Source organism: Rhipicephalus microplus, chromosome 2 (genome assembly GCF_043290135.1).
Source record: "Rhipicephalus microplus isolate Deutch F79 chromosome 2, USDA_Rmic, whole genome shotgun sequence".
In the NCBI taxonomy this organism is placed as follows: domain Eukaryota; kingdom Metazoa; phylum Arthropoda; class Arachnida; order Ixodida; family Ixodidae; genus Rhipicephalus; species Rhipicephalus microplus.
Window position 1 is genome coordinate 130,235,348 of NC_134701.1, and position 576,716 is coordinate 130,812,063.

The 576,716-nt window shown below is 46.6% G+C and overlaps 6 protein-coding genes and 19 non-coding genes across 31 annotated transcripts; 23 read left to right on the forward strand and 2 right to left on the reverse strand.

Annotated features, from left to right (window-relative positions):
* Positions 1-9,050: 9,050 nt before the first annotated feature.
* LOC142791432 (uncharacterized) lies at positions 9,051-33,338 on the forward strand. The gene is made up of 5 exons (XM_075885493.1): positions 9,051-9,060; positions 9,957-10,074; positions 11,461-11,479; positions 12,457-12,609; positions 31,897-33,338. The coding sequence occupies exons 1-5, from the start codon at positions 9,051-9,053 to the stop codon at positions 32,080-32,082; spliced, it is 486 nt and encodes a 161-aa protein (XP_075741608.1). The 3' UTR covers positions 32,083-33,338.
* Positions 33,339-41,474: 8,136 nt separating this feature from the next.
* On the forward strand, positions 41,475-83,602 carry Tsen2 (tRNA splicing endonuclease subunit 2). Its single transcript, XM_037421985.2, has 9 exons — positions 41,475-41,855; positions 48,210-48,310; positions 52,525-53,126; positions 55,271-55,728; positions 56,509-56,562; positions 61,131-61,266; positions 72,016-72,170; positions 80,629-80,709; positions 83,459-83,602. The coding sequence occupies exons 1-9, from the start codon at positions 41,664-41,666 to the stop codon at positions 83,519-83,521; spliced, it is 1,842 nt and encodes a 613-aa protein (XP_037277882.2). The 5' UTR covers positions 41,475-41,663; the 3' UTR covers positions 83,522-83,602.
* Positions 83,603-92,148: 8,546 nt separating this feature from the next.
* LOC119170734 (neurotactin-like) lies at positions 92,149-136,597 on the reverse strand. Of its 2 annotated transcripts, XM_037421983.2 has the most exons (8): positions 136,279-136,597; positions 128,015-128,320; positions 119,116-120,133; positions 116,243-116,406; positions 110,036-110,184; positions 107,403-107,474; positions 106,712-106,893; positions 92,149-94,340 (listed from the first exon to the last, which is right to left on the reverse strand). In XM_037421983.2, exons 2-8 carry the CDS (start codon positions 128,317-128,319, stop codon positions 93,906-93,908), a joined length of 2,325 nt encoding a protein of 774 aa, XP_037277880.2. In that variant the 5' UTR covers position 128,320; positions 136,279-136,597; the 3' UTR covers positions 92,149-93,905. The 2 variants fall into 2 exon arrangements, with proteins under 2 accessions (XP_037277880.2, XP_075742914.1); XM_075886799.1 differs by lacking the exons at positions 128,015-128,320; positions 136,279-136,597 and adding an exon at positions 122,110-122,230.
* Positions 136,598-137,206: 609 nt separating this feature from the next.
* On the forward strand, positions 137,207-290,847 carry LOC119170733 (uncharacterized). 2 transcript variants are annotated; one of them, XM_037421981.2, is made up of 38 exons: positions 137,207-137,344; positions 141,240-141,364; positions 144,422-144,669; positions 154,997-155,237; positions 157,916-157,960; positions 169,739-169,847; positions 180,200-180,316; positions 189,047-189,131; positions 194,631-194,838; positions 196,552-196,675; positions 198,019-198,103; positions 206,028-206,118; positions 209,028-209,089; positions 212,104-212,232; positions 215,025-215,097; positions 216,368-216,457; positions 223,335-223,466; positions 226,416-226,572; positions 227,945-228,173; positions 231,586-231,687; positions 233,482-233,684; positions 236,487-236,581; positions 240,417-240,634; positions 242,775-242,898; positions 243,410-243,560; positions 249,218-249,289; positions 252,270-252,502; positions 256,485-256,542; positions 258,121-258,152; positions 259,990-260,063; positions 262,004-262,189; positions 263,423-263,537; positions 268,445-268,536; positions 272,105-272,615; positions 275,939-278,197; positions 280,223-280,270; positions 284,336-284,477; positions 290,245-290,847. In XM_037421981.2, the coding sequence occupies exons 2-38, from the start codon at positions 141,244-141,246 to the stop codon at positions 290,369-290,371; spliced, it is 7,188 nt and encodes a 2,395-aa protein (XP_037277878.2). In that variant the 5' UTR covers positions 137,207-137,344; positions 141,240-141,243; the 3' UTR covers positions 290,372-290,847. The 2 variants fall into 2 exon arrangements, with proteins under 2 accessions (XP_037277878.2, XP_037277879.2); XM_037421982.2 differs by having other exon boundaries at positions 290,216-290,595.
* Positions 241,987-242,059, forward strand: TRNAI-UAU (transfer RNA isoleucine (anticodon UAU)). The gene has a single exon. It is a non-coding gene; the product is annotated as a tRNA-Ile (tRNA).
* A 54,449-nt stretch (positions 290,848-345,296) lies between the features above and the next one.
* On the forward strand, positions 345,297-345,416 carry TRNAL-CAA (transfer RNA leucine (anticodon CAA)). Its single transcript has 2 exons — positions 345,297-345,334; positions 345,371-345,416. It is a non-coding gene; the product is annotated as a tRNA-Leu (tRNA).
* A 10,495-nt stretch (positions 345,417-355,911) lies between these two features.
* TRNAL-CAA (transfer RNA leucine (anticodon CAA)) lies at positions 355,912-356,032 on the forward strand. The gene is made up of 2 exons: positions 355,912-355,949; positions 355,987-356,032. It is a non-coding gene; the product is annotated as a tRNA-Leu (tRNA).
* Positions 356,033-356,097: 65 nt separating this feature from the next.
* Positions 356,098-356,217, forward strand: TRNAL-CAA (transfer RNA leucine (anticodon CAA)). Its single transcript has 2 exons — positions 356,098-356,135; positions 356,172-356,217. It is a non-coding gene; the product is annotated as a tRNA-Leu (tRNA).
* A 4,958-nt stretch (positions 356,218-361,175) lies between these two features.
* Positions 361,176-361,295, forward strand: TRNAL-CAA (transfer RNA leucine (anticodon CAA)). Its single transcript has 2 exons — positions 361,176-361,213; positions 361,250-361,295. It is a non-coding gene; the product is annotated as a tRNA-Leu (tRNA).
* Positions 361,296-364,770: 3,475 nt separating this feature from the next.
* On the forward strand, positions 364,771-364,890 carry TRNAL-CAA (transfer RNA leucine (anticodon CAA)). Its single transcript has 2 exons — positions 364,771-364,808; positions 364,845-364,890. It is a non-coding gene; the product is annotated as a tRNA-Leu (tRNA).
* A 435-nt stretch (positions 364,891-365,325) lies between these two features.
* Positions 365,326-365,446, forward strand: TRNAL-CAA (transfer RNA leucine (anticodon CAA)). Its single transcript has 2 exons — positions 365,326-365,363; positions 365,400-365,446. It is a non-coding gene; the product is annotated as a tRNA-Leu (tRNA).
* Positions 365,447-365,694: 248 nt separating this feature from the next.
* On the forward strand, positions 365,695-365,814 carry TRNAL-CAA (transfer RNA leucine (anticodon CAA)). The gene is made up of 2 exons: positions 365,695-365,732; positions 365,769-365,814. It is a non-coding gene; the product is annotated as a tRNA-Leu (tRNA).
* Positions 365,815-365,879: 65 nt separating this feature from the next.
* Positions 365,880-365,999, forward strand: TRNAL-CAA (transfer RNA leucine (anticodon CAA)). Its single transcript has 2 exons — positions 365,880-365,917; positions 365,954-365,999. It is a non-coding gene; the product is annotated as a tRNA-Leu (tRNA).
* Positions 366,000-366,063: 64 nt separating this feature from the next.
* On the forward strand, positions 366,064-366,183 carry TRNAL-CAA (transfer RNA leucine (anticodon CAA)). The gene is made up of 2 exons: positions 366,064-366,101; positions 366,138-366,183. It is a non-coding gene; the product is annotated as a tRNA-Leu (tRNA).
* A 66-nt stretch (positions 366,184-366,249) lies between these two features.
* On the forward strand, positions 366,250-366,369 carry TRNAL-CAA (transfer RNA leucine (anticodon CAA)). Its single transcript has 2 exons — positions 366,250-366,287; positions 366,324-366,369. It is a non-coding gene; the product is annotated as a tRNA-Leu (tRNA).
* Positions 366,370-371,750: 5,381 nt separating this feature from the next.
* TRNAL-CAA (transfer RNA leucine (anticodon CAA)) lies at positions 371,751-371,871 on the forward strand. The gene is made up of 2 exons: positions 371,751-371,788; positions 371,826-371,871. It is a non-coding gene; the product is annotated as a tRNA-Leu (tRNA).
* Positions 371,872-386,069: 14,198 nt separating this feature from the next.
* Positions 386,070-386,189, forward strand: TRNAL-CAA (transfer RNA leucine (anticodon CAA)). Its single transcript has 2 exons — positions 386,070-386,107; positions 386,144-386,189. It is a non-coding gene; the product is annotated as a tRNA-Leu (tRNA).
* A 434-nt stretch (positions 386,190-386,623) lies between these two features.
* Positions 386,624-386,743, forward strand: TRNAL-CAA (transfer RNA leucine (anticodon CAA)). The gene is made up of 2 exons: positions 386,624-386,661; positions 386,698-386,743. It is a non-coding gene; the product is annotated as a tRNA-Leu (tRNA).
* Positions 386,744-398,370: 11,627 nt separating this feature from the next.
* Positions 398,371-398,490, forward strand: TRNAL-CAA (transfer RNA leucine (anticodon CAA)). The gene is made up of 2 exons: positions 398,371-398,408; positions 398,445-398,490. It is a non-coding gene; the product is annotated as a tRNA-Leu (tRNA).
* Positions 398,491-409,573: 11,083 nt separating this feature from the next.
* Positions 409,574-409,693, forward strand: TRNAL-CAA (transfer RNA leucine (anticodon CAA)). Its single transcript has 2 exons — positions 409,574-409,611; positions 409,648-409,693. It is a non-coding gene; the product is annotated as a tRNA-Leu (tRNA).
* Positions 409,694-409,943: 250 nt separating this feature from the next.
* Positions 409,944-410,063, forward strand: TRNAL-CAA (transfer RNA leucine (anticodon CAA)). The gene is made up of 2 exons: positions 409,944-409,981; positions 410,018-410,063. It is a non-coding gene; the product is annotated as a tRNA-Leu (tRNA).
* A 65-nt stretch (positions 410,064-410,128) lies between these two features.
* Positions 410,129-410,248, forward strand: TRNAL-CAA (transfer RNA leucine (anticodon CAA)). The gene is made up of 2 exons: positions 410,129-410,166; positions 410,203-410,248. It is a non-coding gene; the product is annotated as a tRNA-Leu (tRNA).
* Positions 410,249-410,505: 257 nt separating this feature from the next.
* On the forward strand, positions 410,506-410,625 carry TRNAL-CAA (transfer RNA leucine (anticodon CAA)). The gene is made up of 2 exons: positions 410,506-410,543; positions 410,580-410,625. It is a non-coding gene; the product is annotated as a tRNA-Leu (tRNA).
* Positions 410,626-468,965: 58,340 nt separating this feature from the next.
* On the reverse strand, positions 468,966-529,695 carry LOC119170731 (1-acylglycerol-3-phosphate O-acyltransferase PNPLA3). Of its 2 annotated transcripts, XM_075886800.1 has the most exons (9): positions 528,898-529,695; positions 483,831-484,063; positions 476,451-476,516; positions 476,211-476,360; positions 475,449-475,566; positions 474,934-474,957; positions 473,886-474,065; positions 472,268-472,403; positions 468,966-470,739 (listed from the first exon to the last, which is right to left on the reverse strand). In XM_075886800.1, the coding sequence occupies exons 1-9, from the start codon at positions 529,055-529,057 to the stop codon at positions 469,608-469,610; spliced, it is 2,199 nt and encodes a 732-aa protein (XP_075742915.1). In that variant the 5' UTR covers positions 529,058-529,695; the 3' UTR covers positions 468,966-469,607. The 2 variants fall into 2 exon arrangements, with proteins under 2 accessions (XP_075742915.1, XP_037277877.2); XM_037421980.2 differs by lacking the exon at positions 474,934-474,957 and having other exon boundaries at positions 528,898-529,693.
* An 892-nt stretch (positions 529,696-530,587) lies between these two features.
* Positions 530,588-554,173, forward strand: LOC142796361 (uncharacterized). 4 transcript variants are annotated; one of them, XR_012893785.1, is made up of 3 exons: positions 539,618-540,126; positions 544,735-544,844; positions 546,287-554,173. XR_012893785.1 is itself a non-coding variant. In XM_075886802.1 (3 exons), exons 2-3 carry the CDS (start codon positions 544,748-544,750, stop codon positions 552,580-552,582), a joined length of 510 nt encoding a protein of 169 aa, XP_075742917.1. In that variant the 5' UTR covers positions 540,084-540,126; positions 544,735-544,747; the 3' UTR covers positions 552,583-554,173. The 4 variants fall into 4 exon arrangements, 2 of the variants coding, with proteins under 2 accessions (XP_075742918.1, XP_075742917.1); XM_075886802.1 differs by having other exon boundaries at positions 540,084-540,126; positions 552,170-554,173; XM_075886803.1 differs by lacking the exons at positions 539,618-540,126; positions 544,735-544,844 and adding an exon at positions 530,588-531,113 and having other exon boundaries at positions 552,170-554,173.
* The last annotated feature ends 22,543 nt before the right edge of the window (positions 554,174-576,716 follow it).

Here is a 576,716-nt window from a genome sequence, read left to right on the forward strand (position 1 = left end):
CACCGGCGTTCATTTCGTCGCGTCACGCCGGCGTTCCCACGCACGGCGGTCCTGCCATATACTATAGCAGGTGCACGCCGGGCTGCGTTGCTTTCACGCATGCGCGTTTCAGCGCGTCCGGCATTTCTTCGTCATGAAAAGAGGGATACGCAGTGTTGTCTGGGTAACGCATCGGCGCTTAGGCCTAGTTCACACTGAAACATCCGCTTTCTACCACGACCGAAATTCCCCTGCCGCCGAAACACAGCGTCGTTCGCACTGGACGCGCCCCGCGCCGCCGAATATGCCATCTACCACGGGCGAACGCGGGATAGATGCGCTGTCACCCGGTTGTATATGGCATATTCGGCAGCCGGAATGCTCAGTGTGAACCTAAGGCCGCGTTCACACTGAGCATTCCGGCTGCCGAAAGTGCTCCGAATCAGGTTCGCCGGCGGCGAGTTCCGCCGAAAGGGCCCTCTCTGCGCCGATCGCTCTCGGACCGATTTTTGCGGCGTCTGCCGCCGAATCGGTCACCGCGGACCAATAGGAGCGCTAGTCAAGGAATTTTGAAAAATGGCGGCCAAGCCCTACTCACTTGTTATGCCGCAGTGCACGTAACTGAATGTTGAAACCAAGAGGAGTTTAACCTACTCTGTGCCTACTTCGCCTCTGTATTTCGTGAAAGAGGTGACCGAGCTTGCTGTTGGCGTGACCGAGCTTGTTGCGGTCTTGCAGAGCAAAACGAACCCACCAACGCCGCTGGCGTCGGTGGTTTTTCTGCTCTTCATGCATTACAAGACAGCCACTTGCCAGCAAAGTAAGCAGTACTGTCTTTCTTGCTTCTTGCGTACGAGAATCGTCGAAGTATATACCACCGGATATCGTAGTAGCGTTTGCGAGCCGCGACAACAACCGGGTGACAGCGCATCCATACCGCGTTCGCCCCGTAGTAGATGGCATATTCGGCGGCGCGGGGCGCGTCCAGTGCGAACGACGCTGCGTTTCGGCGGCAGGGGAATTTCGGTCGCTTTAGAAAGCGGATGTTTCAGTGTGAACTAGGCATTAATGCAGCACGCCAGATTTCGCGCCGGTTGCCGTCGGGCCGCACTGACAGGCGCTGGTCGCGACGGTCGCACCTGGCGTCACACTAAAGAGTGCTCGCGTTTTGCTGATGTAGCGTGACTTTGCCCAGCGTGCGCGCGCGTAAACGATACTTTGGAGTATATTGGGCCATTCATGATGCGCTTGCGGCCGTTTTGCTAGCCCCACATATACCAAATTTGGTGTTACGTGCCATCAATGAATGACGAAGGTATATGACTGGTGCAAACATGATAATCATGACACGCGTGTCATGTAAGAACATGATAACACACCACGCTTATAGCGTGCTCGCGGTCGTTTTGATAGCTGCACATATACTAATTTTGTTATCACGTGACGTGAGTAGATGACGAAGTTATACGACACATCGAAACCTGATAATCTTGACACGGAAGTCATTTACGGCATAATTTACCTCAACCTCGTAACATTGTGCTGATTTCAAAGAGACATCTCAATCTTTCTCATTCGTGCTTCGCATATCATCGATTCCCCCTGTACGTGGGATCTTCTTTTTTTATTTTAACGGGCACATCACTTTATCATCGGCTTCTCGGCGGTGTTATTTGTCGATTGCGTGTGGCACGCGGGTGTTCTTGCGCACGTACGCAAGTCGGATCGAATGCTGTTTTCGCTGTGCGCTTCTCCCACCTTTTCTTTCTTCTGCCCCTTCAAATTCCCATTCCCCCATTCCCCGCGCGGTGCTGTGGAGGTGTCCTCTATAGAGAGAGACAGTAACGGCACCGCGCCTATTTCTTCATTTTGCGTTTCAAAGTCACTCCTCGAATAACTGTCACAATTTTTCGTCATCTCCCGAATTACGAGCCTGATAAGCGCACGCGCAGGAGAGGTCATTCCATAAATGCGGGGAGCTGTGAAGGCGATGACCTTAAGAGCGTGCCCAACGGGAGACCATGGCGTCATCTCACTACTGATAACGAAGACGGCCTACAATTTGAAATCTCTGAGGACCACCAAAGGGTGTATGATGTATATTGTAGCGCCATCATCACCATCATTATTTCTTCATCACCACGCCGCGCCTCTCGCGCAGCTGATGCTAGCTCGAGCTGTGCGAGGATTAGAACGAGCTCACGCACCTGGCGCGTCGGACGTGGACAGCCACCGCGGCTCCGCTTCAGGCGTGCAATAAAGTGGCGAGATCAGCACGGCCCCGTCTGCCGCCTTCGACGCCGTCTCACGTCTCTCTTCTCATCGCCGCTACAATATAAACGGCTTGCCTGTCCTCTACAATGTACGTTCGTCGACGAAGCAGTTAGCGCTGCGCGCTGCGAATCGAGAGGCTTTTGGTTCTATGCCACGCCGATAAGATATTTCCGTCTCGTTTTTTTTTTGCACTCTGTTTGCACATATTTTACAACGTCATATCCGTGACGGAAATACGCCAGCGGAGCCATGGTGGACCCCAGCATAAAACACTTTCGAGTTAAAAGAGTTCTTTTTTTTCTTTGGCTCTGACTTCACCTCTTGTCATGTTGGAACGAATTTCACAGTTTGTGAGTCAAACCACAAATAGCCAAGAACTTTCTTAGAACGGACCTGGCGCACCTGGCGCACCTGGCGCGTCGGACGTGGACAGCCACCGCGGCTCCGCTTCAGGCGTGCAATAAAGTGGTGAGATCAGCACGGCCCCGTCTGCCGCCTTCGACGCCGTCTCACGTCTCTCTTTCATCGCCGCTACATTGGTGACCCGGAGAACACGCCCTTCGCCGAACGGCCCGCTGCCATGTTCCCGCAACTCTGCCCGCCAGTGCCGCCGTTCCAATCGACCTACCCCAAGGTATGGTTTATGCAGCTCGATGCCGTTCTTGCGGTGAATGGCATCACGGACCAGCTGCTGATGCACGCCATTCTTCTCGACGCCCTTCCGGTAGAGTTGCGCCATCTCGCTGCCACTTCAAGCACCAGCCCGCAGCCTTACGATGCCCTCTGCACTGCGGTGCTTGCCCGCAGCGACAACACATGCCGTCCGCTTCCGTTTACCCGCACCAGGCAGGTTTCCCCGGCGTCGCAGAGCAAGGTACGAACCGGTCCGCAGCCCTCCATTGACCGCTACCTCGGTACCCCGGCTTCGACTACTTCTACACCTGATCCGGTCGCCGAAACATCCACTCCTGCACCTGATCACGACCGCGAGGTAGAAGACTCCCCCACTGCGACTGACCTTCCCTCCGAGAGGTACATTCCCTCAGAGCCCCAGTGCAGAGCTTCATCACACGTACCTACTACCTGCACGTTTTCCACGAAAGCGACGGCACGCGACACCGTGGCCCTCGCCGTTTCCGCGACCACCAGCTCAGACGTCTCGGCCTTCTCCTCGCCGCAGCTGCTGGTCAGCTCCTCGACGGTGCCCCCTGCCGCTCCGCCACCTGCCACTGGTGCCAGCAATGGCCTGCCGGGTGCCTCGCCACATTCCACTCGCACCTACCCGGCCAGCAGCCGACCACACTCGACGTCCCCGCTCCCCGCCCCTGTCCCTGTCTCTGTTTCGTGGTCTACGACGGGCCCCAGCACCGTGCCTTCGCGGAACCAGAGCCTGCCCTCATCGTCGGCGTCGACACCGGCAACCACCAAAGCAACTGCCACCGTCGCCCCTCTGCCCGTGGCGCCGCAGCAGGCACCTGCGTCGAGACCCGGCGTCGCACAGGTGGTTTCGGCCTGCCCCAGTCCTCGCACCTCTGGTGTCCCCCGACTCATCCAGCCGAAACAGCCACAGATCCTGCCCAAGCTGTCGAGTGGCAGCGCGAACATGACCACGCCTTCGGCAGCGGCGACCACCCGGTCCCAGTCTCCCCGGGCGGCCCAGCACAAGGCCACACCGCGGCCCGCGCCTGTACCGGCGCCGCAGCCTGCGACCACGGTGCAGCGCGGAGCCGCGATGGGGCTCAACACGGGGAGTCCGCTGCTCATCGGGAACCCCGCGGCAGCGCAGCCGGGCATGTTTCCGGCTGGACCTGCGCAGGGCACTTTCCTGCTGAACCAGTACATTCCGGGCTTGGGCCACAGCCCGATTCTGATACAAGGCGCATCGGGGCAGACCCAGAGCTCTCTGGGACAGATACAGGGGATCCAGCTGGCCCTGCGGCCACCCCATGCCACGGGCTTGACCCTGGGACCTCAGACGGGGCCCAGGCCCCATGGGGGACATCCAGGACCGCCTGGCACCCCGACGTCATCCCAAAGAACCTGGGGCCAAGGCCCAACATCTTTCTGGCACCGCCACGCATGATGTCGCCCCCCTCGTTTGCCATAGTCCCGGGACTGCCACTGACGCTGCAACAGCTGCAGGCCATGCTGCCCACGCAGACCATGCTGGCCCAGCCCACACTGGGTGCGTTCCAGACAGACCAGCACCAATCCCTGGTGCAGATACCGACGTTCACCCAGCCGCAGATACTGGCGCATGACAACCATCATCACCACCACCACCACCATCATCATGGAGCCCTGTCGGGACCTCTAATCTCGACAGGCGGCAGTATAGTGTCCTCTGCACCCAGCGCCAACATTGTCACCCACCATCCTGTCATGACCTCGCGACACACGGTCCACTCTCGGCCTGTCCGACCAGGTCACCGTGAGACCCGCTTGTCCGCTACCACAGCGACCCGGCACTTCCTCCTTCATCCCTTGCGCTTCTCCCAGTGTCGCCCGCCAGAGACCCGCTGCTTATGGTGCATTCAGACGACGGACCGAATCGGGATGTGGCGGGACCGACGGCGCGTCACGTGACCTCACATCAGCGATTCCCCTCGTCCGCGACTCGTCCGCGCGGCTCGCGGATAGATGAACACAACCTGTTTCTCACATCGGGATTCTGGCGGGGGAGAGCCGGTACTTCAGCGGAATAGCTTGGGGTCGGTGGCAACCAGTACATTTTTCGTCTGCTCGCGGCATGTCCTCCATGACTCGCGAATAGCTACATGACTGGTCGGCATCATCTACGCTTGAGCATGGTTTACTTAGTTTCCGGGGGCTTTGTTCTCAGGTGATTAAAAACGCAGAATTCACTTTTAGTGGTTCGGGAAATGTCGCCGCCGTCGTTTGACACGCGAGATTCTTAGCCGTCATGATGGTGAAATTTTCTAACTTCTGCAACCGGCGACGCGCCGCTTCTAAAAAAGGATGGGAGACGCGTTCAGAAGTTCTACAAGTGGGGAACAGTGTAGTTGAAAGAACATTCTGCCAGCAACTCCCTTTTATCCTGACAGAATAACACTCCTCGTTCATTTGTCACAACGCGACAGACATCGCAGTCAAGCGTCGCTTCTTGCGGGCATCCATGTTGATTACACTCAAACCGGTCTGCTTTCAGCCGGCGCAGGTGAGCGGCGAACCTGCTGTCGAGGGTAATCCGGCTGTTTTCTCCCAGGAAACCGTCCGTCGTGTGGATGCGTCTGCAGGCGGATCATCCGCGGATTACCCGTCCGCGTCCACGACAAATCCGGATTCGGTCCGTCGTCTGAATGCACCATTACCGATGGCCCATCAACGTTGACAACCTGGACTTTCCAAATGAACACTTTATGGATTGTCGTTCATGTATATAGCTTTTGTCACTATCTTTCTCTTTCTTTTTCACATGCCTTCAAATCGCGCAAAGCGCTAGGGGGGGAGCCCTGTAGCGCCATCATCACCATCATCATTTCTTCATCACCGCGCCGCGCCTCTCGCGCAGCTGATGCTAGCTCGAGCTGCGCGAGGATTAGAACGAGCTCACGCACCTGGCGCGTCGGACGTGGACAGCCAACGCGGCTCCGCTTCAGGCGTGCAATAAAGTGGCGAGATCAGCACGGCCCCGTCTGCCGCCTTCGACGCCGTCTCACGTCTCTCTTCTCATCGCCGCTACAATATAAACGGCTTGCCTGTCCTCTACAATGTACGTTCGTCGACGAAGCAGTTAGCGCTGCGCGCTGCGAATCGAGAGGCTTTTGGTTCTATGCCACGCCGATAAGATATTTCCGTCTCGTTTTTTTGCACTCTGTTTGCACATATTTTACAACGTCATATCCGTGACGGAAATACGCCAGCGGAGCCATGGTGGACCCCAGCATAAAACACTTTCGAGTAAAAAAAGAGTTCTTTTTTTTCTTTGGCTCTGACTTCACCTCTTGTCATGTTGGAACGAATTTCACAGTTTGTGAGTCAAACCACAAATAGCCAAGAACTTTCTTCTGACCACACACACACACACACACACACACACACACACACACACACACACACACACACACACACACACACACACACACACACACACACACACACACACACACACACACACACACACACACACACACACACACACACACACACACACACACACACACACACACACACACACACACACACACACACACACACACACACACACACACACACACACACACACACACACACACACACACACACACACACACACACACACACACACACACACACACACACACACACACACACACACACACACACACACACACACACACACACACACACACACACACACACACACACACACACACACACACACACACACACACACACACACACACACACACACACACACACACAAACGCACACACACACACACACACACACGAGAGAGAGAGAGAAAGCCTTGTTTATCAGCTAGAAACGTACATTAAATACACTTTCGAAAAAGTGTCACCATCCCTCCCATGGACACTTCATTTTAGAATAGTTTGTAGGAGTATGAACTTGAATTGTGATGTTATACTCTCATTTAATTATTAAATTTTATTTGGGGCATAACACGTATACAGGGTTTTCCCGAGAGGCATTGCAAAAGGAGGACTTAAACCTCCTTACTAGGTTTTAACACACTGCGCTAAAGCCGCACTGTGACTATGAAGTGGGTCGCAATCTGGGGCACAGTTTTGGTTTTGACCACTTGGTGTTCCTTAAAGGGCCACTCACCAGGTTTGACAAATTTGAGCTGAGAAGCGCAATGCGTAGATGAGGCGTTCACAATCACGTGTGACAAAACTTGCAACGCTACGTGCCGCGAAAATGGGTCAAACTTCAAGATAAACGCTGCTCCTCTTCCTTTGCGGGCGCGCGCCCAGAGAATGACGGCGGGATGTGAATGTATGAATGTCCCTACGTATCGGCATTGCAGTGAGTGACGTTGGTGCTCTACGTCGATGACTGTGATCTAACGTTGCCAACAGTGGCACGTGACATGGCGAAAATTATTTAACACGACATGCGTAGTTTATGTATTTGTTGCTTGATGAGAATAATAAATCTCTAGATAAATAATGAATAAGAGAACGTGAGCTTTCTTTTTTTTTTCATTTTTCCCCGTGAATTGAAACGCAACAAGATGCGGGGCTAATGTGCCGGCGTTTCTCATGCGTTCATGCCCCCGCGGTCAGCGCATCGATAAGACGACCGCCGTGGAACGCTCCTACGGGTTCGCGCACTCATTGTGCTCATTTATTCTACCGCGTCTAAGCCAGCGTCTCCAAACCATCCCGAAAACAGGCAGTAGAGCTCAAAACAACGCTAGTAAAAAAAAAAAACGCTGGCGTTCACGGGGGCTGGGTATGTTCAGCCACGTCATGAGCACGTGACCTCTTGGTCGGATGCCGGAGAGGGTAGGGAAGACATTTAGCTTGCGAAGGCTACGCGGAGAAGCGGCAAGGGTTTAGAGCTCGCCTCGTCTCATCCTCGTTTGGCACCGCTACAAAAAAGTTTTCTCAGCTTGCAATTAACCGATTTCAAAAATTTTTGTGTCAAAATGTTCCTCATCAGACATCCAACAACTTCCACGGTCTAACTAAAATTAGGTATGGAGCCTGTTAAGTGGCCCTTTAACATGCTCTTAAACTCAAGTGTAAACATTAAATGCTATAGAAGCAAGCAAAACTTCATTACGCCATAAGATTTTCGTCTGTATTGCAAGAGCACCTGATGCGCTATTGAGCGGTTCATATCAGAAAATTTCAGGCAGCCTTGATGCACGGCAGGTAATTAAGGGCTGTAAGTGTTCATAGGAGCTGGAAGCTCACTTGGCCGATTGCGAAACGAACTAGTTGGTGAAATTCAGCTGAAGCACATTGTGTGCACTCCTCGCTCATCGCAGGCGTTGTCCGGCTGAATGACGACATACAGTTCATGACTGGGCAGCCGCCGTCAACCTATCTACTTGTCTGCTGGCGATACTGCTGTCCCGTGGCCCTCCTGGTAAGAAGCCAGCGGAAGCACTGTGCGCTTCTAAAATGCGCAATCTGTCATTTTTTCACGTGTCGCCATGACGCGTATGCTTTTTTCCTATTGCAGAAAAGTCGCGACATATTTCCGCTGAAGCGAGTAGCGTGACCGGGCTATTTGGCATAGACGTGCGTACGAGGGGGGCAGGGGTGCTTTTAACTCATTTCAAAAGGCTCAGCCGCAATTCTTCTTCGTCGTCAAGCGCAGTACAAAATGAACATAATGCCTTATACCCCGCGACAACTTTCTGGGGCAGCACAGCCAAGGCTACGGAGCCGAAGCACGCTTGTCTTACTGCGCCACAGCATGTAGTCCCTCAACGAAAACGTTTGTATACTGTTCTGGGTAACTAAGATTTTACCATTCGTCACTTACATTTTTCGCGGATTTATTTTTTAATTAGTGAATAAAAACGTTGGGCAGTAGAAAAAATTTCGTTTCACGCTCTCTCAGGTTTTTTGGGGGTTTTTTGGCTTCCGTCGCCTTTTTACCTCACCGCATTCCTCACTGTCAAAGATGGCGTCCACCGGTTACAGCTCGTCAACGTCGCTTACGGAGGAAACACCGCCGCGTGCCGCGAGTCCACCAGCTTCGCAGCCGTACCAGGCGTTGTCAAATCAAAAGCTGTCCGTACAGGCCAAGAAGGTGGCATACAACGTTTACGCGCAAGTAAGGAAAAGCGACCCGCAGCTGTCTGTGAGAGCCGCATGTCGGAAAGTCAGCGAGCTCAATGGTGTTAGCGAGCGCAGTGTCAAAAACGGTACGTGCATGATGAGTTGTGTAACCATTACATGAATAATTGAATGTATCATTCACCCAGCAACCTGGGTCCACGCGTCAGTAAATCACGTCACAATATTATTAAAAATTGCTCTCGAGTTCTCAAAGATGTGACTCGCGTTTCCTGCAGCGAAACGCGAGCAAACGCGAGCCGACGCGGACTGCGAGACGCGGACTGCGCTGGTGAAATCGAAACCGAAACACCCGTCGAAGCGGTCGGACTACTTGGCGCAGTAGCACATGTGCATTGGCTCCGCCCACGTAGCCTTGGCCGTGCTGCCACAGAAAGTTGTCGCCGGGTATACTGATGTGTATTGTATCGGGTGTGGTGATGAGTGGAGTGCGCGTTTGAAGTACGCGCCTTTGAAAAGGGAGCGTCACGAAGAAGACAGGACCATATGACAGGACAGAGTGTTCGCGCGGTGCTGTGAGACGACGACGACAGCGGCGACGACGAAGACGTTGCGTGCACGAGGACGGGTGCTATCACACGAATAAATAAACGATAACCAATGGGCAGCAAACAAAAAGATTTCAAGGCTCAATGGCTAGGCACGCCGAAACAGCAGTATCTCCAATCCGAACGAGACGAGTGGGCCGGAGCTGAAGCAGAAGATTCTGCGAGAGAGAAGAACCAGAAGAGTTCAGAAAGGACGTGTTAAGCGGAAGGTCGTCACCGGACCGGGCGCTGAAGATGGGCCGTCAGGTGTCGTACCCAAGCCTAGAAGACATAAACCGGCCGGAGCCTCCTTCCGTCGCGTTTTCGCTCGAAGGGACCGTAGCCATCCAGTCCTGAACTCATGCCCAGGGCCTGAGGACATTGGTGCCGACAGGTGAGCTACAGTCGCCGGGCTATGGGTCTGACCTGAACGTCCAGCTGCCTGGCCAGGGCCAGGTTGAAGCTGGTTTCTCGACGCGTCGCAGCCAGCCAGCGTTCGCACATCGCCACCAGTCAGCCCGTGTCCGCGCCTAAAGCCGGAGCCACCGCGTTTCGGTTTGTTGAAGGGCCACTCACCAGATTTGACAATTTTGAGCTGACAAGCGCAATGCGTAGACGAGGCGTTCATGGTCACGTCTGTCAAAATTTGCAACGCTACGCGCCATGGAAATTGGTCAAATTTCAAGATGAAAGCTGCTCGCCTTCCCCTCTACCGGCGCACGCGTAGAGAATGAGGGCATGACGTGGGCGTAGGAATGGCCCTACGTACACAGCACTGCGGTCACGTTGGTCCTCTACGTAGATGACTCTGCTCTGACGTCGTCAACAGTATACCACGTGATATGACAAAAATTATTTACCACAACATGCGTAGTTTATGTATTTGTTGCTTTAAGATATGAATAAAACTTGAAATAAATAAATAATGAGACGCCATAAAAAATTATGCACGTTTTTCTTACATTTTTTTTTCGTGAAATGCTACGAGATGCGGGGCTATAATGTGCAAGCGTTTCACATGCGTTCGGGTTCCCGCGGTCAGCGCATCGAGCTGACGACCGCCATTGAACGCTCCTACGCTTTCGCGCACTCATTGTGCTCATCTACTCTACCGTGTCTAAGCCAGCGTTTCCAAACAATCTCGCAGAAAGAGGCAGAAGACCACAAAATAATGCTGGTCAACAAAGCAACGCCGCTCGCTGCACGGGGGCTGGGCTTGTTCGGGCACGTCATGCAAACGTCACCTCTTGGTCGGATGCCGGAGAGAATGGGAAAGAGGTTTGGCTTGCGAAGGCTACGCGGAGGAGCGGCAAGGGTGTCGAGCTCGTCTCCTCACACCCTCGTTTCGCGCCGCTTCAAAAAACCTCTTTTCTCCGCTCGTAATGAACTGATTCGAAATTTTTTTGTCGCAAAACGTTCCTCATCGAACACCCAACAACTTCCACTGTCTAACTAAAATTCGGTATGGGACCTGGTGAGTGGCCCTTTAAGCGTCGCCCAGTCGTCAACGAGTTGGTGAGACTAAACTAATATATTTCACTACTCCGCCGCTCACCCGTGTTCGAACTAAATAGCTTGGTTTAGGTAATTGACTCGTGCTTATTTAATTGTCGCTTTAGCGTTTTACTGCGTGTAATGAATTTTAAGGGTTTATAGTTTTCGTTTGGTTTTTTTGTCTTTTTACCTTTTTAGTAAACATATTATGTGGGTTTTGTTGTTAAAACGGGTTGTTCTTCTTTAAGGTTCATGGGAGTTGTTAAGACGAAGCAGGTATCTTGCATGTGTACTTGTAATGGTCGTACCAAGATTGTTTACAACGCAATCACGAAAGACCACTCTTCGAGCTTTCACTGTGACTTGGCGGGGTGTTGCGCGAATGCCCCTCTTTTTCTTTTTAGCTGGACCAACGGAGGAAAGGTGGGGAGCAATAACGGGGAACCACACGCACGCCTTTTTTAGGTGTTATAAACAGTGCGGAAGGAATACAGAAAGATTGAAGTGATGTGGACTGACTCTAGATGCTATCAATTCGCGTGGCACTAAACCCGACTTAACCACGCTTTCCAGGATACAAGCGAGTAAAAACATCCAGATTTATTTCTTATTTTGACACAAGAAGGTTTTTCTTCGTGAGTGTGTTGTAACGCTGGGATGTTAAAGCATCTTGCTGCTCTGGTCATGACCATAGTTCCAATTTGACGAAGATACACACCACTCCCATTCACGAAACAATGGACTTATTCACTGCTGGTTGCACTTTTGCATAGCAAATGGCCCTCTGGGTGGTTATGACTCGTTGCCCCTTTAAATGCTCCCGCCGTTCAAAAGGGCTCCATGGGTTGCTTTTGTTATCTGATGGTCCATGCGACCGATGACACTGATAGTCTCCTTGCAACTTTCTTGCTCTGCATGCTCGCACAATTACTACATTCATTTTCTTGGTGTTTGGATATCGGCAGCTTGTCGTACTGTCACGTGACCTTCTACTTCACCCGTGTGACCGGCACAGGGGGGGGGGGGGGGTCCTTGTTTGCTTGCGGCCATCGCGGACTTTTCACGCGTGTAGGCGCGCGAGTTAGTGGTATACATCATAATTTTATATTTTTAAGGACCCAAAATATTTTATCGATTGTACGAATTTTCATATTTCACAAAATATTTCAGGCGCATGAACATCTATTGATTGAATCCACCTTCAAATGCACATCTATATTACCAGTCGTGATACAAGTTATGTTGCAATGGTCACTGCTTGAATTCCACCTCTTTGACCCGTTGAGGCATATGGAGATGTATTGCTGTTGGCGCGCTAGGCATTATCAATATTTTTATCAAGATCCCGAATTCTTTGACATGGAAGGGCGTTATTAAGTGCGACACCTCGTCTGTCGCAGACGATTTGCCTCGGCTCAGTGAACGCCCAGAGGAACCGGCTGCTGGACTACGTTTACCCAGCCTGGACTGGCGTCATCCAACTGGCCATCGTCCTTTGCTGCATAGTGGCCGTCATCACGCAGGTTATGCGGACCTTCGCGGAGAACGGCCACGTGAGTAAAAGGCGTATTGTAAAGCGGCACTTCCTTTACTTAAACAACTTGTCTATAGTCGGTTCAGTTTATATTGTGACGGGGCGAGATCTAGGCTTATAGGATAGCGTCCACCGAGAATCGGCAACTGAACAAGATGGCTGAGTTGCCTCTCGCGCAAGCGCCTAACGCACAGGCGTCTTCTTCATCTTCGCAAAGTGCCATGCTTGCTCCTGTGCCACGCTTGCTCCCCTGCGGCGGAAGCGCCGTCACGGTGCTTAGTACGGCGGCGACGAACGAGCAGGGTGATACGGTTTGAGTATGAAAACGCGTACAGCATCTGTCTGGAGTGAGGGGGTCGAAGAGGCATTGTTTAGTGGTGCGATCTCGTAGCTCACGTCACTGAGTTGTCGTAACACTTTGTAGGGGCCATGGTAGTGTGGTAGTAGCTTCTCTGATAAGCCGACTTGGAGGTTTGGTGTCCAGAGAAGTACCAGAGACCCCGGCGAGAAGTGCACGCTTTGGTGGCGACTGTCATAGCGGTCTTTTTGGTGAGCTTGCGACAAGTGCAGCCGATCACGAGCAAGCTGACTGGGCTCAAAAAACGACATCGCTGGCGTACTCAGTAGACAAAGGGGCAGCCGAAGGAAGGAGCGTGTCAAATGGTAGTGCTGGATGACGGCCAAATAGCAAATAAAACGGCGAATAACTGGCTGTGTCGTGCCGTGAAGAATTGTACGCGAACGTGACGAAGGGGAGTGCTTTGTCCCAGTCACGGTGATCTGGCGAAACGTACATTGACAGCATCTGCGTCAGCGTTTGGTTCAGACGCTCGGTCAATCCATTTGTCTGTGGATGATAAGCGGTGGTAAGCTTGTGCTCAGTGTAGCAGGCGCGGAGAATGTCATCCACAACACGTGAAAAGAAGTACCTTCCTCAATCAGTAAGCAGCTGCCACGGAGCGCCGTGATGAATATTGACTTCATACAAGAGAAAGTCAGCGACGTCATTGGAACAGCTTGTCGACAGTGCTTTTGTGATGGCAAAGCGTGTGGCGTAGTCTGCGGCGACTTCAACCCATTTATTTCCGGAGGTGGACGTAGAAAACGGGCCCAACAGGTCAAGGCCAACACGGAAGAATGGTTCCGTCGGTATGTCAATGGGCTGTAGGAGGCCAGACGGTAGCTCAGACGGGCACTTGCGGCGTTGGCAGCGGTCGCAATCAGTGACGTAGCGAACCACAGAACGATACATTCCGGGCCAGAAAAAGCGACGTCGCACACGATCGTAGGTACGAGAGACGCCTAGGTGACCGGCTGTAGGTACGTCATGTAGTTGTTCGAGAACGCTGGCACACAAGTGATGGGGAAGCACGAGCAGCAATTCCGGGCCATCAGCGTTGAAGCTTCGACGGTACAGAATGTTGTCGTGCAGCTCGAACAGGCGAACAGAAGGGTCTGTTGGAGCAGAGTTCAGACGCTCGACGATGGAGAGTAACAACGGGTCACGTCGTTGTTCGGTGGAGATATCACCCTAAGCGTGGATGGAGAGAACGCAAGGGTCTGAATCAAGGTCTGTCAAGTCGGGCGTTTCAACCGGATAACGTGACAGTCTGCGTCTGTGTGCAGGCGTCCCGACTTGTAGTGGACCATGAACGAGTATTCTTGCAGATGGAGCGCCCAGCGACCTAGACGTCCAGATGGGTCCTTTAGTGATGAGAGCCAACAAAGAGCGTGATAGTCCGTAACAACGGAAAAAGTTCAGCCATACAGGTAAGGCCTGAATTTTGCCACGGCCCACACTAAAGCTAGGCATTCACGCTCAGTGATGGAGAACTTCCGTTCGGCAGGTGAACGAAGACGATTGGCGTAAGCAATCACGCGGTCCTTCCCGTGCTCTCGTTGGCCAAGGACCGCCCCAATTCCATGGCCACTGGCATCGGTCCGAAGCTCTGTAGGTGATGCAGGGTCGAAATGGGCCAGTATTGGTGGCGTAGTCAGCAGATGGATAAGAGCCGAAAAAGCGTCCGCTTGCTCTACGCACCATGCGAAGGGAACGTCCTTGTTTAAGAGATCAGTAAGCGGTCGAGTGCTGTCGGCGAAGTTGCGGACAAATCGGCGAAAATAGGAACATAGCCCTACAAAACTTCGGACGTCCTTGGTGGAGGTTCAGGAAATTGTACTGCTCGCACCTTTTCGGGATCTGGTTGAACACCAGTGGCACTGACAATGTGGCCGAGTATGGTGATTTGGCGACGTCCGAAATGGCATTTTGCAGAATTGAGCTGGAGAGCGGCTCTTCGAAAAACATCCAGAACGGCTGACAGACGTGTTATATGGCTGTGAAAGGTCGGTGAAAAGACGATGACATCGTCCAAGTAACATAAGCAGATGGACCACTTATATCCTCGGAGAAGGGAGTCCATCATGCTCTCGAAAGTTGCCGGCGCATTACATAGTGTTGCGAAAGACGGCGACGCCAACACGGTGCCGAAGGCGCCACTGCTTCCGACTCCGCCGGGAAGGTCACCAGCCGTTTGGTAGCGTATGTTTCTCAGCTCGCGACTGCTTCTGCGCAGAGCTGATCAGACGAGCGGACGAGACGACGGTGAGTCAAACAAGGTTTATGTACAGCATATATACAGAGGCGTTACAATTTCGGCACTGGGGCCGACAGAGACTCGAAGAGCCGAGCTCTTCTCTCTAACACATAGTTCAGCCTTTCGCCTAAGACCGCTGACTCACACACATGTCGGCACTCCGACACGGGGACGCCTCTCACATAGGACCGCCGATCGCGACGCGCCGCAGGGCTTCTTTTATTTACACCGGGTCCAACCAAAATGTCCAATCAGAAGCGCCGCTGGTCGTCCGGGCAGATTCCGCCAATGGGGGTCGCCGCGCCATGCGTCAGACCACCAGGCACGAGAACGCCGGCTCGCTGTCACGTGCGCAACTGACTCACTGCACGTGGGCCAGAGGAGCGCCGCGCGTGTTCACGCCGTCGAGGTGCTCGCGCCAGGCAGACTGCGGGCTGGCCTTGACCCAGATTGCCTTTTTCAGAGGCACGGTCGTTTGACGAGGACTCGCTGGCATAACAGCACCCCCGCCGCCAGACAATGCACCGGAAAGACGAGCTGCTTCCACGGGGCTCGGATGTCGGGTGCGCTCGTTCGCCAGGTCCCTCCAGGTTCGCCTCCAGGGCCATGGGGAGAATACAGCTCCAGACTGTTCCGGGAACACATCCCATTTTTGACGACGGATCCCAGCTCCACTGGCTCGTCGCCACAACTTGCTGGCCAACTTCGCTCGTCTCTTCTGACCATCTTGAGGTTCAGCACTTGTCGATGGTTCTGCAACTTGCTAAGAACGGTTCGACAACAGACAACACACGACACAAGCAAGTGCCCTCGGTCACCCAACAGAACACCAGACAAAGTATAGAACAACAAATACCTATCTACGTGTCTATCGGAATTTCGTTCCCTCTACATCAAGAGGCACATGTGGGACAAAAGACTCCTAAAGTAAGAACTTGAATTTTTCACAATTACAACCCCGCAACGAATTAGAATACCACATAAAGTTGGCCCCTTGAGATCACTCTGAACGAGAGCGCTCAGCCCAGGTCGTGATGAGGTCAAAATTTTGCCCCGAATCGCCAGCCAGAAACCGAAGGGTTGAGAAGTTACTAGCTGGAACGCACTGCTCAATGCACCTGCATTAGCGTTTACCTTTTCTTTTTTTTTTCTTTAGCGAACGTCAAAGTTGCGCTGTGGAGCAACATGCCCCACTTCAGTAACTGGCCACTTTTAGGCGACGATACCTATGCGGCACCAAGAGCGGCTCACACTTGCGACGTTGCACAGGGGAACAACGATACGGCTTGCTACTGATTGACTCCTCACCGCTTAGCTCGATATCGTGTTCGATCACCCTCATGTTTCCGGGGCGGTCCGAAAACACGTCTTCAAACTCGGAACCAATCTTTCTCAGGTCCTCTTTCTCAGGTCCTCCTTCACTTAAGCTAGGCTCTAGGTTTATCTGCTCCCAAATTACTTTCGATCCCCCTTCTATCACCTCACTAGAACTCAAATTTTCTGCTCCCTCTTCCTCTGAAGCCTTCAACAGCTGATTTACGACCGCTTGATGTTGAACATTGGGTTTCATCAAGTTGTAAATTTTGTTCTGCCGCCTTCCTACTTGCACCTCATAAGTTGTATCGCAAGGCTTCGATAATACTGTGGCGGGCCCTTCCCAATCAACCTCAAGCTTGTTCCTTTTGGGTGGCTGCAGCCGCATTGCCTGATTATCAACTACAAAAGCGCGCTTCTGCCCCGATTTCTCGTAGTGCTCCTTCGACAGCACTTTTGCCGCGTTTTTCTGGCTTTCCACGAGCGCTTCAATTTGGCTTTCCACTAGCGCTTCAATCGAGAGATCCTCACTCTGCCCTCGAATGAGCGTCTCTCGATCAACTCTCGGCAGCTCGCTCCAACTTTCCGCTACAGGCGAGAGCGTTGCAACCCTCTCGCTCTGACTCAATGGCGCCACGTCGTCTCCCCCAGCGCATACCGCGCCGGCCGCTCCCGCGACGGGCCGCTCGCGTGACTGCTCACATGACTCATGCGGAAAATTTCCTTTCTGGGGTTCCGTCGACCCGCCGACAAGGTCACTTGAGAGTTCACCGCATGGAACCAAGTCAAGCTTCCGCGAAAGCTTTCGCGCTTGCGATCGCGTGGGAGCCATGCACGCTAAGTTGGGGAAGAACGATTTGCCCTGCTCTTTGAGAAGCTGCTCCGAGTTGTTGGAGAAAAGATAAGAAAAACGACCATTCAGCGCGGCAGACACAGCCGCTTCGGTGCAAAGCTTACCGAACGGGCCTTCAATGACAACGGTGGCGATTGGTAAGCGAACACTCTGCTCCTCGGCGACTTGCCTGATCCACGCGCATTCTCCTGTGAAGTCATCCGGAGACACCAATGAAGGATGGACAACGTCCATGGTTGCCGCTGAGTCTCTAAGTGCTCGGCACGTTTTCTCATTGACCCTAATTTCTTGGAGATACGGCTCCAACAACCGAATGTTTTTTTCTGATTCTCGGATCGTTGCGAAGGCAAACTTTTCCTGACAGTTTCTCGCGATGTGCCCTTCCTTTTCACAGTTCCAGCAGATTAGCGGCTTCCGTTTGTTTTCCGGTTCTAATGCCTGTGTGGTAGAAACCTCACTCGATTTCTCCGCTTCTGTTTGCCCTTCCCCTACACTGTCCTTCGTAAGAGACGGGTCCTTCTTGAAATTATGATGCGGAGCGGGTCTCCGTTGATCAGGTTTCTTTGAAAAGCCCTCTTTTCTTTCATCCTTTTCAACGCGCACTGCCCTGCTATGCAACTTTCGGCGAGTATAATACTCCTCAGCTAACTCTGCTGCCTTGTTTAACTGTACTTCACCAAGTTTGTCCTGCAGCCAAAGTTTAACATCCTCCTCGATGCAGCGGTAGAATTGCTCCAATGCAACGCATTCCACCACTTTATCGCGGTCGTCATAAACACCTTCGCCCTTGAGCCATTCGATCAAATCGGCTTTAAGACGAAACGCGAAGTCAACGTGTGACTCATTCCCCTTTTTAGCATACCGGAACCTTTGCCTGAAAGCCTCGGGTGACAATTTATAACGTCTTAAGAGCACTTCCTTAACCTCGTCATAGCTCTCAAACGCTTCCCTCGACAAGCAAGTTATCGCGTCGGACACTTCGCCGGGAAGAAGAGCTAACAGGTTCCGCGCCCAAAGACACCGCTCCAAAGCGTTTCGCTCACAGACGTGTTCAAACTTGACGAGATACTTCGCCATGTCCTCGCCTACTACGAACGGTGGCAGTTGGTCCCGAATTCTAAAACCGCTGACCTGAACTGTTGGAGAAGCTACGCTAGGCGCCTGCGAACACTGTAGGATTGCCAATTCTAATCGTTTCAACTCTAGGCGCTCTTGTCTCTCGGCCTCCTCGCGCTCGCGACGTTCGCGCCTTTCAACTTGTTCACGTTCGCGAGCTTCTACTTCTCGCCTTTCAGCCTCCTCACGGCGTGCTTTGATATCCGCCCAGGCCTCATCGACTTCCTCAGCCGACACTCCCTCATCCTTCATGATATCAAGGATCGCTTGCTTTCGTTTCGCACGGCCCAAAGTAATGCCGAGTTCCTCACAAATTTCGATGAGTTCCTTCACTTTAAGGTTCTCCATCGTTCACACTAGCCTCTTGCTGTTTGCCCCTGTTAAGAATCTACTTGCCGTACCCACTATAAGCCTACTAGCAAGACGCGCAAGCAATTTTTCACACTCCCGTGTTTACCACCTCCGCATTAACTTTGGTTTCAAAGCACTTCAACTTGGCTTGAAACGATCAAAGCTCACTTCAATGCTTCACACAGCCCTTTCTCTAAACTACTACAACCTGAGCTAGAGTAGTCTGGTGAACTGAGGGGAAAACATCAGGCACTCACCGCATCGATGTCGCTGACGCCGGCCGATCCCGCAGCTGCCAACCACTGTTGCGAAACGACGGACCGATCCCACCGCTGCCACCACTGTTGCGAAAGACGGCGACGCCAACACGGTGCCGAAGGCGCCACTGCTTCCGACTCCGCCGGGAAGGTCACCAGCCGTTTGGTAGCGTATGTTTCTCAGCTCGCGACTGCTTCTGCGCAGAGCTGATCAGACGAGCGGACGAGACGACGGTGAGTCAAACAAGGTTTATGTACAGCATATATACAGAGGCGTTACAATTTCGGCACTGGGGCCGACAGAGACTCGAAGAGCCGAGCTCTTCTCTCTAACACATAGTTCAGCCTTTCGCCTAAGACCGCTGACTCACACACATGTCGGCACTCCGACACGGGGACGCCTCTCACATAGGACCGCCGATCGCGACGCGCCGCAGGGCTTCTTTTATTTACACCGGGTCCAACCAAAATGTCCAATCAGAAGCGCCGCTGGTCGTCCGGGCAGATTCCGCCAATGGGGGTCGCCGCGCCATGCGTCAGACCACCAGGCACGAGAACGCCGGCTCGCTGTCACGTGCGCAACTGACTCACTGCACGTGGGCCAGAGGAGCGCCGCGCGTGTTCACGCCGTCGAGGTGCTCGCGCCAGGCAGACTGCGGGCTGGCCTTGACCCAGATTGCCTTTTTCAGAGGCACGGTCGTTTGACGAGGACTCGCTGGCATAACAATAGTCCAAACGGCATGACTTTGAAGTGGTAGAGGCCGTCGGGCGTAACGAAAGCGGTTTTTTCACGATCCATGGGGTCGACGGCAATTTGCCAATAGCCGGACCTATGGTCGATAGACGAAAAGTATTGGGCACCATGGAGGCAATCAAGGGCGCCATCAATCCGAGACAAAGGGTAGACATCTTTGTGGGTCACTTTGTTTATATGGCGATAGTCCACGCAAAAGCGCCAGCTGCCATCCTTCTTCTCAACGAGCACGACTAGGGAGGCCCATGGGCTAGATGATGGTTCTATTACGTCTTTAGTAATCATTTTGTCCACTTCATTTTGAATTACTTGGCGTTCCTTGTGAGATACGCGATATGGACGCCGCCGTATAGGACTGGCATCACCAGTGTTGATCCGGTGAGTCACTGCAGTTGTTTGGCTGAGAGGGCGGTGGTCAAAGTCGAAAATGTCTCTATATGATGTTAGCAGACGACGGAGGCTGGAATCATCTTGTTAATGTCATCGGCAGGCAGAGTGTAATCGCGGCCAAGACAGGGGGATGTAGTATCAGTGTCCAAACCAGTAACGTTGCAGCTGTCAAGCGGAGATAGGGTGGCCAAATACATGTCTTGCGGAATAACTTGAGTCAAGAGACTTACGTTGAGTAGTGGTATAACCACTGTATTATTAGCGACGGCGACAACAGTGTGAACAATGGCGACGTCTCGGGCCATCAGTACGTCGACTATAGGAGTGACGAGGTAGTCACCATCGGGCACATGACGTGAGCACGACAAAGTGACATATGTAGCAGCTTGCGGAGGCAAGCGAACGTGGTGACGAGAGCATAAATGGGGGAATAATCAGCTGGAAAATCGGCAAGCTGTGGCAGTTCAAGCTGAAGAGCACCAGTGGCACAATCAATGAGCACAGAATGACGTGACAGGAAGTCCAAACCAAGTATTAGGTCATGAGGACACATTTCAATGACGGCAAACTGAGCTAATGTAGGATGACCGGCAATAGACACACGAGCCGTGCACATCCCTTGAACGTCAGGGGTCCTCCCATCAGCTACACGAAGTGTGCGGGAAGCGGCAGGCGTGAGCACTTTATGTAGGCGTCGGCGAAGGTTCGCGCTCATTACAGAAGTGTGCGCTCCAGTATCTATAAGGGCAGAAATAACCACACCGTCAACGTCAACGTCTAACAAACTTTGTCTCGTCGGAAGCGTCAAGAGAGGATTTGTGGAGGGAGTCGAAAATGCAGCGTCACCTCCGGGGGCTGCACTGTTTAGTTTTCCGGGTAGGCAGGAGCGGGGTTGAATGGGGACGACGGCCTGCGAGTCTGCGGTGGGCGAGACGACTGGCGACGTCCTGGAGGCGAACGCGATTGACGACCATGCGGTGACGGTGATCGGCTGTTGAACCTTCTGTAGTTGTTTGGCGGAGAATACTGCGCGCCAGATGCGAAGCGGGTGCTGTCCTGTCGGTAGTGAGGTTCAGACGAAGTCCGAGGTGGCGAGGACCAGCGGTAATTGCAGTAACGGATGACATGACCGATACGGTGGCAATGAAAACAAATTGGTCGATTGTCGACGGTTCTCCACGCAGCAGCGTCGCGAGATCGGGCCGTAAACTGCTGCTCGTGATAGGACGAGGGTGGACGCCATGGAGCTCGCTGCGGGCTGGGCAAAGCGCACACCGAGGGTATACCTATGATGGCGAGTTTTTGGCGGACGATGGCTTGAACCATGTTAGCAGTGAGTGGGGCCGTGTTACTTGCAGCGGTGTGAGCCCGAGCAGAGGCAATGGCTTCAAGTTCGCGCCGTACAATTCAGGTCACCTGATCCGATTAATCTAGAGGTGGCGGCTGTGTTCTTGCACGGTCTTCGCAAGACGACTGTCACAGAACGAGCGCTAAAAAGAGAGCGCGCCGCCAAATCCTTGCGACAACGGGCGGTAGAAACGCCGCGAGGTAAAAAGAAAAAAAAAAAGAAAGCAAACATCCAAGGCTCCCGGGCGCGCGCTCTCCCCGCAGAAGCACGGCTTCGCAGACGAACCTCCTCACCCCACAGCGGCGGCCGGGCAAGCGCTAGAAATTTCCAGAACGAAGGAGGCGTGGCTACGCCGAGCTGAGTCACCCGACGCGGAGGGCTGACAAACCGTCTCGCCTCTCTCCAGCCTTCGCTGCGTATCGCGCCGACGAAGGGACGAGAAAATTCTGGAAAGTGGCGCGGAAGGTATTTAATCGAGCGGCCGAGACGAGAAAGCAGGAGGTGACGGAAGTTAACGCCAGAGCGCGTAGGAATTCCGCCGTGTAGTCGGCGAAGTTTTTGGTCCGTAGGGACGGCTCGAGCTACAGGCAAGAGCGTGGGTTTACCGCTATCGAGCGAAGACGCGGGCAACAGCTGCGTGTGTGAAGCCGATGTGTTCCGGCGAAGAAGTTGAAGTTTGAAGAGTGGCCAATTGAAGACGGGAGGTTTCCTGGAAGAGAAACTTCAGAGAGCTGCGGAACGACAACAACGCTGGACTTTGAGTGAGTGATTCTCGGAAGAGTATCATTCAGACTTTTGTTCCAAGGACTTTGGACTGAATAGGTTTTCTATCTCTTTAGTCCTTAAGTGTCTTGGTTGTTCAATGCATGTGACTGCATCGTAGTGCGTATTGTTGTCTGTGTCCGTTGTTTCAAGTGTGGTTGATTGTACTGTGTAGTACATTGTCTGTTTGGTGACGTATTGTATGTAACTATTGTGGAGTGTGCATACGTGTGTATTGTTTTTGATCTGCCGTTAATGAGAATATAATTTTGTTTGTTTATCAACTCTCGGCTCTGTCTTGTTCTTTGGGCCACAGCCGGCGTCCGCTGGCGCACCAATAAGGACCACTTCTAAATTGTCCACGCTTTCGTGGTGCGGTTCGGGGGGCCGATACTTCGGCTCTTGGAATTAGCCCGGCGATCGCCTCCCTAATAAACGGGACAGGTGTGACAATTAATCTGGCGTCCGCGACAGGACCTTTTGGTGCACAGTGTGTCCAAAGTAGTAAGAAAGAGCCTCGAGTTGTTGATAGTGCTATCGGAACGATTTTGTGTGTTGTTCAGTGTTCTCGTTAACGAGTGCAGGGGAGTGTTCCGATAGACTGATTTAGGCAGATACTTTTTGCACGCGGCAAGACTTTATTTGCGAGACACAATGGATCTCGAAAAGTTAGTAGCTCTTGGTGAGAAGATGGGTCTTTCTGGCGCCGAACTACGGAAGTGGGTAAGCCAGAAGGAGAAAGAGGCGGTGGAGAGAGAGAGGTTGGCAGCGGAGAGAGCCAAGGAAGAAAAAGCCGCTGAGTTAGAACGAGAGAGGTTGGCAGCTGAGAGGGCCAAGGAAGAAAAAGCAGCTGAGTTGGAACGAGAGAGGTTGGCAGCGGAGAGAGCGAAGGAAGAAAGAGAGCAACAATTGAAGTTGGAATTGGAGAGAGAAAAGTTGGCAGCTGAAAGGGCGAGAGAAGAAAGAGAAGCAAAGGAGCGACAGCTGAAAGAAGAAAGAGAGGCAAAAGAGCGACAGCTGAAGGAAGAGAGAGAGCAGCAATTGAAGTTGGAGCTGGAGAGAGAAAAGTTGGCCGCCGAAAGGGCGAGAGAAGAAAGAGAGGAAAGGGAGCGGCAGCGGCAGCACGAGATGGAACTCGAGCGGCTCCGTTTGCAACAGCGAAGTGAAACTCCCGTCCAAGCTAGAGTTGAAAGCAGCGAACGGGAAGATCACGGCTTCCGCTTGAACCCAAGCAAGCTGCTCGTAGCGTTTGATGAAAGGAAGGACGACCTAGACGCGTACCTCCACAGATTTGAGACGATTGCGAAGAGCCAGAATTGGCCGGAACAGCAATGGGCAACTGCTTTGAGTACCTGCTTGAGTGGTGAAGCGCTCAGTGTGTACGGTAGGCTGACGCCGACCGATGCAGCCAACTATGCAAAGGTGAAAGCTGCTTTGTTGAAGCGATTTAGATTTACCGTGGAAGGATTCCGGGACAGATTTCGGACAGGAAAGCCAGCTGATGGTGAGACGGCTACGCAGTATGCCGCCCGACTTTGCCATTATTTCGACAGATGGATTGAACTTTCAGGGACAGCGCAGGAGTACGATGAGCTTAGAGAGCTCCTAATTAGAGAACAATTTCTTACTAGTTGCCACCCAAGCCTGTCGCTGTATTTGAAAGAGAGGAAGGCGGAGTCATTTGAAGGAATGCTTGAATTGGCTGATCAATTCTTAGAAGCGCAAGGAGGAACTAATTTGGCCAAGGTCAAGAAGGAGTGTCCCGATGAGTCGAAGAAATTGGCTCCTGAAGAAAAGAAGCGTGCACCAGAGAGCATTCCGCGATGTTTTCTGTGCAACCGAGTGGGTCATCGCGCGAAAAACTGTCGAATGATCTTTACGAGCCCTACGGTTGTAAAATGTTTTAAGTGTGGTCAGACTGGGCACAAAGCAGACGCTTGTCGGAACGGAGTGAGTCAAACTCACCAGGTATCTTGTGTGCAAGCGGCACCGAAATCTGATAATAATGCCGTCACTGATGGATTCGTAGAGTTGAAGAATGGGGAGAAAATTCCTATTGTGGGTGCTGTAATGTCAAAACAGCCAACCGGTGTTACGAAGGGAATGCCAACGCTTCCTGGAAAGATTGCAGGCAAGAAGATTACGGTTCTAAGAGACACCGGTAGCTCCACGGTTATCGTGAGGAGAAATTTGGTACGGGAAAGAGAGTTGACAGGCAGAACAAAACCGGTTTGCCTAATTGACCGTACGGTCCGGATGCTTCCCGAAGCAGAAATCGAGGTTGAAACCCCGTACTTCAGCGGGAAGGTTACTGCGTTATGCATGACGACCCCCCTGTATGACCTTGTCATCGGAAACATCGGCGGGGCGCGAGGGCCAAGTGATCCAGAATGTTTGGGAGAAGACCCGAAGATAGAGCCCTCGCCAACACAGCGGCCGCGAGATACAGTGGAGGAACATCCCGTGACGGAGCTCACTAGAGCCCAAGGTGAAGCTGCGGCGCAAGAGACAGCGAAGGAGAAGACGATCGTGTCGAATCAGTTCACGGGCCGAGCAACCGGACGTACGTCGGCACGACCTCAACCGACTGACAGTGTAAAGGAGACGGAGTTGGCCAGCCGGGCAAAAGGTAGAGGCATTATCAAGCGGGTAAATAAACAGACAGGACCCGTCGAAGGTAATGACGCGTTAACGGTGTCGGAAGAAACAACGATGGCTGAGACGACGCCTCAGATATCGTCGTTGGAAAGGGTTCGCCGGAAAAGAACGTGGAAGCACAAGAAGAGATCGAGCGAGCACCGCAAAAAGGGGCGCAAGCGCTGTTCGAAGTATTCAGGATAAGTGCTGAGGTCGAATCAGAATGTGTTTGGCAGTGTTGAGTGCCATATGTTGTGTTAACGTTGTGTTATCCTGTGTCACAAGTGTCGAAGTGTTGTGCTGTGATGTGATGTATAGTATTGTACCTTTGTTGTACTGAGAGAACTTTGTACATTTGTATTATTGGGAATGTGTGGTGGAGTGTTGTACCCATGTGCTTGTGGTTGTGTTTTCACGTGTTGTTTAATTGAATTACAATGTACAATTGTATTGCGTGATATATTGTGAATGTGACGTGTCACGAGCGACGGATTGTGTTACAGTCTGTGAGAATGTGTGGTGACTGTTCGCGCTCGTTTGTGTGGTTTTGAATATTATGAGATAATATTCTTAAAGTGGGGGGCAGTGTCACAGAACGAGCGCTAAAAAGAGAGCGCGCCGCCAAATCCTTGCGACAACGGGCGGTAGAAACGCCGCGAGGTAAAAAGAAAAAAAAAAAGAAAGCAAACATCCAAGGCTCCCGGGCGCGCGCTCTCCCCGCAGAAGCACGGCTTCGCAGACGAACCTCCTCACCCCACAGCGGCGGCCGGGCAAGCGCTAGAAATTTCCAGAACGAAGGAGGCGTGGCTACGCCGAGCTGAGTCACCCGACGCGGAGGGCTGACAAACCGTCTCGCCTCTCTCCAGCCTTCGCTGCGTATCGCGCCGACGAAGGGACGAGAAAATTCTGGAAAGTGGCGCGGAAGGTATTTAATCGAGCGGCCGAGACGAGAAAGCAGGAGGTGACGGAAGTTAACGCCAGAGCGCGTAGGAATTCCGCCGTGTAGTCGGCGAAGTTTTTGGTCCGTAGGGACGGCTCGAGCTACAGGCAAGAGCGTGGGTTTACCGCTATCGAGCGAAGACGCGGGCAACAGCTGCGTGTGTGAAGCCGATGTGTTCCGGCGAAGAAGTTGAAGTTTGAAGAGTGGCCAATTGAAGACGGGAGGTTTCCTGGAAGAGAAACTTCAGAGAGCTGCGGAACGACAACAACGCTGGACTTTGAGTGAGTGATTCTCGGAAGAGTATCATTCAGACTTTTGTTCCAAGGACTTTGGACTGAATAGGTTTTCTATCTCTTTAGTCCTTAAGTGTCTTGGTTGTTCAATGCATGTGACTGCATCGTAGTGCGTATTGTTGTCTGTGTCCGTTGTTTCAAGTGTGGTTGATTGTACTGTGTAGTACATTGTCTGTTTGGTGACGTATTGTATGTAACTATTGTGGAGTGTGCATACGTGTGTATTGTTTTTGATCTGCCGTTAATGAGAATATAATTTTGTTTGTTTATCAACTCTCGGCTCTGTCTTGTTCTTTGGGCCACAGCCGGCGTCCGCTGGCGCACCAATAAGGACCACTTCTAAATTGTCCACGCTTTCGTGGTGCGGTTCGGGGGGCCGATACTTCGGCTCTTGGAATTAGCCCGGCGATCGCCTCCCTAATAAACGGGACAGGTGTGACAACGACGTAGCAGCCGTATTCGGAAGGCGGGTAAACACGCTGTTAATCCGCCGGCTCTTCGCTTGCTCAAAGCGCCGACATTTTTTATAATGGCGTCCACTGTAGAATAATTTTTGCAGATTAGAAGGTTGAATGCGTCATCCGCAATCCTCTTAAGAATATGTCCGACCTTGTAAGCCTCCGGCATCTCAGCATTGACTTTGCGACACAATGATAACACATCTTCTATATAGGAGACGTAAGACTCAGTCGAGGTCTGCGCCCGAGACGCGAGCATTTTGTTCGTGGCCATTTTTCTTCCAATCGGCTTTCCGAACAGGTCCAACATTTTCTTCCTGCACACTGTCCAACTCCCAAGTTCTGTTTCATGGTTTTCATACCACGATTTGGCGGTTCCCCTAAGATAGAATAACAGGTTCGCCAGCATAAGAGTTGGGCCCCATCGGTATCGAGTACTCACACGTTCGTACTTTGCCAGCCAATCTTCAACGTCAACTTCATCTGGATGACCGGAACCGCTAAATGTGCCAGGATTCCGCGGGGCTTTGAGCACGAAGGTTGTGGTCGCAGAAGGAGATGTAGTTACCGCATCATTTACCGCATCATCTCCGGCCGCAGGAACACCAGGAGCAGATGCAGACGCCGTACTTTCCGTCATCGTTGTGGAATGACCCTTCAAACGACGACCGCTGCGAAGTTCCGTTGTGAGGCGGTTACCCAGCACGTCCACCAAATGTGACGGGGCGAGCTCTAGGCTTATAGGATAGCGTCCACCGAGAATCGGCAGCCGAACAAGATGGCTGAGTTGCCTCTCACGCAAGCGCCTAACGCACAGGCGTCTTCTTCATCTTCGCAAAGTGCCACGCTTGCTCCTGTCGATGATGCACCGTAACAATATTATAACTGCCAGGTACATGGCGAACAAAGACACGGAGCTTAACTGGACCCCTCCGAAGTGAATGGCTAGCAGCGAGTATTTAACTTCCCACATACAACTTATGTATTGTCCTGCAGGACACACACAATCCCGGGAAATATAGCAAGCATGCGTTTTTCAAAGAAACTGAAGTACCATGTGTAGGTATCACTCTTGCGGTGTGATTTGTGCTGTTCTACATTCTAAAGAAAGAGCGAGTAAAAAGGGTGTCTTTTTGTCCCACAACAATAATCGTCACATGTTGCGTTCCATCCTTGCGCTATCGCCCCGCACCCGGTACATTCCGGTCACGATCGACATGCCCATTATCAGGGTTACATTGCATTTTCGATAGGAAAGTGGCCAGCGCAGAGTTTTCAAGAATGAAAGCGCACGCAAGCCTGATGACGATTATTGTTGTTGGACAAAAACACACCCTTTTTACTCAACATTTTTTAGAGAGTACAGGAAACATGCTTGGTGACCTTCTCAGGTGCATGTACAACGAGAAAAATACGTCCTGCATTGTACGAAAAGCTAGAAATACTAAAGGCATGGCGCTGAAAGCAAATGCTGGCGATTCCGAATGAAGTTTCACAATTATCGTAATACTATCGGAACTGAAGCATTTCATCAACAGCTAAAAAGTTTCCCGCCCTTACCCATGAATTAAAGGGGGGATGGGGTGGTCCTCCTAGATCTACTAGAATGGTGGTCCTCCTACATCAGTCGTGTGCTGCAGCAAACGATGTTCTGTGTTATGACCAACAGGCCTTCAGCAACTTATTGCAGTAAAAAAAAAACACGAGGCCAACATTTTTGTGTCAGTAACCCTTTAAATCTAAGTACACGGGTCTCTGCCAGCTCGCCGCACCTCGGTCGGGATTCGACCGCGCGTCCTGCGGGACAGCAGTCTAGTACCTCAACCATCAGGGCGAGATGTTAATTACCCTTAACAATAGTTGTTTTTTTCCAAAGTGTCAAAGTATTCGTCAGTGATTTTCCACATTTTCTTATTAAGAGCTTAGCTGTTACACTGAACACCCTTTGTGTGCATGCGTTGGTGCGAAAAGCTGTATAATTGTAACGTACAGGTAGGCCTTGCACACCAGCTCGTGGTATGTCAATACTGATTTCCGTGTCTTCTACAAAGCGTGGTGCTTCGCTCTTGTTGGCGTTCATGTAAGTCGTTGCAGGCAATTAAGGCCAAAGAAAAGGTGAAGAGAAGCGGGTAGAGGAGAGAAGAGTACAATGATGACTAAAAGTGGGAGAAACATGAAGAAAATAACCGGCTAAGCACTTTGAAGACGTGGCTAAGCAGTGAAGCTGAAACGTGCGGCCTGTATGTTTAGCAGCAGGCTGCACCCGTATCGAAGCCTTTCTCACTTATTGGTTACTTGTTTGTGTTTCTTAATATGGTGACCTACATGTTTGGCGTGGCTTTAACACAGTGTTTATTTCACGCACCGCACAATGTGCGTCGCGTAATCACCGTCCAAGTGGCCCTGCATGAGACCAGACGGTCTCGGTACAGGGCTAAGAAATACCGAGGGTGAGTGAGTACAGCTACATCGGAGTATGGGTAATTGAGCGAGATAGATATATGGACGTACAGAAAAAAAAATGGCAGCAACGAGAAGGAGCAATGCCGCAATCATGAAGCACAGAGCGTTGGAGGTACAATGGGTACGAAGAGCTTCGAGGTTTGTGGTAAGGCGCAATGGTTCCAGTGCTTACATTTGGGAACTCAGTGGTGCGCATGAAGTCAGAAGTGCAATCAGGAATGGATGGCAATCAAATGACTGTAGGACGCCTCACGTTGAGCGCTCACGGGAGACGACAAATGAGGCTGTAGAGTAAGATATGGAATGGACAAGCTTTGAAGTAAGGGAAGCTCAGACTTGAAGAGAGGGAAGAGCGTGGACAGAACAGGCAGAAAAAACAAACTAGGAGGCTCACCAGTAAATATACGGCTCACAGTGTGGGCGATATGGCAAAAAGGAGCTTTAAGCGACAAGTCAGAGAGGCGGAGATGATTTATTGGATGACAGCGACGGAAAAGAAGCCGCCTCTCAGTAACTACCGAAAGTGCAAAAACGAAATAAGGAGAAGGTGAAGCACTTTAGCGTTCGAGGTGAGGTTGGGTTCTCTTAGAACGCGTAGTTATAAAGCGAGATTCGATAAAGAACAACAACAGGGTACATGCTGTGGGGGATCTAAGGAAATGACACTCAACAACAACAACAACAAAAAATCAGAACGACATTATTGTTTCACAATCACATATCAGTTGCAGATGTCGCGATACTAGGAAAGCGGAGTGACGACAAAGATACCGAAAAAATTACAGATAATCTGACAATGCTTTAGCAAAAGAATTTAGTGTATTACAATCAATTACATTGGATGGAAGTCGATTTCATTTACGCGTCATATTCATTGCTACACGCGTCTATTCATTGCTACATTTAGCAAATGCGTTTTTATTTGAAATTATTTTTAATGGTTTGTTAGTCGCATACTTACTTAATGGTGCTTTTTTGTAAAAACCGCACAACAAGGATTCACAAAAAAATCAATAGAGATGAAGTTAGAATGCTTTTCCGAAAATCAAACAGCGCCACTGAGCCCCCTTGCGGCAACTGTTGCAACCTTGCCATTGCCGTGTGATACTGCCACAACTCCTTCTCCGTCGAACCCCGTAGGAAAGATTTACGTTGACGGTGTTCAACGGAGTTTGGTGGTGGCCGTGTGACAGGGGTATTAGAAATACCAGCTTTTGCTCTGACTGTCGTTTTTAGGGGCGAAGCTCCTTAAGGCGTGAGTAGTGCGTCTCCTGTATGTACGTATAGTAGCCACCTCTCATTTTAGGGCCGTTCCATGTGCAAGCCGAACAGCCGCAACGCACGTGCCCGCACACCTGCCGTACCCAAGCGGAGGCTGAATGAGCGTCTCCCCTTTGCGTGCGGCCGGGGTCCCGGCACCTGCGTTGCGGCTGTGCGGGTAGCGCGTGGAACGGCCCTTAGTCCTTAGGAATGTCCGCTGGATGGGGCGGTCTTTCGATACGATGAGTGTATGATGAAAAGATGTGACATGGCAGTACTTATCACTAGATGTACATGTGGACGGACAGACAGCAGACAGACAGATGGACGAACAAGCGGACATACATACATACATGCGTACATACATTTATTTTATTTATTTATTTGTACATACTGCAGGCCCTAATCGGGCCTATGCAGGAGTGGATACATAGAGGTAACATGAGACATAATAACGCTCCACAAGAAAAAAAGAAAGTATTGATACGCATAGGATACTTCATGACTCACATGTATACATTTTTAGAAAAATCAATCTCTTCTAGACAGTTGACAAAAGATTCCAGCGTAGAACATTTCACAGCATTGACTGGCAGCCTATTCCAAAAACTAATGGCCATTGGGAATAAAGAATACTTATGTTTATTGACACGGCTAGCAGGTTGAAAGATGACCTTATTATGGTTTGTCCTGAGTGAGTGTTTAAATGAGTCGTGTAAGTACAGATTGCACGGTATCTTAAAATGACCGTGATAGAGCAAGTATAGAAACTTTAACTTCGAAATTATTATTCGTTTGAAAGTGGCTGAAGATATTTCTATTAATTAGGTCTGTGACGCCTGAATGCCGCGAATAATTAGAGTAGATGACCCATGCAGCTAATTTCTGAATGCTTTCAATTTTGTCTATTAGGTGTTATACATACATACATACATACATACATACATACATACATACATACATACATACATACATACATACATACATACATACATACATACATACATACATACATACATAAAGGCACTAACTTCTGTCAGCGCGTTTGCGAAATGGTCAAGTGCCTTGTAGAGGTGGGGGAGAAGGGATAAAAAGAATGGAAGAAAGTAGATGAAGAGATAGAGAAGAGATAGAGATAGAGAAGGTTGTGATCACTGCCACGCGCGCTATCACGGCAGGCATCGGCATACGGGCCGGCTCGCATTGCCTTCTACGTGATATCTTCTAAATGCAAAGAGACTGTGCGAAAACAGCATCTCTTCATGAAGCATCCTTACTTCCTATGACATTGCAATGTATTTCTATTGCGTTCACTGCTCCGCCCTTGTGGTGAAACTGATTGTTTTTCTACCTCTTCTACTATGGGTACATGAGTGCGAATACAGGATAACAGATCTTCCCTTGTTCTTAACGCCATAGACGCTGCTCTAAAGTTTTTGCTCTATACTGCTTCTGTTTACCCTTCTCTATCTCTCTCTCCACATCGTTATCGATCCGTCTTCTTTGTTCCCAGGATATATACGTAGCGATGGAGCCTGAGGATGGCTATGGCCCCGCGGACCCCGAAATGTTTGCTCGCTACCAGAGTGCGTTGCCGGGTCGCAACGTGATCCCGTCGACAATAATCGCCGCCGGCAAAGGGGGAAGAAGAAGCCTCCAGCGGACTTCCTTTTCTGTCTGCCCGATCGACGCAAACTGACCAGCATCCCGCTGAATGCGGGTCATTGAACCTGGCCCTTGCCAGACCACGTTATGTTTGGCTACTACATACGACTGCAATTTGTTTAAGAAGGAATGGCGCTGCGATCATCATGCTGCGTTTCTGATGCAGTAGCAAATATATATAGCATATAGCTTCATTGAGCGTACGCTTTTCCTGGTATAGTTCTAGTTCGCGTGAAACAGCGTGCAAGAACGGGAAAAGTAAATGGGAGCACACAGACGCGGGCACATTGTGGGTGGGCTCTCACGCAGCTTTCTGCGCTCAGTTAATCTTAAAAACATTGACAGCACAATATTTGCACTGCTCAACAGTTTACAAAGGAACGGCGATGTGGGCGAGTTGGTTTACGCGCGTGTTACAGAATCACAGCGTCCGTGTACATCCTTCTCTGATTGTTCCCTTCCTCCTTCACTGCGTCAGCTTTCTGTCAGCACATAAAAGGATATTGAAGCGGTTTTGACTATTTTATACAAACTTGTGGGCCAGTAGACGATGTCCTGAGGGCCATTTACAAACTAATTTTAGCTCACGGCGTACACCGTGTAATTTATTACAACGTTTTAAAGAATCACTGCGACTCAGCCAGACGCGTTTTCAACCGCCAATTGGCAGAACGACATTAACGATATGCTGCCGTAACGCGACGTCACCAAGACTGCTGATATGACTGGCTGTGGAATGCGCGGAAGTTTTTCAGAGATGAGATATGACGTTCAAATTAAAATCACATGGCGTTTAGTGTACCGTAAGAAATTGTGAGCTTTGGTCCAGTAAGCGACGTAACATGCACAACATGATAGATGCAATACATTTTTTAAAAATTGCTCTAAATTTCTATTCATCGCCTGAATGCAGTACTGAACTTATGCCAAGAATAATGAGGCGCCTTCTCGCGCACTGTTGTCATAAAAACTTGTTTTTTTTTCTCGATTTGTGCAGAAGTCTGTACGAAGGAGTTTAATGTGGAAAAGGTTGTCATTGTGGCCTCCATAGACGGCAGGCCACCCGCCCATTAGCCTGTGTGTTGATTCACAGCAGACGGTACCACACAATATTGTGATACCAGGCGTACCTGGAGGATAATGCATACGCCCTGCTGAGACGCCGTCTTATCTCATCCGCCTCTGTTATGAAAAATATTGTTCACATCATGGCAATGATTTCTTATTTTTTCAACTACTGATCACGCACAAAATACATTGGAATAGTTGCAATAATAAATTGTTGCAAGAATAGTTCCAATAATGAAGTTACACTTTGTCATTGTGGAACAATGTCCATCTTTGTAGTCATTCTTTGTGAACTGGGTGTAAGACTACAGCTGTAATTTAGGTAAAGAAGCGGTAAGTATTCGCCTCTACAGAAATTGTCATCACTAGATCTTCTAGGCGCAATCGGAGAAGTTGAATCTAGCAGACGAAACTCAGATCAGCACTGATGAATTGAATTATCTGTTGAGCAGCGAACGTAAGTGTCACAGCGGTCTCTGCGACCAGAGTTAACAAAATAAGTTAACAAAATGGCAAAGCTACCAAAATGTCGCAGTATTGTAAGAAAAATGTAAGCCAGTACCATTTTCTTCTTCGTTCTACAATTGTTGTCTCTAGTTTCATCCTAAGCTCGCAAGGAATGCCACCTCGATGCTGCTCGACGGAGTCGACGGCCGAGCGCGTAGAGTGGTGTGAGCATTCACTAGGTGTGAGGTGGGTGATGAACCGGAAAAGCAGCAGTGACATCATGGCGGCTCCTCTACTTCCGATGGTTGGAGGACAGGTCCGAAGGGAGAGGGGAAGGACGATTTGGCGCTACTTAACCTAGCCGGCGGAAAATGCATGGAGGGGCTTTACTTTGTTGGAGTTGAGGCTAGCCCGACGGCTTTGCGAAGGCTTTGCCACCGCTTTCTCCGTTCTCATGTCCCGACATGACCCCCCTTTTCCATGGTCTGCCGCGATGGTAGAGCGAGGAGTGAAACTTAACCCCTCTCACCCGGTAGCGGATTTCGACTGTGGCACCAAGCGCAAAGTCTCCCGAGAGGTTTCGCGCGCGGGCGCGTGGGGAGTGAGAGAGACCTCTCCGGAGACGACATGGAGGTAAGCACGCTTTTCTTTTCCATCCGTTGGCTCCCTTTGGGGCTGGTTTAGACTTCCCCAACAGCGCCTTGCGCCCGCAGCGAACGATCACCTTATGTAACCCTCCCTTTCGAACGCTAGGCAGAAGAGCGATGCGGTGTCCTAGTGCGTTGCCAGGCTACGCCGACCCGCATCTCTCCGAAGCCTACTCCGACGTCAGCGTAGCTCTGGCCGACTGGGCTCGTTCTACGTGATCTCCTGATGCCGACCTCCGACGACAGTGTAGCTATGATCGACTGGACTTGCTCTACGCCACCTCCTGACGCCGACAAGAGGTCTCGCAAGTGGTGCCCCGCCCTCTGACTCCTGTGACCGTGTTTCCATCTTCCCTATCTCCCCTATCCCCTCGATATGTCGTTGCCCTCTGGCTTACCACCTCACGCCTCTTTCTCTCTCTGTACACCTTTATTCCTATCCTTTTAATCCCTCCTCACCCCCATCCCTTGTGAGCTACTGTTGAGGTGTCGCTCGCTGAAGCAGACAGTTACGGGGCTCACTTTTCTTTTCCTTTCTCTCTTAGTAGAACTACTTTGTGCGAGCGCCTTTGCCTTCGCTCGAGCTGCCGGGACTTTGTCCTGGTGTCGCCGTGAATCACTTTTACCACGGAGACGTGCTCGCGGCACCTCTGTGTAGTACTTCTCGCCCGTGACGTGGATAAGCCCATTTGATTTCCCGCCGCGCCTTTGCAACGGGCTGTACTGCGTTTTGGTGTTGCCACAGACAATCAAGTGTTGCGACCTTGAGCAATATCGTGTTCTCGCCACGGCGATGGTTAACACGTACCCTGTGGCTCGCTAAGACTGGACCCACGCTAGTGGCCGTACTTCTTCGGGATACGTGTCACTTCAACTTTCAACTATTAAGCCTAGCCTGTGTGCTGGCGTGCTGTTGTGGGAAGCTTGCTGTAAAGTAATGGATCAGTATCCATGAGAACCCATTCATACACTGAAGCAACAGCAGTATGCATGATACTAAATGTCTGCACCCACAGCCTGGCCATAAGGCAGAGCAACTATACTCAAAAGTTTACCACACTTGTAAAATCATCTATTGGGATAAGAGGCTGAAGCTTAAGTACAGTGGCTGTAGCCACTGTAGCTTAAGCCACGAAGCTTTCAAGTTTGATAAATGTTTCCTACACTAATGGTGGTGTTGAGGTTGCACACCCAATATCTGCATTCTATGATGATGCTACTGCTTGTTTTCATGAGAGTAAAGTGAAGACCCAAAGTGTTGAGAATGCTCACATTCACAAGTATGCTAAATTACCAGGAATTCCTGTAATGCAGGAATTTATTGCTATAGACAAGTTAAACTGAAGGTAATAAAACCTGCGGGATATCAGCTCTGCTATTTACACTCTCTTTTACGGTAATCTTTATCCGCTGCATGTCGTCTCCCACTTGACAACGCTCTCTGTCTTACTGGAGAACTTATGCTGAGATGTGAGCCCAATACCTCAATTACCCGGGAAATTTTTCACCAGCCACCTCATAACCGATCCTTTGTATTGGAGGTTGCACAGTAGGCTAAATATTCATGGAATTTCGCATAACGCAAAGAAGATGAGCAAACAAGTGAATGTGTGCGTGGCACCATGAAAAAGCAACAAGACTCTTTATAGAAGTGTGTGGCTGTCAGATTAAGCATTGAAGATGTTGTGTAGAGTGCAGTGAAGGTGCCATTTGCGAAATTCCCCCATCCTCTGGCAAGTGCTACGTAGAACAGCACAGTTGACGCCTGAATGACTTACACGAACGCTGTAGTAATGTGAAAGGGTGCATACAGGAAACTTGGTGGTCTGCTAGCTATACTACACAACATAAAATCGAAACTGAGGAGATCTTGCAATATGGCGGTTACTGTGTCTGTGTAGCACCCGTCTCGAATACCTAAAAGATAATTGCATAGTTCAACGAAGCACGTAGTAGTGTTCTGCAACAACAGCAACAAGATGAAGAGGTGGGCTAGTGGCTTTGAATTGGTTTTCTGATCTAAATGTGCACACTAAATGAGAAAACGAAAAAAGGCAGGCATTAGTGCGGACTACAGCTGGACTTTATTCACAGCACAATACATATACAAACAAACATATACAAACAAAAAGTTAGATGACTGGCAAAATTATAAAGAAATCTTGAAACAAACAGAAAAAGCAATTATTGAAGCAAAAAATAAATATTTCAACTGCACTCTACCAAGCCTGTTAAAACAGATCCAAAAATTTTTTGAATATAGTTAACTCCAAACAAGATCGGTTGGCGCCATCTATGTTAGGTGCCGATGGCAACGTGCTAATATTAGATGAGTATGCCGAGTAATTTAATAAGTACTTTGCCGGAGTCTACAGAGATGAAGATCCTATCAATAGTTCCTTGACCCTTCTGTAACCAGCCATTCCGTTTAGCTTTCCATCAATCATTATATCCTCCTACGGTGTAAAACACGCTATTGACCGCTTACCGTTCAAGACCAGCCCAGGCCCGGATGGCATCAGCGCTAAACATTTAAAATTAACCAGTCACATCTCAGCAATTGTACTTTCTTTATTATTCCAACAGTCACTTGACTCTGGATGCTTACCAGAAGACTGGAAAGTAGCTCATGTTCTGCCCATACCTAAGATAACACTGTCTTCAATAACTACCATCCTATATCATTGACCTCAATTAGTTGCAAACTGCTAGAACACATAATCTATACACACACATAATGGCGCATCTCAACCGAAATAATCTGCTCATAAACAATCAGCATGGTTTCCGTCCGAAACTCTCATGCCAAACACAGCTTTACGAGTTGGTAATTGGCATTCACACCTCACTGCACTCGTCCCTTATTGTTGACGGAATTTTTATTGACTTTTCAAAGGCCTTCGACAGCGCACCTCATAAACGACTAACACTTAAAAAATGCGTAATCTCGAACTTGACGGCAAAACAACACGATGGCATGAGGAATTTCTAAAATATCGTTCTCAGGTGGTAAAATTAAATGATTATATATCCGGTCCAACACTTGTCAAGTATGGTGTCCCTCAAGGAACAGTAATAGGCCCGCTTTTATTTTTAATATATATTATTGACATAACATCAAATATTAGTTCTACAATTTGCCTTTTTGCAGACGATTGCATTATATACAGAAAAATAACTGGTCTTAACGACGTTATAGCTCTACAATCTGACCTTCATAAGCTAACACAATGATGCAGCAGGTGGCAGGCGCAAATTAATGTATAAAAGACTAAACACTTGGCATTCGGTTCTGTTTTGAAGGCACAATGTAATACCTATGTACTAAATGATGAAAAAGTTGACTCAGTTACAATGGTAAAATACCTCGGCGCCCTTATCAATTCAAGACTAACATGGACTGACCACAAGAACACATTACTTGTAAAGCGCAGAAGAAACAAGGCTTTCTGAAACGACATTTATATCTAGCAGACAGGGACACCAGGCTTCAAGCATATAATTTCCTTGTGCGCCCTTCACTGGAATATGCATCAATCATTTGGCATCCCCACCAGATCACACTTACTAGTCTACTGAAAGCCATTCAGAATAAAGCAGCTTGGTTCATCTTATCATCACACTCACAATTTCAAAGCGTTTCATCTTTGAAAGCAGAGCTGAATATGCCGCCGCTTGCTGTGCGCAGGCAATTTTCCAGATTATCCTTTTTCCATACTTTGTATCACTCTAATGCATCATTTGCCCGAACGCATATTTTACCACCACCTCATACATCTAGTCACACCAATCATTCTTTCAAAGTCAACCCTATATTCGCCCGTACAGAAAAAATTTGAAATTCGCCTTTATTTTATTTATTTATATGATATATAAGAAGATGTTGGTGCACCATTATGGCGCCGGCTACTCCTTAGCCGCAGGGGCGGCGCCAGGATGTTTTTACTGGGGGGGCAACCACGAAAAGTGAGTTCCTCCGGGGGGGGGGGGGCAAGCTAGCTCTGCTCCTACTAGGTTTTCAATATATGCTTCCGGGCACTTGGGTGGGCATAGGGGGGGCAGGCGAGAATTTTGGGGGAGCTCCAGCCCACCCTTGCCCCCCCCCTGGCGCCGCCCCTGCTTAGCCGTTGATTGAAACTTGCACACGTATCTTGAAGCAAAACATACAAAGCAGTGCATGGAAAATAGAAAACTCAGGCACAGATATGCAAAGACACACTTATATAAAATTCGCCTTTACTTTTATCGATAAAAGAATGGAATGAACTACCTTCCAGGATTGCTACAATAACTGAGCTTTCTTTGTTTAATTTAGCATTACTAACCTATTTGCAGCCCTGTTACTTTCATTCATAATTGCTTTATCTGATGTTTACTCTTGTTCTGCTTGCCTTGTCACTAAATCTACGAATTTCTGTACTATATATATGGCATTGTACTAACGTGCAATTATTCATTCTGTGTAAAAATTGTATTCTGTTTATGTCCCCCCCCCCCCCCCCACCTATGTGATGCTCCTAGCGGGCCTTTAGGGTACTTGAATAAATAAATAAAAAATAAAACTGCACTGGTCCTCTAGTTTGCTTTGTCACCATTGTGTGTATTTAGATGAAGAATAAAAAGTGGACATGTTACTCGTGTTTGTGCTTATCTGTGCAGTAGTGATAAAGTTTCAGTGAAAGCCAGCACTCTCTCTTGAGCCTTACCCGCTTTTATGCATTTTTTATTTGTGCTGTAGTGTTAATAGTGGCGAACCTGCTAGCCCGACCTTCAACCTGAACATGCGCACAGTTCAATTTGCACTAGCCCGTCCTAATATCAACCCTGTTGAACAAACGTAAATGTAAACTTTTCTGTGTCGTTGCATGCTGGCAAACGAGAGATTTCAAGCCATACTGGCAGTGGACATTAGTCCAGATGCCTGGCTTCTAGAGGGTGATATGTGTTTATTACCAATGGAGGCATGCTGAGTGCCAGGTGGCAATGTTTCTTGTATAGCTTCTTCAATGTGGGCATCACATCAGGTCCCCAAAATAATTGCTTTTTAATCTACAGCTGCACAAGTATGAACGCTGAATCTTGAGCAACATAGGTGGGCGCTGCGGATGGAGTCGGCCGTTTCGATTACCCGATGCTGCTAAGAGTGGACAAACAGACAAATGTACAGACAGGCAAAAATTTTTGCGTCGAAGGTCTACAAGAAAGATTATCATCTTTAATAAAGAAAAGACCTTCATCGTCAGACTAGGCAGCGCTGAGAAAAACTAAGCCACCGGTACCCTCCCTGGGAGTGCAAAGAGAGCCATTCGCAAGCCAATGTTCACAGGCCATGACAGAACATTCTCTTTCGTTCGTGTCAGCCAAAGTTTCCTGAAATTTCGAGGACCTAGGAAGGCTTATTTTGCCAGACCATGTTCCAGAGCAATAGGATGCTCATCAAAGCGAACCGTGGGTGCAATGCAAAAGAACCTTCAGTTATTTCGACGCGCTGCGACACGCAAGTACAAGCGAGCATCGCATGACACGGAGATCGAGGCAAGCCTTCCGCTTAAATGCGTTAAATTTGGATTTACGCATAACCTCACAGTGATTATGTGTGATGAATTTATGAGCTACGTGTCTTACCGTAATACAAAGCTCGCTTTAACAGGGACGAATGGCCCCGACGATTTCCGTCTTTTCAGTTGCAGTCTCTATGTAGCCCTTGCTTTCTGTGCATTGCACTGTTTTATTACGCATTTTCAAGTGTTGTCTTCCGTTTGCCAATTCTCAACAGGGAGATACATGCGTGACCACTTTCACGGGCTACAACCGAAGTCAAACAAATTTATGGGTGGTGAGACGAATAGTTTGCATTTTACGTGTGACACACGTTTTGGCACTTTCCCAAGTTGAAAACGGAACATTGGACCTTCAAAACGTGGTACGTGCGCGATCCAGTGCGGCGAGATTACGGGAGGTGGCGGTGTGCGCGATGCTTATCGAGCACCTTCCTCTAGCTGCTCATTACGTGCTTCATGGCACGCACAGCGGTCACAGACTCTACTGAACTTTATAGACATGGTACCCACGGATATTCATCACGGGTCACGCAAAACCGCAACAGCAGAGCTACAATTACCACACTTTCTCATGCGACCGGCTGTGGAGCATACGAGTAATTCGCTCAGCCAAAACGTTCAACCGCCCGTATTCAGCACCAAAAAAAAAAAAAAAAATCGGTAGAAATGAACGTCATTCAGTCCGTTACGAGCGTGCCTACTACTACAACTACTCACAAGGTAACAGACTAGCTCGCTGGATTCCATGCCGACCGGTTGTGCCCTCGCGATCTCCGACGTCAGCGTAGTTCTGACCGACTGGGCTGGCCCTACGTCATCTCTTGACGCCGATCTCCGACGACAGCGTAGCTCTGACCTACTGGACTTGCCCTACGCTATCTCCTGACGCCAACAAGAACTCTCGCAAGTGGTGCCCCGTCCTCAGACTCCTGTGACCGTGTTTTCATTTTTCTTATCCCTCATATGTCCTCGCTCGCTGTCCCAGCGCATCTCTATCTCTCTATGTATACCTTTAATACTATCCTTTTAATCCCTCCTCACCCCCATACCTTGCGAGCTACTGTTGAGGTGTCGTACCCTGATGCAGACAGTTACGGGGCTCACTTTTCTCTTCTTTTCCATCTCATAACCAGTTCTCTCACAAGGCAACAGTAGCGTCGTTTCCGGCGTTTCTTTGTAACGCACGGAGCCGTCGCGTCAGCTCTTTTTTACGCCATCATTCCGGCGAGCGATCTCACAAACACTTCACAGAGATCCGTCCGAATAGCGCGGAGAAGGGCATAGTTCTACATCTGAGAATTAAATGCGCAAAACACGCAATACTAAGCTGAATCGTTGTTTTGCACTCGCTGTCGCGCCACAGAACACCTGGTCGCGCTTGTTGCACCAGCTTCAGGCACATTTGGCTGCGACTAAAACTTGACCCGACTGAAAAAGTAGTTGTTGCCGGAACATGCTTTTATTCTGGCTGATTAGTAGTTTTGTTTTTCACCAAAACTTTCAAATAACAAAAAAAATCTTATTGTCTTTCCTGCAAGACCTGCCAATTTTGTGTAAGCAATTTTATTTAAACGTTTTTTGATCGCACAATTTGGTAAAACAGACTCAGGCTAACGTTCAGGCGGCGCCACTGACGAATACGTCGCGCATCCTCCATGTCGCGCATCAAGTCCCGCGCACAACAAACTACAGTCATACAACTCTTCTCTGCTACAGTATTCTAGAACGATAGAGTTTCATACAATATTGTATGAAACTCTATGCTATAGAACAAACGAAGTGGTAGGCGCACGTGTAAGTTGTTTGGGGTTGTCGTTCGGTGTTTATGGTGCTGTTAATTTGTGGTACTGTCGCCAACTCTCCGAGAGCTCATTGAACTGAAGCAAAGCGTCATGGCTGCGGTGCTGTTTGAAATCAAGAAAAAGAGTCGCAGTCCCGCTACGAAGAAGTCCCCGTTCCCGCTGGTGTTTCACTTGGGAACTGACAAGTCGAGCGTCGTCACGTGGCACATTTGTCGTGGCGTTCTCAAGCCCGATGGTGTCGAGGTGACGTCGCAGGAAGACATGAAAATCCTGTACCACATGGTACGTGTGCTCGATCGTAGCCGGTGTGTGACGCACATCATTGGTGACAGCTGCTGACGAGTCGGGTGTTTATAACGTGAAGCTGTTTTTATACAATGCATCGTTCAGTGACAATATGTCATGACTCGTGACAATATGCCATGACCACGACCTCCTCTATAAACTTACGACCTACTCACCGGCGCCACCCCTATGGAGGTGTGTGGGCCCAAAAATTTGCGCGTAGGGATCAGAGATACCGCGAGGTGCCGCCACGACTTACCCTCATAGCAGACGACGCGCTGCTGTAGTGATGCACTCGTGTGCGCGCCTTTCTGCAATTTTTTAATGTTATTTATAACGCGCCGATCGAGCAACCCGCAGATTTAATGAATCGAAGCAACATTCTAGCTGTGAGAAGCACCATGGTGGTTGGCTCCGAGATGTTCATTACAGGAACTCCATAGGAAATCGATCTGCGTGAGCGCTTTTGTGTCCCCGTCTAAGCGCAGGCAAACGCGAGAAATATGCGACATGCCACCCATTTGTTTTGCGGAGTGCGCCCCACCTAAATGCTCTCTAGAAGGTGCAGAAATAATTTGTCCGTGGGCAAAACTGCGATCTTGTAACGAGTTGAAACGTGAAATCAGAATTTCTGAGGCGCAAATAAAGACGCATACGGTACTAACACCGCATGGGACGACCCGTGTAATTTTTCATGCCCTGCATATCGTCCTTCAATGATACTGTTCACGAACAACAATAGAAGGGAGTAGGGGTGCTATCCTCTGGCGAACGTCGGAACGATCGATGGAAGCGTGCAATAATACCGGGGGTTTACCACAATGTTGTTACAGCAATTTCTCGCACCTCTGCAGTTATTGCACTGTTCGAGCGCTGCTGGCGTTTCCGTGTGTGTCTCACCGGCGATGTCACCAAGCTTTTATCACTGGAGCAGCAAAATAGAACGCATTCAGTTACAACAACTTTTGTCGCGCTCCATTTCCGTAAAAGGAACAATGCTTTCTAGAAACGTGAGCATCAGTCTAAACCATGCCTTCTAACTGGCTTTTAGCATTAATGCTGTCGAATCTAAATGACGGGAAGCTCAGTTGACCGCCGGCCGCTCGACTTGCAGAATGGAACGCAGCAGTTCACCATTATGTTAATGGTGCTGTACCTGTCGTACCCTAACGCTCCCGTGTCCTGAACAAATATCCTGACAAACGCTAACCTTCAAATGGTACAAAAATGAGACAACACACGCACACACCATGCAGGAAAGCGCTTCGGTGGCTGCAGCAATGAGGGTTAGTTGTGGCGCTATGGCGTGCTGCAGCACTTTTGAGAACTAAAAAAATTAAACAGGCAAAAGCAAACCTAGCGACATGGAAAGCATTGGCATGAGCAGGTCATAAGTTTGTAGAGGAGGTCGTGGCCATGACTCCTTGCTGCTTTGGCCATATTTGTATAGGCATTGCATACTGACCAGATGGAGCTGCGTTGCTCACTCTGCCCGTCTCAAAGTCTTACACATTCGCCGTTAGGGGGCACGCAGAAAATAGACGCGTGCTCGCGTCCCCCATGTATCCCGGCCTCAATCAGCTGACAGATGCAGGGCGGGAAATGCGCCTGTAGCGTTCCATTTTCATTGAGGCTGTCTCAAGGTTGCCTTTTTTTATCCACTAGGCTATGTATTCTGCTGCTGCAGTCAGACTGGAAAACTCGACTGAACGGTGCCTATTGACACAGACGTGCTGTGCAGTCAAGCGTCTCGCCAGTGCAGTGTTTCAAGGCTTAATGTCTGTTCTTTGTCTTTCTTTTGCGGCTGCGTGACTATACTCGGCGACCACTTTTCTTGGCACTCAAAGGAAAGCTACGGGGGCGGAGGTTCTGAACAGTACCCGAAGTAGCACGTTTGGCGCGCATCTTGTTACGCTATAGGGAACCAAAGCTCAAGTTTGCGGAGTGATGACAACGCCGCGCCCTGGCACTGGCAGCGAGCTCCAGAACACTTGAGGAGAGAAGCGGGAGAGGTCGCAGGTGAGTCGGTGTGTTTCGCCGAAACGGGAGCGCGTGTAACACGCGCGCGACGCGTTCTGCAGTCGCTGCGGGGAACTAACGTGCCGTGCCGTCAGCTGGTCGCGCTAAAACGAGACGCTCACTGTGCGAAGTTGCTTTTCCGCGATGGAAGAAGTCTTCCCACGGATGCGTTGGCGAGGTCCGAAGTATTGTTGTGTTTAGGGCTGCCACAACAATGTAAACAACACCAGTGGACGCTCTCCAGGTGTAAAGCTGTATCAGTTTCTCTGCAAGTCACAGCGGGAGAACACGGCCGCGTTCGTGAAAGATAGAGCAAACATGACACGAGAGCCGAAGAAAAAAAAAGCGAGCACTTCTACTTGACTCGCTGGGGTTAAACTTAGCTTGCTGCTTCGCAGCGACGTAAGCAGGTCATGCGCGGCACAGAGGACATGACTCTAAAACTTCCTGGACATTTTAATGCCGTGATCCTATAACTTTGGTTTTTATTTATTTTTTCAGCACGCCGCAAACGTTTGCTCATGACAGTACACAGTTGCTAGTGCTAGATACCACATCAAAACAACAATTATATGGTTTCTGTAAACATAAACCCAGCACATCGATAGAGTGTGCGGCTTCATGTCGGCAGAATGAGACTTACCTCGAGGCTGATACGTTGTACACGCTATTATCCCGGAGGATCCGAGAAATGCATTTCACAGTGACTCAGACGTCCTCGTCTTCCGTCGTCTGCTCCACATCATACATCATACACTTGACTAACGAGCTTTACTCCTTTGGTTCAATTCGATTCTCAGAAGTGCTTGTCCAGCTGAGAGATCTTTATAAAGCCGCACTGCAGGCAGCACATTGTGAGGTGACTCAAACGCAGCGCGCGCTCTCTGCTCAAGCCCGTAAGCGAGCGGCAGCGCATTGGAGCGAAGGGAAAACGCATCGTCTACATCCCCGGTTTCGACTTTTCTACCAAAGATGGTGCTGTTTGTCCGGAGTCGTAGCGCCACCATGCGTTGCTTTGGCTTCCTATAAGGAACCGAAGCTCAATTTTGCGGAGCGATGACTGCCCCTGACCCTGCCGGCGAGCTCCAGAAAACTTGAGGAGAGACGCGTGAGAGATTGTAGGCGAGGGAGTGTGTTTCGCCGAAACGGGAGTGCGTGCAACAGGGGCGCAACGCGTTCTGCTGTCGGTGAGGGAACTTAAGCGCCGTGCCGTCAGCTTGGCACGCTAAAACGAGACGCTCGCTGTGCGAAGTTGCCTTTCTGCGATGGAAGAAGTGGCCCCACGTAAGCGTCGGCGAGGTCCGAAGTATTGTTGTGTTATGGGCTGCCACAACAATGCAGACAACACCAAAGGACGCTCTCCAATTTTAAAGCTGTATCAGTTTCCCTGCAAGTCAGAGCCGGCACAGCCGCGTTCGCAAAAGATAGAGAAAGCATGACACGAGAGCGGGAAAAAGAAAAAAAAAAAAGACACTTCAATTTGACTCGCTGTGCTTAAACTTCAGCTTGCTGCTTCGCGGCGACGTTAGCGGGTCATGCGCCCAAGGCACGGAGGACATGACTCGAAATCTTCTCGGATATTTTAATGCCATGACCGTATAACTTTAGTTTTATTTATTTTTTAGCACGCCTCAAGTAATTGTACATGACAGTATACGGCTGCTACTGCTAGATACCACATCAAAATAACAATTATATGGTTTTCATAAGCATCAACCCAGTACATAAATAAAGTACACAGTTTCATGTCGTTAAAATGAGACTTATCTCGAGGCTTACATCATACACGGTATTATCACGGACCTGAGAAGTGCATTTGGCAGTGACTCAATGTCCTCGTCTTCTGTCGTCTGCTCCACATCATAAACTTGACTAACGAGCTTTACTCCTTTTGTTAGATACGCTTCTGGAAGTGCTTATTCAGCTCGAGAGATTTTTATGAAGCCGCACTGCAGGCGGTACATTGCGAGGTGACTCAAACGCAGCCCGAGCACGTAAGCGAGCGGCAGCGCATTGGCCAGAAGGGAAAATGCGCAATATACATTCTCGATTTCTACTTTTCTACGAAGATGGCACTGCCTGTCCAGAGTCGTAGCGCCACCATGCGTTGCTTTGGCCTCCTATAGGAAGTGACGAGGGTGCACTATCAGCGTTTTATGTATACGCAGAGCGTTTGAGCAATCAATTTGAGTTACACATAAAAAGGCTGGACGGTATCTCTCACGCATTTGATAATGAGAAAACCAACGAATATATTAAAAGAAACATGAATATTTTACTGATGTAAGCTACGTAATGTCTTAAATATCTCCACATAGAAAACAAAGGAACAGCTTTTATATTTCACATTAAAAAAATGGCTGCTAATGTGGAACTGCATGTTGTCGAGTATAGGATAGATCAAATTAACTGTCCCAGAGCGTCCTTGAATATTCGGGAGCACAGCCACATGTTTTTGCGAGTATTGTCTTGTGTTCAGACCGTTGACTCATTGCGAGAACTCTTACGCAGGGATGGCAGATATGGAAGCATCAGCTATTTCATTCACAACTCCCTAGGAAAGCAGTCCACATTAAATATCTGCCGGTTGAAAAATATTACAAATGCAACAAAAGCTCTCAATTTGTTACATGATAGCCACACCTTTGCTCTATTGCCCTCCCATCAAGTTGTTTCTGAAGGAAACCTGCCTGTATTGAAGCAAAATATTTATTGCTAATGACTGTACAGCAGTGAGTGAAATTTAAAGCTAGTGGGTAAAGTAATGCACCGGCTACAAACGTTCAAGTAGCGTTTCTTGAAATATTGAAAATGTAGATTGGAAAATTTTTTCTCTAACAAGTTTTTTTGATAACAGACCTAAAAGACCTAAAATATTTTAATGCAAGAAAACTGAAAGTTAAGCAAACATAATTATGAAGACTGGAGGTGTACGATAAGGTTTGTTTCATGTTTTTACTTCAGCTCTAACAAAAGAGACATAACATCGAATTTTTAATTTATATGTGTATTATGGGTGCCCTGCCGCTGTGGTCTAGTGGGTTAAGGTTAAGGCTGCTGACCCGCAGGCTGCGGGATGGAATCCCGACTGCGGCGGCTGCATTTTCAATGAAGGGAAAAGGCTGTAGGCCTGGGTTCTCAGATTTGGGTGCATGGTAAAGAACCCCGAGTGGTCAAATTTTCTGGAGCCCTCCACTACGGCATCTCTCATATGGTGATTTTGGGCCGTTAAACCCCACATGTCAATCATATGTATTTTGGTTATATCCTCACAATTTATAGTTGTCTCAGGGTCCAGAAATGCTGTAGTTTGAATTTAGTGCATGTCTTTAACAGCTGGTACTGAGACAAAAAGTAATAATTAGCTGGAATTAGATGATCAGATATGTAACTACACTTTTCAGAAAATTGCAAAATACGAAGAAAAAACTTTTTTTAGATTAATGCTATAAGCTAATGATTGTCTATCATGGGGAAAAAGCATTTTGTAGTCCCGTATGCAGGATAATTTAATTGCCTATAGTTTGGAAGGATCCGGGAGAGTAATCTGCATGGACTTATCTCACTGTCTGCCCTTTTCTGCTTATGCTAATAATTTGGCTAAATATTGTAACGACGTTTATTTGCAGCGCAGAAAGCGAAGCAGTCAGCAGCGTCCGGCCAAGCGCAGCAAGCACGAGCTTATACTGATGGCGCTGCCCCTGATGTGCCAAGAAATGCCGCTGAAGCTCCTCTTCTTCACTACAATCGCCCTCCGCACAAAAAGACGCCATCCTGGCGGATTAGGGAGAAGAAACGACTAATGGGTCGTAATATGGCTTGAGACGAGAGACGTGGACAGTGTCGCGGCCGCGGTAGCATAGGTCTGTGGATGGGATGATGGGCTCCACGATATAGTTGACGAGTGACGTTTGCTCTACAACGTAATATGGCTTCGGGCACCTGCTACCGCGCCTGGCCGCTCCGCTAAACTTCTTCCCAAATACATCGGGCTTCACTACAATATCGACACTTGCTGTAGTGTGAGGTGCCTTCATAACATGTTCACTGTGACTTTTTTTCGTCTTTGGCTTGAACACAGTTCCTTTTGTTGTGGCAGCAGCTGTGACACTATGTTATAAATCAATCTTTTAATGATGCATGCACTGATGCACTGCAGTACAGTGTTCTACAAGGGGATCAAATGTAGCTGCCTTCTGACCTCTTCTCTTGAGGCCTACCTTTGCACTTTGTTGTCAACTGCTGTGAGCAGCCTCTTGCATTTTTAATGTGTTCCTATTTATACAATAGTATCGACCATTTATTTTTCTCTGGTTCTTTCTGTGTATACAGGGATACTTTGGCAAGGGGACGCTTTCGCGTTCTGCTCCGAGATTCAACACTGACATCAATGCGGAGGACCCTGTTCAGGAAAGAGCAATGAGTTTTCACAGGTAAAAACAACTGCTGTCAGCTGGACGCTGCAAAGTATTGTATCCTATTACAGAAATTACCTTTTTACTTGTAGTCCAGCGTGTTCTCAGGTGTGTGAATAACAGTACTGAACAAAACGATTTGATGTCGCTTTCTACGAGTACTTCGTCACCTACATTTTGGAGTTGTCAATAAACTTCTCTTTTTTTTTTTTGAACAGTTTGTCAAGCAAATTGTCACTGCTGCCAAGTGACAGTTCAAAAACATTCTTGCATTGCCATGTAGCCCTAATTTTAAATTTGCCAATTAATTGATGTTCATTTGTCGCCCACATTTATGAGTCCGTGAAGAAATTTATGTTCATGTTTTTCTTTAGTTTTCTATCTCTTGTTCGTTTTGTGCTAAATTTACAGTAGCGTACCCTGCCTATCACGTGGCTATCTTTCCAGCTATGTTTAGCGTTACCTATGGAACTTCATGCAGTTGTGTGTCTGGTTTGCTTCAAGAAGCCGTGGTCTGAAGTTTCACATGTGCTTTTGAAGTGATGACATCTAAAGTATTATGTAGTCTCTTCACTTATTTGCATTACAGTAAAATGTGGCCTGTGAGATCACTAAAGTATTGAACTCTTTCGGCCACAGTATGTCGTATTTTCATTAAATTTGGGCAATAATAAACTGGTGGTGAGTGCACAATTGTTTCTTTTTAAAATAAGTGTACAAAAAGAAAAAGAGATATGAAAAGCATTCATAGGTACAGGCAAGGTCAAAGAGCCATGCAATACAGGTTCGAAAAAACAATCGAATAGCAGGCTGGTTTTATTGCGTAGGCATTAATGCTTCTAGCATTATGTTGGTGGTTGCATACTCTAGTTCGGGGAACAGAGTAGAAATGCGAACTGCCTGTTCACATGCATTCAGCCAAGCGGCGCAACCGCAATCCTATGTCTGTGGCCATGCCATTGAGATGCAGAGCAGTGCCGCTGGAGCCACTCTTTTTGACTACACGGTGCATGCGAGCTAATTAAGTTCTTGAATGGTTGCGATAAAGTGACCAAACTCTCAAGTTCAGATGGAGTTGGATTGTAATTTTTATGGAAGCAGATTAACATGCTAACATTGATGTTTTTTTTTTACTTCATAAAGTTCTTATCTTGCAAAAGCATTGCATTATAATTACAAAATGATAAATTGAGCTTAAGTGAGATTTATTGATATTTTGCAGTGAATTATGAAGGAAAAGAAACTAGAAGTGAACAAAATCGAGCATTGAGTTTCTAGGCTAAAATTTTTGCGTACACACAAATTTGCATTTTCAGCCCTGCCAAGTGAAGGGCAATAATGCTTGGTAATGGAACTTTCTGCCTTATCAGCCTCACCCACAAATTATTTGTACGTGTTACTGCAACCTTCATGTATCACAGCTTCATGTTCAACTACTGTTGAAATTGGTGCATTTATTTTTAATTTCTTTTACTATTTACTTTATTAGGTGTATTAGATAGAATGTGAGCTCTTTGCAATAACCTCTCACACAGGCCATGTCAGACACATGGGGCAAGTGTTGGCATATGCTTTAATTGTTCTGTGCATAGCAGCTATCGGTAGTCTGTAGGTCTATACACAAGCACTGTGGTGTGAGTGGGGGTTTGTGTTTTCATTGAAATGGAACAAGGCCTGCTTTCATTAGGGACATTTAGCATGTCGAGTATCTTATAAAAAAAACAAAACAATTGTGCAGGTTTTTGGACAGTGAACACTCGCTGTCATGGCAACAGGTGGCGCTGATGAACGCTCCCACATTTAAATGCACATATATACCCTATAATGTGGACAGGGGAGGAGGGGTGGGTGGCCGCTATTGTAGCTGAGTGGTAGAGCATCGAATGTGTTATCTGAAAGGTGCTGGTTTAAATCCTGCAAGGTATCTTTTTGGGTACTTTTCTTTCTTCACATTTACATTACAATTACTTCTAATCACATTCCCTATACTTTCCCGGACATTATTGTCTCTTAGTTTTCATTAATAGTTATTGGACTGCTTTTTTGCCTGTGGATGATGATGCAATCACCAAACCTCCGCTATTTTGGCCAATGGCGTGCCCCTGTTTTGATACAAGGATTGTATGGGGAAGGTTCCTACTTGCATGAGTGAAGAGCATTGCTGCATAATGGTACTGCTGGTACGACTGTTACTGTTCACATACTCACCTCATGTTACCCAGTAATCTTCAAACACCCAGTCTGCTTACTAACCGAAAATATTCTGCATAGTAGTCATTGTAGGCAACTTTCAGAGGAAAATAAAAAAGCCTCATTAAATGATGCCATGTCAATCCGGGAGACTCCCAGATTTTAATCGTTTCTTCCGTTTGTACGGTTGTCATAAAAATCTCCCGAAAATAGAAATTTCTGTGCGTGATCTGGCCGCATTGACAAAAATGCAGGCCGGTCCGCTCCAGGCTTTTTGCGAGCCCACCGCATTTGATTCAAATTTAGGTCTTTATCTAAACATACAGTATTCTTAGTGATGCAAAACCATTACAGATACGAATTGGCGAAATTTCCCAGCCAAATTCCACTGTGTCCGTTGGGCCAAAATTTGAATGTTTCGAACACTTTTACTAATCACAACATGTCATATTGTCACGAGACTTCAAAAGTGCAAGGGGCTTTTAATGAGCCAGCTCTTGAGATGTAGCCAGCTCTTGAAAAGTGCTTCCGTCGCGGCTGGATCTTTAGCGAAGAAGACGCACGCAATCTTCTTTTCTTTTTCAGGGTGAGAGCCGCTCTTGTTTTCAACCCAATACATGCAGGTGGCAATATGAACTTTAGTATTGAAATCGTTGAACGAAGGCTGATCGAGAGCAGCGTGTTCGAAGCTTCAAAAGTAAGCGGGCGACCAGCGCACGCACTGTTCTCTACATTGTGTGTGGTGGTTGCCATAACTGCTGTGGATGAAACCGCAGTTGTTCCTGACACAATCATGTATGGCGACGATGTTACTGACAGAGCTCCGAAAGTGTGCACATGTCCAACGCTCGACCAGTCAAAGCAGTGCTGCTTTCCGAAAACTTGTAGACAGTACCACGGCAGATATGATCATAGGTAGCATGTGATCACAGGTAACGCACACGGATTGAAATCAGAACTATAGTTTGCCTCAACCGCTGCGCACAAAACCGTGGTCGCGGTGACACGATATCGATCGACGAGCTCTGAGAGCACGTGGCTAACGCAGAGGTAGATTAAAGGCAGTAAAGATGTAAGAAAAAAAAAAAAGGCTAGAAGCGTTTTAGCGTTTATGCCCAAAGAACCTAGTAGCGAGCAAAGCCAAAGCTTTGACTTGTGCTTTCGTGCCAGCCAGCTGCGCCAATCTCGTTCGTTCATGTGTGTCCCAGGGAGACATACGCAAATTGTTTTTACGGAAATAAATATTGCTAGTTGTTTTGATGGCGTGAAATTTTTGGCGTATTCGTGCTCCCCCATCCGAGACTCACCTTAGTGGGAAACCTGCCTCATGTGTTCGACCACTCGAAGCCATCATAACACTGCAACGCCGATGTTAGCGCTTGCTATTGGGACCTTACCCCCTCTCTCTTTTTTTCTGCGATTTTTTTTGTGCCAAAAAATGGTGAAAAATAATTCAGCGCGCCGGCCTTCCCCTTGCCCCACATTGCGAAAATCTCCCTTATTCAGAATCCTTGAACTTGGCAGGTATGCATGGCTTTATTTTTTGCTCACGAGAACATGGCTGTTATGCGTGTTTACAGTTCTTTTTAATAAAGCTGTGTATATTCAGTGGGGAAAGTGCTACAGATGCTTGCCACATGCAGAGGCAACCGTAGTTATTCTTGGCGAATATTTCAGCGTAAGCAGTGGCACACAAGAACTGAATAGATACCTGTTTCATGTTGAATATTTTACCTGAAGTAGTGGTACACAAGAACTGGATACTAGATACCTGTTAACAGCACGACATCGGAACTTTGCATTCATGGATTGAGTAGACCCTTGTGAGCACACTTGGTGGTAGGGCCCAGAAATGAGCTCATGCGGAACTTACTCGAGAGTATGACCAGCAGCTTTTAGAAGGGTGTGAGTAGTCGTGTGTGCAAACAAGTGTGCGGCACTTTTGGGTGGTTGCAGTTCGAAGCAGTGCTTTCTGTTATGCAGTAGCCATGTATTGTTTGAACGAGTGGCTCATTAACTGTCCTGTCATCATTGCCTTGTAGGTACCAGCGACACAAGAAGCTTCGTGAGAAAGCCGAGGCGGAAGGGACTGTCGAATCGAACTCCAACCTGGACTCGCCAAAGGTTATTCTGGTCAGACTCCGAGGCAGCGACGAGAAAGAATCGAGCAGTGATGTCACTGTCGTTTCAGAAACTAGACCCCGCAGACCGGTGCCCATAATCTTGGCGAGAGGCAAGAACCGTAATCGCGGAGATAAGGATGTAGGCGAATCGGCGGACACTGACGACCGTGCGCAGAAGGAAGATGAGAATGCTTGGAGTGAAAAGGTAGGGGATGGCGAAGGAAGCGAGAACAGTGGTGACAGGATCTGCAACATAGATGAAGGAAGCGACCCAGAGACCACAGACGAGGAAACCACGAATGCCAAAGCGGGTGACGAGAACCCAGACGTTTTCGAGTGCAACTCTTTGGGCGAGCAGATCACCAAAAGTGGCAAAGACTGCGTGCAGTTGCCCTCGCTGAAACCACAGAATGTGGTCGATGACAGCAACGACATTATTGAAGTGGACCGCCAGACTGTTGCAGAGATTGCTAGGGAAGACGACGAGCCCCTCGTAGTGGAAGAATCTCTGCACAAAAAAGGTACTGAACGAGGAAACCTAAAGAAGTCTGCTTTTCTTGTCATTGTTGATTCTATTACTGGGATGAGGGAACCCCTGTTATGTATCTACCAGTTGATGGTAATTCAGATGCTCCTAGCAGAGCCTTTAGAGAAAACTAAACTAAACTAGTCATAATAAGCAGGATAAGTCATATTCATTTCTTGAAATGTGACGCAGTTAAGTGTAAACTTTTTTCCTTTTGTTTCTTCGAGATCTTTCTTGTGTTTGGTTTCTTTCACTCCCATGGTACGTGGTCGGTAGAGAATTTTGCTTTTTTGTGTGTGACACAAATGTGAAAAGCAGCATCAGATAGTTTGGCTTTTAATTTTCTTGTTCAGTGACAACACTTAGGTTCTTACTATGAACAGGTCATGAATGTTATGCTGATGTCATTGGTTTTGGGCCAGGAGATGCCATATGTCTGTCAGGTCACGTAGTGCGAATCGTTTGTTGGCTCTTATTGAAGTCGTCGGCGTCTCAAGATGTTGCTACCAAAACCAGTGTGCGAGCCTATGTTGCTGATATGCCGTAGATGATGATGCATAGATTAAGACATTTTTCTAAAATGTGGAATCTACGCACTGACATGGCAATTATAATCATATGTACAGCCGCGGCCACGTCTGTTTAGAGCACGTGAGGAGCCGGTTTTCGCTCTGTGGAGTGAAACCTCGAGGCAGTTTCGGGCTCTGAAGTGCTGCATCAGTAGCATGTGCGTCCTAGCTGTCAGGCTGACCACATCAAAGCCCGAAACCGCCTCTAGGTTTCGCCCCATGGAGCGAAAACCGGCTCCTCACGCGCTCTACACAGATGTGGTAGCAGCTTTACCTAGTGCAAACTGGCTGGATATGAGAATCCAGTGACACATTTATAAAATGCATTAATTTTTAATCACCTGCTGGCCACATTATGCTCTTGTCTCTGTTTCGGCTCCCATTAGTGCTTTTTAGATTAATATTTTTTTAACTGCGGCTCACTGTAATCTCTGGCAGCTCACACTTCGCTGGCACTCTGGGCATAAGTGTCGGCTGATGCTATGTCAATCAGTTGTGTAGAAAGATATCTATTTGCTTATAATGTTTTTACTAGTTGATCTGGATTCAAATTTGATGCTCTGTGGTTGTGGAAGCAATTTTCACTGGTTCATTTAGAGGGGCTGCCACTTCTTACTGCTCGGTTTGATCGGGTTCCTCCGACTTGCTCCACCACTTAGCTTTGGCCTCTGTCAGATATGAGGGGATAAGTGCACGTCGATTTGATTTTCGTGTCATACCTGTATTTAACATTGCGCCTACTTTGCTGTGGGAACATACAGGGTGAGGGTTGGGCACCATCGCTGAAGCCATTTATTGTGATGTGTGTGCACAAAATATTTGAGCAGTTCCCTGCACAGCATTAGCTCCCTCTGCTGCTTAGTTTTGTAGTTTTCGATGGATGCAGTGCGAGTGCTTGCTCCAGGGTTTCGACGCCCGCACCAGATTGTCCAATAAAAAGCGCCATCAGCTGATCGATAGTACACCTGCTGGGACAGAAAAATCTGCATATGACATCTTCCTTTTCGCACTTTACTGCATTTTACATATTACCATATAGTTGTGACTGTGAAGAAGTGTGAAGAAGGCTGCAGTGAGATTGGCAAATTGGACGAACCTGTGCCTGGCAAGTAAGCACTCGGAGGTGCAAGTAATGTGAAGTGCTGGGCCGTGCCCCCACAACTGGAGGCAGAAAGTAGCATCCTTTTTCTATATTCCTTTTTCCCAAAACCACTCTCTCTCTCTAGCTGACAGTGGCAAGAACCTGTTTTTTTTTATACATGAATGATAAAAAGTTACAGCACTATTGCTGGGGCTTATGCTGGCTTCAGAACAAGTGTGATTGCTACTGTAATTCACGCAGTATTATCACAGTAGTCAAAAACAATGCAAAATATTCCAAAATATTGTGACACATCTTACGCCGAATGGTGATAAGTGTCTTGGGGGAGGGGTGAAATCTAGTCACATCAAAATAAAAAGTAAGCGTGTGATAATATATGGAAGTACAAAACAGTTGATGGTGCATTTAGAGCACCAAGTGGTGCCAGGCTCTCAGCATTGCATATTTGGTCTCTTCCCTAACTGCCAGGAAGCGAAGAGGCTGACGACACTCAAGGAGGATCCACCTCAGCGCTAGTGGGGAACGAGAAGGACACTGATGGCAGTTCTGAAGAAATATCAGTCACGGACCAACGAGACGAGAAGGAAGAGGGGCCACTCGAGATTGACCTGTCTGCACCGGAGGCAAGCTCAGAAAATTCCGTTAAGATGGCAATACCTGAGGAGCAGAAGGACAGCAAAGCAGGCCTGCTTGAAATAAACCTTTCAACTAGTGAGACTCCCACTGGCAGTGCCGATCAAGCGAGCCCGGGCAAGCAGGAAGGCCAACATGCAGTGAAGACTCGACGGCACGAGGAGGGAGGCACTATTGGCAGTGACGACGATGAAGTTGAGTTAGTAAATGCTGACGCCGGTGACGAGCCTGAAGTTTTCTCAACTGAAGACCCATGGCCTATCATGGAATCGCTGCAGCTTCTATTTGAAGAGGCAAGTATGGTGGCGTTATGCTCAGTACATGGATTTCATTGCATGCATGCATCAGCGCGCATAAAAAGCGTTAGTGTACTTGTGTATTTTTTGCATTTGCCTGTGTGCATTTTGCATAATAATGTGCTATGTATATGCCACCACTGGAGGCATAACCTCTGGTTGTATAACTGTCAGTGCCAGTTAATGGAAGATCTTTATGCCAGCCACCCCCCCCCCCCCCCTTTTTTTTTTTTCAAATTTTATAAATAAATCACCATGATGTCAGTTCAAGTTTGGTACAATATTAACTTAAGTTTTCTTGTGAGTGCTAACCTTTATCGTTTTTCAACTTCATCTTTTGAAAAGCTGTCATTTGATTTGAATAGAACTGAAGTGAAATTCTAACTGCTGAGAAGCACTGTTTAATGCAACTTCTTTGTGGACAGTTTCAGTCATATGCGCGAGCTCTGGTGATAATAATTGATGGAATTTAATGTCCCAGTATCACCATATGATTATGAAAGAGAGCATGTCGTGGAGGGCTCCAGAAATTTCGACCACCTGGGAGTCGTGCACCTAAATCTAAGCACACAGGCCTTGAGCGTTTTGGCCTCAATCGAAAAAAGCTCTGGGGACTTTTATTATCAGTGAGCTCTAACTGTTATGTAATTTTATCTTTGTCTGCTCCCTCTTTCATTGTTCCTTTACCTACAACAGGTCAAGTTTGATGACATACTTCTTGAGATGGTGAATGGTATTCATCTGATCTCCTTCCCTTTTGTATTGTTGTTGTTGCAGGCCTACTTCCTCTCTTATGGCTTGGGGTGTCTCATTGTTAAGGATGGGGATGAGGTAAGTCATAACCATATAGAACATTTTGTTAATAATAATATCTGGGTTTTGGTATTGCAAGACCACGATATGATTATGAGGGACACTGTAGTGAAGGGCTTTGGAAATTTCGACCGTCTGAAGCTCTTTAATGTGCACTCACATTACACATTACATGGGCCTCTACGATTTCACCTCCGCTGAAATGCAATCGCCATAGCCGGGATCGAACCTCCAACTTTCAGTTCAGCAGCCAAGCACCATGACAACTGATCCACCGTGGCGATTAGTACATTTTATTGGTGCGTTTACTGGAATTATTCTGTCTATTTAGGTGGAGGAATCGTCCCGAATCGAAAAGAAAATGCCACAGTTTCATCACAAGGGCAAAGCAATCAGTGCGGTATGGGACTTTAATACGAGGTAATGCTAGCAGCTAACTCCTTTCACGTCCGTCCTGGCGCAACTTAACAAAGCTTTGGTGTGAAGAATTATGGGTGCTGCAGTGAATGAGGCATCCTTTGTGCTGTTCATCACTTTGTAGAGCAGGGAGATGTGATGGCAGCTGATGAGGCCATGCCACTGGTGCTGTTTTATTGGGACACACAAGAGTGTAGGCTAGAGACACAAGCGATTGCAGCTCATGTGTTCAGGCCATCCAAGAGTCAGAACATTCTAACCATAGTAAAACCTCGTTCATTGGAAGTCACTGAGATCGTGACAAATCTTCAAATTAAGTGAATTTTCGAATGAACAGAACATACACAAAAAGTGGGATGCAAAGAACTTGAACTTTTATAATAATGCAGGGCTCAACGTTTGCTGTGCTGACTAGTTCGCGGCTGCAAAGATTATGTTTTCCAGCAATACCAAATCACAGTTTTGCTGCAAAAAAAAGGGGGGGTGGACGTCTAGCCTCGCTGCCGCAATCGAAACAAAACAAAACATCGTGATCAACTGAATTGCACGCCTGCAAAAAATAAGACATTTTCATTGCAGCGCTGTAGTGCCACGTGGGCAGCATGTTGTCTGCACTTCGCTGCGCCAGCACGTCATGATGCGACCACCCGCCCATTTTTTTTAGTAAAATAGAAAATTTAACAATGAACAGTGGGACGAAATTCGGGATGTTTTGGTTGGAAAACATAATCATTAAAGCTTCCGAACTGAGTTTCTGAAGTAAGTGTAGCAGGCAAGAACTCTGCCAGCAGTGCGAGTACGCAAATTGCTGGAGCAACTGGCATTCAGAGGTTCGCCTACATCACGAATTCTGCCAGACTGTCCTTTATTAATTTCTTTATATTCTCGGAAAGAATGGGTAAATCATGACGCGCTGATGTTGCAAGATCCTTGCAACATGCTGCCCGTATGTCACCGCTGTGCTGCAGTGAAGCACATTTTATTTCCCGCAGGGGGGCGGAGGAGCGCAGAATTTCAGTTGATCACAAGATCGTTCTTTTTTACAATTTTTTTATGCTGGAAGTATCGAGGCCGGGGTTTTGAGCTGCCACTCAGCATATCGCTACAGTATATTGCCTATTGGCTTTTATGGGCTGTCGTGTCCGCGGTTTTACGGCGAAATTGGGATCGGGAATTGGTACACTGATCTCAATGTTTTTGAATTAAGCGGACTGGTGCTGACCGCCACTTCAAATCATCTGCTCAAACTTACATCACAATATATAGGACTGTTGAACTACTTCAAATTGAGTGGTATTTTGAAATAACTGAGTTCGAATGAACGAGGTTTTACTGTACCTCGTGCCACCACAAGCCACGCAGCGGCTTTCTTTTTCCCTGGCAAACTGGCTGCGAGTGAGGCGGCGCTACAAGTATGCAAGAAGGTAGAAGCAGTCTCTCGATGTTGGGTCATATAAGGTGCATTTGGCTGCACATGGTCACTAAATGTACACAGTTCCTGCAAAAGCCTTGCAGCACCCCTTCCAGGACACCCCTTCCACTTGAATCTTGCACCTGACTGAAGACTGCTGGGGTATTTCGTCTTTGCTTGAGCAGCGATTGTTGTCTGTCCTCGCATGCTTTCACTTGCACATAGAATGTACGACACCTGGAGTAATGCTATTGGCCTCGAACTTTATGGAACCTCACGGTGTCGGCAAAAGTGCACCTGGAGTACCCCCCATAGTTTGTCTTGCAATGAGAGGAACAAACTAATTGTCCGAGTTTGTTGCGATTGTTTGTTGTTCTAGTCTTAGGCTTCTTTAAAACAGTGTCACTTTGTGTAAATTATTTTCTGTTAGCAATGGTGAAATGAATGGATTGTGTGACTGTGTCATGTCAGCTGCTGTCGTAAAGTAACTTTATGTCTAAATAGGCCAGCTGACTGTGAAGACAATAAAATTATATGGTATGTAGATCATGGTTAAACGAACTGATAAAGCATATACAGTACAGCCTAATGGACACCTCATTCTTATTATTAGGCTCTCTGGGAAACTATAATATGGCTCAAGGTTTTCGATACACTAAAATATTGTATGCTGTGTTGATAAATTCTGCAGCAACACTAAAAAAGTAGCATGCCTTGTGATAAAACTGATTGGAAAATGTAGGCTGAATGTAATACAAGGGTCGACTCCTGCAAGTACTCATCATGATGAATAGTAGAGCAGTTTTGTGAGGATGTTGAATGCGGTGCAAAAGGTAGCAAAAGGTACCAACCCAGTTCGCCGGTCATGGGAGAATTTGATGCGAAAGTAGGAAGAAAGCAGGAAAAACATGAAAGCAAGAAGGGACATGAAACATTTCTCAGGAAAGGCGGATCACTCGTACAGGAGTGCAACTGCTGCGCAAATTGTGCCAATTTGATACGATTCTCGATTGTTTTGCCGAGCTGCGCCAAAACCATGAAACTTGCTGAAATTGGGCCACGCTGCTCCAAAATGTCGAGCCAGCCTCAAAATTTTTTCATGTGCGCTAATTTCGGTGAGAAGTGCAGGCCATGCCGGCCACTTGCAGTTTGCGCCATCAGTCAAAGTGCGCAGACCCTAATTATAGTGCCTAGAATATACTTAAAATATTCTTGGCACCCGCCCTATGCGATTGACCACATAAAGTAATAACGCTGCGTGCCCATCGGTTCGCTGACCACAGTGGATACCTATCGGCGGGACGACGGAACTTCTAGGCAAAAGCGTTTTGCTGTCTATCAACCATTCGCGGGAAAAGTAAATTTCTTAGCCTGAAAACACGGCTACGGCTTTTTAGGAACTGAAGCTGGAAGCGCAGGCCGTGTTTTCCTCGCGTAAAGAAGCTCAACGTGCTGCAAATGCCAGCGTTGCCAGCAATCACATTGATTGCCTTAGTAGTGGCCCATAAAACTTTTTTTTTTCTATGTTGGAGTTGTGTTGTCGCAGCCACAGTCCTGGCGAAAGATATTTGGTACCATCGCCGGGCCAATGAGCGCGCGCACCATTGTTACTTTACCTGGTCGATCTCGCGCCTTGCAAGGGAGCTGAAGGGGCACCTAACCCCACAATAAAAAAAAAAGGGGGGGGGGGGGAAGTGGGAGGGTTGTAATTGTTAGAAAGATTCTTGGCTTTAGTTTTATTGCTGCTTGAGCCACATTCACTGCAGTACGCCGTTACCGGTGCCCTGCGAAAAAGCGTGTGGAGATTTAGAAGGGGCTGTTAGCGTTATTGGGACACTGCACATTTTGCTCAGTTACTTATGCGTTTGTACGCCACATAATTATGAGTACCAGTATAATCACTGATGTCTAAGGAAGCTACTGGCAATCATTTCAAGCAGTGTATGAGATTACTGCTTCACTAAAAAATAAAAAACTATATTGTGCGCCAGTTTCTTTTTTAGCCAACCCCTACTCCTCTGTTTTACGAACCTCCCAAATTTCAAGTTGCGAACTTAGAAAATGATATTTAAATTCGCAGAGTCTGTCAAACAGTTTGAAAGGTGCAGGAAATACTCATATGGGCTTTATCATTGTTTGCGCAGTGGCTTCGTTCAAAAAACGGCTTTCCTTGAAATAGCAGTTTTCATGTTTACACTACAGGATTTAGGTGATGTTGCATGGCTTATACATATTTTTTTTCTAAACGTAAGCCTTTTTTGTACTGCTGCAAATTGGTATTTCATGATAAAAAAATGCTTGTTTTTTTCTCCATAACCTGCTTCAAATTAGGATTTTAGTGCTCCAAAAGTAACATTTTGCAGTTCCAAAAATTGCTCCAAATTGTGTTTCGGCTGTCGTGCCCCTACTCTTACAAAGAAAAACATTGTTTATTTGCAATTTCACCCACTGCAATGAGGTACAAAGCTGAGGTTCTAGGTTTATCCTAAAACCAATGACAACATCCGGAGCTGACAACATTTGAAGGTTAATAAAACCACCTCTGCATAGTGTCATACATTAGCAATCACATAAATGGCAGCCACTACATCTATCATACATTAAAAGGCGTCTGTGCTTCTTTTTATGCTTACTTGCACCAGATAGCAGCGTAACGTTTGTCAAATGTCAGACTGCATTTAATGATGGGCATGATATGGGCAGTTAGTGAACAATGCGATTCTCATTTTGGCGAGCTAAAAGTGGATTAAAACTGCAGGACCTGGACCTCCTCAAGCTGTGGCAGAGGTTTTGTGGACTGCACGACAACTTTCCTGTCAGATACTGCGCCTATCACCACTTTCGTAGCAAAGGCTGGGTGGTTCGGTCCGGAGCAAAGTTTGCTGCTGATTACCGTATGTACTGGAAAGATATTTGGGTGTCAATTTAGTGACAGACATGATGCATGTTACACTGTTCTATGCATTTGCTGCAGTTGGTGTTTTAGATGCGAAGCAGCTCTTTGACCAGCCTGTGTAAGGCTGTCCCGTACGTCCATGCAAACCCCTTCGCCTTAGGTGTTGGAGATGTGCCAAGTAGGTCAAGTCGCAGCTGCGTGTTGCTGTCACTCACTCACCCGTAGCAGCTGCCGACCCCTCCTCCCACTTGCAACGCACTTCTCTCTCTCTCGCTTCACCCTCTCCACTACCCACGACGCTTGACAGCACGTCGAGTGGAAACCCTAGACCGATTTAGTTGCACGTCGGCAGCAGCGGTAGGGACGCTGCCTGTGGCTGAAAGTGGCTAGCAGGCTACATTCGTACAGCTGCTGTGGACACGCAACTAAATCTGTCTACGCTTTTCGCTCATTTATGTGTGATGAAACTTACAGAAAACCCAACCCGCCTCCCGTGTCTCTGTGTTTCAAACAAACGTTTACTTGATTAAACGCTACACAGAGTTTCACTTCAAACTGTTCTTCCAGCAATAGCGTCGACGCCTGTTTCAACAGGGACAATGTCATGCACACCACTGCTGCTTCACATCCCATCAGATTTTTCTGGTGGCTGAGCGAGGAAGAAGAAGTGCGTTTGGGCATAATTCTGCCTTGAACAACTTTTGTCTTTTCTTAAAGTGTCAGAATTCCTGACTTTCTCTGAACAAGCAGAACAAAGGACGTCACCCCCCCCCCGGGAGGGATCCGTCCAGCGAGACCGCGGGCCCCAGCCCTTTGCCTAATGATGGACCGAAGGTGGGTGACCGCGTTGGCGCATCTGCTCCTTGTGATGATTCCACTGACAGCTCATCAGTGGAAGAGATGGAATCGGAAGCTGACTTTAGGACATTGAATACCTGCCGGTTTAAAAGGAAGCTTCGCAGGATGTTATCAACAGTGGAGCCACAACTGGCGCTGGACAAAGACAAGCGATGTTTCACCATCTCGTATGTACCCATGCGTACATCAGACAACCTGAACTCACTCAACGGGCAGTCATTGAGTTATTATTTCGAGCGAATTGCACCTGCTCAAGTGAATGAAATTCGCACAAATAGCAGGAAAAACATATTGTCAGTTGATGTGACAAACAAAATCATTCTTGACAGACTGAAGGCTGTCACGCAGCTCGGAAGTATCTCAGTTTGCGCATTCCTCGCTCATGAGAAAGGAACAACGACTGGCGTGATAAATGACGTCGATATCACGGACACTGACCTCCAGAATCTTGTGACGTCGACAGTCAGAATCGTGACCATACGCCGCTTCGGGCAGTCTCGCTGCATCAAACTTCTGATGATTCTGAGACTCTGCCTCCTAGCGTGAAGCTTGGATACGTGAGACATACCATGCGCCCTTACGTGCCACTGCCTTTGCAGTGTCACAAATGCTGCAAGTTAGGACACGTCAGCGCAGTGTGCAAAAGTGAGACAATTTGCCAGCGGTGCGGTGTATCTCATAAGGTGGAAAACTGCGATACTGCTGTTCCATTGAAATGTCCAAACTGCTCTGGCGCACATGAAGCAACGTCGAAGGAGTGCCCGAAGATCAGAGAAGAAATTCGTGTCCTGCAGAAGACGGTCAGGGACAACTCGACAGACAGAGAGGTTGTCACGTCCATCAGCCCACACAGATGTTGTTCCAAACGTAGGCACCAGCGAAACCATAGTGCACATAGGACTTATGCATCACCAACAGCAACAGATGAACATACGCGTGCGCATTATCAGGCTGCTACACCCATGTTGTATGCACCATGTCCCAGGGATGCAGAAAGTGAACCAACGCCCACGTTGCACACCGATGCTTCAGATACTGAGTGGCCTTCACTACCTTTCGGAGCAATAAAAAAGACCACATCATGGGCTGCAACTTCAAAGAGGGCGGAAAATGATAGGCAAGACACTGATAAGAACCAAACTATGCTAAAGCATCTACTAAAATCTGTTCATGCCATTCTCATCGAGCTACAGACACCAGGTGCGAAGAGAGCAGTGCAGATCCTCAATGTGCTGGAACCGCTACTGCTGGCCCTTCCATAAACAATGTGGTGAATTTCTTTGATGAACGTGTGCGCACCTCTATAACGCAGTGGAACCCAAGAAGTTTGCAAAGCCAATTGTCTGACTTTCGACAATGGATGTTTAAATAAAAATTTCCGTTGGTTGTTATATGTGAGCCGTTTCGGATTTCCGGATACGTCACTTTGTGGTCACGTGATGATCGAAATGTGAGCAAAGTAATTATCTGCGTACGTTAAGATTTAACGTATGTGAGGCATGCCGTGGCTCCTCATGCTTCTAATGACTATATTTGCCTACCTATAAAGCACAAGCGACGTTCATTATCAAGCATAGGCGTATTTATCCCTCCTAGAATGCACGTGGACATCATTCCATGTGGGGTTCTGCCTCAATGAACACCCACGGTAGGGACACTGCCGATTTTGCACTCACTCAGGGCCTGATGACCATCAACGATGGCTCACCTACTTACCTCCGTGGCGCATCGTACAGCAGCTGTCTGCACGTATCTTTTGTGAGCAGAAGTCTCTTGCCCACCACCTGTTGGTTCGTAGACGTTGAAACACATGGAAGTGGCCATCTCCTTACATATATAGAGCTAAAAGGATTCCGTCGTTCGACTCCCTTGCCTGTGAAAAGCGTAGACTGGCCAGGATTCCAAGCTTCTGTAAACGCTCAGTGCATGAACATTCAATCTATATCTGAAATAGAAAGCCTCATTGCATCAGCCTTAACAACGCATACGAAACTTGTGAATGTATCACTACCAAGATCACAACTTGACGCACAATACGAATACCTTCGTGCAATCCGTCACCGGGCAGAGAGGAAATACAAGAGGACGAAATCACCATCTGACCTATCTACAGCACGCCAAGCACAACGATATGTATCGCGACACCTCGATAAGCTCGACAGGCAACGGTGGAGGGTATTTTGGGGCCCTCTTGATCCCAGGAAACCCCTATTTTGACTATGGCAAATTGTCCGGAGCCTTCAGATGCCCACGCAACAGTTGGTCCCTTTCCGAGCTTTGGCTCTAAAGCAAGGTCGACCTCAAGTAGAGGTTGCAGAAGACTACTGCCACTTACTCATAGGAATATCCTCCTCACCGATATTACCTTTGTGTTTAGCCTCACCGCCATATAGCGATGATCGCCTCGACTTACCATTCACAATGCACGAACTCGACGCTGCGATTTCTGCATCCCGACGCTCGTCCGCACCAGGGGCTGACGAAATTACTTAGTATTCCGCTCTATATCACCTCAGCCAGGAATCAAGGCAAGCTCTCTTGTCATTCTACAACTATACGTGGAAAACGGCGACAGTCCCAGAGAGTTGGAAATGCAGCCGCATAGTGGCCTTACTGAAACCAGGCAAGTGTTCACACGAGTTGTCTTATAGACCCATTGCCCTAGCCAGTTGCATCGGTAAGCTGATGGAACGCATGGTGCTGGCAAGATTGGAATGGCTGCTGGAGAATAATGTCGGCTTACCAGATTTTGTAAATGGCTTCTGTAGGGGTCGATCATCTATAGACGGTGTTGTAGACCTAGTTTCTTCTGTTGAAAAGGAAAGACAACGTCGGAGATAGGTAGGGGCCATTTTGTTGAATATAAAGGGCGCGTACAATAGCGTCCACCATGAGGCCATTCTTGATGCACTTGAAGACATCGGCGTAGGTGGCCGGCTACACGCATGGTTAGTGAGCTATCTCAGAGGACGTACCATTTTTATGTCGACATCTGATGGCGACATGACCAGGCACCTTGTCAGCTGTGGAGTTCGGCAAGGCGCCGTCCTGAGCCCCATGCTTTTTTAACATAGCACTCATTGGCTTTGAAGCTGAGCTTCCTGACGTTGTCAGAATCAGTGTGTATGCGGACGACATATGCATATGGGCATCCGTAGCAACGCGACCACAACTGCGAGCAAAGCTACAACGAGGCACATCAGTAACATCTTAGCACTTGCGTCAGTAACATCTTAGCACTTGCGTCGTCAGAGCCTGCAACTTTCACTATCAAAATGTGCTGCATTGGCATTTACGATGAAATAAATGTTGCGGTACCCAATCTTCGCTGTCGGAGCAGTGATTCCCGCGGTCAAGCACCACCGCTATTTAGGGGTCGTCATTGATCACAACCTGTGCTGGTCGAAGCATGTGACTGCACTGCGGAACAAATTAATCAGTTTTGTGTATTTTCTTCGTGTTATAGCAGGACTGAGATGGGGCCCTTTAGAGAAAAGTCTTCTGCAGTTATAAAAGGCATTGTTTGTGGACTATATGCGATACAGCTCACCTGTACTTTCCAGCATGCGTGCAACGTGCTTTTGCACTTTAGAGAACCTTCAGGCACGAGCACTGAGAACATGCCTTGGCCTGCCACAGTGCACGTCAACCTCTGGCACTATAGAGGAGTCCCGCACCTACCCTATACAGGTTTACACATCCTGTGAGCCTCTTCGAGTGCACCTTCATCTGCTGACCCAACATGTACAGCACCGTTGTCTTCGCTACCTATTCGCGATGCCTCAATACTCATAGACACAGGCTTTGCACCTGCTGTAATCCCTGCAGTGCCTCCATGGACATTGACTAGACCGCTGGTGTGCCTTCACATACGTTGAATTTCGTATAAGTCGCATGTTTCTTATATTGCCCTCAAGCAACTTACCTTGGCACATTTGGATGACCGATACAGCGACTCTGCGCACATCTACACCGATGGATCCGTAACTTCGTCCGCCTCAGCTGCAGCCTTCGTGATCCCTCAACTCAGTATTTCCCAACAGTACAAATTAGATCACAAGTCATCTTCGACAGCTGCAGAACTTGTTACTATACAGGAAGCCATAATTTGTGAGTGACCAAGCACCGCTTAAATGGATGATTCTGTCTGATTCAAAATCAGTGCTTCAAGCTATCTATTCTTGCCCAAGAAGAGGCCAATTTTACGCGTTAGCGTTAGGAATTGTCCAACAATTTGACCTAACACACAGGAGCGGTCACTTGACCACACTCTAATGGATTCCGGGACACTGCGGCCTGGTTGGCAACGAAACAGCCGATAGCGAAGCAAGAGCGGCAGTATACAACGCTCCTATGTACGTCAAAGTACCGTATTCGTGAAGTGACATCAATGCATTGTAGAGATCGCTCATGCGTGAATGCGCTTCCACTTATTGGTCGCTACCAGATCATCGGAACAAGCGTCTGCGCGAAACAGACCCCGGTATGACTTTTCGTCTTCCAGCAAAAATCAGCCGAAGACATGCTAATATACTGCACTGGATTCATCTGGGTGTCGCCTTCACTCGTAACTACACCCACCTAATTGGCCGTGCGGACAGCCCGAATTGTGAGCGCTGTCAAGTGCGCGAAACTTTAGGTCACATAATTTGTGACTGTGTGTTATACGTGGCGCAAAGAAAAGAAAAATGCTAACTGCAACGTTGGCAAGCATCAGACGAACGCCATTGAGTGAAAGTCACATATTGTCAACAATGAACGACCAAACAGTGTCAAAAACTGCTACAAAAGCTGTTTTAGACTTCATCAAAAGCGCTGAACTGGATACTAGACTGTAGGGTACTATGCTGATTGGCTACTGTACATACGCCCCACCTCTTTGTGTCCCCATCATCATCCTTCATTCCTCTTTCCTTCCCCCTTCCCTTATCCCCTTTGTTGAGTAGCAGGCTAGAGCGGACTAGCTCAGGCCGACCTCTCTGCCTTCTAATAAAATCTCACTCTCTCTCTCTCTCTCTCTCTCTCACATCCCATCAGGGTTCTCTTCGGGATATGGTCTATAAATTTTGGTATGTCGCAGCCTTGAGGGGACATCCGATTTGAAAAGCGAAAACAAAAAAATGCTAGGCTTGCGCAGGAAATGCAGCACAGTCACAGCGAAAGCTAAAAGAGCGGCTTTTCAGAGCCTTTTCAAAACACTAATTGGGTAGCTACTGCAAGTACACTCGCTTAATACCCACTAGGGCATTAATAATAAATTTTTGGGGGTACTAGGCTGGCATACGCTATGCTATTTTCCGTCGTTTTTCTGGGAATCGTGGTATCCGCTAAACACTTGCAAGGAATTTTGTTCCAATTGCTCATGTAGTGGCTGAGGATGATGAGGAACTACGGCTGAAGTGGGTATGCGCCACAGTTAATAGTGGAGCAAGAACAAGCTTTTGTAACAGGTTGGAGCATTGGATGGTTCACTCGTTATTCTATTCGCATTGTGTGACGACTGATGTTCTTTTTCTGTTTTAAAACGCTTTATAATTTGTAATAACGTGATTGTTTTCCCGATATCAAGCCTTCCTAAGGCAAGTTTGCCAACAAGTCACAATAGCTCAGTGGTAGAATACTGAGCTGGCACCCAGTGGACCAGAGTTCGTGCACCACTGTGCCATTGGTGCTACATTTTTTTTTTTCTAATTTCACGCGATGTGGTTACGGACACCGGCGGCGGCGCACGACCGCACGTGACTCGAGTTGTGATCTCATAACAGCTTTCACCCTTAAAAAATGTTTTGGCAATTTGTAACTTAGAGCAATGAAATCTTTTGCCTTGTATAGGGGCTTTTATGCTGATTACAATTATGTAATTAGTTATGTAGTAAGTTGTACAGTTTTTGGTTTGTGCCATGACAATGTGTAAAGTACAGTTCGTTTTGGACTAACGTTTTATGCTTTTAAGCTTTTATGGTTTTGAGCCATTAATGGCTTATATTGGTCCACATTAATTGTAGAATGCAAAAAAAAACTATCAAAAAAGTGTGATAAAATATTTTAGTGGACTAGAAAAATTGTAATGTGAGAGTTCTTGAATGCACAGAATGCTTACTTTAGGTTCTTAATAATTATGTAGGCGATATCAAGTTTTAAGGAAGATACTTGCACCCTTCACATGTTAAGGAATACAGTAGACTCTCAGTAAATGGAAATCTGTTAAACAGAGTTGTGTTCTGCACCCATGTTCACCTCTCTGTAAACGAAACTCCTGTTAAATGGAACATATTTTTCTGCTCCCTTCAAGTTCCGTTTACTGAGAGTATACTGTATGGGGCCGAAATTTCATCCTTATTGAGCCATCAGAAGTACCAAGAGCATCATGTCCAATTTGGAGAAGTTGCCCAATAATGGATCTTGCAAAAAACGCATTTTAAATATATGAGTCAAAGCACACCTATGCAGCAAAGATGTTTTTTTTTTTTTTTTTAAGATGACTTCTTTCATCATGAGAGCTTGGCAATCATTGCTATCTTGAGCATGTGTCCTTAGTGAACTCCTGATGAGAAATACAAGGGCAAGCAGCTCGGTGACAAACCCCAGGTGGTTGAAATTTCTCGAGCCCTCCACTGTAGCATCTCTCATAATCATATGGTGGTTTTGGGACGTTGAACCCCACATATCAATCAAGCAGCCAGGTGACAATTTCCAGGTGACCCTAGACAATGAGTTCTTTTTAGTTTTAGTAGCGGCTTTGCGCTCTTTAGAGGTGACTTCAACCTCTTCGAGTTGATTTACAACATTCTGTTTGTTTTGTTGTGGAAGTCGAGAAAGTAAACTTGTGAAAGCAAATAAAAATGAAAAATATATAATGTAAGAAAAAATCTTGCATTTTTTTACCTGCATCGTCCCGTAAGTGGTGTCTTTGCTGAAGTGCTATTCCTGAAGTTTTTCCATGTGAGGGGAGCTAATGGCAGTGAAAGGATGCCTCTGCCATATCTTGCTATCTTGACAGCATTCAGCTGTTCATAATGTGTTGTGCTGGTATGATAACACTGTTCTTCATTTTGGAGCATGGTAATCAGCATTGCTTTTGCAAGGCCTGGTTTATGAGGCCATACTCATAAGGTTTATACGATCAGAGCAGTGGTCGTTGTTCTTTGCCACTAAGTAGTACTGCTGCCTTATCAGTCGTGCAGTTTCACAGTTCTTTAGCTTTGCCACCGGGATTGCTTATTTATGATGTGTGAGTAAATGTACTTATAGTATTCATTAACGTGATGAACGCTCTCGCATAATAAATGCACCCCCGACTTCAGTTGTCAAAATTTTGATTTTTCTTTTCCCCACGTAATAAACGCACCCCCTACATTTGTCTGCTGCAGTTCCACTAACCGATACCTGGCACCTCCTTGCCCTTTGGATCTCTTCTATATTTTATTATTATGCCGACCCCCTTGGCTCGCTCCCTCCTCCCCTTCGCCTGGTGCCATGCGCTGCATTGTTTTTCTTTTTATCTGTGCGCGGCATGTCCCCAGTCTTCTTTAATTATTCACTGCAGCGCGGCTCACGAACGGTGCGAGTGTTAGACATCGCAGCTGATAAGCACACAGTGAGCGAAGGTCATGAAACTTTCTGCGCCAACCAATGGTCGCTTCCTGCATATACGAATCTATAAGGATCAACCACATGCACGCAATTTTGGAGCGATGACAACAGAATTTCCTGTCGCTATGGCTGTCGTGAAGGGCCATTCATTGCCATCGCATCACAGGTTTTTGGAAAACCAGAAAGAAATCGCTTGTCGCCCAGAATAAATCGTCACTGCTTACACAACAAGGTTTCTGATTCTCGCTTCGGTTGCAAGCGCAGCCAAAGCGGGGAAACCGCGAGATCTTTCTCGTAGTCTCCGCGCCTCGTGATGTAACTCAGCAGTGCGTCCCTCTTTCCTTCAGGATGGCTCTAGAATTTACTCGGGGTTTGATACAAGAGAGTTGTCGGCGAGCGGCTGCCGTTTTGAGGGGGAAGGGTGGTGCGAAAGCGGCATCTTTTGATGCTTGTTTTTTCTGTTGCGCATGCTTCATTTAGACAAGCCGGTGTCTGGATTTCCCTCAGCCGTTAGAAATCGAAGGTGTGTGCTTGAACGCTCGTTTGTGACACCTGGTCCACTGCTAGTCACATATGTCTCTGTAGATGTCCCGTAGGGGGATGTGGTATCTGTTGCAAGTCGTCTTTTTGTGACATATGAACCACAATACCAGGACATTTTTTTTCGCCTACCTTTCTTCCCGAGCCATCCTCATTGCATTGTTGTAGTCAAAGGTATGCACTGCTGTCCAGCAGTGTTCAATGAGCTCTGTCTTTGAACGCATGGCATGGATGGCTTTAGCGAGGTCCCCTTTCTGTTTTTTGAGCCTTGTTGACTTAAAACGCGTGGCATTGGTGGCTTTGGCGACGTCCCCGTTCTGTTTTTGAGCCTTGTTGATCATTTACTGTCTATTTTGCCGATGCAAGTAGTGTTGCATTCGTCGCGTGCTACATTGTAAACGATTCCGCTCTGATCGTTTGCCGGTGTGTATTCTTTGGGTCCCTAGGTGTAGTGAGTTCTAAAACGATTCCTATGTCCAGCTGTCTGAACAGTCTGATTTGCCGTGAACATAAGGAATAGACACAATAGTCGTCAGCTTTTTCTATGGCGCACGTCTTGTTCCTTTTTTCATTATAAATGATGTGGTGGGAAACTAGGGAAGAAAAGCTGGTTAGACAGCTTGAGAACGACTTGTTCCTGGGCTAGTTGGTGCCAGATCAAATTCATAATGTAGCACAAAAAATGACACAATGCATTGATTGATTGATTGATTTATATATATGTGGGGTTTAACGTTCCAAAACCACCATATGACTATGAGAGATGCCATAGTGGAGGGCTCCGGAAATTTCAACCACCTGGGATTCTTTAACATGCACCCAAATCTGAGCACATGGGCCTACGACATTTAGGCCTCCGTAAAAAATGCAGCTATCGCAGCCGGGATTCGATCCCGCGACCTGCGAGTCAGCAGTTGAGTACCTTGGCCACTGGACCACTTTTGTGGGGCACGACACGACGCACACAAAGAACTGCACACCACAAATGCTACTAACAACTTTAATGAAAAATTTGAAGACGCATAATATATCTTCCAACCATTGCGTTACATTATGAATTTGATAAAACAGCTTGAGTGTGTCCTGACCATCCCCAAAATCCCCCACAGTGGTTATGCACCACAGTTAATAGGTGAATCAGATCAAGATTTTGTAATAGGTTGGAGCATTGGATGACCCACTTGTGCAATTCGCGTTGTTTGACACCTGGTTGTTCCTTTGCTGCTCTAAAACGCTTTATTACTCATAATAACACAATTCCTTTCCCGAAAGTAAGCCTGCCTAAGGCCAGTTTGCAAAAAAGTTCCAAGCGACCGGCGTAAATCAAGCAACCGCGTAACTCAGTGGTAGAATAAGGGCTGGCATGCCGGGGACCCGAATTTAAATTTCATTGTGTCCTTGGTGTTTTTTATTTGCTGAATTTTTTTTCTTATTTCGTTCGATAGTGGTTACGGACAACGTTGGCAGCGGTCAACTACGGTGCACGCGGCCCTAATTGTGATCTCGCAACAGCTTTTGCTGTAAAAATTTCTAACTAAGGTTTTGAAACCAAAAGTAAATGAATTTGGGGTAATAATGCCTGTCAAGAAAGACACTTCATTATTCTTTAAATGTAGTTTGTGTGATATTAAAGAGCTTTTCTGTACTCAGTAATATTGGTAGCGTGAATCACTGCATCTGGCAGTGCCTTGTTGCAGCTCAAGTGAAACCGAGTAACCCTATGCTCTTGTTTATGCTACGCACATTCCCTTTGCAGTACTGTACAAGGATGGGCCTCCGTTCTATCATGCCACTTTCTCGGTTATCGTGCGCTCTGTGTGGGCTGACACTCTCGAGACAGAGCCTGATCACCGGCTTCAGACTTGGCCCGCACTGTCAGGTCTTATCAGGGTCAACGGAAATGCCTCCAAGGTATGTGCCATGGCCTACCATCACTGGAGTGGTTGTGTTCTAATGTTTAAAGGAAATGTTTGCACAAATGTTATGCCTTGGTTCTCCTGCCGGGCTTGAGTCTTACAGCCACGGTGGCATCGTTTGCAACGGCTGCAAAATAAAAATGTACTTAGGCCATACTTTACCTGCATAACGCTACAGTAAATCTCAGATGGTCAGAATGCTAAATCCTGAGACCTCCACTGCAGTGTCTATCATAACCAACTGCCCAATTTCAGGATGTCAACAGGATGGTTGTGAGTAGTTCAAGTACGATTTTGAACAGTCTCTAGATGTTCCAAGTTCACCCGCCATCACCTTCATAAAAAACACCTTTTCCCTATTTTGTTTTCACCCATTCAACTTTTTAAACTTCGAGTAGCCGGTCGGAATATGGCCCTATTTTGTTTTCACCCATTCAACTTTTTAAACTTCGAGTAGCAGGTCGGAATATTGATTCAGGACAGCCTCTCAGCTTTTATGCTATAATAAATGTTTCTGTCAATCCTATAGAGGGGTGGCATTATTTCAATAGCTCACATGGTAACAGCACCCCTGTATGTTCATTAACACTCCCTTGCAGAAAGTTGGGAAAGGACAGGTGAGGCTTAATAATTCCTGCATTGAATGCTACATCCTGTGGTTCCTTTTCATAATTAATAAATTGTTACCACAATAGATGTGGAGGTTCACCTTGATATCACTCACTGTGGGCATTTTATTGCATTGTCTTCAGACGTGTTCTTTAACATAATGGGTGCCATTGTCTCACCATAGTGCCAAAAATGTTATATCTGGTACGTTCTCCTAATTTGCACATTCGTTTTTCTTTATTGCCTTAAGATTTTATCATTAAGTATTGCTGTGAAGCAATATGATAAAGAAAATGTAAAATCATGTTGATTTGGATAGGGCTGCTGCTTCTGGTAATGGAATTATGTTCGGGTATTTCGGCTTAGGGGTAATGTACTACTCTTACCCCCGTATTCATAAACGCTCCTCGACTCGACTTTCACCCTTCACTTGACAGAGTTGAGCACTGTGCCACCACTCGGCTGAAAATGACGCTGCGCTACTCAAGAATTGCAACAGACTATCACTAATATGCAGTGACTTGCCGTACCTAGAGATGGCGCTCCCATCGGCTTTCTCAAGTGAAAGCAAAGCGTTGAGTGAAGGGAGGTCCTAGAGGTCGGGGGTTAGTGACTGTAAGATATATTTTGTTTCTTTCTGGTCTTGACATTCTTGTAAGAAATACTAGCCACTTTCACTAGAGCTATGTGAATAGCGTAATTTTAGGTGCGAAGCTAATTCGAATATTGAAGTGTGAGTGCAAATCACATCGAATATTTTTGTAATATCTCGGTATGAAATTATAGAAAAAGATGTTTGAGAGGATTATAAAGCATATTCTTTAAGGTAGCAATGTGAAAGTGTTTCTTTTGGGCTAGGCTGTTGGAGCACTGGTGGGGGTGGTGTTTCATCGTTGTCTAATCAAGAATGAGGCAGTGCAGAGGCCAATTGTATTTATGTGCCTGGTGCGACCCGAGTATTGCCCACTGCACTTGAAAGACAATGATGCTGTTTCCTCAGCCCCTCCGCCTCTTTCAATTTCCATAGAAGGCCAACTGATGTGGCGGACAAGGGTGTGCTCTCTTTAAATCTAGAGTTCCAAATCTGCCTCATTGACGTCATTATGTATAAGAACATCTGGAAAATTGTACACTAAGGGTCTGTGGCATCTGTTCTTAGATGCGAAGCAGCTCTTTGACTAGCCTGCGCAACGCTGTCTGTCCGCATCCCCGTGCCAACGCGCCGCACCACATTCCCCCCGCCGCAATTGTTGGAATGATGCCAAGTAGGTCAAGTCGCAGCTGCGCATTGACGTCACTCTCTCCCTCACCCGCAGCAGCTGACAGCTCCTTCCAACACACTTAAGTGGTGTTGCTCCTCCGCTCGCTCGCAACACACTTCTCTCTCGCTTAACCCTCTCTACCGCCCGCAATGCTCGACCGCACGTCGAGTGGAAACACTCTTTTGGCTCGTTATCTGCGGTGAAACTTACACAAAACCTAACCCATCTCCCATGCCTTTGCGTTCGGAAGAAACATTTACTCTAGTAAAGGCTACACTGAGTTTCACTTCAAACTATTCTTCCAGCACCGGTGTCAACAGCCGTTTCATTTGGGTCAACAGCGGCTAGTAGCATCGTAGCGTTTAGTGACGTTAGTCCTGCAGGTGCTACAAGCGTGCAACAGTGGCCATTGCAACCACTTGACGCACATAACAAGGACCACGAGTTTTCCTCTGTGACTTTACGCCATGCCAGCTCCGCGTATACAGCTGCCTTTTAAAGAAAGGCTATCTTAGCTGCTGAAACCATTAGTAATTGTGCTGCAGTGCTGCGGGGCAGCAGTTTGGCTTCGACAAGGGGTTCATTGGTGGCTGAAGAAAGCAGTAAGAAGCCCTCTTTGTATGCAGCAGCCAGTGAAGAAGTTTTCAGGGGCTGAAACATGGAGCTTTCCCTGGCGTTGAACAATAACTGGTGCTCAGGAGCAACGGGCTGCACAGCTTGCTGTCAACATTGAGATGCTGCAAGCAAAGGCGAGGGAGATCACGTGAGATCACGGCATTGAGCAGGCGGTCTTCAAGGCAGGCAAGCATTGGTTGTCCCGCTTCATGTATCGTGCTGGATCCTCCCTACGTCGGCATACGTCTATATTACAGAATCTGCCAGACAACTACGAAGAGCTGCTTGTGAGCTTTCAGAAGCACGTGCCCCTTTCAGCTGGGCCAGATCGGAAATGCTGATTAGACGCCTGTGTGCCTCGATATGCCCTTGGCTTTGGCAGTTCATGTAAAAGGCTCCAGGTAAGCTACAGTGTGATAAAGTGGGAATAAGAAAGCTTGGATGACTGTCATGCTGGCCTGCACGCCAGGTGGACGCAAGCTGCCACCCTACGTCATGTTCGAAGTTCCCAAAGAATGTTGTCCCCTGCCAGGACCAGGGCAGCGGATGAATCGCTCGTATTTGACTGAATGAAGTTCGTGTGGTGTCGACGACCTGGAGCATTGCTAGGGCTCCCATCGATGCTTGTGCTAGATGCTTTTCAATGTCATCTGAAGAGCTCCGTAAAGGGATTAGTGTACGACTTTCGCACCAAGCTCGTGGTTATCCCGGGAGGGATGACATCTCAGCTGCAGCCACTTGATGTGTGCCTCAATAAGCCATTTAGGGACCGTATCAAGCACCTGTATATGGAGTGGATGTGGTCCGGAGAGTCGTAAGCGACTCCTGCTGGACGGCTGAAGCAGGCGTCTAGGTGCCAGTACACGCGCACAACATCTGCTGGAACTGGGGGGTGTATAATACCTTCGAGGAGTTGGCAGTTGCCACACTCATTTCCCAGCGAGAACGACTCTGCGGCACACCACAGGGAAATTTCTCTTACAAAGACTTGGATATCCTATCTCACTGCAATATTGTTCTGAAGCCACCAACCTACTCTCACAAAATCTCGGACAGCGCATCATGACGCAGCCCATTCCTCAAAATATGCATCCGTACCACCATATAGGACGCCGAAAAGCTCGAATACAGAGGCTACAGGGACTGGAGAATCGTCCTGACTTTTATTATACAGATGTCAGTCCCTACCCAAAGCAGCAACGGCAATCTCACGCTTTCGCTCTCGCTGTAGTCAACCGGGGTAAAGTTGTCAACTCCGCTTCCATACGTACCTCATCCTCCGCGTCAGCCGAGGCAACTGCCATTGATCTCGCCAATCGAATGGCAGACAAACAGGGTACTTCTGCTTACGTTGTCTCAGACTCTCAGACAGCTTGTCGCATGTACCATATAAACCGGACTATAAGTCGAGATATTTTCAATAAAAGAACGAGCTAAAGTCGCCGCTCGGCTTATATAGCAGTGTGTAGCCGACAGTGCACCAATGTCTGGCAACATGTGGCTTGCATGTGCATGAGAAGCTGGACATGGCTATATTCGCATTCAAATCCAGTAGCAGGTTGTTTTTTTTTTTTCTCTTGTTTGTCTTTTTGTGTTTGTGATTTGCCTCCGCTCTGTTCTAAGTTCTCACTCCGCTTGACATTGTGTTTCATTTTTAATGGTCTTTTTTTCATTCAATGAATATGAGTAGCGGTACAAGAAGGCAGTACTCAGCTGCGTTTAAACTAGAGGTTGTTGAGCTCGCAGAAGCGAATGGGAATATGGCTGCTCAGTGCCGCTTTGGTGTATCAGAAAAAGCGTGCACTATTGGAGTGTGCTGAAAGGGAAGCTGCAGATGTGCAATCCTTGGAAAATGTCATTTCGTGGGTGTAGCGTGGTTCATCCGAAGCTGGAGAATACGCTAGGGAACTTTGTGTAGGAAGTTCACGCGTGCTCGCTGTCAGTGACCGTGTATACCATTCACAAGAAAGCTGTGATACTCGCTAGAGAAGCTGGGCTCACGAAAGAAGAGTTTTGTGCACCAAACTCTCGGGTGCGTCGATTCATGAGATGCAAAGGATTTTTTTTCCGGTGGCGTCCATCCATCTGTCAGAAGCTTCCAGACGAGTTTGAGGACAAGCTTATAAACTTTCAGGGCTTCGTGAATCGGCTTCAGGAGCAGAACAACTATATGATGGGGCAGATTGACAATGCCGATGAGACCCCTGTGTGGTTTGACATGCCTTCATCGACCATGATCATGCAGCGTGGTGCCAAGGATATGAAGCTGTTGTCCACTGGCAACAAGCACTCGCGCTTCACCGTCTTGCTGGCATGCATGGCAGATAGTAGAAAGCTTCCGCCCTTCATTGTTTTCAAATGTAAGACAATGCCGAACCAAGTGTTCCCAATCCGGTGTTGTCGTTCGCGTCAACAAAAAGGGATACATGGATGAGGCCATGATGCTCGAATGAATACGAGTAGTCTGGAACTGTCTGCCAGGTGCACTGCTGCATTTTCGCAGCATGATGGTGTTAGATGCGTTTTGTGGTCACTGAACCGACGCTGCGAAGCGCGCACTAGGTGATGGAAAAACGGACCTCGTCGTGATACGAGGTGGTATTACGTCCACCCTCCAACTGATCGATGTTGTGCTAAACAAGCCATTCAAGGACCGAGTGCGGCTGGAGTACCAAAAGTGGATGTCCGGCGACAACACAAAGACACCGATGGGCCGCCTACAGAGGCCTTCGCTTGTGACTGTTTGTGGCTGGGTGCTTTCCGTCTGGCGTTCCTTGCCAGATTTCATGGTGGAAAATATATTTAAGAAATGTTCCATCAGCAACTCGCTGTATGGCACGAAAGACAACACACTGTGGGAGGCGGCCAGGGACACACTCTCGTCTTCAGAAGACAGTGGTGCTTCGTCTGACGAATAGGAACAGTTGCGATGGTGGTAAAAGGTGTGGGGGTGCTGACACTTCCTGTAAAGTTGTTTGCGCCGCGTGGCGCACGTGTCTCGCACAGAAGCCGTATTTCGGGAGTGACAACCGCCAGACGATAGATGGCATTGTGTTCGTGTTGAGTACCACTGTGGGTAGAGTGGTAGCGCCGGCGGTGACCTCTGGTGGAAGGCAGGCCTTGATGACGGGCGAGTGTTGAGCGAGTCTCTTCGGCGTGTTGCGGTGGCCGCGAACGGTTGTCTCTCACGGTGGGTCTGCTGTGGACGGCACCGCGGGCCGCCTGCGGTAGGCCCACGTGGTGAATGCAGCGTTGTCGACACCGCCTTCGGTGTGTTATTGTGTTTGTCGTGTTATTGTGTAACGATGTCCTAGTGCGTTAATTACGATTTATGTATCATTCGGCAGACGATATCGTCGTCATGAATTAGTTTAATAAAAGTATGTATGTTGTTGGTTTGTACTGACCGCGTCTTCTGTGTACGTTCACTCCAAAAGCCCGGCTCTCGCCTCGTCGAGACACCACAAGGGGAGCTTTGATGATCGAGGTGCGTTGCGCCCAATTCGCAAATAAATGTCGTTTACCACTTTTGGATTGCTTTTCTTTTTTTGTATTTTTCGGTAACTTGAACTTGGGGTGTCGACCTATTCTCCCACTCGACCTATAGTCCGGTTCATGACCATAGGTTAGTTTGGTGTCCGGCCCCTAAGGGCCAGGATGGCAATGAGCTTGTTCATTGCCAAGCTCAAGTCCTTAGTGGCTGAGCCCCACTACTGCCCGCTGCTGAAAAGGATACAGCTAAAGGAGTGACACGGCGTGGAATCTTAGAAAAACAAAGATTAGATCGCCGCATCAGGGCACCTCTCCATAAGGACCTCAGTAGGCATGAAGCTTGGGACTGGCGTCGCCTGCAGACTAATACATTCCCGAATCTGCATAAGCTTCACATGATGTACCCGGCAAGATATCCCAATGCATGCCCGTGGTGTGGAGATACTCCTACACCAACACATATTACCTACAGCTGTCCAGAGCGACCTATTACAGTCGACATAGGACATACGTACCCAATACATACATGGTCGGGGGAGGCGCGACTCGCTGAACGAACCCTGGGAAGCCAACTGGCCCGCCGAGCCGCTATAGCCAGTGGAGCCTTAGAAGAAGGGCCCCGCCCACGATGAACCACTTTCTTTTTATGAAATGTTGTTTCTCTCTCTCTCTCGTCGTTATTCCGGGAGGGATGACATCCCAGCTGCAGCCACTTGATGTGTGCTTCAATAAGCCATTTAGGGACCATACAAAGCACCTGTATATGGAGTGGATGTGGTCCAGAGTCGTGACTCCTGCCGGACGGCTGACGCTGGCGTCTGAAGCAGCGATGCCATGCTCGTGGATCGCCAAGGCTTAGGCCTGCATTCCCGAGGAGCTCATTTGCCGTCCTTTCAAAAAGTGCTCTATCTCAAATGCCCTTGATGGCACTGACGACTAGGCGCTGTGGGAGGACATGTCCAACAAAGGAGCTTCGGAGGAAAGCGCGTAAGATGATGATGAGTAATTAAATGTATTTTCCTGTTTTCCTCAGTCTGTATTCAAGTGAAAATTTTTAAGGGCGAAGATCGTTATGGCATGGCTTAATAACTGTGCAACCCGTAGTACGTAACCTGTGGCACATACTCACATACCAGTGGCACACACCCGCCCTCGGGCACATATCCGCATGTCCACATGTGACGAAAAACGTAGCACGGCGTCCTTATCACGCTCTCGGTGTTTTAACAAAGCGCTGACAGCAGAAATGAGGTACATCCTCTCGTTTAGTCCTTGGATTGTCTGCTGGATGGCGGTACTTGTATATGATGAAGTTTTAATTATTTTTCTCGCATTTGCTATGCCTGAAATGCACTTCTGACTCTATGCGGGTCCGACCTGTACGCAGGTTTTTAGGGTAATCTTGCCTTATTTTCACTGGTCACAGATTTGAGTTTGCGAAAGCCTTAGCTGAAGTAGTTAATGCATGTCTTATTCATCATATGAATACCACTATGCTCAGCGCCTATGACATGAATGAGATTGGACCATGCTTTTTAACTGTGCATGTGTCTTTCCTATTCAGCCCTTTCAGAGTCAATGACTGATGTGGGCATCATCTGCTAACATCGTCAACATGGTCAGAGATGTACCTGTACGCTATTGCCTGAATGTTTAAAATTGTTTAAAATCCCTGCCTTTTTCGGCAACTTCTCTTGCTTGGCGTGTGCTACCACATTGCGTAAATACAAGAAATTTCTTTCGTGGCCTGATGCCTCCCCCTTTTTTTTAATGCTTTAGAACAACGGTGCGCTGGCTAGTGCACCGCTGTTCAGGCAGTTTTTTCTTTTAACTGGCCCCTGATTGTTACACCCGCAAAACTGACAGCTTTCTGGTTTAGAACATTTCAAAAGGTCACAAATTTGTTGTACTCTCGTTTATTGCTTCCCGGTATGCAATTATGCCTGTTTCCATGTGGAGGCTGACTGACACAAAGATATCGCTGTGGTTGCATTTGCTCTTTAGGGGAATCACAAAAATTGCTTTTGTCTCATTGATGATAAGACGGAGTATAATAGTTCTCGCATTTGTTCTTGCTCTCTGGATGGACTGAGAGCTGCACCGTTTTCTAGTGTGATCGACTGTGCAGACTGTTTGCGATATGAAAGTGCTTGCCAGTTTCCTTGCTATAAGTGAGCCTAAATGTGCTTCCTTGGAACTGCTACTCAACTGCCTCATCAGAATCTCATTTCTTAAATGTCAGCCTGTTATACAAGCAATTATTTGCGAGTTGAAATTCAGATGTTGATGAGTGAGTGACATCTCAATAATGTTAATGTCGAGATGATGCTGCCTGTATCAAAAGTGACTTTTCTTCCTTTCTGTTTCTATTTCAGGCCACTTCGTACACTTATGTTTGTACCTTTGTGAATGACACTGAAGTTTGTTGCAACGCATAATTTTTCAACAGCCCACTTTCTTTCTGTTGTCTTGTAGTCAGTGCTGTTGTGTCACGTGATCAAGCCCAGAGTTGCTGACTGCACCACACCTAACGTATTGCGGTCCTTCAAGATTCAGGTGTGTGCTCTAATAGATTTCTGTCACATAAATTGGCACTGCATATGGTCTGCTTCTCTCCCACTTATCTTTGAGGCCATTCTGGAGTGAAATTTTTGGGAATCATTTTTTCGTGTGCTGTGTGTATTGCCTCAGCCATTATGAAACTTCGCAAACGTGGCTCATCTTGCTGCCAGGAATGTTTGGTCCTAAACTGTTATGGTTCTTCTGGAGTTTATTGGTTTTTAAACGCTAACGCAATCCGGAATGTCCGCTTGAAGTGATGCAGAACAAAAAAACTGAGTGCCTCGTGTTGGTAAATTACTAGGCTTGTGCAAATGATGAAGTTTAGGTTCGAGGCGAATAGGGTTAAACTTGAATAATTTCAAATTGAATTCATATATCACATATTGTAAAAAAAAATGACTATATTTGTCATTACCCAACTGAACCGCAAAGTATTTGTCAAGAGTAGGAAGTTGGGCATGTTGGTAACTGATTGCGCAGTGCAAAAATTTGACCCTGCACAAATGCTTGTGTTCGTTCCTTCTCTTGTCCAGTGCCAAATTTTTGTGTTACAGGATCAGTTCTGCACAATATACCTTAAAAATTGAAACAAGGCCTGTGCTAATGCTATTCTTTTTGGCACAAGGGAAGTGGAAGCATCTTTGAATCGTAGCAGGATTTAACTTTTTGTAGAGTGCAAGTGATAACCTGTAAAATATGTTAGGTTGTAATATTTATTATACGTAGAGCAAGCTAGTATAACAAGCTTTTAAACTGATGAAATGGACACGATTAATCGATGTGAGAGTAATATCCTCATTTTTTTTTTAAAGTAGGGCTTCGTGCCAATGTCGGTTTTTTTGAATAGGTGTTTGTATGGCTTAGCACTTATTTAATACAGTGAAACCATCTTCACAAGAGATTACCTGCAAATTACCGTATTTACACGATTGTAAGACGACTCGAATGTAAGACGACCCCCCCAAAATCGCATCTCAAAAAAAAAAAAAAAAGGAACGCGCGCATTTTACACAAGGGAAATTTATTCACGTGGTTGCGGAGGATTATTCATCGTCGCTGGAGTCGTCCTCGCTGGTGCTGCTGCCGTCATTGCTGCTGCAGTCCCACAGCACGTCGTCGTCAAGTGTGAGTCCACACTTCGCGAACGACCGCACCACGGCATCGCGTGGGATGGCCGCCCATGCGGAGAGGACCGATTCCGAACTTCCGTCCTGCTGCACAGTTGTTGGTTTCCTCCGCATGAAGAATAGCAGCCCGCTTAAACGCTGCCGTAAACGAGCGCCGAGTGTTTTTCGAGCCTACGGCACTCATGTCAGACAGAAGTGACTCGAGAGAGCCGGTCGTGGACACAAGCGACAAAAGCACGCGGCGACGCGCCCGCTTAGAAAATTTTATCACAAAGAGGAGCTCTTCCGTCAACTACCAATACCCCCCTACGGCGGCTCTTCCATCGATTACCGGTGCTCCCTCAAGAGCCGTGCGCTCGTCATAAAGGCACTCGTAATGCGCGCAGTAGATGCTAAAAAAAGAAAAGCTTTTGTATAAGCACGCGGAAAACTATGCGCTTTGGGTTGAGCGGGAAACTATTCGAGATGACAATACATGGTTCGATTTCGATTCTAAGACGACCCCCCAACATCGGATTGTCAAATTTGAAAAAAAGGGTCGTCTTACAATCGTGTAAATACGGTAATGTACGGTTAAGTGGGTGCTTTCTTGGCTTAGCACACCTTCACTGCAGGGAAAACCCTTACAGGGGTTATGTGTAGACTAACACATATCTTTTTTTTTTCATTTGAATACTTCGACATTTTCATGAATTCAAGTTTGCATTGAAGTGAATTTGAGTTGATTACTATTTGTTTGAATATTCGAAGCATTCGATTATTTATTTTCTTGAGCCCACATAATTCTTTATTAGTAAAAATGTATTATCAATTATGCTCTGAGCTTACATAGTTGGATTGTGAAAAGGAGCCAGAGCCCCAGCTTGGCAAGCTTTGGTAAACATTATTGCGCTTGTGACAAAAATGTGACCACAATTTTCCCATCTGATAATGAAGCTTTGATGGGGAAATGTACGACTGCTCCAAAACTTGCTTTTTCACTACCAGACTACTGATGTCCCGCTCTAAAGTTGCTCCAAAACAGCATATTTTCTTCTCCAAAACTGTTCCAAAATACTGATCTAGCTGCTCCCAGCCCTCCTGGATAACCTTGTAGTCTGCTTCTGTGTAACAGATTGCGTAGTTTAGTATTATGATGGTGCTTTAGCCCATGAATGAGAAAAAGGAATAACTAGACGTGTTCACTGGGAACATTTTAAGCATATTGAGTGGTAGATAGAGAAATGCACTTTATTGTTAGAAGCTATAAATAATATTGCTCTGTATGGGCCCTTACATAACCAAGTTCACGGTAAAAATTGGCGCTCAGAAACTTGTGTGCTTGTGAACCTCGCAGCTCACAGGCAGCATACACATTGATTATATCTGAACGCATAGCCATGGGCCGGCATGTTTACCTTTGGTTACATAATGTTGGAAAAACAGCTCGGAAGGTGCGGTAATATGAATGAGTTGTTGACCAGTGACCACATCTGCACATGATCACACTCAATATTATGCTTTTACCTACTTATGCAGTGTAATTCTTTGCATCAATGAGGAAAGAGGGCTGGATGTGGCTACACAATCATGACACGTTTTTCTTTTGTTTTTTTTTTCTTTTACACATTTTGCAGGAGATCTTGGTGAGACGGTGGATTGTGTCGGAAGAAAGGGAGAAGAAGGACGATTCATCCTGAGTGGCACTGCTCTTTGCCGAGATCACATGGCTGTGCGCTGTACTGTACATTTGTTGTGTATAAAAGACATATACATTCGAACCCACTTTAACCATCTATCGGTTATAACAACCATATTTCGGTGCACTCACGATTTTTTATGCTGCCCTTCGAAACTGAGCCCACATACAGCGAACATTTTTTAAAGCCTCCCTACTTTTTCAGCGAACACTTTCGACACGGTTGCAGTGAAGATATAGCGCATAGAAAGCGAAAAAATTGTTAAAACAGGCATCCTACCGCATGTGATAGTCGTGCGCTTCCACGAGCCTCCCTACAGCTTACTTGTGACGAAGATATCGTAGACCGTGGCGAACACCCCATGCAAATTTTGGATGCTGCGAGCGAAGTCGCTCACTTTCTAAGTGTTTCTTCGCTGGCAGAACCAAATTCAAGAAAAAAGTACAAGGCAGCATGAAGACGTGCTGTCAGCTTTCGCATAACAAACTTTTCTGGCGTCGTTCTCGGCATCTATGGCTTTCACGATTAACCAACAATGCCTTCGAACGCTAAAAGCAACAAATGCGAGAAGGGACAGCTTTTCCTTTCATAAATTTTCACTGCGACACTCAACTCTTTCACATGATGGCTTGACGTGGCAATGAGACACTTCAGTGGAACGGCATAAGTTTATTACGAAAGTAGTTTAATTCACTTGTGATCAAACGGGTGTTGCTGGACTAGCAAAAAAATCGAACTTGTTAGCGGAGTGGTTGTTCGCACATTTTTATAAAAATACATAAGGAAAAAAATGGTTTGGTTGCTAAGTGGATGTTTTTATGGGCGAGTTCATATAAAACGAACTATTGATATGAAATCACTTATTGCAGCACTTTCGAGTTCGTTACAAAAAAGTTCGACTGTATATACTGGTATGCAAAATTTTTTCTCATCATTTCGGAGTTGTCTAGATGGTACAGACAACACGGTTCTCATTACATATTCATCAGCAAGTGCAGGCTTTGCTGTTCCAATTAATCTGACTGCCACGGAAATAAATTTAGTGCCAAGCGATGTACATATTTCCTCTAAGTGCCAAATATTTAATTATGGAGTTATTGTGTTTACACACAACACCAACACATTTATTCCCAGCACTTTAAGTGAAAGTGCAGGCAGTCGAATTACACGCAAGAAGCTACAAGCTAACTATCTTGGATCGCTGAGATACAGTTACCATATACAGTTACCATTACGAAGCGGCACAAATATTTGACGCCACTGCTTACACTCATGAAATCGGACTGCAGCGTTTTGCAATACTTGTGTTACGTGGACACTTTTGAAAGGCTATAAAGTCGATGACCACTGAAATGCCGCAACTCTGTTGGCTTGACCCAGTTGTTGCACTTTACACAGCAGTTTTGAACACCCATTGAGAGGTCCAGCTGACTCTTGCAAAAATTCTATGGTGCTGCAACTCTTCTTTTTTTTTTTGAATTCGTACTACCGAAAGTGAAATAATATCAGTGATCCCACTCATGTGCCAAAGTGCGCCAAATAAGATTTACTGCGCCATCCTGATAATATCAACGAAAATTGCGCCAAGGTCAGATTTGCGAGCATCTATCACCAGCAATAGCCACGCCGGCGCGTCAAGACATTTGCATCTTGTTCTCAAGGCCACCAAAGTCACAATCGCGCGCCTAGAATTATTCCGCTAAATTAACAGCGGTGGCGTGTGCGTCCTAAGTAATCCACGATGCTATGTTTGGTGCCGTTGCAACTTCTGTTGTGCAAGTCTGCTTAACAGTGAAATGTGCTCTCCGCTGGGGCTCGTGACGTCTGGTCCAATCAGTGCGTGAAACTGTGGTGGTGATTCGTCGGTAGACTTTTTGGCGCTTCGCGTCCACAGAAGAACACGTGTATGGTGGAAATGCATTGACACCTCTCCTTTAATATACTTTATTCATGAATCTTCATTCAGAAGTTCATTTTCGTAATTCCTGCCACCAGCACATCATCCGCGTTTGTAATCACTGTGCGGTAAAATTTTCTGAAACACCTTGCCATTTTGAACTCAAGATTGCTAGGGTTCATATTCAAAATTTTTGTATGCCTTTTTAAACATGCTTACTGGTCGGAGCAGCCGGAATTCAGTTTTAATACGCAGCTTTCGATAGGGAGGCTATCGCTGGCAGCTCTGGGGTCGAAACGCCCATGGTGAAGTAGCTATGCCTTGTTATACGTCCGCCTCTCACTTTCCAAGGTCAATAGCTGACGGTTAAAAAAGATAAGCATCACATCATTGCATTCATTGCTTCGTTTTTTTTTGGGGGGGGGGGGGGGAGCTGTGTCGCATGAAGGGCGCATTCGTGGGTGGGCTATCTCGAGGCCTACCCTCTGCTTTGCCTTTAGATAACTGACAGTGCATAAACTGGTTTGGCAGTCGGAGTGATCATTGTCCCTTTAGCCAGCGTTCATCTGAGTTATGCGATGTCTTGTCCAAAGATACTATTTGTTAGTTTCACTTAGCAATGAATGAAATGCCAATAGTCTGTTCGCATTGAGAGTATAAGATGGAAGGGTATAACAGCCATCTTTAATACCTGCTGAATTGGTGCGAGTGCCAGTGATCACCCAAAGTTCATAACAACGCCCCCCTCCCGACCTCTTGCATTCCTAGTTTCTTCCTGGTTTTTGAAGATGGGTGGCGGGTTTTGAGCACAGAGAGATAAGTGCCGGAGAAGGTTGGCTTTGTGAGACCAGCTAAATGACGTCATGTTAAGCCCAGTAGTATAATCAAATGTGAAAAAAGTACCTTTCTATGTCTTTGGAGTCTTCTAAGGGAAATGCAGTTGCGACTGTGTGTGTCTCTAGTGTTGTACGTCGCAGCGCTGTCTGCCTATATACTGATAACCGCATAGGTGTATAGAATGTTATTTCAATAAGTACAATTTTATTCAATCAGTAATCTGTTTCTTTGCTACGAAAATAATCACTGAACTAGTTTTCTCAGAATGGCCAACATAAGGATGCCATTATTTTTGTGTCATCGACTAAAATAGGGAGTGCTCCTAAGATGACTGGCTTCATGAGATTTGAAATCAATGAAAATATTTCTAGCTCTTCACAAGAGAGAAGAGCCCCAAAATAATTATTCATGCCCTTGAATCTAAATGCAACTTGCTTCTCCTCCAGGATGCGAAGTTAGCTCCTCCAGATTGCTCGAAATTGAAAATTTTGCTGCTCAAAATTGAAAATTTTTCTGCTATAAAGTGCTCCAAAATGGAAAATTTTGCTGCTCCAAAGTGCTCCAGAATGAAAATTTTGCTGCTCCAATGTGCTTCAAGATAGAAACTTTTGCTGCTCTAAAGTGCTCAAAAATGAAAATTTCGCTGCTCCGAAAATTGATCCAAATCAGAAGACCTCAGTGGCATCACTGTAAGATAAATCCACTTAAAAGCACAAATATTTATACTTCTTGTGTTTAAACATTTCAATAACTGGTTATTTTGTAGTCTTGAATGTATGTTTATATTTTAAGTTCTTCAGAAGCAAAACTGTGGAAAGTGAGACATGGCATGACAATGTGACAAAGACAAGCACATTGCTGTTGTTGGGAGTTGTGAATTTGCACATCTCAAATGGTTAAAAAAAACTTGACTGCACAATTCATAAACCTCGCATGTACTACTTTCAAAGCATACTGGTTAAATATTTTTCGAATTGTGAGTTTGAGTCCACTGTGAACAATAGGGCTCAATTGCGCTCTCTCCGCTTCCATCACTTCACGGCCATCGAAGTTATGATAGAGCAGTGAGTTGGTCCGTTGACTGGATGGGCTATTGACTAGATGGCCTTCGAAACACTTTGTGTCGCAGATTGTGAATGACTGTTGAGTCAATAGACTATCGGTTGAAAGACCTTTCGAATGATTGTGTGCCATCAGTATAATGGCAAAAAGCTTTTTACCTAGAGCGAACGTTTCTAAAAAATCCGTTCACCAAAAATGTGATATGGTAAAGTCACTTGTCCAGACACTAGATGAAGCCTGAAGCACTTTTATTATTCATACATATCCCCGAGTTTTGGTGCATAACATATGTAGCTGGTCATGTTCTTGCAGAGACCCATTGTCACCTGGCACTACAAGAGTGACAACGTTTTATAGACAAAATTTGCTTGTCCTTTGAATTGAACAATTTAAAAACTACTAGCGAAAAAGTGATTTGCTTCTATCTGTATCAATTATAATGAAAAACTGCAAATTCAGAGCACATACGGCTCTGGATACATGACTCTGTGTTGCCAAAGCCTGTTAAATTCTAATGCACATACTTCCAGACAAGATGACACTGAAGTGAGAACTGAACCAAGCGTCCTTGGTTACGTACATCATTAGTAAGACAAAAACGTGATAGGCCAAAAGTGAGGACCACCTTCCATAGACCTAGAGGAAATTCAGAGGAGTAGCAGCAGAGTATCCAAACTAGACAGGGTGAAGACTATGGACATCTACAGGTGCAGTGATGACACAAAGAAGCTGTCAAACACCTTGGTGTAGATTTAGAAACAAAGATTCGCTGGTGCTGTTGACATAGAGACTATAAAGTGGTGCTTTGAGGAGATTAGTAAATAACATCGTCGGAAGCCTAAGATGTATCGTAGATGACAACCGTACAATTACGCCAAGGCAAACAAAGCAAGCCAATGAGGAGAAGTTACTGTCACTTGACTTCTTGGATGGTCACAAACCTGTAATATGAAGCAGATGATGCCACTGTTTTGTTGACTGCAGCCACAACGATTTCGATAAGCTCTAGATCTAGTGACTGTAGTCAGGGACAGCATGTCAAAATTGAAATAATTTTTATTTTAGCATCAGACTCCAAAAACACAGATCTTGTGGGCCATGAGCTAAAAACCACAAAACAGCTTGACAAGGCTCACAGTCCCTTGCATGTTATTCCTATGTCAATGAGGCTGACCATACATTGCAACTAGGTGTCGACACAACCACAGCTACGTTAGCAAAATATGAGACACCATGGCCCAGTCATAGAGAAGGCAACAGTAATGAAGCCTAGGTGACAAGCAATTTGTTTATTAAGGCAAAAACTTCGGATGCCTCATCAAATGTGAAAAGTAATTCTTAGCACCAATACAAGTGATGCGGAAAATCATTATGTGACAACGTCGTCATGTCACATGACCAATCCCAGAGGTGGTGCTTTCACCATCAAGTTGTCTTTAAGCAAATGCATTTGGAGCTGTGTGATATTTTGTTGCATAGTGGGGCACGCTAGCTGGTGCAATGGCATTGACAAGTGCATTGTTCACGTGTCTCTCAGAAGTGTGCAGTGGAGTATTCACAATAATCTAGTTTGTTTGCTTGAAATTTGAGAAACTGCATTCGGGAATATTTTTCTGTACCAAGTGTTGTTCTGCCGATGGGAATCGAGACGAGACGGCCAACGCTGCTAAGGACATGCTTACCTGCCATACAGCCCCAGGCTTCTTGTCAGATAGACAAGGTATTGATACATGCATGTTGTATCTAGTTCTTTGAATGTAGATGAAGATGAACTGACTGCTTAAATAATAGATTAATAATAATAATAGCTTATAGTGGATACTGAAAGAGCAATACGCTTTAGCATTGCCGAAAAGAAATTTAGAGAAAATGACTTTTTGCGTGTATAGTATAGGCTAAAGCACTCCAGCTCTTTTTTTCGTGTGTCTACTTCTCTCTTTGCTTTCCTTCACATCTTTTTTCCCTCCCCTTAGTGCTGGGTAGCAAACCAGATGCTACAATTCTGGTTGACCTCCCTCTCTTTCTCTCATTTTATTCTCTCTCTCCAGAGAAAATGACCATCAAATGTCAATGAAATAAAGTGAAAAGTGTTGCGATGTCTTAGAACAAACGTCTTAGCATAACATAATGGCACATTTGCACATGACTTAGTAGGATTGCATCTGTTGAAATATCGCATCGAAATTCATAAAGACACCAGTACACCATAGATGTAGTTTCGAGTGCAGTGCCATTTGAGTGGCCACATAGAGGTCAGATCGGTGAAATAATAAACAGCTTTGTCCTAATTGAGACAGTGAATCGACAGGTCACAGAAAGGCATCATATGCTAGCCCAACAGCACATGAGTTTTTGCATTAGTTACCTCTTTTGTGAGTGTGTCCAGGAACCAGGTCACGTGGAACGGCAGCAATACATCACAGTAGAATTGACGGGCCTATCTGCATCAGTCTCTCCATTTAGAATGCAACAACTGTTTGTTATCCATTGAACTGTTTGTTTTGTTAAAGACTGATACTAAGTCATACTTTGTTCAGTTCGGCTTCAGGTACAGAGAATATCGATAAAGGTTTGGTTTTACACCCCGGTTTTGCCATTTCAAACCCCAGAATATGACTTAAATGTGGTTGTTAGCTGGGCTTGTTGGCATCATAACAATATTGCAATGGCACAAAGATGAGACAAATAATTAAGGAAGTCGGATGCAAGCATTTGTGTCATTTGTTATCAGACTTTGTTTTTAAGTGTGGAGCAATTCTTAGTCGCACCATGTTGTGGATCCAGTTTCGGCGGCGCCGTCCACACCTTTACTGCGCATGCTCGCATCTCGTGCTAACTATCGCTCCCCTCTCTCGCCTCACAAGGTCAACTCGGGCAGCGTCTGCTAGTAAAAAAAAGACTGCTCGCACTGCACAATTGTTCGCTGGCCACCCCATATATGTAGGCACTGAACCGCACGTTCTGAATTCAGTCAGAGGCCTCTTGGCTTTCGATTGGCTTGACACTTTGCTTCACTTGAGTAGATGCGATGGCAGCAGAGTACCTTCACCCAGTAGTGGGGCATAACCCAACGTCAGCGTCCCACCACTCGTTAAAGGCAACGCTTCTCCTTCATTCAATAAATAAGAATAATAAAGACAAAATAACAATTAAGTATTCCCAAACCATACCAAACTACGCAACATTCACGCGATACCCCCGTCACTCTGCGACACACTTAAGTTCCCCCCGTGGGAAGATGCGGGCTGCTTGTTTTCCAGTTTTTGCAGTATCAGGTTGCAGAAACTTCAACAAGCGCAGCTTCTACTGGCTGTGCTGAGATGCCTACACATTAACCTAAAATATGTGGCCAATGTGGGCACTACCGTTCAGTCCAACAACTGGCAATAGCATTTTTGTCATTGCTCCCTGTTTGAATACTAACCAAAGCTCTAAAAGGGATTTCCAACGGCCCTTGTGTTGTAGTATTGGCTGACACTAGTTAATTTGTCAACACGCTTCTTACAGTATGTCAATTAAAAATTATTTGGATAATGCAGCCTTCATCAAAGCTTTCATGCAGAAAGTACCTATTAGTAAGACCTAACAAGGGGACACTGGCATTAGTGAACACATTCAAACATCCCAGAGGCTAGTATCACCATTACACCATAAACCAATGCCACCTACACCATAAATGCCGCCGCTTACACCATAAATCATTACCGCCTACATTGCAAAGCTAGACAATTTGTGAGCATGCTGGCCTAACTCACAATTGGCATCGGTAGAAACGATGCAATATGGCTGTGTTTGCAATGGTTATAGTGAAAGCTATTAAAGTGTGGAGCTTGAATGTAATAATGCGTCTGGAATGGCTTATCAGCAAGGAAGTTCACTATATATGGGGAATCACGTGCTAAATTGAGTAGACCTTGACAAATGGCAACCCAAACCTCAAGACATCCAGAGAACATGGCTTATACTTAGTACTTTGTGGTCAGCAAAGTACAAGTTGGCAAGTTTGGCAAAGGGCTGAAGTGGGATAAAGGTCATCAGGCAAATGATTAGAACTTCATGAATATATTTATTCACCCCTATTCCAGCAATCCCCTAGATTTGGGTGCACGTTAAAGAACCCCAGGTGGTCTAAATTTCTGGAGCCCTCCACTACGGCATCTCTCATAATCATATGATGGTTTTGGGATGTTAAACCCCAGATATCAATCAATCAATCAATCCAGCAATCCCCTGCTAGAATGCTGAAGCCATAGCAACCACTTGGCAGCATGAATGAGCATAGGTAATTACAATTGCCTTGGTTTACGATGGAAAGCATATTAGAAAAAATTACTGCTGAACTGTTACAGTACTATCTAGGCTGAACTACGTAGTCGAAATGACTTGGACACTACATAATGAAATGAGCTCGAAGTGCACTGTACAATTTTGTGTGGTCTGAATATACCATAAACACTGATATGAAAATGTATAAATGCCTGTGTACTATTTACATATGGATGCACGTTTTCACTACCCCACGTAGTCAAAATTATTCTAGAAACCCCAACTCTCACAACCACAGCGTGCCTCGTAATTGTTTCAAGGTTTCATCTCATAAAACCTCGTAGTATAAGTTTTGTAGTTGTGGACTTTAGAAAAGTACTATATTATAGTTACGTAATAGCTGGCCACAGCAGCTGTACTCGAGACACCTGCCTATAAAGCTTTCAGTGAGTATTGACAAACATTTAGTGACCACTGATAATCCTTAATAGAGCAATGCATTACATCACCTCTCAAAGTCTCGTGGTTCAATATCAGTCTACCATTTCTGATTTCAGCACTCTGGTTGAGAAAATCTGTGGTACAGACTTTATTTTTGGTTTTTATTTCGCTTATACAGAAAGATGAGATGCTGGGCATACATACACATAACACACTTAGAAAAATCAAGATAAACATGAGAGATGACACAAGTGTTGAAGCAAGGAACAAAACAAGTAAAAAGCTTTATACATGTCCCACTCTCTCTGATGAGCAATGATTGATGAGAGGCAGTGAGTGGTTGCTACAGCTGCACGTCTAGTCCACCCTGTGGCGACAACTTGTGAGATCCGTTCCGTTTAAAAAAATTTTGCCACTCGGCTTGTGTGACAAGTTGGCACAAGCAGAACAAAAGAGTAACGTGGTGACAAAGTACCAAGCAAACAAGACAAAATAAGAATACTGCACAAAACATGTGGCTACAAGTTTGAAGAATCAAATGGACATGCACAGTGGCTATTTGCTTCTATGCGCGAACCTTTGGCAGTGTGGCTGGCTTGCGATGTCGCGCGCTCCAGGACGCACGGCATCTATGACTGACACCTCGCAGGCATCCATGCACTATAAAACTGCTGGATGCTTGCTAACTCCCTGCAATGCTTGCAGTCCTCACTCGAAATAAGATACTTTCATTAACGAAGGATACACAAAACACTGAGTACTTGTGTAGCACAAAGAAATGAACAAGGACAGTGACAAAGAATATGCAGAGACCTGACAATTTATATTGCTGATAATGTATAGATGAAGCTGAGGGGCTGTGAAGGGTGGCCGATTCGAAACCCTTTCACCCAAACTCACCAGTTTAGTTGAAGATGGACACGTAATGTGGTGGCACCATATACTTTGCCCTCACAACAGCATCCTATGATTTCCTATAGGTACAAGCCTAGCACTGGTTTGGTGCTTTGCCATAGTAGAGATGATGCTTATAGAACACCTGCCCTAGTTAGCGTGAAAGCCAGTCTGATATTGTTACTGTTCAAAATAACCTTGTCATCTATTCAAGAGTGCCACCATACCATTATGAAACAATAGCTACAGATGCTTACTTCTGCAACTCATAAACGAGCACAGTTCACCATTTCTGGGGCAGGGGACTGGAAGATGAGGCCACTTTATGGAAATATGAGTATTCAGAACACTGAGCCCTGGGTTGCAATGGGGAGTCGAGCACAGTGCCCCACTTGACCAACACTGCTGCACCCATTACGCGGCGACCTTGAAATGAGGCATCTCTCCTGGTCTTAGTGTTTGACTAACGGCTGGCCAGTAGCAGCACATTTTGAGGCCCTCAGCTTCCTCTTCTTAGCCACGAACACGAAGGTGTGCAGCTATGCATGTGTAAATGTCCGGGGGACATTTGCAGTAATTTTCACTGTGACAACCTTACAGAACCCGATGGATATATGAATTTCTGTAATATATCTGTTAGATGATGACTGGTGCACAATAGCCAATGATAGACACTAATTTTATGCAATCATCAGTGTCCTAAATTGCCGTCATGGTACAATGACACTTCCTCCAGATAGCATAACAAGCTGCCTAAGCAATTACTTAGCAGCCATTAGCAGCTGGAAATCATTATATCAACTTACAGGAACTGGCTTGCCTTCTGATAATCGCAAGCTTTCCTTTTTCCTTAGACTCTTCACCAACTGGATATACCAGCATTACTGCATAATGCCAGTGAAGAGACCAGCTTTTCTAATGTTTTCGTCGGGGGTCACAACAAACGATGGGGAAAGTAGTTATGATGACAGAACACAAGATGCAAAATCAGTTCTTCTTGGCATATTCAGGGAACACACCGTACTCTTCCCAACTGGCACATGGCTCATGCTGGGATGCCCGACTGCGCACATTGGCGCTGATGTAGTTCACAAACGGGCTCTCCTTGAGGGGTTGGGAGCCGAGTGATGGCGTGCCAGCGTGCGCAAAGCTATGGAACAGCTTCTGCAGGTTGTGTTCAAACTGCAGGTCATTGCGGTGCATTTCTGATGAGCCCGCTGCAGATGACATCTTGCCAAAGATGGCTGCCACGTCCAGCCCATGCTGCGCGAGCCTGGTTGGCTCGGCATTTGTGGAGAAGGAGAGTGAAATGTTTGGCGAGTAGTCGACAATGTAGAAGTGTGCGGCTCTTGCCCCTTCGGTGGCATTGATGAAGTCGCCGGTCAACAGCTCCAGTGGACAGGTCACACGGACATCGGAGATCTGCACATCATAGACAAGAGGTGCTGGTCTGTCAATTACAAAAAGAACTGTGAAGTAATGTTGCTAGGTGCGCACCTTGTGCACCCATCTTACACACATAAAACACACATATGCACCCATGTTTGCTGTACCTAGTAAATGCCATACGAACAATCCAGTATGATCTAAGAATCTGAATCACCATACCCATTAGGCATAAATAAGGGTCTGGTAACATTTATTTTGTAAGCAGCACATATCTCCGTTTCAGTAGTTCTGTGCAGCACTGTGGAAGTTACAGTCCTTCTCGACCAATCAAGAGGCAAGCACATAAATGCATCCTTCTGCGCCCTGTCATCAGCAAGCGGGGAGCGCTGCTTGGAATATGAGCTTACGCACCGTTGGAATTTCCTCTTTTTAACAGCAATTATGCATGACTTTGTGCAACACACCGAGCTTGGAGTCGTACAGCAGATTTTTTTTTTATCAAGGCCTCCGTCACTGTGAAACGCCGCCTTGTGGGTGACAGCTACCCAATACGGTGCGTCTGCATCTGCTGTGGGACGCACTTCAAGCTTTATGCTCCCAATTTTTCAATAAAAAGCGCAGCATAAATTAAATGATGTGTTCTCAAGCTGGCACTTGAATAAATGACGGCTATGGTAGATTAGGATAAACTAACAAACGCGTAATGTACACCCTCCGATATTTCAGAAGCGCCAATCGCTACCCGCTAAGCCTACAACATCAGTTATAGAGGCGCACTCTTTATCATGTCACAAATATTTTCGGCAACCGCATTATAACCGGTCTTTTATATTGGGGGGGACTGCACAATAAGTGGTATGCGTATACATGGGGTTCTATGGGAGGGTAAATGGGAATCGTAAAAGACTGCATCATAACCGGCTCTGCGCTATTGGCCTCCTGACTTTGGCCAGGTGGCACTGCGCTGCGCGCGTTTTGCCGCTTTTATAGCAAAAACTGGTCGCTTGGTGCTCCACTCCCGCCTTCTGATTGCGCTTTCTTAGCACGTTCACGCGCTCTGCACGCGCTGTCGCCTGGTCGCCTTGCACGTGAAGCATTACCTGTGACTAGCTCCGAAGGTTTAAAAAGATTGTAAAAACCTTCTTATGGAGTGACTTTCAACAGAACCAAGAGCAATTAGTTGACAACCTTTGCGGGACCAAGCAAGTCAAACACGATGTTTTTGAGCAAGTGCTATGTGCGTCTCGATAGTGAACAGCCCCATTTCTATGACATTAAAAGTGAGATGACAGCGAATTATAAGTGTATGTTACCGGCAAAATGCGCATTTGCTGTGGCAGTTGCGTCTTCTCGGAGCTGTCAGCAAACCACCATTACGCTCTCGCGGGCATCATTTGTATACAGCGTTTGGATTTCGATTGCTTGGATGCCAAGTGTGTCCTGCCGCTTTAATTTTATTTGGGGGTCAGTGTGAAAAGCTTAAACATACGTCTGCCCAGTTGAGTCGCTGGCACTATTGCAATGAGCAGTTTTCAGTTTCCTAATAGTTTCATTTTCGCCGAGGTTTTCTTTGGATGTTAACACCGCATCGTAAGTTCGATGCCACCTTAGATTTTTTTTCTTTTTACAGCTTCTTTGAAAGCATAATGATGAGCACGAAAAAAGTATTTTATGGCCACTTCGACCATGTGTATTTAAAGCAGTGCATGTTTCATTTCGGACAATATACATGCCTAATCACAAAGCATGTTCACTAGGCTTGTGCGAATATTCGAATGCTTTGAATATTCGAATGAATAGTTGAGTATTCAAATTCGCTTCGATTCGAATTGAAATTATCGAATATTTTCTAAGTATTTGCAATGAATGAATAAGTGTATATTATTAGCCCGCATATAACCGCCTGTAAAGGTGGTTTCACTGCAATGTAGGGTTGCTAAGCCATGAACGCCCCGACCCAGGGGAAATTCTTTTCGCCGCAAAGCCCCCTTGAAATTTAAAGGGCCACTCACCAGGCCCCATACAGAATTTCAGTTAGACAGTGGAAGTTGTTGGATGTCCGATGAGGAACATTTTGCCACAAAAATTTTTCGAATTGGTTCATCCCGAGCGGAGAAAACAGGTTTTTTGAAGTGGCGCAAAACAAGGATGAGAGGAGGCAAGCTCAAAACCCTTGCCACTCTTCCGCGTAGCCTTCGCAAGCCAAATCTTTTCCCCACCCTCTCCAGCATCCAAACATGAGGTGACGTGCCCAAACAAGTCCAACCACCGAGCACGCCAGCAGCGTTGCTTTGTTAACCAGCGTTATTTTGTGGTCTTCTGCCCGTTTCTGCGGGATGGTTTGGAAACTCTGGCTTAGACGCGGTAGAGTAGATGAGCACAACATAGGAGCACAATGAGTGCGCAAACGCATAGCAGCGTTCCACGGCGGTTGTCTGCTCAATTCGCTGACCACAGGGACACGAACGCATGCGAAACGCTGGCACATTAGCCCCGAATCTCGTAGCATTTCTCGGGGAAGAAAAAAAGAAAGGAAAACATGCACAATTTTTTTATTCTATTTCATTATTTATTTCCAAGTTTTATTAATCTTTTAAAGCAATAAATAAATAAACTACGCATGCTGCGTTAAATAATGTTTGCCATGTCATGTGGTATACTGTTGACAACGACAGAGCAGAGTCGTCTAGGTGCAGAAATATACAGCTCTGGTCACAGCCATTGGCTGCTTTGAGCATGGCGCGCTCATCTTTACCGGAGCCATCGCAGGAGGCCGCCGCGTGTCCTAGAGTACCTGTGCGATCACACTAAAAAGCAACGTATTTGAAGAAAAAAAAAAGTGCTCAAGGTCACGAGGCGCATGTGTCGTATTTTATTTCGCCGTGCCATTCCCCCCTGCTTAGCTTCCAGCTCTTTTGTCGGGACGAGAAGAGAGAATGCAATTGCAGCGTGCGACAAATTTTCGAAACTCTACTCGTACTGAACTGATTCTAGAAACTTTGCTGCGGTAAATTTGCGAGGCAACAAGCATGTTTACTGGCTCCATGGCTATTTAAAAAGTGTTGCAGGGCACCTTTAAATGAACATGTTGCCCTCAAATCAATTCTTCATTTTATTAAGCTCGTTATGATGGCTTATATGCTCCAGGTATAATAAATTTTAAAATGTGAAGTATCTAACAGGTTATTACTCGCATCATACCCAAACTACTACACAAAGTTGTTTCGACTTCCTTTGAACGAAAAAAAAAAAGGCATTTGCATAGAGCCCCTATTTCAATTCAAAGAAATATTGTGCAGGTTAGTTAGGTCATGATAAATATTCCCTTTGTTTTATACATCATACATACCATTCGAATTCGATTAGAAATTACTCAATCAAAATCACTATTCGCTTCGAACCTAAAATTCACTATTTGCACAAGCGTAGTGTTCACTGATTCAAATGTTGCTTCGGTTGTTTTGACCACTCACTTGGTCTTCGTCATACTACACAGTACCCAGTAGGATCAAGCATGTTTTTTGTTACCCCAAGATTTGCCCTTGATAACCGCGTCTATTTTCGCAAAAGCATCCGAAATTTCATTGGCGCCTCGGTTCTTTCTCCAGCTCGTTTTCATAGTGGCAGCTGTATATCGCCCGCGGCTAAGGCGCATGCAAGGATATAATATATTATGTGCCAAAACCATGATATCATTAGGAGGCACGTGTGAGACTCGAGACTCTGACCATAAGAGCTTTTTTTGTCGTGCACCTAAATCTATCTGAAGTGGGCTCCGCAGCACCCCAGCGATGGCCCGCATTCACTTGCAACACCTGCTTTTTGTGCAGATATTCTTTGCAGCCACTCTTCAATCCTTCCCCGGTGGTCCGCAGTACGCTGCACATCGGAGCCCGGCCCCCCAGGCTGAGCACCCGCTGCACGCTTTGGACCCATCAGCCAGGATTCGCCATCTGCCTTGTGCCGTGTATACCCTGCCGCCCGCACCGCACGAATGCTCTTCAATGTTCCCGCTTGTGCCTCCGTCACTGCTGCTGCCCTTCCCCTCATGGTCGCGAGGCACGGAAACAGTACTTACGTCACACCGTTACAATAAAAGCTTCACCAAAGGCCGCGCGCTCTTCAGTGGGCTCGGCAGCACCCCAGCGATGGCCCGCACTCACTTGCAACGCCTGCTTTTTGTGCAGGTAAAAAATTCCTGTTCCCTGTTTTCCAAGCGTACCAAATACGCTGCTTTGCTAGTGCTGCCGAGCCCCAACTGTTGCTTAGAGATTGTTTGCAGATGTATTCATGCCCTGCGAGTGTTGCTGCTATTAAGTGGCGATATCGAGACTAGCCCAGGCCCTGCAACTCGGTCTGCTAATGCTGAAACCTCTAGCGACATTATGTCTGTCCTCAGCAAAATCCAGTCCGGACAGGCAGCCATCCTTAACGAAATAAAATCTATTCGTTCTACGCTGCTGCAACACGAGGAGAAATTTGAAAAAAATACTAAAAGACTCTCTAAAATTGAAGACAACTGCTCTGTAATAGCCACGGTAAAAGGAAAGGTCGATGGCTTGCAGACACTAACTGAGCAAAACTGCAGCGATATCGCTAGCCTTGTCGTCAGGATGGACGACACTGAGGACATACAGTGACGATCCAACCTTGTTTTTTATGGTTTTGAAGATGTCAGTGACGCGACTTGGGCACAGTCTGAGAAGTGCGTCATCGATCTATGTCTTGCCAATCTTGAAGTTTCAGTCCAACCTTGAGACATCGAACGTGCTCACCACATAGGGCGTTTTCAACCAAACAAAAACAGGCCCACCATTGTCCGGTTCTGCCATTTCAAGGACCGAGACCTAGTGTTGTCCAACGCTAAAAAACTAAAAGACTCCAATTACAGCATTAGTGAAGATCTTTCCCCCTATACAGGCAAGGCCCGCAAGCACCTCATGGAATTTGGTAAAGCATCTCACAAGACGTATAAAATTCGGCACAACAAGCTAACCATTTATGGCACTACTTACGTTTTCCATCGCTCTTCTGAAAAAGTAATCCCCCTTAGCCCATAGCTACCACTTCTTAGCCCAGCAAATCCTAAATTAAACCCTGAACTTTTGTCAATTGTACATACTAATATTAGAAGCCTCTTGCCGAAACGCAACTCACTTTTTAATCTTATCTGCACGACAGAATGCAACTTTGTTCTCTTAACTGAAACGTGGCTAAACCCTTCAATATGCGATTCCGAATTAAAGCCATGCTTTCCAGGCTTTACAATTTTTCGGCGATATCGTGATGGTAAGCATGGTGGTGCGATTCTTATAGCTGCTCACAGTCGATTAAATTGCTCCCCAGTGGTTGTACCTTCCAGGCTTGAATTATTGTATCTGCTGTAGAAACTCATATCCTCCGGTTATCATTGGAGTCTGTTACTGCCCCCTTGACACAGATGCTTCATTTATCGCAAATTTCCAGTGCTCTTAACTTCCGGAATGCCTCTTATTCCAACATACCGGTTATCTTAATGGGTGATTTTAACTTCCCAGGTATAATCTGGTCTAACATATTTCAGCAGTCCATTTCATGCAGAGTGGTGCCGAAGGACTGGGAACTTGGTAAGATCGTTCCCATCCCGAAAAAAGGTCTTTCATCTTCACCGAGTAATTATCGCCCCATTTCGATAATAAGTGTATGCTCTAAGTTAATGGACTATATAATTTATTCCCACATAGTACATTTCTTGCGTTCAGTACATTTCTTGCGTTCAGTACATTTCTTTCACCCTAACCAACACGGTTTTCAAAAATGACTTTCATGTGACACTCAACTCGGCCTGTTCGTTAACGACCTAAGTTCTAGTCTGGATATTAACATACCTGTAGACGCCATTTTCATTGATTTTGAAAAAGCCTTCGACAAAGTTCCCCATAATAGATTATTTTTGAAGCTTTCATGTCTTAACCTTAATTGTCTTGTTTTTGATTGGATATGTGACTTCCTGACTAACCGTAAGCAGTTTGTTTGTGCTAACAACCATCGCTTCTCCCTATCCGCAGTAACCTCCGGCGTACCTCAAGGCACCGTCCTTGGTCCTCTGCTATTCCTAATCTATATTAACGACCTCCCCCATAACTTAGCTTCTAACATTCGTCTATTCGCAGATGAATGCGCCATTTATCGTCCTGTTTACAATGAAAACGATACTGTCATCCTACAATCTGATCTTTCTTTGATTCAATCATGGTGCGAAAACTGGCTGATGTCCCTTAACACAAAGAAAACCTGTGCCGTTTCTTTCCATCGTCGACAAACTTATTCCTCCAAAAAATACTTCCTGTCTGATTCTGAAATTGCAGCAGCTAATTCATGTAAAGACCTCGGTATCACTCTAACTTCAGATCTCACCTGGTCATCCCACGTAATGAACATCACTAATGACTCAAACCGCGTTCTTGGCTATCTCCGAAGAAACTTACGTCTAGCCCTGCCTTCTGTTAAAGTTTTAACCTATCTAACACTAGTTCGCCCGAAGCTAGAATACGCATGTGTTATCTGGTATCCCCATCAAATCACCCTTATTAAAACACTTGAATCCATCCAAAATCGCGCAGCCAGATTCATTTATTTGGACTACTCCTATCACAGTAGCGTCACCGAGCTAAAATCTCGTGCTAACATGGTTAACTTAGCTGTGCCCTGCAAAATTTTAAGACTGTGTTTGTATCATAAATTTTATAATGAATTTCACCTAAACCATGTTATCGTTCCAGCTCATCGTCTTTAATGCCATATCAGCCATTCGAAAGCGGTTTATCCACCCCGTGTGCATACCACTGCCCATCACTCTTCATTTTTTGTGCAAACATCAACAGAATAGAACGATCTTCCTGCTGACGTCGTGCACCACTCCGGCATCGTCCATTTCAAAGAAGCCATCGAACAAATCATCTGTTTGTGAACTGTCTACCCCCTTATGTAATACCCCTTGAATGGGGCCTTTGAGGTATTATAAATAAAAGAAATAAAAGTGTAAGGTGCAACCACGACAACAGACAAATGGTACACACACACCAAGGGCCACTTCTGTTTACATTGAGCGTCATCTCAACGTGTGCTTGAAATATACAAGACCAACAAGCCCTTTCTCCCATTCTTACACCTAAATGTAAGCACAGTGTTATTACGTTTTGCTCCCATGAAATGTAGCTGGCGCATGTGGGAATCGAGTGAGTGAGTATGAACATTATTGAGGTCCTGAGAAGAAAGAAAATGGTGCCGATAGCCCCGCCAATCAATCCGGCGGCTCCACCTAGGTCGGGACCGGTAGACCGAGTCTTTCAACGACGGCCCGGGCCCTCTGGACAGCCTTGAGCTTGAACGAAGAGCTCTGTGCTTCGAAGGGCGGAGTCCCAGGAGGACTGGTCAGAAAATTCTGTACCCACATTGTCAGAGCACAGCCAGAGCATGTGGTCAAAATTGTTATATTCGTTGCCACAGTGTGGACACACAGTGAAAAAGTCAGGATTGATCCTGCTTAGTGTCGATGGTGTGAGGTATGTACGGGTCTGTAACTGTCTGTAAGTGATTGCTTGTGCTCTGTTCAGATTTTTGTGAGGAGGAGGAAAAGTTCGACGTTCTAATCTATGATGAGAGGTGAGTTCGTGATATGATATGAACAGCTCTTTGTGGTCGAGGTTCCTGCAGGCTGCATTGAAGCGAGGGGGCAGACCGCAGACGCGAAAAGTGCGTTCGCGCACCAGTTGGTGTGCCTGCTCGTTTGGGTTGCAGCCAGGAAAGCTGGAAATGTTTCTCATGTGAGCCGGGAACTATGCGATGTGTGAGGATGGGAAATTTTTCTCCTTCGCCTCATGGTTGAAGAGCCTGTTAACAACCGTAGCTGCCTTCGAAGAGACCAGGGCCACCGAAAAAGCTCCTATAGCTTTTCTAGAGTCTGAGTAAATGACACAAGCTCCCATGCAGCTTCGAAGGGCTAGCGCAATAGCCATTTCCTCCGCTTCGTGGATGAAGTTGGTAACTACCGTGGCTGCATTGACGAGCGAGCTATGGGCATCCACCACAGAGACTGCGTAGGCACCTCGATTCCAATATTTTGCAGCATCAACGAAGAGGATCTGCATATCATTGCGTAATATCTTGGCAAGTATGGCCTCGGCTCTCGCTTTTCTTCATCCTTCATTATGGGTAGGGTGTGTTTCTGGGAATCTGTTCAACTGTTATCGCTTTCATGGTGTGTGTGCAAAGTTGGGACTTCTCAGGCGGCATGAAGAGGGGCTGAAGGCCAGCTTTTAACAATATCTCGTTGCCCGCCCTTGAGAATAAGAGCTGACTAATTTGGGCATGCCGCTGTGCCTCAAAGAGTTCAGTAGTTGTATTGTGCAGGCTCATTTGAAGGAATCGTTCCGTACAAGTGTTGCGAGGGAGGCTCAGGACCCTTTTCAATCCTGTTCTAATTAATGTATCAATTTTGTAGAGCTCTGTCTTCTTCAATATGAGGAAGAGGGTGGCGTACGTCACGTGGCTGATGAGAAAGGCGTAGAATGCTCTCATGAGGTTGTCCTCTTTGACTTAGATCCTAGCATTGCAACACCTCAGCCTCCTAACTTATTGGTGGGTGTTGTTTGCAAGACTTGCACGTGTAAACGCTCAGCGTGATCACGCAGCATAAATTGACACTGAGCGGTGACGAGAAGTCGACAGCCATCAGCTGAATAAAACACTTGCAGGACACACGGTACAGTATTTTGACAGTGTTGTATTAAGCTAGCAAGCTCCACTGATTTCGCATTACACATAGTCGTCTCGGTAAACCAGTGCCCAATCGCAAAATGTACAGCAATTGCCTATTTGCTGTAGCTTCAGTTTACAAACGCAGTTCCTTTTTATATGAGTTAAACCAACATGTTTCTCCTCCTTAATATAGTTGCTAATACTGCGCACCATGAAAAATTCTTCAAAGTTTCGAGACAGCGAAAGTATTGACGAACTGCCGTAATCTACTTTGACGCCACTGCCCCTCCAACTATTTTCATTGGAAATGGTAGACAATGCGCTGAATTATTTTTCACCACTTTTCATGGCACCCAAACAACAACAACAACAAAAAAAATATTGCTCAAAAAAAAGGAGGGGGGGGGGGCGAGGGAGAGGGGGGTAGGGTTCAAATGGCAAACGCCAACATGGGTGTTGAAGTCTTATGATGGCTTGGAGTGACCGAACACATGAAGTAGGTTTCCCCCAAGGCGAATCTCTCAAAAGGGGAGCTGCAAATACTCCCAAAATTTCGCTTCATAAGAACAACTAGCAAAATCTATTTCTGTCAAAACAACTTGCATACGTCTTCCTGGGTCACACGTAAACCTACAGGACCGGCGCAGCTGGCTGCTGTGAAGACGGTGGTCAAAGCTTTGGCTTTGCTCGCAACTAGATTTTTTGGACAGGAACGCCAAAACGCTTCTAGCCATTTTTTTTCCTTACGTCTTTACTGCCTTTAATCTACCATTGCGTTAGCGACGTGCCCTCGGAGCTAGTAGATCGCTATCGTGTCATCGCGACTGCGATTTTCTGCGTGACAATTATGGCAAACTGTAGTTCCGTTCTCAGCCCATGTGCGTTGGCTGCGCACGTGCCTTCAAAACTAAGTCATTCCATGCTATCTATGATCGCATCTGCCGCTGTATTGTCGACAAGTTTGCGGAAAGCAGCGTTGCTTTGACTGGTCGAGCGTTGGACATATGCACACTTTCGGAGTCCTGTCAGTAACGTCGTCGCCATACATTATCGTGTCAAAACGACCGCAATTTCGTCCACAGCGGTTATGGCAACAACCACACGCAATGTAGAAGACAGTGCGTGCGCTGGTCCCCCGCTTACTTCTGAAGCTTCGAGCATGCTGCTCTCGACAGCCTTCGTTCGACAATTTCGGTACTAAAGTTCATATCACACACCGCGATTAGGAATTTCGGCCCAACAGACACAGTGGAATTCGGCTGGGGAATTTCATGAATTCGTATCTGCCGCGGTTTCGCATCACAGATTCTACCGTACATTTAGACGAACGCCTCCTTATTTCATTTATAATAAAATGCGGTGGGTTCGTAAAAAGCCTGGAGTAGGCTGACCTGCATTTTTGTCATTGCCGCCAGATCACGCACAGAAATTTCTATTTCCGGAAGATTGTCATGACAACCGTACAAACGAAAGAAATGGTCACAATCTGGGAGACTTTGCAGGTATGTAAGTGGTTTACACTGTATCTCAGTTGAAATGATGAAGAGCCCTGAAAATATGTACAGTACGCACAACTGATACCATCTTAGGAAAGCAGTTGGCTATATTTCCTGCGTATGGCACTAAATCTATGAGGAAAGGAGTTGCATGGTCAGCCTATGGTGACACCCCCTCCCCTTCCCAAAGCAAGACTGAGCGCATACTTATGATAAAACATACAGTCAAGCCCACATATAACTGTCCCACTTAAAACCAACTTTCGCTTAATATGAACAATATCCACATGACCGTGAAAATATACATTGGTTTAGCGGCACAAAATTGCACTTACAACGAACGTCTCCGAGCGCCGCCGATCGATTACAGTGAACGGGGTCGGCACTCTTCCGACTTCCCGGGAAACCACTTTCAACCACCGATCAGGCATCGGCGAGGTGCCCATACATTCTTATTGTTAAGTGCCGACCCTGCCTCCGGGCCCCTCTAGTTGCCGCTCTCCCCGACCGCTTTTTGCTACACACTCCTCCGTCTTTTGTGCCCCCGCTACTCTGAGCACCTTGCATCGCCAGACGAGGCCTGTGTTTTCACACTGCCACTGATCTTTCGAAGACTGGTCCGCCATCTCCCCTGTTTTTGGTCGCTGGTACTGTCGTTGGCATCATCGACCTGGAGTGACCAGAAAATTTTCCAACATCGTCAGCCACCGACTCTAACCGATCGTCTGCGTCTAGTGCATGCGCGTAGACTACCTCATCGATTCTGATTATTTGCGATTCGTTTCTTGTTTAGGGCCTGTTTTCGCTCATTTCGCACTCGGCTCAGCATGCCCTCCGCACACATGCGGAAGCAAGAAAACGGCTGGTAATTTGCACGAAACGAATCGCGAAATATCGAAGTCAGTGAACCCACGCAAGCCCTCTGGTGCAACAAACAATTTTTGACTACGGCCGCTGATTCTTTGAACACCGCCGTGCATGCAGATCCAAGTGACTGTGCTTTGACCTCTGCACGCGCAGGCACTCTTTCAAGCTTAACTACATGTGAGTGGCACGTTTCGTGGACCCTTCAAGCAAGCTATCCGACCTGCCTACTTCCCCTGTGTTTTGGTTTTCAAGGTCGTCCTTTCCCCATATCCTCCCCTCTCTTCCCTATATCGCAACTCCTTGCCCTTCTCTTGCAAGTCCGCTCTCCTCTCTTGATCCCAACCTCTTCGCCCGTTTTCATCGCTCCGCGACGCCAGCTACGCTGGCGCGAGTTAGTTTCGCTTTCTGACTAGAAACGGGCCCAGAGCTGTGCCGCGCATTCTGGCATGCGTGTCGCGTCTTGCTCGCCTTGGCGTGCTTGTGTGATCAGGATGGCAGACGGGAGGACTTGCACGCTTTTTCCTGCTGCTCAACAAAACGTCGAAAGTGTGACCGCTTGGCTTGAGCGTAATCTGCACGTTATGTGCCGCGTTGCGGAGCGCTGGCTCATAGCTATTGACCACTTGGCAGCCAACTTGTCGCTTCGGGCGTCCTGGTATTTGGTTGTAAGGATGGTGAATATTTTGTGGCCGGTGGTGACGGCTACATGTGCGTGGAACTGTTTTCGCGAGGCCGACTTCGTCGATGTCGGGCCTGATACCGAGCCTGAAGCTTCCGAACAGGATCCCTTCGGGGACGATTTGTGGCAGCGTGCCGTCGACTCAGACATGGGAGAGTAGGTGGGATATCTGCTGCAATGGTTTCATTACGGCCGATGATGATGCCGACACCGCGGAACCGTGCACGGATTAGGGCATTGTGAATGAAGTACGGGGCAAGAAAGATTTGGAGGAATCGAATTGCGAGAACAATGAAATTTTGGAGCCCAACCCTCATGCAGCTTATGCCACGGGCCTCGTCGAACAAACACGCTGCTGTTTGAAATAAACTAGAGACCGTCCTTTTCGCTTCTGTGCTTTGAACCGCGTGCATCACAGACTTTTTTAGGCAAAAAAAAGTTTGTGTTTTCACTCGCAGCTTTTTTTAAATGCGGTGTCTCATTTACTACGAACTTCAGGATACAGCGAACGAATTCTGCGTCAGGATCATGTTCGTTATAAACAGGCTCGACTGTAGTCTCCTGTTCTGGGCACAGTCACTTGATGGCTTCAAGATTGCACTGACTAAGGATGCTGCCCTTACCATTGTGTGCAGCTGCTCTGCTGGCATTGTGTCGTTGTGCACATACATCTGCAGCACCTTGTCAGCCAACTTGGGGTCAATGGTCCCCAGCCGGTCCCTGACGTAAGAGCTGAGCTCTGCGCTGTCCACTTGGTCTGCCTCAGGGAGCACCCTTCGGGAGGCAAACTCCTGCAGGTTGGAACCTACGCCAAGAAAGGGAGCCTTATTGCACATGCCGCTTTTATTTTTTTCGGTAATAAATGCACAGAGATATGGCAAACTATCAAACGTAATGTATTCAACCTCAGTTTGGTTGCCGTGCCTTATATTTTAATGATAAAGGCTCACTGACATCGGCAAATCACAGAAGTCTCACAACTACGATAGTCATGCATGGTCACTGATAAAGAAAAAAACTAAAAAATAATTTTTTTAGCTCAATCGCTCACTGCTCATCTTCGCAGAGGAACAGAATGCTAGCTCATTTCACGAGAGGTGACTGCAGTGCAAGCAGACTTGATAAGCACCAATCGCGAGGTGTTCATGGCATGAAAACAGGCTGATGGCACAAGGTGTGCAAATAGAAGTCAACCTGATTAGCTGCTTGGCACTCAGTCCAAATCACTAGCGCAAACTCTGTTAATTGCTAGTGTGAATGAGCAAGTGGCATGCCTATGCATCCCACACACAAATCTAAATAAAAAGCACTCACCAATTACAATAGGAACTCGGGTGAAGTTCTCAGATGCCCACAGCTCATAGACAAAATCTTTGATGAAGACTCCTGGGGGGGAAAAAAAGAAAGAAGGTTTGCTTTTTTTACTTGTAATGTGTGAAAACCCAAAGAGTAGAAACTGGATAACAGTAATAAGAACAATACCGTTAAACATTAATATATCGAACTCAAAGGAGATGGCAAATTAGTTCGATTTATGGAAAATTCGATATAAAAAATGCAGGCCTCCAGAGCTTACCTGTAGCGGATCATCACCTACAACAGGCACATTCAAGAATGACAACTACTTTGGCACACACGCCGCAAAAGAAGGATTTATTTGCGTGAAAAAAATCACTTATCTTGGCCTGCTTCGTATTCGAAATGTTGAAGATGCTAGTCTCGATCTTAATTCCACGTTCCGTCTTCAAGTTTTGTTATCGCATCATTTCACTGCCAATAATTCGCAGCGCAAACCACGCCTACACTGTTAGAGAAACTTCGGGATGGCAGTAGATCATTTTGTTAAGATTACGTCCACTTTGTGAACATTACAGATTATTCTGGAACATTCGTCGTTGCTAGTGATAACACTAGAATATTCGATAACAGGTGTATAAAATGCCGACACGATTCGCCGATTGCCAGCTGATCGACGACCGACGCTCTCTTCGCCGCTATAAGTGCCAGTGTCTTACTTTCCTTTTGCGTGGCCACAAGTTCAGTCCGAACAAAGTTTCTTCTTTGACCTGGAGTCTGCTCCCTTCATTCACGTCACGACCTCGTGACATTATCAAGACTGTCCAGGTGCGGCAGCCCGGTTTCCTTCATGTGGCCGATACAACGGCGAATGTCGCAAAACACTGCCGCCACTTCAGTGGCGAAGTTCGCGCGTGTAGCCAGCGCCTCGCCCGGACGATGCTCCTCGTCACATGAGCTGTCGTCCTAGGCATCCTGAGTTCCTGCTATCGCAGCTATTATATCCTTGTCAGCGAGGCTCACAACGGCTTGGACTATGCAGTCCGCTTCCACGAAATTGTCCGCAGACACTTCGTGTGGAACTGCTGCTGGGAAGCGGAACGACAAGTCGCGAAACGAGTCGTCTATGCGCTCGTCGTCGTCGCCTTCACCGGTTTCCACAAGTTTCACCGTCTCGAAGCCTGCCTTGTGGAGCAGTTGACCACTGTGTCCGTCTTCACATCTCGCCAGGAGTTGAAGATATCCGCGGGGGAAAACATAGCGGAGATTTCTGGCCACTCCTTCGTCATCCACTGCTGGATGCCCTGGCTGCTGACAGCTTTGCTTTCGCCGAAAATGGTTTTTCCAACGATGTTGTAGCGCTACTTATATCGGTGAAGCCACCCGGTGTTGTCGGCAAGTCGTTTCGCCGAGTGCAGCAGCAAACCATCAGCATCGTGCCATCCACCGGAGATGTTCTTCACGCGCAATTCTAAGAACCAGGCATAGAGTGCCTTTTCTACATTCCCGTGGGCAGGAGCGCGCACATGACAGGCTACCGAAGTTCACTGCTCTACCGCCTTTGCCTTGATATTTGATTTATTCTTCAACAAGGTGCTCCATGGTATCCCAAAGTTGTCCACGACGGTCGAACATTTGTCGGCCGCCTTAACACGCTGAATAGCCTTCAACTTTGTTACAATGTCAAGGGTCTTGCGCTTCTTGATGCTGGCCATAGCTACACGAAAAGTCGACAATTCAAGGAGTCCGCAGCAGCTTCGCGCACCACGCACGCAAAAGAGAAATGCTGCACATGCAGTGGTACCTAAGCAATGCGTGAACGGAAGCAACACAGCGCTCGCAAGGCTATGGGCACCACAGGATGGCCACCTGTGAGATGTTCTGTGGTTGGCTGATCAAAACTCGCAAAACAGCAAGAAAAAAGTAAAAGAAAAGGAGAAAGGTCCTCCAGCTTCATCGTTCCTGCAGATGGGTAGAGATAGTGCAGTCCAAGCTTTCTCGCCCTTACTTTTTCTTTTCGAGCGTTTCGAGTTTTCGCGGATACGTGGTGCCACGCGGAGGTTGCTGGGTGCTGCGAGTGCCAAAACGCACCTTCCATTCGCGCGCGGAGCCGCGCTGGCACAGATATCGCGGGGCGCAGTGAGTGCCGAAGCGCACCTTCCAGTTCGCGCAGCACTCTATATATCTGAAGGCGGGTAAAAATGCCGTTTGATATAAGCGAGCGAATTTCTATACTTTTACAAGGGAATTTCAAGGGAATAACTTACAAGTTTGATATATCCGACAATTCGATATATATCTGTGTTCGACTGTATACTCAATTTATCCGCATGGTCATCATATATCTAAATTCCGTCACCAAAATATGAATTCTTTGTTCTCCCTTCATAATTGTCCCACTTCAAATTTACCGATGTGGCAACGGCAGTTACAGCACCAGAACTTTGTCATTTTGTGAAGTGGCCAGCATGTAAACGACATGGTGGCACTTTGCTTTGTTCTGTTTAGCCCCATGTGCGGTATACAAGTTAAACGTATGCTGACGTTAAAGGCTTCTGAGCATGTTCTCGAACAAACACTGTCATGCATTGTTTCGAGTCCTCACGCATTTGTTTTAAAAAGAGCCAACAGTAATGTGCAATAGTTCTCACCATCAACGACAACCAGACTTGGTGCTGTCATTTCTTGCTTGCGTGGCAACTGTGCAGACACGTCATCGTACCACGACATGGGCACAGCTGCTATTACTTCGTCGGCTGTCTTCTGGTGAAGGCAGGTGAGGCTGGTACAGTTGATGTTCCTGCATTAAAAAGTGAACATATTGTGACAGGGCCTAGATGTAGATCCATTGACAGAGCATATAAACAGCTTATATTACAAGCCAGTGATTCTCTATGAAAAGAAAAGCAAGAGAGGTATTTTCGTGCACTGGCTACACATACCTAAGTTGGCATCAGTCATGGGAGCACCAATGCATTTGCCCTGCATGGGTGAGGACTCCAGAACTTACTTATAAATACAGCTAACCCTGGATATAACGAAATCGACACATTCCCAGAAACATTCGCTATAAAGAGCTTTCTGTTATATGCAGGTTCGGTCCAAAATTCGAAAAATACACGCACAAATTTATACAGAAGGGTAATTGAAGGCAGCGCTAACCAAGAACACCTATTTGGTGGTAAAAAATGTGTTATTATTGCGATAGAAATTATATGGACACTTTCGGTGGCTTTTGCCGTTGCCACCATATTCCGTAACAAGTCTAAATTGCTAACATGCCCCCGTGCATTGTAACATATAAAGCGAGTAAAAGCGCACGAGCTCTGTTGAAGCAGAGATCAAACGAGCCGGCCCTTCTTGTCTATCGGCTGGAAAGCGCATAGGATAACATCCCCGCACGTGTTAAAACTGCCGAACGAGCATGAAAAAAAATGCAGGGGGGGGGGGGGGGGGGGGGTCGCTCGAGTAGCAACAGGGTGAACTTTGATTTTAAGGGCATGGTCCCGATCGCTGGCGCACGTGCTATCTAGGCAAGCATCAGTGCGCTTTCAGTGTGAAGAGACTGTGTAAAAAAAGCACTTCTCCCTGGAATGGCTGTATTTGCTTACACCTACCTTTTGTAGGAGTTCTGCGATATCGTATCTAAGAGTCGATTGTCAGCCTTACTTCATATAACATTACAATTTTTTGCTACAGCAATCATTGCATTGCATTCAACGCGCCGTCGTGTTGTTGCCAGAGCTAATCGCGAAAGCAACGGTCCCGCAATCTCGTGGTGTGGTGCAAGACGGAAACGCATGACCAGCCGGCCTTCGAAGATTCGTCATCGTCACACCGTGGTGTCGGATCATTTTTATCAGCACCTACTTTGACATCCTCTCGGTGGGGATGACATTGTTGCCCGTATCTAAAATTAAAAAAAAGAAAAAAAAAGGCAACGCTGAATGTCGTTGGGGGCCACACTATGCACGTGCAGTGAAATCATGCACAGCGTCGAAAACGAAGAGCGTACGACACGGATATTATGGAAAACTATTTGGTAAAGTGCCCTCCATATGCAGCAGGACCCAACATTCGTGACAATAACTAAAACTGGCACTGACAATGCAAAAGTACTTTTTTTTTTTTTTTTGAGGGAGGGGGAGGACAAATTCGCGCACTCGCCCGCGGCGGCCAGAACGGCAGCAACGCCGGCTCTTGGGGTGCAGGCTTGACTGCCCATCTCGTGTGCTCACTTGAAAGTTGCCAGGGCCACAAGCGTGCCGTGCACACATCGTCGGCAGTGGGGCAACGGCAGAAGATGCATGCTCGTGCCAAAATGACAAAATTCGGGCAAAGTTCCTAGATTGTCCGTGGCGAAAATTTTTTATATCAAGGATGTCTCCCGCTGTTACTTTGTTGCATAGAGGTCGTAAATACATTTACTTTTATGGAGTAATGGGGAGGGGGGGGAATAAAAAAAACTTCGTTATATCGAGGAATTAGTTATATAAAGGTTCGTTATAAGCATGCTTAACTGTATAGCCGAGGAGCAATTTCTTCCCTTTGGGGCTGCTGAAACTTCATGGTAAAGCAGCACAAGAAGACAATAATACTAGAAGAATGACACAGGACAAGCACCGAACAACAAATGTTGGATTCACTGTACAGAGAGCAAAAAATGCAAGTAACTACGTGTACCATCACATTAGAGATAATAGCCACATCTTTCAAGCCGGCTGAATTCACAATTATGGAGATGGACATATAGGTGGAAATGCAAACATCAAGGTTGTTTATAATGCAAAAAGCTTCTATAATTTTACGTGTACCTTTGGTCAATGTGCCCAAAGACCGCACTTGAAGAATGAAACAAAGGTTAACAACAGGAGCCACAATGAGATGACAAATGTTAAGTAGGTGTGCCTTTAATGTGTTGTGCTGGTGTAGCCTCTCGCTAAGGCAGGCACCAGACTGTCCAGTATATCTTTTGCCGCAATTAAGTTAGCGGGACGTCACGTACTACACGATGCAGAGGTTACAAAACAAGTGCGATGATTCATGCAGCGCACATTCTTTTGTGACCATACATTTTCCCTCCCATCCATCATGGCACACGCTCTCCAAACTTTACGAAGAGCAGAGAAAACAACATTGATATCATAGTTTTTTGCAATCTTGTTCAGACGATGTGAAAGCCCATGAAAGCATGGCATTAATAAGAACCACCAAGATTAAGAACAACCATAATGTTTCCATTTCCATTCCATCCATCCATTTACGCAATTGCAAATTCAGCCTGCTGGAAAAAAGTGACAAGTATCCGTAATGTGATGATGCATGTAGTCGGACTACGTGTGTATATTCCTTTCTATGCAACAAACCCCACTGTTGTAATTTCAATGCTTGTCCTGTGTCCTTCTTGTGTCATCGTCTTCTTGCGCAGCTTTTAATATAAAGACCAACTGACTAGCCCAGTTTTGCACGCTATTGCACCACTGGATGGTTGCATTTTGTTTTTAGACGTGCAGGATACTGCTGCTGGATCGAACCTTGCGTAAAACTAATACATCAAATTTATGATCACAATAACGATGGATTTATTTTGTGCATCTCCCTCAATGCAGTTAGGTCATATTCCAAGCCCCATGGGTTGGTTCTGGAAATCAGTGTTCATGTAAGGTGCAGGTTGTGAGATTTGGACGTTGTAAACAGTAGTTAACTGCGTCCATTTCACAGAACATCATCATTAGTTCAGAATGCCACACTACTAAATGCCATGAAAGCAACACAAATATCAAAATGCAAGGTCACACACTTGCTGTTAATGCTACATATATCTACTGATGAGCTCAACGATGCTGTGTGTGTGTTGTGTAAGTCACTGACTGAATACAGTTATAACTCAAGAATTCAATACCACATGCTCATAAAAATGCACATCTTTCTCAGCATTACCCAACAATTTTTAAGAAACACTAATACACAAGAGCCTGTATCCCCTGTTACATTGTGGAAATAAGCAAATGTACTGGGCCAGCACATTCATACAACTTCTCTTCGAATCAAATGTATTGTCCCACAATGAAGAATTATGCAATTCCTAATTGCCAACACGAAGCAACTGCAACACAGAGAAAATGCGAGAGGTGGCATCAGGATTTGGTGAGTTTTTCCACGGGGTAATAGGTTAAACAATTTTCTTTCTTGCTTAACTGTCCTGTCTCATATACGATGAAAAATGGATATTCTTGCAGAGGGAAGTACATTGTGTGAGCCGCCCTGTGTGGTCTTCGAGTTAAAATAGCCAACATAAAACGTGATGAAACAGATTTGGAATTCGCTTTTATACGAATGAAACCTCTTGACTGCCCACATAACTGTGACTAAATAATTATGCTCAGTGGGTGACAGAAGTCTGCTGGCGTATGCTACAACTCAGTCATGTCCACACTGGCATGGTGCTAACAGAACATCTATTGCATGACCACTGATATCAGTTTGAATTTCCGCTGAGGATTGGTGGCACAGCAGGGGAAATTACGAGTTGAGAAAAATATGAGGCATGATCAAGACTTTCGAAAAGTGGCACATCTGCTCTTTAAGGGGTCGGTAAAGGAGAGTGTAATGGTTGCATAATTTATTACGAAGCACTGTAAAGTGGGACACAGTCCTGTTTCCTCGCGTAGCTTAAGCACAGGCAGCTGAAATGGTGAATTCCCTACGGCAGCTGTTCTATATCAACATTTTGAAAACATCCGCAACTCGACAGTGGGTGTGCTGTGCAATGACAGTGAAAGTTCCAGTATAGTCTACTCTTGTTACAATAGACCATGACAATCTGGTAAAATGAGTTCATATTTTCTGAAGTCCGTAAATGATTGTTTTGTATTTTGCTCAGCAGTGTGGGCTTTGAAAACTTGAAAGTTTATTCAACATAAGACAGGTATTCATTACAAAAAAAATTCCGCCATATCCACGAAGTGAATGATGATGAGTGGGCGAAGCTCCGGAGGTAAACCTGGTAAACCATGAATCCTCTGTACATTTTGCCCACTCGATTTTATTACATCGCTCCCCCTAGCGTACGTCGCCGCACTAAATCGAACGATTGCCTTCAACCAATGACACGCGCCATATGTGACAACATTCCTATTTTATAAGATCTCGCGTCTTTCATCAACTACAAGTACCGCTTTCTAGTTTATAACATCTTGCATCTTTTCATCATCAGCTACAAGTACCACCATCTAGTAAACACTACAAGAACTAAACGAGAGGTGGCTACATACAGGAGACGGTACCGCCATCTAGTGAACACTGCAAGAACTAAACTAGAGGTGGCTACATACAGGGGACGGTACCGCCATCTAGTGAACACTGCAAGAACTAAACTAGAGGAGGCTACATACAGGCTACAGGGGACGCACAGCCCACGCCCTAAGGAGCTTCGCCCCTAAAAACACACTTTTGGGACCCGCATGGTCATTGGCATTCATTTCTTCGCGTCACGTTGGCGTTGCCATGCCAAGCGTCGGTCCTGCAATATACTCGAAGGCGTGCGCCACGCCACGTTGCTTTGATACATGTGCGTTTCAGCGCGTCCGGTGTTCCTCCGCCACGAAAACAGGGAGACGCAGTGTTGTCTGGGTAACGCATTCGCGCGAAACGTAGCATGTCGCATTTCTGACTGGTTGCGCCTGGCGTCAGACTATAGAGTGCTCGCATTTTGCTAAAGTAGCGTCGCTTTGCCCAGTGTGCACGCGCGTCGACGTCGACGCTACATTGAAAAATATTGGGCCCTTCATGATGCGGTCACGGTCATTTTGCTAGCTCCGCATATACCGAATTCGGTGTTACGTGATGCCAATGGATGACGAAATATATGACTAGTGCAAACATAATAATCCTGACACGCCTGTCATGTAAAAACACAACAACATACCACGCTTATAGCATGCTCGCGGTCGTTTCGCTAGCTTCACATATACTCAATTTGGTGTCACATGACGTGGATAGCTGACAAAGGTAAACGACACATCATTTACCTCCACCTCATAAAGTTGTGCTGATTTTAAAGTGACATATCAACATTTCTCATTCGTGCTTCGCATATCATTGATTCCCACTGTACGTGGGATCCGCCAAATTTTTTTTATTTACGCTTAGCTCAAAGAAATTTGTGATAAGAGATTGGCCGGAACCCTCAAGTGATGATGCAATCACTTTGCGCCACATTTCAGTCACGAGCAACACGTGAACCATTTACATGACCAACATGCTCAGAGACAAGCTTAGCTGAAGGCTTGGCTTAGAAGAAAGCTTCCAATGTTGCTAGGTGCAATTTATTGTTATCGTGCCTTTAATGCGCAGATAGTGGTATGGTCAAGTCTGTTGTGAGCTTATGTCAACATGGCAAAGATACACATTATACAGCCAACATATAAAAAATATGCTGCAATATTGTCTGCTGTAATTTATAGTATGCTGTGTCTTGGTCTATTGAAAGCGAACATCACTCCAATAATTTATTACAGACCAAACTTAGGCTGAACAATGGTTTGTCCTATCTGAAACACTGTTGTACACCGGCCCGTTATAGTGAGCACAAACTATCTCTATAAGAGGTGCACGGTTATTGAAAGTAACAAACGAAATTTCTAGAAAAATAAAATGTGTCAGAAAACATTTTTTTCTCGTTGTCTGCTCGAGTTTTCAACTTTAAAGACTTTTTATGCACTGATTTTGCTGATTCCCCAGTATTTATGTCAGTATTCAATACCACAAACTGCAGTGCTACAAAAGGCAAGCAAAGAAACGTTGAAAGACTCCTTTAGAAACAAACAAATGTATGGTAAGGTCACGGATCTACTTACGCCAGAAACTCGAGGTTGTTGCGTGCAGCCTCCTCAACTGTCTGGTTGGGGAAGTTGACAGATGCACCTGTGGCCCAGACCCTACTGAGGAGGCCCTTGGTTTCTGTCGAAGTTGCGAGAAGCAGGGCTGATGTTGCTCCCGCACCATGGCCAAACACAACCACCTGCGCAGAACACCCATCAGAAATTTGCACCATCTAACACACATTTTTTTGCCCCTTTACTAAAGTCTCACTAAACCATACATTTGTTTTCTTCACTCAATGAATGATTCCTTTGTGAGCTGTTCTAGCTCTCAGATGCCCAGCAGTGGTTGCTGAGCTAGCTCAAACTACCTGCCCAGGCCAGCATGCATTCAAAAAGCAATAGCAGTCCTTCAAAATTACTTCTGAAAACGGTTGCTTACTTTTCACCTTTTAATAGCTATTGGGTCAGCTATCCATGGTACTTGAGAAAAGCTATGGGCTCAATCACACTACGATGAAAGCATTTGAAGAAAGAAGCATTTCATAAAAAGACTGAAAATTTTCGTCGTATGTACAGTAAAACCTTGTTTATTCCAACTCACCAGGACTGAAAAAAAAATCTTTGAATTAAGCTGATTTTTCAATGAACGAAACATACAATAAGTGGGATGCAAGAGACTGAATTATTGAAAGTAATCGTAGGTGGTCGTTCAGTCTGTGCTGGCTAGCTCATGGCTCCAAGGGTTGTGTTTGCCAGTAATAACCAGTCCCAATTTTGCCACGAATAAGAGAGAACAGCTGGCTTCACTGCTGACAGCCAGCCAGCCAGGTTCCCCCCCCCCCCCAAAGAAAGGTGGTCTGGTAGGCACCCAAAATCTCACCTGCAAACAAGATGTGCTCTACTGCAGCAAAGTGGTAACACGCGGGCAGCATGTCACCTGCTCCTCACAGCGTCGGCATGCGACATATGCCCATGTGTTATCGCTATATTGCAGTAAAGAATACCTTTTCCACATGCACTCATTTCAGTCGTAATGTTTTTTTTTTTTTTTTTTTGCACTGGAAGATACAAGGCTAGGATGCTTCACTTGTCACGCATTAGTAGCGCTACAGTGCATTGCCTTGTGGCACATAAGGGCTGTAATTTCTGCAGATTTGCGTCAAAATCAGAAGGAATAGACAAAAGGGACCCAATTTTTTTTTTAATGACCGGACTAGTGCTGACTGCCGCTTTAAATTAGCCACTCAAACTTGCATTGCAAAATACAGGACCACAAAAATTCTTCAAATTAGGCAGGATTTCGAAATTACTGAGTTCGAATTACCGAGGTTGGCGATTTAAACCGGCGATCGCCAGTCTAAATGCAAAACACTAACAACTTCCGCATCACGTGTCTCAAGAGTTAGTGTGCATACTCTGTGAGTGAAACCGCCTTGGACACTTTGCAACCAATATGACTGTACAGTGAATACTTGACACAATTGATCTCTCCATCTCTAGACTTTCAACCATTCCCCTAATGTCCCTTTTTAACAATACTTTTGCACAAAGCACTGCAAGTGAAAACATATTTTTAGAACAGCAAGACGTGTTCCTAATTTCATGCATTCTTCCAACAAATACATAGCGTATCTGCTCAGAGAACCTGTCAAAGAGTTCCCATGAATGCTGCATTCACACTTTTTCCAGTCTAGACAGGAATAACTGTTTTCCCAGAACCGCTATAGCATTTTCCTTTTCACACAACCAAATCCCATTTTATGAGATATGTATAAATTACAAACTGAGGCTATAATACCTGCAATTCTTGTATATATAGTGTGTTTTGCAATAATTGTGGTACAGTTTACCTTTACAGCTTTAGTTTATTGAATTAGTCGTGTCTCGGAAGAAAACACAAAAGCATGCTGTGCCCTTAGTCGTGTCTCGGAAGAAAACATAAAAGCATGCTGTGCTTTTGCGAATAATATGAGCTCACACATATGCGCACACAATGTGTACAGCATCCAAGCTTGTTATGCGAGCATTGTTGCCCATAGCGTCTCCACACACCTGTTACTTTGAACAGCCAATATTCTGTGTCTCGAGGACGGATTGCATTTACAGTGATCGCTGGCAGAACCCCAAAATGCCTTTCACACAAACTCCTGTTTTCGTAGGACCCAGTTAGAGAACTCCTGCTTTCGACTTATTAGATTATAGAACAATTCATGCTGACAGTTTTTCAAGTCCGCCTGTTCAACAGACATCTCCATCTTCATCGGTGATAGTGACACAGCCACGAAGGCAGACGAGAAGCAGGCGGACGAGAGTGTGCCGGAGTGTGGTGTCGAGGCTACCATACGTGGTCTCGGCAATTAACAAGAGTGCGTTTAGACAACGCGCTGCTGCTGAATTTAATCTCGGAAGCCATCGCCGATAACCTCAACACCATGGTGCACATCATGGTATGCAGCGCAGCAATGCAGTTTTCCGCCACTCCGCCATGTGTTTCACATCTCGCAAGCTTCTGCTGCTGAGGGTACAGGTGCTGTGATTCGGTCTCAGTGTCACACTTGAGACCACATCAGATTCATTCTTATAATCCTTATAGCCAAACGACTTAGTCTGCAAAGAAGCAGGCACATCAGTGCTGCTTCTTTACAGCCTTTATATTTCTGGCACTTTGACTGAATAAAAAGAGAGAGAAAAGAAGTGATGAAAATGAGGGAGGTTAACCAGGTCAACACACGGCTCGTGTACTCAGCATGGAGTGACAGAGTAAGGGTAGATATGATTTGGAAGAAATAACCAGTTCGCACATTGTATTTTTCATCATTGTCTACCAGTTAAGCCAAGTGTTCATGTCTACAGCCACCATACCACCAAACTTTGCAAAAGACAAGTTATTTGAAAGGACATCATACCTTGTTGGGGTCCCCATTAAACTGGCGGATGTTGCGCTGCACCCACTTCAGCACTGCCACTTGGTCCAGGAACCCATAGTTCCCAGACGTCGGCGGCCTGACCCCCTTCGAGAGCAGGTCCAAGGACAAGAAGCCAAACGCATTGCGCCGGTACTCAAATGTCACCACCACGGCGTCATGGGTGCGTGCAAGCCCTGGACTCGGCTCCAGAAAGATGTCCTCTTCTCCCATTCCCATGAGCGATCCGCCAGGAAGCACCACCAGGACTGGCCGAAGGCCCCGCTTGGACATGGATGGTGTGTAAACGTTCAGGTAGAGGCAGTCCTCGCTTGTGTTGAAACGCACACCGGGTGCCTTCTTTTGGGGGCATCTAGGAGCAAACTTGTGCACCTGCTTCGTTCCAGACCAGCACTCGCTGATGCTTTGGAAGGCCCTCGGAGGTTTCCAGCGGTGCTCGCCGACAGGGGGAAGAGCGTACGGAATGCCGCGGAAGACGAAAGCACCCTCTTCTATGTGACCCTCGACTAGACCGCAGTCCGTGGCTGCCACGGGAATGCTCCAGTCGTCGTCGTCGTAGCCAAAGCCTCCGCCAGAGAGGGCCGTCACCACCAGGATTACAGTAACGAGGAATAAGACTCCAATGGCTGCACCTACAAGGAGGTAGCGCTTACGTCGATACACAACAAATCGCTCACGCAGAGGCAGTTTTTCCGGCACGCTCTCGTCGCCCTGCTTCTCGTCTGCCTTCGTGGCCGTGTCGGCATCACCAATAGGAATGGTGATGTCTGTTGAACTGGAGGATGATTTCACGTTCTGCCCCTCGCCTTCATTCTTGCCTTGTTCGCCGATGCCATCGCCATTCGCCGGGGAGTCCTTGCTTTCTTTGTGGTTTTCATCACCTGTGTGATTCTCCCCTTTCTTGCCCTGATTGTCATCCTGCGTCTCCTTCTCACACATCTCTGTATCCTCTGTGCGCTGCTTGCCGAAGTTGGGTGTGAAGCTGCCCTTCTTGAACCACCTAAGGGAAAATTTTTTTTTTGCTTACACAACAGCTAGTGCTACTGCGAATACTTGGAATGACTTCCTTACTTAGAAGACTAATGAGAAAGCTTGTGAAAGACATATAAAACAACATACTTTTAAAGGGGTACTGATGCAAAAAAATTTTGGCATCGCACTTTTTTTTTCTGCGTTGTGTTGCTGGGAGCCTGTTAGTCATAACACGGCAGATTGTTTGCTTCAGTGCATGAGAGATCATTAATTACAGGCTTCTCAGTACTGAACAGTTTCAGTTTTGGTTCGAGGGAGCTCTAAAAACAACAAGCCACTAGGTGCAACTGTCACCACCTAGCGTGTGCAGCTCTTGACCACGTCAGGTCGCAGAACTGTGACTCACTTCTGCACGGTCCACATCAAGAAATTCTTTCGAACAGGAAACAGGACAGAAGTGTCAGGAAACACAAAATTTTCGACACATGCGCCGCGGCCATGGACTCACGAGCAGCTGCCGAGAAGTATAGACTGCTGAGACAAATGAGGCAAAAAAAAAAAAAATGGCAGCTATGACATGAGGGTTACAAGTAAGGGGGTCCCCATGGGGTATCTTTTGATGGTGTCAATAGCTTCCAAATTCGAATTTCAAAAATGCTGTACACCTTCTAAGCTATATTAGCTGTTGATATTTTGCAGATGATATATGCATGTTCATGGGAACCATTCCTGCAGGCTATCTCTGCCGCAAAACTTTGTGTACATACCACTTTATAATACATTCGAGCCCTCATATAACGGCCCCACTTAAAACGAACTTTCACTTAAAACGAACAATATCTGCGTGACCATGAATATATACATTGTTTCAATGGCACGAAATCGCACTTACAATGAATGTCTCCGAGAGCCGCCGATTGGTTCCAGCGAATGGAGTCGACGCTCTGCCGAATTCCTGGGAAACCACTTTCGACCATAGATCAGGCATCGCCTAGGTGCCCATGAATTCTTATTGTTAAAACGCCGTCCCTGCCTCCGCGCCTCTTTAGTTTCCGCTCTCCCTGACTGCTTTTTGTTACACAGCCCTCCGTCCTTTGTCTCTCCCACTACTCTGAGCATCCTGCATCACTAGACGAGGCCGGTGTTTTCACACACACTGCCACCAATCTTTCGAAGACCAGTCGGCCATCTCTCCTTAATTTTTGATCGCTGGTACTGTCGTTAGTGTCGTCAGCTTGGAATGACCAGACCGTTTGCCAACATCGTCAGACACTGACTGTATCTGATCGTCTGCGTCTTGTCTTATCGTATCGTTCTAGCACACAAGCATACGCTACCCCACCAACTTTGATAATTCGCAATTCGTTTTGTGTTTAGGACTTGTTCTCGCTCACTTCGCACTCAGCTCAGCATGCCCTACGCACGCGTGCGGAAGCAAAGAACGACTGTTAATTTGCGCGGAACGAATCGTGAAATATCGAAGTCGCTGAGGCCATGCAGACCCGCCGGCCCAACAAAACAATTCTCTGACCTCTGCGCGCGCAGGCACGCTTTCATGTTTTTCTACGCGCAAGTTGCGTGTTTCATGGACCAAGCAAGCTACCCAACCTGTCTGCTTCCCGCCATATCCTTCCCTCTTTTCACTCTATCGCAACTCCTTCACCTTCTCTCGCAAATCTGCTCTCCTCTCTTGATCACAACACCTTCGCCCATCTCCACCGCTCCGCGACGTCAGCCACCAAGAGTTATACAGATTCCAGAGGAAAAGGTCCCCGTAGAGCCCATGCATTAAAACTTATAACCGCTCGTGTGCCGCCATAATGGAACGATACTCAGCTTTCGGGTGACCTTCACTCATAGTCGCCCTTGCATGCTGCAATGACACCTGGCATTTTTCTGTTTGGTAGGTCTCTGCTACATCGCAATATGATACTGTCACATGAAGTTGAGTTTTTGGCGCATGGCAACAAAAATACGTACGTCAAGGCACTGTATACGACTCACCCGGCGCGCAAGCAAGTCGGCACAATTGGCCGCACGCCACGTCACCACGCTCTCAACGTTACGAGGATGGTGGAGCGATCTACTCAACAAACCTGCAAACGCTGCTTTTCGCGCTGAGCAAATTGTATAAATGGCCATGGTATTTTTCACAAAAGTAGTTGATATAAACTTCATACAATTTTCGTTTATTTATAATATGTGAAGACGCTTATTTATGATTTGTGCTGCGAAAATTTGAGTGTATTAAACGTTTAAATCTAGTGCTTCTCTAAAGTATTGTGATGGCAACAATGACAACGTTCCAAGATGTCAGCGCTTTGGTGGTTATAGCTTTTTCAGTCCAGCTTTTTCTCTAAAGTCAGTCTATTTAACTCTGTGCAGCCATGCTGGCTCGAATTCAGAAGCTTCTGTTTTCTGACTAGAAAGGGGTCCACAGCTGTTCCTCGCGTTCTGGCACATGTGTTGCATGTGCTCGCCTTGCTCGCTCTTGGTGTGCGTGTGTGGTCAGGATGGCGGACGGGAGGCCTTCCGCGCTTTTTCATGCCGCTCAACAAAACGTCGAAAGCGTGACCGCTTCGCTTGGGCGTAATCCACGCATTAGGTGCCGTGTTGCGGAGCGCTTTCTCATAGCTATTGACCACTTGGCAGCCAACTTGCCGCTTCTGGCGTCCCGATATCTAGCTGTGGAGATGGTGAATATATCGTGGGCGGCGTTGACGGCTATATGCGCACGAAACTGTTTTCCCAAGACCGACTTAGTTGACGTCAGGCCCGATGCCGAGCCTGAAGCTTCCAAACAGGACCACTTGGGCGGCGATTTGTGGCAGCGCGTTGTCAACTCAGACATGAGAGAGAGTGGATGGGATATCTGCTGCAATGGTTTCATTACGGCCGATGATGATGCAGACACCGCGAAACCGTGCATGAATTAGGGCATTGTGAATGAAATACACGGCCAGAGGGATTTGGAGGAATCGGATTGCAACGATGAAACTGTGGAGCCAGTGCCTCACGTAGCTTATGCCACGGGCATCGGCGAAGAGCATGCAGCCGTTTGAAATAAACTCGAGACCGCGATTATCGCTTCTGCTCTTCGAAACAAGTGCATCACGGACTTTTTTGGGCAAAAGATTTTGTGTTTTCACTCGCAATTTCTTTAAAAGCTGTGTTTCATTTACTACGAACTTCGGAATACAGCAAACGAATGTCGCGTCAGGCTCAGGTTTGTTATAAGCGGGCTCGACTGTATACCTCATGACATATGTCATAACATTGTACCTTTGTTTAATAAACTGTGCCATCATCACATGCTTCATGATGACTTCTTTTCTTTGCCACCTGCTGTCTTTTCACGCAGTGACCATGATAACAAAGTAGCAAGCATAGCTTGCCACTCATCTTTCTATGATAAGTCATCTACAGAGCAGGCACAATAATGGAATGGAAAACCGAGCATCACATGTAGCAACTGAAACCAACTTATCATCTTTTGAAGTGTTGTTACGTGCAAGCAGTTTTACTTAAATTGATATTACTACCTGTTTTGTTATACAGGCATTAACACATTTTGCATCAGTGAGATTTTAATGTAATCCTGCATCAGGCAACTACTACTATGTATTTATTTTGTAATAACAATGAATGCCTCTGCTTCATATTTGTGTTATATATGATGCTCTTGCTATAAGCCTTAATTCCAAGTATATGTAAATTACTTCTTTTTTTTAATATGTTCCACAGTTGTACTCTGTGGCCTGGTATTGCTTATTTATCCTCATTTTTTCCTCGTCTTTCTTTTTTTACTGTGCTCACCACCCTACGTAACACCCTCGTAAGAGGGCCCGTAAGGGTACTGCAATTAAATAAATGCATAAACATACTGTCAGGTTTAGTATGAGCTGCAGTACATGAGCCATAGTGGAGCATCCTCTAGGCCACACTTCTGGCAATGATTTTGGCAGTGCAAGTAAAGCGTGTTAACCACACTGATTCTACGCTTAGTCTTTCATGAAGCCCCCCAGACGTGATATGCTGATATCACGATACAATATATGACCTAATTAGCTAGCCCATGCTCTTGTGCACCTGTAATCTCAGTCATGTTTGCAGTCTCAGTGTACAGAATTTCAAAGTATTTCAAAAGGCTTTACTCTCTTTAAAGGCTGCTTCGCAGGTCCTCCTTGAAACAAGAGCCAATAAGTACGAAGACTCAGAAAGGACGCAGAACGTATGCTTGTTTCATCATGAACTAAAACCAACATGCCCAACTGGCAGTCATCCTATACAGCCCTGCTTCCTTGCTTTCTAGTTCTACTTTTCATAATTTATTTACAGACATAGTGGGGTTGAACAACAAAACGGGAGGAAAGATACACTTTTTGGCATGGTAAAACATTAGTGAAATGTTCACAGGCTTTCTTAACAATTATGCAATTATATTACTAAACCCCAAGCAATTGCCCACCCGACGGACGAAGATAATTAAAAAAAAGTTAACAAGAGGTGGACTAAATTTAAAGGTGAGAGTAGGAAATCGGAAGAATAAATAACAGTACGCTGTTGTATGAAGCCTTATTGATATTGAAAAGCTGCATGATGTGGACTTATCGTGAGTTTGTGGCAAGTGTTGCATTATTTATTGGTGTAGAAGTCTGTTAAATTAGTATGTGCATTTGGCTCAACTCAGGTTGCCTATTTCAGTTTATTGAGCGCGAGGAGCCGCAGATATGTGACAAAAACGAGCGAGAGCGGTGCTAACCAAGATGAAATGGCTGAGTGCTGGTAAAACATGAGAAACATGCATCTTGTCGCGGTTGCTGCCACATGTGATCGCACATAGCTTGCAATTTCAGTTCGTGACTGTAATAATAGTATTATCCCTAATGATGCTTCCAGATGTGATGGCATCTCTTCAGGGGCCATCACACCCAAAGACTGCCTACAAAGCATCATTTCTAATGGTTTGGTGACAAATCGCTGGGCCCACAAATATGTGCAAGGTTTCCGATACTTTTTTTTAAATGTCAGCAGCGTATGCCTCAAACAGCAGTTAGCCTTGTGGCAGATTGCCAGTTTGCAGTCATATCTGCATAGTAGCCGAACATGACTGGTGTTGTTGAACATGGTTTTCTCAAAAGTTGTAGTAGCAAACTTGCGTTCTGACTTGGCACATGCTGTCGCAAGTACTTTCAGAACTACGTCGCCACAACGCAAGATTTCATTAGTAACACCATTTGTAGTGGTTGTGATGGCAAGCAGTCTAAAAGGTTTTGTTTTGACTTAGTGCTATGCCGGTGAAATACTAGAAATATGACAGAAGCTTCCATTGGCTGGAACATACCGTATTTTCGCGCGTGTAACCCGCACCAAAAGCCCAAAAATTTCAGTGACAAAGTGGAGGTGCGGATAATACGCGAGGTTTTTCCTATAGTGCTGCTTCACAGCAATGCGTGTTGTGCTGTGAAGCCCCTTAACAATGTAACGAAGGCTACGGAGGCGGTTTCCGCAAATTCGTGTTGCTCCGGAAGTAGCACGGCAGCTTGCAGCTGATTTTGATTTCGCTTGCTTGCATCGTTGAAGCGTTTAGAAAAACATTTGGGGAGAGACAATTCGATTGTTCAGTGTAAAATCTCACTGTCACACCACAAGTATACTTTTTGGACGTTCGCGGCCGCTCAGTGACCCTCCACATGTCCCTATGTCACGGACGCCATGTTTACTTTTGGAAAGGGCTTGCCAAAAAGGTTGTGCTGTCTAAAAAGTTCCATAATAAATAAAGCAGTATTTATTTCAGCAAGGCAAATGAGATGTTATAGTGTCTATAGAGATATTATCAGTAAATTAATGTACTACTTTTTAATGCGGTAGCAGGCATGCATTTCAGTTCTGTTGTTTCCAGGGTGCTGTTACAGTGTACTAGAAGGGGTAGTGCTGTCAAGTTGTCGCCGAGTGTGAGCGCTCTTTAGCTCGCTGATACCGCTAGTTCTCCATATCTCGACCCGTTCGCCAAGTCTAAGTCGATCTGTTCTGTCACCATGAGTAGCGTACGGCGGCAGGCCTTCACGGCACAGCAAAAGCTTAAGATCATCGCCGTCGCCAAGGAATTTGGAAATTGCAAAGCAGGAAGATGACACGATGTGAACGAGTCCTGCGTGCGACTGTGAAGAAAGAAGAAAGAGAGCCTACAAGCCGCGCACCGCGACCGTAGGTCATTTCGTGGCCCCAAGACCAGTACCTACCCTGAGCTGGAGGCGGAGCTAGTAAAGTTAATCGAAGATGTGAGAAGCAGGGGTCACGCCGTATCGACCGAGATGGCCCAAGTGGAAAACGCGGCGACTTTCGAGGGAGCTAGGCCTACTTCACGAGTTCCGTGCGAGCCGCGGATGGCTGCACCGCTTTATGAAGCGGCAAGGGCTCTCAATCAGACAGCGGACCACAATATGTCAACGCTTGCCGGCTTCTTATGAGGAGAAGCTGATCAAGTACCAGAGATATGTAATTGGCCTGCGAAAGCAGCACAATTGCATTTTCTCAAAAATCGGCAATGCGGATGAAACTCCTGTTTATTTTGAAATGCCGTTGGACACAACGATTGAGAAGACGGGCAGCAGTTCGGTGAGCGTGCTGACCGGCGGGAACACGAAACTGCGCATCACAGTCTTGCTTTGTGCCCTTGCCGACGGCACGCAACTGCGATCATACGTCATCTTGAAAAGGAAAACTCTACCAAAGGTTCATTTGCCTGCCGGTGTGGTGGTGCGCGCACACGAGAACGCGTGGATGAACAGTGACTTGTTCGTAGACTGGATCAAGACAGTATGGGAGAAGAGGCCCGGTGCGATGCTCGCAAAGAGGTCCATGCTCGTTTTTGACTCGTTCCGCGGCCACCCAACTGAGGAAGTGAAGGACCACCTTTCACGCAACGGCACCGACTTAGTTGTTATACCCGGTGGAATGACATCAATGTTGCAGCCTCTAGATGTGTCGCTTAACAAGCCCTTCAAAGCTTATGTCAAGCGCTATTACGCCGAGTGGATGGCCGAAGGCTGCTACGACTTGACACCGACAGGACGAGTCTGAAGGCCTGATATTGCCCTATTCTACAAGTGGATTGTCGAGGCATGGAAGGCCATTCCAGGTGAGATCCTGCGAAAAAGTTTCAAGAAATGCTGCATCACAAACAACATGGATGGAACCGAAGATGACCTTGTGCATAATAGTGAGGACTGCGGCTCAAGTGATAGCTCTAGCGAGAGCAGCGACAGTGAGTGAATTGTGACGGGCCTTGCAGACAGCGTATTCTGCTTGCTAAATAAAGCTTTTTCTGTCTACATATGTGCTATGTTGCTTGAGCAGTAGCTTTTGTACAGCCTTTTCTGTATATCAAATGTGCGGGCAATACGCGAGGTTTTTTTTTTCTTTCTCGGTGAGCTGAAAGTGGGGGTGCAGATTATATGCAGGGGCGGGTTATACGCGCAAAAATACGGTACTTTACTAAGTAGTTCGCAATGATTTCAAATTACCGGTAAAGACGTGAGGGCATTTGCTAGAGTAAAGGCACTCGCTGAAAATTTCGTGGTAGCGGTCATATTTTGAAGCAACTATTTTTATCGGCCAGTCAGATAAACAGAATACAGTTAAAGCCCTTTAAACGAGACACTGATGCAACAGAGAACTGGCTCTAAGAGACACCAATGTGTCTACATTGAAATAGGTGCTGAGAAAATGCATGTGTGGTACATGCATGCCTGCTTATAACAGACACCTCATGCAAAAGACAAGACTTTCTGCTCCGTGCATGTTTCTAATAAAGGGCTTCGACTGCATCCAGACAAAGTTCCTGTATTGTGCACTAAACACTCGTATCTGTCTTTTCAGATCAAATCTGCAAAGCCTCAGCACCTACCTGGCCCAGAAGCGGGTTGTGGGTGTCTTTGGCAAGTCGGGCAGAGATTCAACCTTCACCACATCCTCTTCTTCCACAGCTTCCAGTTCTTCCTTTCCCTGCTGCTTCTGCGGGGCCGCAGAGTCGGCGTCACCAGTCTTTGCCTCGGTAATGGGCACGCCGTCGATGGGTTTGAGCTCATCGGCCGAGCTGAGCCCGACCACGAGTTCGTCCAGGCTCTTGCCTTTCTGACCAGTGACAGATGCCTCGGCCGGAGACTCGGCCGCAGTTTCTGGGTGCACTGCACCCTCCGCTTCAATTGTCATCCTGCATATACCGAAGACACTGGACCATGAGCATGTTGTGTAAATATCAAGGTTTCAACTTTGAAGTTAACTTAAACACTTTCTTGACAATAATACAGTGATGGAAGCAACGCTTTTCTTTTTGCAGCAGCCTAAAGTGTTATCTGAGCAAAAAAAGAAATGTTAGTTGGGAGCAGCAATTCAACTTTTTTAGAGCAGGTGGCAGAATATATAAAGCGACTCTGAGTTGAAAGCATCATTTAAGCATCTGATAAATCTTAATAGTAATCGCTGAACATATTGCACATGCAAACACTCCCTGAAAAATGCAAGAAACATAAGTTAAGCAGATGGATTGTCAGTGAACACTAAGTAAGATGAGCTATATATTTAAAATACCAGTATTTCTGGTGCAAACTATATAAAAGTGATAAAGTTTACATCAGTAATACAAGTAACTGCAATCACATACAAATGGCACGAGATCAAATAAAATTATTCTCAGAAATAAAGGAAACTGCCAACCAACGATTTGTAGCACAAAGCCATGAAAAAACCTATATGGACATATTATAAAAGAGTCTCTTGGTTGTTCAAAACCTTTTTGGCAACTAATCTTTCTTGCATTCCATTGCATACAGTCTATTACATTTTGCAAGGAGGTAATTGTAACAGAAATTATTTTTTGTAATGTGTGCAGGTCTGTGTGTGGGTTAAGAAAAAGTGAACACCTGAAATTTTTTTTCTCGCATTAGTAAATTCTCGCTATAAAAAACACAAAAACAACTGTTGTCATAAAAAGAATGTGTATGTAAAAAAATAAAATAGACATGCAGTTGGTGACACCACCAAGAAGTTAAAAACTTTCCCGCTGTGATGTCACATTTTTATGCCATCTACAAGGGCATGCAAGTTCTTCATTTGTAAAAATTGTCCTATAAAAGAACCAGATACCTAAAGTACCATGTTTAAGAAGACTGTTTAGCCAATGTGGTAAAAAAAAAATGCACACATATATGCACACCCTGATTAAGCTCACATTTTGCCATTTTCAGTCGGATATGATTGTGGGCATTTTTCTTGATATTCAAGGGCTTCACAGGTGCATTGTCATGGTGTGCACTTGTTCTACTCTTGGTACAGCATGTTGACACACATTAATTTTAGATAATGATAGTGGCTTTTGGGATGTACATTCATTTCGCACACATACAATTTTTTTCTTGAATAAAAACTACTCACACCAGTCCACCCAAATGGCAGCTACTCTAAAGGTCCATGATGCCATGCTGACGCATCCATGTGTGAACAGGGAGGAATTTAGAACTGAAACGTTTCGCCTATGGTCGCATAATTAATGACACTGAAGTTTTCACAGAATAGTTCATCAGTCTAAGCTGATTGACTGTTTAATATTAATGTCCCTATAAGAAAGTTCTGAAACGGAAATTACTGTTACGTGTTCACTGAACAGCAGTCTGCTAGATTGTTCTCTAATTAGATGCTGCTTTTTTTGTTCCCTGCCTACGAATTTGTCGCTATTGTGCCATGCTCGCACCACTCACCAATCCTAGAACAGCACATTCGTCTCTCCAAGAATTGCACTCGCGACTACAGAGCGCGACGGCGAATGTAGTACCCGCGCAGTGGAAGAACGGATATGGGTTTGGAAAGGCGTCCCAGGAAGGGCGAACAGCGGAAAAAAGAAACAAAATCCGTGACGAGAGCGGTTCAAAACGCCTGTTTCTCCGCACGACCGGCGGCCAGTTCACGCTCCGTGACGCTCGCGCGTACGCGCCAGTCGCGCCAGTCGCGATCACGACGACCTCACTTGCACCGTCGACCGTTGGGCGCGCGCGTCGCGTTTCGTGACTGCGTTCGTGACCACCGCTGCCTTGTGTGGGCGCTTCCTCCGCTCCCCACACCGGCGGGGCTCCCGTTTCCGCCCGGCTCACGACTTGTGCCCGTTTTCCGCGATAAGATCCGAGTCGCGCACGCTGCCACGGTACCATTTTCGTTCCCTCGAGCGGAAATAGCACGTATTAGCTCCGTCGAGTGGATACTAAATAAACATCAGCAATCAATCGGTTCAAGATCGAAACTTTCTCATCCTTTATTCACATAAGCGGGCGGGGGAATCAACGAAATTTCACTACTGGTGGAAATGAGCGGCCAACCTTCTCGAATCTCGCGCCAAAACACCTGCACCAGCCAATGCGTCGGATACGTCATCCTGACGTCACGATTTGCGAAACGTTATTGTTTCCGAAACGTTATTGCTTCTGGTCCGTTTCGGTGAAGAGAGAACGTTTTCAAAAATTTCATACTTGCGTATTAGGCTGGTTTTGGACGGAAATAAGTCGACCATAGCTGTCAAGAAGAAAAAGTAAAAAGAACCTACTGCCAACCTTGGTGACGTCACAGCCAGCTAGTGCGGGAAATTCGGTGAGGGCGCCGCATCTTCTTGCGTCACGTACGCGTCGGTTACGTCTTGCCAACAAAGCCTCCTATCAGACAAACCATTTCGCTATTGCGCAAAGGTAGTTTACTCGTACGAACCCAGAAAAAAGAAATGAGACAGTACAATTGCAGCGATAGTATGATGGAAGTAACCTAGCTGCCACTACAAAAGTTCTACCCAGCGCAAGGAACAAGAAGTGTGGTCAAGGCTAATGCACAGTGGCAGTTTTTGATCACAATATCCTTCATTCCACGTCTGTTACCACGACAGAAATGATTGTGGTGTAAGAAAGATCTCCCGCACAATCTTGCTTTGAGCTAGTTGATTGCGAGCACCGTTAGAAACGTCTAAGTGAGCGGATTATTAAAAACGGCGTGTGTCAACAAACATGCCGGGTATCTAACTCGCAAGAATTTCCGTTACAATCTTCCCAGCGGCACGCGAATGAGCACGGCTACGATGTGCGCTTCAACTGTGGATAGACAGAAGGACAGACGATGCACGGCGTCAGCAATAATTTGTGACGTCGTACCACTCCCTCCTGTTGACCCTGATAGACGAAACGAAGGGGAATAAAGAGGGAAGCAGCAGGCCAGTTGGTCGGAACAAGAGGCACACACATCCCGCGGGCGCGATAGGAATTCGGGGGGGGGGGGGGGGGGGCAGCGTCCTTGCGAGGGAAAGACCGTGAGAACGAAACCGCGACGTCGACTCTTCGAGGGCACGCTTCGGGCAGCCTCCCCCGCCACCCGCGCCTCTCCTTCTCATCGCCGCAGAGGAGGGTTGGGGGGGCAACAAAGGCGGCGGGGTTCGACCGCGCCCTTTATTCCCGCCTATGAGCTCCTCTTTGCACCCGCTTGCTCGATCGCTCCGGCGGCGCAGGCGTGGTTTTCTCGACAACAACGAAGACTCCCCTCTTGTCACCAAAAGAAGAGATGGGGAGGGCTGCAGCGTGCAACAGAGACACACAACTGTGCTTATCAGTTCTACTCGATCACGTAAACGATGTGACCGCACAAGCCGCCAGGCCAGGCACAAAAGCACTCCGTGCAGTGCTCCGCATACTCCGCGGACTGCCTGACGCAACAACGCTCGCGGCCGCTGTCGGAGGATGAGGGCGTGTCCGGCGGTCATTTCTTTTGGACGCCTTTGCTGGCATCTTACGCTACGTAAAGCACACACAGCGCTGAAACGTGCGGTTATGTTTCCGTGACCATAACCCTGCACTAGACCATAACCCTAGTGTTGGAACAGAAAAAAAAAAAAAGCGGTGTTAGAGCAGACATGATTGGGTTTTGGTGTCACTACTTGTAAAATTCCAATCAGCCAATGCACAGTGAAATGGACGGATCCTGGAGCGATGTCACTGATGAGGAGACACGCAAGTTCGTCTGGCTTATGGTGTACTCGCGAATCCTTAAAGTCCGGCGTCCATTCTTCCAGGCCTTCTATATTCAGTAGTGCCACGGAAAAGGTTCCAGGCGTTGCTTTCTTGAGCGTCTCTGATTCCACGAAGACACTGCCATGGTTTGGCAAAGCAAGTTTCACCACGTGTCTTCTCTACGATGCATCCGCTTCTTCGTTGTGGCTCGAATTATATTCGACTCGTTATTCCGAGGTCATTTTTTCCCCTCGAGCAGCCGATCCTATTCGGCCCAACTCGGAACTTTTCGTACACGAACATCCCACGACACATCTGCTTCCCAGCGGTAAATAACCCCCTAAGAGGAGTAATAGTTTGCTCTCAAAACTAAGAGTGTGTTTGTCATTCCCACAAAAATAACCATTATCTCGCAGGCTCTTCTTCACGTTACCGCGCGCGGCATAAGCGTGACATGGCATTAATGATATGGAGGTGAAAATTTCTCCAGCATCTCCTTCCACGGTGTCCGTTGTCACGGATATAATCGAAACATATGTGAGACACACACACAAAATTTACCAATAGGCTAATATCAAATATAAGACACCCACAAGGACAAACCCTTTATAATAGTTGGTGGTGCCTTCAACGTACACATTATGGCCCTTAGCACCTAGCTTGGTCGTCGACTCTTCACTCAATCATGAACGTCGGCAGGATTTTGTCTTGGGGGGGGGGGGGGGGGGGGTTGCAAACCGGTGCTGAATCTCGGCTCAGTAAGGAGTGAAGCGCTAATTTTGCAGCTTGAGGGTGCCCCTTTTGCACCCCCCCCCCCCCCCCCCCCTGCACGCCGACGCCCATGCACTACTCAATGTACATACATACATTAAATGGGGCAACACTCGGGTAACGTACGGTATAGTCGAATCATATGTGAGATAGAAAAAAAAGGTTAACATCGCAATAATTTCAATCATATACTTGTGACGGAACAATACGAAATACCTATACAACGGTTTTGAATGCCACCATATTGGACCTTTTGTGTTTTGCACCCTTAACAACTATCAGTGTTACACTATAGACGCATATGTACTAAAACGGTGGGGCTGATGCATACGATGTTTTATGGCCTTGATAATTCACGTTGCAATATACAGAAACAGGAAAACGTCGGCTTGACAGCGCAAGATGGCGGCACCCCGATGCCTTACAGAAAATAGTCTACACTGGTCGGCGATTCACCGCAGGGGCGTAGCCAGCATTTTTATTTTTTGGGGGGGGGGGGGGGTGCTTGATGTCCGAGCGGGCACCCCTTAAAATGATCATTTTTTTCTCTGTATGCCATGGCGAAAAAAAAAAAACAATTCGGGAGGCGGGCTTCAACGCACACTTTTGCCCCCTAGGTCCTAGCTTCGCCCACTCGATACATTTCGTGGAGATGCGTGGATTTTTTTTTTCTTTTTGAAGAAAGAAATCTTAAGGAAGCCGAATGAGGATTACTTTTGTTGGAAAAAGGGTGCCTCGAAAAAGGCGCAGGCTGTTATTTTGGAATGCATGAGCACGGTCTCGGCGCCTCGTTCTTTGAAGAAAAAAAAAAAAAAAAACAGGAGAATTTGCGTTACTTGCACGCTTTAAACTTTCCCAGTGAACGACGAATTGGCTCGGGAGAGAACGATGGGAGATTAGTTCTTTTCGGAGATGATTCGTTGAAACAGAGCAAACAGCAGGGACTACACATAGCGAGGGAATAATCATGGAGGCGACGCCTGTGCCAAGTGATTTCATTCGAGGCTGTCTTCTATGCACTCAAAAGAGAGAGAAAAATAACTCTTATTAGTGGATAAAGTGAATGCCGCAGAAATTTCGACTTCAAGGGGGCGCACAGTTTGAGTGTAAGCGCGACGTCACAGATTTCGAACTGTCTGTTCGATCGTTTCAACATAAACAGCAGGCAAAACACGAACTAACGAACAACTACAAAAGGTTTCTTTTTCAAGGTTTCGCAGCGATTTCCAAGTGAACGGTACATATCTCCTAGCTGGACATCGGCGATTAATTAAACAGCTACGGCACGCACACACGCGTCTTCCCACCTTTTCGGCACAAGTGAAATGCTGTTTGCCGCATTCCTAGTCCCGTGCACGCACTCTGAAGCAAACTGAAACAAAAATCGCGCTAACTAAATCCAGCTGCCGTGCGCGCACCATCCCCGTGCTCGCGGGAGAAGCAAGTCGTGCTCGTTAGCGCGTGCACTTGTCTGCAAAGAGCTCTTCGCACCTGGCTCGGCTTCCCTTTTCAGCTTTCTTTTTGCCCGAAAACTGCGCACAGAGAGCCGCGGCACATTCCTTGCCGAGCGAGGGATGTGGAAGAAGAAGGCGCGGAAATTTCCTTCCCTCGCTGAACTTCTTTCCGATTCTTCTATATTTCTTTCCGTCCCAACGCATCGTCAGCCCGCTCTCGTATCAGGTCCCTCTCAACCGCCGCCCCTCACACCGCGACCGAATCGCGCCCGCGGGGGGCGATGCGGGCGGACAAATAACACGGAGCTTGTAGCCGTGGCTACGCTGTTTATGGAAGAGCCTTTTCTTTCTCCCCACAGCGAAGCCACGTTTCTTTCTCTTTTTTTTTTTCTCCGATTATTTAGCTCAGAGCACGGACAGTGATAGTCCGCAGATATTGGGCATGCTCACGGAGAATAAAAAAAAAAAAAAGCGCACGTACGATCGAGATTCCTAGCGGGACGATAGTTATAGCGCGAGAACAAAACGACGACACAGAGACAAGAAGGACACGGGCGCCTGTGTCGTCGTTTTGTTCTCGCGCTACAACTATCGTCATGCCATATCAACTAGCCCAAGCTGCCACACTCCTAGCGGGAGCCGGGTCAAAAAGTCTCGTTCCTTCAACTTCTTCCAAGCTTCCTATGAACGAGTAACACTTGTAAAGTCGCACATCCGCACGTTTCGATCGCAGTCGATTCGAAGCTTGAAGATAACGCGATCATTTCAACACCCCCCTCCCCTCAATTTTCATTTTACAGCATGCGCGAGCTCACGGCATGACCTCGCCAAGCATGGGCCAACTCCTCCGTCGATCGCGTGAACAGCAATTACAAAGAAAAACTTCAAGTTCACTGCTACGTTAACAAATGTTCCTCGTCCACGCATAGGGCGAGATATGCGACGGAGACCGACGTACACATCTAAGACTGCTAAAAATAACCCGCTCCAGTCTGGCACGTGACGCCTGAAATTGCGGGACAAACAAACTTTCGCCAATGTTCACATCCTAATTCAAAGTACATGGGTGAATTTTCCTGCCAGTTATAATAACAGTCAGTGCTTTAAACAAGGACGAAACGCACTGCGGATTATAACACCCCCATAGAGAAAAGAAATAAAGATCGGTTAGTCCGCTGACAAGTCGTGAAGGTTCACTGACACGCCAGCTAACGGTTCTTTTCCCGACGACCCGTTATATATATATATGCCTTGGTTCGTCTTGCAAGAAAACGTGCCCGCGCCGTCGATTACAGTTTCATTTCAAACACAGTAAGGCCGACATTGGGGATGGGCATCACTCGCTAGAATGACCGGTAACACCCAAAAACGCGCTTGTAGCATCGCCCTTTGTCACTGCATACATTTGCGACTACGCACGTTGGGGTTACCGGCACTGCTTTTGCGAGTATCATGCAGTGACTGCGAGTGAATTTCCACAGACGAACTGCGCATCACAACAGCGTGCAACGAGAATGCAGCAAGCAATCAAACAAAAGTTATGGACCCCGAATGCGACAACAGTGCCTTCGCGGTAGCAAAAGCGGCCGGCAAGCCTAAAATGGCCTCTTCCGAGACAATTTTTGGGCTCCCGCAGGCCAGTCATTTTGCCTCAACACGCAGTCACGTCGTCTCCGTAGAAGTTTTTTCACGCGCGACGAAGGAACTCCGCGCAGTCTCAGTGTACTCGGAGCTGAGTTCGATCCGATATAAGACGATCACTGAAGACGACAACCGATCCCAAGCTGAGGAGAAAAGAGACGCCGAGAACTGCAAGATGCGCCGGCCCGCTTCAACAAAAGCGCTTTCACCGCTGCCTTGTCATCCGCACTGCAGCGGTAAGAAACAAATCTTGATCGAAGATGAAAGCTTACCTGGCCTAAGGCGTAGGATGGCGTTGCCAGTTGAGGTGATCGGGCAAACCAGCAAACACCCGCGGGTGGACTATCAACGAAAAATTGTTCACTCTTGCACTGATCAACTCCCGCAGAAAAGCGAAACGTCGTCGTAGCGCAGGGATGCGGCGTCTTTCCTCCACCGACTCCAAACAACTCGCGTTTAAAAGGACAAACACGTCCCAAAGGCGGCGGCGGCTCCTCAAGCAGTCCTGCGAGCGGGCGTCGGGATTTTTCAAACGGAGTCCGTCCTACCGGGTTTCCGTAACGTCATTTTTGCGTCGGGGGGTCTTCTCCCAAATATTCGAAACGTCGCGCACATCCTTCGCATCCCCTCGCCCAATCCGGCTTTCTTCGCGTCGCCTCCTTTCTCTCTTCTCGCACACTTTCTCCTATCGGCTTCATGCTTTCATTCTATCACTCGCTCACTTTCTTCCGTGCTTCTCCTTTCCTATACCATTGCTCCTCTCCATTTCATTGCTTTTTGATGCATTCGTTACAGTTGCTTTCTCACTTTCTTTGTGCTTAGACGGCGCTACTGTACTAATAAATTTATATTTTGTCAATGTGTGGTAGCATTGCCAAAGCGCTCCATAGTGCAGGTAACGTGCACTGTAGTAAGTGGTGTTTACCACTTATAGTGTCAATAACATAACTGTCACTCTAAAAATTGAAATTTGACAGTGTAGACTTGCGGTATACTACCCTTTCACCATGCCTTTCACTGACTGACGAGCTAGTTTGACACAATTACATTAACGTATCCTAGTAAAGAAGCTATATTACCATACTAAATAAGAAATGATACAAACTCACTCAATTCACAAGCGGCTCTTTTTGAAAAGATTGTTATCATCATTACCACTTTTGAACACGTGACAACGCGCAACGCGGCTCTTTTCTAACATGGCGGCATAGCTAGTGTCTGTGGCTAATGTGGTGCTCCCGAGTGCGATTTTTCCGACGCGCCAATGATGCGTAAGCTAACGCGAGCTTCGTTGGAAACGCCCATCTTGCAGCCGCTGGGTAGACTGAGCAACTAAAGGTAAGGCACGAACGTCAGACGTCACGCCTCTAACTCGAGAAAGTTGACGAGGCGCGCTCGGTTTTCGTTAGCGTACAGCGCATGCGGTCTTGCCAGGCGCGTTCACCGCCGCACCACGAAGCGTTCCACTCACGTCTCGCTGACTGAAGCAGGCTGTAAGTGTACATGATTGCCACTCGATATCATTTGGTTTACTTGCAGCGTCGGTCAGGGTTCGTGTGTCCAGTGGCTCACGATTTCGAGCGTGTTTTCCTCCTTCGCGCGTAGGTCAGGGCCGGTGATACCGGCTTTCATAGCGTCGCATTCTTGTCGTCTCATGAAGCGTATTAAGGCACTATCGAGTAATGCCAAGCTGCTCTGTTTGTTTTAGCTGTGTGTGCGAGCTTTAGATACCGTCGGTGAATGTTGAACTTGCGACCGCCTCACTTGGGCGCGAGTTTTGAATTCTGGCGCGCCTCCGCAGTCTGACGTAGTACGCCTTGCTCGCGTATCGGAACAGTTCGTCGATTTCGCGTCGGAGTTGTAGTTTGCCGCAGTTATCTCAAACGGCTGTGAATACTGTCAAAATGTAGCTGCCAGGTTGTGTGTCGGCAGAATTTGCGATGCTTGGCCTCTTGCAAACCTCTCGCAGGAGCCTAGTTTTTGGTAAGCAAGCGGCAAGGCTAGATCATGGTTGGGGTCGAGCATCCACGGGTACAGATGCTTGAAAATATGAAAATAAAAAAAAGTCAGAAACCAAATTCGCTGTATCATGAGCGACGTGATCTAAACATAAACCTGCGTGCGAATAGTATCGTTGTTGTAATTCAGCGGCATTTTTGTCGGTGTGCCATTTTTCAGTGGGTTTCGGGCTGCCCCACCAGCCTTAATTATCCGCTTCAGTATGCTCTATAAGTGTGTACCGCTTGAATTAACTTTGCATAAACAAGCGTTCGGATGTCTAGTTCGTCAATGACAGATTTATGGTGTACCAGGGGCGAGTAAAAGGACGACGCCCGATGAGTGTTTTCATCCAGCGCTGATGGCAAGCGTGATTGGTTTCGCTTGGTTAGCTTAAGAAAGAGTTGTCCTTGTGGGCTGCATATGTTTTTAGAAATTTATCTCGGCAGTTATTTCTTTCGTTTCGGGCAGACAGCATTTGGCACTATGAAAATTTCGTCCGAACTTGCTACTAGTGGCATAACATACATGCTTTCAAAATGGGAAAAAAATGTGTCTGATAAAGGAGTACTAACACCACTTTTTCAAGCAGAATTTACTCTACCGTACTAGCTAGAGGAAATTCAGGAAAATGCAGACATTTTGTTTTGACATTAAAGTCGGTTTTCTAAAGGAACACCTGCTTACGTCTACACTAGTGTGACGTCAGGTTACAGTGTCAACAATGTTGACTTTACACATTAGAATGGCTTGGTAATATTAAGTTATGTGCCAAAATGTACAAAAAAAAAAGCCACCTGTGTTCAACTAATGTTGCCACGGAGTTGAGTGGCAGTGAAAACACTGCCATGAAGCTCGTATTGTGTCATGATTTCAGTGTACAGTAGGAACTGAAACTGTAGCTTTCAAAAAGCATGCTTTAATTTTTCTGTGTGCACTCACGCTTGACAGCATATTTTGTAGGCTCTTGAAGGCCTGACCGTGACACACACACACACACGTTTTGTGAATATCTAACATGTACGCTGTTGTTCTTTATGAAAGGGAACACACCAGCACAGGGCCTGGGCTCTGCGGCAGCGTTGTCCGTTGCGAGATTCGAGCACGAGAGTAACCTAGCAACACTTGTCTAACGGCCATGACTTTTTAGTTTGCTAATAAATGATGCCAAAAGCGTATACAGCGCTGTAAGCAGCAGCGGCTAAGCATGGGCCATGCGCTCGCATGTTCCTTTTCATAAGGGACGACTGTGTACACTCAATCGCAAGAGTTCTCAGGCCACGAGAACGTGTGCCCAACTGCCCGTCAGTGCCACCAATCGTCAACTGCAACACTTTGCCAGAAATGGATCTTCTCATTACTTACTGGCATGCCAATGATGCAGTGCATTCTTAGTTCCCTGTTTTTCGTACAATGCTCTCATGTGCAGTACGGCTGTCATGCTTCTGTGTATATATCGCTGGGTGCCTGCAGCAATGTAGCATTACATTTCTACCCTATTCACAATGCCTTTGGCCTCGTGGGTATTGCAAAATAAATGAAACCTTCATTAGTTACGAGTGACAAAAAATGCCGCCATATCCACGTGAAGTGAATGATGATGAGTGGGCGAAGCTCCGGAGGTAAACCTGGTAAACCATGAATCCTCCGTACATTTTGCCCACTCGATTTTATTGCAACGCTCCCCCTAGCGTACGTCGCCGCACTATATCAAACGATGACACGCGCCATATGTGGCATCATTCCTATTTTATAACACCTCGCATCTTTCATAATCAACTACACGTACCGCCGTCTAGTTTATAACATCTTGCATCTTTTGAACGGACGGACGGACGGACGGACGGACGGACGGACGTATGGCTGTACCCTTTAGATCGGGCGGTGGCTAGCGTAATACTTAGAACTGAACGAGAGGTGGCTACATACAGGGGATGCACAGCCCACGCCTTAAGGAGCTTCGCTCCTAAAAAAATGTTAGTGTCTAGTGAGAGTGTCGGAGAATGAGCTACTGGAAAAACACAACTAAGAGAAATGGGCAGGTTTTAAAATGTGCATTGTTCTTGTTAAGCAGTGTGGTAGTGGGTTCAAAATAATCCAACTGCTTCTTATAGCTTTTTCACATAAATGTTGTATGTTGTGTAGGCACAACTTTTCATGCACGTTTAGGCAGCTCTTCTGTAGCTGTCACAACGAGTTGTATTTTAGTTGAAAGTGTTTGAAAATCGCAATTTAAAATGTCTGTACGATTCACAGAGGCTCAAAGTACTATCACCTGCTATCTTTTTTTAAGTTCTGTCCAAACCAGCTGTTTCATGAAACCTATCTCTATTCTTTGTTTTTTTACAGTGAAAGCTGTTATGAGATCACAACTCGGGTCATGCGTAGTTGTCCGCCGCTGCTGCCAGTGTCAGTAACCACATCGCGCGAAATTAAAAAAAAAAAAAAAAAAGCCTAGCACCTATGACAGAGTGGGGCTTCAACCTAGGCCCTCTGAGGGCCAGCCCAGTATTCTACCATTGAGCTACACCCGTGCTTATGACTTGTTGTCAAACTTGCCTTAGGCAGGATTGATGTCGAGAAAGAAATCGTGTGAATGCGACTTATGAAGCATTTTGAAACAGCGAAACAACAACCAGTTGTTGCATAATGCAAATAGCGTAACGAGTGGGCCGTCCAATCCTCCTACCCATCGCAAAAGCTTGTTCTTGTTCCCCTATTAACTGTGGTGCATACCCACTTTAGCCATAATTCCTCGTCATCGTCAGCCACTGCATGAATAATTGACGCAAAATTCTTTGCAAGTGTTTAGCAGGTACTACGCTTTTCAGAAGAATGACAAAAAGTTGCATAGCGAATACCTGCCTACTACCCAAATAAATTGTTTAATAATTATCTAGTGGATATCAAGCAAGTGTGCTTGCAGTAGTTACCCAATGAATGTTTAGAAAAGGCCCTGAAAGACTGCTCTTCTAGCTTTCGCTGTGACTGTGCTGCGCCTTTCGTGCAGGCCTGGCATTTTTTTTTTTTATGTTGCTTTCAAGTATTTCTAGGCTTTGTTGAGCTCGTCTCAGACGAATGAAATGTCCTCAGGGCAAAAAGAAAGGTATTTGTGCTTCACACGGATCATCGTCTTGTATGTTTGGGAAGAGATTGAATCTTTTTGGTGTGTGACCTGAAGTGTTTTCTGGCGTGCTACTGCATTTGCATTACCGTGACTGTTCCTTGTTTGCAGCAACATGCCACTGTCGGTGGTGCCAGCCGTAGAAGTGTCTGGCCTGGTGCCCTTTTATCCAGAGCTCGTTAACAGTGCAGCACAGGGGAACTTGGAGAACACTGTCAGAGGACACATCAAGCAATGTAAGATCAGCAGCGTTTATTTTCCAAGCACTACCTGAACGCCTGTGAAATAAGAATGGTTATGGGATTCTGTAGCAGTCTTTAATGGGGGTAATCGTGTACCAGTGTGTGGTCAAGTGTTTTTCATTTTAGGTGAGGCAGCGTTTCTGTCTTATCATCAATCGCCACCTGTCTCATATACCCGAAAAGCGTGTTAAATGTTGAATGCTGGTCTTCGCATCCTCACCAGCAAAGGCAGGCCTATTCATGGGTTTCCACTACTGTTATCCCAAGGCTCAACCATTAAGGTGAAAAAAATCTTGATCTTACACTAAAACTATGTTTGATTGATGATGTAAAATTTTGAAGTGCATTTACAATCTCAACAGTGCAATGAAAGGTCGGACAGTATTCTCCACTTGACAAAGCAGCGTGTCTGGTTTACATAAAAGCAACTGTAACTACAATTTCATGCATGCTATGCTTATTTACAGGTCTGAAATGCCTTCTTTTTGCTAAAAAAAGAGGTCCCACTTATGTTCGAGCTCCTCTCCCCTTTCCCCTTGTGCTTATTACATGGACTCATATGTGCATACGTGTTTATGACATTGGAGTTACGTATGGAAGCATGTATTGTTGGGGACCATGCAAGCAGTGTGGCTTCCCTATCATGACTCCAAGGCCTTCAACAATTTTTTTTAACAGGTTCAGAAAATGCTGCCGATCGGCAGCTGAGGCTCTTATGAACATAGGAGCCAAGCATTATAGTGTAAAATCCTGTGCCAAAGAAGCCATTGAATTTCACAGTCAACATTTTAATGACAGCCAAAAATAACTCTCTCTTTTCTGAGCAGTTAGTCCTATCATTGGATTCAACAACGTAAATGGTGACAACACAGCCACTGGCTTCGATGATCAATCATTATTGATCATCAGTGATCACAAATACAAGCTAAATAACGCCACATTATTCATTTAAAGTTCAGTAAATATACAAAGATGCTCATCTTTCTTCAAAAAACACAGAAAAAAATGTTTTCTATTACATAAAATGCCAACTTCCAGTTTCGGTCAAAGGTTGTCTGCTTAAAGGGATGGTGCCACCATTTTTGTGGCTTGCACGTTCTTTGCTGCAGGCATTTCTTATGGCTCCAGGAAGCATGATACATGCACCAAGATTCGGTTATTTTGGCAAAAGAAACTAATATCGCCTTTTTTATGTGAACCATTTCTGGGTGCGGAATTGGGCTGTGACGTTGCAGTGTAGCTTGGCCACGTGGCCACACAAGGCTGTGACGCACGTCTGGCGAATTATAGTCTGTTCTCGCTGGATTTCTTGCATGCACGTGCTGCACAAACACCTGCAAAACAAGCGTGTAGCAGCTGTGATGCTTTGTCGGTAGGTATATAGGTGGTGGTCTCTTGAGGTCACTCCCGTCACTACAATAACTGTGCGCACGGGAAGGGGGTAAGGTGGCAGTCACTCTCATAGTCACCTATGAGGGGGTGCTGTACAAACACAACTCCACACATAGACATAATGGGAAGGGGCGCCGCGACTTACAGAAGGGGTGCAAAGTCAGACCCATGCATTGACATAATAGCGAGAGGGTGCGGGGCGCTTTCTTCCCTCTGGAGGGGAAACCCGTGCATGCTTATGCCCACTAAAGATCTGGTGTGACGTCACCGTACTTTCGTTGGCCTTCCTATAGAGCTACTGCAGCTCTCAACACGCTTCGGTCAGTAGAATGAGCATTTAGGTACACTTGGGAGGTGAATTAAAGTATATTCTAAATGTTTGCTGTATTCGACTTTGTGTGCACTGTCTTAGCATACAGAGGAAACTCACAAGAGGCTTGTTTTAGCCTCGAAATTCAATGGCATCACCCCTTTATTGTTTGGTTTTCTACTGCGGTTGTACTAGGCTAAGCCAGAGGAGCCAATGCCGTACTGCACTTCTTCACAATAGCACTTAGCGAGGTGCATGACCGTATTCAAAACTGTGGTTACATTGCCAGCAAATGCTTGCTTTCTCAAACATTCCATGCTTGTTGCTGGTCTTGGCAGATATCACCTGGTGGTCAGTCTATTTAACCCACTTTAGAATGCACTATCTTGATTCAGCAATGATTTGTCTGGTCAAGGTGATGCGGGACAATGCCACTGTTTTCCAGTTACCCCTGGAGATAAGCCTGACTTTAGCACGACAGTATGGCTAAAATCTGGCCGTTTAGCGGGCTGTTACTTGATCGCTGTCCTTTCATGTCACTGGTGCTTAAAGGACCAGTAAACAAGTCGCAACATTTTTACACCTTTTTAACAACTACTTGGCTGGGGCCCAATATTTACATAGCACCAACTTCATCAGTTGGTCCTTTGCACTACGAAACAGTGCCTTGGCCCTGTGGTGATGCAGTTTTGGTTGTTGTAGTCTGCATTTTCATTTTCCTATGCTGCTCTCCGCCACTTCTATAAACCAAAGATTACAGAGACAAGTGGTGTTGCCTAAATGAAAGCCTTGGAGATTTAAGGAGTGTCTTGTGAGTTTACCGCTAGGTGAAGAGTGCGCATGCTGTGACATACTTGTTAGCTTTGCCGGATTCGCATACCTTTCATTGCACTTCTCCACCGCATCGCATAGTTACTGTATGCGACTTCGTTTCACCTAAAGGTGAGAACTCTAGCGTTGCTCTGAGTAACATGTTGAGGAGCCTTGCTCTCGGTTGTTAGCTCTGTGCTGATAGTGTAATCGCTGATGTCTTATGTTGCCAAAGGAGGCGTAGGCACAACGAAATGACTATGGCTACCCCTCTTTGCTGCCGAGAAAAGTGGGAAGGCCTAACGGCTAACCAAAACCGGCCGAAGCGAGCTTTGCTGAACTCCACAGCTTCCTTATTATAGAACTTATTTCCTAAATTCTTGTGTAAATGCGCAGTTGCTTTTCTATCACATATTTTAGACTGTATGGTTGTTTTCAGTCTATTTTAGCTTGCTCTTTCACTTGCATCGCTACAAGACTTGTGCATTGTGTGGGATTTATTTAATTGCATTGGTGCTCGTTTCTGTGTGCTTATGCAGGTGGCAAAGAGGCAATGCTAAGTTGTGGCTCGCTGCTGCGTGGCTACGACATTCAGACGGGCCAACCCTACATGGAACTCCAAGTGGGGCGGCAGGAGCGGCCACTCGTCGGGCCGTTTGTGGAGCTGGTGCGAGGCCGTTCCACCTACCTGGTGGTCGCCTTGAGTGGTGGTTCAGGGGGACCGCTACTGTGCGTGTGTCAGCCGGTCAGCGGGCGTGTAGTGCGTGCCATTCATCTGGCTGCACCGGTGAGTAACTGCCTAATGATTTGGCACGCTGAAACTGTGCGAGGAGCTGCTGTGCCTGCTAATCGCAAACAGCTTGCATGGCCACCTAGGGGGTGCAGCATGCCGTTTTCAGTGGCACGTGCTGTATTTTCACTCTTCCGAATTGTCCGCGTGTGTCAAGTTCTAACGAGTTCCTAGGTTGGATCTGATGACATAGGTGTGATAGAATGTGTCACTTACTTCTGCAATGCTCATGAAGTAGTCCTGTAATACTAATCTAGTAAGCTTAATTTGCCACTTTATTTAAGTGCATGGGATGCAGTCGTGTTGGTGCTATGTTGACTGCGGTCCTTTGTTTTTCCATTTTATGTTCCAAGCAGTTTTGCAGAGAATATGAAACAACGCCTTCCGATTTTTCTTTTCAGTGATTTTTTTACTATTACACTGCAAAGCCTTGCTTGTATTTTGGAATGTTCAGTCGAACCCACCAATAATAATGCTAAAAATGCCCCAAAAATGCCATTGTTGTGTAGTAAACTTCTGCTAAGATGAACTCTGTTAAAACGAATTCTTGCTTCCCGACTGCGGTGGCTGCATTTCCGATGGAGGTGAAAATGCTGTTGGCCCATGTGCTCAGGTTTAGGTGCACGTTAAAGAACTCGAGGTGGTCAAAATTTCGGGGGCCATCCACTATGGCATCTCTCATAATCTTATGGTGGTTTTGGGATGTTAAACCCCACATATCAGTCAATCAATCAATTAAGCAACAGATTTTTGCTTAAGACGAACAACACAGGTGTGTTTGGTTTCTCATAGGCTCAATTAAAGAAAAAAGTCTGCTTAAGACGAATCACGTAATAGGCCTCTACTGTTAGGACGAACTTTCGCAGCGACTAACAATGATGGAGATTCAGCGCAACGATGCAGGCATTTAGGTAAACAAAAGAAAACGAAAAAGGGGGGGGGGGTGTCCTGGCGCAAACACTCAAAGCAAGTCAAAAGTTAAATCAGTCGAATCTCGTTAATTTGAACACACTTAATTCGAACTCACAATGAGGTCCCGTCAAAGCTATGTGTATTTCAATGGGCGAAAACGCCCAGTAATTCGAACGCGCAAGCACTTTTGACGGTTAATTCGAACATACCGCGCTCCGAAAATGCTCTCAGCAACCCGCCCAATCCTGCGGCGGCACCTCCGACACCTCAACGCTGAGCGCAAAGGAAAGAAAAGGCTGCGGTGGAATGTTTGCTCTCTCTTAAATGCCGATTTGCGACGCGCCTGTGCACGCTTCTCCCTTTTCCACCCCTGCCACGTAAAGACTCTTCTCCTTCCAACACCACGCGCAAAAAGAGAGAGAGAGAAAAAAAGCTGTCGCATAGTGCGGTTCTCTCTCATGCACCGGTGACACGCTTCCCCTTTCCCATCCCAGACCCAGCCAGTTAATCCTTCTCCTTTTAAGGAGGCGCGCTAAGAGAGCAAAAAAAAAAAAAAAAAAAAAAGGCCCGTATCTGCATGTAATCTGCAAATGTCGGTCGAAAGACTGTAGTCTTGCGGGTGGAGAGAGTGAACAAAACATTTATTTCATGTTCTGCGCAAGAAAATCGGTGAATGGCATTCCGGAGGCGCTGCGTTAGAGTGCCTTGAGGGTGCAGCGCAGGCGAACGAGCGCATCGTCACGTCACACGTGAGACATGAGCGCCATCTGGCAGTTTCTTTTAGAAAACAAAGCGCGTGGCCGTGCGCGCCCGTCTCAGAGGTTATAAGCTGTAGAACGCGAGGCGACGGGTAGGCACCACCATCATCTCGTCTTAGCAAAGCGTTGGAAACGCTCCCCGTTCCGTGCAAGCGTTGCATGGTAAGCGCAGCTTGATAAGCGCTACGGTCCTTAAAATGACTTATGTATGCATTTTCTAGTAAGAGATGCATATGCAAAATATATGCGTGTTGTTATGGTGCCCCAGACATGCGCAATAATTACTTTTTAATTAACAATTGCACAAGCATGAACGCTCAACCTTGAGCAACATTGATGGTCGCTGCGGATGGGGTCGGCCGTTTCAAGTACCCGATGCCGGTAAGAGTGGACAGACAAATGTACAGACAGAGAGACAGACAGACCAAAATTTTTGTGTCGAAGGTCTCCAAGAAAGACTATCGTCTTTAAAAAGAAAAAGCTGCCGTGGAGTGTTGGTTTATCTGAAATGCCGATCTGCTTCTCTCTGCATGGAGACACTCCCTCTTTCTTGTCACGTGCTGGCAATGCTGCGGCTTTAGCGCAAAGGGTAGTAGCGGCGATGCAGTCGTCGTTGTCGTCTTCGAGTGTCGGCGCTGAACATTGCCGCGCTCAACTTCTCTTGCCAGGAGAATGCTGAAGCCGAAGTAGACACGCTTTGCAAGCTGCGTGCGAAATAGATTGACTAGCTGCAAGGCAAACGTGTGCAGACGTGCATCACCGATTTACTTCAATTAATGATGGATGTACTGGGATTTGTGAATAAATGTAAGTCTTCTAAAACTTCCCCCTTGTGTATTAGCTCAATGCACATGGGCCACTTCATGGAGAACTTCTTTTAATTCGAACAAGTTTTCGGGCCCCTTTGAGTTCGAGTCATCGAGATTCGACTGTAGGTGGATAGCAAAATCGTGGCTCACACAATGGATTGTTGGGTATGGTGTCTGTCTTCACCGACTTCCGGTTCGGGATGTGGTGATGCCGTGTGGGCATTCGTGCCAGTGCCGGCACTTTTCACGTGTGCAACCTTGCACTCGTGGTGCCCTTTTCTTACAAAATGCTGCACAATACTTTGGAGTGCTATGCAGCATGATGAACAAATGCAATCACTACGAGATAATTATATGTGACGCTACGATGACTGGGAGACGTGGCCCAGCTCAAACGCCATGTTTTATTCCATTCTCACTTCCTCTTCACCTGTCTCTACCATCAGTCACTGCTTTCCTACATCACAGGATTTCCCCTCCCCTTGGAAGAAGTCAAGTCAGACAACCAACAAAACAACAAAAACCCAGAGTGTTAAAGTGAAAAATGTCAAAATGCACCGTAGTTTCATTTCAGAAGGGAGTTCTTCAACTCACACAAACAAATCCACAGCAGAGGGAAGCAGTCCGGCCATATCTAAGGAAACTCTGGTGGACGAGGCTGGCTGTTGCGTCCTAGATGGCGTAACCACACCCTGGAGATCTGCACTGGTGATGACATGGATTGAGTTCTTGTGAGGAACAGACAAGGTTGGGAGTCTCTGTAGTACTTGAAGTTCGGGTGTCGAAGGCGACGAATTGTGTGTCGTGGCGGGAACAGACGGTGTGCTTCCAGTTTGCGTGTGCGGTGGTCGCGGCTCATGGAATAGTGCTTTGGTCTCTGCGTTGGGCAGATGGTGCCTTCTTGTCTTTTTCGTTGTTTTATGTGGTTTTGGAGCTGTAATCGTAGGCGCAGTCTTGATCTCTTGTGCTCAATGCGTTTTTGGCGCCGATACCTTATGCGTATATGCCTCATGTCTTGAGTTTGCTTTAAGAGGCCCGTTTTGCATCGTTGTCCTTGTTAGTGTATCCGTTGGAGTGTCTGGAATCCTTGGACTCGCTTTTGCTGGCTTTGCTGCTGTTGAATCGGAACGTGTTGAGGTGGAAGTGTTTCTTGAACATCATGCTGGTTTTCTTGACAACTTGGTGTAGTGTCCAGTCGGCAGCTGGTAGTCTGTGGGCTGTTGTCATTCTGTTCGGGCAGAGAATATAATGCTTCAGAGTTGATAGAAAGCTCTTCAGAGGCATCTTCTGCACTGTTCACTACGAAGGGCTCTTGTGCTTGGCAGCGTGCGATGTTCGTTGGGCTTTGCTTCGACTGTCTAGTAGGTGTGCACCAGACGGGAATGCATGAACCCGTCCGGAAGGAGCATGGCTTGACAGGGTATTTTCGGGAACCGTCAGGTTATCTACCATGATCGCGGCGTCCTTATGAGGCAACTGGTGAGCGATAGAAGCGCTTGTATTAGCTGCGTGATGGAAAACCGCGCGGTGTACTACGTACGCGAGACGAAAACTGAAGGGCATCAGGTGGGTGAGCCATGTCTCGTGTCATATGCTGGAGTGAGGACTTTGGAAATGCCGACTTTCGTGCAAAAGGGAGGCGCTCTCGATAGTTAGGTTTTTCCAGAAATATGCATGGTCTTCTGTTAGTAAACTCATGTTCCACTTGGTGTTGTGGCAGTGGTCGATTCATGCTGGGCATTCGGAAAGCTTGAAGACTGCTTGTGATATTGACAACTGAGTGCGATTGCCTGTGGATGGTTGGTTATAAGCGAGTCTTCATCATAGTCGTCATTGTATTCTAGAAATCAGATGGTAATTTTTTCTTTAATCTTTTTCCATGACTCGTCATTTTGAAATATGTGGGCGATGTAGAATTTTAAAGCCTCATCGGAGACGTAGTCGGTAAAGTTGATGACCATCTCCCGTTCCAACTAGGATGCAGCGGCGGCTGCATCCTAGTCGGCTGCATCTTTTCTCCACCTAGCCTGTAGGTGGAGAAAAGATGCAGCCGACTAGGATGCAGCTTCATCCATAATAAAAACAAAAAACAAAAGGAGTTCGTCGTTTTGTATTCCCCTCGAATCCTTTGGTTCCACAACAGGAGTACGGTAGAGAACAGATGAACACAAGAACTTGGCTAGAGGGGAAAATGCCAAAGAAGGGCGCCGAAAAGAAAACAAGTAAAAGTGAAAATGGAAAGATTGTCTGTATATTATAGTCACATGAAACGTAAACCACATATACGGCACTAGGATGAGTTAGATGCATTGCCATCGCCGTTATACAATGGCGCCTGAGCACAGGTTGTGGTCAGTTTGTGTTGTTTTGCTTAGGGCCTGTGCTCTGCTTAGAGTGAAATGCAGCAAATTGTGATGTGAAAGGCAGCAAATTGTGATGTGCCATATTTATATGAAAGTGCACGGCAAAGGAAGGTCATTTTGCACATTCAGTATAGCTGTGTCTAACCTTTTTGTGTGCCCGATGCTTGTGATCGCGAGTAGCGTAAACAGAAATCTTCAGCTGCATGTTTTTCAGTTTCCGAACTTCAAAGAAACGCTTGCAAACTTTTATAAGCAACTTGGCATATATTGGCTTTGTCAAGGTAATGGTATGCAATGGAGGCGTATTCAAAAGTCATAGCAAAACCAGTAAAACAGCCTTTCGGAAGGTAAACAGCCAGAAGAATAAATTTTTTTATTCTTTGAACAAGAATACTGCTTGTCTGTCCTTTTTTAATGAAAAGTAAATGAAAAATAGTATTGTAGTAAATATAGCATTAGGAATAAATCTTCATAATTAATTTTTGAGTATAATGAACTCATTTTTTTGTAATACAGTCGAACACGGGTATATCAAGCTCAAAGGGGATCGCCAATTAGTTCGATATATGAAAAATTCTATGTAAAAAAATACAGGCCCTGAGAGCTTACCTGAAGTGAACCATCACCTACAATAGGTGCATTCAAAAATGACAACTGATTCCGCACACATGCCATGACAGAATGATTTATTTGCGGGAAAAAAATCGCTTAACTTGGCCTGCTTCTTCATTTTTGAAATGAAGTTGAAGACACTAGTCTCAATCTTATCAAGGCTGTCTAGGTGCGACAGCCCGGTTCCCTCCATGTGGCTGATGCAGTGACAAATGACGCTGAACGCTGCCGCCACTTCAGTGGGGGAGTACGCGTGTGTAGCCAGTGCCTCGTCCGCACTAACCTCCTCGTCACATTAGTTGTCGGCCTGGGAACCCTGGGTCCCTGCAACCGCAGCTATGTCCTCGTCAGCAAGGTTCACAATGGCCTGGACATTGCAGTCTGCTTATACGTAATCGTCCACAGACATTTCGTGTGGAACTGCTGCTGGGAAGCGGGACAATTCGTGAAACGCATCATCTATGCGCTAGTCGTCGTCTTCACCGGTTTCCGCTACTCCCGCCGTCTCAAAGCCTGCCTAGTGCAAGCAGTTGCCCACTGTGTCTGTCCTTATGTCTCAACAGGCATTGAAGATCTCCGTGGGAGAAAACTTTGCAGAGATTTCCAGCCACTCCTTCGTCAACAACTGCTGGACGTCCTGGCTGCTGACAGCTTCGCTTTCTCCAGAAATGGTTTTGCCAACAATTTTGTAGCGCTGCTTAAATTGGTGAAGCCACCCGGTTTTCTCGGCGCTCTTGTTTTACCGAGCGCGGCGGCAAACCATTTGGCCTTGGCCATCAGCATTAGGCCATCCACCTGATTGTTCTTCGCGTGCACTTCCAAAAACCAGGCATAGAGTGCTTTTTCTACATTCCCATGGGCAGGAGCGTGGACATGACAGGCTCCCAACGTTCGCTGCTTCGCCGCCTTTGCCTTCAACAAGGTAATAGAGTGCTCCGTGGTTGAACATTTTTTGCCCATCTCAACACGCTGAATAGCCTTTAACTTCGTTGCAAAGTCAAGGGTCTTGTGCTTCTTGACGCTGGCCATAGCTACACCAGAAGCCGACAATTCAAGGAGTCCGCAGCGGCTTTGCACTCCACGCACGCAATAGAAAAGTGTTGCACATGCGGTGGTACGTAGGCGCCGCAACAACGAAAGAAATAAAGCGCTCGTGAGGGGATGGCCACCTGCGAGGGCAACAGCAAAAGGCACGAGCTGTGGTTGGCCTATCAAAATTCGCAAAACAGCAACAAAAATAAAGTAAAAAGCGAAAAGAGGAGGACGTCTGCTCCTTCGTTCCTGCTCTCCGAGCCGACGGGTACGCTGAGAAAGCATGAAAGAGAGAAAAAGAAACGAAAAAAAAAGCTATTCCGCAAGTTAGAGATTGTGCAATTTGAGCCCTCTCGCCCTTTCGTTTTTTGAGCGTTTCGGGTTTTAGCAGACGGGTGGTGCCGCGCGGTGGTCTCCAGGCACGCGGAGCTGCGCTGCTGTGTTGATTGCAAGGTGCGGCGAGTGCCGAAGTGCACCTTTCAGCTCACGCAGCTTATGATATATCCGAAGGGAGGTAAAAATACCATTCAATATAAACGTGCGAATTTTTATACTTTTACAAAGAAATTTCAGGGGATAACTTACGAGTTCGATATACATGAAAATTCGATATATGTGGATTCGATATATCCGTGCTCGACTGTATGTTGAGTGTATAAGTAAACTTCATTTAGCGTTTTCAAGCAGCATACCGTATTTACTCGATTCTACCGCGCCCTCGATTGTAACGCGCACCTGGTTTCCACGACAAAAAAAAAACAAAAAAACTAAGACATCGATTGCAACGCGCACCCATTTTTCTCGTTGGCCCGCTTGATCACACCACTCGGGAAAACGACTTCTTTTGAGAGCGTCTTCCGTTTAAATATGAGGTACGGGGGAAGCTTGTGCCTATCTCACCTGCAACGGAGCATTGCTGTCACTCTAGTTTTACCGTGGCCCGATGTCAGCACACGAACTTGCTTCGCCCCCTTCTCCTCGACGGTTGTGGTGCCAGGCATGTCGAAGTAAAGAGGCGTCTGATCGGCATTCCTGATTTGCCCAAGCAGGTAGCCGTTAATGTGCCGCAAGTTTATGAAGAACCGCTGAAGACTCTGAAGCTTTTCTTCATACTCCTCCGGCAACTTCCGGCATATGCCCGTTCGCCTTCGGAGGGAAAAGCCTTTCCTCTTCATAAAGTTAGTTAGCCAGCACCTGCTCGCTTTAAACTGGCTCTGCATTAGCCCCTTTTTTTAAGGCTAACTGCATAGCCTGCACTTGGAGCAGTTCTGTCGTCACGGGCTGCTGTGCCGCTCACTGCTTAATCACATACTCGCCGAGCAGCTCTTCAATTTGTGGAAACCGACCCTGCTGTGGTCGACTGAAGCTTTTGCGTGAATCTTTGCCGTCGACAATATCCTGCTTTTCTTTCCGCCAGTCCCGCAAGCACGTTTCGGGAACTCCGAACGACCGCGATGCGGCCCGATTTCTGTCCGTTTCGGCACACGCGATGACTTTTCTTTTGAAAGCAGCATTGTGGTACACTCGTCGAGTTTTTGGAGTCGGCCCTACCATGCCGTCGATGCTAATGTGCTACAAGATGACGAACTCCTCAGCACACGTACGAAGTGCCGCACATGGAAAACACATAGGCAGAAATGGCCGACACGCCATGCCGACGCACGTAGGGGGCGGCCATTTTGGAAGTGCCGATGGCAATAGAATGACCATATTCATGTTTTTTTTACTCGATTCTAACGCGCATGCGATTTATGAACTCGCTTAACCGGAAAAAAGGTGCGCGTTAGATTCAAGTAATTACGGTATTTGGGCGTACTTGGCATGTTAGCATTTGATTTTTGGGGGCAAGACGAACTCCTGATAAGATGAACAAATGATCGTGGTCTTTTTAAGTTCGTCTTAGCCCCGCCGTGGTGGTCTAGTGGCTAAAGTACTCGGCTGCTGACCCGCAGGTCGCGGGTTCAAATCCCGGCTGCGGCGGCTGCATTTCCGGTGGAGGCGGAAATGTCGTAGGCCGGTGTGCTCAGATTTGGGTGCACGTTAAAGAACCCCAGGTGGTCAAAATTTCCGGAGCCCTCCACTACGGCGTCTCTCATAATCATATGGTGGTTTTGGGACGTTAAACACCACAAATCAATTGAGTTCGTCTTAAAAGGAGTCTGTTGTAATTGATAATTATCGTAACTAGGCTGCATGAAAAAAAAAAAACTAAATGTGGGGAGGCCAGGCTGTTAAAAAAATCTATAACATGTGAAGAGATATCGAACACATCAGTAATGGGGACAATGAGCTGCAGATTTTTTGCTTACTTGAATTCGGAAGGGTTTACGGCACTGATTAAGAAGGTTCATAGAGCCGTTGTATAAGAACATAAGAAATTTTAGGTGCTGAAACTCCTTGATATCTTGTTTTTTTGACTTTTTGATCTAGTTCCATATTTGAAATGGCAGTAAGTGAAGCCACCACCTCTACTGCATTGATTGTTTGACATTGCTGGTTTGAATCTGTTTACAGCCGTGGTGGATTTCTATAGTTAGCTTTGCTGCAAAGCCAAAATGCTACGTGGTGAAGCATATTATGAATACAAAAAAAGAGGGGGGGGGGGAGCTTTTGTCATAGTGTGGGTGAATACCACCTTTGCATGGCACGGAATAGCCTATTCATGTTCAGAGAGAGAGGTTGGAAGGGGGACTGGAGAAGTGTGCTTAGCTGGTGACATGCATAGATACCTGGTGGCGGTCGTGGTGGCGGGTGGAGTTAATAACATAATTAAAAGTTCTTTGTGCCAAAACTGCAGTATTTTTATGAGGCACGCTGCAGCGTAGGATGATGCAAAAAATTTATACCACCTGGTGTTGAAATAAGTTTTCATCATCATCACCTGGTATTCTTTCACGTGCGCTGAAAATGTACAGTACGTTTTCCTCTAGTATTTTGACTCATTGAAGTGCAGCCGCTGAGGTCAGGATCGAACCCACGACTTTTGGGTCAGCAGCTGAGCACCGTAACCGTTATACCACTGCAACAGACAGTAGGCAGAGATGCTGCTGCAGCTTGAATCTCTCGTTCTCTGCTTTCTCTTCAAGGATTGTGCATTTCGTTTCATTTCAGTACGGACACCCAGCAGCCAGAATTCATCGCTATAACTCGGATGTCCCAAGCTCTCCTCACATAGCGGACTGCAGTGAAAACATTTTGTCCCAGAAGGGCCAACAGTTGAGAAATTTGAAGTGAGGGTTTGTAAAATGTTGGCTAATGTTGCCATTTCAAAGGAGCAGGCTTTTTGTATATTTCATGCATCATTTCTGAAATGGACTTTGCATCCAGATTCGAGAAGTATGTCCACTTCGACCACTATGATGGCCAAAAGTTTGCGTGTTATGAAGCATTGACTTGACTTCGATCATGTGTGAATACGCGGTGACCGCATAGTGTGACTCATGCAGAAAAATGCTTGAGACCAGTCCAGTCTCCATAGCTCACTGAAAAAGATGTTATTAATCTCAGTGGGGGATAAATAATGTGAGTACTGTTCATCAAGGTGTTTAAAATTGCAGTCCTTGTGAAGCTGCGGGCTGTTAGCAAAAGGTTTGCGGGCCGTGTGTTTGAGACCTCTTATATAACTGACAAGGCGGTGTGGGTGCATTGTTGCGAGTGGGTAATGTCGCCATAAATACAAAAGTTGACGGTGCAGCGGCTTCTCATTGATATAACCGATATATCGGTAAAACCAGTGTCATTATAAGGGGAGGGGGGGTTTTACCGTTCAGCCTACTAAATATGTACCAGTATCCTTTGCGGCAGTAGGTAATTGCAGCGCTGATCTTCACATGTGCAGGTCACCAACCTGTGCCTGGTGAGCGCCCAGAGACTGGGCGTCCTGGGTGGTGGCTGTGTGGCTCTGGCCACCGAAGACCGCTGCTTGCTGCTGCTGGACCTGTGCTTGGACAGTGCCCATCACTACTCGGATGAACTGAGGCCTGCCAGCTTGGTGCGGTTGGAGAGCGTCTTTTCTGATGATCTGCCAAACATCTCTCCGGTCCATGGGGACCCCAAGCACTGCTTTGTGCCCCTCTGCAGTGAGTATGGGGAAACCTAGTGACTAGTTCTATAAAATACTGAGCAAGTATTTCCCCGGCATCATTTTTTTATTTTTTTTCAACCTGTTCTCCGCTACGGAAACCTGCAGCAGTGGCTTCCAGGAAACCGTGTTCTGAGAGTCTATTTCTATGTGCTTTTTTGGGGGGTGCCTCGAAGGTGTGTTTTGAATTGTCACATATTGTCTGCACATTTGAAGAACGTCTCCATGCTTCATCTTTACACATGAAATTTCTTGCGAGGATTCTCTCTGGTTTCTGTGAAAACAGTATGTTATCTTGCGGCGTCTTTGAAGCACCCGAGACGTTGTAGAAATGGGAGGATGGATTTACTTAACTCTCATAAAAACACAAGCCACACAGGCCACAAACCTCACGAGCGTCTCTCCTCAACGTCGTCGTCTTTCTTCACTGTTTACAGAAGGGCACGTGCATTTCCAACAAGTGCATGCGTGCGTATATGGTAAGGCATTTCATTAGAAAGACAGATGTGCATTCTTGGATGGTCTTCCCCTGCTACCTTGGATTTTGGTGTTGGTTTCAGATTGAGCAAGGCCCCCCCTTTCACTCCAGATCTTGTGCAAGTGGGAGGGGAGCTTGCTTAAGACTTTATGATACTTCAGTAGACTCTTACTAAATGCACCCTGAAAGGATAAGGAAAATATGTTCCATTTAAGTTTTTTTTTTACTGAGAGATAAACAGGAAGGCAGAATATAAGCACGAAACCAATCATGTCAAATGCAATTCGTTCATTTTAGCAGCAGTTTCATACGAATGATTTTTGTTTTTTATATGTGCCAGGATGTGCCATATGTATTATGCTAACACGTAAGCACAAACGTCTGGTGAACACCATTGTTACATTGCTACTAGCAATGCAATAGATACGATTAAATCACAAGTCTCGTTTAGAGTATCCTCAACAAGGCATCTCCTTTTCGAAACTCCCAAGAAAGTTGTGGCTCTCTCGTTCAATCGTATGGTACCGTATTTACTCGCATAATAAATGTATCCCCAACTTGAGTCGTCAAAATTTGGATTCCCCCCTCACGTAATAAATGCTGCAGTCCCGCTAACCGGCACCTGGTGCCGTATTTTTTCGTTAATCTTGTTATCGACAGTTTGTTTTGATGCTTCAAGGGTAGCTTGCTGCAATGTTACTTACTTGCTACATTGTAAACAACATCATCGCAGTCGTCGTGTGAGGTTGCTGGATGTTGGCAAAATGCATCGTAGCGCACGCTTCTCTGGGCACCCCTCGAGGTCACAGCAAATACCAATGTTGCGGGTAAACGATTGCGAGAAGAGATAGCTGCAAAAACGCTTTTATGACGTGGGTGGCGGCGTGGAGACAGCTTGCAGAATATAGCGTCGTCAACCCCCCGAAGATGAGTAATGTGCAGCAAAGAAGCTGTTTCCAAACAGTGTACGTGTATGCAAATTGCAAAAGGCTAAGCGATTGAACTTTTTTTTGCATTACCCCATTTTTTGCTTCTCCCGTAAAAGTTTGCATAAAATTTGCGCTGCACAATAAACACACCTCCAACAATGCTTTGATTTTTCGAGAAAAAAAGTGTGTTCATTGCGCGAGTAAATACGGTGTACCACATGAAGGCCATGTAATCTTTTTCAAACACAGGCCTACTTATTGAAGGGACCCTGAAACGGTCTTTTGAAGTTTTGCTAGTATTTAGTTTAGAGCATCATCGAGCCGTTCGCCCCACAAATTCAGCGACATGCCATGTACCAAGGCCACTACAGACAATTAGTATATCATACACTTCTCACCCCTGCCTTGCCTCCTCAACTCATGAGACACGCTGGCATTGCTGGCAGTTGCAGAGCTGTCATGAGCTCACTCGACAATTACAGCTTCACTGAGTCATGAACTCTGAAATTGCTTGCCGACAGGTTGCATGCAATCTTGAAGACCATAGCCTAGTGCGTCCGGCAGCACGCACATCGTCTGGCTACAGAGACGAAGATCGCAGAGTGGTGAATATCTGCTACCAGCCGATCTTACACGCATTCCACACCCAATCAGATCAGCAGCCTTTTAAAAGCTTTCAGCAGCCTTTTTGATCAACAGCAAACTTCTCTGCTTTCGAAAATAAGCACCATTCAAAAGCAAACTTAGTTACCTTCATTTCGATGTGCTAGATCGTATTTTTGTAAAGCTTGTAGCTTCACTGCAAAAACTTCTACATGGAAAAGACAGCAACTTTCTCTATGGGAAGGAAAGTTCTAATTGGAGACTATCTTATCTTATGATACCAATGCATTCAATTGATTGTGAACCCTGTTTTATTAACTTTTTTATTTCCTTTAGAGTGAGAATTAGGGAGGTACCTTGGTACAATCTGTGGCAAGGGAGTGATTTTATCTGATGTTGCTGGTGGTGATTTGGGTACGGCAAGAATAATTCAGGCCTTATCTTTAGAGAATAAAAAAATAATGTGCTGGCTTTTACCACAAGCCCTTGGGCATTGTATTGTTTCAATTCCTAGATGTGCTTCTTTCAGGGCTTTGAAAAGTAAAAAATTTCAGAATTTCCTGCCCTGAAATGTGATTCAAAACCTGTAACTTAGGTATATTTGCCTTGGTGTTTCTGCAAGTTCTTCTTGTTACCTTTTCACGCATGAAATGTGTTCTGTTGCAGACTTGGATGATCTTGCCGAAGTGGACGAAATGGCAGTGTCAAATGGTGAGTGTCTTGCCCGCTTGTTCGTTACTTGTGCAGTTGATTTTTTCTGGGAAGAGCAGGTTACATTTGCAGCTAAGACTTGATTCTTGCGATTTATTCAAAACGAAAGAGTTATGAAAGCCTTCTCAGCATGGCATTTTTTAACAGATTGTAGTAGAGTACTCTGTACGCCTTTGTGTTACCATCGTTTGCTCCATGGAGACACTAAATGAGGACGTTTACAATTCTAGGTGTTCAAGCTTCGTGCTCTCCAAAATTTCTGAACACTCTGCTCTCATTGCAGGCGCAAAACTCTAACGAGTTTAAGTGTCGCATAAGTGATGTTTTAATGGTGTTCCATACATCACAACACCATGTTTTACATTGAGTGCTGCATGTGCACAACATGTCGATTGCGATGCTTTTATATTGCCATGTTCTTTCCTCAAGTTTCGTTATCGTCTCATTACACTGTATGCAATTCTTAGGGCCAACGACGCCTGCAATGTTCGAAAAGCTTCAAGACTGTAGTAGACCATTTCGTTAAGCTCACGCCCACTTCGCGAACATTGCAGATTATTCTGGAACCTACGTGGTCGCTAGCGATAACGCTACCGTATATACTCGTGTAAGGGCCGCACTTTTTTTTCGAAAATTTTGCTAGGTGCGGCCCTTACACGAATCAGGCCGATTTAGTACAGGCAGTACAGGCCAAAGGTCTGTACTGTTTATGCAACAGTAGCAGAGTGCAAGAGTCACAAATGACATGCCAGAAATGTTTTTATTCGGATTCCATTTCGCTGTCCTCGTTCTCGGAGGAGCTCGCCTCGGCGTCCGCGTCTTCCCAGAGACGGTCATCTTCGGTGCCGTTCATGGAGTTCGAAATTCCCGTTACCTTGAAGCTTTTAGCAACTACTTCTACTGACATGGCACGCCACGCATTCAAAATCCATTCACACACCTGTTGGAGCGACGCCCGCTTCAGCCGTCCTGTAGGGGTCTTCTCGTGGACGCCTCCAGCCATCCATTCAGAGTAACATCGGCGAAATTCCACTTTGAATGGTCTGTTGACGCATACGTCGAGCGGCTGCAGCACACTCGTCAGGCCACCGGGAATGACGGCCAAGTCCGTACGAGTTGCGGCAACTCGGTTCTTGACGCGGTCGGTCAAGTGGCCCCTAAAGCTGTCCAAAACAAGGAGGGCTTTCCGTTGTAACAGCCCTCCAGGTCTGTTTGCCCAGACGGTCTTAATCCAGTCAACGACCAGTTCCTCGGACATCCAGCCCTTCTCTTGCGCACGTACGACGATTCCCTGAGGGAACTTCTCTTTTGGGAGAGTCTTCCTTTTAAATACGACGTACGGCGGAAGCCTCCTGCCGTCTGCCGTGATGCACAACATCACAGTGCACCTTTGGCGTTCTGCACCAGTCGTGCGCACAGACACACTTTTCGCACCTTTTAAATCCACTGTGGTGCTTTCCGGTGCATCGAACCACACAGGTGTCTGGTCCGCATTCCCAATTTGGGACAGGTCGTATTCATGCTCCCTCCTGAGAGCATTCACGAAGCGATGAAACTTAATGACGTGGTCTTCGTACTCGCGCGGCAGTTTTTGGCAAATCGTCGTTCGGCGCCGAATAGAAAGCTGGTTACGGTTCATAAACCGCGTAGCCCAGCCCCGACTTGCCTTGAATTGTGCCGGGGGTATTTCCATGTGGCGAGCGATGCTGAGGGCTTTGACGCGTATCATGTCAGTCGATACGGCGTAGCCGTCCCTTCGTGTGTCGACGACGTAGTTGACGAGCTCGCTTTCGAGTTGCGGGTACTTGCACTTTTTCCCGCGAAACGCCTTTCGGCTCCTGTTAGTAGCGGCGAGGGCATCTTTCTGATTCATCCAGTAACGCACGCGCTTCTCATCGACGTCGTACTTTCGTCCAGCTTCCCGCTTCCCGTGCTCCTCGGCATAGTCAATCACTTGCAGCTTAAATGCTGCAGTGAATGATCTCAGATGCCGGCCCATCGTCCGTCACGTGCGCTGGCTTCTGCAGGGTTCACTACAACCAACAAAGTGACACCGACGACACCGATCTGAAGTCGCGCTGCCAACGTATCGACACGATGCTAGGAACGATGCCAACAAAGAGGCCGCACAAGGCAAATATGGCGGCGCGCTGTCAACAGCGTGGTCGGCGCGTCGGCGGAAGTAGAATAAAAGCGGAAAAGCGTGCAGCGCCATCTGGCTGTAAATGAACTAACTACACTTTTCTGGCGGGACATTTTGAACTTTTGTTTTTTTTTTTTTCGAAATATCCGCTTTCAAAGTTGGGGTGCGGCCCTTACACGAGGGCGGCCCTTACACGAGTATATACGGTAGAATATTCGCTGACGCGTGTCTAAATACCGCCACAAGCCCCACCGCGGTGGTCTAGTGGATAAGGTACTCGGCTGCTGACCCGCAGGTTGCGAGTTCGAATTCCCGCTGCGGCGGCTGCATTTCCGATGAAGGCGGAAATGTTGTAGGCCCATGTGCTCAGATTTGGATGCACGTTAAAGAACCCCAGGTGGTCGAAATTTCTGGAGCCCTCCACTATGGTGTCTCTCATAATCATATGGTGGTTTTGGGACGTTAAACCCCACATATCAATCAATTAAATACCCCCACGCTTCACCACTTGTCAGTTGATCACCGGCTGATGCTCTGTTTACCGCTATCAGTGCCCATGTGTTGCTATAATCTGACCTTCTGTTTCCTGGCCACAAGTTCGGCCGAATAAAGAGTTTAATCTTAGCATTGAGTCTGCTTCCTTCGTTCATGTGACGCACGACTCCATCACAAAATACGCACGGCTGTTATGGTTTTCATGTATGCTATGCTAAAACTTGTTGATTCAGGCCACTGCTATGTTTATCGGCATCTTGGTGTTTCAAACCGAAGCTCTTGAGTGCCTACCTAGTACTTGCAGCCCTGATGGTTCTTGAGGGTTAGCTTCACAGCAGTGCCGGTGTGTTCCGCAGTTAGGCCTACTACCTAAGTGGGTGTCACGAGGCTAGTCAACCCACAAGCTCTCGTGTAGGTTCTTGTGCATACAAACCGATGAGAAAACCCACATCGGTAAAGAGAACACGAGACCGTTTATGCACACAAGAAAAACAACTAAATATATTTTCAATAAACTAGATAAAGAGAAAGAAATAAGAGGAAAAACAAACAAAGCACACAAATTTGAGGAGAAATTAACCTAGTGACTGCGAAATGCTAAGGATGCGTAAGCTCCGCAATAGCAAAAGCGACTGTCACCGTTCGGTCGCGGCACTCTTGTAGACGGCGAGGGTTGATGCGATGGGGTGCAGACAAGGTAGATCAGAAGTCCAAGCGTTGCTCGTGGTTGAAGGTAGCTCCGGGCGCACCAAGGTCAGTGACCCCTCAGCGTTCGTCCTCCGACGCTGGGACGTAGCCCTGGAAACGGGACGAGCCTGGCCAAAGCCAAATGACGAGCGGCCTGGCCAACGCCAGGCGATAGATGATGCTCGGGTGCCCGACCAGGTGGGAGCCCGCAGCAGCAGCCTTGCCTCAGGAACTCGGCCGCCACCCCCACGCCCTGGTAGCCTGCTTGCCTCCGTCGCGTCCCGGCCACGTCTGCCCCGTTCTTCGTTCGGGCTTCTTCCAAACCAGCGTGGGGGCCTCTCATTGGTCCGAACTTCACGCGCCTCGTCTGCCCATCGTCTTCCTCACCGAATACATCGCGAAGGCGCGCATCCACACCATCGGTCGTCGTCGTCTTCTTTCCTATGCCGGTGCACTCGCGCACATTTTAAACCGAACTCTGGTTGCACTCGCGCACTTCACGAAACGCGCACTTCACGAAACGCGCACTTCACTTATCACAACATGCCCCTTTTTCGAAAAGTTTTTTCCCAACGGAAAAAACTGCCGGATGCGTGTTTCACCACACAGGATACGTTCTTGGAGTTCGCATGAACACATGCACACTGGTATCACTGCAACAAGTCTTAAGGAGCACACTTACAGGAAAAAAAAAATCCACATATGGTAAACAATATTCCGATGGTTGTTTGAAATGCTTTGCCTCCCATCTTTAGCAACACCTGAATTCGTATCTATGGCCATAACCTGCTCATGAAGTCTGCACCTGCGTTTTCAGAACCTTTGATATGTTGAATATGAAAAGTGTACTCTTGTAGTACTAGACTCCACCTTAGCAACCTACTGTTCAGGTGTTTTGCCTTCGCTAAGTATTGTAGCGGTTGATGATCTGTCTGTACGATAAACTGTACTCCGTACAAAAAAATATGAAATTTTTCTACCGCCCATACTAGCGCTAAGCATTCTCGTTCGATAGTCGAGTAATTCTGCTCCTGAGGCAACAGCTGGCGGCTTTCATACGACACTGGGTGCAACAGCCCCGCGTGTTCTTGCATGAGGACTGCACCGATGCATGTGTCGGATGCGTCTGTACGGAGTATGAACACACGTTTTGGGTCTAGTGCCTTCACGATCGGGCCAGAAGCAAGGGCTTGCTTCAGCGTTTGAAATGCTCCTTCTGTTTCAGGAGTCCAACAAATCTTGTTTTTCTCCATTTTTCTGGTTAGCTGAGTTAAAGGCTGTGCGTTCTCCGCATAGCGAGGTATTAAATCTCGGTAATACCCAGCTAGTCCCAGAAAAGATCGGAGTTGCTTCTTGGTGTCAGGTAGAGGTGCACTGGCTATCTTCAAAACCGTAGTTTCCACAGGTTGAATAGTCCCGCCTCCTAGACGATGTCCCAAGAAGACTATCGAATCCACAGCAATTTCGCACTTCTGAGGCTTGATGGTTAAGCCAGACTCCCGTACTTTCTGCAACAAGCGTTGCAAGGTGTCTATGTGCTCTTCCCAGGTGTTCGTGGCTATGAGAACGTCATCGATGTAGTGGACTACATTTTCAAGGCCCTGTAGGAGTGTTCTCATTAGACGCGTAAACACCGCAGAAGCTGTCTTTATGCCAAACGGCATGTATATAAATTGGAAATGACCGGATTGCGTTGAGAATGACGTTACTGGCCTCGATGTCCGGTCAAGTGGGACTTGCCAATACCACTTTGTGAGATCAAACTTTGAGAAGTATCTCATTGTGCCCACCTCTGTAAGCATTAGGTCGGTCCTAGGTATGGGTTCAGCGTCGGAAACCAGTATCTCGTTGATGCGACGGAAGTCGACGCATGTGCGATAGGTGTTATCCGGCTTCTTAATAAGTACCAAGGGCGAATTGTAGCGCGAATGGGATCGCTCAATCACACCCAGTCTTAACATGTCCTGAACTTCTTGTTCTACTACTTCCTTCATGGCCAACGGCAAAGGATACTGCGGTGTGTTGATCGGTTCAGAGGTCGTCAATTGAAGTCGGCATTCCAACAGATTTGTCTTTCCCGGTATCTCAGAGAATACATCTTGGTAGGTGACTAGAATCTTCCGAAGTTCTGTACGTTTGTCTTCTTCTAAGCTACTGCCGATCGGAATCGCTTCTACACCCACAGTCGGCTTAACTGTGCAAGCTGGTAGAGGGGTATCTGTCTCCTCCTCTTTCATAACCACAAAAGATGCTGTTTGTGGAATTGTGTCTGGTCGCCGGTCTTCATATCATTTTAACATATTAATATGGAAAAGTTTGGCGTCATGCCCCAAGTCCAGCCAATAGTCGTAGTCGCCCTTTTTCCCAATGACCGGAAACGGCCCTTTCCATTCCATCAACAACTTATTCGCTGTTGTAGGAAGCAAAATAAGAGCTCGGTCTCCAACTTTCAGCTGACGGCTCTTGCTCTTCCGATCATAGTGATATTTTTTAGTCGTTTTCGCTGGTATCAGGTTCTCATGGGCTAATTTTAGCGTTCTTTCCAGACGATCCTGGAGATCGAGGACATATCCATAGGTCGTTTTCACCTCCTCTTCGATCTTTTCTCCAGTCCACAGCTCCTTTAACAAGTTGAGTGGTCCTCGGACGTATCTCCCATAAATGAGTTCGAAAGGAGAGAACCCCATGCTGGCCTGAGGAACTTCTCGATATGCAAATAGAAGTGGTGCAAGCAATCGATCCCATGATTTTGGATCCTCTTGGCATAGCTTGCGCAGCATTTGTTTCAAAGTCCCATTAAATCGCTCTACCAAACCATTGCACATGGGATGATAGGGCGTCGAACTCAGATGTTTGATTGCCAACAGATCGTTTACTTCTCTCATCAGGTCCGACGTGAAGCATGAGGCCTTATCACACAGGATTTGGCGGGGAAATCCAACGCGGGAAAACATTTCGACCAACCCGTCTGTCACAGTCGCGGAGTCAATCGCCGGCAAAGCAATGGCGTCAGGATAGCGCGTAGCGAAATCGACCATGGTCAGTATGTATCTGTTGCCCCTATTTGAGACCGGCTTTAAGGGTCCAATAATGTCCACGGCCACGCGCTCAAAAGGAGTGTCAATCAGGGGCATTTTCCCAAGAGGAGCCTTTCTTACTTTGTGCTTTGGATACATTCTTTGGCACGTGTCACAGGACCGCACGTATCTTTTAATCTCTTCCTGGACCCCTGGCCAATAGAATGAACCTAACACCCGATCAATCGTTCTTGTTACTCCTTGATGCCCGGACATCAAACTCTCATGGGCCATCTTCAACACTTGACTTCGCAGCTTGAGAGGAACTACGACCTGCTGTATCAATTTGCCAGAGGATAGTCGGTAATTTCGATACAACAATGACTTCTCCATGACAAAGGAATACTGGGTCGATCCTCTGCCATAAAAAACCTGCCCTACTTTGTCCCTGCAAGCTTCCAGGGGCTTGTCTTCTGCTAGGGCCCTCTCGAGCTCCCTCCTGTTCATCTTCAAACTTCTGACGCTAACTGCAGCTGAATCCGGCCGGACGCTTGTGCTCTTCATACTACCAAGTGATGCTATTAAACGATGGTCTTCTTTCTTCTTATACAAGGTCTCGGCTACGCCGTTCGGAGTGAAGTTCCCTTCAGCCAGTTTTTCTTTCCATTTCTTGTCAGGGTCATCAGCAGCACGAGATCCTGGCACATTGCCAACGATGATGTCATATAGCGAGCGGGGAGGACATGCACTTCACGATACACGTGCCTGAAAAATATGGCGAAAAAATCTCCACCTTCGTCTCTGGTATCGTGATCCGGCTCCCGTCTGCTAAGAACAAGGCTGTCGTGGTTCCTGTCAGTGCTTCATCTGGCACCAAAGAACGCCGAACCACCATTGTATTGCTTCCTGTATCCCGTAGGACGGAAGCAGCTTGGCCGGATATAATGCCCTGCAGCACTGGCATCGGATGTTTTTCTGACTTTGGCTGCGTATTTACCGCACTGGTCATATTCTCCTCCTGCTTGTCCGCAGGTATATCATTCACTACTTCTGCCTTTTCCTCTGGCGACAAGATAGAAGAAGTCCTCTTAGTGACGTTCTGCTTTCTGGTACATACATTAATATCATGCCCCGTTTTGCGACAGTAGTCACAGTATGGTCTTGTCCGAGCACGACATTCTGCTGCCCTGTGACCTGTTTTATCACAGACAAAACATCGAGTGGGAGACTTCCCCGCTGTACTTCTGCATTTTCCTGCGGCGCCGTTCTCCGTTTTGTCGCGAAAAACCAACAAATTTGACTGTCGTTGGGCCTCTAAAAAATTGTCTGCAGCCTCGGCCATTTCATCTAGCTTACGACATTTTTTCTCACGTAGGAAAAGCGCCACGCGGTTATGGCATTGATTGATAAACTGTTCAGCTACTATGAGATCTCGAACAGACGAATATTCTTTTGCTGTCTTGGACATCTCCACCCATCTGTCGAAAAAACTTGCCAACCTGGTTGCATACTGCTTGCGTGTTTCTCCATCTTGAGGTCTGCTATGCCGGAACTTCTTTCGGTAGCCCTCCGCCGTGAAACGAAAACGCTGCAGTAATGCTAGCTTGGCTTTCTCGTAGTCAAGTGCCTCTTCTGGAGACAAGCGACCAAATACTTTGAGAGCTTCTCCGCTCAGACACAGACTCAGTGCCGTGGCCCACTTATCCTTAGGCCATTCTTGGCCGGTGGCCACATTCTCAAATCTCTTGAGATAAGCATCAAGGTCATCCCGGTTTTCATTAAATCCGGGTATGAAATTGTGCGGGTTAACGTTACACGGTTCTCGCACCTGTCGACCATGGTCCGACGCCGCGGATCCCCTGGCCCCTTCCACCTGAGCAAGTTGAAGACGCAGTTGAATCGTCTTCTGGCATTCGGCCTCAAGTTTTCGTTCCAACTCCGCCTGTTCCATCCTCTCCTTTCTTGCCTCTCGCTCAGCTGCCCTTTCTTCGCGGGCTCGTGCCTCACGCTCATCAAGCCATGCCTTCAACTCATCGCCCTCTAGCCCCATGCGTATCGCTAACGCCGTTAAATCAGACGTAGTCATTTTCTCTCCTTCTGTAAAGACCTTAATTGCATAAACAATCTCGTCCTGTCGTAGCGGACGCCAATTGTCACGAGGCTAGTCAACCCACAAGCTCTCGTGTAGGTTCTTGTGCATACAAACCGATGAGAAAACCCACATCGGTAAAGAGAACACGAGACCGTTTATGCACACAAGAAAAACAACTAAATATATTTTCAATAAACTAGATAAAGAGAAAGAAATAAGAGGAAAAACAAACAAAGCACACAAATTTGAGGAGAAATTAACCTAGTGACTGCGAAATGCTAAGGATGCGTAAGCTCCGCAATAGCAAAAGCGACTGTCACCGTTCGGTCGCGGCACTCTTGTAGACGGCGAGGGTTGATGCGATGGGGTGCAGACAAGGTAGATCAGAAGTCCAAGCGTTGCTCGTGGTTGAAGGTAGCTCCGGGCGCACCAAGGTCAGTGACCCCTCAGCGTTCGTCCTCCGACGCTGGGACGTAGCCCTGGAAACGGGACGAGCCTGGCCAAAGCCAAATGACGAGCGGCCTGGCCAACGCCAGGCGATAGATGATGCTCGGGTGCCCGACCAGGTGGGAGCCCGCAGCAGCAGCCTTGCCTCAGGAACTCGGCCGCCACCCCCACGCCCTGGTAGCCTGCTTGCCTCCGTCGCGTCCCGGCCACGTCTGCCCCGTTCTTCGTTCGGGCTTCTTCCAAACCAGCGTGGGGGCCTCTCATTGGTCCGAACTTCACGCGCCTCGTCTGCCCATCGTCTTACTCACCGAATACATCGCGAAAGCGCGCGTCTACACCATCGGTCGTCGTCGTCTTCTTTCCTATGCCGGTGCACTCGCGCACATTTTAAACCGAACACTGGTTGCACTCGCACACTTCACGAAACGCGCACTTCACTTATCACAGGGGTTAATATGAAGAATACCAATAATAAAAAGAAGCCACTTGCCACTGGACTTCGTGTTTAAAATTAAGGGGAATCCTTTGAAAATAACAAGATTGCAACAACTTGGTTTTTGAAAGATAGTACACTGCGAACTCTTGTAAGTGAAACCTGAAGGGACCAGAAAAATGTGCACGGAGTTCCATTAGCCCAAATGTGAACTTTCAAATCCGAGTATTAAACTAATCGTGCTACTGGCAGTTCCATTTAAGCAGCAGTTCTGGTTAACAGACTTCCAATAGCAGAGTTTACTGTATCTGGGCGCTATATATAATATACCTTTTGCTGCTTATATGAACATGTAAAACATCGTAAAATTCATTGAGATCTGGTAATAATGAGCATCGGCAGTGCTGGCCATATTAATAACAAGCCCAACTTCAATGGAACGCTGTTCAGACACCGTCCACTTGACTGGCGTCATCTTGGTTTTGTTTTGTTTGTGAACTCCTGCTAATTTTTTACTGACCTTGGCGGTAGTGGTGGAGGTGTGGCCAAAGTGCATATGATTTATTTATGACTGGAGAACTCGTAGGGGCCTTTGAGTTTCGGGAACACCAGGGTAAAAATTCTTATTCCTCCAGACCTTGTCGTATTCTCAGCGTAGCTGTGTTATTTGCTGAAGTCGCTGTAATTTTGGGCTTTCTTTGTAATGGCCTACACATTTATAAACTGACGTAAGGCTGAAGGACGAGCTAGTTGGTACACCTTGAAAACTTCAGCGGCGAACCGCGATAAGGAAAGAGCGAGGGAAGGACACTGGCATTTAGTACTGTCAACTAAAGGCTTTATTAATCTCAAACATATATACCCTGCCAGACCATGCCACCAGCTTGTTTATAATAACTTGCTGTAACAACACCATCAAGTAGTGCAGTGGCTTGTGGGAGGAAGGTCACAGTGTGCAGACAGGTTGCAAGATGCTGTTTTGATTATAAGAGAAAGATGAAGGAAAGGCAGGAAGGTTAACCAGAAGACGACTCCGGTTTGCTGCCCTGTGCTTGGGAAGGCGAAAAGGGGGTGCGAAAAGATGAAAGAGAAGAAGAGTTTGTGACAGTAGGGTAAAAATGTAGTGACTGGAGCAATATCCGAGCACTAAGGTGACGAGTCACTTTAGTGCTCATCAGGTCACGTGTCACCTGATTAAAATCAGGGGGCCACCTTACTGGATGAATCAGATGTTAATTAAGTATGTTTTGATCAGTATGGAGCAACCTCGGTTCGCTGTATGAATTTTCAAAAATGTTATTTTTTCTGTTCTATTTAGGATGATATAAAGGACGTGTTGTAATACAAGGCTTGGTTGGTAATAATATGGATGTGGTGTTGTGGGTGTTGGACCCCCAGTACTGGATTTATGAATTGAAGTAAAGAAGGTTAACTTGAAATAAAAGCGCATGAGTATACTCTATTTAGTATTCAAATCTAGGCCGATAGTTTTTTTTCTGAATTTTTTTTGTTCATATTCCAGGGTTAGTTTAGATTCGAGGATTTTGAAAAATGCGCCATTTTTTATTGCAAAAAATCGTGCACTACTAGCATAACCTAGATGGTATTGTAGCCGTTAGTAGCCGAGTCAACAGCTGGAGGCCACCATTTTCATTTCGGGGCAAGTGCTGAGGTTCATCATTTCGAGTCACACCTCTGGTGGTCTGGGAGTGGCACGTAGCTCAATGGTGCCAAACAGGCGATGTCATTATGGTGCCGCTTCTAAAAGGAAAGTTGTCCTAGCCGCGGAGTTGTCGTCCAAAGTTGAAGCCTGATGGGACTTTGGAGTGGACGAAAAAATGTGCGTTGCTGCAGGGGCTGCAGCGTGGGACGGCATCCCAGGAACCTTGATTGTGTGCTTTTTAAGTAATGCGGCATATTCAATGACCTTGATGACACCAAGGTTTGGTCACTGTTAGAAAGCAGTGACAAAGAAGTAGGCGATGATGAATCGGAAGGAGTGTGGCATCGGCAAGTGCTGAATCTTTATGATGCAAACAACCAAAAGCACCGCGAAAAAGACTAAGAACTTAACACACACAACAGGACTAGTGGCTGCACGTTTATCAAGTTATTTGCATCATGAACCAACTGCTTTGTTTCGTCTTCATATTCAATAAATGTTTTCTCTTTGTGAATACTATCTTTGCTCTTTCGTTTGGCCTACATTTGAGGTAAGTTCTTTAGGGGGTCGGCTGAGAATCAGGGTCGGCATTGATTCGAGTAAATACGGTAGACTTCATTTTATGTTGTGCCAAGAGAGGCTTATACATCTTCACAGCTCTATTGCATGGAGAGGGGCTCACAGGGTCTCCCCCCCCCCCCCCCCCCATTGTGAGTGATAGTGGGATTCCTGAAAGACAGAGACCTAGAAGGCCCTTGCCTTACAAGCTTTGTGAGTCCTTGTCATCTTGTGCACTTGCAGGTGACATGGAGGTGACATGCCTGCAGTGGCTGCCGCAGCTATCCTGTCTTGGCATTGGCTTGAGCTGCGGCACAGTTCACCTCTGGGACATCCACAAGTCGTCTTCCAAGTGCGTCTGCCTTTTCCTTTTGGTCTAGCCCCAGTGTTTCACTGGCATTGCTGGAGCACCTATTTGTACACTTTATTAATGGCATCTTTGGATGGTCACCGTGAGTTCGCAGTTAGAACAACTCGTTGACAGTGGAGACAAGCTCATTCGTTCATATGAATTCCTGAGTTCTTTTTTAAGAGTTTGCGAATGCTTTAATGATTTGCCTGGTTCTTTTCAGGAGTGAATACTTTCTAGGCCGGTGCAAGTAGTGAGCCTTGAGTTCAAAGCGAAGTGATTTCAGTCGCATACCTAATTTCAAATCGAATTTAATTAGCATGTAATGACATATTGTAAGGAAATATGGGCATATTTGTCATGACAACTAACCTGTACAGTGTTTCTTAAAAATTCTAACAGGGTCTGTGCAAATTCCACATTTTTTGGTTCACAGGAAGCGGAAACACCTTCTTTAGTAGCAAAATTTGACTCTCATTAACATTGGTTATCATTAACATTCTAATGTTAATGATAACCTGAAGAATATTAGGTTTTAAAATTTAATATACTCACAGCTTATAAACTGGTATAACTAGCCTTTTAAACTTTGAGAAAGGCAAATGGATGTAAGGGTAACATATTTATTTAAGGGGGGACGTGCCTTTCGGAACGTACTTTCTTGTTACTGGTCAGATCTTGATGAAAATTGGCACAGAGACTAAGAATGACCTCATAATGCTTCCATAAAAATTTCAAGATGATATCATGAAAACTTTCCGAGAAACAAATAATTTCATTACTGGACCTCGTGGAGCAGCTGGAGAGTTTAAAAAATGACATAGAAAGTTGGTAAACACTGTGTGCAGAGGTGAATGTATGCTGTAGGGGGCTGCGTTTTCAAAATAATTTTTTTGCAACGCTGAAATTTGTAGTTCATGTTTTCTCCACTGATACTTCAATGAGCACATTTGCACTACAAACAAGAAACCCTACCAAAAATTTTTAAAAGGCTAAATTTTAAAAATAAGAATGCAGCCCCCTGAAGCACAGTTCAAGGAGCATTACGAAAAAAACAGAATCAAAATCTGTGATGTAGTTGCGACACGAGCTGAGCAACATGCCAAAAAAACAGTATTGAGAAAACGAGGTTCAAAGTCATGAGTCACGGTTTACATGCCTAATAGGCACCAGGGTTGTAGTCCTTAGTGTCCTTTGCAGTGCGGTGTCATCCGCGTCCTGTCGTACACCACCGTGACATTCTTGGTGGGTGTTCCCTCCATTTAGCTGTACACATTGCGAACGGCTGCAACAGCGTCGCAAAACACACGTGCCGCGGTTGCTGCGCCAGCAGGCCGAAATTCCCCCTTGAGATGCCTTTGAAAAGTCTTGTGGTGAATTCCCCTATGTGATACATTCATCACAGACCAAAAATCACTGAGTGCAGCTGATCCCTTTCCAATAGTTTTTATAGCTTGCATGGCCCGAATATTTACTTCAAATGACTTACTGTTTTCCATTCGCGGCGACGACCACGCATTTTTTGCGCCCGCGCCGCAAGCAGTGCAGGTGAGCACTATCTTTACCGCTAACCCGTGCTTAGTTCCGTGCTTCATCTTGAGTCCCGGCTCTTTGCACTGCGGGCACAGGGCACTGCCAAACAGACCATTCAGGGCCGCGCGTTGCACGAGGAAAAACTCATCTTCGTCTTCCGTTTAGATGTCGCTCTCGTCCCCTTGATCCATCAGTGACATCTTGCGCTCCGTCGCAGACACTGCTCTTAGGGACTCCTGAACAGCCGCGGCGCGTTCGCGAGATGCCTCCGCTGACACGAAACGAGGCTCTAATCGGGCCCGAATCGTGCTACTGGTGGTGCTGGTAGACGGCCTCGCATCCTCGCGCGAAGTACTTGGCTGAGCATCCGCGATGTCTACATCCTCGCGCGAAGTGCTAGGCTAGGCATCCGCGATGAATACATCCTTGTGCGAAGTGCTAGGCTGGGCATCCACGATGTCTGCAGCCTGCGTGGAACGACGAACGGATGTTTCCTCAGACAGCACAAAGCACTGCTCCACAGGCATATGAACAGTTTCGTCGATGCTCGCGGATGATGCTCTGTGCGTGCTTGTGCTCGGCTGCGAGTCCTCGTCGTGCCGCACGCCGTCGTCGCTGCTCGCAGAAGTTGCCGGACTGAATTTCTTTTTCACGATCGGCGGCTTCGGCTTACAAGCACCAAATCGCTGCGCAGTCTTGCGTTTCTTCTTGGACGATCGCCGGTCCATGTTCGCATGCGGGAACCGATCTCAAAACTGCAATGCGCCAAGCTGGATAACAACGTTTTTCTCCTTTCACGAGCACCGGTCTTATCGCAGCGCGATGCGATCTCAAAACCACGCCACGACGAGTTGAAAACAAATGCAGTAAGCGGCCCGTCAGCGCTGTCAGCGCGTAGAGCAGACGACCTTTGCGCTGATTGCTACAAGCAACCGCACGAAACCACGCCGCGACGAGTTGAAAACAAATGCAGTAAGCGGCCCGTTAGCGCTGTCAGCGCGTAGAGCAGACGAACTTTGCGCCGATTGCTACAAGCGACCGCACGGGTGACCAATGCGGAGCCGCCGTACAGTCACGTGACGCGCGTCGCTAATCAGAAACTGTTGTGATACCTTTACACTTTGGCTTGCTGTGGGCTTGCTCTTGCCTGGTTCAGCCGGCCGAGGCGGCAAATTTGAAACGGAAGAATCGCGCTATCTATAGAGACAAAGATGGCGGCGGTAGGTTACGTGGTTGCGGAGATATCGCGGTTCGAAAAACGCCGTTTTTTCGCAATTTCTGTGAAATTCATCGCCACCCTAGCTTCGATAAAAAATTTTTTACGTCATTTCTACGCTGTTTTCAGGGACGAAACTTTGAAATTAGATAAAAAAGGGGTCACAGAATGTGAAAATGAGATTTTCAGAAAATCGATTTTTTGGCGATATTTCGCGATGCCAAAGCCGCGTCCCCCCTTAACATTAAAGTGGGGCTTCACGGCATTGTGGATTTTTTTTGATAAGGTGTTCTCAAGGCTTAGCATCCCTCCACTGCAGCGCAACTACATGTACAGTGGGTTAGGTACATGCGGATTTGTATATACACTTATATGTTCATTTTGAATACTTTTAAATTTTCAACTATTTAAATTTGAATTGAAGCAATTTGAGTACAGTAACATTTGTTTCAATATTCAAAGAACCCTAGTGCTTTCACATTTAGTAGAAGCATTGTTATGATATAATTGCTGTTTTGTCATCCTTGTGGACTGCCTATTTGTTTTTCTCATGAAAATGTACTCCAATCTTCCGAATACCCTGCATAGTGCTGCAATTTTTGAAAAAAATTTCATTTAGTAGCTCTATTATCGTATACAGTTAAACCTGCTTATAACGAACCTCCATATAATGAATTCCTCAATATAATGAAGTTTTTCTATTCCACGCTGTTTCTCCATAAAAGTACATGTATTTGCGACCTCTATGTAACTAAGTAACAAAGGGAGACAGCCTCGATATAACGAATTTTCACCACTGGCAATCTAGGAATTCTACACATTTTGGTATGAGCATGCATCTGCTGCGGCTGCCCGACCACCGGCGAAGTGGCGGCGGCGCACAGGGCACACCAGGTGAGAGCGAGTGCCTGTTATTTCAATTAATTTATTTATACATACGTGAAGTCGCACACGCAAGTTGGTCAATATAGCGAAACTAAACGAATTCGATGCTACGTGAACCAAACGGCGTGTGTTAGTATTATTAGACTTTATTTTCATTTCTGAGTACTTTTTTAGTATTATTTATTTTTATATATTTTTTGTTTACGTTTTTGTTTGTTCATCCTTTACAAGAATACCCATTCATTTATTTTCAGTATGACTGGTTGTACATTTTTCTGCAAGAGAGGGCAGGTGGGGGGAGGGGAAGGCACATTAGATTTCCAACGTGGCCATTATTTTCCGAAAGCTGGAGCGGGTCGTATGCTTCTTGTGTGTGTGTGTGTGTGTGTGTGTGTGTGTGTGTGTGTGTGTGTGTGTGCGTGTGCGTGTGCGTGTGTGCGTGCGTGCGTGTGTTTGTGTGTGTGTGTGTGTGTGTGTGTGTGCACGCGCGTGTGTGCGCGTGCGTGTGTGCGCGTGCGTGTGTGTGTGTGGCCCGATGCCGCGGGCCAGCCGCCGAACCACGTGAACTTAAACTCGATCCATGTGTGGGATGCGAGTAAGCAGCAACATGTTCCACATTTTTCCGTTTTTCTTGGTCGCCTCCGCTGGCATAACCAGCCGAAGGTCGTAGGTTCGATTCCTGCTCACGGCTGGTTATTTTTTCATCCACTTTTCTTTCTTCTTATTTACATTCAATTGGTTCTAATAACTTCCCCTGTACATTCCTTGGCATTACTGTCTGTTAGATCTCATTTATATTGTGTAAAACACGGAAAAACGAGCCCTTAGGTATACACCTCTTTCCCTTATTTCATTGAACGAGGGTCTCGTAATGGCAGACTTGGTGTGTTTAGGTTGTATAAGAGGGACAATTAATCAGCTGCCCGCTCATAATAAGTTCACGTGCTACGTGACGCCAAACATGCACATAAGAGTGTTTTCACACTCGTCGTTTGGCTTATAGATGGCGCTGACTGTCACTCTTACTTCTAAATTCACGTACAAAGCCAAAAAAGTGGATGGAGGGAAGGCCGCTGTGGTAGCTCAGTGGTTAGAGCATCGAACGCGTTATTCGAAGGTCGTAGGTTCGATTCCTGCCCACGGCTGGTTATTTTTTCATCCTCTTTTCTTTCATCTTATTTACATTCCATTGGTTCTTATAACTTCCCCTGTACATTCCTTGGCATTACTGTCTGTTAGATCTCATTTATATTGTGTTAAAACACGGAAAAACGAGCCCTTAGGTATACACCTCTTTCCCTTATTTCATTGAACGAGGGTCTCGTAATGGCAGACTTGGTGTGTTTAGGTTGTATAAGAGGGACAATTAATCAGCTGCCCGCTCATAATAAGTTCACGTGCTACGTGACGCCAAACATGCACATAAGAGTGTTTTCACACTCGTCGTTTGGCTTATAGATGGCGCTGACTGTCACTCTTACTTCTAAATTCACGTACAAAGCCAAAAAAGTGGATGGAGGGAAGGCCGCTGTGGTAGCTCAGTGGTTAGAGCATCGAACGCGTTATTCGAAGGTCGTAGGTCCGATTCCTGCTCACGGCTGGTTATTTTTTCATCCACTTTTCTTTCTTCTTATTTACATTCAATTGGTTCTAATAACTTCCCCTGTACATTCCTTGGCATTACTGTCTGTTAGATCTCATATATATATATATATATATATATATATGAGAACTCGAGAAAGGAAAAAGAAAAAGCCGCCCGCGCTAAGCACCCAGCGTGTCACGACGTGCTTATGTGTGTTTCTCCCACACTTACTTTGCCCTGTGAATGGGGGAGGGCGTTTAGATGCTTGTGCGCACGCGCTTATCCTTCGGTTGGGAGAATCGCGTGCCTTCGACTTTGACCAGAACGATTGTGTTTGGTTGCTGGGTGCACCACGATCACTTTGCTCGCTGGACAGGTGCCATTTGCGAAAAGAGTGTGCTTTTGAAACAAAGCGAAGTAACAAATAGGGCACTTATTAGTTCGCACTCATATCTGTACCTGTGATTACGTTTTGTGCCTCGTTTTTGTTGAAACAGTGTGTTAATCAAGCGATAAACGTTGTTATTTCGCTCTCGTTCTGTGTATGTTGCTTTCGTGCGTCATTTGTGCGTGAGCGGCGCGTTGCACGTTCTGATCTACTTGCTGTTCTTAGCGTTACATTCAAAGTTGTTGCTATTACAGTCATTAATTGCTTCACCTTTGTGACGAAACTGTGACTTTTTTTAATTTCCAACAAGCGTGTCATCACCACTCAATGAATTTTAGATTAAGCGCTAATGCAAACAGACCACGATGTCGACAGATCTTCGGAGGTCGACTCATCATATGCTTTCATCTTGCTCGGCGCCGCAAGGTCGCAGGCTGGTAGCTTTCGCGATTAGGCGATTAATTCTGGCAGTGCGACGGCGCGTCGAAGGCAATGCAATGAATGTGGTAGCAAAAATTGTCATGTTATAAGTAAGGCTGGCAGCCAACTCTTTTGGATGCGATATCGCAGAACTCTTTCAAAACACTGGTTTGAGCGAATACGGCCGCTCTAGGGAGAAGTGCTCTTTTTACACAGTCCCTTCACGTTGAAACCGCATCGGTACACGCCGAGATAGCAAGCGCGCCATTGATCAGGACCGCCCTTAAAATCCAAGTTCATTATTGCTACTCGAGCGATCCCCCCTCCCCCTCATTTCATGCTCGTTCAAGACGGGTGCTTTACTTTCTGCTTGAGCATTCAACGGCAGTTATAACACGCGGGAGATGTTATCTTATGCACTTTACAGGTGATATGGATGGGCCGACTCATTTGATCTCTGCTTCAGCAGCGCTCGCGTGCTTTTACCCGCTCGTGAAAGTTACGACGCGCAGGGACATGTTATCAATTTGGACTTGTTACGGAACATGGCAGCGATGGCGAAAACCCACGGAGAGTGCCTATATAATTGCTATCGCAATAATGACGTAGTTTTTTACTGTAAAATAAGTGTTTCGGTTAGCTCTGCCTTCAGTCCTCCATTTGTTTAATTTGCGCATTTATTTTCCAAATTTTTGCATCGCACCTGCATATACCGAAATCCTCTTTATAACGAATTTTTACGAAATTTATCTATTTGGTTATATCCAGCTTTAGCTCTATGCTCACATAATCAAGCATAGTTGGGGGTGTGTTTATTGTGCAAGGCAAATTTTATGAAATTTTTTGGGGATGAGCAAGCCATGCGGTGATTAAAAAGAAAAGGTATCTTAACCTTTTGCTATCAACATACGCATACACTGTTCGTGAACAGCTTCTTTGTTGCACTCACATCTTCGGTGGTTGATGACGCTGTCTTCTGCAAGCTGTCCCCGCGCTGCCCGTGTACTCCATAGAAGCATTTCGCAGTTTTCTTTTCTCGCAATCGTTTGACCTCAACAGTGATATCTGCTGTGATCTCGAGAGGCACCCAGAAGCATGTGCTACGACACTAGGACACACTTTTGCCAACTCTTTGTGGCAACCTTTCTTGACTAGTGTGACCACGACGTTGACAGTACCCGCAAGTAACTAACATTGCTGCAAGCTACCATCGAAGCATCACAACAAACCGTCGATAACAAGATCAATGACGAAATGCAGCCGCCGCCTCAATGTCCACATGAAAGGTAGCTGTAGAAAAAATAGCCTGCATCTTGTGTTCCTTGAAGTATGCGCACTTATGAAGCATGAAGAGCATATTTCAATCAAACCGAGAATCAGCATGCTACCATGTTGTGGAAATTGTTGCGAAAAGCGATTTTTATGTTTTGTTTGCAGAAACCTACGACATGGCTGCGATGCTATGGCAATGAATGGCCCTTCGTGACAGCCATAGCGACAGCAAATTGCCAATATAGCTCGAACATCACATGCATGTGCTTGGGGCTTAATGTTTCGTATTTGCGGGAAGTGAGCGTTGGTTGGCATAGGCAGTTTTGTGACCTTTGCTGATTATGTGCTTGTCAGCGGCAGTGTACTTACTCTTGCTTAGTTCGTGAGCCCTGCTGTCGTGCACAGATAATTAAAAAAGACAGCGGACGTGCCATGCACAAATAGAAATAAAAAGTCACAGTCTTGCCAGAAGGGCGAAGCAATGAATGCGATAGCAACAACTTGGAATGTAACGGAGAAAATTGCTAGCTGATCGAAACGTGCAGCGCGCTGCTCATGCACAAATGACGCATGAAAAGAACACACACAGGATTAGAGCTAACTGACAACGTTTACAGCTTGATGCTTAATGCGCTCTTTAAACAAAAACGACGTACGAAGCGTAATCACAGGTACAGATATGAGTGTGAACTAACGAGTGTCCCAACTGCTACTTCGCTGTGTTTGAAAAACGTGCTCTTTTCGCAAACAGGGCCTGCCCAGGGAGCGAAGTGACCTTTGTGGCCCCGGCAACTAACACAATCGTTCTGGTGAAAAGCTAAGGCACACAATTCTCCCACCAAAGGATAAGCGCGCACACAAGCACCTGACCTTCCCGCCACCATCCGTGGGGCAAAGTACGTGTGGGAGACAAGCGTGCGTTAGCGCATCACGATGAGCTGGGTGCTGAGCACGGGCGGCTTTTTCTCTTTCTTGAGTTTTTATATATATATAGATACATATGGGTGCATGACAGCAACGGAGGGGACAGCAAAAACCAGCTTAGACTGTCCATATAATTGCTGTCATAATAAAAACAAAAAGGCGTACTGAAGCAGTTAAGGTGGGGGAAGGGCTGAGGGGGATTAGCATAATAAATAAATAAAAAACTTGACAAGATCCAACGGGCAAGCAGGCGCCAGGTGTCGGTATGGGGCGCTGTAATGTATGAATGTAGGGGGTGTTTATTATGCGGAAAACAAAAACAAACATTGATGAGTGAAGTTGGGGATGCATTTATTATGCAAGTGCATTCACTATGCGTGTAAATATGGTAAACTGTAGTATCTCATTGAAGGAACAGACATATATGTCTCACTTAAGAATAGTTTCATTTACTCAGAGATAAAGAGCGATCCAGATTTCAACCATAAAATTGACCATACTTAAGGCAGTTTCATTTTGAGCAGCAGTTTTGTTTAAACAGTTATAATTTACAGTGTCTGCTGTACTTCAATTGCAAACTACGAATAGTGCCCCCTATGGTTCCTTTGGCATCATTTCCTGTTATTGAAGATTTATAATAGTGTAAAGGTATTTAAAACTTGTTTGACTTGGTATTCAGTAATCTACGGGATTTAGATATCTATTTCGTCTATTTTGCATGTTGACTAAGGAAGAAAAAAAAAAGCAAAAAGTTTCAGCAAAATTACGAAAGGGCAATGGGATTTCATGGGGCAATTACTTTCACTTTCTCTTATTTCTTGGTATATTTATTTACACTTGTTGCATTTTTGTATATTTGTGTACTGATTTCAAATGTGCAATTATTCCAGTACAATGACCAGCTTTTTAATATTAAATACATCATGTGCCATCTGGGTAGCAATATTTTCTTATATAAACTGAGAAAATTACAAGGTAAATTAGCATATCACATTAATCTAGAATTAGAACTGTGTGTGGTACAGCAAAAATAAATGTTATTGATTCATTTGCACAGAAGTTATGGTATGTTGAATATTCGTGTGCGAAATTTCACTTGACAATGCCTCATTTTTACTGAGCTTCCTAGGGAGCAATGCATGCAAAACGTGGTGATTCATGCATTTATTGCAACGAAAGGCCTTGTTGAATGCAATTTTTCGCTTACAGCTGCGTTAGCCACTCCTGCAATAATGACTGGCAACTTGTTCGAATTCTCAGTGCTCCAAGTCTTTTAGAAAACGTTGGACTGCTCCCGCAAGTCTGAATTCAGTTTTTTTTTTTAGAAGATTATGCATGATCAGTGGGGGATCAAACAGTGGTATGAAGGGTCTGAAATTGTTGTCTGACATTTTTACTGTGGGAGTTCTTTGAGTTCTCGAAGCATCGTGCATTAGCCCAACATTTGGATCCTATGTGCTTTGATAGCAGTGCAACTATTTACTTGTTAGGTTAAGGTCAAGGAGGAGGGCTCTATGCCCGGCCACGGTGGCTGCATTTTGAAGAGCACCAGTGCGCTTAAGTCCAGGTGCACGTTAAGAGAGCACCTGGTGGTCAAACTTATTCTGGAGTCTCTCCCTACAGCATGCGTAACATGTGTATCAAGGTTTTGGCCTGTGGAACTACAGAATTCAATTCCACTTGTGTCACCTGTGTATTTGCGTTTTTCTTGGGCTAGTATACAGTAGGCTCTCATTAAACAAAACCTGAAGGGACCAGTAAAATGTGTTCCGTTTAGCAGGAATTTCGTTTACTGAAGATGAACGGGGCCACACAATGCAAGAACAAAACCAATCTTGTTAGAAGCATTTCTTCCATTTAAGCAGCAGCTTCACTAAACAGATTTTTGTTTACTGAGAGTCTACTGTACAGTGAGAACATAACTGTGCTTGGAGTTTGACGTAACGAATTCTCTTTGCTGTTGTACACAGGAGTGAATAGTGATCACCTATGACCCTTCCCATAAATTGATGAAGATGAATGCCACTTGATATTTTTTCGCTTACTGATAACATGTTTACAGTTGTCGATAGCCATGGCTCGTGCTTCCTGTTAATTAAAGAAAATGTTGTTGGCTTTGACTTCATGTGCAGGCTGGTGATAACCCTCCAGTCAGACCTTCCTGTGGTGTCCCTGGCCGTGCAAGAGCCGGAGAATGACCCCCGCTGCTGCTGCTACCTGTGGTCAGCCCAAACATCTGCAGGCAACACGTGAGTCAGCGTGGCTGCGATTACTCACTCAAGTTTTATCAGCAGTGTGCTACTTTCACATGAGTAAAGCTGCTTCCAAATGTAGCATTGTGCGAATAGCAAAATTTTGGGTGTGAAGTGTATGTGCAAATCGAATACAGTTAAACCTCATTATAACGAAATTGGAGGGCCGCCGCTATTTGGTCGTTATAACCAATATTCTTTATAGCCGTAGCGGGCATTTACCGCAAATATTATGCACTGTACTTACCCCAAAAAAATAGCGGGCGAAATAGCATCCCGCCGCACGGTGGTATGCAACAAAATAACCGCATTCCCAAATAAAAAGGAAAAAGTCATGCACCTGTTTTAATACACTTTAAAATACACAGCTTGCATTTCAGGCAGACTTAGCTGCAAAGAAGTTCGTAATTGGATGTTGATGCATCTTCCTGATGCGAACGATGGCTCGCTCAGCTGCGGCCGCAATGTTCAAGCCATCTTCGCCGCTCTCGTGAGCGCCGAAGTAGCGGCGCAGTACGTCCACCGCGTCTAATGCCTCCAACGCCGTCGGCACGTTTGTCTCCTGTTCGTCGACAGAGTCATCGTCACTGGTTTCGTTAGGATCACTGACAGCGCGCACAATATCGTCATCCAGGAGCTGCTCCGTTGCCACCACTTCTGAGTCCGCACTCACATAGTCGCAAAACGACTCGCTGTCAGGCACGACACCGGCGTCACGAAGTGCCGTCCATGATGCAGGACTTCGTCTGATGTGGCAAAACCGTCCGGCACAGTGGGCTCGTCTGATGGCTCATCGCTGGCATCTGGTGTGGCGGCAAATGAGGCGTGTCGAAAGCAGTTTGCGATCGTGGTCGCCGTCACACTCATCCACGCCGCCTGAAGCATTTTGAGCGCAGCGTACAAGTCAACATCGGTGTCTCGCTTTATCCTTATGTTGAGCAGGAGCTTGTCTATCACACGCTTGCGGTAACCTGCCTTCAGCGACATAACCACCCCTTGGTCAAGCGGCTGTATTTTTGCTGTGCAGTTGGCAGGAAGGAACAGCAGCTCGATGTTTTGAAGCACGGCAGCGATATGGGGGGTGGTGCAGTTATCTAAAACAAGGCACACTTTGCGTTTCGCCTTTGCCAGCTTCTTGTCCCATTCGCAAAGCCATTTTGAAAAAATCTCCCTGGTCATCCAGGCTTTGTGATTGGCTACGTACTTGACTGGGAGCTGCCTCTTTCCCTTAAAGCAGCGAGGGGATGCACTTTTGCCAATTACGAAAATTGGCAGCTTCTCAGAGCCGGTCATGTTTGCACAAAGTAGGGCAGTGATCCGCAGCTTACTTGGTTTGCCGCCGTGGCACGGCTCGCCTTTGAGGGCTAACGTCTTGTGCGGCAACATCTTCAAAAAGAGAGCGGTTTCGTCCGCGTTAAAAATATCCTCCGCGCTGTATTTTTCTAGCAGCCGCACGGTGTTTTCTTTCGCCCACTTGGTAGCCTCTGCTTCGTCGACAGATTGCGATTCGCTGCAGACAGCTCTCCCGACAATGTCGTGGCGCTCCTTAAAGCGTTGGAGCCAACCCGAACTTGCTACGAAGTTGTCATAGCCTATGATGCAGGCAAAGTCTCTCGCTTTTCTTTGCAGCAAGGCGCCGCTCACCGGCAGATTCACGGCCCGCGTGTCCAAGAACCATTTAAAAACGGCCCGTTCGATCGCTTCAAAGGCAGGTGCCCTCATCCGCTTAGCGCTTCCTTTCACACCACGTGCAACAGCATCGATGATGGACTCCTGCTTGCTCAAGATGGTTGACAGTGTGCTCGTCGATACGCCAAAGTTTCTTGCCACGTTGCCTTTCTTGGTCCCCGATTCGACGGCTCTTATAATAGCCGCGTTCTGATCTAGTGTTATGCGATTTCGCTTCCCGCCTAGCGCATTTATGTTGCTGGAATCACGAGCGCAGCACGATAAAAGATAAGGCGGAAGCGGTCGAAAAAGAGAAGAAACACGCATGCAAAAGCAATGCGGCTCACGTCGGCGAGCGACAACACTTGCAGAGAAAGTGACTTTGAAGAGGAAGGGGCAGAAGGGGCGCTCTTTTGCGCTGCCCTCTAGGAACCGGTTACTCAAGGGGAAGGGGGTATGTAAGATTAGGAAGCGCGCCTCAGCGCCATGAGAAAGGGGAGAGGGAGAATATAAAAAAGACACAAAAGAAAAGAAAAGGGCGAGACGTTCGCGGAGCTGCGGAGCGCTCCGCTATCGGTGGTAGCCAAGCGGCGCACATGCAGCGACCTCTCCTCCGGAAACAGCGCGTGCCGTCTGCTTTGCGCGCGTTGCTGGAGGGCGCGTGGCGGGAGTTTTGAACTGCTAAATACAGTTCTCGCGTTGTGCGCCGTCTCAAATTCGCGTTGTGCACTGTCGTGACATTAGCTCAAAATTTTACTTCCTAACAAAATTTGTTCATTATATCCCATAACAGGCAAATTTTGCCTTGTTAAAACGAGGTTTTGAATACATTGGTTTGTATGGGGACTTTCAAGGGGAATTAGGATTTGCTCGTTATGTCCATTATTTCGTTATAGCCCGTCTCGTTATAACGAGGTTTAACTGTAGAATGTTTTAAGTTATTTCTCGAATATTTTTCCAAAACAGTCAAACCTGTTTATAACAAACTGGAAAGTGCAACTCGAAAAGGGGTCAGCATAATAATAAATTACGTAAGAGATCCAATGGGCAAGAAGGCGCCAAGTGTCGGTTAGCGGGACTGCAACGGATGAATGTAGAGAGTGCGTTTGTTATGCGAGGGGGGGGGGGGGGGGGGAATCATCAAAATTTTGTTGACTGAAGTTGGGGGTGCATTTATTCTGCACTCGTTCATTACACGATAGTTCAAATAGTAAGTTTCATTGTGAATCGACTAGCAAACACTACTAGAAAAATATTCAAAACTATGATCATTTGTGTACCTATACTAGTAATAAAGCTGTATAAATAGCAAAATTTTGGGTGCAAAACAAATTTAAATATTAATATGTAAGTGAAAATTTAATTGAATACTTCAAATGAAATAGCAGAAGAAAGATTACAGAGGATTCCTAAACACATTCTTACGAGATATGAACATGGAAGTTTTTGTTTTTGGCTTGGTTGGTGAGTTGCAGGAAGGGTGGTGTTCCCTGGCGGTTCAATCAAGGGTGAGATAATACAGAAACCGAATTGTATTTATTTGCATGATTCGGTGCACCCAATTGAGTGTCAACACTTTGCATGGGAAAGGAAAAGATACTATTTCCTCCACTGAGGGAGCACGCCCTTGTCTGCCAAGGGCATGCTCTCTTCGAATTTGTAGGGGGTTCGTCCTATGTACGGCTAAAGCAGAAGCCTAACTAAAGCCTCAGCCGTACACAGTTGTACCGTGCACGATTCACACAGTCGTACCTCACACAGTCGTACCGTGCAGACTTGCCTTCAGTTGCGGCACGTGTTGGAGCAACTTGTGGCGGCCCCTCTCTGTTCGCGTCGCAAGATGCCAGAGCGCTACGCGTGATGTTTTCCGTAGTAGGCCTAATTTCTGCTAACGCGGTCTCTGCACCCTCCTGATCATCCCACGTGAAACGTCCAAACTTTACGCTGTCGGAAGGTCCTAACAGTGCCCCCGTGTTAGCCAAAGGATCGCCACTCTGCCGTGCGACATCAGACAACATTGACAAATCTTGGAATTCTGACATGCCTGTTATCCTTCGTGTGGGGGAGCATCGGTAGTTGCTCACGTCCACAAACTAGCCGTGTTGCCAAATTCGTTACGTTGGGCGCCAGATGTAGGGGGTCTGTCCTATGTACGGCTGACGCAGAAGCCTAACTAAAGCCTCAGCTGCACACAGTCGTACCAGCACGATTAATGTCCCCTATCCGTAGCTCGTCTCACCGCAGCTACACGGATTCGGGCAAATAAGGCAACAGGCTTGGTCAACATAACGACGCTTAATTGCTAGACGTTCGTAATAGCGCAACAGGCTTGGTCAACATAACGACGCTTAATTGCTAGACGTTCGTAATAGCGCGCAAATGTCGCGAGGAGAAAGTACAGAAAACAAGGGTAGACGCGTACTCCTTGGTCGTTGACGTCCTCTGCTCGAGGAGGGGTTGCGGGTCCGACCTCCTTGGTTCCTGGCCGGTGTCAGAGAGAGCGTGCGGCCGTCCGCACACTAGTTTTGTCCACTCACCCGGTTTCCCTCTCCCTGTCGAGAATAATACCTTTTCTCGCTGAGGAAGAGGAAACCCGTTCCGCCGCCGGGAAAGGGGGAATCTCGAGCGCTGGCTGTGGGGGTTTTCCCCCAACTAGGCTTTCACACTGCCGTAAAAAGGGAAAGGGAGGCTGGGTGCGCGTGCTCCCTCACAAATTCAGAGTTCCTAGTCTGCCCTGTAGATGTCAGTGTTTAATAATCTGAAATTTTGGATGCTGAAAATCATCATACGTTGTTTGTCTGGTCCAAAATGGCAGAAGCGACAATAAAAACTTTCACCTCTTTTACATAGGTTTAAACCAGCTTACGACCATAGCAGAACTCTAAAAGGCAGCTTTGCTGCAATACTAGAGTGTGATGCGGTGGAGCATATTAAAGATATTGTCACGGGGTCGTGACGGAGACAAAGGGAAGACTGTACATCCAAGGTGAAACTGTTTATTTGGCCAAACTTGTGGCTGGTGAACAGAAAGTCAGATCATCATCGGTCGTCGAATAAGTGACAAGCTGTGATGTGCATCGGCATTTATACATATGCCTTTGCGCTATCAATAGCAGCCACTTAAGTTCCAGAAGAAGCTGTAAAGTTCTTGTTGGGTGCGTAATCGCATTGGAAGGTTCTAAGGTTATGGCGATGGTCCTTTAGCCAGTCGGCGTGCTTGCACAAGACAGCACTTGCATGTGTAATGGGGCGATAATAAAACTTGAGAAAAGAGCGAGGTAATATATGAAGGGGCCTCTGTAACGGCGCAGCGCATCTCCTTATTGAACCGGCGTTTTTTCGAGCCAATACATTTGCAACAGTAGCAGAGTCTGAAAGGTCGCTTGCCGTGATGCGAGAGTGGGATGGGGTGAAGCATATTAAAATACTGACAGGCTATTGTCAAGCGGACATTTATTTGTCTTGGGGAATTTTTCGCATAGTAAAAATATGGGGCTAATCTAAACGAATAGCAAACACTATTAAAATGTATTGGGAAATGGGAATATTTGCACACCCCTACTTATAACACTATGTTGCGACTTGAACCGTATAAAAACTAGTCTGTGGTTAAATCTCAATGTAAGTCATGCTTTCAGCAAGAAATTTTCATTTTGTGCATTTATTTTGAGGTTATCGTCTTTCAGCAATAAAAATAGCTGCTTCCCAGACTTGGCTGATCCAGCACATCATTAGTAAACATGCTAAGATTGTCTTCCCAAGAAAAGGAGAGCAAAGTAGTGGGACTGGCTTACCATCAGACGTGTAGGCTAAACTCAAAAGGCAATGTTGCTTTCGTTTTGGCAGGCAACACACACTTGAAGCAGTCCTGTGCTAAGATGCAACAGCTAGCTTTGGGGCAGCACTGTCAAGCGTTGCCCGTTAATAGTATGCAGTAATGTTAGAACCCGGTATCACGGAGTTAGTAAAACTGGCAATTTTCCCCGGTAAATAGAAGCTTCGTTAAACCAAACTTCGACATGTCGTATCGTGTAGTTACCCACCACCGTGGTCTAGTGGTTATGATGCTACTGCTGATCTGAGGTTGCAGCACCAAATCCTCGTTGCAGTAGGTCGCATTTTCAATGAAGGCGAAAATGCTTGAGGCCTGGGTAGTGCTATTATTCAGGTGCACAAGAAAAAAAACGGTGTGGGGGGGCAGAGTTTTCAGAGCACTCCATTATGTCACCTGTCATAATCATTCTGAACGCAAAAAGTGGGGTGCAGTATGGAATAGGGACTAGATGAGAGAACAGACAGACGGACAGTCGTTCTCTTCTGTTCTCTTCTCTATTGCCTGTTCCGTACTGTGCACCACTTTTGGCATTCAGAATGATCAGTTTCCAACTAGCCCAAAGAATGTCTTGCTGCAGTACGTTTTGTGGTCATAATTGTATTGTGGTTTTGGGACATGAAACCCTTCAAACACAATGAAACCTTGATTATACCATTTTGAGGTGACCACGCAAGACTGTCTTATAATTCAGGCATTTTATTATCAGAAATCTAATAATATAGGTTGTGGTGCTATACATACCCTAAAAAAAAGCCCCATCGCACAGTCCTGAAGTATCCCAAGGAAAGAAGATATTTTTGAAATACACAGCTAAAAATTTAATGGAAAGTATAAATGAAACATTAATCTCTGCTTACAAAGTATAATTCAAATTGCATCTTCTTTTCAATAAATGGAGTTTGAAAATTGCTGGCTTGTAAAAATGAAGCCAAAACCATGTTGACAATAGCTTCCAGTCAGAGAGGTCACGTATAGCGTCATTGCAATCGCAATGCGGCAACGGAGCATATTTTGCGGCGAGTTCCCCTAGGATAACGTCATGCGCAACTGATTCTTGTGTGCCTTGTATTTATTCTTAAGAAATTGCAGTTGGTGATCCGTCACCTGAATATTCGATGCTCTCACGAAGAAAGAGTTAGTCCATGTGCTATAAGTTGCAGCGTCATGTCCTTTCTGTGTGTGGGAGACCTGGGACTGCAAGTAAAGTGAGATCTTCAGCTGCTTGTCGACCAGGAAATGTTTTCACAAGCCGAAAATTGGAAAATATTCTGACCTCGAGTACGATCTTGCTGACCAGCTTGATATACACCATGCAGATTCAGCAGTAGCTCAGGAACGTGCGCAATATCGAGGTGTATCCAAAAATTACTGATGTCAAGAAATCTGATTTTTGGGGAAGGTAAATTGTCAGGAGAATGAATATTCTATTATAAGTTGGGCACAAATTGTATTTTCCTCTTTTTTTTCTTTAGGGGTACACCAGTCTTATATTAAATAGCTGGTTACTCCAGGTGTATTAAAAAATAACTGATGTCAAAAAATCTGATTTCCAAGGAAGGTAAACTGTGAGGAGATCATATAGTGGTTTTGGGACGTTAAACCCCACATATCAATCAACTGTGAGGAGAATAAATATTCTATTATAGTTAGGGCAAATTGTACTTGCCTCTTCCTCTTTTTTTTAGGGGCACACCAGTTTTATTTTAAGTAGCTGGTTACTCAAAATTATTTTAAACCTGTATAAATTTAGTGTGAATTACTTTTGAGTTAAAAAACAAGGTAATTTTTTTTTTATCAGTGTACCACAGGGTTTTCGTAAGATGAAGAGAGTGTGGTGTAAAACAGCATCATGTGACTAATTTTCTATAATCGTTTTGAAGGGACCAAACTGATTTGTTGTAAAATTCGGGTCATCTCATTACCGGGGGACATCTCACTGGGGCTCCTTTATATTATTATTATTATTATTATTATTATTATTATTATTATTATTATTATTATTATTATTAAACAAGGTGTTCTTGCTGATGGATTTAGATTTGTTGTTACACTAAAGGTACCCCAAGAATGTTTGGATAATATGATGTAATGAAAGAAAAGCTAGTGTCAGTGAACCAAACAAGATCTTTTTTCTTGAACTTGGGACGCCGTGATCACTATTCGATACCACGTCGGCATGTATGAAGTCCTCTTTGCAGCAGCTGCTCATCACGCGTGATGCCGAAACAAATGCAGCTGCCACGCATTGTGGTGATGTGGAATTATTGAAACTGTCGCGTCGATTCTGCGACTATGGGTTGTCATTAGAACTTATGTGTTGCTTAAGAGATGATCAGTAGCAATGCTTTTATGTTCACAAAACCGAAGTGCTTGCATTCCACTCAATTCACTAAATGTGCAGCATCAAAAGCTGTCACTCACTACAGAATAGAGAAGTGTGGTATGAGATGCCATGAAAGATATCTGACAACCTGAATTTCGACACTTTGATTGATGGTGGCCTCATGTTTTGTGTTACAAATATTGCGCGCCATATTAAGTATTGAAAAAAACCGTCTATGCCGTCACGAATTTTGGTTGCTGCTGTGCATTGGCTAAATAAGTCTTGTAAGTCAACTTTATCGTGGAACTTCCGCATAAGCATCAAAGAACTGTGCGACTGGCAACTGTGAGTAAATCCAAAGACTGTTTTTCGGCGACTTGAAACTTGTTGCAGCAGTTCCTTGGCTCAAAAGCTTTCATTTGAGTTAAATGAGTTTGTTAGTTTGGACTTTCGCCCCGCCGCGGTGGTCTAGTGGCTAAGGTACTCGGCTGCTGACCCGCAGGTCGCGGGTTCGATTCCCGGCTGCGGTGGCTGCATTTCCGATGGAGGCGGAAATGTTGTAGGCCCGTGTACTCAGATTTGGGTGCACGTTAAAGAACCCCAGGTGGTCAAAATTTCCGGAGCCCTCCACTACGGCGTCTCTCATAATCAAATGGTGGTTTTGGGACGTTAAACCCCACAAATCAATCAATTGTTAGTTTGGACTGCTTTTCCTAAGAATTTATTCTAATCTTTACGAAGTCCAGCCTGCCAAAGAATAGTTTTTTTAAAGGAATAAATTTTAATACTAGTATCGTGAGTGAATAGACACGATTAGAACAGTACCTAAGACAAAGCTAGTGTCTGTAAGTGTGAACAATGGCATCATTGCTTTCCTCTTTTTCTCTTTCCCTCCGAACAGATTGAGCAGTTTTGCTGTGACGTCAATGCACGCACTGACCTTTTCGAAGAAGGAGCTCGGCGAGGATGGGCACCACCGTTATAAGGTTGGCTCTCTTCAATTTTTCACGCGTAGGCTTGCTAGACAAAAGCCTAGACCTTTTGCTTGGCAAAGTGAATTTACTCTTAGCTTGAGGTTGCGACCCTGATTCTTGGCCCCAGCAACTACATTTTTCTGATGGAGCTGGATAAAAACACTCTTATTATTTACTGTCCTTGAGGGAGCATTAAACAGGGGTGGGAATGCTGCGCCATTTGCGCCAATCTGCACCAATCTGACATGCTACGCCAAGCGGCGCCTAAACGGTAATTTGTGCGTGCAACGCCAAATTTAGTAGAGTTTTATCCTCACCCAAGCAACACGCATAGGCTACACAAAGGGCGCAACTGCGTCCACATCAAATTGGTTTGGTGACGTCATATTTTGGTTCATGCGTGAATCTTGTTAAGGTGGTGTTTGTGTGCATACCTTGTTATGCGACTCTATATATGTTTTAACAGCAAAGCTGTTAGCCAAACCATATAAACTGAAAAAGTAAAAATCAGTTTCACCGGTGAAGTGATGATGGCAATAGCAGCCATTTGTAATGGTAATAGTAATGCCGCACGCTGTTTCTATTTTTGCTACCGCACCATTACGCATGTAACGCTGTCTTGCACAATCCGCTCCCAAATGACTGGGAACAATCTAGATAATCTTGGAACCTTCCGATGAGATTACACGCACAACGCGCACTAGTACATTACAGTATGTCCTGGAACTTACACAGTTGCTAGCCTAATGCGGAAATCTTCGATGGCACATGTAGAAATGTAGATGCACTTAACTGCTTGGCAGATTATCGATGGCCGACGCTCTGGTTTGCAGCTATCAGTCTACAGCTTGTATTGCTTGTAGAGATACGTTTTGTTTTCCGGGCACAGGTTTCCCAAATAAGGTTCACTCTTGAAAACAGTGGCTGCTGCCTTCGTCAACCTCACGACCCAGTGACAATACAAAGGTTGAAAACTAACGCTCTTGAATCCGACATCGCAACACTCTGGAAAATGCTGGTTTGAGAAAGGACCTACGGCCGCTCCAGAGAGAAGAGCTCTTATCGCACAATCTCTTTTTGTAGAGAACGCACCATGTAGAACGGTCTATGGGCCGCGTTCCGATGCTTGCCGATAGCGTGCGTGCCAGCTTATCACAACCACGCCCTTAGAATCAAAGTTAACTACTGCTGCTCGAGCGATTCCCCTCCCCCCCCCCCTTTCCCCGCATATTTTTTCATGCTCGTTTAAGACGGGCGGGGTGTTTCCACTCTGATTGAGCATTCGACGGCAGGTCTGACACGCAATAGGGTAGTATCGCTTGCGCCGTCGCTTCTAAGCGACGGAGATCGGCTGCGTCGTTTAATCTCTGCTTGCGCAACGCTCACCACCCCAACTTGCGCAATTTTACGTGCGGGTAAAACGTATGATGCACAGGGAATGTTACCAACTTGTAGTTTTAGCAGAACATGGCAGTGACGGTGAAAACCTGTCAAGTGCCCATGTAGTTCCTATCCTAATAAATAAAAATCACGTAATTGCCTAGCAGTGGCGTGGCGAGCTCATCTAAATTTTTTCGTGGTTCTTATGTTGGCTGTGGCACTTCGATGACCGAAACATAAGTTTTTACATTTATTTTTATAAAGCCCTATCGGTTTAGTATGAAGATAACTTTTAATATATTAGTTCGTCTCTAGTATTGAGTTGCTGTTCATGGTATATGCAGTGTTTTAATCACATTTTGAACATTGCAACATTTTAACAATAAATTTTTTATTTGTCTGAGTAGCTGTTGAGAGCACCGCTTATGTTTCTCTTTTGAGTGGCTGTGCTTTCAACTTTAGTGTTGCAAGATATAATATATATATATACATATTCATACATAATTTGGGATAAGTCTGGTCACTTGATCAGCAATAAATGCTTAGTAAAAACCACTGAATCTTTTTGTGCTGCTGAGAAAGCAAAGAGAAAACGAGAATTCTAATTAACAGTGATGTGTGACCAAAGAAATCTGCTTTGAAACTAAATTTATATACACGAAAACATGCCTTTTGGTGCTCAAGAGCTGCTCCAAAACGCCCCTTTTACTCCTCCAAAGCTGCCCCAAAACTGCTCCAAAAGACTGAAGCCCGCTTCCACCCCTCATTAAAGGAAGCCCAACAGTGAAAGTTTGTTTGAGACTTTTTTACTGCAATTTGTAGCTTTAGTGGCTGATAATCAGAAAACTGAGCTGTCAATAGTCTTGCGCATCGTATAATTAATGCTAAAATCGTTAATTCAGAACAATATTGTGTCTGTTTGAAATGTCCGCTCACATGCCATAAGAAGCTAGTGTCCCGCAATTGGGCAGCACCTGAGACTGCGTGCGCTCAATCTTCGGGGACTCTGAATGCACCGTTTCCAAATCGGGGTACTCGTGGGCAGTGAAGAATAAAACGATGCGGGTGCTTTGAGCGCGGAAAAAGGAAGACACTCTTGGCGTAAATAGTCAAAACCACCTTGAGAGCAGCCCGACAACAGAGCGAGAAGGATGACAAACAATCACGAGATTCATAAAACGCTCGTGTGCTGGCAACACTGGTCGAAAAACAAAGATGGCTACGCCTAATAGGGTCAAGAGAGTACTTTCGCTTGGCGCTGTGCTGAAGTTTCGAGATTGTGGTGTCGGGTCGCGTTGCTTCGTAGAAGGCGTGAAGGTGCTGGCCATGGACCGCCTCATTTTCTTCGGCATAAAGGATTTCATGGCAGAATAGTGGAAATAGATGCAATTTGCATGCAAACATCGAGTTTTTTGGCTAACCGCATTAGATTTATTTCAAGTTGAAGAACCGTCTAGCGAAGCCAAAGTTGAAGAAGGAAACTCTGTGTGGCGGACCTCTCCCAAAGGTGCTAGCACTCTTGCGCTGCGTTTCTACACTGCTACAGGCAAGGCCTTGACAGTTTTTGAAGTAACTAAGCTGGAACTCATCCTGCCGATTCTATGTTTCCCATTGAGTTTCATTGCCCCATCAAAAGCTGAATACACATGCCATTTATTTGATTACAGAACCGAGCTATGCCTGGGCCAGTGTATCTTGAGTTAAGACAAATCGTGGTTTCGTTTGTAATGGGTGTGCTCCTTTCTTTTTGTTTGCCAATCCATTTAATTAGGTTTCTAATAAAGTCATATGCTTACGCACACTGACTTGTTCATGTTAGCATTAGACGATATACAAAGCAGATATATGAACACACGCTATGCATGCATGGACATGATATAAATATGCACAAACATACATACATGCATGCTACGCATGCACTACCTTTGCGCACGCATTTGTGTTGGTGTATTTTCACACATACAGAATCAAAAATGTTTGGGGGGAAGAATTACAGCAGCTAAATTTAGACTGGGTAACACTATGTTTTGTGCAGAAAATAAGCGTATGCAAAAAATACACTTGCACTCATAATGCAACAAATTTCCTAAAGCGCTTGCTTATATAAACAAAACTATATTCCGCACTTTTAGAAACGCGAGTATTGGTAAAAAAAAAACGTAAGCTGAATAATGGTGTACTCACTGAGGAGAAGCAGATCGATCTTAACAAACTACCGCAGTGTTCACCTTCTTTTCAATGCATTGTAAGGACTGTGTGGTGGAGGCGGCAGCTGGAAGGTCAAGAGATGATGCCACTGTTGGTGCCGGTGTCGCTGTCATCATCATCATGAGGATAGACAGTGGCGGGAGAGTTGAAAGTAAAGCGTGTGTTTAAGGAAATGTGGCGTGCGCGCTTCCTTCCTGACGGCGTAAGTTTCTGATTTGTGCCGTTCTCAGTCGTGCGTCGGATGATTCTTTCGGGAAATGATAGAACGATAGGCTGCCATTTTTCCTCTGCAATTCCATGCGTTGCAGCGCACTGCCATGGTCTTTGGACATCGCTTTCCTCTTTTTCAGACTTGCACGTGAGGCATGGTGAAAATGAAGGAACTATGCAGCCGCTTCTCAACGCGTGCTAAGTGGTAACATATCTCCTATCAAGGTTGGCCCTGTTAGCGCCATTTCCAGGCACGGCCGCTAGGTGGCGAGCACTCAGTTAGAGTTGCGAATAGTTCTTGCCAGGCTCCAGTTGGGCTGTTGTGCTCGCCCAGCAAATGTCCTCTGATGTTGACAATACTGTAATACCTCGTTAACTCAAAGTTGTAAAAACCAGGGAAAATTGCGGGATAAGGGGATTTTCAAGGTAACTTGTTGGGAAAACTTGAGTGCTTCTCAGAAAAATCTCTACTACTTAATGGCTCTTCAGTGGTAGCTTCTAATCTTTCTTCTTGTGAAAGTGTAAAAGAGAAAAAATTAACAATCAAGAGGCATGAAGCGTTAGCTGGTTGTGTGAATGTACCCTGTACAGAGGGAGTGGTCTAAGAGTTCACCCTGACCTGTGGAATGGTTTGTGTGGGGCAGACTGGAAGGTGTATTAACGTGCATTTGGTGGAGCATGCTAATTTATTAAGAGACTGAAGTGAGAGGCATCTACCAGTGCATTGTGGCGCATGCATGCAGGGAAGCTAGCCCATCTTCAGCAGAACCAAGGTGTTAGGGCGAGCCAAGAGCCAGAGAGCAAGAGAAATTTTGGAGGCATCTTGAATAGGGCTAGATACGGGCCTGATAAGTGCGTCAGGGACTCATTCGTGTATCTTTCCAGCAAAGAGCACGATTTCATTTTTAGTTGATAGAAGTCTTGGAACTTGTCACATGGTCATGTTTGTCATTGTGCATGCACTTAGTTTGTTTAAAATAGGGTGATGTACTTTTCCAATAAACCAGTTGTTTGTCTGCAATCGTCTGTCCACTTCGTTCTCTTGTCTAGTTTTTTAGCGCAGTTATATTTTTCCTAATGGTGTTTTTGTGGCGCTGCCATTTTATTTAGCTGAGTAAAACTGCCGAATGCACGTTTGCTTTGCAGTTGTACTCGGGGTCTAGGAAGGCGTCCTCCATCTGCTTGATGTATCGCATGAGCCGATCTTCTCTGCCGGTGCACTCAATTTATTTTTGAAGCAAGCGCAGCATATTCCTTATTTCGGCGGATGTTGGCATTTCTCGAGGTGGTTTGTCATCGCAGTTGTTTCAGCCATCCCTGATATTAGCAGCTATTTGAACAATTTAGGTGTCCGTAATTGCTCCAGCCACTGGCACTCTCTGCTCGCACAGCGCATACTCGAGAAAAGTGTGTCACGTTTAGCGACACCATTACTTGTACGCTTGACGACCTCATGACAATGTTTCTCACAGCCTCTACCACCCCCCTCTGGATCCACTACTGGGGATTCGCCACTGTGAGAATATTCGAAAGTTGGAATATTCTCAGATTCTTAATAAATACATAAATGCATAAGAGTGGCAATGTTTTGTTCTACTTATATGTTGCCACTTGGGAAGCTTTAGTGCTTTCACGGATCATATGCTTGGAGTACTTTCCTTGTCATGTATTTAGGGATCTGTGGGCACGGCTGATGGCGGGTACCTCTCGCAGGACTTGGTCTCCGGTCGCCAAATGTTTGAGTATTCGCTGGTGCCTGACGTGGTGCCAGATGTGGAGTGTACTGCAGGCCTGTCTCCACGGGACGGAGAGGTGCTAGGATCACGCATCCTGTCATTCCGTACGATGTGGTCACCAAGCAACACATGCTCAACCAGCGAAAGGCCAATGTCGCCTGCTGGCACTGCGAGGCCCGGCTTGGGTGAGTGAGTGAGAGAGCCTGTGATTGGAGCTTATTCAATGACGCCCTTCAACAGCATTGACTGCTGTAGGCTCATAACAATAGCCATTTTTTTGGATTGGTGCTTTCTGCAATCCCTTTAAGCACGAATTGATACGATGCACTGTTGGAAAGTGCGTTAAATTTCTAAATATTTATTACAAGGCCCTGGGCACTGCACTGCAAGAAAGATGATAGGATGTCGCTTTGTGGTGTCAATTTATTGCGCATCTGCTTGAGTCGGTGCCTCGAAAAGATGATGTAGCACTGTTGGCTTGAACTGCTATGACTTCTAGTAGACAACCAAATTCCTCACAAAAGTTAAAGTATGAGTGTCCACGTGTTCCTTTATGAGTGTTGGAGCTTCCAGAGAGTCGCAAAGCGTTTAAGGGTGCACTGCGGGGGGTCTGAATATTCGGTTGCGAGTTAAAATTGAAGTACAGCGAAAAATCGTTAGTACATGCCTGCTTTAAACGTACTAGTGATTAAATCATACTTGCGACGAATCCTCGACGGTTTCATAAAAACTGGTGCATTCACGGACCACTTAAGCTGTAATGGTTATCTTATGCCTACTGGTTAGTGCGCACCAACTGCATATCACGTTGACATTTTACACCGTGAAAGCTTACTGCATCGCTGAACTTGCATACGTCACAATGTGCTGCAAATGATTTTCCGTCATTTTGATAAGTGCGAAAATCAGCCGATTAATTTTTTCAAGTTTCGCGAGATTGTGGTGATTTTTGCAGATAATCATAGGGAAAAAAACAGGCAGGGTGGCGAACACTGATAAATGTGCATTTGAACAATATTTGCTGTGGCTCTGTAGTTATTCGTTTTTTGGCAGAGATGGCGAGCGTCGAGAAAATTTGTAGCTGGTGGTAAATACGTAGTGCCTTTAGTTAGGTCGCCATTCCGGGCAGGTACACAATAAGGAGGTTTCACTGCAGTCGGATGTGTGTTCGTGCCACAAAGGCATCTTAAGAAACGAGCACGTCTGAAGCATTGGAATATATATGGTCAGTGACTGTACGTCATAGATGCCATCTTTGTGCTAATTGTGAAGGTTGTGTTTTTGTTCAGAGGAACTGAGAGCACATTCGGGTTTTCACTAATGTCACTCATGCGCTAGCAGCACCCATAACAACGCCAGACCAAACTGCATGAAAAATCGATGTGGCGGCTCAGCTGGCTTTGAGCACACAGGAGACGTATTGTACGAGTACGAGAACACTCGTACAGTTATGACATAGCAGTGGACTTTTTAATACATTATATTCTATGGAAGCTATGCTGGGCCAGTGGAAAGCGATGTGACAGCCAGGTAAACACAGTTTTGAGGAACATAGGGGTGGGGTTTTACTGTATTGTTTTCTGTGCCGTACCATGGGAATCGCGGGACCACTTGCATACCTTCCGTAACATTGTACAGCATAGCAGTTGCCCCATATCGCACTATGCGTCATGCAATGCAAGATCCTCGACAGCATTCTGTGGACTTTCAAGTCACTGCAGAGAAGGAATTGACTTAGAGGACACAAAGAACGCAATGGAAAAGCCCTCTAAAGGGGTCAGCTTATTTTAATTAAGTTTGCTTTTTCTTGCTAATTGGGTAACACAGTCAAAAGTTTCAGTTCTGTGAAAAATTTTTGTGAATTTGCAGTTGTATGCAATGCTGTGTTCCATGTGCAGAGCATGTGGAAGACCTACTGGTTATCTCCTGGCAACTGGTGCGGGGTAGCCGCGTACTGGGAACATACCTGTCAGTGTTTGACATCAACCAGTGGTACCGGGCTCAGATGCCACGCACTTTCAGGTAAAACATTTTGCGTTGTCTGTCTCCACCCTCTTTAGTTTCTACCCCATTTTCAAGCCATTTATCATTAAGGTAGAATTAATTGTCGAGATAACTACCTGTTAGGTGTAGCTCTTGTGCAAGTACAGTCACAAACCTGTTTATAATGAACTCAAAACTGCCGCGATACGTGGTCATTATATCAGTAGTTCATTATATATGAATTCGCCCTTAAAAACTTGCACTTAGCGATCAAATGTTTTTTTTCTTTTTTTCTGTGTATTTTTATTAAAAAGTGCTAACAACCACTTTGGAGACGAATTGGGCCTTTCACGTGTTGAGTGATAACTGCTGTGTACAACTCACAAGTGAATGAAACCACATTCACAATAAACTCACACCGTTCCACTGAAATGAGGTACTGACAAGTGGAACGAATCAGCCCTGGCTAGTTGCATGCAGTACATTGTTTACACTGCTCTCAACGTCGCAGGCCAAGCCGTTTGCAGTCCAATGTATGCATGCTTTTGTGCATTCTTTATGTATGCTTTACTACAGATTATCTGGTCCAATAAGAAGCTTGTTCGTTCACCACGACGAAAACATGCATTTTGCAGGCATGTTTCTAGCATGTTATTGCTGCTCAAGGCTAAATTCAAGTAGCTGTGTGCAGCGGAGCGAATCCATGTTTCACTCAGTGCTATCAGTGATGCACAGGTTGCGTTTCAATGGAGATTACATGCTAAAGTCCCGTGTGCTGTGCATTGTAAGTGCATATTAAAGAACACTAGGTGGTAAATATTTCTAGAGACCTCCTTCTTAAAATCATATCGTAGTTTCGGGACGTGAAATCCCCGATATTATTAGCAGTGATTCAGAGTAAGAAAGAGGGAAGTTGCCTGCACTCTTGTTTTTTAATCGCTCACTACGCAGGCAAAGCTTCCCTCACTTTCAAGACAACCTGCTTGTGGGAGGCTGAAAAGTAATGCATAGCTTTGTTCCCACTCTTTTCATAATGCTATTGGAGTTGCACTTGACATATCGAAAGCAAACACTTCTGTCAACTTGCCTATTGTCAGGGTATTGTTATAGAGACCTTAAAATAACGCGTAGTTCAGTGCAAACTATTTTCGACGTAAGGGGTAAAAAGTGCAAAGAGAATACAATGAAAAGAAAAACATTTCAACTTGCGTCATATATTGAGATTCTGGAGTTCAAGTTAACGTGGGTCTCCCGTCTAACAGTTGTTCGGTAACACGAAGACAAAAGATCGAGGCTGAAAACAACATTACATGATGTGATGAGTACTATCTATGGCTGCAGAAAGAGTTGTAACAGTATTTCTGTGTTCACATTTTTCGCAGGTCCAACGCCTTCCATCTGTGCTCATTTATTGGTCTTTTTTCACTTGAGGAACCAGTTGCAAAGAGTGGAAATCGTGCTGTCTTGGTGAGTAGTGAGCTGCCAGTTCCTACCTGACTGTGTTTTTCACCAAGCCCAAAAGGTGGTTCAAAACTTTTTACAAGTTTACTTTTAGATATGTGGGATTTAACATCCCAAAACCACCATATAATTATGAGAGACGCCGTAGTGGAGGGCTCCGGAAATTTCGACCACCTGGGGTTCTTTAACATGCACCCAAATCTAGGCACACAGGCCTACAGCATTTTCGCCTCCATCAAAAACGCAGCCGCCGCAGCTGGAATTCGATCCCGCAACCTGCGGGTCAGCCGCCTAGTACTTTAACCACTAGACCACCGCGGCGGGGCACAGCTTTACTTTTCGGCAGCCTTGATAGGTGGATGGCGAAATGGTGCATCGTCTGCTACGATACCTCTGGTTCGAGGCCTATCCTTTGCTGCTTCAAGGGGCCAGCTGTGCGTTGTAATCGGGAGGAAACACGTGAAATTTCTTGACGCGTTTGTTGTTGCTTGTTCAGTGATTGTGTTCTTCGATTCTTTTTGGAGAGACCATATTTCGAGCATTTCAGAGAACGAAGCGATAAGTAGAAATGGGAGGTATGGCAAGAAACGAGCTTCAAGCACTGCATGCGGTTGTGCTTTGAAACACGTGGTAGTATTTTGTAACACCATCTTGATGCAGTCGATCCTGCTTATAACGAACCTGAGCATGACGCGGCATCCGTTCGCTGTATCCCGAAGTTCATAGTAAATGAAACACAGCTTTTAAAAAAAGTTGCGAGTGAAAACACAAACTTTTTTGCCCCCAAAAGTTCGTGATGCACGTGTTTCGAATAGCAGAAGCGATAAGGGCGGTCTCAAGTTAATTTAAAACGGCAGGGCGCTTGTTCGCCGAGGCCCGTGGCATAAGCTGCATGAGGCACTGACTCCAAAGTTTCGTTATTCTCGCAATCCGATTCCTCCAAATCGCTCTCGCCGCGTACTTCATTCACAATGCCCTAATCCCTGCGCGGTTCCGCAGTGTCAGCATCATTATCGGCCGTAATTAAACCATCGCAACAGATGTCCCACCCGCTCTCACAAGTCGGAGTCGACGACGCGCTGCCACAAATCGCCGCCGCAGTGGTCCTGTTCGGAAGCCTCAGGCTCGGCATTGGGCCCGATGTCGACGAAGTCGGCCTCGTGAAAACAGTTTTGTGCGCATGTAGCCGTCACCGCCGCCCACAAAATATTCACCATCTCCACAGCTGCATACCGGAACGCCCGAAGCGGCAAATTATTGTTATTATTATAATATTTTTTTATTTATTGAATCATACAACACAAAAGATCATCATACTGCTTGGACTCGTAGCCAAAGGCTAGTCTTTGGTCCAAGAGGAAAATGTATACAGTGATGCAGGTTTACTGTGACATAAAAAAGAAACTAACACTCAGAAACACAGGGTGTTGTACAGTACTGCTACAAGCATTTTTTAGCATGCGATCTTCGGGCCAAACGACAATAAAATTTATAATCGCAATATTGTAAAAAGGTGCACCAACGCAAGCAAATCACTAAAGTGTACATAATAACTTAAACAACATTGGCTGCCAGGTGGTCAACAGCTATGAGCAAGGGCCTCGCAACGCGGCACCTAATGCGCGGATTACGCTCAAGCCAAGCGGTCACACTTTCGACGTTTTGTTGAGCGGCACGTAAAAGAGTGCTAGTCCTCCCGTCGGCCATCATGACCACACACGCACACCAAGAGTGAACAAGATGCGCACACGCGACACATATGCCAGAACGTGTGGAACAGCTCTGGGCCCGTTTCCAGGCAGAAAACTAAAGTAATTCGAGCCAGCGCAGTGGGCGTCGCGGCGCGGTGGAGACGGGCAAAGGGGTTGTGATCAAGAAAGGAGAGCAGACTTGCGACAGTAGGGCAAGGAGTTGCGATAAAGAGAGTGGAGGATGCGGCGGGCGACCTTGAAAACCAAAACACACGGGAAGCAGGCAGTTTGGGTAGCCTGCTTGAAAGATCCGCGAAACTTGCACGTAAAAAAACTTGGAAATAGTGCATGGCCGCCTGAATCGGTGCACGCGGCGGTGTTCAAAGAATCGGCGGCCGTAGTCAAAAATCGTTTTGTTTTTTGTTGCACCGGCCAGTTCGCGTGGCCTCACGAACTTCGCTATTTCGCGATTCGTTCTGCGAAAATAACAGCCGTTTTCGCGCTTCCGCACGCGCGCGGAAGGCATGCTGACTTGAGTGCGAAGTGAGCTCGAACAAGTCCTAAACACGAAACGAATTGCACATTATCAGAGTCAGTGGGGTAGCGTACGCTCGTGCACTAAACGCAGGCTATCGGATACAGTCGGTTGCTGACGATGTTGGCAAATGGTCTGGTCACTCCGGGCCGGCGACGTTGACCGTACCATCTGTCAAAAACGGGGTAGATGGCCGACTGGTCTTCGAAAGATCAGTGGCGATGTGGAAGGCTCAGAGTAGCGAGGGGGGGGGGGGGGGGGGGGGCAAAGGACAGAGGGGTGCATAACAAAAGCGGTCGGAGAGAGCGGCAACTAGAGGGGCGGGGAGGCAGGGTCAGTGTTTAACAATAAGAATGTATGGGCACCTCGCCGAAGCCTGATCAATGGTCAAAATTGGTTTGCCGGGAAGTCCGCAGACCGCTGACTTCGTTCGCTGTAACCGATCAGCGGCGCTCCGAGACGTTTGTTGTAAGTGCGATTTTGTGCCATTGAACCAATGTATGTTTTCACGGTCACGCGGATATTGTTCGTTTTAAGCGAAAGTTCGTTTTAAGTGGGGTTGTTATATGTGGGCTCGACTGTATAGTATTTCTGAGCACAAATGGTGACTACTTCAAAATCATTCACACATATGGGCACATGTTGCCAAATGTCAACATATGTACATTGACAACATAAGTATGCGTACTCTGTCCAATCAAGTGTAACAATGTAGTGCATTTAATATATTGTATATTATGCATCGCCAACAGTCTGTCAAATTCATGGAAACAGTTTAGCACGTAAAACGCCCATGGGACAAAACGGCCACTCTATTAATGGTATTTTGGGGCACAAAACGATCGAAGTCGCTTTTGAAGCAACGAGTAGCATGATATGGCATCTCCGTTATGTCGTTTTCTGCACATGACTGAGGCGCAAAAAACATTTCGTGAAACAATGAGAGCAGAAGAGAAGAAAGAACTTGCCCCAAAACAAGACCTTTTGGAATACCTGTTATGTCTAAATTTGCAAGTGTGAAGGGCGGATAGGCTGTGTTACTAAGTAGAGTGCGCAGTATTTCGCATGAATTGAAACAAAATGTCCAAATGCGTGAGGGAGACATTTCACGAAGAGGGAGATAAAGGCGTAAGAAAAGCCGGAAGACTACTAGCATGCATTTCATTTTCAAAGGGGCCCGGAAACACTTTTTCAAGTAACGATAAAATAAATTCACTGGAAAAGCTCGTTGCCTCAAGAACTCAAGGCCGCAAAAATTTTAAGAAAACGTCCAGTGCAAATGGAGTTACAAAGATTTCTTGCATGCTGCGATTGCATTCTCTCTTCTCTCATCCCGACGAAAGCGCTGGAAGCTAAGCAGGAAGAGATGGCAGGGGCGAAGAAAATAGGTCACGTGCGCCTCGTGACCTTGAGCATTTTCTTATTGTTTTTTCTTTGAATGCAGGGCTTTTCAGTGTGATCGCACATGTGGACAAGTCTTGGCCTCCCGCGGCGATCGTTGTCACATCTGAGCGCGCCATGTTCAAATCAGCCAAAGGCTGATAGACGGGCTTTCTACAAGTGATTTTTGAGCATCTTCCATCATTTGTCGAAAGAAGATAAAGCGATTTTCAGCTGACTTTGCTAATTTATTGTAAATTCCAGGCCGCGTGTTGCGCTATGATATTTGGGTCACGTGTTGTAGGGAGCCTCTACTGCCTAACGGAAGCATTTTCTGACCATGCTCAAAAAGTGTTGCAGGGTCTCTTAATGTAAGAAACAGATTACTATTGCCATTCGCTATATCAAACTCGGGATGGTGTCCTTGCAACACAGAATTAAATAAGTAGTTCTACAGATGAGCAACATGGAGAAAAAAGTAGGCGGATATATTTTATGATGCTGTGATGTGCATAGAATTGTTTGTATTGAACAAAACATCTGTCTTTGCTGCAAAACAACAAGCATGCGTCTAGAGGTGTGTGCCGCTTGAATGAAGAAATGACTGCTCGCAAGATTATAAGCCTCTCATAATGTTTGCAGTTGTTATTCAATTAAAGGGGAGGCGCGGCCCTTGAAAACTGCAAAATCTCGATAAAGTCTGTTTTTGAAAAACCATATTGTTAGGTTTTCTGTCACATGAGCTACCTATTCTGTAGATATCGGCGCCTGATTCAATCCCAAAGTGCAAAAAAAAAAAATGCTATTTTCGAGGCCGCCCCAACGCCCAAAACCCCCGCCAAAGCCAAAATCAAACCAAACTTTGCGCGCGCACCATTCCGAGACAATATGACCATCCCGCGCCATCTTGGTCTTGTTTTGACTGTGAATTATTTCTCTCTCGTTTGCCGCCTTTCAAAATAGCGTCAACAGCGCAGTTGAGACGCTATTGGTGTTTCCCCAGGATGTGATGCGGAGCGCTGGTTAGCTAGAGCAGCTCATTCATATCTCGCGGGCAAAAGCGCGCCTGCCATTGGCTGTTGCACTGGCAGCGGGGGCTGTTCCTCCCGGCAATGGCGTGTCCTGCGCGCTCGTCTTGCTGTTGCTCTTTGCTCCGTCTGCCTCGACAGATTTCTGCTTACGAGCCGCTTTCTGACTTCCGCTGTATTTTTGATCAGTTTCTCTTCTTTTTTCTTTTCTCACAACTTCTGTGCCCTTTATTTTTGTTGCTGTGCGTGATGCCGGTAACGAAGCCGAAGACGGTGCACAAGTTCAGAGCGCGGAAACGCGTTATGCAGGTTTTACGAGAATCGAAATGCCACTTTTTTGCTGCAAGCGCCCAGTGTGTAGACACTTGCAGCAGCGAAACTGGCTGTCGGTCACCACCAGTCCAGAATCCGACACACTATGTGTACCTGGAGCCACGAATGCATCGAGCGTGTCTGAGATCGCCGGATCCAGCACGTGCCTTGAATCGGTGCCGTCGAGCATGACACCGAGTGTTGCTGAGATCACCAGACCCAGCACTCCGTCTGCATTGGGGTCATCGAGCGTGCGTGGGTTGTTGACTTTTCATCTGCGGACGCATTTTCTAACTAAGGAAAAATTCATGCAAATGCAAGACGTTGAGACCCCATTCACGCTGAACTCGAATCTATGTCAGGAACGTAGAAAAAATGAACTGATGAATCCGACTCTTGCACCTGCAGTGACAAGTGATGGTTAACATTTCTCGCTCATCCAAATGAACATGTATAACGTGGTGCTCAACTTCACAGTGTGCAAGCAGTGCTTGAAAAATGGCACGACTGTCCGAAAGAGCAGCAAGCTTGGACTGGCAACAAAGCTGGAAGTCGTGTGCTCCTCTTGTGGCACTATCGATAAAGTGTGGACATCACCCCGCAAACAGCACTCGCAGGCCATTGATGTGAATGTCCGCGTCATAGTGGCTATGAAGGAAATAGGTAAGGGGCAAACAGCTCTCAACGATTTTTTGGCAGCCATGAACGTCTCTTATAATGGTCTCCACCATAAGACTTATCAGAAACACCTGAAAGAGACGCTTAGGAATGCAGAAGTCTCCGCTTTGGACAAGTTTTATGCTGAATCTGCCACAGCAGTGATTGCTTCGTACAAAAAGATGGACCACACCTTACAGCTTTATCAAGGACATCATCGTGGTGTATGATGGTACTTGGCTCAAGCTTGGGCACACATCACACATCGCAGTGGGAAGTGTGATTGCCTTCTACACGGGCCCCACATTAAATGCTGTAGTTCTGTCAAACCACTGCCTTGGATGTCAAAAAGGGCCTAAACCTGCAGATGCCGCCTGTGAAAGCTGGCATGAGCACTGCATTTGCCAGAAAAATATTAATGCAAAATGTGAAAGCATGAAGGTAGAAGCATGGACTTATTCAAAAGGTCCATGGACAAGCATGGCCTGCCGTACACAACCCTCGTGTGTGATGGGGTCAGCTGCACATTCTCTGCCCTCACTGAAGAGAATGCTTACGGGCTAGTGGCCATAGTAAAAAAGGAGTGTCTGAACCATGTTCAGAAAAGGATGGGAAGCCCACTTCCAAGCATTGTGCCGAAGAGTGACAAGCCACTGAGTGGGAAGGGGAAGCTCACTAAAGCCCTCATTGAGAAGCTCACAAGTTATTACGGTTGGGCACTCAGAAACAACTTCAGTGGCGTGACAGCAGTGCAGCACACAGTAATGGCAACATATTGGCACGTCAAACCGACCGACCGAGACTCTCACCATGACCTTTGCCAAGAAAGAGTTGAGTTGGGGTGCCACCATAGAGCTGCAGAAGCAAAGGGTGAGCCACAATCCAGGCACAAGCACAACCTACCAGACTATGTGGCTGAGGCTGTGTTGCCCATCTATCAGCGACTTTCGCACGAGTCTCTCCTTCGGCACTGCTTGGCAGCAAAGACTCGCAATGCGTCAGAGTCATTCCACTCTGTTCTTTGGTCGCTAGTGCAAAAAGAGCAGCACTCGTGTTTGATTGCTGTTGAAACAGCCCTGCGTGAAGCGGTGCTGCGCTACAACGCCGGCTGCTGCAAAGCAACAGAAAAAATATCAAACGCTGTTGGATTTCGACCTGGGCACCTAGCCATCGAGCGAGCTTTTGAGAGAGATGCCCTATGTCTGAAAAAGAATTCCAAACAGCACTTGCAGAAGGTGGAGGGAAGACAAAAGAGGAAAAGAGCGCACAAAGACACTTCAAGAAACTATGCTGGAGCTTTTTAAGGAAAACACGTGTGCTTAACTTTCAAAGCCCATTTTTTTCAAAATAGATTTTTTAGCTAGTTGTATTACTGAGGAAAGTGATTTCTCAAGAACTGCTTATCAGACTTGTGTCATTTTTTTTTTTTTTCATTCTGTCCTTGGATGATTTTGTCAGGCTCTATCAAGCTTCTTTTTTTTTTCATTGGGCCATGAATTATTAATGAACAATTAATTTTTGATAAATGTCATCATTACTGGCTACATCAAATTCAAAGCTGCAGAAAAATATTTTGAAGGGGAAATTGAAAAAAAAAAAGCGGCTTGTTAGCGCTCTAGGATATATATCCAGGGATGACCACAAATAATTTCGGCCTTCTGATATGTCCAGGGATTTCTTGCGGATCTTCCTCAGGCACACAAGTCAACCACCCAGTTAGACCTCAGTAACTCTAGAGCTGCTTAACACAATATCATGAAACTTGCAGTTTCTCTAGTTTTAATGTGGTGAACATGCCTTGAAAGTTTCATTGAGATATCTTAAAAAATAAAGAAGTTCGGTTTCCAGGGTAGCCTGCCCTCTTAAACTGCATAGCACTCCAAAGTATCATGTAGCAATTTTCGAGAAAACTGCACCAGGAGTTGTGGGTGAAACATGCAGAAAGCGACAGCACTGGTAAGAATGCCTGTACAGTAGCACAGCATGTTTAACCGGAAGTCAAAGCAGACGACAGCCGTAGGTCACAATCCTTTGCGTGATCCACGATTTTGCTATCCACCTGTTGCGTTTCAGATACTGGGAAGTGTGCTCATAAAGTTTAAAGATTGCAGGCATCGGCATTTTAAAAATGTGTCACAGCCACTGGGTTTTTTGTGGATGAAATTTAAAAGTTACAGATGGCTGCATTTCAAGGCAGTCTGAAATGCGTCTCAGCCACTGGGGAATATGTAGACGAGGTTGCTGTTGCCTCTGGTCATTGTTCAGAAGTGGAATTCGTATTTTAGAAGATGCGGCATTTAATTACACCTTTTTTTTTGTTTTTGTAGGATGTACGAGTGCTGCAGTCTTCAATCAAAAGGTTTCACTCCCAAAACCCCATGGTCGATCAGACCCACTTTCCCTCTTCTCTGGAATTCAGTGAGTTATGACGTCATTCGTTCTGCAAAAACTGCACTTGTCAATGCAGTCTGTGGCTCTAGGCTACTGCTTCTGCTCCTACGATGTATTGAATCTTGATGAGAAAGTAATGAAGGTATACGAACATTAAAACTTTCAATATTTCGTGAGCAGTGTTTGCTGTTCGATTTGGTTCACACCAAAATTGAACTATTTGAAGTATTCGAACTTTCAGAAGGTAAATGTAGTCATCTGATTTTTCAGACTCTCTTGGGACTGCAAAGTCATCTGAAAATTCTGACTGCCTGAAAAATCTAATTCTGCTTTTTTGCTCCTTTTGAGTGGTCAAATTGCTACTGTCTCATTCGAAATAGCTTTAATGCTTATCAGTACATTCATCTGGCATTTTGGTTCATGTTCAAGCTTTTGTGAGTTCATACAGTGCCTGCCGTGAACCCCAGTTTACATGCCAGCTGCAAATTTACGACTTGTGATGAGCACCGCTGATACCTTGAAAACCTAGAATAAATTGTGCTTTTTTTATCGCTCAGAGTGTTTGGAAAAATGATGATGCACAATCCAAAAACTATTGTGGAAGAGCGCAGGAGTTGTCTGGCTATCCCCGACGCGTATATGCACATAAACAATGCACACATTCAATTTCGAATCATTCAATTTCGAACTAGGAATGATCGCCTTCACCACTGCAGCATTTGCTGCCGGGTGAAGGCGATCATTCCTAGTTGTGTGCAGCATATCGCCAACTTAGCTGATGTCGCTGTAAAATATGCACACATGTCACAAAGAGTTTAGGGATGTGCACTACATTCCTAAATGTACATGGGTGCTGTTGTGATGGCGAGTCATAGTTGAACCCCATGATAACGAAATTCCAAGTAAACGAAATTTTTACCGCAACGAAATATTTTTGGAGAACCAGCGACATCCAAAGGAGTCCATACATTTTGTGACTCGCAGTTACGGAACATAATTTTACCGCAGTCTCTCATTAACGAAATTTTTGAAACAACAGTGCACAAGTAATCTATGTTCATAACATTAACTGCATTCAAAAACTGCTCAAATGCATTCGTGGTACATTTAAATTGTGCAAAACTATCGCCACAGCGCACGAGAGCACAGCACGAACAAGAGTATAGAAGCAGTCTACTGGCGAGTTGTTACAGTGTGTGCGCCAGCACTTGCAACTTTGTCACTTCGATTAAAGAGTGCAATTGCTGTTCGAGCGACGCAGCTCTCCTCCTCCACCACCCCCTCACTACCTCCCTTCATTCTCCTTCATCCATTGACAGACTTGCAGGGCATTTACTTTTCACTTGAGCATCCACCAATCGGATACCGGGCAACGTTATTGCACATGCACCCTTTGTGTGTCAGAGATGTCGGGCTCATTTCAACGCTGCTGCAGCTGTAGTACACTTGTCTGTGGTGAAAAATACATTCCGTGAAAAAGGAGGGGAGCAGAAGAGAAGTGAGGCACCGAACTACCAACTGTTTAATGACAGTCTCAGAAGTGTACAGAAAAAGAGAAAGCATTTCTATGCATGCGTGAATGGCAACACATGACGTAGTTGGGCGCATCATTTTCTTCTCTTCTGCTCCCCTCCTTTTCATGAAATGTATTTTGCGCCACAAACAAGTGTACTTCAGCAATGTAAGCACCAATGCGTTCAAAAAGAAGTCCTTTTGCTTCAGCTGTGTTCGTCCCAAGCACTGAGGTACTTTAACTCGCGCGTAGAACATACGATGCATGGGTTTAACTTATCATCTTGGACTTCACGAAACATTACAATGATGGCATAAACCGTCCAAGTGTCCACATAATTACAGTTATGTTTCGTTGGTAGAGCCCACTGGTAACGTCTTTCATTCTGAAGGGGCTGTGAAATAAGCTGATGATGGTAAAGCAGTAATGGAAAACCTGCGCCAAAATTGCGCCAACTGGTAATTACTGCACCATGCTGCTTCGAAAGGGTATTTTTTGTCTAAATGAGCCATTGCTGCCCCACAACGCGGTTGTGGAAGCAAAAGTAATCGTGAGTGACAGTACGGGATAGTCGCCATCTTGTACACTTGTGCTGCCGCATTTGCGTAGGGTTGCGATGCTGCAACATCACGGAAACAGCCGATTCCGATTTCCACGCAATTGCGGCGGTGCCTTTTCTCCTAACCATTGGCAAAGACCGAAACTGATGTGGTAACCACCAAATAGCGTGCCAATATAACATTGCCGATAAAAATACCTACGTGTGCAGCGTAGCATTGCATCAAGCCTACTGCACGCTTTTAATAGCTGGTGACTACCTGACCGTGCTGGGGCGCCGATCGCTGCCGCCTTGTTCGTTGTACGAGATCATGTTCAGCGTGCACCACTTCGCAGAAACAAAAGCAGCTTGCTGTTGCGAAGTGGAGCAATGTGGATCGCGGACACTGAGAGAGCAAGCATACTGCGCGCTTTCATAACGCGGCAACCCTAACACACCTTCGTCTGCTGCCAGGATTGCTAGATTATCGCTTGCAGAAAGTTCGCATCATTGCGTTAACTCAATAGCCTTCTTGCCACATCTGTGCGTGGTTTGAAGGGGAGGGGGTGCACGCGGCTGGCACGGTGTGTACGCCAAATAGGCGAAGCGCTGCACGCAACTAGCCAGTACACAGCAGGCTCCATTGCAACCGTACTGTGCAGTGTACCAAATTTAGAGAAGTGTTGTGCTATATATTTGTCGAACCTTTTTTAGAGTTGGAAACAATGCTTGTGGTTACTGTATACACTTCCAATGTATGGCTCTGCATCTAGACTCCATGGAAAGTGCACTAAACGGCATTATAATGGCTAACAGTTTTGATTGATTTGCTCTTGCCATTGCAAAACATTTTATTGCTGCTTTGTCTCTTATTTTCTCCACCAGCGTGCGTCTGCTTGACGACTGAAGGCACAGTTCAGGCATCCTTTTTGGGCCTGCAGCGACAGGTGAGTCATTAGCACGCCAAGCAGAAATCGTGCATTGTTATTACAGGGAACAAGGGTGGAAGTGCCGCACCAATTGTGTGATTCTGCGCCAATCTGACCTGCTGCACCAGGTTGCTCATAAACGGCGATTTCCCCGATAATTGTAGATTGGAAGTGTAAACTGCCAAATCTAGCTGACTGTTATTGTTCATCGAGCAACACCGAGCGGTGGCCACACCAAGGATGTGGTCACATCCATATTCAGTGGAGTTTGATCGCGTTGTAATTTGGTTCATTCATGGGCCTTTCTAGCGCGCGTCTCATCGCTTTTATCGCCATGGTTTTCCCGCAAAAAGTGGTGGCACCAACGTGAGTAACTGTGAAGGATCTAGTAATGCAGTGAAAGCTTGATAATTTGTACCAGCTGGAAACTCAGAACGATTATGCACTAAACCGCACTGCTTGTTTACAAGTGCAAATGTGCATCTCTTCACATGCCCCATCGCCACCAATAAAAAAAATACAGTACCACACCAGACGTTTCCCAAAGTACCCACCAAAAAATTTTTTCTTCCTTTTTGCCAGAGTGAGAAAAAGATACTATCGTGTTATAGCACGTAGTGGCAATGCCAAGGAGTATTTCAAATCTATTACAGTGTCAGGGATACGCACTGATTGAATCAGCAACAAAACGGGCACTGTCGGCTATTTGCGATATACCTACATAGGCGCTTCTCTTCCGCAATCTGGTACTAGGCAACAGCTGACAATTTCATTGAAGTAAGGAGCGGACGTGTAGACTTTGATCGTCTGGTTAGTTGCGTGCAGCGCAGCACTTATGTGCCCATGCTTTCGATGCCGGGCAGCTTGGTGTACTGTGCGTCAACGTTACTGGATGGAGCCAGTTGGGAAGCTGCACGAGTTCGCACAGAAGCGACGCAGCCGCTCACCATCTCCGAAAATGGGGGGGCACTGCGATTGTTTTGCAACCTGGTCATGTGTCTTGCTTCGTGCGTCGTCTGCTCGTCGTCTGTTCTGCACACAGTCTCCGAAGAATGCCGCTGCCTACTTGGAGCATGTCTCAAAGAACCTGGTTAGTGGATGCATAATGAGAGCTTTCTTGCCACAACCGCTGCATAGATGAAAATGGACACAGCTTAGAGCTCGGCACGAATTATCTGGGAATTATCGTGTGGTGCAATGAGCGCGCGTCGCCACATTGTGTGGCAACGTGTGCTCCAATCTTCCACGTGTATTTTGCCCCGCTTAGAGGAGGGGAGCAGCGCTCCCTTGCATGCCCTTATCTCGCTCGCGGTGGGGAGAAGGGGAGGATCGTACGTCTTGGCTGGCCTCGGGCTTTACCTGGAACGATTCTGTTATGGTTACCGGGCGCACAAAGGTCACTGCAATCATTGCACAGTCTTCGTTTGCAAAAAGCGTGCACTTTGCAGACACAGCGAAGTAACAACTGAGACGCTTATTCACGTGCATCTGTACCTGTGAGTACTTTTCGTGTGCCATTTGTACGTGAGAAACGTGGGGAACATTTCGATCTGCTTTCCACTCTGTGCATGATCTTCCCATTTGTTGCTCTCGGGTTCATTGCTTCGCCTTTGCTGCAAAGCTGTGACTTTTTTTTTTTTTGCAAATTGCGAGTTACCTCATTTTCGTTTGCATGAAAGTAGTTCATAAGTATGTCCTCTTGTGCGCTGTCAAAGTCATCAAAGCACCCTCGTTATTGTTAGCACTTTCCAAGTAAGCAAATTGAGAACTTGCCATTGTGCCACAACAGTGTTGAATGATGTGCAACACCGATGCAAGCTCTGGAGTGCCGTAGAATGTTGTTGGCGGTGGCACCTTGATGACTGCTTGGGTCCACTTCTACTGCACCGGCGAGTACTTTGGCCATAATCTAGGCATCGACGCTGTCTACAACACCTGTGTCATCATCTGCATCAATGAAGTCACTTTCTGTACCCCTATCCAAGATTGGGCCCGGATATTCTAATAAGTGCAGCATTCACTGGAGTGCCGTGAACCGCGGTCAGCAGTCATGAAGCACGCAAAACTCGTTGCCTGGCACTGAAGCTTGCTGTGAAACAGTTCACAACGTTGCTTGGCTTGAGGGTCTAAGCTACAGTCGTTATTTGTCTTGCTACCGGTTGTTCAATGTTTATTTCAACATTGCGAAAGAGAACTCTGCACACAACAAAGGAGCAAGTCCCCACCGTGGATATCTTGGCAGTGGCACTTGTGGCTTTGTAGCAGCAGCCATTGCTCTGACATGTATAACATGGAAATCAAAAAGTGTAGCTTCCGATATTGATGTTTGTTTACAGTCTCTTATAGAGTTTCTTACACGCTAAAAGAAACTCTAGTGCTAGTGTCTATGAGAGCTGCAATGCATGGCGCTTCAGCGAGCATGAGAATGGTGAGTTCTACTTAGATTTGTCTTTGTTTTTCGTTTACTGCTTTGTCACAAAACAAGAATTGGCAAATGTTCTGAAGTTACTGTTTAGCACATTAATCTTTTTGGCTCACCAACTCTAATCTGGTCATGAATTTCACAACCATGCATTCTTCCACTCGAAACAAAAGCAAAACATAGCAATAAACGAAGCAATAAACAAAGTGACGAGGCAAATTCATGTACTACCATAATTTCCATAGTCGCTGAACGAACGCAGTGCCTGAGTCCCCTCTAGTTACTTTTAGGGAATGCTTTGCCATCCCTAATTTGCAGGTCTCAAAGGCCATGCTTTCGAAGCCAGCATTCCGCCATCTTGTTTCATTATTCTTTTTAGTGATCAATAATATAAAAAGTATTTTTTTTTTTTCAGGACATAAACATGTGTTACGCCCGATGGCTTATCCGCATTACTAAGTGCAAACTGCCAATTCCAATGATCACACTGATTGCTTGTTCTGTATCAGCCTTTTCATCCTGTAATCCTGTGTGCTCATCTTAGTTCATACAATTGCTTTGGTATAGTGTGCAACCATCACATTTGTTTGGCTTCCTTGTCTTTTGCCAGTTGCTTAACTACATGAACACGGAAGGTCCATCGTGTCTTGGCAGTGCCAGCGAACTCTACGTACATTTCACCATCGTTGGTCTCATCAGTGACAGCTTTCGCACGGGAGGATCACACCTGAGTCAAGCAGTAAGTGAACCTTGGGTTGTGAAGTGGTCCCACAAATTAATTTTATTGCAAATGGAATAAATAAGCGAGGAGCAGCTGCGGCATTGATTCTTCATTTGGGAAGTCTGCCTCGTGGGAACAGTGACTATGATGCTTGCCTACTGACCCATAATTCGCGGGGTCTAGATTCCAGTCACGGCAGTCGCATTTCGATGGAGCCAGAATGCTAGAGATATGTGCTGTGCTCTGTGCACGTTAAGGGTGGTACATGGCGCTTAAGGCTATCTCTTTCATTTTCTGAACATATTCAGTTTAAAAGCACAAATATAACGTATTTACTCGCTTAAACCTCGCACTTTTTTTTTATGTAAAACTGACGAAAAGTTGGGGAGTGTGAGAATTACGCGAAAATTTTGTTTTACAAAAACGTACGGAGCGGGAAAAAACGGAAACAATGTGGTCGCAAATAGGAATTGTCACGCTAGCACGTAACTACAAGCTTTCAGAAGTACTAATCAAGACTTGCCTTAACAATAAAGCCACAGGCTCAAGACAAGGCAAGATTTATTTGAGGCACAAAAGCTGCGACGGGTTTTCAAATATCGTATGCAAAATTGCGAACATTGCGGGCTAAGAGTTAGCGTTCTTCACTCAACGGAAGCCCGAAAAAGGCTACCATACGACAACAACTTTGTGCTGATGGCCATCTAACACTAAATCATCTGCAGTTACCTTCTGTCGAAATAAAGTTTTACCATCTGTCGCAGTCTTAGGCACACGGAAGGCCCAGCGCATCTTGATGGCTTTCAGCTGCCCATGCTCCTGTCACCAGTAGCGAACACAGAGCTCGTTGAATCTAAAGTACCTACCGGTGGCCCTGCTTTTGCTCTTTAGTGCATGATCAATGACTTCGAAAGGAGCCGTGTGACTTCCGTATAGCCCCATAGCGTGACCACAGAACAGACTCAACCTACAGCGCAAGGCACATTTGGTGCTTAGCTTGGCTTGGAGCTGCATGCGTTGATAGTACTCATAATGCCTAAAGGTGGCACCAGGCTGTTGTGCACTATCATCATCATTGGTTGGAAGGAACAGATGACATTATGGCTGCAATTTTCCGGGTTGTGATAATTACTCGCGAAAAGAATATATATGTTGTATTTTTGTTGGGCAATATAGGGGGTCCAAAAATAACCAAAGTACGAAGATTACACGAGTAAATACGGTACACGTATTTCTTTGTGCTGATTTAAAAAGTGCAGCGAATATTTCTTGGGATAAGATAATTTTTCAGATAATTAAACATTTATTACAGTTGTTTGGTGACACAATAGTTAACAATAAACTCTGCAGAAAGTTGTGCCTAATGTGTGAGCAAAAAAGCAGAATGAATCAGCATCAAAATGCAGCTAGCAATTCTCAAATCTAACAACAATTAGCAATTTAGCATCCCATTAATATTTAGCATTTACAGTACAGTTATTAACAATCTAGAATAAAGGCAGGATAAAAAACTATAGAAGATGTAAAGAAAGGATCTGCTTGCAGCAGTTCAGTCTTTATGCATTTAGCTTCATACAGTAAACAATGTTACAGCTGTAGCTATCCTAGAGCTTGATAAATTGTTGCACCAAACAAGTAGATCGAGTAAAAACTTGTTTTGAGAAAATGCAAGAAAACAGATAAACCTTGTTTTGAGCCCCATGTAACAGAAGATATCAATGTTACTGTTATGTGATTAGTAGCCACCAGAGACATGACCTTTATACCTACTGCTGTAGCATACATCATTCAGAAGCAGCATGCCGTTGAAAGAGCCCATTCTTTGTGCCTATTCTCAACGAAATATAGACCGTCTTGGTGATATTATTACTGTTGGGGCTGAACTATCAATTCAATATGTGGGAAACTTGGTCAGCACTTCAGGCGATGTCTATACATAACAAAAATACTACTAGTTTGAACTTTTTGTTCCCGTAACTTTTTATCTCTAACAATGGTGTCCCTCAAAAAAGCCTATGTGATGATAGAAATTTTCAGAGCCCTCCATCGCCACGTTGTTCTTCATAATAATTGATTGATATGTGGGGTTTAACGTCCCAAAACCACCATGTGATTATGAGAGACGCCGTAGTGGAGGGCTCTGGAAATTTCGACCACCTGAGGCTCTTTAACATGCACCCAAATCTGAGCACACAGGCAGACCTACAACATTTCCGCCTCCATCGGAAATGCAGCCACTGCAGCCGGGATTCGAACACGCGACCTGCGGGTCAGCAGCCGAGTGCCTTAGCCACTAGACCATCGCGGCGGGGCTTGTTCTTCATAATAACATCCTGCTTTTGGGATGTAAAAACCACAGATGTTATTTTCATGTGATAAGTTAATCTTTGAAGGCCCTGTGATATAAAGCTAAGATGAATTTTCATTGCAGTTGACCTTCGACTATCTGAACACTCTGGCGCATAGGTTGGATTCTTGTAACTTGGAGACAGGAGTTAGATTGGAGCCACCACAGGAATATAAATGTATCCGATGCGTAATCAGCTTGCAGTGACTTCATCTCTTTTTTTCACCAACCTATAGTAGTTCTTTTGTTTGAAATGAGCGTTTGTGAAATTCTTCTGTTAATGTACGTACACAGTAGGCATTTGACAGAACATCAGCCTTTCGCTGATATTTTTCTTGATGAGCTAAATCCAACGAAGCTGTGAGCTAGTGTTTAGACAGCTTTGTTGTCTGCTAACATCATTTTGCTGTGCAATAGCTGTGAGCATCATGTTATGGCTGAAGAGTTGATTTTTTTCCCTCAGGTGGCTCAGAAAGCGGTACTGAACGTGGCACTGGAAAACCGTCTAGTAGGATTCCTGGTGGCATGCCTCCGCGGTGAGATGTTTTCGCTTTGCAAGCTTTGCAAAGGGTGTACTCACTCTGTGGCCTTGGGAGACCTCCACAAGCCGTTTCACATTGCTTGGAGCAGTTGGCTGGACACATATTGCCACAAGTGTGAATTTGACTGATGGTTGCTTTGATGGTGTTAGTAATGTTAACACATTGTGCCAAGTATTCTCCAATATAATGAAGCAAATGAAGAAAGCGGAAGGGCCTCAGTTCGTTGTGGCTGCTCGCGAGCAACTAAGATGCTCTTCAAAAGAACTTGAGCCTGGCCGAGTTGGTGCGTACTGTTCGACATTTTGACCGCACAAAAAAAAAAAAAGAGGGCAGAGGAAGGTACGACGACATGGGCAGTAATCCTTCAACTCGCTTATTCGTAGAAAGACGTATCAATGTATAGCAACCTATGACATGCGCAGAAATCGTTACATCCAATCAGCTCAGTGGGGCAGCAACTTATCAGAAAAAAACAATTTGAGTTGGAATAACCTAATAGATGTATCGCTTACATGGTGAACACTTTTCTTTCTGATATAATAGGCCTCTAACAGCTCTTGAGCTGTTTGATCTTGTTTTCTGCTGAGAATCTTGATCCCCCTGAAACCATGGTTCACAGGTGCAGTCTCTACAGTGTCCAGGCAGGTTCGTCTAATAGTCTTTTTTTCTAACTTTTGTTTGTGTTCACTTATGTTCATGTCATAAGCACTGTATATTGCTAAGTCTCTCTATGAGTAAATGAGTTTAGCACCCATGTCGTCTTATCTCGCTCTGTTCTCGCCTTTTTGTGTGGCTGAGATGTCGAACAATTAGATGCTCTTCACGGAACAGTTGTACGACCAAGACCTGATGGAGGATTCCTTCTTCACAACGTTGTGTGGAAGCTCATACTATAGCCTAGTGTTTTCGATCACCAGAACGGTTCACTGTCTGTACAGACATAGGCAGGCATACTCATACAGTTTATGTACGAGTAGCTTTCTGTTCCGTAGTATAATCTAGATAGAATTGGCTGACGCATCCTCAGTTGTTAGCACTTTTTTCTTTTTCCCACAATTCATTCGTTCCCTGCTCCCATAAGAGGCATATTGGGGTTCCACTGTATTGCTTATCATGGTCAACTGCTAGTCCAGAATAGCTACAAATAGTGCACTTCCTATGCGTAGATGAGGCAGTTAGGATGACTCCTGATTCTGTTGCACGTTTAGTTGCATGACAATTTGGCTAATGCATGTGTTTTTCAACTGCCCAATTTCTTCCACAGCTCATTTGTCTGGAGAGCCGCTGCTGCCGTTGATGTTGGAGTGGACCTGGGCCAAGGTCAAAGAAATCAAGCAGTCTTTAGACATTCTGTGTAAGTCCTGCATGGAATTCGTTTGCTCAGCTTATCAGTAAACAAGTTACTTGAAAGGATCGTGAAACATTCTCCAAAAACTTTAAACTGCGTCTGTCTTCAGAATCCTGGCAGTTCACTTAATGCTCGTTTGATTGTCTCAGCTCACCGAGTACTTAAGTGGAATTTTGGTTTTCCAGCTCACGTTCCCATCAACTGTGCAGCTGACGTCACTTTAAGACAGCCAATGAAGTGTCTCTGTCGTCAACAAAACATGGCGATGCAGCGATGTTTTTGAGCCTTGTCGTATTTATTCGAATCCAAGCTGATAGATTCTTTTGCAACTTTTTTTGTATCAAACTCCAGTGTCGGCTTAGATTTAAGAATTTTGAAAAACACGCCATTTTCGTTGAGAAAAGTAGCCATGCCAACACCTGAGTTAAGTACTCATAGACGGCCACTATTTTGATAATTGTGGTGAGTGTTGAGGCGAGCCGTTCGTCATCTTGAGTCGCTCTGCGAATGGTCTGCGTATGGCGTAGCTCAGTGATCCTCAGTCATGGGTGTGTCGGGAACCCCTTGTGGACTAGTGGAAGGGATGGGGAACCCCTTGCTGTGAAGGGGAGGGAGGGGGGGTATGTAGGTAAATTAACACAACTGGAGCGGGAAACATGTGCCTTTTATTGCTACTGAAAACATCAAACTTGCTACATCACTTCATTTTGGACAGTTCATCAATACGTGGCATAGTCGCGCTTAAACTTTAGGTGGGTGAGGTTTTCACGGATCATAGAAATTGCTTCGCGGACCCCCATTTGAGAACCACTGGCGTAGCTCAATGGCGCCAAACAGGCGGTGTCGTTATAAAGCCGCTTATAAAAGGAAAGTTGTACTAGCTGTGGAGTCGTCATCCAATGTTCAAGCTGGGTGGGTTTGGAGTGAACGAAAAAAAAAATGTGCATTACTGGAGGGGTTGCAGTGTGAGACGACATCCCAGGAACTTTGATTGTGCAGTCTTTTGAAGTGCGGCATATTCAATGCACTTGATGGCACCGAGAATCGCACACTGTTTAAAGGCAGCGACACAGAAGACAGCGACGAGGGAATCAGCGACGACGAGTGGGAATAAGCGCGGCATCTTTATCATGTAAATAACTAGAAGCAGCGCGAAAAAACGACTAGCACACACAGAACAGGATTAGCAGCTGGTTTTTTTTTTAGTTATTTGTATCACGAATTAACTGCTTTGTTTCATTTTTATGTTCAATAAATGTTATCTCTTTGTGAACGTTGTTTCGTTCAGCCTACATTCGAGGTAACTTTTTTTCCCCAGGCTTCGGACTTTTGAAGGGGTCGGCTTAGAAACGGGGTCGGCCTAGTCTCGAGTAAATACTTTATGACCGTCGTTTATAGCATCATACTGTTTGGCGCCGTCACCACCATTCAACCTTCCGAAACTACATTGTCGTCTACTTGAGCGGATTCTGCTTTTGGGCTTTGAGTCGTACGCTGACGCACATATGCAAGTGTGAGATCGGCCAACGTCAAAGCAAGACAGTGGCGGCGGCGACGACGATGAAGGAGCCTGCGCCCTGGGAGCACTCGTGTCGAGACCGCGTGGCAGAACTTTCGCTTGTGCAAGTCTCATCCTTGAGCGTCCACTGTGTGCCCATACTATCGGGGCTGTCATGGTTGAGAGCTCGAAGCACTGCTCTGCGCTGCGGCTCGCTGAGCAGCTTGTAATAGTGAACGTTGTTTTCACTTTGATAAGTTGTGCATGTGGCACTGTCTGACAACGCACACGGTTAGATGCTGAATTGCACACGTGCGATTGAGCATCTGATTCAGCCTGCCACACCGCACGCAGCATACGACGATTCACGACAGATGGGGAAAATGAGCCATCAGGGGTCAGGCTCCGCCCACGTGCGGCACCTCAGCTTGCACACTCGGAAGGCATCGTATTCTCTTTATCGAGTTCAAAGTAAACAACCTCACACAGCCATGCTTCATTGTCTAATAACACCAACAAAGCTACGCCTTCGCAAGCGACAAGCGTTGCCACAGCCCACATTCATCCACAGATCCGAGCTTAGGCCTAATAAGGCCGAAAATCTCGGTACTGCAGCTCACTTTCCAACATGAGCTCAATGTCGAGCACTTCTTTTTGCCAACACGATAAAACTTGTACACTTATATGATTTTTTACACGTGCAACTGGTTTTCTCAATGGCCTCATTCTAAAGTGCAACAGTGAGAACGAAGCTGACCAGTTCGCTGAGATGGCCGGCGCCACTGTTTGTTCACCTGCGAAATGGCCTTCCATCATGGCTCGCTATCCCATTGGTGGTTGGTAAACGGACGTTGCCTTGCAGAAATAGCACACTGTGAGCATCAATTCATTCAATCATGAGTTATTATTCAATGTTTTCCGTGCTGCCGGCTACGACGATATTCACAAATACCAGGGCTATCAAAGCGGCGAGGAACAAACCTGCGACAGGTGCTCCGGCGCTGCCATTGGCTGCGGCCGCCAGACCAGTGTGGTTGCCACGCAGGTACATTCAGCAGGTTGGATGCTCGCTCAGCACGCGCATTGTTGCCAGTGGGCCAGTGAAGTTCGAGCGTTTCATTCATCCACCCTTTGTCCTGGCAGCGGACGACAATGTTTTCTGGGAACTTCTCCCCTTTTCAGCAGCGTCTCGTTTGAACGCGATGTAGGGTTGCAGCTTGCACCCATCTGCTGTGCAGGCCAGCATACAGTCACCCGCGCTTTTTCATTCCCGCTTGATCGCACAGCAACTTAGCTCGAGTGAACTTTCAGAGACGAGGGCATAACGAAGTACATAGACATCTGATCAGCGTTTCCGATCTGGCCCAGCTGAAAAAAACTGCCTTTTGCAAGGAAATCACGTGTTTCTCAAAGCCCACAAGCAGCTCTTCTTAGTTTTTGGCAGCTCCTGTGATATTGACGTACGCCGATGTTGGGAGAATCCAGCGTGGCACATGAAGCGGGACACCCAATGCTTGCTCACCTTGAAGGCAGCCTGCTCAATGCCTTGATCTCTCTTGCCCTAGCTTGCAGCAGCTTGATGTTGACAGCGAGCTGCACAGCCCATTGCTCGAAAGTTCGCCAGTTCTTGTTCAATGTCAGAAAAAGCTCCATTTTTCTGCCTCCGAAAACACCTTTGCTGGCTGCTGCATACTAAGAGGGCTTCTTTCTGCTTTCTGCAGCTGCCAATAGACTGCTCGTTCATGCTGAACTGTTGCCCCACAGCATAATGACCGGTGGTTTCAGAAGCTAAGATAGTAGGCTTGTGCGAATATTTGAATGCTTCGAATATTCGAACGAATAGGTGAGTATTCGAATTCGCTTCGATTTGAATTTAAATTATCGAATATTTTCGAAGTATTCGCAATAAACAAATGTACATTAGTCCGCCTGTAAAGGTGGTTTCACTGCAATGTAGTAATGCAAAGCCGTGAAAGCACCTACTCGGGAGAAGTTTGCTTTGCCGCGAAGCCCCCATTCAGATTTAAAGGAACCCTGCAACACTTGCTGGTCAGAAAACGCTGCTGATCGGTAGTAGAGGCTACCGAGAACACGCGAGGCAAGTATTATTGCGCAGCACGCGGCCTGAACCACAATAAATTTTCAAAGCTAAATATTGCCCTCTTCCCTCAGCAAATGACACTACAAGCTCAAAAATCACTTGTCACAGCCAAGAAAGAAAATACGACTCTGGTCAGTCATTGGCTGATTTGAGCATGGTGGGCTCGTCGTTATCGGACTGCCGCGTGAGGCCGCCGCTTGTCCACAAGTACTTGCATGATCGCACTGAAAGGCCTCGTATTCGAAGAAACAAGAGAGAGAAAAAAGGCTAAAGGTCGCTAGGTGCTCATGACGTTTTTTCTATTCTCGTGCCATCCTTCTCTACTCAGCTTCCAGATCTTTTTGATGGGTCGAGAATGGAGAATGCAATTGCAGCTTGCGACAAATTTTTGGAACTCGGCTCGTACTGGACCGATTCTAAAAACTTTGCGGCGGTAAATTGGTGAGGCGACAAGCATGTTTTCTGGCTCCATGGATACTTGAAAAAGTGTTGCAGGGCCCCTTTAAAGAAACATGTTACCCTCAAATCAGTCCATTTTATTAAGCTTGTTATGATGGTTGATATGATTTAAGTATAATAAATTTTAAAACGTTATGTATCTTACAGGTTATCACTCGGACCCTACCCAAACTACTAATCAAGGTTGTTTCGACTTTCTTTCAATGGAAAAAAAAAAGGCATTTGCATAAGGCCCTTTTTCAATTCAAAAGAAATATTGTGCAGGTTAGTTAGGTTATGATAAATATTCGCTTTTTTTATATGTCATACATACTATTCGAATTTGATTCGAAATTATTCGACCAAAATCCCTATTCGCTTCGGCCCTGAAATTCGCTATTGGCACAAGCCTATAAGATAGCCTTTCTTTTTAAGGCAGCTGTACACTGTTTTCGCAGAGCTGGCATGGCGTAAAGTCACAGATGTAAAATCGTGGTCGTTGTTATGTGTGTCAAGTGGTTGCAATTGCCACTGTTGCATGCCTGTTTGACTAACGTCACCAATGCTACAACGCTACTTACTGCATAAGTGTGCAGACACCTGATGACAGTGATAGCAACCCGCATTGCCGAAACCAAAACTATAAATTTGGGTCAAATATTCTTGGGATCTGCATATAGTCCAGGGCAGAAATAGTAAAATCCCGCAAAAAACCCTGGCCTATATATGGGTTTTTACGGTAATTTTTATCATGGTGAAGCCTTGACAAGCATGGAAGGATATAGGAATGATAGACATGTGGCCACTGTTGCGATGGCATTTTGAGGTTTTCTCGCCTTCTAGCAAAACTTGAGGGGACACTAGAATTTGATCAGAATTTCTCATAAATATGATTTAAGGCTACATACCAAGTTGTGATCTAACGAAACATTCATTTAGTAAACACAATATAGAGAGTGACGCTAAGGAGGTTCGGTCTCTGACGGGGACATCTTTTCACACATTTTTCTTACTTGACATTAGATTACGGTCTATACTTACAATATCGCCTTTACTGTCCTTTGCATCAGTGTCTGTTAGTTTTTATTAGTATTTTGTCTAGCAAAGAAAACGAGCCCTTAAATTTACTTTTCTTCATTCGTATTGTTGAGTGTTCTAGCATTGCCGGTTTATTGTAGGATAATTAGAAAAATATTGCATTGTTGGAAGAATGCACTTTTTTTTTAAAACTTCTTGGGCGCACAAGTTGCCAGTGATTGGAATGTTGCAACAACTGCTCCCATTAGCCACATTTTCTTAAAAGCTTCAGCATCCACACTACAAATGAAACTGCTCAAACACTGCTCCAAAATATGACTGTCTCTATTGCATAGAACGAGAACGGTCCTAGCCAACATCACAAGCTACAACTGAGAGAACTTGTGGTCAATATATACCAGATATAGTCGTTGTTGCTACCTTCTGTAAAGAGAGCCACCACGTCTGCTTTTCCTAAAGCGCCCCAAGATAATGAGATCTAGTGTGCATTGGCATTGGGATTTAGTATAGACGTCGGTAAGTTCTGTTGTGTGCAACTGTGTGTATGTCGACAATTTCACATGTGGGTTAGGCCCCATATTTATATTACTGCATATGGCTCCCAAAATGCAGCAACCATGCAGTCGCAGTGCTGGTGTGGCCATGCAGAAGAGCAGCAACCATCATTATGGTGGCAGCTTTTCCCATGGTCGCCACATTTACATTTTGTGTTTAGTGACAGAACAAGACCCTATTGGTTGCTGATGGGATATAAAAATACTGTTATTACTAAAACAACAATATATGATGCATGCAAATTGGCGAGGTTATCTATCAATAGTGAACATTCTAAAAACAAAATCGACCAGCCCCCGCCGCCCCAGATTTTGATTCCGAAAAGCAGGTTTTTTCATAAGTGCAACAGCTACACCAATTGTGCCAATTTGATACAATTATTTTTTTTTGCTCTTTTTTTTTGCTCTAACCTGCACCAGAATTCCCCAAGAAGTTTCTCCAGATCCTAATTGAGCTGTTGCACCCCTGTTCCCTCTTACCAGTTGAACAATTCTGTAAAATTTCCATTGATGGCCTGTGAAAACTGTGACGCCACCACATCACCACTGGATCTTGAGATGCATAGATCAGCTCTGACCCGAACATTTTGGGGAGTGATCAGCGAACACTGGCGCATCACATGTCATCAAAAGTTGGAGAAAGCCATCTACCGGTGCCCTTCGAGTCGGCTCGTCATCATGCTAAGCAAAGTCACACCACATCTGTCCACAGTGCATTACATTCAACTCATCTGCAATCTTCAAGGCAGATTGTGCCGCAGCCGCAACGAGCAATGTGCCGCCGCATATGATGGTACTAACGCTGTCATTACATTACCTGCATTGACCCCCTTCCTCATTGACGTTACCACCACCAGCAACATGAACTGTCCTGACTATAATATGCCCATGCTACAATCTATCTTTCACACAATAGTTCTAGAGTGTGCACGAGAGTTGACTGCACTGCAACAGCCTGTGTGTGTACTTGGCCTGCAACCGATTTTCAGCTTTTCAGTTGTGCTCACTATTGCCAAAAGCATCCCTTCATCGCGACCCTCGCTCGCTGCACCATTCCCAGTGCTGGCACTGAGAATGGCACAGTAGGCGGCTTTCTCAGTGAGTGAAAACATCGATGGCAGGGCCACGTCAGCCGCTTTCACGTCTTCTCAAGTCTGTCATGTCTCTCGCTACAGTTCCATTATTTACTAAACTGTGGCGTTTCATGTTAAAGTGCTAAATTAAATTTTTTGTTTCGTCATCTTTGCATTGCAGACATGCCGCTGTTTGACTGTTCCGGTCAAGATGTCACAGTGATTGGGTGCCGCATGTCGACACACCTTGAGGAGCTGCGCATCTTGAACCGTCTGCTGGAGCAGGCATTGAGCATGCAGGCCGACAACCGGGGTAAGCACGACTTCTTGACATGTGCCTTCTAGATTAGATCACCTCGCCAAACGGGGCAAGTCCCTGTCGTTCGAAAGCGACCCCCTGCATCACTATGCTGCAAGAGAAGCTGCACACAACTGTGATGTCCTTTGTAGGTAGCTTAAAATCAAGTATGCAAAAGAAAATAAGAGAGAGAAATTGTTCGAGGACCTGTTTCTTCGCTAAACATCACCTAATGATCTCATGGTAAATGTAAAAGGGCATTGTTTGCAGTTATTAATTGAAAGCTAAACACAGTAGACTCTCAGTAAACAGAAATTTGTTAAATGGAACTGATGCTCAAATGGAACAGGTGCTTCTGACAAAAATTGGTGTAGTGCTTGCATTCTGCACCCTTGTTCATCTCTCGGTAAATGGAGCTCCTGTTAACAGACCATATTTTTACCCGCCCCTTCAAGTTTCGTTTAGCGAGACTATGCTATAGGACATAAAAAAGCCTAATTTAAGAACTTGTGAAATGATTGCTTAGGTAGCTTGAACAAAGCAGCGCCTAGCATAAGATAGACAGAGCCCATACTCATGCGTCGGAGACATGCACCAGGTCCAGGTAGCAATCCTTGTATACGGGGAGTCTCTTATAAGCAGGGTACCATCTAAGCAGTTTCTTATCGAAGCCTATTTATATGTAGGCACACTGGTGTCTCTTATACCTAATTGTCTATTGCATAACTGTTTTTTATAAAAGAGTTCGACTGAAGATTTATTGATCCTTTAGTCCTGACTGCAAACTACTGCTTCCCCATATTTTCACAATAATGAGAAGCGCTGACAAGACATCTCTACAAATGGGAAGATTCAAGTGGTCAAATGTGTGCTCGACTTTCAGGAAAACTGGCAGACTGGCTCTGTATTTGAACAGCTTTCTTTGGTGCGTGCAAACGAAGTATCGACTATCGAAAAAAAGCTCGAAAAGAGTTGAAAACAATTTGTCCACAGCAGGGCTTCTCAAGCTTTCTGGCCGTGGGAAACCCCAGCAGCTTTTCCAAAGTGTTGCAGAACCCCTAACTTTTTCTTGAGCATGAAGACGATAGAAAGTGAAGGGGGAGTTAAAAGTAATACTTCATAGTTTCTAATCAGAATCAAATGGGAAAAGGTTTCCTCCATTCTGGCCGCTCGCGGAACCTTAGTGTGTCCTTCACGAAACCGCTGGGTTCTGCAAAATCCACTTTGAGAACCCCTGGTGCACAGGCTACAATTACAATTTTTAACTCTTTTGCAGTCACTGACGTTACTGGTACATTCCTGCATGTCCCCCTTTTAGTGTCACTGACATATCGGTAGGTTCTCAGTTAGTTGTTAAAAAATTCACACTGAAGCATGAAACTGGCACATTTTGCGTTTTCTTACTGCTTGCGCCATTTCTCGAATTTATCGATAGCCACATGAAATTTTTGCTTCTTGCCGTCTTGGTGCGTGTAGTGTTAAAGAGTACGGAGTGACTGTGTCCACCCTTCGTATCTGGGGGGGGGGGGGGGGGGATAGCGGCTCTGCATACATCACGCTCACGAATTTAGTGGCCATGCGGCGTGCATGTGCCGCAATGCGTCGAATTCAGGGGCACCGGCTGTTGCCTCTCAAATGGACCGAAGCATGACATGATTACCTCAGCTGATGTCGGGAGCGGGGCACCATCAGCGCTTGCGGGATCGACCTCGGCAGAGTTTTCATTTGGCTGCTCAGCAGTAGCTTCGGCTACAATCTCCACATCCGTGAGCTCCGCCATGAGCTCCGCCATGAGCTCCGCCATGAGCTCCGCCATGAGCTCCGCCATGAGCTTTGCCGTTCGGAGTTCGGCCTGTCGCGCTCCACAGGCCAAACTCTGAATGCACGAACACTGCGAGCACAACGACCGATGCCTGCCGATGCTACGGGGGAGGAGCTTGCAACAAGTGCGCAGTGTGCCGTTGAAACTATAGAGACTGCAACGACTGCAAGCTGCAAGGCAGCGGCGTGAGTCCGGGTGTAAAGCGCGCACATGGCGCGCCGATGCCGACTCGCCTGACTGCTTTTCCTTTCCCGGCGGCAACGCGGGCCGCGTCCGAGACAGTCGTCTGCGTCCTTTCCCTCTTATACTTTCCTCCTCAATCTTTACCTCCCACTCCCCCTTTTTCCGCACAAAGCCGTGTCAGTGCCTTCGTATTGAAAGAAAATAACAGCTCCGCACTTTTCTCTTCACTTTCCTCATTCAAAAACCTCTACCGCAAGGCTGCGGCGCGCGTACGCCACTACGTTAAAGTGGCGCTCTCGGCGCTATTGATGTGTGCAGCATTCGTAAACGCCCGCCGCTCTACCTCTACTTTCGAGAGTTGCGAGAAAGCTCACCGCCTGTCAATGGAGCACGGGCGGTTTGGGGTGGCTGAGTTCGATATATCCATTATATATATCAAACTTTGTTCGAAATAAAAAATAAATAATGCATGCGATTTCCCGCGTGATATAGGAACCGTTCGATATAGGCAATAATTCTATATATCCGTGTTTGATATATTGAGGTTTGACTGTATAAACAAATGAGGTTTTTGTATACCTGCCTCATACCTATCTGTTGTCTTGACCTCACAACACGCCATTCCTCTGCGTTTCAAACTCTCCTCATATTGCTGAAACAAAGCCGACACTGGGGGTGCCTCGTGGCCAGAAACAGCCGACAGTGGGAGGGTCATTGCACAATGTCAACAAAGGTATGTGCGATTGACTATCGCGATGATGTCTCACAGTTTACAAAGCAAGAGTTGTTTGTCGTTAAGCAGCAAGCCAATTGCATTGTAAGCCTATGCAGGCGTTCATTCACTACAAGTTTTCTCCCTTGGTTGGCTGCCCTCTGAGGGGCGCATTTTTCAGTACTGATTATCTGTTGCTTTGTTGAGTAAAACGAGCTTGACCACTCTTTGTTGTTGTAAAACGCAGATGTGCTGTGTGTGTGGCATGAGGTTACGGGACTTCTGGCGGGTCACCTGTCGGTCCTGCTGTTCTTGGTTCAAGCGGGGCTGCTGCCCGAACACCACGTGGGGGATGGGCTTTCTTACCCATACGCCATATTGAACACTTGGTGCCACCAGGCCAGGTAGGCTTTCTTTTTTTTGCATCACGCTGTTTGAAGTGTCTTTACAACTTGCATGCTCTTACAACCATCAATCTTCAAACTATTTGGTGGGACCAAGTGTTGACTCTGGGGGTGAGTCTCGATTGATGAACATTGGCTAAATTGTTGAGACTTTTCGCAAACATCTCTCAAGCATAAAAGGACATCTTTTAGGAAATTTGAAAGGAACACAAGATTGATTTGAGATGGCACTGTTATTGCCTTCAAATGATTCCACCTGGCAAGTAACCTATCTCACTGCTAAGCTGAAGAATGTATGTTTGATTTCCTGATTTTTGGCATTTCAATGTGGGCAAAATGCTAGGAGCTTTTTTTTATTTCATAGGCAGTGCAAAATTGAGTGGGGCTGGACAATAATACACATGCTCTATTTTTAAGGCTAATTATTGCACACTTGACATGACAGTATCAGACTATGTAACTACGTACTGCATTGTAATCCACCCCATACTCAAGCTTCTCGACTCTTCCGCTAGGCTGCCCAACATAGGTTCTTGTTACTTTTAAACAAGATTTAAAAATATAAATCCTGCTTAGTTTGCGAAAATAATGCTTGAAATGGTCACTACACTCAAGGCTGATTATAACAACGTGTAATGTTACACAAAAATAAGTTTGTTATATTAAAAAAATTCATTGTACGGGTATATTCCTAGCACTGTATTCATTGCAAGACCACGTATTGGCGTTATGCTGAAACAAATAAACAAGGAAGGGTATGCGCATGTCAAAACAAGGCCGCCAAGTAAATTCAAATTGATGTGATTTTGGTGCCCTTCGTAATTGGCCTCTCTGAAAACAGTGTCCATGTGTTACAACCTACAGCAGATTGCACATCGTGTGCCAGTGCACTCATAAACGGTGCACAACCAACAAATTACCTCGAGTTTTCGCCACATGCGTGGGAGGAGAAATTGATACCTGTTATAATGCGGCTGAAAAATAATCAATCTTTGTCATAATAAACACACTTCTGGCCTTCAGCATGCCGCAGTGTTTGATATATCAGATGTTACGCTTTGTGGCAGTGCAACAGTTTCTTACTCTTGCATTGGAAATTCAAGGGGATTTATCAACAGTTCGATAATAAATAATTCGATATGTTGGAGTTCGATATACCCGAGATACACTGTACTTGCATAGCCCTTCTTTTGTTACGGTTATATTTATAAGGTACTCATGTTGAAAGGCCGAGTGTGCATGCGCAGGCAGACACCGTTCGTGTTGTCTTTACTTGTGTTCATGTACGCACCTCTAGTCCTTTAGCATGAATGCCTGTAAACTAGCTCACCTCCGTTATTCTTGAAAGTCATGAATTCAAATTCTTGTGCAGGAATGACATGGGTGGGAGGCTTCTGGTGGACGTGCTTGCGGAGGCAGTCTTGCAAAACTTGGAGAGCACCAACAGTGGTCACCCTCTGACGACATCCTACCCTCCGCTTAACCTACAGAGAGCCACTGAGCTTTACCTTCAGCGTGGCCTTGAAACCTGGGAGCCTCACGCAATCACTTACTACCTTCTGTTGGACATCTCTGCTCTCATCTGTCAGGAATATCCAGAGGTATTCACGTTGAGCCTTCTTAGTTCTTGGCTGAATGTCTAGAGGCACGCAAAGTGAAACCTAATAATTTTAGACTGATAATTATCCGATGACAGATTTTTAGTCTAATAGTTATTGTTTGAGAACTCCACTGACAATCAGAGGTTCATGCTTTATTTATAAAATATTGCTCTGAAACTCAAGCACTTGAGCAATGGTGTTATGCCATAGATTTCAGCATTTGTTACAAGCTTAGTAATATAATTATAGCTGATACGGTTTTTTATACTGTATGAATTTATAATATTTTCTGGCTGAATAGTTTTGTGTACACTGGGCCTGAGTTCAGATGTTATAGGCACAGTCACGATGGGCGATACAGACTTGGTCATCAAAACCGTTGAGCAACAAACGAGAGCAGCATGCTCCAGAAGCTCCGAAAATATTTACACGGCCAGCATCTAGAGTTGAAACTGGGCTTGTTTGCCGCACCAGCTGTGGTAAATCTACAGTCACTTTCAACGCAGTCATATTTGGTGACAACTAGGCTCGTGCGAATAGCGAATTTTAGGTTCAAAGCGAATAGTGGTTTTGGTTAAATAACTTCAAACTGAATTCGAATAGTATACATCACGTAAAGAAAAATGGGCACATTTGTCATGACCTTACCAACGTGCACAATATTTTTTTTTAATTGAAACAAGGCCGATGCAAGTGCCATCTTTTTGTTGAAAGGGTAAGCTAAAAACTTTTAAAAGTAAAAGGTTTTGACTATCAATACAATGCTAGTGATAACTTGTAAAAAAAATCTTACATTTTAAAATTTACTAAGAGCATATAAGCTTTAAACTTAAAAAAATGGTGAAGTAGTGCTAGGGTAATTTGTTCATTTAACCTTGAAGTGGGGCTTTGCGGCAGTGTGAATTTCTTCTGAATTGCTGTTTTCACGGCTTAAAGGGGTCATGAAACGATCGCTATAAAGCGACAATGCGAAGCCGCCGGCGTCCACACGCACTAACTAGGTGACGTCATCATAAGCAATGCTTTGCCTATCGAGGAACGTGGAACTCTTCAGTACTTGCGAGTGCGTGCAACTGGGACACTCATCAGCGTCTTTGTCATACGCAATCGGCGCTAACTTGACATCTGACGTCCTATTAAGCAGCATTCTTGTGAGACGCGGATCGCTTATGGCAGACGCCGATCAGCGCCTGTTGCGCCTGCTCGATATGCCATAAACTTCCACATTCCTCGATAAGCAAAGCGTCTGTGCAGGTACTCTCAGGCTGATGACACAGCGCATGTAGCTGCCGATGGTGTCGCATTGTCGTTGTAGAGCGGCCGTTTCACGACCCCTTTAACACCTCTTCACAGCAGTGAAATTATCTATAGTGCAAGAAATTACATGCAGGCTAGTATTTGGAAAGGTGCTTTCAAGGCTTATCACCCCTCCACTGCAGTGAAACGACCTTCACAGAGGTTTAGTTGCGAGTTAATATGCACCTATTCGCTCCTTTCGAATGATTCGAAACCTAGCCTTCTGTCTCCCCATAACCCGCTTACCTTCTCTGGGAGTCTAGTCAGTTACCCTTAACGACCAGCAATTATCCTGCCTTCGCGCTACATGCCCGGCCCATGTCCATTTCCTCTTCTTGATTTCAACTATGATATCCTTAACCCCCGTTTGTCCCCTAATCCACTCTGCTCTCTTCTTGTCTCTTAAGGTTACACCTACCATTTTTCTTTCCATTGCTCGCTGCATCGTCCTCAATTTAAGCTGAACCCTCTTTGTAAGTCTCCAGGCTTCTGCTCCGTAGCTAAGTACCGGCAAGCTACAGCTGTTATATACCTCCTCTTGAGGGATAGTGGCAATCTACCTGTCATAATTTGAGAGTGCTTGCCAAATGTGCTCCACCCTATTCTTATTTTTCTAGTTACTTCAATCTCGTGGTTCGGCTCCACGGTTATTACCTGCCCTAAGTAGACAGAATCTTTTACAACTTGAAGTGCACTATTACCTTTCTCGAAGCGCTGCTCTCTTCCAAGGTTGTTGTACATTACTTTCATTTTCTACAGATTATTTCAAGACGTACCTTTCTGCTGTCCTTGTCTAACTCCGTAATCATAAATTGCAAATTCGTCCCCCGAGTTACTCAGCAATGCAATGTCATCGGCGAAGCGCAGGTTACTAAGGTAGTCTCCATGAACTCTTATACCTAACTGTTCCCATTCTAGATCTCTGAAAACATACTCTGTAAGCACGCGGTGAATAGCATTGGGGAGATTGTGTCCCCCTGCATTACATTCTTCTTGATTGGTATTCTGTTGCTTTTTTTATGAAGCCTTATGCTAGCAGTTGATCCCCTGTAGATTTCATCCAGGATGTTTGTTTATATATACTTCATCGACGCCCTGATTCCTCAGTGTCTGCATGATGGCTGATATTTCTACTGAATCAAACGCCTTCTCGTAATCTATGAAGGCTATGTATAGTGGTTGGTTATACTCTGAGCATTTCTCTATTACCTGATTGATAGTATGAATGTGACCGATTGTTGAGTAGCCTGTTCGAAATCCTGCTTGTTCCTTTGGCTGATGGAATTTTAATGTTTTCTTTACTCTGTTAGCAATTACCTTCGTAAATAGCTTGTATACAGAGAGCAAGCTGATCCTTCAAGTCCTTGTCATCTCCTTTCTTATGTATTAAGATGATGTTAGCATTCTTCCAAGACTCTGGTACTCTTCCCGTCAGGAGACACCACGTAAACAGGGTGGCTAGTTTTTCTAACACAATCTGTCATCCGTCTTTCAGCAGATCTGTTGTTACCTGATCCTCACCAGCAGCTTTGCCTCTTTGCATGCTCTCCAAAGCTTTTCTGACTTTTTTTAACATTACTGGTGGGGTGTCGTCTGGGTTACTGCTAGTTCTTATAGTATTAAGGTCATGGTTGTCCTGGCTACTGTACAGATCTTTGTACAGTAGCTTTATACACGCCATATTTTTACCAAGACCGTGTCGGAAGTGCTTGTTTTAAAAGGAGGAGGCTTTGAAAAATATTCACTATATATGTGAATGTAGTTTCAATGGGTAGCATAGAAACATTGTAAGTGTGCTGAAATAATTTTGCTATAAGCGATAGATGTTTCGGGGATCGTTATGACTGTAGGTAACTGTGCGACCCATAAGGCAAGACTAGTATGATTTGTATGCGGAGAGTATTTTTTGCATCAATGAAAGTGATGCAAGAAGTGTTGTGCTATAACACAAAGAATATGAAGCATGGTATAATAGGGAAAGCAATGTCTCTGTGCTTGCACCAGATTGCATATCCTAAAAAGTCATCAGCCATTTATTTATGTGATGACAAATTCCTGTATATATTGTGCATAGGTCGCTGCGATGAAGTGTCCCCATTGGTTCTCCATCTTCCAGGTCAAGGAAGAGCTGGAAGACTTTCCAACTGTGTTCCACCTGGGAGAGGACCTGCAAAGCCTCATCCAGGGCATCTGGTACCTCGACCATGGTAGGCACAAGGTAATGTCAAAGGAAGCAACACTGAAAGTAGTGAACTGCAGCCCATGACAACTGCAAAAGTGGAGAGCAGAGCTTGGCACGAAATATTAACAGAGCCGCCGTCTGCTCTTATTGTAGTTGTTTTTGCTCTGCAAATATATGAACACTGGGCTCATCGACCAGTGAAGCTTTGTTGTTCTTAGCTAAAATATTACCTTATATATATATGGTAACTGTCATAAGCATTCGGTAGGCATAGACGTAACGGAAATGAACTAACAGAACTGACTGTACATCACTCTGGCCTTAGGTTGTTGCTATGGCCGGAGCGAGCCTACTTGTAATTGCTAAGTTGTCACCAACATAGCTACAGGCCCCGGAGGAAGAAACGTTTAGGAGGTGTAACTCCGCTCCTTGAGGCAACCAAGTGATGTCACATTGACGGAGAGCCAATTCATGTTGGCGGCGCCTTGCGGTAGAGAGGGGAACTGCCTCCATTTTGGTTGCCGAGCAAACCGGTTGCACGCATTGCTCGCATTCTGCTGTTGTCATGGAGCGGGGATGGGAGCATGTTCGGCCACAACGATGGTAGGTAGCGTTGCCTTTTCTTTTTTTCGTGGTTGTAGCATTGCACTGCAAGGCGCCGTCAATTGAAATATCTCCATCCAATTTTTGTATATTATGTAATGTTATTGGACGCTAGTGGATGCCCATTCCAACGTGAGTTTCGTTTCCTATATATTTCTTCCTCCATGCTACAGGCTAACTGTAAGCCACAGGTAAAGCAGCATGTTAATAGACCAAATTGCGACCCATGCCCTCAGACTACGCACCGCGTCACCATACATTACCCATTTTGGCAGCTCTCGATCAGTCCAAAAGAAGGGACCCACGAAAGTACAGAGTTCCAAATCACATTTTGGATACCTATTACACTCTGAGGCGGTGCCTACCATAGTAGGCATAGTTTAATAGCCTTAGCAAAATAGTTGGCTTAGTGGAATACCGAGATCGAAATGCGCATGCGCACCATGCTATAAGCACTTCACTGCATACTGTGTGCATGCAGTGAAGATTTAGCGTTATAGTTTCAGATTTAGTGTTATTTTTCAGATTTAGCGTTATAGTTTTTGCATGGTTTACGTAGTGTACGTAAAACACAGTGGTTTTCGATCCCTACTTCGAATTTAGTTTAGTGTTAATGGGAGCGGATTCATGTCTTTCACAGCAAATGACTGTGTCAAGTGACTTCGCTTGTTTTCAGGGAGCTTCAACAACCGAGTATTACAGATATCTTAGCCTAGTTTCGGAGATCGCTTTCCATTTCAAACACTCCTAGGCCTAACTAAGAGATCGGTGCAAATTAGCAACATAAAAATTTTCACTATTGGTGTGGCGTTCATATCTGTTAACTTTTGTTATTACTAAATAAAAAAAGTTGTAACATTACTTCAAGTAGTCACTCAAGTAAACGTAGGTTTTTTTTTTCCCACTGCTTAATTTCTTCACCCTCCGCTAAGTGGCGCGACTGTCCCAGCTGGGGTACGTAAACCACATAAATGCTATCCCGCTAAACTGAACAGCGTTGTCTGCAACAAACTTTTGCGGCATCATGACGTTATTCTCTTAACACCCGTTATTGCACTAATGCTAAACTATAACTGTCTAGTACAAAACACGGTATTGAGATCTGCATAGTCACTGGATACTGTCAGCCCAAATACTCCCCGTGGTAATTTAGTAGAAAACCCCACAGTGTGTTTGTGTGTGGCTCATATTCCCTAGCTGGGCATACACACATTCCATTGTGCGCAGGAAGGTACAGAGAAGCTGCTGCACGCCATGTCTGTGGTTACCCTGGGGATGCGGCCATTGCTGGGCACCCTGTGGACTCCCGTGGTGCGCCTTTTGCTACTGTGTGGACAAGCGTCCCTGGCTCTGCTCTACCTTGACCACATGCAACCCTTGTTCACACACGAGCAGATGTCCCTGTGCCTGGACGTCCTTCTGGCTAACTGGTACATGCTGTTAGGTTCATGCATTGGGCTCTTGTATTCAGGCTCACATCAAAACTTTTAGTTGTGTAACAGCTGCTATGGGTCATTGCTCGTGAGAACGGCATCGTATCGCTACGAATCTGGCTGCTGAAGGTCATGTTGACTGATCTAAGCGTTTAAGTTGAGATTATGCCGATGTGACTTAACTGAAGGTGACCGAAACTTCAGTGTGCAAATTACATTTGTCACATTTCAACCCGTGAGCACTGTACATCTCTGCTTTGCATCCATAAATTACTGACCTTGCACATCATGCACCAACTTTTTGGCAGGTCGTACAAAAAACTTGCGTACTTGTGTTGGCCATTTACACTTCACTCAGCTGTTGCGTTTTTCGTCTTTCTCTCACGCAACAGTAAACATCATCTGGCTTGTGTCCCTTTCGTCACTTTAACGACGCATGTGTGGTACATCCAGGCCATAAACAGCGTATAGATATGACATAGCATTCTCATTGCGGAAGTAACAAGGGCCAAGTTTTTATTCAAAGAAATTAAAGTAATCAAGGTCACTATAATTTTTGCAAACATAAACTAATTCAGGTGACTAATATTTTCACGGGAGAGATGTCTCAAATAGTGCAGCTATGTTGAAAGTGTACTCGTATTGATCGAACTTTTTTTTTTTAACCCTCTGAGGGTTGAATTTTTCACGAAAGTGCACTTCAAAAATGTGTAATTTTTTGTTGCTGAATTAAACTTTTCAGATAATTTTATATTGGGAAAAAAAATGTCAAATCCTTTTTGCATGATCATAAAGTGACAAATTTTCTGTTACACATTATTTCTGAGTAACATCAAGCAAATTCCTGTAAAAAAAAAACACTTGTATAACTTTTTATAACTAGAAATAAAAATTATGCATTGCATTAAACAGGGCTCGCAGACATACAAAAGTAAGCACACCAGAGTACTTTTCAGGAGGAACCGCTTTTGAGCCAATAGTAAAAACTGCAGAATAATCACCTTTGGTCCAGTGCAGATCGTCTCACCACACGCACTTTCAGGATGTCGCTTCATCATCATCCGAGTCTGAACTAGTAACTGAATTCTTTTACAAACGGACTTCAAAGGAATATTCGGCACTTGAAGAATAGGCCACATTGAAAGAATCGCCGCATGGCTCCCTAACACCAGAGCAACGGGTGCACACTTCCATATAGTGTAAAGGAACAGTGTGAGCGAGCGCACAGGAAAGAAGCTATGTGGTTGTGGGTTGATCCAGAAAGCGAAACGTGGAGGAAAAATATAAGAGCACTTGTCTTATCGCTAACGGGAAAGAATTGGGTGTTTCCGAGTCCCCAAAACAGGAAACGCATTTGGTGGCTTCATTTGTATAATTTAGTTTGAATGGAATAAGATCTATTCGCGCCCTGGGAAGCAATAAGTGAGAGAGTGACCAGTGGTTATCCCTTTAGAAATTCGCAGCCAGACAGCCTTCAGCTTTGGGGCGCTAGAAGTGATGAGAACCGAAAGGAAGAATCCGAAACTATAGTGGCACCGTGTGCATGAGTTCTGATGTGCAAGTGAAGCCGGCGGGCCGCTTTGGAAAGAAATAAAATTAAACAGTGGAGAGACATCGGCGAATGAAAGAAATTCCACTTATTCCCGAAGTGTGGTAGCACATGCCAAGCAAGAGAAATTATCAAAAAAGGCATGCATTTTGAACATACAAACAATGCCATACATGCACAGTCAAAACCCTTCAAATAAAGTCCAATATACTTATTTTTTATATCATTTGCATATTGATTTTAGATAAAACAGCATTTTCAATTACATACAGAAAGGTTTTGGTTTATTCATTTACACATGTAAACATGTCAGTAATACACATAGATATCATAATGTCTCTAGGAAATTGGTGTTTGACCCTGAAGCCTGTTGAACTGAGTCACTGCTTTTTGGATTTCAAAATATAAGCTGCATAATGTGCAGATGATATCTATCAGCACACAATACATGACAATATCCAATAACCATTGAGTGTCCAATGAATCTTTCAATGGCCAAGCAAAATTATTCAGTATAAATATTCATTAGAAGATCACTGCATGATTGAATTGAAAAGGCATGGAATTCACCATAAATTTTCAAACTCAGCTAAAAATTCTCTTGACAAGTGACACTACAAGCTCAAAAATCGCGCGTTACAGCCATTGTATCGGCCATTGGCAGATTTTAGCATAGCATGCTCGGTTGTTACTGGGGCCGCTGCGAAAAGCCGCGACTTGTCCTTGCGTACACGTGCAATGGCATTGAAAAGTTGTGTATTGGGGGAGGGGGAGTGCAGGAAGCTGTGAGGCGTGCGTGATGTCTTTCTTCCACCATGCCACCTCTCCCCGCTTAGGTTCCAGTGCTTTCGTCAGGACGAGGGAAAAGAGAAGGCAATGGACCCTCTTCGTAATTCACAAGTGCGCTTCTTTGCACTGCATTTTGGGCAAGAAATGGCGTCACCTGTCGTTCTTTAAGAGGACATGTGGTTCTAGTTGAATGTGCTGGGGCTAGTCTATCAGGAATGCTTATATCACATGAGCTGGCTCTACATTTTCCACATCATTGCATAAGCAAACCGCGCTTGAACAGGCTATTTGCATTACTGAGTGATTAGTCGCCATTAGTTGTTCAAACTGCATTGCAAGATTTCACAATTTCATTCATTCACAATTTTGAAAAGGGTCTATTGCAGCGTGCGAAAAATCTTCGCAACTCCGCTCATACCAGACGGATTCTTAAACCTTTTGTGGCGGTGAATTGCTCGCAGTCGGGTGGTGGATGCCCTCGAGCTGGTCCGCAGGCACAGCCATCTGTCCAGCCTGGAACAGCTGCTCGGCTGCATTGTCCATGTGTCCAGAAAAGGTGAGCGCACAAGGTCACACGACCAACCGTGGTAGCTTAGCAGCTATGTTTTGAAGTGCAAGTGCAAGGGCTCGGGTTTGGTGCCCGGCCACGGCGGCCTGAGTTTCGATATGGGTGACGTGTACCCACATCTAGGTACAGTGCATATTACAGAAGAGCCCTATGCTGTCCAAATGAATTTGGGTTTCTCTAGGTGTGCCTTGTAACCATATCATGATCACGGGGTGTTGCAGCAACTGAAGTTTGTAGGCCTGTGCGAATATCCGAATGCTTCGAATATTCGAACGAATAGTGCGGTATTCGAATTCGCTTCAAATAGAATCGGAATTATTTAAAATTACAAATTATTCTAAATGAACAAACGAATGCATATTAGTCCGAATGTAACACCCTCTAATAGTGATTTCACTGCAGTGGAGGGGTGCAAAGCCGTGAAAACACATATCCGGCGAAAATCCGGATAGCGGCCAAGCGCCATTTCGATTAAGTGAAGACGTTGCCCTCACATCGATTCATTTTCTAAGTTTAAAAGCTTGTTTTGCCAACTTATGTGCTGTAAGCATACCAAATTTTAAAACGTAACATATCTTACGGGCTATTACTTGCATTCTACCAAAAGTGATATCCTGCTACTATTCGAAGTTTCCACTTCCATTGGTGTGAAAAAATGGTATTTGTACAGGCCTTGTCTCAATTTAATGAGGATTCTGTGTAGGTTCATTAGTTCATGACAAATAGGTACATTTTTTTTTATAATACGTGGTATCTATACTATTTGATTCTAAAGTATTCTATCAAAATTTCTATTTGCTTCAAACCTAAAATAAACTAGTCGCACAAGCCTAAAAGTTTCGACTAGCGGACTTGTCTTTTTCGTGGCTGCAACTGTTTCGTTTATTTGCAGTAAGCCTTGACAAAGGCAAGTCGGCCTGTCATAGCATTGGCTCCACTGACACCCCATGTTAAATTTTTCATCTCTTCTAACTTCCATCTTCCGCTAAACATCTGCCTTATTTTTGTATCCTAGCCATATCATGGTTCTGACATGCAACACCTCGAAATTTTAATCGGTAACATCGCAGAAGAGAGAATGGAATGATGCAGGCCTTAAGAGTGTTTCTTTAATGCTGCTGCTACACACGATTACAAAAAGGACAACTCAATCAATAGATTTAGAATAAATGCAAGGCATTGTTGCATCTTTTTCTGTCTTTTTGCAATATTGGCTAGTGCCTCTATGAAATTAAGCTAGACGCTCAATATTCCTGAAGAGATAAATTGGCTGATAATGATTCCAGATGGCTTAAAATCTTGTCGTCTGGTAACCTCAGTCAATTATTTGCGGACAATTTTAAAGCAGCACCTAGCGTAGGTTGTTTGCAATGACAGCTCCACTTGAGAACACTCAAAGCAGGGCTCACCCATTGCACACAGCGTCATGTGCACATGAGCATCACATTGACAGCTGTGGTTCAGTGCGTGCAAAGAGTATGGCAGCCAACATAAACTCATGTCACTGGTGGTTGTTGGTATTCGAACCAAGTTGATGTCAAAGCCGGGAGGAGCTCGCTCTTGTGTGGTGTTGGATGGCACACACTTTAAGGTTCACTTTAAATGCTATTCTAGTAATGTCTGTTTTTGCACTGTGTTTACTTCCCAGTAATGTCTGTTGGGGGGCTAGTTTGTGCAACATTGAATCTGAAAGGTGTAGGGGATGGAGGAGAACTAGAAGTAGGCAGGATGGGTGCAGAGTAACAAATGAACTTACTTTGAAACATCTGAACCTCCACTTCTGACGCCGCACAAGCATTCGCAGCACTATCACTCACCCTTTATCTAGCCTGAAAAATACAAGCGTTCTTTATGCAGATGTACACAAAATTCACTAACACACTTACCATGGCCAAGCCCTGGAATCGTAGACGGCTTTCAGTATTTCACATGCCTTTTTTTCTATGACACTGCCCAACGCTTCTGTTTCATCAAAGGGTATCTTGCAGTCAGCACGGGACCCACAATATACAGCCAAGTGTTTTCCGCTATCAGTAAAGTTGCAGCATCAATCATCAGCACAGTTTGCCGTTGCAGTGCTTTTTTTTTTTTTTTTTTTTTTTTTTTTTTTTTTTTTTTTGCTGCTGAGTCGAACTTCGCTGCAACGAATGCCGCTTCGACGAAATTTTCGCTGCAACGGAAAATTCACGGTTCCCCGTCGGCAGTTCATAGGTGTCAACGCATAAATATTGTCGCCACAACGAACACTTTTTCTTCCGCTGTTCCGCTTGAACGAAATTTCACGATGCAATTCTAGGCTCAAATATTTATTGATATACACTCAACACAGTCTTTAACATTTTGATGCATTTTCAGAACTTGAAAATTCGTCAACGAAGTCTAAAACACGCGTTGGCACCACCAGAAACCACCGCTGTTCAGCAAGCACGGCACGCCGCCATCGTTCAATAGCGATAGCAATAAGACTGCCCTGCTTTTGCCACTGGCTTGCTTTTGAGCCGCAGAGGATCCGAAGCTGAAGCTCACTCGCTCAGTTCATGGTTTTCTTTCACGCAGCTGTGCAGAACGATGCCTTTTTTGATGCCAATGCATATCATTTCGTTCGCGCTTGGTCATTGAGGTAATGAATGAGAGCAGCCGTTTGTCCGCATTATCAACAAAATCAGCTAGTCGCAAGTGGTGGATGATAAGAACGGCATAGAATAAGGCACAAGTCACTGCTCCACGATACCCTGCCTCTATGTCTGCGTTGTCGGATACTTTGAAGGCGGACAGCTGCTGGTGTTAACGTGTTAATGCAGCTGTTTGGTTCGTTCACGAAAGTGGTTGTATGGTTGTAGGCCTTGTTTCAGTGTGCTATTCACCATGGCCTCGCTATGCATGGGTGAGAATCGCGTGATAATTGGCTGAGAATGCATGGGTGAGAATCGAAAAGGAAAAAATAGGAAGCAGCGGACGCATTTTGAATTTTGAGAATAAACGTTTCTTTGTTTTGCTAGCTCAGATGAGCTATATTTTTTTTATTTCACAACAACAAAATTTTCGCTTCAATGAAATTTTTTCCTCACCTCGCCAGTTTTGTTGTAGCGGGTTTCGACTGCATCTACATGCATTGACAAAGTACTGCAAACAAAACTGAAAGCAGACCTCGGACACTTTGTTTGCGGCTGGGAAGTCATTGCCTGCAACTTTGTTTTAACTGATCAGAAACAAGCGAGGGGCAACATTGTTTCTGTTGCAAAGGCTTCTGGCTAGTGTCGCACTTCAGTGAGGCAGTTGATAGAGATGTAGCAATTTTTTTGCAAGGATGATATTTTTGTACTGCTTGCTCATGGTAATAGCGTCTCTAACCGTTGATTCATACAAGCAGCAGCAGTGAGAGAGTAGCTTAAAAAGTGTTTTGAGAGCCCCCCCAACTACATATTTAGTTTCTGAATAAGGCCTCCAGTTTGGTGAAAAATTCCCTGTTGCATAAGGTGATAATGATAATTTATTACTTCAGTTCTTTACAAACGAGAACACAAGGATCCACAATAACACTGTAAAGGGTAGCATGAATGACAGACTGAGGACAAGCACACGAGACGAGAGCTAGTCTCTGTCTTCATCATTCGCGCTACCCATTGCATTGAGTCCTGATATTTTCTTGTCTCGCTGATATTTTCGTCTATTCAAGAAAAACACTTTCTGCTTTGCCGAAACCACTGAATTGTAGTTGTATGTAGTTCACAGGAATATGCAGATGAGTTGAATGGGCTGACGGGGCTTTTTTTTTCTTTTTTTCCCATCCCCTGCTCTTCCTTTCTTTTTTTATTTTCAACAGCCCCTGAACAGGAGGCACACATACTGTTTGAGGAGCTTCTGCGGGTGCCCCTGTCGGCCGCAGAGGAAGACCAGCTAATCAACTTTTTCTGCGAGCTGGCCGACCCCATGTGGTTGTGCCACGTCATCTTGCACTTTCTGGAGTGTAAGCGGCCACAAGCCGCCCTCTTGCCAACTGCGGCCCTCCGCGAGCTATTCCGGGAGGGGAAAGCACAGCGGGTGAGCTGAAACACAGTTGCTGCGGTGACACTTGTGTAACTGTGTTTCATAGTTTTGCGCAAGAAACAGTGCTAGGAACAAGGCGGCTGCCTCATTTGCACTTGAAACGTTGAAATGGAGAACAAAAGAGTGTGTCGAGAGAGACTGACGCCATCAAGAAAGTTCTCGCAGCTTTTTTTTTTCATGTTCTTTTTAGGCTCTTTCAAGTGCCTCACTGCTATGTCACAGTGGCCAGTTTCTTGGTACTGGGAAGTGATGTGGCAGTACATATTGTTCTCTGTGTAATCTCCTTTTTTAGAAGCGCAGTCACATTGAGTGAACTGTCGATGTTCATCTTAATGAGAGCTAACAGACTATGGTGCCGAGGGACGTACAGGAGATGTTATTAGTACTAATTGTATTGTACAGTAGACTCCCATTGAACAAAATCTGAAAGGACCAGAAAAATGTGTTCCATTTAACAGGAGTTCCATTTACTAAGAGATAAAGAAGGAGCAGATTACAAGTACAAAACTAATCTTGTCTGAAGCACTTGTTTCATATAAGCAGCAGTTTCGTTAAACTGAGAGTGTACTATAAATAGACGGATATAGGTGACTGTCAATGTGATAGCTAGTGTTAAGAAAGTACGTTACCGGGCCACAAACGTTCGTTGCGGACAGCGGTATAGCATTTAAGTTGTTTACGTGCCCCAGCTGGGATGATAGAGCCACCTTGTGGAGGTGGAAAAAGTTAAAGAACAGTGAAAAGGAAAAGAAAATGAGAGTGTTTGCCTGTGTCACCACACAAAACAATGTTACAAGTTTTTTTTAATAATAATAAAAGGAAATTAATATGAACTATGCACCGAATGGGAAAATATTTGTTGCCACTTTGTTTACATAGATCTTCTAGTTGGGCCTAGAGACGTTCGGAATGGGAAGCTATCTATAAAACTACGCTAACTTATCCGTAATACTACATTATTGAAGCTACCTGAAGGCAAGCGAAGCCAATTCACACTGTTGTTGCAAACGAAGTGAATGTTTCAACAACTACGCCACAATCACCTTGAAGCGGGCGTCCATAACAGTTGCCATATTTTGTGTACCCTAAGTAAACCATGCTAACACGTTAAGTTAAATCTGAAAAATAGCATGCGTACTGTGAGTGGTACGGGTAACGAAAAGTACTGCGCATGCACACTTCTATTCCGCTACACCCACTATCCTGCTAAACTGTAAGTGTTTAACGTAAGAGATTTCTGTTTACTGTAAATGTGAGGAAATAAAACGGGATGAAAAGACAGCTTGTTACTGGTAGCAACCGAACCTGCGACTTTCGAATATTATGTTCGATGCGGTGGGATGACCGCTACTGTAGCTCAGTTGGTAGAGCATTGGACATATTATTCAAAGGTCGCAGGTTCAGTCCCTGCCAGTGGCAAGCTGTCTTTTCATCCCATTTTTTTTTTTTCGCATTTATTACAGTTATTACTAACAACATTGCCAGTACTTTCCTTTGCATCATTGTCAGTTATCACTTATGTTGTGTCTAACTAAGAAAAGTGAACCCTTAAGTTTCCACTTCGTTGCTTCCCACTCATCTTCTTCATTTATATTGAATGCTTGAAAAAGACATGAATGCAAACACTCTGCAGTGCAACTGATGGTGGTAAACTGACTCCTTGATGGAAATGAGGGACGAGATACAGGTGAAGCCAACAGCTCAGTTATAGCAAGGTTTTTAAGAAGCCCATATTGCAGTTGCAGAAACGGAAAGAGTGTCCTAGCTGTTGGCAGGACCTCGACAATGCAAGGCACATTGCATATTGTCGGCTGTTCAAATTATGGCAGACATTGGTGAAACTTGCCAACTGCATACTATAGGAATCGCCTATGATCAGAGTGACTTGAAACATGAGGACGAATCTTGCGTGGTGAGAGAGCGTCAGACAATCGCTGAGTAGTGAAATATTAATGCAGCATAAAAACGGGAGGCTATGGTTATTGCAAAGACTAACACCCGTTGTCTTGTTGCTGCACAATCTGAGATGGTAGTGTGCTTGCTGCTTCAGTGTTATTTCACCAAGTGGCTTAGGTAGTGAATTGTAGTGGTTGCACCAAGTCGCACATGCTCCGTTTCTCCTCTCGTTCCTCAGTCGTACCGGCCGGACATCCGGCAGCGAGCCTTTGCAACATTGGAAGTGACGCAGAGCGTCTTGCGGCTCATGCCAGTGCCGGTATCCCAGCTGAAGGCGGCAGCACGTGTGCGAAGCCAGTCAGGTGAGAGATTGCATGGGGTCTTTGACTTGGTACTGAATGTGTTGGTTGCTACAGTCACTCGAGCCCCTTTATAAAAGGCACTGATGTAACAGACATTTGGGTATAAGAGTGACAAATATGCCTACATTGAAAGAAGGTTGATATATGCATACATCGTACCCTTCTTGTAGGTGACACCTCATATAAAAGACAAGAATCGCTTCCCAGCCTATGTCTCTTATAAAGGGTTTCAACTGTAGTTATACTAGGACTGGAAGAATTATGTGACACACACTTCTAGGTGAGCAGGCTGGTGCTCCTCGTGTTTTCTATGTGGCTATTGTTCAAGGCTTTTTTTTTTTTTAGAGGAGGTAAGGAGGTTACAGCTATTCATCGTTTCCACTTTGAAGCTTAGTTTTATTTTGGCTCTCAGCAACACTGATTCAACTACTAGTGCGCACACACAGTGCTTAATGTGATGCTGTTGTGCCAAAACTGGTAAAAAGTGAGGTACCACCGACACTCTTTGCAGGCCGACCTGTGCAGCACCTGGGAACAGTGCCAACGCGGGTGCCTCACAAGGGCACAACACCCCGGCTTGTGACAAAGGTGGATAGAGTGCGCGTCACCATGGATCCCACTGAGGCATCCAAGCCTGTGAAGCTGCCGAAGCCTCCCAACAGGTATGCACCCCACCACGGTAGTATGCGGTAGCCTAGCAAACGTTGAATAAGAAGCACACATGAAAGGACGTTGGAAGACTAAACAGCAGTGTGATCACTCTGATGGTTTCATCATCAGCCTGACTACGCCCACTGCTCGACAAAGGCCTCTCCCATGGTCCACCAGTCAACTCGTTCCTGTGCTTGCTGCTGTCTTTTTATACCTGCTGACTTTTTAATCTCATCTGCTCGCCTAACTTTCCGTCTCCCGCTCATCCACTTACCTTCTCTTGAAGTCCAGTCAGTTACCCTTAACGACCAGCAATTATCCTGCCTTGGTGCTACGTGCCAAGCCCATGTCCATTTCTTCTTCTTGATTTCGACGATGATATCCGTAACCCCGATTTGTTCCCTGACCCACACTGTTCTGTTCTTGTCTCTTAAACACCTATCATTTTCCTTTGCATCGCTCGCTGCATCATCCTCAATTTAAGCTGAAATTCATTTGTAAGCCTCCAGGCTTCCGCTCCGTAGGTGAGTGCTGGCAAGATGCAGCTGTTATATACCTTCCTCTTGAGGGATAATGGCAATCTACCAGTCCTAATTTGAGAGTGCTTGCTGAATGTGCTCCACTCCATTCTTATTCTTTTAGTGATTTGAATCTCGTGGTTCGGCTCTGCGGTTATTACCTATCCTAAGTAGACTTGCTCTTTCACTACGTCAAGTGCACTGCTATCTGTCTCGAAGCGCTGTTCTCTTCCAAAGTGGTTGTACATTACTTTCGTTTTCTGCAGATTAATTTTAAGACCTACTTTTGTGCTCTCCTTGTCTATTTCAGTTATGAATTGCAATTCCTCCCCTTAGTTACTCAGCAATGCAGTGTCATTTGCGAAATGCAGGTTACAAAGGTACTCTCTATCATCTCTTATGCCTAACTCTCTCCATTCGATGCCTCTGAAAACCTCCTGTAAGCGCGCGGTAATTGGCATTGGAGAGATCGTGTCCCCTTGTCTTACATGCTAGCTTTATTTCATGTAAATGTATGCGTGGTGTCTGAATGTAATAATGGACTTGTCTAAGGGCCATGCTTTCTTTAACAACTGCCGAACTGTCACCCTGGTTAGGTCTTAAATTTCTTGGTATAATTGTCAAAAACTATGTGCATTGAATCCGCCATTATGCTTCATGCCCAACCACCACCACAAATGTTAATGTTATTCCTTTCATTTAATTCTTCCGTTTGTCCATGCTGAGTAGTTGGTTATTTATGTTTGGTGTTACCCCCACTGTATTAAAGCACATTTGTGGACAGTATCATCTCAGATGCCATTCGTAAAATTCCGAATTTCCGTTTCCTTAAAATAGTGTCTTTCAACGATGCGGCATGCCATGTGCTAAGTGTTTCATCTCCATTGCATAAACCTGGCAGCTGACTGATGATTTAGAGGCCCGAATTGCTATGGGCCTGTGTTCTTAGATTAAGATGCTTGCTAAAGAACCCCAAGTGGTCTATTTCAGGAGCCCTCTGCTATGCTGTGCCTCGTTATCCTATTGTGTTTTGGGGACATTAAACCCCAGCAATCATTATAATTGCCTTCGAATTTCATATGCCATAATGTATGCGTTTACAAGCAAAAGGTGGGACATTAAAGGAGCACCGACATTAAATTTATTCATGCCAAGATTTTTGCGTCAGCGAGTAGCTATAGACCTTGTAGCAGCGATTTGCGACCTAAAGTGCAACTGAAGGATGATTAACTATCACCTTTATTGATTTATATCTCACTGGTATCTAGCACTATTCAAAGCGGTCGGCAATCCTGCCATTTCTAGCACTGGGAGGGCCAGCAGTGGCGCTACCTCACGGTCACCTCCAGATCACGCCGCAGCTGACCACTTCTCCACAGAAAAGAGTGACGTCAGGCTCAGCTGCTCCGCAAACATTTCGTCTTCTAGGTGGACGCATTCAGTCATGCTTTGTCACCTGCATTGCTGTCACCGCCGTACAAAGTGTCGACTCGGGTTCTATACGATAGTCTGGAGCTTGGAATCCCCGCAATTCGCGGCGTCACGAGTTATTTTTGCTTCGATCGACCTTTTTCAGAACAGTGATACCAAAATGGACGCTGTTCCAATCAGCACTGCAAAGGTGCCCGAGGATGCACGCTTCAGCCATGTTCGCTCGTGTGTCTTAGTTAGCTATATTGGTGTGTTTTGGCATGCAAAGCATTCAGGTATACCCAGAGGGGTCAGTGCAATATAGCTATCGCGAATGAGCATCAGCGGAGAAATAGAATACGTTTCCTGCTTGCCAGGTTCTTCTGCGCCTTCGGATGGCCTTACCTATCCAGCGTCCCGTGGTTAACACGGTATTACCTCTTTTACGTGGGCGCAAAGTCTACAGATGAACTAAAAATCAACGATACCTGCGTGTTACTTGTTAGCGATGATATCTGACTATACGCCGTTCCACTTTTGATAGCTTGTGGTCGTGTTGATGTGTAAGACATACGTGATATGAAAAGACACCCTCATTGCGCTTTTTCCGGGCTTAAAACTAGACGACTGCAACTCATTTGCAACTCGCAGCGATTATCCGACATGCTGGCCGACAAGCACACGTTTAATCATGATCTTCTTTTTCGTCGTTCTTTTAAATTATTCAATCCAGTGCAATGAAGATCAGACGCGACGAGCGAGTGCGTTTCTGTGCTTTGGCGCCACGATAAGAACACTCGGATCGTACACGTCATCGCTACTAGCATATCGTCACTCAGGATGGTATTTGTAAAATGTATCACACTGAACACGTAGCACTAGTGTCGATGTCGCAGGGCAGTCTATTTTTTGTTGTTCTCCTTAGCTTTTTTACGCTCTTTGACATCGAATTAAAATAACTTCTACACGACGGATGCCGTTCAAACTTGGCCAAGAAGACTTTTGCATACCAAGCGATCGAATGATGAGCACATCTCGATCATGAAATTTGATGTCAGTGCTCCTTTAAGGTAACTAATAAACAGGGCATATTTCGGGCATCCTGCCACATGACAGCAATTGTTCTTTGGCTTGTTTGCATTTCTCAAGAAGTTATGTGCTCGCTACTTTTCTATCAGGGATACTGTGTCACGCTGATAGCCATGTGTTTCTTGGGTACAGTGGGACTTCAATTTATGTCCCCCTAGTTTCACAATGAACCTGTATTTTAAGACGAATCAGTTTGGTCCTGACAAAATGCTAATAGAAGAATTATATAATAAACACCTTGCTTATACGACGCAGTTTTGCGCCGGCCTCTCATCTTATGACGACTTTGAAATTCTCTCCTAAAGAGAAAAAAAACACCTTCACACGAATCAACTGTCGACCAAATGTTCTCGAGTGCAAAATGTGAACTTGCGTTTCCCTAGGTTGACTATTAGAAAAATAGAGAGCGAGGCAGAATGTTTTCTTAAAAGCGAAAATATATTGTCCTGGAAGTTCATACACTTCTACATGCGCCTTGATTATGTGCATACGTATCCGCAGTCATTACTTAGTGAAGCTCTATCCACACAGAGTAGCTTCAGCCGGACGAAAAGCAGATATTTTCACATTTTCTATCCATGGAAACTTCTGCTGATCTCTTGCCTTTGTTGCACTCGTAGTCACAGGGTTGTACATGCATAAGGGCGCAACGCAGCTGCTTTCGCCGTGCAAAATTACTTTCGCCACTTGACTAAATGTTCATGATAAGAGTGGGGCACCACTAGTTGCACCTATCAAGGCAGCAAATCGCATTGCGCACGAATGATTATACACAACATTGTGGTCTGTCACCATTATGTGATAGCGATGACACTAACTCTTCTGGTGAGAAGCTGTTGGCAACACGTCTTCAGTTTCACGTGCTGGCAATTTTCAAACTCTATTTATCGCTAGAAAATTATCTGTGGGATTTGATTTTTTTTTTTTTTTTAAGGTTGAGAATAAATAGTATTCGCTCGCACCTACTTTAACTAAGTAATGCTGTCATTCGCTGCCACTGGCTAGAATAATTTATTCTGCTCTCTTTGCGGAAGCACAAGGTTGTGCTGTAGGCTTATTCAGACGGGCTGAGCACCACTGCCTGTATTCTTAGTTTTTGATTATACGACATCCAGATTACCATATGTACTCGTGTAATGAACCCGCTTTTTTTTTTTTTTTTTCCAGAAAATTTGACACAAATTTGGGGAGATGGTTCATTACACGGGAGAAATGACGGTATTGCTTGTTCTGGCCCGCGAAATGTGCGATGAATATTTTTCGTAGCCCGAACCTCTTGTTTTTTTTTTCGTAACAAACGCGCACCGATAGACGCCGAAGTATCGTCCAGCCGCTCTGTTCTCATGTTTCAGTGCATGTTTGACTAAGTCTAAGTTTAAAACCAGCCGTGTAGCTAGTGTACCAGCTGAACGCGCCCTGTGCAGCAGGTGTCGTTAACCAAGTTTACTACGACAACCGCGACAACAAAAATGCAGCGTTGAATGGTGACGCACAAATGTTGTGGGCGATGCGCTGTCGGTCCGGTGGGCGCTTTGCATGGCTTCCGAGATGGCAAACAAGCGGCGTAGAAACTTGCATGTGGCCGCCATCTCGGAGGTCATGCATTTGTTTTTTGCTTGGTTCTCAGGTTGCTGTGCTTGCGTGGCCCTATAAGCAAAGAGGTTTCTACTACATTGGGCAGATGGCGCTTTGCCGTGAAAGGCGGGACTTTTAAATATTGATTGGCGTCGTTCGCGTGAGCGCTCCTCGCAACTGTTAAGCATGGTTGCGAAACTATGCTTAGGCTTTTATTGTATCATCAATTTGGGATATAATGGTTTGATTTAACATTGTTTAGATCGTCAACTCCACTGGGTATCAGACAAAATGATCAGATGCATTACAATAACTTATTTTTTTCAAGGACCAAGGTGGGGTGGGTTCATTATGCGAGTAGGTTCATTACGCAAGTAAATGCGGTATATGACGGTTTTGCGTGGTCCCCTGAAAGTTGTATAATAGTGGTTCTACTGTATAGCACAAACAACATGAGACACAATCAATAAAAGGGACCTTTGTGCCATGTTCTATGAGCTGTATCGAAGCAATTGAATGAATAACCAACTCAACCGGGCTAATACATCAGCCACTTGCCGTTCATTTCTGGGAAGAACCAGTTGCATGGATGTAATGCTAGGAAATCACGCAAGATGACTATTATTGTGCAGCAGAAGGACATTCCAGACATGCCTCCCCCCAACACGCACACACTCTCTCTCTCTCATAATGAGAGATAGACAATGTCTCAAGACAACACAAGTGAAACTCAAGAGCCGTATGTCAAATAAATGGGAAGAGCTGTGGCCACTAAGGCACTTCTAAACAGGAAAAGCAGTCGAGCAGAAAAGAACAACCATGAGACCAATGGGAGTAAAGACAGCACAAGGAAATGGCGAAGACAAATTGAGAACCAAATCGAAAGTAAGCACACAACATTGGTGGGAAAGGGGATTGTGGGTGACAATGTGTAAAGGCAAGCCGAATGCTAGATGCTAAAATTGTGCAGTGAAACGGATGGCATACTAACTTGAGACCTGCTGATTACATTATTGTCCTAACCCTCCCGTTGAACATTGCTTCATCTTTTTTCTTTCTTTTTTTTTTTTCTTCAGAGGGTTGGCAAAAGAATCGCAAGCGCCAACTCCTCCAGCAAGACGTCGTCGCTCAAGCCTCGTCGGCAGTGGGTGAGTGCTAATGGGCAGCTTCCATAGCGTGTGTTCGAGTTTCGAGTATGCGAAAGGCCATTAACATCAGTGTACCATTGGTACTATCCCGAATAGAAAATAGACCAGGATGTTTGACCAAACCAGCTGGTTTGTCACTAAGCATTATAACACAGAGCAGAAATTGGTGTTAAGCTGAGCAAAACACAGTATAAGACATATGCGTATGCACAGAGTTCAATGGTAGTTTTCACGAGAGTTGGAATCAATCGCATTATAGCTGTTCCCGCATTATGAGCGAAAGATAGGCCGAAAAGCTGGTGTTGACGTAATGTTCTCAGCACCAGTGCAATTGTCCACCCTGTGCAAAAAGCTAAATGGTGCTAAGAGGCACACGCAATCGTGGGAAATCAAGCACCGCAACCCCTATGCCACATCCGCGGAAGAGGTGATCTACAAGATCCCTTTAACCTGTAACAAGGTCTACATTGGTCAGAGAGGCAGGTGTCTAAACAGACATTTAGAGAACACATCCGTCACGGCTCGGCTAAAGATGCTGGACACTTGGCCTTTCGTTGTAGGGATTGGGGCTGTGCTCCCACTCTAAACAGTACAGAGGTTGTGCTAGCAACGCAACAAGGAAACAAGAGAAATAAGCGAGGCTATTGAAATTGATAAATGGAAAGATAAATGTGTCAGTTGCTCCTTAGTGTCGTTCTTTAAGAAAGCACGTCGATACCTTGGTATATAAACACATAGTTTCTGTTTTCAACTTCTTAACAGTGCCATGTGTTTTTATATTGTAAACGAACAAATACAACACCGGAAGCTAAAACAACTATTTATTTATGGCGAACTTGTGCCCGTCAACTAAATACACAAAGGTTGTCCTGAGCTTGCTAGTGAAAACCTCGTCAACTTCTTTGGGCGTGTCATCGGGTGCTGCTCCTTCGAAAAGCCGCCTGCCTTCTTTTTCCAGCACGTGGTGTGGTGACACGTGCAGCCAGCATTGCATGGTGCATTTAGCTTGGCGCATTTCACTTTTCAGTTGGTGTGGCAGAATTCATAAGAGCAGGAAGCGGCGCAAGACTTCGGCAGGTGCCTAACAACCTGTGGCATTAGTCCCCCTCTCGAAACGCATCGTCCCGATGCGTACGCTGACGCCGAACAGTTTTGTAAAGGAGTATTAATCTGATGCTTGAGCACATTTAGCAGTTGTCTTGTTCAGTGCCTTTCGTAGTATGGTTTCATTCGTACTACATGTACGACTTCTGGGTGATTCCTGCGTCGGGTTGAGCACACTTGACTTTCAGGAATTACTTCGTAGTTTAGGTACCGGCGAAGTACTTTGTAAGGGCCGAAATGGTGCCGCATCAGTTTTTCAGATAGACCAGGTGCGCGTACAGGAGGCGTCTACAATCACACTTTGTCTCTGGGGTTGTACTGTACGTCTCTCCGCTTCAGATTATAGCGACTTGCATCGGAGCTTTGTTGTAAAATGATACGATGTCTTGCCAATTCCCGTGCCTCTTCTGTCCTTTCTATGTAGTTGCTAGTGTCCAGGTCCCTCTCATTCAAATTGTTTACAGGTAACATCGCGTCTAAGGTCGTTGTGGCCGTCCGACCATAAACAAGTTTAAATGACGTGAAGTGTGTCGTTTCTTGTACTGCGGTATTGTACGCAGTACAATACCGCAGTACATAAGGCAAAATACTGTCCCATGTCTGGTGCTTTACGTCTACATACATCGAGATCATGTCAGTGAGAGTTCTTTTGAGTCTTTCGGTTAATCCGTTTGTTTGCGGATGGTATGCTGTAGTCCTTCTATGGTCGGTGTGGGTGAGCTTCATAACAGATCACATCAAACGGGCAGTAAATGCTGTTCTTTTGTAATGACAACCTGCGGTGCGCCATGTCGTAGTGCAATCTGAGTGACGAAAAACTGGGCTTCTTCATTCGCCGTTCCTTTTGCGAGAGTTGATGTCTCAGCATATCGAGTCATGTAGTCTGTTGCTACAACAATCCAGCGCTCTCTCAATGAAGATAGAGGAAATGGACCAAGCAAATCTATTCCCACTTGCTGAAATGGCCTTTTTGGTGGCTCTATCTGTTGCAACAGACCCACTGGTTTCGATGGTGATATTTTGCGTTTTTGGCAATCCCGGCATAACTTGACATAATGGTGCACCGAATCCCTTAATTTCGGCCAATACTACTTTCGGCGGATTCTGGCCAAAGTGCGACTACTACTCATATACTCATATGGCCAGTCGATGGGTTGTCATGACACGCCTCTAAGATTTCCGCTCGCAGTGATGATAGTGCAAGAAGCAGAAACGTCTCACAGCTGTTTCCGAAGTTGCGCTTGTATAGGACGTCGTTCTGGAGGACGTAGGACGTCAATCCACAGACAAAAACTCACGGTACCTTAATTTGATGACCCTCCAAGTATTGGATAAGCGGGCGTAGTTCTGGGTTCATTCTCCGAAGATTAGCCATCTGCGACACATTCAGAACTCCAAGAAATGGGATGTCTTGTTCTTGGTCAGATGACGGAGACTCCACAGGTGCGCGAGACAGGCAATCAGCGTCATTGTGCTTGAGACCGGACTTCTAGACCACAGTGATTATTATTATTATTATTCTTGTTATTTTTATGTAGTCTTCATCGTTATCAGTGCTGTCAGAGCGCATGTGCGTGCTCTTGTACATAAGCCGGGTCGTTCGAAAGTAAATCATCAGTTGCAGTACAGTGCTAGTGTTTGCGTCCTTTCTGTGTGTGTGTGTGTGTGTGCGTGTGTGTGTGTGTGTGTGTGTGTGTGTGTGTGTGGGTGTGTGTGTGTGTGTGTGTGTGTGTGTGTGTGTGTGTGTAGCTTATCCGGGCATTGTAAAAGTGAAAGCCGATTTGGCTTAGCAGTGTTGCAACTCCTGGCTTTCAAACCACATCAACAGAACTAAATTTCGAGCCATGGCAAAGCCTCCTTTGTTTCTGCCCGACAGTCTTGATGCTGAAGCATGCGCAATGCTGCACACACCTCCTGTCAAGCCCTGGCAGGGCCCTACGGAGGCAACACCGTCTGCAGCGCAGCCATCAACGAGCACGCCAGCCTCCATCTTGAAACGCCGAGCGAAGGACCTTCCGCCGGTGGTGGCTGGAAGCAGCGCCGTGGAGGGAGATGCGGGCACCTGCTTGACGCCTCTCGCGCTGGACGAGAATGTCTGCCCGACGCCAGGTTTGCAAGCGTTCATGAAATTGCAAAAAGTTTCACATGCGAATTAGCGGCCTCAAAAGTGTGCTCGGTGCTGCATTTATGTACTCGCATGAGTTCACCCTTTCGTATGGCTTGTGTCTTCATCTCTTGGCCTTTTAAAAAAAATTTTGGGCATGTATTTGTGACTGTGGACTGTGGAGACCACGGTGTGCTTGAAATATCGTGTTATATCAATTGGAGCAGTGATTTAACTTGACCACACTTCACCTTTATGCCACCTTAGCTTCGCAGTGCACTGGACAAGCAATGTGTCACAACTCAAATGTTTTTCACTCCGCCTTCTGCTCTTTATGTCTTTGTCTTTAGGGCTGCATCAGCCATGCCACCTTGGCTTATTGCATTCAGTTAGGGCCAGTGCTTTTGAATTTCAGTCACAGTCATCAATGAGCCACTTCATGGGCAGAAGACTCACTCGCAACAGTTTCCACATGGGCATACAGCGACATTACTGTCGCTGTTCCTTAATCGTACCAAATTTACTCACTTAGTGATCTGTTTTTTTTTTTTTCAGACTGATGCAAATTTGGGCATTCAATCATGATGCGAAGTAAACTTTTCTTTGAAAAAAATTTACATTGTGTTGGTGCTGCATGAATTGCACACTGTCCATTTATATCTCTCCCATTCCATAACTGACCCCTCACTTTTACTCAGTCTTAGTTTTCACTGCTGTCGTCTCAAGGCGGTGTTTGAATGGCACTGTAATTGCTGTGGGCGTCGTCCAATTGCAGAAAGTCTAGAAAACCATGCACCAATGTCTGGTGCATTTTAGTCATGCCCAATCAGCCCTTGAAGTTTTTGAGTGTCTGCAGTGCTATAACTTAGTCTATTGTCAATGTGACCAATGAGGGCATTTGCTCTCACGACTGGCAAGCGATAAGTTTTGGTGCTATACTCAATATAACGAACCCAAATACAGCAAAATAATTGTTTATAACAAAATAAATGAAGAATAGCCTTGCAACAGATATAATGTTAGGAATGTACCTTCATAATGAATTTTTAAATATAATGAACATATTTTGTTGTGAAATACATCATTTTAAAGAAATTTCAGTGTATTTTTGTAAAATTATCCTCACATGCATAGACTTCTCCTAATGGCAGCATTGCCAGCCCACAGTATTAGCATGGTTGGGGCAGTGCGAGACCGCCGTGGATCATAGACTGTTGAACACTTTGCAGCAGTACTTTGCACACAATCCTTCTACTCTTCCTCCTCAATTTCTCACATTGCCATGCCATACCTGCCAAGTCCCTCAGATTGTCCGGGAGACTCCCGAATAGCGCCAAGTTCTTACATTTGTAAGGTTGTAGTGGAAAATCTCCTGCAAAATGAACTTTTTGTGGATGGTCTGGCTGCGTTGACAAAAATTCTGCCCAATCTGATTCAGGCTTTTTGCGAACCTATCTCATTTTATTGTAAACGAACTTGGGAGGCATTCGTTTGAACGTACAGTAAAATTTCAGTGATGCGGAACTGGACAATACAAATTTGTTAACTTCCATAGCCGAATTCCACTATGTCAATTGGGCCAAAATTCGCATGTTCCCAACACTTTTTCTCATCGCGACAACGACAAGTCGTATGACCTTTGGTACCGAAACATTGAACGAAGGCCGAGAGCAGCTTTCTCGAAGCTTGAAATTAACGCATGTGGCCAGTGCACGTACCAGAACTGTGATTAACGCTTGCTGCAGCAGCTGTAGACAAAACCGCAGTCACTTTTAACATGGTCATGTATGGCGCTGACATAATTGACAGAACTCCGAAAGTGCACGCACGCTCAACGCTTGACCAATCAAAGCGACGTTGCTTTCCACAAACACTGCAGACTGAACCGCAGCAGATGCGATCACAGATAGAAAAAAAAAAAATTTGCTTTGAAGGTCCACGCACATTAAAAATGGAACTACCAGTTTTTCGCAACCGCCACACGTGAAACCGCGGTTGCGATGATAAGGGCACGTGGCTAATGCAGCAGTAGATTAAAGGCAATAAAGACATAAAAAAAAAGCTAGGAGCTTTCCTCTCCAAAGAATCTAGTAACATTTTTCCTTTCTATCTGCGTACTTTGGCATTCAAGTGAAGCTTTGACCTGTGCTTTCCTGGCAGCCGGCTACACCGTTTCGTTAGTTCATGCTTGTCCATAGAAGACGTACACGAGTTATTTCGACAAATTTCGGAAGATATGATCCCCCCACCTCTTTCATTTTGAGACTCGCACTTTCTATTGTAGTTAATAGACCTTACGCTTGTGTGTTTGGCCACTCCAAGCCATTATAAGACCGCAACACAATGCTGGTGTTTATGGACACCCCCCCCCCCCCAATTCTGTTTTTTTTTTTTGTGCTAAAAAAAGAAGAGATGCAAATGAATCAGCATGACCCCCCTTCTCCCCCACATTGCGGAAATCTCCCAGATTCAGAATCCTTGAACATGGAAAGCATGCCATGCTCAATAAAAAGAAGAACATAAACTTTATTGCCAAATCAAGCAGGTTCGAGTTCGCCTTTTTTTTTTTTTTTTTAGTGGGTCTGGGCAGTTATCATGGATGCAGTTCTGAGATCTTATCTCGAAGCAGCTTTCTCGGCACGCTGGACTGCAAGATCTTTTTTTATTAATAAAACCGTACCAATAATAGGAGGTGTTGAAGAAGCCAACATGTGCCGCATACTTGCACAATGGTACATGCCGATGGCAAACGCCAACACTAGGCAACAGACTTCCGTGCCATTTTGCCCGTTTAGTGGGGAACTGTAGTTAGCGTTCCAACCACTGTTTAGCTTTTCATGTAACTTTGGTAACTACATGTAGCATCACCGTTACAATCTGCAGTTAATATTGCTTGTATGGCAAGTGTATTAAAAGGTTCCTCAAGAAACAAGTTTTGGGGCTATTTGTGTGCACAGGTTTCTCTCTGGCAGGATATTTAATGCAGAAATAATGAACGAGACACTGACGTGCCATTGTTTATACTTAGGCATGATTCTCAATGGGTCCAGCTCAATGGGTCCAGCTAGCAGACTCTCCACTTTGGCTTCCTCTGATTGGCTGAGCTTGGCGAGCAGCATGTCCTGTTTCTGGTTTTTCTTTCGCGTCATTTTGACGTCACAAAGCTTTCGAAACTTCGGACACAAATGAGAAAACTGATTGCGTTTCACAGCAACAAATGCTGCCCCGAGAGATCCGCTTTTGGACGCACATCTCGAACGCCGTGAATGAACTATATTCATGTTAGCATTTGAATGAGGTTTAATGCACCTGCCTGCCTGACACACCTGAAAGGTCGATATGCATTCCCTGCATTCTTCGAAAACATCTGAACAAGTTCACACGCAAGCTTAGGGTTGTCAAGTAAAGTGTCCGGTTACTCTATGTTTTGTCCAATTTCTTTCGCTTTACACTCGAAATAATGTGCTGCTAGCTTTTGTGTATCAATCTGACGTCACGACACGCCTCACTCTCCCCCCCCCCCCCCTTTTTTTTTTTGAGCAATTCAAAGTGCTGTGCCAAAGTGAATATTTCACCAGGCTGGCCTATCGAGGATCGCACCCGGTATTGATTTGCGCAGCGCACCACCCATCCGTATCAAAGTGCATACTCGCAGGCTTGTGCCTTCGCATTTGCTGCCTCATTTTGGTACAGCAGTGGATCGCAATGGCCTTTCCATTGACATTGCAGTCATCAAGTGTCCATCAAATTTTGCCAGCAGCTACAGTGTGCTGGTAAAGTGTATGCGTTTGGCATAAAAAAAGTTTCGGTTCACATATAATTTTTTTATACAATAGTCAGGCCTATGTTGTTTATGATTTGAATTCTTTGAAGTGTTAAGATATAATTGCTAAAGAAATGTTACTTATTGGCAGATTGAAATGTTGTCTATGTTCAACTTCACACACTGACTGCTGTGGGGACGATGGGATGTTGCTTTTCTGCCAGATCTGACGGTCCGGAGGCTGAGGTTTGCTGTGTCCGATTCCTTCAGCTCGGAGAATACGTAAGTGACATTTGAGGCCTGTGCCCTCAGTACGCATTCATTGTGCAAGGTAGCACCAGAGCTCACAAAGAGGTGGCATAAATGATTAGGTAAAACAATGAGACAATTGCAGTAGACTCAGTAAGTGGAACATTCCTAAATGGAACAAGTGCCCCTGAGAAGATTATGTTTGTGCTTGTACTCTGCACCCTTGTTCATCTCTCAGTGAATGGAACTCCCGTTAAATGAAGCATAATAATTTCCTGGTCCCTTCAGGCTCCACTCAATTAGATTCTACTGTATTATCAGCTGCTGTTTGTTATTAAACATCACCAGTGTTTGTAACAGTGCTCCGTTTTTATTATTAATGTGACTGGACAGTCCTCAACACTGGCAGTCTACATCAAGCAGAGAGGACCCATGTTGCTTCTGATATAGACTTCAGGGCTCTGTGGGCAGTCAGAACAAATGCAGTCTGCTCCTGTTTCACCCTCACTGGTACCTAATTGATTGGTTTAGATGAGAAAATATGCATTGAATTTCAAATTTAAGGAAGCCTTTGAATGTTGTATCGATAGATTGAGAGTCCGCGACCAGCTAGAATCCGATGTGGTAGTCACACTACGGTAATGAGATTCATGGCCGTTGTGCACGCCATGAAATTAGTGCTATTTGCTGACCAGCGGTGGCAGCATGCACTAAGCACCGGTAATTTATGCTTACGTACACAATTTGTTACACATGCGTAGAAATCGTGAGAAAAACTAAGGAGTGGAATGGTGTCGCTTGAAGTGGCGTGAACACGTCTGCTAGGAGCACATTATTTGTCGCTCATAGTGTTTTTCTGTTCATGCAGCACAGCTTTTGTACATGCTGATTTGCACAGCTTTCAGTCAGTTGCGTAGTCAAACGCTCAATTCAAGGCATCACTTTTTGCTAGTTGTGGGCTATATGAGCATTAGGCTTCACATCACAGCCAATGTATTAATGGTCATTTTGCACTTTAGACAGGCGCCCTTGCTTAATATTATTACGTGAGAGAAGATACTCCCGATCGACGAAGCTGTAGGTAAAATATATTGTAACCAGCAGTTGCGGCGCGATCGGTTGATCAGCAACCGAATAGAGACAGACCTTCATCAGGCACACATGCGCGCAGTCACCGAGAATGTCAACATGCATGCATGTAGCAATATCAAAGCCTAATTTGGTATTGGAACAAGAAACTATACTTTCAGAAAAAGTTTTCTGACAAACAATCTGTGATACTCCGCGAAATTTAGAAGGCTCTCACGGGACCAATTTTTTTTTTCCTACTCTGAAATGTTCTAGCAGTTTACTGTTTTCCATGCCTGGAATATGCGTGATTTTTCTTTTAGTATGTATCCGATGGTCGCCAAAATAGCTGGTATGTTTGGTGTAGAAGGACTCATGTGTGTGTGAGTGCATGGCCTGAGTATGATTATGGTGAACATTTATGTGATATCTCTATTAATTGAGGTTCATTTGTAATGCTCCTTTTGCTGGTTCCACTTCCCGACCCAGATGTTGCGAGTGTTGTTGCGAGCAATAATATTTTTTTTCCTTGCCCTCTGACAGCCCCGACCCTGATGCAACAGCCGAAAGCATGGGTAAGTTTCTGCCTGTTTTTCTGCTTCTGATAATCCTGTTATTCACCCGACACATGTATATAACATTTGATTTGCGCATATGTAGACACTCGTGCACATAAGGCCCAATTGTTTTGTATTTGTTGGAACATTTGTTGTTAGATATCGAGCTGTTTCCCACAGTGACTGCATTGGTGTCATTCTTCTGCATTTGTTAACCTATGTGCGCTATCGTGACAAATGCAGTCAGCACTCTTGCAAAGTATATTGAGGGCTGATAATGACGTGGGCTCATTCTCAGCATCTCTGATGAGTATAATGTTACCCTCTTTTGTGCTGTGGTTTTCTTTCATTAGCAATGTCTCCATTTGTCTCTAGATGTCAAGCTACGGGAGGGAGAAAATGTTGCAGCTTTCTTGATTTTAGGATACACATGTCATGGGGCGAGGCATTTTCTTTTAAAGGCTCATTCACACTTTTGACTATCACTGGTCGCCTGACTATTTGTGCTATTCTGATTAGCTGTTCTGGTCTTACAATTAGCCAATTTGTTTTCCCATTCGCTCATTTGCTATTCAGTTTGCTTATAGACCATTGTGCTCTTTAGGGCACTTAATACTCACACAGTCTGAAGCAACCTACCAGTAGCCATGCCATAATTTCCATGGCCTAGCACTGCCATTTTCTTTTAAAATAAGCAGACATTCTTTTTGTGCACATCTGATCGGCTTAGACTACAGTGGCATGGCTGAAAGTCAAGCAGTGAGCAACTGAGCCAAATCAGTCGCCATTCGACCAAAGCGGCCATTGGCATTCAGTTGCTTCGTGACCAGTGCTAGCTGCAGGTGTCCATAAGCTTTGAACCACAACCATTTTTTTGTCACCATGAAAGAAAGATCATGGGAACAACTAGCATGTTTCGGGTGCACTACTTAAATTTTAAGTATACAGGGCTTGGTAATGTGCAGCGTTACGATTTGGAATTTTCTTGTGTTGGAAATGTGGGTTGTGAACATTGTATTATGTAGATGACAAAACAAACCTTTATCTTTTCTTTTTTTTTTTTTAGAATAACTCTTTGACACACGGTTCATGTGTTGATTTGGCATTAAGGACTGCTAATGTATTCATATCTGCCAAATGCTGTTATGAAATCTGCTCAGTAATACATATTGTTAAATTGTGGGGAAGTAAAAAGTTTTAACTAGGTGTCAACTCACCCATAGAACTAACGGACAAGAAAGCATAGGAAAGTATGGGGGATGTTATTTGTAGTAATTATGATGCTAACATAAAGAAAGTCAAGTGAATAAAAAGATAATGTTCTGCTAGCAGGAATCAAACCTTCCAGCAGTTGATAAAGCATCTGATGCTCTACCAATTGAACTAGTGACAATCATTCCCCGTCCACTTTCTAGTGTATGTATGTGTTAGTGTTAGTCAGTGCCACTAGTAGTCATGACGGCAAGTATGGAACACTTTTCTTTCTTCTGCTTGCTGGCATTGTGAAGCACGTGATCTCTGTACGAGCTAGCCGCTAACCAATAATCTCTCGCCTGCTACTTAAAGGCATCCAGAATGTAGTTTGAGGACACTATCTACTGAAAAACAAGGAAAACAAATTCATCTATAATGGGGCCGTCAGTCTCCGTCAAAGTCTTTGCACTTTTGTTAGCATTAATTGCGTGAACCAGGCTGTGTATGATTTACTGAAGTGCCGTAAAGCTCCAGTTTCAGTGCGTTAAATGTATCGTGTTTGCTTGCTAAGCCCTTGCAGAGATTGCACGCCAGATTGCACTGTACCATTACAAACATATGTGTTGCCATTGGAGTTGATCGTTGTGTTTTGTGTTTGTAGAGGAAGAGCAGCCGTCTTTTGTCTCCCAGTCTGAGGAGCGTGTGTCCGCTGAAGAGCAGGCGAGTTCACCCAAAGTGAGTGGCATAGCTTATAAGTAACATTTTTCCACGAGTCGCTTGTTTTTCAATCAAGCCTGAAGAAAAAAAAATGCATGTAGAGTTTCGTTAAACAAAGCCTAAAAGGCCAAAAAAAAAATGTTTCCTTTATCTGGAGTTTCGTTTACTAAGAGATGAGAACTGCTTTTTAAACGCATGCAGTATTAAAGTGGTGCTGCGCCACACAAGTGCCCGAGCAGATAACTGGGGATACTCACTGTGATAAGGCATTTCGTCAATGATAAGTCATGTCGACGCTTTTGAAGGTGGTCGTTGCCTCGCCTTGGTTTTAAAGACGATAGTCTTTCTTGGGGACCTTCGATGCAAAAGTTTTGGTCTGCCTGTCTTTCTGTCTGTACATTTGTCTGTTTGTCCACTTCTAACGGTTCCGGTTACTCTAAACAGCACCAGCGGATACCTCAAGCGTCCCACCTCATCCGCAGCGCCCACCAATGTTGCTCAAGGTTCAGCGTCCCTACTTGTGCGATTGTCAATTAAAAAGCCACTATTGCACATATCTGAGGCACCATAACAACCCGTATATATTCTTTATGTGCGTCTTTTACTAGAAAAGACATGTTTTTCCCAATGACTACCTGCAAAGGCGTTGCGAGGAAGTGTGAATAATTGATCGGCCAATCTCTTCACTTATAAAAATGACGGGAAACTGTTTACGGGTCATAGCGGCATTTTCAAGTTCAGCGGTAAAGTAAACTTTTGTGGTGCGAAATGTTATCGTGGCATGCACTTGATATGCACTAACTGGTAGGCATACAACAAACCACTTCAGCAAAGCGGTCCACAAATGCATTAGTCTCTGTAAAACTATGTTGGGGATTCATCGCAAATATGTCTTAACTGTTATTATGCTTAAAGCTGGTACGTAATAATGAAGTTTTACTGCAGTTTTAGCGGAAAGTTTATTTGTCCTAATTTTACACCACCAGAAAATTATTTTCCAATTTTAGTTAGTAGTGGTAAACTTTTTTTAACCAATTTCAAAGCTGAATATACACCCCTGTCACATGACAAATGTTATGTCATTTACAGTGAATGTCATCGGTTTGTAATATCATTTGTTTGCTGTCACACGAGGAAACCAACGCCATTTGATAAAAATGGCATTTTTGGTCGAATGAGTTCTCGAAACACATTCTCATTCAATTTCGGACTTAATGAGTTGTCGCGACGCCAGAGATTTTTAAGGCGATGACTGTAAACTTATGTATACGTAACTTTTATCATTTGTAAATATCTTGTTATTTACTAGATCAACTTATAACTGGTTTGATGACATAATAGCATGAGCGAAAGTTCCTGAAGAGAAAGCTACTCTCAACTACAGCGGCTGGATGTCGACCATGCTTGATTTTTGCTCTGTTGTCAACGTTGCCTTTATCGCGAATGTAGATCGTTTAATTGCACTACACGAAATCGCTGCCACCGTCTCATATCTGCAGTAGGGAAGTCGGTCGCGCCTGTCGTCGGCCGTGTTGGTTTTTGAGTGTGTCGTGCTGCTGCGGCAAGTTGTGTAAAACGGCCGCGTTTATATTCTAGAGCATATTTTTACCCGTAAAGAATATTTTTGTGGATACACATATATTGGTCTATCGCACGCAAGTTTTGTTAAATGTTCATTTCTTCCTACATCCACAGCTCAGGAGGGCTGTGGTCATGGTAATCATTTCAAAACGACATTTGTTTTCATTGTGTGACAGCATGCAGGTGAAATGAAATTAAGTTCCTTGTAAATGTCATTAGATTTGCCATGTGACAGGGGTATTAATTTGCATGAGACACTTCATATAAAAGTTTCGTGCCATCCGCCATGCCGTGTCTTGCATCATCACTGTCAGTACTGTTCATTGAGCACTCGTTTTGGTCTCTATCCTCGGCTGAACTACTTCTCACCATTGCAGGAGGAAGCAAATGGGTCGTCTGACCGTTCGTACCAGACTGCCGCAGACAGTGAGGAGGAGGAATGTGGCACGGACCTACAGGACAGCCCATCAGAACCCGTCCCGGTGTCATCGACACCGAAACAACACCTCCCTGCTTCGGAATCTGTAGGCACGAATCTGCAAGTGGATGTTGGCAGGGCAGAGGTGAGAATGTCACAAGCATTGTTCTCGGGAAGGCTGTTGCACCGTTAGAACCGTTACAGTTCCATGTTGGCAAGTTCTGGCCCGTCTGGGGAGAAACTGACATGAGAGTATTGGAGGAGAATAAATCATTGTAGAGCAACACATTGGATGGTTGATGTTCAGCGTCTTAGCGTAGGCTAAGAAGAAGGTGTGTGCACAGGAAAGACTAGCAATCCTCCATCGTCACAATGGAGCGAAGTCACTTCGAGACTCGACAATATTTGATGCGTAGCATTGGTGAGACTGCGGCTCTTGCCATACGCAATAAAAAATTTCGAGTGAACATGTGAACTTTGCCATAGTCGCCACTACTGCTGTGCAGAAAACTAGCATCTGCAGCAACTGCAGCTGCTTTGCTTGGAATAGTACCCAATTTCGAGCATGTGAAAAAAAAAAAAACCCTCGGTAGAACGTGTCAAAGGCTGGAAGGAGGCAGGGGACACTGCACAGAAAAGAGCTGGATGCACTTTATCGGCAAGGCGTTTCTACAGTAAGCTACAGGTAAAGGAGCAACACTCGCTTCTGTTTCTCTCGAACAGCTTCGTGAAAAAATCTCCATCGTTGTGACTTGTAATGATTCTGTTCATCATCTGTTTCCCTTTTGCCCTTCATCATTTGGAGCTTGTGTGAAGCCCTCTCCGTATTACGGCCTTAAATTGGCCACTCAGAAAATGGAGAAGTTGATCCTTGAAAAAAACGTTTTGTACAGTGTCACTTTTTATGAAAGGAACACGGGAGCGCGTGGCCTGCACGTTCTAGCGGCTGCTGGCGGCGCATTCAAGTAGGATTAGTACGCAAAAGGTCAGTTGTCGACTTGAAGCGGGAGAGAGTTGCAATCTTGCCGCTGGTTCCATATCGGCAATGATTGGTTGAATTCCTTTTCATCTTCGTGTTCGATAAACAGCGAAATTTTCAGAGTTGAGGCTCATGTTTCTAAATATTGATGCTTCATAAAACAGTGGTGCACTTGGGATGTTTTGAAGTGCGCGATAATTATAAAGGCTATGGTCCTTTCAAAAAGTGTGTGTTCGCAAATGGCTCGAGCTAGAAATATTCGTGCGTCTCATTTTTATGTCTTTGTTCTAGCCTCTTGTAAAAATTATCTCGCACTGTTGGAACTGCATGACAGTTCCTGCTTGACTGCGGGGATGTTGTTTTTGCCTTTGCCATTAAATTTGTGCCTTTTTTCTCCAGGTGTTGAAAGCAAGTCCACCTTCCCCTGGGCAAAAGGGACTGCTACCGGCATTCCTGATCTGTGAGACTGCGAGGCGCTTGCAAGGGCCAGCTGTGCTTGACACCACATTTGCTGGTCTGTTCCCAATGTGGCAGCTTTCCTCCGGACTAGCTTATCGCAGCTACGGTGTTTCACTGCTAACCACAAGTGCACGGGTTCAAGTCCACATTAGCGCAGCTGCATTTCGTTTAGTAGCAATGGTCAACTCTGATTTCAGGGCTCTCAAGGGGGCAGTTGCGATCACTGGCACGCGTGTTATCCCTGCAAGCATCCGACACCAGCATTTTGTAGGAGTTCTGCAATACCAGATCCAAAAGAGATGGCTGCTAGCCTTACTTTGTATAACATTATAATTTGTTGCAATTGCATTGATTAGTACATAGCATTCAACCTGCTGTCATGTTGTTGCTTGAGCTAATCGGCTAATTTTGAAGACTACGGTCTCGTGAACTCGCGGAGCAACACGGACGCGCGTGACGAGTCGACATCCAAAGATCCGTTGTTGTCACCGTGATCTCGGAGAGTGTCCATCAGCGCCTAGTCTGACATCCCCTTGGCGAAGACTCTCAGTGAAGACCCTGTTGTCTGCATTAAAAAAAAGTTTAAAAAGCTAGATGTCGCTGGAGGCCACTCCATGCGCGCGCAGTTAAACCATGCACACGTGCACGGCATTAAAAACGAAGTGCGAATGACAGGATACTGTGGAATACGATTCGGTAAAGTGCCCTCTATATGCAGCGCAGCCCCACATACATGACGCCAACTTAATAGCGTGCCACTGCCAACGCAAGAGTAATTTTTTTTTCTTTTTCTTCTTGCTTTTTAGTTTGTGGGAGGGAGAGGGCCCATCTGCTCCCTCACCGGCGTCGGCAAGAATGGCAGTAATGCTGGCTCGTAAGGCGCAAGCCCGCCCGCCTACCTTGCCCACATCTGCACGCAATAAGGGGGCTCTTCAATTTTCAGGCCTCTGGCAGCTCTCTGGCAGCCAGGCTAGCCAGTGGTTAGTCAGCTAGTTTCGGTCTGAAAAGGAAATAACATCGTGGTCACGTGTGTGGGAAACCCGAGACAACCCGAAACTGGCCGAAGATCACAAAATCGAACGCTGGGACAGCCAGCGTAAACGTAAACAAACTCTACCGTCGTGGCAGCAAACGAAACAATGTGCCATGTGCACATTGGTTTTTTTCTGCATTGTCCGCTTGGAAATACGTAGCTAAGCTCGCAAAAAGCTGATATAATATCCTCGAGCGTGCGCATTTGTGGTACGACTTTGTACGCTCGCACAATCGCTTGCTGCGTCCGCGAACAAAACACCCAGTCGGCGCACGCCTCCTCGAGAACGATGTAAGATGAGCTGCCGCGACGCTGACGGCTTGACAAGCTCACGTCTTTTTACTACATGTATCGGTCACTGCACAACACGACGCGAAATCACACGAAAGTGATTGTGTCCCCAAAAGAGCTCCAAGATATATACCTGCTCAGCTATCGCGTAGTATGCGTCGCAAATACGCGTTGATCAACTTACGTTTTTGTCTAAAGTTTAGACATGCGTAAGTATCAGTACCACGAGTGCGCATCGTATATCAAATAAACTGAAGCATGACACCTCTTCAACTCTTTTTGCAACTTGCCTGGGCCCGTTTTTTAGTCCTAAGTGGTACTTAACAAATGTCATGTAGGTATATTAGCTTTGATTTGACCTACGAGGTCATAGTACATACTGCGCTGCATTATTACGAAGAGGTGAAACAAAACAAATGGCATCTTCGGCTGAGGTGCACTGGCACCGTGACCGTGGAAAGGAAGTTACGTCAAACACCGCCAAAGTTTCACGCCTCACTACGGGCCAGCCAAATGTGTGAACCACAATACTTTAATCGGCTACAGCAGCGCTGTATGCGAGAGACATCATTTATTAGTCGACCATTTCCAGCGTCCTGTTTGTACTGGTAATAAAAGAGCAAACAACAGAAAATCAAACAATGAGAGACACTTGTGAGACGCTACGTGTCAAGTGGGTGTGTTCTCTGTTCTCCAGGTGATTGTGCTGCATCGATTCTGTACCAATTCGATGGGGGTTATGGTAATTTTCGCATCGCCTTCGGTGTCCAGTGGAATCCTTGCAGCAAAAGTAACTTTGTGCGAGTACGGTTGGACAGTGTAAGCGTACGCATGCTTTTTCCGTCCCGTCCAACCGTGTTATGCGGCAGCGCCAACTGTAAATTACGCCTGAAATGATGGAACGCCACCACGTCGTCTGCCAGCGCGCATGGGCTCATGGGATTCCACCACGCTCCACCGTCGATCTCTGCGGTGCCGCCGTAGCGTGCGCTCATGTCGTGGCCGGCCCTGCCATACGGCACCGCGCGCGTGGTGCCCAGTCAATCGTACGGCACAGAAAGCGCCACCAGTGCCGCCAGCCCAAAATACCAAAAGCCAAGGATGAAATAGTAACGAATGGATGAGTACATTTCTGAATTCATTCTCCTTTCGCGTCGTATCGTATAATATCATACCACATATGCTGGCCCATAGATCTAAGTGGTTTCGCATGCCACTCGCGAACAGCGAGCATCACTAACAGTCGGGATCTAGGGCCTTCTATCACCATCGAAGGTCAATCGAGTAGTCAGGACAGAGGTTCTAAGAGGTTCATGCACGCAAACATACGACGGAGCAGGCTAGTTCGACCACAGTCGTCTTTGCCAAGTGCACAGACAGTAGGCACGGCTCCACAAGCAACTACCAAGGTCTTGACTACTATGAAAAAAAATAACTACAAAGTTGTCTCTATGCGTGCGTATGAACGTGTAGTACATAACTTTTGAGGCTTGTGCATGACGCAGTCAATAGGCAACAGTTCGTTCACAGGAGGAAGCTTCGTGGGAAACATATCAAAAGCGATGAACAGTAGCTTTAAACACTCGCCGCCTCTCGTAATCACCTCATCTTGCAAGTGGAGTAGGCTTTAGAAGATAACGCCATGCGTAATGACAAGCAAAGGCACAGTCCTCAAGCGCCCACATTGCAATCCGTCGAGCACTCACAAATATGGTGCCAAGCGCGTATCGTACCTTTTCAGCGTCTACTAGTCCGAAATTTTCCAGAGAGCTTCCACGAGTAAATTGTCCTGAAAGTGTCTGATGACATTGGGGCTCCCCGCGGGTCGCCAAAACTGTCAGACCGGAGAAAAACGAGCGCGCTCTGGCTGGCTCTGGCAGCCCGCGGGTAGCCAGAAGGGGAAAATCGAGAAGCCCCTATAAACACTTCCTATCTCCTGGGAGTCGCCTGGGCCACGAGTGCACCGTACGCGCCAACGTCGAAGCGCGAAGCAGCAACGGGGCAACTGCAGAAGATGCATGTTTGTGCCAAAATGACAAAATCCGGGGCGAAATTCCTAGATTACCTGTAGGGAAAATTCCTTATATCAAGGATGTCTGCCGCTGTTACTTTGTAACATAGAGGTTGCAAATACATGTGCTTCTATGGAGTAACGGCGGAATATAGAGAAACTTTGTTATCTGGAGGTTCGTTGTAAGCAGGTTCAACTGTAGATATAGTTATAAGAATGCACCATCTTAGTGAATTTTGGGTTATAACAAAGTTACTTTCGTGTAAGATGTAACTTTGTTATAATGAGGTATGAGTGTACACAAAACTCATACGCTCAAATGTAGGTACAGGTTAAGGAGCGCCACGTATATCTACCTATTTATTTAATAGGAATGTTATCTCTTGAGTTTCATTTCAGAAAGGTGCAACAGTGAGTATCAATTAGGTGGATATTAGTAGATCTTCCATTCTTAATTGAAACACACACCAGACAAAATATGTTAGTTCAGTCTTTATAGTAATGACTAAAGCAAGGTATAAGCGTTATGGTAAATTACACAAATGTACAGCCGTCAGCGCCTTTAACACGAACGCTCCGCTGCGTGTTTTGCAGCAGTTTGATTGACGCTGACACCACGTCTGTTCGGGTTCTGTTGCCAAGATGCTAACCGTACATGTTGACATACTATCCAAGCCTACCGAGGTATTATCTCGGCAAAAGTGCCCAGCACTTAGCGGCTGGCATCAATCAAACTAGCCCTGGCCACGCATCGGAGTGTTTGTGTTAAGCTTGCTGACGACTGTACATCAAGTAGCTGTACAAACTTATTAAGATTACTTTTATTTACTATATCATTCCATGCATCAGTAACGTCGGGAATATCGAATACTGGTTCAAGCAAGGATTGGAGCATTTGTGTTTTTTCTCCTTCTTCTTTGTTTACCAGGCAGATGTAAGTAGTCATTGCAACAACCTGGAAAAAGGAACGTTGATCTACTTTCAAGTCTGCGTTTGTTCAGCCTCTCCAAATCACAAAATCGTAACATTGCCATAACTGAGTAATCCTTAGTGTGCACCGGGCAGCTATTCTCATCTTTTATACGAGGTGTCTTTTATATGTAGGGTACCACATATGTGTTTTCTTAGGAACCCAGATTTTAATGTTGGCACCCTGGTGTCTCTTATACCCATTTGTCTCTTATATCAGTGCCTCTTACAAAGGCATTTAACTGTAGTTTGAGCAAATGAAGCCAGCCACAAGCTATTACATTCTTTCTTCTTCGCTTACTAATACTTTTCGAAGGTCGTCCGAAATTTTCTGGAGCACTCATTTCCGTAATTGTATTGTGGGTTTAACATGTAAATGCTTTATTTTTTTTGTTGATAATACGTTCATAATTGTGTGCGCATTGGGAATGTTGGACACAAGGAATAAGTATTAAGTTACATACGGCTTTGCTATATGTAATGATACTTTCAATGTATTGACACTATAAGAAAGTGCAGCACCAGAGTGAGCACAAAGTTGGACACAAAGCAAGCTGTCAAATTTATTGGTTTCTGTGTTTGCGTGGCATTCACTGCATGCTGTATCAGAGATGAGAAAGTATGGTGAGTGGTTTCAACATTACTCAAAATCTTGCAGAATCACCAGGGCCTGGTGATCAAGCAGCAGCACGTCGGCCTAGTGACAGCAGCCTGGCAGCCACTGCTGTGTCATCGAGTCCTGCAAAGAGTGTAAGCCGGCCAACTTGTTCATAATTCTACCCATTTCTTCATCCCATTGTTGAAGATATTTTTGTTTATTTCTAAGTTTGACTTTTTTATTTATATTTCTTTTCTTTTTTGGTGAGAGCTATTCTTGTAATATTGCTATATAAGTAAACGCAGGTGGCAAGTTTGGTTTTTGGCCTATAGGATATTCGATGTGGCTTGAGTGTGTCGAGGCGAATACCATATTTATTCACGCAATGAACGCACTCGCATAACAAACTTCAGTCATCGAAATTAGAATTTTTTTTCCTTCGCGTAATGAACGCACCCCTTGCATTCATCCGCTGCAGTCACGCTAACCAACACATAGCGCCTCTTTGCACGTTGGATCTCTTCCGCTTTTTTATTATGCCGACCCCCCTCAGAGACCTTGGCTCGCTCCTTTCCCCTTTCGCCCGCTGCCGCGCGCCGTATTGTTTTTCTTTCAATCTGTGCACGGTACTTCCCCAGTCTTTTTTACTTATCTATGCACCACTGCGGGCTTCATAAACGGTGCGAGTGTAGAGGAATCGCAGCTGGTAAGCACACAGTGAGCAAAGGTCACGAAATCGCTCACACCAAGCAATGGTCGCTTTCTGCAAATACCAAACTTTAACGCCCAATCACACGCACGAAATTTTCAAATGACAATTTGCTGTCACCATGCATGGCGGTCGTGAAGGGGCCATTCGTCGCTATCACGTCGCTTATTTCTGAAAAACCAGAAATAAATTGCTTCTTGTCCAGAAAAGATTGTGACTGTTTCCACAACATTGTACGTAGCACCTGCGATTCTCGCTTTGGTTGCAATTTGCTCTTTATGCTTGTTATACACGCATATTTCAAGGAACACAAGATATAGGCTACTATTTCTAACTTGTCATGTGCACAGCGAGGTGGCGTCAGTATTTTGTCGTTAATCTTGTGATCGACGGTTTGTTTTGATGCTTTGGGGGTCGCTTGCTGCAATGTCAGTTACTTGCTACAATATGTACAGCGACGGGGTGGTCGTCGTGCGAGGTTGAGGTGAAGTTGACAAAGTGTGTAGCAGCGCATGCTTCTGGATGCCCCTCGAGATCTCAGCAGATACCACTGTTGCGGTTAAACGATTGCGAGATAAGATAGCCGCGAAACGCCTTTATGGCGTGCGCGAGCAGTGCCCGGACAGCTAGCAGAAGATAACGCCATCAACCATCGAAGGGGAGTATAGTGCAACAAAGGTGTTTCCAAACAGTGTATGCGTATGCCGATTGTGAAAGGCTGAGCGACCTTACATTTTTTTGCATTACCGCATTTTTTGCTCATCCCGAAAAAGTTTTTATAAAATTTGCCCTGCATAATAAACGCATCCCAAACTTTGCTCCGATTGTTCAAGAAAAAAACTGCGTTCATTATGCAAGTAAATACGGTACTTGCTTTCAGCCGGTATCACCATGGCCTTTGAATCTCTCTCCAACTGATGCTATCACACCACAAGTGCTTATCTGCCAATCATGTCTTGCACTCGGAAAACAAACCCAGTGTGATAGCGACAGCCAAGACGGGATTATAACACTAATTTGACACCAGCTGAAAGCTTGTTATTTTCTAGTGATAAATAGTCAAGGTGTGTAAGAGTTCGACCGGGGGGGGAAAGCCACACTTTCCACTGTTTGCGCTTTTTTCTGTTGCAGTAGTACATCAGTTCAGTGAGGCTCCTTTTGAGGCATGTTATCGAGATGAGCTCTCTTTGACAAGCTCAACCTTTCACTTGGCTCACATGGCTTCGGGAGACTACTGTTGTAAAGAACAGGCTTCATAGGCTTGTGGCCAATCTTTTATTTAGCGAGCTAAGGATAGCTATTTTTGTTATTTATGGAGATAAATTGATGGGATGTGGCATGCAGATGTAATATGTTATGCTGATATCATAACTTAAATCAGTTTTCAGCTGTCCATTGTAGTTTCAACAGTCGAGGAACTATCTTTGTGATCTCCGATTTAATCAATTAAATGCTTAGACATACACTGGGCTACATTTTTGTATAAGCATGATTGCAGGGACCCAGTTTCTACTATAAAGCTATTGGTTTATTGTTTAATATTCATGCAAGCCAAAAAAATTTCTTTGAAACATTTTGTACGTATTGTCAAGCTCAGACCTCTCCTCTTTACTGTAATGCCAAGGTGCGGGCCCTGTGCTCGAAAAAGCTGCAAAATTTGCACCTTCGAGTGCCCGGTTTTCTAAACTTTTTATGACAGTGCTCTTGTGAAAAGCTTATTTCTTACTTTATACTGCATATTTTGTTATAATACCTCACTACAACATACAAGATTCCAAGATTTGGCATAAAAAACAAACAATTGTTTAGCAAGGACACGGGAGATTGGACGCGTTCTAGACGCTTGCGCTCGGCTTCTTTGGCTCGCATCTTGTCGGTGTTACCCGCGCGTCCTCTGTATTCTCTAACGCGATCGGTGTTCTTGACTCGCACCTAATTGGTGTCTCTGGTCTCTTAACCTTCATGAGTAAAAGGTGAAGTACAATAGTCTCTCAGTAAACAAAACTCTCTGAAATGAAATTACTGCTTAAATGGAACTGCCTCTAATATGATTGGTTTTGGACTTGGATTCTGCACCCTTGTTTATCCCTCAGTAAATGACACACATTTTCCTGGTTTTAAACAGTAGTCTGCTGTAATTGGCAGGGTTTCAGTCCACTCTGCCAATTTTCGAAGAGCAACTTATTCTGCTTGCTTCATGGAGTGCCTACTGCTCTGAATCCACTCTGACTCTTGATTGGATTAGTATACATGAATGGCGCCCTCACTGTGCCATTGAAGGCCCCAGGAACTACTTCGCGATCCAGAATTTGTGAGGGAGAAGTGACTGCTCTCTTGTACAATGTGAACCTGCTCCCATAAGAATTTCGAAAATGAGTGTTGTAATGGGAAAGTTAAAGGGTGTAGAACAAACTTGCTTTGGCTGCTTTCCATTTCTTGCTCGGCATTCCTGCCTTTCTCGGCAGTGAGGGGTAGGCATAGCCCTTTAGCACGACGACATTATCTTCAGCAACCATATCAGCTATAATGTCATTGTCACGCAGACAACACCCATGGGCAAGGTTATGTCACTGCGTGGGTGAAAAGCACTGGTCTGACGCAGGAGAGGGGCACAGGAATATTTTTTTTACAATTGAGTCACCTGTGCTATGCGCTCAGCTGTAAGATTCACAAGATATGATCTTCACAGCTTTTTACCAGAATTAGCGAGCTTGTTTGGAAGGTGTGAGCAAAGTGGGAGTTTGTTTACTGGCCCTTCTAAGACGAACTTGCTCCGATGAAGGTAGCAAAATTTGCTCAGACTTTTTCATCGCAATGAAGCACTAGTAACTACAGTAATGCAAGCTGCTTTAGTATTTCTGTACACTTTGTGTGGCTTCCCACTTCTCCTTTCTTTTTGTGTTAATCCTTATCTACATACAGTTCACACTTAGCATGGTGTTTTTAGTTTCTTTGGGGATCAGTCATGGTGTTTATACTAACATCAATGCTACTCTCGCTGCACATTACAGGACAAAACGGCTGACAAGGACGATCTGGACGGGACTCCGTTGGCAGACGAAGATGAGGGCACGGGATTGGAAGGTGAAGATGTGCCGCGGCTTTCACCAATAATCATAGAGCCAAATGAAAAGCCAGCCGCTTCGCCCGAAGAAAGTGCTGCGTCTCAGATGTTCAAGGGCTTCTCAAACGAGCGCGCGATGTTGGCTGAGCCAGTGGAAGGCACTCTCCTGCAAGCCGATGAAGGAACTGAGCTAGCCGACGATGTGTCACATCCGTGCTCTGAGGAATCTTCAATGACCTTGCCTCCTATGCCACCATCCTCGGTCACCGAAACCCATGCTACCAGCACCAAGTTCACGGTGGTGGAAGAAGATTCCTCCGGAAGTCATGTGTCTCAGCCCTACTCTGAGGAGTCCACAATGTCCCTTCGCTTACCAGCGTTTGCAACCTCCAAGGGGCACACTGTCGCAGGGGAAGCCAAAGCTGCCGAAGAAGTGATTGTTATCAGCGCCTCTGAAGGTGAATTAGTCCGGCGTTATGTGCTTTCGGTTCTGAAATTAATTGATCTTTGTTTCTCACGGCTTTCCTGAAAAGCAGGAAAGCATACTTCGCTGTGTTCTTGCGTAAATGGCTTCTACAACGATGAGGTCCGTTTCCTTAGTCTCCAAGTTTCTTCACCAGGGCAGTGTGTTTCATTTTTCAGTGGCTATGGCATTGTGATGCTTAACATTAGGGAGAGGGTTCAACTCCCAACCAGCATGGCTGTATTATAATAGGTACAGAATGTGAGTGTAGTACTATGCTTTGGAGAGGCAGTGAAAAGTGCCAAGTAGTAAAAAGTAATCCATAGACCACCATAACAGCATTTTTCGAAGCCCATGTGCTCCTTGTGAAATAGTCCCATCAAGAACTCAAGGTGATGCTTTAGTTCGAGTACCTTTGCACATGGAAGGAGATCGTACAGGCATTGCCAAGTCTGAAGCACTCTCCTCCCAATATAGTGTTCCTTGCAAATCCCTTAATGCACTGTCAATTCACTGCATGGAAAGTGCATGCCAGTGCCTCCCACTCACATGCCTTGCAGCTAAAGGGGTCAGCGTTGCATGTAACATTTGTTCTCGTATAATGATGCGTTGTGCACGGAAGCCGACTGTATGGTTTCTCAGAGAGTCACCTGCTGCCACGGAGGGTTAGCTGTTTAGTATACTACAGTCGAACACGTTTATAACGAACTCGAAAGTGCCACGATGAATAGTCGTTTGTTCTACATGGACCCAAGCATAAAAGCGTCCACTTAGTGGCCAAAAAATTTTTTTCTTTGTATTTTTACAAAAAGTGAACTGCCAAAATGACACTTCGTGAGCGTTGGTACACTTGCTCACCACGTGTGACAGGGGTATTATAGGCCTTTTCGCGTGTTAAAGAACACCCGTTTGCTACTGAGTGAATCCAGCCCGTGCGCAATGAACTCGCGCCGTTCAACTGAAGCGCAGTACCGCCACGTCGAACCAATCATCCTTGGCTAATGGTATGCAGCTTGTCACTTACTCCGCCTTCTCTGTCGCATGCCAGTTTGCTTGCAGTCCAATGTATGCGGCCTTTGTGCTTTTTTCACGCATGCTTCACTCTTCGTAGTGTTCGGGTGTGGCCAGCAATGTGCACAAGTGACCTCGCACGGCGCAGCGCGGGCGAACTTGCGAACGGCAGCATGACGCACTTGTACTGCCATCACTCCGTTGAGCAGCTATCTTCAGATGGCTGTGATAAGGTAGCCAGCGATGAGTCAAAATGGCCCGCTCATTGCCACCGGCCACAGCGGCGTCACTCTTTTCTGGTGCTTATCTGTTAAGGCACCACCGCAACTGCGCGCACTAATTGACCGATCTCTGCCGCTACGAAAACTGGAAAACTGTGCCCGGCGCATTGTGGTGTCGGAGAGTTTAGTGTTGCAGTAAAAGTTATCGCTTCTCTTATGACTTCTTGCGTTCGAAGGCATTGTTGGTTGATCATCGGCGGTCGTAGATGCCGAGAACATTGTCAGAAAACTTTACCGCTCGAAAGCTGATCGCAAGTCTTCATGCTGCCTCCTATTTTTTTCTTTTCGTTTTTATTGCGATAGCAATTATATGGACAGTCTTGGCTGGTTTTTTTCCGCCACCTTCATTCGCTATATATGTATACATATATATTATATGAACACTCATAGAAAAAAAAAAAAACAAAAAAAGAAAGCTGCCCGCGCTCGCCGCCTAGCTCGTTGTAATGCGCCGACGAGCGCTTATTTCTCACACGTACTTTGCCCCGCGGATGATTGGGAAAAGGGGTTCGATGCTTTTGCGCGCGCTTATCTTTTGGTTGGGAGAATCGTGTGCCTTTAGCTTTCATTGGAACGATTGTGTTAGTTGCCTGGCCTAAATATGTCACTTCGGTCTCTGCGTTTGCGAAAAGAGCGCACTTTTCAAACACAGGGAAGTAACAACTGGGACCCTCGTTAGTTCACATTTATATCTGTAACTGTGATTACGTTTTGTGTATCGTTTTTATTTAAACAGCTAGCGCGTTACATGTCGAGCGGTGTTAGTTCGCTCTTGTCCTGCGTGTGTTGTTTTCGTGCGTCATTTGTGCGTGAGCAGTGTGCTGCACGTTTTGATCTACTTGCCGCTCTCAGCATGACATTCCAAGTTGTTGCTGTTGCATCTATTGCTTTGCACTTGTGGCGAAACTGACTTTTTTTTTCTTTTCCTCACTTTGGTTCTGCCAGTGAAGAAACATCTGGAAAGTGAGAGATGGCTCGCTACGTTCGAAGTCTGTGTGCGGTGCTCGCCGTGGTCTAACATATCTTTGTCGCAAGTAAACAGCAGCTGGGCACACACGAGGGAGCGCCTATCTCATGCTTCAGAATGCCTGTTCTAACACTTTTTTTTTTTTCGCTTCATATGCTCCATATTTTTACCGCGACTGTGTCGGAAGTGTTCGTTGTAGAAGTATGTGACATTGAAAAATGTTCGCTGTACATGGACTCAGTTCCAAAGGGTAGCATAGAAAAATCGTAAGTGCTCCGAAATAGGGCTGTTATAACCGATAGATTGTTATATCCGGAATTTTTATAAGTACGTTGGACTGTATTGCAGACAGCGGAGTCTCTTCGCTGGGAACCTAGCGCTGTCTGGTGCAAAAAGCAAAAGCACTTGTGAACTGGTGCACTTCAATCTGAGATTGTCTCAAGTAGTCCATACACTGCAGGGTATCTTGTAGACTCAATAGCTGCAAATTCCCAAGGCTGTGTGTGGGCACCTGGATTTCACGCTTATAGGATTACACAGGATGTTTTATACACCAGCAGCGCTTAACTGCCCATGCCTCAGTGGATGCATCCATTTGTAATACGGCTTTGTTAGAATGCCTTAATTTGGAAGGCTTGTTATAACAAGGATACCCATCAGTGCACTCTTTCATTTGTCGTGCTGTCAAGTTGTAGATGCTTTTAGTGTTACATGCTTGGAAATTCGATCACAACTGCATCACGCAGTGCCCTCTGTAGTTAATTGTCATGTATGAAGTGGAAGGATGTAGATGTGCATGTCCTATGGCATTAAGCGGAAGCGAGGCTGTGTGTGTTCGATATTGGGTGTAGGGAACACTTTATATGCTCAGGAAACTTCAAAATTGATCATTAGGAGATGGCATCCACTTCTCAAAGTATAAAAGTGGCTCTGAGCACTACAAGGGCTGCTGCCAGGCTGGGGCATTGCACGAAGCACATTAGAGCCTGTCGCTTTTTTATTTTTCTTCTAGCTTTTACTGAATAGCTCATTATGTTTTTCCGTCTGTGTGTTTTTAAGGTTCTGAAGTCTCTGAAGTTGAGCAAAAGGACAACGACGAGGTTTACATCGTATCGGAAGCCTCTTCAGATGCACTTACAGAAGTGCTTCCCACTCGTGTAGATAGTCCGGAGGACAGCTGGTCACGGAGCTGCAGCGAAACCGCGTTGCAGGAGGGTGACGTAGTGCTGACAGAGCTGACCAGCATGCCCTCTGCGCAGCTCGCCGAACCACTCGAAATGCCGCGGGAATCATCAGTGGGGCTGGTGACGGCAGCGCTCGATGTGGAGGATGTGCACGTCGAGCGGTCACTTCCAGGCTATGCTGTCTGTCCTTCGGAAGAGGAGGGGTCATTGCCAAAGCCTGAAGACCATTTCCAGGCAACGGACCTGCCAGTAACTCCAGCGCAGCCTGAAAATAGGGCTGTTCAAGAATCTTATGGATTTGTCCCTGCAGTAGACAGCCCACTTGTTGTAAGACCCGAGTGTGGCGGTGGAGCTACTTTGCCAGAGGAGAGGGCATTATCGCCCAGCTCATCTACGTCCTCTTTTTCTGTTGTCACCACCTCGAAGCAGCCACCAGCACCCACTGCCGTTGTAGCTAGTGATGCAGAGAGTGATGAAGAGAGTGATGCAGAGCTCTCTGAAGAGCCACTTTCACCTGTGGCATCATCAGAGCACTCTTCTTCCAGAGGTGGCCAACACGAGACTGCACATGACAGCTCTGCAGAAAAGACCCCAAAAAAACCCAAGCATAAGGCTGATTTTAACAAGAGCACCGAAAAAGTGGTTGTGACTTCCTCCTACAACTTGAGGGAGACACGAAAGTCCACTTGGAAGGAAGAGGAGAACATGGCAAATCAGTTTAGGTCACAACGAAAGAGTGGGCCTGCGTCACCATTTAAACCGCCACCTGCGGCCATTGCCACCAGGTCGGGACCTAGCCGTGACTCGGACACGAGCCCTGAAATTTCAGTCGCATCCAAGCGGAGAACCCGGGCAGCGAGTGAGGAACCGTCAACACCACACAGCCGTTTAAAATCCAAAGCAGTGGCTGACTCGCCTAGTAGGAAGCGGGAAAAAGCAAGCTCGGTGAGCCCAAAGAGCATAATGCAAAGTTCCAGAGCAAAGGCACAAACACCGAGTGCTAAAAAGAAAACCACGAAAAAGGTTGCCACTCCGGCTGCTGCTGGCAAACCGTCGAAGAGACTAGCGACGCCCAGACCAAGGAGAACATCTGCAGCACCCAGCTCGAGAACGAAAGCAGGACCATCACCCGATGTTGAAAAAGGCAAGTCACCCAGTCCCACTAGGGCGTCATCCACTAGTCCTGCAAGAACACCTACGCGCCGCTCAAGAAGAAAATCTGCCACTCCAAGCCCCACGAAACAAAAGGCAGTGCAGCGTGCGACACAGCAGTCTGTAGAAGGTAGCCCCAAATCAAATAAATCTGCTGCTCCTAGCTTGCAAGAGAAGACATTTGAGACGTCAGCTCCATTGAAGATTTCCTTGCGTATGCGCAGTCATGCTGAGGCAAGCATGCCTGGCCGTACGGAAAAGACACCCGAAAAGGTAGTGCCCAGCACTAGAGCTATTGGCACGAGGCAGAAAAGATCGGCAACGCTTAGTCCACCGGGGCGAACTGCCCGTACACTAAGCCCTGCACAGGGATCACCCGTACACAGTGCTGAAAAGACAAGCCCGGAGAAGGCAGGGGCCCCGAAGAAGAGGATGCGCCACCATTCTTCACCTTCTGCAGTTGCTGAGCGGGAGTCGCCACCAGTGCCTGGGCCCACTAAGGGCGAGACGCCCTCCAAGCGAGCAAGTAGCAGGGTGTCGAGAACACCAAAGCATTCTTCATCATCAGACGTTGCAAATGAGCCACTACCAGTGTCAACACGGCGTAGCTTACGCCTGACGCCAAACAAGCAGCCAGAAGCGAAAGAACATGAGGCCGACAAGGTCAAGCTACGTGGTACTCAACGCCGAGTCCTTGAGACCATTGTTGAAGTCGACGCCTCGCCGACCAAAAGCGACACGGAAACAAGTCCGACAGGGCCCTCTACGCGGAAGGGTCGCCGGAGTCTGTCAGTCGAGCCCAACCATAGAGCACCACCAAAGCGATTGCTTCTGGCTACACGGCGCACCCGCCGGGTCTCTGGTAATGTGGCATTGGCCACGATTGCTGAAGCCCCCGAGGTAGAAAAGGAACGGGAGCCACAGCCAGCCACCTCAAGGCAGCAGGGAAGTCGTCCCAAACGCAAGGCCGACACAGAGCTTGGTGAGCACCACCCATCGTTGGTCTTTTGTCATCCTTGTCATTCAATGCACTTTTAAATTTAAGTGCAAAGACAACCTTGAGGCAAGCTGAATAGAATATCTCTTAAAAAGAATGCTTTGGTGCAGGCTACCCACAGGTTGTTGCAAGTTTTTGAGAAAACTCCAAAAACAGAGAACAGTGCTATCCTTTAATCTTGTGCAATCATCACCTTCAAGTTGGACCTCAAGGTTGATGGCATGGCTTTAATGATTAACGTACTAAAAATTGGGTTAAGTAAGACAAGAAAAGCCAGATGGTTCTAGCCCAACTACATTTTTGGTATTTATGAATACGTATGAAATTGAGCAATGCTCTCATTTGATCAGAACTGTGCCAATGTGAGTGATGCATGGTGCACCTGATAAATTTTTGTCGGAGCAATTATGAAAGTAGAGCAACTATCATGATCCACATTTTTTTTTTGTTAGAAGAAATTGCCTAAAGTGACAAAGCAGAAAGATCAATAAGGTTGATAACTGGGCTAGTTGGTAATTGATCACTTTCTATAAGGTTGATTAGCGCAGTTTTTAACATGGACAAGAGGGATAAGAAGGACCCAACACTCGCTACACTCGCAACTAAATTTATTTTTAAAAAAAGCTTCATATATATGCACCCAGGCTGACGCCCAGCGACACAGATGAGAAATAACAGGCACTGAAAACTTATCTAATATTAACTTATTAAGCACTTAATGATAAAACAATCACAGCATGTGTAGAAATGAGATTAACAATACATGTTTTTTACCCACAAGACACACTTCGCGCAAGCTCAAGCATTAAATTGAAGCATGTGTGGCCCATACACTTCAAAGAAATAAAAACAAAAAATATGGTTCAGGGTAAGGTGGAAGACTAAGAAAGGAAAAGAAGACGACCACCCGAATGTAGCATGAAGCCATAAAGAAAATCCGTACGGATTTCTCGGAAAGAAAAACCTCTTAGTTGCCGAAAAATTCGTCCTGGTCCAGGGTTTAAACTATGACAGAGAGGGAAGGAATGAGAGAGAAAAAACTGTAAGCCACTGTTAAGGAATTAACAGCTGCAGCAGACTCATATGCAGAAAAGGCAGAGACAGTTAGCGACTTGACGTGCATCTAGTTAAACAGCCGTAGGAATACTGCCAAGACAGAGATAGTGGTATTAATAATAAAAATCTGGAAGATGTATTGCTGTTTCTCTATGAATAAAGGTTTGTAGCTTTGTCATGGTGAAAGTGATTACATCTGCAACTTTAAGAAACTATGGTTGAAAGTTGTCTAAGGAAATGTAAAAAATGTCATTGGAGCCATGTTTTTGACGTCTGCTTCAGTGATGTTGCCTTTTTTTCAATGAATTCTCGTTATTTTAAACCTTTATTCTCCCCTGAACACGTGTTAATTGGGTATCTGACAGACAATGTGGTCCTTGAAAAGTCGCGCACATAGCCTTGAAAGTCCTTGAGAATCCTTCAATTTTTGTGATGTAAACGAGCATGAATCCTGTTATTGTAACACTTGCATCTTACACGAAAATAAGTTAATTATATCTGAAAATTGGTTATAAAGGTTTATTTATTTCAAATACTATATATATTGCATGACTATTTTTCATTCACTTCGCTATAAGCTATGTATCGTTATATCTGGGTTCGTTATATTAAGGTTTAAGTGTACCAGGTTATTGCAGGTTCCTAGCAGGTTAAGCAGTTGGCAGCAGCATCGCCAGCACCGCAGAAACACACTACTTCGGCTTAATTGAAGCCCTTAAGGCCAACTACTCAACTGCTATTATAAAGGCATGCACGTACATAATTTGATCAGCTTATTTTTTTTTTCATTCTAATGCTTTATCTTGGGGCCTTTTGATACTAAAATGATGCAATGCTTTGCAAGAGAACTCCAAGGACTCAATAAAGAGTATAATAGCTAAGCATTGGCTCTTATAATGCTTTTGCTGTGAACATTCACAGTTTGTATAGAAACTTTGTGAATATTCTTTTCAGATGCTGAGGGGTTCAAACTTTCCAGACCAAAAGAGCTTGCTCACAAGGGTGAGTGGAAGGCACCATAATTTGTTGGCTTTATAGCAACGTTATATCAATCCCACTCTTGGCTATATTGCTAATATATATATATATATATATATATATATATATATATATATATATATATATATATATATATATTGCTGATGAGATTGTGAAATGATCAGGCATACTTTTCTCATTCCAAACAAGGCAAAATGAATACTTCAAGCCTAGGCTTGTGCGAATAGTGAATTTTAAGTTCGAAGCAAATTCGAAGCCAATAGGGATTAATAATCGAATTTGAATGGTATGTATGACATATAAAAAAAAGGAATATTTATCATGACATAACTAACCTGCAAAATATTTCTTTTGAATCGAAGTAGGGGCTCTATGCAAATGCAGTTTTTTTTTGTTTTTTTTTTTTCGTTCAAAGTAAGTCGAAACAACCTTGGGTAGTAGTTTCGGTAGGATGTGAGTGATAACCCTTAAGATACTTAACATTTTGAAGTTTATTGTACTTGGAGCACGTACACCGTCATAACAAGCTTAATAAAATGAGAATTGATTTGAGGGTAACATGTTCCTTTAAAGGGGCCATGCAACACTTTTTCACGTAGCCATGGAGCCTGTAAACATGCTTGTTGCCTCACAAATTTACCGCCGCAAAGTTTCTAGAATCAGTCCAGTATGAGCGGAGTTCCAAAAATTTGTCGCACACTGCAATTGCATTCTCTCTTCTCGTACCGACAAAATAGCTGGCATTCAAGCAGGGAGGAATGGCATGGCGAAAGGAAATACGTCAGGCACACCTCGTGACCTTGAGCAACTCTTTTCTTTTTCTTAAAAAAAAAGCAGCTTTTCAGTGCAATCACGCGCATACTCGTGGACAAGCGGCGGCCTCCCGCGGCGGTCCCGGTGACGATGAGCGCGTCATGCTCAAATCAGCCAATGGCTGTGATCAGAGCCGTATATTCCTTAGTTGTGACAAGTGATTTTTTAGCTTGTAGTGTCATTTGCCAAGGGAAGAAAGCAATTCTTAGCTTTGAAAAATTTATTGTGAATTACAGGTCGCGTGCTGTGCTATAATATTCGCCTCGTGTGTTCTCGGTAGCCTCGACTACCAATCGACAGCGTTTTCTGACCATGTTCAGCTATTGTTGCAGGGCCCCTTTAAATTTGAAGGGCGGCTTCGCAGCAAAGCGAATTTCCTCGGGGATAGGTGTTTTCACGGTTCAGCATTCCCACATTGCAGTGAAACCACCTTTGCAAGCGGTGACATGCGGACTAATATACACCTATTCGTTCATTGCGAATACTTCGAAAATATTCGATAATTTAAATGCGAGTCGAAGTGAATTCGAATACTCATATATTCATTTGAATATTCAAATTATTCGACTATTCGCAGAAGCCTATTCAAGCCACAAATTGAGTGTTCTCAAGGCATTGAAACAGATGCATTGTTTTGAAGCAAGGCACGAACATTGCACAAAGAGATCAGTTTCAGAAATTAGTATATATTTATGTTGCATAAGTTGACTCATCATTGTAATGAAAACTGATTACAAAAAAGTCACGGCTTTGCCGCAAAGGTAAAGCAATGAACGTGCGAATTGAAAGGTCACGTGCAGAATGGAAAGCAGATCGAAACTAGCCCTGTGTTTCTCACGCACAAATTATGCATGAAACGTACTCACATGTACAGATGCACGCGAATAAGTATCTTAGTTGTCACTTCGCTGTGTCTGAAAAGTGCACACTTTTCCAAACGGAGACTGCATTGATTGCAGTGACCTTTGTGCACCCGGTAGCAACAACAGAACCATTCCAGGTAAAGCTCGAGGCCAGCCAAGACATACGATCCTCCCCTCCTCCCCACTATGAGATAAGGGCGCACGAGGGAGCGTCGCTCCTCTTCTCTAAACGAGGCAAAGTAAGCTTAGTAAACGAGGCAAAGTAAGATTAGAACGCGCGCCATCGCACGATGTGACAGCATGCGCTCATTGTGCCATTTTGCTGGTAATGCTGAAAACACAATCCCCCCTAAGGTGCCCGTGAGCAGTGGCAAGTGGTAGATTTAAATGAACGTTGAAGAATGTGCTCCTCGGTGGCTCAGTGGTTAACGCCTTTTGATTTAGTTTGATTCCGTGCGCCGGAGTTTTTTCTAGTTTTTTTTCTTGCATTTTCATATATATTGATACGTGTATATGTATATATATGGTGAGTGACGTCGATGCCAGCGACAAAATCCAGTCGAGAGTGTCTAGATAATTGTTATTGCAATAATATTTTATGCACAATGCGTTCTGTACTTCCTAAAAGAACTAAATTGCTACAAGTACTTAGTATGTATCGTACAGCTGCATGACAAGAAAGCACATCAATTAACTGAAGTGATATAGAGTAAAATGTCAAGCTTCTCATCAAGCCAGGTTCTCAGCCTCTTTAAAGGGGCCCTGAAACATGTTTTCAAGTAACCATGGAATGAATTCACTAAAAGAGCTTATTGCCTTACGAATTCAACACCGCAAAAATTATGATAATCTGTTCAGTACAAGCGGAGTTACAAAGATTTGTCGCACACTGCACTCGCATTGCAGTCTGTGAAAAATCTTTGAAACTCTTTTCTTTCGTTCTAAAGAAAACACTGCAAGTTAAGCGGGGGGTGGGGAGTGGCATGTGCCAGGAAAATACGTCCCGCGCACCTCGTGACCTTGAGCATTTTTTTTTTCTTCGAATATGCAGCTTTTTCAGTGTAATCGCGCGACATGCTTGGACAAGTCACTGCTTTCCAAGACAATCCTTGTAAAGGCCAAGCGTGCCATGCTCAAATCGGCCAATGGCTGATAGAAGGCCCTCTACGAGTGATTTTTGAGCTTCCTCTGTCATTTGTCGAGAAAAGAAAAAGCAATTTTTAGCTAACATTGATAGATCATTGTGAATCGCAGGCTGCGTGCTGAACTATAAGATTTGGTTCGCGTGTTCTCGGGAGCCTCTACTATTGATCGGCAGTATTTTCTGACCATGCTCAAGAATTTTTGCAAGGCCCTTTTAAAGTTCGTGTTTTGTATTGCCTTGCTTACTACTGATAATCTAACTGAATTATTTATTGGTGGGGTTTAACGTTCCAAAACTATTATATGATTATGAGAGACGCTGTAGTGGAGGGCTTTGGAAAGTTCGACCACCTTGGGTTCTTTAACGAGCACTCGAATATGAGCACACAGGCCTACAGCATTTTCGCCTCCATTCATGTCTAAGTTCAATGATTACTGCAGTAAGCGAAAGGTGACATCTGGATGTGGCACTAAGGTTTTGAAATGCTTATTTGAAAGTAAGTTACATCAGCTATTATGCGCTAATATATCCACGCTGTTTTAGTGAGGAACCTAATTTATTAACCCTAGTTGACGCTGTCTACATCTTCAGTACTTTTTTTGCTTAGCGGTGGCATCCAAGGATAGAAATGGCCACACAATCAAGCGTCAGCCTTTTTGCGAAAAATGCTTACTTGCCCTCTGATTGTGGCAGTAGCTATCAGTAGTACTTCCTTACTCAGCTCTATGTTTGACCAAAAAAGTGTTTGTCTAGGTAAGATCTGATGGCAGGTTGAGATTTTTGTTGTTCGTGAATTGTTATTTAGCATGAGCTACGCTGAGGACATCTCCTTATTTTGCAGCACATCACGTGTGAAATCTTTGTGGCAAAAATTGACTTCAGTACAAATTGTTTGTATTTTCTTCCCTGCGTGAAACTAATTTTTGCAGACAATAATTCTCAAAGAGCTTGTCCTGGTATATATTTGCAAGAGTGCGCCTCAGTTGCTTCGGTGGCAAAGTGGCTGTGTATGGTTTATGCTGCTGGGCACTAGGTTTCGATTCACTAGGATTCAGCACTAGGATTCAATTCCTTATTGCGTTAACCACAGTCTAGTTTAATGCATAAGAAAAACTCGCATTTTAGGGAAACAGTTAATTGGTGGTTGCAGATGATCTGAAACCCTACACTACTCTATATGCTAGTTTCTGTAAATTGTACACCATGAATCAATCAAGACTTTTCTGACCATTGACACGCCAATTGCAGGCTCCAAGTCTACTCCGCCGAAGGGAGAGTTTATGTTCTCGCCTCCTGTGACGCGCTACCGCCAACATAAAAACCAGCCATCTGGAAAGCCAGCCGATGCAGAGTCGGCTCCTTCTACAAGCAAAGAGCAAGCTCCGAAAAGGTGAGGTTCTGCCTGTTTTCCTCGTCTTCTGCAAAATTTACTTGGGGAAATTCTGGCTCTGAAGTGGTTCATCTATTCAGTGAGTGATGGTCAGTACATACATGTTTGATCTTCCTTTTTAAATTAAGTATAGAGTTAGTTTCCTATACTGTATCTGCTGGCCTAATGAGAAATAGCTTATATCTGTCAGCAATGCTATAGTGTTCGCTTCCTATGGGTGACACAGTGTTGAAGCACAGTTCTGAAAACTGCTTTCATAGACGGCACATGCCGGAATTCGTCGTGGCCTCCAAGCTTTCAATATTAGCCATTTTGAAACGGTCCTAGTGCTGCCAATTTTTCAGACATGCACGAAAATTCAGGCACCATCCTGGCCTTGCCACGTGCCCCATAAAGTCAATTTATTGTAAAAACATTTGAAATTTCTAGCATGAAAACTTTTCGGGGTGTGATTTTTTAATAAGTGCACCACAAAGATTTGTTGCTTGCCAGAACAAAGGCATCTCGCCATTGCCACACCCGCATGTGATAGGAAGGTAGTGGGTACGAAAAACACTCTTGCAGAAAATGCGTGTGTGTGGTACACCGAGCATCCCCTTAGTGAAGATGTGATCTCGGTAAGCGATGTGATGCATACACTTAGCTAGGAACTGTCTTGCTCCATGCAGCAAATAGCCATAGATCAAACAGCCGTGCGGGAAAGCTGGACGAGCCATCTGCTCTGCCGACGCAACCACTGCGTTTTGTTTCTTCATTTTTAAATATCCCTTTAAATCCAACCATGGCACGGGCGTGCGAGACGGATATAATTTTTTTCATACCTTCCTGGCGTTGGGGGCCCTTGGAAGGTGAAATAAAGTTGGTAGTTAGCGCAATTAGCATGGGACTTTCTGAGGGTGTCTTATAGGCGTACTGGCAGGCCTTCTGAACTGTTTTGGGTGTAGCAGTAGCAATTCAACCACTTGGGCAAAGTGAAAAAGCTTGAATTGGGTAGTTTTTTGGGGGATCATATTGCAGTCCCTACATGCTTCAACTATTACTGTACTTGTCTAACAGAGAATGCCATCTGCATGCATTCATATATGGGGTGAGTTTGTGCATTTATGTTAGAACATTTTCTTGAAGATTATCAATTTTTGGAGTCCCAAAGGGGTTCGAAATGGGCTTGCCAGCATTTAGTCATGTCTGTATACTAATCATCATTCCCTTGTTAGCAGAACCACTGTGCTTACAGCTGTCGCCAGCACTTGTGCCAGAATTTTCTCTAGTAATTGTAGGAAAACTTCAGGCATGTCATTTCTTGTATTGCTTTATGCTGTGCTTGCAAGGGCTACTATGTCTTGATTTCTCAGTGCTGTGACAAGCAGTACATTGACCATTGCATGGTGCTAATGCTTTCATGCCATGGTATCTTGATGCTTTACACTTTGTGTATATTGTTGAAATATGTTTCAAGCTGCAGTCTTCTTGCTTCTTTGCAAAACTGCAAATGCATCATTGATTTGTAAAGCAGCACAGGCATTGTTATCCCATTGTTCTCCCCCCCCCCCCAAATTGCATAGGTGTCTTTGGCATTCTATTTTCTGGAGACTGCATTGTTGCACCAAGCACATTCATGGTATTTTGGTTATGTTCATATAAATAACATTTTATTGCAGTTGAGGCTCTGAATAGGCTTAATTTTTTTCTTCTTGTTTACAAATGGTGCGTTCCTTGTCCACTTTGAAAAATAGATGCTAAATGGAAGCTTGCATACCTGACTTTGCTCGTTACACTCTGCCGCACCATCTGCTGCTCGGTGTCGTGCAGGTGTCCAAATGAGTAACTCCAGCTGGTAAAACTTGGCATACACACGTGCTGGGTCTCAACTTGGGGTCACTTCACGAGAAGCCTTTTAATTAGCTTTCACAACAAGGAGTGCAAAACTAGCCTGCTGGTTAACAATCCTGAGGCAACACATGCATGGAATGAAGTAGATGGCTGTGCATCTACAAAATTTTTGTTCACAAGGGCACACATCGGTGTGATTTCTGCTACTGTTTTTAGTGTGCCTAAGACACCCTGACACATGTAGTCTTAAAAGAGCAGGTCCGATTTCCATTTGCAGCACACCATTTTCAGAATATTTAAGGGGAGATGCTACTCGAAGACTTTTTTTAATATTCACCCTAGAGCAATGAAACTTAAGCTGTTTATGGAACTTTTTCTGCTGATTTCAAATATATAATTAGTTTTCTTGCAAGTTACACACTTTTAGCTCTGCAACATGACAAAGTGGAAACCTTAACCCTTTTGCCCCCTCTTTTCATCCCTAAACTTCTGTAATTTTTTATCATTCATAGCTCATAATGCTTCAAACTAATTAAGAAGCACATACAAAATATGTAATATGCGTGAAAAATGATAGACGTAAAAAGTCCATATTTCACCTACCCTAGTAAAGGTATACATACAATTTTTTATTATACAATAAAATATTGAAATTTAAACTAGATAATTGCATTTGTCATACTTTGGAAAAAAAAATTGGGGAAAAAGGAGGGGTACATTGGAAAAAATGGCAATATGCCGGCTGCGTATGTTGGCGCAACCCCTCAGCCTCATTTTCAGCCCACCATGCAGCCTTTCCAGCCACCGTTCCGGGCGAGACCCACCCCGGCAAACCGATGGCGCACACCCGACAACCGGCCCATCTGCTTTGCAATTTGTGTTTTGAGAAAAACGAGTTTTTAAAGTTATAGTTGAGTTTTTATTTATGAGAGATATCACTAAATCAGATGAAATATACACACCAAAACGAACAATCCTTCTTGTAGTGGCCTCTGTGACTAAAATACGCCAGCACCATGAGTTCGTTCCTCTAGGCTTTTTCGAGCCAACTCCCACAGACATTTCGCTCACAGACAGGGCCATGAAACGCTTGCCAAACTTCCGCTCCATTTGGCAGAGCCTTGTGCCAACTGCAAGCTAGGAAGAAGTTCCACAGGACTGCGAATTCTAAACTAAGTCCAGTGTCAGGCCATTTTGCAGCCATGCTTGTGCCACATACCGTCGTACATAATGGCAATGTCGTCCCTGCCAAGTTCTCTCACTGCGAGCTCTTTCGACCTCTCAAGATTGGCGCTGACGTCATCCATTGCGGCATCAAGAACTTTCGGGCTGACGGGTGTGAACGACTTTTGATGCATTGGCTTTTGCAAGCCAACAACTGCCGCAAATCGGACTAGCTGCTCGTAGCTTATTCCTACAGAGCGCGCCGCACAACGGCTTTCACTTGCAAGCGATACTTTTTTTCATTCATAACTAAGATAATTACACGAGAAAAGCATTGTTCAGCTGCGCTGCTCGACAAGACATGGACCCCGCAAATAGGTTTCACAGCACATACAGGCGCGCAGCGGCCAATGGCGGTCCCCGATTCGTACCATGCGATAAGCCAGTCGCGGCGCTCGAAAACCACGCAGAAGGGTGCTTTCTTTTATTATTTCTTGCGCTGCATCAGCGAGAGAAACTGCTGGTATTTGAAGAGTGAAGCTCGAATCTTCGACTCGTGCTATTAACAACGGCGAGCGGCGGCGCATTATCAGCGGCAAGGTGCTCGAAGACTGCACACTTTCAACTTTAATAGGCACCTTGTGCTTTTTAAATGCAATTTTAAAGCATTTCCAGTTAGGTCTTGACCTGTATTATTTTTTTCATAACAGTAGAGGTACTAATCTTATCAAAACAGGCAAAAATAAAAAAAACTGTAGTACTGAAAAAAGTTCGCGTTTTTATATCCGCATATCCCCTTAAGTTAGTGGAAGGTATAATGTGCAAAAAGCATGACTGTAAGGAACACTTGCAACAGACAAGCGCTCGTGTCTTGTGTTTCTTCTAGCCCTTGTGTTTTGCGATTGTCTGTTGTTTGAAATCACCAGGTTTAGTACTGTAACCTGACATCAAGTTAGTATCGATGTCAGTAGGTGCACTTCAAGAAAATTGACTTTACTATCAAAATAAAATTTTATAAGCATTTGCTGAGCGTCACACTTGCTCAGAGCCGTCTCTGTATACAGGAGATTTGTATGGCTGATTAAGCGCACCTCCAAAAAAAACGGTGTCAGTACTCCTTGAACTGCGCGCGTGCTGGGTGGATTCTAAAAATTTTTGCGGTGGTGAATCTGTGAGGCAATAAGCTCTTTTAGTGAACCCATTCCATGGCTACTTCAAAAAGTGTTGAAAGTGTTGCAGGGCCCCTTTAAAGCTGCTAGCTTTACTGAGAGATGGGTTTGCCCACGTGGGTCAGGCCCTGCTGGCATTGCTTAGCAGTCACGATATGGAGCTGCTAAGTATGGGGATGTGAGTTGTATTGCTGGCCATGGTGGCTGCGTTATGATGGGAGGGAAATGTGAAAAAACCCATGTATTTAATTCCGTGCGCATTAAAGCACCCGAAGTTGTCAGAATTAATCTAGAGTACCCACCATCTTGTATATCGTAGCGGTTGTATAGTGTTGGCACGTACAGCTCACAAAATTGAAATTTGAACTGACGCTTCAGTCTTCTTTCTTTTTCTCCTCTTTTTTTCCTATGGCATATACTACCAGAGTTCACTTGTATTACGACGTGGAAAATGTAGGCGTGGCTGTCAAAGATGTGTCCAAAAGCGAGAACCAGTGTGTTGAGGGAGCAGTTACTATTGATGTGAACGATGACTGGCGTTGCCATTCGTTAGGCAAATGAGCAACGCAAGGATATTTGTGAAACTAGGAAAAGGACCTGTTGGCGGTGGCAAGCACACATACCCCACGTGGAAGTCTTGGTGCAAGCGCACATTATGGAAAGCCCCGCTGGAATCGCTGCATAAGGGAGTCTGCACTTCCGATTTACTTCTGTTTGGATGGTGTCATCCTTTCACAGTTGGCCTGCTAATGGCATAGAAAGATTTCAAAGTACTGCTTTGCTCCGAGCTCATATATTCCAAGTTGTACCAGGCAACCTGCCTTGTAAGACCCATGCACACGGCGGTTTCACTGGCAAACTCCTAATCTTGCCTCTTAGCATCTCGGGAATGATCGCCCTCAGTCGTAAGAAGCTCTTTGTCTAGCTTCGGTTAAACTTGGAGCTTTTAGCCTGCATGCCATGTGCCTTTTAGACTTGGTGGACTTTGCTCTCTGTCATTCAAAATGGTGTGCCGCGGTTGTGTCTGAAGACTTCTGATGTGTTCACGCATGGCTTCTCTGGCTTGTGGATAACGGCCAGTCATCTGTTGGGTGGAAGCTTCTTCTCGCTGGTGGTCTTCATGTTTTAATACTTGGTGTCTCTAACGCCAATTACATATTTCGTCACCGTGAGGGCACCACCGCACTGCCATCCATGCACAAAGCATATAGAGGAGCCTTCAGCTAGAAAGTGGCGGTGCAACTTCTTCTACCTCATGGCTACAGGTCACACAGTAGCGATGAGAGCGAAACAAAAGCCTATGCAACATCCCCGTCTGGCACTATATTTTCACGCCTGCCTGGTATGCACCAGCTTTGCCAGCAAAATCAGTGCTAGTGTGCTTGTTATTTTTTGTTGCGCTGGTACCTATCTCACTATTCAAGCGCTTGCTTGCCTTACCTGGTGGTGGGTGTCCAAGGCACCACTTCTTTCATTTTAAAGGTTGTGCCTGTGCTTGGTCACTTGCTTGCCTGCATGTGCATGTGGCTCGTGCTTGGCAGTGTGAAACCTAACGCAAAGCTTGAACGCATGCAGAAGCGATGGACTGCCACGGCCTCTTGCAGGAAGCAGCGGCAGCGCCTCGAGATAGTGACAGCACTAATGAAGACCCCGCGTGTGCGCACCAGAGTACCCACAGCCGGCAACAGCAGCGGTCGCACGCCACGGAGGACACCAAGGACCAACTCGTGACGTGCGCAAGCCCGAAACACCGGAAATTTCTTTGCCTGCATCTTCTAGCACTGCCAAGAGTGCAAAGAAGAGCATGAAGAAGAGTGCCGAGTAGCTAAATCCTTGCCCTCAAATTGAGTGGGCTCTGCGTTAGAGCTTGACGAGACGGATGAAGCTATCTTGTAATGGTGTATGGGGGATGTACATAGGTGCGGTAGGGCTTCCTTTTTTTTTTTCTTTTTGTAAATGTTAGAACAGTTTTTGCACTACTTATGGCCATTGCTATGGAGAAAAAAATTCATTTTGTGTTGGGACATTGGGTCTGATTTCACCTTCTACAGCCTTATTGGAATGTGACAGACTACTTGTTACTGTGACTAACTTTCCCGAGCTCTGTCTTTTAAATTGCAGTAATAATACAAATGCAACTTGTGCACTCGGGCCTGTGCTTGTTGTCACCATGAATTAAGTTCAATTTCAAGAAGCACAGCACTGCACGCAACAAAACGAGTTTTTTCTTGCTAACATTTCATTTTAGCACCTTATGAATTGACGACCGTGTAATGAACTCATGAAAGGACACAGGCATTAATTTTTTGGAACTTTTTGTTCATTGTGTTCTTCTGCAGATACCGCAGCTTTTGCTTTGCGACATGCGCAGGTTAGCGCAGATTTGATTTGCAATATGTGGAAGTGTTGCAGCAACCTGCATTTCAAATGTATTTAAAAATGGTATCTTGGTTTGTGGATAAGCATTGTTATAGTATGTTTATGATGATTTAGTAAATGTTAATCAGCAAATGGAATTGTTGCCTAGAAATTCAGCTGTATATTGCAATGTATAAAAACAATTTCGTAATTTATCATTCGTCGGTCGTTTTACTAGCCGGAAGGAGCTTGGGAAGCTGGCTTTGGAAGTGTAATGGGCTATTGCTCGTGTTGCGAATTTGTGTAAACACTGCCTTGTGCTGCAGCAGAGGTGTACAGAATTAAAGATTGCAATGTTCGAGATAATAGTGCACTGTTGTTTGTCTTTTTTAAAATTTATTCATTTACTTTTGTTCTTATTTTAGATCGTGACATGCAGAGAAAATGCGGGTGCGATCGGCCACCGAATGCATTTCTGCATTTCCATAACTGTCATAATAAACCTAATTCATTGTCTTCGATCTGTTGTATAGTTTTTATATCAGCAAAGCATAAGTGGTAGAAAGGGAGGCAATGATGTGTTTTTTTAATCACCCGCTTTCAATTTTACTGAGAAGAGAAATTGAAAATTGCGACTCAGAGTTGAGTTTTATTGCTTTCCTACACAATGTTGTGCTACTGATCATTCTTTTAACTGACAGTAGGAATATCAACGTAGCTACTCGTAGCGAGAATCGTATTTGCAAAACTAGGCATGAAATCTTTCATTTCACTTGCGTTGCAGCTTTCTGCGGCTAGTGCTCATGACGTTGCTAAATCATGTACGGGGGGGCGGGGGGGGTTCAAAAGTTCCCTAGCTACAGTTCTATAGGAATACACGGGATAGTGACCTGGAAACTTTTGACTCCCCCTGTTCAGTGGCACACCAGCCTTGCCTTTCTACACAGAAGCACCAGTAGCTAAGTGCCCAGCATTGCATCCAATTGCAATGCACAAATTCTTAAAGGGCCCATGTCACCCAATTTTCGTCTATAATCTGCATTATGTGGGTTAATCCTGTTGCATTCACAAATAGGCTGGCGAAATTTCACCACATTTGAGTGCCTAATTTGTAAGTAAACATTTTCATAAATATGCAATCAGCCTGAGAGTCTGGCAACAGGGGCACACTTGCGGGTCATAACCTGGCAGCTGTGCATTCCTGCAAACGATATTTGCTCTACAGTCAGCTGTGTGAGAAATCGAGATATTTTAGCTTTTTTTCAGCTTGTCACCGAAACTGAATGATTTGCAGTGGTTTAAACGTTAGTAGAAGGTGATGGCTCTGTTCTTTGTGGCATATGACGTTGCATGCACCATGGCAAGAATCTCTGTTGCCAGCGTTGGTTGTGGTTTACAGACGGTCACTTCAAGGGATTGTTTTGCACCGGAATATTCTTTTATGACCCACTTTTCAGATATGTAAAGGCATAATAGTTTATGTAATAATAATAATCCACTGCTAGTTTTCAATAGAAACCACTAATGGTTGGGTGGCAGTTTCGTGGCTCCTTTAAAGGCCTTACAAGTTACCATACGTAGTGGTGGACTTTACTGGACTAAACGGGCTCGGAATTTTTTTTTTTTTTTTGCTCCTTCGAAGCAACGTTGGTCATTAGTCCAAAAAGCTGTGGTGATCAAATTTTGTTACTGCTGCAGCGCTGCATGCCGTGCGGATGCCATATTTAAAAAAAAAACTGTTCCCGTGCCCCTTTTCTGTGCCTGTGCAGTGGTGCATAAAAAAACGATTTTGCAGCAAAACTAGTTATCTGGTTATTCGATTCATCGGATATTCGACTTCCAAAACCGCATATTCGAAATGACCAGATATTCAATCAGTTATTCTGTTATATTATTTTTATCTTAGGATATTCGAATAACTGAATTTTTATTCTGTAATGTTAGAAAAAATTGATTTTTCTTTGATTATTATGTTTGCAGGCACCATTGCAACTATCAGAAAAGTACTGTTAATCTTCTCACTTTATCTTTTATAAACTTGTTTCCTTCTGCTGATCTAGCCTACGTAACAAATCTTTACAAATGACAAGACTATTTAATCCTGATGTCACCACATGTAATCCCGAAGCCATGTCTATTAGTAAGTGTGAAATTAACTCTAAGTTTTCAACTTAAATTAATCCTGGTGCCACATGTCTTGCTCGCAGTGCCAGTGAATTTTTTCTGTGTTCTGCAACATTTAATTCAAGTGCGAATGAAATTGATCTAGATGCCAAATAATTTATTTCTGGTGCAAGTCAATTTAATCCAAAGTGAAGCTGCACTTGACAGGAGGTCCTGCACCGTTCAAAATGATGTTTCACATGAAATAATTGAAGAGCTTTTATTATTTAAGATCTTTAAATGTGCCATAAAAAAACTTCTCTGTCAAGTGAATCGAAATCAAAGCAGTCTCACATGACTTTGTGCAACTTTGAGCACCTCCATGAGTATAGATTTTGCACACCTCTAAGATCCAGTGCCTTTATAACATCGTGGCCAGTGAACAGTTGTACAGCACGAGTAGTCTGTTTAGTCTGTTTTTCTTTTACGAAGAACCTCGGTAGCAGACGCTGCCTGCATCGGCGTCGCGAGGTGATAGAGGGGGAGCGTGGGAAAGGGGAGAGGTGCGAGGGAACGTGCATGGGCAATGGGGTTGTTAACGCCGCTGGAAGGAATGCCTAGAGGAGAAAGAGAAGGAAGCGAGCGCAACTACGCCGCAACAGGTGGTTGTGGGGAAGTGGAGAGTGACGCGTGGCTGTGAGAGAGTGGGAAGGAGGAGAGTTGCGCATGCGTAGTGAGAGTGCGCATGCCGCCGACGCCGTAGGACATAGGCCCGAGCGAGAGATGCTATAATGCCTGAAATCTTCGCTGTGTTCCAATACTCATCGTAGACGGCTAAATAGACAGCTAAATCGACGGCGGCCATCTTAAGTCCCATTGCAATTCTCACGTAGCGGGCAAAATAGACAGCTTCGAGAAGACCGCATCGTAGACTACGAGGCAGGCTACTTTGCTGTCTAAACGAGATGGCGGCTCAGCGAATCGCTCAGATAGATCAAATCTTGCCGGAATGGTCATCTGCACACAAGCTGACGCTTCTCCAGACGCTCAGTGTGAGTAACGTTTATTTGTTTTTGATTTCAACACAAAATAAGCCAGAAAATACAACTGTTACGTTTGTTTATTTTAGCTTTTTCTTCTCGACACGAGGTGACGCATTGTCGCGTAAAAGCCGTCTAAATGTGTTTTATTTCTCGGACAGCATCGGCTCGATGCTGTCTTCTAAGTAGTCTTCGTAGACTGCGTGCTGTCTAAGAATTGGAACACAGACCTATACACCTTTTCACAGAAGGAAAAAAAAACACCGTCATGATAGGCTGCGCGTGGGAGTGCAAAGGCTAAGGGCGTGGCCTTCTCAGTGCATTCTTGAAAAGTCACGCCAATTGGCGCAGCCCAAAAAAGGACTATGGCGCCGCCCAGGGAGGCGTTTTTGAAAAGGTCTTTACTGGACACTAGAGAGATGCTTCGCATCTAAAAAAAGGGCAGAGTACAACTATGGCTATGGATGGCGCTCACCTTTTTATGAAGTTGTAACGGAGTATACGAGTGGTAGACATATTTTTTTTTTCCCTCTTCTTGTGGCCGTAACGAACTAAACACTGTGACAAGCACAGTGCACTCCTGACGCGAATTTTTACGCCAATATAGGTACAAATCATTGTTTTCTTTCCTTGTGGCGTGGACGCGTTGTCAGAATGGCCGAGTAGTCCAAGGCGCCAGACTTCAGGGAAAACCTTGCCGAGCGATGCGGGTTCAACGAGAGCTCTGGTCCATGTATGTGGGGGTGGGTTCGAGTCCCACTTCTGCCATGGCTTTTTTTTTTCTACGCCACCGTATGTACAGATCACTTTTCCCTCGTTGCGTGGACGTGACGTCAGAATGGTCAAGTGCTCTAAGGCGCCAGACTCAAGAGAAAACCTTGCCCAGCGATGCAGGTTGAACGAGACTTCTGGTTCACGTATGTGGGCGTGGGTTTGCATACCACTTCTGACATTACTATTTGTATGCCACCGTATGGGCAAATCGCTGTTCCTTTTTCTTGTGGCGTGGACGCGCTGTCAGAATGGCCGAGGCCGACGAACGCGGACGTGTTCATAATTTGATCCCATGGGGTGGTATCAGCGGCTGTTAACTAAAGTCCCTGAATATATTTTTAGGAAAGTACCGCAATCCTTTTAACCGAGCCGCCGCACCGCGCACCCCCCTCTCCCGGCTCTCAACTCTCGGACCGCCACGAGCATCGCGCGTGTTATCAGCATGACATAACATTCTTGATGTGACAGTAGCGCGAGCCGAGTTATAGGGCCGGCGCCCGCACGGTGGTCGTTCGGGAGCGGATATAGATAAGGTTTTGGACACTCGGGAGAGGAGGGTTTGACACTTGGGAGAAAATATGGAGGAGAGTGTCGGTACTTTCTTTATATTAAGGGACTTTACTGTTAACAGTCGCGGTAGCAGCTAGGAACGTTGAGTATGATAGCGATGGCTACGAAGTTATTGTGCCTACGCTGCCAACAAGTTATAGCGTTTTGAATGTTTTATTTTTGCATGTGGATGTGAAAGGCAGGCCCTACCGAGTGGAACATTTTCGTGATACGCTGGCGTGTCTGGTGCTGCTACCCGAAGTTATAGCATAGGGGGGGGGGGGGCGTACCAGGTGAGCCATGTCTGGGCAGTGACATTCAAGAGAACGGAAGGGATGAAGAAAGCTCTAGCCTGCGGTGAAATGAAAGTGAAAGGCCGGCGATGCTTCATCGACCCCGAGAATCAAGACGTACAGTGGCGAGCACTGTTAGGGTGAACACGGCTCTGCGTGGCAGCGCTCTGCGAAGCGCCAGTGCAGCCGCGTATCGCATCCAGGTGCTCGGGCCACGGCCGCCTGGATCGGCGCGCGCGGCCGTGCGCAGGCGCACACGAGCGTGCCGCTCTTGCTGTACCGGATAAGCGAGACTGGCGCTTGGCTACTACGGAATGGCGCGCTCAAGCATATCAACTCTATGGCTCAAGCGATGTGGCCGACGATTTAAAGCAGCTCCTGTGTGTCTGTGTACGCATGCGTTGCTAGTCCTCGATGCGAGCCCGTGCCAGCACACTGGCGCTTTGTGGAGCGCGACGACGCGCTTGCGTGTTCACCCTTCACACTGAGCATTCCGGCCGCCGAAAGTGCTCTGAATCCGGTTCGGCGGCGGCGAGTTCCGCCGAAAGGGCCCTCTCCGCGCCGATCGCTCTCGGATCGATTTTTGCGGCGTCTGCCGCCGAATCGGTCACCGCGGACCAATAGGAGCGCTAGTCAAAGAATTTGAAAAATGGTGGCCAAGCCCTACTCACTTGTTATGCCGCAGTGCACGTAACTGATTGTTGAAACCAATGGGAGTTTAACCTACTCTGTGCCTGCTTATCGTCCGTATTTCGTGGAAGAGCTGACCGAGCTTTTTGCGGTTTTGCAGAGCAAAGCGAACCTACCAACGTCGCTGGCGTCGGTGTTTTTTTTAGGGGCGAAGCTCCTTATAGCGGCACCCGTTCGTCCTGCGTCCCGTCGTGGTATGTAACCAGTCTTACGCTTTGACCTGCAAGGTATAACATTTGACCTCCAAGGTGGTGCCGGTGAGAGATTTCTTCTGTGCGTTGTTTAACAATAAAAAATAGTGCTCAATGTACATGCCAATGGCTGCTAATGGGGAATGAGAGAGAGGAGCATTCGGCTTTTATTCAACGCGCATGCTGCGATCCCCATTAGCAGCCATTGGCATGTACTTTGAGCACTATCGGACAAGAAAGGGTTGCTACATTATACTCGCTGGGTGTAACCTTCTTAGTTTTAGAAAGGTTTAGCGAGCGTTGAGCCGCAGGGCCATGAATACAATGAACTAGTATATACCATGAATGAATTCGAGGTGGTTAAAGGGGGGAAGCAGATACGAAGCGCAAGCCGTAAGAAATTAAAAGTTGAATCCTCCTGTCTCTCATTTCAAATAAGCAGCCACTGGCATGTACATTGAGCACTATCTTACAGGAAAAGGTTGCTACGTTTGGCCGCTACGTTGGGCCGCAGGTTGCTACGTCGAGCATTGGGCCGCAGTGCCATGAATACAGTGAAATAGGGAGAGACGCGGGCGCTTCGCGAAGTGATCGGACGCGACGCTCATCGGCTCCGTCGATTTTCGGCTGGAACCGTGCTCTTTTCAATGTGGCTGCTCTAAAACTTGTGCGACTGCATCTGCAAAGTCAGCAAGATTCTGGAGACACCGATCTTACCCAGGCACGCCCAATTTTCGGCGCCTTCGAGCAACTTTGCATCACAACGTAGCGAACGAGCTAAGCCTCACGGCTGCGGCTCCGACGCTGCTGGATGCGGAGACGCCGCTCGGTCAACTCCTCAACATGGCGCTGCCTGAACAACGTGGCTACGACCCTACGACTCTGTCGTGGTCATATATCCCGACAAATCAATCAGACGACGGTGTCACAGAACGAGCGCTAAAAAAGGGCGCGACGCCAAATACTTGCGATAACGCGCGAAAGAGACGCCGCGAGGTCAAAAGAAAAAAAAAGGAAAGAAAAAGAAAACAAAACGGCCAAGGCTCCCCGGGCGCGCGCTCTCCCCGCAGAAGCGTGGCGTCGCAGACGAACCTCCTCGCCCCGCATCGGCGGCCCAGCAAGCCCGCGATTTTTCTAGAACGAACGGGGCGTGGTCATACCGAGTTGAATCATCCTCCGGGGAGGGCAGTCGAACCGTCTCGCACCTCTCCCCAGCTTTCGCTGCGTATCGCGCCGACGAAATGAGGAGAACTTTCTGGAAGGTGGCGCGGAACGTATTTAATCGAGCAGCCGAGACGAGAAAGCAGGAGGAGACGGAAGTTAACGCCAGAGCGCGTAGGGATTCCGCCGAGTAGTCGGCGAAGGTTTTGGTCCGTAGGGACGAGGCCGGAGATGAAGAGGATTTCCACCTGAGGGGTGAAGCTCGAGCTACAGGCAAGAGCGTGTGTTTACCGCTATCGAGCGAAGACCCGTGGCAATGGCTGCGGGTGGGAAGCCGACGTGTTCGGGCGAAGAAGTTTGAAGCTTGGAGAGTGGCCTATTGAAGACCGGAGGTTTCCTGGAAGAGAAACTTCGGCGAGGTTTCCTGGAAGAGAAACCTCGAGGGCTGCGGAACGACAACAACACTGGACTTTGAGTGAGTGATTCTCGGAAGAGTATCATCTAGACTTTGGTTCCAAGAACTTTGGACTGAATAGGTTTTCTATCTCTTTAGTCTTTAAGTGTCTTGGTTGTTCAATGCATGCGACTGCATTGTAGTGCGTATCGTTGTCTGTGTCCGTTGTTTTGAGTGCGGCTGATTGTACTGTGTAGTACGTTGTTTGATTAGAGACGCATTGTATGTAACTATTGCGGAGTGTGCATTCTTGTGTATTGTTTTTCGATCTGCCATTTTTGAGAATATAATATTTGTTTTGTTTATCAACTCTCGGCTCTGACTTGTTCTTTGGGCCACAGCCGGCGTCCGCTGGCGCGCCAAAAAGGACCACTTCTAAATTGTCCACGCTTTCGTGGTGCGGTTCGGGGGGCCAATACTTCGGCCCTTGGAATTAGCCCGGCGATCGCCTCCCTAATAAACGGGACATGTGTGACAATTAATCTGGCGTCCGCGAAACAGGACCTTTTGGTGCACAGTGTGTCCAAAGTAGTGAGAAAGAGCCTCGAGTTGTTGATAGTGCTATCGGAACGATTTTGTGTGTTGTTCAGTGTTCTCGTCAACGAGTGCAGGAGAGTGTTCCGATAGACTGATTTAGGCAGATACTTTTTGCACGCGGCAAGGTTTTAGTTGCGAGACACAATGGATCTCGAAAAGTTAGTTGCTCTTGGTGAAAAGATGGGTCTTTCTGGCGCCGAACTACGGAAGTGGGTCACCCAGAAGGAAAAAGAAGAAAAAGAGAGAGCCAAAGAAGAAAAAGCAGCCGAGCTGGAAAAAGAGAGGTTGGCGGTCGAAAGAGCCAAAGCGGAAAAAGAAGCTGAGGTGGAGAGAGAGAGGTTGGCGGCAGAGAGGGCCAAGGAAGAAAAGGCAGCTGAGTTGGAGAGAGAAAGGCTGGCCGCTGAAAGGGCGAGAGAAGAAAGAGAGGCAAAAGAGCGACAGCTGAAGGAAGAAAGAGAGCAGCAATTGAAGTTGGAGCTGGAGAGAGAAAAGTTGGCAGCCGAAAGGGCGAGAGAAGAAAGAGAAGCGGAGAGGGCTGAAAGGGAACGGCAGCGGCAGCACGAGATGGAACTCGAGCGGCTCCGGTGCAACAGCGAAGCGAAACGCCCGTCCAACCTAGAGTTGAAAGCAGCGAACGGGAAGATCATGGCTTCCGCTTGAACCCAAGCAAGCTGCTCGTGGCGTTTGATGAAAGGAAGGACGACCTTGACGCGTACCTTCACCGATTTGAGACGATTGCGAAAAGCCAGAATTGGCCGGAACAGCAATGGGCAACTGCTTTGAGTACTTGCTTGAGTGGTGAAGCGCTCAGTGTGTACGGTAGGCTGACGCTGACCGATGCAGCCAACTATGCAAAGGTGAAAGCTGCTTTGCTGAAGCGATTTAGATTTACCGTGAAAGGATTCCGGGACAGATTTAGGACAGGAAAGCCAGCTGATGGGGAGACGGCTACGCAGTATGCCGCTCGACTTTGCCATTATTTCGACAGATGGATTGAACTTTCAGGGACAGCACAGGAGTACGATGAGCTTAGAGAGCTCCTAATTAGAGAACAATTTCTTACTAGTTGCCACCCAAGCCTGTCGCTGTACTTGAAAGAGAGGAAGGCTGAGTCACTTGAAGGAATGCTTGAATTGGCTGATCAATTCTTGGAAGCGCAAGGTGGAACTAATTTGGCCAAGGTCAAGAAGGATTGTCCCGATGATTCGAAGAAATTGGCTCCCGAAGAAAAGAAGCGTGCACCAGAGAGCATTCCGCGATGTTTTCTGTGCAACCGAGTGGGTCATCGCGCGAAAAACTGTCGAACGATCTATACGAGCCCTACGGCAGTAAAATGTTTCAAGTGTGGTCAGACTGGGCACAAAGCAGACGCATGTCGGAACGGAGTGAGTCAAACTCACCAGGTATCCTGTGTGCAAGCGGCACCGAAATCCGATAATAATGCCGTCACTGATGGATTCGTAGAGTTGAAGAATGGGGAGAAAATTCCTATTGTGGGTGCTGTAATGTCAAAACAGCCAACCGGTGTTACGAAAGGAATGCCAACGCTGCCTGGAAAAGTTGCGGGCAAAAAAATTACGGTGTTAAGAGATACCGGCAGTTCCACGGTTATCGTGCGGAGAAATTTGGTACGGGAAAGTGAGTTGACGGGCAGAACGAAACCGGTTTGCCTAATTGACCGTACGGTTCGGATGCTTCCCGAAGCAGAAATTGAGGTTGAAACCCCGTACTTCAGCGGGAAGGTTACTGCTTTATGCATGACGACCCCCCTGTATGACCTTGTCATCGGAAACATCGACGGGGCGCGAGGGCCAAGTGATCCAGAATGTTTGGGAGAAGACCCGAAGATAGAGCCCTCACCAACACAGCGGCCGCGAGACACAGTGAAGGAGCAGCCCGTGACGGATCTCACTAGAGCCCAAGGCCAAGCCGCGGCGCAAGAGACAGCGAAGGAGAAGACGATCGTGTCGAATAAGTTCACGGGCCGAGCAACCGGACTTACGTCGGCACGACTTCAAACGACCGACAGTGTAAAGGAGACGGAGTTGGCCAGCCGGGAAAAATGTAGAGGCATGATCAAGCGGGTAAATAAACAGACAGGACCCGTGGAATGTAATGACGCGTTAACGGTGTCGGAAGTGACAACGATGGCTGAGACGCCGCCTCAGATACCGTCGTTGGAAAGGGCTCGCCGAAAAAGAACGAGGAAAAACAAGAGATCGAGCGAGCACCGCAAGAAAGGACGCAAGCGCAGCTCGAAATACACAGGATAGGTGCTGAGGTGGAATCGGAATGTGTTTGGCAGGGCTGAGTGACATATGTTGTGTTAATGTTCTTGTTATCCTGTGTCTCAATTGTATGTCGAGCGAGTCAAAGTGTTCTGTGCTGTGATGTGATGTATAGTGTTGTATGATTGTTGTAATGAGAGAACTTTGTACGTTTGTATTGTTTGGAACAAGTGATGAAGTGTTGTAGTCGTGTACCTGTGGCTATATTTCACGTGTTGAGTAATTGAATAACGATGTACAATTGTATTAAGTGATCTATTGTGAATGTGACGAGTCATGAGCGACGGACTATGTTACAGTCTGTAAGAGTGTGTGGTGACTGTTCGCGCTCGTTGTGTGGTTTTGAATATTATGAGATAATATTCTTAAAGTGGGGGGCAGTGTCACAGAACGAGCGCTAAAAAAGGGCGCGACGCCAAATACTTGCGATAACGCGCGAAAGAGACGCCGCGAGGTCAAAAGAAAAAAAAAGGAAAGAAAAAGAAAACAAAACGGCCAAGGCTCCCCGGGCGCGCGCTCTCCCCGCAGAAGCGTGGCGTCGCAGACGAACCTCCTCACCCCGCATCGGCGGCCCAGCAAGCCCGCGATTTTTCTAGAACGAACGGGGCGTGGTCATACCGAGTTGAATCCTCCGGGGAGGGCAGTCGAACCGTCTCGCACCTCTCCCCAGCTTTCGCTGCGTATCGCGCCGACGAAATGAGGAGAACTTTCTGGAAGGTGGCGCGGAACGTATTTAATCGAGCAGCCGAGACGAGAAAGCAGGAGGAGACGGAAGTTAACGCCAGAGCGCGTAGGGATTCCGCCGAGTAGTCGGCGAAGGTTTTGGTCCGTAGGGACGAGGCCGGAGATGAAGAGGATTTCCACCTGAGGGGTGAAGCTCGAGCTACAGGCAAGAGCGTGTGTTTACCGCTATCGAGCGAAGACCCGTGGCAACGGCTGCGGGTGGGAAGCCGACGTGTTCGGGCGAAGAAGTTTGAAGCTTGGAGAGTGGCCTATTGAAGACCGGAGGTTTCCTGGAAGAGAAACTTCGGCGAGGTTTCCTGGAAGAGAAACCTCGAGGGCTGCGGAACGGCAACAACACTGGACTTTGAGTGAGTGATTCTCGGAAGAGTATCATCTAGACTTTGGTTCCAAGAACTTTGGACTGAATAGGTTTTCTATCTCTTTAGTCTTTAAGTGTCTTGGTTGTTCAATGCATGCGACTGCATTGTAGTGCGTATCGTTGTCTGTGTCCGTTGTTTTGAGTGCGGCTGATTGTACTGTGTAGTACGTTGTTTGATTGGAGACGCATTGTATGTAACTATTGCGGAGTGTGCATTCTTGTGTATTGTTTTTCGATCTGCCATTTTTGAGAATATAATATTTGTTTTGTTTATCAACTCTCGGCTCTGACTTGTTCTTTGGGCCACAGCCGGCGTCCGCTGGCGCGCCAAAAAGGACCACTTCTAAATTGTCCACGCTTTCGTGGTGCGGTTCGGGGGGCCAATACTTCGGCCCTTGGATTTAGCCCGGCGATCGCCTCCCTAATAAACGGGACATGTGTGACAGACGGCCCATCCACCATTTCGGCGGAGCAAGCTGACATTTTTCAACTCGTCGAGGGTCGGCGTCGCCGCCGAAGAAACGCGGAAGGAGCGTCTGCACTGAATACTCCTGTCAACAATCCAACCACTGGAGACGCTCGCGCTCCATCTCCTAAAGCTCCACAAAAGACTTCACCAGTCTCCAAGTGGACGCCGAAACCAACGGTCAGGATGAATCCTGGCAACTACGTGATCGCGCTCAAGCCACGCATCACAGTAGCCCTCAAGGCAGCGTTTCAACAAGGTGAGCTCGGCGCTGCCATTTCCCAACTCATCGGAAGGCAGCACATGAATGACATCACCATTTCTCCCAATTGGGAGCAAAACATCATCATCTGTGGCACGCAGAATAACGAGGTGGTTCAGAAACTGCTGTCGGACTTTCAAATCAACACCAGCAAAGGACCGCTGCCGCTTCGCGGTCACCTCAAGCTCACCGGTGATGTGTGTCGTGGCGTGATTTCTGCGCACAACCTCGAAACCAGTGCGTCCCTGAAACATAGTGTGCAGTGGCGTGGCGGTGAACTAGTCTATGCGCGCAAGCTGGGGAACTCCAACGTAGCTGTGTTGACTTTCGCGGGGAGGAACGTTCCGCGTTTCGTCCACTATAACGCAGCACTGACTCCCGTCAGGGAGTACAAGAAGACAGTGCCTGCGTGCTACCGCTGTGGTGCACTGGGGCACCGGGCGGATATCTGTCCCAACCCGGTCACCGAAAGATGCAGCCTTTGTGGCCAAAACGTGGGCGCTGGTCCTGAGGGGATGGCCCCCCACGAATGCAACCCAACGTGCATAGTTTGCGGGGGTCCGCACCTCACCAGCTCCCGCGAATGCACTGAAAAATTCATCAGGCTTCAGCAACCAGGGTCCAGGACAACGGGGACCCCAACAAAACCAAAGCGCCGCTCAAGTGGAAAAGCGCCAATTCCTGGCAAAGCAGCAACGGCAACGCTACCACCTGGCGCGGCGGAATCTCAAGCTCTCGGCGCTCCATCTGGCAACGCCGCACGCAACCAACCCAAGGTAGGCAGTTGGGTGGAGGTCGCCTCCTCTCTCTCCTCTCCACCTTCTTCTGCCACAAGCACTACCGAAACACAAAAACTCAGGCATGAGCTCGCCTTTTTGCGATCTCAGAATGTAAAACTAGCCAGCGAACTTGACTCGCTCAGAACCAATCTCACTAGTCAGCCCTCGTTGAGCGACGAAGGGGAAAATATAACAGACAGAGAGATTCCTACTACTGTAGAGAGTCGCGTCACGGCCCTGGAGACCCAGGTGAATGCAATAGAAACACAATTGGCTGACCTCCCCAAAATTATCCATGACACCATCGCGCGTCACATGGAGACTGTCATCGCACAGGTGACACAAACAGTAACTCACATTATCCAAAAGTGGATACAAGACAATCCACGCGTCCTTAAGCGCGTAGGGCCCATTAGGGACGTTAATCGCCCCTCAAAATTTAACAGAGTGACTCCAGATGAGTCTGACTTTTCTGAAGACTCCATCACGTCAGCACAGGGTGCTAGTGAACTGAGTAATCTTAACAACACAACCCCACCCTCCATCTCCGAACATGGCCTCCAACCCTAGGTCGCGAGCTGGAGCAACTCAGCCGTTGTTACTAACACAGTGTAACTGCAGAGGTCTCAAGAACCACAAGAAGCGGGCTCATTTCCGCCTCTATCTTGAGACCTTTGAGTTCTTCGTTGCCGTGGTTGCCCTTCAGGAACCCGGCACGGACGTCAAACTCACAAATTACACTACATTTCAACACAACCCGGAGACATGTATACTTGTTCACAAGCAATATACCGCCCAGGAAGTCACACTCCCCACAACACCGCCTTTCCCATACACGATAGTGTCGGTGCTGCCTATAAGGCGATCTGACCCACCTGTTCATATTTTAAACATTTACTGTTCCCCAAAGCTTAATAACGTCATGTTCAGCGCAACTTTCACACAAGCTATGCAGGTGGCAGGAAGGGAGCCCCTCCTGATCGTCGGCGGCTTCAATGCCCCAAGCAGGTTATGGGGTTACCAACGAGAGGACACGCGTGGAAGGAAGCTTGCGGAACTTCTTTCTACACTTGGACTCACCCTCCACACTGATCCCGCCAGCCCAACACGTGTAGGCAACTCTGTTCAACGAGATACTTGCCCTGACCTCACAATTACACGCAACATACGCCATGCCGACTGGCTGAACACACAGGACACTCTCGGTAGTGATCATTGTGTATTAAGGGGAGATGCTACTCGAAAAAGGTTTTTTTTTATTTCATAACCCAGCTCCTTGAAATTTTAGGTGTTAGTAAAGCTTGCAGTGCTGATTTCATAACTGCAATTATTTGTTTGATAGCTATAGTAGTTCCGGAGTTACTACAACTTTGATATCAAAATATAGTGTTTTTTGTGCACATAATAAAGCTTACTAAAAATTTTCACACAGAATTGCAAAATGGCTCATTCTGCTGCACTTGAGCAGTACAATACAGAAAAGTACCTCAAACAGAAAATTTATTTGCTACATTAAAAAAAAATTAAAAGTACTAAATGCATATTTTACATCTCTCTATCAGTGTATCAAGTTGTGTAACAAAAAATCTGTGATGTATAATGCAACCTAAAGTAGATACTTGTATTCTAGAGTGGCTGATTAAGCTCTGTGCAAAATTTCATCAAGATAGGACTATTTTATGCCTAAAAAAGACTGTGCACAAGATGAGAGAATTACCTCAAAATGGAAATCGAGAAAAATGCATTTGAAAGTTGTAAATATGTTTACTCATGATTACACAGTGCGATTTGCACAAAACTTGGTGATATCATAGAAGGGACACAGCTAGAGCACCTAAAATTGTCCTGCTCCATATGTGGATCCTTCTCGCCGCTTGAGAAGGGAGTCATCAAGGCGCGCTTTCTTTGCCACGTTCCGCCGATGGGCCCTTGCCTCGGCTGTTTCACACGCAGACATTCTTTCGATTCTCCTCTGGTCGCGGGATTGGCCCAGGGTGATCAGTTGATCTGGTGGGACTACACCAAGCTCCTCTAGCACGTGTTCAAAGCTTGAATGTCCTTTATTGAACCACAACACGGCCATAGCAGCTGCAGTTTCCACTGTTGTCCGGGAGGCAAACTTAGTCTTCGGACACAACAACCAGATTTTGCTGTTCAAAGATTCTGCAGCGTTTTGGGTCTTCCCTTGGATACAACGCACCAGCAACTTTTCATCTGTCAGCCGCTTGTAAATGGGAAGCACAGCCAATCCTTGAGCCTTGGTCAAGATTGGTGTGTGGTCGGGTGGGGCCTCCCCAAGCGCTTCAGCTCGCCTATGCTTGCACCAGGAAGTCGCCCCTTCTGGACAGTATCGGTGGCTGCCTGCTGTGTTGCTCGATGATGAATGGAAATATGAGGCCCAGATGGCACGATGCATTTTCAGAATATCACCTCTGTTGTTTGTGATTGCAATACGGTAATAGTTCTGCAGCTTCTGAATTGTGCCATCTGTCAGCTTTTCCCCTCGTGGAAGTCTTGTTGGCAGTTTCCGAAGTGCAGTGCCTAGACGCTTGGCCACATGGTTTGTGCACTCCTCCTTGTCCACAACAGCTTCACCATATACCTTGGCCTCAGCGACAGCGGTATAAGCTTTGCTGTCCCCATCACTGAGGAACTTGGTGAAGCGCAATGGTGTTGTGTATGAGGATGTCCTGCCCCATATGCGCAAAGCTGCCTCAGTCTCCATGGCATGAGAGGAGCACTCTGTATTTTTTTCGCAGACAGGTGTGTGGAATGCTTGCCATATTTCTTCCTCATCACCCCAGTCCTGGTGCCGGCTACAGGCAAGGCAGTAATTCGATAGCACTTCAAAATCTAGGCACAAACCAGTGTCCACAGACACAGCAGTGCCGATGCCATTGTGGCTCTTGTGCCCTCTTTTTTGCCATGTGCCATCATACATGACAGCAACATCAGCCCCATCCACTTTCTCTTTAGTTATCATCCGCGCTTTCGCCAGGTTTTCTTGCACAGCTTTGGTAGCTGCAGCATGAACTTTTTTGCCAATTGCAATAAAAGTCTTATGATGCATAGGTATTGGCAGTCCAAGAATAGCGCAAAAACGCGACAGCTGTTCATGCCCAATGCCTATTGCACGCGCAGCCACAACTACCTTCACATTGACAGCGAAGCTGTCACGCGAGCTGCCGCTTCGGTAGCTCCAGTCATCACCGGCATCGGTGGGCTGTCTTTCCGGCAGAACACGCCGCGAACTATGCGCGGCAGAAACCACTGACTCAGGACACTCACTGTTATCACAGTGCAGCTCGAGGAACGAAGAGAGGCCCTTACGTTTACTTGCGGTGTCGCGAACGACAAGTCCAGCGGTGTGGCATGTTGGACAAACAGCACGGCTTACCATCGATGTCAGTGCGCCGATGTCACAAAATACTCCGCTCACAGAGCCACAAACACTCTTCGTTCTTTCGCTTTCGAACTGTTCAATCTTTTTTTCTGATGCGCTGATGAACTTGATCGCGGCGTCGATTTCGTCAAAGTTCCCGCAAGCCGCCGTATCCCCGCTGCCTTGATTAGGCCTAGTGGCCCGCGGCTCGCATTCTTCTACCGCTGCTTTGCGCTTCGGTTTACGTCGACGCCCTTGGTACTTGTTCTTGCTTGCAAACTTTCGTGCTCGGAAGTCTCGCTTCTTCGAGTTATCCAAGGTGAACTCGGAAAAACGTAGAAACGCACGGCAAGTGCCGATCGTCGCAAGCGCTCAGCGAGCGAGGCCGATCAGATGTAGCCAATGGCGGCCTCGGTAGCGTACCATGTGACCGGTAGAGATGCGCGAAGCGGCTGCAGCTTGGCTGCAAACCGACTTGGAAACGACTGTTTTGTGAAATTCCTCACTAAAATACGAAACTAGGGGGACGCCTGTACACTAGAAGGAGCCTTGATCTACACCACCGAACAAACCCCGATGGCGGACGTCATCGTGTTGCCGAGTGGCGGATTTTCAAAAATAGCCGTCGAATGCGTGAATTCGCGACTTCGGCAGCTACCTTCACTAGCGCAGATCGACTTTTTACCACTTTCTCGTTTGAATTCAGCTATGACCTTTGGGGAAATGATAGTTGAATGATCAAAAGTGATTTTAGAAGCAATATCTCAAAAGTGGAAATTTTCGCAAAAAACGCGATTTTTCGACCCGCATCCGTGTACATGTACACAACCGTGTACATGCGTCCCTTAAAACGCCCACTTTCACAAGCTCGTATCCCAGACTGGACAACTTCCCGCACCACTCTACCTATTGTAGACCCTCTCCAGTCGGGATACGACACCTGGTCTGAATCACTGACGTCTACACTGAAACAACACGAACGGCTGATACAGCTCACGGAAACTCAAACGGACGTGGACAACCACCTCCTCCATTTTTGGCAGGCCCGCCGCAGCCTCACCAAACGATGGAAAAAACAGAAACATAACAAACGCCTCAAGAAACGCATCCTAGAACTCACGGAGCAAGCTGCAGAATATGCTGCTCAGCTAGCCGACACTGACTGGGTGGACAGGTGCAACACGGCTGCACGGCAGATGTCTGGTCGCAACACGTGGCGCCTTTCGCGCTCTCATTGATCCAACACAAACACGCTCGGAAACTCAACGTCACTTACATAAGGTCGTGCACAACTTTACAGGAACGACAACACAGCTGGCAAACACGCTCAGGGACCGATACCTGTGCACCACCAAGGACCCCCGGACGGCCGCATACTCTTACGCAGGCAAAAAAATTACGGCATATTCACGGGGTGAATGATGATGAATGGGCGAAGCTCCGGAGGGATTCACCGGTAAACTGTGAATCTTCCGTGTAATTCGCCCAGTCGATCATCATGTAAAGACCTGAGAAACGCTGTGTGTGTATATACACAAATCAACTTTTATGTGTTCTTAGACGATGGATGGCTTGCGATGTCCCTTGCCTCGCGCGCTCGCACATCGGGATTCTGTCTGCGAGTGCGCGCTGCTGTCGCCTTGCGCTCTCTCCGCTGTGCAGCCTTATCCATCCGGCGACTCCGAGCGCGCGCCAACAGCGAACGGATTTCATTACAACGCTCCCCCTAGCGTACGTCGCCGCACTAAATCGAACGATTGCCTTCAACCAATGACACGCGCCATATGTGACATCATTCCTATTTTATAAGATCTCGCGTCTTTCATCAACTACAAGTACCGCTTTCTAGTTTATAACATCTTGCATCTTTTCATCATCAGCTACAAGTACCACCATCTAGTAAACACTACAAGAACTAAACGAGAGGTGGCTACATACAGGAGACGGTACCGCCATCTAGTGAACACTGCAAGAACTAAACTAGAGGTGGCTACATGCAGGGGACGGTACCGCCATCTAGTGAACACTGCAAGAACTAAACTAGAGGTGGCTACATACAGGCTACAGGGGACGCACAGCCCACGCCCTAAGGAGCTTCGCCCCTAAAAGAACACGCAGTTGGGTACCCCGTTCCAGCTCCACGACCTCCAAGCGGCCTTACGCAAGATGAAGCGTGGCACTGCACCAGGGCGTGACCAGGTTACGGTCAAACTGTTGGCCAATCTTCCCGACGCAGCCTACGCCACGCTCCTCAAATACATCAATAGCATTTGGGACGGAGAAACTCCTCTCCCTCTTGAATGAAAATCAGCTCTCGTGACCTTCATCCCGAAGGCAGGTAAACCTATTGACGTGGAGAACCTTCGCCCCATCTCCCTCACGTCCTGTGTCGGCAAGCTGATGGAAACGATGGTGCGCGACAGACTCTCCGAGTTTCTAGAAACACAGCACACTTTTGCGGACACCATGTTTGGATTCCGCCCTCAGAAGTCAGCCCAAGATATACTTCTACAGCTCCACCATGACATATTAGATCCTGTTGAATGCCCCCACAATGACAAGGTAGTCCTGGCCTTGGATCTTAAAGGGGCATTCGACAACGTGAAGCATGAGGACGATCCTTGACCACCTCAGTCAGACCAACTGTGGTTATAAAACATTCAATTATGTTAGACAGTTTCTTACAGACCGTCAAGCCTACATACGCATACAAGATGAGGAACATGGGCTTTACGTCATCGGCTCGAGGGGAACTCCTCAAGGCGTGGTCCTTTCTCCCCTCGTATTTAATCTAGCCATGCTTCATCTTCCCCCCAAATTGGCTTCTCTACCAGGGATACATCACGCTCTTTACGCGGATGATATCACGATCTGGGCAACGCAAGGTAACCTGGGTCACATGGAGTCATGCCTGCAAGCAGCAGCGACTGTAGTGGACGACTACGCAACCTACTGCGGACTCCAGTGTGCCCCGGCTAAGTCAGAATTTGTGCACGTACGTCCCTCCCCTCAGGACACACCTCAGATCCATATCAGTCTTCCCTCGGGACCGATCCGTGAGGCCAAGGAGATCCGTGTCCTTGGCCTCTTCATACACCACCAACGCAAGGCCGACACCACAACAGCCAAACTTCGCACGGTGGGAGACCAGGTGGGCCGTATGGTCCGCCGGGTCTCCAACGAGCGGGGCGGATTACGAAGCAGGGATGCAATGCGGCTTGCCCATGCTTTCGTAACGAGTAGAATACTCTACTCGACTCCCTACTTGCACCTACGCAAACACGAGGACGATCAACTCGAGGTCATCCACCGTAAAGTTATCAAGCGGGCTCTCGACCTTTCTATCACCACGTCCAACCAGAGACTTCTGGCCCTAGGCGTGGTGAATACCTACCGGGAACGTCGAGAAGCCCACTTCGTTAACCAATACACGCGCCTTGCACAGACCCATTTCGGTCGCCGCCTCTTGGACTGAATACACATCAAACATGATTACTATATTGAGGAAAGGGTGAGAGTGCCAGAACCTTGGAGACGCGCCCTCCGGGTCCGACCCCTTCCCCGCAACATGTCCAAAGAAAACCACAGTGGTCGCCGCCAGGCGCGCGCGGAAGCGTTGCAGCGACACTTTGGTCAAGAGGAACACGTGTGCTACGTGGACGTTGCCGGCCCGCACCATGGGGGGTGGTATACGGCCGCAGTCATACACTACGCAAACACCGTAAACGGGCTCACTTTCAAAGCCTACAGCGCACACGCGGAGGAGATTGCCATCGCTCTGGCTCTCACCTATCCCTCTTCTAAACATATCATCACCGACTCACGAAGGGCCTGTCGGAACCATCAGCTAGGGTGGGCTTCACCGCTTGCTCAGCGCATACTGGAACCTAGCTGCCGGTACGTTAATCCAACTCCGCGAAATCTGGTTTGGGCACCTGGTCACCAAGGACTCAGAGGTAACGAACAGGCCGATCAGGCCGCCCGCGCACTCTCTTCCCGGGCTATCTCCCTGTCTCTGGAAGCCTACTCGCAATCAGACAATTCGGCCCTTTCATTCAAAGATATTACCAATTACTACAAGGAGGAGCACCGGAGCTATCCAGACCCTTGTAAGGGACTGCATCGCGCTGACGAGCGCCTCCTTTTAAAACTGTTTACCAATACTGTACTGTGCCCGGCGGTGCTAAAACATTTTAATTCATCTTTTGATGGCACGTGCCAGTTCTGTGGTGAGGTGGCTGACACCTTTCACATCGTCTGGGCGTGCCAGTCTAATCCATCTATCCCCCCCCCCCGACCCCAATCCCACGAGAGAGGACTGGGAGGCGGCCCTGCTCGGCTGTCAAGACCTGAAGGCCCAAGAGGCTCTGGTTCAACGGGCGCGGGCGGCGTTGCTTGCCAATGGAGCCCCGTAATAGGAGTTCCACCTAGTACTGTGAGGGTAGGAGGCCAATAAGGCCCCAACCCAATCACCTCTCTGTAACCATTGAATGGTTATAAAATGTTTTCACCACCACCACCACCCAGTGAACTAGTATATACCATGAACTCAAGGTGGTTGAAGGTGGGAAGTAGACACGAAGCGCAAGCCGTAAGAAAGTGTGCGTGTGCCACCTCTCGTTTAGTCCTTGGAATGTCCACTGAATGGCGGTGCTTCTATATGGGTAATATATGATAAAAAGATGCGAGATTGTGGGACTTGGAGTGTTGAATAGATGGACGAACGGACACATAGACAGATGCATGGATGGACGCATGAACGGACGCAGGGGCGGATGCATGAACGAACGCAGGGACGGGCGCACGAACAGACGCATGGACGGTCACACAGACAGACGCATGGACGGACGAATACTTCGCCCCACTTTCCATCATTCACTCCGTGGATATGCTGCAAACTTCTTTTTTTTTTGCTCTTCGTGCATTACAAGACAGCCACTTGCCAGCAAAGTAAGCAGTACTGTCTTTTCTTGCTTCTTGCGTAACAGAATCGTCGAAGTATACACCACCGGATAGCGTAGTGGCGTTTGCGAGCCTCGACAACAACCGGGTGACAGCGCATACATCCCGCATTCGTCCCGTGGTAGATGGCATATTCGGCGGCACGGGCGCGTCCAGTGCGAACGACGCCGCGTTTTGGCGGCAGGGGAATTTCGGTCGCTGTAGAAAGCGGATGTTTCAGTGTGAACTAGGCATAACAGTGCTCACCGCTGTACGTCTGAAGCTCCACTGGTTTTTGTACAATGTGCCAGATAAAGACGTGCATGTAGCGCTGGCCCCGTACAGGAAGGTGACGAACTTCGAGGGAGAAAAGGAGGGTTTAAGGAATGCTGGACGTGGGGTCGACGATGCGCCTGGTGCGCCTGAAACTCCACAGCGGCACCAAGGTCGAAGACCTTCCGCAGCAGCTGCGCATCGCCGGTGATACGGCTCTTCTGGTTGCACTGCGGTTAGGCCACAACTCTGTCTGCGCTGCCACAGCAAGGGCCACATTCAGCGAGAGTGTCGCGTTCCACGCTGCACTCATTGCTGACGCTTGCGCGGTTGCGAGGAATGTCAGTGTGTGAGGACATACGCAAGCGTCGCTGGGCCGACCGGAGAAGACACCACGGAACTCCTCATGGATGAGGCTGACGCCGAGGAATCCGCAGGCGGATCGAGCGCTTTTGAAAGAGGGGCGTGAAGTGGAAAGCTAACTTCGCTTTCGAAGAACACAGGATGCCAAAAGGAAGAGGAATGCGTAAAAAAAAACAAAGTCTGCAAGCGACGATACAGACCACCTGGAAGGGCAAGACCATGTCACGACGCGGTGTCCCCTCATTCTAGAAGAGGAAGTCATGGACGTGAGCGGTGGAGCAAGCGGGACGACGATCAGGGTGCACGACGCTACGCAGAACGCGGCAGAGGCGCTGAGCGTAGCAGACTTGGAGGGGCCTCCGACCAAATCGGTGACCTTTCGTCGGCCCAAGTTCAAGCCAAGGCCAAACCTTCCATCGGATCGAGAGGCGGTGGAATCGCTGCCTAAATAAACGCGAGCCATTGTGCTTCGCTGTATACGAGGTCTAAGTGAGGGCCCAACATCGCTTCAAGTGCTAGCGGAGAACAACAACAGGTACATATACTGCACCTTTCGAATGCGTTAGACGGCTGCACAAGGACCCTGCGAGACATATCACCGTGGCGCTGAAAGCAGCGAGAATCTATTTCAGGCTGACCATGTCTGCTTACATTGAGATGACAAATATGCAAAAGTGCGTGCCAGAATAGCTGACGAGTTTAGAACCTCTGGCAGCCTTGAAGGAATTTTAGGTAAGACAACACCCGTTCATGTGGGACTAATCGTATGTTTTGTGTGTGTGCGTGTGCGTGTGCGTGTGTGTGCGTGCGTGCGCGCGCGCGCGCGTGTGTGTGTGTGTGTGTGTGTGTGTGTGTGTGTGTGTGTGTTTTAAATGCATTGTCGTTGAATGCAGAAAGTCTAAAAACAAACAACGAAGTGGGATGTGAGCCAGCGGTCTTGAGGATGGGTAAACGTTGACGAGGATGGTAGCAGTGGCCTCTGTGATGTCGAAGCCCATTTCTTTACCAGGAGTCATGTAGCCAGGCACTTCGGGCTGTCGTTCCAACCAGCAATGCAGCAGGGAACCTTGGGCAGCCTGTTTGCCCGCTGTGAACTTAGATAAGGCGTCATTCGCAATAGTAACGAGCTTTAAAAAAAAAGGGGGGGGGGGGCAGGATTAGGTACTTGCGCAAGCGTTGCGAATGCTATGGTTCGAGTACTTAGGGAAAATTGATCAGTGATGCTTTCGTTATCAGTCGCCGAGGTTTTCCCTCACCTTTGTTGGCATAACTGCGACTGTAATCGAGAGCATTCACGCAAAAGTTGTGATAGGGAGGTGATTCGGAGTATGAAGCGACGTCCTGATAAAGTGTTGGTAACTAATGTGTGTCATATGGATGTCATAGAAACAGAGATGCGCATGACAGTCACTAACTGAAGTAGATACGCGCGAGATTTTCTATTAGTCAATAGCCCATAGTAATGCGCAGGTAGTGTATCACTTTTGGGCACACGTAAATGGGTCACAATGTGTTGCGTGTTTGGGCATTCATTAAAGTAGTGTTGTTCGCTCAAGCAAGGTTCACCACACATACACCTGTCCGATGCAGTTATATTGAATCGATGAAGATAATACTGCAAGTGTTCGTGACCAGATAATAAGTGTGTTAGGTTTTTAGGAGGGGGGAACCAATGAGGAATTTTGTATGGACTTGTGATCCAATGAAATAGCGTTGTCTCAGGTCTCTCAGTCTGCCAATGGGTGTGCCAATATGAATTCAAGATTTTATGAAACTGAGTTCGTACTGACCGAATTGATATTTCGGCGTAACGCACGAAGCCTGATTTCCCTCCTAATGCAGCTGCAGTGTCAGCTAGCTCATTTCCCAAAATTCCTATATGGCCAGATACATGATACAATTTTTTAATTTTGCCAGACGAGATTATATGGTTAAGAAGCAGCTTAATGTTCCGAATTCTTTCGTCGTTATCAGTGAGACTTGAAAGTTTCATTAGAAGCGATAGACAGTCTGTGTAAATGTGGGCTGGCGTGTTAAAGTTGTTTGTAAAAACGAAATGAAGGGCTTCTTGGAATGCTATTAATTCCGTGTCGTATGCCCTTGAAGCGTTGCGAATCTGAAATTTTCTAACAGTTATGATTTTTCCATCCTTTGTCAAAGCAATATATGCCGCACCCGCCGCGTAGAACGTGTATGAGCCGTCAGTGTATACGTGAATGGCTTTTGTTTTGAAAATAACCGCTTCTTGTGATGGTGAGAGTTTAGTGAAAGTAAATTTATATTTTTTACTGGGGCGATGAGCCCACGGACTGCATGGATATAGTATGTCAGCCGGTCTGAATGTTTTTACACCATAATAAGTTACGTTCCGGAGTATGAATAAGGAAAATTCTGCAGATTGTCTGTCCAACTCTAGTGGTAACGGAGGCGCGTCAGCGAGAATCTGTAGGGATGACGTACGTGTGGTGTAAAATGCACCTGTTAAGGAAATTAAGACGGTTCGCTGAACTGATAAAACTCGCGCAATAACGAATTTTGATGGGAACATAGGCCACCATGCCGGAGATGCATACGTGAGAGAGGGCAATATCACTTGACGGTAGAGTCGTCTAATGAGTGTACTTTTTAATGAACGGTGTGATTTAACAAATGCGAGGAGCCGGGACGTGGACACTTCAGCCTTTCCTTTAATGTAGTCAATGTGGGCATGAAAATTTAAAGAGGGGACAAATAATACGCCTAGACTCTTAATTTCTTTCTTGTGTTTGAGAAAAATGCCATCCATGCGGATAGATGGGCAGCGTTTTGATGTACCCATGTGTCCGTTATTAAAGAACACGAAGAACGACTTCTCGGCGCTTATACGGTAACTTTTTGTTCTCGTGCCCAACCAGACACCAGAGCCAGGACATGCTCAGCCTTTGCTTGTAATCGGAGTCTTGACTTATCTGTGATAACAATGATGGTATCGTCCGCGTACGCCTGTATGTGTACGTCGGGTGGCACGGGAAGATTGAGTAAGCTGTGTATTACTATATTCTACAGTAGCGGACTGATAGGGGTCCTTGCGGGCTGCCAATTGTTGTACGAACTGTCTCTTTTGCGACGTTGGTTGAAAAGGTTACACTGCGGTTCGATAAAAAGGATTTGAGTAGAAAGTATAAGTTTTGTGGACACCTGTGCTTGCGTAAAAATTTCAAGACTGCAGGATGCCAAACACTATCGCATGCTCCTACAAAATCAAGAGATATGAGTATGGTAGGAAGTTTGGCTGCCTTGTATGCAGCCAATTCGCTTCGCAGTGTGTATAGTGCTAAAGTAGCACTTTTATTGTGCGTAAAACCGTATTGATTATTGCGAAGAAGACTGTTATTGTGCAGGAAATAATACAGATGAACATTTAAGAGTGTTTCTAATAATTTACTGAATACAGAGTTCATAACTATTGGTCTATATGCATTAGGCTCCTGTACAATTGGTCATATGCATTGGGCTAATTGGTACAATATGCATTAGGCTCCTGTACACTCCTGTACAATTGGTCGGAGCAAACCAATGATCTGGGACCTATGGGTATTAGATACCTTACATGAGGCATCGAATAAAATATCGTGGACCTGTTGCTGATGTGCGATCACGCGGTGAAAAGAAGCTTGCGTCATTTGACCACTTTCGGCAGGCAGCCTTGCATTTTGCGCCACACCCGCTGCAGCAGGCAACTGGATGTCGGGAACGTCGGGGATTGCGGGAACGGAAGTAACTGGAGCATTCTGCAAATCTACATCGAGCAGCGCCCTGTCCCCGTCCAGCGAAAATGTCGAACCATTCGATCGAGGCGAATCCCCTGGACCAGGGTGACTGCCTGCCATTAGAGGCTGTACAGAAACTGCCTGTGGCTCAGGCTCAGACATACCCGAGCGGGTATGAGCCAGCCATGTTGGAACCGGCAGCCGGCGGCCTATAGTACGACTGGTAATTGCGGCCGAATGGCCACTGAGAGAGCCTCGAGTCCGTGTCGAACGGAATCCCAAGGTGTTCGAAAGCAACCCCTGAATAAATTCAGAGAGCCGGAAGACAGAATAGCTGACCTTTTGCAGCAAAACAGCGGAGCCCGTGTGCGCCAAGCCTCTTCTCTTTCTTCGTCGTCGTCAACGGCGGCGGCGCGCCCGCGCGTGTTGTGTGTGTGTGTGTGTGTGTGTGTGTGTGTGCGTGTGCGTGCGTGTGCGTGCGTGTGCGTGTGTGCGTGTGTGCGTGTGTGCGTGTGCGCGTGTGCGCGTGTGTGCGTGTGCGCGTGTGCGCGTGTGTGCGTGTGTGCGTGTGTGCGTGTGTGTGTGCGTGTGTGCGTGTGTGCGTGTGTGCGTGCGTGCGTGCGTGTGCGCGTGTGCGCGTGTGCGTGTGTGTGTGTGTGTGTGTGTGTGTGTGTGTGTGTGTGTGTGTGTGTGTGTGTGTGTGTACAGGCTGTTTCACACTGAGGGGAAATCTCGAAGCGCGTGGCATCGTGATGCGGCCAGCGCTGCAACCACGCGCCGTCAGCTGATAGCGCGCAGATGATTCAGGAGTGAAGTTTTGAACCGCGTCGTCTGCTACGGTGGCTCTATACTGGCCGCATTGCTGGCCAGCGCGCGGATAACATTGTAGTGCAGGAACTGGGTCAATAATCTACACGAAACGCTATGTGACGCCAACTTCTCCGTCTTTATTTGGGATGATGGGGTGCTACAGGCACAATTTGACGGCATACCTTGTTTGCTCTCTGCAAATGTCGTGGTGCAGTGTGCGTTCATGAATATTTCTTCACTGTGTGTGCACCGCAGTACACTTGGACGATGAAGACACGACAGTTATCATGCAATGTGCGTTGTCTTGATTTGACTTTGAGTAAAAAAAGCACTCAACAGTAAGAGTCGTACTGTTGCGCTAGATTAACATGATAAAACAAATGGGAACAAATTAGAGAATGTTTTAGGTCATGGCAAAGACTGGACGTGTCTCTTCACGATGACATTTGATTACCACAAGACTGGCTAGCCGGCTCCGGAACGTAGTGTAAATGCGTAGCATTTCTTAGCGAACTTCGGCGACTTTGAGCCTATCTATCTATCCAGCCGCTTACGACTTTTAGCTCTCATGGCCATTTCGATAATGCTATCGACACCAAACTTCCTATGGCATAACACGACCGTATGAGAAACATAATTGACTAGTCATAACATGAAAATCATGACATGTATGTCATTATTGTCATGATTTACAATTCATGGTCCTGCAGCTCTTGTGGTGGTTTCGTTCACATGGCATGTTGCAACACTGGTATGGTATGACATTATTGCATGGCGAACACAAGCGACAGACCCTAACATGAAAATCATGACATGCATGTCATGTAACATGACTACTTGCGACGCTCATGATCATCACTCGCGGCCGTTTCGCTAGCGTCCCATATACGAAATTTGGTATTACCGTACGTGAATAGATGACGAAGGTATGTGACTAGTGAAAACATGATAGACATGAGATGCGTGTCATGTAACAGCATGACTACATGCTATATACGCTCATTACGCGCTTGCGGCCGTTTCGATAGCTTCACGTGTACCAAACTCGGTATTACGGGGCGCGAACGGACGACATAAGTAATTGAGATATCCGAACATGATAATCAGAACATGCGTGCCTTGTAACATGACTACATGCCACACTTATGACGCGCTCGTGGCCGTTTCGCTAGCTTCACATATGCCAAATTTGGTATTACGTCATGTCAATGGATGACAAAGGTATGTCACCGTATGCGACACGTGCAAACATGATAATCAAGAGATGCGTGTCATGTGAGAAAATAACTACATGCCACAGTCAAGGCGCCAATACATTTAGACGTGATACGGTGCGCGTGCTCGCCGGCGTTCCTTTCGTGGCGTAACGCCGGCGTTGCCACGCCAAGCGCCGGTCCTGCCGTATACTCGCAGGCGCGCGCCGCGATGCGTTGCTTTGACGTATGGTGGTAGTCGTTAGAAGATGAGAAAAGGCACCTAATTTCTGCAACCCGGTCAGGAGCACGGCGCAGTGCCTATTAGGAGCGAAGCTCCTTAAGGCGTGGGCTGTGCGTCCCCTGTATGTAGCCACCTCTCGTTCAGTTCTAAGTATTACGCTAGCCACCGCCCGATCTAAAGGGTACAGCCATATCCATCCGTCCATCCGTCCATCCGTCCGTCCACCCATCCATCCATCCATCCATCCATCCATCCATCCATCCATCCATCCATCCATCCATCCATCCATTCATCCATCCATCCATCCGTCCGTCCGTCCGTCCGTCCGTCCGTCCGTCCGTCCGTCCGTCCGTCCATCCATCCATCCATCCATCCATCCATCCGTCCATCCATCCGTCCGTCTGTCCATCCGTCCGTCCGTCCGTCCAAAAGATGCAATATGTTATAAACTAGACGGCGGTACGTGTAGTTGATTATGAAAGATGCGAGGTGTTATAAAATAGGAATGATGCCACATATGGCGCGTGTCATCGTTCGATATAGTGCGGCGACGTACGCTAGGGGGAGCGTTGCAATAAAATCGAGTGGGCAAAATGTACGGAGGATTCATGGTTTACCAGGTTTACCTTCGGAGCTTCGCCCACTCATCATCATTCACTTCGTGGATATGGCGGCATTTTTTGACGTATGCGCGTTTCAGCGCGTCCTATGTCCCTCTGTCCCGAAAAGAGGGAGACGCAGCGTTATCTGGGTAACGCATCGGCGCTTAATGCAGCATGTAGCATTTCACGCCGGTTGCCGTCCGGCCGCGCCGACAGACGCTGGTCGCTCCTGGCGTCAGACTATAGAGTGCTCGCGCTTTGCTAACCTTTGCTAACGCGTAAGTGCGCGTCACCGCTACATTTGAATATATTGCGCCCTTCCTGATGCGCTCGAGGCCATTTTGCTAGCTCCACATATACCAAATTTGGTGTTACGTGACGTCAATGGATGACGAAATATATGACCGGTGCAATCATGATAATCCTGACACGTGTGTCATGTAAGAACATGACAACATACTATGCTCATAGCGCGCTCGTGGCCGTTTCACTAGCTCCACATATACTAAATTCGGCATCACGTGACGTGAACAGATGAAGGTAAAGGACACATCCAAACATGATAATCATGACACGGAAATCATGTACGGCATCATTTACCTCCGCATTGTAACGTTGTGCTGATTTTAAAGTTACATATCAACCTTTTTCATTCGTGCTTCGCATGTCATCGATTCCCACTGTACGCGGAATCTGCCTTTATTTCTTTTTTTTTTTGTTACAACAGAGTTCAATAATCTTAGGTTGCTCTTTTTCTGGTATACGGGACATGGTAAACCAGGCAAACCAACACAGTATTGCTATTTACCGACAAGAAAAAAAAGAAAAAAAAACGTACGGCAGATCAGCCTCTGTTTTATTCAACTCAATCTGGTTCTTGTGATGCCACGCCACCATCGTCAACGAATGGGACATGCTGCAGCAGAACACATCGCTTCCCATGCATTCACTGCCGTCTAGAATGAGCGCCATCATCGCTACCGCTGGGGACATGAACTTGGAACCGTCATTCACGAGTGCATTTGGGTGCCGGGAGCGAGCCCTTTCTCTTGTGATCAAATGTCGTCGAGAATAAGCACGTTCAGGTGGCTGTTCTTTCCTAAATCATTCCTGAATTCATTCCCATTTATTTTGTTGTGTTAAACCGGTTCAGCTGCCTAGGAGTCACCAACGATTGCATTGTTTCATTTAAAGTCTAGGAGGGAGCTTGCACGAACGGTGGCGACGCTATGCATTATGGGTAGGCGGCGTTTTTTTTCTGTCAGAGGCGGTCGGAGAGTGCAGCAGCGCAGTCACGTTTGCCAGCGTTGACGTAGCCTGCAAGTGTGAGTGAGTGCAACGCAAATTCAACTCCAAGGAGGGTCGTGCACGATGTCAGAGTCACTGGTGGACTACACTGCTACGCTGTACCAATAAGACCTCGAGTGGTGTGAAGAGGCGAGAATGTGTTGAGTGGGTTCATTCACGCTTCGTGTGGGTGACTGTGTAAGCGACGTGGACTTGTGGCCGCGCGTCGGCATCTCCGAGGGTCACGAATTTCTTGTTCTGAGAACGAGTTTTATTACGCGGGAGCAGTTGAAGTGGCCTTCAAGGCCACTTCAACTGCTTGAAATGACCTTCAAGGGTCACAACTTAGTGACGAGTGACTGCGTGTGCGAGCCGTGGGCGAAGAAAGTCGCCGCCGACACCGTGATCGTCATCACTCAAGTAGACGTGTTAAACTACGGAGCGCTCTTCTCGTGCACGTACGCCGTGCTCTGCGTAAAATAACAGCACGTGAGAGGCGACCAGGTCTCGTCGTTCCCGGCCATGCGTGTGCAGTGCCCGGCAAGGACTTCGCCATCACTCTTTCCCATGAACAAGACGTTGACGGGGCCTTGTTAACGCACTGGGAGTGGTTAACCTAGACAGAAACAACTATAACAAAACAAAAACAAAAAAATAATTTGTGCATCTTACCTGTGACGACGATCACTGTGTCGCCGGTGACTTTCTTCACCCAAGGCTCCCTCACACAGCCACTCGCCACGAAGTTGTGGCCCTCGAGGGCACCTTTCTCGACTTGAACTGCTCCCGGGTAATCAAACTCGCCCTCGTAACGCGAACTTCGTGAATATCGGAGCTGCCGACGTGCGTCCACAAATCCGCATCACTTACACGCGGGCGACTCTGTAGTCGCGACGTCCGCGCGAACCGTGAATGGCTTCACTCAGCAAATTCTCGTCTCTTCTTCGTACCGCTCGAGGTCTTTTCGGCGCAGCGTTGAGGCGTAGCCTTGTAGTGACGCTGACATCGTGCATGACACATCCTTGGAATTAAATTTGCGTCACGCTCTCACCCGATCACGCCTGCAAGCTACGCCAACGCTTGCAAACGTGACTGCATGCTGCTGCCCTCTCTGTCAAAAAAAAAAAAGAAATGGCTGCCTATCTAGAGTGCATAGCTTTGCTGCCGTTCGTGTAAGCTCCCTATAGAGGCCACGCATGGTGCATGCTCATTACCACGTCTTTCTAATCCAAGCTTACTGCGGCGCGCATGCAATGAGGAAATATTCGTGAACGCACACTGCAGTGTCACAATGTTTCGATAGAGCAAACATGGTATGATGTCAAATACTGTTTTTAGTGCCCCATTATCTCGGATAGAGGCTGAAAAGTTGGTATTGCGCGGCGTTTAGTGCAGACAAGCGTGGAAAGTTGGAGAAGTTGGTACGGTAACATCTGAAAAAAAAATAAAACTGGGCATCAAGACGGTACATGAAGTAAGAAAGCATGCGCGAGTTTGTCGTTTCTTGTTTCTTCGTATCCCATCTTGAGGCGTAGATTTTTCCGAAAATGGTTAGTTGAGAGTATCTGCCCAGTTCACCAATTAACAATAATATCCGTGCACTGACCGACAGTACAGTACGGCCCTTGCCGTAGCAGCCGATGCGGTTCAACTCTGCACCCTTGACTCGTCTGCGCATTCGTGAGCAGCTGCCGTCGCGTGATCACAGCGCTAATCGCATCGTGATGCCAGGTGCTCCGAGATTTCCCCCAAGTATTGTCGCAACGTGCAAAGAACAGGACACAAGGCTTCCTTTCGACGTTAACAGCAAGACTCTATCCACACACAAAAACAAAGCGCAAGAGCAGACGCGCTACATCGTCTTCCTCGAAAAACGCCAGAGACTACCGCTAGTGATGCTGGCTTCTTCCTCCTTTTGTGTTTACGGCTAATAACCGTGACATTAGCCTCCCTCTCAAGAAGGCATCGTCCCGATGCTTCATCATCATGGCGGAAGGGGTTCTGGTCACTGACAGCCCACATGTTCATTCGGACAAATAAGGTTTCATTCAAACCACGTGCACAACTTCTGGTGCATGTCTTTGATGTCTTGAACAATGTGGACTGTCGGGAATCACCTCATAGTTAACATCACTGAGACGACAGAGGACTTTATACGGCCCAAAGTACCATCTAAAGAGTTTCTCCGAGAGGCCACGACGGTGAACTGGGGTCCAGATCCAAACTTTCTGTCCTGGTTCATAGGAGAGAGGTCGGTGACGAAGATCATAGCGCCTTTTGTCATACTCCTGGTGGCGACGAATACGTACGCGGGCAAGTTGGCGGGCTTATTCAGCAAGCTGAGTTATGTAGTCTCCGCTTGTGTCAACGCCACCACTTTCATGCGGCAACATAGCGTCGAGCATGGTTGTGACGTCACGGCCATAAAAAAGACGGAATGGTGTCATGCGTGTTGTCTTTTGCTGTACCGTATTGTAAGCGAAAGTGACGTAATGCAGTATCTTGTCCGAGTTTTTGTGTTCCACATCGACGTACATGCAAAGCATATCCGCAAGTGTTTTGTTCAGCCGTTCCGTCGGACCATTCGTTTGTGGATGATATGCCGTTGTGCGCCGGCGAGATGTTCCACTTAGATTTAAAACTGTGCGTAATAGCTTGGCTGTGAACGCTTTTCCTCTGTCAGTTATTACTACAGATGGAACGCCATGCCTCAGGACTATATTCTCAATAAAAAACCAGGCTGCTTCACTTGCTGTGCCCCGCTCTAAAGCCTTGGTTTCGGCGTAGCGAGTAAGGTAGTCTGTGGCTACAACTATTCATTTGCGACCAGCAGCTGAGGTTAGAAATGGTCCTAGAAGATCCATTCCGACTTGAGCGAATGGAGTTTCCGGTACATCAATTGGATGGAGGAGCCCTGCTGGTTTGACGGCCGGCACTTTCCTACGTTGGCACTCAAGACAACTCCGAACGTGCTGTTGAAGGGTTGCCGTCAGTTTCAGCCAGTAATACTTCTGTCTCACTCGGCATAGCGTTCGTGTGTGGCCTAAATGACCGAATGTTGGTTCGTCATGGCACGCCTCTAGTACTTCTTCCCTCAGTGTTGTTGGGACAACAAGTAAGTAGGTGTTACCGCTTTGAGAAAAGTTCACCTTATAAAGGACCTCGTTGCGCAAACAAAACGATGCTACCCCTCTTGCGAAGAGCTTTGCTGGGAAAGTTCCAGGGGAATCGCCTCAGGACTAAGGCCTCGCTGTCGGCGACTGTAGCGGTGGACAGGGGTATCCACTGAAGGAACGGGTTCGAATGTCGGACTTGAAGTGCCGGACCATGGAGGAGTCCTTAGCATAAGTCGTAGAAGCCCAGCACCTCCACCAGTGTCACAACGTGCAAAGAACAGGACACAAGGCTTCCTTTCGACGTTAACAGCAAGGCTCTATTCACACACAAAAACAAAGCGCAAGAGCAGACGCGCAACGTCGTCTTCCTCGAAAAACGCCAGAGACTGCCGCTTGTCATGCTGGCTTCTTCCTCCTTTTGTGTTTACGACTAATAACCATGACAGTATTAAACAGCCTCTACATTGTCTGAGACCAGCAATAAATAAAAAAGTCAGCATGGCCGGGTGGTCTAAGGCGCCAGACTCAAGCGAAAAACAACGAGACTTCTGGTCCACGTATGTGGGCGTGGGTTCTAATCCCACTTCTGACATCACCTTTTCTTTGTATGCCACCGTATGTACAAATCACTGTTCACATTTCCTGTGACATGGAAGCGCTGTCAGGATGACCGAGTGGTCGAAGGAGCCAGACTCAAGAGAAAACCTTGCCCAGCGATGCGGATTGAACGATATTTCTGGTCTACGTATGTGGGCGTGGGCTCGAATCCCACTTCTGGCATGACTTTTTTGTACGTCACCGTATGTGCAAATTACTGTTCACTTTTCTTGGGGCGTGGACGCGCTGCCAGAATAGCTCAGTGTTTCCACTTCTGGTCACCGTAGGGCGTGGACGTGTTTGACATGACGTGTTTGGAGTTCAGTTCAGATTGGCACGTTGGATGGACGTATTTTTTAGTGCTCCCGATCGACTGTGCAGATAAGTGGTCTTGCATGTTTTGAGCTTGTCTTTATAATTAATGAGGCAGCAGTTAAAATCTTTGTAGCACTTATGACATTGTACGCTTTTCCGGGGGTCAGTCACCAGGTATTTACTAGTTTGTGCGTGTGTGTGTTTGTTTCTTTGTGTTTTTCTTTCTTGCCACCCCGTGGGGGAGATGCATGTTACATTGAACACGCAAATTTTTGTAGTAGAGCTGAAACTTTCTCTTTTTCTTAGGGCAGGGATTGTGTTTTGTAATTATCGAGTGAGACAAGTCATAAGCACAATTGGTGTCATAAAGACATGGTCACAAAAGCTGTAAAGTGTTCAGGATGCGGGGTGAGCTTGAAGATGGACCCAAGTGCAGAAGCAAATGGAGAGGAGGCTGACGCGAAGTGTAGGCCATGTGAGGTCGAGGAAAAAATGGAGAAAACGATGGTTGCCCCGAGTGAACTGCTGTTGAGAATCACTAAGCTGGAGACTGCGTTTGCGACAGAGCAAGAAATAAACGAGGGCAATGGGAGAAAGGCTGAAGTCTGCCGAGGAAGCACTAGCTGAGGTGTACAAAGGAGCGACCGACGTAGAGAACAAAAGGGCAGCGGCAACCAGAACGGTGGAGAAGAAAGAGCAAGCGAGTTTGAAAAAAAAACAGGTCCAGCCGGTTTAATTGTCGCAAGGCCCAGCTTCACCGAAGTAGTGGTGGGGCTGGGAGGGGACAAAGCGGCCGGCGTCACAGGTGCAAGACGCTCCAGCTGAAAAGTCACAGCGTGTGATAATCGCCGGGGACTCGAATTTAATTCGATGCACAGAAGCCATCAAAGAGAGGGTAAGAGGTGACAAGAGGGTGGCAGTAGGGGCGTTCCCAGGACGCAAGCTTGAAGCAGTCATGAGGCAAGCGAGCGCAAAACTCAAAACTACAGCTGATAGACGAAACCTCGTGATAATTTCAGGCGGTTTAAACGATGTCTCAAATGAAGATATGGCAGGACTAGTGACCACACTGGCGAAAGGGGTCGATGACATGCGCGCCACTTCTCCTCAGACACAGGTAGTGTTATGCACGATACCGAAGGTACCAGTGCGTGACGGCAACCTGCAAAGAGCGATTATCAACACAAACCAAGAGATATCGCGGATGAGTCGAGAGAAAGGCTTTGAGGTGGTGGAAATAAACAGAGAGATGCATAGGTGGGGTGGTTTTCAACGAGACAGAATTCACTTCGATGGGCGGCTAAGTCATGAGGTGGGTTGGCGACTTGCAGTACACGCAGTGGCTTTATGGGGGGCACGCGGGCCCTTCGGGGTGCAGAATAGCTAGTAACGAGGAAAACAACCAGGGAGACTCTTTGACGGGTGGTATGGAGAGATACGATTCCAAAGAGGCAGCAGTATCTAAGATAGGTACAGTCCGGGGCAGAAATAGACGTAGCCACGAGCACCGAGCCAATTCAGACATAGGCTATATTAACATGCAAGGTGGCAGGAACAGGCTGAAGTGGGAAGAGACAGAAGAACAGCTAAGGGAGGAGAGGCCGATGGTATACGGTTTTGTAGAAACACATCTCAGGGACATGGAACAACCTCCTAACAATCCGAACTACGCGTGGGCTAATCGTAATAGAACAGAAGGCAGCAGAAGGGGGGGTGGTATTGGGGCATTCGTTCATAAAAGTACAGACTGGCAAAGGGTCAAGCAGGAGTGCAAGGAATATTTATGGCTAAAAGGGAAAGTGGCAGGGCGAATGACACTCCTTGGTTTGGTGTACTTGTGGACGGGAGCAAAGGCCAGAGAGGAAAACCAGGCAATGGTAGAGTGTATATCAAAGTACATTGAGGAGTTAGGAGGAGAGTGAGGGATAATTATGCTAGGAGATATCAATGCGCACATAGAATATATAGCTGGATATAGCGTTCCCAACAGGCAAAATGATCATGGATATGTGTGAAAGGCATGATTTGATCATTTGCAACAGTACCGAGAAGTGTGAAGGGCAAATAACATGGGAGGTAGGAAGACTGCAGTCGATGATAGATTACGCACTGATGTCGCATAGGATGTATGATAAGCTCAGGGGAATGCACATAGATGACGGTGGCTCCAGAAGTCTAGGTAGTGATCACAAACGTATCAAGCTAAGTTTTGGAAGAGTGGAAGAGCAGTGAAAGTGGGAAGGAGATAGGATGAAGAACTACAGAAAATTTTTTATTCAGAAAGGCAAATAGAAATAGCTACTAGAGCTTGCTAAAACACGTGACAACTAACTCCGGAAAAGGAGACACAAACCCAAGAGTTGGTGGGATCAGGAAGTTAAGAGAGCCATAGCAAAACGTCAGGAAGCCTCTAGGGAACACAGACATGCTAAGCAGCGGGGTGAACTGACACATGGTGTTGAAAGAAAATGGGAAATATTTATAAGCTGTAGAAGGGATGCATCTCTTCTGATCATTGAAAAGATTAGAAGAAAGGGAGCCCAGTGGCTGGCAAAAGTACAAATATTTGGTAGAAGTGCGAAATTTCGCAGCCATCTAAACTCCCTAAGAAATGAGGCGAGCCTAGAGCAGAGGTTTATAACTACAGCTGAAGGTGCTAGGCTAGAAGGGGACGAGGCTATTGAATATTTTTACGTGAAGGTACACGCGATACTAGGCGTTTCAAGATATATTTACACCACGCCAACGCGCAAGCCAAGATGGAGAACAAGAGCTGAAGATGAAGATCCTTCTTACCCTGGCACATACCCACAAAGGGGGCCCTACACCAAAATCATGTCGTCTTTCTCCGTGCCTATCTAACCGCTTTTGTGGGACATTGTCTCAGAACATAACCCCCGGGTGCTGAAGCATCGTCTCGGTGCTTTGTATGATTTTGCCGGGTGGTAAAGCTGAAGGCGAGATACATGGACAATGTCTGTAGATAGTGTAGGGGAGGAGGAGGAAGACTCGAGCTGAGCTATCTCGTAGGTGACATCTGCCTCCTGGCGCAGTACGCGGTAGCGTCCCGAGTTGCAGGAAAGCAGTTTTTCAGAAAGTCCAACGCACCTGGTTGGAGTCCACAATAGCACAAGAGATCCTGGAGTAAAGGAAACTTGGCGATGATGGGAGTTGTAACGCTTCCGCTGCTGATCTTGCGATGCTAAGAGGCGCTGACTAGCAACTTCACGGGCTTTTTGAGCTCTGGTGATAGCATCGCGGGCGTATTCGGTCGTCGAGTCGACGGCTGTCGGGAAGATGGTGTCAAACGGTAAAGTTGGATCACGGCCAAACACGAGATAGAAAGGTGAAAAACCAGCTGCATCGTGGCGTGAGGAATTATAGGCGAACGTAACGAAAGGCAACGCAACGTCCCAGTCCTGGTGGTCGGACGATACGTACATGGCGAGCATATCGGTCAAAGTCCAGTTGAATCGCTCAGTCAGTCCGTTAGTTTGCGGGTGGTAGGCTGTCGCAAATTTATGCTTTGTCTCGCAGGACCGAAGCAAGTCGTCGATTACTCGGGAAATGAAATAGCGCCCATGATCTGTGAGGAGTTGGCGTGGTGCGCCATGATGAAGTATGACGTCGTGCAGAAGGAAATTGGCAACGTCTGTGGCACAGCTGGTTGGTAGAGCCTGTGCAATGGCGTACCACTTTGTGTGATCTGTCGCAACAGCTATCCACTTATTCCCAGAAGTGGACGCAGGAAAAGGGCCTAGGAGGTCAAGACCAAGTCGAAAGAACGGATCAAAAGAAACGTCAAGTGGTTAGAGGAACCCAGCAGGGCTCACCGAAGGTTTTTTTCGGCGTTCACACTGGTCGCATGAGGCGATGTAGCTGCGGACCGAGCGATAAAGACTAGTCCAGCAAAAGTGACGCTGTACATGGTCATACGTCCGAGACAGTCCGAGGTGACCGGCAGTGGAAGCGTCGTGGAGCTGGCCAATCACGCTCGCACGTAAGTGCGAAAGTACCACAAGGAGCAGTTCGTGTCCATCAGGGCGGACGTTGTAACGGTACAATGTGCCATCCTTGAGCACGAACAATTGAGTACACGGATCATGTGCTGCAAAATGAAGCTTCTTGACAATGTTACGTAAGACAGGATCTCGGCGCTGTTCCTCCCGGATGTTGCTTAAAGCGGAGAGAGACAGGGCACATGGCACTTCATCGAACGCCTCAGGTGGGTCCACTGGATTCCGAGATAAGCAGTCAGCGTCCTGGTGTAAGCGGCCAGATTTGTAGGACACCGAGTAGTTATACTCTTGGAGTCGTAATGCCCATCGACCAAGGCGCCCAGTGGGGTCCTTCAAGGATGCGAGCCAGCAAAGTACGTGGTGATTAGTTGTGACGGTGAAATGTCGACCGTGTAAATAGGGCCGAAATTTTGCTGCTGCCCAAACGAGAGCAGGGCATTCCCTTTCGGTGATTGAGTAGTTCCTTTCCGCCTGTGAGAGGAGACAGCTGGCATAGGCGATAACGCGGGCGCAGCCGCTTTGATGCTTGATCAAAACAGCACCAATTCTATGGCCACTGGCATGGGTGCGGACTTCTGTAGGGACGGCATTGTCAAAATGGCCCAGAACAGGTGGTTGTGTTAGCAATGCAATAAGTGTAGAGAACGCTGTAGCCTGCGCAGCACACCATGTGAATGAGACATCTTTTCTCAGTAAGTTTGTGAGAGGACGGGCTACTTCCGCATAGTTGTTAACAAAAGGTCGACAGTACGAGTACAGACCAAGAAAGCTGCGGACTTCCTTGGTGCAGGTCGGTATGGGGAAGTTCCGCACGTCTCGCACTTTATCGGTATCAGAACGTACACCAGAGGAGTCGACAAGGTGGCCCAACATGGTTAGTTGCTGGCGTCCGAAGTGGCACTGACGAGTTCAGTTGGAGACCGGCATTGCGAAAAACAGCCAGTATTGAGAATAGGCGGTCGAGGTGGGTCTCAAAGGTCGGGGAAAAGACGATAACAACGTCAAAGTAACATAGAGAAATTTACCATTTGAACCCACGCAAAAGAGATTCTATCATCCGCTCGAAGGTGGCCGGAGCGTTGCATAACCCGAAGGGCATGACTTTAAACTGGTAAAGACCATCGGGCATGACAAAAGCGGTCTTTTCGCGGTCCATGTCGTTGACAGCAATTTGCCAGTACCTTGATCTTAGATCAATGGACGAAAAATACTTAGCGCGGTGAAGACAATCCAGGGCGTCGTCTATGCGCGGTAGCGGGTAGACGTCTTTTTTATTAATCTTGTTCAGATGGCAGTAGTCAACAAAGAATTGCCAAGTGTTGTCCTTCTTTTTGACAAGCACTACAGGGGAAGCCCATGGACTACATGATGGCTCAATTATGCCTCTGGCGGGCATTTTGTCGACTTCTGCTTGAATTATGTGACGCTCGTTTAGAGATAACGCGATATGGCCGCCGATGGACAGGGGAGGCATCGTCGGTGTCAATGCAGTGCTTTAGAGCAGTGGTTTGACCAAGCGGACGATCACAAAGGTCAAATACGTCCCAGTATGACTCAAGGACGTGAAGGAGTGCGTCAGCTTGATGCGGCAAAAGGTCTGACGCGATCATTTTTTAACGTCAGCAGACGGGCTTGCTTCCGAAGATCGAGCATGCAAGTAGCTACAGTGTCCAACATCGTTCGAAGATAGACCTGAGATGACACATTCGTCAGAGGAAGTCAGCATGGCGAGGGCAATTCCACGCGGGAGCACTTGTGGACACAGAGCAAAGTAGAGCGCCTGAGTGAAGGCGCGGTTTGCACGTAACTGAAATAACTGTGTGTGGCAAGGTAACACTGTGAGTCGAAAGAATGGATGTAATGGGCGTGAGTACATAGTGGCCATCGGATACAGGTGGTGAGGGTATTATGGTGATGCAGGTCACAGTTTGCGGTGACAAACAGACATGCTCAGCAGAGCACATACGAGATTGGGGTGGACTGGGCGGATCAATCGGACACGGTAGGTCAAGTTGCACAGTATGAGCTGAACAGTCGACTAGGGCTGAATGAGTGGACAAAAAGTCAAGACCGAGGATCACATCATTGGTGCAGTGAGAGAGAACAGTGAAGAGAACTGAAGTTTGGCGGCCGGCGATAGTGACGCGTGCAGTACAGACGCCAATAACAAAAGCCATACCACCATCAGCAACACGAACACTGCGTGAAGGGGCTGGAGTAAGGACTTTCTTCAAGCGGTTACGAATGTGCAAGCTCATCACAGAAATATGGGCGCCAGTGTCCTCCAAGGCTTTAACGGATAAACCGTTCACTTCAACGTCGATCAGGTTCAGATTGGTCGGCAGCGTCAACAGAGGAATTGGAGAGCAAGTCGTATCAGCAGCGTCACCTCCAGTAGCTGCAGCCATTAGTTTTCCGAGGAAAACCGCCGGGCACAGGATGGGTACGGGGAACGGAATGGCGGTGGAGACCGGGAAAATTTACGTCGAGGTGATGGTGAGCGACTCTACTGGGCAGTGGTCATAGTGGTCGGGTAGTAATTAGTTGAGTCATCACGCCGTGGTAGTTCCTGGCCATAGAGATGAGCTGGGGAGCGGAGGTTGGAGAAGCTTGAGTTTGCCCGAGACGGTGAGGTCCACGTGCTCCGGCAATGGCGGGAAATGCGTCCCACTCGTTCACATCGAAAGCAAATCGGCCTGTCGTCAGGCGTCCTCCACGCATTCGGGTCACGGTTACGTGGAGCAGGGCGGCGATAATGCTGTGGCTGGCTGCAGGTAGATGAACTGACAGCGTCGGGACGGTGCACAGAACAGACCGTGTGAATACCCGCGTTGGCTATTTCTTGGCGAACAATGGTCTGTATTAGCGATATGGTCGGATGAGGATCACTCGGTGCTAGTGCTCTCAAGGGTGCGGGTGATACGGCCTCGATTTCGCGGCGTACGATTCTCGTGACGTCACCAGAGTGTGAATTGGGCTGGGTCGCTTTACGAAGATCCTCGCAAGTTGACGTTGCAGCAGTGTTGGGGAGGCGCGTAAAGTGGTGGGCAATGCGACGATTTTTAGCCTCTTGAAAGCGTTGGCACTCCAAGATAACATCTTGCACGGTGGAACGGCCTTTGCACACAAGGAGGTTAAATGCGTCGTCTGCGATGCCCTTGAGCACGTGCGCTACCTTGTCTTCTTCAGCCATGGTTCGGTCAATTTTACGGCAGAGGGTCAGCACATCTTGTATATACGCCAGCTAAGATTCCGTGGACGTCTGAACACGGGTGCCAAGTTCTTTCCTAGCGGCCTGCCTGCAGCCGGCAGATTGACCAAACAACTCGCGTAACTTAGTCTTGCATACGTCCCAGCTCGTGATCGCATCCACGTTGTTATTAAACCATGCCTTGGCCGTTCCTTCCAAATAAAAGATGATGTTTGCCAGATCAATGTTGGGTTCCGCCTGTGAATTTCGCTGACGAGCTCGTAGAGTTTAAGCTACTCATCCACGTCCTCGCCTTCCAATCCCGAAAAGTTGCCGGGATCGCGGGGTGGATCAGGCACGAGAAAAAGAGGGGAGGTCGGCGCCGTTGATGCATTGGGCGCGGCAGTTGATGAAGCGTTGCTGCCGGTGGAGATGTCGAAAGCAGCGACTAGGCGTCCGCTGCGTAACTCCGTCGTGCGTTGTAACCCAGCACCTTCCTCCAAAATTTTACATGAAGGTACACGCGATACTAGGCGTTTCAAGATATATTTACGCCACGCCAACGCGCAAGCCAAGATAGAGAACAAGAGCTGAAGAAGATGATGATCCTTCTTACCCTGGCGCATACCCACAAAAGGGGCCCTACACCAAAATCATGTCTTTCTCCGTGCCTATCAACCGCTTTTGTGGGACATTGTCTCATAACAATATATAAGAACAAGGGTGACAGAAAAGTTTCAACAAAGAAGTGCCTAATGCACCACAATAGACAAGGATTAATCAAGTGGCGCAATGGCTCCATTTTCACAGCGAGAGTGGGAAAGGGCTGAGAAGAGGGTTCCTAGTACTACATCAACAGGCCCAGATGGCATTTCAACTATGCTGATAAAGACATTAGGTCCGAAGTCTAAAGCGGCTTTGAGAGAGGAGGTGAGCAAAATAATAATCGATAGTGAAGTCCCCGATGGATGGAAACATTGCAAGATGAGCATGATCTATAAAGGAAAGGGGGACGAAGCTGACATAAACAACTACCGTCTTATAACAGTGACACCAGTGGTCTACAGGCTGGCAATGCAGATTATAAAGGAAAGACTGCAGGCCTGGATATAGGATGGGGGGGGGTGCTGGGGAAACTGCAGAATGGGTTTTGGAAACACGGGAGGTTGGAAGACAATCTCTTCTCACTGACGCAGTGCATCGAAACAGCAGAAAAGGAACGCGGGCCCCGGTGGCTAGCATTTTTGGATATCAAGGGAGCGTACGATAGCGTGGTTCAAACGGATTTGTGGGGAATACTGGACACACTAGGTGTGGAAGGTGGAGTCACTAATCTTTAAAAGGATATCTATAAAGGTAACAAGGCAGTTATAAAGAAGGAAAAACAGGTATCCAAGCCTGCAGAGGGAAAACGGGGGCTTAGGCAGGGGTGTCATCTGTCACCCTTGTTTTTAATGATGTACCTACAAGGATTAGAGGCCAAATTAGAAGAAAGTGGACCGGGCTTCAACCTCTCTTTCATCAAACAAGGAAAACTCATTGAACAGGTGCTACCAGCATTTATGTACGCAGATGATATAGTGCTAATGGCAGACAAAGAAGATTTGCAGAGATTGATTGACATCTGCACTAATGAGGGAGATAGGTTAGATTTCAGATTCAGTAAGGAAAAATCAACAGTCATGATTTTAATGATAATGAAGGTAGTGAGCTTAGTATACAGGAGGTCACGCTAGAGATAACAAATAAATACAAATATCTGGGCGTATGAATAAGTAAGTGGGCCGAGTACCTAAGGGAACACGAAATATGCGTGACAATGAAAGGTAACAGGAATGCAGCGGTGATGAAAAACAGGGCACTGTGGAATTACAATAGCTATGATGTTGTGAGATGAATATAGAAAGGGATCATGGTTCCTGGTTTGACGTTCAGCAATGCGGTCTTGTGCATGGGATGAGAAGTTCAAGCAAGATTGGAAATTCAGCAACGTTGAATAGGTAGGCTTGCCTTAGGAGCTCACGGGAATACACCAAATCAGGGAGTACAAGGTGATATGGGATGGGCATCATTTGAGGGCAGGGAAGCTAGCAGCAAGATGAAATTTGAGAAGCGATTGAGGGAAATTGGGGAGGAGCGTTGGGCTAGGAAGGTATTCAGCTACTTGTACATGAAGAATGTCGATACAAAATGGAGAAAGCGAACCAGAAAATTGACTGGTAAACACTTAGCAAACAGCATGGGGCCAAACCAAAAAGAACTATCGGTTAAGAAGAAGGTGAAGGAAGCTGAGACCGACATGTGGAGAATTGGCATGATTAAGAAGTCCGAACTAGAGATCGATCAAACTTTTAAGCGGGAAATTGCCAAGGAAAGGATCTATGATAGTACTCGGGGTAGTTCTCTACTGTTTGAGGCCAGGACGGGAGTACTGCGAACCAAGACATATCGTGCCAAATACAAAGGGGCAGACACGGTATGCAGTGCATGTGGAGAGGAGGAGGAAATTGCCGAACACTTGATAATGTTCTGTAAAGGGCTTCACCCTAGAGTTCAGGATGATGGCGCAGAGTTTTTCAAAGCACTGGGGTTTAGGGACAAAGCGGGCGAAATAGACTTTAAACCCGTAGAATTAACTAGAAGGAGGTTATCTGATTGGTGGCTAAAGTCAAGGCACGAGTGAAAATTAAACCCTTCACTGCAAAGTACAAGTCCTCAACCTAACGATTTAAAGAAAAAAAGAAATAAATCTAGTTTGTGGCTCACTAAGTATTAAGACTTGGTGGCGTTAGCCACCGCCTGATCTAAAGGGTATAGCCATATCAAGCCATCCGCCCATCCATGCGCTCCGGAGAAGCGACCCAGGAGGGCCGCGTTTCAAGGTTTCTTGCCAACGAGGACCCAACTTCTCTTTATTAAATGTATGTAAGACCCAACTTATCAGGTTCTGCCTCAACTACGAACAGGACGACTTGTTACGAATACATTATTTTTACATGCTGTACGTGCAAGGCCATACAGGGTGGAGCATTTCCATGATATGCTTTCAAGCATGAAAGTGCTCACTGACGTGGTTGCCCTGGGGGCGTATCGAATGAGCCACGCTTGGGCCGTAACGTTCAAAAGCTGTGACGCAGTGAAAGAATTGCTACGGGAGAAAGAAGTAGATGTGAAGAACCGCTGGTGCATCGTGATTGACCCTGGAAATCAAGCTTTGCACCTGAAGCCAGATTGAATGCTGTATAACGTACCGGATGAAGTCATTTGTGAAGCCCTGGCGCCCTATGGCCGGGTCACTGACGTGGCCAGGGAAACGTGGTGTGTGCTTGGTCTTCAAGATAAAGCCTCTTCGACGCGACTAGTCACCCTACTGCCGAGGAAAGGCATGGGTGCTGATGACGTACCCCATCTGCTTGCTACGCATAGCAGGTGAGGAAGCCCTAGTTGTGATTCCTGGAAGAGCAGCTCTGTGCTTTCGATGCCGCAACACAGGGCACATCCGACGTGACTGCCGTGTCCTGCGCTGCTGTCACACAGGTCGCGTTAATAAGGGAGGCGATCGCCGGGCTAATTCCAAGGGCCGAAGTATCGGCCCCCCGAAACGCACCACGAAAGCGTGGACAATTTAGAAGTGGTCCCTTTTGGCGCGCCAGCGGACGCCGGCTGTGGCCCAAAGAACAAGTCAGAGCCGAGGGTTGATAAACAAACAAAATTATATTCTCAATAAAGGCAGATCGAAAACAATACACAAAAATGCACACTACACAATAGTTGCATACAATACGTCACCAATCAAACAACGTACTACAAAGTACAATCAACCACTCTCGAAACAACGGACACAGACAACAATACGCACTACAATGCAGTCGCATGCATTGAACAACCAAGACACATAAAGACTAAAGGGAAAGAAAACCTATTCAGTCCAAAGTTCTTGGAACCAAAGTCTAGATGATACTCTCCCGAGAATCACTCACTCAAAGTCCAGCGTTGTTGTCGTTCCGCAGCTCTCGAAGTTTCTCTTCCAGGAAACCTCGCCGAAGTTTCTCTTCCAGGAAACCTCCCGTCTTCAATAGGCCACCCTCCAAGCTTCAAACTTCTTCGCCCGAACACGTGGGCTTCACACACGCAGCTGTTGCCACGCGTCTTCACTCGATAGCGGTAAACACACACCCTTGCCTGTAGCTCGAGTCATCACCCCTCAAGTGGAAATCCTCTTCATCTCCTGCTTTGTCTCTACGGACAACCTTCGCCGACTACACGGCGGTATACCCTACGCGCTCTTGCGCTAACTTCCGTCTCCTCCTTCGAAGTTTCTCTTCCAGGAAACTTCACGTCTTCTCCTGGTCTGTCCCTACGGACAGAACCTTCGCCGACTACACGGCGAATTCCCTACGCGCTCTGGCGTTAACTTCCGTCTTCTCCTGCTCTCTCGTCTCGGCCGCTCGATTAAATACCTTCCGCGCCACATTCTAGAAAGTTCTCGTCATTTCGTCGGCGCGATACGCAGCGAAGGCTGGGGAGAGGCGCGAGACTGTACGGGGGCCGTCCCCGACAGATGAGTCAACCCGGCATACACGCCCCGTTCCTTCTGGAAAAATCAAGTGCTTGCTCGGCCGCCGTTGTGGGGTGAGGGGTTCATCGGCGAAGCCACGCTTCCGAGGGGAGAGCGCGAGCCCGGGGAGCCTTGGATGTTTGTTTTCTCTTTTTTTTTCTTTTGACCTCGCGGCGTTTCTCCCGCCCGTTATCGCAAGAATTTGGCGGCGCGCCCATTTTTAGCGCTCGTTCTGTGACACTGCCCCCCACTTTAAGAATATTATCTCATAATATTCAAAACCACATAAACGAGCGCGAACAGTCACCACACACTCTGAAACACTGTAACACAAACCGTCGCTCATGAAACTTCACATTCGCAATAGATCGCTCAATACAATCTTACATTGTAGATCAATTCCACAACACATGAAATATAGCCACAGGTACACGACTATAACACTTCATCACACATTCCAAACAATACAAACGTACAAAGTTCTGTCTTTACAACAATTATACAACACTACACATCACATCATCGCACAGAACACTTTGACTCGCTCGACATACATTTGAGACACAGGATAGCAAGAACATTGACACAACATATGGCACTCAGCACTGCCAAACACATTCCGATTCCACCTCAGCACCTATCCTGTGTATTTCGAGCTGCGCTTGCGTCCTTTCTTGCGGTGCTCGCTCGATCTCTTCTCGTTTTTTCCTTGTTCTTTTTCGGCGAGCCTTCTCCAACGACGGGGTCTGAGGCGGCGTCTCAGCCATCGTTGTCACTTCTGACACTGTTAACGGGTGATAACGCTCAACCAATCCTGTCACCCGCTTGTTCACGTCCCGACATTTGGCCTGGCTGGCCAACTCCGTCTCCTTTGTACTGTCGGTCGGTTGAGGTCGTGCCGACGTAAGTCCAGTTGCCCGGCCCGTGAACTCGTTCAACACGATCATCTTATCATTTATAGTCCCTTGCACCGCGGCTTCACCTTGGGCTCGAGTGGGATCCGTCACGGGTTGCTCCTCCACTGTATCTCGCGGTCGTTGGGTTGGCGAGGGCTCTATCTTAAGGTCTTCTCCCACACATTCCGGATCATTCGGTCCTCGCGCCCCGTCGATGTTTCCGATGACAAGGTCGTAAAGGGGGGTCGTCATACATAGAGCCGTAACCTTCCCGCTGAAGTATGGGGTTTCAACCTCAATCTCTGCTTCGGGAAGCATCCGAACTGTACGGTCAATTAAGCAAACCGGTTTCGTTTTGCCGGTTAACTCGCTTTCCCCTACCAAGTTTCTCCGCACGATAACAGTGGAGCTGCCGGTATCTCTTAACACCGTAATCTTTTTGCCCGCAACTTTTCCAGGCAGCGTTGGCATTCCTTTCGTAACACCGGTTGGCTGTTTTGACATTACAGCACCCACAATAGGAATTTTCTCCCCATTCTTCAACTCTACGAATCCATCGGTCACGGCATTATTATCAGATTTCGGTGCCGCTTGCACACAAGATACCTGGTGAGTTTGACTCACTCCGTTCCGACAAGCATCTGCTTTGTGCCCAGTCTGACCACACTTGAAACATTTTACTGCCGTAGGGCTCGTAAAGATCATTCGACAGTTTTTCGCGCGATGACCCACTCGGTTGCACAGAAAACATCGCGGAATGCTCTCTGGTGCACGCTTCTTTTCTTCGGGAGCCAATTTCTTTGAATCATCGGGACAATCCTTCTTGACCTTGGCCAAATTAGTTCCACCTTGCGCTTCCAAGAATTGATCAGCCAATTCAAGCATTGCTTCAAGTGACTCAGCCTTCCTCTCTTTCAAGTACAGCGACATGCTTGGGTGGCAACTAGTAAGAAATTGTTCTTTAATTAGGAGCTCTCTAAGTTCATCGTACTCCTGCGCTGTCCCTGAAAGTTCAATCCATCTGTCGAAATAATGGCCAAGTCGGGCGGCGTACTGTGTAGCCGTCTCACCATCAGCTGGCTTTCCTGTCCGAAATCTGTCCCGGAATCCTTCTACAGTAAATCTAAATCGCTTCAGCAAAGCGATTTTTACCCTTGCATAGTTGGCTGCATCGGTCGGCGTCAGCCTACCGTACACACTGAGCGCTTCACCACTCAAGCAAGTTCTCAAAGCAGTTGCCCATTGATGTTCCGGCCAATTCTGGCTCTTCGCAATCGTCTGAAATCGGTGAAGGTACGCGTCAAGGTCGTCCTTCCTTTCATCAAACGCCACGAGCAGCTTGCTTGGGTTCAAGCGGAAGCCATGATCTTCCCGTTCGCTGCTTTCAACTCTAGGTTGGACGGGCGTTTCGCTTCGCTGTTGCACCGGAGCCGCTCGAGTTCCATCTCGTGCTGCCGCTGCCGTTCCCTTTCAGCCCTCTCCGCTTCTCTTTCTTCTCTCGCCCTTTCGGCTGCCAACTTCTCTCCCTCCAGCTCCAATTTCAATTGCTGCTCTCTTTCTTCTTTCAGCTGTTGCTCACTTGCCTCTCTTTCTTCTTTCAGCTGTCGCTCCCTTGCCTCTCTTTCTTCTTTCAGCTGTCGCTCCTTTGCCTCTCTTTTTTCTCTCGCTCCCTCAGCTGCCAACCTCTCTCGCTCCAACTCAGCTGCTTTTTCTTCCTTGGCCCTTTCAGCTGCCAACCTCTCTCGTTCCAACTCAGCCGCTTTTTCTTCCTTGGCTCTCTCTTTTTCTTCTTTTTCCTTCTGGGTGACCCACTTCCGTAGTTCGGCGCCAGAAAGCCCCATATTCTCACCAAGAGCGACTAACTTTTCGAGATCCATTGTGTCTCGCAAATAAAACCTTGCCGTGTGCAAGGAATATCTGCCTAAATCGGTCTATCGGAACACTCCCCTGCACTCGTTAACGAGAACACTGCACAACACACAAAATCGTTCCGATAGCACTATCAACACTCGACGCTCTGTCTCACTACCTTGGACACACTGTGCACCAAAAGGTCCTGTCGCGGACGCCAGATTAATTGTCACACAAGGTCCCGTTAATGAGGGAGGCGATCGCCGGGCTGATTCCAAGGGCCGAAGTATCGGCCCCCCGAACCGCACCACGAAAGCGTGGACAATTGAGAAGTGGTCCCTTTTGGCGCGCCAGCGGACGCCGGCTGTGGCCCAAAGAACAAGTCAGAGCCGAGAGTTGATAAACAAACAAAATTATATTCTCAATAAAGGCAGATCGAAAACAACCCACAAAAATGCACACTACACAATAGTTGCATACAATATGTCACCAATCAAACAACGTACTACAAAGTACAATCAACCACTCTCGAAACAACGGACACAGACAACAATACGCACTACAATGCAGTCGCATGCATTGAACAACCAAGACACTTAAAGACTAAAGGGAAAGAAAACATATTCAGTCCAAAGTTCTTGGAACCAAAGTCTAGATGATACTCTTCCGAGAATCACTCATCAAAGTCCAGCGTTGTTGTCGTTCCGCAGCTCTCGAAGTTTCTCTTCCAGGAAACCTCGCCGAAGTTTCTCTTCCAGGAAACCTCCCGTCTTCAATAGGCCACTCTCCAAGCTTCAAACTTCTTCGCCCGAACACGTCGGCTTCACACACGCAGCTGTTGCCACGCGTCTTCGCTCGATAGCGGTAAACACACACTCTTGCCTGTAGCTCGAGTCATCACCCCTCAGGTGGAAATCCTCTTCATCTCCTGCTTTGTCTCAACGGACAACCTGCGCCGACTACACGGCGGTATACCCTACGCGCTCTTGCGCTAACTTCCGTCTCCTCCTTCGAAGTTTCTCTTCCAGGAAACTTCACGTCTTCTCCTGGTCTGTCCCTACGGACAGAACCTTCGCCGACTACACGGCGGATTCCCTACGCGCTCTGGCGTTAACTTCCGTCTTCTCCTGCTCTCTCGTCTCCGCCGCTCGATTAAATACCTTCCGCGCCACATTCTAGAAAGTTCTCGTCATTTCGTCGGCGCGATACGCAGCGAAGGCTGGGGAGAGGCGCGAGACTGTACGGGGGCCGTCCCCGACAGATAAGTCAACCCGGCATACACGCCCCGTTCCTTCTGGAAAAATCGAGTGCTTGCTCGGCCGCCGTTGTGGGGTGAGGGGTTCATCGGCGAAGCCACGCTTCCGAGGGGAGAGCGCGAGCCCGGGGAGCCTTGGATGTTTGTTTTCTTTTTTTTTCTTTTGACCTCGCGGCGTTTCTCCCGCCTGTTATCGCAAGAATTTGGCGGCGCGCCCATTTTTAGCGCTCGTTCTGTGACAGCTGCGCATGGTGTCACCGTCACGGCAATGAGGAGTCACAGTGCGTGAGAACTTAAGTAAACGTGGTGGTACCAAGGGCTGCAGATGAAAACACACAACTTCTAATGGATGAAGTGGAAGCCGTGGAAGCCTCGGTGGGAAGTGTGAGGGTGGTGAAGGGCGTGTCGGCGAAATCGCCGGGAATTCAAGGACAACCCGTTGCCGGAGCAGTGGGTGTGCCTGGAACCCCTTTAAAACCTGTCAACAATGACTCGGCCGTTTATGGTCGTATAGAGGAAGCCGTAACGAAAACAACGCCTACCTCTAATGTGGAGCCAGCCCTCAGCAAACCTATGAAATATGCCAATACTGGCGGATGTATAGGAAAAAGGACACGAGAGGAAACAACAAACGATGGCACGAAAAATGACGCTCCGAGCAGTGAGAAACCACCGCAAAAGGCACCGGGATTGCGGCGATTGTCAATAGGGCCCTCGCCGAAGATCCCGCCAGACAAGCGACTGGTGGAAAAAGCACAGGTGTAGACCAAAAGATCTGTACCTACGGAGGCACTCGGGCGCGAGCCCTCAAGTGCTAACAAAGCACTACCAAAGGAGTGGCGTGGGCAGTGGCCCATATAGCAAGGCAGGCTGTGGACTGCATTTAGTTAAGAAGTGATCCTAATGAACACCTGTTCACTGAGTGCAGTTAGGAGTTACATGTGATTAAGTGTTTGTGTTTGGACTATTTTTTATTCAAGTAATCACAGCGGATTTAGTGGAAGGAATTCGCGTTGCTACTATTAATGTACGTGGCCTCGCTTCAAGGCGGACGCAGTACCAGCTGAGCCTACTATGCATCGAAAATGGCCTAGATATCATCGCCATACAAGAGACAAAAGTTGAAAGTGAGGAGCAGACGAATAAAATGATAAGTCCCTTTAGAACATATTACAAAGTAGGTATTTGCCTCGTTGTCGGCACGTCTGGTGGCTCCGTGGTCTTGGTACGAAGGGGCATAGGCATAGCTGAAGAGGTCGTCACTGTAAGCGAATCGATTCATATGTGAGGTTCAACGTCCCAAAACCACAATATTATTATGAGAGACGCTGTTGTGGAGGGCTCCGGAAATTTCGATCATCTGGGGTTCTTTAACGTGCGCCCGAAATTGAGCACAAGGGCCTACAACATTTCCGCCTCCATCGGAAATGCAGTCACCACAGCCAGGATTTGATCCCGCTGTCTGCAAGTCAGTAGCAGAGTACCTTAGCCACTAGACTACCGCGGCGGGGCGTCTGTGTAAGCGAAAACGGCCGGCTGGTAGTCCTTGATTTACATTTTAGTGGATCACAATGGAGACTCATTTGCATGTATGCCCCAAACGACACAAACGAAAGGGAACCTGCAATGCGAAAGGTGCATAGACTTTTTGGGTGATTTCAACTGTGTGTGTTTTTCAGAAGATTGGGCCAAACGTACCAACATCTGCGACAAGAGTGTGGTCTCCTTGAACACTTTAATAAGCGATTACAACCTAGAATATGTAGGCCACTTTGTGGCCAGTATAAATTGCAGTCGCGGTTTAGGCACTGTCAGCGAGATAGTCAGGCAAAACTTGACAGAGCCTATATCTTATTAGATCTAGTGCCTTTGTGTAACGCCTATGTTGTTTCGCCGAGTCTGTTGTAGCAGGTTGAGTTTGTCACATTCCTTTATCAGAAAAATTGTGTCTCGTTTTAAGGGCGAAGCTCCTTATAGCGGCACCCGTTCATCCCTCGTAGCCGTTGTAGTAGTGTGTAACAACATTTTGACCTCCAAGGTGGTGCTGGTCAGAGATTTGTTCTGTGCGTTGTTGAACAATAAAAGATAGTGCTCAATGTACATGCCAATGGCTGCTAAGGGGGAATGAGAGACAGGAGAATTCGGCTATTAATTAACGCGCACGCTGCGAATTTTTTATTGTTCAACAACGCACAGAAGACAAGAAAGGGTTGCTACGTTATACTCTATGGGCGTAACCTCCTAGTTTTTAGAAAGGTTTAGCGAGCGTTGGGCCGCAGTGCCATGAATGCAGTGAACTAGTATATACCATTAACTCGAGGTGGTTAAAGGTGGGAAGTAGACGCGAAGCGCAAGCCGTAAGAAAGTGTGCGTGTGCCTCCTCTCGTTCAGTCCTTGGATTGGGGTGGGGGGTGGTGGTGGTGGTTCAGTCCTTGGAATGTTCATTGGATGGCGGTGCTTCTATATGAGGAATATATGATGAAAAGATGCGAGATGGTGGTTCTTGGAGTGTTGAATAAGTGGACGAACGGACACACAGACAGATGCATGGACGGACGCACGGATGGCTGCACGGATGGATGGACGCAGGAGCGGATGCTTGCACGAAAGCAGGGACGGACGCACAGATGAACGTGCGGACGCACGAACAGACGCATGCACGGACGGGCGGATGGACGCACGAGCTGCCACACAGACGCATGCACGCATGGATGGACGGAAGCAAGAATGAATGGACGGACGGATGCTTCGCCCTCACTATCCATCATTCACTCCGTGGATATGCTGCAATTTGTTTCTTTTTTTGCGTGAGCAGATAAATGATTTTCTGCGTACAATGATCCAAGTGTGATTAGGAAAAGCACTAGCTCAATTTGTCGTAACTTCCGCAGATATGACAGGAGGAAGTGTCATTGGTTATTTGCGTGAAGTGGTCAAATCTTTTCGTTTTCTACCCACTCGCTTTTCTAGGGAATATTTGTGCTCCGTGACAAGGAAAACACTGTACAGAAATTTAGTGGATACATTGCTACCAATACCACTGCACAGGTCTGTGAACTGTGGAGGTCGGGGAGATGATGTATTGGAACGGGTGAAAAAAATGCCGATTAGACCTGCTAAAAAACAATTTTCTTTAAGCTGCGTACAAACACGCTACCCGTTAAAAACGTGCCTACATGAAAGAGGCGTACACATCCCTTCGATACCGAACTGCCCACTATCACGGCCGCTGGATGGAAGAGCGCACGGGTGCGGCCCGCCGCGTGCTCCAAAACAGGCGTGACAGGTCTAGTTCTCGAATCACCGCTGCTGCGCCACCAAGGGGGGGGGGGGGGGGGGCAGTTTTCCCGAGCGCCCATAGAATCGCATGCGTGGCGCGCTTGCGGTAGTTACTATTGAGCGCGTGTATCTTTGTGTGACCCGCGAAATATTCTTTTAATATCCGTCTGACGTGTCCGGACCAAGTACTTACCGACCTTGCTTTTAGATACCTGCAGCCCTTGCAAATTTTTGGTATTGTCTTACCCGAGATAGAACCTTGCACACCGATCAGTTTTCGCAAAGTAAGAATTGTAAGCGTATTTTACTAGGATCCTACAAGATCACAACTAACAGATCTGAAAGAGCTACACTTTTTTAATAATTCTAAATTAATTACAGTACCTGCGAGTATGTCGCTCCAGAAAAGGTTGCTTCAAATTTGATAACTTCATTTAGAATATTTAACCTCAGCAACTGCAGTTGCCACTAATCCTTTAACACAAACTAAGATAGACTTCTCACTTCCTCCAAACACGTCTTAGTATTCATACAATGCAGTATCAGACGCAACAGCCACGAAATATACTTTGCATGTGTGCAATCTCATAACACTGGACTCGAGCCTCTTTGAAATTTTAGTGACTGTAATTTAAATGCTGGCAATTGAGCGAACAGTTATGACGTGATAATATGAAAACTGTGAGACGAAAATAGCGCTGAAATGCTGCAAAATGTGAACACAACTGCGTGCGTTTCTGCGCTTCTGAGTGTTTTCGCCACTTTCCGTCCCGACATTCTTATGATAATGCGAATATTGCAACAGTGAACACATAGTCGGAACAAGATGTGTGAAAATATTTTATTTATTCTAAGTTTCGGGCTGATCCTGGTATTTTATTTTTAACTTCTTTACACTTTTGCGTAATAAAACGACTTGACCATTGCTCCAGCTTGTGCGCCCAACTGTTGGCTTCTGTGTCTACCGACAATAAAACCATTCGTTTGGTCTTTTTATGTTAGCCTCTCCACGGGCACTGGCGAATCCCGATAGCACTCTAACGCACTTGTCTTCTGGTAGTCTCCGTCATGCGGTTCTGTCATACATTACTGTTTATTTGTTCTACTATGTATCGTCGACAAATAGGCACCTGTGTTCGCTCAAACAAAGGCACGTCACGTGCACTCGACTGCCCTACAGCAGCAGGGGTTTCAAGGCGGTATGGGTTTCAAGGCGGTTTCAAGGCAGCAGAGGTTTCAAGGCGGTTTCAAGGCAGTGGTTTCAAGGCAGTTCAAGGCGGTATGTGCAAATCACTGTTCACCTTTCTTGTGGCGTGGGCGTGCTGTCAGAACGGCCTAGTAGTCTACGGCGCCAGACTCAAGGGAATGCCTTGCCCAGCGATGCGGGTTGAACGAGACTTGGTCCACGTGTGCGATGTGGGTTCGAATCCCAACTCTGACATCACTCTTTTACGCCACCGTATGTGCGAATCACTGTTCCCTTTTCTTGTGGCGTGGACGCGCTGTCGGGATGGCCGAGAGGTCTAAGGCGCCAGACTCAAAGGAACTCCTTGCCCAGCGATGCGGGTTGAACGAGACTTCTGCTCCACGTATGTGGGCGTGGGTTTGAATCCCACTTCTGACATAACTTTTTTGCACGCCACTGTATGTGCAAATCACTGTTCTCTTTTCTTGTGGTGTGGCCGCGCTGTCAGAATGGCCGAGTGGTCTAAGGTGCCAGACTCAAGGGAACTCCTTGCCCAGCGATGCGGATTGAATGACACTTCTGGTCCACGTATGTGGACGTGGGTTCGAATCCCACTTCTGACATGACTTTTTTGTACGCCAACGTATGTGCAAATCACTGTTCCATTTTCTTGTGGCATGGATGCGCTGTCAGATTGGCCGAGTTGTCTATGGCGCCAGACTCAGAGGAACTCCTTGCTCAGCGATGCGGGTTGAACGAGACCTTTGGTCGAATTATATTGGCGTGGGTTGTAATCCCACTTCTGACATGACTTTTTTCGTACGCCACCGTATGAGCAAATCACTGTTCTCTTTCCTTGTGGCGTGTACGCGCTGTCAGAATAGCCGAACCGAACTAATTTTTTCAGGACGGTTAAGGACAGGGGACTGGGCTTGGCGCATCTTTTTATACGATAGCTTGTCAACATATTTTTTTTTCTAGATGTAAGCGAACCTTTTATGCGCACCGCATGCCAACTGAGGTTAGGCGACGCCCTACCGGAGATTGTCTCTTCGGATAACAGCATGTCGGGGGCGTTGCATGTCTATCTGAAAGAAGTAGTAGACAGTGTGCGGTTTTTATCGGTTCGTTTTACTTTGGAGTACCTTCTCTCTGCTAAACGAGAAGAACTGTATAGAGCTGTGAGCGATATTGTTCTACCAGTGCCTTTGTATAGAGTCATGTACACTGGGAGGCGTGAACAGAACGTGCTGAAAAGGGTCCGAAGTATGCAGGTTCTCAGGGGGTTAAAACCTTTTTCTTTAAGTTACACACAGGAACACTATCGGTAAAGACCTTCACAGAAGAGCGGGGTTTTTATACACCATGGGGATCACGCTGCCCATTATGTAACAAACCCGAAACCATAGACCACTTTTTTGCACTGTTGGGAAGGAGTATATTTTTGGTACATCATGCAGCGCACAATAAAGAAAGACTTCGCATTGAGTCCCATATGTGGGGTTTAACGTCCCAAAACCACTATATGATTATGAGAGACGCCGTAGTGGAGGGTTCCGTAAATTTCGACCACTTGGTGTTCGTTAACGTGCACCCAATGTGAGCACATGGGCCTACAGCATTTTCGCCTCCATCAAAAATGCAGCCGCCGCAGCCAGGATTCGATCCCACGACCTGCGGGTGAGCAGCCGAGTACCTTAGCCACTAGACCACCGCGGCGGGGTCATGTGGTAATGCTGAGAGCCCTCCACTCTATATGACGTGCTCGCATGGCAGGGTACTACTGTGACCCAGACACTAAGACCGGGAGAATTTATTTCAGACAAATCATGCGCAGCTTTATTGAAAATGTGAAAATTCATGAATTGGTGCATGAATAGCTTCCGATGGTTGAACGTCTGACATCATTGAAAAAGCTTTAGAATAGACAATATCAGTCCAAATAGGACTGATAGCGTGTTTTCTTTATTATTATAGGTATTATCTGATATGCCATGTTTGTGTTGTATTTTGACCAAAACAGGTAATAAATAAAAAAACAGTATTTTCCTGTGGTCTAAGGTGCCAGACTCAAGGGAACGCTGATGTAGTCGGGGTTCTGCCTAGATGACCAGAGCCAGCCAGAGTCTACGGGTAATGTCGAGGTGAGGAGCCCGGAGCTGTTAACAGTAACATTTAATTACAGTATTTACAGGTAGCGTGTTACATGATGGTCGTAGCACAATGGAATCTCTCGACTGAAGCATGATGGGAGCTTCTGCGAGCTTGTGAGAGCGTGTCTGGAGCGCCTCGGTGCTCGCATTTTTTTTCCCGGCCTTCCCAGGATTCTCTGCATAAAAAAAAACAACAGAGGCAGGGACAGTCCAATGAATTTTGTCATCTTCACTCCACCCCCGAAAGAGGAAGATGAAACACCGCCTCCTTCCTAACCCACAAAAGGGGGAATCGGCACACCCAGTTAAGCCCATGGTGAGGAAGAAAACTCTGCACACCGCGCACGACACAGCCCAGCACGAAGACATTGAGTCTTACATGGAAGTCAATTTCGTAGTCTGTTGCAGTGATGGGTATGCGGCGCCAGGCAGACCACGAATTGTGGAAACAGCGACATCAAAGTGCCATGGAGAACGTGTTCATCTTGTCTCTGTGTCGTCGTTTTGTTCTCGCGCTATAACTATCGTCATGCCATACCAACTAGCATAAGCTGCCACAGTTCTATGCCATGGAGAACGTGGGAAATTCATCCGAAAATGATTCTCAGTCGCTTGGCTTACTGTTCGCGGCACTCGGACGAACAGAGAAGTAAAACTCAACCTTCTACCCACTCCCTCCGTTCCCATCAGCAGAGCTCTCTCAGCTGCGTAGCGGCTGTTGCTATAGAAGGGAGTAGAAGGTTGGTTGCATTGTGTCCGTCTTGTCTTGTCGTAGCTACTGCTGCTTTTAAAGGATGGAGACCGTCGCCTTCCGATACGTTGAAACAACTCGACTTTATGTACAGGAACTTATGTACAAGTTTACAAGACTCTTCACCATGGGAACCGTCGCATGTTGCCTCGGCGAAGTCGATAGTGCAGAGCACTCTTTGCTGCGACCAGAACGATGGTGAGGAAACGGGAGCCAAGTTTTAACCCCTTAGTTGCCCCTTCCAATTCTCCTCAGGGCCAACCAAAACAATTCAGTTCATTTATTGGACAGACTATACACATTTGTTGCCGTCCTCTCCTCTCGTTCTCTTATTCAAGCACTCGACCTTTCGGTTGGAGAGAGGGAGACGAAAGGACCGGCCTGCACGCTACGTTCCGCGAACTGTGTGAACGCACAAAATAGTGGCGCCGTTCGGCTGCGGGCCCATGCCATTACTACGAGATGACTACGCGGTCTAGCGTCGAACTCTAATCCAGATGGATGGGTGCCTATACACCGGATGTCCTCACGTCGCCCGCCGGCACTCTGCTGGCTGGAAACCACTTAGCTGGTTGTTAAAAGTGGCAACCGACCACAATCTTCTTACCAGAACGGACGTCCTTACGCTTGGGATTATCGTCTCCCGAGAATCAGCTCTTTCAGAAGGGCACCCTTCTGCGACAAAGAAGACTGACCCCCCTGGCCTGCGACGCAAGACCTTACAAGAAACAAACAGACATAACCACCCTTTTTAGGCCGTTTTGACTGCAAACAGCCTTTCATAGGTCGCCAGTCGGTCGGGTAAGTTCAAAGGGTTCGACGAGGAGAAATGACTGCACTGCGAAACTCCAAGTACGGCTTTCATGTCGTTGTCGCATGTATTTCACCTCTGAAAGTGATGTCCCACAACCGTCTCACGTCCAAGCAGCGCCATGTCAGGAAGGCCGATCATAACAACACCTTGCTCAGCGATGCGGGTTGAACGAGACTTCTGGTCCACATATGTGGGTGTGGGTTCGAATGCCATTTCTAACATGACGTTTTTTGTACACCAGAGTATGCACAAATAACTGTTCCCTTTTCTTGTGGCGTGGACGTGCTGTCAGAATGGCCGAGTGATAAAGCACAAAAATAATAAGTATATGAGGCAAAACTGCGGCAAAGCTTGCAAATGCTAACATATGAAGAAAGCCTATCGTCTGGGACGTTGAAGGATGACATTTACACACTGAAGCAAAAACTTTAGCAGACAGATATTGAACGCTATCAGGGGCACTGGTTCGAGCTAGAGTAGAAGCAACGATAACAGGCGATGCGCCAACTAAAAGAGCCCCCGCAAAGGAAAGAAAGTGGGCCTGCCGGAATAAGATTTACGCAGTTGAACAAGATGGTGTTATCGTAAATGAACAGAGTGACATCGAACACGTGTTCACAACGGTCTACAGAAAGCTGCTTGCGCGCGGCCCGGTGGACCCGGGGGTTTCAAGACAGAATTCATGCCTTCAATGCCAAAGATTGATAGTTCAAATAAAATGTTAGAGCGCCGAATCATGGCCGAGGAGATTGCGGTGGCGATAGATGATTTGAAACGTGGGAAGTCTCCCGGGCCCGATGGGCTAGGAGCCGATTTTTACAAGGTACTCAAGTTCAAACTAGTCCCATACTAGCTGCACTTTTAGACGATGCATATCAGCGCAAGCGACTACCACCTTCATTCCTGTCCGCACACACAGTTCTTATCCCAAAAACAGATGATCGCGACACATTAAAGCGGGTAACAGCATATCGCCCTATCAGCTTAGCGAATGTCGACTATAAGATATTCATGAATCGTTGGCTAAAAGGCTCCAAATAGTGATGAAGGATATAGTTGGACAACACCAGACGTGTGGTATCAAGGACCGGACCATTTTCACGAACATTTATACGGCGAGAAGCATGCTCGAATGTTGTGGCGTATTGTGCAAGCAGGTCGCAATTCTCCAGTTGCATCTGTAAAAGGCGTTCGACTGCGTACCGCACGAAATACTATTTGCCATTCTAAAGTACGTGAACGTAGGATCCGTTATTATGGAAGGTGTCGCAATGGCGTACAGAGGTTGCACGACAAGGCTCATAAAAAAGGGTCAGTAGGAGAGCTTATTGAAGTGCAACGGTCGGTGCGCCAGGGTTGCCCCCCAATCGCCGTTACTGTTCGCTTTATATATCGAGCCCTTGTGCCTCAGTATAATAAGGGATAACTGTATCGATGGCTTTAAAATGCAGCAAGCAGAGATAAAACTACTCGCTTATTCGGACGATATCGTGGTGTTTTGTGGGGACCATGCTAGTATCATAAAAACTGTGGAATTCGTGAAGCGTTATTGTGTTAATAGTGGCAGCGCTGTTAACTGTGGCAAGAGCCTTGGAATCTGGCATTGAGCTTGGCCAATAACACACAGCACTTTGCCAACATGCAATGGGTTTCTACTTCCATGAAATCCTTAGGCGCCCCTTTGAAATTTTACCGTGACAGTGAACCATACTGGCAGAACCAAGTTGCGGAAATGCGCGCAAAGGTGGAGAAGACAAAAGGCTCGGAATTTGCTATGTTTGCACGTACCACGATGTGTAATGTGTTTTTCATTACCAAACTGTGGTATATGTTGAGTGTTTTGCACTGCTCACGCATTAACGTACAAGAGCTCCACAGAATTCTGGCTGTTTTTTTTTAGGAATTGGTTTGGGAGAGGACGAGCCGTAGCAATCTTTTTCCGGCGTGAACGTGACGGAGGCCTTGGCGGGACGCACTCATTCGTGAGGCAAATAGTGAACCGGTTCTGCTTCCTTCGGAATGTGAAGAACACTTTCTTGCGCACCGTATTACAGCTTAGGCTTAGCAAACTTGTGGCAGACTCTTGTATCCACCGAATATATAGAAAGTGGATTTTCGGTTTTTTGAAGGAAGTTGTGATGGCTTATAAATTCTTGCGGGCTCGATTCTCATGTGAATATTTAGAGGGAGTGAAACGAAGGAAGCTGTACAAAGATCTTGGGGATATACTACTCCCCATGCCTCTGTATCACACAATATATAGCGCGAATCCAGAAAGTGAGGACTTGAAGCGTGTGAAACGTATGTATGTAGCTCCAGGAGCCAAGTCCTTTTTCTTCAGATTGCACACCGAGACACTAAAGGTAAAAACATGGCTACAGGAAAAAGGAATGTACAGTCGAGTGCATAATTTAAGAGACCACGGAAGCGCGTGCCGAGGTGCGTCGCTGCGCCTTCTGGTGGCCGCATGGCTCTTTCCGGGAGTGCGTACTGCGCACGCTCGTCCCATATCGCCCAGCAGCCTGCCCTTTCGCTCGTTTCAACGGCGCGCATCTCGAAACGATGCGGATGGTGCAAGGTGCCACTTCTGAAGTCGCTGTGCAAGCACCGGTACTCCCAAGCGATAATATAGCGGCGGAAATGCCTCTAATGTAAAAGCATGGCTCGAGCGCGCCATGCAATGCGCTTTCTTTCTTGATGCAGCGCGGAAAACATGCAGTTTCTCAGCTTTTCTCAAACGGAGTTGCGTGATATGCTCATCTTGCAGTGATGAATTTTGTGCCCTGTCTTGGAGACGTTATGCCAGCTCCATTTCTTGGTGCGAATATTGAGCGTGTGGTGGTATGCAGTAAACAACTGAATATCGCGCGTCCAGAATGAATAGCCAGGAGACGCGATAAATAGACAGTTTATTCTTATAAGCCAGAAATAAAGAAACCGATAGCTATAACTGCTATCCAGGAAAGATCACTACTTTCTGTATTTAATCAAACTCCCATCGGCGGCAATCACTTGCGCCACATGAGATGGCATCGAATTGTAAAGCGCGGCCACGATCTCGGGGCATGAACGAAGTGTTTTCCACTCCTCTTGTATGGCCGCGAATAGGGTCTCCTTCGTTGAACTTCCAAGATTCCGCGCCGCAAGTCGGCGTTTCACGAGACGCCAGACGTTTTAAATGGGGCTCAGGTACACTCCTACAGGTGGCCATTCCAATGTGCGAACAGCAAGGCCCTCAAGCAAAGATTTCACAATGCGAGCAGTGTTAATCGGGCTCCTGTCATGCTAGGAAACGAAACAACCACCCTTGAATGGCCCATTCAAGACATATAGAAGCAGTTATCTCTCTATCATAAGGGAGTACGTGGAGGCTGAAAGGTTCCCATCGATAAGAACCAGTGGTTCAAGTCCTTCCCTGGTCATGGCGGCCCAGGCACTCACAGAGCATCGGCCACTGGCAAATACCGACTGCGTGCACTGTGGTGAATACCTGGCGAGGAAGGAAGTGCTCGATTGGTTACACGGATTTATAAGAACGACAATGGCACATAGTAACTTTATCCCCTAACAATTTCGTCTTAATCGAAGACCCATATAATATAACTTATATTATGCGCGATCGCCAAGATGGTGCGAAATATTCGACATGTTGGTAAGGCACCCTCAGTGCGTTCCAGAAGGCCTCGCCAACTCAACTGTATTTTTCTAAGGTAATGAGGTACAATATATAAACATTGGCTAAGGTGCTTAAGTTTGTTGAGCTGCTCATGGTAAGAAGTAACACAGATTAAAGAGAATCAAAGCTAAGCAACGTTCTACAGCAAGTTCGAAGACAATAAAGTGCTGGGCTTTACTTGCCTTAACCACAACGTAATTAAGGCGCACTGTAGTGGGTGACCTGCCATTAATTTTACCAGCTGCGGTTACTTACCCTCTGCACTAGTTTTTCTACACATTCAATGGTAAATAGTACAAGGATGACATTAATGTAGAGGACAAATCGCAAATGTTACCTCGAGTTCATGGGACTCCATACTCGCCGTTCCTGATCCCAATGACTTGAAAACGTTGATTCATCGCTGAACACGACTTCTCCCCACTCTTCTGATCCCCATGTCTGCACAGAACGTGCAAACTGCAAACGCATGGATCTTTGCCTGTCCGTGATGTGGGGCTTCTGGGCCGCGGTGCAGTTGGCAAGCCCTGCTTCTGCCAACTTCCTACGGATAGTCCAGACGGACGCGTTGAGATTTAATGCATCTTTTATGCCTTTCGCTGTTATATCGGGATCAGCTACTACGGCGGTGATAATTAGCCTGTCCACTTCGTCATCTGTGCATCTTGACTTTACAGCACGGCCTCTGTCACTGATCCCCCCTGTTTGTCGGTACGCTTGAATGGCACGACTCACCGCATTTCTTGACCTTTGAAGGAGCTGGCAGAAGACCCGCTGAGAAAAGCCTTGAATGCTTAACTCTACGATGCGTCTCCTTCCACCAGCTGGTACTCGTGGCGACATTTTTGAAGACGAATGTGGGGGCCTTGAAACCCCCGATCTTATACTCTTTCGAGAATGGCATTCTCCAATAGCTGTCTAATAGCTGGGCTGTGCCGCGATATGCTGCCATTCAACATTTGCTGTACGAGATGATTTCTTATCGTCACCAAGCCCGAAAGACCACGAAACAAGGCAAAGAAATGACAAATATGACAAAATGGTACTGCGCCTGCGTCGCAAGCACGCGTGAACCTTCTGAGTGCCCAATTTTTTGAGAGAGTTATAATAAAGAATCGCATTTCCACGCAGTGAGTAATATGTACAAAAGGAGCGGTGGGCCGCCGTACGAGGTATTTGGTCGAACAGCTTAAGGAATTAACTTTAGTTTTCTTGTGGGGCCTCCAACATTTGAGCACCTCGAACTGAAATGTGCTCGCGTGTAATTCACTGCAATATTTTATAAAACAACGTGACCAGAATACCAGAATACACGCTGATGCTCGAGCTACGGATGTTAATGGAGGCAGTCTCAATTCCCGACTACTTCGCGTTCGAGAATGTTCCGTGCATATGTCATGGGTAGATTTCTATTGAAATACTGAAAACGGTGACGCCCCTTTCAACCTTCGTGATTTTCTCTGGTTTCCGGAAAAAAACATTCCCAGATACCCCAAATATGAAACAACTTGAAAGTGAAAGCCTAAGACATCTCTTGCACGCCTCAATCCGCATTAATTCACGCTTTCTTGTCTTAATTTACTATAATGCATCCAAATAATTGGTTGACTTCAATCGGGGTTTATGGTTCGAGTAGTAGAAGACGACACATGGATATCTGAAATTCGAATCTTAGAAACTCTTGGGTCGGGGCTCGACTCCTGTCCAATAATATGTGCAGGCTCTCGACGTGACAGAACCACGATATATAGAGATAAAAAAAATTCTATTATATAGATATGACATAGAGCTTCACCGAAGTAACGTCTTGGGAATGTTTGCTCATTCGGGGTTTTTTAACGTCCACTCAGTATATTAGTTTCAAGTATCTCTCCTCTATCGAAATACGGCATGCGCGACTAGACTTGAAGATGCGTCTTTCGGGTCAGCAGCCGAGCATCGAAACCACTGCACCACCGCAGCGGCCTTAATAAAGGATTTATCCTTAATAAACCGAGTTTGTTTTCACCTTTCTTCCTCAGCTCTTTTCTGCAGCCGTTGGACGTTTGGTGGTTTCATGCATGTTCATAGACACATGATATTTGGACCGAGTATTACTACGTGCGTTAGTTCGGCGAATGAGAGCGCAAAAGGCAACACTGCTGGCTGAGCCTATTGATTGCCTAACTCGACATTCACAATGTGATCACGTCGCGGATCGCCTAGGAGTAATGTGCACTATGTGCAGCATGCCGAAACCCGCAAATGATGTGTTGTCGTCACATCAGCGCTCGGCTTTTTTATTGTCTTCACAGCGACTACAGAAGTGACACCTTGCACCGTCCGCATCGTTTCGAGATGCGTGCCGTTGACACGAGCGAAAGGGCAGGCTGCCGGGCGATATGAAACGAGCGTGCGAAGTACGCGCTCCCGGACAGAGCCGTGCAGCCGCCAGAAGCCGCAGCGAAGCGCCTCGGCACGCGCTCCCATGGTCTCTAAAATTATGCACTAGACTGTATGTACCATGGGGTGTGCACTGTTTCTTGTGAAGAAAGCACGAAACCATTGAGCACATCTTAGAGTGCTGGGAAGGCGTGTTATTTCGGGATATATTACAAAGAACGCTAAAGAAAGAAGTTGCTCTTAGGCCCACAAGGAATTCGTTTCCTAACTGTGGAAAACAAAGAAGGTGTGCCGTTTGACGCTGTCGCTGTCATGCTACGGTGTTCGCACTGCATATGAAAGGCCTGCATGGCCGCACGACATGTCGATATAGATGCAAGATCGGCACACGAGTACTTCCGCGAATCAGGGGGACAGTTTCCTGGAAGCACATAAATCTTTAGATCCGATACATGAATGGGTATCGAGAATCGAGCCACTCATGAACATGAGACGATATTAGCCACCACACGCCAGCCAAAGTTTGGTTGCTCCTTTTATCCATGCCCAATTTATGTATCTATGACTTATGTGTCATGCATTATTACGTTTGATCCCTGACTGTATTTGTGTTTCAACGAGTACGTCTAAGCAGGCAATAAATAAAAAAACAGAATTGCCGAGTGGTCTAAAGCGCCAGACTGAAGGGAACACCTTGCTCAATGATGTGGGTTGAACGAGACTTCTGGTCCACGTATGTGGGCGTGGGTTTGAATCCTACTCCTGACAGGACTTTTTTTGTACACCTTCGTACGCACAAATCACTGTTCTCTATTCTTGTGGCGTGGACGCGCTGTCATAATGACCAAGGTGCGTTGGTTTGAGTGCGATTTAAAGATCTAATGGCAGAAGAGACGCCCACTAAAGGAGTGCCAGGGTTAGAAAAAGCACAAGGACGACGAAACAATATTGATACGGTGTACTGTAACAGAAAACTGGTGAGTAACAATGATACTATTGGTGCGGGTTGAAGCAGTGCGGTTGAAGCAGTGCGCGTTGAACGAGACTTCTGGTCCACCTGTGTGGGCGTGGGCTTTAATCCCACTTCTGACATGACTTTTTTGTATGCCACCGTATGTGCAAATCACATTTTATTTTTCTTGTGGCGTGGCCGTGCGGTCAGGATGGCCGAGTGGTCTAAGGCGCCAGACTCAAGGAAACACCTTGCCCAGCAATGCGGTTTGAACGAGACTTCTGGTCCACGTGTGTGGGCGTCTGTTCAAATCCCACTTCTAACATGACTTTTTTGTACGCCACCGTATGTGCAAATCACATTTCACTTTTCTTGTGGCGTGAGCGTGCTGTCAGAATGGCCGAGTGGTCTAAGGCGCCAGACTCAAGGGAACACCTTGCCCAGCAATGTGGGTTGAACGAGATTTTCTGGTCCACGTGTGTGGGCGTGGGTTTGAATCCCACTTCTGACATGACTTTTTTGCACGCCACCGTATGTGCAAATCAGATTTCACTTTTCTTGTGGCGTCGCCATGCTGTCAGAATGGCCGAGTGGTCTAAGGCGCCAGACTCAAGGAAACGCCTTGCCCCGCAAAGGGGGTTGAACGAGACTTCTGGTCCACTTGTGTGGGCGTGGGTTTGAATTCCACTTCTGACATGACTTTTGTACGCCACCGTATGTGCAAATCACATATCACTTTTCTTGTGGCTTGGCCGTGCTGTCAGGATGGAGGATGGCCGAGGGTATTCTGCTTTCGGCCACGGTAGTGAACGGACGCAGGATGCAGGGCTCCGTCGGAGCGGCTTCAGCGGCCCTTGAAGGCCGCGGTAACAGGTCAACTGGAGAGTACCAAGTGATTCTGCCTCATTTTCCAGCAGGACGCGTTGCCTTAATTACTGTGTTTTCGCACGGAGACGTTCGAGCGAAACCCTACAAGGTTGAAGACTTCAGAGACGCGTTGGGCCCCACTTGAGTGCTAACGGACATCATAGCACTCGGAGCGTACCAGACTAATCACGTCTGGACGGTTACACTGAACGGAGAAGACGCGACGAAGAAACTGCTGGCCTTCAAGGAACTTCAGGTGAAGGGACACCGGTGTCTCATCGTTGATTCCCAGGACCGGCAGATAAAACTGCGGCTTCATTGGCTGCTTTACGGAGTTGCCAATGAGGATGTGCGGACGGCGTTCGCGGCTTTCGGCAATGTTGTCGAAGTGAATCGAGAGTCCTGGAGGGTTGACGGCGTCAGCGACAAAGCGTTGATGACGAGAACCGTGCTGCTCAAGTTAAAGAGTGGAGTAACGGTGGAGGACCTTCCGCACCAAGTGCGTGTTGCAGGGGAATTGGCCCTAGTTGTGGCGCCGGGCAGGCCTATGCAATGCTTGCGGTGCAAAGGGACTGGTCATGTACGGCGAGGCTGCAGGGTGCCACGATGTTCAATTTGTCGGCGATTTGGACATCGAGACGCTCAGTGCGTCCAATGTGGCTGAGACGCTCAGCCACATTGGAACAATGAGTGAGCGCTCAGTGCTCAGCAGTTACGATCGCTGCAACGTGCGATGAGATCGAAGAGCAGACAATGGACGCCGCTGAGGTGGAAGACGCGGCTAAGGGGGCAGGAGACGCGGCTAGTTCTCTGGTTGAACGTGGGCCGGTTTCGCCTGGAGAATATGATACAGCGTCGGAACCCGAGGAGAAGGAAACGGCTAAGGCGGACACCAGCCAAGAGAATTCCACTGAAGACGCACAAAGCCAATTGGTGGACATGTCGAGGCAAGCGGCGAGAGGACGTGACATGCCAGCGCACGGAATGACCCACGGGATCAACACGAGCTCGGCGGTCAAGCGTTCGCTGGAGCAATCTGCGGGCACTGCTCACGAGAGCAATGTTAAGGGACCACCAGCAAAGGTGACACCGGGGCGGCGCTCGGGCCCCAAAACGAGGTCCAATCTACCTGTGGACCGACGGGTTGGCACTCCAAGGTACCCACAGCTAACTGATGCCGCACCACCGGATGGCCCCAGAGACGTCTAGCAGGGAGCTAGACGTACACGGTAAGCACCATACTTCGGGCCTACCCCCTCCTTTTTTAGTGAGTAACGATGGCTAGTCACTGGGCATTGAGCTTTGCAACCTTAAATGTCCGAGGTTTGGCCTCCAGGAAACAGCAGGCTCAAGTGTATCGCTTGTTAATTGACCAAGATATTGACGTGTTAGCCGTGCAGGAGACAAAAGTGGAAGGTGAGGAGGAGACCCGGAGCATGATGCTGCGGTTTACGTCTAAATATTATGCCATAGTTAGTCACGCAAATGGAACTTCGGCCGGTTGTGTGCTTTTTGTTAAAAAGATTCCGGGATTGATTGTTGAAAGTCACTTTTCTTGTGACTCTGGTAGAACAGTGACTTGTGATTTTAGTACCAGCGAAATTGAATGGCGCGTCATTTGTGTCTATGCACCAAACGTGGAGGCAGACGGAGAAGCTTTCTTTTTGTTAATTAAGCAACATTTACGGACACCAAAACAGCTAGTTTTATTGGTGGATTTGAATTGTGTATTGAGCGCGAAGGATAGAATTAATAACCGCCATGTGCGAGACAGAAGTGTTGAAGTGCTCTATGACTTGCTCAATAATGAATGATGTTGCGGAGTGCATCGAAGCAGGTCGCGAAGTTCAGTTTACGCATTTTCAGGGAACCAGTCACGCACGTCTTGTAAGATATACATGACAGGGGTGACGCTAGCTAAGAGCAATAGTTACACAGTCTTACCTGTCTCTTTCTCTAACCATTGTCTTGTACAATGCAACGTGGGACTTAGACATAAAGAAAACAAATTTAGTTGGGATTTATGGAAGTTTAACGCTAAACTACTTCGGGATGACACTTTTAATAATTTTTTGATGGAGGGAATTAAGAACATTAAAGTGATAAGAGCCTTTAATGTTGGCAAGGAATGGGAGGTTTTGAAGCAAAGCGTTAAAATGAAAGCCATATCGAGATCTAGTACTTTAAAATATCAAAGAATGAAAAAAAATGAACTCAGAACAACGCTTAAGAAATTCATAGCATTAGAAATCAAGGAGCCCGGTGCATATAAGGAAGATATTCGAACGGTAAAACGACAAATTGAGCTAGTAGAGCAGGAACGCTACAGAGGAGCCCTTATTCGAGCGAGAGCAGAGGCGTGGGCTATGGGGAAGACTCCTACCAAGCGCGCACTTGGAATCGAGAAATCACGAGCGCGTCGTAATCACATCGACGAAGTAGAGGAAAATAGAATTCGGCTAAATACTAACAGCACTATTGCTGAAGCTTTTTTTCGGTATTACTAGAGTCTCTTCGCAGCCGCATTAGTAGATGTTACGAAGTTCAAGGACACTTTCTTGAGTCGGATGCCGCAACTATCCCTCGAAACGAGAGAAGCGTTAGAGAGGCCTATAACCGTTTCTGAAATTTAATATGCAATAGATAGTCTCACCACTGGGAAGTCGCCGGGACCTGACGGTCTCGGTGCGATGTGGTATAATGCTTTTAAAACAGAAGTTTCACCAGTGTTACAAGCTGTGTTGAAGGAAGCCTTCGCAATCAAAGCGTTACCACCTTCATTCGATGACACGCACACTATTCTAATACCTAAGACGGATGACAAAGCAAAATTAAAACTAGTGTCGTCATATAGGCCCATTTCGCTAACCAACACTGACTACAAAATACTCATGAAAGTATTGGCAGGTAGATTGCAGTCCGTAATCACCGGAATAGCTGGGGAGCACCAAACGTGTGGCATCAAGGGGCGCTCAATATTGATGAACACACACACAATGCAATGTGTCCTTGAGAGTTGCGATGCTTTTAATTCTCATGTTGTGATCCTCCAGCTTGATTTAGAAAAGGCTTTTGACTGCGTCCCGCAAGATGTGTTATTCTCCATACTTGAACATGTCAATGTCGGATCGGTGATTACAGAGGGCATAGTTTCGGCGTATAAGAACTCTACTACACGACTAATTATTAACAAGATCCTGGGGTCTCCCATTAGGCTGGAACGTTCTGTACGCCAGGGCTGTCCGGCAAGTCCACTCTTGTTTGCATTGTACATAGAGAGCTTATGCTTGGCCATATTAGAAAACGAGACCATCCGTGGTTTCAGACTGCTTGACGCCGAGGTAAAGGTTTTGGCATACGCTGATGATGTAGCAGTGTGTTTCACCACCAAAGAGAGTGTACAAGAGACAGTTGCAATTGTTAAAAATTTTGGAGAAATTACAGGAAGTGGGGTTAATTGGGGAAAGTGTCTGGGGTTGTGGCACGGAGACTGGACATCAACCCCAGATACCTATGCTAACGTTCACTGGTTTAATACTCCAGTAAAATATCTAGGCGTGCCTTTCCAGCACTACAAAGACAACAATATTTACTGGACTGAACAAATAAAAGAAACGCGCGAAAGCACAGCGCAGTGGAATGGCAACTGTCTCTCAATGTTTGCCAGAGCCACTGTATGCAACATATTTTTAATGAGCAAATTATGGTATGTGATGCAGGTTTTGTGTTGCTCACGGGTGCATGTGCAAAAGCTGCATAGGATATTTGCTGTGTTTATATGGGGGTCTACTTGGGAAAATTGTAGTAGGACAAATCTGTTCCGAAGAGTAAAACAGGTGGGACTAAGCCTGTCACATCTGTTTGTGTGACAACTAGTTAATCATTTTATTTTCTTTCGAGATGTTCAACACCCTTTCTTAAGAATGGCATGCCAGTTACGCCTTTGTCGTGTTCTGTCTAACTTTGTGGTTAGCACCGTAAGTATGCCGGGAGCTACGCGAGGTTTCTTTAAGGAAGTTGCGGACAGTGTCCGGTTCTTGTCAGTTCGGTTTACCAATGAATACTTTTTTTCGGTCGGGCGAAAGAAATTGCATAAAGAAATTGCATAAATTGCATGTGACAAGATTTTTTCAGTTTCTATGTATAGGTTACCTAATAGCGGGAGAAAAGGCAATGATGTTCTTAAGCGTGTTAGGAAAATGCAAATTCAGCCTAGTGAAAAAGCTTTTTCTTTATATTACACTCCGGAACACTACCGGTTAAGACTTTTTTAGACTATAGAGGAGTTTATATGCCATGGGGTTAAACTGTTTGATCTGCCGAAAGCCGGAGACAATACATCACGAATTTCTGCATTGTTGGGAAGGGGTTTACTTCTGGGATGTTTTACAGAGAACTCTAAAAAAAGCACTTCCCTTACATTCACTGGGTATCAGGTTTTTAACAGTAGAAAAAGAGGAGGGACTGTTTTTTGATCTTATAATGCTGCTTGGCCTCCATTGTCTATGGCGGGCAAGAATGGCCGGTTACTACTGTGACCCTGACAGGCGTCCGGCCCGTATGCTTTTCCGTGAAAGCGTCGCTAAGTACATTGATATACTCAAACAACTAGATTTTGTTCCGAAATGGCTCACCAGGGTCGAACCCCTGGTGAACCTGAAGGAATTTTAGCACTGTAATCACTAATAGTTCCGCGACTGTTATGTCATCACTGCTGTTTGTATGTTACTGTTTACAGTGACTTATATTGATGTGTGTACCTTGCGCAAAACCGGTAATAAAAAAAAGTCAGGATGGCCGAGTGGTCTAAGGCGCCAGACTCAACGGAACACCTTGCCCCGCAATGCGGGTTGAACGAGACTTCTGGTCCACGTGTGTGGGTGTGGGTTCGAATCCCACTTCTCACATGGCTTTTTTTTACACCACCGTATGTGCAAATCACAGAAGCAGCGATGGCGTAGTGGTAAGAGCATCAGCCTCGCATGCAAAAGGTCCGTGGTTCAAATCCCGGTGCCGCGCAGTTCCCAACCAGATAAAAAAAAATACGCGTGGTGATGGAACTGCATTACGAGGCCTGGGGTGCGGCTTCAGCGGTAACCACCGCCGAGAACGCACTATCTAACCAGAGAAGGATTGGCAATTCTGGTGCACTAACTGGTCACTACTTCCCACATGCATACGTCCAATAACTTACGGCCTTCAGGCTCCAGCAGCTGCGAGCCAACTGACCACGGCGGCGGTCAGATCTGCAACGCAGCAGAGGGTGCTAAGAATCTCTGCATCCGGACAGGCCGCCATTAGAACCTGACCTTGGCAACGTTTAACGCTAGAACTTCATCTAATCAGGGAAGTCTAGCTGTACTATTCGAGGAGCTGAAGGGTGTTAAATGGGATTTAATAGGGCTCAGTGAGGTTAGGAGGACAGGTGAGGCCTGTACGGTGCTACAGAATGGGCACGTTCTTTGCTATCGGGGCTTGGCTGACAGAAGAGAACTGGGAGTGGGGCTCCTAATTCACAGAAACATAGCTGGCAACATAGAGGAATACTATAGCATTAATGAAAGGGTGGTAGGTATCGTAATTAAACTGAATAAGAGATACAAGATAAAGGTGGTACAGGCTTACGGGCCTACATCCAGTCACGATGACGCTTCAGTTGAAAGCTTCAATGAAGACGTGGAATCGGCTATGAGTAAGGTAAAAACACAGTATACTATAGTGATGGGCGACTTTAATGCAAAGGTAGGGAAGAAGCAGCCTAGAGACCAGGCAGTAGGAGATTATGGCATCGGTACTAGAAACGCCAGAGGAGAGCTACTAGTAGAATTCCCAGAACGCAATAATTTACAGATTTCGAATACCTTCTACCGAAAATGAGGAAACCGCAAGTGGACATGGAGGAGCCCTAATGGCGAAAATAAGAACGAAATAGACTTTATAATGACTGCACACCCAGGCATCGTGCAGGATGTGGAAGTGGTTAGCAAGGTACAATACAGTGACCATAGAATGGTATGGTCTCGAATTCGCCTAGACTTGAGGAAGGAACGACAGAAACTGATACGCAAGTAGCCAATCAATGAGCTAGCACTGAGAGGGAAAGTACAGGAATTCAGATTCTCGCTTTGGAACAGGTACTCAGCTCTTAGTGAGGAAACCAACCTTAGCATAGATACAATGAATGATAGTCTGACGATTATCATTACGGAGTGTGCAGTGTAAGTTGGAGGAAGGGTAGTTAGACAGGACACTGTCAAGCTTTCCCAGGAAACGAAGAATCTCATTAAGAAGCGTCAAATCATGAAAGTCTCAAGTACAACAGACAAAATAGAACTGGCACAGCTTTCGAAGTTGATTAATAGGTGTAAGGTATCCGACGTAAGAAGGTACACCATGGAGAGAATTGAACACGATCTGGAAAATGGAGGAAGCATCAAAGCAGTGAAGAGGAAACTTGGGATAGGCAAAAATCGGATGTATGCAGTAAAGGACAAAGAAGGCAAAATAACTACCAATATGGATAGGATAGTTGAAATAGCGGAGGAGTTTTACAGAGATCTGTACAGTAGCCGGGACAACCACGACTGTAATTCTATAAGAAATAGCAGTAACCCAGATGACACCCCACCAGTAATGATAGAAGAAGTCAGAAAAGCTTTGGAGAACATGCAAAGAGGAAAAGCTGCTGATGAAAATCAGGTGGCATCAGATCTGATGTAAGATAGAGGACAGATTGTGATAGAAAAATTAGCCACCCTGTTTACGAGGTGTCTCCTGACGGGAAGAGTACCAGAGTCTTGGAAGAACGCTAACATCATCTTAATACATAAAAAAGAAGATGAGAAGGACTTGAAGAATTACAGGCCGATTAGCTTGCTCTCTGTAGTATACAAGCTATTTACAAAGGTAATTGCTAACAGAGTAAAGAAAACATTAGAATTCAATCAACCAAAGGAACAAGCAGGATTTCGAACAGGCTACTCAACAATCGACCACATTCATACTATCAATCAGGTAATAGAGAAATGCTCAGATTATAACCAACCACTATACATAGCCTTCATAGATTACGAGAAAGCGTTTGATTCAGTATAAATATCAGCCATCATGCAGACACTGCGAAATCAGGGCGTCGATGAAGTATATATAAACATCCTGGACGAAATCTACAGGGGATAACTGCTACCATAGTGCTTCATAAAGAAAGCAACAGAATACCAATCAAGTAGGGTGTGAGGCAGGGGGACACAATCTCCCCAATGCTATTTACCGCGTGCTTACAGGAGGTTTTCAGAAGCCTAGACTGGGAACAGTTAGGGATAAGAGTTAATGAAGAGTACCTTAGTAACCTGCGCTTCACCGATGACATTGCATTGCTGAGTAACTCAGGGGACAAAATGCAACTCAAGATTACAGAGTTAGACAGGATATCAGAAAGGTAGGTCTTAAAATGAATCTGCAGGAAACGAAAGTAATGTACAACAACCTCGGAAAAGAGCAGCGCTTCGAGATATCTAATAGTGCACTTCAAGTTGTAAAGACTATGTCTACTTTGGGCAGGTAATAACCGCGGATCCGAACCATGAGATTGAAGTAACTAGAAGAATAAGAATGGGGTGGAGCGCATTTGGCAAGCACTCTCAAATTATGACAAGTAGATTGCCACTATCCCTCAAGAGAAAGGTATATAACAGCTGTATCTTGCCGGTACTATGCTACGGAGCAGAAACCTGGAGACTTACAAAGAGTGCTCAGCCTAAATTGAGGACGACTCAACGAGCAATGTAAAGAAAAATGGTAGGTGTAACTTTAAGAGACAAGAAGAGGGCAGAGTGGATTAGAGAACAAACGGGGGTTAAGGATATCATAGCCGAAATCAAGAAGAAGAAATGGACATGGGCTGGGCAAGTAGCGCGTAGACAGGATAACCACTGGTCATTAGGGGAACTAACTGGATTCCCAGAGAAAGAAAGCGGGTAAAGGGGAGACATAACGTTAGGTGGGCAGATGAGATTAGGAAGTTTACGAGTATAAATTGGCAGCAGCAAGCACCGGACCGGGTTAACTGGCTGAACATGGAAGACGCCTTTGTCCTGCAGTGGATGTAGTCAGGCTGATGATGATGATTATGATGATGAGGAGGAGGAGGAGGATGAAGTGCAAATCACATTTCACTTTTCTTGTGGCGTGGCCATGCTGTCAGGATGGCCGAATGGTCTAAGGCGTAAGACTCAAGAAAACACGTTGCCCAGCGATGCGGGTTGACTGAGACTTCTGGTCTATGTATGTGGGCGTGGGTTTGAATCCCACTTCTAACATGGCTTTTTTGTACGCCACCTATGGGAAAATCACTCTTCGCTTTTTTTGTGGCGGGGGCATGCTGTCAGAATGGCCGAGTGGTCTAAGGCGCCAGACTCAAGGGAACACCTTGCCGAGAAATGCGGGTTGAACAAGACTTCTGGTCCACGTGTGTGGGCGTGGGTTCGAATCCCACTTCTGACATGACTTTTTTGTATGCCACCGTATGTGCAAATCACTGTTCACTTTTCTTGTGGCGGGGGCATGCTGTCAGAATGGCCGATTGGTCTAAGGCGCCACACTCAAGGGAACACCTCGCCCTGCAATGCCGGTTGAACGGGACTTCTGGTCCACGTGTGCGGGCGTGGGTTCAAATCCCACTTCTGACATGACTTTTTTTGTACGCCACCGCATGTGCAAATCACATTTCACTTTTCTTGTGGCGTGGCCGTGCTGTCACAATGGCCGAGTGGTCTAAGGCGCAAGACTTAAAGAAACACCTTGCCCAGCGATCCTGGTTGAACATGACTTCTGGTCCACATATGTGGGCGTGGGTTCAAATCCCATTTTTGAAATTACTTTCTTGTACGCCACCATATGTGCAAATCACATTTCACTTTTCTTGTGGCGTGGGCGTGCTGTCAAATGGCCGAGGGGTCTAAGGCGCCAGACTCAAGGAAACACTTTGCCCAGCGATGCGGGTTGAACGAGAATTCTGGTCCACGTATGTGGGCGTGGGTTCGAATCCCACTTCTGACATGGCTTTTTGTACGCCACCGTATGTGCAAATCACTGTTCACTTTTCTTGTGGCGGGGGCATGCTGTCAGAATGGCCGATTGGTCTAAGGCGCCACACTCAAGGGAACACCTCGCCCTGCAATGCCGGTTGAACGGGACTTCTGGTCCACGTGTGTGAACGTGGGTTCCAATCCCACTTCTGACATGACGGTTTTGTACGCCACCGTATGTGCGAATCCCATTTCACTTTTCTTGTGGCATGGCCAGGCTGTCAGGACGGCCGAGTGGTCTAAGGCGCCAGACTCAAGGAAACACCTTGCCCAGCAAAGCGGGTTGAATGAGACTTCTGGTCCACGGTTGTGGGCGTGGGTTCGAAACCCACTTCTGACACGGTCTTTTTGTACGCCACCATATGTGCAAATTACTGTTCACTTTTCTTGTGGCTTGGCCATGCTGTCAGAATGGCCAAGTGGTCTATGGCGCCAGACTCAAGGGAACACCTTGCCCAGCATTGCAGGTTGGACGAGACTTCTGGTCTACGTGTGTGGGCGTGGGTTCGAATCCCACTTTTGACATGACTTTTTTTGTACGCCACCGTATGTGCGAATCACTGTTCACTTTTTATGGCGAGGTCATGCTGTCAAAATGGCCGAGTGGTTTAAGGCGCCAGACTCAAGGGAACACCTTGCCCAGCATTGCAGGTTGGACGAGACTTCTGGTCTACGTGTGTGGGCGTGGGTTCGAATTCCACTTCTGACATGACTTTTTTTGTACGCCACCGTATGTGCGAATCACGTTTCACTTTTCTTGTAGCGTGGGCGTGCTGTGAGAATGGCCGAGTGGTCTAAGGCGCCAGACTCAAGAGAACACCTTGCCCAGCAATGCAGGGTGAACGAGACTTCTGGCCAACGTGTTTGGGCGTGGGTTCGAATCCCACTTCTGACATTACTTTTTTGTATGCTACTGTATGTGCAAATCACATTTCACTTTTCTTGTGGCGTGGGCGTGCTGTCAGAATGGCCGAGTGGTCTAAGGTACCAGACTCAAGGGAACACCTTGCCCAGTGATGCGGGTTGAACGAGACTTCTGTTCCACGTATGTGGGCGTGGGTTCGAATCCCACTCCTGACATGACTTTTTATGCCATCGTATGTGCACATCACTGTTCACTTTTCTTGTGGCGTGGGCGTGCTGTCAGAACGGCCGAGTGCGACATTTCACATCCGGCTACCATCGCGTAGGGACGCGGAATGTTCTGCTCTTCTGGGGCGGTTCATGCGGCCAAGCTTGGCCGCGGTATCAGGCTTACGGAAATGTTGTCCCAGGAATATCGGCTAGTTTAGCCCCAGCTTCCACCAGGTACAACTGCATGCAATACTGTGTTTTTGCATGGCGATGTAAAGGTTCGCCCGTACCGTGTTGAGCATTTCCCTAATGCGCTCGTTCGTTTCGAGCTGATGCCGGATGGGATGGCCCTAGGGGCGTATGAAATGAACCACGTTTGGGCAATAACATTCAAGGTTTAAAAAGGAAAAATTAAGCTTTTGTTGGCGAAAACGCTCAGCGTAAAGGAGCACCGGTGCGTCGCCATCGACCACTGCCATTAAGACACAAGAATGAAGATGTACTGGCTTCTACACACCACGCCCGACGAGGACGTTCGAACAGCCTTAGAGCCTTACGGCACTATGATGGATATACGCAGGAAAAAGTGGTGTGTGCCTGGATGTGGGGACAACGGTTCTCACACTAGGCTGGTTTCACTGCGCTTGAACGCTGGCATGACGATTGACGACACACCACACCAACTACGGGTGGGAGAGGACTACGCGCTCGTGTCCGTGCCCGGCAGAGCCCTGCTCTGCCTCCGGTGCCACGGCACCGGCTCGTGCCAGTGCCAGCACTTGCTCGCTCAGCGCTCGCTCTGTCGTCGTTACGGCCACGACGAGACCCAGTACGTGTGGAGTTACGCCAGCGTGACCGGCTCAGGTTGCACCGACATCATGTAGGAACACTTGATAGACCATGCTGACGTGGAAGCAACTTCGTGAGGGACAAGCGACTCATCTGCTTTGCAGTAGAAGCCATATCTGAATACTAATGATGAATGTCAGCACAGCGGCCAAAGGGACGAATCTCAGGACAAGAAAAGTAAAACCGAGCCTGCAGTGGAAGAAACCTCGGTACACCCACAGGTGGTGGCTACTCAGGTTCAGGCACCGCGAAGCTCCCCTGAGACAGACGCTGCTGAAGAGCCCGCTGAAGGCATGGACTTGACTGCGTGTAGCTCAAAGAGGCCCAGGGGCACGTAAGAGAACGAAGAGGGACGGGAAGGCGATGAAGGGGACTGCGAGGGTCCCCCTTCGAAAGCTAGCCTTCATGGACCTGCAACACTTGAGCCGAAACGAAACATTCCGCCAGACAAGCGGAGTACGCCGATGGCGGCCCCGCGGTAGCGGGTCCGCCCACCAAGAGCGTGTTGTGTATCTGGTTGGCCTATACGTATGGTTCTTTCCCACCCCTGTGCTAGTCCGCGACGGAATTGAAGGGCCTATAAACTATGCGTCATGCAGAACGATATGAGTTTGATTGCAGTATTGCTTGCTGTAGGCGAGTGCTTTAAAAACTCACTTCTTTCATGGCAAATAACCATAATGTAACACTTCGTATCACCACGCTTAATGTTCATGGGGTAATGGCCCGGCGGCAATAGGTGCAATTAAGTCGCCTTTTGCTGGATAACGAAGTAGACGTACTTGCTGTTCAAGAAACAAAGATCGAAAGTGAAGAACTAACAACGAAAATGGTGGATATATTTAAAGCACGGTGTAATGTCTGCGTAATTCATGCACTAGGCAGGTCAGGGGTGTGTTTATTAATGCTGCGTAACTGCATCGGTATCGTTGAACAGCGTGTGTTAACTTCCCAGTGTGGAAGACTAGTACCGTGCGATTTTGCCTTATATGATGTATGCTGGCGAATATTATGTGTGTATGCACCAAACAGTTTAGAGGAAAGGAAGGCTTTTTTCGACTATGTAGCCACCTTTCTGACAGCCGAAAGAAAGCTGATCCTTCTAGGAGACTTAATTGTGTTTGCATGCCTAACGACCGAGTTCAGAATACGAGAAGTAAGGATGTTAATGCAATAAGGCTTCACGAAATCGTGTCCAACTCTGCATTAGCAGACGTTGGAAATCATTTAAGTGGAAATGACGTAGTTTACACTCACTTTCAAGGGCAAAGCCATGCTCGGCTAGATCGAATATACATTACCGCGGATCTTATGCCAATAGCTACGAACTATGCAGTGCAACATGTGAGTTTTAGTGACAATAGCATGGTAATGCGTACAATAGGAATGAGGTGTAATGTGTCGAACTTAAACTGGGAGATCTGGAGAATGAATGATAACATTTTAAAGGATGAGTGCTTCATGAAAGCCGTGATGGAAAAAATACAAACAGTAAGAAAAGATGATGTATCGAACATAGCGGAGGCATGGGAAAGTTTTAAGAATGAAGTCAAACTGCTTGCGATCAAGAGAACAGCGTTGTGGCGCCGGAAAGCAAAACAAAGGGAAAATGAATTACTAAACGTACTCGATTACTTTCAAAATGCCGAGTGCGCTGTACCGGTTTTTTGTGCACAAATGAAAAATATCAAAAGTGAACTTGAAGCGATAGATGCGGAGCGTTATCACGGGGCAGTTATAAGGGCGCGAACTGAGCGATTATGGCACGGGGAGGCATCAACAAAACGTGCACTCTGTGAAGAGAAATATTACGGATCAGGTAACCGTATCAAGGAAATCTGGTTCAACGGCATGTTGTCGACAGAGCAAAGCAAAATATTGACAGCTTTTGTTGAGCATTACCAGACATTGCTGAGCATACGCGTCGAGGCATCTGATGAGTTCACAGATGCGTTCCTGGCGCTGTTACCAAAGATAGATGAGGAAGTGAAAGAGAGACTTGAAATGCCAATCTCAGTCACAGAAATTCTACATGCGATAGAAAACCTTGAATGCGGAAAGTCTCCTGGACCAGACGGCCTAGAAGCGCTCATACAAAGCTTTTAAAGTTGAAATTGCAGAAATACTTCAGAAGGTTATAGCGGAAGCATACGAACTTAAACATCTACAACCCTCGTTTAGAAGAAGCCATGTTGTGTTAATACCTAAAACAAAAGACCCAGTTAAGCTACAGTCAGTCAAGGGATATTGGCGTATAAGTCTCAAGAATGTGAACTATAAAATTTACATGAAAGTACTAGGAAACAGACTATAATCTGTTATTAACACGATAGTTGGTCCCCACCAAACGTGCGGAATAAAAGGGAGAACAATATTCACTAACATTCACATCGCTAGAAGTATACCGGAGTGCTGCGATACGAACCTCAGATGTGTAGCAATGGTCCAGCTCGACTTGAAAAAAGCTTTCGACTGAGTTGCTCACGGCATTCTCCTGGCCATGTTGGAATACATCAATGTGGGTGGAATCATCCGCGATGGTGTCGCTATGGCTTATGCGAAATGTTTTACTCAACTAATAATAAATAAAAGACTGAGCGACAACATAGCGGTCCTATCAGGATTGCGTCAAGGGTGTTTTTTGTCGCCGTTGCTCTTTGCTATCTTTCTCCAGCATCTCTGTTTGAAGATACGTGAAATCCCAAATATCCGTGGATACCACCTAATAAATCAAGAATTAAAAATATGGGCGTACGCAGACGGCACCGCGCTGTTCTGTACCGACCATGAAAGCATTCGCGAGGCACTGAAAAATGCGAGACAATTCTGTAGTAGCACTGGTAGTGCCATAGAGTGGCAAAAAAGCTTAGGATTCTGGCACGGCCAGAGGAGTAGCAGGCGGACAGTCTTCGAATGCATATCGTTCATTGACACCCCAACAAATTACCTTGGAGTGCCTTTGCAATGTTACCACGATACAAAGAAGCAGTGGACAGATCAAGCTGAGAGGGTTCAGGCGCAAACAGCCACGTGGAGAAGCAGACGCCTCTCAATATTTGCGAAGTCAGCAGACTGTAATGTGCTTCTTGTCGCCAAAGTGTTTTATATGTTACATGTATTACGTACAGCCCGGATGAGTGCGCAGGAAATGCACAGAATCTTTGCTGTGTTTATGTGGGGGTCATCGTGGGAGTGTACAAGCCACCTGAATTTGTTTCATTCAGTGAAGAAAGGTGGGCTTGGATTACATAATTTGTTTTTGAAGCAAATAGTTGCCTGATTCATGTTCCTGCGTGATGAAAGTAATGATTTTTGCGATGCGTCATCCAGACGAGGTTGGGTGACGCAATTCCAGATTATATAGTTACATCATGCGCTGCACCAAAATTGTCAGTGAAAGGGTTTAGGTTTGAAATAACGAGTGCTTACCAGATCCTGAGAGCGCATTTTTGCTAGAACATTTGTTTTCTGTCGCAAAAAAGCAATTGTACAGAGATTTGGTTGATGTTATGTGTCCTGTTCTAAGATACAGGGCAATATATGTAGTGGGTAAAGAAAAGAGTGCTTTAAAGACAGTTATACGAATGCCAGTGAAAGCTACCACAAAAACATTTTTCTTCATGCTACACACGGGCACACTTCCTGTGAAAGCGTGGCTAAAAGACAAGGGAACCTTTACCTTGGTGCGTAAACTGCTACATCTACAAGAAACCAGAAACTTTCGATCATATTTTCCTGGACTGCTCCAACTCTGTTTTCCTCTGGAATATTCTGCCGAGGACATTCAAAAAGGAATTCCCATTACCTCCATTCGACATCCTCTTTTTCCCATTCTAAGATACAGGAGGTGTGCCCTACGACATGGTGATGCTACTTTGCATGCACAGTGTGTAGAAAACACGAATGGCTTTTCGAAATCTAGATGTAAATATCAGGCCTGCCAGTGAATACATTAAAGAAAATATTCTGTTCATCAGAGAAGTGTACAAATCCCTTATTGAACCACCAGAGTGATTACCTCTCTTTGAACAATTGGTTGCGATAGAATATTACTAAGTTATACTGTCAACAAGATACACTCGCACATTGCATATTTTAATTTTTCGGCTGGGACCGACACCATCTGTGCCGTCTAATGTCTGTATCGCTATAAACAGGTTTTAAATAAAGAAACAGAACGGCCGAGTGGTCTAAGGCGCCAGACTCACGAGAAATCCTTGCCCCAGTGATACGGGTCGAACAAGCCTTCTGGTCCACGTACGAGGGCGTGGGTTCGAATCCCACTTCTCACATGACTTTTTTACGCCACCGTATGTGCAAATCACTGTTCACCTTTCTTGCGGTTAGCGTGCTGTCAGAATGGCCGAGTGGTCTAAGGCGCCAGACTCAAAGAAAATCCTTACCCCCGTGATATGGGTTGAACGAGGCTTCTGTTCCACGTCCGTGGGCGTGGGTTCGAATCCCACTTCTGACTTCACACTTTTTACGCCACCGTATATGCAAATGACTGTTCACTTGTGGCGCGAGCGCGCTGCCAGAATGGCACAGTCAATCCACTTCCGGCCACAACAGTGAACGGACGTGCGATCATGTGCTCCCGTGTAGACTCAGTTTCCGCGACCCGTGTGAGCCATAGTATCAGGTGTACCGAAAAGCCAGGCGAAGATTTCCAGGTCGTTCTGACTCAGTTTCCATCAGGTTATTCTGTTTTGCACATCGTTTTCTTGCACGAAAATTTAAAATCCAGGCAATATTGAGTGGAGTAATCCGACATAGCCTTGCTCGTCTTTCCCTGTGGCCGGAAGTGGTTGCCCTTGGGACATACGAAATGAATCACGTCTAGGCAGTAACGCTCAAGGATGATGAGGGCAAAAAGATGCTGGCGGCGGAGTCATTCGACGTGAAAGGCCACTAGTGTATGGTGGTTGACCCCCGTGATCAAGGTGTGCGGCTGAAGTTGTACTGGCTTCTTAACGGCGTGCCGGACGAAGATGTGCGGGTCGCCTTAGCGCCTTACGGAGAAGTGACCGAAATGAGCAGAGACAAGTGGAAGGTGCAGGCTGTCAATGACCAAGGATCAATCACTCGATCGGTTACGCTGAGGCTACACGCGGTTGTTTCTGTGGACGACCTGCCACACCAACTACGAGTTGCGGAAGACAAGGCACTCGTTGTCATTCTTGACCGAGCACCACTTTGCCTCCGATGCCGGGGAAAGGGCACATTCGACGGGATTGCCGCGTGCCACGCTGTGGAGCCTGTCGTCGCTATGGCCACAATTACGCACACTGCGTAAGGTCATACGCCAGCGTAATGGGTCTAGGCCGAACGGGCGAAGTGGATCAACACCTAATGGATGCCATGGATGCCGAAGAAGCGAGTAGGGAAGACGGCGGTACGGAAGGCTCTGCGACGCCCCCTGAACATTCTTCTGGTGCCGCACTGGAAGCGACCGATGAAGGCGACAAGCACAGTGCTGCACCAGGAACAAATACAGACACGGCATCAGTAGATGACCACGCTAACGCGGCAAGCAAGTCATCTACAGCTGCGCGAGAGGACGGCTCGGGAGCAACGGACGCCGAGATGACCAAGGCCGGAAACATCGTTTTAAAGCGAGCTCGTGAAACACCTGACAGTACCGCAAATGTTGACTTGTCGACCACCGGAGAACCCCCCACAAAGACGGCGACTGGTCGGCGGCCTACCTTCAAACCAAGACCAAACCTGCCGCCTGAATGCAGGAGCACTCCAACGTCACCTCCCGCGTAGCGGAGGAGACGTTCCGACGCCTTCTACGCTGAGCGCAAACAACCACTGTAGCGACCTGAGTACGACACCTGGTCAAACAACTTTCATGAAATGGCGACTATCTTTAAAACTGGTATCCGCGTTGCGATTTTGAACTAACGGGGACTCTGTTCGCGCAGGAGGCAATGTCAGATTAGTCGCATTTTGTTGGAAAACGACATAAACCTCCTGGCTGTACAAGAAACTAAAATGGAAAGTGAAGAGCAAATGGTTCAAATTTTTTGCTCTAGGTATAACGTGTGCGTTTGTCATGCTGTTGGGCGGTCAGGAGGCTGCGTCTTTTTTATACGTAGTAGTTGCGCGGTTGTTGAAAATGTGTCTACCTGCGATATTGGTCGGCTGGTTGTGTGCCATCTCATTTTTTTCTAAAATTCCTTGGCGCGCTGTGTGTGTTAATGCACCCAACAGATCACAGAAAAGGGTAAGTTTTTTACAAGCAGTTTAAGGGTTTTTGAAAACAGAGAAGAAGAAGTGTTTCAGGAATATTTCAATTGTGTCTGTAGAGCTGAAGATAACACAAAGAGTATGCGCGATAGAAGCGCTGTGCTGTCGAATGCAATGGTGAACGATAGAGAACCGGAAGATATCGGCTATGTAATGACGTGAGAGGGTTAAGTACGGTATACGCACTTTCAAGATCATTCACACACAAGATAAGACAGAATTTATTTGTCGGCAAAGTTAGTACCACTATGCTCAACTTACCAAACTCAACACCTTAGCTTTAGCGATCATTGTCTGGTCAAGGTCAACATTGGGGAAAGACGTAAGGCTGTGAAGTTCAATTGATTTCTATGGAAATTTATTGAAAAGCTGCTGCAAGATGAAATATTTGTCACAAAAAACCCAAGAATGCCTTGCAAATGCTCTTCGTTTGAAGATCGATCGATATGTGTGGTTCAACGTCCCAAAACCACTATATGATTATGAGAGGCGCCGTAGTGGAGGGCTCCGGAAATTTCGACCACCTGGGGTTCTTTAACGTGCACCCAAATCTGAGCACACGGGCCTACAACATTTCCGCCTCCATCGGAAATGCAGCCGCCGCAGCCGGCATTCGAACCCGCGACCTGCGGGTTAGCAGCCGAGTACCTTAGCCACTAGACCACCGCGGCGGGGCCTTTGTTTGGATACCAAAAACTTCATAGCTGTGTGGGAGCAAATTAAGTGTGATATAAAGATGGTTGCGATAGAGAGAGCCTGCGTATTACGTAATTGGGAAAGGCAACAAGAGAGGCAGTTACAAAGCGAACTGGACTACATGTTGAGCGTAGAAAATGAGGTGCCGGAAAATTTTAAAAAAAGAAATAGAGGAGGTGAAAGCAAAGCTAGAATTCGTCAACGAAGAAAGGTACCGCGGAGCAATGATAACATGATGATAAGGGGCGCGAAAAAAACGACACACAACAGAGAAGAAGTACACGGGACGACGCGCTACTTCTTCTCTGTTGTGTGTCGTTTTTTTCGCGCCCCTTATCATCATGAACCAGCACCAACTCGCCCAACTTTTTACTTTACTAAGCAATGATAACAGCTCGCACTGAACGGCTGTGGATGGGCGAAACCCCCACTAAGCGAGTGCTCAGTGAAGAAAAGAAACATGCAGCAAACAACGAGATAACTGCAATTCGATACCGCAATCACATTACCCGGGACCGTGAAAAGATAAACCATGCCTTTGTTGAGTTTTATACAGAACATCCTAGCAACACAATTAATAACCCCGTACGATACAAAGAGGACTTTCTGGCCCTTATGCCGAGATGGAGACACTCTGAGCGGGAGCTACTAGAAGTATAAATTAATGTGGCAGAACTTGAAGCAGCTATAGGTAACCTGAGTAACGGCAAGTCACCAGGGCCAGATTGGCTGGGTGCTGCCATATACAAATGTTTCAAGACAAAAATGGCACTGTTTTTACATTGAGTTATCAAAGAAAGCTATGAGAAAAAGCAAACACCTCATTCTTTTAGGACATCACACGTAGTATTAATCCCCAAAACTGATGACCCCGCAAAGCTACTTTCAGGGGAATCCTACCAACCTGTCAGTTTGAGCAGCACGGACTATAAAATATACATGAAGGTTCTAGAAACACGGCTCCAAAGTGTTGTCACAACCTTGTCGGCCCATATCAGACATGTGGTATTGAGGGCAGAACCATATTCACAAACATACACGTAGCCAGAAGTATCTTAGAATGCTGTGACGCAAAGCACAACCACGTGGCCATGATTCAGCTAGATTAGCATAAAGCGTTTGATAAAGTTGTACATGAAGTTTAGTTTTTACTGCTGGAACATGTGAATGTAGGAAATATCATTGCCGAAAGTGTTAGAATGGTGTATCAAGATTGTACGGCCAATTTGGTAGTCAACAAAGACGTAAGTGCTCCAATCCCTGTGCACTCGAGCGTAAAGCAAGGTTGTGCTTTGTCACCACTCCTTTTTGCACTTTACTTGGAGACATTTTGTTTGCGATTACTTGCAACTCCAAGTATAAGGGGGTATACGAATCTCAGCAGTGAAATTGTAATTTTAACTTATGCTGTTGACGTTGCAGTGTTTTACAGTGACAAAGAAAGTGTGCAATAAGTTGTACGAGTTGTATTGTGCAATAAGTGAGTGGGCTTGTCAGCAGCAGAGAAGGCAACATGCTCAGTAATCCGCTTTGCCTTGCAATACAGGTCTTGGCGATTCTTCTTGGTGAAAGCCCTGCGGTATGCACCGTCTTTCCGGGGCTGGCTCGGGATGATGACGTCACCTCGTCTGGCTGGCCTGGCGAAGCCTGGTTATCATCACCTGTGGACGATCGCTGCTGCATCGAGGAAACAACGCCCCTTCTCATCTTAGCGTCCACGTGGGATCAACGCCGAGTGACGTCGGTTCCCGTGATCGCTTCGGAGCCTTTAAATCCACGGGCAGTCTCATACCATGGCAGTGGGCTTGTCAGCAGCAGAGAAGGCAACATGCTCAGTAATCCGCTTTGCCTTGCAATACAGGTCTTGGCGATTCTTCTTGGTGAAAGCCCTGCGGTATGCACCGTCTTTCCGGGGCTGGCTCGGGATGATGACGTCACCTCGTCTGGCTGGCCTGGCGAAGCCTGGTTATCATCACCTGTGGACGATCGCTGCTGCATCGAGGAAACAACGCCCCTTCTCATCTTAGCGTCCACGTGGGATCAACGCCGAGTGACGTCGGTTCCCGTGATCGCTTCGGAGCCTTTAAATCCACGGGCAGTCTCATACCATGGCAGTGGGCTTGTCAGCAGCAGAGAAGGCAACATGCTCAGTAATCCGCTTTGCCTTGCAATACAGGTTAGTAGGTACTTTCCTGCCCCCTGTTATCGAAGTGATAACCGATTCCTGCTGCTGCTGCCTTGCCCACTGTGTCTTAAACTTCTTTTTGCTTGCGTCACACTGTGATGTGTGGTGCGCGTTCAAAGTGCGCGCCTTCGAAAAGTGCGCGTCACGAAAAAAAAAAAAAAAACAAAAGGAGAAATACCAGAGTGCACGTGCGGTGCTGCTTAAACAAGAATGACGACGTTAAAGAGCGTCAAGCACGAGGATGCGTGGCAGGACGTGAAGTAAACAAAAGGTAAAACATCCAATGGGCAGCGAACACGGAGATTTCAAGGCCCAATGGCTTGACACCACGAAACAGCAGTATCTCCAATGAGAACGAGACAAGTGGGCCAGAGCTGAAGCAGGAGCCTGGGGAGACCAGAGCAAGGGGAATTCGAGGCAGGCAGTGCAAGCGGAAGGTCGTCACCGGACCGGGCGCTGAAGATGGGCCGTTGGGTTCCGGACCCGAGCCTACAGGACTTCCACCGGCCGGGGCCTCCTGCTGTCGGGTTCCCGCTCCAAAGGACCGTGGCCATCCGGTCCTGAACTCCTTTCCAGAGCCTGCGGACTTCGGTTCCGGCAGGCGAGCTACAGCCGTCGGGCTCCGGGCCCGAGCTGTGCGCCCAGCTGCTTGACTAGGTCGACCCTAGTTCCCGGACGCGTCGCCACCAGCCTGCGTTCTCCCGTCTCCGACGTGTCCACGCTCCTCAAGCCGAAACCATCACGATTTGGTAGGGCTTTTCGACGTGTCGCCAGCAGCCAGCGTTCCCTCGTCCTCGTCCAGCCCACGCATTGACGCAGGAGTCACGGCGTTCCGGTTTCTCATCACCGCCGAAAACCAACTTGTGGGTGAGACTGCACCGATACTCTTGCGCTACTCCCATCACTCAGCCCCTTTCGAACGTTAGGTTTAGTTATTGACTTTGAACGTTTTTGTTGGGTGTTTACAGATGTGTTTCGTCATGTCCAGTCAACTGTTTATTAAGTGTTTTGTTTTGTGAGGAATCTTTGCCTTTTTTTCTTTTCAATTAAACTTTTTGTGTGTTTCTTGGAAACCGAACGGCTTTGTCCTTATTAACAAAACTCTCTGAGGCTCAGCCCGGGAGAAAAACAAATCAGCAACAAGAACCTGCATCACAAATTGGCGTCCGCTGCGACAGGACAAAGTCGTTTGTTTTTCCAGTAGATTTTTTGACGCGGTTAACACGATGACGAACACGTGGGAGTTAATTGAGTTGGCGGATAAAATGGGACTGACGGGAGCGGAGTTTAGAGTATGGTACGAGGAGCGGATGGAGAGGGAGCGTGAGCAACGGGCTGCAGAACGAAAGGCGGCGAAGGAAAAGCTTGAATTGGTGCTTAGAGCTAAGAAGGAGGAGCTAGAGCGCGTAACGCGTGAAAATAAAGTGTTGCTAGAGCGTCAGACACGCATACTGAAGCAGCAGCTCCAATTAGAGAGGGTGGACTTCGAGCGGCGACTCGAGCTTGCGATGGCGAAAAGGGGGCAGCTGGCGATGCAGAAGGTCGAGCAAGCGGTGAATGTTTGCTCCGATAGCAGCGTTTGCTGGAGGGAAGTCGATTCCTGCAAGGTTGGCCTCGAGCCTCGCGACAGCCTTACTTCGGAGCGAGAAGCTCAGATAGAGGAAGGCAGAGAGGTGGACAGCCAAGAAGGCAGGAGTCATGAGGAGTTTGTTGAAGCGACGGAAAGCTTCTCTGGCTGGGAACATATTACTTCCGTTAGCTGCTTGGGGACCTCTGAGAGGCCAAGCACCTATGAAGAAGAGCGCCTGGATATGGGCGACCTAGAAGCTGTGGAAAATGTGGTGGAGCAAAGCTTCGATAGCAGGGAACAAAGAAGTTCCATTCAGAATGAGGTGTGTATCAGAACGTCTCAAAGGCCGAGCACATTTCGGGAAGGGGTAGGGCTACCTCTCAATAGCTCCATGGAAGGAGCGCTAGAACGTCATTGGGAAGATGGCAGCGAATGCCATGAAGGCTCTGATATAGTGGCCACTGATTGTTTTGTACCGACAGAGGTAGCAGCAGGCACCACGTCAATGGTCCTAGACCATACGTATATCTCACTCAGAGAGAGAGGGGATTCTAGTTCACAGGATAGCGTAACTGCTATTTGTCCGAGAAAACACGATGGGAGTGCTGAAGCACTCTTCAAAATAAACAGTATCGAATCGGAGGTGGGCTCGATAGTAGGTATGGAGAATGCCAGACAGGGTCTTGAACCTGAGAACGTGATTGGTTTTGAACCTATAATTAAGTCCACTCAAGATGAGCTGTATAATGACCGAGCACAACGGCATCCCTTCTCAAGAATCCAGGAACCTCACACGCTTGTCGGAGCGTTTGGGCTTGCTGAGGGCACCCCGAGCTTGTGTTCATTAGATGGTGAACTAAAAGAAAGCATTTGTGTGAGAGATTGTGGCATTTGGACATTCGTGTCTCAGTGCGTTTCGTGTCGACGCCGACGGCTCGAGACCGCGCCCTGTTCCTCTGTGACCGGTAAGCGTTCATGTGGCCGGCGGGGGCGCAGACACGCGTTTCAGCGAAAGTGCATAAAAGCATGTTTGCCACAGTTACTTTCGAAACGTGCGAGAAGGGCAGTGCGTCTGGTTTGGGACGCGATAACCTGAGTGTAGGGTTAGAAAACCGGTAGCTCTTTCTGGACTTCGACTTTTAGATGCGGACACAAGTAGCTTTGTCCATAGTCGATTTTGTAGTAAAAAGGTTTATTCCGGGTTTCAGAACTTTTAAATGCAATTGGGTGAATCTAAAGTTTAAGTGTGGACATTTGGACGATGTAGCGAACTGTAGCCCGGTGATGTGTTGAACTGCGTGGTGCAAATATGTGGTTTAATTGTGACGTAGTGCAGAACGCGCACTCATCGGCAGTTTTTTTTTTCTAAAAAAAAACTTGAATAAAAGGGGGGCGTATGTGATGTGTGGTGCGCGTTCAAAGTGCGCGCCTTCGAAAAGTGCGCGTCACGAAAAAAAAAAAAAAAACAAAAGGAGAAATACCAGAGTGCACGTGCGGTGCTGCTTAAACAAGAATGACGACGTTAAAGAGCGTCAAGCACGAGGATGCGTGGCAGGACGTGAAGTAAACAAAAGGTAAAACATCCAATGGGCAGCGAACACGGAGATTTCAAGGCCCAATGGCTTGACACCACGAAACAGCAGTATCTCCAATGAGAACGAGACAAGTGGGCCAGAGCTGAAGCAGGAGCCTGGGGAGACCAGAGCAAGGGGAATTCGAGGCAGGCAGTGCAAGCGGAAGGTCGTCACCGGACCGGGCGCTGAAGATGGGCCGTTGGGTTCCGGACCCGAGCCTACAGGACTTCCACCGGCCGGGGCCTCCTGCTGTCGGGTTCCCGCTCCAAAGGACCGTGGCCATCCGGTCCTGAACTCCTTTCCAGAGCCTGCGGACTTCGGTTCCGGCAGGCGAGCTACAGCCGTCGGGCTCCGGGCCCGAGCTGTGCGCCCAGCTGCTTGACTAGGTCGACCCTAGTTCCCGGACGCGTCGCCACCAGCCTGCGTTCTCCCGTCTCCGACGTGTCCACGCTCCTCAAGCCGAAACCATCACGATTTGGTAGGGCTTTTCGACGTGTCGCCAGCAGCCAGCGTTCCCTCGTCCTCGTCCAGCCCACGCATTGACGCAGGAGTCACGGCGTTCCGGTTTCTCATCACCGCCGAAAACCAACTTGTGGGTGAGACTGCACCGATACTCTTGCGCTACTCCCATCACTCAGCCCCTTTCGAACGTTAGGTTTAGTTACTGACTTTGAACGTTTTTGTTGGGTGTTTACAGATGTGTTTCGTCATGTCCAGTCAACTGTTTATTAAGTGTTTTGTTTTGTGAGGAATCTTTGCCTTTTTTTCTTTTCAATTAAACTTTTTGTGTGTTTCTTGGAAACCGAACGGCTTTGTCCTTATTAACAAAACTCTCTGAGGCTCAGCCCGGGAGAAAAACAAATCAGCAACAAGAACCTGCATCACACACACCTATACCTGTTGATCTGTTGGTTTGCGGTGACGTTGAAGCTAATCCTGGTCCCCTTACGGAAAAGGAAATGCTATCTCAGCTTCTCGCTGGCCAAAAAACAATGAAAGCAGCTATTGAGAGCGTACAGGCCAACCAGAAAGATTTAGTTGAAAAATTTGGCACGCTAACAGAACGAGTGGATGCCATTGAGCGTCACATGAATAAATTCTCTGCATTGCCTCAACAAGTGAAAGTACTTGAGGATACTATGACTCAAATGCAGCAAAAATTAGCATTCCTTGAAGGTAAAGTTGATGATTTTGAAAATCGGAGCCGTAGAAATAACCTAATCATTTATGGACTAAAGGAATCCCCTAGGGAAACATCTCAGATGCTCCAAGATAATGCTGAGGAAATCCTCGAAAATACATTAGGTATAAAGGCAATTACTGTTGAAAGATGCCACAGGCTTGGACGCATAGTTGAAAACAAAGACAGACCAGTTATTCTAAAGTTTATTGATTATCGTGAGAAGATGTCTGTTTTGAAGGTTAGGCACAAGTTAAAGGGCTCTGTATTGTCCTTTTCTGAAGATTTTTCATACAGGGTTCGTGAGGCACGCAGAAATCTGTGGAAAAGTTCTGAAAAAGAGAGAGAAAACGGTGCTAAAGTTAAGCTACTCTACAATCGACTGAGTGTGGATGGGAGCTTGTTCAGTTGGGATGAATCGAAAAATGCACGTGTTAAGCTAAAGAAGAATGAAAAATGACGGGATATGTGCAGTGTACCGTCGCTGAAAATACTAAATTTAAACTGTAGAAGTGTTATTAGCAAAACCACAGAATTAGAAGGAACCCTCCTGGCCTATAGTCCCCATATTGCTATCCTAACTGAAACATGGTTGCACGATAACATACTTGATAGTGAATTTGTTCCGCGGGGCTACCGTGTGTACCGTAAAGATCGTGGGAGTAGAGGTGGTGGAGTGGCGATCTTGTTTAGACAGTCATTGCAAATTACAAAAATGCATGACATACGTAACGTCGAGGGCATATTTTGCAAAGCATATTACGGAAAGACCAGGTACGTTATTGGGGCTATTTATCGCCCACCCAATTCCTCCATGGATGTTCTGGATGAACTACACAACTACCTCGCCGCCCATGTGAAACCTGAGGATCGGATTATTCTAGCTGGAGATTTTAATTTGCCTCATGTTAGTTGGTCGTCTTTCTCTTTGCAACAACCTAACTATAAAATTGGTGAAAGAATGATCGATATAGCGTTTTCTTTTGACTTGATGCAAATCGTTGACAAATGCACTCGAATACACGCGAGTTTTTGTTCAATTCTAGACCTTTTTTTCATTAGTGGCTCAATCTCTGCCCAAGCTAGCTGTTCTGTTCTCCCTGGAATATCTGATCATCAGGCTGTGATACTTACGCTTACTAATGTTGTTTTAAAGAAAAATTGCAAGGTGGTCTCGTTCCCAAACTTTTCACGTGCTGATGACACCTCAATATTGGATTTACTAGCATTTGAATTTGATTCTTTTTCGAGTTGCACTGCTGATATTCATTATCTGTGGAAGCGTTTCAAAGACCTTATAAATGAGTGTATTGATAGATTTGTTCCTCGTATTGTAAAAAAATCGAAAGGAAAGAACCCCTGGATTTCTCGGGAAACGTTGCAGTTGCGAAGACGGCTCAAACGTTTAAAAAATCAAAGACGGTGCTCTAAAGACGTAGGTATCCTCCAGCAAAAAATTTCTGAACTTGCTTCTCAAGTGAAAGCAAATGTTGTGTCTGATAAGGAACGCTATTATGGCCAACAACTTCCGAGTCTCATGTCTTCGTCTCCCGAGAGGTTCTGGAGTTTAATTTCGCCTAATACTGTGACTACTGATGTTTTTGTAATTGATGGTGTTGAAACTAGTGATTCATTTGTTATTTCTAACGCTTTCAATGATCATTTTAAATCTGTTTTTACGAGGGATAACGGTGTCCTGGAAACATTTGATGTGGCAAGCCCACCCCTTCCGGATATCATCATAAGTGAAGAGGGAGTTCTTAATCTGCTTTTAAAACTGGATGTTAAGAAATCTTCAGGTCCGGATGGAATACCGAATGAGTTCTTAAAGCGCTACGCACAATGGGTTTCAAAGTACCTAACAATTCTCTTTTCTAAATCTCTGAAAGATGGTCAAGTTCCGGATGACTGGGTAACTGCTAAAGTCAAGCCCTTACATAAGAGTGGAGATCCCCATTCTGTTACTAACTATCGGCCGATCTCATTAATTTCAACTTCCTGTAAACTCATTGAGCATATAATACATAAGCACATTTCAGACTTCCTAGATAAGCACAATATTTTGTCAGATTCACAACACGGATTCAGGAAAGGATTTTCTACTTGTACTCAGCTGGTAACAACAGTACATGATTTTGCGCTATCTATAAATTCCGGAAAACAGGTAGATGCAATTTTTATGGATTTTGCTAAAGCTTTCGATACGGTCTCACACAATAAGTTACTCTTCAAACTTGATTTAATTCTTAAAAATACCCAGCTTCTAAACTGGATTTCTGGTTATCTTTTGAATCGAAAACAATACGTCTCTTTCAATGAGCATTGTTCTCGTACAGTACCGGTTGACTCGGGAGTGCCCCAAGGCTCCGTGCTTGGGCCGCTCTTCTTTTTGTTGTTTATAAATGACATATCACATGATATACCTGTAAAAGTCAAGTTATATGCGGATGACTGCATTCTATACTCGGAAGTTGAAAACCATACCGACCAAATTCATTTAAACGACGCATTTCAAAAGGTCATTCGTTGGTGTGATAAATGGCAGATGTCAGTTAATTTTAAAAAGACTGTTTTCATGAAAATTTCCCACAAACGTACCCCTCTTCATTTTGCATATTCAGCCAATAATGTTTTTTTGCAGGAGGTACAACACTACAAGTACCTTGGTCTTTGGATTTCGAATGACCTAAACTGGACAAGACATATTAATACTGTAATAAGCTCGTGCAATTACAAGCTATTTTATCTTAGACGAGCCCTCAAGCTTTCAACCCCCGCCGTTCGCCTTATTGCTTTTAATGCAATTGTTCAACCTTCTTTAGATTATGCTTCCATAATCTGGTACCCTCACACCAGAAAAAACATTAGCGAAATGGAAAAAATTCAAAAGAGAGCTGTTAGATTTATTTATAACAGTTTCGGCCGCACTTCAATAACACGTTTATTATCAAAAGCCAATCTTTCAACACCTACTCAAAGGAATAAAGTATTAAGATTGAAATTTTTCTTTCAGTTAGTTAAAGGTTATTATAAGTTAGACTTATCACACATACTTAATTTCTCCACGGGATATGCCACAAGACAGAGGCATTCCCTTACAATAACCCCATTCTCCACCCGTAATAACACGTTCAAATATTCATTTTTTCCGAGGACAATCATCGAATGGAATAACCTTAGTAATGAAGTTGTTTCCCAGTCTTCCTTGAATCTTTTTGCTGCGCAGCTCCAGCAGTGAGTGTCTGATATGTGATCCTGCTTTTTATTTCTATCACTGTAGCAATTTCCCACTCGTGACCAACTTGAATATAGTGCTGATTTCATTATATGCCCTTATGACTGTTCATTGCAAACCATTGTCTTTTTGTGTACATACCTCACCTGTTTTATATTTACTTGTTTGCCGATTTGTTAATTTAGCAAATGTGTATCCACCCTGCTAAAACCCTATGTTAGGGTTGCAGTATTCATAAATAAATAAATAAATAAATAAATAGTTAGAGAATTTTGTGCAGCAACGGGTAGTGCAATTAGTAGGCCGAAATGTCTGGGATTTTGGCATGGTCAGTGGTAAAGCACACCAGAAGTGTATTGTAACATGAATTGGAAAATGGTGCCGGGAAACTACCTCGGTGTGCCTTTGGATCATTACCGCAATGCTACTGAGAATTGGTATAAGCAAAAATAAACGCATTAGAAGTTGTACTGATAAGTGGGGTGGCTGCAATTTTTCAATGTTCGCCAGAGCGTCCATGTGCAACGTATTTTTGGTTGCAAAAGTGTTCTATGTATTACAGGTGTTAACCATGACTCGTACTTCATGCCAAAAAAATGCACCGAGTATTTGCGACCTTTATATGGAGATCGCCGTGGGAGCGCACGAGCCGGTGCAATCTATTTCATAGGCTAAAATATGGTGGCCTGGGGCTTTTACATTTTTTTTCAAGCAGTTGGTAAGCAGATTCATGTTTGCTCGAGAGAGACTGATTTTTTGAGAACAGTGATCCAAGCAAGACTGCAGGACCCCTTACCTGATTTTGTCGTGTCATCTTTTTCTTTCGAAGATGGACCACTCAGTCCTTACTTGTGAGAAGTAGCTACGGCAACACGCCTGCTCAAGAAAAGATTTTTGTATGAACACTTGTCCGGCGTGCCCAAAAAGAAACTGTATCGAGACCTTCTTGATGTCTTCTTACCAGTGCCCATCTATCGAGCTCCGTACAGGCTAGGTTTTGAGCGTGACGTGTTAAAGCGTGTTAAAAGAATGCCGGTCAGACCCTCTGTCAAAACATCCTTCTTTTAAAAGCATACCGGCACTCACCCGGTACTGCCATGGCTAAAAGCTAAAGGTCTTTCTTTTTGTATCATGATCCGTCAACTGTATAATCTGCGGCAAACCGGAAACAATAAACACATCTTTCTTGATTGCAATAATGCTGTTTTCTTGTGCTAAATACTACAACGGACTCTAAAAAAGATCTACCTACAAACGCTTTCGGAATTTGTTTTCTTCCGTGTGCAGCCGCAGGAGAATTGCCGAGTGACTAGTTAATGTTGCTTTGCATGCATAGTATGTGGAAGACAAGAATCGACGTTCGACATAATCGTATAGATGCTCATTCAGCAAGAGACTATTATGTTGAGAGTATGCTGTATACACCAGACATGTATGAAGTGCAGCCTGAGCCCCCCGAGTGGTTACCTGTACTCGACCAATTGGCTTTTGTGAAGCCTTTTTAACCAATTGCACTGGCTTAGCTGATGGTGGTGTTTTATTAAGTGTATGTACTTTGTGCGTAATCCTTTCGCTTGTGGTTGTTAAAAAGCAATAAATAAAAAAGTCAGAATGGCCGAGAGGTTTACGGCGCCAGACTCAGGGGAACTCCTTGCCCAGCAATGCAGGTTGATCGAGACTTCGTATCCACGTATGTGGGCGTGGGTTCGAATCCCACTTTTTACATGAATTTTTCTGTATACCACCGTATGCACAAATCACTGTTCCCTTTTTTTGTGGCGTTGACGCGCTGTCAGAATAGCCGAGTGGTCTAAGGCACCAGACTCAACGGAACGCCTTGCCCAGCGATGCGGATTGAAAGAGACTTCTGGTCCACATATGTGGGCGTGAATTCGAATCCCACTTCTGACATAACTTTTTTTGTACGCCACCATAAGTGCAAATCACTGTTCCCTTGTCTTGTGGCGTTGACACGCTGTCAGGATGGCCGAGTGGTCTAAGGTGCCAGACTCAAGGGAACACGTTGCCCAGCGATGCGGGTTGAAAGAGACTTCTGGTCCACGTATGTGGGCATGGGTTCAAATCCCACTTCTGACGTCACTTTTTCGTACACCACCGTTTGCAAAAATCACTGTTCTCTTTTCTTGTGGCGCTCACGCGCTGTCAGAATAGCCGAGTGGTCTAAGGCGCCAGACTCAAGAGAACACCTAGCCCAGTGATGTGGGTTGAACGAGACTTCAGGTCCACGCATGTGGGAGTGAGCTTGAATCCCATTTTTGACATGACTTTTTTGTACACCATCGTATGCACAAATCACTGTTCCTTTTTCTTGAGGCGTTGGCGTGCTGTCAGAATGGCCTAGTGGTCCAAGGCGCCAGACTCAAGAAGCACCTTGCCCAGAGATGTGGGTTGAACGAGACTTCTGGTCCACGTATTAGGGCATGGGTTCGAATCCAGCTTCTGACATCACTTTTTTGTACACCACCGCATGCACAAATGAATGTTCCTTTTTCTTTTGGCGTAGACGCTGTATCAGAATGGCCGAGTGGTCTAAGGCGCCAGTTTCAAGGGAGCACCTTGCGCAGCGATGCGGGTTGAACGAGACTTCTGGTCCACGTATGTGGGCGTGGGTTTGAATCCCACTTCTGACATAACTTTTTTTGTACACCAACGTATTTGCAAATCCCTGTTCCCTTGTCTTGTGGCAGTGACACGCTGTCGGAATGGCTGAGTGGTCTAAGGCGCCAGACTCAAGGAAACACCTTGCCCAGTGATGCGGATTGAAAGAGACTTCAGGTCTACGTATGTGGGCGTGGGTTCGAATCTCACTTCTGGTTTGACTTTTTTTGTACACCACCGTATGCACAAATCACTGTTCCTTTTTCTTGTGGCGTTCACGCGCTGTCAGAATAGCCGAGTTGTCTAAGGCACCAGACTGAAGAGAACACCTTGCCCAGCGATGCGCGTTGAACGAGACTTCTGGTCCAAGTATGATGGCGTGGGTTCCCATCCCACTTCAGACATGACTTTTTTCGTACACCACCGTATGCACAAATCACTGTTCTCTTGTCTTGTGGCGTTTACGCCCTGTCATAGTGGCCATCATTCTTCTTCCGGCAGCGCAAGCGAATGGTCGCGGAATCATGTGCTCCAACGGAGCGGCGATAGTGGCTTGTGCCGGCCGCGGAAACACTATCGTTGGCGAGGATGACAAGGACTACGAAATCGTGCCGCCTACGTTGCCCACCAGCCGTGTTGTGCTGAACACGTTGTTTTTTCACGGTGATATGCGTGAACGTCCCTACAGAGTCGAGGACTACGGAGACGCCCTAGCGAAGGCTGGAGTGCTTCCCGACGTCGTCGCCTTTGGGGCGTACCTGATAAATCACGTCTGGGCGGTCACCCTCACCAGCGGCGAAGTGACCAAGAAACTGGCCACCATGCAAAAAATTGAAGGTCAAGGGTCGCCGGTGCGTAATTATTGATCCAGAGGATCAGCAGGTAAAGCTGCGTCCGCACTTACGCGTGGGCAACTGGGCTCCCTAGGGCTGACGAACGTGACGAACTTATGGACGTCGTTGAGGCCGAGGAGGCTGCCCAGGGAACCGACGAGACGAACAAGCAGACGAGACTACCAGCGTCGTCATCGCCTTCCGGCCCCCGCAGGGGCGCCTGCGCAAGTAGGCGTTTGGTGTGTAGCGACACCACGGACCCGAGCTAACGGGGGAGTTTTGACTCCCTCCCACGCCTAGCCGTGCGTGGCTTTGCCGTGTCCGGGGAGAAGGGGATCCTGGGGGTTGAGCCAATGCTGGGTAATTGGATCTTTAAGGCCCCCCGGCAGAGGCAACACACCCCTTTGGCCCCGGCTTCAGGCAGACGGCAACCCTGGGCTGACCCACCCAGGGGAAATCGGCAGTCGCCTTTTCCTATCTCTCTCTCCCTATATCTTCGTCTTTTGTTCTCACTTTACATCTTTCCTGTCTTCTCCTCTCTTCTGTTTACTTCCAAACTTCCTGGCGGCTAGGGTTAACCCTGTGCAAATAGCCTACCTTGGTCTAGGCGCATTGGGTTATGGCAGTGTTGTACGGCTGACGTCTGCAAGCTTTCAGCACCTGCAAACTTGCAGCGTCTCCTTGTTGGGCTCCGTGGTGGGTGGCCGCCAACGCTGCTGAACAAAAATAAGACCGGCATGCATGGAGCATTTCCTCTACTGTCTGATCGTACCGGCCTAAAGCGGGTACGCACCGACGACATAAATTTCTTCAACCAGCCAATTGAAACTTTTCCCCACTTCCACGTCATTCACTGTGAAAAAACCGGAAAGCAAGCCAGGACCGTATCTCCTTTCGTAGTTGCCAGGTGTCTTACTGAAACCCTCGGGGCTGGATACAAAGTAACCAAAATGGCTAGCGGAGACCTTCTTCTCGAAACTCGGGACAAAGCACAATTTGTAAAGCTAGACAGCCTCTCAACGTTTGGTGACGTACCAATAACCGTAACTCCACACAGATCTATGAACATCCCTCGCGGAGTGGTATCTGACGCAGACTTACTTGACCTGACCGAAACTGAACTTTTGGAAGGGTGGAAGAGCCAAAATGTCAATAATGTACAGAGAATTATCATCAGAAGAGATAATAAGGAAATACCGACGAAACATTTAATACTCACGTTTGCATCCAGTAAACTACTAGATTCCATTCAAACAGGGTACACGAAGACATCTATTAGGCCGTATATACCAAACCCTCGTCGTTGCTTCCAATGCCAGAGGTATGGCCATGGCTCTAAAACCTGTCGTGGTCGCCAGACTTGTGCACAATGTGGAGTCCTAGGCCACGTGTCTGAGAACTGCAAACAACCGCCACACTGTGTAAACTGCGAAGGAAACCATGCCACATATTCACGCTCCTGCACATACTGGAAAAAAGAAAATGAAATGATTACGTTGAAGGTGAAGGAGAACATTACATTTAAGGAAGCACGGCGAAGAGTCGCTCCATTCTATGGACCTACATACGCTGATGCGGCGCGTCAGGGGGCACCACCGCACCAGCCCTCGCCACTCCTTCGGCCCGCGCATACCGAGCCGGTGGTTGTGGCACCTACTACTCACACCGCCTACTGACAAACACCGCCTACTCACAAACAGAGACCGGAGACTACAGAGTCCTCCGGTCTCAAGGCCTCACCTCACCAGGCGAGGCCCGAAATTCGAACTAACAGCCCGCACGAGCGGGCATCCAGTGCCTCCGAGGAGGCAGTGGATACGTCGGTACCCTTGGTGCCGAAAGAGCGGCATGGCTCCTTGGAGCGCGCCAAGAAAACAAAAAAGCAGATAACAGGGCCTGGTGACGGCCCTGTTAAGTGAACTCAAACTCCCTGTCTCAACAGCCACTCGCTTTTCGTACACACAGCACTATTTTACATTCACCATGAACACTCAAATTATTCAATGGAACATCAGGGGCCTTCTCAGAAACCTTGACGACATCCAAGAACTCTTACACGAACACTCACCAAAAGTGTTGTGTGTACAAGAAACACACCTAATTCAAAACACACAAATTTTCTTCGTAAATACGTTATTTTCCGAAAGGACCGTGTTGATGCCATGACATCATCCGGAGGTGTTGCCATCATAGTGAATCAAAGAATTGCATGCACACACTAACAACTCCAAACATCCCTTGAGGCAGTGGCTGTTCGAGCAGTTCTTTTTGATAAACTGATCACAATCTGCACTATTTACATTCCTCCTAGCTAACAGCTGCAAAAACATGATTTACACTCTCTAATTGATGAACTTCCGGAGCCCTATGTTGTCCTTGGAGACTTTAATGCGCATAGCAGGCTATGGGGTGACTCTCGGTATGACGCGCGATGTCGCCTGATCGAACAGTTTCTTCTCTCGTCGAGCGCGTGTCTTCTAAATCGAAAAGAACCAACCTATTATAATCTCGCTAATAACACCTACTCCTCCATAGACCTAAGCATAGTATCTTCATCTCTTGTGCCTCTACTACAGTGGAAAGTCGTCAGTAATCTGTACGGAAGTGACCACTTCCCCGTAGTTTTTAGCACGACTACAGTAACTGAGTGGCCACCACGTGTTCCCTAGTGGCTCATAAAGAGAGCCGACTGGGAACAGTTTTATACCATCGCTCGTCTAGGTTGGAATTACATATGTACTTTGAACATTGATGATGCTGTGAACTACTTCACAGCGTTTTTGATTGATGCTGCAAAAAAATGCATCCCACAAACAAATGGACACCCTGGAAAACGGCGTGTGCCATGGTGGAACTCTGAATGCCGAAACGCGCGCGAACAGCAAAACAGAGCTTGTAGGCTGCTTCGGAACTCACCGACAGCCGAAAATCTTGACACCTTCAAGAAAATAAAGTCTCAAGGCAGGAGAACGCGTCGGCAGGCCTGAAGAGAAAGCTGGCAGAAGTTTTCATCGGGAATAAATTTATACACACAGGAGGCTAAGGTCTGGAACATGGTCGGTAGGATAGCAGGAAAACAAGTACACACACTTCCACTCGTAAACACTCAGGGTGATACCTTGGAATATCAGGCAAACTTCCTCGGTGCGCACTTCGAACAGGTATCCAGGTCATCCCACTATACTGACACTTTCCAAAAATACAGAACAAGAATAGAAAAGCAGAAACTCGAACACAAATGCACTAGATACGAAACATATAACCAAGCTTTCAGTCTAGCTGAGCTGCGAACGTCTCTAAACTCATGCAGTACTTCTGCCCCAGGTTCTGACCATGTGGTGTATGAAACGTTAAAAAACCTACCAATCGAAACACGAAAAACCTTACTTTGTTTGTACAATGCTATCTGGTCTTCTGGCAATATCCCTACCTCCTGGAAAGAGGCTGTTATTATTCCCATTTCGAAAGAGGGCAGGGATCCTTCTTTACCTTCGAGTTATAGGCCTATTGCACTTACAAGCTACTTGTGCAAAGTATTCGAAAAAATGATAAACTGCCGACTTGTACATATCCTTGAAACAAACAATTTTCTCGACCCATTTTAGGGCGGGTTTCGAGAAAGTAGATCCTCCAGAGACCACCTTGTTCGTATCGAGGCACAGATCAGGGACGCCTTCATCCATAAACAGCATTTTCTCTCAGTATTCCTCGATATCGAAAAGGCATATGATACAACATGGCGTTTTGGAATTCTAAGAGACCTGTCCCACCTTGGCGTGCGCGGAAGAATGTTTCACATAATCGAAAATTACCTGTCAAACCGGACATTCCGTGTACGAGTGGGCACAGTTCTTTCCCAATTATTTGTCCAGGAAACAGGCGTGCCACAAGGTGGTGTACTTAGCTGCACACTTTTCCCATCAAAATGAATTCCTTGCACCTGTCTATCCCCCGCAACATGTTCTGTTCCACATATGTCGATGACGTCCAGCTTGGCTTTAAGTCATGCAACCTAGCAATGTGCGAGCGGCAGGTTCAGTTAGGTTTAAACAATGTCTCCCAATGGGCAGAGGAAAACGGATTCGGGCTGAACCCAGAAAAAAAGCACCTGTGTCTTGTTCTCCCGAAAGAGAGGCATGCACTCAGAATCCGACATTGAACTGCACAGTCAACGTCTGTCTGTTAATACGGAGCATAAATTCTTAGGATTAATCTTGGACAACAAGTCAACCTTTGTAACGCACATGAAGTATCTAAAAGCAAAATGTTTAAAAGCCATGAATGTTTTAAAAGTGTTGTCAAGTACAAGGTGGGGAGGTGACAGGCAATGTCTCATGAACCTATATAGAAGCCTCATTCGCACCCGCTTAGATTATGGGGCGGTTGTTTATCAGTCTGCGACTCAAAGTGCTTTGCAGATGCTGGAACCCGTGCACTATTTGGGCATCCGCCATTCTACGGGTGCTTTTCGCACCAGCCCCGTAGAAAGCCTTTATGTTGAGTCAAATGAGTGGTTGCTTCATCTTCAGAGAACTTACATGTCCTTTGTTTATTTCCTTAAGGTGAAAGCAGACAAGAAGCACCCCTCATACTCTACTTCTAATGATTTGTCGAGCTCAATTCTGTTTCAAAACAGGCCTTTGATGAGGCACCCCTTTTCACTTCGCCTGAAGAGTCTAGCTGAGGAAACTGGAGTCTAACTTGAACACAGTTTAATGGCTCCTGTAGCATACCCGCCACCGTGGCAGTGGCAGACTATAGACTGCGATGTGTCTTTTCTAGAAGTTACAAAACATGCGCCTATTGCCCATATCCGAACATACTTCCTGGAACTTCAACACAAATACACACGTCCTGAGTTCTTTACAGATGCCTCCAAGTCTAACTGCTCTGTGGTTTCGCTGCTGTCGGCCCATCCTTTTCGGATGCTGGCCCTCTACATCCAGGCACAAGTATCTTCACAGCGGAAGCTTATGCGATACTTGTGGCGGCTAAACACATCAAGCAATTACAAATACAAAAAGCAGTAATTTATACGGACTCACTCAGTGTGGTAACGGCTCTGCACACTCTTAAAAAACACAAAAACCCAGTCCTCATCTCACTTTACTCCATTTTGTGCACACTCTACACACTGAAACAACATGTTGTAGTGTGCTGGGTGCCAGGGCACCGTGAGATTCAAGGCAACATGAGGGCGGATAAGCTCGCTGCATCCGTCCACAAAAGCACTGCCCCTACACCCATATCAATCCCGGCCCTTGATCTTAAGCCGTCTATCAAACGAAACCTCAGGGACTACTGGCAGAGCAAGTGGGATACACACACACAAAACAAACTACACATTATCAAGCCACACCTTGGCCATTGGCCACCAGTATCAAAATCACGTCATACACAGGTAACATTAACGAGGCTCAGGATAGGACACACATACACCACACACTCACATCTTTTGTCCGGTGGCGATTCACCATTGTGTGACAGATGCGGTGAAGCACTAACAGTTCTTCACATTTTAATTCAGTGCAAACAATTGGTCACTATAAGAAAACAACACTTTCCATTACCTTACCGACAACGTATACCGTTACACCCTGCCATGTTCGTCGGTAGGGAACCGCTTTTTAGTCATAAATCATTGTTAGCGTTTTTATAAGAAATTCATAGTTTTCATATCATATACCTGGGCATTCAGTAGCACGACCTCTCCAGAGAGGTTGTCGCTGCGGTGGCTACACAAGAAAGCACTTGCCTCACGGCCCTTGGACGCAAGTATGAACGTGTGAGGCACTTGTGCTAATGCCATACATATCCACCATCGTCTTTTATTATCCCTAACTTTTGTCATCTATTCACACCACACACACCTTTCACGGCATGATCATGATTTTATTACTTGCATGTTCTTACCCGCCTTACCGCGAGGAATTTTATGGCCCTTACACAGCCGCTAATCACAATCATTGTCCACATTCCTTGTCCCATGACCTGGCGCTCTTTGGCCATCGAATGGCCCTTGCGCCAAAAAACACCGTATATCATCATCATCGCCTTCCGGCTGTAACCCCTCAATTGTTGAAGCCCCGGAAGCCAGGCCAGCTACCGTATCTGACACCGGAAAGGTTGTAGCGGCAACGCCCGTAAGAGTGTCTTGCTACTCCAATGCGGCTACCGAGGCGACGTCGCAGGCCATGGTGTGCTCAGCAGCCCACCAGGCCAGTAAGCTTAAAAGCCTGAACAAGCCGCTGCTCCAGAAGAGTGGCGCCCATTCGTCGAACAGTGCGGCTGCTTCGAAGCGGTCCCACCCCCAGGTGAGCAACGGTGGTGCTGAGATGGTGGTGCCGGGTGTCGAGGAACCTCCCACCAAAACAGCCCAAGGACAGCAACCTTCCCTTCGGCCGCGCCCGAACCTGACGGCCGACAAGCAAGTCGGCAATTACGAGAACGTGGGGCAAATCCCCGCAGTTCCGCTGGACGACAATGCCAGCGATGGCGCCGTCTAGCCATGTGCTAGACCCGAGAGGTAAGCGCTACGCTGCAGGTCTCTCTTTCTTTTGTTAAAATGGCGCCTATAATTCCGTTAAAAGTCGCTACTATCAACTTTAGGGGTCTGGCAATGAAAAGAAAGCAAACCCAGCTTTATAGACTTGTAACGAAACGAGATATAGACGTCCTAGCAGTGCAGGAGACAAAAGTTGAAGGTGATGAAAAGACCGGCAGCATGGTGCGACTTTTCGCGTATAGGTTTTTCGTGGTTGTCAGTCATGCCGTAGGCACATCGGCTGGCTGCGTACTTTTTGTTAAAAAGTTGCCTGGGCTTAAAGTGAACACCCTTTTTTCGTGTGAAGCGGGCCGATGTGCTGTTCTTGACTTTGCTCTGAATAACACCCAGTGGCGGGTCGTGTGCGTGTACGCTCCCAACAGGGTTGAAGAAAGGACGAAGCTTTTTCTCGGCATTGAGCAACGCCTCTGTGTGGTAAAGAAATTAGCAATGCTGGGCAACTTTAATTGAGTCCTGAGCGCACACGACAAAACAAGCACTCGGGGTTACAGAGATAAGAGTACTGACCTCTTTACTAGTATTATGGCAAAATGGGACGTTGAGGGCGTAGTGGAGTAAAATACAGACACAAGTGTGATCAAGTTCACACGTTTTATAGGTCCTAGCCACACAAGGCTTGACCGCATTTACGTTTCCGTCGACATCCTACCTGAATGCACTAGTTATGATGCAATCCCTGTGTCTTTTTCCGATCACTGCCTAGTCCTCTGCTCTAATGGTATTACGAACCGAAATAAGTCATTCTCATAGGAACTGTGGGAATTGAACAGTAACCTTCTGCATGACGACATTTATAATCCAGAAGTGAAAGAAGAAATTAGTAAAATAATCCCCAGTGAAAAGATGCACCTTTGGCAACAGTGGGAAATCGGCAACGAAATTCTTAAACTTAAAGCAATAAACAGGGCCACGAGCGTACGGTACGAAGGAAAAAAGAAGGAGACTGAGTTGAGGGTGTTACTCGACAAGGTAATCATGCATGAGTGCAGAGCCCTGGGAAAGTGGAGTGAAGATATCAGAAAAGAAAAACAAAAGTTAGGGCAGCTGGATGAAGAACGTTACCGGGGCGCACTGGTTAGGGCAAGGGCGGTGGACACTGCAGCAGGTGAAATGCCGTCAAAACGCGCTCTAGGCTTGGAAAAAGCCCGCGCGGAAAGAAACTGCGTACGCGAGATAGAGCGGGGTGGCATCGAATTAACTGATACTGAATGCAGCACAAGAGCTTTCACGGACCATTATGGCGAGTTGTTCGCATTGCACGACGCAAATTCAGTAAGCTTCCAGACTGAATTTCTGCCGTTGTTACCCCGTCTGGATGACGAAAGAAAACAGAGCTTGGAGCGTGCAATAAGTGTGACCGAAGTAGAGGCCGCCATAGACAAGTTAAACCCAGGGAAGTCATCCGGTCCGGACGGTTTCACAGATGCCTTTTATAGGGACTTTAAGCACAAAATTGGCCCTATTTTGACAAGAATATTTAACGAAGCCTATAAATTAAATACCTTGCCGCCATCATACAGGACGTCTTATATGGTTCTCATACCGAAAACAGAAGATTCACGTAAACTGAAAGCTGTCACAGTGTATCGTTCTATAGCCCTAACAAACGTAGACTATAAAATCTACATGAAGGTATTAGCTCGAAGATTACAAGCAGTGATAAAGGACATCGTGCGGCCTCGCCAAACGTGCGGAATCAAAGGGCGCTCCATCGCCTTAAATATTCACAAAGCTGGCAGCGTTCTAGATTTCTGTGATTATTCCGATGAAAACGTTGCCATATTACAGACTCATCTGGAAAAAGCCTTTGATTATGTTGACCACCAAATTTCATTTTCTGTGTTTAATCATGTAAACTTTGGTTCTCTTATTGGCGAGGGAGTGGCCCTGGCATACCGGGACTGCACGACGAGGTTGATTGTCAATAAGAATATGGGGGCCCCCATTAACGTGCAGCGTTCGGTTCGTCAGAAATGCCCCCTTAGCCCTTTGTTATTTTGTATAATATAAAAACACTGTGCTTGAAAATAATCAATGACAAATGAATTCACGGTTTTGAGTTGCAGGCAGCCGAAGCTAAAATGCTCACTTATACAGATGTTGTGGCCATTTTATCAAGGGATAAAGACAGTATTAAACAGGCTGTTGGAACTGTGCGTGCTTTCAGCCAAGCTACTGGAAGCTGTGTTAATTGGTCAAAATGTTTGGGGCTCTGGCATGGATCGCGGCCAACGAAGCCAGACCACTTCACTATTGTGCCCCGGGCAACGATCTCAGGCAAGTAGTTAGGAATCCCGCTGGACGCATATCGCGACAGCAACCAGTTATGGAAAGGCCAAATTAAGGACACACAGGAAAAAGCGGAGATGTGGAAAGGAGGCGCGTTGTCGATTTTGCCAGAGCCACCGTTTGCAACCTATTTTTTATAAGCAAGCTGTGGTACGTCATGCAGGTAATACATTGTTCAAGGACGAATGTGCAAACGTTCCATAGAATATTTCCCGTTTTTTTTGTGGGCCTCAGGATGGGAACGCTGCAGCCGTACTGACTTGTTCCGAAAAGTAAAAGACGGAGGGCTTGGGTTAGGTCAGATATTTGTACGGCAGCTAGTTAATCGTTTTTTTTTTGTTTTTTTGAGACGTCACTGATCCCTTCCTGCGCCCCTTATGTCAATTGCGACTAGGCAGACATCTGCCGGAATATGTTGTGACCACAGAAGAGTGTGTAGGAGGGATAGGGGACTATTACAAAGAAATAGTGTCGAGTAGGAGTTTTTAAGTGTACGGTTTTCAGGAGAATACCTTTCGATTGTTAAACGAAAACAACTGTAGTTTGCTTTATGCAACATTGTCTTTCCTGTGCGGTTGTACACGTCATTGTACAGCAAATGCCCAGGCACAAACGTTTTGAAGAGAGTGAAGAAAATGTATGTGCGGTCTGGAGCAAAAACTTTTTTCTTTATGTTGCATACTGGTACGTTGTCTGTGAAAAAGTTTTTGGAGAGAAAAGGATGCTTTTTGCCTTGGGTCACGCATTGCCTAATTTTAATCTCCCAGAAACCATAGACCATGTGTTTTTACATTGCTGGGAAGGGGTTTAGTTTTGATATGTATTGCAAAGAACTCTAAAGAAAGGATTCCTGTTTTGCCCACACGGGATTCGTTCTTGACTGTAGAGTATGAAGATGGGCTGCCATTCGACGCAATTATGCTCAAGGGCCTCCACTCGTTGTGGCATTCAAGAATGGCAGGCTATCACTTTGATAAAGATGCCCGGCCTGCTCGAGCCTGCTTCAGATAGAGCGTCCATTGGTTTGTTGAGATTCACAAAGCGGTACCAGATCCACCCGACTGGCTCTCAAGGGTAGAGCCACTGGTCACGTTACCAGAATTTTATTCTGACGCTACCAGCATCACGCTGGATGACAGCACTGTCATCGTATGTACGTGGTTCATGAAGCGGTTTTGCCGTATTGTTGTTCGCGTTGTATGTTATGTACCAAAGACAGGTAATAAATAAAAAAGTCATAATGGTCGAGTGGTCTAAGGCGCCAGACTCAAGGCAACACTTTGCCCAGCGATGTGGGTTGAACGAGGCTTCTGGTACACGTATGTGGGCGTGGGTTGGAATCCCACTTCTGACATGACTTTTTTTGTACACCACCGTATGCAAAAATCACTGTTCCCTTTTCTTGTGGTGCTGACGTGCTTTCGGAATGGCCGAGTGGTCTAAGGGGCCAGACTCAAGGGAACACGTCGCCCAGCGAGGCGGGTTGAACGAGACTTCTTGTACATGTATGTGGGCGTGGGTTTGAATCCCACTTCTGACATGACTTTTTTTGTACACCACCCTATGCAAAATCACTGTTCCTTTTTCTTGTGGCACTGATGCCCTGTCAGAACGGCCGAGTGGTCTAAGGCGCCATACTCAAGGGAACGCCTTGCCCAGCGATGTGGGTCGGATGAGACCTTTGGTCCACGTATGTGGGCGTGAGTTCGAATCTCATTTCTGACATGAGTTTTGTACGCCACCGTATGTGCAAATCACTGAATCCTTTTCTTGTGGCATGGTCACGCCGCCAGAATGGCCAAGTGGTCTAAGGCGCCAGGCTCAAGGGAACTCCTTGCCGAGCGATGCGGGTTGAACGAGATTTCTGGTCCACGTATGTGGGCGTGGGTTCTAATCCCACTTCTGACGAGACTTTTTGTACACCACCGTATGCACAAATTATTGTTTCCTTTTGTTGTGGCGTTGGCGCGCTGTCCGAATGGCCGAATGGTCTGAGGCGCCAGACTCAAGGGAACACTTTGCCCAGTGATGTGGGGTGAACGAGACTTCTGGTCCACGTATGTGGGCGTGGGTTCGAATCCCACTTCTGACATGATCTTTTTTGTACACAACCGTATGCACAAATCATTGTTTCCTTTTGTTTTGGCGTTGGCGCGCTGTCGAAACGGCCGAGTGGGGATTCCACTTCCGGTCACCGCATTGTACGGACGTGTGCATCATGCGATCCGTAGGGGCGGTTACAGCGGTCCAGATGGGCTGAGGAAACAGGATTGTTGCCAATGAAGAACAGGATTACGAAGTTTTGGCAATCGCCTACAGGTGCATGTGTTCAGAATACTATTTTTCTACGCGGAGATATCAAGGCAAGACCCTATCGTGCTGAAGATGTGCGCGATCCTTTGGTACGCCTGAGTATGCTGCCTGAGGTAGTTGCCTTAGGCACATTCCGAATGAATCACGTCTGGGCTGTGACTTTCAGTACAGCACAAGCCACGAAGAACATGTTAGCGCTTGGTGACGTAAAGATGAAGAGCAAGCGTTGCATCGTCATTGACCAGAAAAAACAGGACGTGCGCCTAAAGCTTTCTTGGCAAGTATAATATGTACCGGGCGAAGACGTCCGCACCACGCTATTAAATTATGAAAAAGTGACTGAAGTGACGAAAGAACAATTGCGCGTCCATGGAATCGCTGATAAAGTATCCTCGACCAGGATATTAAACCTGCAGCTGAAAAATGGCGTGACCATCAAAGACTTGCCACCTCAGCTCTGAGTGGGTGGCGTAAACACGCTTTTGGTTGTGCCGGGACGGGCGCCACTTTGCTTACGGTGCCGACGAACGGGCCATACACGCCGGGACTGTCCTGTACCTCGCTGCGGCCGGTGCAAACGCTACGGGCACGAAGACAGCGAATGTGTCCAGACATACGCCAGCGTGGCTGGGCCTGTGGCTGGTCTTCACGTCGCGGTATATCTAAAGGACGAAGTTGAAGCAGAAGACGTCACCGGCAGCAAGATTGAAGGTCCGGTGTTCACGCCCCTCTCTAAGGGCCCCAAGGACGATGGATGCGAAGCTGCTCAGGGGGTGCAAACCGGATGCATCAGACAACAGAGGAAGGATTTTAGCGTCGTACCGTCAGACAAAAAGCGCGATGAGAAGGACGACAATACCGCGACGTCGACCGAACAGCCTGAAGTCATGGACGCTATTAGTGGGGTGGCATGTGCAAAGCGTTCGCGTGAGGAGAGCATTAAAGAAGACGCAGGAAAACAGAAAACGATTGGAATGAGCCGGCAGCCAAAACACCTGCACACAGGCGCTTCAGCTCAGGGTTCGAGCCGAACGTCGTGGCAGGCGTGCGTCCACCGCCCAAGCCACCCTCGTAGTCACAGGGGAGAGACTTTCAACAAGGGACCAACATCAGTAGGTGAAAATGATGATGTGTGGTGCTTTGTGGCGCAAGGGCCAATTGATGGCCAAAGAGCGCCATTTCGATGAGTAGAGATGCGGACAATGATATGTTGCGTGGCTGTATAGGGGCCTTAAAATTCCTCGCGATAATGCGGGTAAAAACATACGTATTAAGATCATGACAGTGGCGTGATATGCATAGTAAAAAGGGTGACAAAGGTTTTGATAATAAAAGCATGTAAAAATATTTGGCGCTAACACAAGTGCCTCATCAGCGCCCTTGTGTCCAAGGGCTGCGAGGCAAGTGCTTTTAAATATAGTCACTGCAGCAGCAACCTCTCTTAAGAGGTCATGCTACACAATGCCTGGGTATATTACATGATAAAAACCGACATCTCTTAAAAAAGCTAGCAATGATTTATGGGTGAAAAGTGGTTCCCTACAGACAAACATTGCGGGGTGTAATGGTATATGTTGTCGGTAGGGTAATGGAAAGTGTTGTCTTCTTAGAGTGTCTAATTGTTTACATTGGATTAAAACGGGAAGAACTGTTAATGCCTCACCACATTTATCACACAATGGTGGATTATCACCAGACAAAAGATGTATGTGTGTCGTGTATGTGTGTCCTATCCTGAGTCTTGTTAGTGTTACCTCTGTTAGACGCGATTTTGATACTGGTGGCCAATGGCCAAGGCGTGGCTTGAAAACGTGTAGCTTGTTTTGTGTGTGTGTGTGTGTATCCCACTTGCTTTGCCAGTTGTCCCTGAATTTTCGTTTGAGACGGCTTAAGATCAAGGGCCGGGATTGATGTGGGTGTAATGGCGGTGCTTTCGGGGGCGGATGCAGCAAGCTGATCCGCCATCACGTTGCCTTGAATCTCTCGGTGCCCTGGCACCCAGCACACTACAACATGTTGGTTGAGTGTGTAGAGTGTGCATAAAATAGAGTAAAGTGAGACGAGGACAGGGTTTTTTTGTTTTTTAAGACTGTGCAGAGCCGTTACCACACTGAGGGAGTCTGTATAAATTACTGCTTTTTTGTATTTGTAATTGTTTGATGTGCTTAGCTGCCACAAGTACCGCGTAGGCTTCCGCTGTGAAAATACTTCTGCCTGGATGTATAGAGCCAGCATCCGAAAAGGAAGGGCCAACAACAGCGTAGGACACAGAGGAGTTGGACTTAGAGGCATCTGTAAAGAATTCAGGGCGTGTGTATTTGTGTTGAAGTTCCAGGAGGTATGTTCGAATATGGGCAATAGGCGCATGTTTAGTAACTTCTAGGAAAGAAACATCGCAATCTATAGTCTGCCACTGCAACGGTGGCGGGTATGCTACAGGAGCCATTAAACTGTGTTCAAGTGACACTCCAGTGTCCTCAGCTAGACCCTTCAGGTGAACTGAGAAGGGCTGCCCCATCGAAGGCCTGTTTTGAAACAGAATGGAGCTCGACAAGTCAATAATAGTAGACTTCTTGTCTGCTTTCACCTTAAAAAAATAAACAAAGGACATATAAGTTGTCTGCAGATGAAGCGACTAGCCATTTGACTCAACGTAAAGGCTTTCTACGGGGCTGGTGCGAAAAGCACCCGTAGAGAGGCGGATGCCCAAATGGTGCACGGGGTCCAGCATCTTCAACGCACTTTGGGTCGCAGAGTGATAAACAATGGCCCCATAATCTAAGCGGGTGCGAATGAGGCTTTTATACAGGTTCATGAGACAATGTCTGTCACTACCGCACGTAGTACGTGACAACACTTTTATAAAATTCATGGCTTTTAAACATTTTGTTTTTAAATACTTGATGTGTGGTACGAAGGTCTACTTGTTGTCCAAGATTAAGCCTAAGAATTTATGCTCCGCATTGACAGACAGACGTTGACCGTTCAGTTCAATGTCAGGTTCTGAGTGCACGCCTCCCTTTCGGGAAAATAAGACACAGGTGCTTTTTTCTGGGTTCAGCCGGAATCCGTTTTCCTCTGCCTATTTGGACACCTTGTTTAAACCTAACTGAACCTGCCGCTCACACATTGCTAGGTTGCATGACTTAAAGCCAAGCTGGACGTCATCTACATATGTGGAATAAAACATGTTGCGGGGGATGGACAGGTCAAGGAATTCATTTTGATAATAAAAAAAATGTACAACTAAGTACACCCCCTTGCGGTACTCCCGTTTCCTGCACAAATGTTTGGGAGAGAATACTGCCCACACGGACAGGGAATTTCCGATTGGACAAGTAACTCTCGATTATGGAAAGCATTCTACCGCGCACACCCAGGTGAGACAAGTCTCTTAATATGCCGAAACGCCATGTTGTGTCGTAGGCCTTCTCGATATCGAGAAACACAGAGAGGAAGTATTGTTTGTGGGCAAAAGCGTCTCGGATCTGTGCCTCGATACGCACCACATGGTCGGTGGTGGATCTACCCTCTCGAAACCCACATTGGTATGAGTCGAGCAATTTGTTTGTTTCTAAGTAGTGGAGTAAGCAGCAATTAATCATTTTTTCAAATAGCTTGCAGAGGCAGCTTGTTAACGCTATAGGTCTGTAACTTGATACAATAGAGGGATCTTTTCCCTGCTTCGAAATTGGAAATATAACAGCCTCCTTCCAGGAGGAGGGGATCACACCCGAAAACAATATGCGATTATAAAGAGAGAGCAGGGTTTCTTTAGTTTTGGAGGGTAGTTCCTTCAGCATCGCGTACATTACGTTGTCAGAACCTGGGGTAGATGTATTACAGCAGCTGAGTGCTGTTCGCAGTTCTGCTAAGCAGAATGGTGCATTATATGCCTCATTTCTTGCGGATTTTCTTTCTAACTTTTGTTTTTCTATTCGTGCCTTATAATTCTGGAAGGACTCGGAGTAGTGACAGGAGCTCGATATGTGTTCGAAATGTGTGCCAAGAAAGTTGGCTTGATCCTCCTAGCTTTTCCCGAGGCTATTAACTAGTGGAAGAGAATACGTTTGTTGGCCCTTGATTTTCTTTATCTTATTCCACACTTTTCCCTCGTCTGTGTACGAGTTGATACTCGATATAAACTTTGTCCAGCTCTCTCGTCTAGCTTGTCGGCGCGTTCTCCTTGCCTGTGATTTGACCCGCTTGAAATTTTCCAGGTTTTCTGCTGTAGGGGAATCGCGAAGCAACGCCCATGCTTTGTTCTGAGTGGTCCGTGCTTTCCCGCATGAGTCGTTCCACCATGGGACTCGCCGTTTAGAACACATGCCACTCGTTTTGGCAATACATTTAGATGCGGCATCAAGTATAAAAGCTGTAAAATACGTGACAGCGTCATCTATGGTCAGGGCAGACAGCTCAGTCCATGTCATGTGTGTAAGAGTTCTATACTCTTCCCAATCAGCTGAGTCAATCTTCCATCGAGGAACCTGCGGGGGTAGTTGATCTTTGTTCCGCGCACTCAGGATGATTGGGAAGTGATCACTCCCATAAGGGTTTTTAAGAACGTTCCACTTAGAAACAGGTAAAAAGGACGGTGATGAAATGCTAAGATCTATGGAGGAGTATGTGTTGTTTGCAAGGCTAAAATACGTAGGCTCCTTCATATTTAAAAGACATAAACTAGAAGAGAAAAGGAGCTGCTCAATGAGACGTCCCCGCGCATCACAGTGAGCATCGCCCCACAGGACATTGTGTGCATTAAAATCACCCAGAACCAGAAATGGCTCTGGAAGTTCATCTATTAATGATTCCAGATCACGTCTGTGTAGCTGTTGATGCGGTGGTATGTACACAGAACATATGGTAATGAGTTTGTTAAAAAGTACAGCTCGAATGGCCACTGCCTCCAGGGCCGTTTGGAGCTTCAAATGCTGGCATGCTATACTACGATCGACTATAATGGCTGCACCGCCAGATGGTACGACAGGATCCTCCCGGTCTTTTCGGAAAATAATATATTGTCGTAGAAAGTCCTTGTGCTTAGGAGTTAGGTGCGTTTCTTGCACACATAGCACTTTCGCATTAAACTTACACGGAAGTTCTTGGACGTCATCTAGATTTCTAAGTATTCCCCTTACGTTCCACTGTATGATTTTGTCCATAGTGGAAAAAAGGGAAAAAGTTCTGTGTGCAAAGAAGACGGGGATCAACTCATTTTACAGGGCCTTTGTCAGGCCCTGTAATCGGCGTTCTGTCCTTTTTGGGGCGGTCGAGCGAAGCTCGCCGCTCCTTCAGCGCTTCCTGCGCCGTTTGGCTTGAACTGGTGTCCATAGCCTCTTGCGAGGCACTGGACACCCGCTCTAAAAAGCGATCTGTGCGTCGCTTAGACTTCGCCTCGATCGACGAAGTCTTTGTCCCCACCGAGCTGGGGGTTGATGGAGCCCCCTTGGCCTCGTGATTGCCCTGGCTGCCGCCAGAGCTTGTAGAGGTGTGGACAGGCTGAATGTGGGCAGGGCAGCGCTGGCTGCTCCCGCCGCAGGGGCTTGTGGCATTGCCCTCGGCACGCTAGGCGCGATACGGTCAACTGCCAAGGGCCTTTGTGGTGCCGCCCCTCATTGCACCACTTCGGCAAAAGGTGTTTTTAGTGCTAATGATAACGAGACTCGTTGTCTTGCTTCCCTGAATGTGATATATTCCTTAACTTTTATAGTTACTATTTCTTTTTCTCTTTTCCAGGCTGGGCATGCTCTGGAGTATGCGGGGTGACTACCTTCGCAGTTTGCACAGAGGACCTCGTCATGACTACATTCATCAGCACTGTGGCCGGTTGTGCCACACGTAGCACACATCAGCTGTCCTCGGCAGCTCTGGGATGCATGACCAAATCGCTGGCATTTGAAACAACGCCTCGGGTTTGGGATGAAGGGTCGGACATGGAGCTTTACATAGCCAGTTTCGAGAGTCTCGGGTAAAGTGGTTGAGTTGAAGGGGAGTATCAAGTGCTTTGTTGCTATTTCATTGTTGTTACGTCTGATTTTGATGTGCTGGACTTGTATTACACCTTGATCCTTCCATCCATCAAAGAGCTCTTCTTCACTCAGTGTCAGCAAATCTTCGTCCGATACCACGCCCTTCACTGTGTTCATGGTACGGTGTGCGCTCACAGGGACAGGGATGTTACCAAAGGCCACGAGGTGCGAGAGTTTATTGTACTGTTCCTTGTCTTTTAATTCGAGAAGCAGATCTCCACTTGCCATCTTCGTGGCCTTATAACCGGTTCCAATGGTCTCTCTCAAGCACTTGGCCACAAGGAAGGGTGAGATTGCTCTAGCTTTTGTAGATGATTGTTCGCAGTGGAGGACATGGTATTTTGGGAAAGTTTCTCTGTTTTGGGGCCAAAGTAGGAAAGTTGCGTCGGTGCGTACCCTTTTCGAAGCACGATCAGTTAAAGAGGGGGTCGGGGATCCCATGAGAAAATGTGTATTTTTCGGTAACGGCGCCTACCACCCACCATGGAGTCCAACGAGGGGACGTGGCAGTGCATGTGGGCATGTCTGCGCAACGCCAGCAGTACGCAGTTACTATAACCCAATATGGTTTACCCTAGTTTGGATAGCCACACAAGGTTAACCCTTGCCGCCAGGAAAAATTGGAAGTAAAATGAAGTGAGGAGAAGACAGGAAAGATGTAAAGTGAGAACAAAAGACGAAGATATAGGGAGAGAGAGATAGGAAAAGGCGACTGCCAATTTCCCCTGGGTGGGTCAGCCCAGGGGTGCCGTCTACGTGAAGCCGGGGCCAAAGGGGTGTGTTGCCTCTGCCGGGGGGCCTTAAAGGTCTAATCACCCAGCGTCGGCTCAACCCCCAGGATCCCCTTTTCCCCGGACACGGCAAAGCCACGCACGGCTAGGCTGGGGGGGAGTAGAAACTCCCCTGTTAGCTCGGATCCGTGGTGTCACTACACACCAAACGCCTACTTGCGCAGGCGCCCCTGCGGGGTCAGTAGGTTAAAAAGAATGTGACAAAGATGGCTTCATCATTATGTAAAGCATGTGGAGGAAGCACGACTTGTTCGTGTGTACCCACAAATTCAACCACGAAAGCCATGGTTGTATCACGTGGCGAGGTAAGAATCATGCAGTCCGCACTATCGTTCGCATAGCCTTCACAGCATGAAACAGAGTTACGTGTGGCTACCTTAGATGTGCGTGGCCTATGGTCTCGACGAAAGCAGTATCAGGTTAGTCGGCTGTTTCTCGAGAACGACCTCGATATTGTAGCCGTACAGGAAACGAAGATCGAAAACCTCGAACAAGCGGACTGTATGGTCGAACCTTTTAGGTCCCGCTATATTATTTGTATTTGTCACTCTGTTGGTACCATGGGGGGAGGGGATGCGCCCTCTTGCGCAATTCTTGAGGGTGAGTTGAAGAATTCATTCATACTACCGATGATGGCCACCGTGTCTCGTGTGATTTCGTTGGGTTTGGTGTGAAATGGTGTATTATTTGTGTATATTCCCGAACAGCGCCACTGAGTGGTTACCCTTCTTTGCACGTGTCGGAGAGTATTTAAAATGTGAAAGAAATGTGATACTTCTAGGCGATTTCAACTGTGTGTGTTTCAGGGAAGATAGGAGCAAAAGACTAACCACACGTGATCAAAGTGCCTTGTTGTTGTCAGAACTTATGCAAGATAGGGAGTTGGACGATGTAGGCAATGTTCTGCTAAATGGAAATGGCCATAGGTACACGCATTTCCAGCACAGTTGCTGTGCCCGATTAGACAGAGCGTACGTATCACAAGCACTTGCGCCGCTATATAACAGTTATAAGCATAAGATGGTAGCATTCAGTGACGATAGTGCCGTAATGTTTACGATAGGTGTGAAGAAGAAAAAGCCAATCTTTTCGTGGAAGTTGTGGAAAATGAACAATAAATTACTTAGAGATGAAATCTTCGTGGACAAGGTTAAAACGCTTTTCGATAAAATACTCTTGACTGAGTCGGGGTTGTTGGTTGCTGCATGGGAAGAGTTCAAGCAAGAAGTTAAAATTGCTGCAGTTGAAAGATTATGCACGGTGCGCTACAAGGAAAAGACAAATGAAAAGGAACCACAAGGCCAAGTTGAACTCTTGTCGTCACTCGAAAGCATGCGACCAGGCACCTTAGCTAAAAAGAGAAGAGAAGTAAAAAACCAGCTCGAAAAAGCGGATATATAAAAATACAGAGGAGCAGTTATACGCGCACGAGCAGAGTGCTTCTGGATGGGCGAAACACCGACGAAACGCTCGCTGTGCGAAGAAAAGCGCTACGTGTCCCGCAATGAAATAAAATGCATAAAATATGGGGAGGTGACCACCACGAACAAACAATTGATAAAACAAGCGTTTGTCGACTATTACAAAAGATGGCTGGGCAGCAGCGGCAAAAGAGAAACAGCCTTGGACGGAGAGTTCTTGTCAATAATGCCTACACTAGATAAGGAGACCACCGAACGCCTGGAGCAGCCAATTTCAGTTGGAGAATTAGAAAAGGCCATTGAAAAATTGTCTGAAGATAAAACGCCCAGCCCAGATGGACTAGGTGCAGCCTTTTGCAAAACATTCAAAGATGAGCTGTCGGGGGTACTTTGTCGCCTCGTTGCAGAGGCTTATGAAGTAAAGGAAATGCCGCCGTCCTTATAGAGGTCACATATTGTACTTATCCCGAAGAGTGATGACCCGATAAAGCTCTTGTCGGTGAGCGCTTATCGCCTCATAAGCCTGACTAACACAGACTATAACGTTTTTATGCAGGTGCTTGCCAAGAGATTACAAAGTGTAATAAAGTTATTAGTAGGACCACACCAAACTTGTGGAATTAAGGGTTGAACATTCGGCACCAACATCCACACCGCGAGGAGCATTCTTGAGTGCTGCGATATATGGGACAGCCAAGTAGCGATGTTGCAACTAGATCTGGAAAAGGCTTTTGACCGTGTTGTGCATGCAGTACTATTTTCAATATTGGAACATGTAAATGTTGGAAGTGTTATATTAGACGGCGTAAAAAGTGTCATATAGGAACTGCTTTGCTAGCCTTGTTATCAACAAGGAAGTCACGGAAAACTTTCCGATTGCTAAGAGTGCTCTTCAGGAATGTCCAATTTCCCCATTGTTATTTGCCTTGTATTTGGAGCCCTTTTGTTTGAACATAGGTAGCCATGAAAGAATACGTGGCTTTCAGTTGCTGACGGCTGAGGTCAAAGTATTGTCATACGCAGACGATATCGCTGTGTTTTGCAAAGACACGGAAAGCATTAGTGAAGCAGTTAGCGTAGCAGATAAGTACTGCAAGAGGTCAGGCAGTGCCTTAAATTGGGATAAGAGTGCAGGTTTTTGGCATAGAACCTGGTACAAAAAGCCTGACATCTTCGAAAAGGTGAAGTTTAGCTCCGTGCCGGCGAAGTATTTTGGCGTACAATTGCAGAGTTATAACGATCCCACTGAGTTTCGGAAAGAAGAGACAAAAACTTTTGAGAGAAGGTGAACAAGTGGGGAGGGAAAAACCTCTCGATATTCGCGAGGTCAACGGTCTGCAATATATTTCTAGCGGCAAAAATTTGGTATTTACTTCAAGTGCTGTGTATGAACCACTCAAGCATACAAAAGGTGCACAGTTTTTGCCACTTTTGTTTGGGCCTCCCAGTGGGAACGCTCGAGCCGTACAAATATTTTCCGCTCAGGGAATACGGGTGGGCTGGGACTAGCCAACTTATTTCTCAAGCAAATAGTTTCAAGGTTTATTTTTTGCGTGATCAGAAGCATCCTTTCCTGCGTACTATGCTTCAAATTATATTATGCTGTTATCTACCCGAATTTGTTGTATCTTGCGGTTGTGCTGGGCGCATAGGCATTCATGGTTATCTGCGCGAAGTGGTGTCTGCTTTCAATATACTAAAAGTACGGGTTTCCTTACAGTATATAAGTGGGGTGACAAAAAGACAACTATACAAGGACCTTACCGACGTAATGCTACCTGTCTACCTGTGCCGATGTACCATATGATGTACGGAAAAGGTCCTGGGAAAAACGTCCTGAAAAGGGTTGAAAAAATGGGGGTACGACTTACAGCAAAGACATTTTTCTATCAACTACACACCGGCACGCTTCCTGTAAAACCATGGCTACAGGAAAAAGGTTTATTTGTTTCATATTCTGTTAATTGCCTTTTATGTCACAAGCCAGAAAGCATTGATCACCTTTTTTTAGATTGTTTAGACGCTGCTTTTCTTCGGGACATTCTGAAACGAGCATTAAAAAAGAACTACCTTTAACGCCTTATGGAATCCGTTTTCTACTTCTTTATAGTGACACTGGCATACCGTATGATATGTTTATGTTGTTAAGTATGCACGCTATCTAGAGAACATGCATGGCATATTGTGATCTTGATGTTAATGCTCGCTCTGCCAGAGAATGCTTCATTGAAAGCATAGCCTATGTAAGAGATATGATTCATGCAGGAGATGAGCAACCAGAGCGGCTACCGGTATTGAATGGACTGGTGGCGCTTAAACGCTTTTAATCATATTACACCAAGCAAAGTGTGTTTGGCGTTTTTAAATGCTCGTTTGTAGTTTTTGCGAAAGTGCTTGTAATAATGTGTGTACAAGATGTACTTAACGCTGAATAAAGAAAAAAACACCGAGTGGTCTAAGGCGCCAACTCAAGGGAACACCTTGCCCAGTGATGCGGGTTGAAGGAGACTTCTGGTCCACGTATGTGTGCGTGGGTTCGAATCCCACTTCTGACATGACTTTTTTCTGCCATCGTAAGCACATATCACTGTTCCTTTTTCTTGCGGCGTTGACGCGCTGTCGGTATGGCCGAGTGGTCTAAGGCGCCAGACTCAAAGAAACACCTTGCCCAGCGATGCGGGTTAAACGACACTTCTGGTGCACGTATGTGGGCGTGGTTTCGAATCCCACTTCTGACATGACTTTTTTGTACACCACCGTATGCAAAAATCACTGTTTCCTTTGCTTGTGGCGCTGATGCCCTGTTAGAATGGGCGAGTGGTCTGAGGCGCCAGACTCAAGGCAACACTTTGCCCAGCGATGTGGGCTGAACGAGACTTCTGGTCCACGTATGTGGGCATGGGTTCGAATCCAACTTCTGATATGACTTTTTTGTACACCACCGTACGCACAAATCAATGTTCCCTTTTCTTGTGGCGTTGATGCGCTGTCAGAATAACCGAGTGGTCCAAGGTGCCAGACTCAAGAGAACACCGTGCCCAGCGATGCGGGTTGAACGAAACTTCTGGCCCACGTTTGTGGGTGTGGGTTCGAATCCCACTTCTAACACAACTTTTTTGTACGCCACCGTATGTTAAAATCACTGTTCCCTTTTCTTGTGGCGTGGATGCACTGTGAGAATGGCCGAGTGGTCTAAGGCGCCCGACTCAAGGGAACACGTTGTGCAGCGATGCGGGTTGAACGAGACCTCTGGTCCACGTATGTGGGCGTGGGTTCGAATCCCACTTCTGACTTCTGACATGACTTTTTTGTACACCACCGTATGCAAAAATCACTGTTCCTTTATCTTGTGGCGTGGGCGCGCTGTCAGAATGGCCGAGAGGTTCAAGGCGCCAGACTCAAGCAAACTCCATGCCCAGTGATGCGGGTTGAACTAGACTTCTGGTCCGCGTATGTGGGCGTGGGTTCAATTCCCACTTTTTACATGACTTTTTTGTGCACTACCGTATGCACAAATCATTGTTTTCTTTTGTTGTGGCATTGACGTGCTGTCAGAATGGCCGAATGGTCTAAGGCGCCAGACTCAAGGGAGCACTTTGCCCAGCGATGTGGCTTGAACGATATTTCTGGTCCACGTATGTGGGCGTGGGTTCGAATCCCATTTTTGACATGGCTTTTTTGTACACCACCGTATGCACAAATCACTGTTCGCTTTTCTTGTGGTGTGGGCGTGCTGTTGGAATGGCCGAGTGGTCTAAGGCGCCAGACTCAGGGGAACACCTTGCCCAGCGATGCCGGTTGAACGAGACTTCTGTGCCACGTGTGTGGGCGTGGGTTTGAATCCCACTTCTGCCATGGCTTTTTTGTACACCACCGTATGCACAAATCACTGTTCCTTTTTCTTGTGGCGTGAACGCGCTGCCAGAATGGCCGAGCCTAACCAGTTTGTTCCAGAGGGTTAAGAACGAGGGACTGGGCTTGGCGCATCTTTTTATACGACAGCTTGCCAAAAGAATTTTTGTTTTTTCGTGGAGTAAGCGATGATTTTCTGCGCATGGCATGCCAACTGAGGTTAGGCAATGCCCTACCGGAAGTTGTCTCTTCTGATAACAGCATGTCGGGGGCGCTGTATGGCTATCTGAAAGAAGTAGTAGACAGTGTGCGGTTTTTATTGGTTCGTTTTTTTGGAGTACCTTCTCTCTGCTAAACGAGAAGAACTGTATAGAGATGCGTACGATATTGTTCAACCAGTGCTTTTGTACAGAGTCACATACACTGGGTCGTGGACAGAACGTGCTGAAGAGGGTTAGAAGTACGCAGGTTCCCACGGGAGTTAAAACCTTTTTCTTTAAATTACAATAGTGTATATACGCACTAATGCGTATGCGCCTTCCTAGGAGAACAAAAAACCCCGTGCTCTGATTGCGCGAGAACCTGTGCCGCCTTTGCCAGGCTTGCCGTACGGTCATTTCCCGTCGCGAACTCGTTGCGACTTCTCTGTTCGAATGAACATCATCACATTTGGTGGAGGCTGTTGAGATCCCTAAGCAGACCTGGAGCTTCGCTCTCCCAAGTTGGCCGAAAGACCACCGTACAACATGTCTGACGCAGTCGCCAACCAGTCCATCCCAGCACAGCCAGCACCATCAGCTGCCCCGTCGACCTGCCCCGGCGCTACCCGTCAGCGGGACCCATCAATCTTCAGCGGCAGTGGTGAGCAAGACGTCGAAGACTGGCTCTCCTTGTACGAACGTGTAAGTGCCAGCAACAAGTGGGACGACGACTCTAAGCTCGCCTATGTTATCTTTTACTTGGCTGACGTCGCTAAGCTATGGTTTACCAACCGCGAAACCGCCATCGCCACCTGGTCTACCTTTAAGACCCTCGTGACCGAAGCGTTTGGCCGACCAGAGGTCCGCAAACTCCGCGCAGACCAGCGTCTACGCCACCGAGCCCAGCAGCCTGGCAAGACGTTTACTAGTTATATTCAGGATGTGCTCGACCTCTGCAGGCGTGTTAACTCATGTATGCCTTAAGAAGTGAAAATTCAACAGATTCGCAAGGGCATCGAGGATGGCGCATTCCAGATGTTGCTGACGAAAAACCCGGCCACGGTGGCAGTCCTCGTAAGCCTGCGCCAGAGCTTCGATGAATTGCGTCGTCAGCGTTCCATTGCACGACAGAGTGTCCCATCACCAGATTCGATCTCGGCCATCGCACTCGCAAATAGCAACGTTCGCCAAGGAACTCTGTCGAACCAGACGTGTGTGCTCAAATTACAAAGCTGACCCCCTTCTGGAGCAAAGTGAAATGCATTGCTTTTCCTACATCTGAGAGAGAGTGAAGTCAATGCAAGATCACTAGAAGACAGTGACCATGATGATTGATGAGATCCACATCAAACCATATTTCGACTACAATTGTGGGATCATCAGCCCATTCTAGGGAACCAGCCACCACAGCCCATGTGTTTATGATACAGTCGCTGCTTTCTTCAAACAAGGACGTCATACACAAACTACCTGTGAGCAAACTGAGCGCAGAAGTTTTGCATGAGCATGCGAAACACATAATCCTAAGTGTTGAGAAGATGGGGCTTAAAGTCATCGCTGTAATAACTGACAACAATGCTCTGAATCCACAAGATGATGTCCTTCTTCGCCACAAGCCCTCAAGTGAGCATTGTTTATCTCCATCCAGCGGATAACACTTGCCCACTTTTCTACGTTGTCTATCCTGTGCATCTGTTGAAGTGCGTTAGGAATAATTGGATTAAGCAAAAAAAATCCTGGATTATGTCTTTAGTTTCCTGAAATGGACTTGAGTGAGAAAATGCTTGAAAGGCCTTCTCGTTTGAAAGCTGCTTCTTTTGCAGCTGTGCGGCAGCTTTATACTTCAGAGAAAACGTCGCTTGTGAAGGCCGGCTACAGACTGAATGCAAAAGCCGTGAATTCCACCTCTTTGGAGCGGTAGAATGTAAAGCTTTTACTGGATGTAGTAAATCAATTTGTGTCAAACGCACTCAGGACGAATTGTTCCACGTTCAAGATTGCTCAAGCTGAGTCCACCGCTCTTTTCACTGACATTATCCTCACATGGTGGCGAATAGTCAATGTTAAGACACTTTGCAAAGGCCAGAGGCTAAGCGACAGCATGCAAGACCCTGTGAGGTCTGTTGACAATACACAATTGACGTTCCTGAGTTCCATTGTTGACTGGCTGGACGCTTGGGTGAGCATTGACACCAGCAGTGGCTCACTGACGAAAGAAACACGCAGTGCTTTGCGATTGACATGCTATTCTGTGGTAGAACTCTCGCGCTACTGCTTAGAAGGACTTCACTTCAAGTACGTCTTGCTGGGCAAGTTTCAGACGGATGCGCTAGAGGACCGCTTTGGCCGTTAGCGTAAGCTAGCAGGAGCGCAGTACCACATTTCGGTGCGCCAACTGTATGAGTGTGAGAAGAAGCTTCGTCTTCAAAAGCTTTTGATATTTCCTCGCGAGGAGGCTGAGTGTGGAGACAGCAACGAAGATCTACTGGCGTGCAACTTTCTGTGTCTGTTACTGATGATGATATAACAAGCGGCCACTCCAATATGGATGCTATAGGTTATATTGCAGGGTACGCGGCTATTCTGCTTCAAAGAAGCTTTCTTGTTCTACTTGTTTCAGCACGTTGGTTGTTGAAAACCGCGAGATCGAAGGTGAAAACACTGCCATGATAGCTAACCTGACGAGAGCAGGCCTGAAATTTTCGCAGCTATAAACAGTTCATATGGTACTGATGACAAAGCTAGTTGCAGAAAAGTTGTCTTTTGGAGAAAATGCGAACGTTTTTCTATCCTGTAGCAATCAATGTGGCGTTGTGACTTCACAGACGATTTCACTTCTGGAAGAGCCAAACAATTAGATGTGTGAAAACGGCCACACTGCACAAACGCTTATGGGCTTAGTAGTTCGCGTTGCAACCAATGTAGTTTTGAACAACTTTTGCAAGCACAGAAATCACATCATACAAGACAATGCGCGGAAGAAGGCCGCAGGCCCCAAAGCAGCACCTCTGAAGAAGTTAACCTTTATTCCTGATGAAATAAAATTTTTTGCGAACACTTCACTGGTTTCTTATGACGGCTGGATTAGCTATCCAGTATTCTATTGGTGCATACAAAGGCAACATATATGACATGGCATGACTGTAGTTTGCACCCATTAACACAATGTAGAACTTCTACAGCCCAGCAATATTGTTCGTGTCATATCTGAATGATAAGTTTTAACAGCAAAGTACAATGATTTGTCAGAACTTCAAATAATTCGTAATGCTGCCGTGTGGCTAGGTATATTAAATTGTTTGCACTAAAGGTGAAAGAAACTTAATAGGCGTTCAGAGGTGGAATATTCTTCAGTATGATGTGTTCCGCTATAAAGTAAACACCTATAAATACAGCACATAAAATGTTAGTCCAAAGCATAAACAAACTAGGCTATTTATTGTTTGCAGAAACCAAGAAAGAAATATGAGTGAAATTACTGTACCGAAAAGTTCAGAACTCCGCAGCTAACTGTAGCAGTAACCGAACTACAGGCCAAACGTGCGCGGCGCTCTTCTAAAATAGCGGAACGAAGCGCCCGAAAGGTCCCTTAGCGTGACGTCATGGGACCGATGGAAAGGCCTTGAAAATCGAGAGGGTGTTGTGTGGACCCTGTCGTCGCTATGGCCACAATGACGCCCACTGCGTGAGGTCATACGCCAGTATTATGGGTCCAGGCCGAACGGACGAAGTGGATGAACACCTAATGGATGTCATGAATGCTGAAGAAGCGAGTAGGGAAGACGGTGGTACGGAAGGCTCTGTGACGCCCCCTGAACATTCTTCTGGTGCCGCACTGGAAGCGACCGATGAAGGCGACAAGCACAGTGCTGCACCAGCAACAAATACAGACACGGCATCAGTAGATGACAACGCTAACGCGGCAAGCAAGTCATCTACAGCTGCGCGAGAGGACGGCTCGGGAGCAACGGACGCCGAGATGACCGAAACCGGAAACATCGCTTTAAAGCGAGCTCGTGAAACACCTGACAGTACCGCAAATGTTGACTCGTCGACCACCGGGGAACTCCCCACAAAGACGGCGACTGGTCGGCGACCTACCTTCAAACCAAGACCAAACCTGCCGCCTGACCGCACGGGCACTCAAACGACACCTCCACTGTAGCGGGGGAGACGTTCCGACGCCTTCTACGCTAAGCACAAACAACCACTGTAGCGACGTCAGTACGACACGAGGCCAAACAACCTTCATGAAATGGCGACAAACTTTAAAAGTGGTATTCGCGTTGCAACGAAGAACTCCCGAGAACTCTGTTCGCGTAGGAGGCAATGCCAGATTAGTCGCATTTTGTTGGAAAACGACATACACCTCCTGGCTGCACAAAAAACTAAAATGGAAAGTGAAGAGCAAATGGTTCAGATTTTTCGCTCTAGGTATAACGTGTGCGTTTGCCACGCTGTTGGGCGGTCAGGAGGCTGCGTCGTTTTTATACGTAGTAGTAGCACGGTTGTTGAAGATGTGTCTACCTGCGATATTGGTCAGCTGGTTGTGTGCGATCTCATTTTTTTTTCTGGAATTCCTTGGCGCGCTGTGTGTGTTTATGCACCAAACAAATCGCACGAAAGGGAAACTTTTTTTCAGAGCGGTTGAAGGATACTTGAAAACAGAAAGAAATTTTGTGTTTCTAAGAAATTTAAATTGTGTCTGTAGAGCTGAAGATAAAACAACGACCATCAGTATGCGCGATAGAAGCGCTGAGCTGTTGAATACAATAGTGAACTTTTTCCTAAGGCGTTCTTTAAGATCAACCACACCAAGTATTCGTCTCCTCGCTTACAATGCCATTATCCGCCCTATACTGGAGTATGCTGTGGTCATATGGGACCCGTTCACTCAGACTGATATTCAGAAACTTGAAAGGGTGCAAAAAAAGGTTGTTAGGTTCATTTATAACTCGTACGGTTCTACTTCAATTACAAAACTTCTCTTGAAAAGCAAACTTCCAAACATTCCGGACCAAAATCGAATATTGCACTTAAAATTTCTTTTCCAGTTAATAAAAGGTCACTATGCAGTTGACACATCACATATCATTCACTTTTCATTGGGTTACGAAACAAGACAGAGACACAATCTTACTATCTCTCTATTGATGCAACGAACAAATTGTTTCAAATATTCTTTTTTTCCGAGGACTATCGTGGATTGGAACAGTCTACATAACGATGTTGTAACCCTAAATACATTGTCTGCATTTGAAGAGTCACTGCAGAAATGATTGTTATCTATGTTGGTACCTTGCTTTTTGTTGATTCTCTTGTCTCGAAGAATCACTGCAGCTATCAGTTACACAAGTTTGTATTACATTTGTTTTTGATTGTTTGTTTGCCTATTTCTACTGATGTTTATGCTTTTGTACCACCCCTGCTATGATCTTGTAAAACATCGCAGTGTCAATAAATAAATAAAAAATAAATAAAAACGAGAAAGAGCTGGAAGATATTGGCTATGTAATGACGCGAGAGGTTGAAGTACGGTATAAGCACTTTCAAGATCATTCACACACAAGAATAGACAGAATATATTTGTCGGCAAAGTTAGTACCACTATGCTCAACTTACCAAACTCAACACCTTAGCTTTAGCGATCATTGTCTGGTCAAGGTCAACATTGGGGAAAGACGTAAGGCTGTGAAGTTCAATTGATTTCTATGGAAATTTATTGAAAAGCTGCTGCAAGATGAAATATTTGTCACAAAAAACCCAAGAATGCCTTGCAAATGCTCTTCGTTTGGTGACCAATAACTTCATAGCTGTGTCGGAGCAAATTAAGCGTGATATAAAGATGGTTGCGATAGAGAGAGCCTGCGTATTACGTAATTGGGAAAGGCAACAAGAGAGGCAGTTACAATGCGAACTGGACTACATATTGAGCGTAGAAAATGAAGTGCCGGGAAAATTTAAAAAAAAAATAAACGAGGTGAAAGCAAAGCTAAAATTCATCGACGAAGAAAAGTACCACAGAGTAATGATAACAGCTCGCACTGAACGGCTGTGGATGGGCAAAACACCCACTAAGCGAGTGATCAGTGAAGAAAATAAACATGCAGCAAACAAAGAGATAACTGAAATTTGATACTGCAATCACATTACCCTGGACAGCGAAAATATAAGCCACGCCTTTGTGGAGTTTTATATGGAATTTCTCAGCAATACAAATAATAACCCCGTACGATACAAAGAGGACTTTCTGGCCCTTATGCCGAGATGGAGACACTCTGAGCGGGGGCTACTAGAAGTATAAATTACTGTGGCAGAACTTGAAGCAGCTATAGGTAACCTGAGTAACGGCAAGTCACCAGGGCCGGATTGGCTGGGTGCTGCCATATACAAATGTTTCAAGACGAAAATGGCACCAACTTTACATCGAGTTATCAAAGATTGCTAAGAGAAGAAGCAAACACCTCATTCTTTTAGGACAGCACACGTAGTATTAATCCCCAAAACTGACGACACCACAAAGCTACTTTCAGTGGAATGCTACCGACCTATCACTTTGAGCAACATCGACTATAATATATACATGAAGGTTCTAGCAAGACGCCTTCAAAGCGTTGTCACATCACTTGTCGGCCCGCATCAGACATGTGGTATTAAAGGCAGAACCATATTCCCAGACATACACGTAGCCAGAAGTATTTTAGAATGCTGTGAGGCAAAGCATGACCACATGGCCATGATTCAGCTAGATCTGCATAAAGCGTTCGATAAAGTTGTGCATAAAGTTTTGTTTTTATTGCTGGAACATGTGAATGTAGGAACTGTCATAACCGAAGGTGTTAGAATGGTGTATCACGACTGTATGGCGAATTTGTTAATCAACAAAGCAGTAAGTGCTCGGATTCCTGTGCGCTCGAGCGTGAAGCAAGGTTGTGCTTTGTTGCCACTCCTTTTTGCGCTTTACTTGGAGCCATTTTATTTGTGATTACTTGCAACAGCAAGTATAAGGGGGTATACGTTTCTCAGCAGTGGAATCAAAATTTCAGCTTATGCTGATGACGTTGCAGTGTTTTGCAATGACAAAGAAAGTGTGCAAGAAGTTGTACGAATAGCCCGAGAATTTTGTGCAGCAACGGGTAGTGCAATTAGTTGGCCAAAATGTCTGGGCTTTTGGCATGGTCAGTGGCAAAGCACATCAGAAGTGTATTGTAACATGAACTGGAAAATGGTGCCGGGAAAGTACCTCGGTGTGCCTCTGGATCATTACCGCAATGCTAATGAGTATTGGTATAATGAAAATAAACGCATTATAAATTGTAGGGATAAGTGGGGTGGCCACAATCTTTCAATGTTCGCCAGAGCGTCCGTGTGCAATGTATTTTTGGTCGAAAAAGTGTTCTATGTATTACAGGTGTTATCCATGACCCGTACTTTAGTCCAAAAGATGCACCGAGTATTCGCGACCTTTATATGGGGATCGCAGTGGGAGCGCACGAGCCGGTGCAATTTATTTCATATGATAAAATATGTTGGTCTGGGGCTTTTACATTTGTTTTTCAAGCAGTTGGTGAGCAGATTCATGTTTGTTCGAGATCTAACTGATAATTTCTTGAGAGCAGTGATCCAAGCAAGACTCCAGTACCCCTTACCTCATTTTGTCGTGTCATCCTTTTCTTTCGAAGATGGGCCACTCAGTCCTTACTTCAGAGAACTAGTTACGGATACACTCCTGCTCAAGGAAAAATTTTCGTACGAATACTTGTCCAGCGTGCCTAAAAAGAAACTGCATCGTGACCTTCTTGATGTCTTCTTACCAGTGCCTGTGTGTCGAGCTCCGTACAGGCTAGGTTCTGAGCGTGACGTATTAAAGCATGTAAAGAGAATGTCGGTCATACCCGCTGTCAAAACGTTCTTTACCGGCACTATCCCTGTACTACCATGGCTTAAAAGTGAAGGGCTTTTTGTACCGTGGTCGCCATTTGTCAAATCTGAGGCAAACCAAAAATGACAAATCATATCTTTCTTGATTGCCATGATGCTGTTTTCTTGTTGAACGTACTACGACAGACTCTAAAAAAAGATCTACCTATAAACGCTTTCGGAATCCGTTTTCTTCCGTGTGCAGCTGCAGGGGAAGGGCCGAGTGGCATGTTAATGCTGCTTTGCATGCATATTGTGTGGAAGACAATAATGGATGTTCGACATAATCGTATAGACGCTCATTAAGCAAGAGTCTATTTTGTGAAGAGTATGCTGTATATACGAGACTTGTTTGAAGCGCAGCCTGAACCCCCGGAGTGGTAATCTGTATTCGACCAATTGGTTTCTGCGAAGCCTTTTTAAACCACGTGCACTGGCCAAGCCGATGCTGGTGTTTTAATAAGTGTATATATCGTTACGGGGAAGATTTATTCACCGAGAGCTGGTCTTGCTAACGGCTTAGAGAGCACACATTCATGCAGGCCAACGGGAGAAGCGCGAGAGTCCAACCCACAACAACAACGTTGTCGTCTTCTTCATTTGGGTGCCAATTCAGCTGTGTCGAGGCGACAGTTCCATACACGTATCATCACCCCGGCCCGTAAGGCACCGTCTCGGTGCCTGTTAAAGAGCAAGTCGGCGTTGTAGGGCTTGAGACGAGAAACTTGGACTACTTCCGTTCTGGGTGCAGCAGCTGATGAGTTTGTGGTAGCGGCAATCTCGTAGGGCACAGGTGTGACCTGACGAATGATTTGGTAGGGCCCAGCGTATCGCGATAGTAGTTTCTCGCAGAGGCCAACACGTCGAGATGGGAGCCACAAGAGAACAAGAGATCCTGCAGAAAAAACGGCATCTGTATGTCGACCGTCGTAAAGGGACTTCTGTGCTGTCTGCGACGACGATAACCGAGCACACGCTACCGCGCGTGCCGTGAGGGCCCGGGTGATCGCATCCTGAGCGTACGAAGTGGAGGGTGGGTGGTCTGATGAAAGCAGTGTGTCGAAGGGCAGTAAGGGACGACGTCCGAAGAGTAGATAAAAGGGGGAGTAGCCCGCTGTTTCATGACGCGACGAGTTATAGGCGAAGTTTACGAACGGAAGAGCTATGTCCCAATCAGTGTGGTCGGTAGACACGTACATGGCAAGCATGTCTGTCAATGTACGGTTTAGGCGCTCCATAAGGCCGTTAGTCTGAGGATGGTAAGATGTGGTGAAGTTGTGACGGGTAGCACAAGATCGGAGTAGATCATCAACCACACGAGATAGAAAGTAGCGACCACGGTCTGTGAGCAGGTGAGACGCGGAGCGCCATGCTGGAGAATAATGTCGTAAAGCAGGAAGCCGGCAACGTCGGTTGCGCAGCTGGTTGGTAGTGTTCGAGTGATTGCATACCGAGTGGCATAGCCTGTGGCCACTGCAATCCATTTATTTCCAGTTGTAGAAGTAGGAAAGGGACCTAGCAAGTCCAAACCCACTCGATAAAATGGCTCAGCTGGAACTTCAATAGGTTGAAGAAGACAGGCAGGGGGAGTCATAGGCTTCCTTCTGCGTTGGCAGAGGTCGCATGATGGGACGTAACGGCGAACAGAGTGGTAGAGGCCCTTCCAGAATACTCGTCGTCGAATGCGGTCGTAAGTTCTGGAGACTCCTAGATATCCAGAAGTTGGAGCGTCGTGGAATTGTCGCAGAACATCCTTTCGCAGGTGATGCGGTACGACGAGTAAATGTTCCGCGCCGTCGGGGTGTAAGTTGCGGCGGTACAAAACGTTCTCTTGAAGTAGGTATCTGCTAAGAGAACGGTCAGCATAACGCGATTGAAGGTGGTCAATTATGGTGAGCAGCGATGGATCTCGGCGCTGTTCGTCGGCCACGTTCAGCAAGTCAGTGATGGCTAAAACGCAGGCATCGGATTCTGAATCAGTGGAGCTGGGGAGATCAATGGGGTGCCGGGATAAGCAGTCAGCATCGCTGTGCAGCTTTCCAGATTTGTAAACAACCGAGAACGTGTACTCCTGTAATCGAAGTGCCCATCAGCCGAGTCTTCCTGTAGGGTCCTGAAGCGTCGACAGCCAGCAAAGCGCATGATGGTCCGTGATGATTGCGAACGGACGTCCGTATAAGTACGGACGGAATTTCGCAATTGCCCAAACGAGAGCTAAGCATTCCCGCTCAGTGATGGAACAATTTCCATCATGATTGGAAGTTAATAATTTCCAATTATGATGTAAATTCTAATTATTTGGAAATAATAATTTCCCTCTCTTTGATGGAATTTCGCAATTGTCCAAACGAGGGCTAAGCATTCCCGCTTAGTGATGTATGTGGGCGTGGGTTTGAATCCCACTTCTGACATGACGTTTTTTTGTACGTCACCATACGCACAAATCACTGTTTTCTTTTCTTGTGGTGTTGACGTGCTGTGAGAATGGCCGAGTGGCCTAGGGCGCCAGACTCAAGGGAACGCCTTGCCCAGTGATGTGGGTTGAACGAGGCTTCTGGTCCACGTATGTGGGCGTGGGTTTGAATCCCACTTCTGACATGACATTTTTTGTACACCACCGTATGCACAAATCACTGTTCCCTTTTCTTGTGATATTGACGTGCTGTCAGAATGGCCGAGTGGTCTAAGGCGCCAGACTCAAGGGAACACCTTGCCCACGGATGTGGGTGTAACGAGACTGCTGGTCTAGGTATGTGGGCGTGGGTCGAATCGCACTTCGGACATGACTTTTTTACGCCACCGTATGTGCAAATCACTGATGATGATGAAGAAACTTTATTTAATTAGCAGAAAGGTCCTCTTCCCCTTTCAGGTGCGAGAGGAGAAGGGAGGACCAAACCTAGACGACGACCATGATCCCATGGGCCTTGGCGGCGTCTTCGGCCTGCCGTATTAAGCGGGCTTGTAATTGAGAGTCAGAGCTGAGGAGAGCGGCATCCCATCCACTCCCGTCTGGAAATTCGCCTCTCATGGGGGCCTGCAGGCATGCCCATAAAATGTGGCTTAAGTCCGCCCTGTTGTGGCAAAATTTACACTTGTCCGAATGAAGTTCCGGCACGCAGCGGTTCATTGTTACCGGACTGGGAAACGTGTGGGTCTGGAGTACACGCCACCGCCTGTGCTTTGTTCAATGACGAGTGTGCAGGAGGATAAATTTTCCTGCTTAGCCTATAATACTGCGTATTATCTCTGTAAGTGTTCATCCACTCAAATCTCTCATCGTCCTCCCTGTTCGACCAGGGCAATCCAGAGGGTCGGTCTGTAAGTCCTCGAGCTTTCTGGTGTGCAGCCTCATTGACGGGTAAGGAGGAATGAGCGGGTGCCCAGACTATATCTATATTTCGTTGGTCTTTGCATCCAGCCAATATTCTTAAAGCTATTTGGGATATTCGCCCTCGTACAAGGTTTCTCACAGCCGTCTGCGAGTCGCTAACATTTAGTGAAGTCGAGGTGGATGCTATGGCCATTGCAATAGCTGCTTCCTCCGCTTCTTCTGCAAAGCTTGTTCTCACCGAGCCGCTGACCTTATGATTTCCTTTGTAGTCCACTACTGCTATAGTCATGTTGTCATTTCCTTTGCATTTGGCCGCGTCTACGTATGTTGTTTCCGGTAAATCTTTTACGTTGTTATGTATATTTTTCGCTCTTTCAGCTCTCCTTGCTTTGTGATACTCGGGGTGCATGTTTTTCTGAATCAGTAAGATTACTAAACATTTCCTGATTTCATAGGGGATATCCTTTTTGGCCCCAAATTGATTTGCGTAGTTTATACCCAGTTCTTCTAGTATTGCTCTACCCGTTTTACTCTGCGTTAGTCTTTCATATTGCGCGATTCTTTTAGCTTCTATAAGCTCTTCTGGTGTGTTGTGAAGCCCTAATTGAAGTAATTTATCATTAGAGGTAGTTTTTGGAAGTCGACTTCCAATAACTACTTCAAACAGGCGATCAGATCCGATCACCTGTTTGAAAACTCGTCTAATGATTCTGTCAATCTTTTCTCTCTCGGCCACTTGCAGTCTGAGGTACGGAATCACATATACAATACGACTGATGACAAAAACTTGTACCAGTCTTATCATATTATCTTCCTTCATACCATAATGCCGGTTTGCAATTCGTTGAACTGGACGCATATTTTGCTGCGCACTGGTTTCAAGTAATCTAATCGCCTCTCCGTTATGCCCGTTCGAGCTGATTCGGAGTCCCAGAATTCTTATGCTTTCGACCATAGGTATTTGCATTTTTCCAACAAAGACTTTAATGTTACGTTTTTCCGGGATACCTTTCCAGCCCCTACATGTCGGGTTATAGCAGAGAAGTTCCGATTTTTCCGGTGAACATTGTAATCCTGTATGGGTGGCATATTCTTCTACAACATTCACTGCGGTTTGTAAAGTTTCCTCTATGTATCCGTCACTACCCTCTGCTACCGATAGGGTAATGTCACCTGCATAGAGGCTATGGTGGGGTCCTGGAATTTCGTTCAGTCTGGTAGGGAGACCTATCATGGCCACGTTAAAAAGAAAGGGGGATAGGACTGAGCCTTGCGGCGTAACTCTGCAGCCCAGACTAAACTCTTGGGATTCTGCTTCGCTTAGTATTATTCTTGCAGTCCGATCAGTTAAAAAGTCTTTTATATATTCGTATACTCTTTTTCCTACCCCCAACGCTTGAAGATTGTCAAGTATAGCTTTATGTGATGTATTATCGAATGCCTTTTTAAGGTCTAGGCCAACAATGACCTTTGTGTCGTGTGTATTGAGACCCGAATCAATTATTTGGTGTTTAATCTTAAGCATAATGTCCTGTGTAGACAGTTTCGCTCTGAAGCCTACCATCGTATAAGGAAAGAGCTCACGGTCTTCCATATAATTTGACAGGCGAGTTAGGATGACATGCTCTAATAACTTTCCTATGCAGGATGTCAGGGAAACAGGCCTAAGATTATCAAGATTTAGTTTTTTGCCTGGCTTGGGAATGATTATGATTGTTGCCGTTTTCTATTGCTTGGGTATCTTACCTTTTTCCCAACACTTGTTCATATATTCGGTGAAAGCTGTGATAGATTTGTCGTCTGAACTTCTGAGCGTTTTATTCGTGATCCCATCTGGGCCCGGGGCAGATGTTGTGCTCAGTTTCATTAGTTCCGATCGTACCTTGGCCCCTAATATGGGTCGGTCCAGGGAATCATTTTCTTTACCTCTGTACGAGCTTAATTGCTATTTGGTTGTATCCCCAATGTATCTGTCTGATTTCTTCAATCAGTTCTTCCTCCGTGCCTTTGTATTTACGGACAAGTCTAATAAAGTTTTGTTGTTGTGCTGTCTTGCTCGCTTCCGAGTCTATCAGACATCTTAACAGGTTCCATGTTTTAGAGAGACTTATTTGTTTTTCCATTGCATCACATTTTTCCTCCCATTGTTGTCTGCATAGTTGCTCCGCGTACTTCTCAATATCTTTACTGAGAGTAGCTATCCTTTTTCTAAGGCGTTTGTTGTGTTTTTGTGTTTTCCACCGTTTTTCTAGGCTCTTGTTTACCTCCCACAAATGTAGGAGCTTACTGTCTGTGCTTTCTAGTCCTGTTTTTGGTATGGTCTTAGTTGCTATTTGAATATTTTGCTTAAGGTTCCCTAGCCATTCATCTAAGTCTTCGATGACATCACATGCTTCGTTCTTTCTGATTTTTCTAAAACTATTCCATTCAACCATCCCTAATTCTTTGTCTCCTCTTTTACGTGGACCTGCTTTAAACGTGGTCTCAATTATATAATGGTCACTGCCCATATTTTCTTGTGTGTTAAGCCAATAAAGTTTGATGATATTCTTAGTAAACGTGAGGTCAGGAGGCGTGTCTTTGGATACGCTGTTTCCAATCCTAGTTGGGAAAAGGGGGTCGGTTATTAACGCAAGGCCATCCGGTTGGGCGTCGATGCAGAGATTTCTACCTTTGATGTTTTCTTTGTCATAACCCCATGCCGCATGCAACGCGTTGAAATCTCCTACTATAACCAATGCTTGCTTTTTCGTAATGCTGATCGTTTTTCTAAAAGTGACCTAAATTTAGTTTTTGTCTAGGGCGGTTATAGATATTTAATATGAATATACTTTCACCACTCTTCTGCGATGGAACTAACTCAACAAGAACATGATCGACATCGCAGAATTCTGTATCATGTTCTATCACCGTGAGATTTCTTCGCACGAGGGTTGTTACGGACGTTTTTTCATCAGGGGTAACATAGGATTTGTAATTCGACAATTTAGCCATTCCTCCAGTTTCCTGTAAGGCGATGACGTCTGGTGCCTCCTTTACGTTGAGGAACTGCTGTAAGTTACCCCGTTTACGGCGATATCCACGACAGTTCCACTGCAAAATTTTACACTGATTACGTCGTGTTATGTCTGGGAACAGTCTCTTCCCCCACGATTTAGATTACTTCGGTCGTAGTCGGCCGGTTGTAGGGTTTAGTTGTAGTTTTAATCAGGCCTGCTCCTATAGACCTCCAATCTTTTTGCGTGTTCTCCACCAGCGTTTGTCGATTTTCTAGGCTATCTATTCTTTGTTTTATTTCTACGAGCTGCAGCTGCAATCCTGCGAATTGTTGTTGCATTAACTTAGTAAGTTCTCTTAGCATATTCTCGACTTTCTTTTCCAGGGGTTTTGAGAGGTCTTCATTTTCTACAGGAGATATTTCCTCTGCTCTTCGTTTCGCTGCATGCACTCCTGACTCCTGTGTAGGCGCTGGAGTTAAAATTCGACTACACGTTGCTATGGAGCTAGTTGACTCGCGCAGCTGATTTTGCCTGAATTTAGCGTTCTGTTCCTTTAGTTGTTTTATTTCGTCACTCTGTTTCGCGTTATCACGGGTTAGTTGCTCTAGCATTTTCCTAATATGGTTTAGCTCTTGACCTAGGGTGGATCCTTCTGACACAACCTCAGGCAAACTCCCAGACCGGAGAGACTCCCCTGATACCTCGCCCACCCAGCTCACCGTTTGTCGACTGCCCCGACCGCCGTCAGGACCCTCGTGGGACTGTCCTTAAGGTGATGTTGCCCTTGTCATGGATTTGGCCCGTGACCTGGATCTGTGTTGACGAGTGGACCTTGATCTGGATGTGGATCTGGGTTCGTGTTGAGTCCCTTCTCTTTCTCTTTCGGCGAGTCGCGGGAAGGAGCTGGAACGATCTCTGCGTCGTCGTCCTCTGTCCTGGTTGGCGTTGCCATTCACCTCCGTTGGATTTTCTGGTGAATACTCTTCCGTACATGCCTGTGTTGCTCTAGTGTTTGACAAAATCTTCATTTCTCTTTGTTCATCGCCTTGTCGTTGTTCCTTTTCCCACCATCTTTTCTTCAAAAGGTACGGGGTCCTAAACCGTTCTTTGCATTTTTTGTCCCCTGTAAGATGACCTTTCCCGCAAAGGCTGCACCTAGGGTCGGACTGGTGGTTTTAAGTTGGATTGAGCACCCCACAACCGCGACATTTCTTGCTGTCAGGCTGTGGGCAGACATCCGCCCGATGTCCAATTCGTCCACAAGTAGTGCATGTTTAATATTGATTCTTGTATAGGGAGCACCTATATTCGGCACCACGGTAGTATATGAAATACGGCACAAACAACCCTTCGAAAACAATGGCCACTGAGTCCGTAAGTCCCATACGCCGTGCATGTAGATTCTTCGGGTTCCTCTGATTGACCAAGCTTTTTTCTACGTCTTCTTGATTATCATACTTCGGTATTCCGTGGATAACCCCTTTGTATGTGTTTTCTGGTGATGTTATATAAGTGGCTGTAGTGTAGCTCTTGTCATCGATCATTATTTCCTTGATGTTGCTGTATTCCTTCGCATTGGCCAGACTAGGTGTGCTCATGATCATGGTATTTTGTCGCATGTTCGCATGTCGTATAACATATTCTAAGAGTATGTTCCCCAGCAATGTCAGGCTGTACTTTTGCCGCTCGTAGAACACAGTCTCTTATGAGCGCTAGACTCTGTCGCGTCAAGTCCAGACCACCTCCTGGGCGTATTACAACCTTGTAATCGTCTTCTGGTAGTAGCGGTTTTTTTGCCACTGGCCGGCGATGCAAAAAATCCTTCAGTCTCCGAGACGCTTCCTTGGACGCACCTCCCGCGTTCGTGGCTGGTACCGCGTTTCTCTTGTCTTTTGTCTTCTTGCGTCGTTCATGGGCCACAACCCATCCTTGAGTGTCGTTGTACTCTTCGGGAGACAGCGTCTCCCCCTCAATTTCCACAACATCCATTTCGCAGGCTTCGAACAAGCCGGGGGCCTGGCTTGTCGCCGAGTTGCCAGCGCGTCGATGGAACTGCATGCGTTGGCACTGCGATGGCGTAGCTAGGGCGACGCCGTTGTGGGAACTTAAAAGAAGTGTCACGGCTCAAAAAAAAAGTAGGCCCACCTGGTATATCCTGGCATCAGACAAATCGAGTGATCGTCTGGCGAGAACTGTGATGGCCTTGAATGCCGTGGTTGTCCTTATTCAGCCGCGAAAATGAAAAACTGACAGAGCCTATTCGAGAGGCGTCCGAGTGGCTCGGCCCCCTAGCGGCAGACCTCTGACGCTCCAGGCTTAATTTTAAGTGTGAATACACTTTATAAGCGACCCCAAACCATCCACCGCCGTCGGCAGCGTCCGCAGTCTTCTCTCTATCTTTAAAAGAAAGACGACTTGGAGGGCCGCAGCGCGACGCTCCACCGAATAAGCCACGGACGCGACGCTGATATCGGTGTCAGTAACGCGCCTTATACCCCCTCCCCCTTCGCTCGCTCCTCCGCTCTCCTCGCTCGCTGCAGCTGCGTGCGCACCCCTCTCTCTCGCGCACCCGCCTTCTCTCTCAGTCTCCCGTCGAGAGCGGGTTGTGAGCAAGGAGGATACATAAAACTTGGTTGTGAGCAAGGATGTAGCCTCCTTGGTTGTGAGGGGGAGTAAAGGTAAAATCCGTTGGCATTCGCCAGTGAGTTAGCGTAAACTCCCCCGTTTGATCAAATTGCGATTCCCAGGAACCATTACACCATAAAGGCACCATAGTGTGATTAATAAAAATAATAGTGCGAATTAATAAATACCCCTCATAGCACCACCCCGTGTAGTCGCACTTAACCATGTTCACCCTCGGGGAAATGCTTGGGAGTTTTTTTAGGACGCGTTGCAACACGTCAATATTCTGTATGTGTGTCTCTTACTAGAAAAGGCATACATAAGTAACTCTAAGGACCGTAGCGTTTATGACGTTGCGCTGCCCATGCAACGCTTGCACGAAAAGGCAACTGTTTCCAACGCTTTGATAAGACGACACGGTGGTGGCACTTACCCGTCTCCTTGGGTTCTACACCTTATCACCTCCGAGACGGGCGCCCAGGGCGCGCTCGCTTTGTTTTCAGGTATAACTGCCAGATAGCGCTCATTTCTCACGTGTGACGTGACTTGATCCGCACGTTCGCGTCCGCTGCGCGCTCGAGGTACTCTAACGCGGCGCTTCCAAAATACCATTCACCGATTTTCTTCCGCCGAATATCAAAAGTGCGTTTTTTGTTGTTTTTTTTTACTTTCCAGGTGCAAGACTATCGTCTTTCGACGGCATTTGCAATGTAACATGCAGATACGGGGCCAATAATTTTTTTTTTCACGTTGTGTTGCTTCTGCATATATTGTTTTCGACAGCTTTTGGCTGCTAATTTTCTCAGACTCTCAGTATCACAAAGCATTTGTTTGGAAATATTTTTAGTTGAATGCGCGTGCGAGCCAGCAAGCTTTGAAGTGTGACAGTTTCGCTTGAACAAGAAAAAGGAGTAGTCGGAAAATGTGGTTTAGTCACTGTTTTTTTTTTTTTGGCAAGGTATTGCAAACGATAAAACTCAATACAGGCCACCATAGCACAAAGCTGTACATCTTGTACAACAAATGTCGGCATTCTATATCGGTTACACCAACATAATAGAATTCTTGACACAATTCATCGTATACAGAATATAGCTGCAGGATTCATAACGTTCATTGGCTGTACACGATACAATTCTCCAGAAACGATGGAATATAATAGCACGTTCGTCAATAATGAACTGATCATGCAGTGCAGATGACCAGCACATTGAGCCCAGCACTAGCAGCTCTTTTTTTCTTTTTCTATTAGAGTTGCTAGTCCAAACAATATTGTATAGCAAGCGAATTTCCTACATAGCTCAGCTTGTGCTAATGCAACGTTACATGTTGAGCGAATTCTATTTACATTTTAACAGTTGACTATTTCTCGATACAATGCGTAAAGCCTCGTTCAAAGCAGTAGCATTGCTAACAGGGCATTATATCACAGAATTTACACCTGTATATTGCATTTATTCCTCGCAATTTGTAACGCACATATTTTCTATCACAGTTTGGACAAGATTATCACAATCCTACGACAACAAACACCGGTCTTGCGGATAAATGTATAAGGACAGGGAGTCACCTGGGGCGCTCGCATCCTGTCGGCAACGCGGCTGTGATTGGATATGTCGTGAGCGTGGTGAAACTGAATACGAGACACAGCGCGGTTTAGAATAATGTTCGCATGTGTAGCGGGCGTTGCTTTAGTTGCGGGCGCCATATGAGCTTTAGAATAGCGTTTGCTCTCCCTAGGGAAAAGTATATGGTCTTTCACCCAGACCACAAACCCAAATGTACAGAAGCTACACGCAGCACTTCGCGGGCCTCGCGGGCCGCGATCGCCGCACGCTATTGCAGATTTTATGTGGGCGAGCCACGAACGCGAACGGCGGCTCGCGTTACGACGCATGCGCGATGGCAGCGACCGCACTGCAAGGGCTCGCGGTGCGCTATTCTTTCCGTCCCCTATGGTGACAAAACCTTTACTTCTGCGTGCGTCTGCACATAGTCTGCGCGATAAAGCTGGTAAATGAACCATGTACTCGCTGGCGTTGCGGCGTGAGCACTGCTCCTCGGCAAGAGCAAAAGTGGTGGGCAGACTCGATATTCGCCACGGGCGTCTCTCAATCAAACTGATGGAGGCGTGAACTTGGATACAAACTCCTTCATTCTGAGAAGGCCCGAGTTCAACTTGTGACTGCGATGGTACTTGTACATGTGACTGTCAAACGTTTGATGCGGTGAACGCTACGCGGCCGAATAGAGCGAGCACCCCTGCGCACATGCGACGCACTTTTACAGGCGAAGCATAGAGTTACATACAATAGTTTTTGTATGAAACTCAATGATGCGAAGCATTTCTTGGCGAACCTCGGCGACACTGAGCATATCTATCTATCTATCTATCTATCTATCTATCTATCTATCTATCTATCTATCTATCTATCTATCTATCTGTCTATCTATCTATCTATCTATCTATCTATCTATCTATCTATCTATCTATCTATCTATCTATCTATCTATCTATCTAGCTAGCTAGCTAGCTAGCTAGCTAGCCACCTACGACTTTTAACTCTCCTGGCCGTTTTGGTTATGGTATCTATACCAAACTTGGTGTGGCATAACGTGACTGTATGAAGAACATATTTGACTAGTCATAACGTGAAAATCATGACATGTATGTCATGAATGTCACGATTTACATTTAATGGTCCTGCTGCTCTTGCGCTGGTTTCGTTCACATGACCTGTTGCAAAATAGGCATGGTATGACATGATTGCATCGCAAACACAAGCGTCTGACTCAAACACGAAAATCATGATATACCTGTCGTGTAACAACATGACTACGTGCCACCCTCATGATGCACTCGCGGCCGTTTTGCTAGCATCACATATACCGAACTTAGTATTACGATACGTGAATGAATGGCGAAGGTATGTGACAAGCGCTAACAAGATAATCATGTGATGCGTGTGATGTAACAACATGACTACAATCTACGCTCATGATGCGCTCGTGGCCGTTTCGCTAGCTTCGCATGTACCAAACTCGGTATTACGCGACTTGAACGGACAACATTGGTTAATGACACATCCAAACATGATAATAATGACATGCGTGTCATGTAGCAACATGACTACATGCCACACTCATGTTGCGCTCGTGGCCGTTTCGCTACAGCTTCGCGTATGCCAAATTTTCCATTACGTAACGTCAATAGATGATGAAGGTACATGATTGGTGCAAACATGATAATCGTGATATGTGTGTCATATGAGAACATGGCTACATACCACAGTCAAGGCGCAAATACATATTGACGTGACGCGGGGCGCCTTCGTCATCTATTCACGTCACGTGATACCAAATTTAGTATATGTGGAGTTAGCGAAAGGGCCGCGAGCATGCCATGACCATGGTATGTTGTAATTGTCTGAAATGACACGCTTGACAGCATTATGATGTTTGCACCAGTCATATACTTTCGTCATCCATTGACGACACGTAACACCAAATTTGGTATATGTGGAATTAGCAAAACAGCCACGAGCACATCATGAAGGGCCCAATATACTTTAATGTATATAGCGTTGACGCGCACGCACGCTGGGAACAGCGACGCTACGTTAGCAAAATGCCAGCACTATATATAGTCTGACGCCAGCCGCGACCGGCGTGACCGGCGTCCGTCGGCGCGGCGTGACCGGCGACAGGCGTGCGACATGCTGCATTTCGTGCCGATTCGTTACCCAGACAACACTGCGTCTCCCTCTTTTCGTCATGGAGGGACACCGGACCCGCTGAAACGCGCATGTGTCAAAGCAACGCAGCGCGGTGCACGCCTTCGAGTAGGCGTGACGCGACGAAATGAACGCCAGTGAGCACGCGCACCACGTCACGTCGAAATGTGTAGCGGCCTTGACTGTGGCATTTAGTCATGTTCTCACATGACACGCATCTCATGATTATCATGTTTCTACCAGTCACAAACCTTCGTCATCCGTTGGGGTCACGTAATACCAAATTTGGCATATGTTAAGCTAGCAGAACAGCCGCGAGCGCATCATCAGCGTGACATGTAGTCATGTTGTTACATAACACGCATGTCGTGATTGTCTTGCTTGGATGTGTCATTGACATACGTAGTCCGTTCGCTTCGCATAATTCCGAGTTTAGTACATGTGAAGCTAGCGAAAGGGCCGCAAATGCATCATGAGCGCGTAGCATGTAGTCATGTTGTTACATGTCATGCATCTCATGTTTATCATGTTTGCACCAGTATCATACCTTCATCATTCGTTAACGTCCCGTTATACCGAATTTGGCATAAGTGAAGCTAGCGAAACGGCCGCCAGTTTATCATGAGCGTGGCATGTAGTCATGTTGTTACATGACACGCATCTCATGATTATCATGTTTCCACAAGTCACATACCTTCGTCAGCCATTACGTACTGTAATACCAAATCGGGTGCATGTGACGCTAGCGAAACGGCCGTGAGCGCATCGTGAGCGTGGCATGTATTCATGCTGTTACATGAACGCATGTCATGATTTTCATGTTAGGGTCTGTCGCTTGTGTTCACCATGCAATCATGCCATATACCAGTTTTGAAACATGCCCTGTGAACGAAACCACCGCAAGAGCTGCAAGATCATCAAATGTAAATCATGACATTCATGAAATACATGTCATGATTTACATGTTATGACTAGTCAAATATGTTCTTCATACAATCATGTTATACTACACCAAGTTCGGTATAGATACCATTACCAAAACGGCCAGGAGAATGAAAAGTCGTAGGTGGCTTGATAGATAGATAGATAGATAGATAGATAGATAGATAGATAGATAGATAGATAGATAGATAGATAGATAGATAGATAGATAGATAGATAGATAGATAGATAGATAGATAGATAGATAGATAGATAGATAGATAGATAGATAGATAGATAGATAGATAGATAGATAGATAGATAGATAGATAGATAGATAGATAGATAGATAGATAGATAGATAGATACGCTCAAAGTCGCCGAAGTTCGCTAAGAAATGCTTCGCTTTTAAAAACGCAGCGCGCTGAAGGGTGGATTTGACTTTTTCGTACTGTTGGCTCGTTCATAAGGGGGTGTCGTGAGAGCTCGGGAAGATCCTGAATTTCGCGAAACTCGGTCGATCCTGCATGACGCTCCTGATCACAGCATCATGGGCTCCAGCGGAGCGGTGACAGCGGCCACATCTAGGCGCGGAAACAAGAACACTGATAATGACAAGAAATGCCAGTTTATATTGCCTCAATAAACAATTGTATCGGGCCAGTTGGTAAGGGTCCATCTTGCTAGGAATCGCAGCCACTATTACAAAGAACGCTTGTGTTGTGTGTTCTTTGTAATAGTGGCTGCGCTTCCTAGCAAGATATATTGCCTCATCTTCCGAAAGGATGACTTGTGTTTATACACTTGTGCTTGACTTGTGTTTGTACCGTGTTTGTACATGGCGATGTGCGTGCTAGGCCATACAACGTCGAAGATTTAAGGGACGCATTGACGCCAACGGGCCTGCTGCCGGACGTGGTTAGCCTCGGGGCGTACCATGTTGATCACTTGTGGGCGAAGACATTTAATGATGCGGCCCCCACCAAACGCCTGCTCGCTTTGAAAGAGCTCCAGGTGAAGGGGCGGCGTTGCGTCGTCGTCGACCCAGAGGACTAGGAGGTTCGGCTTAGACTTCACTGGGTGCTTCACGGGGTTAATGACGAAGAGGTACGGACGGCGTTTGCGGCTTTCGAAAGGTGATGGAAGTTGGCCGTTAGCGGTGGCGCGTCCCTGGTATGACCGAAAAGTGATCAAATACGAGGAATGTGCTTCTGAAGTTAAAGATCGGAGTCAAAGTTGAAGATCTACCACATCAGATTCGCGTAGACGGTGAACTTGACTTGGTGGTTGTGCCTGGTCGGCTGATGCAGTGCTTGCGCTGCCAAGGCACAGGGCACGTCCGTCGTGAGTGTAAGGTTCTCGGTGCTCGGGTTACAGATGCTTCGGTCACGTCGAAGACGACTGAGTGCCGTACACTAGTGCAACCAGACCAGCGCAGAAGGAGGAAGTAGCTGAACACGCCATGAACGCGGCTGAGGTGGAGGACGCCGCGAAAGGAGTCGGCAGTCTAGTGGTCCCAGCGACTACTGAGCGGGTAGCGTCTGCAGAGACACCCAGGGCTGCACAGGCTACGTACCAGCTACCACCCGGTTAGCGGCCGAGCCAGAGTGGGTGGTGCAAGAAGCGATTCCAGTAGAGGCGGCCGCCGCAGCAGATGTCCAGGGAGACTCGTCGGGCAGCGAGGACGACAGGTGTGCCACCAGTGCCACACTAAAACGTATGCGGTAGGAGACAGGTTAAGGGGGCAAGACGTCGTCTACCAACAACGAGAAGCCGCCTTCTAAGACTCCTGAAGCGAGGTCATCCCGTTTGAAGCCAAAACAGAACATCTCTGCGATAAAGCCACCTCCATAGAAGACGAAAAAACAGAACGCTGGAAAGCAGGATCGTCCTGGAGGCCACTATCCGGCGGCTGGTTGTGAAAGGTAAGCACCATGCTCCGGGCCTACTCTTATCGCGTATAAGGCACCATGGCATCGACTCCGTCGATAAGCATTGCTATGCGCTTAACGTCAGAGGGCTGGTGTCTAGCACCTTGGAAAATCACCGGGACCCGATGGTCTTACCGCTGCCTGGTAGAAAACGTTTAAAACCGAACTGACCCCTTTGTTTACAGACCTGTTCAATGAGGTGTTCGAACGAAAAACTATGCCACCTTCGTTTAGCAAGGCACATACAATATTGATCCCTGAAACTGACGAAGCTGAAAAGATCGCATAGGTCTATAACACGAACCAACGTTGACTACAAGATTCTTATCAAGGTTCTAGCTGCAAGACTCCAAGATGTCATTAAAAAAATTGTTGCAGACCGCCAAACCTGTTGGATAAAAGGCAGAACAACTGGCTTCAACATTCACAAAATGTGATGTGTGCTTGAGTGTTGTGACGAAGCGTTACTTGGCGTTGCTGTGCTCTAGGTTGACCTTGAGAAAGCATATGATTCTGTTGCCCATAATATTTTGTATGTCAGCTTAGATCATGTTATTGTTGGTTACATCAGCAGACAGGGAGTGGCCTTGACGTACCAGAACTGCACAACACGTTTAAATGTCAGTCTTTGGGGGCCCACGTTCACGTAATGCGTTTTGTGCGGCAAAGCTGCCCCCTCAGCCCTCTTGTTTTGTGTTTACAATGAGCGATGTGTTCAGCAATCACTCAAAACTATAAACTACGTGGATTCAGCTTGGCCGCAGCGGAAGTCAAACTGCTCGCATACACTGATGATATTGTGGTGTGTTGCACGAACAAAGAAAGTGTTCAGGAAACAATAAATGTAGTGAAGCTTTTTTGTAAAGCCACAGGGAGTCGGGTAAGCTGGGGCAAATCTTTTGGGCTGGGGCACAGAGGATGGCCTTCAACACCGGAACATTTTGCAAATGTGCGCGCTGGACGAAAAATGGCGACAAGGTAACTTGGTGCTCCCCAAAAATGTTACATAGACAGCGATGAGTATTGGTATAGTCAAACCAAACAAACAAAAGAAAAATCAGACAGGTAGAAAAGCATTGATTGATTGATAGGTGGGCTTTAACGTCCCAAAACCACTATATGATAATGAGAGACGCCGTAGTGGAGGGCTACGGAAATTTCGACCACCTGGGGTTCTTTAACGTGCACCCAAATCTGAGCACACGGGCCTACAACATTTCCGCCTTCATCGGAAATGCAGCCACCGCAGCTGGGATTCGAACCCGCGACCTGCCGGTCAGTAGCTGAGTACCTTAGCCACTAGACCATCGAGGCGTGGCTGCGACGTCTTACAAAGAATAATAAAGGAGTTGCCACTGGATCCACATGGGATCAGGTATCTGACGGTAAAGAATGACGATGGAATCCAATTTGATCTCGTGATGTTGACTGGCCTCCTCTGTATATGGCGTGCACGAATTTCTGGATATCGCTACGACCCGGATACTAAGCCAGCAAAAATCAATTTCAGGCAAAGTATGTCTGCTTTCATTGAGATGGCGAAAGTACAAGAGTGCGTGCCAGAATGACTGACAAGGTTGGAACCTCTGGCAGCCCTGAAAGATTTTTGAGTAGACAACACTAGTCCAAGTGGGATCGTGATGGCATTTGTTGTGTGTGTAATCCAAAAAAGATGTTTTTGTATATTTTGTAACATGTGTTTGTGTAAATTGTCTGAGACCGGCAATAAATAAAAAAGGCAGCATATCCACGGCGTGAATGATGGAGAGTGGGGCGATGCAGTCGTCCGTCCATTCGTTCTTGCTTCCATTCCTCCATGCGTCCGTCTGTGTGACCGTCCATGCGTCCATCCACCCGTCCGTACGTGCGTCGTCTGTTCGTGTGTCCGTCCCTGCGTTCGCCCATGCATCCGCCCCTGCGTCCGTTCATGTGTCCATCCATGCATCTGTCTGTGTGTCCGTTCGTCCATCTATTCAACACTCCAAGTACCACCATCTCGCATATTTTCATCATATATTCCCCATAAAGAAGCACTGCCATCCAGCGGACATTCCAAGGACTAAACTAGAGGTGGCACACGTACACTTTCCTATGGCTTGCGCTTCGGGTCTACTTCCCACCTTTAACCACCTCGAGTTGATGGTATATACTAGTTCACTGTATTCATGGCAATGCGGCCCAATGCTCATTAAACCTTTCTAAAACAAAGGAGGTTACGCCCAGCGAGTATAACGTTGCAACCTTTTCCTGTCAGATAGTGCTCAATGTACATGCCAAAGGCTTCTAATGGGAAATGAGAGAACGGAGGATTCAGCTTTTAATTTCTTACGGCTTGCGCTTGGTATCTGCTTCCCCCCTTTAATCACCTCGAATTCATTCATGGTATATACTAGTTCATTGAATTCATGGCCCTGCGGCTCAACGCTCGCTAAACCTTTCTAAAACTAAGGAGGTTACACCCAGCGAGTATAATGTAGCAACCCTTTCTTGTCCGATAGTGCTCAATGTACATGCCAATGGCTGCTAGTGGGAATCGCAGCGTGCGCGTTAACTAAAAGCCGAATGTTCCTGTCTCTCATTCCCCATTAGCAGCCATTGGCGTGTACATTGAGCCCTATTTTTTATTGTTCACCAACGCACAGAAGAAATCTCTCACCGGCACCACCTTCGAGGTCATAATGTTATACTTGTTACACACTACAACGGCTACGAGGGACGAACGGGTGCCGCTATAAGGAGTTTCGCCTCTAAAAAAGGAATGGCCGAGTGGTCTAAGGCGCCAGACTCAAGGGAACAAACACCTTGCCCAGCAATGCGGGTTGATCGAGACTTTTGGTCCACGTACGTGGGCGTGAGTTCGAATTCCATTTCTGAGATGACTTTTTTGTAAGCCATTGGGAGTAAAAATCATTTTAGCCTTATCTAGTGACGTGTACGCCCTGTCAGAATCCTCGAAAATTTTACTTCCGGTCACTGTATCGCGCAGTTGTGTGATTCATGGCCTCTCATCGAGCAGGTGGAGTGGCCCCTCAAACCTACGAATACAGGTAAACAGGATTACCAAATTCTTTTTTCCGAGCCTACCCTCACGTACGACAACTACGAACGCTTTGCTTCTACACGCAGACCTAAAATTTAAACCTTATAGGGTGGAGCACTTCAAAGATGCACTCGCACATGTTTCGATACTATCGGAAGCGGTCACCCTCGGTGCTTATCAGTGAATCATGTTTATGCGGTTACTGTGACGATGAAGTGACGAAGAAAATTCTGGCAGCATCAGACTTCACTGTGAAAGACCAACGGTTCGTTGTCGTTGACCCCCGTAACCAGGCAATACGACTGAAGCCGTACTGGTTGCTGTTCGGCGTCCCCGATGAAGACGCGCAAACTGCATTCTCTCCGTTTTGAGAAAGTCGTTGATGAATTCATAGAATGTCCTTGAGTGGACTAGGAGGTACTCTGGTGATGCGGTCGTTCAGTGACCATCGGAAGGATGAGTGATACACCATGGATTTGCTAAGTCTTTGTGCTTGCGGGCTTCGAACACACTCGTGGTTTTGTTTATTGCAGTGTCTCGGTTTTGTTTCGAATGAAAAAACAAACCGTTTTGAACTTCATGACCCGATTTGAATTGGTGAGCCTCAAATGTTAGTGGGGTAAACTGCAACTGCCTGTTGCAGTTCTCTGTTGGCTGTTTAATAATAAACCAGCTCCAAGCCACGAGAAACCAAATAAGGCCGGAAGTACGAAGATTAGACCGATTTATGGTCCACCCATCATTCCCATGCTTGCTGAAGCGCCGCGCGTTGCAGCACCCATAGACGCTAGCGGCAGACTCTCATATAGTCTATCTTTAGTAAACTTTATGATTGATATCACCAGAGATAAGTGGCACGTACATAGCTCCAATTTGAGAAGAGCTCCACGATGTGGTCAGTAGCCCTGCAGCTCAAGACAGGAGGAATGAATTGCGAGAAATTCCCGGTAATGCATATCAGAGCATCCACGAACCCAATGCATTGTCCACTAAATTCTTAAACACTGACAACTTGTGACCAATATGTACAGGAACGCACATAATGAAAATTGAATGTATATGCGAATTTTTTTTTGTATTCTCGTTGAGATCGGCGCGTAACAATCGCTTATAACGAGCACCATTATACGGATATATATTAAATTCACCTACAATGTCCAATGCGACTATGCATCGTATGAGACGATAATCAACACTTTAATTCAAGAACGTTTAAACTAGCAACCAAATGTTATTGGACCAACAATTGTGCGTTATTTAAAACACGCCAAATACTATTACTAGCTATAGGACAGATCTTTTACAGGTCTTCTAACACAGCCTATGAGCTCGACTGCGCGGGCACAGGGTCCCTCACGTCACAGAGCCACAGGAATCTCCTCACGTGCCCCCAACAGTTGTCGTCCAGGCTGTCTAGCTGCAAGCGGTATTCCGCCGGGCCGCACTGCACCCGGTCCTTGACCACGCCAGCCAGTCTCATGAAGTCGTGCATGCCTTGGATCTTCCGTAGCGCCTCCCGTATCATGGCGGACGCGTTGGCCTCACTAACGGACGAAAGCTGGGCGACCCGCTCTGGCAGCGAGACGTGGTCATGCATTCGTTCGAGAGCCCCGGCGCAGTATCTGCAGCGGAAGCACACAAGTCTGCTGTGAGATGCCCTAACGGGACGTCTGGCGTCCGCAGGCGTGCCCACAAGGGCAGCAGCCCCTCATCCCGGAAGTGAGACGTGGCTTCGCGGGATACGTGACGCCAATGAGCAGCAAAAGGGCGCTCCAGAATCACTCTCGTGACTACTGGCAGCGCTGACTGACACTCTCACGTTTAAATGTACGTATATACCCTATAAGGTGGAAGGAAGTTTATAATCGCTGCCATTGCTCAGTGGTTTATCGGGCGCGTTATTCGAAGGTAGCAGGTTTGATCCCAGCCAGCGGCGAGTTATGTTGTCGTCCCCTTTCTTTCCTCTCCCCTTCTCATTTACGTTATAATGACTACTAATCACATCATTTATACTTTCTCTGGCCTCGCTGTTAGTTACCATCAAGTTTTTCTATTAACAAATCAAAACGGCACCTTATAATGTCAATTCTTTATATATATATATATATAGGGAAAGAAGTGTATACCTAAGGGCTCGTTTTTCCGTGTTTTTAACTCAATATTAATGAGATCTAACAGGCAGTAATGCCAAGTAATGTACAGGGGAAGTTAGTAGAACCAATGGAATGTAAATAATAAGAAAGAAAAGTGGATGAAAAATAACCAGCCGTGAGCCGGATATATATATATATATATATATATATATATATATATATATATATATATATATATATATATATATATATATATATATATATATATATATATATATATATATATAGCGCACTTACAAAAATTGGTTATACTCTTTACTGTACGTTTCGGCCGTGGCATGGCCTTCGTCAGGATGTACAGAAATACGTGTATGTGGCCGCTTTTATAGGCAGGCATCAACACGTGAGTACAAAACACGTGCGATCAGCATATGAGTGTCACAAAATTTTCAAAACAGCCGCAACAACAATAAAAAAGCACTAGAAAAAATGTAGTTCAGTAGACAAGATCATCGGCATGTAAAACTATTTGTAACATTGACCATTGATGACGATTATCACGCATGAAAAACAAAAAAAATTATGTGACAACTTTTAAAAAGTAGAGAATACGTACTTTCGCAAAAATGCGGACGTCAGGACATCATAGAAATGCATGGCACTATGCCTACGCATTTGTTAATGCCGGATAACACACTATTGAATATATGGGTCGAGAAAGATTTTCGAATTCCGCGATCATGCATATATATATATATATATATATATATATATATATATATATATATATATATATATTAAAGGAACCCAGACTAAAGAGCAAAACGACTTTTCTCGTACTGGTAAATTGCTCTTTCACGATAACAAAACCACCTCGTTTGCGCCGAGTAGGTGCATTATAAGCGAACAAAGGTGCAAAAACATGTTGGTGGAGACGCCATCTTGTTATTTCCGTTCCAATGGCGATGGCGTCACATATTTTGACGGTGTCTACAAAAGTATACGCGGTTTCTACGCAGTAAAAACGAAATTAAGCGTCCTCTTGGGTACCTAAAATAAAGCATTGAACTCGATTTTCCCCTCTGTTACTAAACCGAGGTACGATGGTGAAATTAACATTAGCTTTGTCAAAGTGCACTTTATCAATCTAAATCGATTCATTCTTCCTATTTAGTGTCCCTATGATGCGCTTCTGCACCGTACAACATAGTTATTATGAAGTACCAGTTTTTGATGTAGGGACCTTTAAAAGAATATCGAGACGGTTTTGAGGCACACCAAAAGGGACATGTTTAGTTTTCCACGGTGTGTACTATCAACGCTCTCTACGCACGGGGGCCAGACAACGCGTACAAAATATTTTATTTTCATTTTAAAGATCGTCGCCTAGCATCCTCAAGCCTGCCCCACCGCAATGATTCTTATCACAAGTCAAAACAGTTGACTGGGCTTGTGAAATTTGCGTCTTTCGTGCTGCTTGAATTGCAGACGTCGCTGTTGGAGTCTCTGTAGAACAATTCACTCATCGTTTAAGGACCCACATGACTGAGAGCGAGCAGGCAGCTGTTGATAGTAATTTGCAAGTTGCAGTCTTTTCTTGACGTCAGACTTATCTTGACACGTAACTGCAATAAACCACGGCTCCGATGACGTACTTCCGTCACGGAAGTGACGTTGAAAGTACTTACTAATAGATTTCAAAGAAAAGCGAACAGAAGGCACGCATCTGTCACGTGGAATTGAACTAGCAACCTCTCGAAATTCAGCGTTAAGCACTACGCCACAGAGCGTACGCTGCCTAGAACGCTAAACAGCAAATCATTCATGTACACCATACACCGTTTGGCAGTCCTCGGAGCTTCTAAACTTTAGCGCATTTTTGCTATTATTGGCGAGATAGCGTGGCAGGCTCGCGTTGGGTGCGCTCTAAAGGTCGTCGCCTCCACGAAGTGCCGCCTCTACGGAGCGTGGTCTCTCCTGCACATGCGCTTATCAGACACGTAATTCGGAAGGTCACTTCGCACGCTGCCATGGCCGCGTTTACGAAAGGAGCGCGCTGCTGACACACGGTGCAGCAAGAATTCTGACGGTTGTTCGCGCTTGCACTGTGTATGCTTGTGTGCTCGTTTGGTGCGTCTTCTGCTAATTCGTGCGTGCTTTCTGCTTGAGGTGTGCGCTACAAGTTTCAAACTGCTTGACGTCCTTAACGTTACTTTTTAATTTGTTGCTGTTGCTGAAATAATGCACAATAAACGCTCAACTACCTCTGAAAATACATGTTTCACTTTCGTGTTCTACCGATTCCTATATAGATGGACTAACCATGTCGTTTTAGGGTTCTCAACACCAGTGTTTTTTTTTTTAAGCAACAACCCAACAATACTTGAACTTGCTGTCAGTACTCCTTTGCTAGCGTTGTTTCGGGAGAGAGGATTAAAATTTACTGTGTTTGGTCTTGACACTTTTATGGCTACCAAGCTGGGCCGGTGGTGCAAAGTATACATTTTGCAGAACAATTTAGTTCTTGCTGAACATGTGTTCCCATGTCACTACCATCGCCAGCTTGTTTGCACCCAAGTGCAAGGGAACCTCTGGACTTGCGTTTGCTGTGGCCACGTTATCTTCGAAAAATTCTCTAGCTTATCAGCACATCTGATGTTCTGCTTCCACCTGGCCAACATTGCGCACCTGCCTTCTCTTGAAATCTAATCCAGTACATTATAACCACCGGTTATCTCGCATCCTCACTACGTGTACATGCCCTTCGAAAGACTTTTCTTCTTGACCTCGACCAAGACTTTCCTTAACACGCATTTGTTCCATGACCCACCTTTTAATGTTACAAGTATCATTTTTCTTTTTTAATGCAGTATGCGGCAGTTCAGTGCACTCTTCCTTCATGTTTTTTTACGTACCTGTCACATCGAAAGCCACCCACGAATTCAGCAGCCAGCGCGATCAGGCAGGAATTTCTGCACACCGTGTTGCGCACCGTGAACCACTCTCGCGGAACCCGGCTGTCGCAGTAGCCACTCAGGTAGACCCCCAGCAGTACGTAGGTCTCTGTCAGTCCAGGGGATAAAGTCTGGACGAAGAAGTCGGTGTCTGCGCTCTCCTCGAAGTTGACGTGCACCGTGTGGATGTTGTGACTGGACTTGAGGACATTCGCCAAGCACCGGATGGCGCGTGCCGTGATATAACGCGGCTTCACCGCCAGGGTCATCAGGGTCGCGTTCACGGCTATTGACTCGATGACGTCGCTCCAGAAGCTCGCTGCGTTTTCGGCACCGGCATCGAGCGAGAAGCAAGCGATGCAGAGTTTCTTAAGACTGCGGGTCGTTCGAATGTAAGACGACATGGCCGACGACGTTGTGTGATCCAAAAGGTCCGCAGATACGCGAAAGTGGGCGATCGTCAAGTGGTCGAGTGATGGTAGCTGTCGCATGATTTCCGTGAAAACGTTCCGAGTGTTGTGAAACAACCAGGCGTGCCACTGGGATGGTTCGTTCCACACCGTGTCGGCACTGCTCAGAGGATTCAGGCGTTTGAAAAAGACGAGCCGCCCCGCTTCCGGGGCGTTCGCAAGGGCTTGGTACATGGATGGCATGGTGTGGTAGTCGTCGTGAGTGATTTCGATCGTGATCTTTTTCGTCACCCTCTTGGTGGGAAGTACGGCGAGAAAGTCCATCCAGAGCTGTCCCTTGCAGGAGCTCATAGGAAGCGTAAACTCCTCCAACGTCTCGTTACCAGCGAGTGCCGGAAGCCAGCTGAGGAGGAAGTTTTCACGCCGAAACTCGGAATCAGTCCTCATTTCCGACATGTTGAAGCAGCGCAGGACGGGGTTTTCGACGAGAATCCCAGTTACGACTGCCGCGATTTCTTCGTCTACCACGACGCGCTGCAGTAAGGCGTGTGTTATCGTTCTGTTTTCCCGCAGGCAGTTGAGAATCCACTTGAAGACGTCCTTTCGCATTTCTACAAGATCCGAGACGCTAAACATGGTCAACGAGCATCCGCCGCCGACCAGCAGTCGCCAGAACTTGTGGCGATGGTTAATCCAAGCCATGGTTAGGTCGGAGCTGCGCATAGACATCTTCTTCAGGGCGCCGTTCGTTACGAGCGCCTCCAGCAAGGCGCTGGCGTCGTGGTTCCGGAGGGGCAGCTTCGGGATCTTGATCGAAGTGAGGGACGAAGAGGTCCTCAAAAGCGTCGTCAGCGTGGAGAGAATCTGCGACGGCCAGTCGGGAAAGAGGCGGCACTCAATCTCCTCAATATTTTCGAGGCAGGAGGCGATGGAGCGGGGATCCTGATGGTCACCCCAATACGTCCACAAACCCACCTTTAGAGTCTTGACAGTGGGGTTGCCACGAAGCGCCACGAAAAGAAGCATGTAGTACGCGCCGAGATTTCGCAAGTTAACGTCGACGCTGACGACGCAGCGGTGCGTCTTAAGGAGCCAGTAGACGAGCGTGGCGCACCGGTGGAGCTTGTGGTCTTCGGCGGCGGACGGGAAAGACTGGTCGAGGGTCACCAGGGACAAAAAGCCAACCGGGCTGCTCGGTTCCTTGCGCAGTTCTAAATAAGCTTCAGATAGGAGGTCGTTCCATTCGGACAGCTGGCTTACGATGCGGCACGTTCGACGCTCACCCATTGTACAGGGCGACCGGTAGTCCACGGTTCTGCCAGTGAAGGCACCCTTGGACCCTTCCACATCAGCCAGGCGAACACCGCGCAAGTCTGGCATTGGGCGCAGTGCTTCCCTTGCAGCTATGACGGCGTGCGCCATCCTCACAGAGCTGTGAAAAATATAATTGTTCTTTGCTTTGTCGATTTCGTCGTATACATATACTGTCGTTATAACACTTTCTGTGGCGTGAATGAGTAACAACACGACGCATATGCGCGTGATTTTTTATGCCACATTGTTGCGTGGATTGTGATGATCTTGTCTTCCTTCTTTATTAGGAAAGGCACGACGTATAACCCTCCATGACTTCAGTCTCAAGGCTTAGTGGCTTTGTTAATAGCTCGCAAGAATAAACTGGGAAGTTGCTTAAAATATAAGAAAGGAAGGAGCGCTGTGGAAACAACAGACAAGCATGCGCACAAAAGGCAGTGGGTTTGGTTGAACCTTGCGACGTCAAGTCTGCCATCACGTGTGCTGACTCCAATAAAAGGTTGTTACTTATTAGATATTGGCGGTGGTTACCTTTGTTCAAAACACCCTGTTCTCCTACTGTATACAGTTGTAGTTATCGCGACGTGGAAATCTAAGCGTGCGCTGAGCTGGCACGGAGATGTATTCCCGTATATTCAAACCAAGATTCGATCTTACAGTTCAATTAAGGACATAACAGCGATACCATGGCTATTATTACCTGATTCAATGCAGAAGAGAGTCTGTGATGTCAGTCACACTGGTTGACCCGCATAACGCATAACCGTCCCGAAATATTCTTCTTTCTCCTCTTCCTCTTTTCTTTCAGGCTGCGCCTTTCACCAAAATGGCTTTTGTTGTTGCTTATAATGCAATTGAAATTGAATATTGAGAAAACGCGACAAAAAAGAGTTATACTTATTACAGTGTCGCAAAGAATACTTACTTATTTTATCTAGTCATTGCACATGACCAAAGAACAACAAATATCAAGGTGTTGAAACTGCGCTCTTGACGGTAGCCATGACACTGTCCATCTTTTTGTCCATCCTCGTGTGTTCTCTACTGGTCCATGTTTTCAACATGAAATACAGATTTCGGTGGTGGCACTGTCGTACGTAAGAAGCCCGGTGATGGGTAGCATAACGAATAGGTAAACGCGAGCTTCTAAAGTGCGTCAGTCGGATACGTTCTTGTATATATGCACTCTATTTCATTACTTTATGATCTTTCGAGCATGGGCTTGTCGGTGATGTGCCATTTCCGGTGTAATTACAGTCAAGCTATCTCCTCTTACACTTTCACCACAAGTGCTGCTGTGCGTTTCCACGAAATATCCGTGACGCCTTACTAGACTTGATCGGTGCAAAGGTTCCGACAGGCATCTCTATGCAAGGTTCGCAAGAAAGTGTGCGCGAACACTATCAGCGTCAAATGAAACCCAAACAACCCCGCCGCGGTGGTCAAGTGGCTAAGGTATTGGGCTGCTGACCCGGAGGTCGCGGGATATTCTCGGATGCGGCGGATGCATTTCCGTTGGGGGCGTAAGTGTTGTAGGCCCGTGTGCTCAGATTTAGGTGCACGTTGAAGAACCCCAGGAGGTCAAATATTTCCGGAACCCTCCCCTACGGCGTCTCTTATAATCATATCGTGGTTTTGTGACGTGAAACCCCACATATAAATCAATCAATCAAACCCGAACAGTGGAGAAACTTCGCGATGGTTGTCCAGTGATCACGATTGACAGGCGCGCACATCCTGTTCGGCAGCTGCGCAGATATGCGTGCCTGTCCGTTGCGATAAGTGGACGGCGCGCACTGTATACCATCACGAAGCCTTGCCGCTGTTCGGCTTTCGTTTGACGCGTATAGTCGGTATACTGCGGTTTCCTTTTGCTTTATATCCCCTTATCACTCTCACTTTCTGTTTCTCTTGCGTTCTTCAGTCAACCTTTGCGCTGCAAACATGTTTCACTTATGGCAATTTTTTGTACGTTGAAAACACACAAATCACTGTTCTTTGTTATTGTGTTGTCAACGCCGTGGCCCAATAACAAGAAAAAAGTGTCAAAATGGCCAAGTAAAGGCGCCAGACTCAAGGGAAAAGATTGCCCATTGATTATAGGGGAGAACGAGGCTTCTGGTCCTCGTATGGCATGGGTTCAAATCCCACTTCTGACATTATTTCTCTTTCTTTTTTTTTGTACGCCACCAAACTTCTGACATTCTCTCTCTCTTTCTTTTAGGTGAGGGGAGGGGCCATTTCGCCACCGTAGTTGTCAACACCGTGTTTTTACACGGTGGAATACGAACCGAGTCACAGTAGAGTTATACTGTATATGCTACCTTTGCTACCGAAACGTAGTATATATAGTAACTCTAAATCACACTTCTCTAGAGTGCGCCCTGCCAACCGGTTATTTCAGCTGCCGTGTTTTGCAGAAATATGCTAAGACAGACGCCGCAATGACACCTAACATACTCAAACTCCATGCTAAGTCATGTGCTATAATTCAAGCATAAAAGAAAGCTTGTAGCTATTGAGAGACGGTAGCTGCGGAAAGAGAGAGGAAAACCATTATTAAATAAAATCAATCGATCACGTCAGGCATTGCCCTTCGCACAAGCCGTCGGCTGTAATCCCTTGAGACAAGACCGCAGCAAGGGCTTGACTAATGGTGTCTTGTAGGACGTCAGGGTCTGGGCTGCGAACAAGCGCCTTTCAGGATTACATAGTGAGTGAACCATCGTTCTGACTAAGACATGTCTCCAATGTGGGCACCAAGTTTGCCACCTTATCGAAAAACTTACACTGACACCGGAAAACGTCTAGGGCGCCACTTACTGTAAAGTGTGGGGTTTGAAAAAAAAACATGCAACTTTCGGCACACAGCCTCGTCTTTCTTTGTAATGTCGGCAACTTGGGAGGTTCCGGGGGTTGACCGATAAGTGAGACCTCGGGCGACAGAATGAGCCCACCCTCGTTGTTTTGAGCAGCTGCGGACAGCGACGTTCAGCGCCTCGCAACTCCGCCGCTCTAGACAAGTAACATGATTTGAAGCAGCTATCCCAAACCAAAGTACTCCTCATTCTTGCTACAAAATAGAACACACAAATTGCTCATGCCAAATAGGGTAATGTAACGTGCAACGCTTCTTATGAGGTACCGTTTAAAATGAAGGGTATTTTCAGGAGACGAGACGTTTTTGTCTGTTTTTATAGATTTAGCTAGCATTTAACGAAGTTCTGGTGAAGAGCGTATGGTATGCGACGTCAGCCCACCGATGTCAACGCATAGGAACGACGTAAAAACAGGACTATTTCTTGCTGTACATCACTTCCTGTAGATCTTGGGGAGCACGCTCGCGAGAACGACAAGTGGCCTTTATTAGAAATTGGGCGTTCTTCCGTGTCACGTATTATGCAAATTGTAACAGGGAGGGTCCGGAGTTCTCAGTGCACCATTACGTTTGTAAGCTCTAAATGCCAAACTTGGTGAGGGGCCCTTTAAAGTGTTCACCAATAGGGGAGAAATGGGTCCTACGCGGTGAGACCTAGCAACTCTCTCTTCTAGGGTATCAGAGGTCTGGTGATTTGCCCCTGCGCTGCCTTTCCCAGCCGCATCGAAATGAAAAAAACTCATGAGAGTGCTAATTGAATGGTGGACACTTGACGCACAATGCTAGTCAATAAAACGAAAGACCACATACTGCGAATCGCGCGTGAAACGCGCACCTATGTTCAATCGTTGGTACCTTTCTGCTATATTACACAGTATTTTTTTTTGCTTCTTGACGTAGGTACAAGTCACTGAAGTTGTTGTTCTGGGATATTTTAATTTTTGTAAAAATTTATTGTGTCGTAATCATAATTTCAAAGGCATAAAACGGTTTTTTGCCTGCCTGTCTTTGGCACATAAAACACTTTTTAGTGCCTAAAAATCCGGCATCTAGTCATGAACACAAAATATTTGAACAAGGCTTTCATACAAAGCTAATGTATGTTTCACATATAATCATGTTTGACGAGCCTAGTTGTGTAGTGTTGCGACGCGCGCCTCCGACGACGTTACGAAGGGCGCTACGAATCTCACCGCTGCAACCACTGTTTCGAAAGACGGCGACGCCAACACGGACCCGAAGGCGCCACTGCTTCGAATTCCACCGGGAAGGTCACCAGCCGTTTGGTAGCGTAGGTTTCTCAGCTCGCGACTGCTTCTGCGCTGAGCTGATAGACGAGCGGACGAGATGACGGTGAGTTAAACAAGGTTTATGTACAGCATATATACAGAGGCGTTACAAATTCGGCACTGGGGCCCACAGAGACTCGAAAAGCCGAACTCTCCTCTCTAACCCATAGGTCTGCTCTCAAATGGGTCCGCTGTCAAACGGGTCTCCTCTCGACGCGCCGCAGGGCTTCTTTTATATGCACCGGGTCCAACCCAAATGTCCAACCAGAAGCGCCGCTGGTCGTGAGGTTAGAATCCTCCAATGGGGTCGCCGCTGGGCCGCGTCATTCTTTCTCATCGAATCTGGAGAGGCTGCGCTGCAGGTGGCTGCACCCAAGGACGAGTGACGTCGCCAGGCATTTCGTCACCCCCCCCCCCAAACAGGGAGACGCCGGTCGTTTACTCGACGGGCTCGCTGGCTGCGCTGACTCACTGCACGTGCGTGCCAGAAAGGCGCCGCGCGTGTTTACACCGTTGAGTTGTTCACGTCAGGCGGGCTGGCCTTGACACAGATTGCCTTTTTCAGAGGCACGGACGTTCGCTGTGGACTCGCAGGCATAGCAGCACCCCCGCCGCCAGACAATGCGCCGAAAAGACGAGCTGCTTCCACGGGGCTCGGATGACAGGCGCGCTCGTTCGCCAGGTCCCTCCAGGTTCGCCTCCAGGGCCATGGGGAGAATGCAGCTCCAGACTCCGTTCAGGGAACCCATCCCATTCTTGAGGACGGATCCCAGCTCCACTGACTTGTCGCCACAACTTGCCGACCCGCTTCGCTCGTCTTTTCTGACGATCTTTGGTTTCAGCACTTGTCGATGGTTCTGCAACTTTCCAAGAACGGTTCGACAACAGACAACACACGACACAAGCAAGTGCCCTCGGTCACCCGACAGACCACCAGACAAAGTATAGTACAACATATACCTAGCTACGCGTCCATCGGAATTTCTTTCCCTCTACATCAAGAGGCACATGTGGGACACAAGACTCTTAAAATGACCACTCAATTTTTTTCCCACGTACAACAACGTAACGAATTAGAATACAACATAAAGTTGGCTCGTTGAGATCACTCTGAACGAGAGCGCTCAGCAAAGGTCGTGATGAGGTCAAAATTTTGCCCAAAATCGCCAGAGAGAAACCGAAAGGTTGAAAGGGTACTAGCTAGAACGCACTGCTCAATGCACCTGCATTAGCGTTAAGCTTTCCTTTTTTTTAGCGAACGTCAAAGTTGTGCAATTGGAGCATCATGCTCCACCTCAGTAACCGGCCACTTTTAGGCGACGATACCTATGCGGTACCAAGAACGGCTCACACTTGCGACTTTGCACAGGGGAACAACGATACAGCTTGCTACGGATTGACTCCTCACCGCTTAGCTCGATATCGTGTTCGATCACCCTCGTGTTTCCGGGGTGGTCCGAAAACACGTCTCCATACTCGGAAACAATCTTTCACAGGTCCTCCTTCTGGACTTCACTTAAGCTAGGCTCTAGGTTCAACTGCTCCAAGGTTACCTCCGATCCCTTTCGATCATATCACTAGAACTCAAAACTTCTGCTCCCTCTTTCTCTGAAGCGCTCAACAGCAGATTTACGACCGCTTGACGTTGAACGTATGGTTTCATCAAGTTGGAAATTTTGTTCGGCCGCCTTCCCAATTTCACTTCATAATTGGTACCAGAAAGCTTCGATATTACTTTGGCGGGCCCTTCCCAATAAACCTCAAGCTTGTTCTTTTTGGACGGGTGCAGCAGCATTACCTGACTTCCTACTTCAAAAGCACGCTTCTTCGCCGATTTGTCGTAGTATTCCTTCGACAACATTTGTGAAGCTTTCATGTAGCTTCCCTCTAGCGCTTTAATCGAGAGGTCCTCACACTGCTCTTGAATGAGCGTCTCTGGATCAACCCTCGACAGCTCACTCCAACTTTCCGCTACAGGCGAGAGCGTTGCAGCCCTCTCGCTCTGATTCAATGGCGCCATGTCGTCTCCCCTTGCTACGGAAACCGCGCCGGTCGCTTCGGCGACGGGCCGCTCGCGTGACTGCTCACATGACTCACGCGGAAAATTTCTTCTCTGAGGTTCCGTCGACCCGCCGACAAGGTCACTTGAGAGTTCACCGCATTGAACAAGATCAAGCGTCTGCGAAAGCTTCCGCGCTTGCGATCGCGTGAGGGCCATGTACGCTAAGTTGGGGAAGAACGATTTACCCTGCTCTTTGAGAAGCTTCTCTGAGTTGTTGGAGAAAAGATAAGGAAAACGATCGTAAAGCGCGGCAGACACAGCCGCTTCGGTGCGAAGCTTACCGAACGGGCCTTCAATGACAACCGTGACGATTGGTAAGCAAGCACTCTGCTCCTCAGCGACTTGCCTGATCCACGCGCGTTCTCCTGTAAAGTCATCCGGAGACACCAATGAAGGATGGACAACGTCCATGGTTGCCGCTGAGTCTCTAAGTGCTCGGCACGTTTTCTCATTCACCCTAATTTCTTGGATATACGGCTCCAACAACCGCATGTTCTTTTCCGATTCTCGAATTGTTGCAAAAGCAAACTTTTGCTTACAGTTTGTCGCGATGTGCCCTTCCTTTTTGCAGTTGTAGCAGATTAGCGGCTTCCGTTCGTTTTCCGATTCTCGGATAGTCGCCAACTTTTGCTGACAGTTTATCGCGATGTGCCCTTCCTTTTTGCAATTGTAGCAGATTAGTGGCTTCAGTGATTCAAACACACGTGTGGTATCAGTGCGTTGTTTAGGAACCTCACTCGATTTCTCCGCTTCTGTTTGCCCTTTCCTTACAGTGTCCTTCCTAAGAGACGGGTCCTTCTTGAATTACGATAGGAGCTGGTTTTCGTTGATCAGGTTTCCTTGAAAAGCCCTCTTTCCTTTCATCCTTTTCAACGCGCACTAACCTGCTATGCAGCTTTCGGCGGGTATAATACTCCTCAGCTAACTCTGCTGCCTTGTTAAGCTGTACTTCACCAAGTTTGTCCTGCAGCCAAAGTTTGACATCCTCCTCGATGCAGCGGTAGAATTGCTCCAATGCAACGCATTCCACCACTTTATCGCGGTCGCCATAAACACCTTCGCCCTTGAGCCATTCAATTCAATCGGCTTTAAGACGAAACGCGAAGTCAACGTGTGACTCATTCCCCTTTTTAGCATACCGGAACCTTTGCTTGAAAGCCTCGGGTGACAACTTATAACGTCTCAAGAGCACTTCCTCAACCTCGTCATAGCTCTCAAACGCTTCCCTCGACAAGCAAGTTATCGCGTCGGACACTTCGCCGGGGAGAAGAGCTAACAGGTTCCGCGCCCAAAGAGACCGCTCCAAAGCGTTTCGCTCACATACGTGTTCAAACTTGACGAAATACTTCGCCATGTCCTCGCCTACTACGAACGGTGGCAGTTGGTCCCGAATTCTATAACCGCTGACCTGAATCGTCGGAGAAGCTACGCTAGGCGCCTGCGAACACTGTAGTATTGCCAATTCTATTCATTTCAACTCGAGGCGCTCCTGTTTCTTGGCTTCCTTGCGGCGTTCTCGCCTTTCAGCTTCTTCACGTTCGCGAACTTCTCGCCTTTCAGCTTCTTCACGTTCGCGAACTTCTCGCCTTTCAGCTTCTTCACGTTCGCGAGCTTCTCGCCTTTCAGCTTCTTCACGTTCGTGAGCTTCTACTTCTCGCCTTTCAGCCTCTTCGCGGCGTGCTTTGATATCCTCCCAGGCCTCATCGACTTCCTCAGCCGAAACTCCTTCATCTCTCATGATCTCAAGGATCGCTTGCTTTCGTTTCGCACGGCCCAAAGTAATGCCGAGTTCCTCACAAATTTCGATGAGTTCCTTGACTTTAAGGTTCTCCATCGTTCACACTAGCCTCTTGCTGTTTGCCCCTGTTAAGAATCTACTTGCCGTACCCACTATAAGCATACTAGCAAGATGCGCAAGCAATTTTAAACACTCCCGTGTTTACACCCTCCGCATTAACTTTGGTTTCAAAGCGCTTCGACTTGGCTTGAAACGACCAAAGCTCACTTAAATGCTTCACACAGCCTTTTTCTAAACTACTACAACCTGAGCTAGAGTAGTCTGGTGAACTGAGGGGAAAACATCAGGCACTCACCGCATCGATGTCGCTGACGCCGGCCGATCCCGCAGCTGCCAACCACTGTTGCGACGCGCGCCTCCGACGACGTTACGAAGGGCGCTACGAATCTTACCGCTGCAACCACTGTTTCGAAAGCCGGCGACGCCAACACGGACCCGAAGGTGCCACTGCTTCGAATTCCACCGGGAAGGTCACCAGCCGTTTGGTAGCGTAGGTTTCTCAGCTCGCGGCTGCTTTTGCGCTGAGCTGATAGACGAGCGGACGAGATGACAGTGAGTTAAACAAGGTTTATGTACAGCATATATACAGAGGCGTTACAAATTCGGCACTGGGGCCCACAGAGACTCGAAAAGCCGAACTCTCCTCTCTAACCCATAGGTCTGCTCTCAAATGGGTCCGCTGTCAAACGGGTCTCCTCTCGACGCGCCGCAGGGCTTCTTTTATATGCACCGGGTCCAACCCAAATGTCGAACCAGAAGCGCCGCTGGTCGTGAAGTTAGAATCCTCCAATGGGGTCGCCGCTGGGCCGCGTCATTCTTTCTCATCGAATCTGGAGAGGCTGCGCAGCTGGTGGCTGCACCCAAGGACGAGTGACGACGCCAGGCATTTCGTCACCCCCCCCCCCCCCCAGACAGGAAGACGTCGGTTGTTTACTCGACGGGCTCGCTGGCTGCGCTGACTCACTGCACGTGCGCGCCAGAAAGGCGCCGCGCGTGTTTACGCCGTTGAGTTGTTCGCGTCAGGCGGGCTGGCCTTGACACAGATCGCCTTTTTCAGAGGCACGGACGTTCGCTGGGGACTCGCAGGCATAACAGTAGGTAGGTGATTAATAATAAAATGATCCATATCCTGACTATACATATTGGTAGGCATAGGTAGGCAAACAAAGGTAGAACTCACTCTGACACACTCAAAAAAAATCATAGCACATCTATGGGGTGAATTATGATGAGTGGGGTGAAGCGCTGGAGGGTTTCATCGCTAATCTGTGAACTATTCACGAATATCGCCCAATACATCATCAAAGACGTGACAAACACTGTATATATTTATACAAAAAATTTTATTATTCGTAAATGGTAGCTATACGTCGCTTTCGTTCCCCCTTCATTATAACGGCTTTATGGTCGGTGAAGTGGTGAATCAGTGATGAGGCGTAGTGGGTTGTTTGCAATGAGGAAGTAATGGCCAGTTTGCAAAGGAGGAAGTATAAGCGGTCACGCTTAAGGGATGGACAGACCAACGCCCTTATAGGAGCTTTGCCCCTAAAATATATCTTGTTCTTTGGACTCAGTCAGACTCAGACTCACCAAAATTTTTTTATGAGCTGGACCCACTCGGACTCACACACGAACATTTTTTTTTCACCCAAACTCACTTAGACTCACGGCTTGATCCGAGTCTGAGTGAGCCCAAGTGAGTCGACTAATGAGTGAGTTTGCCGACTTATGCTGACAGGGTGGTGAGGGGTTGTAAGTAGTGCACTTACAGTCTCCACAGAGTGGCCTGAAAGATCTGTCCTATTGCTCCATGAGTGGCCAAGCATGTCCGTTGAGATCAATATCAAGTAGGAGATAAGGATTCCAGGCAGGTGTATGTGTGTTAGCGACACATCTGTTGAAACTTATAAAGGCAGAAATTTTTCTTGAGCATTGTTTGGTGATGTTTTTATGTTAAGTGATTGTGAAATTGTAGTGTCATATTGTGTATGTGTCTATTTACTTACATACCTGCCGGCAAAGCCACAAATAAACACAAATGGAAGTGCATTATGTGAATCTCACTTCTGCTCTTCATTCCCTCCGTGAAGCTGTACCATCTTGCCAAGTTATAAGCTTTGTTAAACTACTGGAATGGATGCGGCGTCATTGACACAAGATGACAATAGACCATATGTTAAAGCTCGTGCATGATGGCAGACTGAAGATGGCAATCAGTTCACCTTTATCAGGACTAAAACAACTGAAGTTCTGAATATCACTCTCAGAATATTATGTAAGTGCTTCAGTGCCGTCTTGTGGACTTAAAAATGCGGTGCTCCAGAAAAGGAACTTCTAATCCTGCCATTTGCAAAATCCTACCTTGTTTCCATCTTGCTGTGAAGCCAATAATTATTTATTTACGAGGTGTTTCAAAAAGTGACTAGCTTATTTATGGTAGCTGCAAGCCTTAGTGGTAACCCTACTATATGGGGGCTTAAATAAGTACTGCTGTGGGCTAATCCTGTCAAGAAATTTTGAGCTTAGCCCTTCATAGCAATCTCTTTAAGACTTGACCAAGAATGCAATGCGTCTCTACACCTGATGGCAGACACTTGCCTAATTACTACCCCGTCTCGCCAATAAGCAGCCTCTGTAACATGCGTGAACATGTACTATCATATCGGTTCACCATAAGTTTGCTGAAACCAGCTTGCTTTTAGTTCTGGCGCAACGTGGTTTTCGGAAATCAAGTTCTTGCAAAGGTCAGTCTGCTTCATTGACAAACTGCACATAAGATTTTCGACCATTCTTCAGAGCTTATTTTTCCTTGATTACTGGAAAGGGCGTCATAAAGCGAACCACGAACTACTACATTTGAAAGAAAGTTTATAAAACATGGATGGTCATCTCATATACTTAGCTTGGGTGCATATTTGCTTAATAATCATTTTCTATTTGGAGCATATATGCGATGGCAGCAAATGTGGAGTACCACTAGAGTCTGTCATGGGTATTTAGCACTTCTTCAGAGATGTCATGCAACAATCTTGAATTAATTTTGCAATAAACAAGCAGTGTATTGCCTTGCGAACTGCTTGTCACAAGATGTTTTTTCAATGGTAAATTGATATGGGCTCGTTACAAAGGCTAAAGTCGGTGGCAATGCTGTCTACCGTATCACCATTAATGAGAAAGGAGGCGGCGCATGTATAATTAAAGCACATACACGAGGCCTAATGACAGTGCTACATTTTCATTTTACACACATACGCGTGCGCCTATTCACGCTACCTCAGTATATTGCTGCATGCACTTCGCCGCATAACACGACTGCGCAGCGGCAACGTTCACCAACTTCAGAAAAGATGCTTGGGGGTCGGCAATTTCAGCTAGACAACGCTACCAGCAATAAAGATTCATTTTATTTTCTTTTTTTACTTGTATACGTCCACCTAAAGAGACACTGCTTAGAAAACCGATTGTCATTATTGGTTACAGCATAATTGGTCGTGGACAATAACGTCGAGCACCGAACGACTGTTCCCATCCCGTCGCTTCCATCTTGCGCGTACCGTATCTTCCTCGCGCACTCACGCAAGGCGAAGCTTAAAGAAAGAATGAAATGTGTTCGTCCAAGTAATTCACCCAAATGACAGTCTAACTGATACCAATCGACCCCCAGCAACACATGCACCACACGTCCATGTAGTACGTACGCCACAATAGTTTTGCATCAAACAGGTATTCACAAATCACATAACACATGGTCTTTGATTCACGCTCGCACAGCTCGTAATCATCGCTCGTAGATTTGGCGGAAAACACTTCGAGAGATGTGGTGTTATCTACTGAGCACCGCGGTAAAGCTCCACTCGCCCATCAGCGCAGGGACTAATAAAAGCGGCAGCGACTTGCACGTGAATCACTTTCTATTACACAGTCATACACTTTTACGCAACGCGATAACTGCCCTACAGGCAGAGGCGGTTCTCGGTATTGAACCCAGCTCACGGTCCAAACCAACACCCACCACGAAACTAAATCACCACAGCATGCCTACTGTACAAGTTTACAATCAAATGTTACAACTACCGTCGTAAAGCTTCGCACAAGTTAGTGAGAAACTCCGTGGTAGCCAGTCGTAATCAGGCTACCTGAACCACCTCAAAGTCAAGCGTTTCTGTCGCTACCTACTTAAACACTTCAAGCCAAGTCAAGTCGGTTTTAGGCGGCTATACAGGGGAACGAAGCGTTTTGCGCATGGAGGAAGGAAAGGTGGTTTTGCGCCTAAAAACGCTCGTGCCACCCGGGGGCAGCAGACGTGGCCCGTACTTACACGATATATAACAAGTGCATACTTTACAACCGTTTATTTCGTCTTACATGTGCACTGAGCTAATGTCACGTGCACAAAATAGAAAAAAAAAGCAGAGCAAGGGACGTTGGCGACTGACCTGCAACCAATGGTAAATAGACGCTCATCTAAGGTCGGACCATGGTCAACCCGCGTGCGGCACGCACTCGGGCTCGTCGGCCGCCGTGAGGCCAATGTCAATTTCCGAGACCGGTCCTACGTTGGTTGCCAATTAGGTCGGGCCAACCACGTTCGCAGTCAGTTACAGACCTATCGCTGACCTCTTGTGGAGGACAAATTGTTGCTTTGGATGCCATGCCATACGTACCGATTTCTGTAGATATCTCGCGAACGAAACGGTCGCAAGAACACTGAAATTGGTGGACTCATGTTCGTCATACGGGCATGTTATGTTGCATTAATTTGGGTATAAATCTCATTATTGAAAGGCTAGCTAGGGAGCGGAAAGTCATACATCTCATGGTTTTCATGTTATGACTAGTCAAATATGTTCTTCATACAGTCATGTTATGCCATACCAAGTTTGGAATCGATGCCATTATCGAAACGGCCAGGAGAGCTTAAAATCGTAGGCGGTTAGATAGATAGATAGATAGATAGATAGATAGATAGATAGATAGATAGATAGATAGATAGATAGATAGATAGATAGATAGATAGATAGATAGATAGATAGATAGATAGATAGATAGATAGATAGATAGATAGATAGATAGACAGACAGACAGACAGACAGACAGACAGACAGACAGACAGACAGACAGACAGACAGATAGATAGATAGATAGATAGATAGATAGATAGATAGATAGATAGATAGATAGACAGATAGATAGATAGATAGATAGATAGATAGATAGATAGATAGATAGATAGATAGATAGATAGATAGATAGATAGATAGATAGATAGATAGATAGATAGATAGATAGATAGATAGATAGATAGATAGATAGATAGATAGATAGATAGGTAGGTAGGTAGGTAGGTAGGTAGGTAGGTAGGTAGGTAGATAGATAGATAGATAGATAGATAGATAGATAGATAGATAGATAGATAGATAGATAGATAGATAGATAGATAGATAGATAGATAGATAGATAGATAGATAGATAGATAGATAGATAGATAGATAGATAGATAGATAGATAGATAGATAGATAGATAGATAGATAGATAGATAGATACTCTCAAAGTCACCGAAGCTCACTGAAAAACGAGTGGTTTGCTTAGCTTAATTATTTGCCTACAATTGGGTCAATGGTTATCGAAAAATTCAGCACTGTTTATTGCACTTTATTTTTTTTTTCCTTGGAAGCGAAAGTCACTGCGCCAGTGATGCGCGTTATGAACGAATGAGAAAGCACACGGAGCCGCGCTGGCTCCCACGTGTGAGAGGGGTGGCTTTTCCGCTCTAAGTAGATGCCATGCAGGGCAAGACGCTGCACGTTTGCTCCCACGGGGAGCACATACAGTTGTTATGGGATACTCACCTATAAAACTACTGTATATGCGCTGTTAGTGTCACTCTAATGGAGGAAGGAAATTACTGATCCCTTCCTCCGTATTCACTTTAGACCCGGTGTAGTCCTGCTGCCAATTGCGCGAGGCCGAGGCGGCGTTAGCTTTCGCTTTCGCGTAACTCGCGGGGCAACTACAGTGGCTAGAAGGAGTTCTAGCCACTGTAGCGCAACCAAGCAGCGCCGTTCGGCCACCACGGAATCACCGAGGCCGCAGCTCCGTGCCGCAGCGAAAGTTTCCCGGAAAAAGGGCCGTGAATGATTGATAACCAAACACTAACTGCTCTCCCGATGTGGCGTGAAGATAGCATAAGCAGTGTCAGTGACTTTTGCAGATTTTTTTATGCCTCCGAGACCATGCGAACGGCGCTGCTGAATTTTGGAGGGGCAAAACGCTTTATTGAATGGGCCACAGATGGCAGCACCATACAAGTGCAACTGTAGAATTTGTGTTGTGGGGATCGTAGCAGTAAATGTTTGAGAAAAGAACAGTTTAAAACGCTTCTTCTTTAGTTTTCTTACTTAATGCATAATCGCAATTATAGTCTGTGTTATGTGTGACAGGTAAACAGAGCTACTAAGGCACGCATTCGCGAACAGGAGGTTTCTGCGCGCGTGTAGTGTGTAAACGTATGATCGCGTTCCGGTTTTCCGAAGCAAAACATTGTGTCCTTCCCCAGGTAACACGCTGCGCAAGTGAGGCATCAGCGCATGTTTTATAGAAAGGAACACATTATTTGCCCCATTATAAATAAGATGCGACGTTATAAGATGCAACGCACATCCGCGTTGATGGGGACAATACTTGTGCCACAGCGAGGTTTGAACGTGCGGACTAGAGGTTGCGGTGGCGTTAAGACGATAGGTGCCAAGGACGCTACCTCAGAGCTAACGCTGACGAATGATACAAGGCGTGTTCACAGAGAATTGGTAGCTATGCGCGTGTCACGTGATTGCTGCCGGGAAACTTAAAGTGCGTTTGTGCAATGCTTCATGAAATCGAAGTTGGTTCATGTTTTATTGGAAGACATTGCGCGAGAGCGCCGCCATGGTGTACCGCAGGAAGGCGGTAGAGGCATGATAGGAGTGTACCGAGACAGGTACGCAAGGTTGACGACGTGTATTCAGGGCCGGATTAACAGTGCTGACTACTGAAGGCCCAATTGAAAAAGAAAAAAAACAGAGGAGATGCTTTTCCCCTTCTCCCCCCCCCCCCCAATAAAGACAAGCGTGCCGCAGAGTAGCCAGACTTTCTTTTATTTGGGGGGGGGGGGGGGGGGGAGGGCCATACATGCTGTATTTACTTTCTCGTCCGGGCATCACATCTTGAAAATGAAGTAGTATATTCGTGGAAACTGGCTTCCTCTACGGGCTTCACTGCTTTGATCAGGCTGCGCACGCTTTGGTTGCCAGCGTGGGAGCACTTTCAAAGTATACCGGCGAGCCTTCTTCAAAAACTGGTCGTACATCCTTACAGTATATACGCTACCAATCTTTTGGCAGTGTATTTCATCCACCAACAAAACTTTAAGCTCTTAGAAGTGTGGCAGCTTGGGCTAGTTCTCGCGCTATAACTATCATAAAGCTCTTCTAAGGTCGCGTTTCCATACGGCGGTATCATGCATGTATCAGCCAATTAGCCCAGCCAACAAATAGTTTATATGTGTTTGGTCATACAAATCATTGTGCGGGGGGGGGGGGGGGGGGGGCTTAATGTTTCAGAAAAGGTGGCACCGATAAAGAATGAGATCGATACCAAACTTGTTTTTAGAAAGGCCCTCGAATAAGCACTTGTACATATTTTCATTTATCCACAGATCCATGTATCCACTTTTAAACAGGAAATGCATTCACATTCATACAGGCAGTATCTATAAGATGACAAAATACGTTATTGCTCTCGCCCTTCCTGTTATTAAACAGTGGACCAGATTTCCATATTGACCAAAATTTTCTGCGTCAGCACAGTCTACAAAATAGGTATTGGATTTCGCAGAATTCAAGCTTCAAAAGCAGCGTGTATGCGTGTTTACAGGTTCTCTTTATATATCTACATTTTAAGAAAGGAAACAAAGATGCGTACTTCTACAAGCATTTTCTTGGATTTTGTTGGGTTAGCTTGTAGATGATCTTCAGCATTGCGTGTCCTACAATTCAACGTCTACACGCAATGCAGCACTAAATCACCGATGCGGCTGTCAGTCATATTTGATCTACGCATATTCTAGATTAATTTCAGCTCGTTGAATGATATTCTTCCTGTGTTGTTTGTAACCACAAAGAAAAAAAATTAACTGCAACATGAACACCTGCGAGTGACACACTCTAAAAAGTCTTCCTGAAGAACTGCGCAGTTACCCCGAAAAAGGCTCTTTGGTGCACCAAAAGACGAAATCTGCTCAAAAGATTTCACACGGCACGGCAAGGAGGGTTTCTCCTTGTGGAGCAAAGCGCCCGCTTTTCGGAGTAACTACCAGAATGTTCGTGCCATGTGCAAACGACCCATCCGTGCCCACAGAAGTCTGTTTCCATTCAGACGGTGCCGTAGCGTGTTGTGGTGTAGTGGTTAGCGAACGCGCATATTGACTGAGTGTGCATGAGTTAGATTACCATGTGTTTGCTGCAAATTTTCCGGAATTTAGTTAAGAATGTGATGCTAGCACATCGATCGTACATCTAAATCAAAACGCCTGCACGCCTTTCGAAAGGCTGGTCAAGTCAACCAAAGCTTGATTTTTCTTTTACGCAAAATAACTGTTGCTTCCTTGAGGAGTAATCGCGAAAGCGCGGTTACTCCTTCGCAGATACTCCCAATTTGGTGCAATGGTTGAGGCAGGTTAGTTACTCCTTTAACGGAGCAACCTCGATATTCCTCTTCGTCCTTTACTTCTTAGAGTGAAGCTTCAAGCTTTTCACGAATTAGAAGTTTCATCATGTTCATTACCTGCAAGCGCCTCCGCTCTGGGGAAAAGCTGTTCCAATCTGTATATAGATATAGCTGCAAAGTTTGCGCAGACTTCCATGTAAGCGCTCAAGTGAGTTGTGAGATCATGCAGGAGATTGCTAATCGTAGCAGAAATTTCATAGCAGAACCTAGCTGAGGGATCGTGAGGTCTTGAGGCTCTGGCGTTCTCGTGCCTTCAGTGCTGCCGTATCGTGTCGATTGTTTTAGCTTTCCCAGGATGCTTGTACGAATACAATGTCGGACACTTCCTTCGCAAACTTTTTTTAATTTCATCAAACATCTGTATTAAGCCGGATACATAAAAACATAACGATTTTCATCAGGCTTATGTCGGCATTGAGTTTTAAAGTGCCTTGCTGGTAGTTCCAATAGGGTGTACTTGAGTTTTCATTGCGAGCAGACCCGTTAACGAGCAGGACTTTGGTTTGGGAGAGTTGGTACATTGTCAGATGAGTTGGTACATGTTGATCTGTTTTTCGCAGTTAGCAGACCTGTTAAAACCGTTAGACTTTCTCACAGAGCTTACGCTCTGCCTGATGCATAATTAGACGAATCATTACTTATCAAGATAGGTAACCTATTTTTCAGTATGGAAAAATGCAATCTTTTTTGGATTCTTTTATCACCAGATAATCGGCTACCGATGATGTTTAAAGTCATCTAATATACGCACAGTTAAACGTGAGTTTGAAGTTGCTCTCTGTATTTCGTCGGGTTGTTGCCGGCACTATGTGTTATCAGAAGAAAAAACGACATGGTTGATCACTCTGTCATGAATAGGAATCGGTATAACAGAAAAGCCAAGTGTGTCCTTGCAGAAGTAGATGAATGTTTGTTATACATGGATATAAGGAAGCTTGCACAAAGTCTGTTAGTGTTTGGCAGATATAGTACCACTTGGTACTATACAACTTAGTACTATATAGCCACTTGGTATTATAGTACCAAGTGGCCATATAGTATGCTTGTTTGCACATCTCTATCCAGACGACCAACATTCATAACGAAGCATTGAACAAACCTCAGGGGTAGCTGTAGGTAACGGTGCGTAGAAAAAGCGGTCTGGCAGCCAGAAGAGCCCCGCTGATAGTGCGCAGAAATTTGGTAAAGGTCTCCATGCGGTGGAATGCTAATTTTTAACACCACGGCTGAACATAGGGAAACGCAACGCACCTCGTGTTCAGTAGCCCAGGCTGTTTTTACTATCTAGCCCGACCGCCATTATTTTTTGGCGCGAGCTTAAGCGGGAAACGCGGTGTTACAGCCAAGTACGGATCGTAGAACTTTCTCAAAATGGGTAGATGCTATATGGGCATACGTCAGTGAACCCACTCATGAGTCCGCTCACTCAGATCGAGCAGTGAGTTTGTGTGTGAGTGCATGGATCCGAGTAATATTTTAATGAGTTTGTGTCCTTGCGAATCCGGTTGAAGAAAATGTTCGTGATTGTGAGTATACGAGCGAGTTCGTCTCAGGAAAATTATGATGAGTCTGAGTGCCAGTGAGTCAACAGTGCAAGATTTATTTCTTGGGTGAGTTCTACCTCTTTTTTTGCCGACCTACGATCCTATTTTCAGCATTACTCTTTCCTCTCTCTCTCTCATCTTTATAACCTCTTTCCCTTTCCACCAGCGTAGGGTAGCAAACCGGGAATGTGCTTGGTTAACCTCTTTGCCTTTTCTCTTGCTGTTCTTCATTCCTACCTTCCTTCCTTCAGCATTTTATCACCTTTACTCTGATTGGTTGAAGAAAAGTTTCGTGTGAGTCCAGCTCAGGAAAATTTTGATGGGTTCAGGTGTGAGTGAGTCCTAAAGGCAAAATATATTTCATGAGTGAACTCCGTAAGTTAAGGCAAAATATATTTCATGAGTGAACTCCATAAGTTAAGGCAAAATATATTTCATGAGTGAACTCCGTAAGTTTTGCCCACCCGTGGCTATGAGTAAGTCTGAGGCTTGTGGTAAGATCTTCATCTCGCGGTTTGTTAAGCCTTTGATGAAACTGCATTTCTTATTTTGAAAACGCGCCAAACGGGGCGGACGCGTAACAACGACGCAATGTAAGAGGTAATCGCGGAGGCTGGTCATCATGCATTACTTCACTTCACCGAGTTCCGGATGGTGGCACCATCCCGCCGACTAATCGCACTGTGAGAGGGAAGTGTGAGATAAGAAAGGCACGTTTGTAATGCCTCTGCAGTGTGACCGTGTCACAGTGGATAGCGTGGCCGCCATCTGTTGTCACGAACCGAGAGATCGTGGGTTCATCTCCCGTTGATAGAACTTTTTCTGAAGTTTTCCGATGCCATCAGACTGTGTGCATTTCCTCGACGTCATTTCCGTGGCGAAAATACTTCACAGAAGTCTTGGTGGACCACGGCAAAAATACTTGAGTATAAGTACTTCATGGCGTATAACATTGCCAATAAGACTACAAATGACTTGCAGAGCACTTCCATCCCAACTCAGTCCAATATGATGTCAATGTATATCAACACTGACCACGCCAACTGCGTGGCATTTTTCGATTCGCGGCCTTCGCGCAAAACCCCCCTATAAGCGTTACGTTACTGGGTGTTATTTTTTCTCGCGTACGACCGTCAACGGACGTCTCTCCTTTAAAGTCTCTGGTGGTCTCACCGCACATCCGTCGGCTTCGGTGGTTGAGCAATTTTTTTTCGTACCTGATAAGAAGTCTTGCAATATCGCCCGCCTCAGCACCGACCTTTTTTAACAAGATAGGAAAGCCGTTTCTATTTGTAGCACCTCGAGTACGAAACGCTGTTGTGTACTACAGTACGTGTTGCTTGGTTGTGCGAAACGTTTGCATGCCCTTCTTACAGGCCTTGCTCTGTTCCGGACCAAACATCACTAGTGAACATTCGCGTTCTTACGCTTTCTTATGGCTACCTGCCTCTGTGGCGACACAGAGATTGCCCATTCTTGAGGTTTCAAGGGGTCCTGAACCATCCTTTGCGCTTGCAAAAAGGACATACGGCGTGAAGCAGACACCGCCATGAACAGCTCAGTGGCGGCCGCTATATAAAAGAGAAGGTTTTTTTTTATTATTATTCAGGGGCCGCGGCTCAGCCAAATATTTCAATGTGTGGTGAGGAGCGTTTACAAGCTGAGCGTGAAGTTTACACATTTAGAGCTTTTAGGCAGGCGTTCTGCATGCGTTGAACAGTGTCGCGGTTGTCACCGACGGCATGCCGATAGACTGTAAATATATTCAGGATCGATTGGCATTTGAACCCGGGCCCTCGGCGTGGGAGTCGAGCATTTCACACACAGATCTACACCGGTGCTCGAAACTCGTTCGCAAAAGATATATGTCCCTCCCTATACAAGCGTAATGCCGAGCAAGCAATTGAGCTAACCTATCTAGTATAGCATGGCAGGAGAATAAAATAACCGCCCGTCATCACACAATGCTGATTGCGCGACAAGTGTATAGTTTAATGCCTCCCACCTACTGCAAAGTGCTTGGCCATCATTATTCGCAATCATCAGACGTTTGCGGTGCCCTGCGTTACAGGTTTAAAACGTTACATCGTCCAAGTAGGATGTTGCGCCACGCAGTACGTATTTGAGGACGAAGCTACGGGCAGTGACGGGCCCACGACGCGGCTAAGGTGGCCAGGAGCCACCCGAACGTGGCGGAGAGGTTAGGCTTATCTGTCCGGACGTGGGAGTGGCCTGCTATACGTGCCAGTTCACGCCCCGACGTACCTAAATAAAGTTTCTCCGTACCATACCATCAGACATATGGAGTATTAATAAAGTGCGCGCAATGCCTTGCAGATATGCGTAGCGGGCGCCTCGATTAACCGTAGAAAGATGAAGAATGGCGTAGTAGGTGCTGTCATTTTCGTCGAGTCTCTGTTATCAAATCTTCACGTTTCCCTACGGCATTTAACCCCCCAAACTCAATGCTCGGTGCCAGTTGACTTAATTTTCGATGATATTTTTCCGAAAAATGCCAAGTTACTTCCAAAGCATGTTCTGGAGGCCCTCCTTCAAGACCATCTCAGTCATTTTCCTAAATACGTAGTAATTTCGACGGACACAACGCAAAATCTTCAGAAGGCGGCAGTAGGTATTTTTTCTCATCAGCTTAATTGGTCTTTTGCGCTCCGATTGCCTGACTTCACACCAATTTATTTCGCAGAATTCTTGGCTATTACATTGGCTCTTCGAAAACTAAATTATCAGCAATCAAAAGCTATTATTATTTCGGATGCTTTGTCTGTATGTACACATCTCACGTCCGCAAAGAATTTTCCTCTTCTCAGGATATTTTGGTCTCTCGTACCACATCGCCTATCGGAAGTTCGGTTTATTTGGGTCCCCGGGCATGCTGGAATTGAACTAAATGAAATTGCTGATTCGCTCGCTTCGGCATCTTCAAATTTCCCGGTGGTGCTAGTAGCTCCACAGTTTCCTTTTATTACTGCCGAACGAGTCAAACGCCTGTTAATCTTAAAAATCAACGAAACGTCGCTTCTACAATCTGAAGAATTTCGGCACTTGCAATTCACATGGAACACCACAAAATGCCTTTCCCGTGAATGTGAGGTGACCCTCACAAGCTTTCGCTGTAGAGTTCCCCTGTTAAATTTTTATCTCAACAAATCAGGATTTTCATTAACTAACCTATGTGTAGTTTGCAATGAACCGGAAACAATAGATCACTTTCTTCTCACATGCCGCCGCTTCGCCTCACTGCGCCGAATAATTCTTGAAAGACCGATTGGTATGCTCGGATTGCCAGTCAACACATCCAACCAATTATCGTTTGGAGCCAGTCAGTTGGGTGTGGGCCGCAGTGCTATTCTGTCAGCGCTACATAAATTCATTCAGGCAACCGGAAGGATACGCTGCTAGTGGTACTGCCAGATATATACAATTCTTTCTCCCCCTTCCTCATTCTTGTTAATTTGTTTTATATAATCTGGTTTATCGCATTCTTCTGCAATTTTTCACGTTTTTCGAAAGAACATTAATATTGTTCCTATCTAATTTATCTTTATTTTTTTGCGTTGTAAAAAATGATCTATTATGAGGTACAGTGTGGCCAATCCCCCATGTGGGTATGAGCCAAGATCTCCTAGGAGACAAGACAAGACAAGACAAGGTGCTGTCGTATACGTCACAAAAATTATGGGCTATGGCGTATACATACTGTTCATGTGATGTCACTTCCGCCATTGTCGCCATCTCCCGCTATGTCCGGGTACCTCGCTAGGTACATACAGCAGTTTGCGTGCTGCAGCGTGGTTTGTTGAGGGCTCGTCATCTGTTGCTGTGCGCGATGTTTAAAGAAAAGTCGTGTGGTTTTTCGTTGTGGTGCTTTAACAAGCTCATCGGGTCAGAAAGGCCTCGCTTGTTCACTCGATACAAGATCAGAAAATCAAAACGAGTGACACGTATACCAGCCACCGCATACACCGGCTGCCCGCCACGATCTACGAGGGCCCATTGTCCCGCTTTCACTACAAATTGCGTGGCTCAAGAATACGTCAAAGCTCTCGAGCCGCAATTTTAAAAGTGGATGAGTGAAGCGCACAGCTCCCATCGAAAACGAGTCATCGTGCAGAGCTGGGCAAGTTTACAGGAGATATATTATCAATAACAATTTTAATATATTGCTGTGGCCGACACCACCAAAGTAGCAGTGCGGCTCCCCGAGTGTTTTAAACAGTGCTTATATTGAGCGTTTTTGATTGGAATTTGTGGAAACAGCCGAGGAATATATTATGCAAGGTAGAGACTTCGCGTGGTGCGTGCCGCGCTGATGCCGGTCACTTTTCTTTTTCGCGTATGTTTTAACTCATTTTGAACCTTGTATATTACTTTTATTGTTGTGCGCTAATGTACAGTAGACTCCCCGAAAATGATAGAGACCGTTTTAGAGGGAATCAATCGACCAATTTTCAAAAAACCTAAGCCCCAACTCGAACCGGCCGGCTGTACTTCAAATCGCGAGTGAACGAATATCGTTTCACATCCATTTTCACAGCTTGTTTGAATGCAATACCCGAATTCCCGCGATCGCCTTCACAATTTTAACCACCTCTCTGACACGCCGATTGTGCACGCAGCGGTCGCGGACAAGTTTATATATACAGTACTTATTTCTGTTTGCAGGTACGTGCTTGGACGTAGCACTTACCCGTAATGAAGTTAGACCTAAACACGCAAATATCACCGGTTCTTCAAGTCGCTTTTGTTAATCTGCGCCAGCCAATCATATGCCGGTGCTTTTCGGAAAATCGCAATGTGCGTTCTCAATTTCAGGAAATAACTTTCGGCAAAGAGAACACCCCGATGCTCTACTCGCTCTTCGTGGACTCCTATATCAACTTGCCTCACTAGCAGCTGATAATTGCTCAAACTTGCATCGTTGGGCAAAACTGAACGGGCGCATGCATGAGGAAACAACACGGCAGCGGTCAGCCACGGAGTCAGTAGGTACCCGGGCATGTCGGTGGCACATTTCGGAAGTGACGAATCGGCGCTGCCTGACGCACGTGCACACTTTGTATTCAATACCTTGCGAAAAGCCAAAACGTCAAACATAGTTGGCCTTGCCCAATGCGCTAAGAATTTGCATTTGGCAGTGTCGTAATCATCGGTGATTTTTTTTTTTCAAGCGCGCTCTCTTAATACACTGGCACGTTTCCTCCCTTGCTTTGGTGGGCGCGGCGCCAGCTGCATGTCGTCATGCAGCAGATTGCTGCGATTGGCTGGCAGCTTACATAAATCAAGAGCGCCATTATACATCAGACGCATCTTTCTGCCGTGCGGTGCCGCCACGCGTCGGCGCCGTGGTCAATATTTTCTGCAGTGATCCATTCCTGGGGAAGTAAATTGCGATGCTAAGTTAAATGATGATTCCTTGAAAATGTGGTTCAGCCATGCTTTAAAATATGTTATCCAGCGCACTGCACCGCTAAATTAGTGGCTATGCTGAATGCTTCCACGCCACAGGGAACTATGATGATGGCAGTCTCTCAAACAGATGACAAGATGACACGTCAATATAATAAGCATGAGCTGAATATTTTCACTCTCAATCTTATTCACCAGTATACTACCATCGCTGTGAGCGGTATTCAAGTTCAGCGCACGACTCACCTGAATAAAGGCGTCGATAAAACAGTGTTTTTACGATATGCCACTCTATCCTGTATTCATGGAGTTTCCTAAAATTAACTATAGAGTGTATACTCTGGCGCTGGGATCGTTCAGTGGTCATGGGAATGGTGGGTAGTACATGGATTTTCTTAGTCTTTGTACATGCCTGCAGCAAATCGCACTTGTAACTTTGTTCATTGCTGTGTTTTGGTTTTGTTTTGGAGGAACGAATGCACCCTTTTGAAGTTCATGACCCTATTTGAAATAGTAAGCGGAAAAAAATAAGGTGGTGAAGCGCAACTGCTGATCATATGCCGATTGTTGTTTTGTGAGAAAACAGCTCTAAGCCATATGAACACACACGGAGCCAGAAGTACGACGATTAGACCACTTTGTATGCTACCCATCATTCGTGCTCGTAGAAGCGCCATGCATTGCAGCTGCCATAGAGACTACCACCAGAGTTTCCTTTAGTGTAGGAAACTCTGTGCTTGTATCACCCTATAGCTCTCAATTACTGGCCCATCTACGGCATGCCAGCTCAATGAGCCGAAAGTGTCAGCATACCGTTTCTTCCGCGTCCTTTACCAGGCGAGACTTGTTGTGCATTAGAAAGTGCTGAGAACAAATGAACGGTGCTGGGGAAGGAATCACATATACAACACAATAAGTGCATCAGGTTGGTAATAAGCTTTATTCATTACCACACCTTTACTCATGGCAATAAATAAACATGAGATCTTTGGTTCGGACAGCCATCCTGAGGTGTCCTTCAGAACCAAGGAACATAACAGTGAAATGTTTGCCAAATAGCTGCTGATGTTTGAGCAATTTTATCAATCTTTTGATCACCGAAAAGTAACGACGCATGTCTTCTGCATCACACGTTGGCACACTAGTCCAATGAAGAAAAAAAAATCATTCGGGTGTGTCACATATGCCCTAGAGTTCTAGAAGTCCTTCGCTGTAGAAGTACATAGAGTCATTCACAGTACAACAAAAAAAAAGCATTAACGTGCACTTTCCCAATGCACGGCTATATAAATAAAAATGCAGATAACGAGTGTTTTTTTGCTCCTGCGGGAAAACAGCAAGACGCTAAGATCCTAAATCAGAATGTGGCACATATTTGTGGCACCCGCACCTTGCTTATATTACACAGTTTGGCATATGCTGTACGCACAAATGTTCAATCACCGAGTTTCACAGCTGACGAACTCGACCACAGGCTTGGCCTACTAGTCATCTAGCATTGGCGGCTGAAGTAAAATCCATTCGATGCCGAGAATGAATTGCCGGCTCACGAAACCAACGAACTCAGCGAGCCCCACAGTTGACGAGCGCGACAGAGTTCTTTCTGCGGGGCACCTTATGATCGCCTTTGAAAGACTGTCCGGACGTCGAAGGCGACGACGAATCGTCGGCGCACTCAGCAGATGAGCTCCACGCGCTCTCTGTCAGAGAAGGCGATGACGTCAATGACGACGAGGCAGTCGACGGGCCCTCCTCAAAGCTCGGGGGCTGTCCTAGACCGGTGGGCGTCCCTTCGTCCACTGGAGACATTCTCAGGAGCGGCGGCGGCGGCGTCCTTCGCGAGCTCGCAGGTCCGGACGTGTCCACCGCCAGTCGCCTCTTCTGCGCGCCTCCGTCTCCGTTCACGTTCGACGCAGAAGAAGAGGCTCTCGAGTTGGACGCCGAGTCGGTGACGTTGAATATCTCGGTGACGCGGACCCGGTGTGTCGCTGCGTCCGTGTAGTAGAAAGCCATGAGAGCGTCCTTCTGCTGAGTCACGTCCAAGATGTGTTCGAGTTTGTCGGCGTCTTCCTTGCTCTGGCATCGCTCGATGCACTCCTTCTCCCAGGTGAGCGCCTGGTTGGTGAGCGCAATGGCGTCGACCGTGGAGTCTTCCTCGCGGTCCTCACTCAGGGTTCGCAGTGCCTCGACGACGCTCTGCCTGCGGCAGCGTTCCACGGGTCCTCCAACCACGGGGCCCTGCGGTCCAGCCGCGGTAGCGCCAGCAGCGGTGCCGCTTCCCGACAGGTTCATAGTGAAGCCGAAATTGAGCGAGCTGACCACGGTGGCGTCCTCGCTGCCCGTTCGTCGGGGCAACGCTATGCCCGCATAGGACGACTTGCGCTGCATCACGCGCTGACGCTGCTGCAGCCTGGGGTTGCCGCGAACCAGGTCTTCGAGGCTACGGCTGCGCAGGTCATGCCTCAGCATCGGGGCCGGCAGACGACGCGGAGGAGGGCCGGTCGGCGTCTTAGACCGAGGCTCCGGTTCGTCCGGCGTGTAGTTAAACTCGGTGATGTTAAGCTGGCAGGAGAATCGCGCGCTGTAGAGCGGGTGCTTGCTCTGCAACTTGGAAGTGAAGTCGCGCGCCAAGCCCAGGGTGCGCATGAGCCGGCGGCGGATTTCCCGGCGCATCTTGGGCAGCAGTTGCCACATCCTGCGAGAAGAAGCACGAGTGAGAAACTGACGTGATAAGCGGCTAAGCAATACAGCGCTTGATACTGAACAGATACGCCATGCGTCGTCTGATAACGTATATGCCTATATGCGCGTGTACAATGCAGATGTCCTCGCGTTTAACTTTTCTCGCACTTTCGACCACACGGAAGTGGGTTCAGCAAACCATGCTACTAAAATTTGCCAAGAGAACAAAGCTATGTAGCAAAGTCGCATCAAATGTTTCCCTTATCTCTCTAACTACAAAATGACATTCGAGGAAAATTAAGCAAGAGGCCACGAGAAACTCCGGCTTTTTCTCTTTTGCATACAACCAGAGCTGATTAATACAAACATAGCAAAACAATGTAAAGAAAGCCGAACCTACAGCAACAGCGTGCAATGAGCAAACTACACAAGTCGTAAACGGGGTTCATTAACCATCTATCACGCACCCATGGTAAGCAACTCGCGAGAGAAGACATTACGTTAGCAATCGAATTTGTTAAAACAGTCAGTGATTCCAGATATAACAAACTCCAGTTCATAAGCTGCTAAGACTATAGTCACCGAGATTTTTTTTTCCCCACTGAACAGACTTCTTTTCTGCAGTACGAACAACACTCGATCACAGCATGAAAATTTAACTTTAATCATTCGAAATACTTCCACACTTTTCACTCCAAGACCTCTGCGATAACATCCTCTCAAAAACAAAACCTTCCGTTGAGACAAGGGAAGTAAACATAGTGAAAAAATGGTTCCAAATGTGCATGTTAAACTGCAAATGTAGTCGAAAGACGATAGTCTTGCATCTGGAGAGAGTGAACAAAACGTTTATTTGATGTTCTGCGCAAGAAAATCGGTGAATGGTATTCTGGAGGCGCTGCGTTAGAGTGACTGGAGCGGGTAGCGGAGGCAAACGAGCGCATCGAGGCACGTTAGACACAAGCGCCATCTGGCAGTTATCTTCGAAAACGAAGGTGCTCAGCCCGCGGAGAAAGATGCGCGCCAGTTTCGGAGGTGATAAGGTGTAGAACGCAAAGCGACGGGCAGATGCCACCACCGTGACGTCGTAGCACAGCGTTGGAAACACCTCTATGAGCATCGCGTTGCACTGTTAGCGCAGCGCGATAAACGCTACTCTCCTTAGAGTTACTTGTGTGTGCCTCTTCCAGTATAAAGGCAGACATACAAAACTTCGAAGTGTTGTTATGGCGCCTCAGATATGCGCAATAGTTACTTTTTAATTGACAATCACACAATTATGAATGCTAAACCTTGAGCAATATTGGCGGGCGCTGCGAATGGGGTTGGCCATTTGATGTCGTTTGAGATATCATTTGGGGAGACGAACAGAAAAATGTACAGGCAGACAGACATACAGACCAAAATTTTTCCGTCGAAGGTCCCCAAGAAAGACTATCATCTTTAAAAAAATGTGGGTAGCCTACATTGACGACCTCACACGGCATTTATGAACCAGGAAAATGAGCGATGAACAGGCTGAACTTTTTTTTCATGCTTACTTGCAAATAACGACGATGGTAATGTCGATGGGCAGCACGTATGGAATGGTCAGTATGGAGAGAAGCTTCATAGGGCGGTGCCTGAAGAGCCAGTTGATCACTCCTTTGTTTAGCTGGTCAGACGCATCTTGGATAGCTGTACACAGAACAAAGAGGGCGGGAGTGAGAAATGAGATTGCGGACACCTTGAACGCGATGACTGCGCAGCTCCGTGAGCGAATATCTAACATATTTAGGTAAAATTACATGTGTCCAATTTATAAAACGAAATTTCGCAAGATATAGACTCCAAGTTCTTACAACGAAAAACAAAAAATATAAACGGGGCAGTACAAAATACAAAACTACAACCACACCCAGCCTCTGTTACACCCAACATACTCACACAACTGAAACGCCAATAAAGAGCTACCAATATCATGCAGCCCAATTTGTATATAACTGAATACAACAACGAGGTGCACTAAGATATTTAACAGCTGTCACAGAAACTTTCCAGTTGCATCCCTCAGCCCTCCTGCTGAAGGTAGCAAGGCTTCATGGAGGTCATGCCTTAATGGAGGAAGACTCTAAGGTTAGAGAGAAACGTTTTTTACGAAGCCATTTATAAGAAGTCCACTGGAGCTGGTGTAGGACAAGTTATATGGCGAATGCAGAGGGTGTCGAGGAAAGGTTAAGTAAAAGTGTTCACATGCTGTACAATCAGAGATGATGTTACAGGGAGCCCTTAGCACACCAATATCGGCTAAAAAGTACGTTTTCACTCTCAGTGACGAACGTATTTGTCCCTTGATTATATATACAGCATATGAAATGCCTTCACCATCTGACTGGTGACCTCGAAGCCACAACAGACAAAAGAACGCTACCAAATTCCGCAATATTGTCGAATGTCGTCATTTTTTCAGCCCTCAATGGCCCTTTTTATTGATCTAAAAATGCCAATGTTTTTTTTTTACATTATTAGCCGGAATAGCACCCTCACCAATCATGGGCGTGCAGCACGCGGTGATGGGGGAGAAGGGCATGAGGGCACTACATTCTAGAAGAAGATCGAGTAAAGAGGGTGTCTTTTTGTCCAGCAATAATCGTCATCAGGCTTGCCTGCGCTTCCTTTCTTGAAAAGTCGGCGCTGGCCACTTTTCTATCAAGAGTGCTATGTAATGCTGATAACACCATTGGTGACCTGAAAGTACCGGGCAAGCAGCGATAATGCAAGCAAAGGAACGCAAGATAGATCAAGATTATTGTTGCGGGACCAAAAGACGCCCTTTTTACTCAATCGTTTCTCAGGGTCTATCTTTCTCCCGCATAGTAACCTTAGGGAAGGAGGCCAAGGTCTGCCCTATATTTTTTTCCGTCAGACCTGTCCAGTCATTGTTCCCACACGGCCATCGACCAAAGGCAAGGCCATTCATTGTGAGATACACGTGATCCCTTCATTTTTCTCACTTTCGTTCCCAGTAAAGCATGTTGTGTTTTGGACTCGACTATCGAAAGAGAAGAAAGGGTGTCGTCGCTACGATGACAGATTGCGATGATAACACGCCTATGACAGCAATTAGGAAGCTGCAGCATTCACCGCATACGAATGTCAAGCTGGAAAACCACAACTCACCTCTAACGATGGTCTCGGGCAGACTGTCGGTGAGGGCGAACTGCTGACGCTGCTTGCAGCTGTGGCAGTTGTCACATGCCTGCTCGGCGTCCGAGTCGGCGCTCAGATCGGGGCTCGACTCAGGTTCTGCCACCACGAAGCTTGACTGTACCGCCAAGCAGCTGGTGCAGGAGATCATGTCTGTAGTACGGGAAAGGTACGGTTCGTTCAGGTCTGTCAAAGTGCATGAACGGAGTGACACGTATGTGCGTTCAGTGTACCCGAGAGTATGTGCAGCACCCCACGTCAGCAGTAACACGACCATTAGTGCACCCGCAATGGTATCTAAAAAAGTTTGGCATATATCTCAGTCGTCGGATTGAGATTGAAGAATGACAATGTCGTTTTCGCAACGGGACGCGGGCTATTTCACAGACGTTGCGCAACGATAGCCAAAGAAGCAGGCTTTATCCGTACTCGTCAAGCTAAGTTTTTATTTTATTTTTTTATTTCTTTACGTATTTTATTGTTTATATCAGTCAGATATATCACACGCCATTGTATAAGTGTTGGTAGGAGAGGTTAAGATAGATTTTATACCGGTACTTGTTGAAAAGTATGCTGATATAGGACTATTCAGATGTAGTGCAAAAAACTGGCCTTCGCCATTACGCCTATAGTTGACTACCATACGCACTGCATGGTTTCGATTTCAGACCGCCCCCATCTCAACCGCAACACGCACTCAACACGTGGTTTCCTTTGCGGTACCAGCCACTAAAGGGCTGACATAGCATGACATAGCGGTGTTCCCTGCCGAGGTTATCTTTAAAGATGCACCGTTGCGAAACGTTTTAATGCCACGAAGGGGCATTAATGCAGTGTGCACTTTATATTTCAATAGATATCGTGACCTTGATAATTAATCTGGCGGATGGAAAAATGTGAATAGGGGATATATATCTGCACTACCTTCTAGCACTGGGAGAGAGCACGCGTCCCGAGATGTTACGTGGAAATTCGGCGCGGACCCAGGCGCTGTCGCGGAACGGTGAAATAGAAATTTTACCTGATTTCAGCATCCGAACGCTGGCTGTTCGTATCGGAGAGATAAGAAAGAGCAGGGAAAGAAAAGTTAAAGCCGACGAGCCACGCGGCACGATATAAGCACGGCATCAATGACAGAAGATTTCGATTCTTTCTCAGACGTCACAATGCCTACGTTATGCTTTCGCTGCAAAAAGAACGGCTAATAAACGAAAGCCAGTAAGTTGAAGCAGATAAGGACATACGAGTGATAACCTTCAAGGAGGGCATACCTGAGTTGGATTTATCAAGCTATGTCTTTACCAGAGATAATTCTTTTTTTTCCTTAAGCAATGTTTTAGCAAGCAGCTTATCAATGCCTGCTGTGATTGCTCGTATTGCACTGTCATTCGACTTGGCGATAGCTCAAATGTACACTGCACACGGTGACGTCCTGTTGGCAATGGCCACAGCACATTGCAACAAAGTGCCACTGTCACAAAGTGATAACAGAGATTACAAAGAACAGCAAACAAAACGCCGATGCGATTAACTTACTGTGCTTTTGCAGGAAGCGAACAGCGTCGTCGAAGCCCTGCTGACACATTCGGCTAAGTATCTCGGGGTCGGGCGGAAAGAAGATACGGGCAGCCCTGTACAAGTTTCCCGGACATATCTGCACGAGAGGAATAGATAACAGTCGCTTTTATCTCAGTGTCCGCTTCGTGCGTTCATGCAACGCGCCACATATACTGCATGCGCACTTGTGGACGGAAGAAAGAACTGCACCAGCGATTGAATAAGGTTTCGAATTTAAAGCGACGTAAGAAATAAATAAAGCGGTAACTGCACACATCCCACTAATCGTATACATTTGTAACATAACGCTTTTCGGTTTTTCACCGAAGTAATCGAATTTTTATCTTCGACACGGGATTAAGCAAACATTAATGTTAGCGAATGTTTAGCCAAGCACTTATGTATACAGGGACGCGGGCGTGCAAGTTTTTTCACGGGTGCCGAATCAAACATGCATCGATTCAACGCAAGTCATGCTGTCTAAAAATAAAAGTAGAGCGCAAATAAAGACAGGACACAGGAAACAAGTAGACAGGATAGAATGCTGTTTACGTATATACCTGCTGTACTTGCTCAAATGTTTTGACAGGTGCAACTATTAGGAATAATCACGGTCACTAAAGGAGAAGCAAGCGTCAAGTCATGCAACTGAATTGAGGAAAGCTTTTTTTTTTCTTCTTAAAATATCTCGCGCGCCCCTCACGCCCAGATTAGCCACCCTCGCAGTCTCGGCCCACTCACCGATATGCTGGTGTTGCTGAAGTTGATCTGCGTCAGGTTGTAAGAGTCGTCGATGGGGCAGATGTCACTGTCGCCGGCGAACGGCGACACGGTCACCGTGTTCTCGTCCAGCGACGGCTGGTTGTCACTGAAGCCACCGTCCATGTACGCCTGCGATCATGCGCACCACGCACGTCAGCTCTGCATGTCACTCGATCGGTGCACGCACCGAAAGCGGTCTTCGCCGCAGGCTGAACTTACCACTCCGTTAATTTTCGGAGGCCTCAGGCCAGAGTAGAACGGTATGAAGCAGCTGCACTTCAGCGCCTGCAATCGAGAACGAAATTAGGCGATCTTTATAGACAGGTATGTGTACAGATTTATCTGTTGTGCGAAGTTAGCTGTATGCATACACGTTTAACGGCATGTTCCAAAAAAGTGTGCGAATGTAAAGATAGGGAGGTGTACAATTTAATAGACAATACGAGACGCACACGTGCCAAAGCACACGCCTACGTAAACGGAACAAGCACTCGCATGGCGCGAAATCTAAAGCTCTCTATTCATTCGGCCCACCATGCATGGCTGCGGTATACGAAACGCGGTGCACATGCATGACGGCTTGCGCAACACTTGAGACTCCTTGAATACACGCAGACCTTTCCTGCCACTCTTCTTTTGTTGTAATGTGCGCACACGGAAAAGCGCACTGCACGATGTTTGGGGGAACCAATAAGACCACCATTACTCGAACGTGACTATTATAGCTATATACACTACTACACTAGGTATTGCGGAGACGATCGGCTAATGTTGTTACGCGCTACTCTTCGCCCCGAGTGGCGTGATAGCAGAGTTTATACGGACCAAAATAAGGAAGAAGCTGGCGCGGTCGCTTGTGCCAAAACGACGATATGCGATCATGGGACACGCTGCATATGTATTGCGGTAGTTACGCAGTTCATTCTGACCACCCGGATTGCCTTATCTTACACACGTATGTCTGATTGATATGTGGGGTTTAACGTCCCAAAACCACCATATGATTATGAGAGACGCCGTAGTGGAGAACTCCGGAAATTTCTACCACCTGGGGTTCTTTAACGTGCACCCAAATCAGCACACGGGCCTAAACATTTCCGCCTCCATCGGAAATGCAGCCGCCGCATCCGGGATTCGAACCCGTGACCTGCGGGTCGGCAGCGGAGTACCTTAGCCACTAGACCACCGAGGCGGGGCTACACACGTATGTCTGACCACAGGTATGTTTATACATTTCCGCTTTATCGAAATGCGGCAGCCCAGGCTGGGAGGAAATCGAACCTCCAACGATGCGCTTAACGAAACAACGCCATACATCATCTCCAGGAGGACTACCAGTAATTTATTTATTTCATTCTGTACACCATCTATCACAACGGAAGCATTGCAGAGGGGAGGTGTGTTAAAACAAAAGAAAAAAAAAGAGTGCAGTATTAAGGTTTAAACATGTAAATGTGCGCTTTTGCCGCCGTCTTATAACTTCGTCTGCGAGCGAATCGACAAACCTCAAGGAAAAACAAAACACAGGTATATAAGGCCACCTGACGCTGCAATATATAGGTCAAGATCGACAAACGGGCCGATGCGCGGAGTTGCGCGTGAATGTCGCGTATTATCGATGTTTGGGAGAGTGGCCGAGTGGTAAAGCATGTCTTCAAACATGGCAGAATGAAGTCCGAGAAGGCTAAACTACGCGGCTTTATCCACTGTCCTGCCTGTGTCACTACGCGATGGCGACTAACATGCATGTGCTAAACGGCGCTGCCGGTTATACGCACGACTGTATAATGAAATCATGGCATCCGTGTCTCTAGACAGCGCGTACGCGCGCTTATCATGCTAAACCTGAACTAATTGCCGAACACGACGAAGGCACATCAGATGTACCCATTTAAAACACACCTCCCGAGATATATGCAACTAATAACAACTCGCAACTATGTGGAGGCTATAAGGAGAGAGTGCGTTTAGTGTTTGTCAGGCGAAGATTTGAAGGACTTGTCAACATTTATACGTGCCTCCTGTTGTGGCGGACGTACAGCGAAGTCTCCGTATAGCTATTCCCCTCGTCTACGTTTACGGGTGTAACTTGCGTACAAATGAATTTCATGGACGATTGCTATGAAGGAAGTTTTACATGCGCTTGAAGAGCATCTATACTGTGTTTGCAATCGCAGTTGGCCTGAAAGCAGTGACGGACACATGCATCGAAGTGCGACACGTATTTCGCGGGCAGATGATCTGCACCAGGCGTATTTATTGCAGCTTTTCCGTATAATATTGATAAATGAGGCGACCGCGGGGTGTAAAGAGTCGAAGTATTTGCTTATTGAACTTACGCGTAAATTCCTACAGGGCAAGAGTCGGAATGAAAATAAAATGATCGTAAATATGCTTCAGTAGAGCGAGGACAATGTAAAACTATAATGTAAAATTATAATGTATAATGTAGGCATGTAAATATAATGTATAATGTAGGCATGTAAACACTATATGAGCGCGTAGATGGCAAAAGGAAGGAAAAAAAGGAAAAACAAACGAGCCTTGCCAGACAGCGACGCATTTTCTGAGCAGCACCGTGAAAGCGCTTTATAGTTAACATTCGATTAGGGGTATTTTGCGGAAGAAAAGATGTTGCGAGCCTGGCCTCTCAGCTCATCAAGCCACGCGAGCCCTCCTGATATGCTGCGCTACGTGCGTTTCAAAAGGTTGTGTGCACTGACTGTTCTCTTTCTTCACCCACTTATTACCCTCTCCATTTGCAGGGCATCAAGCTGGACGTATAGTCAATAGTTAACATCCCTGCCTATCCTCCGTTCTTTCTCTCTCTCTCTTTTATTGAAGATTGCACGCCGCGGAGTGCACTTGTATCTAGGATGGCGCTGAAGAGGACGTAAAGAAAAGAAACGACAGGAAAAAAAAAAATAACCGCATGATTGGCCGCACACCTGCGTGACGGCTTTCGCGATTTGTAAAAAAAACTTAAAAAGAAATATGTACGGAAGATGATCGGGAATGATTACGTAACCTGAACGCCGTGCTATGCGGTATTCTACGCCCGTCACTTCCTGGCGATCGTAATAAAAGCAACGTAAAACGGACACGCGCGAGGCTCTCGCGACGTGGCTGCTGCCTTTTACGCCGACGACAGAAAAGAGCCTTGAAAAAAAGGAAGACAGGCCGACTGGAAGAAACGTCGGTCTGGTCACCGTCAAGAGGCGATCATACGACACACTCGTCACACGCTTCGTCAAAGGAGCTCAAGACGGTAGTACGAAGCCGTGGTGGCTAATTTTATTTTATTATTATTTTTTTTTCTTCTCGCTGTGCGATGTTGCACGGCCACAGACAGTCTTACAGCTCTTTACCGAATGCACATTCGCGAGAAGTCGAGGCTCGTTCCCAGAATCTCTAACTCTCAACAATCATACTATTATCATTTTTTTATTTCTTTATTATTACAATTTCGACACATCTCGCGTTGTGTGCGAACTAACTTTCTTTGTGTTCATGTATGTATGTATGTATGTATGTATGTATGTATGTATGTATGTATGTATGTATGTATGTATGTATGTATGTATGTATGTATGTATGTATGTATGTATGCATGCATGCATGCACTGTTCACGTCACTATGCTTAGATTGTGTTTTCTTCAAAAGTCACGCATTTTGTCGCAATTTCTTCCTTAGTAATCATTTTCTCAATGTGCGCCTGCGCCAACGTTCACACAGGCATTGCAAGGGTGTTAGTTTGGGCACGTTAAATAAATGCTTGATCAATTACTCAGCCCTTACGCAGCCTTGATCAATTACGGCAGGAGAGTCTTTGCCCTTCCTCGCAAGGTGCCAAACAGAGCTCGGGGCGTTGGCTCTCAGATTATAGTGCAGACGGGCTCGTAATTCCCGGCCTAGCTTCTTAAGCCTATACATTTATACCAACACTAATCCGAACAGCTCTTGCAGGCACCACAAACGACTTCGCCAGCTTATAGACCACATGCGCAGCCACTCATTATGCGGTACGACCCAAACGAATGAAGTCAAGTGGCTTTCCGCAATCAAAAGATGCCGGGGCTCAACCGTGGGCTTTTCAGAGAGCCCACGATGCGGCAGTCGGGCTTGGTCATGACTGTCTTCAACGTGGGATCGCGGCCCGCTCAGTCGTGCACACCAGGACTTTCAGTAAAGCTTTGCATCTATTCATCCATCCACTTGTCAACTGTCAATTGTCCCTCACCCGCATATTGTGGGCGCGCGCCACAGCAGACTACTTGGCGCATGAGAATACGCGTGCAGATGTATAGACGGTTTCAAGGTCACAAGCGTCGTACCCCAAAAAACTTCCTGTCACCTCATTTACCAGCTCCTAACGTCGACACTCAAAGCATGTTTTAAGTTTTTTTTTTTTTCAAGTGTAAGGAAAGTCTCTAATTAGCTTTTCACATAAAGGAACGCGCGTTAACTTCAAGGGAATTTCTTACATTTTTTTATGTATCTCAAAAGAACTTCTAGCCCCGCCGCGGTGGCCTAGTGGCTAAGGTACTCGGCTGATGACCCACAGGTCGCGGGTTCGTATCCCGGCTGCGGCGGCTGCATTTCCGATGGAGGCGGAAATGTTGTATAGGCCCGAGTGCTCAGATTTGGGTGCACGTTAAAGAACCCCAGATGGTCAAAATTTCCGGAGCCCTCCCCTACGGCGTCTCTCATAATCATATGGTGGTTTTGGGACGTTAAACCCTACATATCAATCAAAAGAAGATCTATTTGAATATCTTTTGCCAAATAAGGGAATAAAAGTGTAAAAAACGAGCAGGCTATTTTCTAAAGCTCTTCATGTCCACCGATGCTATTATTATGGCACATCTGTGGATGAAACCAGATGTCACCAAGGGCGTGTGTTTGTAAACAGTGAAAGGGTCCATAGCAGCTTTCCCTTTCAATTCATTACCAAGCGAAATTGTCTGCTACTATCCCGCGCGCCTTTCGAACGCTATATACCAAGGCTTCTACATCATGCAGTTTTCGAAGGCAAGACACTTACGACCTTATCTGAACGATATGAGCACAGATAAAAAAGAAAGGCTTTCACGCCGCATCAGTTGCACACGCTGTCTTTCGGAAGCGGGCGGCCTTTTAAGAAAACAATGACGCCGCGTGACAGTGACCAAACAGAGCACTCTAAACACATGACGAGCGCGTTCCGTGTGGCCCACGTGTGTTTGGGTTTGCTAACATCCGAGTGCGTGCGCTCTCATTATCGCAGTGAGTACCAAAACGACTACGCGACTACGATGAAGGCCGTACGTAGTGCAAGGTTCCGGACTATAACCTCGACCACCTGAACCTATCGTTTTTGGGACGTTAAACTCCACATATCTATAATCAACCTGAACCTACTGCTTGCGGCTGTGTTCTGTGCATTTCGCCCGAATCGAATTGCGGTAGCAATGCGGGAATCGAACCGGTGCCGTCGATATTAGCTCTCAACTCTCATTATGGGGCTTCTAGCAGTGCGGTGCTGCTGAACCGCATGTACCCTGCGGAACACGAAACGCTTTGTCCAATTTGCAAAAGAGAGCATGACACCCTGCCGCACATTCTGACAAAGAGCAGGAAACTCGAGACCCCCTCCCCTTTTTACTTCCCCCCAACACTCCGTGAGCGATAAAAGACATTGTTACCCAGCCCCGCCCAAATGACTCAGCTCGCATTGACAGACAGGGACCAGGTACATACGCGTTGGGTACATACGCGTTCCGCAACTAGGTCTGGTGTGGGAACTCGCTCGCTGGATTCCGTGCCGACCGGCTGTGCCCTCGCGATCTCCGACATCAGCGTAGCTCTGGCCGACTGGGCTCGCCCTACGTCATCTCCTGACGCCGATCTCCGACGACAGCGTAGCTCTGACATACTGGACTTGCCCTATACGCCATCTCCTGACGCCGACAAGAGCTCTCGCAAGTGGTGCCCCGTCCTCGGACTCCTGTGAACGTGTTTCCATCTTTCCTATCCCCTCGATATGTCTTCGCTCTATGGCTTACCTTATCCCTCTTTCTCTCTCTCTCTACACCTTTATTCCTATCCTTTTAATCCCTCCTCACCACCATCCCTTGTGAGCTACTGTTGAGGTGTCACTCACTAAATCAGCAGACAGTTACGGGGCTCACTTTTCTCTTCCTTTCTCTCTTAGAACTACTTTGTAGGTCTGGTGTATGCGTGCACTACACCAACAGTGTTGGGCCTATATTAAAAGTTGATTCATCATCATTATTGCATTGGTACAAAGTCCCAAAAGAAAAAGAGGAAATGTATGTGCCGCAACAGAGAGACTATAACCACATTCTCACGCAGCATCATTACCGTTTTCTGTAAGACAGCGCAATGTGTGAAATATACATCGTTGGCAAGCGTTGCCGTCGTTTGGAGCGACACAACGCACAAAGTGGCATATAAGGTTTTGAATTAGTGACGTCAATTATGCCGCCACTGGACCCACGTTGTGCGGCATACACGATTGCAGGGAGTTCTGTATAGATGCACCGTCATGCTAATGCTGCGCAACTATCAGCTTGTTTCGCGCCCTTATCGCTCACGTGCTTGCACAGAGGCTCGACTGTTGGGTCGACGCAGATAACACAGCGGCCCTGTCGCCTTCTTTTGCTATCAGCTTGAGCGCCTCTAAACACGCGATCAATCAGAGACCGCGATTCCTCACCTCGCTCTAGCGGTTTACGGCCTGTCGTCGACAGATAGCGTAAACCAAAACGTAAACTTATAGGGGCACGATTTTTCAGTGACTGAAGCCTTCTATGCAGTACAACGTTGCCCATACGTCTCTGCAAAAAGAAAAAAAAGGGGGGGGGGAGGGGTGGTGTAGGAAGACGCAAGAAAGACGTAATCCATAAAACATCACGCAACAGTCATGATATCGCGAACGTTGGCACGGGGAGGGGGGGGTGCGCTGAGAATGCCGGGAGTGGAGGGTTCAGGCGTAGATTTTTTTTTTCACTCTGCTCGGCTTCGTATGCCACTTTTCATTTAAACAGGCCTTTCGAAGATAACTCCGAGCTATGCAGCAGGCATGCATTGTTGATACTGATAAGCTCTCCAGATGAATGTGCTGAACGTTTCATGGTACGTACCTGTCGTAGTAACGTGCAGTACTGATACTCCCACACTAGCGTTCGTTATATGTTCATGTCACCAGGAGGAGACGACGACGACTCGACAATTCATTTTAATTGATTGATTTGTGATTGATTTGTGGGGTTTTACGTCCCAAAACCACGATATGATTATGAGAGACGCCGTAGTGGAGGGCTCCGGAAATTCCGACCACCTGGGGTTCTTTAACGTGCACCCAAATCTGAGCACACGGGCCTACAACATTTCCGCCTCCATCGGAAATGCAGCCGCCGCAGCCGGGATTCGAACCCGCGCCCTGCGGGTCAGCAGCCGAGTACCTTAGTCACTAGACCACCGCGTCGACTCGACAATTCATTTTAAGAGAAAGTAAGTCGTGCACACAATTCCTACCATTGTGATGTTTAGCAACGAAACTTTGTGTGCTGAGAGCGCGCCGTTCGTGCACTTACCTCGACGAGGTGTTCCCGTGACTCGAATTGCGAGAGCAGCACGTTCTTGCCGTCGGACACCCGGGTGAGGGAGACGTGCAGTCGTCCGCTGCACAGCTTGTGCGCGTTATCCGGCAGCAGCTTGCACAGGCCGTCGTGGATGATGCCGTTGATGTCGAAGCCCGGGTGGAGGGGACCCAGGGCACGCTGGCGGGCACGCACGGCCACGCGCAGAACGTACGTCGTCGTCTCGCCTAGGAGAGAGAGAGAAATAAAGATATATTGGTTATGAGACGACGCGAATAACGAAGAGAGAAAGAATGAGGCAGGAAAGGGTACCATCTAAACGAGAGGCGGCATTCATTGTACACACTGCACTTAAGAAGCAGGGTGTGAAGGGAAAATAGCGAAAGTATGCAAGCGTGCATGCGAGGTCGCAGAACAGCCAGTGATCCATTAATTCGCAGTAACCTTCTTTACTGCAGCGGAAGGTAGGACAAGGGATTCGAGGATGCACAACCACAACATGGAGAAACATGAATGTTAATAAAACAAATGGAGCAATGGTCATTTCTAGTGACGAGTTACGGCGAGCATACTCAGTCGACCGAAAGTAAGAGGGACAAGGCAAGTTCACTATGTAACGACGATTCACAAATGTGGAGTAGCACGTTTCCGCAATTGAATCATGTAAAACGGGACCGACCAGGAGCATATGGCGCGTCGACGAGGAAAACGTAAAAAATAGCAACAGCAGTTACTGCGAGTAAAGAAACTGGACGTGTCAGAGGACTCTGAAAAACAACATCGTACCTCTCCGGGAAACAAAATGCTAACTTGATTACTATTACATTAATGACTTGATAATGCGTAGCCCTCGCCAGCATTATTATTATTATTATTATTATTATTATTATTATTATTATTATTATTATTATTATTATTATTATTATTATTATTATTATTATTATACAGATTCTTCCCTTGTCGGTCTTTCGGGAAGGCTTCCGCATAAATGTGTGTATTCCACATTGTTTCTCGCTCCCATTCCACGATTCTCATATTCTCTTTTTTGTTCATCCCATTTCGCGCTGATTTCTTTTTGTCTGCGCGTTTTGGCTCTCTTCATTTGATTTTTTTAACTGTCTGTATAGTGTAGTTTATTTTTCATTGTAGAATTGTTTGCGCGCGCCTGCACAAAGACTTTATGGTTGTTCCTGGGCAGGTTAAATCAATAATTTATTTTATATTACGTCACTTTCATATTTCTTTCGTATATATATATAAAAAAAACACGGCAACACCACGGCACGCATTGATCGCCCTTTTGCACAACGCACCCCGCTCGCGGTAGCGGGCAGCCGTACGACACAGTGATGCACGTATATACCTCGGTGAGTGAGTGAGTAGTTCAGTGGAACTGCGCAAGCCCCCACCAGGGCTCTCGGAAAAAAGAATGGCCAATTAAGAGTGCACGGGAGTATGTAGGGAAGTGAGAGAGCTTCGATAAAGAAACAAAGGAAGGAAGTAATAATATTTAAAGAAGAAAGTCACGTACACACAGACCGCGTGCACTTCATCTGACCCGCGACGCCTGCGCTGAACTTCCGCGATTCGGCCGAATGCGCGTGCCTCACACCATCAGATCACCGGCTCAGAGATTCCGTGAGAAAACAAAGGGCCGAAAGGGTTTCGGTACCCCGTTTGAAGCGTGCGTACGGGATGGTGTTTTAACGGAAATGTGCTCAATAATAAAAAATGGTATTGTTTTACAGTTAGTAGGACTAACCTGACAGACTGTTTTGTAACGGTTTATTTTCTCTCAAAGAGCCAACACATGAAAGCGAACAGAAATGCGGGATAGAATACTTCGACGGCTGTGCTTGTTCTTCATACGGCGCCTCCAGTTAACATCTGCGTCACCGTTTATAGAAGAAACAAGTTTCACTGGCAGTGCAAATAAAAAGAAAACAACATTATTGGGACCATATCTTCGGAATTGATACGGCCGTGACAGCGAAGTCAAAACAATACATGAATAGTTATAGAGAATGGTATGTACTTATGCGTGTTAGCTCAAACGGTTGGCTTTATTGCATGTTTACGCGAGTGAAGCTCAACGCCATTTAGAAGTGCCAATGTTGAAAACTTGATGAAATCCGTCACCCTAAACGTCAACACCTGCAAATGTGGAAGGTGATGTTGCGTTTAAACTAAAGAACCAAGAGGGGATGGGAGGCGCAGAATGCAGATAACTGATTTTTTTTCCTCGGCCCAGTTTTTTTCCGGCGCGACAGAAAGCTTACCCAATGTACAGTGTTCATACCTGCAGAAGTTAATTCCAAAAGCACGTAATCATTTTATAAGCAGTATTTTTCGAACTAAAAGGCTCTGAACACGGATGAACCCTTTTCGTTCAGCAACGCTGAGAATTGATAGCGATGGCGGTAGCCTTCCTGGCGACTGCTGCATGCTGTAGTTGTTCTGCTTTCTCAGGAGTTCCGGTAATTGTGTTGAACCAAGCTTATTCTGAATTTTACAACTATTTTCGAATATCATGAGACGATGAGGCTCAGCCTCTTTGTATTTGTACCTCGTTGCGTGCACCTGCGCCCAATATTGCTGCGCCCGTGTCGTGGACGGTTTGTCCCATCGTCATTACTTTCTCAGCACACGAGCCAAGCCAAGTCAGCGATAACATCACAGCGCATACGCGCGGCCGTTGCGACTAGCAGTACGCACCATTTCTGAGACAAATTGCCGAAAAACGACGTCGACCCTAAAACTGCGTGCACGGTTCCATGAGCGTGCAGAAAAGTTGTGCAAGACGCGCTGACGAGGATGTGATCATTACTTCAGGCGAAAGCAGCGCCATTTTAATGCGTACTATTTACGCAAATACATGTACGTATTTATGAAGTAACATCTTTTGCTATAAAGAAGCACACAATATTAACCGGGAAATTGTAGGCCACGTACGCTAATTTACGGTCACATGACAGGGCACATCGGATAATTGACATATCTGCCACCAGGTGACACCACAGGCTAATTTCGCGATATTCAATGAATAAATAAAATGTATCTCCACTTGTCACGATAAAAACAGGACCGGTTATGAGTCACTAGGAGGGACAATCTTTCCATCCGTGCAGTCATCTCATTTCATGTTCCTGCAGTTGTCGCTCCTTTTGAACATGCTGAAAGGACCAAGTTTCATAAAGTGACTGCATGAGGGTTCGAAGGAAGGAAACGCGAATTACGTTAACCTTAGAATAAACGCTACTGCAACACTTTCCCAGAGTCGAGACGAAGTCCAAAGGAGTCCATCACAGCCAGGTCTCGGAAGCGGTGATCAACGGTTCACAAAACATCTTCCCAAACCTTTCGTCGGTTTTATCTTCGAAAACGTCAGCAAAACCCGCGTGCCGGCTCTTCTCGTAATCGAAACGAACTCATTCTTCTTCAGTTGGCGAGCGCAATCACTCCACTACAAGCACACTATCCCTAAGTGACTCTTCAGCCCCCTCTCCCTCTTATCGGTGCGTACAAACGCACTCGACCGCTTCACTCCACTCACCCACTTTTCCTCGAGTGAAGGGGCGTCTTCACACCGCCGACGTCCCGCAGTGGCTCTCACGAAGGGTGCGAGTGTGACGCCCTTTCCGCTATCTCTGCTCACATTCCTTCAATATACTCTCACTCTTCGTCGCTTATCTCTGGCTCGAGCGGCGTCCGCATTGCACTTTATCTCTCTTCACTGTTGTGGCACGCGTCGCTACGTAGGCGATTTATCGCCGCCGCTCTGGCGGAGAAAAGATCGCGCCACTGCTACGCCAGACTGGCTGGCGCCTCCCTGCAAACCCTTTCTTCCCACGGATTCTCTCTTTGTCATTTCGGCCGAGCCATGTTGGTAGAGCTCAAAGCGGCCTCTTTTCTACGTGTACTGTTGTACGGCGAAACGCGTGATGAACTCCCGTTGTTCTTGTTATTCAGTGCGGCTCAATGCATGTCACCAAGTACGACCAAACATTGCTCCCGCACACGCACTCACTGTGTTAATGACGTGGCGAAAACAAGCCGCTCCCAGCGAAACATTGTCCTGCTTCGCGGTTTCGAGCAGCAGTGTTCCTACAGTCCTCCAATATGTCTCCCGCGGCTAACGGTACCGAAAAAAAAAAGTGGTATTAAATTTGGTACTCTGATCACCTCCCTGGCTTCAAGCCACTCACCATCTCTTAATTCGGCCACGTCAGCGGAGCGCGGTATGCGTTTTTTTTTTTTACTTTTTGTTTTGAAAGTGAAGATACCGAATATGCCCGAAGTGTTCAAACAAGTAAGCATGGAAGAAAGCGAAATTATGTGGTCAGTATGTGCCCTGCCCTGTCTATACATTAACTGACAACACCGCTAGGAGAAATTGTTGCGTCATATTCACTCGTAACACTTAGCGCAAGCAGCTCCCGCAGAGTACAGCTAACTCGTTTGGCGCAAATTAACACGACCCCATCATGACGTGACGAGGAAATGAACGAGCACTACAGAAACAGTTGCTAATCCTTGTGAACCTGTCGCTGCACGGAATATTCTGGCCAAGCTTCCAGTGTGGTATATCGATCACTTCACTGTCATAAGAGCACCCATAGCATTTCACGCAAAATCTGGATTCCTGTAACGACCTTGAACCCAAGAATATAATATACGCTGCCCGTGTAGCCAGCGCACAGCTCCAAGCATTGCCAATGCTCATGCATGCCTCGGACGTTCTGTCGCGAACGGGTCTTTCAGTTCCCGTAAAAGCAACTGCCGTGACCACTCGCGTATACAGAAGTGCCAGTAGAAAAACTGGTTTCGTCGTGGTAAATGTAGGACGCCTTAACGTGATCACGCCACTTTGGTTATCGCTCGGGCGAAATTCAACGACGCAGGCGCGCGTAGGGACCCGGTAAATGTGTCATCAGATAACGTAACACGCGCCACCACAGAGGGCCAAGGGCAGAGTTAAGCGCTTCCCGCCGCACGCAGTTATCCTGGGGAGTGGTACACAGAGTGTTGTCGCGCGCACATCTGGTTACATGAAGAAAGCAAGTACACGCACGCGTTGCATCGAGATACCTCCTTTGGTTATTGCTGTGTTTGGTAGCATTGATACGAGCAATCGCTCGTGTCGTGATGACCGCGTCGGGCCGCAGCTTTTTTGGTATACGTAATGATGAGTATGAAGTAGGCGGTATATATAGCGCATAGCCAGAAATGTACTGCCGGAGGCCGGGGAGGGCTCAGACGTGCTTATTAATTCGTGTTCGAGCGTATTTTTGCGCGTATACATACACATAGAAACTTGGAAAGCATCGGGAGAGTACGTACTTACCCCCCCCCCCCCCCCTCACACTACCACCCTGGCTACGTCCGTGAATGTAAGTGCGAGCCAAAATTACGCCGATGTGACACGAACTGTAAGGACGCTGGAAACTGAATTGCGTGCATTAAGCCTCGCGTTTTAACCCGTGAGTACACTGTGCGCATCGCCTGCTGGTGAACTCATAAAGGCGCGAGGAACGCCTAAGCAACAGGTTTATGACCACGGCTCGGTCTGAAAGATTAACCGATATATATTACAGCCACGCTGCACATTTTTTTTTTTTACGAGCGTACGTACGTGCTTAACACGCGGCAACGTGCCCATCGAGCAAGCAAAATAAAATGAAGCAGTATCTCTGCTCCACCGCCAAGATCGGACCATGCTATAACGAAATAAGACTCTTCCCCCAACTCTGCCAGGATAGCACTTGTCAGTACGGTGCACTTCAAAAAACTTACGCACTATATATCGTACATGCATTGCGTCCGCGCCTGTGTTTGCGAACAAGGTGCTGCTCTGAGAACCGTCGCACTTATGAGGAAATAATGCATACACGCGATGGCGGCATTTCTCTCATCCGCTCTCGCTAGTTTCCCAGTAAAGAGCAATGAGATGTTTCGCATGCGAGCGGCTCGCGAGGACTATACAGCAGCAATCGCCATGCGTTATGCTGTATCCCAAAGCTAATGCCAGCGGTGTGCAGCGTATACGTACATGAAACGAGATGATGCAGTATGGGTGCATGACGATGATGATAAAGACGAATAATACACCTGTACAGCATCGGTTAACCTTATAAGGGTCAGTCATGTTTTCCTTTTATATTTTGTTCTTCTGGGTGTGTGAACGGTTATGGTAGGATACAATGCTTCGCCCGTTCGCTCTTCCACTTCTATTTCAGACCATATGTATAAGTTTTCACGATTCTCCTCAGAAACAAAAATTTGGTCCATTCCGATGCAGTAAACAGGTCGATCGCCCGATGGATGACGCCTGGATGCGAGCCTGCATATAGAAAATCTTCGAATGCCACGAGAGAATTTTATCGCTTTCCAATCACTCGAGTTTTCAAGGTATACATGCACAACGCGTATGCGTGGTGCGACAAGTCACAATATCTCACACCGTTGCCAGGCTGATAACTCGCGTCCTTCGGCGGTGTCGCAGTGATTCCATCTCACGTGCCTTTCAAGTCTCGCGCCAATCGCGGCTATACGCGTTCAAAAAGACGGCGCCGCCGACGACTAAAAAATAAAACGCTCGGGCAGTGAACCGTGGCAGCACATGAAGGCTCCCTAGGTGGCGGCCTTCTTATTTGCTTTTCTCGTGCGCGATGTCGCAGGGCAGTGTCAAGGCTGCGACTTCGTGCCAACTTCTAGGCGGAACGCGACCTGCTTGTCGGCCAGTTCGAGCTAAATATAGAGGGAAAACGAAAAGTTACTGGCAAAGAAGTTGCGACGGGCTTCAAAAGTGCATTTGTCTCGAGAACCACGGGCGACGGACGCGACAACGACGGCTGTTTCAAATAGAAGTTTTAAGGCGAAAGTCTATTCGAGATACCCGCTCAAGCGCTCAATGGTAAAACATTTAAGACAACTGTTTGTTCGAACGAGTTGGTCCAGGATATTTCAAAAAATAATGTCAGTTTCGGTTTGAGAATGTTGTTCGAAACAGCGCTAACATATAATTCCGACGCTCACGAAAGCGGTAGAAACGTTTTTCAATTCTACGAGATCGTATATTGGTACCATACAAACCCCGTCAGGAGACATGCATACAGCGTAAACGTTGATCATACATGCTGAATTCTGCAGCTCCTATTGCATTCTTCTCTACATTGTTCCTAGTGCTTTGCGATAAAAGACCCACCCAGTCATGTTTTCCGCTTATATTGCTTACGAGAAAGCTTACTTCAAGTTTGCACATATTTCTTTGCCCTACATCATCACCACTGCCCGGTAATGTATACGCTCACGTGAGCGAGTACACATGGCTCGCCTCTTATCCGCTGCTCCGATATGACGGTACATGCATATGAAAGAAGGGGCGAAAATGTTTTCAATTACCCATCACAAGTCATGCACACACTGTTATATCTGGGCCCACGTACACCATTCAACATTTCGCCTCAGCGACCTTGTGAAGTGCTTTTTACAACGCGTGGCGACCGCTTGCAGGACCTTCGCCGAAATAAAACTTCATTGCGGACGGCTGTTATAGCGCGAGCTAAGAACGACAACAAAAGGGCAACACGAAAAACACTCGTGTATATAGATGATGTGGCGCAAACACGGCTGATTTCCTATAGAGTCACACATGGGTGCGTCATCTGGGCGCAACCGTACAGCTCCGCTATCAGCGCATGTTCCGAGGCTATATTTGCGTGACCGCTAAGCGCTTTTATCTTAATGGCTACACGAAAGAACGAGTGGAGCATGAAAGTCTATAAGATGTGCGATTAGACGAACCACTGATGATGGGCCCGAGTTCGATTTCCTTTCCACGGAAGCCTTCCTTGGTGTGGCGCGGGTAGAACACAAATACTTCGCAATGCAGTATAATCGGGCTAGCGGTTAAGTATAGCTGGTTAAGTATAATTGGACTATCACGATTACGCAAGGATCTGCACGGGGCGTGCTCGTACACTAAACGGAAACTAACCACTTCAAGTTTGATAGTATTACGCTCCACATTTCAAACATTTCATTTCGTTGACCTTGTAGTAACATTTTAATTAACGAGCGAGAAAACGAACGACACAGTTCCCTTTCTTTGAGTACCACGCCGAATCGCAGCACCGGCACGCACACCGTCTCGAACTCCAAAGCCTTGCTCGACTCGCCTTCGAAGCAGGCACCCATAGATACACGCGTCGCGAGCAATTTGCATGCAGGACAGTCACCAGACGACCAAGCTCTCCGGGGAAGGCAGTAATAAGGCTCCCTTTCTTTAATTGGACGTAAAACCTATCACCGCAAAATGCAGGGATACACTGCTTTCTCAAACTCGAAGCTCTGCTGGCGTGCTCTTTTTCAACGTTGCGAAAATCACGCATTTTCTCTACGCGGGCGCAGCGCTTTTCGAGCCCAATAGCCATTTCCTTTCGCGACCCATCGCGCAGTATCGTTATTCAAATGTGTTACACACGCAGAGATATACGAAAAGGCAGAGAGATAGATACAGAGAGAAAGAGAGAGAGAGTCGCGAGTTGCCTCACGCGAGGCGGTACTTCCTGGTACAGAGCGGAGGGCGTATAAGGAACGATCGTCTATACGCGATTCTCCAGCGTCAGCAGTATCCACGACAGTTATCAGTGCTTACGCCACGAGCAGAAAGGGGCGCGCGCTCGACGCGTATGGATCTCAAACGTACGGCGGCGGCCGTTTTGCCGCGATTACAGCGATCCACTCGACTGCGGCTTCCGCCAGGCAACGCGCGATCAATTCAATGTCGTTCAATGTCACAGTATCGTACAGCGGGTCGGCATAAGGTGTACGGGCCATGCAACGATTCAGCTACACGGCAGGCGCGTAACCAGAAATTTCTTGCAAAGATGGGGTCAACTATACTTTATGTATATTCGTGCATGCGTTTGTATGTGTGCGATATGCAAAAAAATATTGAAAAAATTGGGGGGAAAGGTATACATAGACCACGCCCACATAACCGGCTGGGTGGGGGTGCCCCTCACCTCCCGAAGTTCTGATGAGGACCACCAGATAACTGAAATTCCGGCAACGACGACAGCCATGTACTTCGGGAGATGAGGGTTTAACTGAAAACAATAAATGGAAATAGTTGTTAATTTTTAAGGAAGGAAGGAAGGAAAACAGAGGGAAAAGAAATTTTTTTTACAATAGTTATAAGGTCCTCAGCAAGCGACCCCCCCCCCCCCTGAAAAATTCCTGGCTATGGGGCCTGGTAAAAACCATTCATAATGATGACAGTTTATGCAAACGCGTAACAAAATAACCAAAAGCATAACAGTACCACTATTAAAAAATTAGTCTCTGCATTTGGGCAAACATGCCTCACGGAGTACAGATGTCGAGTAAAACGCAAAAAACAACCAGATAACTGAAATTCCGGCAACGACGATAGCCACGGACTCACTATCCGGGCTCGCGTTACACGAGTACCTGTATATGGAGAATGCAAAGTATGCGGGCGCAAGAGCTCCTGCTTGTTTGCCCGCGCGCGAAACGCGTCGTGCCCGCGTACCTGCTCGCACTCCCACGTTTACTCATCTCCACAAACACGCGCGCACAATAATGTCTCTCAGACACGTGGAGCAAGATAAACACGCACACAGCGGAATTCCGATCACGGGTTACTCGTATGTATGATTTCAGCACGCAGAGCTCGTTATCTAAAGCTATAGCTCCGCTAAAAAGGTACTGCTATATAAAGGTCAGACACGATAGCGGGAACGGTTCCTGCGTCGTTACCTTACGCGTAAGTTCCTGCGTGTGTTTATATTAGGGAATTTTAGAATAGCGCCCCACGAGCCCTTGCGGTGCGGTCGCTGCCACTGCGCATGTGTCGTAACGCGAGTCGGCGTTCGCTGACCACACGCAAAAAATCCGAAATTTTGTGCGGTGATGGCGGCCCGCATGAGGCCCGCAAGCGCTGGTTTCGAGGCTACGGTGTCGCTGCAATCGTGCGTTGCGGATCGCAGCAGGGCAAACGCTATTCTAAAACTCATGTGGCGCCCGCAGCGCTTGCAAGCGGTATTCTAAAACTCCCTATAGACGCACACAAAATGTAAAAATGTTCAGGGTGTTTAGAACCCCTTTAAAACTTCCCTATGTCCACTTCACTGGAACAGTGGCTTGGCGGCTGACCCGATGGTCCCGGATTAGAGATCCCGGCTATAACATTCACATTTCGACAGAGGCGAAATGTATCCCGTGCACTGAGCGATGTCAGCGCACGTTAAAGAATACCAGGTGGTCCAAATTTCCCGAGCCTTCCACTACGGCGTCTCTCACAATATATATGACGTAAAACGCAGAATATTATGTTTTATATAATTAACCTTCGCTATAGGGTTGGCCAATGCATACTACTTGCATGCGCTGGATATAAGTACTTACAAGTATCTTCTTGCAACGCGCGTACACTTAAAAGTCCACACAGGAGCACTTTCGCTGGATTACGAGGCTAATGTAGACCAATCAGCACGTCCGATCAACTTATTTGTAAGTTAACGTTCCAAAGCTGCACCCCTACGAAACATGAAAGAGGTATAGTCCTCGATTATACGCACGTACGTTTGAACACGCTGGAAACTTATACAACTGCGATTTCCAGTTTCGTTTCTTCGTAGCTTCGTCGGCGAACGAATGTCTCAAATGGGAACCGAGCCCGTAACCATTAAATGCGGAACAGAATTATCTGGTTATAGCCAGAACGCTGCCTATAACCAAGAGTATACAGACGAACACCGACGGTTCGAGTCGCACGGAATCGGGACTTAAAGCACGGAATCGGGACTTCCGAAATACGCGAATCGCGTGTGCCATGCAGCAGTCGGAGAGTTTTAATCGCGAAGCCGCGGAACGCATCCATCATGAAATCTGCCCCGGTTTTAATTGATTGATTGATTTGTGGGGTTTAACGTCCCAAAACCACCATATGATTATGAGAAACGCCGTAGTGGAGTGCTCCGGAAATTTAGACCACCTGGGGTTCTTTAACGTGCACCCAAATCTGAGCACACGGGTGTATACAACATTTCCGCCTCCATCGGAAATGCAGTCGCCTCAGCCGGGATTTGATCCCGCGCCCTGCGGGTCAGCAGCCGAGTATCTTAGCCACTAGACCGCCGCGGCGGGGTGCCCCGGCTTTAAGCGTAGCGTGCTGTAGCAATGACACGTAATCACGTCACGTGCTTTTATTCTTTCCGAGGGCCTTTCTCTCGTTCAGCTCCCCGTAACCTATGGTTGAGACTTCCCCTGTTCACATCGCCTCTCATTACTGATACCTGCCGAGCGACGGAGACGAAACAACTGGGCATTACCGCGGCTCGCGCAACACACGCTCGCATCTAGGCCCGGCCAACGGTGTGAGAGCGACCAACCAGACACCTCAGAATGCACGATGCCAACCAAATAGGCGCGCTATATCGGGTGCGTCTCATATGCGTAAAGTGAGCAGTTGGTCTTGACCTTGACTGAACCCGGAGATGGCAACTGAGAGAGGCCAGCGCGAGCGCATATTCCCGTCTATTATACCTGGTATATTATATGAATGTAAAGTACACAGCAGTAATAAAGGGGAATACCAAAACACACGGATGGGATACCCTACAATAAATGCTATATCAATGCGGAAAGCGTATGTCTACGCTTTCCGCATAGGATGATTGCTATATTTATGAAGCACATAATTAGGATCAATAACATTTTTCTACACGGATGCTCCGAGAAGTCCATGGTTGAAGACCGTGTTCAGAAAACAAAAGGGGGGCGAGGGGTATTTTTAGGGTAGCATGTACGTTACTAGTAAGAGGCGTCCCGGATTCCACAGAAGACGGGAATAGGTTGACTGGTGTTGGATACAACATCCATTCAGTGATCCTCCCCGGTAGCGTCTTTCGAACGCGACTTTATCGTCAAAAACACTAGAGCGGATCTTCGCATTATCGCGAACACACACAACCAGGAGACTATGGAGATATCAGCAAGCGGGCAGATTCACTAGAGCGCCAGAGTAAAGACGTACGAGGCTAGACTATTCCAGCAGCGTAGACGCTTAAAGGTAGGTGAAACACCCCGATACCCTTATCTTAAAAAAGACCACAATTTGGACGCGTACGATCAGTCGTAACTCGTGCTTATGCTGATAACGGTGGACATAATCGCGATCCACGACCAATGAATCATGTGCGCTACAAAAATGTTTCTGAAACGGGTACACATGATTCCGACCGTCGGGTCATGAACTTAAAGTCAAGATCGATACACCTTTAGGGAATGCATAGCATGCTTTCCCAAAATCCTTGCATTCGGCAGGCGACAGGATGCCCGACTTAGCGTCCCGGGAGATTACGCCGACGACGAAGACTACGACGACTCCATTTCGTGAAGCAACGTCCGGCGAAGCCTTAGTCAGAGAAGAAGCGTAAGGCCAGCGCGTAAACAGGCGCGAAAGCGTGCAGCGGCAGCGAGGAGCCAGAAGCCCCCTTCTCATCCGCAGTTACCAAGTCACGGGGAAAGCCCTCCGCCGCCAACAAGGAAGCCCGCGCGATCCGGAGGCTGCCTGAGTGAAAAGGAAAATAATCTAGCAGGGGAGAGAGAGGAGTGCTGAGACGCGCGAACGGCTATCGCTACAGGCGCTCCCCTGGTATGCAGGCGCGTGCAGTGAGCGGAACTCCGGCGACGTTATCTAATCGGCCAAACAAAAGGCGGCCTGCTAGCGAAAGGGAGAGCCGCCCGGCGCACCATTATGACTCGCACTCCTCGCGTACGGCATGCAGGGCTGTCGGACGCAGCGAGCGGGAGAACGGCGCGCGCACAACTGCGCATCATGCCACGGGCTCTCTTCTTTCGGCAGCACGGCCATTCTGCGTCACACGACCCGCGTCTGTCACGGGACTTCTAGGCGCTGCTGCAACGCGTCGTTGCCCGATAATACCGTATCCGCCAAGCACCGCGAGAAGAAACGTACGGTCCATTTGTTGCGATATTATGCGTACACTTAGTGCAGGGTCAACAGATATTAGAGATAATAAACTGGCAGGACTAGCTTCTGCGCATGAAAGTTGACGTGATATCACATCTAGAAATATGCCTACGGCCTGCACACTCGAATGCACACAGGCGACGTCCGGTGCGATGAGACCGTCCTTGCGAGACCCGGTTGGCAGTGGTGCAGTCGAACTTGTTTCTGCTTGTGTGGTCTGCATATTTTCATGTCTATGGTATGGAAGAAAAAGCGCCATTATCTCAATCTGACTCTTATCTCGCAGGATTTCTTACCAAGGGCGAATTGCACCGATGTGCATAACAGAAAGACGAGACGACACGACAGACGAGCGCATACTGCCAAGAAACCCCGCCAAAGAATGCGTAGATACGTTGAACCGACTCCAGGTATACCCACGCACAACTCTGAATTCCGTAGTACAAACAAGTTCAATTCCAAGCGATGCTATCACGGGACAAGCAGGCTGAGAACTACATTAGAACGTTCATTCATTCATTGGTTTCATTCATTCATTGGTGGAGTCAAGGATAATGCATGGTGGAGGACTGTGCAGTATCTGAAGAGGGGAGCTACACAAAACGCCACTTGGTGCTGTCGACATTGTACGTCTAAGTAGAGGAGCATCTGTTCATTCCATCGAAACGTAATCGACGACGGTACGCGGACGGAGGAAATGTTGCCCAGTTCTAAATATCGGCAGGACAACGTGGGCGTAAAGGTCGAAAGGCATTGCGAGTATCAGGTTCCGAGTAGTCCAGAACGTTAGTATAGCGATATTAGAAATTCAGCGTGGTGCTCAAGACTAAATGTGCCACCAGTGAAGCTTGCCGTGCACAGGTGCAATGGCGAGGCCGGGCACAAGCCCGCATCAGCAGGACACGGTGAAATGAGCATCAATATTGTCACGCTACTTGACGAAGCTGTGACGCTATACGTGGTGCGCACTGAACGTTAAGATGCTAATGTCGAATTGGCGGCAACCATGAGACCACCTTCCTTGTGGCACATCAGGATGTTTTCAAATCAACCGAAATAATGAATCGGCGAGCCATGCCCATATGAATTCTGTACGCAGGAAGGCCCAAAGTAATTCACCGCCCTATTTGAGTTGTTGTAGCGCTCTAGTGCAGACCCGAAGGTATTGGGATTGAATCCTAGCCGCCTTTCGACGGAAGCCAAATGCTTGAGGCCCGCATACTTAACTTAAATGCACTTTAATGAACCCCGGGAGGCTGCAATTTTTGGAGCCCACAAGTATACGGTTTTCCTTCATTACTATATCGTGATCTTGGAACGTAAAACCGGACAAGTACTACATTTATTAATTTTGTGTGGTATCAATCATGCGTCTTGTCCCTGAGCGACGCGTTTCGTCCTTGTTGGGAAGCGCGTGATCGGGAGAGCACGAGCTTCGGTTAGCAGTGCGGTACTGGTCACATCCAGTAAAGGGACCGATAACGGCGTACAGTCAGGTTAACGGCCGCAAACTATACAGTCGGTATAACGACACACAATCAACGCAACGCGTGCCAGAAGCTGCGTGTTCTCTGGAAGCGACCGGTGCCGTTGTCGCAGTCATAGGGTTCTTATCTGGGAGCCCGATAAGATTCTGTCCCTGTCAAGCGGGGTCACCTGCACGCGGTCCTCGGGTGAAACGCGATCGGCCAGCTGTACTCTCCGCCTGTGCTTCATGTATTCTTTGTTTTATGTTCCCGCAAGCAAGCAGTGCACGTTATTACAGAGGCGAGATAAGCAGCCCGATTTGCGTCACCGCGCAATTGCGAGGACACCGCGGCGAAGGAGAACCAGCACGAGCAGTGGCCAAAGGGTGCACGCGGTTGCGCAACTGCTGCCGGTTTCACTAATGTGGACAGTGTGTGAACCACATATGCTCGGGGACACCGAGCAGCAATCTGACGATTCTGAATGCGATTACCTTCCTTCTACTCAACGGGGTGGACAATGATGACGCAGCCGGTGCCGCGAAGGTCATCCTGCTCAACATTGTGTGCGCGCGCGTTAACACGCAACACAGCAATAATAATTGCGGGGGCTTCACGTCTCGAAACCACGATATAATTATGAGCGACGCCGTGAGAGCTGCGAAAATCGTCATCATCTGGGATTCGGATTCTTTAACGCGAACCTGAATCGATGCGCACTGGCCTCTACAGAGCATTTCTGCCTCCATCGAGACTGCGGCCGAGGTCAGAAGCTGAGCACCACACCAACCACACCGTATTACGCCACATAATCAAGTAAAAATAAATGAGATTACATACTATCATGTGCGCCCCACCCGCTTCCAATTCTTGAATAAAAAAAAAGTAACGTGAGGCAACATCTCTTTCTTCGGACGCCCGGTCGTCTCTAGCCTCAGCCGTTTTAATATATTATGCACGCTGTACCGCTTACACCATCTTCCAATCCTTTTGCGCAATATGAGACGAACACGTGACCATGGCGCGTCAGCGCCGTCCATGCCGGCGGCGAAGAGGATCCGCCGAGCAAGGCCGTCCGACGCCGCCGCGATGGTGCGAGACGACTCGTCGGCAGTGCACGCTTTCTCAGCCGCGACGGACTGGACAGCGATCCACTGCAGGCCCACGCGCCCACTTTATGGGTGTGGCCACTGCGCCGTGTACACGCTTCAAGGTGATAAGTGTGTGCTAACTACGCAGCACACGTGTGCGGCAAAGCTGACAAGGTCTTCTGAAGGAATGAAATCAACTGCGCATGGTGAGAGTGCAGAGGCCACGTGGATATTTCTTCTCTTTTTTTTTTGAACGACTCCCACATAATCGTTCGGCGATTGCTGATTAACCATTCGCAATATTCTGAAGCCGGGCAACACTGCAAGTATATTTCTCATCGCGATTTAATTCACAGACTGCGCAGGGGACCGGCAGCAAGAGGCTTTCGAAGATTTTATCACACAATTACCGACAGTACACGTCTGTGCAGTGGCCTTGTGCGGGACTGACACGTCAACCCCGATAACATTGCGTTCACACTTCGCGGTGCTTTTGTGTTAGCCGAAAGCGTACGATAGTACACTCAGCAACAAGAGCAGAACTAATTAAGAGCTCAGTTCTCTTCCTCACTCCCTCCTAGCCTTTTGTTTCTTTAATTATTTTTGTTGCTAAGCGGATGCGTATAAAACCACGGCACCGTGGGTAAACAAGCAATATACGAATAGTAACGAGCGGGCAAGCTATCGTCACCTGACCAAAGAATCAGCGCTGGCTAGAGAGGTGGCCGGTCCTGGTCCGCGGCAACAAGGTACATGGTCGCCCACTTGTAGGGCGCGCAGTGCGCTTGATCAGAATAAACGTTTATTCGTTCGTTCTTTTCTAGGTCTCTCTTATGTGCTGCCACTAAAGTTTAACCAGGAGAAATTGGCGCACAATTCGAAATATTTAATGCACGTCCACGTAGTATAAGGGCTTTTGCTACAGTGGCTCTTCTCTATACTCTGTTTGAGCCAGCGACTTTTCAAAGTACGCATACCGTGACCCACGAAGGATCACGCGCACATGCAGCGTGACGCGACACGTCGAACTGGCGTCTCGACGGAGGACGTCGTAGCATTTCATTTCAACACGTAAAGCTGAAGCGACGGTGATGTAAGGCCAGCGCGCGTTAGTCAACGGGCGCACGCGTTCATTGTTTTCCTGAGCTGATGCGCGCCCGTTGGACAGTTTTACAAAAGGACTCATCACGGTTGAAGGCTGCTGTCCTTCTTCTACGCCCCAACCACCCCCCTTGAGAGGCACGCACGTGACACCATGTAGTAAGCATATATACTATGCGTGTGACGTCATATTGACGTGTACACACGCGGGGAGCTCTGCTGCTCTCACTTGCGCCACGTGTCGTACACCGCATTCTGCGAGGCGAGATTCAAGGTGCATGAAGGCGTCCTGTACGTACATCAATAATATGCGTGTCGGGCAGCTGTTCGCAGTCTTTGGCAAATACCCGTATTCAGCGGTTGCCACTTCTCTTAACCTCGACAAGATTCTCTGGGCATGTCCGCATCGACACACACCATTAAACACAGCACCAAGCCCACATTTAGGATAACCACGCCCGACCAGCGGGAGGATGTACATAAACTGCTCAACGCGTGCCTCAACGCTGCTCACCTCTGGTCAGTCCGGCTGGCCGAATAGACCACCAAGACCCAAGTTCTGGCCACCGCCTGGAGAATGGAGTTTCCGCTGTGCTGGCATCTCGGCTCCCGCTTCCCTTTATTACAGCGGGGACACAGAATAATGTTTCGTTTCTATCAATCTCTCTATTAACCTTCCTAGCATTTTTCACGCCCTTAATTTTTTTTTTTTGCTTGTAGCCTACGGAACAGTTCACTTCCAGTAGAGCACGGTACCATCGAATAAATTGAACATGTCATAAGTGTTACATCCCTAAATCCATATATACCAACATTTTTTTACGAAAAATCTGCACGGGTTCTCCTCGCAGATCGTGCTATACAAGAGGTGTGTTTCGATTCCGGGCCACACGGGCGGCAGTCCGAAGGAGGGTGCGCGCAGTGCAAATGTTATCGTAATGCGCGTTCAAGAATCTTACGTGTTTAAAGTATTTATGCATCAGTCTTTATTGCGACGTATCGCTTGGCCCTATCTATACCATACGACGTTGCATCTCACCCGCAAGTCAATCGGAAAGCCAATTAACATCCAGATCTTAGTTGTGAACAGACTGCACATCGCGAGTAAGTTTCTATATCAATTAATCAAAAAGTATTCCTCGTTGACGTAGCGCAAGCAATGTGACTCCCGCGGGGTTGCGGTAGAAAAGAAAACGACAATAACAACAATAAAATAACAAAACACCATGTTTCAAATACTCTCGTTTGGCTTTCAACTGTTCAGGACTGGAGCGCGCCAACTAGCAGTCCCGTATTATAAATGAAAGTTTCATTTATTTTGGCCAACTTGCTACGCTTAGTATGAAGGCACTTATATTGCTACGTTCTCTTTTTGATACACTTGCACCTTGCAATTCGTTTGCTGTTCGTTTTCTCCGAGAATTCGCAAATCGATCACTGTTTCCGTGGGAACCGCAATGCTACCAGATAAAATAAAATAGGTTTCGCTCTGAAAATGAGAACCTCAGTCAGTAGTTGGTCCCACAAACCGCAGGAGTTGATGTAGTATACACTTCTTATTTATTTATAGATTCAAATATTTATTTGTTTATTTATTCTTTATTTATTTATTCATTTATTTATTTATTTGGCAATACTGCCAACTCTACGCGAGAGTCCTTGCAGAGAGGGCAACACGAATCAAAAGTGTGACTTGAGAGTCTGCGAAAACAAAGATAATTACGAGAAAAAAAAGTAAGAAAAACGCAAATATTGAACGCAAAGCCGGAATAGACTGGATAACCGATATATGTCAAACACGGGTCAAATAATCAGAAAGAAAGGAAAACAAGAGCATCGTATATCACTCTCTCCGGATTGTATCATCGCTCCTACAACAATACTGCCTGATAAAGGAGCACTGCGCACGTGTAGTACAGAGGAACAGGAATAATAAAGAAAAAGAACCCCTTAGAAAGAAGCACAGTTTTTCGCTCTTCCGTATTCCCTCGCGCGCCGTTCCTGCTCCCAGTGTTATCAGCTATATGGACACACAAGCTGACCAGCAGCGGCGGTCGTGTGCCTCAACGTTGCAACTAGCTCGCCGCTCTTCTTGTCAACGCTGGAAAGATAAGCGAGGGCCGCAAACTGCTCGGGTTGCTGCCTGCCGCGCAGTGTCCGATCAGCGAAGCAGCTCACTCCGGGTGCCAAAAAAAATGAGGGGTGGGGGGTGACAATGACGCTTATACGCTACAAATACTGTTTCAACGTACCAAAACTACCATATGATTATGAAAGACGCCGTAGTGGAGGACTCCAGAAATTTTCGGCCACCTGGGGTTCTTTAACGTGCGCCCAAATCTGAGCACATGGGCCTACAGCATTGCCGCCTTCATCGGAAATGCAGCTGCCGCAGCCGGTATTAGAATCCGTGACCTGCGGGTCAGCAGCCGTGTTCCTTAGACACTAGACCACCGCGGCGGGGCTAAGCCTCAATTCCAATGCGTGCAGTAATTACAACAAAAGCCTATTCGCGAGAAATGTGGTGCCGATTATGCAGTACAGGTCTACCGAGCGACTTGAGCTTTTTATCTCTCTTCCCCCTCTCCTCTCTATCTTCCATTTCCCCCATACCCCTCCCATGCGCAGGGTAGCAAACCTGCGGCCTATAGATTTATTAACCTCACTGCCGTTCTTTTCCTCCTACTTTCCCTTTCCTTGAGCTTGCCTCTTCTGGTGATCGCACTCAAGGGCAACGAAAAAAAAAAACGGAGTTGGGCGGTGGCGTTTTTTTGGTGCCCATATCATGCCTTTGTCACTCATGCTGCGGTGAATTCCATATTATCATCCACTAAAAATAAGAACGAACGCAGGAAGATGTGCACTGTAATTGTTTTGTTTGTTTGTTTTTCAAGCGCCAAACTTCGATTTGAAACTGATGTACGGCTGCAGGTGTCCATACTATACGTCTCAACTGGAAACAAAAAAAGAACAAACAGACAGCAGGATTTACAGCACATAATTCCGATTTTCAGAAAATAACACGGATACCTATAACGTGAAGTAGCAATAATGTACTCGATAACGGCACACAATTACTTAGCAATTACGTCCTCATCGAGTTTCAAACAACGATGCGAACAAATAAACCAATTAACGGAGAGAAACAATTCGGATGGAATCGAAGCCGCTCATTCGGAGTTCCAAGAGAACGACGAAAGGTACACCCAAGGAGGATTTAAAAAAAATTGCTGGAGTGGAAATGGTTGCGCAGAAGTGAAGCCGTTCCTCTGGCAAGATGGCGGCTGTGGCGGCCATCTTACTAGGGGCATGATAAAGCATCACCGTTCAGCGATTACAAACGGGGCATTACCCTCGCACGCCCAACGAGTTTACTGTGGGAACTTCTTCGGGTCACATAGTGCTCCAAGTGCGTCTTACAGTTACTAGTTTTCCTTGGTGAGCCTATGATTGGAGACAAAGTTCTTTGAAGATTCAGTCATCCATACTTGTTTCTCTATGTTGTTTTGTCGGGTACAACTATCTTTTAATATAGAACTAACACAGCATTTACATAACATATCAAAGCCACTTGATCTTCAATTGGGCACTATCGGAAAAGAGCATGTTTCCGCCATCTTGGCAGTGGCAAAAGCTGGCTTCACTTCTGCTGGCAAGGCATTGCGGGAGCTTCCACTCCAGCAATTTTTCTTTAATCCTCCTTGGGTACACCGCGTACAAAAACATCAAAAATCACCACCTCCATCGTTTGTAGCAGTCAGGCAACGCCTCAGCGGCGTCCGCGGGAACACAATCCGCTGACGTCATCAAGTAAACGAGCCAGAACAAGCACCGCATTTCCGCATCGTCCGTGTGTACGTATAAGCACGCGCAAACCAGTGGCGAGACGTCCAGACGCAGGCGCTCCAAATGGTCTCAACGCGTCTACCGATCTCCCGCGTCTTCGTGCGAACCGCTTCGTTTTCTTTCAGACTCCGGCTATTAGCTACATCATCGGCGAGTAAATAAGTACCAATGGAACTTCGTCGATAACGCGGCACATTCGCTGATGTGGCGGCTTCATTTTATGGGAAGACATGCCGTGCGCGAGCGTCTGTGACGGCAAAACCCATCTATACGGAAAAAAAGGGGGGAGGGGGGGAGTATCAACGACTAACACTGCGTCAAACCATTCGCTCCATTATAAACAGCCCACTTCGGTTTGCATCACAAGAAAGCGCCATCGTCTGCGGAGTGATATAGCGCAAACAAGACTTCCGGCAAAAAAAGAAAACGCCTGCACGTGAGGCCATTCGACGCGCGTAAGCAGCACGCGCGACTAAGCGATCTGAATAACAATGCCGTCAGACGCAAGCAGGGCGATAAAGCTTACACGCTCTGGAACTGGAAGACGGCGCATTTGGCGAGTCCCAGTACGTCATTGGCGTCACTTCGGTGTTTCGATGAGTGTCGGATGGCCAAGGCCACCCCTTCAGGCGTCAACGATGCACGCGTTTCAACGGAGCCTTCTGCGTATTTATGCCCTTGGCATTGTGTGCGGGGTGCATGACATCGTGATGACCGAGCAGAGTGGCACACCGATGAAAAAGCAGAAGAATGCAGTATGTAATGGAATGGAAGAGGGAAAACGAAAATTCCGTTTCTCGGCGATGTTAAAATGGCCGGATATCACCAGACCAGCGGGCACCTGACGCGTTCGACGGAGTCCGTGCGATCGGTGACACAAGCGCCACGACAGGTTGACCACGAAAGCCGTTTTGGTCTCCCACTGTAGCCAGTCGCATATATTAGTAATGCATTATTGTCAGATAAGGGTTGGTCAATATATCCAATTTGGGTGGACACGGCTATGCGAGTGTGATCGATGGGAAAAATGAATACACGTACGTATACGTAGTAAATTGTCATGGAAAAATTTTGTCACGTGTTATGCCGCACGCGAGAACACTCCTAAGTCAGTTCAGCAACGTGTATCGTTGGAATTTATTGAAGCGTGCACTCAAATATCAAAGTATACAACACACAGGTGGTTTCGCATTTCGTCCACGCCGACATACTGCCCACGTGGAGGGAATCGAACCCGCGTCCTCGAGCTTATCATTATAATCGCTAAACTGTATACGCACGGAGAGCAACTTGAGATGCATGCTATCGCCAAATCACTCGCGTCGACAGGCGCTACTCCATGTTGATTGCACCGCTGATTAACGTATGATGATGATATGTGGGGTTTAACGTCCCAAAACCACTATATGATTATGAGAGACGCCGTAGTGGAGGACTCCGGAAATTTAGACCACCTGGGGTTCTTTAACGTGCACCCAAATCTGAGCACACGGGCCTACAACATTTCCGCCTCCATCGGAAATGCAGCCGCCGCAGCCGGGATTTGAACCCGCGCCCTGCGGGTCAGCAGCCGAGTACCTTAGCCACTAGACCACCGCGGCGGGGCCTGATTAACGTATAAGGAACAACATGTCTCAATACAGACCACGTACAATAATTATCGCCAAAAATAACTTGCACAAATATATTCAGTTACAGCATTCCCATTAATTATAACGACACAAGTAGATCACCCAGTCACTGAACCAATGTTTATACTACATTTTAACTCATGATCTTAACATTCGGAAGCTATAAGAAAAAGCGAAGCTCGGACTGTATACGTCTATAGAGCGTTAAGCGGCGTTGGCGTAACCGATACAGCGAAGGAGGACGAAAATAGAGCGAACGCGTAGCACTCGAGCGCTGGTGGTTTCTGTGGCAATATCTAAAGACTGTTACATTGCTACGACGGCGAATATAGCTAAAATTTCGAACACACATGGTGTTGCCCCGCAAGACGAAAGTTCGCACACAATTCGTCCAAGGTAATGGTCGGTGAATTTTTTTAGGGATTGCTTCCTCATATTAAAATTCCATAATCATTATCATAGGCCTGACTATTCCCACAACAAGGCAAAAGCCTCTCCCGTGTTCCGCCAATCAACCCGGACTAGTGCTGCCACGTTGCACCTGCTGACTTCGTAATCTCATCGGTCCACCTAACTTTCTGTCTCCCTCTTACGCGTTTGCCTTTGTTTTGGAATCCAGTGAGTCACCCTCAATGACTAGCGGTTATCCTGTTTACACGCTACGTGCCCGGCCCTAGGTAAATATCATAATTTACCGTTCACTCATATTTATCATGTGCTTTATACTATTGTAATTTCTTCAAATCCTACTGCCCACATTAGCAATAGCGCTACGACGAAGATGGAAACCGATGATGATATGTGGGGTTTAACGTCCCAAAACTACCATGATTATGATAGACGCCGTAGTGAAGGGCCCAGGAAATTTCGACCATTTGGCGTTCCTTAACGTGCACCCAAGTCTGAGCACATGTGCTTACAACATTTCCGCCTCCATCGGAAACGCAGCCTCCGCAGCCGGGATTCGATCCCGCGACCTGCGGGTCAGCAGCCGAGTGCCTTAGCCACTAGACCACCGCGGCGGAGCGAATATGGAAAACGTAATTCAGCTCTAGCAATAAGCGTCGATCCACGCAGGCGGGCGCTTTAACTCTGGTCGCGATCTTTGCACTTAGTGCACAGTGCAAGTCGGAGTCGCCGGCTTTATCACACCGCTTTCACAGGGATGCCACGACCAGTTGACCTACCAAACCGTGAAACTTCACCACCTGTTAATACAAAAAGGCCATGACATCGTCTTTCAGTGGTTACCTGGGCATAGTGGTATAGGCGGCAATGATTCTGCAGATCATGCTGCTCACACGTCACATAAAGAAGCGAACAGCGTTCCGATACCGCTTTCAAGAGCGGATGCGGCGAGGCAGATTCGTCAACTGGCCCGCAGTCTCACACTGACTGAGTGGAACACACCAAGCATACGACGTACACGACTGCACGAGCTCGACCCTTCACTACAACTCCGGCCTCCACCCGGCCTACATCGACGTGAAGCTTCGCTTCTCTATCGCCTTTGGCTGGGAGTTGCTTTCACGAAAGCTTATACCACGTTAATCGGAATTACTGACAGTGCGGCGTGCGATGTTTGCGGCACCGACGAAAATATCGAACACCTGCTGTGTCATTGTCCTCGATTTGCCTCAGAGAGACAAGTACTTGCCAACGCAATGCGGCGACTGGATGATCGGCCTCTTTCTGTGCAGGTGCTATTACAGCAACGTACACATGCCTCGACAGCCCACAAGGCAGTGAAAGCCCTGCTGCGTTTCCTGAGAAAGACGGGCTTGTGTGAACGCCTCTGACATGCGGTAGAGTTCTACACGCTGCAGTGAAATTACTGTCAGTCTCTCTCCCACCCCCTTTTTTCCCTCTCTTCCTTCTTTCTCGTCTTTCTTGTCCCCTTCCTTTATCCCCCAGTGTAGGGTAGCCAACCGGATGTCTTTCTGGTTAACCTCCCCCCCCCCCCGCCACGGTGGTCTAGTGGCTAAGGTACTCGGCTGCTGACCCGCAGGTCGCGGGTTCAAATCCCGGCTGCGGCGGCTGCATTTCCGATGGAGGCGGAAATGTCGAGGTCCGTGTGCTCAGATTTGGGTGCACGTTAAAGAACCCCAGGTGGTCAAAATTTCCGGAGCCCTCCACTACGGCGTCTCTCATAATCATATGGTGGTTTTGGGACGTTAAACCCCACAAATCAATCAATCTGGTTAACCTCCCTGCCTTCTCCCTTTTTGTTGCTTCTTCTCCTTCTCCTTCTCCTTTCACGGGGCAACGCAGATAAGCGCACACGCGAATAAGCGTATATTCTGCATATTCTACGCGCCTCGAGACGCAAGCATTTTCAGTCACGCGATGCAAGCACCGAGAGACGAGCGAGAATGCATGCCATGGGTCAGCGTTTTTCTTTCTTTTTTTTGTTTTTTGAGAGCGTGGCGCAACGAGATAATGTGAATGCACCCGACCACGGTGTCAGTGTCCAGTCCTATACGTTATCACTTTTCGCTTCGCAACGCATCCTTTTCCTGCATGCTTGAGGTCTACGCAATCGCAGCGCTGCAATATCTACCGCTTGACATCGTTTGTATGCGCACTGTTCGTTGTGTTGGTGAGAAATTTCATGCGCGCACAGGGTAGCCAGCAGGTATGAGAACTGGCTAACCTCCCCGTCCTTCCTTCTCCTTCTCCTCCTTCATGCGCGCAGTGCACTAAAGTTGTAACTGCGACACAAATATCACCGGGCTTCTGACGTCCCAACCCAGGCCCCGAGTGACTGAAATGCTAGAGTTGTCTAGAATTTTTTCACGACAGCACCGGAGACGTTTCCGTTTTTGAAAGGATTCAGCCGAGCTGGAATTAATTATTTTAAAAAAGCTTTACTGCACGTTCCCAGCGATACTTCTAGAAAAGGTCGAATCTTGACCCTTGTAAAAAAAAAAAAGTCCGTTTTGCGATATCTCTTATCATCCTCGCCCGGTGAACGGGCAGTGATGGAGCTGCAATAAACGTCTAACAAATGCGAAACTGTGAGGCGGAAGCTTCGGCCTATCGCAAGGCTTCAAGATATGCTAACAGCTAGCACTCAAGTACGACGGCTTGCGACTGGGTGGATAATAGACCTTCCCGGTTTTACATCACTCACACATTAGTGATGTCAGCGTGGGATAAATAGCCCGGATAAACATGAATACGGGATAAATATGTTCAAAAATACGTTTCGCAGGAGGATCTGAAAGTGGGCGCCTCTGGTACCAAATTAAAGCCCGATTCTGTAACCAACACGACAAACTCGCCTGCTTTATAAGGCGGACTACGTTCAGACACTTGGAACATCTTCAACAATAATAACTGTGCTTAGGGTTTAACGTCTTACAACTACCAGAGACACTTGTAGTGGATGGCCCCGGAAATTTCGACCACCCGGGGTTCCTTAACGAGCACCTAAATCTAACCACACGGGCCTCAAATATTTACACATCCATCGAGAAAATACGACTAAAGCGGTCGGGATTCGATCCCGCGACCTTCAGCTCAGAAGTTGAACGCCATAACCATGCAGCGACCCACCATGGCGGGTATACGTTCTCAACAATGCTGATATAACTTCCTACTTCATTCATTCAAGTTAATTACACCTGTTATTTCCTCATCCGTCAATCAACATCACTACCACCACCACCAACAACAACAAAGCTTGTTTGATCGCATCAGTCGGTTGTAGTATACGAACGACGCAGGATTTAAGTGGTCACGATAACAAAAACTTTATGCTTATCGGCACTGACACGAAGCACGTTGCGGCGGCTAGGCGAGCTCAGCCAGAAGGCATTCTCGCACATTTTCCCGAGTTCTTTGAAACATGACAAAACAAAAACAAAACAGCGCTGTCAAGTAACACCTCCAGTGCAGTCACCTTGGACACGAAAATGTGGCCGATTGCAGAAGACACGATACGAGACGCAACTTAACGCGTTGAATTAGTATGAATTAGTACATCCGTGTCCATTGTTACAATGTTTAAGCACACCGTTTAATAAGCGGAGTAAAGTAAAATGTGGCTAGCCATGTTTCACGCCGTGCTGCGTGGCACGACGCCAATGAGGAGCGCTACGCGAAACGCGCGCGCCTGTGTTGCAGTCACGCCTTTGAGAAAACATCATTCAACAAATTTCGTTTATGTCGCTCGGAGGCGGGCTTGGACATCTGGCGAACAAACAGAACTGTCAACTCGTTAACGAGGCGCTGCACCTGCACGGTGTACGTACGTGTGAATGCACGCAATTACTGGGAAACAGCCACACCTCTCTCGAAGCAATGTGTACGCGGCATCTGGACTTGAAGTGGAGCTTCCTTCACGAATGTTTTCGTCGTGTCTTAAATCATCTTCGCTTTTCTTGTAGCCCAACTCGTTTTCTCATATTAAAGCACACTCACCTGCCCAACAGAAGAGGGGAAAAATATGCTACAAGTTAATTTGTGACTTCAGTCAAATCGAAACCGTCCGCGCATATAAAGCAGGAAGATTGAAGGTAGAGGGGGGGACTGCATATGCGTGTAAACCTGGGGCTGGTCTTGCCATTGAGACAGCGAAGTTGCCCCATGTGGTATAATTTCACATCGCACAAAAGTCAAACGAAGTCGTCTCGCTAACTCATTGCTCAATACAGGAAAAATTTCGCGAACTTTACTATATATTTGTGCCAAATTCTTTCGGAACAGCCAATGAAAAGAAAAGCGAAGGACGCAACCCACGTAGACGAAACAAAAAGGGGGGGGGGGGGAGGATGACGCTCGATAAAAAACCGTGCCATAGCTGGTTGTAATGGCGTGCTTGTGCTCCCGTGCAACGAACCTATTATTCGCTATGTACCAATCTATTTAACTTCTTCGCCATCCGAAAATGTAAATTCTATGCGCTCCGCTCTGTGCCATGTGTGGCCTCCACGGCCTGCAGTACCTCCTCGAACCAAATTTGAAAGATAAGCATCGTATCCCTTAGTGCAGCATCTGCCGTAAAATCACACGCAGATATCATTTTCAAGGCTGTATTACCTCACAAATAAGGCTGGCGTTAAAGATGTGAACGCACGCACGCACACACACACACACACACACACAATAAGTTCGGAGGGAGCATTGTGCATGCGAAAGAAATAAGAGCAACGTCAGGCAAGCACACTATGAGCTTCTCTTGTTCGCATTTTACGGCTCCTGGCTTTTTTTTCTGTTCTTCTCTTTGTTACAGAGGGCAAATGAGTATATAAAAAAAAGCAACACGAAGTTGGGGGGCGGGGCATCTTAAGTTGATGCGCTTTCTTAATGTTCGGTCTCGAATTGCAGTCCCGACGCACTACACATAACAGCGGAAATATCTGGACGCGGTTTTTCCCCGCAAAGCTCGCGAACAGCGAGTCCTTTCCCCGAAAGACAATATGTGCACGCAAGGCACTTCAGTGACGCGCCGTCGCAAAAAACAAAGGCTGTACGCATTACGTCCAGCCGAGCTGTTACAGTTTGATGGAGCACGAATGCGAGACACTCGTGGTCTAATGGCTGGCATAATCTGTGGATTGGATGAGTCGCATGGATGTGCCTCGGAGAAGGGCAGTATTCATATGGCCTAACGTTAGCGAAAAAAAAAAAAGCCGGTAACTCGACCGCTCATTTTGTTGTCTCGCTTACGTCCCCGTAAGTGTGTTTACGCATGTCCATGCGGTGTCCACGCACCCACTGGTTCTTCTGTGCGTAGCATGTACGCGCATACTCTGTACGTCCATTAAACCGGACAATGCCGCAATAACGCCACATTTGTCGGGAACTCGGCAGATGCAAATACGGAAGGCCGCGTGGTTTGCGTGAGGCGCGATTTACTTTCTTCTACAGTGTGCAAGCACTTTCTTCCTTTCTTTGATTTTTTCATTTTCTTTTCGTGCACACAATACTGCGACTTGCAGACATTATTCATGTCGGATAGCAAATCAAGGGCGTTCTATAATCTATAACACTTTTTTTTACATATTCTGACCGCTCATGGAGCGGTGTTACTTTCTATCTCGCGCTTCCTTGTAGTCTACCAGTGGGGGTTGACACCTCTCGTGACTGCCGCTTAAGTCCTGCCGCCAGAGCACCCCCCCCCCCCCCCCCTGACAAGGATAAGGACACCAGGAGCGATGGGAGGCTCCTCTCGCAACCCGAGCTACAGCTTCGGACAGTGGGCTGAGCTAAAGCGGTCGACGAAGCGATCAAGTGTTCGGCCATCTTCCGAAGGGCCCATCTCTTGTGTCTACTACCCCCCTCCCCCCTGTCCTTCCTCGTGATTCTCGTCAACAAATGAAGTCGTTCATCTACCTACTTCGCGCCAATGTAAAAGTGGTAAATCAAGCGTAACTAGACGCTTCTTTTTTTTATATATAGAACTGAGTCCCAATATCGGCGCCTTTGAAATGTACACAGTAAACGTTCTATATATGTCCTGCTGCATCAGCTGGTCACGGCGCTTGCGCCTTGATTGATATGTGGGGTTTAACGTCCCGAAACCACCATATGATTATGAGAGACGCCGTAGTGGAGGTCTTTGGAAATTTCTACCACTTGGGGTTCTTTAACGAGCACCCAAATCTGAGCACACGGGCCTACAACATTTCCGCCTCCATCCGAAATGCAGCCGCCGCAGCCGGGATTCGATCCCCCGACCTGCGGGTCAGCAGCGGAGTAGGTAGCCACTAGACCACCACGGCGGGGCGCGCTTTGCGCCGACACAACCTTCCTTTCCAACTAAAGGTTAAGTGTAACACACACACACACACACACACACACACACACACACACACACACACACACACACACACACACACACACACACACACACACACACACACACACACACACACACACACACACACACACACACACACACACACACACACACACACACACACACACACACACACACACACACACACACACACACACACACACACACACACACACACACACACACACACACACACACACACACACACACACACACACACACACACACACACACACACACACACACACACACACACACACACACACACACACACACACACACACACACAGTGTTTTTGCTCGCTATCACCCTAGCATTGCGCAAAGCCGACATATCGCTTGCGCGCTCACCGTTATCGCATCTTGTTCGCGAGAGCCGCTATCGATACGGAGGAACGGAGCCAACGGGTCCACGAACGACGAGAGGACGGTGACGGAGGAAATCGATAGAACGTGCCGGCGTAAACTGCAGCATCTCGTCGCCATCTACAAGATCAATAAATAAGGGCGACAAAGCTGAACGAAGGCGTACGCTTACGACCGCCACGCATGTTCCAAGGACACACAGCAGTAGGAGTGAAACAGGCGTGTGTGGCTAGTTTCTTTCGTGAGTGGGAACAAGCCTCCGTAGGCCATACGACGATAGTAGCAGCAGCTGTGTGTAGGGAGCCGATCATAAAGTGTGCCAACATCTGGCAGATCACACAAAAACAGCAGGCTCTTTGAATTTGTAATAACGGAAATATAAACAATATAACCAGCGCTACCGAAGCCTATGCTTAATCGGAATGCATAACATAACCCAAAGTATCAGTACATAAAAACCACTCAGTAAAATGCATCAGTACACTGTAGCAAACGATAACCACATCAAATTCCACCCGATGCAGAGTGCCAGTAGAAGCATGATTACTTTTATTTTTCTCTCAGTGGCAATTCTGACGAGAGGTTTCTCGTAGCCTTCATTGGTGTTGCTTTAGCACTGTGCTCGGTTGCACAACTTCTGCATGAATATTTTGTTATTGCTGGCACAGCATCACGGTCGATCATCACGCTAAACTATGAAAAAGAAATAAAGGAAAGAAGCAAAAATAAAACACATGCAAGCATTCAGGAGACGAAAAAAATTCACATATACCATGCAACTCATTTATGCCCGTAGCATATCTCAAAACAGCCTATTTCGATCTTCCAGGAGGTATTAAAATTTTCCGCCCAGAAAATTACAGCGATTGACAAACGAAACGTATGTTCCAGTGAAAAAAAGAAGAAGATGAAGACAAGGCCTTTTTTCGGCCAGCGACAAGGCGCGTTTGGAGTAATTTACGGCGTTCGTGCAATGCACGTCACCGCAAGGCACGCTGCGATTCCACATGCGAGCGAAACGTACTACATCAACGAGTATGCAGGCCAGCTTCGGCTTTTCAACTCACAGTTCCAGGAAACAGCCACGTCTCGCCGAACAGCACGAAGGCCGAACGAACGCCTGATTTCGCATAGCGCATACAGAGAGAGCACAGGCTGCGTTTTTTCCTTTTTTTTCTACGGTGTTTGCCAGCGTGTATGCTACATAAGTCTACTAGATGGACTGCGCTTCCCGATTGGCTAGAGATTGCGTGCGGTAAGAATCGAGTTATGGTCAATGCATTGAGTCTTGGTTTTGTTCCGAAGGGCGGCGCGAGAATGGAGAGAGAGAAAGGAGCCGAAAACGCCGTAAATACGAGATGCTGCGGTCCACAGGATGGCTAACAAGAATTGTGGAAGCCACTTCAGTCGTAACCTTCCCGGTGAACAGCGGCGTGCTGATAATTAGACTTGGGACTCACTGATTAACGAGTGACAACTGGCTCGAAAGGCGCAGACGGCGTATGTCACGAGTGTACATTGCTTCGACGTTTGAGCAGGGCCTATTAAAGAGAAAATAAAATGAAAACAGGAAAACGAGTACAACGCACGAAGAATCGAGACAATTGATTGCTTACGTTCTCAGACGATTCTCTAATCGCCGCCATATATTCCTTTCTGGGGTGTGTTCAAAAAGCGCGACCCCCCCCCCCCCCAAATAAAAAAATAAACGCACTGTCAAGGCTTTGAGGTCCGCTTTTTCTTTTTTTTTTAATCTACGACACGCAGCCCTGCCATGGTGCTATTTTTTTTTTTTTTCTTAAGTTAACTGACTCGCATATACGCCTATACCTCGTGCGTGCATCAAAAGGCATCGCGGGCGGCGACGGACGAGCGAGGAAATCTTGCAGGCTCGCCAATAAAAAATCAGCAACCGCGTCGGCGAGTGCGTATAGCCTTCAATACACGCAGTCGTTCTGCGTCGAAAACATTCGATTGTCATCCGCAAGCACGCATGCGCACAGGACGCAGCGAGCGCCGCAGATTATGGAAATCCCACAGACACAGCTTGGACAGAATATATGTCTCCGTTGACTCGATTTATTTCTTTCCTTTTGTACCAAGTGTTAGCATCTTCAGAGCTTATAGTACAGGGGCAAGCCGTTCATTATGTTGATAAGGGCAGGAATTTATAACGGAGTTAAACGAAAACAATTAACCAAGACGGACGCCAATGACGTTATCCAATGAAAGGCAGAGCTTAGAGACGGTCCATAAATATCCCCCACGATGCACCGCGCATGTGCACTCGGCTATTCTAAACGGTTGACGCAGCACGACATCTTTTTCTTCTTTTTTTTTTGCATATATATCCGACTTATTGAGTATTTTTCGCTTGTACCTGTATCGCCCTTAGCAAAACTAAACGAGCGGACCGCGAAAGGTTGACCACGCCACGGCCGATTGGACGAAGCCAGTTCAAAGAACGGATCGCCGGTGGTGTGAGTTATGACGTCACTTTGACGCACGCGTATTTATACACACTCTGGCACGACCGCAAACATTTTTTGTTTGTTCAAACAGACTTTCCGGCGCGAGCGGCCGACTGGACTTCCCCGATCGCGTCGATATTGAAAGAAAAATAATAAACAGCGGGTTTTTTATTACGTGTTGCGTCATTAGTTCTGTGCAGCGTGACCAAGGCTGCGCGACCTTATTTATGGGATATACAGAAAACTCCGTCGGTAATCAGCAGTGAAGAGCACCGGGCTTATCGCGACCACATCAGGGTCCTCTAGCGCCCGTCCAATGGACGGCGTACGCTCCTTCTTCCCCTATTTGAATATCAGCCAGAAATCGAACCCGCGACCTCGCATACTTAAAAAAGCACGACAAGTCGCTGAGTCGATGCTACACGTGACACGCATTAGCATACATGCTTGCGCGCGCAGCAGCCCACGTGCCGATAGATTTGTTCGAGACGCAACTTCGAGTTAGAGGCGTATATAACTTACTTATGAGGTAACTTAACGTCCGAGTTTGAGCCCTGTGTGCGTCCTATATATTTCACCACCGCTAAGCCAAAACAATTTGGACGAAAGAACACGGACAGGCGCTAATTAATAGCGCCTGCTATAGTTAGCGGCGGCCGCGCCTTCCCTCCCTAATGCTGCACGGAACTGCCGACAGTATGAAGACTCGTCGATTCAGTAAACTAGCGCGAGCGGCTGGCACGAGTACCGGCGACGACGCGGGAGAATGCGGCATGCCCTCTGAATGACCGTGGCTGCGAGAAACGTTTTGTTTACCGCCGAATGTTCTTGGTTTTGCAATGGCCTTAGCGAGTATTGCGAGCTGGCGTCATGAAGTCGCCTCGTCTATTAGATAAATAAGATCGCCTCTACGCAAAGCGGTTATCCAAGCACTCTCTCTTCTTTCTGTTGGGGTACATCCCGTCAAGGCTGACCAGCTTGACGTTCAGTCGGGTATTTTCCGAAAGAACATGACCCGACCATGGGAAAACCACGGTGATCGGAAATTTTCTTTTATATTCCCGGAAGTCTTCTGGTATCTCACTTAATCTTTTCAGTGCATAAGTTTGCTCAAGGTGAAGGAACAACTAGCCGAGCCTCTCGGTATATCGCGGCCAGTTGTTGCTGCGCTCCGTTGACAAAAAAAAAATAAAAAATAAAGGAAAGAACGAAAAAAAATGCAGCACTGCGTTTGATCCAACGCCATCCCCAAGCATCTTGTCAAAACTATAGAATCTCGAAGTATAGTGACTATCTGCTGGTGAAGCCCACTGCCAGCGTCCACGAAATTTCCCAGCACTACCAAGCACCGCATCACAGCGTGTTCCCTATACGATATGCCTACTCCGGCAAGGCACCATTCGAAGAGATGAGGTTGATATCTCATTAACTTTGTCCCTCAGACGGTCCCAAATAGTTTTTCAGCTAGCAACAGTTTGTATACGACAACTTAGGAGCATATTTGTGCATTGAGTGCAGAATTTCATTTCAAAGCAGAATATTTTCTCTACAATAAAAGTCCTCTTCTTACTTTAACAACTCCACACACTCTTATTTCACTCCTGCCATTTCTGTTTTACTTTTTTTTTCGCCCTGAAATCAATAATGCGTTCGCAGTTTCATGTAATGCCGTCGAAGCGCAGAGCGGCCAGTTTCGTTGAATCAATATCATTCGATCACATTTTACAAGAACAAAGGGAGGCAGGCATTAAAAAAGTTATTCGCCGCGATTCCCACACCTGTTTGTCCGTGTATTTCACGTTGCTCATGCGAAATTCGTGACAACGCGGTGATCGAATTGACACTATATTGCTTTCGACGCATCGGCTGTACGATAGTTCTTGGTACCAACACATATGTATGGGCCGGTCGTGGAGCTCGTGGCACGACCTAGAAAAGAATCGAGCGACGCTCTGGGCATCAGAATCAAGCCACGGAGTCATTCGTCGACGTAATCATAGCAATCTTCTCGTTCTCCTGTTTTATCAGCGTACAAAAGTCCACCTAATGCTGACCCAACCACGCCTTCTACTGGCGCACCCCACAGTGTACTCGGCGCGTCATTGTCAACACTGAACCAAACAATACTCTTATAATTCCGTGGCATATTCCCCAATGCATAATCGCCTGCACAACGCTGTATACTGATGATGAAGAGAAACATTCATTTATGAAAGTTATGTATAGTAATTATGTACAAACGCACATTCCGTGTATAAGCGAAACGCAGCAAAGGGTGTCCGTGACCGCGGGACAGCGCGCCCTCCCGAATCCTGGACACGGAACTCAGCTGTATAAAACAGAGCCCTTCAATCCCGTATGCGCTGCTGGGATGAAATGGGAAGAACGTTAACTGAACCCCGATCACTGCATGCACCTCACCCTTCCGTCGCGGCATCGCGCGTTCGCATTCGGCTCGTACTACACGCCGCATTGCCCTCAGGCGCCATTGTTCTTCGTGAAACAAAATAGAAAGAAAGAAAGACTCGCGTCACCAAGGCGTGCAGCTCGGGTGTCTCGCGGAATGCGGTTTCTCCTCGATTATACATTGCCATCGGTCGATCACAGAGGGCACTGCGTCGTGTAACGTAATCTCGTTCACTCTCCCCATGCTTCTGCCCAGAAATGAGGAAGCGTGAGTCACGACTGGGTGTACGGAGAGAGAGATACAGGCGAGCTTATCAAAGGACGCCGTTCGCGCTCCCCACTCCACGAAATCTTTCTCCGCTCTTTCTTTCGTTCTGCGAGAATGCACTGCTTCGCTGCAGATGGCCTCTACGAGAGAAACGACGCGCTTCCTCCCTCGCAGCTCGCGGCGATGTGTGTGTACGGAAGACGCCGTCTTATCACGCGGACCGCGAGACCGGATCAAGCTGGTGTTTTCAAGGAAGAAGGGCTGCGGAGCAAGCGCCACGCTGTAACGTCGCAACGTGACGTATACACTCGAGTAGGCAGTAAGTGCGAAATACACGATTGTCCGAAACGGCCGCTAATTGGAAACAGAGGAATTCAAGGGTCTGAAAAGACACGTGAGAACGGAACCCGCATCTGAGTATATACTGCGAACCACTTCGGTGAACGAAATGAGGAAGCCCCTCGCAAGGAGTTGAAGGCATACCGCCACTACATGGAATGGCGCGTCGGTTCGTTCAGTGAAAAGAATCGCGTGACATAATTAACACTCATCGACGCAGCATCAACGTAATCTTTGGTCTATATGGAGCTAGAACCGAGGTAATCGGGCAGCCACGGCCAGCTCTCAACTTAATTGGACGGATTTTTTTTTTTTTTTCGCTCGTCACAGGTCGTACGTAGAGGTTGGTTACCGTATGGAAGCTGACAAGTGCCCAACAGCGAAAAAAAAAGGGGGGGGGGGAGAAAAGAAACAGCCTGTTTCCGTTCATGCGAATACATTATTTACAAGTGATCCATGCCACATGTGTGCTGTCCCGATCGTTAGGACCAAGTCGAAACTTAACTTATCCATAGTAGGGGCATTCCATACAGGAGAAAGCTAAATAGCCCGTCCACATCTGCGTGGACCGATAACAGGACAGGCGCTGACAGCCGCTGATGACGTTTGGTGCCAGTCTGTCGTGCTTTTCAGTTCTAGCCAATCAGAGCGCGCCGAGCCGATCTTGTGAAGTGATTACAGAGCAGTCTTCCTGTTATCGCAGCCATTGCGATAGTGATCTGTTCAGCCAGTGTTTTACGATCGACGTGAAAGCACAGATGTCAGCGTTTACGCACGAACTGCATGCAAGGGCACGACGATAGTTATAGCGCAAGAACAAAACGACGACACAGAGGCCAGAAGGACATTCTTGTCTCTGTGTCGTCGTTTTGTTCTCGCACTGTAACTATCGTCATGCCTTACCAACTAGCCCAAGCTGCCACACTTCTAAGCTGCAAAGGCGCGTTTACACTAGAGAGACACGACACCGATTTGGGTCTGCGGGATTTCGCTGGCAGTGTAGTTCCTCTTGTCGTCGGCCTATGTACTCTGCAAAGACACAGACAGTCCGCGGGTGGTCTCTCGAAGACCCCGCCCGCGCCTTGTCGTGCCCACAGTCTTACGTTGGTCAATTCTGTAGTCATACTGGAAGAACAGTAACACCGACTAAACTTGCACACCTGCACCTTATTTCCAGCCATGCTCCCCGCTCTGCCATTGTCCCTCTCCGGCGACGCGGCGCAGCCCCCGTCATAATCCATGGTAACGAACGATGGGGGTGGTGCACACAATAGGGAAGCGAAGAAAATACTTCCGTTGGGTGCTCGAGCTGCCTATTCAGACGCCGCGGAAGCCTCGGAGAGGGCATTGTTAACTCCCTTAAGATTGCGTGCTTCGTGGTCGTTTGAAGCAAAGACATAGGGGGAATTTGCGCTCAGCCGCCGATCTCCCGAAGACACGCGGAAGACAGGTCTGCCGATGCGTTTTGGTTGTGTTTTCGGTCTCTCATCAGGTTAAATTACGATGAAATGCTGTCTTTTGAGGCGTTGTCGTCGTCGGCCTTGTGTGACCATGGAGTGTGGGGACTTCGTCGGCGGGCGACTCGTCGGCCGATGGTTTGCGTCTGCCTCGTGTCTTCGGCGGGATCATGTCAGTGTCGCGTCGCTTTAGTGTAAATGAACCTTAACTACCTCGACCAACTCGTCCCCCAAAGTCATCTGACGCGTTCTGACCAAAGGAATTAAAGTCACATCGTCAAGGTTGACATATGGAAGAGCGAAAATATATATACAACAGCCAAGAATCGCCTCCAAAAACAAAATTATCGATGTCCGTGTTACACAAGGTGCTCAAAGAGGAAGCACTATCCACACGGCCTAGAGCTTGCAATTTTAATAATTCATGAAGTTACTGTCGAAAGAATAGCCGGTATAACACGACGCGGCATCCCGAAAACGTGGACTTGCAGAAGCAGCTGCGGAGACGTACTGGGTCACTTTTTTTTTATTTTAAGTAATAATACGGTGTATAATGAACGGGCTCTCAAACATACTAAAGTTATACGCATGCGCATATTTTGTTTCGAAGACTTCTGGCCAAAAATGCTGACGAAAGCTTGTTAACCCACTAAGTGACCGGGTGGCCTCAACGACCGCTAAGTCTTTTTTTTTTTCTCTTCTTTCTAGCATCGCTATCAGGTATCGCACAAATGGCTACGCAACGTGTTACATAAACGAAACGCAAAAGCCACGTAATCAGCGAACCGTCTGGCGGTCGATCGGTGCGAACGGCATTGACCTGAAATCGCGATGTTGCCAGTACATCAGTTTAAATGCGCAGCCCCAGAAGTATAATGAGGCGTATATAAACCAAGCCGGAACAAAGATAGAGAGAGAAGAGGAAAAAGCTTGGAGACAAGCAACACTGGCGGACGGTTGCAAGACTTCCCTTTTTTTTGCGCGTGTGTGCTTGGTTTGAAATTTCGTGTTCCTATCACGCCACCCTCAGCGATAAAATCATGCGAGGGCTTGGACCGGCGCCCACTGAACGGAAAGCAAGGTCAGCAACTCAGCGCGGATATTGACCTCAGTGTATCACGTAATATCAGTACGCACTGTACACCACTCTCGGAGCGTAGAAATAAATGTGTGTCTCGGTGCATGCCGTTAAGGAACATCTACATTAAATATGATTGCCTGTCGTATTATATGGCCCTCCGCGAGGAATCGTTAAAACGAGATGTTTGAACTTCATCGGAAATCGCTGAAGAGAAAGATAAAGTCGTAAAGGCAACTTTGAATGTTACTGCTGCAAGTACAAACGGGAACACGGGCAAGGTACATACACGGGCCCACACAAAAACACGCACCGCACTATACTGTCTGTTCCCGTGTCTTTCTCTCCTCCCCGTTTAGATTGCTTACAACATTATCCAGAGAAGCCACGGCAAGAAACCCCGCATCGCAACAATATGTAGAACGCACACATAGAGAATAGTTGTAATCTGCTTGACGAGCCCATACTCTTCGCACATGTAGCTCCCTCCCCAGGTGCACGTCAACCTTCCTTCAGAGAGTCGCTCCTCCCACTACTCTCAGGAGAAAGTAAAATGATCTACATAGAATGTTGACATGCATACTAAGAGAAAGTTGTGTATTATGCGGCAAAACATGGCTCATCAAAAAGACTAACAAGAAGTTTTTTTTTTTCGATCAACTTTGCATTCATAAACAGCATCATCATATATATTCGATCCCATCAATGCATGTAGTGCGTTCACTTCGTGTTTTCTAACATTCTACGTCGTTTTTCATTCAATTTACCGTTTAGTCTCCGCCGTCCATTGTCATTTATCACTATATACGACATGGAGAATAGTGTCGAACGTTACAAAAAGAAGGCAGCCGAGCTTGCACCAGCCCGCCGCGACGTGATCGGTACGATCGAGTGGCTGTACAGATTAAGGCTCACGATTTCAACTGGAGCCCCAGTACAAGGACAACTGGCCGGGCAGAGTATCAATTGACAAGTACTACGCGAAGAAAGAAGAAAAAAAAGAAAGGAAGCAAGAAAGAACGACAAAGTCACATAACGATACAGGCACTTTTCAACGCATGTATGCATTAGTTTATAATGAACAGCGAAATATCTGCGGGTGCATTGCGCGCGAGGAAAAGTAAAATTAAAACCAGGCGGATACGTCAACCAGGTGCGCGCCCAATTCGCTACCCTTAACGCGGGGTCACGGTGCCAAATAAGTGACGCAAAAAAAAAAAAAGACAGGAGCTATCGTGATCCATGAGAAAAACCGGCTTTCTGTACCTTTATTACGCTATCTGGTTGGACTGCAGACGCCAAGCGACTGTTTAATTCAACTGATATGCACTCTCGACACGGCAGATGAAGTCGTTTGTGCACCAAGTTCTCATAAAGAACCGGAATGCAGTGCGACTAAAATTTGCCGCCGTCGTTAAATTAGCCATTCAGCTGACGTCAGCGCAGATCATTCGGTATTTCGCAGTAAGTACATATATATACATGCACAACCTGGCAGCGCTGCGCCCACAAAGTGATTTTCATTTGGGTCATGCCGCGAGGGCTGGAAGTCCGCGTAAACATGAAGGAAGTTCCATTCGTGAGCTGAATGCGCTACCTCGTCTAAGTCTAAAATGCTAGACTGCGTTTCAATGCCTGTATTATTTATTAGGTTCAGTGGCTGACAGCGAAGACAGTGGCAAATATTTATATTGATATTCTGACCGCTAAGGATAGCATTGTTGAAATAAAGAAGAGGAAATGGACATGGGCCGGGCATGTAGCGCGTAGACAGGATAACCGCTGGTCATTAAGGGGAACTAACTGGATTCCCGAGAAGGCAAGCGGGTTAGGGGGAGACAGAAGGTTAGGTGGGCAGATGAGGTTAAGAAGTTTGCGGGTATAAATTGGCAGCAGCAAGCACAGGACCGAGTTCACTGGCGGAACATGGGAGAGGCCTTTGTCCTGCAGTGGACGTAGTCAGGCTGATGCTGATGATGATGATTGTGACCGGTCGTCCACAATGAAGAGACCGCTTTTTCTTGTCTACTCGGGTTCAGAGCACATGCAGTCATAAGCTGCGATTTTGCTGTTTCACTTTTCGGCAGCTTGCCGTGAGGAACTGACCTCTGTGGGTCGTGCAAGAATCGATCTCTCTTGTTAGGGAGCTGTTCTGCGGGATATTCACACGTAAGACGACGCTCGCGTAATCGAATGTGCTCTGAATCACTGAATCAAGTAAACATTTATTCCCAATGGCATGCAGCTGCTTTGGAGGCATATACATTGTGAATGGTGGTCTTTACAAAATATAAACCACCATGCATGAATTCTTGTTGCACAGCGAACGACGAGATGTCACCCGTCTCGTCATCCGCGGCGCAACAAGAAGTCACGGAACACCACCAACAACTAGCCCTAGTTCATCGCTGTGCTAAACAGATATGCAAGAACCAGTGAGCATTGGCGCAGTAAAAGATGTGCACGTATACAGTGCAACACCGATGGCATGAGAAGCTGTTGTATAGGACTTTGACCCAGCTAAACACCAGTGCCCGAGGTCGCTTAATATAACGTTATACAAAGGTCACAAGGCTGCAGCTTGGAGCCATGTACACTTCTTTTGTCATTATACTGTGCCAGTTCTCATTTAATGTTGTGTCTAAACTATTTTCCCTTTCCCTCGATATGCCAATAATGAAAATCTAATCTCGCGACAGTCGGCTCTTCACGACGGCTTCATCTTACAACGGCTGTTGTTAAGATACCAGCAGGGCATCAAACGAACCTGCAAACCCTTTCCCTGTGTGTTCGACGCCGGCCGAATAGAAGCACGCCTTTTCTGCATCTGAATCGCAGCAGCGGCGGAAGTGTGCGCAGACGCACGCGTCCGTGGCCGATACGGCACGCGCCGGCCTTGGGCAATCGCTCACCCGCGTTTCCCGCACGATATTACAATGGCGCGAGACACGTCCGCTGTTCTGGATATTGAGGCACGCATATAGCGGCCGATCTTCCGGTGGCCTACTTCTGTCTCGGAGGCGATGAGATGTGTGCGTGTTTCTACTGCTTCGATATACAAGCGCGACAAGGGGAGTCCCGCAGCTGCGCGAGACAGCGCGCAAATCCAGCCAGCATACAACAACAGCAGTCCCCAAGGACTCGCATACACTGCATCATCTGTTGTGATGTGCTGTCGCTTACTCCGTCTGCTGCGAGTGACGACGTAGTACAAAGCACTGCTGCGCACCTCCCCAAGCTTCGCAATCGCTGCCTCTGGACGAGGAAAAGGAGGGGGGGGGGGGGGATATTCTGCACGCTTTGTTGGGCCAACGGGCGCATCATTACTTCAAAGGCGTGGGGCAAGGTTGAAACCGAGAATCAGAACGAGGCGTTCTTTGTCCCTTCTTTTGGTTCTTCTCAATTTTAACCTTGCGCCAGGTCTTCCAAATAGGGGTACTCTTTCTCAGCCTATATTCAACACTGTATGCACTGTACGAAAAAGAAGTTCGACTTGTTTGTTATATAGTTCTGACTTGCCTACATAACCCCCATTCAAGAGACATCTGAACTCCCTTTTAGAGTGGGTGGGGGGGGGGCGTCACTGTACTTTTTTCGGAGAGTCATGGGACTCAAAATGAAGTTATCATATCTCTTTAAAGGAGTCCTACAAGTGGAAAGTCGGGAGATTGCGAAAGGAGTCGCACATACTCCTTTTCTTTCATTTTTTTTCAATTTTTTTTCTAGTGTGAGAGCACGAATGAATGACCTCACTGCGATGAGTAGCAGACCCCATGCCGCTATACAGTGGCACTCGCACAGGCACCCATGCATCTGCCCAACCACAACACAGCACCGTACCTGAGCATTGCGTGCATGGGATGCCGTATTATCGATTTCAGACTAGCGTCACCAACAAACAGTAGTTGTGGTGGGCCCGACAGGCACGCGGTTCCGCAGAAATTCTGAACTAGAGGAATCCCTCGAGGGCGAATGAGACGGAATGTTATTGTCGCTAGCGCTTAATTCCTTTTTGTTGAACTTCCGCACCACCACCACCAGAAAACATTCTGCAGAAACGTACTACTATCAAGCAATAAACACCCTATAGCACGGCTGCCATGGGCAAATATGACGAATGAGAAACATTGTAAGAGAATTCTGCTGAGAGCTGCTTCTGTTCGCGCGTTTATCTTCGGCCTTGAGAGCTGCCGGTTTTCATGACGGGTTGTCTCCGCATTAGCACGGACATGCATGATAACACACACACACACGGGTGGGGGGGGGGGGCAGCAAACCAGCGCGTAAACATTGCAGTGCCGTCTGTATGTGCCCCCAAACGGCCAGTGGTGCGTGCGGTTGCTTTGCATTACCACATCTACGTGGGCGGCGGCTTCCTGGGCGCCGCCTAAGTCCTCTCTATCAAAAATCTACTGCCGATGCTGTGACACCCCAAGCATTGTACTCCCGCACGCAGCCCAGCATTGTGGCGCTTTTTCACTCCAGTTCAAAAGGTTAACACAGGCACAGATAAAAGGTCAGCGCGGCGTGACTTCCAGGCAACGGGCGTATGTGCTACATCCGAGAAAAACGGTTAGCTCTTGGCCTACCAGAAAGCCATCGGCGGCAGACCTTGGGCAAGGAGAGGGTGGTTTGTTCGCACCCCCCCCCCCCCCCCCCGGCGCCCCCACAAGGACGGCCAGTGGCGCGATTGCTCCCTCGCCAGCAGGGAGTTTTGCCGCGCCAACCCAGCCCAGGACGACGGTGCAGATCTCGCTGCTTCCTTCTCTCGCTCTGCTCTAACTTGAGAAGCCACGTTTACCACGCGCAATTCAAACCACGGGCTCTGAAACGAGACCGAGAGAGCGATACACCAAATGAAGTGTTTATATTCTCCTGTCCAAGCAAAATACAGACGAAGTGCTGCGTGAGAAAAAAAAACAAAAAAAAAGAAACTGCTTCGAAAGCTCAATTGACCATTCAGTATTTCAGAAAGCGGAGTATACTCAGCGGTGGCGGCAGGATTTTTTTTTTTTTTTGTTACTAAGCCAAGAGGGGCGGGGGGGCACCGAAAACGGACGGGCTAATTCTTTCATGGGGCCACAGAAGCGGAGAACGCAGGCGTCGTTCTTTGGGAGGGAGGGGGAAGCAAATGAAGACAGGGAAAATATTTAGGGGTGGGGCTTCAGCGCCCCCGTGACCTCCACCGACGCTGCTTTAGTGAGTATCTCAATAATAATGCCAGATTGTTACCACTACAAAATATTACGTACAGTTATCTTGAGAGCGGTGAGAACAAGTAGTCAAGACAAAACAGGCACAATATCAAGAATACCCAGAATGAGACATTGCATAAGAACTGACGTACTAACAAAACGATATAAATGCGTCAATTGAAAAGTTTCAGTGCCTGCACATATGCTCGAGGATATATCTTGAGGGAAAAAAACAAAAGGTGGTGGTGCTAAAAAGTTTATTTGACCAAGGTATTCGGGCACGTGTGGCCCAGGGTCCCCGCGCGACCCCGACTGCTCTGTGGTGGTTTACCAGCAGTAGGTTGGTAGTAAATATTTGAAGAAAAAGAAGCGAGAAAGAAAAAAAAAACGAACTGGGAAAGAACGAAGAGGGCGGGGGGGTGAGACAGAAAGAGTCACGATTACACGATGCAGTTTTGATGTATACCTGCACGGTCACAGGTGTGCCTCATTAACGAACGGCCTGCTAATTAGAGCAGGGTGCGCGCTATATATATTAGGCAGCACCGGCTGTAGTCGATTCATTGTCGCTCCATAACCGGTACACGGTTTCCGACACCATGAACAGGTGTAGACGGCATTGCATTTTTGTTATGTGATCTAAAGCTCTGGGAAAAGGGACGAAGATGGTATCGCAAAACTCGTAGTTGTAGGAGAAAGAAAGAAAGAATACGGAATCACACTGCATCGCGAGATGGCGTTCTTAAGCGGCTGGCGATAGGGTGCCACCCTGGCTGGCAATAGAGCAACTATAGTGCCTAGAATATACTACACACTGTAGAGCAACTGTTACTCTAGCTGGCAAGAAGCCAGACACGGTGTCACTAACAGCAAGCACATGGACGACTTGTTTTCTGGTTTCGTGTTGTTGTCAAAGAAAAACAATGGCGTAAATTAACGCGACATGCACAAGATGCAAACTATTCTTAACACAAGACGAAAACAACGGAATATAGAACAGCCCGAATAAAAACTCGCTCGCTGGATTCCGTGTCGAACGGTTGTGCCTCTGCAATCTCCGACGACAGCGCTGCAGCTCTGGCCGACCGGCTCGCCCTCCGCCATCTCCTGACGCCGTGAAGCTCTCGCTGAGTGGTATCCCGTCCTCGGACTCCTCCGACCGTGTCCACATCTTTGTCTGTCTTATCTTTACTTCTCACTCTATCCTTTTTAATTCCTCCTTACCCCCTTCCCTCATGAGCCACTGTTGAGGTGTCGCACTCTGATGCAGAATTTAAGAATCACTTCCCCCAGAATAAACGGCACTTCCTTTGATCCCCAATCAGAGATCACAAACTTTCTATGTCTTTTTCTCTGTCTGTTGACATTCAGACGCAACTGTGAAAAACACCGTGGTTTAAATCAACAGAGACTCGTGTGACGGGTGAAGCATTGGTGTTACGCTGCCCACAGTTGCGAACACGAGCACGTTCTGCGACGCGCGAGCACTCAAAACATCGCTGCGCTGAGGGGTCACCGGAGCATATCGCACGCTATCTGAGCGATCCCGCTGTGCCCCAGCTGTCACGGTTTGACGAACACCGCGTTGATACGCAAATGCGCACTTTTCTTACCCAGCACTATGTAGCTGAAACTAACGGCGCACTGCGCCCAGCGACGCCGAACCGCACGCTTTCCACGGCGACTGGGAAATAATTAACGCAAGACAACTGAGAGTTTAAAAAAAGAAGAAAACAATAGAAACACAAGGGACTGCTTTCCACACCTGTCATAGCCTTGCTCCGCATCTATCAATGCCGCGACGGTCGAGATCTGGAAAAGTCGACAGCGTCGATCAGGAATATTATTTTCATTGAAGCACGTGCAGCAACGAGCTGTTCCCTCAAATAAGGCTTTCGTTAACGCGTGTTGACAATCCGGAATGCAATTAACGTGGCTAAAGAAGAAAAGCAAAACGAACCAAAAGGTAGTCATTCCGTAAGGTGCTTTCTGATTGCGAAAGCAGAGTCTGTGAGGTGGTCCGTGATGGTAAGACTGCGTTCACGAAGACCGAGAGTGTACGTAACCGAACTGTGACCACACGCATCGAAGCTCACTGGAATGCAATGAATTCAAACGGTGCCTCAATATTTACAATCGCTAATTACGTTAAAAACCATTGCCACTCTTGCACGCTTATTTCACACGTAAGTATAACGTTTAAAAGACTATCCACTCTATTTTCCTTTCATGCGTGATCACTTATTTATCTTTCTTTCTCACGTCAACACTAGGTTTCAGCTCAGAATGCAAAAGAAATGCTCCAGCGCACGTTCTTTCCTTTTTTTATTGACGGTTCCGTGGCGTCCATTAAACAAGGTATACTCTCGAAACACGCTATGATGCACACCCGCACGTGTTGGTCAAGGTCGGCTCTTCGGCGGTGCGCGAAAAAGTACGGAGATGCCCGCTTTTCGCGCACAATGCGAGACATGCTGAGCAGACGAAAACGGAGATGAAACGCGGGGTGAAGCGCACTTACCCAAGGGCACTTCGCAGGCGAGGGCGGCAGCGGCCAGCGATCCAGCCGACGCTCCGGCGATCTTGTTGAGGCATATCTGCGGCGCGTACTCCCGAAACGCACTGGCCACTCCGATGTGGTAGATTCCCAGGAAACCGCAACCCGCGAATGACAGATTCATGGCCGCTCGATTACAGAGTACAGGCTCCCTTACGATGACCGACGACCGCGCGAAAGTCGCTGGGAACTGTCAAAATCCGCACTTCTCTGTCTCCTCGGTCCGCTTCGCGCACCACACAGTTTACACGAAGGTATGTGCTTTCAAGAGTTGCTCGAGAAAAGAACAGTCTAGTTTCGTTTTACACCACACTCGCTTTTCTTCTGAAGTATCTGCGAAGCTGTGGTAGCGCAACACCTTCACAGAGTCGATTTGATGCGCAGGAGGAAGCAACGTTGTTACGCATCCAGCCGGCAGCGATCGTTCGACAGCTATGCCGCCGACATCGGCCAAGTCACGAGAGACCGCCGCAGATGCGCCTCTCCTCCTCATCGGGAGAGGCTGGGAGAGGCGTCACGCATTTGTTTGGGTGTTTCCCACAGACGTAATCCGCGCGCGCGCGTGAGGGGTACCTTCTCGCACAATACGGTACGATGTAAGCTCTCTGTGCTGCCCAATGTGCATTTAACACTGCCCTAACGTCGTAGTTCTTCGCCAAACAAACATAGCGAGTAGTTAGGCCAGCTGGTTTTTCTCCCAAAGCTGCACCAGCTGCGGCAGCGCTTTGACGGTCGCTAAACGCCGCAGGGTCACTGAAACCATCAACAAAGCAAGAGAAAGCTCGCGTTCTTCCGGCGCACGGAGGTGTGCCTCGCATCCCGAGGTATCCCGATTGGTCTAGAGAACGTGGCGTGGTTGTGACGTTGATATGCGTCAATGCCATGGCAACAAGCTGGCCTGCTGCCCGCGCGCTCGCGCGATGCTGCCTCCGCCGGAAAGTCGGCGCTGATCGCTCTTTGATTCTATTTTAATTGTTAGCCGGGGAATGATGTGCCTAGGTCTGAGTTATTAGCTATAGTACTTATAGCTTGACGTTCGTTCTTTTTTCCCCTCGCGAAAGCCCGGTTTCCAATGCGCACGTTCGGTTCGATTCCTCCCCGATGGCGAAACCAGCTGTTGTTTTGATTGAGGTTTCTTTTTTTTCTTTTTTTCACACAAAAGCTTGGTGAAATCGTTACTTTGAATCTTTATTTAGTCAGTAGGGTTTTGACAATCGTTGTCGTAAACATATATTCTCTCGAATTTACTTGTTTTCTTCCCCAGTGTTTAGCTGCGAGCGCACAAAAAATACTACACACACCGAGTTTAAAAGTTTTCACCGTATTTTAGCCTTACCTTACGCTTTGTGATGGTAGAACATGTAACAATTGAAGTCGCTTACACTTCGGAAAATCGGCGAAAGCGATGACTTAGTTGTCTATTGCGTTTCCTTCAAACGGTTTGCACGTGAAGAAAAAAAAAATAAAATTTACACAGATTGAGTTAAACGCCGTACACTGCAGTAGCGCTGTGGCAAGAATGATCTAGTTTTCTTTTTTATTGCGTACATTCTAACTTCGTGACAACGTCACCACGGCTATTCTAGATTGATCTAACTACGGCCAACTACAACGGCCCACCAGTTACTGGTGCTTGCTAGCGTCAAGCGCGTCCAACCGTTATCGACATCAGCGCGCATCGCCTTTGCGATGGAAGGAGCAGTCGAGGGAGTTTGGTGGGTTGTGAGATCTCTCGAATGCGGAAGTGAATTCGCTCGCGTATTGTGAGGCCTCCTTCTCCGTGTGCATAGCTCGTTCCTCGCTCAAGCAAATCATGTGCAGTGATGTAGGTGTTGACACGGATTACCGGTGATTTGCTGTCGTGTCCAAAACAGCTTCGCAAGATCGGTGCTTCGTTGTGCGACTGCCTTGACGAAACGGCGGACCTCATTTCCTTCGATTGTTTCCGATTGTTGCCGAAAGGCAAGGCTCGTGTGCCTTGCCTTGTGCGATCAGTTCGCGCTCCACGAAGTGTGCGTCCAGCGACGAGAACTGCCAGCGGGGATTTGGTTGCAAACGAATTGTAACGGAGTGACACTTAGTGATAAGTGTGAACGCCTTCACTTCCTCTTAGCCGTGTTTATTCTGTTACCAGTGCTGTGCTCTTCGCTGTCGGCCTATTCCAACGTTCATTGCTAATTGTGAGCCCCTTAGTTTTGCGTACTTGAACAATTCCCGAGTGCAGCTCGATGTAAACTTGTGTTGCAGTTTTATTTTTTTCTTCTGTGACCTCGTTCGCTCGGTGTCCTGTCGTACTGCGTCAGTAATCGCGCGCGATCACAGTTGCTGACGCCGCATAATCATATTTATTTAACTGTTCTGTTGACAGCGCGCTTTTGACACCTACGTTGATTTGCACAACAATGTTTCCAAAGCGCCCATGTCACTCACTCTCGTTTCGCGTTCGGCACAAGGCCGACTGGTTTCTCGCTGCTCGAACTAGTGTGCAAGGTTATACGCATAGTGCTTAACAATGGGGAATTTTCGAATTTTAGGGCCTCAAAGAAATAGCGTCATTGCACTGCGCATGCTCAAAACCCAAACCGCGTTTCGGTTTTAGGTTGGGGACGCTATTTCTCGAATTTAGCGGGATACCCAAAACAACTTAAGGGTCAGGCTTTGGGGCAGCCCCAAAGCCTGCCCCTAAAGTTGTTTTGGGTCAGACAAACCTGACGGCGCCCACTGAAGTGATGGCTCTCGGCCAAAACTAGAGCGACATAGAATAGCGGGAGTGATCAAAGTGCCACAGACCCTATTGGAAAACTCATCGCTCCTTCTTGATTCAAAGCGTCCATACGCAAAGGGCTTTGGGGTCCCAAACTCTTGGGGCACCTATTCGAAAACTCCCTAATGCCTCATGGATGACGCATTTTTGCAGCATGGCATATTGCAGTGAAATTTGACCTACCGTTGCCTTATTACAGCTGCAGCAGGGGCTTTAAGTAAACAGCCCCTGCTGCACATGACGAGATAGCCTTCACTAGCATAAGTGGTGACGAGGTTTTATTTATGACTGTTCTTTTTGGAGTACGCCGCATGCACTTGGCGGGGTTAGCATGCAACTTCATTAATTAATGAAAGAAGAGCAAATTTTTTCGAGGGGCTTGTTTTCTTCGTCAGACACAACCAAATGAATCCAACAGACGTGCATATTGGCACCCAGAAGCTACCATGGCATTTTAATTGCTGTTAATGCATGCCTGCACGTGTGAAAAGTATGCAAGGGTGGCCTGGACATAGAACCTTTCATGTTGAGGTGGATGGTCACGGGAAGTGATGACAAGTGTCAGTATGAAACAATGGGGAGGGCATATGCCGTGTCTGTGTGAGCAGGCAGAGCATGAATACAGCAAGCAGGTAATGAGTGCCACATTGACAGATTGCACTGATTTTCAGTCAACATAACCGATGAAGTTATGAAAGCTGTTGTCGTATTGTTCCTGCGAGAGATGTCTCGAGGCCAACAAATTACCACTGCCCTTAGTACTGTCTGGTACATAAGAGCGCTGCGTGTGTGAGTGTAGTGTGCAGTCTCGTAAAAATAAAGCTAGGGCTGGTACATGCTTCTATGCGATATCGTTACAGCATACACCACAAAAAAAAATCTATTTGTGTCGAAATAGGAAAGAAATCATTGAAATACTTCTGGAAAACCTAATTAGATTAGGTTTAGTGCCTTGGAAGCGTCAGTAATTTGATCCATCCGAAAGAAAGCAGTGCTAATTGAAACACGGACTAAGAACTATAACACGAGGACAAGCGCTGTCCTCATGTGATGTTCCGTAGTCCATGTTTGAAATAGATCTGCTTTTTTTTGTTTCTTACCAACGAGCTGGCATGCATTCATTTTTAAGTAACATTAATCTGAGTTGATTTCAACACTGAATCTTGTGGGTTCAGCAGTGATTACAACACTGAACCTGGGAACACAATTTTCTTCATTGGATTCGGAAATTCCTGAAGTCGAGCTTTGTTGGAATATATTTTCACCGTATAGCCTGTATTAGTATATTGTAGCACTTTATTTCATCCCATTTTACCTTTTGTGTTTGTTAAGTACAGCGGCCAACCTTGGCAATGATGGCTGTGCAGAAGCATATCAGTCATTGACAAGTAGTGATTATTTAATTGGGCCATTTCAAAGTTTCTCTTTTCAACTTATATGTCCCATTTGGTAAGAGCACCTGGCCTGAAAAAAAGGAAGTAGGCTTGATATCAGTAGTAGATGAGAGTACTGTTTCCTAAGGCACTTGCGTGTGGGAGCCATAGTGGCTGCAATAATCAAGGGAGCAGGTTTATCATAAATGTCAGGTTGCATCTATTTCTCAGAAAAGTAGTTGATGAAAACATGTTCGGAAAACAAGCTCTGTGTGGCTTAGGCGTTCGTTCAACTGTCATGAAAAAAAAAGCTATGGCATCTGTGAACTGAACTGACACATCACGGGCAGCAATATCGTATAAGCGAGCTTCTCGCACCTTTCAGCCCAAGTTTGTGTACGTTTTGGGGTATTTTCTTGTGGCGGTTTGACATCAGTTTTGCCTGCCTATGCTCAATGAAGCCTCAGTCATTTGTTTTGTTTGCCTAGGGACTTTCACAAAGGCCATGCTGACAGCTGCTTTTTGTGCCTGCAGCTGTACAAACTACCAGCTTACTTTCATTGTGAAGCCAGTGAAACAGGATGTGAGGAAGAGCAATTGATAATTGGCTAAAAAATATGTGCGATAGTATTATTTTTTTACTGAGAGGTATGCAAGGTTAGCTGTCCTAATGTAGCCATTGATATTTGTGCTCCGTGGTACAAATATGGGGTTTAGACTACGGTCACATTGCTCACCAATGCCAAACACGCCAGTATTCGCTACACAAGAATAGCTGTGGAACACTCTTCTAAAAAAATTATGACAGGTGGTCAACCTCGTGTCCGTACTTCCTGCAGCATCAGGGTATTCCAGAACAGCCGCGTTACTGCTTTCGAAAAGCTTGTAATATTGAGGCAGGGCGAAGGTTTCAAGAACTCGTGTGTCCGTTGACATAGCCTTATCAAATCTGCGGCACTTGAAAACTGCGCACACAGTGTTGAGTTGTGAATGTAGCTTTCATTGAGCCTTTGTTTCACTTTGTTTGGCATGAAACAGGGAGAGAGCAGCTATTTTTTCTCCATTGTTCTGCAATATTGCTGTACATGTCGTTTACGGAAGTCACCTAATTGCTGTTCAAAGAGGGTGGGGTGTTAGGTGCAGTTAGCCAAGATCAGTCATTTGTTATCGTAACCATATCAATCTCAACAACACACTTTGCACTGTGATGACACAACACATAGTCCGAATCACGTTTTTTTGTTTAGAGGCAATTGTGACTTTGCATTTTATTGTTGCGTAAGTACTTTGGTTCACAGGAGCCTCACAGTAACGATGTTTGGTGCCCGTGTGCTTAGATTTAGTAGCAGGTTAAAAAGCTCCTTGTGGCCGTAATTTGCAGAGCCCTTGACTACGACATCCCTCATAATCATGTGGTAGTGTTGGGATGTAATACCCCGGATATTACTATTTTTTTTTATTAGAGGGGCAGTAAAGGGAAACAATTAATAGATTTAGATTGCTAAATTATTTTTTAACAATATGTATGTCATTAACTACACCATCATAGATCTATTAATAGAGGAAAAAATAAGATCAAAGTTTTATTTCAAAATTACAGTCGGAAATCTCTGCGCCTGATGTCACAAATTCTATAGTGTATCTTTCCTATTTTGGCGACATTGGCGTTACAAAATTTCCTTACTCCTTACGCTGAGTCAGTGACCTCCTCAGTGGCCATTGCACTTCATCTTTGTTGACCAGAAACTGTGTAGGACCTAGTATAAGGCATAACATTCTATGACGTTATGTGTTTAGTGCAGGAATTTGGAAGTTGCATCATCACTCACATTCTTCTTGCATGTTTCTTTGCTTATCAAGCATCTCGTTTAGGCAAGCATGACGATATTGCATTTATGAAAAGAGTAACTTACTAATATGAGAAAAATCTTTTTTCGCTTTAGTGACCCTTTCAACTACGGTTAAACCCCTAGAAGAGGCATGCTCATCAACATCAACATTGTTTATTTGCAGAAAACAAAAATACAGAATTTTCCTATGGGAGGCAAACACTAAAGGCTAAAAGCCTGATGAGGTCTCACCCTCTCAGAGTAGCAATTCATGTCTTTTGTATGAGATGTCTCTAATAAGCAGGGCACCTTGTATGCATTTTCCTATCACCCCATATTTTACTGTGGGCACACTGGACAAAAGGTTGATTGGGCGAGATTCTTGATGGTTTAAAAAAGGAGCGCGGTACATAGACAGGGACAAGCGCTTACTACCAACTGAAAGTTTGATCGGAAAGCTGTGAGCTGTTTCATCTGTTAGTGTATATTTCACAGCTTTCCGATTACATGGGCTGAAGTGTGCCTGGTAACACGTAGAATTTACTTGCAGCACTCCTGAAATGAAGCGCATGGTGGCACCAGTAAGTGTGACACGCAATTTTATTCAGTCACGGCTTTTGTACAACTTCAAGAGAAAAAAAAGCATACATGGGAAGCACATACATTTAGGTTTATATTGTCCCGCGTTTGTGCCAGTGCGAGGACAAAAATGTAGCGCGAGAACACTTGGTCAGGACAAGGACGAAAAAGACATGGCTGCCTTTTTGCAGAGTCTCATAAAGCCTATGTCTGTCGACCTCCATTTAATAGTCGACTCTGGGTCGTCACAATATGTGAATCGAAAGAGCTGCAAATCTTTCAAAATCTGCACAGCGCACCACGAAGCAGACAGTAACAAAAATAACCCTGTGAAACACGTTGCCTTAAATTTTAAAAACAGTGTTTAATGTCGCTCTATTGGAATACGTAGCTCCACCTGGACAGGCATGTTCAGATCATGATCTCAGCTATGGAACAAAATTAGATGAAGTTGTGATCTGTACCAGATTTATAGCAACAACAAAAAGTAGCAGCAGCATGTAACGGTTACATCGTAATTAAATTATGCCATATATACATAATCATAGCTACACTAGTACAGAAAGTTCTTTCACATATAATATGGGGCCGGCTTTTTTTTTTTTTTTCAAGTTCCTTGATGGTTACGATGCTCACCTTCAAACAATAGGTACGCAGGTTCGAATCCCACCTCACTAAGGTGTTCTTTTTGTGCCACAAATTTTTCTTTCTGCCTCTGTCCATTTTTATTTCAATCTTTCTGTACTTGTTTTCTTGCCCGACAGAGTTATTGCATCCTATGGGGGACAAATTGGCATGCATGTTCCAGGAGCAAAGCAGGAGATGAAAAAGAGAACGGAGAGAGTGCGTGCCCGTTCATGATATCATTTCTGTTCACCTGTCATGGCCCAATGCTCAGCTTAGTGATCACCACTGTTTTAATGTAGTGTGCTGAGCACTTTTTGACAGAAAAGCAGCATTGCTTCTTCAATGGTGCGTAAGGACTGAAGGGCAGAGAAACGTTGCAGATGAGTAACTTTGATGGCTTTTAACACAGACAAATGAGTAACAAAAATATTGTGCAGTAGTTGAAAAATTTGTGCATTTCCACAAGCAACCTCTGTAGTTTAGATGCAAAGCAAATCTTCACACTTATTTAAAGGGGTACTGACACAGCATTTCACAGCTGAGATGGCCCACGGTAATGATTCTCGTGACCGTTTGTATATCTTGTAAAACTCAAATGCAAGTGTAGCTTGGTAGGTGATTTTTTTTATGAATCAAGAAGGTGCACATGTGGAATCCAGTGTTATGTGCTGCACTTCGCTACATCGGCATCATCTAAGGCCGTAACGGCATAACTGCAACCGAGCTCAAAGCTGGTGCAGCGAGCAATGAAGACGTCGAGTAGCCGTGGCGCTTTTGCCGCGCTTGCGCCAGTAGGCTACATCACGAGTTCCTGTAAGCAGCAGATGTGTGGAAGCCTGAAAAAAGTTTTTGCCACCAGATGACAACAATGGCTACAAGGACATTGCGCAGCACATTCGGCAGGCAAAAGAACGTGAGCAGACAATGCAGTCATCGTGGAAATCTCCCACAGCTCCATGTGCCTTTTCACGTATTAGCAGGTGTCGGTTGCACATGGTGGCCTGTCCCTCTCAAAGCTCTCCCAAACCAAACTGAGACCAGGTGTTAATACCAAGACTTTCGTGTATTGTAGTAAGCATTGTAGTAAAATTTTCATTCTTTTTTCATTTCTATTAGTACGTGATGGTCGTTTTTCTATTAGCATTCCAGTTTAACCAGGCTAAAAGCTCTCAAACATCTGCATAGATATCTACCGTTTTACCCATCCTTACTTTCATTTTCACTTGGAAAAAATGCAAAAACGAGAGAGCTTGGGGATTACATGTTGAAGAGATAAGATCTTCATGCAGCACAAAGCTCACAAGATGGCTATGTTTGAGGTCATGCCTGCCATGGTTACCTTCCCGAAGTTTCATCGATACTTATATGAGTATGTTTATAATTGTTGGCACTCTGACAAGGGGGTGATTTCTTTAAAGGGGCCGTGCAACACTTTTTCAAGTAACCACAGAATGGTTTTACTAAAGAAGCCTATTGCCTCATGGTTTCGCTACAGCAAAAATTGTTAGAATCCTTCCAGTTCGAGCGGAGTTACGAAGATTTCTTACACACTGCAACTGCATTCTCTCTTTTCTCGTCCCGACAAAAGCGCTGGAAGCTAAACAGTGAGGGATGGCATGGGAAAAGAAAATACGTTAAGTGCACTTCGCAACCTTGAGTACTTTTTTTTTCTCGGCTTTTCAGTGCGATTGTGCGCGTACACGTGTACAAGTTGCGGCCTCCTGTGATGGTCCCAGTAACGATAAGCACATCATGCTCAATCAGTCAATGGCTGATACAATAGCTTTGACTGGTAACTTTTGAGCTTGTACCATCATTTGTTGAGAGAAGAGGCCTGTGGTGTAGCAACATTTGAGCTTGTGGGGTCATTTATCGACAAAAGAGAAGGCGACTTTTAGCTGACTTTGAGAATTTATTGTAAATCCTAGGCCCCGTGCTGCACTATAATATCTGGCTCGCGTGTTCTCAGAAGCCTCGACTACCGATCGGCAGTATTTTCTGCTCAGAAAGTGTTGCAAGGCCCCTTTAAATACTTGTATGTTGTCCTTTCCACTTATACTTTTTTAATGGTGTGAGTAGACATCCTTCTTTTATTCTTTCTGCTGGTGCCTTCAAAAACCTTTCACGTATGCAGTTGGAAGCGTTCTTGTGGGCTTACTTAGGTTTCCTGGCGTGGTTTGTATGTGCGACAATTTCGTCTTCAGCCAGACAGATTTCTATTAGAAACTACCATTCATTCTTCTAACTTTCTTCTGAGTTCAAATTTCGGCTTAAGCAACTGGTGTTTGATGGTAAAGAAAGTGTGCATGAAACCAATGCAATGCATCCATGTGTGAAACTTAAAACGTTGGAGCCCTGTGTGTTTCAGTGTTCTGGGCTCGTCCCCCTTCAAACGTGTGTGTTTGAAGAAGCACAAGCTTTCATTGTCAGCATTATCTCTGTGTCATTCAGGGTGTCACAGAGTGGTAAGCAGCACTGGTTAGGCACAACCTGATGCTATGCTATCTATGCTATATATTTATAAATGTTTCCCCGTTATTATGTTTATCAGTAATGCTTTTCGTGTTGTCACTTTCTGTCATTTTGTAAGTGACTGTCTTTATGAAGTAATTAGCTTTGTGCTCTGCCTGTATGCTATGCACAGTTATTGAGATGTACACAGCAGAAGAGGAATGAAATGTTTGCTTGTTTATTGTTAGAAATTATGTTTTGATCGTCATCAGAATGTTTTTTATACACGCACTTACATTTGAATTGTGGCCCATTTTGATGTGATTCATAGAAATTTCTCACTTTTAAGTGCCTTAACAATGTTTTTTCTTCTTTGCTATTTGTCTTTGTCCACAACTTGTTCTTGATTGTATTTTTTCTGATTGGGGTACCTGTGCATCGGCTGCATCTTTGTGGTTTTTCTTTGTGTGTCTCAGCGCAAAGCAATTTTTTTGTTTTTTTGGTGTTTCTTACTGCCCTTGTTCCTAGTAGTGAACAAGAATTTGATGATTTGAACAAGAATTGGAACAAGAATTTGATGATTTGCTTACTGCTTAATTTTCTTACTGCTTTTTGCTTACTGCATTTCTTTAGCTTTGTTCATAAGGTTTCATGCTTGTCTTCTAGCCAGCTAGTTCTTCTAGATCTTATTTTATAATTTATGCAGCTTTATACAGCACATGTGTTCAGCTGTAAAAAGAAGGGTGCCCTCCTGTAATTTACAAAGGTTAGGTATAAGCTTACTATTTTCAAGCAGGCTTTTTGGGAATTGTTGTGCTTCTATTCTGCAGTGAAACCTGCCATTGTAGTCTCACATATGTAATGTTGTTAGTCTACCTTTTCTTCAACTCATCGATCTTTAATATAAAACATCAGAACTGCTCTTCATAACGGCTCTCGATGTAGCTTGCACAAAAATTTTTTTTTCACCTAGTCTGCAATCAAGATACCCTATCATTTGCATTTGCATAGCCAGTGCTCAGTTAGAGATTTCACCATGGTGTTCTCCAAGCACTTTTGGTGGTGTAGTTCTGCAAGCAGTTCTTGCAGAAGTTCACTATTGCTACAGCTGTCCTCGCCTTGTCTCTCCAGGTTCCAAAGCTAAGGATCCCCGCACTGGGTCGGGGCATCGGCTTGTGTGCCGCTACTGTGGTTACGTGTCGAGCAATGCCAGCTACCTCGCCAATCACGAGCGGACGCACACGGGCGAGAGGCCCTTCCCTTGCCCCGTCTGTCCGAAGGCGTTCAACTGGAAGGTGGACCTCACGCGCCACCTTCGCACGCACACTGGAGAGAAGCCTTTTCCGTGCCCCCTGTGTGGTCGCTCCTTCCGAATCCGCAGCCACTTGACAGGACACCTGCGGTGCCACTCGACCGAACGACCCTACCGCTGCACCCGCTGTCCCATGCGATTCACCCAAAGCAGCGGGCTGGCCCGTCACATGCATGTACACACCGAGGAGCCACCTCACGGCTAGAGATAAGACCTACTTCACTGGTGTCCTTGTCCCTGCACTTTTTTGAAAAAAAAGTTCAGTTCTTTTTTTGCAACACCTGCTGGTCTGCCTAGTTTTTGGTCATGCCTAAAGAGCTTGAGTTTGCACATCTACTATTTTAATTATTTTATTGCCAGCATTTGTGCTCAGTGACATTGCATAGAAGAAGGCGGGTCGAGGTGGGCAACAGTATTTACAGGTGCTTTAGGACCCCATTAACAGAGATGCGAAAGAAAAAAGAGAGCTGGAGATTTCTGCGCAGGTCTCTGCAGCTACATGTCATGCAGAGTACATAGCTTTTAGCATTGCTTAAGGGTAACGACAACATATCTTTTAATTCATAGGACTCTACATCTCATGTTCCTCATAATCTCCAAAGAAATAGAACAAGAATTGTGGTTTATGTACAACTCATAATTTCAGACTTTGCTCTTTACTACCCAGATTGTACCCTCAAGCACAATGCACTATGGTTCTTGTCCCATGTTGCATGTCGTCATGGTGTTAACTGCGAAGGGAAAAAGCTTCTATTTTGCAAGCTGAGCTGCAAATGTTCACTTAATTATTACCCATTGTACTCTCAAACTTAGGATGACATGATCCTATACTTTTCTTGCAATGTAACATTAAAGGAAATTGGTTGACCATTTCTCAAATGGAGTTGTGCAAGAAAACCTAACAGTAGGGCTGTGCTTGTTTTTCACCAACCATGCTATTTACTGAGAACTCCTCATTGCTCCTCCCAGCCTGTCACTGCGGTGTTGTGTACAATGCAGCTGCAAACCATCTGTGGCACTGATTTGCTTATTGCTGTCTGTCACATAGGGATACTAAAACTTGTGCAGACTGCTCCAGATTTTATTTATTCATTTAGAAAGTTACAGTTAGAGCACTTGCTTGCTTAAGACTATTTTGTTTTACACGTGTAGTGAGGCAAGAATCTCTGGTGAGGGATCCAGATGTCATAACGACCCGACCTCCCTGATTAAAAAAAATGCATGCCTAGTGCCAGCGTACAGCACATGGCAAGTTTATGAAGTTCCTATTCCAAACTGTTACTGGTCTTTTCTTCAAGAGAAAGAAGAAGGTTAAGGGTTATACAAGAGATTTTATTATGATTACAATAGTTTATAATCTACTAATTGTAGTAAGCATGCATGCCGTAATCATCCTTGACGGCTATTTTAATATGCGATCCCTCCGAACTTCTTTGTAAAAAAGTGTTGATCCACACCAGTGTATAATATATGCACATGGTAGTATGTTTATATAAAAGCTGCATTATTTAAGTGCAGCTCTTATTAGCGATGCTGTGTGAAGCTTTGCATTTTTTGATCAGCTACACTGACCAACCCACCACAGTGTGAGATTGAGTGATATACAAGCAATTCCTTTTTATTTCACAGTCTTGTGTGTCTAAACTTTCTGTGCTATTTTCAAAGTAATGCACGGTGGTACACAGTTGTAGTATCTACTTGTTGCATGCATTGTGTCCTTCTTTATTTGTGTTTGTAGGCTACATATGGCCCTTTATCTTGAGCCTTCAGCGGTAGCTGCTTGAGTGTAATGTAAACACACAGAAAACTTGATATAACAAGACCCTGTTTTACAAATTTTCTGATCTAACAAAGAAATTTCCGTTAGGTACATATAGAGTTTAATGTTGTCATCTACTCGAATTAACAATCCTTTCATGACTATATACTCAGTCTAACGAAGCTGTAATGCTACTGTGTTACAGCACACATCCATTACCTTTCCGCCATATAGCCATCCAAATATCTTGCTACCCCATTCATGACACCAGTTTTACATCTGTGACTCTGCCCGCCAGAGTCAGTAGCTCTTTTGGATATCAAATGGTGCTTGCCAGTACTAGTGGTTTGTATTCCCTGCTGATATTCCAACTGGAATGCTGTCGTTGCTTTCACTATTCAATGCTTTATACAACACGTGACACTGACCATCTCCTTGAAACGTTCTTGCTTCACCTGCTCGCAAATCAACTGCATTCCCTCTCTCTGTTTTTGAGTATCGGCTGCGTGTTGTAGCTTCACATGACCGTCTATCTTCCTTGCCTGTACTGTCAAGACATTAGAGACATTCATGTTCAGGTTGTTCTCGTGGACTTTTCATATGCGCAGGTGTGTATTACTTGCAAATAACAGGCCATAGAAGCTTTCAGGCAATGCTATGTTACAATTTGAGATTTAGAAGGACTTGAAAATTCTTTCATCAATTTTACGAATTTCCTCATTTAATGAAATAATGCGAGCACCCATGTCTCTTTGTTAAATCGAGTTCCAACTGTATTGCGTTTGCGTCTGTTCTCCTGCATAGTTGGCAGCTGTTGTTTGCGAATTATATGCCACCTAGCACTACATGTAGTGGTTTCAGGTTCGTTTGTATTCGTACATGTAGCGAGTAGGATAAGCATGTGTTGGACAAAGAAAACAAAGTTCTAGATGAATTTTAAAAGGGTAAAAACTTGAGTTTGTTGGCATGGCTTTATTGAAAGAAACAGTGTGGGTACACGAGACAAGAAAGACAACAGGACTTTACGCTGGCTAACAACATGAGCATCTATTTCGTTAAACCTTAAAAAAAGAAAACACCTTAAAAAAAGAAAATAAAAAAAATGAAGGAAAGGGAGGCCATGCGCATGCATCTCGACTAGTATATAAAACTGCGAGGTTCAATCACGATGCTAATTATTCTCCTTGTCGGTTAGTACGATGGACAGTGCAGCGCTTACACATGATAGCCCCATGGAATTAATTGTGGACTCTTCATAGATCTCCAGAACGTGGATATCGTGATATTTACATAAATTCCATATCTATTCAAAGCTAGGAGTGCATCTACACGCGGCACAGCGAATTGCCAGATTGCTCCCAGTTTGGTCCTTGAGATTTTTCTTGTGCTCTCGAAGCTGGTAGTTCACGCAGGGACCCGTTTGACCAATAGGACGGTCACTACAAGACATCGGTCTCTCATAGACAGCTTCAGTCTTGCACAAAACAAATCTCCTAGCATGTTGCTTCTTGCAAATAGAAACATTTGGGCGAGGTGCATTCACTTTTATGCACAGTGATCCGAGCGTGACTGGCGCCTAGAACACCACTCTTGCGCTAGCACGTGCTGCAGCCTCCTTGATTTTGTGTGAAACACTTTGCAGATAGGCTGTGACCGCCACTCTTGCCCTATCATCTGCAGCACGAGGTTTTTTTTCGTCTTGCGGTGCTTATTCAAAATGACTTCGGCCAACCCGGACAGGCACTGATCAAAACTTCGTGCCTTTTACAATTGGCAAACTCGAACATAGCAGCGACCTTATGCTGATGCAATCTCACCAGAGCATTCTTATAAGCAGAGAGCGTGATAGCCTGTTTGACATGCTTAGAATGATGAGATGAAAATAGAAGCAAGTGCTTTTTGCACGAGGTGAATACTCCCAACAAATGTGCTCTGCACTAAATGTCATCTTGAGGTCTAAGAAGCGTAATTGACCATTCTCTGGAAGCTACCTCATAAACGAGAGTCCTGGTTAGTTCGCAATGAAGCACTAAAATATGGCGGCAACCTTGCTGCCCGTGTTGTCTTCTCACGACAAAAATTAAAAAGCCATCGACGTACCTAAAGACTTTCACGCAACTAGTTGCTCTGACCAAATTTTGCATTTGCCTGTAGTAACGGGCCAGAAGCAAGCCGCTCAGAATCGGGGCGATGCATTATCCTATGCGAAAACCTTCTTCCCTATTTCCAAGGTTTATATATTTGTTCGCACGAAATAAGTGCTTATGTTGTTAGCCAGCGCATTGTCCTGTTGTCTTTCTTGTCCCCTGTGCCAGTGCTGTTTTTTTACAATCAAGTTCTGGATGGATGGTTTCTCCTTGTATGGGTAATTCTTGCAGTAGCTACAGTTAATCTCAATGATAATTGTCCTACCAATCAGCTTCAGGAATGGGGTGACCCGTTGCTTTCAGCATAGCTGGCCGCGCAGTCCGTCATGAACTGTAACACAAGTGCTACACTGTTATTGACTGCAAGGTTCACTTTATTATTTATATCATATCTCTTCGCCTCACAAAAAAGTAAGCAGAGATGTGCTTGGACAGAAACAAAAATCCACTGAAAGGTTGACAAGCTTCCTGGCAATGTTTCGGCATATGGAACAATAAACAAGACTTGCAAACATACAAAGAACACAATAAATACAGAATAACAAAACATATAAAAAGTACTTGTGTTTATGTGGCTACGTACACAGCTACATAACCGTATTTCATGAATATTCTAGTCAGGTGCAGTCGTTCAATAGCTAGACCGGTGCCCAATGGACAGTAGGACTTTTTTCTCAGTGCATATGGCTCTTTGTACTTTTGGGCAAAAATTTTATCACATGTCTCGGTGCAGGACATGACCGCCTTTAGCCAATGCATATCTAGAGCCCAAAGTTAATGTCATGGTACACAAGTTCGGGCTATCCTTGGCACAGGGGAAGTTTAATTTATTATTTAATTTATCAAATTTTGCTTTGTCGCATTTACCTTGCTTCAGAGTGTTTTTTGCACTGGGATAAATTTTTTTTTTTTTTACGGAATACAGTATGTAAAGTTGCTTTATTTTTTTTCCTGTTTCAGATTGCAGTTTGTCATGTTGCGAAGCTGTAAGCCTTGCTGCAAGTTAGGCACGTTTTTCAAGCTGTGTTGTGTTTTTTTTTCTGACCACTGTGGGTGCTGCTTGTTTAATGGTTAGTCACATGCTCATCCAAGATCAATCTACTGCTGTGAATGTCCTTTGTGACTTTAAAGCTTACCATCATGAGTAGTTTACGTTCAGCTGCTTTTTTGCTAGATGCTTGTGCAAGTTGACTCGCATGGGTCATACTGCCAAGGGCTACTGTAATGAGCTCTGCCTGACAGGCTGTTTCCAGGTGCCTTACGGCAGTAATTGAGATTACTGTATGAGATGACCCAACATTTAGAGGGCCCTTGAATTCTCTTGAGCTCCAGAATATTTATGTAGTGATTCATTTGTAGTGCTAGTCTAGTACGAGCAACATACAGCGAGAATTATGGTCCCCAGTGATTTAGTAACAGGAAAAGTACAGGCAATTGATGAATGACTTCGTGACTGCGGAGGTTTTTAGCTCACCTTCGCTATCCTTCCCACTAGCACTTTCTCCCTCTTGTCGCATATATACTCCAACCAACATCACAGTGAATGCTATGGGTCATATTAGTCGAGCTTACACACAGTGCAGAAAGAAAGTGACTGACTGCTGTTACAGTGAATCCTTCAAAGACATGATTGGTTGCACTTACCAGTTAATGCCCCAAGTAATGGCCTAAGGGATTGCTGAAAAAGAAGTACTTCATTCAGGACACTTTCCTCAGAAATTTATGAATATTCTACACAATGCTGTAACTAGAAACTGACTGGACTATTCGACTGCACTCTTTGTGGAGCTTCTCACCGTGGATGTTTGCACTAACAGTTAATCCTAAAAACTTTATTCCGTGCTCTTCCCTCGTCGCTTTGTAACGACACAGTTACAAACATATGCCGAAGAGTACCAACATGTGGGAGGGACTCTGCAGTGACCATCAGCATTTATACCCTAGGTACAGGAACCAACGACATGTAACTCAGCACAATCATATACCGAGGATCGTCTTGCAACCGATGTCTTGTTGTTTTGTTTTTCGGCATCTATACAATGTCCGACACAACTGCCACCACGAAACGGACGGCCATTTGAAAAAATGAAACCGTGGCAACCTTCCCCATTCGTATATCTCACCTTCCCCATTCGTATATCTCAAGTGAAACTTTATGAGAAACAGCGTTGTACTGAATCGCAGCTTTCGGTGCTTATTTTGCGACTGTGGCATACCGTATACTGTGTCAGGATAGTTCACAGCAGGTCTATTCTGCACCAACAGCCACATACGCATGTGGCTTTCGGTTAGCAGAAAAAGTCGGAGGATGATTACACAGCTGCACAGTTATCGACGCCTGTTGGTAGTGGGTGGTTCAAACTTCACTAGTCCAGCAGTTGGTGTGGTGACTTCTCTGACTGCTTATCAACATTACTATTATTTCATGCATTGTCATGCTGTGTACCACTTCCTTATTTACCAAAGATGATCATTAAGGCACTCTGTACACAAAGCGAATGTTTGTTTTCAGTTTGTGAAAAAAAGCACCAGAGATGGCCCAGGCACTTATTGGAGGACTTCTCGCTGTCATGCAAGTAAAACTATGTAGTTCTGTACAAGGTAAAATACGGAAAATTCTTGTTGGCTTTATTTAGCAGGTATAGAAAATTATCGTCTCTGATTATGCCAGTTGGGTTGTGAGCCTAGCGTTGGTTTGTAAAGCTTTGAATTTCCATTTTTCCGGTACTCCGCACCAGTTTAAAAGGCTTGTGATTTGAGTGTGCTGGCTTACTTCTGCAGTGAAGTTTTCTAAGCTCACTGATTCTCGGAAGTATCTTAGAAGAAAGCGTACGGTTGTTTATCCTCATTCCTTCTTTAGTGCCCTCATACCAACAAACAACTGCAAAAGACAACAAACAACGGCTGGATGTACGCTCTTCAAACTTTTCACTGACGGAAATTCATCTCGTAGGCTGTAGATTTCCTTGCTTAAAGTTTCTATTTTTAGCAACCTTTAAGTTGATGTCTTTTCAATCGGGTAGGTGTGCTATAGTGGGCGCACAAAGGCATGTGTTTACGATGAACCTGTTTCACAAGTTTTGTTAACAGTGAGCTGTTGCTGCAGTAGCACATTTTAATCAGGCCTTGCTTCTTTGCTTCACTGCAGCAATCTTCTGTATGTAGTACATCGTCACAGTCTTCTGGTTCTTGTCCACAGCTTTGTTTTTTTTTTTGTACAATCTTATTTAGGGATCTAAGAACACGATTGAAGTTCCCAAGTTGGAGAGCTGTGTTTGTGAGAAGTAATAATAATAATATTCACAATTTTGTGTATACATATACTCGTTGCAGTTATATTATCACTTCTGATGCTGTTCTGTCATTCTGCACTAATAGTGCAAGTAGCAACGAGGTCTATTCTCTATAATTATGGTGGTTGCTAATCTGTTGTGGCTCCAACAGCTTACTGTTACTGTTAAGGATGGAATAGCTGTAGGAAATTATGTGTGCACAATTAGTGCTTTGCTTCATAAACCATTCTTCATGTGTGCTTTTAGTAACAATCAAATGTGTCTTATTTTTCACTGTATTTTGGTGCGCTTGACCAAAGCTACATCTGGTTTCGCAGTTGTGTGTTCTATAATAAGAGACTCTGGAAAGTATCAGCAATTCTTGCAGACATTTAGGACATGCTGTGGATGGAAACACACAAAAAAAAAACATTTCATTGTACATATATGCATTCTGATATTACAATGGTTTGAAGCACTTTTGTATTGTACCCCAGTGAATCTTTGCTCGCTCTCGAATTGCATATTTAATCAATAGTATGACATGCAAAACTATGTTGTAGTAGAAACCTTTATTCTATGTGCTGTGTTGTACTCATATATATTTATTGGTGCTTTGCTGTGCCATTGTATTTTTATATGATCACATTTTATCGCACAATTAGTTCAATAAGTATATTTAATGACGTGTAGGTACACATTATGGACAGTCGTTGAGAGGGATGTAATAAAGTCAAGAAATATTTAGAGGGAGTCTATAGTGTGTGTCCGTTCTTTTAAATAAGTCTGCTATTTTGTAGTATATCATAAAGCCTGTGCATAAAGACATAAATATAGCATAAAGACGTCATTGCATTGTTCACACTGGCTGAATGGCACCGAAATACGTAAATGCAGCCTTATTTCGCATGCACTGTTCTCATCTGACGCTCTGCTGCTGCAGTGAGTGCACTTGCCAAAAGTGACCAAGAGCTCCAGTTTTTCCGGCCATCAATAGCCACTATCGGCACGGGTTTTGTGCAGTGAAGACTCAATCTAAGAAAACCCGACTTTATGAATTGCACAATCTAATGAAGTTTAAACTTTCAGGCCGGGACCTATTAAATTCAATGTTGCCTTGAACCCGAATCAACAAAACTAGTTTGCTCTGAACCCAATTTAAAGAAGTTTTCTTAAGCTTGGTAACAATAACAACAAAAAGCAGATTTTTTGGGATAAATGGGCTTTTTTTAAAGGGACACCCTAATGATGTCCTGTTTATACCTCTAGCTGCCCTAGCAAGGACTCTAGTTTTATTTTCATAAGGCTGCAAATTTTGTCCATGCACATAACAATTGATTCAAGAGCCAGTAGACCTTTTACACAACAAATAACACCAAACAGCCACCATACCACTTTTCGACAAAGATCACCATTATGTAAAACAGGCTTAGCTGTGTAGAAAAAGTGCATTTTATACTGTGTATTGTGTAGTAGGAAAATATTTGTCTTTTGAGCTTTTTTAGGCAACATTCTTTCATTTTGTTGTATAATTGAATTGCTTCATGCGTGAAGTTGATTAGAACTGTAGTGACGTGCATGAATTTTGAGCATTTGATGCAAACAATTGACAAGTTTTCCTGTCAGGGAGGGCGATTCGTTGTGTTGCTATTTTTTGGTTAGCCTGTTTCTCATTACTTAGAAGGCCATGTGGCAGCTTGCACCATTTAGCATATGATATAAGTACGACATCAGTTAATACGCTTGTTTATATTTCAATTGGCTTTTGCTACTCGCTCTCTGCATTTGCTCTCTACCTTAAGAGCAAAAAATAAGTGTTAAAAGTAAAACTGAAAGTGTGTATAGGATCTGTAGTGTGGACTTGGTACAGCCAAATAAATTCATTGTAGTATTGAGCAGGTAAAGAGAGCTATAAGCAAAGTAGTAAGCAGTGCTTTTGGAAAGTATAGAATGACTGTTACGTGTGCAGATCTGTGCCTGCAACTTGATGAACATTTTAAACCAGTACTTGCCACACTACACTATGTACGGTGAGTGGCAAGTTTATTCTCCGTCATAACTGGAGACACAACACTCGTAAAGTGAGAGACATGTCGGCCGTGGCTGAGCTCTAAGGTCCCCAAGAAATGGAAGCCACTGTGTGTCAACAATTTAGACTGAGTTTATGAACTGAAAGTGAATTTTCCTGTACAAATTAGGCGGCCCTGCATTTCCTACGCTAGCCCTGTGCCTGTGCCCTATTGAATGCCTGCCCCCAAGCATACTGTATGGCTAAGACGAGGAATAAACTTCATTTCATGAATGCACTAACACGGTTGACCCTGAGAGGATGGCATCCACTGTATGCATCGCCCGTCACCACTCATAGCACCTGTTTCAATTGTCAGAAATGGTCCTTATACAACGAACTGGTCTGCAAGACCTCCCTCTGATCTGGTGTCAGGCTTGTGTTTAAACAGAATTCGTATTTGGGTGGAGCTAGAATAAAGAAATAGTAAGGTTGACTTGAATATTCATCACATGATTCCTGCTCTATGTGAACATGAGCTATTTTAATAAATGTAATTATAAGTTAAAAGCAATATTTTCAAATTTGGTATATTATGCTGTAAATGCTCTCTCATTCTTCTGTTTCTGCTTGCTCATGAATTGTTTTAATTTTCTTGAGGAAAATTTTTCATGGTTACAACGCGTCTATGGTGGTGGGAGACAAGATTTTATGCTACTTTTCTCAAAAGTTCTCAGAATGGGCGGGGTGACCATGTGCATAGAACAGTGCCACATCACAGAAAATTTAAAGTAGAATAAAAATGTCTCATAAGATGTTTTGTTCTGCTGGTACCTTTTCTTTTAGTGATTAATGCAGCGGCCAAAATAGATGTTATAACATGTCGTTCAACTTAGGTTTTCATTCATGTATGTTTAAAACAGGGGTCGGCAACGTTTCTGAGGTATAGCGCCGAGTTGCACGATACCGACACAGCGGGGGGCCACGTAGCAAATGGGGAGGGGTAACTCTTTGCAAGCATAACATAAAAATTCAGCGAATCGACAATATTTTGCAAAACTAGCTTAGAAGAAACATCGTTTGTTTTCAGCGTGCATATTATAAAATATAAATCAAACGTAAGTTACTAGCGGAAATGTCGTTTTAAGTCAAAACTGTCGTGTCAGGCTTCAGAGAGAAAGTAACAAACGAAAGAAGGGAGGTGTTTATGTCGTGCCGGGGGCTGCGTAAAACTTTCCCACAGGCTGCATGTGGCCTGGAAGCAGCAGATTGCCAACCTCTCGTTTAGAAGATTAGTTTGTAAAAAAAAAACTGACACAGGAGGCACAAAAGAGCACAACGCAAACAAAGGCTGGGAACTAAATTTCGCACAGTGACACCTAACAAAATCTCTTTTAACACTCGCTGTATGATAGATGTTTGCTTGGCATTACATGAAGGCTATCAGCTGAAAGTCACTGTGGCACCTAATGTAACTTTGTGTTGCAACATTACATGTTGTGTGTTAGCTATTAATTTGGTATTATATCATTCAATGTCAACTGAAGTTTTCCTGTACATTTTTTAAGGAGCTATGATTCATCAAGTGCAAGAAGTGCAACTGGTGCATCGTCCTGCATTCCGCTATTCTTCTCTATGCACGGAGATTTGTGGCTGAAGAGTTTATACTTAAAGCAATATCTTTGATGTGATAGACAGAAAAACATATGGGATGTTTTCGGCATGTTAAGGCCATGGTTTCTCATTTACATATGAACCAACTATTTGAGGATCAATTTCTCCTGTGCCGGTTTTATATTTTTGTCATGCTCCTAATGCATATGCCACAACTAGATTTCTCACTAGCCAAATGCGCAAAAAAAATATTGTAAATTACCAGTTCTGGACACTCTGTAGGAAGTGTGAGAAATGAGCAGTGATTTTTTGTTATATTTTTTCTTTATATTTTCGCCACATCCTTGATTTTGTGTTTGATGCTGGAAAATGTGCACATATTTATGGTCATTTGTAAGTATTGTACCTTGTTGCCATTGTTGTGTAATATGTGTTATGCTCACATTTCACAAGCTAAAATGCTAATTTTAAGAATAATTTTATTGCTAGCTACACAGTGTTTTACACTCTTCTCTTCTGTTAGCAGGAATATGCAAGTGTCGTGGGCAGCCTTGTCCAGCTCAGGCAATAAACTAGCATTCAAAGTAGTTTTGCTATTGAAGCAATAATGATTCTGAAGTAATAGGCTGTATAAAAATAATCATACAGTGCCATTGAAATACAGTTGGCCCATGTAATGCTTGACATGAAATTACAGGATTATTGCCACTTCTTGGCCAATTTTCACGTGTTTCGTACTGCTTGGCTTTGAGAGTGTAATTCTGCAAAATGTTTTTGGATTCGTTGAGGAAGTGTTGAGGAAGCCAGCTAAAGCAAAAGCACAGTTTCAGTTGTGCCATATGCACCTGCAATTTGATTCCCTTAATCAAGTGCATGTTTTTTTGATAAGGTGTGATGTACTTCCTTAAAATAAAAGTGTTCACTCTTGTTCAATTATTGCCCTTGAGTTGGAGACCGAGCCGTTTTTATTCTTGACTGAACTTTTGTGGGCAGTTTCCACTGTATTCTTTGCCTGACTGCAGGATCTCTCTAGTGCTCTCAATGTTTCAAAACTGTTGACAACAAAGCTAAATTGTTCCCCGGATTCTTGAATGCTGGAGCACGTCAGATGCAGTAAAACTGTCCTCGAGTATCCTAGTGTTTTTCAAAAACCTGCCTTCACGTTATTGAAACTTTTCTCACTGATCTTACCAGGCTCTTCTTATGCTTGGACAGAGATTTCAAGCTATAATTTTTAGCGTATAGCTTTGAGGATTAGCATGAGATGCACTTTTTATTGGTATGACTGTCAATTGGTATTTGAAGTAATGTGTGTTCAAGATTTGTTCTAGATGAAAGATTTAGTCCTATGGTTTGGAACCTGACCAACCTCGATACAAGCACAATGTACAGATAGCTTTCTTATGCCAATTGTGATGCGTTCCCAGTCCCGTCAATTATCACGTATGCTTCGGGCGCTCTTTCTGCGTTGTATTTCTTCAGCAACCTTTCATCCTTGCAGGCTGCGGAGCAAGTGTTCAGTGGTCAGCAGTGGCCACTGAAGTTACAAGCAGCCACCGAATCAGCCCATGGCAAGGACAAAGGATGTCCGACTACCAGTCGCACTGCTACTCAAACGAAGTCAGGCTGGGGGCACCAGCGGATGGCACGGTGGACCTTGCCAGCGGAAACATGAGCAGTCGAGTCAGATCAGAGGAATGGCGAACGCGTCTGCGAAACCATGATGCTGACCGCCCGTACAAGTGCCGCATGTGCCCGCGGTCCTTCACCCAGAGCAGCCACCTGAAGCGCCACTGTCTGAGCCACACGGGCCAGCTCCCATTCAAGTGCAACTTCTGTGGCAAGCGCTTTGCCCGCTCCGACAACTGCAGGACGCACGAGAAGTCGCATATGCGCGCTATCGGCCGGCTATAATCGGAGCGGTTGCATATGCCCGCACCGTGACGACGCCACGTGGCTCCACTTCTGGCTGCTTTGGATCGGGGAGGACAGAGCGCTTGCTTGTGCGGTGCAGCACGTTTGTTTGGGGGTTGTGAATCAATTTACGGTCTTGGTGGGTTCCTCATTATGGTCTGACCTTTGCATGGACAAAGGAAATTTCCTTTTTGGTACCGAGCACTCTTCAGTGTTGCGAGTACCACATGTGATTGTCATTGCCATAACAACCATTTTGATAATGTAAATTTTGTTTATTTTCTAAATACATTCCGATAAAGCTTTGCTGTGTTAAACATGGGCACCGTTGCATTAAATCTGTGTAGATCCTGGTGCTTTTCTCAGCAACATTTTGCTACTTTTCTCATTTGCTGCATGTGTGAATCGTAGATGAATGGATGGCAATCCCACTGCAGCAAATTTTATGTCAGTGCCAATATGTGGAACAATTTTTGTTGTGATTAGCTGGACGTTAATCAATGAAATTGGCACTATTGGCCACATTGTTAGCACTGTGCACAGAGTGGCAACTTCCTGCAACTATTGTGCACTCTACTGCACTTTGCTGAGAGCTTTGCAGAATGGTAGGATACCGGGTTTACCTTAATTCGGTGGCTTTCATTTTTGATGCAGACATGTTTGTACCTGTTCTATTGTAACTCGGTGTTGGAACTTGCGGTTTCTGGGGGGTTCGTCTGAATGCACAACACTTGCTTGACCGTGACATTGATAGGTGCATTTGGCTATTATTTATTGTGATGTTATTTCTTTTCACTTGAGACTCATTGCCAACTCAAGGTGCACTCTGCAAAACGATTTCAAGTTTTCAAGCAAGAGATATACCTCCCTAATACTTCTAAGAGCACTTGTTTCATTATTTTTGCACTCAGCTACATGCGGTAAATGAATTCTGCATGCTGTTGAATGGTTATAGAATGGCTGCACTAGTTGCCTGTTCAGCTTTTTCGAGAATTTTATTTGTGGTATTTTGTGTAGTAATTTATTGCAATCTTATATATACATATTCTGTGTGTTTTCATAGAATCTCTAAAACAGAGTTCCTCAAATTGTTCGCCCACGGTCTTTTTTCGAGCATTCGTGTAGCCTGCTAGCTGTAGTTACCCGCTATATGCTGCATAACATTGTGATGAGCTTGATGTTTTCTTACAGCCGTATGTGATCAGTGCATTTGACGTGATTTGCTGTCAGATGCAGACGATTTGTGAACATATCATTCACAGTCGACGGTGATGGATGTGTAATGCAGCTGAACTGAATGCTTGAAGTTGTATGGCGCATGTGGCAATGATGCTTCTCAGAAGACAGAACATTCTTATTTGGATTCATGATTAGGCTAAGTGAATAGATGCAGTAGAGCATCAACTGTACTTCAAGAAATTCTTTGCTTTTCTGCTGTGTGCAAGTGCAACTGACATGAAAATTTTTCGCTGAACATTGTTGGAAATCTTTAATGGAAAGGTATGCCTTGCCGTTCATTGCTCTGTGAGATAAAATGTCTCTATTTTCCGGTCAGAAAAAAAATAATAAATGACCATACTGTGATTATTAACTCTGTGAAGTTTCTTCGAAAGTAGTTTTCAGTATTGCTGAAAGAGATGCTTGAGGGAAACAACAAATTAGTATAAACCAGAACACAGCAAGCTAAGTTAATCCCGCCATATTTAGGTAGAGTCACTGTATGCACCCTACGGGTGCAGTACAGCGCATAGGTCTGCCATTTTGCCTAGCTAGCAACCATAGCCATTACTTGGCCAACTCCTCAGTGCGCGCACACCAGCGCACGGCTTCGCAGCCTTTTGCTCTCGAGTAAAAGCACTTTGTGCTAGACTTGTTTTCACGAATGCAAAATCATTCACGCTTGTTGATAGTTAAAAGTTTGTAGTCACATATCACAAGTGATCGAATGTTTCGCACCTAAAAGTGTTGCAGAGCGTAATGACTCTCTCTGGCGGCGCGGCCTCTGGTGTGCGGCTGAGTGGCGCACAGCTGCTTTCGATCACTGAGAGCTGCAGACATCACTATCCACTTCTACACTTTGCGGGTGTATATGTTCGTGTGTGTGTGTGTGTGTGTTTTTAAGACACAACAGGTTATTTTTATTCAGGCAAGTCAGAGAAGCGAAACACTGTTTATTAGAAAACAGTAATGACCGGGTGCGTACAGCTATGTCCTTGAAAACTTTGAAAACCCTTCAATTTGAGAAATGCGTTTTGACGCCCCTTGAAAGTCTTGGAATTTTTTCGCATCTTTGAAAATTCTTGAATTTCCTGAGCACTCTCAATCGACATTGCGGCCTCCTTTATGTGGTAAATCAACATACTTGCCAAGTCACCCGAATTTTGACCACTTTTCACGTTTGTACGGTTGTCGAGAAAATCTCCTTGAAATTGAAATTTCTGAGCGTGTTCTGGCCGCATCGACAAAAGTGCAGCCCAATCCAGGTTTTTTTGCTAACCCACCACACATTATTGTAAATTAATTTAGGAGGGGTTCATCGAAACATTCATTGGGCCAAAATTCGGATGTTCCGAGCTCTTTACCTCTTTGCGGTGCGTCTTATGAACTTTAGAGCCGAAACCATGGAACGAAGTTCGAGAGCAGTGTGCTCGAAGCTTTGGAAACACGCGCGCGGCCAGCGCACGCTCTGTCAGAACTGCGGTTGTCGTTTGCCACAACTGCTGTGCATGAAACCGCGGTCGCTCTTGACACGATGTGGCGATGACGTAACGGACAGATCCCCGAAAGTGCAAGCGCTTTCAACGCTCAGCCACTTAAAGCGACGTTGCTTTCCACAAATTCTGTGGTCAATATCGCTGCAGATGCAATCGTAGCAAAAAAAAAAAAAACGACATGGTTCTAAAAGCACGTGCATTCAAAAGAGAACTGCCGTTTTTCGCAATCGCCGTGTGCGAAACCGTGGCTGCGACGACGCAAATACTAGCCCAGGGCACGCGGCTAACGCAGCGGTAGAGGCGACAGAGATGTAAAAAAAAAAAATGCCAAAAGCATTTTGGCGTTCCTGTCCAAACAATCTAGTAAAGTTCCCGTCGATTTTGGTACTTTGGCATAAAGTTTTCAGTTGGGCTTAAGTTAAGCCTCGTCCCGCGCTTTCCCGGCAGCTGGATGCACCGTACCGTCCATTAACATGTGCCCCAGGAAGACATACGCGAGTTCTTTTGACAAAAATGAATTTCGCCAGTTGTTTTGAAAACGCGAAATTTTGAGAGATACAAGTATGTTCGCCCCCTTTTAGACTCGCGCCTTTTACTTTAGTAGGGAAAGGGAAACCCTACCATCGGGTGTTCAGTCACACAAGCCGGTATGATACTGCGCAACGCCAATGTTTACTGCCCCCCCCCTCCCCTGTTTTTTTTGCGAAGTTTTTTTCATGGTGCAAAAAAGAAAGGAGGGAAAATAAATCTGCGCAACACCCCCACGTGCACTACCCGTTGTGGAAATCTCCCAGATTCAAAATCCCTATTTGAACTTGGCAGGCATACGGATTGGCATCAACCTGACAAACTCCCCTTTTCCGCTACAGTAATTTTGAATTGATATTGTTTCGTTTTCCAAAACTGAATGAGGAATAAAGCTTTACTGCGTCAAACCACGAACAATCGAGGTGAGGGACTCATGATGCTTTTCGGTGCAGACTTCTTTCCTATTGTGCAAGCGGTGAAGCTAGTGAAGCTAAATTGAGCATAAGTGCAGACTAGACGAATGTTAGTTATAATTGCAATATACACTTCCTATATAAATGTAATAAACACTTGTCAGTTTTGAAAATTTACAGTGAAAAAAAATCAACATTACGTGCTGCTTTTAGTTCTTTAAAAACCTATAATAGGTCCTGGAAAGTTCTTGAACATCCTTGAATTTTCACTCTGGAAACCTGTGCGAACCGTCGTAGTATAAATGTATCATTCCTGGGTATCATTCTCACGATTGTAGAAACAAAAAGCGGTGCTATGTATGGTGCACCCACCATTAAGCGCGGAGTATATGCTTTTGTGTACGTTTGAAATTACTTCAGCTCTGATTCTGGAAGTTCGACACACCGTATTGAGAGGCGCAGTATAAATGTGCCCGTCTTGTAACACAAAAGTGTTTAACAGCGAAAGCTGTTATGAGAGCACAACTCGGGTCACGCGCAGTTGTGATCTCATAACAGCTTGAACACCGAATTTTCTATTTGTAGTTCTTGCTCCGCAAGAAAACACAACTCGTAGTGAATTGTAGTTCATTATAGACGCGACAATTTTATAGTCACACCTTCACACATAAAAAAAAAACAAAGCAAAAATATGCCCCCACCTCCCTGAAGGGAATTGTGAGGAAATTCGAATGCATTGCGCAGTGTCCATAACGGCGTTTCGCACGGGAGAACCCAGTATTAAAAGAATAATGCTTTCTTTTTTTTTCTCTCACACCGTGCAGCCCGTTGCGCCTTTCGCTGCTCGTGGCGTTTTTCTATTGCGAGAAAAGCGGTGTGCGTTTCCAGCTCTAGTAGCTAGCGTGCACGGTTAAAAAAATACTATGAAGAGAACAAAAAAAAAACATTGGCAGCATATCCACGGAGTGAATGATGGAGAGTGGGGCGAAGCATTCGTCCGTCCATTCGTTCTTGCTTCCGTCCGTCCATGCGTCCGTGTTTGCGACCGTCCATGCGTCCATCCGCCCGCCCGCGCGTGCGCCTGTTCGTGCGTCCGTCCCTGCGTTCGTTCATGCGTCCATCCATGCATCTGTCTGTGTGTCCGTTCGTCCATCTATTCAACTCTCCAAGTACCACCATCTCGCATCTTTTCCCCATATAGAAGCACCGCCATCCAGCGGACATTCCAAGGACTAAATGAGAGGTGGCACACGCACACTTTCTTACGGCTTGCGCTTCGGGTATACTTCCCACCTTTAACCACCTCGAGTTCATGGTATATACTAGTTCACTGTATTTATGGCACTGCGGCCCAACGCTCGCTAAGCCTTTCTAAAACCAAGGAGGTTACGCCCAGCGAGTATAACGTAGCAACCTTTTCCTGTCAGATAGTGCTCAATGTACATGCCAATGGCTTCTAATGGGAAATGAGAGAACGGAGAATTCGGCTTTTACTTTCTTACGGCTTGCCCTTCGTATCTACTTCCCACCTCTAACCACCTCAAGTTCATGGTATATACTAGTTCATTGTATTCATGGCCCTGCGGCTCAACGCTCGCTAAACCTTTCTAAAACTAAGGAGGTTACACCCAGCGAGTATAACGTAACAACCCTTTCTTGTCAGATAGTGCTCAATGTACATGCCAATGGCTGCTAATGGGGATTGCAGCGTGCGCGTTAACTAAAAGCCGAATGCTCCTGTCTCTCATTCCCCATTAGCATGTAAATTGAGCACTATTTTTTATTGTTCAACAACGCACAGAAGAAACCTCTCACCGGCACTACTTTGGAGGTCAAAATGTTATACTTGTTACACACTACAACTGCTACAAGGGACGAACGAGTGCCGCTATAAGGAGCTTCGCCCCTAAAATAACTTTTTCGGCTCGGCGTTGGCGTTTCACATAGGTGTTTCAAGCACACATTTCAGGATGTTCTTGAGAGGCGCCCAGCCAGCGAACGGTCGAGAGTGAGGCGCGAACGTACGGGGAAGTGGGGCGTAAGGGTTGTTCCACGCGCTTCCCGCACAGCCCCAACCCAAGGCACTGCGCCGTGCTCCCGACCGGGTTGCAGAAGTTAGGTGCCTTTTCTCATCTTCTAACCACTACCACCAACGCACGTGCCGGGACCAATACCGCACGCAAGCGGGGGACAAATAAGCCAATTGGCGACGCTGTGGAGGGTGAAAGAGAGTCGCCAATCGGCTTATTTGTCCCCGCTTGCGTGCGGTTGGGGTCCTGGCACGTGCGTTGCGGCTGTGCGGGAAGCGCGTGAAACGGCCCTAAGGAGGAGAGAGAGCGAACGGCGAGGCAAGGAAGGGCGAAGCACTGCACCTAGCCTATCCTACACTCTTTTGCACCATATGCTCCGGTTGCTAGAGGCGAAAGTAAGCGCGTGCGCCCGCAGCTGTTGCTATGAGAAAAGGAGTGCGAGCGAAGAGTAACACTTGTCGGCGCGCGGACAACGCCGGATGCCTGTCATAGCTGGACTAAGGAATGCATTCGCATTTAAAAATATGTCCGCGTCAGCGGTGGTATGATTTCCATGTACACACTGAAAACAACACCAAATTTATGAGAATGGCTCAAACGCCCCAAAATCATTTTGCATTACCAATGCACGGAAAGTTCGATCGTGTTAAGGTGCCACAAGTGCGGGCATCAACACGAAGTCAAAATCACGAGAAAACTCGTAGTAGTCTAATCTGTGACTGTGTTCCCAGTAATATACACGCCGTTTAAAAAAATTGTCCCAAAAAATGACTTAGGAAAGGAAATATACGCTGCATGCACGTCAGGCATTCGTCGGCTGCCTCTTATAACGCGTTATTCTCACTGTCAATAAAAATATTTTTTTGGATCCTTCTGGAAATCTTCCAATAATTCCTAGAGTGGTTCGGGCACTGTGGTACCCTGCGTCTCACCAAGATATGTGAGGGCGCATAGCGTTTCTACTTGTCTTTACTGTGTACTACGTCCGTCCGCATCGTAACGTTGTCCTAATATTAAAGTGACATATCAACCTTCCTCATTCGTGCTTCGCATTTTATTGATTCCCACTGTGTGTGGGATCTGCCATTTTTTACAGCGAAAGCTGTTATGAGATCGCAACTCGGTTCTCGCGCAGCGCCGTATAGTTGCCCGCCGCCGCCGATGTCCGTAACCACATCGCGCGAATTCAGAAAAAAATTAAAGCTCATTTTTAATGACACAGCATGGCTCGAACTGGTGTCCGCTGGGTACGAGCCCAGTATTCGACCACTGAGCCACGCCGGTGCTTGGTATAGAGGAGGCGCTGTAGGGACTTGTTGCCAAACTTGCCAGGCAGGTCTGATGTCGGGGAAAGCAATCTCGATAATACGACTTATAAAGCGTTTTAAAACAGCGAAAGAACAAGCTGTCGTCGCACAATGTGAATAGCGTAACGAGTGGGTCGTCGAATCCTCCAATCCATTAGAATATTTTGTTTTTGTTCAGCTATTAACTGTGGCGCATACTCACTTCAGGCATAATTCTTCATCGTTGTCAGCCACTGCATGAACAACTGGAACAAAATATCTCGCAATAGTTTAGCGGATACCACGCTTCTCAGAAGAATGACGAAAAATAGTATAGCGAATGCCGGCCCACTATCCTAAAATTTTTATTATTATAGCTGTAGTGGCCATCGAGCAAGTGTCCTTGCAGCAGTTTCCCAATGAGTGTTTAGAAAAAGCTCTGAAAGGCCGCTCTTCTAGCTTTCGCTGTGACTGTGCTGCGCCTTCCGCGTAGGCCAGGCATTTCTTTGTTGTTTTTTTTAGGGGCGAAGCTTCTTTTTTTGTTTGGCGTGGCTTGTGCGTCCCCCGTTGTCTGTCGTAGTGGGTAACCTGTGGCACATACCCGCGTACCAGTGACACATACCCGCCCTCGGGCACATATCCGCCTGTCCATATCTTGCGAAAAACGTAGCACGGCGTCGTTATCATGATGTCGGTGTTAACGAAGCACTGACAGCAGAAATGTGATTGATTGATTGATTAATTGAAAACTTCATTTGACTATTTACAATGTGCTCTCGCTTATTAGCTTCAGCACCATGAAAAAAAAAACATCAGCACCATGAAAAAAAAACTCGGGTGACCTCAAACTGGTCAGCTTGTTACTGCAGGGCAGGGAATGGCGATCGTGCGCATGGCAGCACACCACAGGTTCAGCCTGGCTCTGATGAGTGGGTCTTCAAATATCCAGTTGGTAGTCCCTTCCATGTCTTGCTGTAGCTGAGGCAGGGTACGTTGGGCTTTTTTCATAAAAGCAGCTTGGCTTGGTTCGTGAATGGCGCATTCCCAAAGAATAATGTCACGTGCGTCCCGCGAAAAAGACGAAGGCGACAGCGCATACGCGCATCTTCACGCTTTTATGCAGAACGCAACAACGAGAAAGATGAGGAACTCTCTCTCACGTGGTTAACAAAAAGACCGACCCACTGCTGTTTTCTCAGCGTCATCGAGTACGACCTCTCTCTTGACGTCGCGACACTGGTGGAGGTGCGGGGGCCTGCAACCTGATGCAAGAAAGCGTTGTTCGGGACCGTACACCCAGCCCGGAGCCTCAACGTCTTGTTGCGACTCCAGTACACCGATTCAGCCGGCGCCTATTAGGCCTAAGCCCAGAACTCTTGACGGCATCTCCTGTTACCAACATGGCGGCCCCTTCAGCGTCTGCGAATCTTCCCCCGACCCAGACGACTCACCCTTACCAGGTAACTTTTGAGACTCCTCGTGTTCCCGAAGTCTTCCGTGGAGAACCGTATGAAGATGTCGAGGACTGGCTCGACCAGTTCGAGCGGACCGCTGTGGTGAATCGTTGGAGCGTGCAAGAAAAACTTGGCCGTGCCTACTTCGCAATGGAAAATAGCGCTCGCACATGGTACGAGAACAGGGAGCCTACTTTCCAAACCTGGGACAATTTCCGCCAAAAGCTTCTCGAGACGTTCCTGAGTGCGGACCGACGGGATCTCGCACAACAGATGATCGAAGCCCGCATGCAAAAGCCGAACGAAAGCGTGGCCATGTTCGCTGAGGATATGGCCCGCCTATTTCGCCACGCTGACCCTGACATGCCCGAGGCAAAGAAAGTTCGTCATCTGATGCGGGGAGTTAAGGAACCGCTTTTCGCCGGCCTTGTACGAAATCCGCCAACAACAGTGGATGAATTCATCAAAGAGGCGACTGTCATTGAGCGGGCGCTCCGGCAACGATGCCGCCACTTTGACCGCCTGCCCGACCAAACGTCTGTTGGTGCCGCCGCTCAAAACGCTGCCGTTTCTGAAAACTCTTTACGGCAAATGATTCGACAAATCCTGCGGGAAGAGCTGCGGGCCCTCGGCCTTCCGTCTACCGATCCCCCAGTTGCTTCTGTTGCAGAAATCGTGCGCCAGGAACTACGGCAAGCCTTTCCATCACCGGCGCCACCACCCGAACCATGTCTACTGACCTATGCTGATGCCGTCCGCCGTCATCCGCCTGCCCCAGAAGAAGCACCCTTTCAGCCGCGGCCCGTTACCTTGCCGTGGTGGCAGCGTGAACCTGTGCGGCGACCACCAGTACGTCGGACCGACTTGTGGCGCACTGCCGACCGTCGACCCCTTTGTTTCCACTGCGGCGAACCAGGCCACATCTCGCACTACTGCCGTCATCGAGAAACCCGGTTTGGAAACTTTTCTCGGCCCGCTTCTTTTTATTCTGAAGACCCTCGTGACCATGGTGCTGATCACCTACCGACCAACCAAGCGTCTTCACCAAGTCGTCGCTGGCGGTCTCCCTCACCTGCACGAGGTCAGAATTCCCCGAATCGCCAAAGATACGCGGACGCCATCAGAAACCGCTCCCCAAGCCCGTGCCAGGGACACTAACTGCCGCGACCTCCGGGGGCAAGGTTGCCAATTGCCGAGACGCCAAAAAGACCCCCTTGCCTCTACACAAAGACGACGTGACGACGGTGATGACGAAGACGACAACAACCACGAGTACTACTGCCAATGAATTTGTACGTGCCGACCTCAGCGTTATTATAGACGGACACCACGTAACAGCACTGGTTGACACTGGTGCTGACTTCTCTATTATGCGACAAGAGCTCGCCGACCGCCTTAAGAAGGTTAAGACGCCGTGGAGTGGGCCGAGTATAAGAAGTGCTGGTGGGCAGCTAATGACGCCAACTGGTAAATGCACCGCTCGGCTCGTAATCGACGATTCGAACTTCGTCGCCACTTTTGTCATTTTACCGGAGTGTTGTAAAGAGTTGATTTTGGGTATGGATTTTCTGCGAGAGTACGGTGCTATCATCAACATCCCAGAACGTATCGTCACCTTTTCCGCCCATCCTTACGTCGACGCCACCACTGAAGAACAACTGCAACGTTTACGTGTAGCCGATGATGTGATGCTCCTGCCGAGATCTTGCTGCCTTGTGTCGGCGTTGTGTGAACGGCCGTGCCGTAATGAGGTGATAGCGGAGCGAATAGACACGCTATTGCTTACGCAAGGTGTTTCAATAGCGAGAGGCATTCTGGCACTAATTGATGGGCGGGCAGAAGTCCTCATCACCAACTTCAGCAACGAGCGTCGTCACATCCAGAAGGGCACCGCGATTGCCTACTACGACGACGTGGACCAAGCCAGAGATTGCTTCGCTTTGCAACCGGACGAGGCGACCATCCCAGCCTCGACACCTTTGTCTGTCAACATTTGCTCAACCCTGTCAGCCTCGGAAAAACAGCGCCTACTAGAGCTGATACACGAGTTCAAAAATTGTTTTTCGTGCACGTCGAAAGTCAAGCAAACATCACTGACCCGGCACTGAATCATCATTGAAGAAAATACGAGACCGATCCGTCAAAACCCATACCGTGTGGCTCCGAAAGAACGTGAGGAGATCCAAAAGCAAGCTCAGAAGATGCTCCAAGATGACGTAATACAGCCTTCCAAGAGTCCCTGGACATGCCCCGTGGTATTGGTTAAAAAGAAAGACGGCAGCTTGCGTTTCTGTATAGATTACCGCAAGTTAAACCAAGTAACGAAGAAAGACGTCTACCCACTGCCACGTATAGATGACTCTCTTGATCGGCTGCGGCATGCACGCTATTTCTCATCGATGGACCTGCGAAGTGGCTATTGGCAAATAGAGGTCGACGAGAGAGACTGTGAGAAAACTGCTTTCGTGACGCCCGACGGTCTTTATGAATTTAAAGTGCTTCCATTCGGGTTATGCTCAGCGCCAGCCACTTTTCAGCGTTTAATGGACACTGTGCTATCAGGACTTAAGTGGCAGACATGCTTGGTTTATCTAGACGACGTTGTCGTCTTCTCAGCTACATTCGAGGAACACCTAAGTCGATTATTCGCAGTTCTACAAGCTATACGTTCGACTGGCCTGACTTTAAAGCCAGAGAAGTGCCATTTCGGTTTCAACGAACTTTGCTTCTTAGGCCACGTGGTCAGCCACGAAGGTGTTCGACCTGACCCGGGCAAAATCGACGCTGTCGCAAAGTTTCCCGCACCGCATGACAAAAGAGCAGTGAGACGCTTCTTAGGCCTCTGCGCTTATTACCGACGATTCATCGCCAACTTTTAATCTATTGCGGCGCCTCTGACGCGGCTCACACGAGAGGATGTCCCCTTTCTTTGGAGCGAAAAGGAACAAACAGCGTTCAACGATTTACGCCAACGCCTCCAAACACCTCCGGTTCTGGCGCACTTTGACCAGGAAGCGCCAACAGCACTTCACACCGACGCAAGCAATGTAGGCCTGGGCGCCGTACTGATACAATGGCGAGATAACTCCGAGAAAGTGATAGCCTATGCCAGCAGAGCTCTCTCTCGCACGGAAGAGAACTACTCGACTACCGAGAAACAGTGCCTCGCCGTGGTTTGGGGGGTTCTCAAATTTCGACCGTATCTGTACGGCCGCTCCTTCAAGGTCGTCAGTGATCACCACTCGCTTTGCTGGCTCACTAACTTGAAAGACCCATCCGGCCGTTTAGCACGCTGGAGCCTTCGGCTTCAGGAGTTTGATATGACCATTATTTATAAATCAGGGAAGAAGCACACCGACGTATACTGTCTCTCGCGGTCACCCGTTGAGCCTGCCGCTATTAATGACGAGTCTATGGACGCCGCATTCTTGGGAGTCATCAACGCGGCCACTATCTCACAAGAGCAGCGCCGTGACCCTGACCTGCTTTCGCTTATCGATTTCTTAGAAGGACGACGGGAAGACGTGCCGCGAATTTTTGCGAGAGGAGTGCCATCTTTTTGTTTAAGGAACAACGTCCTATACAAGAAAAACTTTTCTCCCACCGGCAGCCCATACTTGCTCGTCGTCCCTGCATCACTGCGAAAAGAAATCCTGGAAGCCTGCCATGATGAAGTCACCTCTGGTCATCTCGGCTACACTCGAACATTGTACCGTCTGCAAAACAGTTACTACTGGCCTAACCTACCTGCTGCTGTGAAACATCACGTCCAAACATGTGCCGACTGTCAAAGACGCAAAGCACCACCCGGCAGGCCGGCAGGCTTATTACATTCCGTTCAAGTACCAGCAAAGCCATTCGCCCAAATCGGAATGGATTTCCTGGGCCCATTCCCAACTTCTACCACAGGGAACAGATGGATCATTGTCGCCACTGATTACTTGTCTCGCTACGCAGAAACTAAAGCCATGCCGAGGGCCACAGCAGCAGAAGCGGCTCATTTCTTCATAGAAAACGTCGTCCTTCGGCATGGTGCTCCAACAGTTCTCATCACGGATAGAGGAACTGCGTTCGTGGCAGAACTTTTGGAGTCGGTTCTCAGGCTCAGTGGTACAGCTCACCGGAGAACAACCGCGTACCACCCACAAACAAACGGACTAACAGAGCGGCTTAATAAGACCCTCGCAGACATGCTCTGCATGTATGTCGACACAGAACACAAGAACTGGGACGAAATCTTGCCTTATGTGACCTTCGCCTATAATACTGCCCGACAGGAAACTACCGGAATGACGCCGTTTAGTTTAATACACGGGCGCGAAGTCACTACAACGTTGGACGCTATGCTGCCGCACGAGTGTGACGACACTCACGCTGACGCCGAAGAATTTGGTCAGCGTGCCGAAGAAGCCCGACAGCTAGCCCGCGTGCGTATTTGTCACCAGCAACACAAAGATGCGAAACGGTACGACCTACGACATAAATTGGTAACCTACAAACCAGGCGACAAGGTATGGCTCTGGATCCCAATACGTAGACGCGGACTTTCAGAAAAGCTATTACGACGATACTTTGGCCCATATCGAGTCACCCGACGATTGAACGACATTAACTACGAAGTTATTCCCGGCGGCAATTGCAGTTCCAGTCGCCGAAACTGCTCACCCGAAATCGTGCATGTCATCCGGATGAAACCCTACTTGTCCAGCTAACTCTCGTTTGTCCTGTGCGTGCCGGTGCATATGTGCGTTTTTATAAGTAGAGTGCCTTGGCTGCGCATCGGGACGATGCCATTTTTGGAGGGAGGCAAATGTCACGTGCGTCCCGCGAAAAAGACGAAGGCGACAGCGCATACGCGCATCTGCACGCTTTTATGCAGAACGCAACAACGAGAAAGAAGAGGAACTCTCTCTCACGCGGTTAACAAAAAGACCGACCCGCTGCTGTTTTCTCAGCGTCTTCGAGTACGACCTCTCTCTTGACGTCGCGACAATATGCTCCGTCGTTGCTGGCTCGTGGCAGTAGTCACAGTTGCGGTCGGAGTACTTAGTCGGGTGTATCTTGTGAAGGACCTAGATTGTCGTGAAACTTCGCGTTTGCGATCTTCTGAGTGTGAGCTCGTAGATGCGGTTGGATTTTGGGGGTGGGGCATCGTGTTTCGTAGCTTCTTCTAACGTGGACCTTAATTGCCGCCAGCGTTGAACTTTCGCTCGCTAGTTGCCTTCATGGGTCTCATCTTGCGTCATTGTTGCGGCCTGCTTTGAGCTCGCATCCCCGAGTCGTTCCTTCCTAGGATGCTGCAAGGCTCGTTGATGAACTAGCTCGTGTCCAGGTATATTTGTGTGTCCAGGAATCCAATGAACTCGTACTCGGACAGATCGTTCTTGAAGTTGGGCGGCATAGTGCAGGATGTGCCTGGCGTACGCTGGTAGCTTTCTTCTAGTTTGGAGTGTTTGAAGCACTTGCTGCGAATCCGTGAAGATGTGAATAACTTTTGGTGATGATCCTGTTTGAATGTAATGGACTAGAGCTTCCGAAACAGCGTACCCTTTAGCTGCTTCGGGCAGTAAGCAGGGTTGAGTTATAAAGAATGAGGATTCTTCCCCGGTTCTCAGGTTAAAAAATGCCCCTGTGTTGGAGCCTTCTAGAGTGTATGAGGCGGCTGTATAGATTATATCTTCTTCGTTAGGTATACTTTCAAGGTGTTCAATATGCTGCAGAGCGTAGTATGCCCTTCGCTGATTGGCCGAGGCTTGGCTCAAATGTTTTGGAAGCGGCCGATTGTTTGCCACGGTAATATCTTCCCATGGCGGAATGGTGGGCATAATTTGAGGCAGGTCTTGGTTGCTTAGACCTAGCTCGTTCCTGATGGCTCTTCCAGGACGGTTTTTTGAGGCGCTCATTTGGAGCTTGCAGTGCAGGCTCTACATAGTCACGTAATGGAAGAAGTAGACCTGTTCCATACAGGTCTTCGACTTTGGTGTATAACGGTAGCCCTGTGGCGATGCGAATGCATGTTTTGTTGATGCATTGAAGTTTTTCAAGCTGGGTCGACGTCATTGGCAGGAAGGGTAGTCCATATAGGAGCCTTGAGTGGACGAGCGTTTGTGTGAACCTTTTAATTTGACTTTCGAATAGGCCCCAGGCACAGTTTGTCAACTTTCGCAGTACTCTTATTGTCTGTTTCGTAGTGCACAGCGCTTTTTCTACCCATTGAGTGGACTTGGCGTTTTGTTGATATATAATGCCCAGTACCTTAATGTGCTCTCTGCTCTGTATGCTTGTGTTGCGTACAATAAGCTGGATTTTATCTCGAATAAATTGCTGCTTGCTGTGGTTTGTAGGTTTGAGAACAACTATAAATTCTGTATTTTCTGGTGAAATCTGGAGACCTCGTCTGTCAAGGAAAGTGGTGATAACATCAATTGCCTTCTGGAGCTGCTGCTGTTGCGTAGAGATGTCTCGCGCGTTACACCAAATTGTAACGTCGTCGGCATAGATCCCCGCCAAGATGGACTGTACTTCACTTAGAAGAAAGGCAAGTGGGCGCATTGTTATGTTAAACAGTGCTGGAGAGATAACGGCTCCCTGTGGAACTCCGATTTTGTTGGAGTATGATTGACTGGTCAAAGAGCCTATTTTTACAGAAAAGGTCCTGTCCTGGAGAAAACTCCGGACGTAATTATACAGCCTTCTACCAACAGGCAGTTCTGACAGCACTCGTAGTATAGTATCATGGAGCACCGAATCTAAAGCCTTCTTCACATCAATACCTACAATAGTGCTCGGCCAATAAGGTGAGGGGTTCTTTGATATGTCCTCGTATAGGCGCCGGAGTCTGTCTTGAGTCGACAGGTGGGGTCTAAATCCAGTTTGCGTCCAGTGATAGTGCTCCACATTTTCAAGCATCCATGTGAGGCGCTTGTTTACCATTCGCTACACCACCTTTCCGATTACTGAAGTTAACGAAATTGGCCGGAGGTTACTTGCAGTCGTCGGAGGTTTGTTTGGTTTTGGCACTGGTATAACATTTGAATGTTTCCACTCTTTAGGGGGATTGCCATCTTCCCATGCTTGATTAATGATTGAAAGAAGAGGTGTTAGTTGGTTCTCAGTCAGTTGCTGTAATTGTTTGTAGGTAAACGTATCAGGGCCCGAAGCTGTTTTACAATTTGACTCCTTTAGTGCTATTATAAGTTCTTGAGTTGTGAAGGGAGCATACATTATGTCGTTGCTTTGTTTTTCCTCTGGCCACTTTGGATACTCCGGATGCCTCGCCGGTTGTGGAAAAAATGTGTTGGCGCACGTATCAACGGTGGCTGGTGCTGATGAATGGGAAGCCAAACAGAGTTTTTCAGCGGCTGTTCGAGTTTTGCCCCAGCCTTCCAATGATTTGACAATGTTCCATAGCCTTTGATTATTAATCCTACCATGTAGCTGGCTGCAGCAATCCTGCCACTGTTGCCTACGTAGCTTGCATGTGTACTTTGATGCTTGTCTCGTAAGAAGCTTAAGCTTCAGGCGATTGCGAGCTGATTTTTCAGTCCTGTATGCATTTAAAGCAGCTATGGGTACCTCCCACAAGTTTAAGAGGTGCCTATCGGGCGCAGGCTTTTGAGAAATCTTTTTGTAGGTTTTGCTTGCCTTCCTTGTCACTTCTCGTATATGTTTTGTGAATTCATCAAGGGTGACTGTATTAGGGCATCCATCCATAAAAGACCGATACTTGTCCCAGTCAATGAAGGAACGCTCGTTGGACATAGTAAAAATTTTGCCCCAGACAATCACAATTGGTAAGCGGTCGCTTCCAATATTGTCGGGCCATACGTCCCATTGCGTACCTTTTGATAGGTGCCTAACTCACGTGAGGTCTGGCGATGTATTATTCTGATTCGCGCCACCAATCCTTGTGTATTGGCCTGGCGTGTTGAGGAGGGTAAAGCCGGCGTCATCCAAAGCTTTTTTGATTTGCTTTTCTTTGGGAGAATCTTGTGAGTATCCCCAGAAGACGCATGGTGCGTTAAAGTCTCCCAGAATTAAGGTTGGACCTTTAGGGTCTATTTTACTGAGGGGTAGCTCCACACTACTTGATTTGGGAGGGCTGTAGCAGTTTAATATTTCGTATATCTTGCCCTCTATTTTGGTACGAGTCTGAATGCACGAGAATGAAACTGAAGAAAGAAAAGAAGGTCGTGGACTACCGAAAGGTTTTTCTTTGTATACGTAACACATCGACCAGATGAAACGCCAGCATAGCCTGGAATGGGGCAATATTTACCTGGTTTCTGCACGCAAATGATATCGGGAGTTTTTTCGAGAGCGTTTATAATGTAAAGGAAGTCATCAACTTTATTGGGAAGGCTTCTCGCTTTCCACTGAACTATCAGAGGCATGATTCTGAATCTATGGTTTCTTCTTGATCTGCACTTGCAGTAGGCCTGACGCGTTTGTTACCTTTAGCCGACGTTTTTGGTTTGAGTGTCTCAATAATGCGTTGCATGTGCTGTAGCTGTGCAGCGAATCGCTCGAAGCGACGCTCGCATTGCTCATGCTCGGAGGGGAGTTGCCCTTGACTCAAGGTTAGAGCGTCTCGGGAAGCGTTTTGTTCTTTCAATTGGATAATCACAGTTTTAAGTTTAATAGTTTTCTGTTGGTCACTGATAATTTGCAGATACTTCTTCTGGGTGTTACGTAGTTCCGCTAGTTCTTTCAGAACGCTTGGATGCGTCTGTGGTGCAGGCGAGGCATTAGGTGGAGACTGCGTGTGATGCACCTTAGCTGCATATGTGGGGGGGGGGGGACGCTAGCTGCGTCGAAGGTTGTGTTGCCGACTGCGGGCGCGTCTGCGGTGTGAGTGTTGGCTGATCGGTCGGTAGCAAGAGACGGAAAGTTTTGTTCCTGTGACTGTTGCATCTTCTGGGTCTTCTTGCCTGACGCGCAGCAGTTTGGTGAGGAATAGGGTGCCGCTGGCTTGGGTGGTTTGTTCACTCGCTTACGTAGAGCAGCAGTAGCTGCTCTTCGTAAGCGAGTGAACACCTTTGGACAGTCAGGCGAGCACGAGTCATGGGGTCCATTGCAGTGTATGCATTTCGGAGTACAGATAAAATCTTCCGCATGTTTCGTATGGCACTTTGTGCAAACTCCTGGGTTCCTTTTAGGAGCGGTGCAAACGTCAGCTCTGTGTCCTATGCCTAAGCAGTTCAAGCATGACGTTATCTTGGGTGTGTATTTGTGCACAGGGAAACGTACTGATTCTAAAGCCACGCATTCTGACAGGTTTGAACCGTTGAACGTGATTAGTGCTGTGTTAGACGACCAGAGAGGCCGTGCTGACACAATTTCATGGGTTGAACTTGTCAGGCCTTGCATTAACTGCTCTTCAGTTAATCACTTGATTCTGTGAATGACGCCTCTTATGCGCCCTTCACGGAGCGCAATATATGTATTAAACTGCACGATTTGATCGTCAATGATCAGGTGGTCCAGGTTCAGCAATAGATGTGCAGCTTCCTCTGTGTAGCAATCAACTACTGCTAGGTTAGACTTGGTGAGGAGTCTGCAGTGAATGTCTGACCCCTTTATTTGAAGAAGACTTAGACGGAGTCTATACGCAAACTGGTACGGCGGAATCTGGGTGATGTTAAATGCTTTAGGCCTCAACATTATGGTCTCAAATAGGGTCTGTGGCTGTGGAAAGGTTGGTGGCTTGGGTCGCGGGAGTTTACGGTTCTGTACTACAGTCCAGCTTTCCTGGTCGTCAATAGCTGTATGCTCGGATGCCGCATGATGTTCAGCAAAAAGATGCGGGCTTACTTGGTTTCCTGTGGTGGTGGGGCCATTTGGTGGTGGTCGCTCGGAAGCCCTGACCGGGATGATCCTTGGGTGGTGGGGTCCGCTGGCTGGCTGTTAGAAGCATCTTCCAGTTGGCTGAGGGGTTGGAATCTTGACGGTGCGATCATCTCCTCTCATAGGTGGGCTCCCCTACAAGGTGAGCCGCCTCGGTGATGAGCGGAACAAGGAACGGCTGACAGACGCTAGAAGCGTTCGTTGCAGCAGCGCGCCGCGACAACCTCCCAGCTCGCCGGTCGAGAAGCGTCTCACAGCAGAAATGTCGTACATACTCTCGTTTTGTCCTTGGATTGTCCGCTGGATGGCGGTACTTGAAGTGTTCACTAGATGGACGGAGGGATGCATGGACATACAGACGAACAGACACACGTGCAGACGGATGCACGGACAGATTCACGAACGCTTCGACACACTCATCATCGTTCATTCCGTGGATATGCTGTGATTTTTTAGGATCAATTGGGGAATATTTCATTCATTCCTAGAATGGTTCGTGCACGGTGGTATGCAGCATGCAGTTACCTTGCGGGACTAGCGACGAGTCAGACGGGTGACAGGGTGGTAGGCGCCACGTGCACGTCTGAACGAAGGGGAGACGCGGGCGCTTCGCGAAGTGATCGGACGCGACGCTCATCGGCTCCGTCGATTTTCGGCTGGAACCGTGCTCTTTTCATTGTGGCTGCTCTAAAACTTGTGTGACTGCATCTGCAAAGTCAGCAAGATTCTGGAGACACCGATCTTACCCAGGTACGCCCAATTTTCGGCCACTTCGAGAGGTCGCCGAGTAGCGAGAGCATGCGACGGACGCGAATCACATCGGCTCCGGCTCAGGTTCAATTTCAAGAAGAATTTCTTCCTGGCGACCTGTTGCAACAATAGGAACTTGTTCCTAGCATCACCACTGTCAAGCCTATACCGGACTTCAACCTGTGAGTGCGCTTTTAAACGTTTTAACGCTTTCGAAAGTTCTTGAAGAGGTCCACCTTGCTAACCCTAACAAGTCGGAGACGCGGCTTAGACACAACGCCACCCCGCTCTACAGCGGATGGCGAGCGTCTCTGGGAGCGTCGCAGCCGACAAGAAGCACTCATTGCCCTCTCGCTCCACGGACCACATGATGGATACGCAGACCAGTCAAGACGCCGATACGCAGGTGAGCAATGAGCACAGCGCAAATCCATGGATCACTGTTACCAAGAGAGCGAACAAACGCCGACAGCTGCAACCCCATACCGTACCGTCACCCCCGGAAGCTTTTCAGGCCTGCGCGTCACGTGACGTGACGTCGACGACGTCACATCGCGCCGGCCGCCCTTCGCTGGGTGGCTGCGCCAGCCGCGAGCGCTTGCCGCGCGCGCCCTTCACGCCTACCGACTCAGGCGAGGTTCCTTGACACCATGTCCGCACGATTTATCAAGGTATCGATTGATTGTATGGTTTAACGCGCCGACGCAACGCAGGCGATGAAGCACGCCGTAGGGGAGGGCTCAGGATCAAGTTTGACTACCTGGGAATCTTTATTGTGTGCCGAAATCTCGTACACACGGGTGTTTTTGCTTTTCGCCTCCATCAGAAATGCGGCCGCCGCAGCCGGGTATCGAAACCGCGCCCTAGTGCTCAGCAGCGCTACGCCTTAGCCACTGAGCCACCGCGGCGGGGGAACTTATCAAGGTATCAAGAAATAATGAATATCGTGAATGGAATAATGCATATTTATTTATCACAGCCAGACGCCGTCTGTACAAATATCACAGTGCGCATTGTTCTCGGTCCAGGCAGACGACAGGCAACACAAGATGTTGCCCTTAATGCTGAAAATATGCCAAAAGTACAAAACACAATATGTTGCCACATAAAACTCAGAAAACAAAACAGATTGTAACAGCAAAAGCATCCCCGAGCTTTGGAACAGAAAAAGCACACTTTCATTTAAATTGTAGGTTAGAGGAAAACATACCATTCGTTTATCATAGTAGCAGTAGCAACACAAGGTATCAGGTTCAAACACTTGCCAAAAAATACAATACATAAGAACACTGGTGACTAAATTGTGGTCCACAGCATGATAAATGACAGAAAGAAAAGTAATTGTACTGCCACAGGTAGGTGCATGTCCTAGAGAAAAAATCAAACAAAAATCTAAGAAAAAACAAATCACAATGCACAACATGTCTGTACACAGAGTGCACAAGGAAAGTTTACACAGCTTAGGTACCAAAACGGACTGTACAACTGCTACAGTAGGCACCGAGGCAGTTCAAGTTAAAAAAAAAGTACAGCACTTTTAAAAGCTAACAACTTGTAAAGAGATACAAAACTGGAAACAAGGCTCATTTTACATACCTAAGGCAGAAGTATACCAAGGAAATCAAGTCATGACATGCAATCAAATACACTCTGCAGTTTCACAAGAATAAATGTGAAGAGAAAGACGCGACGCTTGGAAAATTACTTTCCAAGAAAAATTCGGGCCTTTCTATTTTTCGCCTTCTGATCTTTTTCAATGCGTAAAAGATCGTTCCTTTGCTTGCACAAGTTGTTGAGCATTATATTTGCTGCACAGTTTGCAACCAATGTGATGAGGAGCTCGTAGGTGTGCCCGTTTTCACACGTATCTATGTCCTCAAGCCTTGGCAGAGAGTCCAGTGTAAGTTGCCGAACGACATTCTTTTGGTTCGGCCCGTGGAGAAACTGGGTAGAGGTACTTTCCGTCATGAGATTTCTAACTACAACCTCCGTGTACATAACTACTGCGATTACGAGAGCAGAAGGAAATTTGAGGCCACCCCGATCCAGTTATGCGATTAAAGAATGGGTGTCATCCTCTCCTGTTTCGGCCGTATTTCCGGTAACGACCAACTGCCTCTGGCAGCTTTCACACTTGAGAACTTTCATTGCAGCGTGTGCACAATACCCACCAACATAACCAATCACCGGCATTTGTGCTCTGAGCTCATCAATGTCAGCATCGCTAACATGAACACTAAAAGAAGTGCCCGCATTTCTGACACTGTCTGTCTCTTCGATGCCTCTGAGATCATCGTTGCTCATCCTTGGAAGGGCATTTTGAAGGCGAATCCTTCCCTCGGTTTCGCAAAGCTGGCAAACAGATATGTGATACTGCCCACCAGCCATCTGCCTGTACTGTCCAAAGCGACTCTCGAGAGGATCCGTCTGGACTTTCCCTAGCAGAATATACTTAAAGTGAAGCTCACTAACGCAGTACTTCACCAATGCCAAAAAGGATTGAGCAGAGAGCCTCAAGGCACTCAATGTCTCCTGGGTAAGTACTCCGGTGTCGTGCCTATAAAATTCCCACACATCGAGCCATGTGATAAAAGCGCTTAGAAAGCTTGCCTTTGGGTCATCTGTGTGGTTTGACATGGGCTCTTCGTAAACATTAAGGTGATGGAAGCCCTTACAAGGTGTCTTTACATTGACAATGCTCCACCAACGAAGAATTATTTTGATGAACTCGGCGGTTGCTGTAGCATGTTGAAAATCAGTATGACCCTTGCGAGCAGCCAGGGCTTCGGCTACGTGCGGATTAAAAACCTGCAGTACGAGTTTGACGTCCTGTCGTTCAAAGCTGCTTGGATTTAGAGCTTTTGACGTCAAGCCATACCCAGACTTCAGAAGCAGGGGTGACTCCTCTTTATGCAAATCTCTCAAATGCTTAAATGAAGCAGTCATCTTGCATTCGGGATGAACTTCATTGTTCGAAAGCTCGAAGCGTGGGTAGAAAAAGCAAGTTCCAGCATTTTTCTGGTTGAGCCAGTTATTTCTTATGCATTTAAATAGATGTACAGCATCCACCACGTAAAATAACGGCCGATCTGGGTCTGCCGGATGCGGGTAAACAGGGCTAAGCTTTGGTTCTGGCAGAAACATCTTCATTGCCTTCCTGTTCAGCGAGTTATTGTTACAGACAACGGCTATGACCCTGTATCCAATTTTTTCTAAGCCCAAGATCACCTTCTTCAGCATGCAATGAAGATCTTCACCCTGTAACGTTTTTACCGGAAGAATGTGCGCCACCTCCTTGAATGCGCTCAGCAAACTTTGTATCATAAACACGTGCACCGATGTGGCCGCTTCATTGGAGTTAACTGCTGCACCACATATGTTCCCACCTTTGTAATCTAAACAAGGTTTGATATGAATCTCGTCAAGCATCAGCGTCACAGTGTGTTCATGTGCCTGCAGATGTTTGAATCTCTGAGACACATACTGAAGGAAAGTGTCGTCAGAAGAATCAACTTGTGGGCACATTTGAATAGACGAGCACACATTTCCAATAGTGCTTGGGTGGGGCAAAGTTAGTGCACCTGTGCTTCTCAGGAACTTGTAGGCATGTGGTGATATTGTACGCAAGATGCATGCAAAGACCATCACCTGTGCGCTATACTGAATGCGCTTTGCAGAAAGGAGTAGTAGCTGCTCCTTCATAAAGTTCGCCGTCTCTTTCTTGCCTTCATCAATGCTGGCTTCCAATTTGTCCAGAAGGGAATGTATTGCTTGAGCCAGGTGGCGATAAGTGCAGCGCTCCTCAGACAGCATCGACAGGTTGTTCAAAATTTCCAACAAGGAACTTACTTTTTGAACTGAGTCCGGTACAACAGTGCTACCAAGGTTCTTGATTGGTGAACCTTGATAGCAGGCAAAGACTTCAAGGTTTGCAAACACGGTCAATGACGCATTCAAACAAGGTTCACGATAGTCGATAATGTTCAAAAACATGGAGCACTCTTCTTTATGAATCACAGTCCACTTCGGAGACACTGACACCCCTTGCAGGCGAGCCCTTAGTTCTTCGAGGGACAAAAACCGGTCTCGTTCTTGCTCCGCTTCATATGACGCCAGCGACTCTTCTACAGCACGGGCGAGTTGGGAGGCTTCTTGTCGGCTCCTCTTGGCGTCAGGGGTTTCTCTCGTGCTCTGGTCTCGTACTGATAGGTAGGACGGACAGCCGGGAAATACCGTTGGGACAGATCCAGGACGCAACCGTGGTACTGGGAGTGCAACTTCAATAACTCTCCCTGTCCTTGGATCCGTGTACGATGTCGTCTTCTCGATGCATGAAGCGTCGAAATGATCCGCGCACACCTGCACAAACGTTTCAAGAACGTCTGAGACGCCACTTCTCAAAAGAAAAAAATGCGCTCCCGTTTGCATGACCGTGTTTACAGTCCATGTAGCTAAAACAAAGTCTACCTACGTTTCGCAAGCATCTAAATAAAAGCGCTGCGCTAAGCGGTACACGCAACATGAAAGGAAACACGGGAGCGTGATGTCACCGCACTCCACGAAGCGCTTCCACCGAGAGCTTGCAAGAATGGACGACACCACGGCACTGTTAGTGAACAAAGCGCAGCTGACCATCCTTGCTGCGAACGTGCCCTTCTGGGCGATTCTCATCAACTGCTGGCGTCAGCGCTTCGCGAGGCCCGGCGGCCACACGCTCAAGTATTTCCCATCATAGGTGATTTCTACCCGAACAAGCAACGACAAGCTAAGAACAGGAGCATCTCAAATTCTTACCTTAGTGCACGAAGTCGGCACGAAGTCCTTCCTAGGAATGGCGCGTAGCCATTGTTTGAGAGCGTCGGCGTCTTTAGGGAAGGAAAACACTTGTATCTTCTTTCCTGTTTTGTAGTTGCCGGTGCATCCGGGTACACAACACTTATTCTGCATTGTCGCATCACTCCAGCATCACGCACGGAAACGAAATTGCCGCAAAACAACAACGGAAAGCAACAAACGTGAAACACCGTCAACACCACGCCGCCGAACCGTCACCCCCGCCGCCCGCGCTGCGCTCGCTGCCGCTGCGGCTTCCCCGAGAGTCGGCCGGCCGGAA

Excerpts from the sequence above, each read along its gene's own strand:
- LOC142791432 (XM_075885493.1), top strand. Across the intron at positions 12,610-31,896 it reads CCTTCGCGGAGAACGGCCAC|GATATATACGTAGCGATGGA; the intron begins GTGAGTAAAAGG and ends CTTTGTTCCCAG.
- Tsen2 (XM_037421985.2), top strand. The coding sequence starts at position 41,664 with ATGGCTGCGGTGCTGTTTGAAATCAAGAAAAAGAGTCGCAGTCCCGCT. Across the intron at positions 72,171-80,628 it reads TCAACGGAAATGCCTCCAAG|TCAGTGCTGTTGTGTCACGT; the intron begins GTATGTGCCATG and ends GTTGTCTTGTAG. Across the intron at positions 80,710-83,458 it reads TGCGGTCCTTCAAGATTCAG|GAGATCTTGGTGAGACGGTG; the intron begins GTGTGTGCTCTA and ends CACATTTTGCAG.
- LOC119170734 (XM_037421983.2), bottom strand. The coding sequence starts at position 128,319 with ATGACAATTGAAGCGGAGGGTGCAGTGCACCCAGAAACTGCGGCCGAG. Across the intron at positions 116,407-119,115 it reads TTAATGGGGACCCCAACAAG|GTGGTTGTGTTTGGCCATGG; the intron begins GTATGATGTCCT and ends TGTTCTGCGCAG. Across the intron at positions 106,894-107,402 it reads CCGAGTTCCTATTGTAATTG|GTTCCAACCTGCAGGAGTTT; the intron begins GTGAGTGCTTTT and ends TTCTTGGCGTAG.
- LOC119170733 (XM_037421981.2), top strand. The coding sequence starts at position 141,244 with ATGCCACTGTCGGTGGTGCCAGCCGTAGAAGTGTCTGGCCTGGTGCCC. Across the intron at positions 144,670-154,996 it reads CCATTCATCTGGCTGCACCG|GTCACCAACCTGTGCCTGGT; the intron begins GTGAGTAACTGC and ends TCACATGTGCAG. Across the intron at positions 243,561-249,217 it reads CTGCCGAAGCCTCCCAACAG|AGGGTTGGCAAAAGAATCGC; the intron begins GTATGCACCCCA and ends TTTTTTCTTCAG.
- LOC119170731 (XM_075886800.1), bottom strand. The coding sequence starts at position 529,057 with ATGAATCTGTCATTCGCGGGTTGCGGTTTCCTGGGAATCTACCACATC. Across the intron at positions 484,064-528,897 it reads CGCCTGCGAAGTGCCCTTGG|GCGAGACGACGACGTACGTT; the intron begins GTAAGTGCGCTT and ends TCTCTCTCCTAG. Across the intron at positions 476,517-483,830 it reads CACGGGAACACCTCGTCGAG|GCGCTGAAGTGCAGCTGCTT; the intron begins GTAAGTGCACGA and ends TCTCGATTGCAG.
- LOC142796361 (XM_075886802.1), top strand. The coding sequence starts at position 544,748 with ATGTTGCGAAGCTGTAAGCCTTGCTGCAAGTTAGGCACGTTTTTCAAG. Across the intron at positions 544,845-552,169 it reads TGGGTGCTGCTTGTTTAATG|GCTGCGGAGCAAGTGTTCAG; the intron begins GTTAGTCACATG and ends TCATCCTTGCAG.